This window comes from Bubalus kerabau, chromosome 1 (assembly GCF_029407905.1).
Source record: "Bubalus kerabau isolate K-KA32 ecotype Philippines breed swamp buffalo chromosome 1, PCC_UOA_SB_1v2, whole genome shotgun sequence".
Classification (NCBI taxonomy): domain Eukaryota; kingdom Metazoa; phylum Chordata; class Mammalia; order Artiodactyla; family Bovidae; genus Bubalus; species Bubalus kerabau.
This window is the reverse complement of record NC_073624.1, coordinates 129,996,230-130,572,945: the sequence shown is the minus strand read 5'-3', so window position 1 is coordinate 130,572,945 and position 576,716 is coordinate 129,996,230. Positions and strand designations below refer to the sequence as shown.

Here is a 576,716-nt window from a genome sequence, read left to right as displayed (position 1 = left end):
AGGGCAGTCACGGTTGGGACATTAGCATGTCACACTTTCAGACGTGTGATGAAACAGTTATTAGTTTAGATAATTTTCACTTCATATTTTGAGAACAATGAGTATCATCTTGAGTCAATTCAGCATGTTGGCATTCACCAAGTGTTGAATGGGCAAATCGATAGGGCATCAGCCTGCTCATTTGAGTTCTGATTCTTGGACTCCTTTCCCTCTCTCCCATGACCTTAGTTCTAGGTTTGCCTCAGGATCCAGCAAGACCACCTCTTCTTTCCACTGAACGTTCCTCCAGTTGTCGCAGCCTCCAAAAGAAGTCCCTCTCCAGTCTTGCACTATGGGGTTTGTTCAGAGATGCTAGCAAGAGATACATACCCCAGAGATGGGATGGGAAGAGTCACACTGACCCTCCTTCACTTAATTAAGGTGCACTGCAATAAAACCAGTCCTTGGAAGTCGCTGTCCTCAGCTTACAAACATATATACCTGCAAGCCTGCTCGTATGGCCGCAAGAATTGAAGGAGCATTTTAAAACCCTGAAAGGGGACAAACCTGTGACAAGATGGGGTTTTCAGTATTTCCTATAAGCAAGCTTCACCTTGAATATTCAAAAGGTACTCCTTGACTCATGATGGGGTCACGCCCCTTTAAACCCATCGGGAATTGAAAATGCTCTAAGTAGAAACTATATTTACACACCTAACCTGCCAAACATCATATCTTAGCCCAGCCCACCTTCAGGGTGCTCAGAACACTTACATGAGCCTGCAGTTGAGCAAAATCATCTAACACGAAACCTATTTCATGATAAAGTGTTGAATAGCTCATGCAATTGGTTGGATACTGTACTGAGAGCGAAAAACAAAATAGTTATCTGGGGACTCAATGGTTGTAAATGTCTTAACTGTGAACACGAATGACAACGAGGCTGATCGGGAGCTGCTGCTCGTTGCCCAGCATCACCAGTGAGGATGGAGAGACGTGACCCAAATCGCTAGCCTGGGGAGAGATCACAATTCAAAATCTGAACTTCTTTTTCTACTGAATGCCTATTGGTTTGTTGTTGTTGTTGTTGTTGTTGTTGTTTTCTGCACTGCTCAGCTTTCAGGATCTTAGTTCCCCGAGCATGTATTGAACCCGTGCTCCCTGCAGTAGAACTGTGGGGTCTTAACCACTGGACCACCAAGGAAGTCCTGCATGTTGCTTTTGAACTGTCACAAAGTTGGAAAATCACTAAGTTAAACCAGCATAAGTAGGGGACTGTTTCTTCCACTCTTAGTCCTGGAACTGAATATTTATTTAGACTTCCACCATTAAGGGAAAGGAGAAAAATAAGAACACCTCAGTCTAGTTTTCTGAAAGAGATCTAACTCATTACAGAGCACACATGTGTTCTCACAAGTGAACATCTCTCTACATATAATTTATATTGGCATAAATTATATACACAAATTTATAATGCATATCATATATCTCATAATATATAATTAAAACATAATTATATAAAAGTGTATGTCATATGTGTTTATACATATTTGATAATATATTTAATATTTTGGAGAATATTTAGAGAATACTTTCCTTTACTCTCCTTCCCCAGCCTCATGGATATTCAGGCCACCATTGACAGCCAGGAAGGGAAGAGAACCATTTCTGTCTTCCATAGTCGTTTGAACTTGAATTCTTGCAAGGTCTCTGGATGGTCTTGGAACCTGGTTTCTTCAGAGTTCTCCTAATTCCCTCAATTAAACTGGATAATTTCAAGTTGGTTGTATGGAGGGTCTTCGTGGTTTAAACCAAAACAAGATGTTCCCTACTTGGCCACGTCACTTGAAGGACATCTTCTTGACCTTCCTTCCCTGGCCTGGGACAGGAGTAGGTGGAACTAATCCAAGCCTCATGTACAGATAGCCCATCCCTGGGATCTGCCAATATAGGCTGGCCCAGTGGCCTGCCTCACAAGGGTGTTTTGAGGAGTTACTAGTTAGTGGATATAAAATGCTATATGAGTATAATATACCCCCAAGTAGTGAGATTACACTTGCACCCCAGTGTTTACTGCAGAATTATTTACAATAACCAAGACACGGAAACATCCTAAATATCCATCAACAGAGGAAGGGATGAAGAAGATATGGTACAAATAAACAATGAAACATTATTCAGCCATAAAAAGGAATGAAATTGGGTCATTTGTAGCGACACAGATGGAGACTGTCATACAAAGTGAAGAAGTCAGAAAGAGAAAAACAAATACTGCATATTAATATATATATATGTGGAATCTGTAAAAATGATATAGATGATTTTATTTACAAAGCAGAAATAGAGACACAGACATAGAAAACAAACATATGGAGACCAAGGGGCAAGAGGTAGGGTGGGATGAATTAGGAGATTGGGATTGACATATATACACAGTTGATGCTATGTGTAAGATAGATGGGCTTTCCTGGTGGCTCAGTGGTAAAGAATCCGCCTGTAATGCAGGAGACCTGGGTTTGATATCTGGGTGAGGAAGATCCCCTGGAGAGGGGAATGGCTACCCCTTCCAGTATTCTTGCCTGGAGAATCCCACGGACTGAGGAGCCTGGCAGGATATAGTCCATGCAGTCTCAAAGAGTTGAACACGGCTGAGGGACTAAGCATGCATGCATAGAATAGATAACTAATGAGCATCTACAGTATAGCACAGGCAACTCTACTGAATGCTCTGTGATGACCTGAATGGGAAGGAAGTCCAAAAGAGAGGGGATATATGCATATGTACACGTAATTCACTGTGCTGTACAGCAGAAGCTAACACAACATTGTAAAGCAAGGTTCAATAATTTTTTTTTAAGTACTATAGAAACCTAAATTGTTTCTGAAAATGCTAAACAATAAGACATTTCTCAAAAGAGCCTCAGCCCCTCCAGTATTTTCCAGGAATCCAACTCAAGCAGCTTTACACAGCCATTATCACTTAATTACCAATATAAATCTCACTAGCAACTTCCATAACTTTGTTTGCAAATGAATATGCACACCTCCTAAATCATTCCCTCCTTTTCTCTCTCTCCGCAGCTGGAGTGGAGAGAAACTGCAGCAGCTGTGATTTGCAGAGGCTCCTGGCCTGCGGTGTCACCCCAGGCCGCCCGTGCCTGGGACATGGCACTGCTGAGGCTATGGAATTGTACCTGGTTCCCGCTCAGCCCCATAAATCCCCCCCTGGCATCGGCGGGGGCAGGCGCATGGCAGAAACCTGGCTCCATCTGCTTGAAAGGTTCACAAACCACAGTGAACTTTTTAGTGATCTCAGCCCAAGTTTCCGGTGTGTAATGAAAACTGAAACCCAGTGTTGGGTTTCCTTACCAAATTCACACAGGGCTGGTCATGACAAGGGACTAAGTGTGAGGTGGCAGGGCACAGCTAGGACACACAGCCATCAGTTCTATTTCTAGCTCAGCCACTGACTTGCTGTGTGGCCTGAGGCCAGTCCCCTACCCTCACGCCACGCAGTTACCTGTCTCCAGTATAGAGGGGGAGCTTTTTACTGGAACGTTCTCTTTCTGGTTCAGAAAGGTGTTTTGAGATAATAGCATTCTTCTGCATCCTTTTTAGTTCTGGCACACAGGCACTTGAGAATATTATGACCATCCCACTTGTGTGTATATATCCATTTTTTAAAAGTTTTAAATAAAATTGAAACAAAATCTATTCCATTTATTTAGGCCCTCTGTCTGCATTCCGAAGTCTTGCTCTTATTTCTTTCCAAGCTTCAGATTCTGATTCCAGGCACATTTATATTTACAACTTATGGAGAATGATGGGGAAGGGATTATTGAATGATTTAGAGGGTTTATCTAAATGACCTCCCAGACCTCTCCCAACTCAAAGGTTCTGTGAGTCTATGAAATGCCTTGATGAAGAACAAACCCAGGCTTTCAAGTCAAAAATACCTGTGTCTATTTTCTAGCTCTCACATTTACTGGCTGTGTGACTTCTGGCAGGCTGTGTGACTTCTGGCGAGCTACTTAACCTCTCTGAGCCTAGATTTCTCATCTGAAAACCTCGGCCAATGCCAAATACTAAGTTGTTGTCAGGAAGATGAAATAATAAAGTACTTTTCAGACATGGGACAGGGTGCCAGACAAAGAGTATGTGCCAAGGTTTTGCTTGCCTTGATTCAAACAAGTTTCTGATTGGGTCAAAAATGTAGGTCATATTTGAATATTGCCTTTGTCTTCCCTTCCAGGGCCCTACTTCAGAAAGAGAAAGAAAGAAGGAAATAAACAGTGACTCGCTGAGGCCCTTCTGAAAGCATCACCTATATATTGAAATATCCCTTCCAGTCAAAAACTAGGTTATTAATTGTACATTGCTATTGGAACAGAAAATAAGAAGAGGCCTCACTGCTTATGACCCAGAACTTGACCATTGTTTGATTTTGATTATTTCCTGGTATCTGCGTAATGTATCCCAAATGTGAGATTTGCAGTGTTGAGAGTCCAACCAACTGTAGCCTGAATGACTGTCCGTAATATTTAGTAAATGCCCTGGAATTACTGTTCATTTCCACTCCAGGCAGCGCATTTCTAGGGGATTATTTCACTGCATGGGTGGCCCAGGTCCCTTGGCCTTCAGCCTCACAGCTCATTCCACAGCTCTGGGCAAGCAGTAACCACCCAAAAACGCAAGTCTTTCTTCCCGGCCCCAGTGGCATGAGTAACATCATTAACTCTTTGGGGCTGAGGTCTGGGATGACGTCAAAATCTTCTACCCCACTGTGTTAGCTGACAGAATACCAGAGTAACAAAGTTTTGGCAGTTTGTTTTCACGCCAGCAACGTGCCTGCCCTCATAAACAATCTTGGGATATTTTTTTCCACTTCTTTTCCAGCAGGATTGTGGGTTTCAAAATGGAAGCAAAGTCCTCCCCCCGTCTAGCTCCAGTTCTGAGAACAAATGGGCAAAAAGGCTCCGAAATTCTACAGACAAGGGGAAATGCTGCTGACGTGTCCCCGAGAGGGACAGGACAGGAAGAGCACAGCTGTGCCGTGTGCTGTTTCACATGCTCCTCTGCCGATGAGCTTTCTAAAGTGTAAAAACGTTGCAGGGCGCTCCGTAAGAGGAGACACACAAACACATTTCCTCTGGGCCCCGGGCCAGCGCTGGGGCAGGCAGAGGCCGCGCAAGTGCACTGTGGATGCCGCGCGCCATCTGGTGGCCAGGAGCTGACATTGCGGGCACCATCCGGGCTTTTACACCATTGATCTGCAGTAATTTCACGGAAGGAGCATTTTTGTTGTTCAGTTGCTCAGTCGTGTCCGACTATTTGCGACCCCTTGGACTGCAGCACGCCAGGCTTCCCTGTTCTTCACCATCTCCCAGAGCTTCCTCAAATTCATGTCCATTGAGACGGTGATACCATCCAACCATCTCGTACTCTGCTGTCCCCTTCTGCCTTCAATCTTTTCCACCATCAGGATCTTTTCTAACGAGGTGGCTCTTCGCATCAGGTGGCCAAAGTATTGGAGCTTCAGCTTCAGCATCATTTCTTCCAATGAATACTCAGGGTTGGTTTCCTTTAGGATTGACTGATTTGGTCTCCTTGTAGTTCGAGGGATTCTCAAGCGTCTTCCCTAGCACCACAATTCAAAAGCAACATTTCTTTGACACTCAGCCTTCTTCATAGTCCAACTCTCACATCCATACCTGACTACTGGAAAAACCATAGCTTTGACTAACGGAGCCTTTGTTGGCCAAGTAATGTCTCTGCTTTTTAATATGCTGTCTAGGTTGGTCAGAGCTTTTCATTCAAGGAGCAAGTGTCTTTTAATTTCATGGCTGCAGTCACCATCTGCAGTGACTTAGAAGCCTGAGAAAATAAAGTCTCTCACTGTTTCCATTGTTTCCCCATCTATTTGCCATGAAGTGATGGGACTGGACGCCATAATCTTTGTTTTCTGAATGTTGAGTTTTAAGCCAACTTTTTCACTCTCCTCTTTCACTTTCATCAAGAGGCTCTTCAGTTCTTCGCTTTCTGCCATAAGGGTGGTGTCATCTGCATATCTGAGGTTATTGATATTTCTCCTGGCAATCTTGATTCCAGCTTGTGCTTCCTACAGCCCAGCATTTCTCATGATGTACTCTGCATAGAAGTTAAATAAGCAGGGTAACAGTATACAGCCTTGATGTACTCCTTTCCCAATTTTGAACCAGTCTGTTGTTCCGTGTCCAGTTCTAACTGTTGCTCCTTGACCTGCATACAGGTTTCTCGGGAGGCAGGTAAGGCGGTCTGGTATTCCCATTAAAGGAGTATATTGTGGGCTTTTAAATTCTGTTGGGAGTGATGATAGGGGATCCTGAAGGAAGACACCAAGGGCCAGATGTTTTAAATTCCATTTGTTCTTCTACAACTGGATGCTTGATGTCTCAGATTCTCCTAGAAACAGAGATAATGATCCTTGGGAAGCACTCACCTCTGGGCCATCCAGCATCTCATGTCCTCGGGTCCTCCTGTCCCTGTCATGATCGCACAGACCTGGGCACGAGATTCTCCTTCTTTCCACTGCCTGGAGCATGCTTAGGTTCTCTTCTCCAGCCTTCAGAATCCAACATTTCCCAAGGCTTGCTTCATGGCATCTCTACATTCTCAGAGTATCTGCTTCATTTTTTGCCCACACTAGTGTTTGCAAAGCCTGTTCCAAGAATACTGGTTTTATTATTCAGAACTGTATCTTCTCATAACCAGTGTAGGAGGGTTCCCTTTTCTCCACACCCTCTCTAGCATTTATTGTTTGTAGACTTTTTGATGCTGGCCATTCTGAAGAGTGTGAGGTGGTACCTCTTTGTAATTTTGATTTGTATTTCTCTATTAATTCAGTTCAGTTCAGTTCAGTAGCTCAGTTGTGTCCGACTCTGCGACCCCATGAATCGCAGCACGCCAGGCCTCCTTGTCCATCACCATCTCCCGGAGTTCACTCAGACTCATGCCCATCAAGTCAGTGATGCCATCCAGCCATCTCATCCTCCGTCGTCCCCTTCTCCTCCTGCCCTCAATCCCTCCCAGCATCAGAGTCTTTTCCAATGAGTCAACTCTTCACATGAGGTGGCCAAAGTACTGGAGTTTCAGCTTTAGCATCATTCCTTCCAAAGAACACCCAGGGCTGATCTCCTTTAGAATGGACTGGTTGGCTCTCCTTGCATAATTAGCAGTGTTGAACATCTTTTCATGTGCTTTATAGCCATCTGTATGTCTTTTTTGGAGAAATGTCTATTTAGATCATTAAAAAACTAAACATCTGGCAATCCCACTCCTGGGCATATATCTGGAAAGAACCCTAATTTGAAAAGATACATGCCCCCCAATATTCATTGCAGCACGATTTACAATAGCCAAGACATGGAAGCAACGTAAATGTCCATCAAGGGAGGAATGGATAAACATGTAGTACATATTAATATATACAATGGAATACTATGCACCCATTAAACAAGAATGAAATAATACCATTTGCAACAATATGGGTGAACCTAGAGATTATCCTACTAAGTGAAGTAAGTCAGTCAGAGACAAATATCATATGGTATCACTTATATGTGAAACCTAAGAAAAAATAATACAAATGAACTTATTTACAAAACAAGAGAACTGTATCTTTAAAAAAAAAAAGGCATTCCAAGTTTGAGAAACTCTGGAATTAAAATAAGATTTATTGTAGGACATCTGAAGAACATTGACATATTGACATTGTAGGGAGTATTTAAGAAAGAACTATGATTTATTTAGTTTCTAAACTTGACATCGAAAATTTCCCCCATCTCCACCTTCAACTGTATCTTGAAAATAATCCATTTGATAAAGTAAATTTAGCAAGAAATTAGTCTAGCCTATTCCTTTGACTCATGATTAGATAGCCTTATTTTAAAAGTGATTCATTTCTGGTAGTCTCTTGTGGCTGTATAACAAAGTACCGCAAACAGGGTGGCTTAAACTGCAGAAATTTATTTTCTTGAAATTTCTTTTGAAGCTTCTCTCCTTAACTTGTAGACGGCCATCTTCTCCCTGTATTTTCATGTGGTCTTGACGGCCATCTTCTCCCTGTATTTTCATGTGGTCTTCCCTCTGAATGTGTCTATGTCCTAATCTCCTTTCTTACAAGGATACCAGTCATATTGGACTAGGGCCCACCCTAATGACCTCATTTTAATTACCTCTTTAAAGATTCTATCTCCAAATACAGTCCCATCCTGCGAGACTAGGGGTAGAGGTGGGGTTAGGATTTCAGCATATGAATGTTAAGGGGGACACAGTTCAACTGATAAGACCATCTTATTTTTGTATCTGATGGAGATAACTTGTGCTTCAGTGGAAAACAGCATTCTTTAGAGCAGGGTCAGCAAACTACAGTCAGTGGGCCAGATATGGCCTGCCACCTGGGTCTATAAATAAAGTTTTATTGACACAAAGCAACACTCATTCCTTCCTGGATTATCTATGGTTACTTTTTGTTTAACAGTAGAGTTGAGTGGTTATAACAAAGGCCACATGGCTTGCAAAACTGAAAATATTTACTACCTGACCCTTTATAGAGCAAGTTTCCCAGGTGAGTACATACCTCAGGGTTATCTAATTCTGACTCTATAGGGACTCTGCATCTTTCATTGCCTTTGAGCTATTTTACAGCTTATTAGGTTGTAGAAAATGAAGAGCAATGTAAAATAATCCTTCCCTTAGACACAACAAGGGGCTTCCCGGGTGACGCTAGTGGTAAAGAACCCGCCTGCCAATGGAGGTAGATGTAAGAGACGCCGGTTCGATCTCTTCCCTGGGTTGGGAAGATTCTCTGGAGGAGGAAATGGCAACCCACTCCAGTATCGTTGCCTGGAAAATCCTATGGACAGAGGAGTCTGGCAGGCTACAGTCCATAGGGTTGCAAAGAGTCAGATGTGGCTGAGCATGCACGCACACACATTAGACACAAGGAAGCCAGCTTTGCCTCCACTTGCTCATTCCTTTCAACCTTCCTCAGCCACAAATGTGCCTGCTCTTTAGATTCTCTTTTGAACTCGTTGTGACATCCTAACAGTTCCCTCACTGATCATGACTTCAATAAAATCCTTAACACATGTTGATTCTATATTGGGATAAGAGGCATCATTTTCCTTCTTTGAAAACTTTCCCTTAATGTATTGATGTCATTATTCTTGGGTGTGCTCATAACAATGGGATTATAAAGGACAATGTTTTTTTGTTCTTAAAAGATACACACTGAAGCATTTAGGGTGGAGTGCCATGCTTATAGTTTACTCATGCTTACTTTTACACAGCTTGGCGTGTGTGTGTGCACAAATTCTCACACATACTATATATATATAGAAAAAGAAAAAAAAGAGAAAGTATATATAGTAAAATATAAACAACCAGTGAATCTAAGTGAAAGCCATATGATGTCTTTGAGTGGTGTACTACTCACTCAACTTTTCCATAGATTTGACAATTTTCAAAATTTAAAAAAAAATTGGAAGAGTAAAGTTGTGTCCTGCTCCCAGCTAAGCGTGTAGCTGGCCTGTGTCCTGTACTTATGGATGTCCTTTACTTCAGAGAGCAGCCAATTACAGACACTTGTTAGCCATCTGACTCTTGGCAGTGGGTTCCACAAATAAGAATAAGTAAATGAAATATTGATGTTTCTATTGTCATAGGCCCCCATTTTTTTTTCAGATTTTTTTTGACACCCTGCAGAGCATGTGGGATCTTAATTCCACAACCACGGATTGAACCTGCAGTCACTGCAGTGGAATTGCAGAATGCTAACCACTGGACCACCATGGAAGTCCTCCATTTAAAACAAAAAAAGTCAATGGCACCATGTGAACAGGATAATGTAGAATTTTTTAAACTAGATTTCTCATACTCCCCAAGAGTATTTTTAAAGGAAATGAATCTTTTAGGATGAACCCAGAATCTGAGGACCACTCAGAGCATGTTCATGTCCAAGCTTGGGGTACTACTTTCTGGGAGTGGATGGGCATTGAGGTTCATATCTCTCAACTGCTGTACAATTATTGCCCTCCCTCCCCTCAGCTTGCCATCATGGTCGTAATATGGTTAAGGACCCCATGAATTGCAATTGTCTGCTGCTTGAGTTGGGACTGTAAGATTTGGAGCTTTTAACATCCTTCAAGGCATGATGGCAAGGTAACAAAGAAGGAAGAAAGCCAGCTGAATGCTCAAACGCTGTGTCATTTAGTGTGAAGGTTTGGGATTGAAATTTTCTGCCTGAAGGAAGCAGAAAAAAATGAGTTTTTACAGAAAGCTGCTGTTTCTAAATCTAAAAGGCGCACTAAAAATAGCTGAAGGGACTGAGCTGCCCAGAGGCTTCTTGAGTTGCCCAGTGGGAGTTCCTGCTTGGAGAATCTGTCCTTCAAAGATGCTGCTCCAAATAGCCCCGATAGCTGTGTGTGGGGGGCTCTCTCCAGGGCTGCCTTTCATCCGGCCACAAGGAAGCAGGGGCTGGAGTGGACAGAGATGCTTCTTAACTGAAGGAGACCCTGGAGGAAGACTTTCTCCCTCTGACAGAGGCTGATGGTTCTGAGAGAGAAGCACCATGTGGGCGGAGACCAGACCATTCTGAAATCAACCAGAAGCACATGAGTTTTGGCCATGACTAACTTCCCCATTGGCTCAGACGGTAAAGAATCTGCTTGCAATGCGGGGGACCCAAGTTTGATCCCTGGGGTCAGGAAGATCCCCCAGAGGAAGAAATGGCACCCCACTCCCATATTCTTGCCAGAAAAATCCATGGACAGAGGAGCCTGGTGGACTACAGTCCATGGGGTCACAAAGACTCAGACACGACTGAGCGACTCACATACACACACACACACACACACACACACTAACACAAACTCTAAAGGAAAATGTCTTTATCCATCCCCACTGATATCACGCTTGTTAAAGCCCTGATTTTTTTTCTTACCTGGGCCATCTGCCACAGCCTCTGATCAGGGCACTCTATCTCCAATTTAGGCCACTCCAATTCATTCTACTTATGAACTCCAAAACCATGTTTCTGTATCCCAAATCAGTTCAGATTTTTCTATTTTTAATTTAACTTGAAACAAATCAAACAACCAATAAGCCAAGCAAACAACAACAAAAAACCTAAATTCTTCAATGATCATTACCTTTTCTTGAATTAACCTAACACCCTTACCCGGCCCTGTCTTTCTAACTACATCAGCCACCTCTTCTTTATCTACTTCACCAAATGCCTCCTCTCTCCACCAAAATCTGCAGAGGGAAAGAGGAGGCATTTTCCTGTCTACGTTGGGCTGACAAGAACCGTGTGTGTCATGTTCATTTTTCTAAGCCCCATAGTTCGTCTAGTCAAGGCTATGGTTTTTCCTGTGGTCATGTATGGATGTGAGAGTTGGACTGTGAAGAAGGCTGAGCACAAGAATTGACGCTTTTGAACTGTGGTGTTGAAGAGTCTTGAGAGTCCCTTGGACTGCAAGGAGATCCAACCAGTCCATTCTGAAGGAGATCAGCCCTGGGATTTCTTTGGAAGGAATGATGCTAAAGCTGAAACTCCAGTACTTTGGCCACCTCATGTGAAGAGTTGACTCATTGGAAAAGACTCTGATGCTGGGAGGGATTGGGGGCAGGAGGAGAAGGGGACGACAGAGCATGAGATGGCTGGATGGCATCACTGCCTCGATGGACGTGAGTCTGGGTGAACTCTGGGAGTTGGTGATGGACAGGGTGGCCTGGCGTGCTGCGATTCATGGGGTCACAAAGAGTCGGACACGACTGAGCAACTGAACTGAACTGAACTGAACTGAAGCCCACATAGTGTTTAGTGTAGAGCCATTCCTGTAAAAGGTATTCAAGAAATAGCCCTTGCAGTATATACTCAAAAGAATTGAAAGTAGGGATTCAAAAAATGCTACAAATGAACCTATTTACAAAACAGAAGTAGAGTCACAAATGTAGAAAACAAACTAAGGGTTACCAAAGGGGAAAGGGAAGTGGGGGAGGGGTAAATTGGAAGATTGGGATTGACATCCGCACTGCTATATATGAAATAGACAATCAACAAAGATGGACTGTATAACACAAGAAACTCTACTTGATGCTCTGTAATGACCTACCTATATGGCAATAGAATCTGAAAAGAGAGGATATATGTATATGCATACCTGAATCACTTTACTGTACACCTGAAGCTAACACAGCATTGTAGATCAACTATACCCCAATAAAAAATTAATTAAAAAAAAAGAAAACAGAGACTCAAAGAGACATTTGTACATCCATGTCCACAGCGGCATTATTCACAAAAGCCAATAGATGAATGGATACACAAAGTGGTTTAAATCCATACAAAGGAATATTACTCAGCCTTAAGAGGGAGGAAATTCTGACACATGTTACAGTATGGATGAAGTTGGAGGACACTGTGGTGAAATAAGCCAATCAGAAATTGACAAGCACTGCATGATTCCACTTATACGGGATCCTTAGAAAAGTCACAGTCATGGACACGGACGCACAATGCCGGTTTGGGGTAGGTTGGGGTCAGGGCGGGGTGGAAAGAGGGGGAGTTGTTTACCAGGGACACAGTTTCAGTTTTGCAAGACGATTGCACAGCAGTATGACTGTACTTGATACCACTGAGCTGTCCACTTAAGAATGATGAAGAGGGCACATTTTACGTTATGCGTATTTTGTGTGCGTGCATGCTAAGTTGCTTCAGTCGTGTCTGACTCTTTGTGACCCTTTGGGACCATAGCTCACCAGATTCCTCTGCCCCTGGGATTCTCCAGGCAAGGATACTAGAGTGGGTTACCATGCCCTCCTTCAGGGGATCTTCCCAACCCAGGGTTGAACCCGAGTCCGTCTCCTGCATTGGCAGGTGGGTTTTCTTTACCACTAGTGCCACCAGTGAAGCCCATGTGTATTTTACCCCAATTTTAAAAGAGAAAGAAATAGGCCTGGAATGCCGAGTTAAGGAGTTTTTGGATGATTTCAGCTGTATTTTTGTAGTGCTGCTCTTTCAACATAATGGCTAGACTTTTAAAACATGCAAATCACAGCCTTCAACATTCCCTTCTCCCCTCAAAAAGCCCTGCAGTGATTTCCCGTCAAGAATCAAGACTGAAACTCTTAATCTAGTCTATTGGCCTACCAGGCCAGCCTCGTCTCTCCCCCACGTTCCGCCATTCTTTTATCTTTCACAGGCCTTAGTTCTGCCCCCTCCCATCTCAGGGTTTCCCCCAGGGGAACTGGTCAATTCCCCTTATTCTTTAGATATCAGCGGACGTACCTGTTATGAGGAAGTCCAGACCAGACTGGGACCTCTGGTTGCAGGCTCTCAGCATTCTCTTGCTTCTCTTACATAGTGCTTGTCATAACAGTTATTAATTTTTTAAAAAAAAATTTTAGATTGTAAGCTCCCAGAGGACAGGACTACTCACTGACCTCCACATAGTGTGCGTACTCAAGTATTTGCTGGGTGAACAAGTCCATTTTCAAGTTGTCCTTATTAATATGGACTCTTTCTGCCAGTCCCATCTGCAGGGGTGTGACAAGTGCTAAGACCCCAGAAAATGTAAATAAATTGGCATACATCTAAGGTCCACTTTATTTTGGGGGGCTCCAAAATCACTGCAGATGGTGACTGCAGCCATGAAGAAAAGTTATGACCAACCTAAACAGCTTATTAAAAAGCAGAGACATTACTTTGCCAACAAAGGTCCATCTAGTCAAAGCTATGGTTTTTCCAGTAGTCATGTATGGATGTGAGAGTTGGATATAAAGAAAGTTGAGCACCAAAGAATTGATGCTTTTGAACTGTGCTGTTGGAGAAGACACTTGCAAGTCCATTGGACAGCAAGGAGATTCATCCAATCCATCCTAAAGGAAATCAGTCCTGAATATTCATTGGAAGCTGAAGCTGAAACTCCAATACTTTGGCCACCTGCTGTGAAGAACTGAGTCATTTGAAAAGACCCTGATGCTGGGAAAGATTGAAGGTGGGAGGAGAAGGGGATGACAGAGGATGAGATAGCTGGATGACATTACTGACTCAATGGACATGAGTTTGAGTAAACTCCAGGAGTTGGTGATGGACAGGGAGGCCTGGCGTGCTGCAGTCCATGGGGTCGCAGAGTCGGACACGACTGAGCGACTGAACTGAACTGAACTGAAGGTTCACTAATGTAAGCAACACCAAGCTCTGCCATAGTCCCTAACCAATGGGAACCTGTATTCACAGAGAACTGAGATCATGTGTTAAAATCATGGCCCTGCCCATTCATTGGGACATTAAGTATCCGTCATATCAGTTATAGATAGAAAAAGAAGTTGCCCAGGAACTTCTCTGGGGGTCCAGAGGTTAAGAATCTGCCTTGCAATGCAGAGGACATGGGTTTCATCCCTGGTTGGGGAACTAAAATCTCACATGCCTCAGACCGACTAAGCCCACACACTGAAACTACTGAAACCCAGGTGTCACAGCTAGAAAGTCTGTGAATCAGCCATGAAAGAGCCCACGTACACAATGAAGACCTCGTGTGCTGTAACTGAGACCCCATGGAGCCTAATCAATTAATTATTGAATTGTTAATTATTTACAAAGTTGCTCAAGTACTAGATTTAATGCTAGTTTACCAATACCTGGATTTTCAAATTGAATGCAAACAAGATCAAGGATTATTTATCTCCTCTGCAGGCAACCTTTGCAGTTGCAAAAGGAATTGGGTGGGAGTGGGTCGGGATGGGGCAGGGCTTCCCCGGTGGCTCTAGTGGTAAAGAACATGCCTGCCGATGCAGGAGACATAAGATCAGGAAGATCCCCTGGAGGAGGCCATGGCAACCCACTCCAGTATTCATGCCTGGAGAATCCCATGGACAGAGGAGCCTGGCGGGCTGCAGTCCATGGGGTCGCAAACAGTCTGACACGACTGAAGTGACTTAGCATGCGTGCAGGTGGGGGGCACATTTGGCAAAACCTGACAGTTGTCATCCTCCCACTGTTTCTTTGTCCTTTTAAACATTTTGACTCATACCTCTCCTCTCTCCAACCCCTGTCCACCTGCCCACCAAAGTCCTCCTCTTGGATCTGACCTCCTGAAGTTAGATTCAGATTCTGCTCTCACCATCTGCTGCTGGGTATGGGGTGGAATACCGTGTGTGTGTGTGTGTGTGTGTAGGAGAAAGCAAGGTCTTTTTCAAAGTCTGTTCATCTGTTCTCTGGGTAGAGGACCTTAAAGAACAATACACCCTGAAAAGATCAGTCTCCTCCTAGCATATCTCTCGGAGAAGGCAATGGCACCCCACTCCAGTACTCTTGCCTGGAGAATCCCATGGGCGGAAGAGCCTGGTGGGCTGCAGTCCATGGGGTCGTGAAGAGTCAGACACAACTGAGCAACTTCACTTTCACTTTTCACTTTCCTGCATTGGAGAAGGAAATGGCAACCCACTCCAGTGTTCTTGCCTGGAGAATCCCAGGGGTGGTGGAGCCTGGTGGGCTGCCGTCTATGGGGTCGCACAGAGTCGGACACGACTGCAGCGACTTAGCTTAGCTTAGCATATCTCCTGTATGTCCATAGGTTGAGTGGCTGTCTGCCTCCTCCCACCCCCCTTTTTTTATCTTAACTTGGGGAGCAAGATGTGTGTGCATGTTTAGTCACTCGGTCTTTGTGGACCCACAGATTGTAGCCCACCAGGCTTCTCTGTCCATGGAATTTTCCAGGCAAGAATACTGGAGTGGGTTGACATTTCCTACTCCAGGGGATCTTCCCAACCCAGGGATCAAACCCATGTTTCTTGCATTTCCTGCATTAGCAGGTGGATTCTTTACCACTCCACCACTTGGGAAGCCTGGGCAGTGAGATAAATCTGCCTTGTTATGCTGATTTTTGTAAACTATGCAGTTTAGGGAGTATATAGTGGATGAATATTAAATAAATTCATCTTGATTGATTGATTAGTTGATTGTGAAGAATTAAATAAAGAGCACCTATTTCCTACAGACTCAGAAACATTGAAATAGTTATTAGCCAATGAGAAAACACTGAACTTAAATAAAAGTACCCATCATTAGAAAGATATGAGATTATCAACTTAAAATCACAGCAATCTTTTAAGATGAACTTGAAACACTCAGCAAATACACCTTTTTATTCTTACTTTATAAGCATTGCATTTAATAAACAATGTTCTCAGACATACTTACATGTTTGGGAATTTGTTTGTATTGGTCATGATTCTCCAGAGAAATAGTCCAATAGGATATGAGAATATAGAGAGAAAGAGATTTATTTTAAGGAACCCGCTCACACAATTATGGAGGCTGACAAGTTCAAGACTGCCGTGAGGGCTGGTGGTGGGAGACCCAAGAGAGCCAACGGTGCAGATGAAGTCTGAAGGCTACCTGTTGTAGTGCTGCCTCTTACTTAGGGGTCTGAAGTTTTGTGGTTGCTGGTCTATTCAACCTGATTGGGTGTGGCCCACCCACATTAGAGAAGGCAATCTGCTTTACTCAAAAGTATGTGTGTGTGCATGCGTGCATGTGTGCTATGTCGCTTCAGTCATGTCTGACTCTTTGAAACCCTATGGACTGGAACCTGCCAGGCTCCTCTGTCCACAGGATTCTCCAGGTATGAATATTGGAGTGGGGTGCCATGCCCTCCTCTAGGGGATCTTCCCAACTCAGGGATCAAACCCCCATCTCCTTCATTAGCAGGTGGGTTCTTCGCAACCAGCACCACCTGGGAAGCCCACTCAAATTTATACCAATGTACTGTTAGTCTCAACCATAGATACCTAATTTGACATATAAAGTTAATCATCGCACCTCATATGTATACATTTACAAAGAAAGAGAACCCAATAGAGAACACACTTAAGTGAGGAAAAAAACGTAGCGCCACCCTGCCCGAGATCCAGAACCAAGCCTGAAAACCAGGTTGCAGAGGTGAGGGATACTGATGGCACCTGCTCTGTGAGGTATAAACCAGTCCTGCCTTAATGAAGCAGGAAAAACCACCACCATATGATACCGATGCACGCAACCTTGAAAACTGTCTCAAGACCTCACCTTTGGAGCCTTGTCAAAGCCCCAGATGAGGAATCAGCAATATCTACTTAATGTTTTCTGGCTCTAAACCCAGGATAAACATTTAAATCTATGTGCCAAAGCCTCTGTTAGGTCTCCTACTCACCCAGCAGGGAAAGGAAATTCCCAAGATTCCAGGAAAAGCTCTTTGAGTCACTGTTATTATTCGTGAGAATTTGATTGGCCTAATAGGACCACGTCTGGCTGAAAGAAGCAGGTAAAGGGCTTTCTGTAGTGTTCAATCGCTTATCAGTGGGCTAGAAAAATAAAGACAGCCAGTAATGGATTTTACCTCCTCTTTATTGCAGATGTAGCTGTTCAAGGCCCCTCCAGGGCTCTTCCACTGGCGACAATTCCCTGGGCTTCAACCTCTCCTGCAGTGATGAGCTGCTCGATACAGAATCACAATTCATCATTTAACAGGAATCCTCGTGTGCCTGAATATATTGCCACTGCCTCCCTAAGTCAGACACAGCAGAGTGAGATTCTGCCAGTGACAGAAAGCCTGAGAATTCTGATTCTGCCTCACAAATAGAGTGGATGAGCAGGCTTTGTCCTGCACTCCCTGCCTGCCAAATTCGGGGATCTGATGGGAACCGTGATACCCAAGGCCCATGGATTGAAGCATCCCCTGGGTAATTCTACCATCACTGCATCAGGGAAGCACACCCACACAGGACCACTTTGTTTGCAGAAAAATCAAAAAGGGAAGGAAAGATGGGAGGAAGGGTGATTCTTAGATTGTTTTTAAAAGATATGCTGGTGGAAAGTTTGATGGATTTCAAGGCAGTTTCCTTGGGATCCCAGGTGAGATACAGATGTATTTTGCCCAGTATGGGCATGTCCTTCCTGGGGACCTCAGTCATAGCCCATCATGTTCATAGTCAGGCTGGTAAATTGCCCAGCACCCCATACCTCTCCTTCTGTGCATCTCCAAGTGAGTGAGGCCACCTCGAGTGGAGATACAGTATCTATCTATAGCAGGGTGGTTTTCTGAGTGTTGAAAGGATGGCTTGTCCTGAAAGTTTTCATCCTCTCTCTCCCCTAATTCCTGTGAACATCTATAATGAGTGATTAGGTATTAGAGCAAGGCCAGCATTTCTCAACCCTCTTGTGGAGCTTTTAAAAAAAATTCATGTGGGACTTCCCTGGTGGTCCAGTGATTAAGACTCTACATTTCCACTGTAGAGGACACAGGTTCAAGCCCTGGTCTGGGAACTAAGATTCCACATGCCATGTGGCACAGTTAAAAAAAATTTTTTTTGGAGGCTTGCACCTTGCACTTGAAATTTCTGATTTCCCTGGTCTGGGATGAGGCCCAGACATTCTGTGTGAACACGCTGCTCCCAGGGATTAAAGATTCCCGATGATTCTACTGGGTACTGAGATGAGAATCTCTGAGTTAGGCCAACACAAGTAACAATCTTTTTTTTTTTTTCCTAGAAAGGCAGAGCTAACATGTACATATTCAACAGATGTTAGTGACAGTCCTTACAAACTTTACCTTGACCAGTCCCTTGAGTATGAGTTGAGGAAAAGGAAAAAGGCCAGTGGATGCCCAGAACCAATTGTATAGCCTCCTCCTTCTTTGTTGGACCAACAAGGACCTGCAGGGCTTGGTCCAGCCAGTGTGCGTTTCAAGGCAGGAATGATGGTGCTTATTTGTCAGAAAGAGGCTCGTCTATGAGGAAAGAAAAAGATGCTCAAACGAACTGAGCTTATACTACTAAATAACACACAACTGGGTAGGAGCTCTCATCGGGGAGGAATGCTTGGCCGCACTTACAGAAAAACCAGCAAAAGAAGCTTAAGCAAATAGGGGCCGATTTTTCTCCTAGAACAGTAAGTCTAGAAATGGATACTTGCTGGCACGGGTTGAGCACCTCCAAGGAACCCAGGCCCCTTCTCAGTCTCCTTCCTTGCGCCTTTCATGTGGAGTTTGCCCTTTTCTCCTTGTTCTCTTGTGGCTTGGAGATGACTACTGGAGATGCAGAGAACACACTGCTTTCAGGCAGACAGGAGTAGAGGAGGGATGAGGCAGCGATGGTCTCTTTTATCAGAAAACAAAAGCTTTCCCAGATGGGGATGTTCCTGATGGTCCAGTGGCTAAGACTCTGCTCTCCCAATGCAGGGAGCCCAGGGTTCAACCCCTGGTTAGGGACCTAGATCCCACATGCCGCAACGAAGAGTTCACATGTAGAAACTAAAGGTCCCAGGTGTCACAGCTAAAACCTGGAGTGCATGCATGCTAAGTCACTTCAGTGGTATCCGACTCTTTGCAACCCATGAATGTAGCCCGCCAGGCTCCTCTGTCCATGAGATTCTCCAGCCAAGAACACTGGAGTGGGTTGCCATGCCCTCCTCCACGGGATCTTCTCAATCCAGGGATTGAACCCACATCTCTTACATCTCCTGCATTGGCAGGTAGGCTCTTTACCACTAGCGCCACCTGATCTGGCATAGCCAAATAAATAAATATTTTTAAAAATTAAAAAAAGAAGAATAAAAGTGTCATCTCTTGAAAAACAAAAACAAAACAACCATTCCCAGACTATACAAGCCAACTTCCACTTCAGTCTCATTGTCCAAGACTGGGACTCAGAGCTAGCCCTCGCCTCTAACTGTAAGGATGGTTGGGTCTTGTGAGCATGAGACCTTGCCCCAGGGGTTAACATATTGTCATCTCGAAGGAAACTGGAATTTTGTGAGCAAGGAAGAAGAAAGTATGAATATTGGGTTAATAACTGATGGTGCCTGACACTGAGCTCCACGGGGAATTTGAGTTTTCTAGATGTTGCCCTTCACACAAACCTATTACCGAGACTGTGTTGGCAATTTTCTCCTTGGAGATTCTCTGAAGGGTTTTCCCGGGAGACATCACAAAGCAAGAATCAGGACTCGATCAAGCAGCTTGCTCCCATTCTTTGATCCTCAGAGGTTCACTGAAGACTCCAGCTGAAATCTCACTCTGCAATGGCTATTTTCCTTCTTTCTGTAGCTGTCTTCCACTTTGCAGCTCTGACACTAAGTGGAAAAGATGGCAAAAGCACACTGCGTTGACAATAGCACCATCTTCTGTCCAGAGAAATGTCAGCTTCTTGACAGATCAGAGTTTTGGGTCGTGCCCGTCATTCCAGAGCAGACATGCATGTAAGACACTGCACTTGAGAAGAAGTCTTTTGAGTGGGGTCTTGAGCCCTGTGTACCAATCTTTTTAAAGGTATTTATTTTATTGAAGTATAGTTCATTTACAATGTTGTACTGATTTCTGCTGGACAGCAAAGTGACCCAGCTATACACATGTACACTCTTTTTCATATTCTTCTCCATTATAATTTATCACAGAATATTGAATATAGCTCCCTGTGCTATACAGTAGGACCTTGTCGTTTATCCTGTCTATAATAATAGTTCGCATCTGCTAACTTCAAACTCTTAAGCCATCCCTCCGCTACCCGCTCCCGCCTTGGCCACCACACGTCTGTTCTTGATGTCTGTGAGTCTGTTTCTCTATCACAGATGCATCCATTTGTGTTCTATTTTAGATTCAGCATATAAGTGATATCATATGCTATTTGGCTATTTCTGAATCACTTAGTATAATAATCTCTAGGTCCCATCCATGTTGCTGTAAATGGCATTATTTCATTCTTTTTATAGTTGAGTGGTATTCCATTTCACACATGGAATCATGGTAGATCATGGCATCCAGTCCTATCACTTCATGGCAAATAGATGGGGAAAATGTAGAAACAGTGTCACATTTCATTTTCTTGGGCTCCAAAATCAATGTAGGTGGTGACTGCAGCCCTGAAATTAAAAGATGCTTGCTCCTTGGAAAAACAGCTATGACAAACCTAGACAGTGTATTAAAAAGCAGAGACATCACTTTGCTGAAAAAGATCCATCTAGTCAAAGCTATGGTTTTTCCAGTAGTCATGTATGGATGTGAGAGCTGGACTATAAAGAAAGCTGAGCGCTGAAGAACTGATGCTTTTGAACTGCAGTGTCAGAGAAAGCTGTTGAGAATCCCTTGGACTGCAAGGAGATCCAACCAGTCCATCCTAAAGGAAACTAACCCTGAATATTCATTGGAAGGACTGAAGCTGAAGCTGAAGCTCCAATACTTTGGTCACATGATGCAAAGAGCTGACTCACTGGAAAAGACCCTGATGCTGGGTCATGGATTCATTCACCACTGTCTCCAGCACCCCTTGGACCCCAAGCCTGCCCCATGCTGTTTCCTCGGGCAATACATGTGTGTGCTTCTGAGGGAGAAACTCCACCTCTGCTTTGCCTTGTGGACATGAGTGTCTGGCAGTGGTCTCTGAGGACCATCCTCCACCTCTGGCTTTCACAGCTGACCGGCCATCTCTCCTACTGTATAGCACAGGGAACTTTACTCAATGCTTTACAATAACCTAAAAGGTAAAAGAATCTGAAAAAAAAAAAAACACATACAAGTATGTATCACTGAATCACTTTGCTGTACACCTGAAATTAACATAACATTGTAAGTCAACTATACTTCAGTTAAAAAAAAAACAAAAACCAGTCATAAACCCTAATTCACTTATGAACAAAACAGGAAACTCGAAAGGAGTTGGGGAAGCAAACTCTTCTAAATGCCTTTCACACACGGCTTCCAATGCAACCCCACATCTTCATGGGAATGAACAGGGGTAACTGGCTGTTTCTCACACAGGTCTCCTCTGTCTATCAAAGCAGTGTATTGTTGCATGTTGAACGAGGCAACAAGGACTTCAGCTCTCAAATGCTCATGTTTGAGTCATTATGTTCCAGAGAAGACTTTCAAGATGGTGGAGGAGTAAGATGGGGAGACCCCCTCCCCCACCACTCCCTGCAACAAATACATCAGAGGTTCATCAGCATCAGCATGTGGAACGGTTTCTACAGAGCACCTTCTGCGCGCTGACAGAAGACCTCAGACTTCCAAAAAGGCAAGCCAATCTCACAGTGAGGTAGGGCAAAATGCTCTACACCTGAAAATAACCAGTTATAAACTAGTGTCCCTGGAAGTCTTCCAACTGATCAATTTATAACTCTCTCACTATAAAATACTGGATTTGTATTCACTCTGTTCCAAACCCTTTTTGAGTGGCTACCATGCTTCTGGTACTACATTTGGTGTGTAGGCTACACAATAAATTAAAACTGAAATCCTCATTTGAAAAGGAGATCATGAGCTATGCCAGAAGCACACAAATTCATTCATTCATTCCTACCACATTCCTAGACCTTGGGAGTGCAGATTATGTAGGTAGTGAATCTAATTGCAATCACAGATTTTGCATTCTTGATGTTTTAGAGGTAATGTAGCAGAGTGCACAGCTTTGAGTCAGTTCTGCTGCTTTTTCATTGTGTGACACCGAGGCAAGGTACTTACTCTCTTCCCTGCTTGGTTTCCTCATCTGTAAAATGAGAAAAATAACAGCACTTCATTTCTGAGTTGTTTTGAGAATTCAATACAATATTATAGGTAAAGATATTACCATATCTTCTTTTTAAGTATGATAAGTAACTGTTAGCTATTGTTATTACCACAGTTGAAAGCGTGGGGAAGATAGAAGTACCATTAAGGCATTGTGAAGGGCTTCTTATAGATGCCCTATAGTTTGGGTCTTCACTGAGGAGTAGGGGATAAACATTTCTTGAGCATGATACAACCAGAGGAGCAGATGCTGGGATTAGTGTGATAAAAGATATAGCCCATGATATGATATGATACGATATAATATGAATGAGTGCTCAGTTATGTCTGACTCTTTGAGACCCCATGGACTGTAGCCCGCCAGGGATTTCCCGTGGAAATCCCTCCATGGGATTTCCCAGGCAAGAATACTACAGTGGGTTGCCATTTCCTCCTCCAGGGGATCTTCCCCACCCAGAGATCAAACCTGAGTCTCCTGTGTGTCTCCTGCACTGCAGGCAGATTCTCTACTGCTCAGCCAGCAGAGAAGCCCATAGCCCGTCATAGCCACCCATAGCCCCTGATAAGCCCTCAAATTGCTCACGGGGGGAGGAGACAGAGAAGTAAACCTGTGGTCACAACAGTGTGACAAATGCTGCATAAGAGATATGCAAGGACGTTTGGGGAGTTTGGAAGAGGAGGACACCACCTTGGTGGAATGGGTGTTGGGAGTGGGAGTGAGGTTTAAGGAATGGCTTTCTGGGATTTCCCTGGCAGTCCGGTGGTTGGGATTCCATGTTCCAAATGCATGGGGCACAGGTTTGATCCCTGGTCAGGGAACTAAGGTCCTGTATGTCACATGGCATACCCCAAAATAAAAAAAGAAAAAGAAATGACTTTCTGGAGAAATGACAATGTGAACTGTGTCTTAGTCAAATGGAGTAAGAGTCTTCCAGAAGAGGGAAAGCCTTTTGAAAAGGCAAAGTCAAAGCACATGGTATGTTTTGGGGACTTCAAAATCTAGGTGTACATGGGGCATGAGGACAAGGAGGCTGGAGAAATAGGCAGGGCCACCTCAAGAGGCATCTGGGATGTCATGCTAAGAAATTCAGCCATAATTCTGGGGGCCATGGGTAACTGTGGCTTAATTTTAGGAAGGTCATCCTGGTAGCAATGTCGCATGTGCCCTTGGGTGGAAAGTGAATCAGGCAGAATGTTATTGTTGTCATCTTAGTAAGAAATGAGGAGAGTCTAAAACTAAGGTATTAGTGGGGGACAGAGAGGTGGGGACACTAAGAGATTTAGAGAGTTTCATGGATAGATTTGAGGGGCAATTATATGCAGGAATCAAAGAAGAGAGGAGGAAATCTATTTGTAACCAAACAAGACCCTATGGGGTCTTCCAGGTAGAAATCACAGCCCACCACCATGTCCTCTGCCTACGTCTTGCTTGTAAAAAAAAAAACTTTAGGCTGCCAGGCCTTCTCTGAGTTATAAAGAGTACTTTTAATCAGAGAAGTGAGTAAATGCAGAAAAAAAGGAAAACAGTCAAGCAAAACAAAATGATAATAGTTTAGGGACTTCCCTGGTGATCCAGTGCATAACACTCTGCACTTTCACTGCAGGGGGCATGGGTTCTATCCCTGGTTGGGGAACTAAGATCCTGCATGCCGCCTAATGCAACCAAAATAATAATAATAATAGTCTAGGCACTTGAAAAAGTCAGGGACCTTTAGTTCCATCTCATGGGCTATAGGTAATATCCTAGGCCATGTTCTTTAAGCTGTTTTGCAGATACTGCAACCTCCACCAGGTGGAAGAAGTTAACGGCATGCTGCCCACAAGCACATAACCGCAGACCAGAAAGAACCAGAAGGTTGAAGAAGGTTGATGATGTTGACTCCTGATTACCTCACTACCAACCAATCAGAAAAATGTCCACGAGCTGATCATACACTCCACAATCCCTCTTCCTTACCCTGTCTTTAAAAACCTTTCCCTGGAAGCCTTCAGTGAGTTCAGGCTTCTTGAGCACTAGCTGCCTGGACTCCTTGCTTGGCATCTGCAATAAACTTCCCTGCCACCTGGTGTCAGTAGATTGGCTTAACTGCACATCCAGGCAAGTGGACCAAAATCTGGCTTGATAACATTTTGTCTCCCAGGTTTTTTGACTTGGGCAACTGAATGAGTTATGGCCACTCCCCTAAATAGGAAATATACAGGAAGAAGTACATTGGTGGGGATAGTAACAATGGGGGAAGTGATGAAAGAATTAAGATAATAAGGTGACCTTCTTAAAAGTGGAGATTGAGAGTGATGTTTTGAGGGACAGTCAGTTTCGTAGGCAGTAGGTAGATAGGTTTGGAGTTCGGGACAGAGATTTGGTGCTGGACATCTAGAGTTTTTTCATCACTAGCAATGTAAATCATAGTAGAATCTGGAGTTTTAATGAAGCTATTCAGGGAAATTTTAGAGAGTGAGAAGAACAGGAATCTAGAGATGTAAGTCTGGAAATATCCATATGAGCAGGTCAGGAATAGAAAGAGGAGTCCTTCCCAAAAGGATGGAGAAGAAACAGCTGGGGAAATAAGAAAAAGAAAAAACAGAACAAAGGTATATGGTGAAACGAGAGGAAGACAGACAGGGTTTCAAGAAGAGGAAACCCTTAAGAGTCCTTTGGCAGTTTCAGTCTTTAAAATTTTAGCCATTCAGATGGGTGTGAAGTACCATCTCTTTGAGGCTTGAATTTGCATGTCTGTGAGGAATAATGATTCTCCATACCTTCCCAGATGCTTACATTAGCCTATCTTTATTTGCTGAAAGTCTGCTCAAGACTTTTGTCCATTTTTGATAGATAAGAATATATGTTGAAGGAAACTGGTGTTTATTTATTCGGCCTTGCCGCAGGGCATGAAGGATCTTAGTTGCCAAGCCAGGGATGGAACTCATGTGCCCCCTGCAGTGGAAGCACAGAATTTTAACCACTGGACCACCAGGGAAGTCCCCAAACTGATGTTTTTTAAAATGCTGAAGGCAACTGATGTTTACTGACACAATCTAAATTGTTGTCATTGTTGTTTAGTCATGTCCAACTCTTTTGCGACTCGGTGGACTACAGCCTGCCAGGCTCCTCTCTCCATGGGATTTCCCAGGCAAGAATACTGGAGTGGGTTGTCATTTTCTTCTCCAGGGGATCTTCCCGAACTTGTCTCCTGCTCTGGCAGGCATCTTCTTTATCCCTGAGCCACGAGGGAAGCCTTACAATAAAAACCTTTATGCATGTGGTCAATGGAAAACCGAATGACTCTGAAACATGGAAAAGAATCTTGCATATATGATGTTGGATAACTATATATTTAAATTATATAAAACATAAAATATAAAAATCAAACAACTTTAAATTGCATAAAATACACTTAAGTAACTTTAAATTACACTTTATCCATTATGTTTATTATACATAAAGCTCTTTAAAGGGGCAACTGTGACTTCTCCATGGACTAAGGGAGAGATCTTTGTGGTGTGGTTGGAAGGCAAAGAAAACTCACCTCACTGATTCAGTTTGCCTAGGATTGAGCCATAAACCAAACCAGTATGGTGCATGCTTAGGTGAGGTTTTTCTGTTTCTGTATTTAGCAGTAGACGCTGTCAGAAATACAGAACAGACAAAAGAACTATTTGGGGACTGCATGTGGAAGCACAAGCATTACGTGGGAAGAACTGCACGCTAGAGTCAGCTTGGGCATTTGACTGCCAGTGCTGGTGTGGGCATCTCGTTTTCAGCTCTATCCCAAGCTCATTCCTACAGTACTTTGTATGGCTCCTGAATTATTCTTGCTTTCAGTATTTATTTTTTTATGCAGCTGTCGGGAGCCCACTGCAGACCCACTGTATCAATGTCTTTGTGGGTGGTGCCAGGCTGCTCCTTTTTAAAAACAACCTAGGTGATGGTGAGCGCACCTTCCAAAAGTTCCTCTGGCCCATTCTCATGGCACTCTAAAATGATTTAGAGCCCCTGGACAGGCCAATCTCCAATTAAGAATCGATGGAGTTGGTGTAGATACTACATTAACGTTTGACGAGAGAGCCTCTTTTCTTCTTTTAAAAGCTACCCACGCCATTCTAGTAGGACCTGCCCAAAGCGCCGCGACCTAGACCAGGGCGGGGTTGCAAGCCCCCTACCTGCGGGCGGGTGCTCGGGGCAGCCGCGCACGCGCACGCACTCGCGTACGCCGGCGCCTTCCTTTGGGCGCCCGGGGTCGGCGGCGCGCGGGGCAAATGGAGTGGGTGCTGGCGGATGTGCTGCTCTCGCAGAGCCGGGACCCCCGGGTCCTGCTTGGGGCGCTGTGCCGTGGAGAGGCATCTGCCGAGCGCGTGGAGACCCTGTGTTTTCTTCTGCAGCGACTGGAGGATGAGGAAGCGCGCGGCGGCGGCGGCGGCGGCGCGGGCGCGCTCCCGGAGGCGGCGCGCGAGGTCGCCGCCGGGTATCTGGTACCGTTGCTGCGGTGCCTGCGCGGGTGCCCAGCGGGCGGCGCGGATGACCCCGGTCCCGCGGCCCGCCAGCGCCGGCGCGTCCTGAGGGCGGCAGGCGCTGCCCTGCGCTCGTGCGCCCGCCTGGCCGGGGGCCCGCAGCTGGCGGCCGCGTTGGCCGAGGAGGCGCTGTGCGACCTGCTCAACGCAGGGCCCGCGCCCGGCCTCGAAGGGGCCGCCGAGGCGGCCGTGGAGGTGCTGGCGGCCGTGGGGCCCTGCCTGCGGCCTCGCGAGGACGCGCCCCTGCTGGAGCGAGTGGCGCGGGCCGCTCTCGCGCTGGCGCTGGGTGGGGACAAGGCGGGGCAGTCCCCGGACGCTGCGGCGCTGGTTGCCGGGCGGCTGCTGCCGGCTCTGGGCCGGTGCGGCGGGGCGGCGCTGCGGGCTGTGTGGGGCGGGCTGGTTGCGCCCGGGGTGTCTGAGGGGCCGGGCCGCGTCGGGTCGCAGCTGCTGATTCTGAGCGCCCTCGCCGAGAAGCTACTGCCAGAGCCCGGCGCAGACAGCGTGCCTGCCGCGCGCGAGGCGGGCCTGGACGCCCGGCGCTGCTGGCGTTTCTGGGGCACGGTGCAGGCCGGGCTGGCCTGGTCTGAGGACGCCCTGACGCGTAAGCGGGCGCGCTACCTGCTGCAGCGGGCTGTGGAGGTGTCGGCGGAACTGGGGACCGACTGCGCGTGCGCCCCCGGCGAAGGACCCGGTACTTGCCTCTTTGCTCCCTGGCCCATTCCTACTTGACTTTCTGCGAGGCCGGCCTTTCTGCTTCCGGGGCCGTCTCCGCGATTCGTACAGAATTTGGTTATTCTCGTGGTCCCCACAGAGCCTGAAAAACCTTGGGAACGTCATCTCGAGGGTGTTCTCTAAACTGTAGCAAATCACTGCAGCACTGTTAGAAGAGTCCCCATTTAGGATAAATTCTCTGACCCAGAGCGGGTGGAATACTGCATTCGTGGAATAATTTAGAAACTAGTCCAGCAGGATATTAACAGACCAAAATTGCACTATATTGTGGGCTCGTTCAAATAGAAAAGAAGGGATAGCACCCATCAAATTGAAAGGAAAAGTATTTACATGTACTGACCTTCGAATTGAGCCTTGAGGATTAGAATTTTGTCACGGGAAACCCATCACAATCCTTCGGTAGTTCTCTTAGGAGGATTTATTAATATTAGTTAAGTATATGGGCCTTAAGTCGACCTTTGGCGGAGGGTATTTTTGCAATTGATTTAATAGAATGAGGTATTAATTAATTAATTTTACATTTTGAGCCTGTGCATCCTACCAGTTTTTTACAGGATAAAAGTGGACAAAATAGCAAGGCCTTCCTTTAGTTTGGTTTGTTACTATTGATCAGTTTGTTCACTGAAATGTGTGAAAATACACTTCAGTCATTTAAATTTATTTTGATCTATCGAAGTCCAAAATGAATTGATTGAGTCAAAACTGCCTCAATGGATGAAAAATTTCTATCCTTTCAACTGCGACTGCCTACTTATTTATTTATACTAGTAAAAGAGTTTTGTTCCGCTGAAGATGTGAGTAGATTATATTTTTATACACGTTTAAAACATCAGATAGATATTTTAATAGCCCGCAAGTTGATGATCATCCAGTGAGAGCTGTCGCTGGAAAACATTTTTTTAAATTACCAAAGTTAAGCACTCATTTATTTTAAAGCGTCAATCATTCTGCAGTTTTAAAGATAAGCAATAGTCTTATGCTTGCTTCCCATCTATATTTCCTTTATTTCAAAGAGCAGCCACTTTTACCTCTTAGCTGATTATTTTGGTGTCTATCCCTATATCTTGACATAATCTAGTAATATCATAAAACCCATTATCTTACTTGCAATTTTGATTAAATGTGAGTTCAACAAAATTATGACTATGCAAGTACTGTTCACCAGTGATCTATGTAGTAATCTATGATTTATTTTTTCCTTCCTGCAAGTTTTCCCTGTATTTGTCATTTATGTTTGGTTGCCTCCATACTTACCACTAATTCAGCCCCAGATTCTTAGTCGTTTAAATCTTTCCTGTACTAGTGAGATCATCAGTCATTATAAATTTTCCTGAAGAAGTCTCTAGAAGAGACTTTTAGAAAAGAGACTGTAGAAGAGACTTTAGAAAAGTCCCATTACAAGCTCAGCCTTGTGAACACCACTGACATTCTTAGATCTGCCTTCACTTTCACCTTCACCTGATCCTGTGTTGAAGCTCTTTTGCTGGAGTTCTTACCTTCAAGACCTTGAGTATCTGATAATTTAATCAAATGATCCTTTCTGTCTTTTCTGTGAATTCCACCTGACACTTTTTTAGTTTCTATCTCCTGGAAATCCCCATTTGTTTGTGCCTGTTCACCTTTTCCATTAGATCCGTTAATAACATACTAATCACAGGTATATGTAGGTTCTATTTTTGGACCATCTTTGAGTCTGGTTTTGTTTTCTGTTTTCTCTCTTGGCAATGAGATTACTTTTTTTCAGTAGCAACTGAATTATTTATGCCTTAGAGATAGGTACTCTGTTAGATTGTTGGGTTGAGTCACTCTGGCTGAGCTGGCTTTGGATTTTGTTATTGCTGTAGTTGGTGGATTGTTGTCTCCTTATGTTTAGAAACGTACAATTTTCTATTTAGGAACTAAATCTAGAAACTGATTTTCTTTTTTAAACCATATCAGGCCCAAGTCTGTTTTGGTGGTCTGAGAAGAAAAAAGATGAGCTTCTAAAGTTTTGGGAAAACTATATTTTAATTATGGAAACTCTTGAAGGAAATCAGGTAAGTGTTTACATATTTTATCAAATCATATATGGGTGCAGTTTCTTTTTTTCCCCCAAACATTTGTAGAACTAATACAGAAAGGTCAGCTTGGATATACCATAATGGAATACAAGCATACTTTGTTTTCCAGCATGAGTGAGTGAGTGAGTGAAGTCGCTCAGTTGTGTCCAACTCTCTACGACCCTATGAGCTATAGCCTGCCAGGCTCCTCTGTCCATGGGATTTTTCAGGCAAGAATACTGGAGTGGGTTGCCATTTCCTTCTCCAGGGGATCTTGCAGACCCAGGGATCCAACTCAGATCTCCCACATTGCAGGCAGACTCTTTACCATCTGAGCTACCAGGGAATCCCGTTTTCTTTTCCAGCATAGATGAAATTAAAGGTTAAATGTAAACTCAGGAAGGAGGAGAGTGAAAGAGCCGGGTTAAAACTAAATATTTAAAAGAAAAAAACTAAGATCATGGCATCTGGCCCCATTGCTTCATGGCAAATAGAAAGGGAAAAGGTGGAAGCAGTGACAGATTTCCTCCTCTTATGCTCTAAAATCACTACGGATGGTGACTGCAGCCATGAAATCAGAAGATACTTGCTTCTCGGCGGGAAAGCTATGACAAACCTAGACAGTGTGTTGAAAGGCAGAGATATCACTCTGCCAATATATGTCTCTATAGTCAAGGCTATGGTCTTCCCAGTGGTCACGTACGGTTGTAAGAGCTGGACCATAAAGAAGGCAAAGAGTCAAAGAATTGATGCCTTCAAACTGTGGTGTTGGAGAAGACTCCTGAGTCCCTTGGACAGCAAGGAGATCAAACCAGTCAATCTTAAGGGAAATCAACCCTGAATACTCATTCAAAGGACTGACACTGAAACTGAAGCTCCAACTTTTTGCTCACCTGATGTGAATAGCTGACTCTCATGTAAAGTCCCTGATGCCTGGAAAGATTGAAGGCAGGAGAAAAAGGCGTCAAGAGGATTAGATGGCTGGATGACATCACTGATGCAATGGACATGAACTTGGGCAAACTTGGAAAGATGGGAAGGGACAGGGAGGCCTGGCGTGCTGCAGTCCATGGGGTCGCAAAGAAGTGGACACAACTGGGGGACTGAACAACACAATGTAAACGCAGGAAATTAAAGAATACTTCGGTTGACTTAATTTATCATTCAAAGGATTTGGTCTTATTTGATCTTCCTTTGACATTTACTTCTAAAGTGTTTGTTAGGTTTTAGTTTCTCTATGTTATAAATAATCTCCAAAGAAATACACAGTGAGGAAAATGTTACTTAAAGTCTGAGGTCAGTTGTTATTAAGTAATAGTGACCCTTTGATTTTGTAGGCTTGCTTTCTTTTCTTCCTTTAAGCTCTTACATCTTTGCATTCTTTGGTTCTGAGAATAGAAACCTGAAAAATCATTTTCAGTTGACTTTGAATTAATCTTCTTAGGAACATGGAATTTTTAAGTTAGGAGGACTCTCTTTAGAGATTAACATTTCGATTGACATTCATTAGAATCATCCTGGGTGCCTTATTAAAGTATCAGTTGCTGTATCTGGTCTGCAGAGTTTCTGATTCATGAGGTCTGTGGTATGGCCTGAGAATTCAAATATTTTACATATTCCCAGGAGACATATATGCTGCTGTTGTAGGGACCACCCTTGGAGACCTGTTATAGGAGTTCCCAGTATGTAAGCTGCAGATCGCTGTGGGACCAGCCATCATGGAGTCACTGTGAGGTGTCAGTCCAGATGCACTGACTGTTGACTAAAATAAAGAAGTACTCATATGTGCTAAATGTATGTAGGTGTGGGGATGAGGACTAAACGAAAAACATTTCTTAATTTATACAAACTATGGTTTTCCTTAATCAGTGCATCCATAACACCCTCACTGTTTAGAAACTCTTAAGTTAGTTGCCTTTAGTTTCTAGGATATGTACATTAGACGCTGGTATCTGCAAGAGTCTAAGAAAAAAGAGCATTGAACCCTGAGCTGGCTCTACGTCTAAATGTGTGGCCTTGAACAACCTGAGTGACTAGAGAAAGCATTTCAGTATTTTTTCATCTTTGTAATATTGGTGTTATCAGCCCTGCCTGCTTCCCAGGACAGTTAAGGATTACATGACATAATTTATGATACTCTATAAATGTAATGTTACTGTAATTATGTTCTAGGTTATATTTATTAGCTTTGCCATACTCAGTCTTGAATTTGTATGATTTAAAAACTGGAAAAATCAGGCACCTTCTGCACATTTTTTTACATGGGTGTGGTGGGTCAGGGAGGGTGGAGGTTGTGGGGGGAGGAACAGAAGAGTGACTTACATAAATATATAATAATACTTTGGTTTTTAAAGCTGAATTTTCATTTCCTATGGCTTTTTGTTTTGTTTTCAGATACATGTTATAAAGCCAGTTTTACCAAAGCTAAACAGTCTGTTTGAATATGCAGTATCAGAGGAAAATGGTAATGGTTGCTTTTATTTTGATTTTTTATGATGCATCATTTACCCCCTTATTTTATAACTAATTCTTGTTCTTTGTGGAGAATGTTATATGAATATATAAATTCGCTGCTACCGGGAGACAGCTGCTAATATTCCAGATACATACCTTGTGGATTGATTGTTCATAATGTTTTTTTCTGACTCAGCAGTATATCCAGGTGCACTTACCTATGTCCTTAAATAGTCTTTGAGAATTTAATTTTAAATGGCTGCAGAGTTTTCTATAATTTAGAGGCATGGTAATTTTATAAACTTATGATTATGGAAAATTTCAAACATTTACAGAAGGAGAAGAGTTTGTATGATGAACCCTATCACCTAGCTTCTGCAGTGATCAGTTCCTGTCTTACATTGCATGTGGCCTCACTTTCTCACTCTCATCAAATGATTTTGAAGCATATTCCTAGACAGCATATCATTTCACCTGTAATTATCTCAGTATATATCCTTAAAAGATAAGGACTCTTTGGTAATGTTTTATGTATGGTGTATTATTCATTTTTTAATAAGCATTGTTTGGTATTATATATTCTAACTGCTTTCCAGCTTTGTTCTCTTAATATATCTGTTTCATTGTTAAAGTTGCTTTCTTAGCATTTCAGCCATTGTTCTGTAGGTTAGACCTCTGGGGAAGGGAAAATTCTAAGATACTATTTTAAATATAGTTTTTAAGTCTTTAATCAGTACTATATTATGAGGGCTTTTTAGGAGAAATAAAATGAAAATGGGGCTTCCTAAAATTATCTTACGAAATTAAGTTTAGATAAATGAGACAGCTAAATGCAGGCTGTTTTGTATTCGTATGAATGATGAAATGCTGCATTAGCATGTTTACACATGAGAGTTAACCTAGGTAAATGGGTTTCAGTGCCTGCTTTAGATAATTACAACTTTAATAGTGTGACCCCTTAGGAATTGAGCTTTATTCAGCTGATTGCTATGGTTGTTTTCTGATACACTGGAATTTTTCACAGACCATAAGAATCTATAGTCCCACCTGGGGCTAGAATTTAATTAAATCCTGTTGTGACTTCACTTATGCATTTACTGTTAAAATGATTCTCTTATTACCACATTTTGCCCACAGCTCTCAGCAAAACAAATCAAATAGCAGTGACAGATTTTGAAAAATTACCACTGCCAAAGAATTGAACAAGCATCTTGATGTAAATAACACACAGAAAGGGACTGATGTATTTATAGAATGCCATGAGTTTAAAGTGCTGAATTTTTTTTCCTAAAAATATTAAGGATATTTGAAAAGAGTTAAAGTATCTCTAAGGTACATACTTATTTCATTTTTTGTTTATCACTCATTCATGTATTTACTTAATAGATGCATACTTAGTGTCCAGTACATACTGAGCACTGGGGTGAAGTGGTGAGACAGAAGAACGATTTTTCACTTGATTTTTGGTCTGTTTTCCAGAAAAAAATGGTTTTGATTATAAAGTTCTAGAGAGACGACAAAAAAATGACAGGAATGAAATACTAGTAAGGCCATACCTTGGTGAGGCAAGCCAGCCAAGGCCTGCCTTAGGACTGACTCAGAGTGGAGCAGACAGCTCTGGGTGCAGAAGCCCTGAGGTGGGAGCGGCTCCATGGGGTAGAGCACCGGACTAGTGAGGCACAGCTTAGTGGTGCTGGAGGGGTGGCCTGAGGTTGGAGTGGTTGTCAGGGGCAGTTTCATGCCTGGTTTGGATTTTATTCTGAGTTTTGAGAAGCCACTCAAGGGTTTTAAACAGAGGAGGGACAGTTTCAGATGAAAAATGGATTGAAGTCAGGTGAGAGAATTGGTTGAAATCACCCCAAACCTAAAGTTCCAACCTGTGTGTGTGGAATCATATTTAATTTTGTACACTGTAGTCACCCTCACATTCGCTTGCAGTCTTTCTAAATGAAACTGAAAATGGAAAATTGAATACTGAAGTGATTTTAGTTATTCAGTAGTTAAACACCTTTGAACGTGATTGTGGTAATGAAGTTAATGTGTTTGTGTGTGTGTTTATTTATGAATATGTAGTCTATGTGGAGCCATGTAATGTGAGAATCAAAGTCAACTTTGGGTGTTTATTTTCACAGGATGCTGGCTCTTTCACCCATCCTGGCATCTGTGCATTTATAAAAGAATGTTTGAAAGTGAAAATAAAATCCTGACTAAAGAAGGCGTTACCCATTTTTTGGAACTGTATGAAACAAGGATTCTTCCATTTTCACCAGAAATTTCTGAGGTAATGGCACCCTCTCCCTTCCCTTGTTCCCTCTGTCAGAAGATAAGAGGCGAAGGCATTTGTTGTATCTTACGTGATCTTCAAAAGTACATACTGGGGCTTGAAAATCGCAAATAACACTTCAGAGATTCGCTGAAAACAAACCCTGTATCTCTAAACTAGGCTGTCATACTTGGGCTTTGTCGACAGGCTGCCTGCATCATTACCATGATGAAAAGTAGTCCTTTGTTATCCGTGTTCTGAACACAAGTCAGCAGCGTGAACCCTGGACTAGAATTGTGTTAGTGATACTCTCTCCATGGTTCTGAAGCACTGAGTTATTGCTCTTTGTCTAGTGATGCTGCTCCTCTGGTTCTGAGTCAGTGAATTACTCTCTGCTGTACTGAGCAGGGGTTGCCGTTTGAGCTATGTTATTAGAATGTGTGCTTCCACTTGTCAGAAATCACACAGAGTGATGACCCTGTGAGAATTACAGCTGTGATTTTAAGTCCTGTTATGATGACGTGAGTTGGATGATCATAGACTTAGGAATAGTAATTTACCTCTCATTTAGAGGTAACCTAAACGTCCCTAATTATCCACGTACATGTACAGTGTTTTAGTATGCATCCTTTTCCTACATTCTCCTAGCCTTCTTGCACTTCCTGAAAGCATGCTTTTGTCTACTAATGTTTTCGAAGATATGCTTTTCCCCATTTATCGTCGAGGTATAGGGGCTTAAATTTCCTCTTGGGTATCTTTCTGTTTTTCACTAGTCACTACCTTTATTTTCTACCATGTGTCCCTTCTTTGGATTCCTTTCTTCCTTCTCAGCACAGCATGTGCTGTCTTAGTATTCCATACATTTTTATCAGGTTGGAAAGTTTGGTTTGATACCTGGGATTAAGGTATCCTCCAAGGCTATCATAAATCAGCCTGCAGCATAAGAGATTGCTTATAACAGCTCTTCAGTAGCCCTGCATAGGATGTACAGTTAGGGCAAGTTGACTTTTCAAAATTACAGTTACAGCTTAACGTCAGATTTTTTTTTTTCCTTTTTTTTTAGTTTATCATTGGACCATTAATGGATGCACTTTCAGAGAGCTCTCTATACAGCAGGTAAACATGCATTTTATTTAGCAGCAATGCAGTAATATGTATTTGATTATAAATTTAACTTGATTATGAAATATGACCAGATTGTTAAAAATGCATTTGGTGGATAAATATACGTTGCCTCATAGACATTCAGCTTTTTCTTACCATGTTGTCCCTTCTGGGTTTGTGATTCTTCTTGTCCTTCTAGTAGTTGTATCTGGTGTTTCTCTTTTTCTTTTCTTTCCTACTCTGAACCCATCCTTTCTTGGGTTTTGGGGAAGGACGCCTCACATAGGGACTTTTTTCCCTTACTCCTGACTTCTGCCCTCTTGGAATTTATGGTGGCTTTGGCTAACCAACACTTGACACTTTTTTTTCCTTTCTTTTAACTTTCAGTTTTGACTTATAGAAAAGTTGTGAGAATAATATGGAGAATTCTGACTTACCTTTTATCCACATTCCCTAAATGATAGTGTTTTACCACATTTGTTTAATTGGCATCTTTATGTATGTATGTGTGTCTTTGCATCTCTGTGTATATCTGTTTCTTAGGTCTGTCTGTTGAGCAGACTCACCCATCTATATTTCAGTATCTGTCCTTCCATCCATATTAAAAACCATCCGTTCACACCAGTATACCCATGTCTAGTCCACTACCACAAGGTTCGTTCTAACTTTTCGCTTTCCGTATCAGATGGTGGAGGCCATTCTCTACTCTACTACATGTTGCTCATTTAATACCTTTACGCTTCATCAAGCTTGATACTGAGAAGAGTGTCAGCATTGTGCCTTTCCTCATTTTTTGAGCTTTATCTGTACTCTTGAATTGTATCTTCAAAAATTTCCCTTGCTTTTGAAATTATGTTGTATTAATATTTCTAATTCTGATAACTAAGTTTATACTTGCTAGTCTTTTGTTTGATATATCTCTAATAGAGCAAGCCACCCTGGTGGCTGGCTCAGTGGTAAAGGATCTGCCTGCAGTGCAGGAGACCCGGGTTCAATCCCTGGGTTGGGAAGATCTGGAGAAGGAAGTGGCAACCCACTCCAGTATTCTTGCCTGGGAAAAACCATGGACAGAGAAACCTGGAGGGCTTCAGTCCATGGGGTCACAAAAGAGTTGGACACGACTCAGTAACTAACACTTTCACTTTTGCTTTTCTGATAGAAAGTACTCTGACAGTCAACTTCTTTAAAAATTTTAAATCAACCTGTGCTAAGTTCCATTAATATTCAGTCCTATTTACTATCAAAAAAGCATATCAGTGCTTGATTTGTCAATTACTTTTATTTTTCAAATAACTCACTACTACTGAATAGCTTTCTGAAGCAGACAGCTGGAGAGCAGTAAAACCAACTTGGTGGTTTCTAAGAGTTGACAAACACATTTATTATGAAATGCCTTCAGTTTGCTCCCACACTAGTGTGTTCAGTTAACAGATAATGTTCCTGGCAGAAGCAAAATAAACAAAAATTAAAGTGTCTTTAGTAGATGTTAGCAATCAAATGCTTCTGCAAAAGTGGTTTATTACTAACATATGTCTTTTACTTAATACTTAAAGGTATTAAATCATTGGAGTATGTGTTAGAAATAATAAAATATAATTTTAAATTACCATTTCTAGACTTTTCTTAAAATGATACTATTTGGCAAGATTGATGCATATGTATCAGATAAAGTGTCATAAAAAGGAGATCTATGCCTGCTTAGTATAACCCATTACTAACTCACATCAGTTTTTCAGTAATATCCTGATGTTTTTGTAATCGGAGGGATTCTTAAGATTTTACTGAAAAATAAAATGCAGGTTCAGAAGAAGATGGTTTTATTGTTGAAAGACATTTGAGCCATATTGCACTTAGTTTCAGTATGCTTAACTGTCAGTGGATTTTATATATTTGTTTTTTAACCCCCTTTGTCTATAGGTCCCCAGGCCAGCTGATAGGAAGTGTTTCTCCATTGGGACTGAAATTACAGAAGTTTTTAGTCACTTATATTTCTTTTCTTCCAGAAGAAATAAAGAGTATGTATCAGTAAAGAATTTCTTTTTAACTTACTCGCTTAAATTTAAAAAAATTTTTTAGAATGTTGATTATAAGCACCATCCTTCTAGGAGAGTCCTGCTGTTGTTGCTGTTAAGTCGCTTCAGTCGTGTCTGACTCTGTGCGACCCCACAGATGGCAGCCCACCAGGCTCCTCTGCCCCTGGGATTCTCCAGGCAAGAATACTGGAGTGGATTGCCATTTCCTTCTGCAGTGCATGAAAGTGAAAAGTGAAAGTAAAGTCGCTCAGTCGTGCCCGACTCTTAGCGACCCCATGGACTGCAGCCTACCAGGCTCCTCCGTCCATGGGATTTTCCAGGCAAGAATACTGGAGTGGGGTGCCATTGCCTTCTCTGAGGAGAGTCCTAGGATTGTTATAATCAGTATTGTCAAACTAGTTCCTTTTTTTCAGGATAATGCAAATTTTGTCAGAATTATACAATGTGTCCATTGAAATTGAGTGCACACTTTCACCTTTGTATATAGCAGGGTACCAGTATTGGAATCTGTAGCATGGAAGCGATTATGGAATATATACTGCAGTTTGCCATTCTTTCTAAGTATCTCTATTCAGTTTCAAAAATTAGCAAAATAAGTCAAAGAAAGAAGGAACCTGGGCTTAGGAAAAAGTTATAAACAGAATATCCATTGTGTCAAAATTGTTGCTTTATACATACTGACTTAGAAAGACTAAAAAAGAAGAAAAACTTTTTATAAGACCTTGTATCTTAGAAATGTCCCACTTCTTCGGATTAGAGATGTGTGTTTCTTTCTGATGAGCTCCCTCTGTTGGTAAGCAAAGCATGGAAGATTTCCCCTACTAAGCCTTTTCTTCATTCTAGGCTTTGTGATGTAGAAAGTGACCCTCGCTATGAAATATATATGTTTTTTCCTTTTGTATTAATATTTAATCTGCATATAGGATGAACAGTGACCAATGGTAATATGTATTCAAAAGTCAGGAAAGAAAGGGAAAAGATGGCCATCTGTATATCGCAACCTTAGATTTATAGAAATTTGATTGTTTTGGTTACTTTTAAAAAAATTAGAGTGGAGAAGGTAACTGCCAGAACCATTCTTTAGTTTGCTAGAGTTTGGAAGTTTATAGCCTGGGGATTAATTTTCTGACCACATGGGCACGTCCTGTGTGTAAATCACAGTGTGAGTGAGATGGTGGTGGTCAGCACCCCGCAGAGTCTGAGAGCCTGGTGTTTGTGGTTGTACCAGACGCATGACAGATGCTTGTTAATGTGGTGAGTGAGTGAGAAATAGAAGCTTGACAGTTGCCATCTTCCTTGTGTCGTGAGAGAGGCGTTAGGCAAAAGATGGGAACTTAAATAGTCCAGCAAGAATGAGGGCAAGTAAACTGTCTACTTATAGGTTTTACTTTGTAATTTTTTTCTGTCAGTGATTCCCAGTGAATATATTAAGCATACCTGGCTTTGGGCTAGGCATTTTGGGAAATACAAAATACATGTCATATCCTTTCAGGATTGTCCAAGGATTTCTTAAAAGATTTCTACAATGATAATCTGAGGAAACAGACATCTTCATTGACTATGTGACTTAAAGACCCTAAAGACATCACATATTAGCAGAGAAAGTGGGATAGAGCATCATCCTTGTATATCTCAAAATAGTTAAACTAATTATAGTGTAGGTAAGAAATAACCTATGAGAAAGAGCTAATATTACTGTTTGCAGATTCCAGAGGCCAGATACCAATGGTATTTTTCTTTAACATCTCCAACAAAAGAATGGTTTCCAAAAAATATATGTATATTTTTTTTACCTTAACTTAAAAAAAAAATATACACACACACACACACACATATATATAAAACTGCTTGGTATCAGAGTATGTACAGTATACTAGAATACTCATCTTACTAAAAGGGAATGAATTTGAAATAACACTGATTTTTTTTCATCAGCTTTATTGAGATATAATTCACACACCATAAAATTTACCCTTTTAAATTGTTCAGTTAAGTGGTTTTTAGTATATTCACAAATTTGTACAGCCATCACCACTAATTTCAGAATATTTTCATTATCCCTAAAAGAAACTCCATGCCCATAAGTAATCATCTCATTTTCCATCTCCCCCAGCTTCTGTCAGACACTAGTTTATTTTTTGTCTCTATAGATTTGCTTATTCTAAACATTTCATATAAAAAGAATCATATAATGGTCTTTTATTTTATGTCTGGTTTCTTTTTGCTTGAAAGTGAAAGTGAAGTCGCTCACTCGTGTCCAGCTCTTTGCGACCCCATGGACTGTAGCCTACCAGGCTCCTCCATCCATGGGATTCTCCAGGCAACGGTACTGGAGTGGGTTGCCATTTCCTTCTCCAGGGGATCTTCCCAACCCAGGGATCAAACCCGGCTCTCCCACATTCCAGGCAGACGCTTTAACCTCTTATAATATGTATCATTCCTTTTTGTAGCTGAATAATAATGTAATAATAATATTATAGATAATTCACACTCTATCCATTCATCAGTAGATATTTGGATTGTTTCTGCTTTTACTAATATGTATTACTCCTGTGGCTATTCGTATACAAGTTTTTATATGAATATAATCTTTCACTTCTCTTAATTATATACCTAGGGGTGGAATTATTGGGTAATATGGTAACTCCGTTTTTAATTTTTAGAGGAGCTACTAAACTCTTTTCCACACTGACTGCACCATTTTACATTCTCACCGGGAATGTCTGAGACTTCAGTGCCTCCACATCCTGTTAGCACTTGTTATCACCTGTCCTTTGGATTAGAGCCATCCTAGTGGGTGTGACGTTGCATCTCATCATGGTTTTAATGCATTTCCCTGTGTAGTGTCTGATGATTTGAGCATCTTCTCATGTGCCTCTTAGCAACAATGATGTCTTAAAACTTTTTCTTTCAGGTAGTTTCCTGTTAAAATTTATTCAGAAGATGACAAGCAGACATTGGTGTGCTGTTCCCATTTTGTTTCTATCCAAGGCTTTGGCAAACGTCCCAAGATGTAAAGCCTTGGGTATGGAAGGACTTCTTGCCCTCAGGTAATTTTCTCTTGTGTATATTCATGTGTGGTTATTTGTCATAACTTTCCTTAGTAAATTAAGTGTTCTGTGCTGCTTTAATCCATGGTGAGTGGTTTTAGTTAATATTGGCATCCTGATTTTTCACTCTTAATTTTATAGAAGCAAAAAGCAAATTAAAAAAATCTATTCATGGGGATTTCCCTGATGGTCCAATGGTTAAGACTCCACACTTACACTGCAAAGGGGCACAGGTTCAGTCCCTAGGTGGAGAACTAAGATCCCACATGCTGTTGAACTTAACTTTGTTTTATGAATTACTAATTTAAATGTTAATAAATGCCATAATATATACTGTTGGATTTTGACCACTTTAAAACTAAGGCCAGTGTTTTTATTAAATATCAGTATTGATTACCAATTATTTCCAAAATGTGCTTTGAAAGTGTCTTGTTAAAGATTCTTTTTCATATTAGAATTGCACTCTACTAGAGGCCTTACTTATTTAATAGCTTTGCAGCTCTCCTGACAGTGACTTTCTGCGTTAGAAAGTGTAGATATTATAAATCCAGTTGTCAGTAACTGCAGATGATCACGGTATTCTCTGAGCCCATGGGCGTGCGTGTGTTTTTCTCCACCGCCAGGGACGTTCTGCAGTGTACCATGATGACCCATCAGATCCTGCTGAGAGGGGCAGCACAGTGCTATCTCCTCCAGACCGCCATGAATCTGGTAGACGCGGTAAGCTGGTCTTTCTTACTCACCTTGACTTCAGTTCGCGAGTCTTTCTCAGTGAGCGGGAGTTCGTTACAGAGCTTACACAGCAGGCCTGTGCTGCTGCCCTTAGAAGCCCTGTTCATAAGCTTGGCCCTTGGCTGGCACCTGGAACCTGGATTTCAGGAGGGCTCCCACCATCCCGGTACCATGCCTGCAGGGCTCATGAAAACAGTGTGATCTTCACTGAACAACTGCTTTCCTTCTGGGGTTCTGAAGTTGTAGGTGCCGTGCGCAGGGCGTCTGTGTGACCAGCGCCCCAGTGAAAAGGCTGGGCACTGGTTCTCTAAGGAGCCCTTCTGGTAGGTATTTTACCTGTTGGTAGGGAAGCTTGCCACCATACTGGGGGACTATTCTTGGAATCTTTCACCTGGTTTCCTCTGTATTTTTCCTGCACATCTTCCAGGAACTTGACATTCAAAGAACATCCTTATTGTTTTTTTCACAGAGCTCCAGTAACACACTATTATTGAGAACAGGGGTCAGCAGACTTTTTTGTGAAGGGCTGGACTGATATATTTTAGGTTTTTTGAGTCATACAGTTTCTATTCAGTTCAGTTCAGTTCAGTCGCTCAGTTGTGTCCGACTCTTTGCGACCCCATGAACCACAGCACGCCAGGCCTCCCTGTCCATCACCAACTTCTGGAGTCCACCCAAACCCATGTCCATCGAGTCAGTGATGCCATCCAACCATCTCATCCTCTGTCGTCCCCTTCTCCTCCTGCCCTCAATCTTTCACAGCATCAGGGTCTTTACAAATGAGTAAGCTTTTCACATCAGGTGGCCAAAGTATTGGAGTTTCAGCCTCAACATCAGTCCTTCCAGTGAACACCCAGGACTGATCTCCTTTAGGATGGACTGGTTGGATCTCCTCGCAATCCAAGGGACTCTCAAGAGTCTTCTCCAACACCACAGTTCAAAAGCATCAATTCTTCGGCGCTCAGCTTTCTTTATAGTCCAACTCTCACATCCATACATGACCACTGGAAAAACCATGGCCTTGACTAGATGGACCTTTGTTGGCAAAGTAATGTCTCTGCTTTTGAATATGCTGTCTAGGTTGGTCATAACTCTCTTTCCAAGGAGTAAGCATCTTTTAATTTCATGGCTGTAGTCGCCATCTGCAGTGATTTTGGAGCCCAGAAAAATAAAGTCAGCCACTGTTTCCACTGTTTTCCCATCTATCTGCCATGAAGTGATGAGGCCACATGCCTTGATCTTAGTTTTCTGAATGTTGAGCTTTAAGCCAACTTTTTCACTCTCCTCCTTCACTTTCATCAAGAGGGTCTTTAGTTCCTCTTCACTTCTGCCATAAGGGTGGTGTCATCTGCATATCTGAGGTTATTGATATTTCTCCCGGCAGTCTTGATTCCAGCTTGTGCTTCCTTCAGCCCAGCATTTCTCATGATGTACTCTGCATAAAAGTTAAATAAGCAGGGTGACAATACACAGGTTTGACGTACTCCTTTTCCTATTTGGAAGCAGTCTGTTGTTCCATGTCCAGTTCTAACTGTTGCTTCCTGACCTGCATACAGGTTTCTCAAGAGGCAGGTCAAGTGGTCTGGTATTCCCATCTCTTTCAGAATTTTCCAGTTTATTGTGATCCACACAGTCAAAGGCTTTGCTGTAGTCAATAAAGCAGAAATAGATGTTTTTCTGGAACTGTCTTGCATTTTTGATGATCCAGTGGATATTGGCAGTTTGATCTCTATTACAGCTACTCAAAAGCAACCATAGACCATTTACAAATAAGGGGGCATGGCTATGTTCTAGTAAAACTTTACTCACAAAACAGGCTGTGAGTGACTTTGCCAACCCCAGATTTAGAGCTGCTGCTGCTGCTGCTAAGTTGCTTCAGTCGTGTCCAACTCTGTGCGACCCCATAGACGGCAGCCCACCAGGCTCCCCTATCCCTGGGATTCTCCAGGCAAGAATGGAGTGGAGTTGCCATTTCCTTTTCCAATGCAAAAAAGTGAAAAGTCAAAGTGAAGTCGCTCAGTCATATCTGACTCTTAGCGACCCCATGGACTGCAGCCTACCAGGCTCCTCCATCCATGGGATTTTCCAGGCAAGAGTACTGGAGTGGGGTGCCATTGCCTTCTCCTAGACTTAGAGCAGGGTGTCTTAATTGGAGATGTGTAACCTTAAGGGAATAAAAAGATTTGGGTGGTTTTCTGAAGGCTGAGGGTAGTTTTTGTGGGTTTGAAAAACAAAGATTCACTTTTGATGTAAATAATAAGTAATTCTTATAGGATGTTTCTGGTTTTTGCTTTTAGATTATACCACTTTATCTCAGAGATAGTAATCTCGATTTTAAGGAAAATAGATTTATAAAGTAATCTTTCATTTTATATAACGGTTAGCTGTTTATAATCAAACTCTTCATTTTGAAAGTTGAATATTTCCTTTTTAAAAATATAGCTCTTGATTTAACTAATAGTATTCTACTTTAAATAATATGCTAGATTGGTTTTACAGTGATGTTCATTCAGTTAAACATTTTTCAATGAGTAATTTTTTAAAACTGCCCTGCCCTGCCCACAGGAGAAAGTGTCACTCTCTGACATCTCAACTTTTCTCATGTCAGTGAGACAAGAGGAGTCATTAGGACGAGGAACTTCACTGTGGATGGAGGTGAGACTGAAAATAATGATAAGGTCTTTGAAGACTTTGTGAAAAATGGTTTCTGGTTGAATTCACTACTGGCCTTTCTTGTTATCTGTCAACAGAGGTTTTTAAAAAAAGTTTATTTGCTTTGAGTGGACCTAACCAATAATGCTGTTAGAATTCCTGTGGAGAAGTGGGAGACAGAAAGTGAAATAGAGATGGAACTTTTCTAGAGAAGATAGTGTTAGTGGGCAGATCTCGATTCCAGATGCGAGTACTGAAAGTCCTGATGAGAGTACTGATGACGTTAGACTCGAGAACAGTGACACAAATATCTACTCGGGTTCCCGGCCCTGACATTTCGGTCATCTGTAATTCTTCTGACTTCTTGCATCTCGCGCGTCATGAAACCCTAAGTGCGTTGCAGTGGATGGAGAAAAGTCATGGCAATTATGAGTAAAGTTGGTATAAACATTTGCATACCGATTTTTGTGTGACCATGACTTTTTAACTCATTTGCGTTGGTTTCAAGGAACATGGTTTCTAGATTGTGTAAGAAGCATATGTTTAGTTTTTTTTAAGAAACTGCCTTCCATATCCATGATTCCTCCATGTCAGGACCCATACAACCATGGATCATGAAATGCCGTAGTATTTACTATTGAAAAAAATCCATGTGTAAGTGGACCTGCAGTGTAAACCCATGTTGTTCAAGGGTCAACTATATTTTAAAACGCACATATGACAGAAATTAAACTTGCAAGGAGGGTAGGAGCTTTCCTTATAACTTATATTTCAAATTCTTCATTCTCTCAAAAAAAAATCCTTGTTTTAGTATATGAAGACGGAGTGCATTTTAAGGTTGTAATTTGTTTTACATAATGTGTTGTTATTCATAGAGATGTTCTTTACAGCACCTTATCAAAATGTACATTTTATATTAGATGCTTTAAAAATTCTTGCCTGTTAATGAAGTTTATAAGTTCTTTGAGGAGTTTAGAAAACAGTCACACACGTAGGTGAATATACTCACATATGTACATACTACGAACATTTTTTTCTGTATGAACTGTGTGTGAAGCTCAATCATGACAATAAACATTCTGTTCCTTTGTCGTGTTCAGTTATCTAAATTCAGTTTATTGTGGAAGAAAGAAAATTAGGGAAATTAGAAGCCCTTTGTTCAGTTAGACTTTCAAAATAAGTGATAACTGTTTTCTTTTTCAGCTTTGTGATTGGTTGCGTATTAACGAAAGCTATTTCAAGCAATCCTCAAGTTGTAGCTCCACTGGACTTCACGAGACTTCTTCTTTAAATGCTTATGTCAGGAACCTAGTGCAAGAGTATATTAGGTCATCTGCCTGGGAAGGTAAGTCCGAGATCATTTTTATGGACTGATGTAACCAAAACATTTTCTAAGAACTTTCTACTGGTTTTTCAAATTGAAAATATATGCCAAATATATGCTGATTTACGGATGTCAAACTTGTATTTCAGCCAAGTAATGTGAATAAACTTTATGTAAAAATACTGTTTCCTAACTTGCACTTTATCTGTTCTAGAACTTGAGATTTTAAACCATCTTAAATGTTTTGAGAAACTAGTAAGTTGTCTGAGAAGGAATTGAACACAAATAAATTTATTAATTTATTCTACAATTACTGAATCTTTGTCAGCTAGATTTTGCAGATGTGTGTTTGGAGCCTCTGTAGTGGAAATATTTGTAGATCAATCTGTTTATCTTTTGTTTGTTTTCCAAGCGTTACATTTAGTGTCAGCTGATTATGAAAAGTAGTTTTAGAGAAAAATTGTATTTGAAAGAATGGTTTTGTTAGTTTCTTTTTTTACCAGATACTTAGCAGAAGATCAAATGCACTGAGTGAGGGAAGAACTATGAGTAGATTCATTAATTAGGATTCTTTCTACATTTCTAACGCTTCCTCATCATTAAAGTCATTAGTGATAATTTGGGTAAATTGTGTCTTTGAATTTAACATGTCTTCAATTTGCTAGCTTTGTCTCAGACCAAGTCATTTTTATCTCCTGACTTCTCTAATCTGATTATGGAATAGGTCTTAAACGATCAGATAATTATCCTTCCAAAATACATAGGTTTATCTATTTGTCCTTCTTGGAACATTTTGCTTTTGTGTTTTATTGTCTCTATTGTCTAGTAAATTTACTGTTACTTGGAAGGTTCTGTTGTTAGGCCTATAAAAGTAAATAAATTTTAGTCCCTATTGGAGGGAGCATAGATTAAACTCCCTGAAATATCTATATAACTTGTCTTAAAACTCAGTCTATAACAGCATCAGGTCTGATTAAATCATTCAAAATTGGATAAAATAAGATTTTTGGAGTTTCTTCCTTAACATTTCTGGGACTTAAACTGTTTAATATAAGTTTTTAAAAAAACTGATCTCAAGTGCAAAGGAGGTGTGTGTGTGTATGTGTAATATTTTGTTTGACTCTTAATGCCCTTGGCTAAGTGCCTTTATAAAATTTTAGTTTGATTAACAATTACTGGGCAGTTTTCAGAACAAGGCAATAAATTCCAAAGCAAACATGATTTAGCTTGAATTTTTGAGCATAAAATACATATAACACTCAGATTTGTTTTTATAAAAAAAATCATCTGCTCAAACATTTTTTAATCAAATTTTACACCTAAAGTAGTTTTTTTCTTTGGGTTTCATATGATCAATACAGATAGATTTTACACTGATTATTCAGCAACTGTATGTCAAGTGTTTTTGAAGTGCCAGACACTGGAGTTACAAAGATAAAAGATATGTCCTCTACCCTCAGAGAACATAGGCCAACAAGGGAATTGATAAGTAAACAGCTAATCTTAACACGATACCTTGAAAGCCATAAGCACTGGGATGGGGCCCCAAGGTCAGGGCTACTGATCAGAACTTGTAGACCTGTGGGGGATCAGGAGAGGTCACTGGATGAGGTGAACAGAAATTAAGGTGGAAAGGGAGGAGTATCCTGCAAGGCTTGGATGAAGTTACATCCAGGGAGCTTGAAAGTAGATAGACCTCCACCAGTGTCTGTCTGTAGTATGGAGCTCAGGTTGGAATGGTTAAGAGGTGGTTAAAAGAGGATGGATATATATTCGGTAGCTATATATGTACCATATCATATATATGATATGTAACAAAAAATGCAGCAACAACCAAAACCACACAAAACCAGCATCATCAACAAGCAAAAATGTTGGAGCACTTTGAGAGCAGGGTTTCTGAATCAGAGAAAGTGAGACAGTTTGCAAACAGCAGTAACAGTGGGTCAGAGCTTGGAATTGTTGAAATCAACCAAAAAGTGAGATATATTGAAGAAATTTATACTTACACAGTTCATCATAAAGGGTGCCTACTTAAAATGTAACCAAGATACCTGAGGAAAAATCCCAAAGTAGTATATACTACAGCTGAACAACCATTTTAGAAACAGCTTTATTGACATACAATTGACATATATTAAATTGCACATATTTAAACTTTATACAGTGTGATGGGTTTGACCTCTGTATTGCGTATGAACCATTAGCATAGCAAGATAATGAACCGTCACTCCCCAGTGTCTTCGTGCCTCTTTGTCACCCGTGGCTCCTGCTCCTGCCTGTTCCTCTGCATCCGCAGCCCACCTTGACACGCTTTCTGACACTAGTTTGCATTTTCTAGAATTACAGTCAGTTTTTAGAATTTGTAGTAGCAAAATTTGACTGATAATTCAGGGTTAAGTTGCATTAAGATGACTAAAGATATCCAGTGACCTTTCGTTTCTTTAAAACCATTCTTGCCTATACTTTTCCAGCCTCAGTGAGAGAAGGGGGAGAAGGTGTAAAGAATTCTTTGCCAGTGGTTCTCAGAGCATGATTTCCAGACCAGCAATATCAACATCACCTGGAAACTGTTTAGAACTGCAAATTCTCAAACTCTATCCCACACCTGCTGAAACAACTCTGGGTGTGGGTTAACCCTCTGTGTTTTAAGAAGCTCTCAGGGAATTCTAAACCACATGCTGAGGTTTGAGACCCATTGTTCTGTAGCCTGGATTTCTCTTAGTATGGCAGTAGAGGACTCAGCCCTACAGCAAAAATTTCTGCTAGAGTGTCCTCCACTGGAGTAATCAGGCACTCTGTTGTTATTGACCTAGTCCTGTGACTCTCCTTAAAACCAGGAATCTTTAAAAATCCACTAAACTTCTGATTTATAACCTTCCCTTTCACTTATCCAAAGTGAAAAATTGTTTAGGACTTCAAAAAGTGCCACTGTGACTGGAAACATTCTCAAATAGCACCCCTACCCCACTCCCACCTCCTAGAAAGTCAAAAGGTATCTCATTATGTGATTGCTAGAAAATGTAAGGAACTGAATAGAGTATTGGTATTTCAGTTTAGTCTTCGTTAACGATGAGTTTTTATATGTAAATGTGGGATATGAAGCACTTAATGTGAGTAAAAAGGGTTCAGAGAGCAAGTTTCAATAATTCACTCTTATAAAAATCACATAAATTTAACCTACTAAATTATTTTGGAAAGCACCAACATTTAGATTGTCTAAAAATACACATTTCTTCAGTTCAGTTCAGTTGGTCAGTCGTGTCCATGTCTTTGAGACCCCATGAACCGCAGCACGCCAGGCCTCCCTGTCCATTACCAACTCCCGGAGTCCACCCAAACCCATGTCCGTCGAGTCAGTGATGCCATCCAACCATCTCATCCTCTGTCGTCCCCTTCTCCTCCTGCCCTCAATCTTTCACAGCATCAGGGTCTTTACAAATGAGTCAGCTTTTTGCATCAGGTGGCCAAAGTATTGGAGTTTCAGCCTCAACATCAGTCCTTCCAATGAACACCCAGAACTGATCTCCTTTAGGATGGACTGGTTGGATCTCCTCGCAGTCCAAGGGACTCTAAAGAGTCTTCTCCAATACCACAGTTCAAAAGCATCAATTCTTTGGCACTCAGCTTTCTTTATAGTCCAACTCTCACATCCATACATGACCACTGGAAAAACCATAGTCTTGACTAGATGGACCTTTGTTGGCAAAGTAATGTCTCTGCTTTTGAATATGTTGTCTAGGTTAGTCATAACTCTCCTTCCAAGGAGTAAGCGTGTTTTAATTTCATGGCTGCAATCACCATCTGCAGTGATTTTTGGAGCCCAGAAAAATAAAGTCTCTCACCTTTTCCATTGTTTCCCCATCTATTTGCCATGAAGTGATGGGACCAGATGCCATGATCTTAATTTTCTGAATGTTGAGCTTTAAGCCAACTTTTTCACTCTCCTCTTTCACTTTCATCAAGAGGCTCTTTAGTTCTTCTTCACTTTCTGCCATAAGGGTGGTGTCATCTGCATATCTGAGGTTATTGATATTTCTCCCAGCAATTTTGATTCCAGCTTGTACTTCTTCCAGCCCAGCGTTTCTCATGATGTACTCTGCATATAAGTTAAAAAAATAAACAGGGTGACAATATACAGCCTTGACGTACTCCTTTTCCTATTTGGAACCAGTCTGTTGTTCCATGTCCAGTTCTAACTGTTGCTTCCTGACCTGCATACATGTTTCTCAAGAGGCAGATCAGGTGGTCTGCTATTCCCATCTCTTTCAGAATTTTCCACAGTTTATTGTGATCCGCACAGTCAAAGGCTTTGGCCACTAAATGGTATTTATAACATTTTAAAGAATAATAGACAATAAAGTTTATTCTTTTGTTGTGTTTTTAAACTAAGTTATCCTCCATGCAAGTGTGTTTTTAGTATTGTCTTCTGCACTAGTCTAACATGTTTGTATCAAAATAAATTACCCCCAATATATATTAGAATATTTGAAAATATGTTTTAAGTATTTGAACCACTGGTCTGGAAAACTAGATTAACTAAATCTTTCTTGGAAGTTGAGGCGAAGAGTATCATCTTAATGATAGAATTAAAAGGAGCTCTAGCTATGATTTATTTTACTTTACCTGGCTTTCAGGAATAGGAAAATACTGATTTTTATCATTTAACCACGTTCTTCCAAAAGTTGTTCTAGAAACTTTGCATATATTACTTAATTTTTATAATAAACCCAAGAAAAGTCACAGGTTTATTTAGTTTAATTTTGTAGAAGATGACCTAAGCTTTCTGAGAGGACAGTGGGCTGACCCAGGCTCCCATAGCTAACAAGCAGTGCACCTGAGGTTCAGACACTAGTCTGAGATATCAAAGCCTTTGTATCTGTATCCACTCCATCCCCTTTCCAGTTCCATTTTAGGGAGCTTTCACCTCTCATTCGAGATGCCAGAATTGCCTCTTAACTGGTTACCCTGCATCTAGCTTCCTCTACAATCTCTTTTCCACATTATACCTAGAAAAATCTATTTAATACGGAAACTTTGATCTTACAGAAGTCTCCTCCCCGTCTTTGTAGCCATTCACTTAGACCTCTAGTGGCTTCCTTTTGCTTTTGGGGTGAAGACAGAAACCCCTTACAAGCCTATAAAATCCCTGGTCTCTCCTCCCTGTTCCTGTAAGGTCATCCTTGGTGCTCCCTCCCACTTTATACCCCAGTCCTTTACATGGAATATGGCATGCTGTCTGCTGCTTCAGAGCCTTGACATGCCCTTCCTTCTGCCCAGAAGGGTCGTGTCTCCCTTCCCTTACCTCATTCTTTCCTAGCTTTTGTACCCAGCCCAATTGTCATTGCTTCAGGGTGACTTTGTCTTTCTTTCTAGTTGCATGATTTAGAACACTTACTGCTATTGTCATTTTACATTTCTCTGTATGTTCTTTGATCTTCTCTTCTGCACTGTGAATCCCACGAGTATAGGAGCCATTGGGTCTGAGGCCAGTGCATGGCATGCACTCGGCATGCAGAGATGTCTTTGTGTTCACATTTAAGTGTATAAACATGAACCATGCTGTGGGGTGTTCTACTATATTTCTTCTCAGCTGTATTTCTCTCATGTAATACTGATAAAACATATTCATTTAACTGTTTTATTTTGAAACATCATCTTTGAAGGATTTTGTTAATGCTTTGCAAACCTTAATTATTGTTATTTAAGGAGGAGAAAACAGCTGTATGCCTGATTGGTTTGAAGCTAAGCTTGTTGCTCTGGTGGTGTTGCTGGCCATAGATGTAGAAAGAATGAAGAGTCAGTATAGGTAAGTGTTTCTAAACTTGAAAAAAAAGCTTCTTTTTAAAAAAAGGTTAATCCTGTTTATAGTCCATATTCAGACTTTTCAGTGATTGGTATGGAATTGATCACAGCTTATTAAAGGAGGAAATTAGAATATGGCATCATACTTAAAGAAATGTTTAAAATTAACAATAAATTAATAGTGCCAGAGTTTTGAACTTTAGAAGTTAAAAACACAACTATGTATGCACAAATCACTGGTTTTGTATAAGAATATTAGAAGGATGGGTTGTAATGTCCTAGCATATGATTAAGTAAAGACAGTTACTGGATTTTACCCCTTTATAAAATATGTAAATTAAAAAAAAAAGTAATAATGATAATAGTCCCATTTATATTTTGAGAAATATAAGCAGATTGTCACCAGATTATAATTATTGCAAAAAGCAGCTTCCTTAGGTAGTGTCTTTGCATATAATATAAATCTCTTTTCTAGACAAAGTTTCAGTACTAAAGTTGGTTATAACAGTTTTTCACAAATCTTTAGTTCTTTATATTTTGTTGTTAACATGTCTCATTTCCTTGACTAGTATATATTTGTTTTGTTTTTTTTCTGAAATATGGAAGCAAGGTCTCAGCATTTTAATTTGCTGATAAATTGGATCTAGGATTTTGTTCATACTTCTGCCCAAAACCAAGGACATGTATTGTTCCTTGTGCTTTCTTCTCCAGTGAATTGCTGCACTTACTGAGAAAGCATGAGTGGAAAGCCCTGTCCTAACATGTCGTCCTTAAGAATAATTCCGTCCAGTGGAATCTTTAGCTAACCAAAATTGTAGGTGGAAGACAGTTTCTTTATGCTTTTGAAATGCTTGATTTGGGCATGTCTTTTAATGTCTAGTGAAAAGCGGAGGACACAGAATGTATTAAGGATATTCTTAGATCCTCTCCTGGATGCCCTTGAGAAGTTTGGTACAAATGCCTACATGCCCTTGCTGAAAACTGACCGATGCCTGCAGTTGCTGTTGAAGTTACTGCACACTTGCTTGTTGAAAGGTTCCGGTACCCAAGATGGTGAGGATCAATAGTTTATGTTGGTGTTTGGCCACGTCTATCATTGGTACTCAGGGTATATCGTCGGTACTCAGAACGAGAAGAAATTCCTGACCTTTATCTTTAGCCTCATACATTCAGCAAATATTTGCTGCGTGGTGCTGGGGAGGCAGCGTCGAAGGAGCAGACTGCCCATCCGGAGCTGACATTTCAGTATTTGCATTCGTTGTGCACTGTTGATTCCATATTGATGGAATATGGTTTCACTTGCTTTTACTTGTTTTGTCTGTTTGTTTCTATAGGTTCTCATTGATTTCCAGACTATTGAAAATGATCACTATTTCATATATGTTCTAAGCCAAGATCCATTTCTAATTGACACTGTGTAACAGGTTACAGAAAGTAAACTAAAGCATGAGAATAGCAATAATTTTATAATTACTTGTGCACAGAGGAGCGTGCAGGGCTACAGCCCGTGGGGTCACAGAGAGTCAGAGACGACTGAGCACACAGGCACACGTGTCCTTAAGCACCTCTGTGTAGAAAATACTTCATCCAGGAAGTACATTGTTGGTAGATGGAAGCACTGAGCACTTTCTTCCTTCCTTAAACTAAGATTTATGTAAAACGGTATTTCAAAACCCATGGACATTAGATATTAGAATAATCAGTGGGTAAGCCTTGGTTCCCAATATTTCTGATCAATTTCATTTGGAATTTTAGAAATTTTCCATTTGGGAAAGAATATTCTAGAGAAGCTTTGGTATCAGGTTAAACTGGAGGATAATGTTGAAAGGTTAGATTTTCATATAGACTTGTGAAATATTATAAAAGCTAGTGGCCAAGTTCTGATACTTTTGATAATGATAGCAGAGCCAAATGCTGTGCACACAGCAGTAACTTTTTATAAGATCTTACTCCTTTAAGGGCATAAACTTGTGTTCGTTTGACACATCTTGACTGTTGAAAGCACTTGACTCAGTACCCTCAAGCGCAGGACTGGGTCACGGGTGCCTTTTGGAAAATTATTGGGATATTTGGTACACGCAAGAATATGAGATAGTTGTATATAAATTATGATGCAAAATAATTACACATCCCTGAATGCACCACCATGGCATCTGTTGCTGAGAAGGAATTTGCCCATAACTGCTCAGTCTCTGCCTTTTGCCCCCTTAATTTTGGTTTTTATCTGTGTCACTTCCATATACTTCAAAAGTGGTTTTACCACATAAATCAATTTTCTCACAGTATATTATCTCATTTTCCTGCTTTTAAGCTTTATAGAAATGGTACTCTACTGTAAGAAGTCTTCTGTAACTTTTTTCACTTAGCGTTCTTCTAAGATTAATCCATGTCCTTTCATATAAATACCTCCTCATTTTCCCAGTGGTGTTACCTTCTGCTGTGTGATGACACCACAGTCAAGTGTTCTCATATTGCTGGATGCTGGATCGCATTTAGTTTACTGCTATTGTGTACAGTACTGATTTGAACACTTGTCTACATGTCTCTTCTAGCTTGTGTGTGTCTCTCCAGTGTATGTACCCCCAAGACCAAAATGAGTGGTTCTTAGGGTATGTGTGTATTCAGCTTTTAAGATAGTACAAAATTATTTTTCCGAGTAGTTGTGTACATAGTTTGTGTTCTCACTTGCAGAATATAAGTTCCCATCGCTCCTCGTGTATCTCTTTTATTATACTGTGAGTAAGAGCCAAGGAAATCCACATTTAGTTTTGGTAGTAGTTGACTTCCAGATAACTGGCAAAACATGTTAGTTTAGTTAACTTTATTTTTAATTGAAGTCTAGTTGATTTACAATGTGTATTCATTTCTACTGTACAGCAAAGTCAGTTTATACACACACACACACACACACACACACACACACACACACTTGCTTTTTTAAAATACTCTTTTTCATTATGGTGGTGGTTTAGACGGTAAAGTGTCTGCCTACAATGCGGGAGACCCGGGTTCAATCCCTGGGTCAGGAAGATCCCCTGGAGAAGGAAATGGCTACCCAGGCCACTATTCTTGCCTGGGGAATCCCATGGATGGAGGAGTCTGGTGGGCTGCAGTCCAAGGGGTTGCAGAGTTGAACACGACTGAGCGACTTCACTTTCACTGAATGTAGTTCTTTGTGCTATACAATAGGACCTTATTTATCTGTCCTATGTATACTATCTTACATCTGCTCATTTAGACCTATTTAATTAAAATAGATCTAGCAAATAATCTAGCAACTAACTGCAAGTCCTAGGATAAATGAACACATAATGGTAAAGTCAGAAATGACGAGGTGAAGTCAGCCCTCCATATTTATGGGTTAAACCAACTATAGACTGAAAATATTCAGGGCAAAAAATTCTAGAAAGTTCCAAAAAGCAAAACTTGAATTTCCCATGCTTCAGCACATTCTGCAGCAGACCTTGGCGAAGCCTGGATCTGCTGTGAAATGTGTAACATTAAAACACACTCCTGGGAAATGCAGACACATTTTCACCTACTTATGAGCCATAGCGGCTTATGTGGGAAAACCCATTTTACTTAAAACTCCCCCAAAAGATGTCTTAAAATGTTCAAAATAAACTAAAACCTAATTAATAACCTTGGTGAAATGGTCTCTGCTGTCTGTCAGCTTAAAGCTCTAAATAAATGATGTTCCGATGGTTATTTTTTTTTTATTCACAGTAACTGTACAATGTTTATTTTTATATTTGAGGAAACATACCATTACTCAGATTGTAATTCTCCCCTTGTTACACTGCATTCAGTTCAATTCAGTTCAGTCGCTCAGTCGTGTCCGACTCTTTGCGACCCCATGAATCGCAGCACTCCAGGCCTCCAACCAACTCCCGGAGTTCACTCAGACTCATGTCCATCGAGTCAGTGATGCCATCCAGCCATCTCATCCTCTGTCGTCCCCTTCTCCTCCTGCCTCCAATCCCTCCCAGCATCAGAGTCTTTTCCAATGAGTCAACTCTTTGCATGAGGTGGCCAAAGTACTGGAGTTTCAGCTTTAGCATCATTCCTTCCAAAGAAATCCCAGGGCTGATCTCCTTCAGAATGGACTAGTTGGATCTCCTTGCAGTCCAAGGGACTCTCAAGAGTCTTCTCCAACATCACAGTTCAAAAGCATCAATTCTTCGGCACTCAGCCTTCTTCACAGTCCAACTCTCACATCCATACATGACTACTGGAAAAACCATAGCCTTGACTAGACGAACCTTTGTTGGCAAAGTGATGTCTCTGCTTTTGAATATGCTACCTAGGTTGGTCATAACTTTCCTTCCAAGGAGTAAGCGTCTTTTAATTTCATGGCTGCAGTCACCATCTGCAGTGATTTTGGAGCCCAGAAAAATAAAGTCTGACACTGTTTCCACTGTTTCCCCATCTATTTCCCGTGAAGTGATGTGACCGGATGCCATGACCTTCGTTTTCTGAATGTTGAGCTTTAAGCCAACTTTTTCACTCTCCACTTTCACTTTCAGGGCCAAGTAACTGACCTCATCACACTTCTGTCCTAACTACAGGCTGAATTTGTCACAATAGTGGATATGATCCTCTTTGCTGAGTGTTACTTTTTCCTGAGTTGCTTTTGTTTTCAGGCTTTGATCTTTTGTGTCTCTTGGAACTTTTCTTCCTAAATTAGTTTTTAAATTGTGGTAAAATATATGTAACAAAATGTACACTTTAAACCTTTTTAAGTGTATGCGCAGTGTTGTGCAACCATCACCAGAGCACACCTCCAGGACTTTTTCATCTTCCCAGCCAAATCTCTGTACCTGCTAGATAATCACTCCCCATCCCAATCTTCCCTCCCAGCCCCTGGCAACACCAGGAATTTCTGTCTCTGGGAATTTGACTGTTCTAAGTGGAATCATACAATACTTAGCCTTTTATGTCAGGCTTATTTCGCTTAACATTAGTATGTTCAAAAGGTTCATTCATGCTGTAGCCTGTATCAGAATGTCATTCACTTTTAAGGATGAACAGTACTCTGTTGTATGTGTGTGCCATGCTTTGTTTATCCATTCATCTCTTGGTGGACGTTTAGATTGTTTCCATTTTTTGACTATTCAAATAATGCTGCTCTGAACATTAATGTACAAGTGTCTGTTCAAGTCCTTGCTTTCAGTTCTTTGGGGTACATACCCAGAAGTGGAACTGCTGGGTCATAGGGTAATTCTCAGTTGTGTCTGACTCTTTGCGACCCCATGGATTGCAGCACTCCAGGCTTCCTTGTCCATCACCAACTCTTGGAACTTACCCAGACTCATGTCCATCAAGTCGGTGATGCCGTCCAACCATCTCATCCTCTATTGTCCCGTTCTCCTGCCTTCAGTCTTTCCCAGCATCAGGGTCTTTTCCAGTGAGTCAGTTCTTCGCATCAGGTGACCAAAGTATTGGAACTTCAGCTTCAGCTTCAGTCCTTCCAGTGAACACCCAGGACTGATTTCCTTTAGCATTGACTAGTTTGATCTCCTTATAATCCAAGGGACTCTCAAGAGTCTTCTTCAACACCACAGTTCAAAAGCATCAGTTCTTTGGCACTCAGCTTTCTTTATGGTACAACTCTCACATCCATACAAGTCTACTGGAAAAACCATAGCTTTGACTAGATGGACCTTTGTTGGCAAAGTAATGTCTCTGCTTTTTAATATGCTGTCTAGGTTTGTCATAGCTTTTCTTCCAAGGAGCGAGCGTCTTTTAATTTCATGGCAGCAGTTACCATCTGCAGTGACTTAGGAGCCTGAGAAAATAAAGTCTCTCACTGTTTCCGTTGTTTCCCACCTATTTGCTGTGAAGTGATGGGACCGGATGCCATGATCTTAGTTTTTTGAATGTTGAGTTTTAAGCCAGCTTTTTCACTCGTAAAGCTTTCACTTTCAACAAGAGGCTCTTCAGTTCCTCTAAAATCATGGTAATTCTGTGTTTAATTTTTTTTTTTTTTTTGACTGGATGTGAGGCCTGTGGGATCTTAGTTCCCTGACCAGGGATTGAACCTGGGCCCCAGCAGTGAAAGCTCCAAGTCCTAACCACTGGACAGCCAGGGAATTCCCTTTGTGTTTAAGTTTTTGAGGAACCACGTGTTTTTCATAGTGGCTGTACCATTTAGAATTCCAGTTGGTGATGCACAAGGCTCTAATTCCTCCACATCCTCGGTAACACTTGTTATCTTTTATTTTTCTTATTTTTGATAGTGGCTGTCCTCATGAGTATGAAGTATCATGATTTTGACTGAGCTAGCTTTTTGATCAATTTAGGTACTGCTTTTGGGACTCAGGTTGTGACTATCAGTTATACCCTAAACATCATTCTGAACCTGTGCACAGTTTGTATATTGTGCTGCTGCTGCTGCTAAGTCGCTTCAGTCGTGTCCGACTCTGTGCTACCCCAGAGATGCAGTGTTAAATTTGAGGATGTGGCAGTGACTGGGGGTCTAAGTGAGAGGTTCTTGAGTCCTGTGGTAACTGATAGGAAACACGATGGTAACAGTGATGAGAACACTGGAAACATGAATAGCACCAACTTCTTCATGTCACTTTGTTCTCTCTTCTTCAAGCCCTAAACCTTCCCTTGTAATCTCAAATTAACTTTCTTTCAGTCTAATTGGTTTGAATGAATCTGAGAAAAGTAGATATTTTTTTATGCTAAGTTTGAGATATGAGTTGAGAAATAAAAGGCAGAGATTATAGGAGACAGGAGTTTTCTGTTCTTACCGTATTCATCAGTCATTTTCTGGGTTCATAAAAAAACGTTAATTCCGGGCTGTTTGCTGGTGGCTGCTTAAACTGGCAAGTGACTCATCTGTGAGATGGTTCAGAGGCCATAATAGGGCTGTCTTTATTAGGTAACATGAATGTTTAAAATTAATCTGTGATTTTTAATGCGGTGTGTAATCTCTTTAAAAATTTATCTGTGAGTGATAGATGCAGCATTTTGCTAAATACCTATTTAAATCTTTTGCCTAGTTTTAAATTGAGTTGTTTTCATAATCTTGTATATAATAAGGAGAGTTTGTTATATATTCTATTAATAGATACAGGTCTTTTGTTGAATATGTGATTTAAAAATATTTTTCCCAAATCTGGAGTTTTTCTTTTTCACTCTCTTAACAGGATCTTTTGTAGAACAGAAGTTTTTCTTTTGATGAAGTCCAGTTTATTACATAATTTTATTTGTTTCTTTTTGGCCGTGCTCGGCCTTCATTGCTGCATGGCTTTTTCCCTGGTTGCAGCAGGCAGGGCCTGCTCTCCAGTTGCAGTGCCCGGGCTTCTGTGGAGCACAAGCTCTCGAGCACAGGCTCAGTAGTCGTGGTACAGGCTTAGCGTGTGGGATCTTCCCAGGTCAGGGATCAGTCCCTGTCTCCTCCATCGGGAGGCAGCTTCTTTACCACTGAGCCACCAGGGAACCCTCTGTTTTACAGTTTTTTAATTCTTAGATCTAGGGTGTAAGCAGAGGTAATTTGTTAAGGTGGGAGGTGAGGTTGAGGTTTGTTTTTTGCCTATGAGTTTTCAGTTACTCCAGATTATTTGTTGATGAGATTTCCTTTTCTTTGTTGAATTGTCAAAAATTAATTGGCTGTGGTGGAAACGACCCAAAATAGATGGACGCATGAATAGATAAGCAATATGTAACTGTAAAAAGGAACACAGAAGTACTGACACATGGATGAATCTTGAAAATATTAAGTGAAAGAAGTCAATTGCGAAATGCCATGTAATATGTGATTCCATTTACATGAAGCATCCAGAACAGGCAAATCTAGATAGACAGACAGTATATCAGTGACTGCTTAGGGCGGGCAGAGGAGGAGGGTTATGGGGTGGTGGCTCAAGGGGATGGGCTTTTCTCTCTGCGGTGATGAAAATGTTCTAAAATTGACTGGTGATGGTTGTACATATCTCTGACTGTAGTGAACACCATTGAAGTACACATTCTTAATGGGTGAATTGTAAAATATGCCATTTATAGCTCAGTAAAATTGTTTAAAAACAATTGGCCATGTTTCTGTGAATCTATTTCTGGCTTGTTTTATTGATCTTTATTTTTGTCCCTTTACCAATACTGTGCTATTTTGGTTACTGTAGATTTACAGTAAGTCTTTAAATAGGTAGTGTGATTCTTTCAAATTTATTCTTTTTTGTCAAAAAGTATTTCGAGCTCTTCTAGTGCCTTTGTCTTTCAATATAAACTTTATAATCAGCTTGTCTGTATTTACAAAAAAAAAATCCTACTGGAATTGATTGGAGCTGAATTGAATATCAAGATCAGTTTTTTTTTTGAGAATTGCTTTCTTTATTGAGGCTTATAATTCATGAATATGGTTTATCTCCCAGTTTATTTAGGCTGTCTTTTATTTCTTTCATCAAGAGTTTTTTTTTTAAGTCTTCAGCATCAATATCCTGTGCAGGTTTTGTTAGATTTATGTAACATATCTCTGGGGGAAAGATTATTGTAAATGATATATTTTTTAATTTTTGGTTTTGAATTGGGCTTTGCTAGTATACAGAAATGTGATTAATTTTTGTGTGTTGACCTGAATCCTGCAGCCTTGCTGAAGTGTACTTATTAGTTGAAGTAGTTTTTTTTTAAGATCCTTGGGATTTTTTTGTAGACAGTGATGTCATTTGTGAATGAGGACAGTTACATTTGTAGGGTTTTTCATGGTTTATCCTTTAAATTTCTTTAGAATCTGGGGTCTGAAGTGATTCATTTGTAACTCCTGACAGTGGTGGTGGTGATCCCCTCTCTCTTCTCTTTAAGACTGGCTAGTACCGCGAAGAGTCAGACTCGACTGAGCGACTTCACTTTCACTTTTCCCTTTCATGCGTTGAAGGAAATGGCAACCCACTCCAGTGTTCTTGCCTGGAGAATCCCAGGGACAGGGGAGCCTGGTGGGCTGCCATCTATGGGGTCGCACAGAGTCGGACACGACTGAAGCGACTTAGCAGCAGCAGTATTGACCTTTTCAGAGAAGCAGCTTTTGGTTTCATTGATTTTTCTCTGTTGATTTTTCTCTCTTCAATTTCATTGATTTCTGTTGTTTGCATCTTTCTGCTTGCTTTTGGTTTATTTTGCCTTTTGCTGAAGTTAAGGCAGAAGCTTAGATTATGATTTTAGATCTTCTTTTTTAAAATGACATCGAATGCTGTGGATTTTCTTTAGTTTTGTATTTTCTGCATCCCACAAATTTTGGTATGTTGTATCTTTAGTTGAGAATTTTTTTTTAAGACTTTCTCTTTTACCCATGAATTTAGAAATGTATTTGGAGATTTTCCTGTTATCTTTCTGTTATTGCTTTTTGTTTTAATTCTGTTCTAGTCAAGAGAGCACACGTAGTACAATTTCAGCTTTTAAAAATTGTTATTTTGTTAGGGTATGGTTTATTTCAGACTATGTTCCATGTACACTTGGAAAGAATGTATATTCCGCTATTATTGGGTGTGGTGTTCTATAGATGTCAATTATATCCAGGAGTTTCATGTTTTTCAGTTTTATATTCTTGGAATTTAGGAGTGTTGAACTCCAACTATAATTTTGGATTTGTCTCTTTCTCCTTTTACTACTGCCAGCTTTGCTTTATGTATTTTGAAGGTCTGTTGTTAGGTACGTTGTGCTTTTTCTTGGGAGTTGACTCTTTTATCATTATGTAATGTCCCTTTTTATCCCTGATTGTTTTCTTCACTCTGAAGCCTACTTTGTCTGATAGTAGTATAACCACTTTTACTTTCTTTTAATTAGAATTTGCATAGTACTTTTTTTTTCTGGCTTTGTACTTTTAGCCTATTTAATGAACATTATATTTAAAGTGAATTTCTTATGGACAGCATATAGTTGGAGCTTGATACTTTGTCTCTTCTGACAGTCTGTGTCTTTTATTTGGTCTAAACTATTTGCTGCTGCTGCTGCTGCTAAGTCGCTTCAGTCGTGTCCGACTCTGTGCGACCCCATAGATGACAGCCCACCAGGCTCCCCCGTCCCTGGGATTCTCCAGGCAAGAACACTGGAGTGGGTTGCCATTTCCTTCTCCAGTGCATGAAAGGGAAAAGTGAAAGTGAAGTCGCTCAGTCGTGTCCGACTCTTAGCGACCCCATGGACTGCAGCCTTCCAGGCTCCTCCATCCATGGGATTTTCCAGGCAAAAGTATTGGAGTGGGGTGCCAGTGCCTTCTCCAAAACTATTTGCATTTAATGTAATTATTTACATATTTGGTTTTAGAGCTGTCATTTTTTGTATTCTGTTTATTTTCCTGTTTTTCATTTCTTTCTTCCCTCTTCTGGCTTCTTTTGAGTCTGAACATTGTTTTGTCTTCCATTTTCATTATCTTTTGTGTTTTTTCCTAAATGTCCAAAGTTTTTTGTGTGATTGCCTTGGGGATTATGATGTACATACATTTTTACAGTCAGCTTAGAATTAACATTTTACCAACTTGAAGTTCATGTAGAAATGTTACTACTTTATAGGTCCCTTAACCTCTTCTCCTTCATTTATTATAGTTGTCTTATACCTACATTTGTTAAAATCAGTACCAGACAATGTTGTATTTTTTGCTCTTAACCATCAAACACATTTTAAAGACTCAAGGAAATAGTCTCTTGTATTTACCCATTTAAAATTTTTTTGCTGTTTCATCCTTGACATTCCATGTTTTCCTGTGGCACTGTATACCTTTTGTTTGAAAAATGTCTTTTAATATTTCTTTGGAGGCAAGTGTGTCAGCAATGAATTCTCTTAATTTCCCTCCATCTGAAAATGTTTTTATTTTGTCTTCTGGAGAATATTTTTGCTGAATATGAAATTCTGGTTTGCTACGTCTTTTCTTCAGCAATTTAAAAACATTCCCTTTGTTTCTGACCTCCACGGTTTCTCATTAGAACTCTGTAATCATTCACACCCTTTTCTTCCCAGGTGGTAAGATGTTTCTCTGTGCACTCAGTACTATGTCTTTGTTTTCAGTTTTGGGGAGCTTGGCTGTACCATGTCAGATTGCCTTTTTTTTTTTTTTTTAAACCTGGCCATGCTGCACATGCCGTGCAGGATTTTAGTTCCCTGACCGGGAACTGAACCTGTGTCCCCTGCAGCAGAAGTGTGGAGTCCTAATCGCTGGACCACCAGGGCATCTCCCAATTTGCATATTTTACTGATCTGTTTTCAAGTTCACTGATAATTTTCCTTTACGTTTCTTTTCTGTTATTGATCCCATCCAGTGAGTTTTAAAATTTTCAGTTATTGTACTTTGAATTATAAAATTTCTATTTGGTTTGTGTATAAGTCTTCTATTTATCTGGTGAGACTTTCTGTTTTTCCATTCATTTCAAGAATAAGTGTTGAGTGTTGAGGCATGTTTTAATAGCTGCTCTAAAGTCTTTGTCAGATTATTCTAACATCACTGTCATCTTGGTGTCGTCGTTTGTAGATTCTTTTCCCATATGAGCTAGGAATTTCCTCATACTTTATCTACCCAGTCATTTTGGATTGTATCCTAGATCTTTTGAATATTGTGTTATGAGACTCTGGATCTTGTTTAGCCCTGTGGACAGTGTTGATACGTTTGTGTGGCGGTCAGCCAGACTGGCTTGGTTCAGGCTTCAGTTTCTGTTGCTCCAGCTTCTATGGGTGCTGATGGATGGTCAGTTTTGCTTTCAAGCCTTCTGCAGTGCTGCCTTGACCTGTGCCCCGAGTGCTGCATCCAGCGGCAAGGCTGGCACCTATGTGGTTGTCTCTTCAGTGCTGAACGTGGTTGACCTTCTGAGTAGCATCATATCCAGGGCCAGCAGTTCAGGGCTGAGCCTAGCCACCCTCCATACACCACTTGCTGGGACTATTTTCCTGATCACGTCCGTCTTTGAAATCTCCTAACTACTCACTGTCTAGTTCTCTGAGTTTCTCCTTTTTAATTTCCTGACCAGAAAGTGGGGGCTCAGTCTGCTGCCCACCTTCGTGACTGCTCCTCCATCAGAGGGTCCAGTCTACAGCGGGACCAAAGCAAACTCACCACTGTTCAGGGTTATTACTTGCTAAATCCATCTGCTGCTTTTGACTTTGGAGTCTTCACATGACTGTTTTAGATATCCTGTCCAGGCTTTGTAGCTGAATTCAGTGAGAGAGGGCAGTGTACCTTTGCTGCATCTTATCCAGAACTGAAGCTCTTCAATGGTTTTTAAGATTAATTGTAGATATCCCGACTGTTACATTATCAGAATTCATTTTTGGTAAGTGAGTCACACATATACCTAACAGAGTTGAACTTTTGCTAGAATATATGAGATGCATTGTACCAAATAACTTATTTCTGTAATTTTAGTTGCTTTTTTCCCTCCATACAGATGAGGTATTTACTCTTCTTCAGAACTGTATCATGTCTACTACAGAGAGCATTTCTGAATTTATTCTCAGACGACTTACTATGAATGAACTAAGTACTGTAAGTATTTACTTTAGTAACTTCAGTCTTTTCATCAGTATTTTGAGTGATTACTGACTGGCAGGCACTGTATTAAGTTGAAAGGAAAAATTAATGTGATATTTTCTTGAAAAGTGGCCTTGGGGGGCAGAAAAAATTGAAGCTTTAGAGTCTCCTAGTTCCAGTTCAATCGATGTAACTGATCCTAGGAAAATCATATAGCTTTTCTGAGCCTCAGTTTCCTCATCTGCAAAGTGGAGATAAGATATCTGCTTCCTAGAATTTAGAGAATACCAAATGATATAACATATTTGAAGAACTTAGCATAGTCAATGTGTATTTGGCCCCAGGAACCAGAGATTCTGACTTGGCAGGTTTGGGATGGGACTGGGTGTCAGTACACATAATATATTTTTATGTCTGTATGTGATCTTCAAATGAAGTTAGACTTGGGAACAACCAGTCTGAGGTGAAGAAGATGCTCTGTGAAGATAGGTATCCTCTTTGTCTGTGCTCACTGCATAATTGTTCTTTCTAGAACATCTGAAAAAAAAATTATAAAGTTTTCTCCTTTTCTTCAGGAATATTTTGAAAATATTAATTTTATAGAAATGCCTATAATTCTTAATTTGGGAGGGTTTGACATTCTCTAGGGCAGATGTTGAAACAGTTACAATCATTACATTGTCAACAGAGTGAGAAAGCATACTTATTTTAACAACTTTTATTAGAACATCCAATTAAGGACATTTGTTTGATAGCCGATAAGCAGGTGTGAAAATACAAAAAGGCAAGTTTTATACCAAAAAACCTGAGATATTTTGATAAGACAAGGAACAAACTCCTCTGGAGGGGAGTGTGTTTATCTTTAGCATTTTTCTTATTCAACCATTATTAACAGTAGTTTTGCTACACCTGAATTTCCAAGAAGACATTTAATAAAGAAGTAACTTTTCATATTTTGTTCCCCTGTCACTTTATTGTTATCAGTATTACTCTTCCATTTTATTATAGAAGTTTTCAGACGTACACAAAAGTATAGTGAACCTCCTTGTCCCCAAGGAGGGACAGAAATAATATTTTTGTTTGTTTGGGGTCTGAAGCTAAAAATAGCTTTAGAAAGGGCAAAGTTATTGTGATTTTGTCTTTCAGATTTTAAAAAGTGAACTCATTTCCAAAATAACTTTAAATTACTGTATAAATCCACTCTGTAATACATTTGGAATTAGAATTCCCAATTAAGTGCATTTGTTTGATAACTTATTATAGTTTAATAAAAGTCTCTTCCCCACTTTCCTTCCCCTCAGCAGCATGATAGTCAATATTTAACAACAGGCTCTCCCACAAATGTCCGTTCTCTGATGTGTAGCCGTAAAAGTCAGTTTTTCAGGCGGGGTTTGGGTCCCTTCTTTGCTCATTTCCTCCTGTCTAGGTGACCTCATCTGCATACCCAAGTTCAGTTATGCCAGGCACCCTCACACCCGTGTCCACCTCTGCCTGTCCTTCTGGCTGAATGCCATTCAGCCAACTGCTGTTGGATACCTTGAGCTGGACTTTCCACACAACAGTGTTTGGAATGGAACCTCTTATTCCTATGGGAGGTTATCCATCCTCCCCCAGGCCCCTAGGTTCACTTCTCAGTGGATGTGTGTGATCCAACAGGCTTCTTTAAGCCTAAGACTTGGGAACCCTCCCTGGTACCTTTATCCATCGCTCGTCTGTCACCACGCCCTGGAGTTGTCACTTCTCTCTGCATTGTATCCTAGCACTTGGCACTGTAATAGCAATCAAGGCCACCGCTCAGGGCCCATCTCGTCAGCATGCTTTCTCTCACTTAATTCTTCCAAACCAAAACCTTGTGATGGAGCGATAACACCCTCCCCAGTTTACAATTAAGGAATCTGAGGCCCAAAGAGATTAGGTCTCTTGTCATAGGTCACAGAGCTAGACTGAACCCAGTCTGCCTATGTGTAGGAGTTTAGAAGTGCATTTAATTCTGTTGCCCTGCTTACTAGCTCTGAGATGCTGGGGAGGTTGTTTGACCTCTCTGAACTTAGTTGTCTTCTTAGGCAAGTGGAACAGGGACCATTCCTTGTAAGAATGGAGTGTTACAAGTGCCGAAAGCAAAGGAAATGGCAGTTGCTATAGTTGTTATTGTGATTATTTATGCTCGGTTAGCATGGAGGGCAGAGCTGTGCATCCCAGGCTGTGTGTGTGTGTGTTGGGCTTCCCCGGTGGCACTAGTGGTAAAGAACCCGCCTGCCAATGCAGGAGACTTAAAAGACGTGGGTTCGATCCCTGGCTCGGGAAGATCCCCTGGAGTAGGAAATGGCAACCCACTCTAGTATTCTTGCCTGGAGAATCCTGTGGACCGAGGAGCCTGGTGGGCTACAGTCCATGGGGTCACAAAAAAGTCAAACACGACTAAGCAACTTAGCACACACACAGTCTGGGAGGCTTAGTTCCTGCCATCCATGCTAAGTCTCTTCAGTCATGCCCTGCTCTGCGACTGTACGGACTGTAGCCCTCCAGACTCCTCCGTCCATGGGATTCTCCTGACAAGAGTACTGGAGTGGGTGGCCAGCGTGCCTTCCAGGCTGCTCATAATCAAGGTGGGGAGCCAGCTGCGTGCTGAGTGAGCCGTGATGTGTGCTGTAAGTGTGCTGAATGCAGAGTCACTGTCTAAGCACAGAGGAGGGTGTGCTCAGCTCTGCCTGGGGAGTTGATGGAAGGCTTCTTGGAGGAGGTGATTTCTCCCCTCTTCAGTGCCATCTTTCAGTACTTTTAGGTAAACTTAATTTCTTTCCTGTCTGAACTCTCCTGGTTTTGTGAAAATCGTGGACCCTGCTTGTTAAGTGTTTTATTGTGTGTCTTAGGTTTCAGATCTGGATCGTTGCCATTTGTACCTGATGGTGTTAACTGAGCTTATAAATCTCCACTTGAATGTTGGGTGGAAAAGAGGCAACCCTATTTGGAGACTTATTTCTCCTTTGAAAAATGCATCCATTCGGCATCTTCAGGAGATGGACCATGGGCAGGTAATCCTCTTTGCTTCAAGGCTTATAGTTATGTTGAATAAGGCATGCATGGAATACATACTTGACTATTAGACAATATTTTGATACACAAAAAGCATCTGCCAAAATTTAATTTTGAAAATAATACCCTTTGTTCATAATATTTGATGAAGATTAAGACTCCTGTCATAATATATGACATTACATTATAATAATAGAACAACTCCTGTCATAATAGGTATATAGCAAAGATATGGTGTTCAGTTCAGTTCAGTCACTTGGTCGTGTCTGACTCTTTGCAACCCCATGAACTGCAGCACACCAGGCCTCCCTGTCCATCACCAACTCCCAGAGTCCACCCAAACCCATGTCCATTGAGTCGGTGATGCCATCCAACCGTCTCATCCTCTGTTGTCCCCTTCTCCTCCTGCCCTCAATCTTTCCCAGCATCAGGGTCTTTTCCAATGAGTCAGCTCTTTGCATCAGGTGGCCAAAGTATTATTGGAGTTTCAACTTCAACATCAGTCCTTCCAATGAACACCCAGGACTGATCTCCTTTAGGATGGGCTGGTTGGATCTCCTCGCAGTCCAAGGGACTCTCAAGAGTCTTCTCCAACACCACAGTTCAAAAGCATCAATTCTTCTGCACTCAGCTTTCTTTATAGTCCAACTCTCACATCCATACATGACTACTGGAAAAACCATAGTCTTGACTAGATGGACCTTTGTTGGCAAAGTAATGTCTCTGCTTTTTAATATGCTGTCTAGGTTGGTCATAACTTTCCTTCCAAGGAGTAAGTGTCTTTTAATTTCATGGCTGCAGTCACCATCTACAGTGATTTTGGAGCCCAGAAAAATAAAGTCTCTTACTGTTTCCATTGTTTCCCCATCTGTTTGCCATGAAATGACTTCAGTCAGTCTTAAAATCATTTGAGTGGATTTTCACTAGGTCTTTTTCCCAGGTACCCGTCAGGGACACTTTAAGGTGTCCACATGCAGCGGTGTGGTGTCGGAGCCTCCATACCTAGCCTTCTCCCTCATTTTCTAGCCTAGTCGTGCATAGCCTCTCCCCTTCCTTCCCACAGGACACCCGTGCTGCATTCCTGCTAGGCCAGCACACGCCGCATCCTGCCTCATCTGGGCCTCCCCTGTGTTTGGTCCTTCCGCTGAGAATGCCGTCCCTTCAACATACACTTGCCAGTAGCTGGTCCATCCTTAATGTACCAGCTCAAATTACATTTTCTCTTAAAGGCCTTGGATTGGTGTCTCATGCTTTCCTTCAATTATCTATTGCTTTTTATGCCTTCATTTTTGTACTTATTTCCATTTTACTTGTTTTTGGAATAATTTATGTGTGTATGTCTTCTCCATTAGATTTTAGTACCTAGAGGCATTTCTTAACATGACATAATAAGATGTAGTGGTTATGAGCACAGGCTTTAGAATTAGACTTCCTGGTTATGAATCCTGGCTTTATCCTTACCAGCTGTGTGACCTTGGGGAACTTACTTAACCTCTCTGTGCTTCATTTACTGCACCTGCAAAATGAGGGTTATAGGGTTGCTGTGAACATTAAAGCTAGCTCATTAATGGTAAACCTTTAGAACAGTACCTGGCACATGGAAAGTCATCAATAAATGTTAGCTCTTTGCAATTAACACATGGTAAGGGTGTTTTAAAGTGGAGCTGAATCATAGTCCAGTCTGGGCTGCTAATTAAAATAGCTCCTGAATTCCTTTAATAATCTAATTTTTGAAGTAGTTTTCAAGAAGTGTCCTAGAAGAAAATTATAAGGAGGGCTGATTAATCCTTCAGTATCCTATCCACTGCATATTAGTGTAATGAAGGGACATTGTGAGTTCTGAATGTGGACCAGAACCGTGAACCAGACCTCAGTGATTTTTAAAGATTGGCTTGCTTTCTTTAGTGATTCACTGAATTACATGAAGGTTAATAGAGCCCATATTATGCAACTCAAAAGTAACCCTGAATTTTATTTCCTGTATTGGCGGTGTTGCTGAGTAAAATTGATCTGTAGAGATACTCAGTTTACTTTGGGGGTGGCAGGGGCAGGTGTGGGATGGAATAAGTACTACAGGGTTCCTTTCTGTAGAGGTGTTAGTGGTGGACAGTATTGGGGAGAACAGCTTTGATCTCTCAAAGAACCTGTCCAGGTTCTTGCCTGCACTTCTGGTTAGAGATTGATTTTCTCACTGTACGTACAAAGCCAGGCTATCTTGGTCTCCTTCCTTTGAGCTCCTACATGTAGAGTTCCAAGCGCTTTATGTGAAATAACCAGTTTATTTAATTTTCACAATAATTCTGTGAAGTAGATTCTGTTACTGTCGCCGCTGTATAGGAGAGTAAACCAAGGTGTGGAGCGTGTCCACAGTCAGCTGGTAAGTGCGCAGTCAGGGTTCAGACCCAGGCTGTGCGGTTCATGAATCCAGCTCTTAGCAATAACTGCTGTGCTGCGTCACCTTGCCAAAAGCAGAATACAGCTGACTGAGGGAATTGTGTATGTATGTGCAAGGAGCCTGGTTTTTTCCTTTTTAAATGAATGGATGTCTCTCTCTCTCTTTTTTTTTTTGGCAGCACCATGTGGCATGCGGCTTCTTAGTTCCCTGACCAGGGATCAAACCTGTGCCCCTACAGTGGGAGTGCAGAATCTTAACTGCTGTGCAGCCAGGGAAGTCCCCCCACCTTTTGCTTTTAATTCTAGTTCAGCCAAACAGTTGAAATAAGACTCACTCATAGGAAAGTTGTATCCGAACTGTCTTTCAGTGTGAATTACTGAATTGTTGTCGTCGTTGTTGTTCAGTCACTAACGTGTGTCTGACTCTTTGTGACGCCATGAACTGCAGCACACCAGGCTTCCCTATCCTTCACTATCTCCCTGACTTTGCTCAAACTCATGTCCATTGAGTCAGTGATGCCATCCAACCATCTCATCCTCTGTCTCCCCCTTCTCCTCTTGCCTTCATTCTTTCTCAGCATCAGGGTCTTTTCCAGTGAGTCGGCTCTTCGCATCAGGGGGCCAAAGTATTAGAGCTTCAGCGTCAGCATCGGTCCTTTCAGTGAATATTCAGGGTTGATTTCCTTTAGACTGGTTTGATCTTGCTGTCCAAGGGACTCTCAAGAGTCTTCTCCAGCACTACAGTTCAAAAGCATCAGTTCTTTGGTGCTCAACCTTCTTTATGATCCAACCCTCACATCCGTACATGACTACTGGAAAAATTCATAGCTTTGACTGTGTGGACCTTTGTCAACAAAGTGGTGTCTCTGCTTTTTAATATGCTGTCTAGGTTTGTCATAGCTTTCCTTCCAAAGAGCAAGTGTCTTCATTTTGTGGCTGCAGTCACTGTCCGCAATGATTTTGGAGCCCAAGAAAATAAAATCTGTCATTGTTTCCACTTTTTTCCCATCTATTTGCCATGAAGTGACGTCACTGGATGTCATGATCTTCATTTTTTGAAAGTTGGGTTTTAAGCCAACTTTTTCACCCTCCTCTTTCACCTTTTTCTAGAAGCTCTTTAGTTCTTCTTCACTTTCCTGCCTTTAAAGTGATATCATCTGCATATCTGAGGTTGTTGATATTTCTCCCTGCAATCTTGATTCCAGCTTGTGAATCATCCAGCCTGGCACTTTGAATGATGTACTCTGCATGATAAGTTAAATAAACAGAATGACAATATACAGCCTTGAGGTACTCCTTTTCCAATTTTGACCCAGTCTGTTGTTCCATGTCTGGTTCTAATTGTTGCTTCTTGTCCTGCATACAGGTTTCTTGTGAGACAGGAAAGGTGGTCTGGTATTCCCATCTCTTGAAGAATTTTCCACAGTTTGTTGTGATCCACACAGTCAAAGGCTTTATAGCATAGTCAATGAAGCAGAAGTAGATGTTTTTCTGGAATTCCCTTGTTTTTTCTATAATCCAGCAGATGTTGGTCATTTGCTCTCTTGATTCCTCTGCCTTTTCTAAATCCAGCTTGTATATCTGGAAGTTCTCAGTTCACACACTGCTGAATTTTTATTACCACTTTGTTTGTTCACCACCAGTTTGTACAGAAATGGTACAACCAAGTGACGTATGTTGGATTTCCTTTGCTTTCCTCTGATATTCAGCAGCAGGCACCAAGCAGAAAAGGTGGGCATGAGATTCCGGCAGACTGGAATTCACGTCCGTACTGGTTACAAAAGGTTGTCCCATTTCCTTCCTAGGAGCCCACACTGGGTAGACAGATTCAGAGAGCCGTTAGCATGGCTGCCTTGGCCATGGTGTGTGAGGTCAGCCAGAAGCCAGAGCTACAGCTGGACTCTCTGGATGTGGGTCCCCCAGAAACGTTCATCTCATCACTCCAGCTCAATCAAACTCTGCAGAAGCCCCACACGGAGGAGGAGAGCAGGTATGTTCACCACTTGGACAGCAGCATGTACACTAAAGGCTTCTTTTTGCTAATGTTTAAAAATCTACTTTTGTCTCAGTCATTGAGGTAATTAGTGGTCGCTCACCCTTACTTAAAGAATTATTTAAGCTTTGAGAACAGGCTTCATTCAGATGATAATATATTATCGTATTATTTATCTCTATTACTGGAAACCCATTAATTGTTCTGCATTTACTTTTCAGTGAATCATTTAAAGTGAGTGAAAACACCTGCTTTCAGAGTAGTTAGGAAATTGAGTTTTCTGCGGTTTCCTTGTTCTTTGGTAGACAGAATAATTTAATAATGGCTATTTAATTTCTCCCCTTGCCCACTCCAGTAGTCTTGCCTGGAAAATCCCATGGGCGGAGAAGCCTGGAGGGCTGCAGTCCATGGGGTCACTAAGAGTCGGACACGACTGAGCGACTTCACTTTCGCTTTTCACTTTCCTGCATTGGAGAAGGAAATGGCAACCCACTCCAGTGTTCTTGCCTGGAGAATCCCAGGGACGGGGGAGCCTGGTGGGCTGCCGTCTCTTGCGTCTCAGAGTCGGACACGACTGAAGTGACGCAGCAGCAGCAGCAGCAGCAGCTTGTAAGGATAGTGTACTACTACATGCAAAAGAAATTGAGACAGACCTAAGGAAGGATGGGGTTTGTGACTTGACTTTTTTGTCTCAGTTTTTTTGAAGAGTCATCATCTTCCCAAGGATGGGGGAAAATAGCGGCACAATATATTCATGATCAGTGGGTCTGCCTCTCTTTCTTGTTGAGAAAATGTCACACCCTTATACCAGCTTCAGAGGGTGAAATTCTGGAACCCACTCTACCCGCTATTCCAATGGCAGTAAGGACTTTGCAGTCTGCACTGGAAGCCCTCACAGTTCTTCCTTCTGAGCAAGTCTTACCTGTGTTCCATTGTATGAAAATTTTGGTTCCCGAGGTAAGATATAGTGAGACATAAATTGAAGAATAACCATTGGAACAGACATCAGTTTCTGAAATTGTGATAAATCATGTGTTTCTTTCTTTTTATTTTCCCCTACCAGCTTCTGACCACCTCTGAATCACTCTGCATAGAATCTTTTGACATGGCATGGAAAATCATAGCCTCTTTAAGCAACACTCAGCTGATATTCTGGACTAATTTTAAAGCTTTTGTTCAGTTTGTTTTTGATCCTAAAGTTCTTACCATCGCTGCGAAAATCAAGGGCCAGGCATATTTCAAAATAAAAGAGGTAACTTTTTAAAAATTGAGGTGAACACACCCATAGGATTTGGCATCTTAAGCGTTTTCAGGTGTCCTGTTTTTCAGTTGCGTTAACTTTATTTACATAGCTGTGACAGATCCTGAGAACGTTCTCATCTGTGGGACTGAACCTCTGTCCTGTTAAACATCTCCCCCTTCCATCCCTCCCCCCACGCCCCTGGCAAGCCACCACTCTACTTTCAGTTTCCATGAATCTAATTACTTTAGAGAAAAGAGGGAACTTTTTGTTTTCATTTTAATTTATGTAGCGTATAGCACATGAGGAAGAGGAGAGGTATATTTGTAACTCCATATTAGTTTGTTGTTACTTTTTCATTCAGTCAGTAAATATTTTGAACCTCTTTTAGTGTCATAAGTAAGAACAAGAAAATCTGCTGGATGTAAAGGAGTAGCTGCAAAATGGTAGCCCATGCACCATATCTGCCTTCCAAATAATTTGGTTCATCTAATCAAATTAAAAGATTTTAAATAGTTGCCAGCTTTTAAGAATTGGGAAATTTGCACAAAAATCTCTATTTCTTCTTCTCTTGGAAAATTGCATGATTGGCCAGCCCTGGTCATTTCTACATGAGAGCAGTGGCTGGGTGTTGCCTGGTATTTGACTCATCCAGGTGGGCACACCCTTTCTGCTGCTTCACCCCAACCGCGGCGTGGTTTCTTCTGGACCCTGAGGGCAAATTCAGGTGCCATTTGTCAGTGAAACTGTGCCATTGCTTTTCTCGCACAAAGAAATATTGTTTTGAATATAACCTTATTGAAAGGTCTTTCTGGTTTCTGGAGCCATCTGTGTTTACAATCACTGATGCACAGGAGGGGACATAGGCAATGGGACTGCATCATGCCCGGAATGCACATACACTCCCGATCCAGAGGGGCCGATGGAAAATAAGTCTGTGTATTGCCCTGCCGCCACTGTGCCGCCTCTGTCCTCTCCTGCCGCACGGTACACACTCAGGCATGGTGGCTTCTTCTGCTTTGGGGAAAGGGAAGCCTCCGGCAAGTGGAAAGAAAACTGAACATGTCAAGGGTGAGGTGTTTCTTCTGCCTTTCATTCTATTCACTTTGGACAATTGTTCCTCTGGGAAAGTTCTGGGTGAAATCAGTATGAATAACATTTACTTTTAGTATTCAGAAATGAAAAATTAGCATTCTGTGATTGGTTTTCATCTTTCAAACGATAAAGAGTTTTTAATTTTTTAGACTATATATGGTTATGTTGAAACTATCATTTGAAGCCATTCAAGTAACAAGTTTTGGCAACACAGATTAAAAAGAAAAAACCTGGTCAAATGATAAAGTAACTGTTGTATTTCATTCCAGATTATGTACAGGATAATTGAAATGTCTGCTATAAAAACTGGAGTCTTCAATATACTGATAAGTTACTGCTGCAGATCTTGGGTAGTTTCTGCTTCAAATGTGTCTCTATCAATCGCTAAAAATTACAGTGAGCTTGTCCTCGAGGCATGTGTATTTGGAACCGTGTTTCGGCGTGATCAAAGGTAAAACGTGCCATTGCAGCCTCTCGTAATTTTTTATATTAAGTATCTATTTGGGTAGAATTGTGCCTTTATATTAGCAGAGAAGGCAATGGCACCCCACTCCAGTACTCTTGCCTGGAAAATCCCATGGATGGAGATTTTCCCATGGATGGAGAAGCCTGGTGGGCTGCAGTTCATGGGGTCACAAAGAGTCGGACACGACTGAGCAACTTCACTTTCACTTTTCACTTTCATGCATTGGAGAAGGCAATGGCAACCCATTCCAGTGTTCTTGCCTGGAGAATCCCAGGGATGGGGGGAGCCTGGTGGGCTGCCGTCTATGGGGTCGCACAGAGCCAGACACGACTGAAGCGACTTAGCAGCAGCAGCAGTGCCTTTATATTAAGATTTTCAATTAGAAAACTATTACTTAACTTTTTATTTGGGACTTTAACTTTTTTCCTCTAAAACTTGTTCTTTATTGCATGTTTTTTATGGAAAGACTTATTCAGGATGTACAGACGTTCATAGAAAATCTTGGACATGAGTGTGCAGCAAATGTTGTTATTGAAAAGTAAGTGTGGTGGGTCTTCACATCTTGATACAAATGGAATATTCAAAATATAACATATGAGAGATATTCTGTGTAAGATATTGCATGAGCCTTCACAATTGTTAGAAATTATATTCCCTTGCTAATATATTTTCTTCAGATCTGTCACTGTTTACTGAAATTTGATAAACTTAAAAATTAGTGCAGAAGTCCAGCATAAATAAGGAAATAACTATGGGAAGCATACAATCCCTATTCCTCTTCTTTTTCTGGGTGGAAGATTGATCATCAGAGCACAAGTTTATTTTTTTTTGGTTAAAAATCACTATCTAACAGTCCCTATGCTCACGCAAAAATAAAGCTAGTTGAAATAGACTCTAAACTTTTGATGTCTGGGATAAACCTATGATCTAACTGCTGAAATCATTGAGGTTTTTAAAAAGTTTTTATTTTCTCAAATAATTTTCAAAACTGTGTGTGTGTAGGTGTTTATAAATAGTATTGTCGTGAGTTTAGAGTTTAGGACAATAAATGATAATTGTGTCTAGTTACCAAACGTGTTAATTATTCTGAGAGCCATACCTGTGTTTTAAACTGTCTGCCACTCTTCATTAAATATATACATTTGTCATTGCTCATTGTCTTAATTTTTTGTTTTCTTGGCTGCTTTAGTATAACAATAAATAAAATTTTTCAGTTGATGGTTCCAAAATATTTTGATTTCTACTACACAGGCATAGTTAATTTAAAATAACACTTGTTTACATTATAACAGTTTTAATGGACTTGGAAATGCTTACTAACAATTTCAGTAAATCTATCTTTCCACATTTGGATACTGAAAATGCTGGGCTGCTCAGCACACACAGTGCTCCCTGAGTTTGCCATTCACTTAGAGACATGAATTCACAGCACACAGTGAGAACAGCATGATGCTGATGTGCATTCTGGCCTCTGGGCAGGAGGTGTCTGTGGTCCTCCAGGAGCCGTGTCATGAGCTGCGATCTCTTTTGTCCACAGACAAGATATTATTGACCCAGTATCAGTGTGTGCATCGTTTTACCAGAAGTCTGGGTAAATTTGGGTTCTTCCAGACGTTTTGTACAGGTGCTCCTGTTGATGCATTTTGTTTATCTTCCACTGTCTATCCTAAATTTAAATTTATCCTAAATGTTTATCCTAAATTGTCATTAAATATGAAGCTACTTAAAGTTTTGATATTTCAAAACTAACATCTTACATGTTTTTTTTTTTAAATTTTGAAGATGTATTAACATCATCTATCATTTTATATATTTTAGTACCAAAAGAGAAGACCATTATGTGAGAATTTGTGCTGTCAAATTCCTGTGTTTATTAGATGGCTCAAATATGTCTCATAAGTTGTTTATGGAAGATCTTGCAATCAAGCTATTGGATAAAGTAAATATGCTTTGTTTTACCTTTAAGTATCTTAACTTACTTAAAGCACTGGCAGTGACATAGCAAAAGTAAATGTAGCATTTGACTGAGTTTAGGCAAAACGGACCATTAAAGCAGGAGAGGGCTCTGATGACGCAGAAGGGCTCGCTGCTGCGCTTCTGCTGCGTCCAGTGTTGCCCTCACCTGTTCATTTACTCCTGTCTTAGTGCTGTTTGCGTCACAGTGCAGGTCCCCTTTTTCCAGACTTACATAGTCAAGGGGCCTGGAGAACCCCATGGACAGAAGAGCCTGGCGGGTTACAGTCCACGGGGTCGCAAAGAGTCGGACACGACTAAGCAACTAACCCTTTCACTTTCAGTGTATGGCTAACATCTCAGTCTCTTCTCACCCACGTGGCCCCACACTTCCCCTAACTGGGCACGAGGAGAGAGAAGGACATTTCCAAGTACTTTTCATATTAAGCACAGGTGTGTGGTTCCTTTTCTAATTTTAAAAGAAGATAAGTTAAAAAAAAACAAAAGTAGGTAAATGCATTGTTTTGAAAGGAAACTTTAAAAAATATCATAAGAAAAAATAAAAAGTGTCATAAGAAAGTGTCTTTTTTATCCTTCTACCTTTCAAATAATAGGCTCCTATGCCCAGTTTATACCTTTTAAACTTGAAGTTGTCATTGATTTTGTTTTCATTACAGATTCAGTAGATAGTTTAACACTGATCCCTCCCTCCCTCCCTCCCAGGATGAACTGGTGTCCAAATCAAGAACTCGATACTATGTCAACTCTCAACAACACAGAGTGAAAAACCGAATATGGCAGATTCTGCTTGTACTTTTCCCCAAATTTGATCAGGTATAACATTAAGTATATTTGTACCTCTAAGCATAATGTTTTCATATGGAACCTGTTATATGCTTCTTTAAAACTGAGAAAGTAAGCTGCTTAAAATAGGTATTTCAGTTCTTAAAGTTATTCAGAAGTTTTTTAATAGAATATTAAGACAGGTGTCATGGAAGTAAATTGGAAACTGATTTAAATGGTCCCACTTAATATATTTTTCCATTAGTATTTTATTATAACATTTTAACATATATTTATGCCACAATAAAACTTTAAGCTGTTTTTTTTTTTAAATAGTGACTGTTTCTTAATTAAAATTAATAGTCATTCACAGAGGTTAGGACTTCAGATTTTCACTGCTGTGGCCTGGATTTAATCCCTGTTCAGGGAACTGAGATCCCACAACCCATGCAGCATGGCCAAAAAAAATATTAATAGCCATTTCCAAATTGATAAGACACTAGATTTGAATTGTTCCCATCACAAAAAAAGAAATTATTATGTGACAGGATAGAGGCATTAGCTAGATGGTCATACTGCGGTAAATAAATGCATTGCATCAACATTCTGTAAACCTTCCCCTTGTTATATGTTAATTATAGCTCAAATTTTAAAATTAATAATGATAACAGTTTAATTTGTCAACTTTATTTTTCTCAGAATTTCTTGAATAAAATTATTGACAAGATTTTCCAGGCTGGCTTCATCAATAATCAGGCATCCATAAAATATTTTATAGAATGGATTATTATACTGATTCTTCATAAATTCCCTCAATTTCTTCCGAAGTTCTGGAACTGCTTTTCTTATGTAAGTAGAGGAATTGTTTTCGTGTTTTTTAAATGAAAAAAGATTTGGCCTATGTTGGGAGATTGTTTCACTTTATAGATTTTTTCCATTGCCCTGCCCCTAATATACTGACACCCTAAATTGTGTTTGCAGGATTTGAATTAATTTAGGAGACAGAAAGGTCTGGCATTTATCTTGAGTAGAGTATAATTTTTATTTGAGAGCTTTTCTATTCCAATGAAACAAAGATGGAAAAGGCTTCTGTTATTAAAACATGTGGGAAATAGGTGCCTTCTATATTTTTATTTACTGAGCAGTGTCTTTATTTGATCTTAGAGATAAGAATGATGAGTCTCCCTTCTATACACAGTCTCTCCTTAACCAAATGATTTCTCATCCCTTGTTGGTAATGATGCTGAGCTGCTCATTCCTTTCCTGTAACCATCTATCTACTGTTTTTCCTGGTTATGCCAGGCTGGGTGATTCTGCATGTGGTGTCTGCTGGGCTGGGGACTGCAAATGGCTTCTTCCCCCATGTGTTTTCACTTCGGCCGCAGTCATGGGGCCAGCCGAGGTGCCAGGCACTGCTCTCTCAGCATGTCTCCAGCTGGGAGGCCAGACCTGTCTCTGGTGCACAAGGTTCCAAGAATGAGCATTTCAGGAGGATGCGTCTCGGTGTTCTCACGCTCCCCTGGCCTCTGATCACATCCTGCTTTCCTGTGGCTCATCAGCCCAGAGCAGATGCATGACCAAGCCCCCAGTCTGGGGAGGGTCTGGGTTAGGGCATGAGTGTGAGGAAGCTTGTTTCACTGGGGACCCCTAGGAGACTGAGTAGCCCTCTCACCACCTGAGTACCTTTCCTCCTCATCACCAGGCTGTTTGTACCGTGCTCCAGCCTGAAATGGTCTTCTTTATCATCTTTGCCTACATAGCAAAGTTTTCCAGATTGAAGTTCACATGTGCTTTGTGTCTTTTCTTAAAGGAAGGTATCTCCCTGAGTACTTTGGATCTCCTTAGTGTGGGTTTTTGTAGCAGAGAATTAGTTCTTGTTATAATGGGAATTTTAATATATTGTTTGATTGGATTTTATCTTTCTTCCCCATAAGACTCTAATCTCCATGAAGGCAATAATCTTACCTATTTTCGTTTTCCCCTCTTTCTGCAACAGTTACTGGTCCATGGAAGACATTCAGTAACTACTTGTTACATAAAGGGATTATTAATCATCAAATGTTCCTCTTGGAGCAGTTTCTGAACTGTAGTGTCTATAGTCTCCAGTCTACCGGGCGTTCATCAGTTTTTCTTAAAAATAATGTGTAATTCCAAATCACTTAACCGAGAAGGTTTCCAAATTCCGGGTTAACACTTTTACAAGCAGTTTTTCCTCGTGACTTTTTAAAGTGCCTGCACAGTCCCGTGTTTACCCGTTGCTGCTCCCCCTCCACTGGGAACCTTTGCTTCCCGTTTGCCTGTGTCTTTGTTTGTCATCTTCATTTGCACTTGTTCCCTTTCCTTCCTGCTTCCCATGCCACGCCCCACCCTTCCGACCCTGCAGTGAGCTCACCCTCACCCCCGCCCTTGCTTAACCCTTGGCGGAGTGTCTAGTGCCCTGTGTCTGCTGAGGGTTGCGCTGTGGGCATTTGGCTCCAGGTCATTCCTGTCCTTTATTTGCTTGTGCTCGTCTGTTCCCCCTCTAAGCCGTGGCTGCATCAGAGAGGAGCTGGCCTCTCATCACCAGCCCCATGGCATCCAGCCTGGTGCCTTGAGGGATGTGGGTTCACTGCGGCTGTGAATGACGGTTTGGTGTATCTGATATATTTTCAGGGTGAAGAAAACCTTAAAACAAGCATTTGTACATTTTTATCAGTTTTGTCACACTTGGACATCATTACTGAAAATATCCTGGAAAAGGTGAGTATAAATTGTTCATAAGAAGAGCTCAGGCTTGACCATCAGAATAGAATTTATATATCTGTATGAACTTTTTTCATGTGGCGTATTCCTTGTGTGTTTTGCAGCTTCTCTGCTTCCACCCTCCCACTAATGACAGATGCGCTTTGACACAGAGGCATACTAAGGTGTCGCCCACAGGCACACACACTGAGGTCTACCTCAGCACATGTTAATGGGCAGCTTGTAATGATAGGATTCTTAATTTTATATAAGCATTTGTGTAAAATTATTTAAATAAGACTTCCCTCATTATATGTAACTGTTGTTTAGCCAGTGGAGTTACTTAACACATGCTTGTACAAAGAAACTTACGGTCAGAGTATTTATAAGCCATTGTGTTCTTGAAGGTTTATATGAAATGCTGTCATTATTCAAAGTGTGAAGGCCAGCTCTTCCATCTTTCTCAGGTTTAGAGCATCTTCCCTAGATAAGTAGAGATCCTAGCTAATTCTGGTTCATCACTGCGGCAACTGTGAAGAATTCAGGGAAGCCTGCCAGTAAGATTTAAAGTTGGCTTAAAACTCAACGTTCAGAAAACTAAGATCATGGCATCCGGTCCCATCACTTCATGGCAAATAGATGGGGAAACAATGCAAACAGTGAGAGACTTTATTTTTTGGGCTCTAAAATCACTGCAGATGGTGACTGCCACCATGAAATTAAAAGACTCTTGCTCCTTGGAAGAAAAGCTATGACCAACCTAGACAGCATGTTAAAAAGCAGAGACATTACTTTGCCAACAAAGGTCCATCTTAGTCAAAGCTATTTTTTTTCCAGTAGTCATATATGGATGTGAGAGTTGGGCTATAAAGAAAGCTGAGCACCAAAGAATTGATGCTTTTGAACTGTGGTGTTGGAGAAGAGTCTTGAGAGTCCCTTGGACTGCAAGGAGATCCAACCAGTCCATCCTAAAGGAAATCAGTCCTGAATATTCATTGAAGGACTGATGCTGAAGCTGAAACTGCAATACTTTGGCCACCTGATGCGAAGAACTGACTCATTGAAAAACACCCTGATGCTTGAAAGATTGAAGGTGGGAGGAGAAGGGGATGACAGAGGATGAGATGGTTGGATGGTATCACTGACTCAATGGACATGAGTTTAAGTAAGCTCCGGGAGTTAGTGATGAACAGGGAAGCCTGGCATGCTGCAGTCCATGGGGTCCAAAGAGTCGGACATGACTGAGCAACCAAACTAACTAAGATTTAGAGCAAGATTCTGTATTATTGAATCTGCAGAGAATGCACTGCAGTGTTGTAAACTCTGGGAGAAAATACAGTTGACCCTCAGTCTACACAGGAATTAGGGGCACTGACCGTCTGCCCAGTGGCAGATCAGCATATAGCTTTACAGTCACCATAATACAAGGTTACTCACCTGTGTCTGCAGATTCAACCAACTGCTGATCAGGTAGCCCTGTAGTAAGCATTTAGTGAAAAAATCCACGTGTAAGTGGACCTGCCCGTTCAACAGTCAGCTGTCTGAAGTAAATGTTGTGTAGGTTTGAAAGTGAGGTAAAAATATTCTGGGAATAGGTTTCCTAGACTTTTTTCAAAGTCTTGTCTTTAACACAGTAACAGTCAAATTTGTGGTTAACCTTTTTCCATCAATCCTAAGCCAGACCTGTCTCCCCAACACATTTTAACCTGAAAAACCATCATAATATCTTAAAATCAATGGTGTGTTACAGTGTCTGGCAGCCAGATGGCAGTCATGTGAAAATTTATGCTAACACCTTTTGGTAAGAGTAAGAAACGCTAGCATCAGATACTATCCTGTGTTATCTTTCTGCTTTAAATATGTGCAGGGAAGAGATTTGCTTACAGTCTGTTGAGGGAAATAAGATACACAAAAAGCTGCAGTGTTGCTGGGCTGTTAGCCTGGTGCAGCCAGGAGCGTTTTCCGGTGAGCCATTTAGTAGGAACATTAAGGTAGCTCCTGATACTTCATCAGATGTTTGACTCCATCTGGCTTCCACATTATTTCACATCACTTCCTTTGCCATTCAGTATCTATTGAACTGTGTGGTTTTACAGATTAGGGACTATTATTGCATAAAATCTCTAGGCTGTGAAGATGGAAAAATCTGTGAATTCACTAAAAAAGGCTATAGCAAAGTTTAAGTTATCTTACTATTCTTCTCCCCATTTCTTAATTTTCCTGCCACCAATCAATGTTATGTGGGTCCAAAGTCACCATTAAGAAAAACAGGGTGGTTCAGACCAAAGACCAGGGAAACAGCACTTTGATGGGATAGCTTGCCTTAGAAGTAGTTTCAAGTTCACCTGAAGTAGAGCTCTTGAAGAATATTTCTTAACTTTTTCAGCCCATGGTGAGGTAATAAGTGAGGGAGACTGTTTAAATACGGGTTATATTATAGTTAGCATGAAAGTGCTTTGTTCAGGTTGACCTCGGTACTGGAGTGTGAGGGAAATGTGTGGCAGCTTCATAAATAAGAACTGAGGAGCTGGGAGGATACTTGCCTTCTTGAGGAAAGGGCCAGGCCGGTGTATCTCTAACCTGTCTGAGAATGATGATGCAAAGCCAGTGAAAGATAATTACTTTGTAGCATTTTCATCGTCTGTAACCTTGTTTTTGGTCCTACAGTAGAGGGTCAAATGGTCCTGGTTTACATATGAAGAATGATTCTTTCTTTTCAGAAACTAATTCTGAAGCAAGCCCTTACTATCGTGCTGCAGTGGTGCTTCAATCACAATTTTAGCATTCGACTGTATGCGTTAGTCGCTCTTAAGAAAATCTGGAGCCTGTGTAAGGGGTTACACATTGAAGAACTTGCGGCTTTAACTTCTGTTATTGAATCCAGTCTGAGTCAAGTGGAAAACATGCATGGAGCAGGGTAAGCAGGCCTTGTCCTTTCCCCTGGCCAGCAGACCAGGTGGAGAGGTGTCGGGGGTGCCCAGCCAAGCAGTCAGGGGTCCCTGGTCCAACAGAGCATGGGGAGAGGCGTTGGGGGTGCCCAGCCAAGGAGTCAGGGGTCCCTGGTCCAGCAGAGCATGGGGAGAGGTGTCGGGGGTGCCCAGCCAAGGAGTCGGGGATGCCTGGTCCAGCAGAGCATGTGGAGAGGCGTTGGGGGTGCCCAGCCAAGGAGTTGGGGGTCTCTGGTCCAGCAGAGCAAGGAGAGAGGCATCGGGGTGCCCAGCCAAGGAGTTGGGGGTGCCTGGTCCAGCAGAGCATGTGGAGAGGCGTCGGGGGTGCCTGGTCCAGCAGAGAGTGTGGAGAGGTGTTGGGGGTGCCCAGCCAAGGAGTCGGGGGTGCCTGGTCCAGCAGAGTGTGGAGAGGTGTCAGGGTGCCCAGCCAAAGTGTCAGGGGTGCCCGGCCGCAGCAGCTTCTCCTAAACACATAACAGGCTGCAGTGTGCAGAACCCAGGTCAGGGAGCATTTAAGCCGCTCACTGTTTGATGTGCAGTTTAATTACAGTTCTAAGTGCTGTCAGCTCCATCATTGACTTTTTTTGCCTTTTTTAACTCTTGGTCTTTATCTTGAGCTGTTTCTCTTCAGTGCAGCTGAATGTTAGCATCCTCTACTGTCAAAGAATCACTGAGAAGCAGCATGATCTGACTTTAAAGCTATGTGCTCGTCACCCCTCCATGTCCTCACTAAAGCTGGGAGCTTCTTTTTCTTTTCTAAGAGAACTTCTTGGTTCCCCAAACAAAATCCTACTCACATGCTTGATATCAAACAGATAAAACACTGCTGTGGTGGATGGAGTTGGGAGGGATGCACAGCACAGAGCAGAACCCAGGGGATGGGAGCTTGGACACGTACTGGGGTGTTGTCCCTTGAAGAGGCTTTGGAAAGCCAAGGGGCAAGGCCAGCAGCTGTGTAAGGAGGGGGCTGATCTCCCATCTCAGATCTCCTATTTGTTACCCCACTGGTTTTGAGGCCTGGTCGTCAGTGACAGGAGGGACTGGAACTCAGGGGTGAAGAAGGCACATTGGTGGGAGTGGAGAAGGCATCTTGAAATTACTGCTTTAGCTTGGGGTTTGTTGATCATGAATTTAACCCAAAACCTTCTGGTGGCCATGTTTTATCATTTTTTTCCTACCTCTTTGGCCTTTTCAGCCTTGTCAGAGTTTTGGTTTTTTGTTGTATTGTGTGTGTACTTGTTAAAGTTAAGAAAGTAAACCCTTGTATTACTTCTGTTTGCCTTAACACTGCTACTGTTTGGCTGTGTGCCATGAATCTTCAGAGTAGAAAAAGTGACCTATGTAATGATTTTCTCTCCTGGAACAAAAATTTAAAAGCCTCTATGGCCAGAGGGGGATGTAAGACTCCCAGCCTAGATTTCTTACACAGTTCCCTTTTAGGATTCTTTTTCCCCCGGCATGTGAGGTGTACCTGTGGTAGCTATCATGCGATTTTCTAATCCACTGACCACCATCTCTTTGAGGAAGCGGAGACCTGGTTTTCATTCTTGTTGAATTGTTGTTGTAGGACTGGGAGAGAGGTGTTTAATTTCTTTGTCTGTTTTTCAATTTTTATTTCAAAATATCGCATTTAGGATCAGCTGTTAAAAGACTTCAGTCTTGAAGATAGAGGTGTACAAATCTTGGGGTGAAATTCACAGATTTTCTACTCATTCTAAATTCTGAAGTGCCTGCGTAAAAGACCTAACTGGTTTTCACTCTTACCGGAGGCGATTCACTAGTTCTGTTCCTCAGACGTGTTTTTAACCCTTAGGAGCGCGAAGAAGAACTGGCAGCGCATCCAGGAGCATTTCTTTTTCACAGCGTTCCACCCGCTGAAGGATTACTGTCTGGAGGTGAGCAGAGAAGAGCGTGTGTGAATTTTCTCCCGTGTCTGTAGCCCTGATGCACCCTTATGTGATGAGGTTAACTGTCCCTGCAGCACATCCTCCTGTAATAGCCGTCCCTGCAGCACATCCTCATGTAGTAACCGTCCCTGCAGCGCCGCCTTCACATTGTAAGGCTCTCAGTGTCACTGAGTCACCGCGCGGAGATGGCTTGCTCGCGCTTCACTCTTGAGCAGTGAAAATTGGCTAGTCATTTTCACTTTCTGTTTCTCAGGCAGTGTCTGGCTTGTAAACACTGGAAGGGGGAATATTTAACTCTGAACAGAAATCTGTTCTGACATTAAAAGGAAATGAGTGAAAACATTTGTGCAGGTGAGATTTGTTGTATGAAGCCCATTGTTATGAAAGATCAAAAAGATCTACTCTTTTAAGTGCGTATTTTAGGTTCTGGATGATTGAAATTGTATCGCAAATGATCTATCACCTCCCTGATCATAATAGATAATGTGCTTACGTAATTTTAAGAACCATAAACTTACTTATTACAGTTAGCATGTGAATTAATATATAGATTATTAAAATTTATGTAAATGATTACTACTTTCTTCCTTTTTCAACTGTAATTATCATGTTTTGCCTTTGATGTTTAACTGTGTGACCTAAATTTAAATACACACACACACACACACACACACACACACACACACCCCCTCCCTGGGACCTTTCCTCTAAGGAACTTGGAAGTATCAGTAACTTAAGCTACTGTGCATTTTGTTGTTGCTGTTGGGTTATTTTTGTGTGTGGATTACTAATAAGCTGGCCTTTTAAAAAAGAAATATAGAGATTTGTTTATTGTGAGATATTCATCATATAACATTATTGTGTGGTTTCTGTTGCTTCATTGCAAAAATTATTTAGGAGTTTTCAAATATTTTAACATGCTCTGTTCTATGTCCTTTAGCACCCAGAACGCTTTGTTTGACATCTTTCTGAAGGACTCTTAATAACTCTGTAGTGCTAAGTCAGCCTTTTCTATTCACTTCTCCAGCAGGAGTAAGTCCCTTGCTTCCCCTCTTCCTTCATCCTGACTTTGACTGCCTCACCCTCATATATTTAATATATTTTATTGTCCATTAATTATATGAATCATAACTGTGTACGTGTAAATAAAGTAATGGCTCACGAGAACTCTTGTCTGTTTATGCATTTGGAGCTATACTTAGTAGCTACTTAATAAACATAGTTGCATCCAAGCCAGTTAAAGTTTGCATGAATATTGCTAACAAAGAAAACCGTATTCATTCTAAAAGCTTTTATGAAGACTTGCACAATGTTATAAGTTTGTTATTTCATTTTTAAATTGCCTATTGTGCTTCTGTTCTGCTTCTTATGTGCCTTGTCACCTTTGAGGATTTCTGGATCTCACTTTTCTTGTAGTAGGTAAGAAAAGGGAAGGAGGATTGTTATGTAATGAATGAATAACTGCTGTTTACAAATCACTTCCATGTGCTGTTTTAACCTGATTTTACCCTCATTTTATCAATGAGGAAGTTGAAGCTAAGAAAGGCTAATGGCCTATCTGACATCACACAGCTAAGATACAGCTGATGCAAATCCAGATTCCAAATCTGTATAATGACAGTGAGGGTAAAGATCTGGCATCACAGGACCTTGAATTTGTTTGCTTATGGAGGTATTTGTTTGTCGATAAACAGTATTTATCCAAATACCGTCCAAGACTAATGCAGATCAGTTCCCACACACTTTTTGCTTGTGTTAACGGCGTGGTATATAGTACATACAGTAAGAAATACTGGAGCAGAAGATCTGCCTGCTCTCAAGGATTTCCAAATCAATCCCTTAATTTCTTAGAGAAGATAATAAATTTAGATAACACAATTGCTATAAGATTTAAGTGAAAGTATGTAATCTGACCAGACGTGATAGTTTGGGAGAATACATCAGTAATAATAAGTTGTACTTGAAACATTTTATCATGTATTATTTTTAAGGGGCAAAAATTTTAGATTTTACAATTCTCCTTTCAGACGATATTTTACATCCTTCCACGCCTCTCCGGCCTTATTGAGGATGAATGGATTGCCATTGGTAAATTTACCAGGTTCACTGACATTCCTTTAGGTGCAGGATTTCAGTGGTACCTTTCTACAACTCATCTGTGTGAACTAAAGCCAGGTGACTGGTCCCAGCAGGACGCAGGTAAGCATTTTTGTTTTCTTTTCCCCCTGTTGCCTGATCAGGCTCCCTGATTTATGTTACTCAGAAACGATAGTTGGTCGCTTTTTCATTGATGTGCTGACCTCAGCTCCCCCTGTGAGAGAAAAGACAGAGAGTGTGGTGTCACTCTGACTAGTACTTCTGTTCTAGTTTTAGAAGTACAGTATTATTTATTCATTTACTTTTTAGAAGTAGGCTTTTAAAATTATCTATTATTGTTATTTTTGGCTTCACTGGGTCTTCGTTACAGCACTCAGGCTTTCTCTCTAGTTGTGTGGCTCACGGAGCTTAGGTGTCCAGAGGCATGTGATATCTTAGTTCCCCAACCTGGGGTCAGACCCATGTCCTCTGCATTGGAAGGTGGATTCTTAACCACTGGACCACCAGGGAAGTCCCCTGACTAGTACTTTAATCTAGCCAATGTCAGTTGGTTTTGCTCTTCAAAGCCAAAGAGAGCCTCATCTGCTTTACTATGTAAAGCTAAAGTCTTCTCTATTCTTTGCCTTCTACTATATATTTCTGAAAAAAGAGATTTTTTTTTTTAAGGGCCAAATTAGTCTCTTTTCTCGTCCCGTTTGGGAATGAAGCCGAGCTCTGCGTTCCATTCTCTGGCTGGACATCACTTATCTCTTACATCTTCGCCTAGGCTCCAGCCCTCAGCCACGCCCCACTTCTCTGCAGCTTTCTCTAGGACCTGTTGATCACCTCCTTGCTCCTTCTTCCCCTCAGTCAGGCTTGCCCTTCCAAAACCTAGGATCAAGTCCTCCACCCATTTTTAAAACCACAATGAACCTTAAGAGATGTGTAGTAGTGATCTGTATTCTCAGCATTTCTGTCACTCACATTGTCCTCTTCACTTCCCCTAACCCAGAACCATCCCTGTGGCTTCTTTCAGAAAAGCAGAAATTGTCTTCCTCTACTTCTGTACCATACCTGACTTTATGTAGCATTTATTTGCTTGTTTCCTGCTATCCTGATTTTCCTCCTCTGTCTGACTTTTCTTCCTCTCCTTGAGCTCTCCCAGTTGTCCCTTAAATTTATACTTCTCTATAAATTTTAGTGTTTTTAAGCATCTCTCGGATAACATGTTAAAAGTGCAGATTCTTGAGTCCTGCCGTTAGATTTTAACTCTGGAGGACAGTTCTGGGAATGTGCATTGTTTAATCAAATACTGTGGATGTTCATGAATGCATTTTAATACTATCACCTTAAATTTATTTACTCAGTCTACAAAGATTTACTGATTGCCTGCTACAGGCTGAAAGTTAAGACAAAGGCCGTGCCCTCAGGGTACTTAATTCCTACTTGAGCACAACCCTACACTAATGGATAAGATGCCATAGCAAAAAAGTACTGTGGAGACAATAAAGCAGAGTAAAGAAACAGTATGATAGAGGATTAAAAAGACCTTTTTCAGGCTTCCCTCATAGCTCAGTCAGTAAAGAATCTGCCTGCAAGGCAGGAGACCTGGGTTCTATTCCTGGGTCGGGAAGATCCCCTGGAGAAGGAAATGGTAATCCACTCCAACATTCTTGCCTGGAAAATCCCATGGACAGAAGAGCCTGGGGCGCTACAGTCCATGGGCTTGCAAGAGTCTGACACAACTTAGTGACTAAACCACCACCAAAGAGCTGAAGTTGAGCAGAGGCAGACAGGAAGTGGGAACAACTGAGGCAAAGCCTCGAGGAAGAGCTTCCCTAAAATAGAGATCAGCAAATGTGAAGATCTGTGGGCAAAAGACTCGACAAGAGCCATTTCCGTGTGGAAGGGACAGCCTGCTGGGAAGGAGAGGAGGGAGCAGCAGCACCTCCTGACGTCTGATTCGAGTCCCACTGTGGAGAGGGATGAGGAGTTATTGAATGGGGAAAGCCTGCACAGGTCTTTCTGTTTGTTTGTTTTGGGTAAAGAGAGATACTGCAATATGATTGCTATGTCGTTGTTCAGTTGCTAAGTCATATCCCACTCTTGGCAACCCCCAGGCTTCCCTGTCCATCACTGTCTCCCGGAGTTTGCTCAAACTCATGTCCATTGAGTGGGTGATGCCATCCAACCATCTCATCCTCTGTCATCCCCCTCTCCTCCTGCCCTCAAATCTTTCCCAGCATCAGGGTCTTTTCCAATGAGTCACATCAGGCGGCCAAAGTACTGGAGCTTCAGCATCAGTCCTTTCAGTGAATATTCAGAGTTGATTTTCTTTAGGACTGACTGGTTTGATCTCCTTGCAGTCCACAGGACTCTCAGGAGTCTTCTCCAGCACCACAATTCGAAAGCATCAGTTCTTTAGCACTCAACCTTCTTTATGGTCCAGCTCACATATCCGTACATGATTGCTGGAAAAAAACTATAGCTTTGACTGTGTGGACCTCTGTCGGCAAAGTGATGTCTCTGCTTTTTAATATACTGTCTAGGTTTATCATAGCTTTTCTTCCAAGGAGCAAGAGTCTTTTAATTTCATGGCTGCCATCACCATCTGCAGTGGTTTTGGAGCCTGAGAAAATAAAATCTGTCACTGTTTGCATTTTTTCCCCATCTATTTGCTATGAAGTGATGGGACCAAATGCCATATTCTTAGTTGTTGAATGTTGAGTTTTAAGCCAGCTTTTTCACTCTTCATCAAGAGGGTTTTTAGTTCCTCTTCTCTTTCTATGCTGAAACTTAAATGCTAGGATCCCCTGGGTGCCTTCATTTTTTCTTCCCATTCTGTTTGCTCTCCTTGCACATTTTTTACTTTTTTTTACAGCTGGAAACCACCACCTGTGTAACTGCACCTTTCAGATCTTTGTCTCTCCCAGCCTCTTTCCTAAGCCTGCTGGATGCTTACACCAGCTCTTCTATAAGGTCTTTAAACTCAGTATCCAAACCCACATTAGCTTTCCCCCCAGAGGCTCCTCCTCAGTATTCCCTTTCTGTCAGTGGGGTTGCTTGCTCTCACAGAAGTCATTCTTTTCCTGTTGTCCCTTGCCATGTCTATCCGTTACAAGAGCTTGGCACCTCTGCCTTTACTCTTCAGCCCCTCTCGCATCATTTAATTGAGACTTTTTGTCTTTGCTGGGCTAGTGCAAAAGACTCTCAATGGTTTTCCATCCCCAGCTTCTCCTCCTCCACATCACTTTTGAGGATTTTTCTAAAACACAAAACCAGTACTGTTAACCTGTTCTTAAAACCCTGTACTTCCTCCTGTCTATATGATAAATTCTTTATCATTATACACAACATCCTTAGGACCGGGTCTGAGTCATGTGCCTCCATCAGTTGACTGCTGCGAGAGCCTGAAAGCGCCGCCGCCGCCCGAGCCCCGTCCTGCCGCAGCCTGCGTGTGCGCATTCCGTGTCCGCAGCCTGCACCGCCCTTCCCATGCTCTGCTCCGCAGACTAACGCTCCCTCCCTTGAGCCCTCCTGGGTCTGGCTCTTCGCCCTCCCCCCTGTTAGTAACGCCTCCCTGTGTGAGCACGCCATCAGTATAGGACTGCATCACCGTCCTGTTCAGGTCTCCTCCGTCCCCAGGAACCTCAGTGCCCCCGTCTGCTCAGTCAGGTTCGGAGTGGGACAGGGTTGAGGAAGAGCCTGGAAGGAGGATCTCAGTCCTGAACACTCAGTTAGACAGGTCAGTGTGTTCTGTGTGCTCAGCGAGTTGGTGAAGAGATAATTGTTTCAAAGAATAGTCCTCATTTTAGAAAAGGGCCCCCAAGTACTTGTAAAATAAGATAAAAGCTGTTTATGTTGTTTTCTGGAATACAGTATTCCTATAGAAAATTCCAATCTAATAACACTGTTTGCAAGATACAGCATTATTTTCTGTATATCTAAGAAAAAAATGCCACCAAACTATGATGTGGGCCTTATGGATTCTAAGATGCTTCCAAATTTTGGATATGCTAACATGGAAAAAATGTGCATCTTTTATTTTCACAAATTGTTGTATTTTGCTTAGTAGAGTTGAATTTGAATATTTGCGACTATTACTGAAAATGGCAATTGTATCTGAATCCAGCTAAAGTTCTTTAGTTAAAAATCTCATTTTAAACTGTTCATTTAAGCTCTTAAAAAGTATATATAAGACTTTCCTGGAGGTCTAGTGGTTAAGAATCCTCCTGCCAGTTCAGGGGACACGGGTTTGATCCCTGATCCAGGAAGCTCTCGCGTGGCCTGGTGCCTGCACCACGACTCCTGAGCCTGCGCTCTAGAGCCTGAGAGCCGCAGCTGCTGAAGCCCGCGCAGTCTGGAGCCCGTGCACCGCAGCGGAGAGTAGCCCCTGCTCAGCACAACCAGAGAAAGCCTGTGTGTAGCAACCAAAGTACCCAGCACAGCCAAAAGCAAATAAAATAAATCTTATCTCTGTATACACACACACATATATATATGCATGTAAATAAACAGGTTTATATTTTCTTTTTCCTTCCCAGGTTCCAACTCAGGTGAAGCAGATAACCAGTCAGAGTGGACTGATGTTCAGAAGAAGATCATCCCATGGAAGAACCATGTTCCAGACTTTGACCTGGAGCTGGTATTTCAGGACCGTGCTGCCAAACTTGGAAGGTCAATCAGCAGACTGATTGTAGTGGCCTCACTCATTGATAAGCCAACCAATTTAGGAGGTAAAATGACAGTTTTCCGGGGGGCTTGCTTACAGTCTTTTGATCCTGAAAATCTATACTCAACCCAGTGCCATTTGGGGCCTCCTGTCCACATTCCACCTTCTCCGGGAGCTTCAGAGGAATGCCCGGGGCCTGGTGGGCTTGGCCTCAGACTGGCGGCAGTATCCCCGCCTGTGCCGTGCAGGGCTGTGCCGGACCTGTGAGGTGCTCGGGGCCGCGACGCTGGCCGTGGGCAGCCTTCAGTGTGTCAGAGACAAGCAGTTTCAGCGCCTCAGTGTTTCAGCAGAACAGTGGCTTCCGTTAGTGGAGGTGGGTGCAAAGGGCGTGATCATTAAAATTTTCATTCACCAGACTCTTTCTAGTACTCTGTCTTCACCTGTCCATCCTTTTGCAGTAGTCCAGCCTGTCATACTTTAAAAATAATACTAAAAAGTAAAATATAGCCCACTCTGTTCTCCCATTCTTTTTTTTCTCTCTCACACTATTATATTTTTAGAAATCATCAATAATGTAGACTTTTTAGTAAAATGTGTCCTGTTGTAACTCACTCTGGTTTTATAAATGTATATGATGTTGGGAGCATTCTTTTTTATAGTGTATAATTCTGTCTTTTTCCTGTTAACAAATTTCAGTTTCATCAGAAGTTTTGTTTTTTTTTTACTGCTTTTACTCCCAGCAGGGCTGTAAATGAACGATTTAATATTCTGCTGTTTTTAAACTAAGGTAAAACCACCTCAGCTGATCGATTATCTACAACAGAAAAAGGCAGAAGGTTACACCATCGTGGGTGTGGAACAGACTGCCAAAAGTTTAGACCTAACCCGGTACTGCTTCCCTGAGAAGTCTTTACTCTTGTTGGGGTAAGAACTTTGTCTTGAGTCTCTGTCTTGAAAATGTTTCATAAGATTTACGATTTTACCTGGGCTCCTGGTCCTACACCCACACCCGACTTCTGACTTAAAGGTTTATGAAAAGCACCACCCACCCCCACCACCCCCCTCCAGGTTTTCCTTTTACTTTACCTGTTGGGGATGGTCCGGTGAACACAGAATCAACCCATAAACCTTGTTACACTCTTATTTTTCTGGTACCATAGACTTTTGTTTCATTTTGTTAACCTGTCTCTTCCAGTAATATCCAGGATGTCTAAGAAAAAAAATTGTTTTTTACAAGAAAACTAACCTTTCTCTTCCATTTCTCTTCATCAGCAACGAACGTGAAGGGATTCCAGCGAATCTGATCCAGCAGCTGGACGTGTGCGTGGAGATTCCTCAGCAGGGCATCATCCGCTCCCTCAACGTCCACGTGAGCGGGGCGCTGCTGATCTGGGAGTACACCAGGCAGCAGCTGCTGAAGCAGGGGGGCTCCACGGCCTGACGCCCGCGCCTCTCCTGAGACGGGTTGTTGTCGGTGCTGCTGACATGTTTTAAAACTACCCAGACTCATGAGATAGATTCTGAAATCGACTGGGATAGTTTGTCTTTTTTCTTCACAGTTTAATGCCAAAACTTTGTCATGTGCCTTAACTATATTACTGTATATGTTGTCCCCTTTAATAAACCTTTTTAGCTAAGTTGTATTGCTTCTTTAATAAAATATTTTAATTGTGGAAATAAAACAATGAGTTTTAGAAATATCTTTTCTTTCCTAGAAACTAGTACTGTCAAATGTGGATTATGGTGGGAGAAGGCAGGATTAAGGCGGCTGCAGTTATCTATGAATACTGTTCCCTTGCCAGGAGGAAGCACAGGGGCTGGGGCGGTGGGGTGGGAAGAAAGTTTTCCCCACGAGGAAGTCACTGGCCTCCTGCTGCTGCTTTGTATCCATTTCTCAGGGAGGAAACACGCTTGGCAAGGTGTCAACCAGTGTTCCTGTAAAGTTCATAATTTATTTTTAAAGCCATTAAATAGGCCATCAGTTCAGTTCAGCCGCTCAGTCATGTCTGACTCTTGGTGACCCCATGGACTGCAGCACGCCAGGCTTCCCTGTCTGTCACCAACTCCAGAGTTTACTCAAACTCATGTCCATTGACTCAGTGATGCCATCCAACCATCTCATCCTCTGTTGTTCCCTTCTCCTGCCTTCAGTCTTTCCCAGCATCAGGGTCTTTTCTTGTGAGTCAGTTCTTCGTATCAGGTGGCCAAAGTATTAGTTTCAGTTTCAGCACCAGTCCTTCCAATGAATATTCAGGACTGATTTCCTTTGAATGGACTGGTTGGATCTCCTTGCAGTCCAAGGGACCTCAAGAGTCTTCAACACCACAGTTCAGAAGTATCAATTCTTCGGCACTCAACTTTCTTTATAGTCCAATTCTCACATCCATACATGACTACTGGAAAAATCATAGCTTTGACTAGAAGGACCTTTGTTGGAAAGTAATGTCTCTGCTTTTTAATATGCTGTCTAGGTTGGTCATAACTTTTCTTCCAAGGAGCAAGCATCTTTTAATTTCATGGCTGCAGTCACCATCTGCAGTGATTTTGGAGCCCCCAAAAATAAAGTCTCTCACTGTTTCCATTGTTTCCCCATCTATTTGCCACAATCATTCAGATAAAGTTTTTAGGAAATTTTCCTCTGTCACCTTTGCTCAGGGTTCAAATAATGATTAGATAGTAGTCTGTATTCTTAGTGTTGTCTACAAGGGCCCAGAGGAGGTGACTTACTCTTGCTCATTGTTACCAAAAGTAAGACTGGAACCCTCAAGGGTTGATTTTCTGTTTCTGTTCTTCTGAGGGTTTTGTTATTAGGATTACTTTATTATTTAATGGTAACTATCACCTTCCAGCAGTGAACATAATCATTGTCTGGGTCGGTTTAAATAATATTTAGATTTCAGAATCTGTTACCTGTATATATGTTTTTCTTCTGCAGCTTTATTAAAACAATTTTTGTTTTGCATTAGAGTTGCAAAGATAGTACACATGCACTTCACCCAGATACCTCTAATAGGATCTTACATAACCATAGACATTCATCAAAACTAAGAAATTAACATTGATAATGGTGCTGTTCACTAAGCAAACGATTCTGATCTATGTCCAGGTTTCCGGTTTCGCACTGATACTTTTTCTGTCCCAGGAGCACTGGCATTGGCATCCTGGATGCTGTATTGGTTCTATGCCATAGTCTCCTCCAATGTCTGACAAAGTTACGTGGGTCAGTTCCTTTCTTACCCATTCCTTTCATTGAGTTTATGTCATATATTTGTAATAGTTAGACTGATTTATCAGTCTTCATTCCAAACTAGAATTCTCCAAAGTCCTATTGGATTTTAGTGTGCACAAAGTCACTCTTATATAACTTGTGGGTTCTGACAAGTGCACACCACGATGCCATAGAAAACAGCTTCCACACCTAAAAATTCCTTTGTGACCCCTTCAGAGGCAACCTCCTTCTCCACCAGCCGTGAATACCAGTTTCTGTTTCCCTGTGTCTTCGTCAGCACTTGGTACTATCAATGTTTTTAAGCCGTTCTAATAGGTATGTAGTGATAAACTGTTATGGCTTTAATTTGCATTACTCTACAAATAATAGGGAGTGTCTTCATAATATGTTACTTATAACACCGAATAGATTCATGAAAACACACAATTTGCCCATTTTTTAAACTTGGGTGATTTTTTAAAATAAGCGTTCAATATTCTAGATACAAATTCTCTATGATGTATTTATGACTTGCAAATATTCTCTCCCAGTTTGTAATTTATCTTTTCATTCTCTTAATAGTGTCTTTCACAGAGCAGAAATTTTTAATATTGATAAAGTCCAACTTAGCTTTATTTCCTCTTATGGATTGTGCTTTTGAGGTCATCATCTAAAAATTCACTTCCAAACCCAAAATCATGTAGACTTTCTCTATACTTTCTTCTGTTAGTTTTATATCTGACATTTAAGTCTATGCTCTATTTTGAGGTTTTTTTGTATCTATTTAACCAAAGTGCAGTTTGTTCCAGCGTTCATTTTATTGTGCATGGACTCCCCCTTTCCCCCTTGTCCAAGCTCAGTTGCCTGTGTCTGTGTGGCTGTACTTCTGGACTCTCTTCTGTAACCATGTGTCTATCCTGCCAATACCATATTGTCTTTAATTACTGGAGCTTTACAACAGCATTAAAATCATTTAATATGAACCTTCCAATTTTGTTCTTTTCAGAATTATTTTGCCTTTCCATACAAATTTTAGAATCAGCTTGTCAGTATATACCAAAAATCCTGAGATTTTTATTTGGGTTAATTTAACAGTTCCTTAACAACACTGAATCTTCTAATTCATGAACACAGTACCTCTCCAATTAAGTTGTTCTCTGATTTCAATGTTTTATAGTTCTGAGGATATGGGTCCTACACGTACTGTTAGATTATATCTAAGTATTCCTTTATTTGTTTTTTTAGTGCTATTGTAAATGGTGTATTTTAAATTTTAGATTCCAGTTGTTCATGGTGGTATACACAAATACGATTTTCTTTTGTATATTGACCTTGTTTCCTGCCACCTTTCTAAGATTCACTTACTAATTCTAGGTGCTTTTTTTGTAGGTTCTTTGGTATATTCTATAGAGGTAATCATATTGTCCATGAATAGAGCCAGTTTTATTTCTTCTTTCCCATTTGTATGCTTTTTTTGTCTTAACTGAAGTAGCTGGGAATCCAATACAGTGTTGAATAGGACAAGTGGGGACATTTTTACCTTGTTCCTGATTTTAGGGAAAAAGCATTCATTGTCTTGTTGTTTAGTAACTAAGTCATGTCTAACTCTGCAACCCCATGGACTGCAGCCCACCGGGCTCCTCTGTCCATGAGATTTCCCAGGCAACAATACTGGAGTGGGTAGCCGTTTCCCTCAGGGGATCTTCCCGACTCAGGGATCAAATCTGCATCTCTGCACTGGCAGCAGGCTTCTTTACCCCCGAGCCACGTGGGAAGCCATTCATTGTCTTATCGTTAACTGTATTAGCTCTAAGGCTCTTTTGTAGATGGTCTTGATTATATTACCTGTATATCTGAAGTTGAACCTTCAATTCCTCATTTTTTGGTGGCTGTATTAAAATGCTAACTCCCAGGACAATGGAAATCTATCTACTTTTTTCAGTATATATCTCTATAATAGTATTTGGCTACTCCCCACCCTCTAACAGCACAAAGGTACACATGTTTTTATAATTACGTCTAATTTTTTCTTAAAATATATATTTACTAAATTAAGCATATTTCATATCATTTTATTTCAATTCTTCATACTTTGAATAATGCAATCTTGTTACTTGATCATTTAAATTAAGAACCAGATATATGAAACAGGCTTTGGTGTCTGCCATCATTCAAACTACTATTGTCCCAGAGTCAAAGCATTTTTGAATGTCCAGAAAAAGTAATTTCAACCTTTCTCAAGTGTTCAGAAACAGCCTAGGACTTTGCAGTCATTTTCGAAGGCTGGAAATCTCCTGCTTCAAATTTTTCTTTGAATTTTAAGTAGTCTCTTCTTTTATCAAAATATTTTATCTGTTGGGAAAAAAGGGGTTGAAATAAGGGTAAGCTATACAGATTAAACAAAAGGAACAGACTTAAATGGAATTAATTATTCAATATAAATTATGTAAGTAGCCTAAGTAATTTATATTCTAGAGTCTCTATAAAGGGAGTGTAGACCAGTGAGTTCTAACCCTTCTTGGGTTATGAACCCTGCTGAGAATTTGAGTATGCTGTGCACCTTTCTCAAGAAGTGTATCTGTGCTTAGACATGTAAAATGTGCCACGAGGGTCCACAGAACTCTCAGGTCATAAGACTTCATGATTTAAGGCACTGTACAAGTTTTTCCTATCAACTGTGAGTTCAATAAGCTTTACAATTCACCAGCCATGATATTTCTATTTATTTTTGGCTGCACTACATGGCATATGGGATCTTAGTTCCCCGACCAGGAATCGAACTCACACCCCCTGCAGTGGAAGCACAGCGTCTTAACCACTGGCCCACCAGGGAATACCCAATCAGTCATGATATTTTTATTAAGTTTATCTTATCCAGAAACATACATTTAAGGAGACACACACATAATTAAAAATTATATGTATGAACTATGAATAAGGAAACTGATGGTAAAGCTTTAATAACTTAAAAGATTTCATTTTATTATTTCTGTTTACATCCTCCTCTTGCCACAGGGAGTCTGGAGTATCATAAAGCCCCATATCCTGAAACAGTAAAATCACAGAAGTAGAAAACCAAGGCCAGACACAAAATCTTCAGAGTCTTTATCTGAGCTGTTCTGCAGACAAGGCAAAGGCAGGATACGACACACATTTTCACTATCAGAATAGAAAAACTTTTCTTAGGATTTAATTGTTGAATATTTCAGTGGAGCCCAAGTAAGTAAAAATGAGCTTAGACTGAGAATGTAAAAATCTGCCCTGCCCTGTCTCAAGCTGGGATAAAAGACGTTAACATTCCTCCAGAGGAGGTACTGCAGGCAAAGACTGTCCTAAGAAACCCCTTTGAGTGACTACTGCTTTATTTTCACCAAAAAACTGTTCTCCAAAATCAAACTATCCGAAATTTGCTCTTTGAAGTTACTTTGGTAAAAATGAAACACCCCCACTTTTACTTGGGGGATCTGACTGGCACTTTGACACAAAGAAGTAGTCCTGATCGCCAGCTCAGGTGCAGGACTTCAAGTAAGGGACTTCTGAGCATATGACATTCAGCATTTATCTTTGTAGGAAATAGGACCCTGGGTCCACTTCTCAGTCTGGAGTTGACGGCCTGCTTATACACAGGGCCCATCAAAGCATCATTTCATTTCAATTTCACCTAAACCCTACCGTTCCACAAGCCCTCTGATAACTCCTTTCCACTTGGTGAGATGCCCACAGCAACTCCAATGCATGGGCTCCCTGGTCACAGCATGCTAATAAATCTCACTGTCAGACTACATACCTCTGGCAGCCTTAGGCTGACTGAGCTGGGACGGATGTCATATGTAAAGGATATCAGATGAAGAAGTAGACAATGTTCTTAACATTTCTGTGGCAAATCAATAGATCTTTGCATTTCTTCTGTTACATTTTCAACTGCCTAAGGGATAATTCCATTTAATGGTCCTACTTAGATTTCACTCCCAAATTGTCCAGAACTTACTTCTCTACAGGCATGTTTTTCCTCCTCTGTCCCCTATTTCAGTGACTGCATCACTATCCACCCAAATGCTCCGATCTCTTTCCCCGTCTTGATCGCTACAATACAGGCCCGCGTCATTTCTCACTTGGATTGCTGTAATAGCTCTATAACTGGTTTCTCCACCTTCAATCCACCTGTCACGCCACTGCCAAGTATCTTTTGGAAATCTCAATTTGATCATGTCACTGCCTGTTTAAAGATCTTTCAAGGTATCCTTATTGCCTTCAAGGGCAACATCCAAACTCCTTGTTTGTAAGACAAATGAGGTCATTCAAGACTAAATCTCTGCCCACCTGGCTATCCTCTGGGTGTACCACCAACCCCTGAAATGCTAGCCACCCAGAGCTACCCCATTTCCCCAGTGTGCTGATTTCTCATGCATCTTGCTTCCATGCCTTTCATATGCCATACTCTGCTTGAAAATCTTTTCTCTCTAGTCTTTACCACCTGATTCAGTTAACATTGGAAGGCCCTCAGCGTGTGCACATTTACGAGGCTAATGTCCAAAAAGGCTAACAAATCAACAGGCATTCCTTGAAAAGCACTGTACATACAATTCCAGTGTCCTCTAAGCCATTAAATGAGATGCAGTATAGTAGCATGAATACCAAAATACTGGAATTTCTGAGACATTTCAAAGCTTGACAGGGAAAAGAAAACATCCAAAGTTGACGTTGTTGTTCAGTCACTAGGTCACGTCCAACTCTTTGCAACCCCATGGACTGCAGCACACCAGGCTTCCCTGTCCTTCACTATCTCCCAGAGTTTGCTCAAACTCATGTGCATTGAGTTGGTGATGCCATCCAAATTGATAGAGCTGTCCAGTTGTTCTATTCATGGAAGACTGCATTGGATGATGCTAGAATGACAGACCTGATCCCTGCTCCTTCCTAGGTTAAAGAACCAACAGGAGACTTTAAGTAGGACCATAATACAAGGCAAACTGATGGAAGGGCTAAGCAAGGGGGTGAGCATGCTTGCTCGGTCGCTAAGTTGTGTCTGACTCTTTGTAACCCCACGGCCTGTAGCCCACCAGACTCCTCTGTCCATGGGATTTCTCAGGTAAGAATACTGGAGTGGTTTGCCATTTCCTTCTCCAGGGGATCGTCCCAGGCTAGGGATCGAACCCACGTCTCCTGCTTGGCAGGCAAATTCTTTACCACTGAGCCACCAGGGAAGTCCAAAGCAAGGAGGGAGGTAAAAGTACTTTGGTTTTGTGATGACATATTAGTTTTATGGCCTACATATTATGTAACAAATTTGTTTTTTTTTAGTGTTTTACAACAGAAGCATTCACTGTAAATCTCTATTTGGTTCTACTTTTATCTTTACTATTCATCTGTGACTTCAGCTAAGTGAAAGAATATAAATTCTGGAATTGGAGAAACCTCTGTTCTAATCCTCTCCCCACCACTTTACTGGTTAGCTGATCTTGAACAAATTATTTCACCTCTCTGAGCCTTAGTTCCTATTATATAAAAGAGATACAATGGCACCTCACAAGACTGAATGAAAATTAAAGTAAATGCAAACACAACATCTCGCATAAAATGCACTCAGAGGACACCCCATCACCTCCCTCCCTGTCACCCTTTCCACCTTCTCATACACATCTCTGGAAACATCTTTCATTTTTATTCTATGGCAATTGGGTAAGACTTCAACAAGTCTTGAGTAGAAAGAAAAGGTGAAAAGGGAGCAAAAACCTGAGGGCACAGGCTAGAAAACAGCTCAATTGTGGACTGAGTCTGCAGAAGACAAAGATTTTCCATGGGTGCGTGTCCCTGTCAAACGCAGCAGAAGTTACTTTGACTACTTTGCCCACACCCCTTTTTTCTTGGAGGCATCTATAACTTTTCAGGTTGTTGTCATTTTCTCTAACAACACTCATGTCATAACTCAGATGGTTTCAGTATCCATGTGGTTGATCCTTTCAACACCCTGGCCTCTCAGCTCCTTGACCTCTTTCTTCAATGATCTTTTCCTCCAACCTACCTCACTGCCAGGATCAAAGCCTAGCCCTCGTCCTTACCAACAAACATAGCCATGCCATAACCCCAATTCTGAACATTTCCGTTCTCTGAACGCCCACTCTTCACTTCCTAAGACCCTGATCCCAACAATCCATTGATCACACCACCTTTTCATTGACCATCACCCCCCTCATAACCTCACTTGTCTCCTTACCCTGAACCCAAAGCTTCTCAGTGGCTTCCCCTGTCACTCAGAGGAAAAGCCACTGTCCCCGGTTTCTCAGTGCCGAATATCCTAACCTCTATTCTCTCCTTGCTGTTCCTTAAGCACACTGGATCCAACCCTATTGCAGGGGTGTTGTGTTACCCTGCTTCACTCCTGAGACCAGTCCTTCAACAATTCCCACTGTGGAGCCTGACACTCATCTCTGGGACTGTGTTGATGTTAGTATCTTTGCCTGAGGTGGGGAGCAGGTGAGGAGGGGCCTGTTGGATACAAGATGAGGAAGAATTCATTCGTGTATATGCAGAGGTCAAGGTTGGTCCTTAAGAACATCCAAATAGAGAGCTCTGGAGTTAGAGAGGATGTAGATTTGGGCCTCAACACCTAAGTGGTACTTCAAGCCGTGGCTGCAGGTAAGACTGGCTTGGGAAAGTTAAGCAGCATAGAAGGGAACTCTACAGGGTATGATTTAACAGACACAAAAGCCTGCCAAAAAGCTATGGCTGCTGGAGACAAGGAAAACTAGGGGAGTGAATTATGAAGGAAGAATGCCACCAAGGAGGTGAAGTGAAAGTCGCTCAGTTGTCTCTGACTCTTTGCGACCCCATGGACTATACAGTCCATGGAATTCTTCACACCAGAATACTGGAGAGAGTAACCTTTCTCTTCTCCAGGGGATCTTCCTAACCCAGGGATTGAACCCAGGTCTCCAGCATTGCAGGTGGATTCTTTACCAGCTGAGCCACAAGGGAAGCCCACCAAGGAGGTAATGCTTTTGTATTTAAATAAACTTGCATTATGACTAAGTTTCCAGAACATGAGATTTGCACAGCCTAATCCACGGGTTCTTTTCTTGCATGACAGGGACAAAAAGAAGGATGTGGATCAGAGAAGAGCATGAGGTCTGGACTCAAGACTACTCAGCTTGAATGCAGGCTCTGCACTTACACATGACCTGGGCCCTCAGAAGTAAAATGGAGTAACAGAGCTACTGTGAGGAATATTATATACATGATGCACCTGAAGTGCCTAGAGCCTGTACTAAGAAATGTTAGCTGTGACTAGAATGCGGGAACCTGGACAGAGGGTGGGCCTGCATGCCATGGCACTCGGCCTACGTATGAGTGGAGGAGACATCAATAAAGAAGCACTGGCTGACGGTAAAAACCCTTTATGATGCTGAGAACAGAAGTTGCCCTGAAATCAGGGAGATGGGAAGGCCCATTAGCCATTAGGATGCAGAAAAAGCAGTGTGTTCTGGTGGGGATAAAGAGGGAAAAAAAACAAGAACACTGAAGTGTATCTTTTCAAAGGGGCTAAGACATTGATTCCAGCTGTGGTTATCCACCAGAATCACCTGTTGAGCCACAGCCCTTTTAAAAGAAGCTTCCAGAAGTCTGCAGATCTGAGATGAGGTCTGAGACATAGCTATCTTTTTTTTGTATTTCCACATGATTCTGACATGTAAACCTGGAGTGGAAAATCCTGGCTAGGCTGTCAAAAGACAGGTCTCAGGGTGAAGAGGTTCTCCTGGGAAAATGTGGGGTAGGGAAGGGTGGAGATGGAACCTGCCAACACTCACCTCAAAGGGCTTCATCACTCCCATCCTACATCCCTGTTTCTAAGTGACCACAGATGAGTGAGCAGAGAGTGAGAAGAAGGGCCTGTTGCATAGGCAGGAACAGTATCCAGGCCTTGAAGGAACTGGATGTTGGCCCAAACTCCGCCATTTTCCACCTACTTTGTAAACTAGAAGTTAAGTCTCTGTGCATCTATCTAATGGGAAAACCAGAGATGTATAATATTTGCCTAAGTCATTATCTAACCCAACCACCAAGCCCCAGTTTATATGGCAAGTTAGACATCTGATTGTCGTAGTAATCCCATGGGACAGGTTACACTGTGCTGCTTTTACACACACAGAGTTCATCTAAAGCAATTATCTCTTCAATGCCATCATCCCTACCCTCCATCACAGCCTTCTTATGGTCTTCAAGCCTCAGCTTCTTTATCTGAACATTTGAGGTGTGAAAAGGTGAAGGTTGTAAATCCACTTCATCTCTAAAATAATCTGTTCTCAAACTGCTTGGTAAAGTTTGGAGAAGCATGATGGTAAGAAATCAAATCAAAGTTCAAACCTCACAGCAGCCAGCTGGACTGACTTAGAACTATGGTTCTGCCACTTACTGACCAATACAGAGCAAGCAAGCTATTGCAATGCTCTGGGCTTCTGCTGTCTGCTCCAGAAACTGACAGCAACAACACCCAACTCAAAGGCTGTTAGTGAAGAGCATCAAGCACTTACTGAGCCTGGTGATGGGAGGTGCCTTTTCCACCCCTTCCCATTTGAAGGACAGGCCCTACAGAGCATGAGCATCTGTCAGCGAGGCATCTGGAGGGGCTGGTGGCAGAATCCCCCATGCGATCATTTTGTTTCCTCTACTCCCTAAGCTCCTTTGTGTTTCAGGTATATGATCACATGATTTTGAGCAGCCAACAGGGAAAGCTTTATTTCTGACAGTAGCTCTAGGAAGAGGAACCTGCCAACTCTTGCCCAAGATTAAATACTATCCTTTCAGAAGATCCTGGAAAGGGATTTCCCTGGTGATCCAGTGACTAAGACTCTGTGTTCCCAACACAGGGGACCTGGGTTTGATCCCTGGTCAGGGAACTAGAGGGCTTCCCTGTGACTCAGAGGTACAGAATCTTCCTGCAATGCAGGAGATGCAGAAATGTAGGTTTGATCCCTGAGTGGGGAAGATCTCCTGGAGGAGGAAAATTCCATGGATAGAAGAGCCTGAAGGGCTACAATCCGTGGGCTTGTAAAGAAGAAAGTGAAAGTGAAGTCATGTTGGACTCTTTGAAACCCCATGGACTGTAGCCTGCCAGGCTCCTCTGTCCATGGGGTTCTCCAGGCAAGAATACTGGAGTGGGCTGCCATTTCCTTCTAACAACAACATGGAACTAGATCCCACATGCCACAAATAAAGATCCCGCATGCCACAACTAAGACCCAGGACAGCCAAATAAATCTTTTTAAAAAAAAAAAAAGAAGAAGAAGATCCTGCAAAAATCTACCAATTTAGGGGGTTGGAATTTTTTGGTTATTTTTCACAGTAGTCTTGAGTCCAGACCCCAGTTTGTTTTTCAAGGAACTTTAAAGAGTCTGGTGACATTTTCCAAAGGGCTGTGCGATATGTACATAAAACAAGCCTGTATTACCGGACAAGGTTTTCTCTGCTGCTCACAGAAACTGTTGACTTGTCACACCTCAGAGGGTCCTTCATTTCATAGTTCACCACTCACTATAAGCTCTATGTATTTTGACAGTTAACAGCAACATGTGCAAATGTAACTTACCCACTGCTGGGGACAACTTGATTCGAATGAGCTTCTTAACTTCTTGCACTTAGAAGCGTCCTCTGTGTTCTCATCTAAACACTTCCAGTACTCATCGCGGGCTCCCCAGCAAGCCTGCCTTTCTTTCATAGATGGGGCTGCCATTCCTAGCGGATTCAAGCTGTCAACCAAAATATATGATATTAACAAAGGACTTATAATACCAGAGAAGGCAAGCCAAAGAAAAAGATATTGCCGTTCCCTCCGACCCCCTCTTTTTAAAACTTTGCCTCCGGATTTTAATGATGCGACCACAACTAATCAGTTCTACAGGAACGTTATCATAAGAGCACTCGCAGGGGAAGCTTATCTCTTACTCCATGTAATTGCTCCGCTGCTGAGGTAGCAGCTTGGCCTCAGAAAGCCGCTGTTAGATTCCTGGCTCCCACATGGTCTGTCACTTAATCCAGTGCGTGTATTCTCTCGAGACTATTTCCCCATCGGTAAAACGAGGGTAGCACTGCCCATTTTACAGGGTTGCTGTTCGAACCAAAGTGCTGTACAAATAAATGCAGGAGGGCAAAATCACCAGGCAGGACAAGGAGCGCTACTTCATCTGGCAGAAGAGAAGCTCGAGGCTCGCGGAGAGTCAGCTACCTCCCGGGTCCATAGCCTCTCGGGCGCGCCCCACCCGGCCCCGCCAGCAAGCCCACCTCTCCGCCCGCCCAGAACAAGGTTCCCTTCGGCGCCGACGGGAGGAAAGAATCACGCGGTCCAACAACCCGGGAAGAAGGGCGTGGGGCCGAGTTGGAGCCGCACTGTCGCCTCGCCTGCTTGGGCAAGTCACGTAGACCCCACCACCCCAAGGAAACAATTCACTTAGCGAATTCGCTGGCCTTGGAATGACCCTTACGGGCTACCTTTCTGTTCCAGGAGGGCGGGGCTTCCGGTTCCCGTCTCTTATGTGTCGGAGTGACTTCCGGGCCTGCTCTGGTTAGGGCGGCGGGGCCTAGGGGTCGTGGACGTGAAAAGGGGGTGGGATCCGGTCACTCCTCAGAGTGGCCTTGGCTTTATTAATATCTCAGTGTCTGTCGCCCTACAGTTTTTCGTAATTTTAACGAACTGTGCTCCTTTCGTGAATCTAAATTTTTATACACATTGCGCCAAGCGCCGGCCGGAAGATTTCATGTGCGAGCCCTGCCGGAAACGGCGACTTTGTGTGGAAGTTGGCACCTGAGGCGAGAGAGGGACGAAACTTCAAAGAGCTGTTAGGGCTTAACTCCTCGCTTCTTAGATTAAAAGAAAAAAATAAATGGCCCCCAGAAAGAGGCGGTGACGCCCCAGGACACATGGCAAATAAGCGACTAAGCTGAGAATCCAGGGTACCAAACTCCCGGTTTCCAGATTCAGGTTTGATCCAGGTACATCTCTTAACATCATCCATCACCTTTTCTTTGAACTCTTGCGGCTTTCTTCTATAGATGATTTTTAACAAGCCTTCCCCAGTGACTATTAAGCAAAAGAAAACCAGAAACGATATAGAAAATCTGAATAAAATGATGTGTGAATTTGACCTAGTGAATACTCTCAGAAAAACAACCAAAGTCAGAGCATAGGTTTTTTGGAAAGCGAACATACTACCAAACATCAACCACATACCTAGCTGTAAAGTGACTCGGAACAAATTTTAAAGGTCATTCGGCATGTGTTTTTTTAAGCACATGTTCTAGTTAAGCTAGAAATCAATAAAGAATTATAAAAATAAGCCCATATAACCCATAGCCAATCATAATGGTAATAATGAGAAATACTTTGAGCCAAACGATAAAATACAATAGGAACACCTGTAGAATAAAGCTAATGAAGTACTTAAAGGAAAATTTACAATCATAAGTAAGTATACTAGAAAAGAGGCTGAAAGATCTTCAGCTAAACATCCCCTTTCCAGAAGTTAGAAAAAGGAGAGCAAAATTAAGGAAAGTAGGAGGGAAATAATGCTAAAAGCAGAAATCTTCCCAATTCCATAATCAATAGTATCATACTGCTAGCTTGAAATTGCCTCTGATGGGAATCTTCACACTGTGGAAATCAAATAAGATAGTGTTTTGTTTTGTTCAATAGTGTTTTGTTTTGGTTTTGTTTTGTTTTAGTGCACTAGCACATCACTTCATACAGTAGATTTTTAAAATCCAAAGTTGATTTTTTGGGGGGAAAAGACTAATAACATTGACAAAAATTTAATGGGATTGGGCAATAAAAGGAGAGATATTAACAACTTATACCAGTAATTAAACTGTATTTTAGAAATAAAAAGAACATCTTATAAACAACTTAATGCAAATATAATTTAGATGATTGTGCAAATCTCAAGAAAAACAACTAGCTCACTCAGGAGAAGAAAATATGAATAGTCCCAAACCAGTATATAATTTGAATCAGTAGTAAAGAACTCACACACAAGTTTCAGGTCCATGTTTCCACCAGTTAATTCCTCCAAACTTTGAAAAATTCCATTTTTTATTATATAAGGCTACCATAACTTTTGTACTAATTATAGAATCTCCAAACTTTGAAAACCCAACTCTTTGGAACTGATTTGGTGGAAAAAAAATGTGACTTAGTGACATGATAATCCCTTATATGTCACTTAGCTGATGATATGTTTTGCTGTGGAAATATTGGTATTTTTGATCATAGGTACTATCCCATTTCTTCTCATATAGTGTATATTGCATGTTCTGTGGTACCTTTCCAACATCCAAAAAAGTCTGTATTCCAGAACACATCTGACTCCAAGTATTTCAGGTAAATTAGGACCTATATGGACGGAGAAGGCAATGGCACCCCACTCCAGTACTCTTGCCTGGAAAATCCCATGGATGGAGGAGCCTGGTGGGCTACAGTCCATGGGGTCGCGAAGAGTCAGACACAACTAAGCGACTTCACTTTTCACTTTCATGCATTGGAGAAGGAAATGGCAGCCCACTGCAGTGTTCTTGCCTGGAGAATCCCAGGGACGGCAGAGCCTGGTGGGCTGCCGTCTATGGGGTCGCACAGACTCGGACACGACTGATGTGACTTAGCAGCAGCAGCAGCAGGACTTATATGGAAGAATGATTTTAAGACTTTAGGTTTGAGAATAACTTTTTTTTAGCCATAAAGGAAAAGATTGATAAATTCAACTACATTAAAATTAAGGACATTTGTTTACAAAATACCACCATAAAGTGAGTGGAAAAGCCACCATATGGGAGAAGTTTGCAAAGCATATAATGAGGAATTAATACCCAAAATATATAGACACCTACAAATCAATAAGAAACAGATGACCTAATACTAAAAATAGGCAAACGGCTTAAGTAGGCGCAGCACCTATAAGGAAATATAAACGACAATAGAAAATATGCACATCCATATTAGTAGCCACAGACATGAACATGAAAATCACAATGCCGTATTAGTACGCACCCACCAGACCAAAGAATAATTAAGTCCGACAGTAATAAACTTTCAAGCAGGACAAAGCAAAGAGAATCCTCGAACACTAATTAATGGTAGTGTAAATTGATACAATCACCTTGGAATACTGTGATTTTAGTAAAGTTAAAGATACACATTCACTATGACAGTAATTCTATTCAGAATCTCTTATATATGTGCATCTTTGTAATAGCTAAAAACAATAAACAATTCAAACATATCAATAATAGGATGGATAAATTGTGATGTGGTCATACAGTGAAATATAATACACCAATGAAAATTGACAACCATTATAGCCATCTATAATAACATGATGAATCTCATTGCTGAGTAAAGGAGGCAAATATGGCAAAACCAATACAATATTGTAAAGTTAAAAAATAAAATACATATTAAAAAAACCACTAAATACGTTTCCACTTACATCAGGTTCAAAAATGCAAAACTCAACTCTACTGTTAAGGATACATACATTAAATAATAAAACTGTTAAGAGATACAGGATGTGACCAAGGAGGGCTTCCGAGGCGCTGACAATGTTCTGTTTCTAAAACTGGATGTTGTTTTATACTTATTTTTTGAACTGTACAATATATCTTATACACTCTTCTGTGAGTAAGAATGAATATATGTCATATATAACTTTTAAGTAGAGTAGTTATTTGGCCAGATAAAGGTCATCTTTAGTACATTTGAGTCACAGAAAGGTAAAAATAATGGTAATTCAGAATATTTATAGTATGATTACTAAGTTTTTAATGAATTTACCATCTTATGTGCTCTTCTAGGTCAAAAGTCAATAGTCTCTAGTGCTGACTGCCACTTGGGCTGCTAAGCAATTCCTGCTGGTACGCCTGGGGCACAGTGCCTGTGCATGTGCTCAGTCGTGCCCGACCCCTTGCAACCCCATAGACTGCAGCCCACCAGGCTCCTCTGTCCGTAGAATCTTCCAGGCAAGAATGCTGGAGTAGATTGCCATTTCCTCCTCCAGATCTTCCCAACCCAGGGATTGAACCTGGGTCTCCTGTGTCTCCTGCATGGGCAGGCGGATTCTTTACCAGTTGCAACACATTGGGAAGTCCATGCCTGGTGCACAGACAAGGAGAATATTACCAAAGAGATTCAGTGAATTGCAATAATGCCCTTTCCCCCACCCCTGCTTATTCTCAAGACTCTCTGTGGTCTAGCCAAGAGCAAAAACAACTAGAAGAGAGAAATTTTGAGGTGTTGATATGGTAAATAATAAAAACAATAATGCAGGATAAGAATTGCAGAGGCCAGATTCACTTAAAAAATCTTGAAGACTGTGGGCAAGTAAAAGAATAAGGGTGCCATAAAATGATTTTAGATGTGCTGTTTTGACCCAAAGGGAGTGTAATCTCCAACCTATGTTTGGATAAGAGAGGAGGCGAAGAGAAGTCAGGGTGAAGAGGTAGAAGGCATGTCATATTGCCATCGAGAGAAGCTTCGTGTGGGTGTTCTCTAGTCTGAACTAAGTAGCTCCCCAAACCAGTGGTGGGCAGGGCCAGACAGGCCCAGTAGCACTGAAAACGTATGTGTTGTTTCTCTATTGCTGCCCACAGACTTTTATTTATAATCTGTACTGTTTTACAAAGCAGTCATCACAGACACCTACTCAGGGACACAAACAAGAAAGATTTCTTTGACTTCAGTGTTGCTGCAGAGATCCTTTGAAATTCTTTTAGATCTCTGTGCTGAATCCTTGTCTTCTTCCTCCTATGAACTATAGGTATGCTTAACTGTAGGTAGGGGCTTCCCTGGTGGCTCAGAGGTAAAGCATCTGCCTGGAATGCAGAAGACCTGGGTTCAATCCCTGGGTTGGGAAGATTCCCTGGAGAAGGAAATGGCAACCCACTCCAGTACTCTTGCCTGGGAATTGGCAACCCACTCCAGTACTCTTGCCTGGAGAATCCCACGGAGAGAGGAGCCTGGTAGGCTACAGTCCACGGGGTCACAAAAGATCGGACACGACTGAGCGACTTCGCAACACGATGATGCTCCAAGATGTTGCCTTTTTTTTCTTTTTCTTTTCTTTGCATTCTGTTTTCCATGGTGAGCTGATCATAGCTCTAGTTTGCTTTTTTTTTTTTTTCAGAAAGACTTGCAAGTCTGTATTTTAGTCCTAAAAGAACCTTTGTGCCAGTTCTCTCTTTCCAAGTCTCTAAGGTTCATCTCCATCTGTTTGTTCTTCCATCACTCCAGTAAGGTTAAAATCGGAACACATAGTGTTCTTTCTGCAGAACAGCTTCTGCTTATAAGCTCTTCTTTTCATCAGTTCTGTAAGTCCTTTGGCCTCTAGTTGGAAACTGTTGACTCTTCTTTCATGCTCCTTGTTCTGTACTTACATAGCTAGATTACTTCACAGGTGTTAAGCTCCTGCACAGTGCCAGGCACCGTGGTTGGCCTTGGAGATACAAAGATAAATAAGGATAGATCTTGGCCCTTGCGAAGCTCAGTCTTGGCGAGGACATAAGCCATACTGCCCTCTAATAAAGAGTATTAAGAGCTATGGTAAAGACATGTACCAACTACAGTGGGAGCCTGGAATAGGAATTAAATCAAGAAAGGAAACACAGGCATTGTCAGAAGTTCAGTGGATAAGAGTGTGACTAGGCTTGAGTCCTACCCCCTCCCCCTGCCAGTGATGTCAAGCTATGGACCTTGGACAGGTTACTGAACTTATATACACATGGGTTTCCTCAACTGAACATGTGGATGATTAGAATATCTACTTAGGTTTCTTGTGAAAGTTAAATGGACTATTCTAAACAAAGCACTTAGAATAGCACATCCAAAGATTTCATTCATTCATTCACTCACTCAACAAATGTTGATTGAGGACTTACTGTGTGCTGGGCACTGTTTTAGGGGCTTGGGAGACATCAGAGAACAATACAGATGAAAATTCCTGTTCTGTGGAATGTGAAATCTAACAGACAATAAACAGTAAACATAAAAAAAAAATTCTGAATATAGTGTCTTAGATAAGTGCTCTAGGAAATATTAGTTATTAGTATTACTGTATTTTAGAGATCAGTTGATCTTGAACTTAGAAACCTTATGTTCCATTAAATTTAAGATGCATTAATTATAATTTGCCCCATTGTTTTATGTACCCCTAAGAAAAGAAAATGAAAGTTGCTCAGTGTCTGACTCTTTGCCACCCCATGGACTGTAGTCTGCCAGGCTCCTCTCTGTCCATGGAATTTTCCAGGAAGAATACTGGAGTGGGTAGCCTATCCTTTCTCTGGGGTATCTTGCCGACCCAGGAATCAAACTGGGGTCTCCTGCATTGTAGGCAGATTCTTTACCAGCTGAGCTACCAGCAAAGCCCATCTATTAGGGGAGCCCACTTAAGAAACGAAAAAGCACCATCAATTAAACTATAGCACAATGCTTTTTCATTACCTGAGATTCTTATCTTAAACTTCCTAAAACCTATTAAAACATAGAAGGATGAATTTTTAAAAAATCATATCACAGCAATACAGAAGAAGGAAAAGCAGGTATTCCTGAAACTTCTTTACATTTTAACTTCCAGTCCTCAGAATCTCTTTCTGATTCAGTCAGTTTGGGCACTTTAAGCAAATCGTCTTACCTTATCTTCTCCCCTCCCCTCCTCCTGTCTTTCCAGATCCACTGAAGAGCTGAAAACAATCCAGCCAACTTTGTAATTAGGTACAAGGAGCCTATTCTTCACTCCTATTTTAGGGATGTTGCTTAAATACATCAGTGACCTTCCACTACCTGGCTTCTTTTAACATTTTGATTCTTGGAGGTCAAGAGTGCCCCCTTCTGACCTCCTAGATTTTCTAGGCCACGGACCCTCAACTCTGCAAATAAGGATGCTAATGCTTTTTATTACTAATGCTGACAGAATGCGGTCCACTGGAGAAGGCAATGGCAAACCACTATTCTTGCCTTGAGAACGCCATGAACAGTATGAAAAGGCAAAATTATAGGATACTTAAAGGGGAACCCCTCAGGTCAGTAGGTGCCCAATATGCTACTGGAGATCAGTGGAGAAATAACTCCAGAAAGAATAAAGGGATGGAACCAAAGCAAAAACAATACCCAGCTGTGGATGTGACTGCTGATAGAAGCAAGGTCCGATGCTGTAAAGAGCAATATTGCATAGGAACCTGGAATGTTAGGTCCATGAATCAAGGGAAATTGGAAGTGGTCAAACAAGAGATGGCAAGAGTGAACGTCAACATTCTAGGAATCAGCGAACTAAAATAGACTGGAATGGGTGAATTTAACTCAGATGACCTTTTTATCTACTACTGGGGGCAGGAATCCCTTAGGAGAAATGGAGTAGCCATAATGGTCAACAAAAGAGTCCAAAATGCAGTACTTGGATGCAATCTCAAAAACAACAGAATGATCTGTTCGTTTCCAAGGCAAACCATTCAATATCACAGTAATCCAAGTCTATGCCCCAACCAGTAATGCTGAATAAGCTGAAGTTGAACAGTTCTATGAAGACCTACAAGACCTTTTAGAACTAACATCCAAAAAAGATGTCCTTTTCATTATAGGGGACTGGAATGCAAAAGTAGGAAGTCAAGAAACACCTGGAGTAACAGGCAAATTTGGCCTTGGAATACAGAATGAAGCAGGGCAAAGACTAATAGAGTTTTGCCAAGAAAATGCACTGGTCATAGCAAACATCCTCTTCCAACAACACAAGAGAAGACTCTACACATGGACATCACCAGATGGTCAACACTGAAATCAGATTGATTATATTCTTTGCAGCCAAAGATGGAGAAGCTCTATACAGTCAACAAAAACAAGACCAGGAGCTGACTGTGGCTCAGATCATGAACTCCTTATTGCCAAATTCAGACTGAAATTGAAGAAAGTAGGGAAAACCACTAGACCATTCAGGTATGACCTAAATCAAATCCCTTATGATTATACAGTGGAAGTGAGAAATAGATTTAAGGGACTAGATCTGATAGACAGAGTGCCTGATGAACTATGGATGGAGGTTCGTGACATTGTACAAGAGACAGGGATCAAGACCATCCCTATGGAAAAGAAATGCAAAAAAGCAAATGGCTGTCTGGGGAGGCCTTACAAATAGCTGTGAAAAGAAGAGAAGTGAAAAGCAAAGGAGAAAAGGAAAGATAGAAGCATCTGAATGCAGAGTTCCAAAGAATAGAAGGAGAAATAAGAAAGCCTTCCTCAGCAATCAATGCAAAGAAATAGAGGAAAACAACAGAATGGGAAAGACTAGAGATCTCTTCAAGAAAATTAGAGATACCAAGGGAATATTTCATGCAAAGATGGGCTCGATAAAGGACAGAAATGGTATGGACCTAACAGAAGCAGAAGATATTAAGAAGAGGTGGCAAGAATACACAGAAGAACTGTACAAAAAGATCTTTGCAACCAAGATAATCACGATGGTGTGATCACTGACCCAGAGCCAGACATCCTGGAATGTGAATTCAAGTGGGCCTTAGAAAGCATCACTATGAACAAAGCTAGTGGAGGTGGTGGAATTCCACTTGAGCTATTTCAAATCCAGAAAGATGATGCTGTAAAAGTGATGCACTCAATATGCCAGCAAATTTGGAAAACTCAGCAGTGGCCACAGGACTGGAAAAGGTCAGTTTTCATTCCAATCCCAAAGAAAGGCAATGCCAAAGAATGCTCAAACTACTGCACAATTGCACTCATCTCACATGCTAGTAGAGTAATGCTCAAAATTCTCCAAGCCAGGCTTCAGCAATACGTGAACCGTGAACTTCCAGATGTTCAAGCTGGTTTTAGAAAAGGCAGAGGAACCAGAGACCAAATTGCCAACATCCACTGGATCATGGAAAAAGCAAGAGAGTTCTAGAAAAACATCTATTTCTGCTTTATTGACTATGCCAAAGCCTTTGACTGTGTGGATCATAAGAAACTGTGGAAAATTCTAAAAGAGATGGGAATACCAGACCACCTGACATGCCTCTTGAGAAACCTATATGCAGGTCAGGAAGCAACAGCTAGAACTGGACATGGAACAACAGACTGGTTCCAAATAGGAGAAGGAGTCCGTCAAGACTGTATATTGTGACCCTGCTTATTTAACTTATATGCAGAGTACATCATGAGAAACGCTGGGCTGGATGAAGCACAAGCTGGAATCAAGATTGCCGGGAGAAATATCAAAAACCTCATATATGCAGATGACACCACCCTTATGGCAGAAAGTGAAGAGGAACTAACAAGTCTCTTGATGAAAGTGAAAGAGGAGAATGAAAAAGTTGGCTTAAAGCTCAACATTCAGAAAACAAAGATCATGGCATCCGGTCCCATCACTTCATGGGAAATAGATGGGGAAACAGTGGAAACAGTGTCAGACTTTATTTTTTTGGGCTCCAAAATCACTTCAGATGCTGATTGCAGCCATGAAATTAAAAGATGCTTACTCCTTGGAAGGAAAGTTATGACCAACCTAGATAGCATATTCAAAAGGAGAGACATTACTTTGCCAACAAAGGTCCGTCTAGTCAAGGCTATGGTTTTTCCAGTGGTCACGTATAGATGTGAGAGTTGGACTGTGAAGAAAGCTGAGCGCCGAAGAATTGATGCTTTTCAACTGTGGTGTTGGAGAAGACTCTTGAGAGTCCCTTGGACTGCAAGGAGATCCAACCAGTCCATTCTGAAGGAGATCAGCCCTGGGATTTCTTTGGAAGGAATGATGCTGAAGCTGAAACTCCAGTACTTTGGCCACCTCATGCGAAGAGTTGACTCATTGGAAAAGACTTTGATGCTGGGAGGGATTGGGGGCAGGAGGAGAAGGGGACGACAGAGGATCAGATGGCTGGATGGCATCACTGACATGATGGGGGTGACTCTGAGTGAACTCTGGGAGTTGGTGATGGACAGGGAGGCCTGGTGTGCTGTGATTCATGGGGACATGACTGAGTGACTGAACTGAACTGAACTGAACTGAATGCTTTTTATGTATATGCACACACAGGTAGTGATAACTGTTATGACTGGGGTCTGGCATCTGTAGGATGCATTTGATTGTCCAAGGTGTGGAAATGCAGGAACAAAAATGGAGTCAGTGAAATACTACAATACTAACTACCCTTAGGCCCTGGGCTAAACATTTTACACTTATGATCTCAATCCTTTTATCCATTGAAGTCGGCCCTCTGTTACACCCATTTTATAGAACTAAATTATCCAATAGAAATGTAAGGCAAGCCACATATATAATTTAAAACGTTTTAGTAGCCATAAGAAAAAAGTAAATTTGAAACAGGTGAAATTAATTATAATAATACAATTCCTTTAACTTAGTATATTTAAAATATTGTCACTTCATCCTGTAATCAACCTAAAATATGAATAAGATATTCTGCTTTTCATTTTTCATACTAAGTCTTCTAAATCCAGTGTGTATTTTGGGGGGAGATTTAAAAAATTATTTTTTTTATTTTTTGGTCTCACCATGCAGCATATGTGATCTTAGTTCCCCAACCAAGGATTGAACTTGTGCCCCCTGCAGTGGAAGCTCGGAGTCCTAATCTCCAGACCACCAGGGAAGTCCCCAGTGTGTATTTTAACTTAAAACACATCTTAATCTGGACTAGTCACATTTCAAATGCTCAGTGGCCACGTGTAGATAGCAGCTACTGTATTAGACAATATAGTTATGGATGACAGATGGTTCTAATTGTTTAAGACATACATTAAGTGTTAGTCGCTTAGTCATGTCAAACTCTTTGCAGTTCCATGGACTATAGCCTGCAGGCTCCTCTGTCTCTGGAATTCTCCAGGCAAGAATTCTGGCATGGGTAGCCATTCCCTTCTCCAGGGAATCTTCTGGACCCAAGTCCCCTGCAACCTAGGCAGATTCTTTACCATCTGAGCCACAGGGAAACCCATTAAATATGTGGCAGAGTGGATACTCCAACTCAGATACAGAAATAGCTATGAGACTAACTCTTGACATGTTAGTAAAAGTATGTTTTTGCATCTGTGGAAACTTTCCTAAAAAGATAACTGATGTGATCTTTAATGCAAATTTGGGCCTAAAAGGAGCCTGCCAGGACCCCTTCATAGAGTAGAGGTGTCCTGCCAACACTGGGCAGCCTACCTCTGGACTTTTGCATAAGAGAGATATTTCGACTCTTGTCTTGTTCAAGGTATGACTTCAGGTCTTTGTTACATACAGCTGAAGAAATAAAAAGGATTTGATAGACTCCTCCTGAAAGACAAACAAGAATAAGATGGAATATAAGAGGAAGAAAATTAGTGGATCAGTCCATTAAATCTAGTATCATACTAAAAGTTTAAGAAAGAGAGAAAAGAGAGGGGAGGAAATTTCCCAGAACCAAAGGACACAAAACTAGCTTGAAATGGCTCACCGTGTGCCCAGCAAAAGTTGAGTGGAAGAGATTCAAATTTGAGGCATGTTATTGGGAAAGTTCAGAACACCAGAGAAGCCCCTGGAACTTCTAGAAAAATAATGACAATTTACAAATTATTGGCAATCAGAACGGCTTTGTATTTCTCAAGAGTGGCATCAGAAGCCAGATGGCAACAAATCCAATGTCCTCACAGTTCTGAGGGAAAATTATTTGCAGCTTAGAATTTGAGATCCAGTTTAAAAAAAACTTTCAATCAAATAAAAAAAACTCTTATCAAATGGCAGGATAGAGACATTTTTAGATTTTTTTAAAAACCTCTCATATATTCTGTAAAGAAGCTATGGAGAACACCTTTCCCCAGAACAAGAAATTAAATGGAAGACATGATATAGCATCCAGGAAGGAGGATCTCTGGCAGAAAGAGAAATCTCACAATGATATCTTTGCAGAGAGCATCCAATCAGTTCAGTTAAGTTCAGTCGCTCAGACGTGTCTGACTCTCTGTGACCCCATGAATCGCAGGACGCCAGGCCTCCCTGTCCATCACCAACTCCCAGAGTTCACTCAAACTCATGTACATCGAGTCAGTGATGACATCCAGCCATTTCATCCTCTGTCGTCCCCTTCTCCTCCTGCCCCCAATCCCTCTCAGCATCAGAGTCTTTTCCAATGAGTCAGCTCTTCGCATGAGGTGGCCAAAGTACTGGAGTTTCAGCTTTAGCATCATTCCTTCCAAAGAACACCCAGGGCTGATCTCCTTTAGAATGGACTGGTTGGATCTCCTTGCAGTCCAAGGGACTCTCAAGAGTCTTCTCCAACACCACAGTTCAAAAGCATCAATTCTTCAGCGCTCAGCTTTCTTCACAGTCCAACTCTCACATCCATACATGACCACTGGAAAGGCCATAGCCTTGACTAGATGGACCTTTGTTGGCAAAGTAATGTCTCTGCTTTTGAATATGCTATCTAGGTTGATCATAACTTTCCTTCCAAGGAGTGAAAGTGAAGTCGCTCAGTCGTGTCCGACTCTTTGCGGCCCCGTGGACTGTAGGCCACCAGGCTCCTCCATCCATGGGATTCTCCAGGCAAGAATACTGGAATGGGTTGCCATTTCCTTCTCCAGAGGATCTTCCCAACCCAGGGATCGAACCCAGGTCTCCCGCATTGCAGGCAGATGCTTTAACCTCTGGGCCACCAGGGAAGCCCTTTCCAAGGAGTAAGTGTCTTTTAATTTCATGGCTGCAATCACCATCTGCAGTGATTTTGGAGCCACCAAAAATAAAGTCTGACACTGTTTCCACTGTTTCCCCATCTATTTCCCATGAAGTGATGGGACCGGATGCCATGATCTTAGTTTTCTGAATGTTGAGTTTTAAGCCAACTTTTTCACTCTCCTCTTTCAGTTTCATCAAGAGGCTTTTTAGTTCCTCTTCACTTTCTGCCATAAGGGTGGTGTCATCTGCATATATGAGGTTATTGATATTTCTCCCTACAATCTTGATTCCAGCCTGTGCTTCTTCCAGTCCAGCGTTTCTCATGATGTACTCTGCATATAAGTTAAATAAGCAGGGTGAAAATATACAGCCTTGACATACTCCTTTTCCTATTTGGAACCAGTCTGTTGTTCCATGTCCAGTTCGAACTGTTACTTCCTGACCTGCATATAGGTTTCTCAAGAGTCAGAGCAACCAATGGGTTCATACCAAAAGGAAGGCAGGTATTTTCAGGAAATAAATACAACTGTTAATATGCATATGGCAGAAACATCAGTATATTTGAGAAAAAAAAGATAGTTTGAAATTCAGACTCCCCAGAGGGCTAGTAGTAAGCCTCAGTAAAAAGGGAGGAGAAAATAGTAAAGAAATATGTAAGTAGTACATTACATGGTAGAGCAATGAACAAGGTTGGTATAACCACGAAAATGTAAACACCAACTATTCATTTAACCAACAATCAAAATAAAGTCAGGGGGATGGGGGGAATACAAGCAAGGTGGGGAGAGGAAATAGAGGAGCTAATAGAATAAAGGCTTAGTGTGAAGTAGCCAAGTGGCTTCACTTCAAATCACAGCTGCTTTAAAAAAAAAAATTTTTTTTTTATTGAAGGATAATTCCTTTACAGAATTTTCTTGTTTTCTGTCAAACCTCAACATGAATCAGCCATAGGTATACATATATCCCCTCCCTTTTAAACCTCCCTCCCATCTCCCTCCCCATCCCACTCCTCTAGTTGATACAGAGCCCCTGTTTGAGTTTCCTGAGTCATATAGCAAATTCCACTTGGCTCTCTATTTAACATATGGTAATGTAAGTTTCCATGTTACTCTCTCCATACATGTCACCCTCTCCTCCCCTCTCCCCATGTCCATAAGTCTATTCTCTAGCTCTGTTTCTCCATTGCTGCCCTGTAAATAAATTCTTTAGAACCATTTTTCTAGATTCTGTATATGTGCATTAGAATACAATATTTATCTTTCTCTTTCTGACTCACTTCACTCTGTATAATAGGTTCTAGGTTTTCATCCACCTCATCAGAACTAACTCAAAAATGTGTTCCTTTTTATGGCCACAGCTTACTTCTTGCTGGTTGTGTGATGTTAGGTAAATTATTCTATTTCTTATCTCTGGGTTTTCTCATCTGTAAAATAAGGAAATAATACCACTTACCTCAGTTACTGGTTTTTGTTTTGTTTTCTGGCCATGCTTCTTGACTTGCAGGATCTTAGTTCCCCAACCAAAGACTGAATTCAGGCCCTCAGCTATGAAAGCACAAAGTCCCAACCACTGGACTGCCAGGTACTTCGACCTCAGTTATTGTAAGGATAAAGTGAGTGTGTGTTTGTGCGTCCATATACAGTTTAAGCATATAAAATGTACTGGTAAAAATATTCTACACAAAGTAAATACTCAGTGAGGGTTTATTATGTTATTGTAGTAACACTAATGTGGTGGGAAGTGCTAAGTGCTAAGTCACTTCAGCCGTGTCCAACTTAAGTCTATACTCTCTCTCTCTAATCTATATTCTCTAAACTTGACTTAGAGTTTAAAATGCCAGTGGTGGTGGTGGTGGTGGTGGTTTAGTCACTAAGTCGTGTCCAACTCTCGCGACCCTATGGACTAGCCCGCCAGGCTCCTCTCTCCATGGGATTTCCCAGGCAGGAATACTGGAGTGGGTTGTCATTTCCTTCTCCAATATGCCAGTGTATGCATGCTACTTCAAATATGAAGATAAAAATAGAAGAGACATGGGGGTGGGGGCAAGGCAGCAAAAGAAGGCAGACTCTTAGATCTCTTTGATTTAACAAAAACTTCATTCCCAGACTAATACGATAAAAGTAAAACTTATTTCCAAACAAGGTACCCTTAGTCCTTAAAGCACTCTGCCTATTGGAAGGTCGCTGAGTGAGCCTTTACTGAGCAATTCCTGCTATCCTTGGGTAATGACGTTCAATCTACTTTCCAGCTCACATCTCTCCCCTTAAGCCAAGTCATCTTTGCTCACTATAAAGCCTGTCACTTAAAGCCCAGTGAGTTTAGATAGCAAACTGAAGGCCAAATGAACAAGGTTAGTATAACCACGGTAATGTAAACACCAACTATTCATTTAACTAACAATCAAAATAAAATTAAGTTGGGGGATGAAGGGAATATAAGCTGGAGTGGGGTGGGGAAATAGAGAACTAATAGAAGAAAGGCTTAGTGTGAAGTAGCCAAGTGGCCTCACTTCAAATTACAGCTTACTTCTTACTGGTTGTGTGATGTTAGGTAAATTATTCTATTTCTTGTCTCTGAGTTTCCTCATCTGTAAAATAAGGAAATAATACCACTTACGTCAGTTACTCCTTGATACTCCTACCAAGTCAAATGGCCCTACTCCAGAGTCTCAAAACAAGCCCTACCCCTTTTTTGTAATAGAGCTTAGAGGTTCAAACTCTGAATCTGTCATTTACTAGCTTCATAATTTTTGGCAATTCACTCACCTCTCTATGCCTGTTTGCTGGGAATTGGAGCTAGGAAATCTTTAGTTGATGCTCTATGCCCTTGTCAGTTAGCTTTTAAGGAATAGTCATCAATACCATGTTAGACAAGCTTTCAGTTAACATCCGCTGAACAGGGAGCAGAGCACTCTGAGGACTCTTTTGTAAGGACAGAAAGCGTATTCTGAAACTGACCCATCCTTCATTATACTCGTAGTCTCGTGTACTTAAAAGAAAGACCATAGGATGACAGCCTGGCGGTGGCCCAGTTGCTAACCTCATTGGTAAGACACTGGGAAGAAGAGTGTTGTACCTTCATTCATCACATCTGAGGCAAACATATAACAAACTTAGGAAATAAATCTTTTCTTTTCTACAATAAATGTCAAAACACATATGGGGATTAAAGCTCCCTTGTAGTGTCTAGCGGAAAGGAAACAGTATTAGCTATTACAATAATTTACATATCTAAACCACTGCTATTAACAAACATGGACATAACAGACCATCACCACCAAGAACAGTTCAGGTAGGAATAACTATTTAGTCTTAGATGATGCTCTTTCATCCTATTAAAATTCAAAGTGTTTCTTTGATACAGACCAATGGGTTTCCATGGAAACCTGCTTTATTACCTAGGCAACTAAGGGTTCATACTGGCACTGTTAGATTATTTTAAAATTTTCAGGAAATTCAGGCCTACTTAGATAAAAATTATGCTTCTTGGCTAAGTCAAAACTGTTTCATTATTCCTTTGTGCCTTAAAACTTTCCAGTTAACCTCAGTAAACACAAACAATAATGAAGTTTCTAATTGGTCCTGTGAATTCTACAACCCTTTATATTAGACAGATATTAAAGGAGTACAGTGAACCAAAAGTTTTATGAAGGATCTGTTTGACAAAATCCATATTTTCTTTAGAGATTGATTGAAGAACAGTCAGTTCAAGGTTGAGATTCAAGTGTCTGGGGAAGAAAGACTGCAGTTTAAAAGAATGCACAGTAAGTTTCAATAGCTTAATCTTAGAGGGCTCTTGAATGGTAAATCGTGTGTATTGAAATAAGCAATCAATAATATCTGCTATTACTGTCAAGAACTGTGAATTGGATGCCATTATACATGAGTATTAACATGGTTGGATAAGCCTAGCCCAAAGAATCTGAGTACTCAACCTGGTGGGAGGTTACTTTTAGAGTTATGACCATGGTTATGACTTTTATGTGTTTTGTAGTTGATTTAAAGAAGCATAATCAAGGATGCTTGTCAAACCTATGTGGGGTCTGGGGATGGAGGACTAGCTCATAGTTTTAATGAAAGACTCAAGGATACCAACAGGCTAGGATGATGGGCTGCAATAAACAAGACAGAATCACACTATTCCCCTGCTTAATCGGTTCTAGTGGTTTCCTATTACTGACCAACAAATGCCCTAATACCCCAGAATGGTGCTGAAGACCCTCACATTAGGGCAGCTTGTTTTCTGACTTTGTCTTCTACTACTCCCCTACCTCTCTTTATCTGAGCTATTTGCTTTCCCCAGATCTTGCCCTTAACATTCTGCCTTTCTTCCTGCTTTTTCATTCATCCAAAGTGCCTTGTCATCCACTTCTTTCTGAAAATCCTATTCATTCTGTTAGACCCAACCCAACTCAAAAAGATATTTCTTTATTGACGTAGTTCCCAATCCCTCCAGATCTAAACAGCAAGAAGTCAGCGCGAGAGTCAACTGCCTCACGCTGCCTTATATTAGGGGTCTTGGTCAGTCCTCTTTTTAACTTCTAAGTTTCTTAAAGATAGGAGCTGGTTCAGGGACTTTCCTGGACATCCAGTAGTTAAGGTTTTGTGCTCCCAATGCAGGGGACACAGGTTTGATCCCTGGTGGGGGAACTATGATCCTGCATGCTGCATGGCACAGCCTAAACAATAAATTTTTTAAAAATAATTTAAAGATAAGAGCTGGTTCAATTATGCAGATTACATTTTTAAAGTATTTGTAGAACAAATAAATGATAAATGTGAAATCCTATTTGTGTTCAAAACAAAATGATTTCAGGAGAATAGGATGGAATGAACATCTAATTAAATCTTAGGGACCTACCTGACCATAAGTAAAATAAATACTGTGAGTACTAAAAGCTAATGTAAAATAGGTTATACTGTCCAGATGAGAGAACAAATTTTGTGTTACCAGATGTGAAACAATGATCATTCTATGTAAGCTCTGATTGTTGAATGCTTAAAGAATTGCTACCGAGTGTGACTACAGTGGGAAAGGCTTCACCTGCAGGGTGTAAATTATCATTACCTTGCCAATAACAGCATATCCCTCAGTCTGGGACCTGATTAGATCTCTCCACATCCTCAGACCTACAGAGACTAATGAGCTTGAATCCTGTGTCTCTGGCCATGATTCAAAGGGGAACGCACTGGCCAAAAATGAATGGATTCATCTTATGGTGGGAAATAAAAATGTTGGCAGCTCTCAGGAACAGTCCAAGAACCATGAATCAGGATGGGGGCAGAAGGATGACCACTACATGTTAAGCTGAAAATGTGTGGGTCAAGTCAAGAGCCATGAGCGAAGTGACCACTGGAGGGAGGGGAGCGGGAACCAGAAGCCTGCAGAGTGCCACAGTCCAGAAGGTTCAGAGGGTCTATGGGTCCCTAAGGAAAGGCGTCTATGTCTGGGCAGTTTGTGTTTCTGTAATCATTTCTGTTTTGCTCAGAAACCATGCAGGCAATAGAAGGACTGAAACATTTAAAGTGTTGAGAGAAAACCCCCACCAATCTAGAATGTTGTATCCCACAAAATTATCCTTCAAAAATGGAGATATAAAGAGACAAAAATGAAGGGAATTTGTTGCCAGTTGAACCTGACTTGCAAGCAGTAAGTAAAGAAATTCTTTAGAGAGAAGAAAAAGAAAATAGGTCAGAGACTTAGACTACATAAAGAAAGGAAGAGCTTTGGAAAATGAATAAGTGAAAGTAAAATAAAACTTTTATTTTTCTTATTTCTAATTGATCTAGTGGATACATTTATTAAAATAATAACAAGGCATGCGATTATGTATGCTTATGTATCTTTTTATGTGTATATATCTATATATGTTTATGTACGTGTGTGTGTGCGCTCAGTAGCTCAGTTGTGTCCAACTCTTTGCAACCCCATGGACTGTAGCCCTCCAGGCTCCTCTGGAATTTTCCAGGCAAGAATACTGGAGTGGGTTGCCATTTCCTACTCCAGGGGATCTTCCTGACCCAATGATGGAATCCACATCTCTTGCATCTCCTGCATTGGCAGGTGGATTCTTTACCACTGCACCACCTGGGAAGCCCATGTTTATGCATGCTTATATATAAATAAGGATTATCTTATTATAATGTACTCACACTACATGTGACATGGTACAGTGTTATCTGAAAGTGGTTGGGTTAGTTGTAAGTGTATATTACAGAGTCTAGGGCAACCACTAACAAAAGTTAAAAAAAAAAAAAGTATAACTGATTTACTAGGAAAGAAGAGAAAGTAGAATCATATAAAATGCTCAGTATTAAAACAAATATAGGCAGGTCCCAGCAGCTCGGGCGGCGGGAGGAGCGGCAGCGGTCAGGCTACTCAGCTTCGCGAAGGCTCTCGGCGCGCCGCGGCCCTCAGGCACCCGGCTCTCGCCCGCCCCGTCGCCACGATGCCCAAGACGAAGGTCAGCTCCGCCGAGGGGGCGGCGAAGGAGGAGCCCAAGACGAGGTCGGCGAGGTTGTCAGCTAAACCGGCTCCTGCAAAAGTGGAAACGAAGCCAAAAAAGGCGGCGGGAAAGGATAAATCTTCAGGCAAAAAAGTGCAAACAAAAGGGAAAAGAGGAGCAAAGGGAAAACAGGCGGAAGTGGCCAACCAGGAGACTAAAGAAGACTTACCTGCAGAAAATGGAGAGACTAAAAACGAGGAGAGCCCAGCCTCTGATGAAGCAGAAGAGAAAGAAGCCAAGTCTGATTAATAACCACACACCGAGTCCTGTCAGTGGTCCCTGTTTCCCCTCTTGTACAATCCAGAGGAATATTTTTATCAACTATTTTGTAAATGCAAGTTTTTTAGTAGCTCTAGAAACATTTTTAAAAAGGAGGGAATCCCACCTCTTCCCATTTTTTAAGTGTAAATGTTTTTTTTTAAGAGGTGAAATCATTTGCTGGTTGTTTATTTTTTGGTACAACCAGAAAATAGTGGGATATTGGATACGGGAGGCTTTGATTGTCTTGGGTGTCAGCTTAACATTCCATAGATGGGGGTAGCTTTTATATCCTGTAACACAAAAGCATACTAAATGACAGTTTGGAGTCAGTTGTGCATTTAATGTCTTGAACACTTTAAATTACTTCTCTTCCCATATTGTTTTGGTCGAATTATTTCCTACAGCAAACCACTTTTTGATCTTGGCTCTCCTGGTCAGAATTTTGTGCACTATACTATAACATCTTTGGTCGTGGTAGTCCAGTTTTCCTAGTAACTTGGCTAATGTGCTGTGAACGATTGACAGTTTGGGTATGTAGTGTATATGATATTAAATTGTGAATCAGTGGGACTTATGATGTAACAACATATCAATATTTGAAGATATTGGTACTTGATATCCTGTTAAGGAAAGTTTGCTCCAAATTTTAAGCTGGAAAGTCACTGGAATAACTGTTAAGAATCATAACTACATGATATTTTAGATTTCTGGTACATATGTGAAGAATTGTGTACAAATTGAAATGTCTGTGTAGTGATCCTCAAAACAACCAATAAAATCTCAGTTATAAAAGAAAAAAAAAATAAAACAAATATATAGAATCTACTGACAATTGGCTTTCCTGATAGTTCAGTTGGTAATCTGTATGCATTGGAGGAGACCTCAGCTGGATTCCTGGGTCTGGAAGATCCAATGGAGAAGGGTTAGGCTACCCACTCCAGCATTCTTGGGCTTCCCTTGTGGCTCAGCTGGTAAAGAATCCACCTCCTATGCGCGAGACCTGGGTTTGATCCCTGGGTTGGGAAGATCCCCTGGAGAAGGGAAAGCCCTACCTACTCCAATATTCTGGCCTGGAGAGTCCCATGGGGTCACAAAGAGTCAGACAGGACTGAGTGACTTTCACTTTCATTTCATGAGCTCAGGGGATGACTCTTTGCAGATTCTGACTTTGAATTTCAAAAAGGTCTTTCTGGAGATGATGTGCTTTGCCTCAGAAGAGTTTTTCAGTAACCAAGGTAGTGAGCGAGACATGTTGTAATAGCTGTAGACATGTTCCCAAAACAGATCTGAATAATCTTTCCTGCTTTCTCACTGTAGGGGGTGCTCAGAGGCCCAGTGTAGACCAGACAGAAACTGTACAATGTGATTGCTGCTATTTCTTGTTGCTGCTGTAAAGCTGGAACTGTATCAAATATTGAATTTAATTAATAGACCCTCAAAAGTAATGCTTGGCTAAGTTGGTAAAGAATCTGCCTGCAGTTCAGGAGACCTGGGTTCAATCCCTGGGCCAGGAAGCTGCCCTGGAGAAAGAAATGGCAATCCAGTCCAATATTCTTGCCTGGAAAATCCCATGGACAGAGGATCCTGGCGGGCTACAGTCCATAGGGTCATAAGAATCAGACACAACAGAAGCGACTGAGCACACAGCATCAAAAGTAATGCATTACATCAAAACACCATAAATGATGAAGAATCACTTTAGTTTCCAGTTTTATTAGTAAATGTTTAGAACAGTTCCCAGATTCATATATGAGAGTCACAGACGAGTACAGATCAAAGAGTAAATGTGAGCTTTCATATACACAGAATTTTTTAGAATCAATTTCTTCATCAAAAGTGAAGTATTAAATAACTTGGTAAAAGCCTAAAAGAATCTCAAGATTCCCTATGGTTGAATTGTTTGGAAATATGTACTGCTTCCTGCAAACATCTATTATTAATTAATTCTAATGTTAGTAAAATCATCTGTGTAGTATACACTTCCGAGTTCCCATAAAAGTTAAAAGAGTTTCTATTTTTAGTTGAATTTTCTGCTTGTTGACTTTCCATCAGAAGTCCTCACGGAACTCTCTCTGCCAGACTTTGGCCAGGGAGCTGCCCTCCTTATCGATTCTTTGCTTACTCGATTGATCTAGTCACATTTCTGTGTTGAAAGCGGCCACTCTCAAGTCCATTAGCTACTTTTATGAGCACAGCGCCCATGTAACAGCCCCAGATGGGATTCTAGGACCAGTCTGCCTTTCCTGCTCTGACAGCTTGTGATGGCCCCCGGCTCCACTATTTGTAAGTTTTTAGCCGATGTCTGCTGTCTGCTCCCGCCTAGAGTTCCACTGTGGTGCTTGGTGAAGAAGGCATATCTCCCTATTGGTGTTTTTTGCATAAGCTCCTTCTGGTCACAGTTTATGTATCATCAGGTAAAGGTGGATTAATACTCCTGATGATGCCCTACCTCTCTAACATTATCTTCTACCATAAATATTGCTCTTCCCTCTGCTTTTAGTAGTCCTCTCCCACTTTATTTACCTTGAAAATGCCCACTTAAGTGGTATCTTCTCTCTGAAGTCTCCCTGGGCTCTTTCTTTTCTGGACCATTAGTCAGTTCTAGTCCCACCCCATCTATTCCCTGGATATATGACCTATATATTACTTACCAGATTCTATTTTCTGTCTCCATCCATAGCTCAATGCTTTTTTTTTTTAAGTGGTAAAATAAATATAACATAAAATTTACAACTTGATCCAAGCAAATCAGTGTCATTAACTACATTCGAGTTGTTCTGTAACCATCACCACCAGTATTTCTAAACTTTTCACTCCAAACAAAAACTCTGTACCTATTAAGCAATAACTCCTCAATTTCCTTCTCTCCCTCCTGGGCCCTAATAATCTCCAATCTACTTTTGGGACTAGAACTGACTAATGTCCCTACTTTTGGCCCTAATTAACCACCAGGCTACTTCTAAGTTTGTGACAGCAAATCTTTGGGATACCTAATATTCCAGTTTCCTTATAAAAGTGGAATAATACAGTATTGTCCTTTTGTGACCAGCTTATTTCACTTAGCACAGTATTTCCCAGATTTATTCATTTTGTAGCATGCATCAGAACTTCATACCTTTTCAATGGCTGAATAATATTTCATAAAACATAGTATATGTCTGCATATTATTTTGTTCATCCATTTTCATATTTTGATAGACACTTGGATTGCTTCTACCTTTTGACTATTGTGAACAATGCTGTAGTGAACATTGGTATACAAGTATCTGCTCAAATTCCTGTTTTCAGTTATTTTGAATCTATACCTAGAAGTGGAATTGCTGGGTCATCTGGTAATTCTTGGGCTTCCCTGGTGACTCAGATGATAAAGAATCTGCCTGCAATCCAGGAGACCTAGGTTCAATCCCTGGATTGGGAAGATCCCCTGGAGAAGGAAATGGCAACCCACTCCAGTATTCTTGCCTGAGAATTCCATGGACAGAAGAACCTGGCAGGCTACAGTCCATGCGGTCACAAAGAGTCAGACATGACTGAGCAACTAATATATACACTAATACACTAATATAACTAATACACTAATATATGCACATGGTAATACTATGTTTAGATTGTTGGGAAACGGGAAACTTTTCCACAGCAGTTGTACCATTTTATCTTTCTACCAGCAGTGTATAAGAGTTTCAGTTTCCCCACATACTCATCAACACTTTGTTTTGTATTTAAGAAATATATATATATATACATATATATATATGTATAATTATTATAGTCATCCTAGTATGTATGAAGTGGTGCCTTGCTTTTGACTTGCTTTTCCCTAATGTTTAGTGATGCTGAGTATCTTCTCATGTGCTTATTGACCATTTGTATATCTTCATTGGAGAAATGTTTGTTCAAGTCCCCTTTGCTTCTTTTAATTAGTTATTTTTATCTTTTTAATATTGAGTGTTAGGAGTTCTTTATATATTCTGATTATGAGATCCTTGTCAGCAATGTGAGTCTTAAATATTTGCTCCCGTTTTGGGGACTTCCCTGGTGGTCCAGTGGTTAAGACTCTGTGCATCCACCACAAAGCGTGCAGGTTTGAACCCTGCTTGGGGGACTAGATCTCTCATGTTGTGCAGTGTGGTCAAGAAAAATATGTTTTTCTCCCATTCTGTAGGTTGTATTTTTTACTTTCTTGATAGTGTACTTTGGTGCACAAAATTTTTGATTTTGATGAAGTTCAACTTACTGTATTTTCTTTTGTGTCTCATGCTTTTGCTATCATTGTCAAATTCAAGTCATGAAGATTTACTCTCATCTTTTAAAACTTTTAAGATTTTTTTTGCTCATATATTGAGGCTTCTGATCCATTCTGAGCTAATTTTTGTGTATGGCATAAGATAGGGTTTGAACTTCATTTTTTGCATGTTGTCCCAGGACTATTTGATAAAGAGACTGATCTTTGCCAATTGAATGTGCTTGGCATCCTTGTCAAAAATTAATTGATCATAAATATTTGGGTTTATTTCTGGATCTCATTGCTATTCCATTGGTCTATATGTCAATCCTCATGCCGGTACCACACTGTTTTAATTATAGCTTTGAAGTAAGTTTTAAAATCAGGAAGTGTGAGTCTTCTGATTTTGTTCTTCAAGATTGTTTTGGCTATTTGGGTCTTTGGAAATTCCATAAGAATTTGAAGATTAGTTTTTTCAAATCTGAAAAAAATAAAGGCTATTGCAGTTTTGATAGGAATTGGCTTGAATCCATATATCACTTTGGATAGTACTGATATCTTAAACAATGTTAAGTCTTGCAATCCATGAACATATGATATCCCTCCATTTACTTAGGTCTCTTTAACTTTCGGGGGGCAATGTTTATAGTTTTCAACATACAAGTCTTTCACATCCTTGGTTAAATTTACTTCTAGGTATTTTATTTCTTTATTGGTGCCATTGGTAGATGGAATTGCTTTCTAGATTTCTCTCATGGGTTTTTTTTATTGCAGAAATCAGAACACAGTTGATTTCTGTGTGTTGATCTTATACCTTGCAACTTTGTTGAATTCATTTATTAGCTCTAGTACCTTTTCTGTGAATTCTTTAGAATTTTCTGTATATAGGATCATGTCATCTGCAAATAGAGATAGTTTTAGTTTTTCCTCTCCAATTTAGACATCTTTTCTTTTTTCTTGTCCAGTTGCTTTGGCATGAAATTCCATTACAATGTTGAATAGCAGTGGCAAAGCCAGTTATCCTTGTCTTATTCCTGATATTAGGAAGAAATTTTTCAGTCTTTCACCATTGGGCATGATGTTAGCCATGAGTTTTTCATAAATAATGTTCATTATATTGAGGAAGTTTCTTTCTATCCCTAGTTTTCTTAGTGGGTTTTTTTTTTTTTTTTAATCATGAAAGGGTGTTAGATTTTGTGAAATTCTTTTTTTTAATTTTATTTTATTTTTAAACTTTACATAATTGTATTAGTTTTGCCAAATATCAAAACGAATCCGCCATAGGTATACATGTGCTCCCCATCCCGAACCCTCCTCCCCCCTCCCTCCCCAGTGAAATTCTTCCTTTGCATCAATTGGGATGATCACATGCATTTTTTTCCTTTGTTCTATTAATGTGATATATCACATTGATTGTTTTTCTTATGTTGAATTATTCTTGTATTCCAAACATCAATCTCACTTGTTCATAGTGTATAATCCTTTTAATGTATTGTTGGACTTGGTTCACTAGTATTTTGTGAGGATTTTTGAATGAATATCATAGGGGATGTTGATCTATTCTTGTGATATCTTTATCTGACTTTGGTACCAGAATAATGCTAGCCTCATAGAAAAAGTTAAGATGTATTCTCATTTTGTCTATTTATAGGAAGAGCTTGATAAAGATTGGTATTTGTCAAATGTTTGGTAGACTACAACTATGAAGCCATTCTTTTCCTGGACTTTTCTTTGTTGAGAGGTTTTTTATTACTTAATTCAAGCTCTGTTGAGATTTTCTATTCCTTTTAGAGTTGATGAAGGTAATTGTGTGTTTATAGGAATGTGTCTTTTCTCCTAAGAGTTCTAAGGTGTTTGCTCTTATATTTAGGTTTCTAACCTGCTTACTTAACTTATATGCAGAGTACATCATGAGAAATGCTAGGCTGAATGAAGCACAAGCTGGAATCAAGATTGCCGGGAGAAATACCAATAACCTCAGATATGCAGATGACACCACCCTTATGGCAGAAAGTGAAGAAGAACTAAAGAGCCTCTTGATGAAAGTGAAAGAGGAGAGTGAAAAAGTTGGTTTAAAGCTCAACATTCAGAAAACTAATATCATGGCATCCGGTCCCATCATTTCATAGGAAATAGACAGGGAGACAGTGGAGACAGTGGCTGACTTTATTTTTGGGGGCTCCAAAATCACTGCAGATGGTGATTGCAGCCATGAAACATAAAATTAAAAGACGCTTACTCCTTAGAAGGAAAGTTATGACCAACCTAGACAGCATATTAAAAAGCAGAGACATTACTTTGTCAGCAAAGGTCCATCTAGTCAAGGCTATGGTTTTTCCAGTGGTCATGTATGGATGTGAGAGTTGGACTATAAAGAAAGCTGAGTGCAGAAGAATTGATACTTTTGAACTGTGGTATTGGAGAAGACTCTTGAGAGTCCCTTGGAGTACAAGGAGATCCAACCAGTCCATCCTAAAGGAGATCAGTCCTGGGTGTTCATTGGAAGGACTGATGCTGAAGCTGAAACTCCAGTACTTTGGCCACCTGATGTGAAGAGCTGACTCATTTGAAAAGACCCTGATGCTGGGAGGGATTGGGGGCAGGAGGAGAAGGGGATGACAGAGAATGAGATGGCTGGATGGCATCACTGACTCAATGGACATGAGTTTGAGTAAACTCTGGGAGTTGGTGATGGACAGGGAGGCCTGGCATGCTGTGGTTCATGGAGTCTCAAAGAGTTGGATATGACTGAGCAACTGAACTGAACTGAACTGAATCTATTTTGAATTAATATTTATACATGTTATAAGGTAGGGTTTGATCTTCATTCTTTTGCATGTGGTTGGTTATCTAATTTATTTATTGGTACACAATTGTTCATAATATTTTCTTATAATTCTTTTTATTTCCAAATCTGATCACATGGACCACAGCATTGTCTAACTCAATGAAACTAAGCCATGCCATGTGGGGCCACCCAAGATGGATGGGTCATGGTGGAGAGGTCTGACAGAATGTGGTCCACTGGAGAAGGGAATGGCAAACCACTTCAGTATTCTTGCCTTGAGAACCCCATGAACAGTATGAAAAGGCAAAATGATAGGACACTGAAAGAGGAACTCCCCAGATCGGTAAGTGCCCAATATGCTACTGGAGATCAGTGGAGAAATAACTCCAGAAAGAATGAAGGGGTGGAGCCAAAGCAAAAATAATACCCAGTTGTGGATGTGACTGCTGATAGAAGCCAGGTCTGATGCTGTAAAGAGCAATATTGCATAGGAACCCGGAATGTTAGGTCCATGAATCAAGGCAAATTGGAAGTGGTCAAACAGGAGATGGCAAGAGTGAACGTCAACATTCTAGGAATCAGCGAACTAAAATGGACTGGAATGGGTGAATTTCACTCAGATGACCATTATATTTAAGGAATCCCTTAGGAGAAATGGAGTAGCCATCATGGTCAACAAAAGAGTCTGAAATGCAGTACTTGGATGCAATCTCAAAAATGACAGAATGATTTCTGTTTATTTCCAAGGCAAACCATTCAATATCACAGTAATCCAAGTCTATGCCCCAACCAGTAACACTGAATAAGCTGAAGTTGAACGGTTCTATGAAGACCTACAAGACCTTTTAGAACTAACACCCAAAAAAGATGTCCTTTTTGTTATAGGGGACTGGAATGCAAAAGTAGGAAGTCAAGAAACACCTGGAGTAACAGGCAAATTTGGCCTTGGAGTATGGAATGAAGCAGGGCAAAGGCTAAAAGAGTTTTGCCAAGAGAATGCACTGGTCATAGCAAACACCCTCTCCCAACAACACAAGAGAAAACTCTACACATGGATATCACCAGATGGTCAACACCAAAATCAGATTGATTATATTCTTTGCAGTCAAAGATGGAGAAGCTCTATACAGTCAGCCAAAACAAGACTGGGAGCTGACTGTGGCTCAGATCATGAACTTCTTATTGCCAAATTCAGACTTAAATTGAAGAAAGTAGGGGAAACCACTAGACCATTCAGGTATGACCTAAATCAAATCCCTTATGATTATACAGTGGAAGTGAGAAATAGATTTAAAGGACTAGATCAGATAGACAGAGTGCCTGATGAACTATGGAATGAGGTTCGTGACATTGTACAGGAGACAGGGATCAAGACCGTCCCCAAGAAAAAGAAATGAAAAAAAGCAAAATGGCTGCCTGAGGAGGCCTTACAAATAGCTGTGAAAAGAAGAGAAGCGAAAAGCAAAGGAGAAAAGGAAAGATAGAAGCATCTGAATGCAGAGTTCCAAAGAATAGCAAGGAGAGATAAGAAAGCCTTCCTCAGCGATCAATGCAAAGAAATAGAGGAAAACAACAGAATGGGAAAGACTAGAGATCTCTTCAATAAAATTAGAGATACCAAGGGAATATTTCATGAAAAGATGGGCTCAATAAAGGACGGAGATGGTATGGACTTAACAGAAGCAGAAGATATTAAGAAGAGGTGGCAAGAATACACAGAACAGTACAAAGAAGATCTTCATGACCCAGATAATCACAATGGTGTGATCACTCACCTAGAGCCAGACATCCTGGAGTGTGAAGTCAAGTGGGCCTTAGAAAGCATCGCTACGAACAAAGCTAGTGGAGGTGATGGAATATCAGTTGAGCTATTTCAAATCTTAAAAGATGATGCTGTGCAAGTGCTGCACTCAATATGCCAGCAAATTTGGAAAACTCAGCAGTGGTCACAGGACTGGAAAAGGTCAGTTTTCATTCCAATCCCAAAGAAAGGCAATGCCAAAGAATGCTCAAACTACCACACAATTGCACTCATGTCACACGCTAGTAAAGTAATGCTCAAAATTCTCCAAGCCAGGCTTCAGCAATACGTGAACCATGAACTTCCAGATGTTCAAGTTGGTTTTAGAGAAGGCAGAGGAACTAGAGATCAAATTGCCAAGATCTGCTGGATCATGGAAAAAGCAAGAGAGTTCCAGAAAAACATCTACTTCTGCTTTATTGACTATGCCAAAGTCTTTGACTGTGTGGATCACAATAAACTGTGGAGAAATCTGAAAGAGATGGGAATACCAGACCACCTGACCTGCCTCTTGGGAAACCTGTATGCAGGTCAGGAAGCAACAGTTAGAACTGGACATGGAACAACAGACTGGTTCCAAATAGGAAAAGGAGTACGTCAAGGCTGTATATTGTCACCCTGCTTATTTAACTTACATGCAGAGTACATCATGAGAAATGCTGGGCTGGAAGAAGCACAAGCTGGAATCAAGATTGCTGGGAGAAATATCAGAAACCTCAGATATGCAGATGACACCACCCTTATGACAGAAAGTGAAGAGGAACTCAAAAGCCTCTTGTTGAAAGTGAAAGAGGAGAATGAAAAAGTTGGCTTAAAGCTCAACATTCAGAAAACGAAGATCATGGCATCCAGTCCCATCACTTCATGGCAAATAGATGGGGAAACAGGGGAAACAGTGTCAGACTTTATTTTGGGGGGCTCCAAAATCACTGCAGATGGTGATTGCAGCCATGAAATTAAAAGATGCTTACTCCTTGGAAGGAAAGTTATGACCAACCTAGATAGTATATTCAAAAGCAGAGACATTACTTTGCCAACAAAGGTCCATCTAGTCAAGGCTATGGTTTTTCCAGTGGTCATGTATGGACGTGAGAGTTGGACTGTGAAGAAAGCTGAGCGCCGAAGAATTGATGCTTTTGAACTGTGGTGATGGAGAAGACTCTTGAGAGTCCCTTGGAGTACAAGGATATCCAACCAGTCCATCCTAAAGGAGATCAGTCCTGGGTGTTCATTGGAAGGACTGATGCTGAAGCTGAAACTCCAATACTTTGGCCACCTGATGTGAAGAGCTGACTCATTGGAAAAGACCCTGATGCTGGGAGGGATTGGGGGCAGGAGGAGAAGAGGATGACAGAGGATGAGATGGCTGGATGGCATCACTGACATGATGGACATGAGTTTGAGTGAACTCCGGTGATGGACAGGGAGGCCTGGCGTGCTGCAATTCATGGGTTGCAAAGAGTCGGACATGACTGAGCGACTGAACTGAACTGAACTGAAGGTCAGTAGTAATGTTACACCTGGTTATTTCTGATTTTAGTTGAGTTTCCTCTCTCTTTTTCATCTTTGTCAGTCTAACTAAAGATCTGTTAACACTATTGATCTTAAAAAACACAACACCAATTTTTAGTTTTGTTGATTCTATCGCTTTTATATTTTATTTATTGCTTCCCTGGTGGCTCAGTGGTAAAGAATCTGCCTGCCAATGATCCCTGGGTCAGGAATATCCTCTGGAGAAGGAAATGGCAACCCATTCCAGTCTTCTTGCCTGGGAAATTCCATGGATAGAGGAGCTTGGTGGGCTGAAGTTCAGGGGCTTGCAAGAGAGTCAGACACAACTTAGCGACTAAACAACAAATAATAATTTTACTTATTTTCACTGTAATCCTTATTATTCCTTCCTTCTATTAGCTTTGGGTTTAGTTTCCCTTCTTTATATTGTCCCCTGCTGACTAAAGTGAGGTTATTGACTTGAGATCTTTTTCTTTTTTAAATGAATGAATGTGCAGCTATAAATTTCCCTCTGAGCATTGCCTTTGCAGCATTCCAAAAGTTCTGGTATGGTATTTTTTGTTTTTATTTGTTTCTAAGTGTTTGCTAATTTCCTTTGTGATCTCTTTTTTCATGCATTGGTTGTTTGGGCATGTGTTGTTTAATTCCCAGAAATCTGTGAATTTTCAAGTTTCCTTCTGTTATTGATTTCTCGTTTCATTCCATTGTGGTCAGAAAGGATAGTTTGTACGATTTCAATCTTTTAAATTTATGGAGACTTTTTTGTGGCCTAGTATATGGTCTGTCCTGGAGAATGGACCATGTGCGTTGGGGAAGAACATGTATTCTTCTATTGCTAGGTGAAGTGACTGTATTTGGAGACAAGACAAAAAGAAACCTATCATTGACTTTAATTAGAAAGCAATATCAGAAGGAAACTTATGTAGAAAATGTTTAGTCTACAGAGCTTTCATGCTTATTGAAGTCTTTCAAAGTCTCAGGAGACTTTTTTCCAAAAGGGCCATAGACAGAATCACTCAGCTGAGAAGTCTGTCCTAAGAGCCTTTCTCTCTGAGCAGTCTCCCCACAGGCAAGTCCTGGGGGACAAGGCAATCTGCTAGGCCCCTCCCAGCCATATGGTCTTGTGAAAGTCCCTTGATAATTACTTAATACAGCCGTAGAACATTCTGCAGGTTGTAAGTTACTTTCACAAACATATCCTTGACGACCCTGGGGACCAGGTTTCACTGAAGTTTGTGTATTATGATTGATTTTAGCAGTTGGCATTTAAGAAGCAGATGCCCGCTCATTGTCCCTGACCTCAAAATGTTTTCATTCATCTTCTACTCAGAAGTCCTGGTCAGATTTTCTTTAAGTGATCTCTTGGCATCTGAAATCCTAGCAGCATTTGTCCTGCATGGGGAAAGATGGCAGAACATGGGTTATTCTCTAAGTTTTTATAGAAACACCAAGCAAAATACAACAGAAAAAAGCCTAGAATTCACTAGAATTTCATTTCACTCAATACTCATTTAGCAAGAGACAATAAAGGATCTGAGAGAATAGGTAGCTGAGACTGTTGAACAGTAACTTAGCATTTTTCACTCTGCTAAAAAAAAGACAGGAAATTAAATGTTAGAAAATATAAGAAAATCCAGGCCAAAGTAATGTGTTAATGCTTTTGATGCAATAATACCCTCAGGTAAGCCAGACCTGGGGGCAGCTAAATGTCCAAATGTGCTCTGGACTTTAAATCAGTGTTAATGGTAAGATTGTATTAAAAAAAATTAAGCTTTAGAGAAAGACGCCAGATCCACCCTAAATGGTGATTGCATGCAATAAAAGATTGAAGAAAGTCATCAGGCTGTAGGTAGACAAGTATATGCTCAGTCACGTCCGCCTCTTTGTGATCCCATGGACTGTAAGGACCAGGCTCCTCTGTTCATGGAATTTTACAGGCAAGAATACTGGAGTGGGTTGCCATTTCCTTCTCCAGGGAATCTTCCCAACCTGGGGATCAAATCCACATCTCTTGTGTCTCCTGCATTGGCAGGCAGGTTCTTTACCTCTGTACTACCAGGGAAGTCCAGGTAAATAAGTATATGTCTAATCTAAACGGTATCATTTTAAAAATTAGTGATTATTATGTAGTGATTAGTTTGCATGAATATTTTACATAAACAAAATAAAAAATAGAAATAGCCTAATTGGTTGGAAAGATGTGCTAATCTAAAGCCCACAGCAAATGTGGCAAATGCTTGCACACACACTCACACATGAGGTTCTTGAGGAAATCCAACATCTCAAGCAGTCCCATTCAGCAGGGCTATCTACACGGTATAGATATTTTGCAAAATCCTTGATAAGTGCCAGGCTGTCAGCATTCCCACAAGGCTGCCTGCTCTGCACACTCCAGATTACAAAGGAAGGTACATCATACATGGAGTTTTCTCACTAACGGGATGAAATCAGCTAACAGGGAGAGTGAGGAGTGAATGTAAGTACATCTCCTTGGAGTAACTGAATTTGCAGTCCCCGTAAATGAAGGTACCACGAAAGAGTGGTCAGGGGCATACAAAACATCAAACTCTAATCCCTGATAATGTATCATGTGTATGTTGAAAAAGACCACCACAGTGATATAACAACAGCATTTCTTTATTTATACCTAAATTTTCCCCTCATAGGCACTGCTGTATGTGGACACAAGCATGGCCTTTAACTCCTGTCTGTCCCTAGCCTCTGAGATTCCCCACGTCATTAGCATAGCATAGATTCCTAAAAAATATTAGGGGGCCAGCAGGTCTCTTGTGGAGTTACTGTTAATAGATGGGGTATAAACACTGGGAACTCCTGAAATTTCCATCAGGAGATTTTTTTTTTTTTTTAAGTTCTTCTAATTTTTTTCTTATTCCAGAGTCCCTTCTTCTGGGTGCCTGTCACTCTCAGGGAGGAAGTGCCTGGAGGCTCCCTCCAGCCCTTAGTGAGATTGCTGGGCCTGCGGCTCCCTCTGGGCTCCCTGTCATGAGTCAGAGGCCGCCACTATACTGCCACTGCTGCTGGAGTACGCGTGCACTTCTTGCTGGCTTGTGGCTCCATGGCTATTCCTCATTTTTTACAGAACACCTATGAGAAAAAATCTAGTTTTTACAGAAAACCTATGAGAAAAAAATTCACATTCTTTTTGGTTGTTGAGAGTTAAAATTTACAATCCATCATAATACATTGCATTCGTAAGATTTCATTTGTTATGATTCTAGTAAACACACTTTTTGATAATTTAGAGATTTACCTTAGCTGAAGTTTATCACTATTCTAACTCGAGAAAATGACTTTCTCAAGATTTTGACAATGCTAAAATATATAAGAAATATGTAAGACAAATACTATTCCTTAAAAATTTTTTTAAATGTATTTTAAGCACTGCGAAAAACTTTAAAACCTTCTTTGTTTATATATTGTGGGTGTATTTCTTATGAATCATTCTCATCCATTCTTTAAAGCAGTTTGACCAAGGAGTCCTGCTTGGCCATAATGAGCCCAGATTCAAGAAATGTGAGTACCAGAAAGTCAAAACAAACAAACAGTCCCCAAATAAAAGTCCAATTTTTCTTTGAATATTCTACTTTTCTCCCACATATTATTCAGAGTTCTTGAACTCAAGCAACAGAATTGCATCTTGCTGTCTTAAACAGAAGTCAATTTTTTGGAAGGCTCTTTGGGACTGTATGTATCCAAAGGACCTGTTTGGAAAAAGGAGGAACGGGAGAGACCTGGGGACTGACCGGTCAGCAAGCCTTTCTCGGGCTGTTCCTCGGGGTCTGGCCAAGCCCTGGGAGGCTGCAGCCCACTGGCCAAGTTCATTCACTCCCTCTCCCTCTCCACTGGACGCTGGCGTCTGAGGCGGAGACTCTGCTCCCTTCAGCTCCTGCAACAATAGCAAAATGCTGCTTCCAGCAAGGATCAGAGGCTGGGCAGCCAAAACCAAGCCAACCGCCCCACAAATGTCCTTTATACTTGTAAGATTTTGGCAAAGACATTTTAAATCATTTTGTGAGGCAACCATTTCATAAACCACTCAACTGAGATATAATTCACATATCATAAAATTTACCTGTTTGATGTATACAATTTATGAAATGTTGGCATATTTGTAAGAGTGTACAACTACAACCACATTCTAGTTTTAGAATAAATCATTTATATTCAAAACTGAAGATAAAGAACTCCGTGCCATGTATCGTTGGCTAGGTCTGGAAACACCCTTGTTCTATGGAGGTAGGTCTCTAACCACAACTTCCTGTCTCTGCATTCTCTTTATCCGTGACAGCCCAGGTAAGGAGGAGCTCCGGATCTGCACTGCAGCTGGATTCCTACGTCCACATTCTGAGAGGGAAGGGCTGGAGTGGCGGAGGCCCCATATCCTCTTTGTGCCTTCCATCTTCGTTTTACTTTTATATTCCTTTAAGGAGCAAAGGTAGAAGAATTCCTTAGTTCTTTCCAGACCATCCTCCAGAGGGCAGACAATCCCCCAGTGAGAACAAAAATGGAGCCTGTTTCCCAAAGCCACCCCATGGTTCCATCAGGAAGAACCCCTTCCCAAGAGTTTCTGTTCATGGATCCTTCCTTGGTTTGTCACAGCTCATCCCAGTTCTTGAAATCTGCGTAGTAGGGGTGGAGAGGGTGGAACGAGTTGTAGTTTGTATTCTTTCTAGAAAAAAAAAAAAATCTCTCAAATCCTCCAACCCCCACCCCAACTCATGTTTATAATGTTCTGGAAGAAACATTAACCTCTCCTGAAAGGTTTAACCTTTTAATTTCACATATATTAATCTTCATAGTCTTTTTTTTACTGGAGTAAATTATACATAATATAAAGTGTACCATTTGGACCATTTCTAAGTTCAGTGGCATTAAGTGCATTCACATTGTGGAACAACCATTATCTATCACCTTCAACCTCCAGAACTTTTGAATAATCTTACAAAGCTGAAATTCTGTACCCATTGAACAACGACTCCTCATTCCTGGTCCCTAAGAACCACCATTCTCCTTTCTGTCTCTCTGAGTCTGACTATGCTAGGTACCTCATATTAGTGAAATCAGTTAATATTTGTCCTATGTGACTGGCTTTTTTCATTAGTATAATGTCTTCAAGGTTCATCCAACTTGTAACCTGTATCAGAATTTCATTCCCTTTTGAAGGCTGAATAATACTCCACTACATGTATTTACCATATGTAGCCATTCATCCATTGATGCACACCTGGGTTGCTTCTACCCCTTAGCGACTGTGAATAATGCCCCTCTGATGACAGGCTTACAAATATCTCCTTCAGTCCCTACTCTCACATCTTTTGGGTCTTCATAGTCTTTTATGCCCATGGAAGAATAAGGTAAATCTGTCATGTGTATGGTTTCGCAGGTTTTCACATTATGGCTTACAAAGGAAATGTTTAGCTGTGTAACTGGAGGGGTTGGGAGCCCAGGAAGTCATGGAGGTGACTCCTAGGGGCTCACAGCACACAGGGGAGACATGGACAGGCAGCCCTGTCCTAGACAGTGACACGCTCCAGGTTCTGACCCCATGTACCAGTGAGAGAGTCAGTTCCTAGGCAGGTTGATAGGGAGTCTAGGGGTCCCCAAGGAGAGAGGGGTCTGGAATTCTCAAGGACGAAGAAAGGACAAACTTTTTTTCTTTTTCCACATTCCTTAGGATTATATAACAATAATGTATCCTGCCTAAGGACAGTCTTTGGATTCAACCTTCTGTTATCTTAAAATGTAAATTATGGGAGTAGACCTGGTCTTTACAAGGATGTATCTTGCCTGAGGACAGTGTTACCTTAAAATGTAAATTATGGGAGTAGGTCTGATGAGGTCTTTACAACCTCCAGACATTCTTTGGATTATATAACTTCATTGTTAACACTAGCAAGCGGGTGCTCTTTCTGCCCCCTTCTGATGCCTATGTCAGAAGCTTTCTCTATCTCCTTTATACTTTAATAAAACTTTATTACACAAAAGCTCTGAGCGATCAAGCCTCGTCTCTGGCCCCGGATTGAATTCTTCTCCTCCGGGGGCCAAGAATCCCGGTGTCTTCGCATGATTCAACAACAACCTTTCACCAGCGGTCCCCAACTTTTTTGGCACCAGGGACTGATTTCTTGGAAGACAATTTTTCCATGAACTGGGGAAGGAGGATGGTTTCAGAATGATTCAAGCATTACATTTATTGTGCACTTTATTTCAATTATTATTATATCAGCTCCACTTCAGATCATCAGGCATTAGAATCTCGAGGTCAGGGACCCCGGTGTAGATGCTGTATGTGTGGGTGGTGGGACAAGGTATTCCAAAGAGGCTATCATCTCCTCTCCATTTGATACCAACCAGAGTTTTTGGCCTCCTTAATCAATAGAAATTGACTAGAGGCCAGACAAGAAATTCAGACAAGGCTTTTACCAGGGCCCCTGATGCAGCCAAGGGAGGCAGGGACGAACAACAGGTTCTCTTGCTTGTTGGCTCCCTGAGGTGGGCAAGCTTGTTCCTTACACAGCATGAAGGAAGGAGTATGTCCAGGGCTCGGGCCAGAGGAGTGGCTTCGATGGTTTGCCCACCCCTTAGACCAACCTAGATAGCATATTCAAAAGCAGAGACATTACTTTGCCAACAAAGGTCCATCTAGTCAAGGCTATGGTTTTTCCTGTGGTCATGTATGGATGTGAGAGTTGGACTGTGAAGAAAGCTGAGTGCCGAAGAATTGATGCTTTTCAACTGTGGTGTTGGAGAAGACTCTTGAGAGTCCCTTGGACTGCAAGGAGATCCAACCATTCCATTCTGAAGGAGATCAGCCCTGGGATTTCTTTGGAAGGAATGATGCTAAAGCTGAAACTCCAGTACTTTGGCCACCTCATGTGAAGAGTTGACTCATTGGAAAAGACTCTGATGCTGGAGGGATTGGGGGCAGGAGGAGAAGGGGACGACAGAGGATGAGATGGCTGGATGGCATCACTGACTCAATGGACGTGAGTCTGGGTGAACTCTGGGAGTTGGTGATGGACAGGGAGGCTTGGCGTGCTGCGATTCATGGGGTCGCAGAGTTGGACATGACTGAGCAACTGATCTGATCTGATCTAGGCAGAGCTTGAACTGCACCTTGGACTGCAACCAGTCAATCCTAAAGGAAATCAGTCCTGAATATTCATTGGAAGGACTGATGCTGAAGCTGAAACTCAAATACTTTGGCTACCTGATGCAAAGAACTGACTCCTTGGAAAATACCCTGATGCTGGGAAAGATTGAAGGCAGGAGGAGAAGGAGACAACAGAGGATGAGATAGTTGGATGGCATCACCGACTAAATGGCCATGAGTTTGAGCAAGCTCCGGGAGTTGGTGATGGACAGGGAGGCCTGGCATGCTGCAGTCCACGGGGTCATAAAGAGAGAGACACGACTGAGCAACTGAATGGAATTGAACTAGGAGGTGCTGTGTGAGGGGTCATGTACAGTACCCTGCTTTTCCTCCAGACATGATACTTTTGCTTCAGGCTCTTCAAAAATGGCAATTGGGATTTTTTGGTTTATTGTGTATCCTCTGTCATAATTTTGCCCTAACTGTGCATGTGCACAGTTATTTTTAGTCCCATATAGGTTTTTTGTTGTTGTTGCTGGAGGAGAGGTTTGTCCAGGTGCAGGCACTTCAGCAAAAGGTCTCAAGTCCAAGCCTGCCTCGCGGTTCACATGCCCTCTTAGAGAACATGGCCTTCTGTGGCCAGAGGATGAGAGATGCAAGACCTCAGAGCCCCTGGCTGCAGCGGCCTGGAACAGTGATACACATGTTACATTAAATTCCTTCTAGAACCAGGCAGAAGTCAGGTGTGGGAGCAAAGCTGAAAAGACCAGGTCAATTTAGGGACTGAGGCTGCCACTCTGAGGCGCAAGTGCAAGGAAGCCGAGGGACTGGGTTGCACAGGACAGGGAGGCAGAAGCCATACCAGAGATGCACAGAGTGGGAGGCAGGCGCCCCTGGAGAGGGGCAGATCCGGGAGGAGGATAGAAGGAAACTCTGCCTCGAGACATTTCCTTCCAGGGCTGGACCTTTGCCCTGCATTTCACTTTTGTGAAAGCAAAGTGTGTTAGTTATTCAGTTGTGTCTGACTCTTTGTGATCCCATGGACTCCAGCCCATCAGGCTCCTCTGTTTATGGAATTCTCCAGGCAAGAATAATGGAGTGGGCTGCTATGCCCTACTCCAGGGGATCTTCCCAACTCAGGGATGGGACCCAGGTCTTCTGCATTGCAGGCAGATTTTTTTTTTTTTTTGCCGTCTGAGCCACCAGGGAAGTTGTGAAAGCAACTCTTATCTGCATTAAGAACTTTCTTCCCTTGAAGTGGCAGGATGGCTTTCTGTGCCTTGAGTGTGCAGGAGGATGGGGCTTGCTGGGAGAAGAATATCAGGTGAGGAAGCCAGAAAGTCAGATCTACCTAGTGGGAAAGGAACAAAGTTGCCGCCAAGACAGCACAAAATGCTTCTTTTTTAAATAGTTTATTCATCTGTTTGGCCAAACAGGTAATGGAAACTGAGAATAATAATTTGCTAAAAAGTTTAGGTCATGAGTACTCCTTTCCCCTAGGAAACAAAAGACTCCATGGTTACAGAGTGCACCATTGGGTTATGACAACATTTCAAAATAAGGTTTCCATTTCGATATGTAACAATGTAAACTTCAAAAATAGTAAACTCTAACCCCCTCATCCCTCTTTACAGATCTATCACAGATAGAATTTTCTGGCAGACCTATAATGTGGAAGTAAACAGCCTGGTGCTTAAAAGTTTCATAAAAAGGTTTGCAGGTTCAGTAAATAATTTTTCGGTCTTATTCAGGAAGTAAAAGCAACCAGCGATTCATCTTCTGCGGACTCTGCCTCATATACACACCGTGACCTGTGTTCTGTGACACTGGTCATCAGCTTTGCCATTTTTGTACGTACAGACATATATATAGTATTTTGTTTGTTTCTAAAGATTTCTACATCTAAATGATAAGACGGCGTCAGTGACTTAGAATGTCACCTCGCTTCACATAGGTAAAGACAAAAATTCTGTAGAAGGCACTGTAATTTCTCTTGCACGATCTTACACAGACATGTGAGGGCAAGCCAGCTGGGGCTAAGACTTAACTTCCCCTTTCTGTTACCCAGCTTGGCCTGTCCTCCTCTAATCATCACCCCCAGGTTAGCCACAGTCGATGGTTTTCCAAGTCCATTTTCCTTTTCGGCTCCAGCTCTTCACATCCCATCTACCCACCCATCCAGAAATCCATTTATCCCAATTAATTCCGAGTGATCTTTTGGTTCATTGAAATCCCTTAAAATTAAGAGTGTAGCTCTGGTATAAAACAAAATATGACCTACCATCGCTGAGAAATAATCACAGTGTGCAATGTAATTTTCAGTTGCAAAGATCCGAAACATCTGCCCTGCCATGTCGAGAACACCTGTCATCCCAAGCAATCTAGGCAAGGATCATTTTAAGCTGCTTTACATTCATGTAAAAAGAGCGGAGAGGTTCTTCTTTTCTCTCCCGTATTGAATCAGTACCCTTAAGTGAAAGATCTGATGTGAAAAAAGTGCAAGCAAGTTGGACATGCCAATAAATACCATATAACTTACCGCAGATTACCAAAACTGTACAGGTATGTACACCTCACTGAGATTCCCCCTGTCAGGAAGAGATTCCGAACCCCCCTCGTGAGCGGTTGCCGCAGAGTCCTAGGGCAGATGGTCAGCGGGCGAAGGAGGGCCGGGCCCTTCTGTTCTTGCTCTGAAGCCCCAAGCCCAGGTCTGCTCCACCCTCAGCCGCCTCCTCCTTCTTCCTCACTTTGAGGCGAGTGAGCAGCTTAATCAACCAGACGTCCCACTCCTCAGGCAGGAGGAGGAGGAGGAAGCCCAGGCCGATGATGATGATGGCAATTACCCGGACGCCGTTGAAAACGATCTTACTGGTGTAATGATCAACCACTGCAGGAGACAGAGAACGGAGGTTACCCAGGGGCCGACAGGCCTGGGCGATCAGGAGGTGGGGGACCCCCGCCAGGCCAGGGCCTGGGGCAGCCCTTTCTGCGGGGTGGACGCTGTGCTGCCTTGACCAGGTAGGCAGAGCTGCCTCCGCAAACCCCCCTTAACTTTAGAAACGCTGGCTGGTGGGAGGCTTTGCACCATGTTTCACTTTCCCAAACTGACTTGACCTGGCACCTTAGTTTGGACATCGATTTGTCTGAGACAAAACACAACACGAGGCACACTTAGAGACGTGTGTGTGTGTATACATACAGTATGTGTGTGTGTGCTCAGTTGCTCAGTGTCTGACTCTTTGCGACCCCCCTGGACTGTAACTGTCCAGGCTCCTCTATCCATGGAATCCTCCAGGCAAGAATGCTGGAGTGGATTGCCACTTCCTACTCCAGGGGATCTTCCTGACCCAGGGATCGAACTCGTGTTTCTCGCATCTCCTGCATTGGCAGGCGGGTTTTTTTTTTTTTTTTTTAAACCACTAGTGCCTTCTGGGAAGCCCTGTATATATACTGGTTGGCCAAAAAGTTCATTCAGGTTTCTCATATGCTCTCCTGGAAAAACCCCAGTGAATTTTCAGCCAATCCAGTATATACCAAAATTGATTGTGTCCACCTCTGGGGTGCCAGGACAATTAAAATGTTATTGCCTTCTTTCTATTCTTGGTGCTTTTCACATTTTAAAAAGATTTTATTTATTTTTATATTTTTGGCTGCACCCCACAGCATGTGGGATCCCAGCTCCCCAACCAGGGATCAAATCCGTGCCCCCTGCATTGGAAGTGCAGAGTCTTAACCACTGGACTGCCGGGGAAGTCCCATATTTTTATATTCTAAAGACCAAACTCAACCTGGTTCTTTGAAAGTAATAGATACAAACTTTTACTCCACTCCAGGGTATTATTAGCATGAGACTCTAATGCCACCTATGTCATTGCTGATTATGAACATTTATTAAAGGGCCAAGTAGCTCATTTCTGACCTATGAGGTGAGGGAACAAAATGAGAATAGGATTCACATCAGTTCATACAAATCTGGATCATCATTCTCTTCATAACTAAAGATCAAAAGCATTCCAAAGTTGGTTTTCTTTTCCTTTTTTTGCTTTCTTTTTCTCTTTTCTTAACTAAATCAAACAAAGCAAATTTGGAGGCAGGCCTCCACATAAAATGGTTGTCTGAGGAGGCCTTACAAATAGCTGAGAAAAGAAGAGAAGTGAAAGGCAAAGGAGGAAAGGAAAGATATACCCATCTGAATGTAGAGTTCCAAAGAATAACAAGGAGAGTTAAGAAAGCCTTCCTTAGCATATTTCCAATGAAATTTTTGCATATTTTCCAATGCAAAGAAATAGATGAAAACAATAGAATGGGAAACACTAGAGATCTCGTCAAGAAAATTAGAGATACCAAGGGAACATTTCATGCAAAGATGGGCACAATAAAAGACAGAAATGGTAAGGACCTAACAGAAGCAGAAGATATTATGAAGAAGTGGCAAGAATACACAGAAGAACAGTACAAAAAAGATTTTAATGACCCAGATAACCACGATGGTGTGATCATTCACCTAGAGCCAGATATCCTGGAATGCAAAATCAAGTGGGCCTTAGGAAGCATCACTACAAACAAAGCTAGTGGAGGTGATGGAACTCCAGGTGAACTATTTCAAATCCTAAAAGATGATGCTGTGAAAGTGCTGCACTCAATATGCCAGCAAATTTGGAAAACTCAGCAGTGGCTACAGGACTGGAAAAAGTCAGTTTTCATTCCAATCCCAAAGAAAGGCAATGCCAAAGAATATTCAAACTACTGCACAATTTTACTCATCTCACATGCTAGCAAAATAATGCTCAAAATTCTCCAAGCTAGGCTTCAACAGTATATGAACTGAGAACTTCCAGATGTTCAAGCTGGATTTAGAAAAGGCAGAACAAGAGATCAAATTGCCAACATCCGTTGGATCATAGAAAAAGCAAGAGTTCCAGAAAAACTTCTGCTTTATTGACTACGCTGAAGCCTTTGACTGTGTGGGTCACTGTTGTGGAAAATTCTTAAAGAGAAGGGAATACCAGACTAGCTTACCTGCCTCCTGAGAAATCTATATGCAGGTCAAGAAGCAACAGTTAGAACCAGACATGGAACAACAGACTGGTTGCAAATTGGGAAAGGAGTACATCAAGGCTGTATATTGTCACCCTGCTTATTTAACTTACATGTTGAGTACATCATGCAAAATGTTGGGCTGGATGAAGCACAAGCTTTAATCAATATTGCTGGGAGAAATATCAATAATCTCAGACATGCAGGTGATACCACCCTTATGGCAGAAAGCAAAGAGCCTCTTGATGAAAGTGAAAGAGGAGAGTGAAAAAAGCTGGTTTAAAACTCAACATTCAAAAAACTAGGATCATGGCATCTGGTCCCATCACTTCATGGCAGATAGGTGGGGAAACAATGGAAACAGAGAATTTATTTTCCTAGGCTCTGAAATCACTGCAGATGGTGACTGCAGCCATGAAATTAAAAGACACTTGCTCCATGGAGCAACCTAGGAGCTCTGACCAACCTAGACAGCATATTAAAAAGCAGAGACATTACTTTGTCAAGGTCCATCTAGTCAAAGCTATCATTTTTCCAGTAGTCATGAATGGATGTGAGACCATAAAGAAAGCTGAGCATAAAGAATTGATGCTTTTGAACTGTGGTGTTGGAGAAGGCTCTTGAGAGTCCCTTGGACTGCAAGGGGATCCAACCAGTCCATACTAAAGGAAATCAGTCCTGAATATTCATTGGAAGGACTGATGCTGAAGCTGAAACTCCAATACTTTGGCCACCTGATGCAAAGAACTGATTCCTTGGAAAAGAGCCTGATGCTGGGAAAGATTGAAGGCAGGAGGAGAAGGGGATGACAGAAGATGAGATGGTTGGATTGCATCACCAACTCGATGCACATGAGTTTGAGTAAACTCTGGGAGTTGGTGATGGACAAGAGGCCTGGCGTGCTGCAGTCCATGGGGTCACAAAGAGTCGGACACAGCTGAGCGACTGAACTGAACTGAACTCCACACAAGGGAGAATCAGATTGTTTTTTTTTGAAAAACTCAGTTTGTGAAAGAGTTTCTTCTGACTTGTACATGCAGCTTTTGAAGCCTGCCGTGCTGGCCCTCCCTCTGCATCCCTTACCCTGCCTCGTCTGCCCCACGAGGGGGCTGCTGTGTCATCCCACTTCCTGTTCCTCCAGTCCTCCTGCCCCATCTCCTTCTTCCTGCACTTCTCGCCTCCATCTAGAGGCTGGGCAGAGAGGTAAAAGGCAAACCTGAGAAAAACATTTTGTTAGCAGTTCTTTTGTGGAATTAAAGCACCTCTTTTATCTTCCTCTAATTTGGAAATATTAATTTTTAATACCGGCAGAACAGCCTGTTAATTTACAAATGAAAGAAAGTGAAAGTGTTAGTTGCTCAGTCGTGTCTGACTCCTTGCGACCCCATGGACTGTAGCCCACTAGGCTCCTCTGTCTATAGAGTTCTCCAGGCAAGAAGGTTGCCATGTCCTCCTCCAGAGGATCTTCCTGACCCAGGGATCAAACCCAGGTCTCCCGCGTGGCAGGCGGGTTCTTTACAGTGAGCCGTCAGAGCCAGTCAGCCAGTCCCACGAGCTATGCTAGACACAGTGTCAGAAAGCCCAGCAAGGGCTCTGCTCTGACAGGTCGGAGAACCACCCACTCCTCTGCTCCTCCTCCCCTGGAGAACTGACTGTCACTGCTGACCTTCTTACATTGCAGGGGATTCTGATTAACCTCTCACACACTGGCTGTATGATACAGTTCAAGTAGCTTCTATACAAGGGTCACCTGGAATATGCCTCCTTGAAATAAGAACGCTCTGTGACTATAAAGATACACTAAGATGCAGTGGGGGTATGTTGATGAGTCATTTTTCTGAAGCCTGTGGTGTGTGGACACAGACAAGCTGGACCACTTTTCTACCAGCTCTCCAGCTGCTTAGGGGCTTCCTGCCTTTGGAAGTTCTGCCTCATAAATCATTTCACGTGGTCCTCCTATGAACCAAGGTGATGCCTCAGGGACAACCTTCATTTTTAGGGGATAAGTAAGGGCCCAGAGAGGTTATGAGAGGGGACTGGTCACCCTCCCTCTGGGCAGGTGCCGGGCCCAAGGAGTCTGGGACCAGGGTAAGACATATATAGACCGTATGGAATGCAATGCAAGGAAGACCTCTGGAAGTTGACTGTGGTTTTACCTATGCTTCCAGGCTTATTATCACCAGACTGAACAGGATATGGGGTTGCCATTCCCTGGGAGGCTAGTCCTCTAATGGCCCAGAAGTGGGCAGGTCGGGAAATGGCTTTGGCAGGAGCTGTGCCAAGGTCAAGGGGGTGAGTGCTCTGGGAAGTGACTCACAAACAGATTCTACAGGGAGGTCGGGTATGACTTAGGGAGATTCTGGGAGGAAAACCCAAAGTTCATGGCAGCATGAGCCAGGAAAAGGAAGGAGGTGAGGGGGAGGTGATGGCGCGCTTTAGAAGAACCGACTGAGTGTGCTTGTGAGTCCCCAGTGACAAACAGAGCCGGGTCCTGAGCAGCTGGATGAAGGCTCTCTTCTGGGATGCCGGGAGCAATGTCTACACTTCTATAGTGGTGGACGTGTCTCTATTTCATGCCTGCCATACCCTGAGCTAACATTCTCTTCTAGAAAGCTCCTTATGAAAACTAAAAAACTTTTTTTTTCTGCTACCTATTCGTCTCTACTGATTAATAATATTAATGATATTCATCTCTGATCTCCACACTGGCTCAAACAAAGATGATTTTAGACTTTCTGTACCTTGGTGTTATATGTGAAAATCAATCCACTCTAAAGAAAATGCTGCGTGTGCCACAAACGTCAACATTTTACCCAAGTGGTTTCTTTCCATACAGGAGGTTAAACCTGTACACTGTACCAGGCAAGCAAGAATATATGTGAGTATGTGTGTGCACATGTGTGCTTGTGTGTGTGTGCTTATAAACAGATACAGAGAGCCATAGAAGTTTACCTGCATTCACAGGTACGCTGAGGACGATTCCAAGAGACATCAGAGTGGGATATGTAACAGCAATTCCAAAATTTAATACAATATTGAATGCTGAAATAAAGAATAAAAAGATAGGTGTTATGCATGAACAGCCTTGACCTTCCGTCCTTTCTGGCCTATCAACCCCAGCTTCTCTGAGAAGGCTGGAGTCTAGGTGTTTCGCTCTTTATTCTGACTTGGGTTCCTGCAAGGGCTCCAGGACTGGGGATTAGGGCCAAACATCCTGATTACTTAGGCCTCTTCTCTTCCTTGAGCTCTGAAGAAGAAGAAAGAAATTTTAAAAAGCTAACCAGTGAGAAGGCACTAGAAAAGAGGATGAGACTATCCTACTTATCTGACTAACTTTGCTTTCTTCTGCTACTGGCAGTGATTCTGGGATGACTATGGTCAGGAGCTTTGGGATGCACATTTTAGACAGAAATGGGTGAGGCTCCTCCTTGGATGCTTCCCTGCCTAGGACCAGCCTTATAGTAATTACTGGTGATGAGGATGAGGATGATAATGAAGTAATGGGGATGATGACACAAATAGAGATAATATTTACTGAACATCATCAGGCAGTGTTCTAAGAGCTCTGTGTGGATTGTCAGCCAACTCTAAGCTTGTACTGCTTGCTGCACGACAGGCCAATAATTGAAAGGTCAGTTGCTGGAGCAAGGAATAACAACTTTATTCATAAAGCTGGCAAACTGAGAAGACTGTGAGTTCATGTCCCAAAGAACCACCCAGTCTGGGTTAGAATTCAGGCTCCTTTTGTACTAAAAGGGGAGAGAGTCGAGTCGAACACTTCCTGGTTCCCATCAGTCTCCAGAGAGGATGTGTTAATTTCTTCCTCTCTACAGTCATTCACAAGTAGGTCTAGTCAGGTTATTTCCTGTGAGCTAAACAAAGGTATTTTAGCTTAATGCACATTACTTGGGGAGCATTATGTATAATTTAAGCTTGTAGGCATCATCCTTTTAGTGATAAACTTGTAATAGAATACAGAAGTTTCTTCCCTATTATATTATTAATCTACCAATTTCTAACCAGCCCTATATTCAACGGAAGGACTGATGCTGAAGCCAATACTTTGGCCACCGGATGTGGAGAACCAACTCATTGGAAAAGACCCTGATTCTGGGAAGGACGGAGGGCCGAAAAAAGAGGGGGGTGACAGAGGATGAGATGGTTGGATGGCATCACTGGCTCAATGGACATGAGTTTGAACAAACTCGGGGAGATAGTGAAGGACAGGGAAGCCTGGCGTGCTGCACTCCATGGGGTTGCAAACAGTTGGACATGACTTGGCGACTGAACAACAAGAACAACCAGCCCTATAAGTAATGTAATATTATTACCCTTAGCCACTAGTTCACTGTTCAGAGCAGACATGACCATGGTTACTACCACAGCGACCCTAGTCCTGGAATTAGAACTAATGTCTTCATTACAAAGGCTTTCCTTTTTGTGACACAATGACCTAGAAAACCATGAAGAACTTAAGGATAATAATAGACTTGCTTTTCTCCTCCAGGGCATGGGTTTCCGGATCCCACTGTCAGTCTCTGCTTTCTGGGGATTCTGGCAGGGTAGTCGCCACTTACTCAATAAGAGGACTGAAAATCCACAAAGGTTTCCCCATGGAATGTCATCAAAAGAGCTCCAGTATTCCACTTTGGTAAAGTAGAGGATGACAGGAATACAGGTGATGAACAGGATGTTAAACACACCCAGAATGGAAAGAAATAAGGCGGCTTCTCCAAACTTAGCACTGCCCAGGAGGAGCTTGAACAGGACCTGCCGGAGAGAGCAGAGGAGGAGGGGTGACAGTTTGCCTTGGGCTCCAACGTGCCACGGAGAAGCGAGTGCCCTTGGCAAGCTGGGGCTGGACCACGGGGCCAACAGCCACGTGATGGTAAATTCCACCTCACGTGGCCTTCAGTGAAGGGCAGCAGGGTTCCTCCATGCTCAGTAATGTGGCGATGGAGAGTTACTCCTCGGGTACACAGAGAGCATTTTCAGGAATCCTGGGTTTTCCCACCACGCTTGATTCCTCTGTGCTATATCCATGACACCACATCGTAGCCTCATGGCATTGAAGATGAGAAAGCCACATAAATTAGAAGTCACTCCAATTAGAAGTATCTGCCATGATTGCATGGGCTTCCAAGTGGTGCTAGTGGTAAAGAATCTGCCTGCCATGCAGGAGACCTAAGAGACCCGGGTTTGATCCCTGGGCTGGGAAGATCCCCAGGAGGAGGGCATGGCAACCCACTCCAGTATTCATGCCTGGAGAATCCCATGGACAGAGGAGCCTGGAGGGCTATGGTCCATAGGGTTGCAAAGAGTCAGACTTGATTGACGTGACTTTTTATGCACGCAAGCCACGATTACACATTCCTTCCGGGAACCCCTAACATTCATCCCTGAACAGTTTGAAAACCACTGCCCCACCCCCCAAAAAGGGATGTGGCTACAAAGACATTTCCTATAAACCAAATCGAGAGGTTTTACAACACTCACAGCTTACCTCTGCTCCAGTCCACCACCCACATTCCAGACATGGCATGGGGTTTTAGTGGAACACTCCCGATGGATTTCTTGCCCCTGTTTGTACACATCTCAGATGCATGAAAAGCCAGGAAAGGGACAAAGGTGGCTGGAGAAGGCGGGAAGCTGAGCTCCCAGGGGACGCAGGCCCCCGTCCAGCCTCCGTGTTTACTACATTGTTCACAGTTACAGAACTGATGGTCCAGTTTCAGCCTCTGCTTTGTTCCTCCTTCTTCCTCTTCCAGTCATTTCACATCTCTTTGGGGTATCTCTGGACATTTCTGGGCAGGAAGCATGCAAAGGGAAATGAAGTCAAGTCCTTTTACCCTTCTGCCCACCAGCCTGTCTGGATAAAGATCAGCCAGTGGAGGAGTTGGAAATGTAAGTCTAAATCAGAATATTTGTATTCATGGTGGATGGAGTATCTATCCACTCTGCTTCCCATTAGCATACAGCTCATTGAAGAGAGCAGAGTATTTAAGTATTTTCTGTATTTGGACAGTGGCTCTGGAGTCACGAATGGGGCTAGACTATCACATTCTCTGGGTGAGATGTATTCCTCATGGGCTGTGTTTCTCTCTCTGAGGGTAAAGGGCAGGGAGCTGATGAAGGATAAGAAGGTACAGTTGGGATTTCCCTGGTGGTCCAGTGGTTAAGACTCCGAGCTTCCAATGCAGGGGTGGGGAGTACAAGTTCAATCCCTGGTCAGGGAACTAAGATATCACAAGCCTCAGGCCAAGGCCAAAAAAAAAAAAAAAGGTATAGTTATTTCATTTTACAAACACATAAATGTGTTCCTCCCCATGCTGGAAAAGTTCCTTTTCTTAGAACTTTCTACAGTCGTTTATTTTCTCTATCTGACTAGCTGGATCCACAAAGGGCCATTAAGTCTCAAAGCTAACATGTAATTTTTCATTGAATCCTCCAGGTCAGTCTCCCAACATGGAGACCAGAAAATATTTGCATTCTTGACTAGGGATCTGAAGAGAAGGGGAAGCAAAGCGGGAGAGCCATTGAGAAGTGTGATGGAGCAGAGACAGTGAGAGATAAGTGTGGGGGAAATAACTGTCTTCTCGAGATATGCAATTGGCACACACAATTTTAATATTATAAAATATTATACAAATATTTCATAATTCCATATGATAGTAATTGTGCTTTTATTTATTCAGTCTAAAGCAATACTTGACATGCACATGGATTCATGTTGAGTCCTGGTGGCCTCAAAATCCATGTGATAAAAGATTTCAAAGCTGCAGGAGATATTCCAATTTTTATGTCCAATCTGATGGGAAATTATCTGACCAAACACAGAAGCAGACAGTTAGGGCCCCCGGTCCTTCTCTGTGCATGGGTGCTAAGTCTCCTCAGACCTGTCAGACTCTTTGTGACCCCATGGAACATAGCCCGCCAGGCTCCTCTGTCCATGGGATAAGGCAAAAATACTGGAGTGGGTTGCTACACCCTCCTCCAGGGGATCTTCCCCACCCAGGGATCAAACCCACATCTCTCATATTTCCTGCATCGGCAGGCTGGTTCTTCATTACTAGCATGCCTGGGAAGCCCAATCCATCCTTGTCGGGCCAAACAAGGAAGTCACTCATCGAATTCAGTTGATCCACCTATCCTTCCACCCCTTTTATCCCAAATGCTGCAAATGTATGGCCATCGATGGAAAGGTCTGGAAAGCCAGAGCCAAGAGCTGTTGGACATCTCTGCACTGTCAGGCTCGCTGTGCCCGGTGCTTCTCTTCAAGCACCAGCTCCAACCAAGTTTCCCTCAAAGCACCGAGCCAGCCAGGCCAGTAGAGCCCAGAGGGCCCGCTCCCCGTGCCTACCTTGTAGAGGGCGGACATGGATGCCGAGCCCACCACCAGGGCTATGCCGATGACGGAGTGGCTGTGGAAGCCATCCGCATAGGTCATCATCACGATCCCAGCGATGGCGAGGATGGCAGCCACGATCTGGACGGAAGGAAGACACGGCGGTCAGAGCAGCGGCGGGGAATTGGAGGGGCTCCTCCGTGCCAACAGGGGTAGAAATGTCTGTGAGGGTGTCGTGGAGGGCGGCAGGGCTCCCTTTCAGTCCTTTGGAGACCACGCAAAGGCTGCTCTCCTGTCTGAATATTTGTCCCTGCTTGGAAGGGGGCACTCGGCAAAGCCTGGCGTGACCCAAGGACCGGAAACAGTTGAGGGCAAGGAGCAGAGCCGCGACTCGGCATCACGTCGGGGGAGGGCCGGCCATGTGATTCCTGGGGCCGCCAGAGGGGGTGGTCACAGTCGCAACGACAGGTTCTTCCTTCATGACTATGGCCTGTTCACGACCCCCTCTTAGTTCCTTCCCAACTTTCCGGAGGTGCCTCTCAGGGTCCTGCTTTTATGTATTTCACATCTCAACACAGAGTGACCACGACCACAGATCGTGGCCCTCTTTTACACACCAGCAGTAGAACCTTCTGGAAGGGCATGTGTCACTGGCCTATCAGGGCTACATACAGTGTCTTAACCCTGGCCCTGCAGTTCCTTTCCTCAGCTACTGGAGGGCCCACCACTCCAGAACCTCCCTCTCCTCTGCCCTGCTCCTACCCCTGCCCCCGCCCCCAGCCCTGTTCTCCAAACTCCTCAGGTAGAATAAGGGCTCCAGGGATCTTTACACATTCCTGTTGTGCAAAATCAAATCGTCAGAGTGCACAGGAGAGAAACTTACTTGGGATAACATTTCCTAAAGGAGAAATGCTTTAGCAATGAGTAAGTACCTGTTCTAACCAGAGGTGGTCCTGGAGCTACATAAAGGTCGCTGGCAGGCAAGTTGGGGGTGGGTGGGGGCGGCTGCTGGAGGCAGAACAAACGTGGGCGGTGCAAGTTCTGACAACTGGATTTAGTGGAGTTTTCTATCTCTTACAGACTGTTCAAATGACCTCTGCTCTCTGCAAAAATATAGGGTGGCTAACATTTATTGAGTAATCAGGGGATAAGTGTTTTATGTGTACTTTCTCATTTAATCCTCAGACTAGGTAGATACTACTATTTATTTCGTTTTATAGACATGGGCACTTAATCTCAGTAACTTGGTGAAAGTCATAGAGCTGGGATACACGTTTCAGGTTTAACTGCAAAGTCAGTGTTTCTATATATAAATAGAAGGTAGGATTCACCTCTGAAGCCATTGCCATTTCTACTCTGATACCTGAAGTGAGGTTTCCTGCAGGGTTGAACCGTGTTGTATTTAGGTTAGTGAAAAGCACTGTGTCAGGGCTCAGCAGTTTGAGCTGTAGTGCATTCCCCAGGCAGTGTAAAGACACACACGCCCTCACACAGGGGCCCTCACACACCTGCCCTCACACAGGGGCCCCCGAGAGAGCAGGTGGTCATCCTTTTTTGGAGAAGTGCCAGCCCTGCTCTGTCCCCCAACTCTTTCTGGTTTAGTGCTTCCCTTTTTATCACTCATCATCACGTAATGCGTATGTTTTATATTCAAATGCTACATGCACTGTGTATGGCTCTTCATTAGGAAAGAAGAAGAGGTACAAGAAGAGTAAGGGACCTTCCCCTCCAGGAGAACAGGGATAAGTGAAAAAGCAGGCAAGGCAAGGGGTGTGGCTCTGCTCCAGAGGGCCCACACAGTGCAAAAATGCAGCACGGGACAGTTGGACCTGGCTAGGCAGCTGGGTAAACAGAGAACCAACTAGAAGACGAAGGAAATGGGGGGGAGGGCGGGGAAGAACACAGCTCCACTCCAGGGCACGTGGCACATCTCCAAAGGCACCTGAGTCTTTCCAAACATAAAGATGAAATTTAAGGAAGTGAAGGGGAACCAGGGTTATTCTTCCCCGAAGATTTAGAGGGCAGATTTCGGACCTCCTCATGCTCCTTTCTCTATTGATCAAATCATAAAGAGCTAAAAGCTTCCATCTGAGCTGTGCTGTGCAGAAGAGCTGAGGGGAGGGGCAAGAAATAGAGAGTGTGGGTGGCCACTGGCTTCCCAGTCAATATTGGCCAAGTCCAGACCAGCGAGTTCATTCTGGCAGATGGCATGGGGACAGCGCTCACCCCCAGCTGCTCACATCCAGAGCCTCTCCTCTTGGAGGTCCTTTCCATGAGTCACAGGTTTAAGCAACTCGATTCCAGGGCATACTGTCTGGGCATCGGCAGCTCCCTGGGACTCCTGACCCTGAACCTGGGCCCTGACCTCCATGCCACAGGGGAAGCTGGTGGTTTTCCTTGGGTCTGATATCCCTGAAAGCAGAGCAGAGTTGAAACATACACTACGGATCTCAGAGGAAGACCTGAGCATCCTTCCCCAAGCCTGAAATTCCTTTGACGATGCCAGATCTCTTTAAAAAAATAAGTGCGGAGTTCACACTTTATACTCTAAAATATCTGGCTTTTGGTTTACACGTGGAAATGTTTCCCAGCCTATTTCCTGTTGTAGGAGGAACTCTCCAGTAAGGCTGGTCCTGTGTGTTCTGTGGTTTCACACAGTCCTCATCTTCTAGATCCCAGCCTCCCTGGGGGAGAATGCTGAGTCTCAGGATGGAATAAAGTGGATATCCCTACTTCCCCTCACCCCTGCTTTCTCACCCTTTCCTGTTGCATCCCCAGTGTATCACACTGAACAAAGACTTGGGGATCCAGACATATGGCTGGCAGTGGCCTGAGACCAAGAGGAGGGGAGCCGCCATCCCTACTCTGGGAAAAATGAGCTGGAGAAGAGGAAGAAGCATGGACGTGGGAGACCCTGAGGCCAGCATGTTACCATTTAACCTCTTGATGATGGTATTGCCTGTGTGGTTATAGCCTGCCCCACCCCCAGGGCTCTGGATTCAGGGCTCCAGCAGCTCCCTGATGCACCCGTACCCCCACAGCCACACTGCTCCCCATCAGATGTCAGGCCGAGAGGAAAGGGGCACCATGGAAGGGACGAGGCAGGGGCAGCCCTTGGTGGAGTCTGCATGCCTCTCAGACCAGCACTGCTTCCCACTCCTGCTAGAAATGTGATGGGCTGCATGCCCTCTGCCAAACAGCTTCATTTGTGATGGGTTTTAGATTTGTACAATTTGGAGACGTTTAAAAAAGGGAAGGGATGGGATAATTTTTACAGATATTTCTCTCAGCCCTTTCCCTCCCAAGTCCTGCACTGCCTCACCGATGCCAAGAGAGTCTGGAGGAATTAGCAGACCCTCTAGTTCACCCTGCTTGTTTCAGAGGCTGGAAAGGCATCTGGACCCTGAGCCCCCCACCCCAGGCTCCCCCACACTCTGTGTGCCCTGTGCCCTTCCCCAGCTGTGCTCGGGTGGCGGGGGACAACCTCCCAAACAGAAGGTGGAGTCGAGGTCAGCACTAGGGGTTATTGTTCAGGGGTGGCACTGAACCAAAGGCTGCAAGTGGGCAAATTATGGAAAACATCAGCTGGGGTCAGACTGAGGTGCGACCTGCTCTTGGAAAAGGTTCCAGGCTCCCCAGGACCATGCTGCTGGGGTTTGAGGCCTCTTGGATGATCCCTTAGCTGCCCTCCCTGCTGCTTCTCCAGTCCTCCTGGTTTGCACTCTAGCTGGAGTGGGTGGTTCTGAACAGCTAAGAATGCCATCTGCCCTCCCCTCCGAGATATGGACTGGGGGTGGCATGGCCTTTATCCAGCTGCTGACCACAGCTGGGTGGGCTCTGGCTTAGGAGGGGCCATCTCTCCTATCTCCAGAATTCCACTTGCTCTCATTCTCCCGCTGCTTTTGCTGCACCCAACTGCCTTCCTAAGTGTCTGTCAACCTCTGACACTATCACCCAAAGAAGTGGGCTGGTCCATCAAACTCCTCTACTTGAGAAGGAATAAGAAGAATAACAGTGAGAGAAGATAACATTTATGGGGTTTCATGTGTCAGGCATGCATCACTTTATTTTATTCTTACAATTATTCTATAAGATGAGTCCTAACGTTCTGTTTGGAGAAGGCAATGGCACCCCACTCCAGTACTCCTGCCTGGAAAATCCTATGGACGGAGGAGCCTGGTAGGCTTCAGTCCATGGGGTCTCGAAGAGTCAGACACGACTGAACGACTTCACTTTCACTTTTCACTTTCATGCATTGGAGAAGGAAATGGCAACCCACTCTAGTGTTCTTGCCTGGAGAATTCCAGGGACAGGGGAGCCTGGTGGGCTGCCATCTATGGGGTCGCACAGAGTTGGACACGACTGAAGCGACTTAGCAGCAGCAACGTTCTGTTTTATTTTTTGGCCTCACCCCATGCATGTGGGTTCCTAGTACCCTGACCAGGGATTGAACTTGTACCCCCTGCATTGGAAGGGTGGAGTCTTAACCACCAGACTGCCAAGGAAGTCGCCAAAAACTGTATTTTAAAATGAGGTCATTAAGGCTCAGAGACGTTAAGTAACTAGCTTAACATTCAACAGCTTATGAGAGTGGACCCAAACCCTTGTCCCTCAACTCTAGGATTTAGCACCTCCTTGTTGCGTTATGACCCCTGAGCCTGGAGAGCCAGGACACATGTGAAAAGCATATCCAAGCGCAGAGTCAGGGGGTGACACGGGGGCCAGATTGGGCTCCTCTCAAACACTAGCCTCTGATGCCACGTGTGGCCACAACCTCCCCAGTATTTGAAGATAAACATTTGCTCTTCCCGGTCTGTCTGCCTGATGCAGACCTGCTGCTGGTTTTCCAGGAACCACAAACTCTTGTGATTTGAGTCACTGCCTTAATAATGCAGGCCCTCTGTGTCGCCTGCTCCACAAACATCTGTTCTCTATGTCTGGGTGACTCTCAGGCCAGTGTGCTCAGCCATCAGGATGGAAATGAGTGTCAGTTCCCTTCAGTCTCTGGCGATGACCCAGCAGGTGGTGGTCAGCCAACCTAGCAGTCTGAGAGAAGTCTCAGAGAAGTGTGCGTGTTAGGCCTCATCCTGGGCTCAAATCTCCATCTGTTTCCCCAGGGTGACCTCTGTCACTCTGCCCAGCTGCTGGCATCATACATATTTTTTTCAAGCTCTCTGAACTCCTGACGATAAGAAGAGGGTGCCCCACCTTGACTTGGAGTGGGACGATCTTAGAGGACACATCACTTACTTCTAGGAGGGGTGAGAATTATCAGAGAGACTTAGAACTGCGTGGTGCTTTACAGGTTGGTAAATTCCATCCCCAGCACCGGCTCCTGGATCTTTATTTCAGTGCTGGCCCCTCGTGCCGAAGGCCTCGATATGAAAATCTACTCAGTCTGCAGTGGTCAGTGCAGACCAAACACGTGGCCAGGATGGCAGGACCAAATCACAGTTCAGGGATGTGAGGGGGATCTTGCATAGCAATGAGGTAAAGATCTGGGTGTATCCCTCTGCTTAGTGTGAGTCAGTATTTCCACACCTCCTTCTCTTAACCTCAAAAACGTTTTCTTCCCCACGATGCACAATGAACCTTGCAGCCTCTTTCCCCTATAATGTTCCCGTCTGGAATCTGCTTTGGACTTTTAGAGTCACGCCCCGAGAGTGCTCCGCTATGCATTTTCTTGGCTCTTGGCCTCAAAAGAAAGCCACCGTGGGCCCCAGCACATCTGAGCCTTCAGTATCCAGTCGGGCAGGCTGTTGGACAGATTGCTGCTGGCTGTACCTCTCGTGGGGATGTATTCTATAGTTTATTTGCTCAAAGCTTTTCTGGGTGGTAGCACAGTGAGCTGAGTTCTTATTCCAAAATTAACATGAAGCCTCAAAACAAATTTTCCCCCTACTGCAAGCTAAAAATACAACTCAGCAGTTGACTCACGTCCCCGCGGCTGTTTGAGTAACTAGGTGGGCGTGAAGCCACCATGAAGGTGATGTCGTTCCCAGGACAGTGAGCCAAGGACACAAGTAGAGAGCCTGGAATCTGCCCCTTTGCTGGGTGCCAGCGGGGTTCCCTGTAATGGGACTGCTGTCCAAAAGGACTCTTAGCTTCCTGGCCTTCCTACGTGTTCTGAGGGTGCAGGAAGGGGTAAGAGATGCATTCTGACTACCAGAGATCTAGCCTGGTCAAATCCTTTCTGTCCCTGTTTGTGACGAAGTGACATTGGCAGCTTCTGGCCACCAGAGGGCGACAAGCAGAAGGCAACAGGATTCTGTCACGGCCTGCTCAGTTCCTTAGTCGTGTCTGACTCTGCAGCTCCATGGACTGTAGCCTGCCAGGCTCCTCTATCCATGGAATTGTCCGGACAAGAATACTGGAGTGGGTTGCCATTTTCCAAGGCTAAATGTCACCTATTCCTTTCATCCTGGGTGGACTCCTCTATCTGTAGGCTCATGTTTGATAGCGCATTTATCATATTTCACATAATTGTTCTAAGATATGACTAGATAAATTTCACTCTATTTTAAGGGAATTTACTCAGTCTCAGAGGTGACAATGAGGTAATTCAAGGGGTATCATTTCATTCTCCCTTCCTCTGGGGTTGAAGCAAGTGAAACTGTCCCTCCAAAATTTGAACTGTGCTTAAGTGGGTCTTAAGTGTGTTTAGAATTTGAACTGGGCTTCCCTGGTGGCTCAGTTGGTAAAGAATCCACCTGCAATGCAGGAGACCTGGGTTCGATCCCTGGGTTGGGAAGATCCCCTGGAGGAAGGCATGGCAACCCATTCAGTATCCTTGCCTGGAGAATCCCCATGGACAGAGGAGCCTGGGGGGCTACAGTTCATGGGGTCACAAAGAGTCGGACACGACTAAGCGACTTTCACTTTCTAAGTGTGTCTGGCCCACTTGGGCATTGAAGGCACCGTCCAGATAAACGGCCCACCAAGAGGGCATGTCCACGTGGATGAGGACATTTAGTTTTAGATATCAGTGTTATGGCAGTGTTAGCTGAGGGCTCTGGGCTGCAGGGACTGTGAGAAGCAGGCTGAATACATCACCCCTTCCCTAAGGGGGACCCCAACTGGCACACAGTTTAGGGAATGCTTGTTGAAATGCTTGAAATGAAAGGTGCTTTAATGAACGCTTGTCTAGAATGGTTCGCAAGCAAGAAGGTTTGCGAGGCACCCCAAGAGCCTGGCCCTTGGCTGGGCTCCTTTTCTGCTGCAAATCAGAAGGAGAGTGATTAGCAGCTTAGGCTGAACGGTCCAGCACATGGAGTTAAGCAAGCCGATGGGCAGGTTTTGGCTGGCATGACTGAGTGAGGGAGGAAGACAGAGAATAAGGAACTTACCCTCACTCCCATGAACCTGTCCCTGAGAACGATCCATGAGAGCAAGAACACAAAAGCTTTGTTGCAGCAGAACAATACGGAGACATCCGTAGTGTTTATTTTCTTTATTGCATGTAAGTACAGGTAGTTTGTGAGTGTCCAAAGAACACCAAAGGGTGCTGCCTTGGTAAAAAACACCTTCAAAGTCAAGCCATTGTCTCCAAAAAATCGACAGCATTCCCTAAAACAAGGAAAGAGAGGCAGTGTTATTATATTCTTGGGTTGAGACAGATCATTTTTAATCCCCTTCTACCCAGTTTTTTTGTTTGTTTTTAGCAGATGCAGGAAGGGGTGGAGTCCTTTAATTTATTATTATATTTTAGCAACGTTTTTCTACCAAAGCCCTTCAATCTAGTCCACTGAAGAAAGCACTGCACGAGGCTCCCCAGCACAAGGATTGGCCACTGTGGATTATTCCTTTGGTCCATGTTGGGTATGGAATGGTTGGTTTCGGAGAAGTTCATGGTGGGACCATTTGATCTGAAGAAGCCCCAGTTCCATGGTGACCACCTAAGGGATTCTGCTACTTGGTTAGTAAAAGAAGGAAGTCTCTAGGCCTTTCTTCTCAGGGGCCTGGACACTCAAAGAGAACTTCCCAAAACATATTTTTAAAAAATTTGCCTCCAAATGAAGTTGTCTCTGGGATCAGGCAGTGGCATTCATTTCTTGGGCACATCTAATACATTTTGACTATTTTATCAATGGTGTTAACTGTACATTTTCTCCATGAGGGCCTTTTAAGTTGGTCATTTCACGGGTGGAAGGTCCTGTCCCCACGTCATCTGAGAGGTGATCACAAGAAGGATGAGCAGATCCAAGAGCTCAGTGGCTTAAGAGAGAAGGAGATGAAACACCTGCAGACAAACGTTTTCCAACATCACCTTTCCAGAATCTAGGGGAAGGATCACTGGTATTTGAAAAACTGCTTGAGAAAAAGAAAGCCAACCTTGCTCAGGCAGAAGAGGATGGAGGGGAGGAGGTGGGGGTGGGGTGGGGCAGAGGGTGTGAACAGAGGACTAAGTGGCTGGCTCTGCAGAGAGCTGTCTGCTGGCCTGCCCAGGAGTGGAAAGCATCATTCTGCTGGGCTGGATGAGCCAGGCCAAGGAGAGGGACGTGAGAGGACATGCTGCCATAGCCATAACAGCCCAAGCTCACAGCAGGGCCCAGTGTGGCCCAGATGCCAGCGAGTGAAGAGGGGAGAAAAGATGGAACTAGAACAAGTCAAATACACTAAGGTGGAGAACAGCCACAGCCCAGGCCACCTATTAATAACATGAAAATGCCACAATCAAGGAGAAAAATGAAAACAGGAGTCAAAGGGATTGGATGCAATTGTAAATTTAATTTGATTGTTCTTTCCATCAATCTAAAATGCAACTTGCTTTTGTTCATTACATCCATAGAAGAAATGGAAAACTCATCGTTGTTTGCTGAACTCTATGCTGCTTCTAAAGCAGCAACAGGCAAAACAGTCAAATCACTAAATTTACCAAGAAACCGATTCAACTGAATTGACTCCATTTTGGCTTTATATGAATGGAACTTTCATCTAACTGACATGATATTTCTGTTTGCCCTTTAATTTTCATACAATAGTTCAGTTGTACTTTCCATGCACTTTTCTCCAGCCCCTATTTGCAAAAGAGTCTTCCTTCTTTCCAGAGAAGAGCAAGGAAAGATAAGAAGGCCATCTTCAATGAACAATGCAAAGAAATAGAAGAAAACAACAGAATGGGAAAGACTAGAGATCTTGTCAAGAAAATTAGAGATACCAAAGGAATATTCCATGCAAGAATGGCAGAATAAAGAGCAGAAATGGTAAGGACCTAACAGAGGCAGAAGAGGTTAAGAAGAGATGGCAAGAATACACAGAACTATACAAAAAAGATCTTAATAACCCAGAGAACTATGATGGTGTGGTCACTCACCTAGAGCCAGCTGGAGTTTAAAGTCAAATGGGCCTTAGGAAACATTACTTTAGACAAAGCTAGTGGAGGTGATGGTAATTCCAGCTGAGCTATTTCAAATCCTAAAAGATGATGCATTAAAGTGCTGCATTCAATATGCCAGCAAATTTGGAAAACTAGGCAGTGACCACAGGACTGGAAAAGTCAGTTTTCATTCCAATTCCAAAGAAAAGCAGTGCCAAAGAATGTTCAAACTACTGGACAATTGTGCTCATTTCACACGCTAGTAAGGTTATGCTCAAAATCCTTCAGCTAGCCTTCAGCAGAATATGAAAAGAGAACTTCCAGATGTACAAGCTGGGTTTAGAAAAGGCAGAGAAACCATAGATCAAATTGCCAACATCCAATGGATTACAGAGAAAGCAAGGGAATTCCAGGAAAACATATACTTCTGCTTCATTCATTATGCTAAAGCCTTTGACTGTGTGGATCATAATAAATTGTGGAAAATTTTTAAAGAGATGGGAATACCAGACTACCTTACCTGTCTCTTGAGAAACCTGTATGCAGGTCAAGAAGCAACAGTTAGAACCATACATGGAACAACAGACTGGTTCCAAATTGGGAAAGGAGTACGTCAAGGCTGTATCAGTTCAGTTCAGTTCAGTTCAGTCGCTCAGTTGTGTCCGACTCTTTGCGACCCCATGAATCGCAGCACGCCAGGCCTCCCTGTCCATCACCAACTCCTGGAGTTCACTCAAACTCATATCCATTGAGTTGGTGATGCCATCCAGCAATCTGATTCTCTGTCGTCCCCTTCTCCTCCTGCCCCCAATCCCTCTCAGCATCAGAGTCTTTTTCAATGAGTCGGCTCTTCGCATCAGGTGGCCAAAGTATTGGAGTTTCAGCTTTAGCATCAGCCCTTCCAATGAACACCCAGGACTGATCTCCTTTAGGATGGACTGGTTGGATCTCCTTGCAGTCCAAGGGACTCTCAAGAGTCTTCTCCAACACCACAGTTCAAAAGCATCAATTCTTCAGTGCTCAGCTTTCTTCACAGTCCAACTCTCACATCCATACATGACCACTGGAAAAACCATAGCCTTGACTAGACGGACCTTTGTTGGCAAAGTAATGTCTCTGCTTTTGAATATGCTATCTAGGTTGGTCATAACTTTCCTTCCAAGGAGTAAGCGTCTTTTAATTTCATGGCTGCAGTCACCATCTGCAGTGATTTTGGAGCCCCCCAAAATAAAGTCTGACACTGTTTCCACAGTTTCCCCATCTATTTCCCATGAAGTGATGGGACCGGATGCCATGATCTTCGTTTTCTGAATGTTGAGCTTTAAGCCAACTTTTTCACTCTCCTCTTTCACTTTCATCAAGAGGCTTTTGAGTTCCTCTTCACTTTCTGCCATAAGGGTGGTGTCATCTGCATATCTGAGGTTATTGAGATTTCTCCCATATTGTCACCCTGTTTATTTAACTTATATGCAGAGTACATTATGCAAAATGCTGGACTGGATAAAGCACAAGTTGGAATCAAGATTGCTGGGAGAAATATCAAACACTTCAGATATGCAGATAATACCACCCTTATGGCAGAAAGTGAACAGGAACTAAAGAGCCTCTTGATGAGGGTGAAAGAAGAGAGTTAAAAAACTGGCTTAAAACTCAACATTAAAAAAACTAAGATCATGGCATCCAGTCCCATTACTTCATGAAAAATAAAAGGGGAAAAAGTGGAATCAGTGACAGATTTTATTTTCTTGGGCTCCAAAATCACTGCAGATGGTGACTGCAGCCATGAAATTAAAAGACCTTTGTTTCTTGAAAGGAAAGCTATGACAGAAAGCAAAGACATCACTCTGCTGACAAAGATCTATATAATCAGAACTATGGCTTTTCCAGTAGTCTTGTACCAATGTGAGTGTTGGACCATGCAGGAGGCTGAGCACCGAAGAATTGATGCTTTTGAACTGAGGTGCTGGAGAAGACTCTTGAGGGTCCCTTGCACTGCAAGGAGATAAACCAGTCAATTCTAAAGGAAATCGACCCTGAAGATTCATTGGAAGCATTGATGCTGAAGCTGAAGCACCAGTACTTTGGCCACCTGATGCAAAGAGTTGAGTCACTGAAAAAGACTGATGCTGAGAAAGACTGAAGGCAAAAGGAGAAGAGGGCGGCAGAGGATGAGATGGGTTAGATAGTATCACCAACTCAATGGACATGAATGTGAGCAAACTCCAGGAGATAGTGAAGGACAGGGAAGCCTGGTGTGAGATAGGCATGAGAGTGCATAGAGTTGGACATGACTGAGCGATTGAACAACCACCTCCTTTTTTCAGGGATGGTGACCAGGGGCAGCTTCCTTCATGTGTGTGATCATGAAGGCTCACAAAAAAGTGATGTCAGTCCCTTGAGTATGATCAGTAGGAAAGACAAGTATTTTTTAATGTCATTAATATCAGTGGGCTTCCCAGATGGCACAGTGGTAAATTATCTGCCTCCTACAACAGGAGATGCAAGAGTTGCTGGTTCAATCCCTGGGTCAGGAAGATCCCCTGGAATAGGAAATGGCAACCCATTCCAATATTCTTGCCTGGGAAATTCCATGGACAGAGGAGCCTGGCGAGATACAGTCCATGGGGTTGCAAAGAGTTGGACGTGACTGAGTACACACACCTTGGATTAAACTTAGAGGTTAGCCTTCCAAAGGGAATGTAACACAAGGAGGATTTCCAAGTTTCCCCTATTATAAAAAATGAGTCATGTTGTGGCAGGGGGCCATACAAAGTCAACTCAGATATCTCCTCTCTGAGAATTGATGTTTGACTCATCCAAAGTGCAGTGGCTGTCGAAGTGGCAGATGGGGAATAAGTATGGCTGGGTAATGAACAGTGCAGGTTGCCGACCGGAAGTAGGAGGAGAGAATGCCCAGATGGCGCGTTGGTAAAGAATCTGCCTGCTAGTGTTGGAGGTGCAAGAGATGCCGGTTCAATCCCTGGGTTGGGAAGATTCCCTGGAGTAGGAAACAGCAACCCACTCCAGTATTCTTGCTAGGAAAATCCCAAGGACAGAGAAGACTTCTGGGCTACAGTCAATGGAGTTGCAAAGAGTCAGACATGACTAAGCACACACTCAGAGTGGGACTACATCCCAGAGATGGAAAAGGCATGATTTCTAGGCCCAGCGGAGCTCTGTTGGCCCTTTGAGGATTCATGGTCAGGGGATTACAGATCAGGTGGGTAGATTTTGGTTCAAATGAGACTAAGATGATTGGCCCCTGAGTCAGTAAACCTGAGTTGTTTTCAGATCAAAGACTATGTACTAAGCCATGTCAGCTGGCTTGGGTATATGACCCACATACACCCTTGATAGGAAAGGAACCCAAGATAGATGATGAGCACAAATCCATTTCTGCCAAAGTCCTCTTCTTGGTATACCAAGAATAGAGGATAGTAGACACTCTCTTGACTGCTTCCACTTGGCTGACACAACAGTCTAACACCATTCATTCCTGGCAGGACAAAGGCCTGAAGCTGGCAACTTACTCCTTAGCATACCCAAGCCCTTCAGGTTCTACCAGCCTGGATCATGTTGGCCAAGATTTCAATGTGTTTGCTTCCAACCCTGCTTGTGTCCACTGTTCTTGGTTGTTTCAAGTGCATAATTCAATTAAATATTTCCTAAATCAATGAAGTGTGACTGAGAAAAGTATGACTGTGCTTTTCTACGAAATTTATGTTGAGAGCTTCAAGGAACACTTAATAAAAGGAATTCACTAAAATATTACTGCTGAATTAGGTGTAGATGAAACAACATTCAGAAAACTAAGATCATGGCCTCTGGTCCCATCACTTCATGGCAAATAGATGGGGAAACAGTGGCTGACTTTATTTTTTGGGGCTCCAAAATCACTGCAGATGGTGACTGCAGCCATGAAATTAAAAGACGTTTACTCCTTGGAAGGAAAGTTATGACCAACCTAGACAGCATATTAAAATCAGAGACATTACTTTGTCAACAAAGGTCTGTCTAGTCAAAGCTATGGTTTTTCCAGCAGTCACGTATGGATGTGAGAGTTGGACTATAAAGAAAGCTGAGTGCAGAAGAATTGATGCTTTTGAACTGTGGTGTTGGAGAAGACTCTTGAGAGTCCCTTGGACTGCAAGGAGATCCAACCAGTCCATCCTAAAGGAAATCAGTCCTGGGTGTTCATTGGAAGGGCTGATGCTAAAGCTGAAACTCCAATACTTTGGCCACCTGATGCAAAGAGCTGACTCATTTGAAAAGACCCTGATGTTGGGAAAGATTGAAGGCTGGAGGAGAAGGGGATGACAGAGGATGAGATGGTTGGATGGCATCACTGACTCAATGGACATGAGTTTGAGTAAACTCTGGGAGTTGGTGATGGACAGGGAGGCCTGGTGTGCTGCAGTCCATAGGGTTGCAAAGAGTCAGACACGACTGAGCGGCTGAACTGAGCTGAAACACTGTGAAAGACAGGGAAAGCTATAAAAATCTGTAAGTTCTACACTTACGTAATTTTAAAAATACCTATGTCCTTGGTGCTCTTTAAAGAACTCTCACTGGGATAGGTTGGTTTGGTGGGATAAGGATGGCTTATCATTTAATTCAAATCAATAAGCACCTGTTTATCACTTGTTATAGTCACAATTCTAGACAAGGCACTGTAGCTGATACAAAACAAGTAAATAGTCCCTCTTTTTGAAAGATTATGGTAAAATTGGGGAGATAAGACTGATTCCTCAAAAGGAAGTAATGCAAGTTTAAATAAAATTACCTATAAAGTACTGTGGAATATAATAGTGCTATAGAATTCCTATCTAGTGGCAAGAGTTGGACTGATTGGAGAAGGTCTCCTAAAAGATAAGGTTTTGAGTTGAACCTCGAAGGACAGTTGGCATTCCAGGTGGTTCAGTGATCATGAATCTGCCTACCAAGCAGGAGATGTAGGTTTGATCCCTGGGCCGGGAAGATCCCCTGGATAAGGATTTCCCAATTCTAAGGAATCCAAAAAAAGGATTTTCTTTCCTGGGAAATCCCATGCATAGAAAAGCCTGGAAGGCTATATATAGTTCAGGGAGTCACAAAGAGTTGGACATGATTTAGCAACTAAATAACAACAACAACAATACTGAAGGATAGTTAGGATTTACACAGTTTGGGTTAGGGAGGAGGTAACTTTAGAGAGAGAAGAGAAGAAATTGTATCCATGACACAATAATAAATGGTTATAAAAATGGCAGTAATTTTTCAATTTAAATATAGAGTAGCCACATTTAAAAAATTAACAGAAGAGTTAGAATATAAAGTTGATTAATCTCGAGGAGTGGGAGACAGTGAGAGAGAAAAACAAAGAAAAAAAAAGATAAAATGAGAAGGTCAAGCTAGAAGGTCTAATATTGAACTGAAAAGAACATTAGAAAGAGAAAATGGAAAAAATGAAATGGAGGAAATTACAAAATAAATAATTCAAGAAAGTTTTTTGGAACTATAGGATGTGAGTCTTCATAATGAAAAGGCTGATCAAGTACCAAGCAAAATGAATGAAAAACCATGACAAGGCATATACTTGTGGCAAAAAAGGGATAAAGATAAGACTTAAGGCTCCCTAGAGAAATAAAACTGGCCAAAGGATGCGCTCAGTTGCTCAGTCTGACTCAGTGTCTGACTCTTTGAGACTCCACGGACTGTAGCCCACCAGGCTCCTCTGTCCATGGAATTTTCTAGGCAAGAATACTGGAGTAGGTTGCCATTTCCTTCTCCAGGGGATCTTCCAGACTCAGGGATAGAACCAAAGTCTCTTGTGCCTCCTGCAATGGGAGGTGGATTCTCTACCACTGTGCCTCCTGGGAAGTCCATATGCCTGAAACTAATACAGCATTCCAGAATACTGGAGTGGGTAGCTGTTCCCTTCTCCAGGAGATCTTCCCAACCCAGGGATTGAACCCAGGTCTCCCACACTGAAGATGAATTCTTTACCAGCTGAGCCACAAGGGAAGCCCAAGAATACTGGAGTGGGTAGCCTATCCCTTCTCTAGGGGAACTTCCCAACCTAGGAACTGAACCGAGGTCTCCTGCATGAAAGGAGGATTCTTTACCCGCTGAGCTATCAGGGAAGCCCTGGGGCTAAAGGATAGGAAATCATAATAGCATCAGACATCTCAACAATAAAAACAGAAGCCAGGCAATAATGGCCTTAACAATTTTTCAAGGAAAATATTTTTCAAGTCAGAATTCTAAAATCAGCCAACCATCCATCCATCAAATGTGAGAATGAAATAGACATGTCCTCAGTTAGGCAGTGCTCGAAACATGGTCTTGCAAGCTACAGGAGGATGGGTTACGTTAAAACCAGGGTGTAAACCAAGCAAGAGGAAGACAGGGCAGCAGGGGACAGGCTCCAACACAGGCAGGGCTGAACACTGGTCCTGGGATGGCAGACCAGGGAGTCACAGAGGCCCTGGGAGGGGAGGCTCCTCATTAAATCAGCACAGGGAACACACTGACAGGTTTTTGAGGCAGTGGAACATTTTCAAAAAATAGCAAGCATTAATGGAAATCAAGATAAAGGCAACAAAAAGAGGCAAATACTTCTGGCAGGAGAAATGGGAGTTCCTGGTAGAAGGAGACAGTTGATGAGTTAAATTTGCCCACTTATAATTAGCCAAAAACTGGGATAGCATTATGAGAGAACAGACTCAGGTGAAGAAGGTCTAACAGAAATCAATGCATCTAACTGTCATAAATATCCATAAGAACTGGGAGTGACTGAGAGTGAGCAGGTGTGGAGCAGGAGTTGCTATTTTTATGATAATTCTTTTATTGTTATTTTGCTTTTCCAAGATATGTACATGTATCAGTATTAACTTGCTAAAAACTAAAAACTGTTTAAAAACACGAGAGGCTGCTGTGGCTGAAGCTGCCATGATGAGTGCCCTGAGACAGCCTTGAGGGGTGCAGTTTGAAAACCATAGATAGAAAACCTACCCTATTCTTTGACCGAACTCAGAAAATTAAGAGCTCCCAAAGAGTGCTGAACGAGTATGGGTACTCCTCTACCATGAGGGACGAGATCCTTACGGATGACGTAAAGCCTGGTTGAAGGCAGGGCACGTGTATCACCTTTGAGAAGGAAGAGGACTAGAATCCCAACATCATCTCAGCTGACATCATCTTATCATAAAGGAGAAACTGCACCCTTGCTTCCACAGGGAGAACGACAACCTCTTCTTTGTGATCTCCATCTCCTTGAGTAAGGCTCTGACCCACTACTCCGTGGAGGTGAAGACCCTAGATGACTGCTCAACATCCCCGCCAGTAACACTGTCCACCCCAAGGACTACAAGAAGGTGCCAGGTAAGGGGATGTTGTTGCCAGAGAACCCCATGAAGAAGGGGGATGTCTTCATTTTCTGCACCAGCCAGTTCCCTACCTGTCTCACACCCCAGCAGAAGGAGATGCTACGCCAGGCACTGTTGACCTGGCTCTGGTGGGCTGGGCCCGGAGCAGGGGAGGTGAAGGCTAGCTGGGCCCCAGCTCAGCCTCAGGTGTGCGGTGGAGCCAGCCCACGGCATAGACAGGACATGGGGATGGGATGGCATCCTCATGGAACTTTTAAACTGACACAATGAAGTTTTTGTTGTTGTTCAGTCGCTAAGTCATGTTTGACTCTGCGACCCCATGGACTGCAGCATGCCTCTCTGTCCCTTTATATTTAAGGAAATAAAGTGTTTCTTTTTCCTTTTAAAAAAAAATGCTGTAACTCAGACAGATTAAGTGATGCTCTCAAGTTCAAGTTTGACTGAACTGCAGCCTGGGCTCACTCCTCAGTGAACACTCCCAATGGCCCCCTTTCTCTTCTGGATCCTTTCCATCACCATTAAACATGTCTAAGCCTCACCACCTGATGCTGGGAGGGATTGGGGGCAGGAGGAGAAGGGGACGACAGAGGATGAGATGGCTGGATGGCATCACCAACTCGATGGACATGAGTTTGAGTGAACTCTGAGAGTTGGTGATGGACAGGGAGGCCTGGCGTACTGTGATTCATGGGGTTGCAAAGAGAGTTGGACGCGACTGAGTGACTGAACTGAACTGAACTGAAGCCTCACCAAGCTTAATATTAACAAAATGCTCCCCCACCTAAAGCAAGAGCAAGCATCTCATCAACCCCTTTCCCTCTCTCCAGCCCTCTTTCAGAGCCAAGCTTTTAGAAGAGTCATGGCACTCATGTCCCCCATGACCACCTCTCTCACCCTCAGCTCACCCTAATTCAATGTCTGCTCCCACCACTCACCCAACCCCCTAGATCGGTTACCAGAGACCTTCTGTTGCTAAATCCAACAGGCACTTTCAGGTCTTCATCTTACTCTTGGAAACCATCACTGACTGTTCCTCCCTGAAACACCCTTTTTGGCTTCCAACTCAGCACACTCCTCTGGACTTTCTCCCACTTCTCCACACCCTCCCAAGGCTTCCTTGGTATCTTCCAGGGTTCTCTTCTAGTCCACTCTCTTATTACCTTGCAAACAATGACTGAGGCAATCTCATCTACAATCTAGGTTTCAAAGGCCAGCCAGTCACTGTCTAGTGAAGAAACTTCTCCATCTGGTACCATCCGCATCCTGGACACCAGACACTGAATATTCAGCATTTCCTAATGAATGCCCCATCTTTCCCCTCAATGCTCAATCACCATAGTCAGCTCAGTTCAGTCACTTAGTCGTGTTCAACTCTTTGTGACCCCATGGACTGCAGTACACCAGGCCTCCCTGTCCATCACAAACTCCCGGAGCTCACTCAAACTCATGTCCATCGCATCGGTGATGCCATCCAACCATCTCATCCTCTTTTTATCCCCTTCTTCTCCCGCCTTCAATCTTTCCCAACATCAGGGTCTTTTCAGATGAGTCGGTTCTTCACATCAGGTGGCCCAAGTACTGGAGTTTCAGCTTGAGCATCAGTCCTTCCAATGAATATTCAGGACTGATTTCCTTTAGGATGGACTGGTTGGATCTCCTTGCAGTCCAAGGGACTCTCAAGAGTCTTCTCCAACACCACAGTTCAAAAGCATCAATTCTTCAGCGCTCAGCTTTCTTCACAGTCCAACTCTCACATCCATACATGACCACTGGAAAAACCATAGCTTTGACTAGACAGACCTTTGTTGACAAAGTAATGTCTCTGCTTTTTAATATGCTGTCTAGGTTGGTCATAACTTTCCTTCCAAGGAGTAAGCGTGTTTTAATTTCATGGCTGCAATCACCATTTGCAGTGATTTTGGAGCCCCCCAAAATAAAGTCTGTCACCGTTTCCATTGTTTCCCAATCTATTTCCCATGAAGTGATGGGACCGGATGCCATGATCTTAGTTTTCTGAATGGTGAGTTTTAAGCCAACTTTCTCACTCTCCTTTTTCACTTTCATCATGAGGCTCTTTAGTTATTCTTCGCTTTCTGCCATAAGGGTGGTGTCATCTGCATATCTGAGGTTATTGATATTTCTCCCGGCAATCTTGATTCCAGCTTGTGCTTCATCCAGTCCAGCATTTCTCATGATGTACTCTGCATATAAGTTAAATAAGCAGGGTGACAATATACAGCCTTGATGTACTCCTTTTCCAGTTTGGAACCCATCTGTTGTTCCATGTTCAATTCTAACTGTTGCTTCCTGACCTGCATACAGGTTTCTCAGGAGGCAGGTCCGGTGGTCTGGTATTCCCATCTCTTTAAAAAATTTCCACAGTTTATTATGATCCACACAGTCAAAAGCTTTGGTGTAATCAATAAAGCAAAAGTAGATGTTTTTCTGGTTGGCAATTTGATCTCTTGTTCCTCCGCCTTTTCTAAATCCAGCTTGAACATCTGGAAGTTCTTGGTTCACATACTGTTAAAGCCTAGCTTGGAAAATTTTGAGCATTACTTTGTTAGCTTGTGAGATGAGTGCAATTGTACAGTAGAAGAACTGAACATTCTTTGGCATTGCCTTTCTTTGGGATTGAAATGAAAACTGAACTTTTCCAGTCCTGTGGCCACTGCTGAGTTTTCCAAATTTGCTGGCATATTGAGTGTAGCACTTTCACAGCATCATCTTTCAGGATTTGAAATAGCTCAACTGGAATTTCATCACCTCCACTAGCTTTGTTCATAGTGATGCTTCCTAAGGCCCACTTGACTTCCCATTCCAGGATGTCTGGCTCTAGGTAAGTGATCACACCATCGTGGTTATCTGGGTCATGATGATCTTTCTTATATAGTTCTTCTGTGTATTCTTGCCACCTCTTCTTAATATCTTCTGCTTGTCAGGTCCATATCATTTCTGTCCTTTACTGTGCCCATCTTTGCATGAAATGTTCCCTTGGTATCTCTAACTTTCTTGAAGAGATCGCTAGACTTTCCCATTTTATTGTCTTCATCTATTTATTTGCATTGATTGCTGAGGAAGGGTTTGTTATCTCTGCTTGCTATTCTTTGGAACTCTGCATTCAAATGGGCATATCTTTTCTTTTCTCCTGTGCCTTTCACTTCTCTTCTTTTCTCAGCTGTTTGTAAGGCCTTCTCAGACAACCATTTTGCCTTTTTGCATTTCCTTTTTTGGGGGATGGTCTTGATTACTGCCTCTTGTACAATGTCAGGAACCTCTGTCCATAGTTCTTCAGGCACTCTTGTCAGATCTAATCCCTTGAATTTGTCACTTCCACTGTATAATCACCATAAGGTACCACAATTGCTAGACACTTGGGAATCGCTCTTAACATCTGCTTTTCCCCTTTCACATCTAATTCATCACCAAGGTTTATTTCTCCTAAGTTTCTTATTGTTGTGACCACACTTGCCTCTGTTCCTTCTTAACTGGACCACGGCTGCTGGGAGCTTCTCTTCACAGTTGCCTCTCTTCCAATTCAACCCATTCCACACTCCATGCTACAATCAGAGAGAGATCCTTCTTTCCCCTCACTTTTATTTAGGATAATAAATAAAAGGGCCAAGCTCCCCACAGGCTTACCAGGTCTGTCCTGAACTGGCCTCTGCCCATCCCATAGCTTTACCCATCACTTCTCCTTTGCTACTCGGAATTTAAGCCACTTTGAACTCATTTCGGTCACTTGGCTTCAGTGCTCTTTATTTTGCTCTGGGTCTCATTGGATTCTCTATTCCCTCGAAATACTCTTCCTCCTTCCTCCTTCTCTATTCCTCTTTCGTTAGGTGGTTTCTTTCCAACCACTGGGTATCAGCGCATACACCCTCTCCAATGAAGTGCCTGACGTATGTTTCCAATGACCTGGAAGCCTCATCATAGGTGTAGGATCCTTTATTTTAACTGCTTATTTAATCACCTGACTTCTTCACTAGAATGTAAGATCCATGTGGTCATTATATTTCTGCTTCATTTTATGTCCCTAGAACTTAGCCCATAATATGTGTAAATAAATTTTTTTAACAGAATGAATGCGCTTATTCCTTTCTGGAGGACCACTGGTTTTCGAGCATTGACGCACACACCATCAGTCTTAGAAATCTCAGGGAGCTTTTAAAAATACAAACTGCTTGGATTCGTCTCTAAACATGTCCAATCATCCTGTTCCTCAAGGGGCCTAGGACTCAGTAGAGATGGTGCCGTTTACATGAGGGTGACGTTCCTCACAGCATGCCATAATGCAAAATGTGTATTTCTTGATGTATTTTCCCACAGTAGCACCGTGTTTCTGTTTGCAACTCATGTTAACACTGCCACCTGGCATTTATAGTTCCCTCTTTCCCTCCAAGTTGAAACTGTGATTCTTGTTTAACTTTAAAAATCTCAAGGGAGTCACATTATTTGAAATTTTATGCATAAATGAAACATTAGTCATACCTGTATTTTGTTACTGCAAATTTGCATTAAAATGAGACTGGGCTGTATTTTTAAAAATTTCCAAATGATTCTCAGGTGCAGCTAAGTTTGGATCCCAAGGTTCATGCTATCTCTCTCTCTCTCCCTCCTGTTTGCTTTATTTCTTTAAAAAAATTAAAAATCATGGTAAAATCCAGATAGCAAAAGGTACCATCTTAACCATTTCCCCTCTTTTTTCCCCATATGCTGACTCATTGAATTTTGATCACATCTATGGCATCACTGACTCAATGGATCTGAGTCTGAGTGAACTCTGGGAGTTGGCGATGGACAGGGAGGCCTGGCGTGTTGTGATTCATGGGGTCACAAAGAGTCGGACACGACTGACCGACTGAACTGAACTGACTGATGCACTAGAGTCTTTAAAAAAGTATTTATTTGGCTGCGGCAGGTCCTAGTTGCAGCACGTGGGATCGAGTTCCCTGAACAGGGACTGACCCCAAGTCCCCTGCATTGGGAGTGTGAAGCCTTAGCCACGGACCATCAGGGAAGTTCCTCATCTTAACTATGTTTAATTATTTAGTTCAGCAGCTATTTAGTGGAGTTAAAAACATTCACATTGTTAGCTAACCAATCTCTAGAACCCTTTTTATCTTACAAAACTGAAACTTTGTACTCTACATGACCACTACTCATTCCTGTCTCCTACAGCTGCTGGCAACTGCCATTCTACTTCCTGTCTCTATGAACTGTCTATTGTATTAATAGGTACCTCAAATAAGGGGGATCATACAGTATTTGTCCTTTTGTAACTGGCTTATTTCACTTAGCATAATGCCCTCAAGGTTCATCCATGTTGTGGCATGTGTCAACATTTCCTTCCATTTAAGGCTGAATAATATTCCTTTGTGTAAAAAAAAATATTCCTTTGCGTATATATATCACATGCTGTTTATCCATTCATCTATTGATGGACACTTCGGTTGCTTCCACCTCTTGGCTATTGTGAATAATGCTGCTATGGACATTGATATACAAATACCTCTTTGAGACCTTGACTTCAATCCTTTTTTACATATACCCAAAAGTGGTATATAACCCAGAAATTAGACCATAAAGAAATCTGCGTGCCAAAGAATTGATGCTTTTGAACTGTGGTGCTGGAGAAGACTTTTGAGAGTCCCCTGGACAGCAAGGAGGTCAAACCAGTCAATCCTAAAGGAAATCCACCCTGAATACTCATTGGAAGGACTGATGCTGAAGTTCAGGCTCAAGTTCCAATATTTTGCCCACATGATGCGAAGAGCCAACTCGTTGGATAAGACCCTGATGCTGGGAAAGATTGAAGGCAAAAGGAGAAGAGGACGAGAAGATGAGATGGTTGTATAACGTCACTAACTCAATGGACATGAATTTGAGCAAACTCTGGGACATAGTGAAAGACAGGGAAGCCTGGTGTGCTGCAGTCCATGGGATCACAAAAAGTCAGACACAACTTAGAGACTGAACAAAAACGACAACTCAGAAGTAGAATTACTGGATAATATAATTCTACTTTTTTTTTTTTTTTTGAGGAATTATCACACTGTTTTGCCTAGAGGTCATATCATTTTACATTCCACCAAAAGTGCACAAGGGTTCCATTTTTTTCACATCCTTGTCAACACTAGTTGGATATACAGTGATACCTCATTGTGCTTCTGATTTGCATTTCCATCATAATTAGTGATGTTGAGCATCTGTTCATAAGCTTGTTTGCTATTCTTTGGAGAACGTCTATTCAAGCCCTTTACCCATTTTTTCATTGTTTATTTTTGTTGTTTAGTTGTAGGAGTTCATATATTCTGGATATTAACTCCTTATCAGACAAATGATTTGCATTTTTTTTCCATTACATAGATTGCCTTTTCATTCTGATGATTGTGTCCTTTGATGCAAAAGAATGTTAAATTTCTACGGTGTCTGATTTTCACTTTTGTTGCCTGTGTTTTCAGCGTCATACCCAAGCAATCATTTCCAAATATATTGCCAAAAAAAGCCCTTGCACTTTCTTTGAAGAGTTTTATAGTGCTACCTCTTGGAAATTTGATTCATTTTGAATTAATTTTTGTATAGTGTGTAAAGTTAGGCTCTAACTTCTTTCTTTTGCATGTCAATATTCAGCTTTCCTAGCAATATTTGTAGAAAAGACCATCCTTTTCCCATTGGATGGTCTTGGCACCTGTGAAAACATCGTTGACCATATATGTGAGGGTTTATTTCTGGGTTCCCTACTCTAATCTGTTGGTGTGTATGTCTATCTTCATGCCAGTACCACATTTTAAGCCAATTTTAATGACTATGCTTTATAAGTTTTGTAATCAGGAAGTGTGAGACCTCCAACCTTGTTCTTGTGTTTCAAGATTGTTTTGGCTATTTTGTATCCCTTGAGATTCTGTATAAATTTTAGGGTAGATTTTATTATTTCTGAGAAAACATGCTGTTGGGATTTTGATAGGGATTGCATTAAATCTGTAGATAGCTTTGGGGATCAGTGATATCTTATAAGTATTAAGTCTTCCATTCATGAACACTGGATGTCTTTCCATTTGTTTGTGTCTTCTTCAATTTTTTTCTGGTATATTTTGTAGTTTCCTACATGTAAGTCTTTCACCTCCTTAGTTATGTTTACTCCTAAGCACTTTATTCTTTTTGACAATATTGTAAATAAAATTTTACTTTTTTTTAAGAAAAACCTTTTAAAATATATAACATATATTTAAGTGCACAAAAGGTAAAACATACAGTTTAATTTTTATAAAATAAAACACACATGTTACACCATCTCTACCAAGATACAGAATATATACCCACACCCCAGAAGCTTCCCCTGAGCCCTCTCCTAGTCATTATCTATGCCCTTAAATATTATATAATCAGTATGGAGAGTACTATCTCCATATTTACTTTTTTCATCTTAATAAAGTTGGAACCATACATTATGTACTCTTTAGTGTTGGTTTCTTTTACTTAGTATTATGTCTGAGAGATCATATCCATATTGTTTTAAGTACCAGTAATTCACTTGCTATGTGGCATCTAACTTTACGAATGTACCACTATTATTCATCCTACAGTTGACAGACATTGAGTGATGTGGATTATGAGCAGTGTTGCTATGAACGTTTACATATATTTGGTGCACATTTGTATGCATTTATGTTGGATATATATCACAGAGGGGAAATGAAGTTTCTGAGGATATCTATATACTTGGATATGGATACACTCCTCCCAGAAGGTGCTAGAGGTAAAGAACCCACTTGTCAATGAAGGAGACATAGGAGGTGTGGTTCGATCCCTTGGTCAGGAAGATCCCTTGGAGGAGGGCATGGCAACCCACTTCAGTGTTCTTGCCTGGAGAATCCCATGGACGAAGAAGCCAGGCAGGCTACAGTCCACAGGGTTGCAAAGAGTCAGACAAGACTGAAGCGACTTAACATACATACACATAGATACACACACATACGAATAATGGTTTTCAAAATTCGTTGTGCCAGTTTATACTTCCACGAATCTTTTAATCAAGACTTTAATTTATTTACATTTAGTGTAATTAATGCTCCATTTAGTTTTAATTCTGTCATTTTACTATTTGCCATTAAAAACATGGTGATGTGTTATGTCTGGGAGGACACGCAGGACACCCCCAGCTGATACCAGGCAGAGATCCCCCACATTGAGTGCAGTGTGGTGCCAGGGGGATGCAACTCAGTGCCAGGGCAGGGAGCTCAGGACATAGCTTAGATCCCTAGGAGTAAAATCCAGTGTTGAGCGCTAAGGAAGAAGACTACCGATTTTCTTCTTGGATCTGTCTATATTGAGAGGCTCTGGTGTGTTTTTGTACTTGTGGCTCAAATCTCTGTACTAGGTTCTTTCTTATCAGGGTCATTGGAATAATTCCACCAGATGATGTTTTTGATCCCGACCATCCCTGTTCACCCCCGCCCCTCTTGTGGTTCAGCTGGTGAAGAATTCGCCTGCAATTTAAGAGTCGGACATGACTGAGTGACTTTCAGCTCACTTCACTTCATCCCTGTCCACAGTCTGTACTTAAATAAGCTTGCATTCATGTTAGTATATATTGATGGTGATAAAATATGGTATCCAATTTCAGGGAAACACACATACGTACATAGTAGAAGATCAAAAATATATAGATTTGGGTAGATCAATAGATTGGAGGAGGAAATGGCACCCCACTCCAGTACTCTTGCCTGGAAAATCCCACAGACAGAGGAGCCTGGTAGGCTACAGTCCATGGGGTCGCTAAGAGTTGGCATGATGGAGCGACTTCACTTTCACTTTTCACTTTCATGCACTGGAGAAGGAAATGGCAACCCACTCCAGTGTTCTTGCCTAGAGAGTCCCAGGGACAGGGGAGCCTGGTGGGCTGCCGTCTATGGGGTCACACAGAGTTGGACACGACTGAAACGACTCAGCAGCAGCAGCAGCAGGTCAATAGATTAAAAAAAGAGAGATTGACTAATGTATGAAATAAAAATTATAATTAAATGAAATGACTAATTTGGGCTTCCTTTCTGCTGCAAATACAAACTATACTTACTGAAAATAAAAATCATGATTGGAAATATAGGCATGGCAAAATTAGAACTGTAACCACAGCTATTGGATCTGTCTAATTTCCAACAGATAAATTTCCAACAGACTGAGATAATCCTTCAGGTCCTCCCCGGAGAAATGTGTCTACATGGGTGTGATCACTGTGTCACGCCAGCCCATATCGGGCTTTTTAACTGATGACATCTCCTAAGAATGTTCCCTTGATGTTACATGGTTTTCTACTTACTGAATTATTTTTTGTTTCATCTACATAGCTCTGGGTCACTGGTATTCTGCATGGATATTTTGCTATATTCTGCATAGATTTAAGGCTGATAAATTATATTGTGAGAGCTTCAGCTATCCCCCCATTGAAGTGAAGTAAAGTCTCTCAGTCGTGTCCGACTCTTTGTGACCCCATGGACTGTAGCCCACCAGGCTCTTCCATCCATGTAATTTTCCAGGCAAGAGTACTGGAGTGGGTTGCCATTTCCTTCTCCAGGGGATCTTCCTGACCCAGGGATCAAACTCAGGTCTCCCGTACTGCAGGCGGACACTTTACCATCTGAGCCACCAGGGAAGCAAGTATCCCCCCATTATTAGACATTATATTACTTCCATTTCCCCCTATTATAATAAAAAGGTGACAAATACCTTCCTTCTTACAGTTTTCTATATATTTCAGAAAAATTTCCTGAAAAATTCATAATAGAATGTGAGCAAGTTTAATGATGACCCAAGGGTTAGCTTAAAATTCTCTACCAACACCCATAATTAGTGCATATCTGTATCATAAAGAAAACAGGTGCCATGGAGAGAATTAGGTTACAACCTCTGGGGCAGGCAGAGTTGTATTTGGATGCTCATTTCACACCCAAGGGGTAGTTCTTCAGACTTCAGCACATATTGAAGGACTTTATTGAAAGATCAGTGGCAGAATAGCTAAGATGCATAGCTTATTCATAGAGCCCTGTGCCACTCGGCATCTTGATTCAGACTATCAGAGCAGATAAAAACTGGTTGTAAAAGATATTCACTCCAGCATTAGGAGGGGAGTTGGACTTCATAAACTTGAATGCTTTTCAACTTTAAAATTCTGAGATTAGAAAGTAAAAGCTTTCAGGGAGTTCTCTGGTGGTTCAGTGCTTAAGACTCTGCCTTACAGTACAAAGAATACGGTCCAGTCCCTGGTTGGGAAACTAAGATTCCATGTGTGTGTGTGTTAGTCCCTCAGTCATGTCCGACTCTTTGCGACCCCATGGACAGTAGCCCACTGCTGAGTTTTCCAAATTTGCTGGCATATTGAGTGCAGCACTTTCACAGCATCATCTTTTAGGATTTGAAAGAGCCCAACTGGAATTCCATCACTTCCACTAGCTCTGTTCGTAGTGATGCTTCCTAAGGCCCACTTGACTTAGCATTCCAAGGTGTTTGGTTCTAGGTGAGTGATCATACCATTGTGGTTACCTGGGTTGTGAAGATTTTTTTTGTATAGTTCTTCTGTGTATTTTTGCCACCTCTTCTTAATATCTTCTGCTTCTGTTAGGTCTATATCATTTCTGTCCTTTATTGTGCTCATCTTTGCATGGAATGTTCCCTTGGTATCTCTAGTTTTCAAATCCTAAAAGATGATGCTGTGAAAGTGCTGCATCCAATATGCCAGCAAATTTGGAAAACTCAGCAGTGGCCACAAGACTGGAAAAAGTCAATTTTCATTCCAGTCCCAAAGAAAGGCAATGCCAAAGAATGCTCAAACTACTACACAATTGCACTCATCTCACACGCTAGCAAAGTAATGCTCAAAATTCTCCAAGCCAGGCTTCAACAGTATGTGAACTTTGAAATTCCAGACATTCAAGCTGGATTTAGAAAGGGGAGAGGAACCAGAGATGAAGTTGCCAACATCTGCTGGATCATTGAAAAAGCAAGAGAATTCCAGAAAAACATCTACTTCTGTTTTATTAACTATGCCAAAGCCTTTGACTGTGTGGATCACAATAAACTGTGGAAAATTCTTAAATAGATGGGAATACCAGACCAGCTGACCTGCCTCTTGAGAAACCTGTTTGCAGGTCAGGAAGCAACAGTTAGAACTGGATATGGAACAACAGACTGGTTCCGAATCAGGATAGGAGTACGTCAAAGCTGTATATTTTCACCCTGCTTATTTAACTTATATGCAGAGTACATCATGTGAAATGCCGGGCTGGATGAAGCATAAGCTGGAATCAAGATTGCCGGGAGAAATATCAATGACCTCAGATATGCAGATAACACCACCCTTATGGCAGAAAGTGAAGAAGAACTAAAGAGCCCCGTGATGAAAGTGAAAAAGGAGAGTGAAAAAGTTAGCTTAAAGCTCAACATTCAGAAAACTAAGATATTGGCATCCGGTTCCATCACTTCATGGCAAATAGGTGGGGAAACAGTAGAAACAGTGACAGACTTTATTTTTTTGGGCTCCCAAATCACTGCAGATGGTGACTGCAGCCATGAAATTAAAAGACACTTGCTCCTTGGAAGAAAAGTTATGACCAAGCTAGACAGCATATTAAAAAGCAGAGACACTACTTTGTCAACAAAGGTCCATCTAGTCAAAGCTATGGTTTTTCCAGTAGTCATGCATGGATGTGAGAGCTGGACTATAAAGAAAGCTGAGTGTCAAAGAATTGATGCTTTTGAACTGTGGTGTTGGAGGAGCTTCAATACTTTGGCCACCTAATGTGAAGAACTGATTCATTGGAAAAGACCCTGATGCTGGGAAAGATTGAAGGTGGGAGAAGAAGGGAATGACAGAGGATGAAATGGTTGGATGGCATCACCGACTCAATGAACATGAGTTTGAGTAAACTCAGGGAGTTGGTGATGGACAGGGAGGCCTGGCATGCTGCAGTCCATGGGGTCGCAAAGAGTCAAACACGACTGAGCGACTGAACTGAATTGAACTGGACTGTAGCCCGCCAGGCTCCTCTGTCCATGGGATTCTCCAGGCAAGAGTACTGGAGTGGGTTGCCATTCCCATGTCCAGAGGATCTTCCTGACCTGGGGATGGAACCTGTGTATGCTATATCGCAGGCAGACTCTTTACTGTCTCATCCCTCATGCCACAGTGTAACTAAGCCGGCTTGTCATAATGAAGATCCCGATGCTGTAACTAAGACACAACACGGCTGGGTCTTAGTTATTATTTAAGTAAGTAAGTAAATGAATATTTAAAAAAAGAAAGAAAATAAAACCTTTCTACCAGGCAAAAGTCAGAGTAGCATCCACTACAAGTCTCGAACTACTGGGTAAATGTTTATTTCCCAGCCCTGAACCCCAGCTTTCTTTTTTGCGTTTGCCTTCACTTAGAGCTTTAAGCTGACAGAGGCAGTAAAGACCATTTAACCAAACTTATGAATTAGGCTTTAGTTTATTTTGAACATTTTAAGACATCTTTGGATAAGTTTTAAGTAAAATGGATTTTACTATGAGCCACTATGGCTCCTAAGTAGGTTAAAATGTGCTTGGATTTCCCAGGAGCGTGTTTTAATGTTACACATTCCACAGCAGATCCAGGTTTAGCCAAGTATCCTTAGAGTCAATTTATAAAGATTTGCTTAAACAATTTAAAAGATTAACTTTTATAGCACAACAAAAATACTAAAGTATTAATGAAAAATACTGAAGGAGTTTTTCTGAGCAACTAGTCCAGTGCTCTGTTAGCTGTAAGTCCAGAAATTGAGTCTGTCTATAATTGCATGCATCTGTATCTATGTATGTATCATCTACCTATCTACCAATCTGTCATCCATCTTGCTATTGATCTGTTCCTAAAACACATGCCTGAGGCAGTTAGAGGCAGAAAAAGATAGGTCTTCCATGATGTTAGTGGTGAGGACTATTGGAAAGGGTCTGAGAGAAACGAAGGGCACTCATTGTGTACAAAGAATTCTGAGAGATCTTCCCCTAGGAATGAACCAGCCTTAACCATATCTTGGAGAGGGAACACTTAAGAAGCACAGATTGTGTACGTGTCCCACTAACTAGGAATTTCACAGCCTCCTCCACAGGGATCTGTTCACTGTTTAGGGTTCAGCGGGTTTCGCATGCATAATCCAACAGCATGAGTATCTGTAAAGTGCTGGGAGACTGCCTGCCCCCTGTCCACAGGGCTCCTGGCCAAACTGCCGGTCACTGTGAAGCAATTCTGTGTCCCATCCAAAGGTGAAGACAGGAGCAGTAAAGACAGGGTGGTATTCAAAAATACAACAACTTATTTCTTTGCCAGGTCTCCCCAAATAACAGACATCTCCCAGAGGAGCCATCATCCCTGCCCTCCCAGGCAAGGGTAGGAGGATAGACCCTCACCCACATTACATGTGCATTTCATGAAAAGCATTAAGTCCTTCTGGTATCACATTGAGGATATGAATGAAGAAGTACATGAATAGTTCAGGCCACAAGGTTGGTTTCTACCAGCTACCACCAGCATCAAAATTGGGTTCTAATACACTGAATGATGGGCTCCCCTGATGGCTCAGATGGTAAAGAATCTTCCTGGAATGCAGGAGACCTGGGTTCAATTTCTGGGTTGGCAAGATCCCACAGCTTCCACTTATATGTGGAGACTAAAGTACCAGCTGAAGTCCTCTGGCCACTTAGGAAGGACAGGCCCCCAGACTTGGTGTGCATTTCCTCCCAGTCTGAAACAGCCTCTCAATATCAGAAACCACTCTGCTTGTTGTAGGAGTGCATTCAAGTATCTGTGCCCAGAAGAAAGCTGCTCTGGAAACCTTGGCTTGTGGTCCACTTAACCCAGTGAGATTGGACACGTGGTTTCCTGTAGCAGGAAGACATCACCGGACCATCTGTTGTAGCATAGGATGCCTCTCCTGAGCTGGCAGGAGACAAGCTACCAGCTTTAGAGATGGGCTCTAAAGAGAGCTGTTAACCCTGAGATAGGACCAGCTCTTCAGGAAGAGCAGACTGCATTAATGAAGCGCATCCTGCTGTGAAGCTTGAGGGACACAGCACCCAACACTTGATAAACAGGTCTCAGAAAATAACAGCTGCTGAGCGTTTTAAAATTTTTAAAGATTTATTTATTTATTTGTGGCTGCGCTGGGTCTTCACAGCTGTGCGCGGGCTTTCTCTAGTTGTGGTGAGCAGGGGCTACTCCCTAGCAGTGGTGCAGTGGCTTGTCTTGCTGCAGAGCACGGGCTCTAGGGTGCTCAGGCTTCAGTAGCTGCAGCTCACAGGCTATAGAGCACAAGCTCAGTAGTTGTGGCTTGTGAGCTTAGTTGCTCCTAGGTGTGTGAGATCTGCCAGGACCAGGGATCAAACCCTGGTCTATCTATCTATCTACGTGTCCCCGGCATTGGCAGGTGGATTCTCAACCACTGGCCCACCAGGGAAGTCCCTGAGCTTTTGCATCTATTTTTCTGCCTTTCAGTAAAGATTCATTTTGAGTCTCACTAAGCTGTCAAGACTTAAACCAGAAATATATTTTTGTAACACCTGACTCAACAGCACTTTTATCACAGTGGAGAAGACATGGCAGATCTGTGGACGTTTCCTTGGTCATCAAAAAGAAGGTGAGGCTTAAACTTCATGAGGATGGGGTGATATGGATCTGATGGTGCCTGCTGGACTCCTGAACTAGGCCCCACGGTTGTAACCGATGCCTGCATTCACCTGCTGGCTGGACTGGCTTTATTCCCAGTGGGTGGCTATTTGTCTGGGGCTTCAGAGTGGGCCCATTGAATTCATCGCAAGGAAGAAGTTTATAAAAACTGTTCAACAAGAAAAAAGCCTTGTTCAACAAGGGAACCTGTGTGCTCACTTCTGTTGTTCCACACCACCTTTCAGGGACCTAGGATTCTATCCATGTGGAGAGACGACTGGCAGATACTCCCCAAATCTAATGGAATTTCCTAAAGACCTTGGGTGAGCATCTCTCCCTCTGGCCCTGTCTGTCTCCCATCTTGGCAATGGAAAGTCCAAGGCTTGAGACCGGGGGCTGGACCAATGACTGGGGTGCTCTCTGCTTCTGTCACAATGAAAGGCAATGGCATTTGGTCAGTGGCCAGAATGGCAATCTTCAATGTCCAAGCTTTGAAGGAACGAATGCAATGTATGGTGAGCTACTGCATACAGCTGTTTCACAGATCTGTCCACAGAGATGCAACAATGGTATAATGGGACCATGGAATTCCAAAAGACCTTTAGCTTGACTTCAGTCCCTTTGTTGCTCCTGTTGTATCTTCTGATGTCCTGGATCTTTCTCAGAGGAGTATTAACAATATCTTGTCCTGATGGTCTGTCTTTGAAAGATGGCTGCAGGAAGTCATACCTAGGACCTGGCCAGGACAGCAGAGCTCAGAGGCAGGGTCCTGCCTTGTTAGGAATCAGGAATTTCTCTGTACTGCACTGAACTTGGTTCTCATGGGCTTCAGAAATTCAGAGACATCCTACCACTGCTATCCCCTTTACAGAGCTGCCAGGCACCTCCTCACCAGGGGCTTCCTCTTCCATCTCCAGCTCTGCCCAGCACTCTGTAAATCTGCTCCCACAAAATTCTGTGTAAGCTCCCCAACATCTCCCCAAGGTTTTTAAATTCTGTTTGCGAAGATCCCCTGTAGAAGGAAATGGCAACTCGCTCCAGTATTCTTACCTGGAGAATCCCACGGACAGAGGAGCCTGGCAGGCTACAGTCCACGGGATTGCAAGAGTCGGACACGACTTAGCAACTAAACCACCACCACCTCTTCCAACTGACTGCTGCTTTCTTCCTAGATGAAGGAACCTGGCTTCCCTGGTGGCTCAGCTGGTAAAGAATCTGCCGGCAATGTGGGAGACCTGGGTTCGATCCCTGGGTTGGGAAAATCCCCTGGAGAAGGGAAAGGCTACCCACTCCAGTATTCTGGCCTGGAGAATTCCATGAACTAAGTCCATGGGGTCGCAAAGAGTTGGACACAACTGAGCGACTTTCACTTTCACTAGTAACGTTTGTATCTGTCAGGGCCTAGGACAGTGACCAACTCAAAATATACTGGTGAATAAATGACCACAACTCAGTTCTTGATATTTAAGCATATTTGGCAACATTAGCACGTTTATGCTGCTAGAAAGTTTAGCAAATGGATATTGTAAAACTGGACTGTCCATGCTGGTAGGGACGTTGGAAATCTGACTTTCTTTTGTAAAGGTAGGCAACCTCAGGCACAGAGGTGATGAGCTCTGTCCAGGGTTGCAAAGCTGGTTAGCAGCAGGGCTCAGTTGAACTAGGGGCTCCCAATTCACTCCCCCATTCTCCGCATTTATTTTGGTGAAACCTTCGTGGTGGCTGATGTACCAGGTAAACGGGCTTATCTTTTCCACCCACTCAGCTGGCCCGGACAGAGTGAGAAAACCAAGCCCAGCCTGCTGCAGTGTTTCCCTTACCACTTCCTGCTCAGTGACTGTGGAAGGCGCCTGTGTGGAGTGCTGACCATAAGAAATCTGCTTCTCTGCCTTTTGTAGAAACGAGTATGTGGATTAAGGGTATATTCCCTGCAACTAATTATGCAGATGTGTGGGCAATGCTCTTTGCTAATTTCAGGAGCTGTGCCCAAACTATTTAAAAGCAAGGGTGTGCTTTGTCTTCAGAAAGAAAAATTCAGGGAAGTTATCCTAAAGGCTCTACCTCTGACTTATCAGTGGGTTTTTTTGCTTTTAAAAAATAGCTTCCTTCAAACTGAAGAGTTTAAAGATTTTTATAATTCAGTGACAGATGAACAGTCTGTGTTTTCCTGATCTCGAACTGGAAGTTAAAACAAAGACACGACAAGCTCAATGGGAGCTGAAAAATCAGGGTTGTTACTAAGGAGAACAATTTTACCAAGGATGAAATTCTATTGTATCTCAAGGACAGAAGGGTTTTGGACAAGGTCAATTTCATAACATGCCATTTTGGATGGGATTGATTTATATTAACTGTAAAGCTTTTCAAGGCTGGTACCAGGAGACTGGTGTGTGGATGTGTGTCTGCTGATTTTTGCAGGCAGTTTTCCGCTCTCTCTCTCCCTTACACACACAGCTAGAACTGCCTCTGTCCAAATGAACAGCATTGACTTTTTCAGAGTTGGATGGATTTCCATGGCACAAACCAACAGCTCCTTTTAGAAATAGATTGGACCCGAGGAATTGTTGAAATACATATGACTTGGTCCTGACTATTGACTGTAGACATGCACTGTACACCTTGAAGAAGACTGGTGATTCCTTGAGATTCACGGATTCAAAAATGGCCAGGAGACAATACAGATGGACCTAGAGAGCATCATACTGAGCGAAGTAAGTCAGACAGAGAAGGACAAACATCGTATGACATCCCCTACATGTGGAATCTAAAAAGAAATGATACAGATGAATTTACTTACAAAACAGAGACTCAAAGACTTAGAAAACGAACTTATGGTTGTCTGGGGGGGTGGTTAGTTAGGGAGTATGGGATTGACATGTATACAATGCTGTATTTAAAATGGATAACCAACAAGGACCTACCGTATAGCACATAGAACTCTCAAAGTTGCGTGGCAGCCTGGATGGAGGGGGTTTGGGGTAGAATGCATATTATATATATATGTGTGTGGCTGAGTCCCTTTGCTGTTCACCTGAAACTACCACAGCATTGTTTGCTAATTGGCTATCTCCCAATACAAAATAAAAAGTTCAAGAAAAAAAAAAAAAGGAGTAGTAACAAAAAAAATGGCTGAGCGAGAGCTGCCTTCACTTTAGGGTGTTTCTCTGGCTTAGTGAGAACTGCAGGGTTCACCTGAATTCCTGCTCTCATTTCATCCCATCCTAGACTTTGGCCTGCACCCCAGGAAGAGTTGTTCTCAGGGGTCCTGTTTACTCCAGGAGCTTCCTGATGAGCCTTCCTATTTCCCATATTCTTTCTGTTCACCCAGAATCTACAAACATCCAGAACATCCAATTGGTTGTGAGAGAGGCTGTCTATGTTTTCTAGGAAAGTGGAGGCTTCCAAAGGAAAGTGACCCCCATCTGCCTGGGGGCAGCAGAGGTATCTGGAAGCAAGATCTCACTTAAGTGCCCTTTTAGGGAATCTGATAATGAATGTAAGAGTCTTTAGTCTAACAGTGAATTAGCTGTATGTCTCCAGGCCTCAGTTTTTTCATGTATGAAATGCAGGATCAGTTCAAGATCCATTTACAGTCAATCATCTATGAATATGTGATTTATATTCTGTTGCGTTCCATCCTTGCTCAGTCATGTCCAACTCTTTTCAACCCCCTAGACTGTAGCTCACCAGGTTCCTCTGTCCATGGAATTCTCCAGTTACGAATATTGGAGTGGGTTGCCATTTCCTTCTCCAGGGGATCTTCCAGACCCAGGGATCCAACCCGCATCTCTTGAGTCTCCTGCACTGGCAAGTGGATTCTTCACCAGTGCTAATTCATACTCTAATGGCTTAGAGTCTAAGTAACGGCCTGGAGCAGAGGCTGGACTGAGGGCTCTGGTCTGTGAAGCAGCAGGAGGAGAGGCTGAGCCTGCTCTGCGGCTTCCCCTCTGTTCACAGGGGCCACCCAGCCAGCCACAGCCCCTCACTCTGAGCATGTGAAGACAACAGGTCCTGCTGTACAGCACAGAGAACTATACTCGATATCCTGTGATAAACCGTAATGGAAAAGAATATAGAAAAAAAGAATGTACATATATTCATAACTAAAATAATTTTGCTGTACAGCAGAAATTAGCACAACATTGAAAAGCAACTGTACTTCAATTAAAAAAATGGGTCTGGGCCCCACACTGCAAGCTTGCGGGGCCCTTTCCCATCCAAGGCAGGGATTTGGGAGTGTCAGGATTCTAGGTGCATTCTAGCCTCCCAGAATTCTCCATCAAGCATCACAATTATTTTAATCATTTCCTGGTAACATTTCAGAAAGCAGATGACTTAGGGAGCCAGAATCTTCCCCATGTTCTGTATGAAAGCCCAGAACGGTGACCCCACTGGCCTGTAGAGCCCTACAGGTGAGAAGCCAAATGGTTTTTCAGCTGTCCTCAGCCAAACCCAGAAGAGATCAATTGCTTCAACTGTTACTCTGCCTGTCGCAGGTCTAAATGTGCCAAGTGGTCAAAACTCAGCACAAAAGGCAGTTGCCAGGCATCAGAACCACACTTCCAGGAAGTCGAATTAAATCAAGGCCTTACGAACCTCTGCCCACTTCATCCCGAAACATACAAGCCCAAGCCATCAGACGTGCAGCCAAGCCCAGACGCGTGTATCTGAGCTATGGTTTCCCTGGAGCCAGGACAGCCAAGCATCGCCCTCATGCTCCCCTGTGACTCTCATCCCACCTCAGAGCTCAGTGCTTCTTTTCTGTCCTCCATACATCAAGGACCTTCACCAGCTCCTGATGGTTTTGCCTTTTGCCTTTACATGTATTTGGAAAGCACCAGGTACCAACTGTAGTTTTTTTTGCCTTCTGAATGCAAGAATATCTTGATTGGGATGAACACAAATGATGATGGTTTCTCTAACTACAAAAGTCCCTTTAAGTGGCCAGGTCTGTGCTAACCCTCTCTGTTTTTGGGGGGGGAAACTGCTCCTCTTCCTGGTGGACCCCTAGCCAAGGTGCAAGCTCTAGCCAAGGTCCTCATGGGGTGGTCCAGGGACCAGAAGCATCAGCATCGGCTGGGAGACTGTTAAAGACGTAGAATCTCAGACTTCACTCCAGAGCATCTCCTTGAGATCAGAATCTGCAGAGAACAAGTTCTCCTGGTGATCTGTGTGCAATTCTGCTTTTGAGAAGTGACCTCCAGCCATCTGGATTGAATTGCAGGTGCCTTTCTGGTCCCGGTGATTAGTGTGTGTGTGGGCAGGCGGCAGGGGATGGGGGTGGTGGGAAGGGGAAGGCAGAGGATCGGGCACGTGACTCAAGCTGGGCTCTCGGCCCTCGCCCACAACATCTATAGTAATCCTGTGCCTTTTTCGAATCTCTGGTGAAGGGTCTATTCTTCCTTAGTAGAACATGTGAAGTTCAAGACTATATCTTGATATTTCTCCCATCTACTTGGTCTGCATATTGACTGGAAGATCTGATGACAAAGGCCCCCTAGGGCTTCCCTGGTGGCTCCAACGGTAAAGAATCTGCCTGCAATGCGGGAGACCTGGGTTTGATCCCTGGGTTGGGAAGATCCCCTGGAGGAGGGCATGGCAACCCACTCCAGAGGAATCTACTGGGCTGCAGTCCACAGGGTCACAAAGAATCAGACATGACTGATTAACTAAGCACAGCACAGGACCCCAGAGAGGGCAGTCCTCTCCCATGGAAGCTTAATACAATATCATTCACTGGACACCAGTTAATTAGCCTTTCAAGGTTCTGGGCACCAAGTCTGACTTACAGAATTGTGCTCATCATACATACACTTTCTCCTTCCCCATTTTCCCTCTGAGCTGTACTGTGATGCTTATAATTCTCTGGCCAAACAGCTGGGGAAGCCAGAGGCTTCTGGTGACCTTCAGAGGGAGCAATCACATCTGAAATGGGCAGCCCCACAGTTATGGTTAACGAAACCAAGACCTTCGGTTCCTAGAGCCTTGATCAGAAGGCAGCATGGGTCAGTGTATAAAACAATAACTTTTGAAGCCAGAGAGATAAAGATGAAACACTGCTTCACTACTTATACTGGTGGGGTCATAAATAACTTGTGAAACCTTTGGGATGCTTAATTTCTTCATCAGGAAAATGGGCAACCTTGGAGGACTAAGGTAGTAGCTAAATGAGAGAAAATAGTTCAGTAATCACCAAAGCAGCTGCCATGCTAGAAATACCTTATATTACCCTCGTCACCCTTCCCATTCTTTCCTTTTGAAAGGACAGACTTTGGAAGCAACCTAAATGTTCACCAATAGAGGAATGGATAAAAAAGATGTGGTACATATACACAATGAAATATTACTCAGCCACAAAAAGGGATGAAACTGGCTCATCTCTAGAGACATGGATGGACCCAGTGGCTCTCATACAGAGTGAAGTAAGTCAGAAAGTTAAAAAACAAATACCATATATTAACATATATATGTGGAATCTAGAAAAATGGTATAGATATCTAGAAAAATGGTATAGATAACCCTATATGCAAAGGAGAAATAGAGACACAGACATACAGAAAAAAATGTATGGTTACCAAGGTGGGAAAGGAGTGGGGTTGGAGGAACTGGGAGTTTGGGATTGACACATATACACTATTGATACTATGCATAAAATAGACAACTAATGGGAACATACCGTATAGAATAGGGAACTCTACTTAATGCACTGTGGTGACCTAAACGGGAAGGAAGTCCAAACGGGAGTGGACATATGTATACGTACGGCCGACTCACTTTTCTATGCAGTAAAAGCTAACCCAACATTGTGACACAACTATATCACTCTTAAAAACGAATTAATACAAAATAAATAAAAGGACAGACTTCAATTTAAAGAAAATACTTTGAGGCTTGAGTCTAATCTCTCATGCTGTCAACAGAATAAACTAAAAACAACCTTAGCATTTTGTACCAAATCACAGTAGACACAAGGATTAGTCTGACTGCATTTCAGAAACTTTTATTAATAGCTGCAAGAATCAAAAGTGTTTTTTTTTTAAAGAACTAAATGTATAATGATTTATATTGTGAGCATTTAATTAAAGTTCTACCAAATTCTAGATTGCATTCAGTGGTCTCAGTTTCCTAAGGCTGTGAGATTTACTGCTTTGTTTGCATGGGGGCGGGCCCTGGTGTGGAGGTGGGGAGTTGGCACTGTGGTGCAGACACTGCCCTTGACCATCTGGGTAACAAGGGCTTGCCCAACACCATCCTCAGCATTGAGGCCACTGTCTTTCAACCCAAAGTCAACACAAATGACGGAAATGGAATTTAAGCTTGGAGTCAAAGTAAATGATCCCATTCAGATTTTGAAGTCTCATATCCTTGGGCAAAAGTTTTCATGACATTGCAATGGTCCTTCAATGATGCTGGGAACCAAGTAAAAAATGCAGTTAAAAACACGAGCTCAAGAGCCTGAGTCCGAGCACTGGGTAGGATGGTTACCTGGGCCAGTTACACAGACTCCCTGCTGATGTGCCTCAGCTTCATCATCTGTGAAATGGAAACAGCAGTAATATCCACCTCACACAGCTGTTAAACGAACTGCTTTGTTTAAGGTACTTATGATTAGTGCCTGTACAAAGTAAGCACTCAATGAACCTTACCTCTTATTACTATTATTATTTATATATTTGGCTGTGCTGGGTCTTAGTTGCCTTCTTGAAGCATGCAGACTCTACCTGGGGCATGTGGGATCTAGTTCCCTGACCAAGGATGGAATCTGAGCCCCCTGCATTGGGAGTGGTGAGTCTTAGCCACTGGACCACCAGGGAAGTCTCATTCTCGTCTTTCTCAAAGTATGGCCGAATACAACATTACTAGTATAATCTGATCACTGCAGAAAAGGACAAAACTGTCAGTTCCTAAATTCAAATTATTGCAGTTCATTATATAACCTGGATTAAACAAAATTTTTTTATGGCTTCATCATGCAAATAACTCATTTTACAGTTAAAGTCAACTGAAGTCCTTTTCACATATGTGTGGTTGTGGAGCTGCGCCTCCCCTCTGTCCAGTTTGCTCCTTGTTTTGTGGATTTATGTGGACACTTTACACATACTCCTCTCACATTTCTTATTGTATCTGGCCCTGCTTTCTAGCCAGCAAGATCTTTCTGGGTCCTGGCTTCACCATGTGCTGTGCTGTGCTTAGTCACTTGGACACGTCCGACTCTTTGTGACCCCTTGGGACTGTGTCCAGGGGGATTCTCCAGATAGGGAGAGGGTTGCCATGCCCTCCTCTAGGGGATCTTCCCGATCCAGGTATCAAACCCAGGTCTCCCGCATTGCAGACAGATTGTTTACCATCTGAGCCACCATGGAAGCCCCCAAGACATCATTAATCCTCCTAGAGTTTGAGTCATTTACAATTTTAACAAATGTAACTTTCATGATTTTACCAAAATTACTGATAAAAATATCCACCAGACTAGGCCCATGTTCCAGAGTTTGTCTGTTTCAATGGTGGCCCACATTATGGAATCCATTCACCCTCACCATTATTAGGATTTTTCTAAGGGACAACTAGTCCAATCTAGTTTTCTCATGGCCCCTAGTACTATTTTGTTTTCCCCAGTGCTTTGTCTTAATTTTTTAAAAGTTTATTTTTGGCTGTGCTGAGTCTTTGTTGCTGGGCCTGAGCTTTCTCTAATTGCAGCCAGCGGGGACTACCCTTTTTTGTGGTGCATGGGGCTCTCGTGCAGTGGCTTTTCTTGTTGCAGAGCATGGACTCTAGGCGTGTGGGCTCAGTAGTTGTGGCACATGGGCTGCTTGACCCGTGGCATATGAAATCTTCCCAGACGGGGACTGAACCCATGCTCCCTGCATTGGCAGGCAGATTCTTAACCACTGGACCACCAGGGAAGTCCTCCCCAGTGTTTTCAATGAAGCTTCAAGTAGACCTAAACTCCTGGCTGCTAATTAGCCATGAATTGTGAAATTGTTTATTACTTGTGAGAAAATGACAGTAATTAGCAGAAAATACCTGTCCTTTGTGTTTTAAGAATATTTGCTGGATAAAGCATAAGAAAGTGAGATCGTTTGTTCAAAAGAGTTCCTGCAAAATCCAGGTTTGCCTTGTAATCATGTGTACTTGGGCTTGGGCCAGCCTGATGGGAGAGGGCTGTGGAGTCAGTCCTCCGACAGGAGGAGCCCTGGGAAGGCTCTATTCTAGACCATGGAGAGGGGCAGGGGTGAAAGAACCACCAGCTCCAATCGCACCTGAATCATGAATTAAAGGCCCAGTAGAACTTGTCAGGCTTATGGACCAGATGAGCATCTGAGGCTGCAGTCCTGGTTAATATCAGGGACTATGCACTGGGGCTTCCAAGATGGCATTTGTGCTAAAGAACCTGCCTGCCAGTGCAGGGAACGTAAGAGACACAGGTTCGATCCCTGGGTTGAGAAGATCCCCTGGAGGAGGGCTTGACAACCCACTCCACTATTCTTGCCTGGAGAATCCCATGGACAGAGGAGCCTGGTGGGCTACAGTCCATGGGGTCACAAAGAGTTGGACACGACCGAAGCGACAATATGCACACATGTTCATCAGTGTGGTGAGTCCTTTGATCTTTTTTTTTCCCCTCTCCAGAACTGAGCATAGCAGAGACTGCCTGGTGAAGGATTTAGGGCTGCTTCTTTCCTTTAGAGAGTGGCTGTGTGCATCCTAGCACCACAATGTCAAAAGGCGTTGGGCGGGCCCTTTGTAGTGCCTGGCAGCTCGATCCACAGGGCTGTGAGGCTGGGGGCCTGTCCACCCTGCACCAGGGCAAACAGATGCTCCAGAAAAAGGGCAAAGAGCCTGGCTCAGCTGCAGCGGGCGGTCCCAGCCTGCTCCTTGCTCCTCGGGCAGGGCGGCCGCTCTGACAGTAATTTGACATGATGCATAATAGATGAGGAAGTGGTTGGCTGGGCCTTCACAATGTGCTGTAATCCTGAGACAAAATACAGAGATCTTCACACAAGCTGGAGATGACTGATTCCCAGGAGCTGATAACGTAGGGCGTCTCCTTCCAAGCAAAAGGTCGAACCATTTCAAAGGTCCCCTTGGAGCCATGGGATATGTGACCACTTATCATGGACCTGTTTCCAGTTCAAGAGAAAAACTGAGCTTCCTGCTTTGTTTATATATATGGATTCTTTGATACAAGTCTCAAGATCCTATTTTAAGCTATTGTTATGATTAAACTACCAGCTATTTTTTGGGTCAGAAGTATTAAAAAAGACTGTTTTAACATCTCATTGAATCTCTGTTTTTCCAGAGATCGATGCAGATTGACTCTATGTCCTTCCTCTTCTTTGCGAACTGGGGACAAAGAGGAAACAGAAGCCTTAGACCACGTGTATTAGCCTTTGAGGGCTTCTGTAACACAGCACCACTGGCTGGGTGGCTGAGACAACAGATGTTTATGTCCTCAGAGTTCCAGGAACTGGAAGTCCAAGATCAAGGTAGTGGCAGGGCTGGTTCCTTCTGAGGCCTCTTTCCTCGGCTGGCTGTCTCCTCCCTGTGTCCTCACGTGGCTTCTGTGTGTATCTGTGTCCTGATCTCCTCTTCCACCAGTCAGATTGGATTAGACCATCCTAATGATTTCATTTGAACTTAATCTTTGAACTCTTTCAAGGGCTTCCCTGGTGGCTGAGACCGTAAAGAACCTGCCTGCAATTCAGGAGACCCAGGTTCAATCCCTGGGTGGGAAGATCCCCTAGAGAACAGAATGGCAACCCACTCTAGTATTCGTGCCTGGAAAATCCCATAGACAGAGGAATCTGGCCGACTACAGTCCATGGAGTCGCAAAAGAGTTGGACATGACTGAGTGACTAACACACACACACACCTCTTTCAAAGCCATGTCTCAAAAAAAAAAAAAAAAAAAAGTCACACTCTGAAGTTCTGGAGGTTTAGGATTTCAGCATATGTACTTTAGGGATACACAACTCAGCCGATTAAACTCAAGTAAGGACACAAGTTGCCTGGAAAAGCACTCTGCTGTCCCCACGCTGACTGCTGCCTTCAGGAGGACATTTGGCACTGACCACAGTTGCTGATGCTGAAGCCACAGGCAATCATCTGGAGGTCCCAGGACCCAGCTAGAGCAGACAGGATGAGGATGCTGTCAGTGAGGCAGCATCTGTGTTTTCTTGGCCACACCACGTGGCATGCAGGATCTTAGTTCCCTGCCCAGGGATTGAACCTGTGCCCTCTGCAGTGGAAGTGCGGAGTCCCAGACACTGGACTGCTGGGCAAATTCCAGCAAGGCCGCATCTGGAGGCACTTTGGGTTCAGATCCTGCCTGTTATACCTGACAAGTTATTCAACCTCTCTGAGGCTCATCTTTAAAGAGGATATGGCCATAATACTTACCTCCTAGGATGACTATGCAGTAGAAATGACATACAGTAGGTATGTGTGCTTGGCACCCTGCTGGCAACTGGGGAGTGGTTTGAGAAATGGGGCTGTTGATAATAACAAGCAAAGTCAAGCAACTGTCCTGGCCTAGGGAGAGTTAGCCAGGCTATCTAGGGTCCAGTCACCCTGCTTCCTGTCTGTCTAATTCAGTACTACCCAGCTATTTTCCTGTTCCACTCCCTCCCTTCTCAGAAAGCACGGGGGCTCAGTGAATACTATGCTGTGACTTCCTGGCCTCGGGGCATCCCCAGTTATTCCTCTCTCCACTGGCCTCCAATAAACAGACTGGCAAAGCGAGTTTTAGTTCATTTAAGGATGAAATCTCAGTAGAAGGGTTAAAACACAGCCATCAGCTTATTCTAATTATACCCCTCCGTATTGCAAACATGCTCAGACATCTGAAAGTAGGTGGTGAATAGGAACAAGGAGATCAAGTGTGGGCTGTCTAGGAGGGAGTCCATTTGGTGCCCACAGCAATGTAGTGGGCATCCTCATTTGGGGTGAAGCCTTGAGCTGAAAATGAAGCAGGAACCATCTCCACTAAGAGTACATGGGAAGGAACTTCGCTGGTGGTCCATTGGCTAAGACGCCGCACTCCCAATGCAGGGGGCCCAGGTCTGATCCCTGGTCAGGGAAATAGATCCCACATGCTGCAACCAAAGATTCTGTGTGCTGCAACCAAGACCTGGCGCAGCCAAACAAATAAATAAATGTGTTTTTTAAATAGTACATGGGAGAATGAAGATTCTTTGCCGTTGAGATGCTAAGATGTTCTATTAAGGAAAGTGGCCCCTAGTGGATAAAGGTGGGGCTCTTCCTGCCCCTGGTGATCAGAGCTGGGTGAGGAGCAGACCTCTCCAGCCACAAGAACCACCAGGCCAGTTAATGGGCCCGTTGCTGGACACCGTTAATGGGCCTGTTGCCGGACACCGTTAATGAAGCAAGGATGCCCTGGGTAATGGTGCCTGACATGCCAGCAAATCCAGGAAAGTCTTAACTCACGTGCTGCACGATACACATGCATTGCTTACTTACATAATGGAGCAAAGCCAACTTCTGGTAACACAACTGTAAGTGGAACTAATTCCCAAATTAGAATTTTTAGTCTGTTGTTCTCAATCAGGAGACCGTCTTTGGCCATAACTTTTTTTTTTCCTGTTTTAGACCTAGCCTGTAGGGGAAGCTGACCCCCAGGCCCACTCCACGAGTAGCCTGGCTATTTCCCCCATCTCCTGCCCACCAGCACTTCCGTGTCAGGCTCCTGGCCATTTCTGACCCTATGCTCTGCTCCCCATCCTGCCCTGCCTGTGGTTTCTGGGAGCCCCACGACCACTCTGCGGGGACCTGCTGGCCCCGCCTGCCCACCTGGCTCTCAGGCCCCCAGCCTAACAGGGACTTGAAAGCTGGAAGCCCCCTACTCCTCTCCTCTCTGTCTTCCCATTTCTTTTTTAAAAACCACAAGAGTCAGGACTTTGCTGGTGGTCCAGTGGTTAAGAATCTGCTTTCCAATGTGGGGCATGTGGGTTCGATCCCTGGGCAGGGAACTAAGATCCCACATGCCATAAGTCATCTAAGTCCGTGAACCACAACTAGAGAGAAGCCTGTGAGCTGCAACTAGAGAAGCCCACGTGCTGCAACAAAGATCTCGAGTGCTACAATTAAGACCCGATGCAACCAAATAAATAAATAAATATTTTAAAAAATCACATGAGTTTAAGCAAGTCTGCATAAAGTTATCTTGGGAGAAAGATACCCAAACAACAACATTCTAGCTTTGGTTCCCTCTCTCCTAAATGATGTAGCATCCACCTTTTAGAGTTGATAACTCCTTTCTCAGCCATTCCTGTTCTCAGGCTTCGGTGTCTCTGCCTTCCAGAAACCCACTTTAGAACCATAAATCTTGTTTGTCCTAATTCCTAGCCAGGGTCTACCACTGTCTGTTTTAGGAGGCCACGATCACTTGATGAAAAGAATAAGAGGAATCTACAATGAAGGGGCTTCGGGAGGATGAGAGGAGACCCTCTGTTGTTTCCTCTTTAGAAAAGTGAGATCAGCATTTATAAGGCTTCAGGCAAGAACACAAACCCAGGCCAAAGACGGTAATTTAGAAGGGTATCAAAGGGCCCTAAGGGTAGACACTTCCTAATTACGCAGGACTGACGTAAATTCAGCTGAGAGGTCCTGTGTGTCTGGGTGTAAGGGACCTGCCCTTTGCCTAAAGATTCTGGTTAAAGCACAAAGTCCTTGCCTCCACGTTCAGTGTCTCACCCAACCTTCTCTTCTCTCTACAAAATCACAAGACAGAACGAAGCTGTTGGGTGAGCTGCCTTTGCTCTAAAGCTCCCTAATCAGACAACAACATCTGAAACTGTGCTTCAAAAAGCCTCCAAACCAGACGGGAAGGAGTCTCGTCTCTGCTTTGCTGACTTTTCTGCCCACTGGCCCCACCACAACTCTCATCCACAGGGACAAGACAGTCCTCCTACAGAGACTGAGATCCTGGAATAGGGGGCTTTCTTCTTCTGTTTTCTGCTACACTACCCAGCCCTGACTGCAGTATGGAGACCCACGGGTGGCTATTAAAAATGCCTTTGAAACCCCCATGTATTTAAGTGCACCAGCTTCCGACCAAACAGATTTGTTACATGGTGCATGTCATGCAACACAAGTCAACTTAACTTCACTGAAAATCTCTTCCAAAAGTCCCTAGTTTTATGTCCAAGCTCCTCCTTTGACCAGATCTTAGGCAGGATCTATTCTTCCTGCTGGGTCATCTTTACCGCCATCTCCTCCGTATCACATAAGAGGCATCTTCTTTAATTCCTCGATCGTTGAGGAAGCAGGTGACTTTCTTTTGGGGTCCTCAGTCCTGGGAATACAGGTCCAAATTACTCTCCTATATCTTTGTTTTTTTTTTTTTTTTTTAAAGAAAGTATTGAAGTATAGTTGATTTACATTGTACTAATTTCTGCTGTACAGCAAGGTGACTCAGTTATACATACATATATTCTTTTGCATTTAATCACAGGATAGTGAATATAGCATATGCAGATGATACCTCTCTGATGGCAGAAAGTCATGTACAGATGTGAGAGTTGGACCATAAGGAAGTCTGAGCACCGAAGAATTGATGCTTTTGAATTGTGGTGCTGGAGAAGACTCTTAGTCCCTTGGACTGCATGGAGATAAAACCAGCCAATCCTAAAGGAAATCAACCCTGAATATTCATTGGAAGGACTGATGCTGAAGCTCCAATACTTTGGCCATCTGGTGCGAAGAGCTGACTCTGATGCTGGGAAAGATTGAGGGCAAAGGAGAAAAAGGTGGCAGAGGATGAGATGGTTAGACAGCATCACTGACTCAATGGACATGAATTTGAGCAAACTCTGGGAAATAGTGGAGGACAGGGGAGCCTGGCATGCTGTAGTCCATGGGGTAGCAGAGTATCAGACACGACTTAGCAACTGAACATATAGACGACCCATTGAATATAGTTCTGTGCTATATAGTAGGACCTTGTTTATTCCTATAGCTTTCTGGCCTTGGTTTAGTGCTATCTGTTGTTCAGTTGCTAAGTGGTGCCAGACTCTTCGTGACCCAGTGGACTGCAGCAAGCCAGTTCCCCCTGTCCTTCACTATCTCCCGGAGTTTGCTCAAATTGCTATCTGTAGATCTGCCCATCAAAATCCCAGGATCTCTTTCACTGGAGGTACCAACAATCTTGAGTTATCCCTCTGCTTCTGCACATTCCACCCCCCAACCCCCACACCCCGGACTCTTCTCTGCTGGCACCTGCTCCCACCTCGGAGAATTCCACCTGGATAGGTCCCCACCTGTGGCTGCTCTCAGACCTTTTCAGCCGTAAGTATCACTGCTCTTAAGGGACATCTGGGGTGACCTGTCTCTCATCCTACCCTCTTTCACCTCCAGCAGCACTTGCTGGAGTTCCAGAAGCTCTGGGAGCCGAGGGGAAGGCCTAGCCATTGCTGCACAGCTCCAGGACTGAGATACTCCGTCTTTATTGTGTCTTTGTATAGCAACAACATAGTGTTAACATTCACAGCTCTTGTTTATGGGAGCCATGGTCTATGAAGTGGTGGAGCTGGATTTGAACTCAAGAAATTAGGCTCCAGGATTAGCAGACACAAGTTACTAAATGAAGTAAATAACAAGGTCCCACTGTGTAGCATAGGGAACTATATTCAATATCCTGTGATAAACCATAATGGAGAAAATATGACAAGGAATATATACACACACACACATGCATATATATATATATATATATATATATATATATATATATACACACACATTGTATGCATGCAGTCATGTCCGACTCTTTGTGACCCCATGGACTGCAGCCTGCCAGAATCCTCTGTTCATAGAATTTTCCAGGCAAGAATACTGGAGTGGATAGCCATTTCCTTCTCCAGGGGATCTTCCTGACCCAGAGATTGAACCCACGTCTCTTGTATTTCCTGCACTGGCAGGAAGGGTCTTTACCAGTTGAACCACTGGGGAAGCCATATATATATATATTTAAATATATAAAATGAATATATATAAATATATTGATATAAATGAATATATATTTAAATATACTCATATATATAAATGAATATATATATAAATGAATTACCTTGCTGTAAACCCAAAATGAACACATTATAAATCCACCATACTTCAATAAAAATGAAAAATAATAAAAAAAGAAATCAGACTCCACTGTCTTAACTATATTCACAGTCATTAAAAGTCATGTCCAGCCTTCCTGAAGACTTCTAATTTTGCCCTCTAAAGCAACTTTAAAAATAGTAAAAGTGTAACCACCCTTGTCCATGACAGCATCTCAACATATTTGAAAACACTGAAGAGATACCCTTCTTCCAGCCTTTTCAAGTTATGCATTTTAAATTCTTCCTAAAGCTAGACTGTACAATACAGCTAAACCACAAGTTTTTTCTTTAATATAATTTAATACAATGAAAGAAAACTAAACATTCAGTATATCGGTCAAATTAGCCGTATTCCAAGCATGCGGTAGTTAGTAAATGTCTGCTGAGTGGGGGACTTGCTGGACAGGGCAGTCAGGGCATATCCTCCATGGCAGGGAGTTCTCCTGACAGTGCTGCTTGGGGACCTTCAAAGTGCATATTCTAGATGCATCACCATCCCTCTTCGTGCAAAATTTCAACGAGCAGTGAATAGACCCCAGGCCACACAGAGATCCTGTCCCCCTAGTGCAGAATTCCCATCACTCTTCTAGACACACTAGCATATCTCCACACCTACTGTGATCCATCCCTGTGACTCACAGCAGAGGCCACAAGGACCATGATGAACAGAATCAATATACACTTCAAGATCTGGGACTTTTGTTGAGAATCATATTTTGTTGCTGCTTTTTTTAAAGGGTGTTTTTTTTTTTTTTTTTTTTTTGCCGCACTGGGTCTCAGTTGCCCTTGTGGCATGCAGGATCTTCAGTGGCGGTATGTGAACTCTTCTCTATTTGTGGTTTGTAGAAGCCAGTTCTCAGACTCTGCATCTTAACAAGCTCCCAAGTGATGTGCTGCAGGTGGATCACTTGTCATTTTGAGACCCTCCCACTTCATTAAAAGGACAAGCTCCCCCAAAGTGTTCCCTTGAAAAGCATGAGGTTCCTAAAGACTTTCCAGAAACGTGCCTGCCTGAAGCAGCTTTTTTCTTGCAAATGAAAGCAGGATTGTCATCACTTTGCCAGTTTCCTCTTTTTGCCCGGGTCACCCCAGGAGCTTAGTGGCTTTGTCAGCACCTCCAGATTCCGCTGGGGAGGGATTCCTGGAACATGGGGAGGGGGGAGCTGTAGCAGCTGCTGGGGCAGGGCAATGACAGAGAACTCTCTGCCACTTAACACCTGTCTGGGGAATGCAGCTGGCTGAGAGGCCTCCATTTACCCCAGCGGGAAGATGGGCTGGGTCCACTGCGGGGAGCAGCACGGGGCACCCTCGGTGAGGGGCTCTCCAGCTGGGGAAGCTGGTGGCCGTAGGGGTGGAGGGAACCGAAGCAGGGGAAAGCAGACTGGCTGGTGGCTGGAGGAGCGTGGGGTAGGAGTGGGGATGAACCAGCCATTCCCACAGGAGCAAAGGAGTGTGCAGTGAAAGAACCCTGGTGGCAATGTGGGGGCTGGTGGCTCCCAGGAATGCTGAAATGACTTGGATTTTATTTCCCCATCATTAAAACAGGGAATGGGACTGGAGATAGGGTCTCTAAAGTAACATGCTATGAAAGGCTGACAAGGTCACACAGAGCTCTGCACCCCCTCCTCTCCCCACAGCCTCATGTTGGCACCTCCCCCGCAACCAAAGCTCTAATAAAATGTGAGCTCCGTATACACGATTGATGTGCGTGCATGCTAAGTCACTTCAATTGTGTTTGACTCTCTGCGATCCTATAGCCGTAGCCCACCAGGCTCCTCTGTTCATGGGATTCTCCAGGCAAGAAGACTGCAGTGGGTTCCCATGCCCTCCTTCAGAGGATCTTCCCGATGCAGGGATCAAACCTGTGTCTCTGCAGTGATCGAACCAGGGTCTTTTACATCTCCTGCATTGGCTTTTTACCACTAGCGCCACCTGGGAAGCCGATACACTACTGATAGTATGTATAAAATAGACAATTGATGAGAACATCTGTATAGCACAGAGAACTCTGCTTAATGCACTGTGGTGACCTGAATGGGAAGGAATCCAAAAGGGAAGGGATATATGTATACATGTGGCTGATTCATTTTGCTGTGCAGAAGAAGCTAACACAACATTGTAAAGTATACTGCATAAAAACTAAATAATAAAAAAGAAAGGTCCATAAGACATTATCATTAAGTGAAAAAAGCAAGCCATCAAGTAATATGTATACCTTGATAGTATACAAATACGTATACATTGTATATTCATTTATTCATTTAACAATAGCAAAATTAGGACCTACTACATGGCAGGAATTACTCTAGTCAGTGGAGATAAAGTGGTGACCAGATAGACAAAGGTCCTCCTAAAGCTGACACTCAAGTGGGCAGGCAAACAATGAACAAACAAACCAATTAATAATCAAAATGAAAGAAAAAACCCGAGCTCCTTCCCAGAGCCGCGAGGCAATGTTATCTCCCTCACTTCCATCCCTGGCTCCCCATCACATCCCACTGCTTTGGTCTTACTCACTTTTATGCTTCTCATCACACTAGAGTTTTTTAAAATAATTTTCTTCAGAGGACCCGCATCATTTGAAACTGCATTAATGTGTACACTATATGTGCACACACATATCTTTATATATGACATATATGCTTGCACTTATTTGAGCACATACATATGTGCACGTGTGTGCACCTCTATATGAACGTGCGTGCATGTATGTGTTCCCTGCCTGCTGCCTTCCCAAGAACACACACCCCATAAGAACAGGCTCTGGGTCTTGCTGGCTATGCGATCACTAATGGTTGGGACAGGTCTTGGTACAACTTAAATCCTCAATAATGTTTGCTGAAGAAATGAGTAAGTTATGTGTCAATAATATCTTAATAAAACTGGGGGCAGGGAGAACAAGGAAGTGGTTGAATAAATCAACGATCAAAAGATAAAGCAGAAAAGAAACAAGGCAGGTGTTAAGAATCTCCTCCCACTTTGCAGATGCAGCAGGTGGATAAAAGGAGGACTGAGTGATTTGCTCAAGATTACAGAAAAGCCAGTAAAGATCAGGGGAAAGTAAAGCCCCAAGCCAGGGACTTCCCAGGTGGTCCAGTGGCTAAGACTTCACGCTTCCAATGCAGGGGGCCAGGGTTCCACCTCTGGTCAGAGAACTAGATACCCCACATCACAACTAAGTTAATCCCGCGTGCTGCAAGTAAGATCTGGTGCAGCCAGATAAATACATATTTAGTGAAAAAAAAAAAAGAAAGAAAAGAAAATCCCCAACCCAGTCTCTTCTGTCTCTTCCTCCCTCTGCAGCCGTGGTGGGTGGCGTTTGGATCAAATTCTGGATCCAGGGGTGGTATAAGGCCACTATGTGGGATACATTACTGCGCTGAACAGGGCTTTTTTTTTTATAACAAGGGATCATTTTCAAGTTTAGGCTTAGTTACCTCCTCTTTCCTACGAAGATACTGCCCCCAACATGCACAAGTACTGTGGTTATGCCCCCTTATATGAACCCTCCCAGCCACGGCATCCCGTCAGTTGGACAGAGGTTCCTCTTGTTGGACTGTGTATGACAATGGATTTTGTAAAGGCCTTCCACCCTCCTCCCAGTGATGTCAGAGATGGAGGCACAGTCCCTATCAGAATGCCTCTGGCCTTTCTCCTTTTCCTCCTAAGCAACTGAGAAATGGTTATTTTAAGTCCCTGGTGGAAAGACGCCCCGAAGTTGCCCTGGCTATTCCACGTGGGCCCCTTTGTACTCCCCACCTGCCTTCACCGTGGTTGTTGGTGGTAAATAGCCAGATGTCGGCCTTTGTGGGCACCAAGTATTATTTATAACAAGGCCTGAGCTGGAGTCCACTAACATCCAAGTCAAGATTTGTCCTCATTTTTCATTTTTAATTCAAGCATAATTCCTACCCACTATTCTGCATGATCCTTTTTTTGTTTCCTCCAGGCCTGCAGATCATTATAAAATAGAAACAGAGCCACAGAAAGTGACCTGTCTCAAGAAAGATTCTGCCAGGAGGAGAGTTGCCACTGATGTGGCCTAGGGTTCTTTCCACGTGGTCTTGCACACATGCCCACTGTTTTTCTAGTGATCTCCCATCTCAGGCGAGGGTTAGGGTTCTCCCAACTCAGGCCCTGGGCTAGGACCTAATGGTGTATTTAGGTCAAGAAGGAAGGGGCCCTGCCTTCATGGAGGTGCCCACTGAGTTGTTTAGAGAGGTTTAGAGAGTTGTGACGTCAGAGTCTACGTGTAATGTCCCTCAGGCAAGGTGGACACGGATCCACAGAGATGCTGGGGGGCTCCTGGCACCACCCCCAGGACCCCACCACCCACTGTCTCCTCTGCCCTGAGGCCCTGCTCTGAGCACGCAGATTCTGGGGGTCGTGTCTCAGGGTAGATGAAAACAGACAGGCCTGGAGGGCTGAGCACCAGTCCAAGGCCAGGTCGTGCCAGAGAACCTTGAATACATGCTGTGTTTCAGTGTTTCTAAAATAGAAGAGACTTAGACCATCTGTATGTGGATTGTCACCAATTCCTGATGTATAAAAATATTCCACTCATTGGCTGTGAAGAAGGAGTAAAAAAATGCTAAGTCAGTGACCATGACCTCTCCCAGTAGCCACCTCCCCCAGCGCTGCCTCAGGGGGGCAATTCCTATGGAAACTCGGGTTCTGAGCTGAGGCCTCCAAGGAGATTCTGACTCTTCATTTCATAGATGTGTGTCTTGGGCAGGTGAGTGATGAAACCCGCCAGCGCCTCAGCCTCACGTGGAAAATGAGGACAATCCTGTCACTACTCCCCTAGTAGGGGCTCCAACTAGGTTTATAATATTTAGTAGGGGCACAGTGCTGAGAAGAGTATGTGGCACATACTGAATGTAGCAAATGCTGAATCAGTGTTACTTATCACGATGGTCTTTTTTGTGTATATATTTCTATCTCAGGGGCTTCCCTGGTGGCTCAGCAGTAAAGAATGTGCCTGCCAATGCAGGAGACACAGGAGATGTGCGTTTGATCCCTGGCTCAGGAAGATCCCCTGGAGAAGGAAATGGCAACCCACTCCAGTATTCTTGCCTAGGAAAACCCATGGACAGAGGAGCCTGGTGGGATATAGTCCATGGGGTTGCACTGAGCCCACACACATATATAAATGCATATGCTGTGCTGTGCTTACTCAGTTGTGCCCGACTCTTAGGGACCCCGTGGACTGTAGCCCGCCAGGCTCCTTTGTCCATGGGGATTCTCCAGGCAAGAATACTGGAGTGAGTTGCCATGCTCCAGGGGATCTTCTCAATCCAGGGATCAAATCTAGGTCTCCCACATTGCAGACGGATTCTTTACCATCTGAGCCATCAGATCAGATCAGATCAGATCAGTCGCTCAGTCATGTCCGACTCTTTGCAACCCTATGAATCACAGCACGCCAGGCCTCCCTGTCCATCACCAACTCCCGGAGTTCACTGAGACTCACATCCATCGAGTCAGTGATGCCATCCAGCCATCTCATCCTCTGTTGTCCCCTTCTCCTCCTGCCCCCAATCCCTCCCAGCATCAGAGTCTTTTCCAATGAGTCAACTCTTCACATGAGGTGGCCAAAGTACTGGAGTTTCAGCTTTAGCATCATTCCTCCCAAAGAAATCCCAGGGCTCATCTCCTTTAATGTATATACACATACTCAGATATATATGTACCAGATATATCAGTCCATCTAACTGTCTATCCCTCCTTCCATCTATCTACCACCTACATATATCTATATATGTATCCATGCACCTAGGTATGTGTACATGTAAATACATTTAATGTTCATAGGCAATTTAAACACCCCTCTGTCTCCACAATATTGAAAAAAGCACGTGAGTCCCCTTAACTAGGGATGACATAAAATGAGAAGTGCAGGGAAATCCAATTGGAATCTTACTGAAATAAGGAGATGTGAAATGCAGAATTCTCGGTCTCCCATCTGCAGCACTGAAGGTGAACGTCTGTGAGGACAGCATAGGTGATGACTTGAGGCAAAGCCGCTGGCCAGGGAGTTCCTCCTCCTCTGAGAACACTGTCTGCACCATCACACCTGCCTCTGCTGGGGTGGCTCTTCACGGCTGGTTACAAGATGTGCAGAGCAGGGTGCCACTGGCAGTCAGCAGGGGGCACCGAGGTCTCACGCCTCCACCTGGGCGTGTTCACACCCAAGTCCCCTCTCCTGAAATCACTGCCTAGCTCCCTCACTTGGCAGCTGATTATGTGCTGTCTCTTGTGAAGTTTCTTGGGTTGTTTTTTAACATGTCATGTGTAGTTGTTCCAAATGAAACATAATTTCCCCAGAAATACCAGATCACGTCTTTTTTTGTATCTATTCCCATTTTCCTGATTCCTCCACCCATGCCTCTACGTGTCATAGCTCATACTAAGCCTTTATTAAGAATTTTGCCTCTCATAATAGGACCAAAATTCCAACAAGATACTTTTAATTAGAAAAAAAATATTCTCCTGAAAACAATCAGAATTTTACTGCCTGGAATTCTTGCCTGGAAAATCCCATGGACAGGGGAACCTGGTGGGCTGCAGTCCCTGGGGTTGCAAAGAGTTGGACACAACTGAGCACGCGCATACAAAACAGACTCACACACACAGAGAACAGACTTGGGGTTGCCAAGGAGGACAGGGGAAGAGAAGGGACCGACTGGGAGCTTGGGGTTAGTAGATGCAAACTATTACATTTAGCATGGATAAACAAGAAGGTCCAACTTTATAGCACAGGGAACTATATTCAATACCCTGTAATAAACCATGACTAAGTGTTGAGCTAGTTCATAAGTTGCTTATTTCATCTCTACAGCAAGTCCCCTACATACCAGTGAGGTTCATTCCAAGAGCACATTTGTAAGTCCAGCTTGTTCGTAAGGACAACAAAGTTAGCCTAGGTACCCAACTAACACAATTGGCTACATAGTAATTACTGAATTAGGTTTATAATACTTTTCACACAAATAATACATAAAAAGCAAAAACAAAAAAAAAGAAAAGGTTTTAAATCTTACAGTACAGTACCTTGGAAAGTACAGTAGTACCAGCTACATCATTGCTGCTTTTAAGCTTGCTTTCAGACACCCAGGGCTAGAAATAAAGATGCTTACTCCTGTACTCTGGACAGTGCTGTACAGTAAAACACACAAAAGCACAACCATTGGTAGAGGAAGCACGCGTGTGACAAAGTACGACAGATGTGTGAACTAACTTACGTGCCTGGATATCTGAACGTACATTTGCATCTTTGAAAATTTGCAACTTGAAGATTTGTATGTAGGGGAATTACTAAATATATATATACTTAAATGTATACAAATAAATTTTTAACCAAAATACTATGTCCTAGAGAATGGCCTACTTGGTACACCAATGTTACTAAGTGGTATGTGATGAGAAAGAAAGGTTCAAAAACTGTCCTACCGGTCAGTCTACACTTTTCCTTGACTTGGAAACCCCCCAGAGCTGTCTCCTGGCACCCCTGGGCTAGGGGGAACTTGCCAGGCTGCTATTTATTTTCCCCATATCTCCAGCTACTCCAGATTTCATTTCATCAGTCTGCCATCCTTCACCAAGGTCCCACAGGTTCTTTCAAGCATCCCCCAGACGCATTCCTACCTGATTCCAGACCCTCACACTTTGATATGCAACCACCTATGCAAAGGGTAGAAAAAATATGTAAAGATATATTGGAAGTCAGATGTTTGGCTTTGGGAGTGAGTCAAATAAAAATCAGGGCATTGAGCTCACTCTTGGGCATATACCTGGGAAAGATGAAAACTCTAGTTTGAAAAGAAACATGCACCCAATATTCACAGCAGCACAACTCACAATAGCCAAGACGTGGAAGCAACCTAAAAGTCCATTGACAGATGAATGGATGAGGAAGATGGGGCACATGTCTGCAATGGAATATTACTCAGCCATAAAAAGAGCAAAAAAGCCATTTGCAGCAACATGGTGGGACCTAGAGAATATCAGGCTTAGTGAAATGTCAGAGAAAGACAAATATATGATATCACTTACATGTGGAATCTAAAAAATGATGCAAATGAACATATGTATGAACAGAAAAAGATTCGCAGACACAGAAGATATACTTGCAGTTCCCAAAGGGGAAAGGGTGGGAGGGATAAATTAGGAATTTGGGATTAACAGATACATATTACTAAATATAAAACAGATAAACAACAACAGATACAGCAAAGGGAACTATATTCAATATCTTGTAATAACCTACAATGGAAAAGAACTTGAAAAAGAACACTATATATATATGTGTGTGTATGTGTATACACACTCTCTCTCTAGATATAATAAATATATATATATACTTATATGTAAAACCAAACCACTTTCTACACACCTGAAACATCATAAATTAAGTATAAAAGTGAAAGGGAAAGAGTCACTCAGTCGTGTCTGAGTCTGCGACCCCATGGACTGCAGTCCGCCAGGCTCCTCTGTCCATGGGATTCTCCAGGCAACAATACTGGAGTGGGTAGCCATGCCCTCCTCCAGGGGATCTTTCCTACCCAGGGAATGAACCCATGTCTCCTGCACTGCAGGCAGATTCTTTACCATCTGGTAAAAGTATACCACCAGGGTATACTTCAGCTTAAAAGATTAATGCATTGAAGGAGGGACTTTCACCTACAGATAAAAAGACAGGACAGCTAGAGTGAGCCAGTGTTGGTGGGGCTCCAGAGCACAGGAGGTCTCAGATGGTAACATTATGTTCACATGATGTTCATATTATGTTCAATAGATGGAGGGGACAGAGAAGACGCTGAAGGAAGAGCAGCCTCTGGTAAATGCTGACTCCACGGTCACTTCACACCATGGGGTCTAGGCTCAGACCTTCCTGTTAATGAATTCCAGGGGCTGCCACCATCCTACTGGAAAGGAGCAGGATCTTACGGTCCTGTCCATTCCCTCATGTCCTCTGCCTGCCTTTTGTCTGTGGGAAAACTTAGCCAAAGATAAGTTTAATCAGAGAAGTGAGAAAATGCAGAAACAAAGGAAAACGGTCAAGTAGGAGTGAAAGTCGCTCAGTCGTGTCCGACTCTTTGGGACCCCATAGACTATACAGTCCATGGGATTCTCCAGGTCAGAATACTGGAGCGGGTAGCCGTTCCCTTCTCCAGGGGATCTTCCCAACCCAGGAACTGAACCCAGGTCTCCTGCATTGCAGGTGGATTCTTTACCAGCTGAGTCAATCAGGGAAGCCTGAAAACAGTCAAAGAGACCAAACAATAATACTTTAGCCATTAAGCATAGTCAAGGTCCTCTAGTTCCTTCTCAAGGGCAATAGAAAATATTCTGAGCCATGTCCTATGAACCGTTTTGCAGATGCGGAAATCCCCATCAGGTGAAGAAGTTAACTACACGATGACCAGACTGTAGACATGACATAAACTACAGTTCTGAGAACTGGCCTCAAAAAAAAAAAAAAAAAAAAAGGAAACAAGTCAACCCTGGAACTGAAGATTAACTGTACTTCAAACAATCAAGATGATGCTGGTCAGGTCATTGATGACCCATTCCAAGATGACTGTCAAGAGCTGAATATGCTGTTCCTATCTGTAGCCCACTGATTGTTGGAGGGGGGAGCCCACCTTTGGACTGGAGTCTGTCCTCTCCCTATCCATGGCTGCCAGCATCCAAAATAAAGCACATTTTCTGGCTTTTTGAGCAGCAAGCAGCCAGACCCTACTTTCCGCTACACTCTGAAGACTTCAAAATCGATCTGACACTTCTCATACCATGCTGATCCCTGTGACTCACTAGGGGTGTCTTTATTGTCCAAACCAGTAGAATGAGAGGCAGCCACTAGGCAAGAAAAACGACAGACAGGGGCAGGCAATCAGGTCCCACCAAGACAGCACATGGAACCAGGCAATGTTTCATTGGGAAAGCAAATCTACAAAACAGTGGTCACCATGACAACGGAGGTGGGGGGAGGATAGGAAAACAGGAGGGATTTAAGAAAGATTTGACATTGCTTTTACACATCTTCAGAAAAAGCAATAAAGCTCTGATGAAGTCGCAGGACACATACTCTCAGGGGGTGGAAGAGATCTTAAGAGCACCAAGTCCGACTTTACATCCATCTCCTGACTTCCCTCACAGTCCATCTGATGGTGATTGGATTGGCCAACGCTTGCACCCCATGCTCAGCCCACCTTCCTGCTGTCTCAGGACAGATTCAAATGCAAGGGAGGACCACAAATAAAGAGGCCACAGGTAGAACACTGCTCCAGCAGCTAGGTATGCTAAAGTGAAAGTGTTAGTCACTCTGAAAGTCTTAGTTCCTCAGTTGTGTCTGGCTCCTTCCGACCCCATGGACTGTAGCCCGCCAGGCTCTCTGTCCATAGAACTCTCTAGACAAGAATACTGGAGTGGGTTGTCATTCCCTTCTCCAGGGGATCTGCCCCACCCAGGGATGGAACCTGGGTCTCCTGTACTGCAGGCAGATCCTTCACAGTCTGGGCCACCAAGGAAGCCAAGGTGTGGAAAGGAAATGTTAAAGATGTCCTGATGTGCAACTTCTTAACCTTCCTGATCCTGCGGTCCATGGCTGACATGAGTTATTCTGCTTCTACAATCCTTATGTCCTATTTCCTATCTTAAAAAAAAAGTTTCATTGATAGAGAGCCACTGCTTTTTTTTTTTTTTTTTAATTTTATCTATTTTTGGCTGTGCTGGGTCTTTGATGCAACACACAGGCTTCTTGTGGTGGTGGCTTCTCTTTTTGCAGAGCGCAGGCTGTAGGGCACACAGGCTCAGTGGTTGTGGCACATGGGCTTAGTTGCCCTGTGGCATGTGGGATTTTAGTCCCCAGCCCAAGGATTGAACCCGTGTCCCCTGCATTGGCAGGTGGATCCTGAACCACTGTTTCACTGGGGAAGTCCCCCCACTGCTCTTTTGTGATGCTACTTTTCATACTCTGTCAAGTTTACACAGTTTCAGAATATTCCAATAAGATGACCAGCCCATGATCTTTAAATACAATGGGTTTCACCCTCTCTTTGCTTGTGGTCCAAACATGTTTATTAAGGAGAGCTCAATCCCCAAATTAATTGAAGGTCAAGGCATTATCATTATTCACTGGGATGATGACATCAGATCAATTCATTGGTGATATTTTAGTCTTTCTTTGCAAGCAAAGTCTATTAATGCTATGACGGAGCTTAAGACTCAAATCTCTGCTGAATGAGATTTTTGATTTAGTCAGATTTTATTTGAAAGAATACACTTTAAATTTTATAGCATTTTTATGGGTCTCAAAGGACCTTGCACACACCTGTAGAATAAAAAAAAAGAAGGAAGTATGATTTCTATGTTGCAAAAGAAAGAAGCTCTGATTCAGAGAAGGTAATTATTATTTACTAATAATTCCAGGAATGAATCTATTCATCAAGACCAGACTCTAGATGTTTTCAGTTTCTGTACTGATTGTCTTCACAAGGTTTACACAACAAGCATTTCAAGAACTTAAAAAAAAAAAAAAAACTATCTGTAAAGAATAAAGAATAACTCATCAACTGTTGGTTGTCTCTGAAAGTGTTAGTCGCTCAGTTGTTCAGACTCTTTGTGACCGCATGGACTGCAGCCCACCAGGCTCCTCTGTCCATGGAATTCTCCAGACAAGAATACTGGAGTGGGCTGTCATCCCCTTCTCCAGGGGATCGTCCCTACCCAGGGATGGAACCTGGCCTCCCGTGTTGCAGGCAGATCCTTCACCTCTTCTTTCCTGTCTGAGCCACCATGTTGGTGGTCTGTACATGGTAGTAAATAGAAGTTGCCTTCTCAGCCCTGTGTCTGTCCAGGACTTCTGCCCAACAGGAGAGATAAGCTCAGATCAAAAATCTACCCCAGTGGACTTCACTGGTGGTCCAGTGGTTGAGAGTCTGCCTGTCAATGCAGGAGACAAGGCCTGGTCCGGGAAGATCCCAAGTGCCACGGAGCACCTAAGCTCATGTGCCACAACTCCCAAGCCCAAGCTCAAAGAGCCCATGCTCTGCAGCAAGAGAAGCCTGCATGCCCCAACTAGAGAAGGCTTGTATACCATAACAAAGACCCAGCACAGGCAAGCAAAAAAAAAAAAAGATAATAATAATAATATCTTTTGGTGGTGAGTACCAGAGTCACTCAATGGATTAAATCAACTCATATTTCTCCACATCTTTAAATTTACAGCTAGTCTTCTACTATTTTAGGAAGTTTATGATTTGAACTTTATTTTAAATTTTGCAATAAAATTCCAATGGTATAAAGAAACCAAATAGTACACAGGCTATTGCTTTCAAATAAACTGTCCTACCATCTGAGCCTTGTTGCTGGACTGCCAAGGAAGCCTCCTCCTGAGGGTGGTTTTCTGACTCAGTGGCAGAAACACAAGGCCTGTGAGATGGTTTCTTGGATCGGTATGAGTTGAGGGGTGCCCCAAAGTCTGCACAACCAAAAGGAACTGAAACATGTCTATACATAAAAATAAAGGTATTCATTGGGAGGTCTTACACACTAATTGTGCTTCCCTGGTGGCTCAGGCATGAAGAATCCACCTGCAATGCAGGAGGCACAGGAGATGTGGGTTCTGTCCCTAGGTGGGGAAGATCCCCTGAAGGAGGGCATGGCAACCCACTCCAGCATTCTTGCCTGGAGAATCCTATGGACAGAGGAGCCTGGTGGGCTACAGTCCATGGGGTCGCAAAGAGTTGGACACGACTGAAGTGACTGAGCACGCAAGCACATTAATTGGGATTTAAAATACCAAAACAACACTTGTTACTGAATTTGTCCTAGAGCATAAGTGAAAATGGGCATAGGGTTTTACACTTCCAGAAGTGAAGGTTAGGGACGCTATGCTCTGCCGCTTACCAGATTGTGCCAGGAATGCCAAAGGCAGCATGGCAGCCCTGGAGAGATGCATGGGGGTTGGGACAAATAAGGCTGGAGGGACTCAAGGCAGAGTGGTCTGCAGCAACACGGATGGGCCTAGAGACTGTCATACTGAGTGAAGAAAGTCAGATAAAGAAGGGGAGATACAAAACAGGAACAGACTCCCAGACTTAGAGAATGAGCTTACGGTTGCCAGCAGGGAAGGATGATGGGAAGAGCTAGTTAGGGAGTTTGGGATCAACTTGTACACACTGCTATATTTAAAATGTAAAACTAACAAGGACCTACTGTGTAGCACAGGGAACTCTGCTCAATGCCATGTGGCAGCCTGGATGGGAGGTTGGGGGAGAATGGATACATGCGTACGTATGGCTAAGTCCTTTGCTGTCTACCTGAATCAATGACAACATTGTTAATCGGCTACACTCCAATATAAAATAACGAGTTAAAACAAGAGAGAACTCTGTGTAGTCAGCCTGGGCGAGCCCTACACCTGACTATGGGGTCACTGAAGAACGTGCCACCTGGTGGATCTGGCGGATATATTCTGTTCCGTTCTGGTTTCCTCCCACTTTGTAGGATCCTCTCCAAATGTTGCCTCTCAGAGATCACGACTTCGAGGATCTCCCCTAAGAGAGCACTAACCAGTTATAGGCAGGGTAGGAGAATCGGACTACTCCTGTTCACAGTTTTATACGAGGGAACAGTTCTGTCAAATGTGTGGGTGCTAAGTCGCTTCAGTCGTGTCTGACTCTGTAACACTATGGATTGTAGCCTGCCAGGCTCCTCTGTCCATGGGATTCTCCAGGCAAGACTGGAGTGGGTTGCCACATCCGCCTCCAGGCGATCTTCCTGACCCAGGGATTGAACCTGTGTCTCTTACGTCTCCTGCACTGACAAGCAGGTACTTCGCTAACTAGTGTCACCTGGGAAGCCCCTTCTGGTATATAGCTCTATCCATTTTTTTTTTTTTTTTACAGCTGGATTCTAGTTCTTTAAAGCATAATTTAACATTAGATGTGAAGACGCAAACATTTACACCATATATCAAGTAAAACAAAAAGATGCTCAACAATCAGCTTAAGATCTAGAACATTTCCAGGTAAAGCGGGGTTGATTTCAACCCTCTGTCGGGAGCACAGCTAGAGGTTTCTTCTATGTCTTATCATTGAAAGGAACTGGAATAGGAGATATAGTGCATCACAGGAGCATGGGTGCTAGCTGAAGACAACTCAGACAGAGAGCTCCTGCCTGGAAGTGATTGCTCTAACCTGGTGCAAACCTTGTAAGAGGGAACTAGCAGGATGCCATGAACCAGAGATAGAAGAAAAGTGAAAAGACACTTGGCCAGAAAGGCCTGGGTAGAAGAGCCGTCAGTGGGGATAAGGTACCGCCAGCCCAGCAGGAACCTCCAGATACAATGTGGACCTTATGTGATGAGGATGTGTTCTATGAGGCTAGTGTTCAGGTTGCTGAAGAGGATTGCTTCTCTGACTGTTACATAGAATGCATAATAAGAAGTGAGTTTTCTGAACCTATCATGGAAGAAGACTCACTTCTTAAGTCCTTTGTCTGAAAGAAGGACTGGAACAAGAGCTTTCTCAACACGTTCTTATGGCAAGCTCATTTCTTGAATGTTCCTTGGAATACATAAAAAAAAAAAAAAAGGCAAAACAAGAACTTCCTCAAAAGACTGTTGGACAGAATCCACTTCTTGAGTTTTCTGAGTACAAAACAGGCAAGAAGCTTCCTCCTGGAGGAATACCCAACACTGACTTTCCAGATCCTAAACAGCTCACAGAATGTACTAGAATGAAGCCAAGCACAAATAAAGAATACAATGCTCCAGAAAAATAATTGTCTTCACAATTGATACATAAGAGAGTTCAAGAATAGAGAATTCCTGAGAAAGCATCTCCGAGTTCACAGTCACTGAGATCATGGATGTGCAGAATGTGGGAAAGCCTTCAAGGAGAGCGCAAAACTAAAAAGCCATTTTCTGGTTCATACTGAAGTGAAGCCATTTACATGTACTCTTGAATGGTGCGGGAAAACGTTTCTCCCTGTCCAATTTGTATACACATGTACTGGGGAGAAACCTTTTGTGTGTCTGTTTGAAGGCTGTTGCAAGTTTATTCAATCAAATAACATGAAAGTTCACCTTTTAACTCATGCAAAAGCTAAAGTGAGGCAGTGAAAGAAGATGGAAAATAATCCTCCAACAGGATAACATCCATGCTTAGTTGCTCAGTTGTGTTCAACTCTTTGCAACTCCCATGGACTGTAGCCCACCAGACTCCTCTGTCCATGGGATTCTCCAGGCAAGAGTACTGGAGTGCATTGCCAGGCCCTCCTGCAGGGGATCTTCCAGACTCAGGGATTGAACCCGTGTCTCCTGCACTGCAGGTGGATTCTTTACCCTCTGAGGTACCAGGGAAACCCTTAAACAGGATAAGCATATTAACAAAAGAGTGACTGGAAACAAATATGCCTCATATGCCTCACTGATTATTGTTTCAGGAAATAATTTTTAAATCAATATGGCCACCTTACATATATTTTTAAATGTTACTAAGATGCTCCTATAGTCTGTGATAATATTTTAGAACTCTGTGTATAAAGTTACAGTGTGCTTCTAATAGTAAGGTCAGTAATGAACTTACTTCAAAAGCAGAATCTCTAGTTATTATGAATTGTATTTTTGGATATGGGCATTAATGTCTCATACTATAAAAATGAAATTAACTTTGCTTTTTAAGTTGTAGTTTCCAATTGCTTAGCTTTTTACTTTTAGGAATATACTTCTTAATACATGTGATATTTCCAGGTGGCACAGTGGCAAAGAATCTGCCTGTCAATGTAGGAGACTTGGGTTCAAACCCCAGGTCGGGAAGATCCCTTGGAGTAGAAAGTGGCAACCCACTCCAGTATTCTTGCTTGGGAAATTCCACAGACAGAGGAGCCTGGTGGGCTACAGTCATGGTGTTGCAAATGGTCAGCCATGATAGAGCATACATACATAATCCTAGAGAATGCAAATTTTGCATTGAATTGCCAATAAATGAATGAACAGCTGAACTTTAAGTTAAATATGACATTTAATCATTTTACTTTTTATCACTGTATCAAACCATATTGAAGTCATATAGTAGATGTAAATGGTTATTTGATGGTATCAATCCATTTGAATCCATTTTAGATATTTTAAAATAAAAGCAAATATTCCCACCCAAAAGAACTAAGACAATATGTCCTTCTTTTTCTTCCTTTCCCCCAATAAAGTACTGCTATCCTGGGCTTATCTTCCCTATATATTTTTTTATAGTATATACACTACATATATATACCACTCATCAATTCGCAGTTTAACTTTGTACGCTTTAAACTTTGCATCAGTGGAATTACAGTGACTACCTTCTTCTGTGACTTATTTTTTTCCTAATACTATGTTCCAGAAAGTGATCCTTAGAGATGCCTACTGCTGAGTTTCACTCATTGTCACTTCTCTATGGCATTCTATTGTGTGTGTATAACACAAATTATTTCCATGTTGCTACAGGGGTATTTGGGCTTTCCTGGTGGCTCAGGAGGTAAAGAATCTGCCTGCAATGCAGGAGACCTGGGTTCAATCCCTGGTTCAGGAAGATCCCTGGAGAAGGAAATGGCTCTCCACTTCAGTATTCTTGCCTGGGAAATCTCACAGACAGAGAGAATCCTGCTGGGCTACAGTTTATGGGGTTGCAAGGAGTTGGACACAACTGAGTGAATAACACACACACACACACACACACACACGGGTATTTGGGTTGTTTTCTGGTATTTTGTTATTATAGACTTTGCAGTTCCTATGAACTGTTTTTAAAAGGGATAGTAGCAACTTAGCTTTCTACCAATGAGTACAAGCTCTAGATATTGCACATGTCACTGTTTGATTTGTTAATTTTTGCCAGCCTGATGGGCACAAAAGGCATCTCTCATAGGTCTTCATGTAAAGTTCCTAGATCACTAAAGGAAGTTAAGCATTTCATATATTTATTGGCCAACAGGTTTTCTTTTCCATGGCATGCAGGTTAAACCCTTTGCCCATTTTTCTATTATATATATATATATATATTTATAATAAGCAAGATATTTAAACATCTTAAAATTTGATTAAAAACTGCTGCTGCTGCTGCTAAGTCGCTTCAGTCGTGTCCGACTCTGTGCGACCCCATGGACTGCAGCCTACCAGGATTCTCCCCATGGGATTCTCCAGGCAAGAACACTGGAGTGGGTTGCCATTTCCTTCTCCAAAGACTAGGTACCCAGAAATAGAAAACAAATCCACTTTAACATTAATACAGAATCTTAAAGGATGCCAAATAGCCAAAACTATCTTGAAAAAGAAGAGGAAAATTGATTCTTGATGTCAGAATATAGTACAAAGCTACAATAATCAAAACAGTATGGTACTGGCATAAAGACAAACAAAACAATGAAATAGAACAGACAGCCCAGAAATAAATCCTCACATATATAATCCAGCAATTTTCAACAAGGTTGCCAAGACCATTCAGTGGGGAAAATGTCAGTTTCTTCAACAACCAATGACGGTAAACAACGTGCAAAAGAATGAATGTGGGTCCTCACCTTGCACTGCACCCAAAAATGAATGCAAAATGGATAAAAGACTTAAACATAAGACCTAAAACCATACCACTCTTAGAAGAAAACATAAGAGTAAAAAAAGCCTCATGACATTGGATCTGGCAACGATTTCTTGGATGTGACACCAAAAGTGTTAACAAAAGCAAATGTAGATAAATTGGATTACATCAAAATTTAAAACGTCTTAGGTCAAAGGACAGCATCAATAGCATGAAAAGGCCACCTGGAGAATGGGAAAAAATATTTGCAAGTCATTTATTTGATGATAGTGGGTTAATGTCCAGAATGCATTAACAAAACTCCTACAGCTCAACAGCAACAACAAAAAGACCAAATAACCTGATTAGAAAACAAGCAAAGGACTGGAATGGATGTTTCTCCAAAGGTGAAATAAGATGGCCAACAAGCATATGAAAAGATGTTTAAAATCAATAATCATTAGAGCAATGCAAACCTAAACTGTAATGAGATATCACCTTACATCCATTACAAGGGCTAAAATAAAAAAAAATTTTTTTTAAACACAGAAAATCATAAACATTGATGAGGATGTGAAGAAACTGGAGCCCTTGTGCACATCTGTGGAATGTAAATCGGTGTGGCCGCTGCAATTCAAAACAGTGTGACAAAAAAATTAAACTAGAATTATCATATGATTCAGCAATTCCACCTCTGGGTATATAAGAAAGAACTGAAACAGAGACTCCAAGAGGTATTTGTACAGCCATGTTCAGAACAGCATTATTCACAATAGCCAAGACATGGAAGCAATCCAAGTGTCCATTAATGGATTAATAGATAAACAAAATGTGGTATCAACACAAAATGGAATATTATTCAACTTTAAAAAGGAAGGAGATTCTGACATAGGATACAATATGATGAATCTTGAGGACTATTATGCATAGAGCTAGGTGGCATAATATTAGTGACACAGGAGGCATAATTCTAAGAGAAATGTCAGTCACAAAAAGACAAATACTGTACGAGGTCTCTAGAATAATCAAATACATAGAACAGAGAGTAGAGCAGTGGCTCCCAGGGGCCTGAGGGGAGGGGAAGAGGGATACTGTTACTTAATGCAGACAGAGTTTCAGTTTGGGAAGAGGAAACAGTTTTGGAGATGGATGGTGGTAATGTTGTACAACCGAGTCAAGTACTTAATACACTGAATTATACAGTCTTAAATGGTTAAGATGGTAAACCTGATGTCATGCATATTTTACTACAATTAAAAAAAGCAACACAATACTGCAAACCAACTATCCCTGTGTCGTGCTCAGTCGCTTCAGTTGTATCCGCATCTTTGCTGCCCCATGGACCACTGCCCCCCAGGCGCCTCTGTCCACGGGATTCCCCAGGCAAGAATACTGGAGCAAGTTGCCATGCTCTCCTCCAGGGGATCTTCCCCACTTCCCCATCCAGGGATCAAACCTGAGTTTCTTGTATATTCTGTACTGGCAGGCAGGTTCTTTACCCCTAGCACCACCTGGGAAGCCTGCAAATCAACTATATTCCAATAAAAATGTAAAAAGAGAGAAACAACATAGACAGGAATTACATCAGGCTTCTTGTCAGAAACTATGCAAACCAGAAGATAATGGAGAGACTTTTTTTTTTGGTACTTTTCTGGAAATAAACCAGTGAGGGAGTGATCTCCTCTGAGGACATGGAATTTCCATGTTTCTTCCCTACTCTGCTTTGCCTAGCTGTACTGTAAAGGGGAGCAAGGGACTGGCATTTGTTGCGTGGTTCACTCCTTGCAATTTGTTGCGTGGTTTACTCCTTGCAAAGTGCTTTAGAAACTTTGACCTTGAGATCTTACCCTCTTAAGTCAGTACTTCCTGAAGTACCTGAAGTCAGTACTTTCTGAAACTTGGCTTCCTCAAGTTACCAATGAAAAGAATATGACTTGGAGAGATTAAATAAACTGCCAAATTAGGACAGCTCATACATAGTGGAGCTTGAGCCTCAAACAAAGCTCTGTCTAACGTTGACAGACCTCATGTTGGTTTGTTTTCCTTTTTGGCCATCTGGTGCAGCATGCAGGATCTTAGTTCCCTGACCAGGGATAGAACCTGTGCCCCCCGCGGGTAGAGCTATAGAGTCTTAACCACTGGACCACCAGGGAAGTCCCTGGAGAGACATCTTTAAGATACTGAAAGAAAAAAATTCTATATCCAGTAAAAACATCTTTCAAACTTGAAGGCAAAATAAACAGCCTGCACACCTGATCCCCCGACACACAAATCAAATGCCTATTCTCTGCAAGGTACTATTCTAGGTTCTGGGTGATGACAATGAGAAAGCCAACATACATCCTAAAAGAGAGAGGACACAGCAAACACTCATGTAAATAAAGAGTGGACTAGATGCTCTTAAGTACTGTGGAGAAAAGAGAGCAAAGACAGAGAGAGTGAGTGCTGAGCTCTAGGATTAGGAAAAGCCTCACTGGAAGAGGGACATCTGAGTGGAGACCTGACTGAGCTCTGCAGGTACAGGCAGAGACACCTCTAGAAAGAAGAGAAACCAAGAGCAGGGGCGCAGAATCGGGAGTCAAAGGCAGAGGGCAGGGTTGGAGGCCCTGGACAGTTCAGAGGTCAGGGAGGAGGAGGGAGAAGAGCCAGGGAGGACTGGGGGTGACACAGAGAGTGTGGGGTCCCAGGAGTCAGGGGAAGAAAAGTGTTTCCAGAAAGGAGGTGTGACCATGTGAGGGGAAGACTGGAACTGAGAATGACTCTGGACTTGGCACGTCTGCTCTGATCAGGGCATCTCGGTGATTGTGGGGTTAAGAGAGAAAGGGAGACAACCAATAAAGACTGCTCTGCAGGTGAACTTTTCTCTATTCAGAGATTAATGAGGTGGCCCTGGGGCAAGGGGATTTCGCAAATTCTTGGAGCTACTATATTATGGTTAGCTGATGGGAACGTTACACCAAGAGGTCAACAGTGATGAGCAGGAGGGAGTGAAGGCAGCTGCTGGACTGCAGTCCTGGAGGAGACAGAGCTGGGCTCCCTGGGGTGGGGGAGAGCTCAGAGAGGATCATAGCTGGTGGCCTTCAGGATATTAACTTTGTCAGTAATTTGCATGGCTAATATTTTCTCCCAATGTATGGTGCCTTTTTCTGAAAGATATTCTTAATTTTTTTTTTTGGCACAACATGTAGCATATGGTGGGGTCTTAGTTACCCAACCAGGGATCGAACCTGTGCCCCCTGCACCGGAAGAAGGATTCTTAACCAGTGGAATCCCAGGGAAGTCCCAAGATACTCTTAATTTTAATGTCGTCAACCTAACCAATCCTCACTTCATTGCTGAGCCCCTGAGCCCCCTCGGGCTGTCAGGATGGAAGCTCCCAATCTAAGGGCGGGGCACATGTCCCCAAGGTTAATGTTGGGTCCAAGGCTCACTTCAAGCTCTGGATTCTTGCCCCTTCCCAGAGTGACAGAGCCCAGAACAGAGGATTAAGCAGGATGTGCTAAGTCGCAACAGTCCTGTCCGACTCTTTGTGACCCTATGGACTGTAGCCCGCCAGGTCCCTCTGTCCATGGGATTTTCCAGGCAAGAATACTGGAGTGGGTTGCCATTTTCTCTTCTAGGGAATTTTCCTGACCCAGGGATCGAATCCATGTCTCCTGCATTGGCGGCGGATTCTTTACTACTGTACCACCTGGGAAGCAGGATAAATTTTACTTAAGATTTCACAAAGGAGGCAGAAGAGAACTTATTTTGCATTGGAAACCATTCTAAGAGTTAAAATTCTCACTAGAAACGTCTGCTTCCCTTTAAAATTCTTCCAGTTCTCTTGGACATCCTTCTTTTAAAAATTTCCCTTTTAAACATCCCTAGCCCTCACTCTCATCAGAACGGAATCTTCCCCAACTCCCACCACTAACTCCCAGGTTTTTCCTCTGCCTTTGCAAGTCTCTTTCTCAGAGCACCTCTGGTCCCCACAGCAGCTGTGCAGCTGGGTTACCAGAGTCAATCATTTGAGTTACTGTACATAGCAACTCTTTCCTTTCATCAGCAATCTTGTGTGTATGTGTTTGATCCCATTAGCAAGGTAACCAAATGCAGAGCCCCATGACCACAGGCACACCTGCTCCAAATACGAACCATAACCCAGATCTCCAACAACCTAGACACGTAAGCAGCCTGCTCTTGTTCCAAGGCCAAACCCATTAGTCAAATAGCTGTTTGCCTAACAAAAACTCATCTCTCTCTGGCTAACTGAATGTTAGAACACAAATAGTCCTGTTTCCCTAAGGCAGATGGAGTTCCAGGAACCACCATCTGGGCCCTGTGTCAGGGGGGAAGCGAGAAGGAGAAGGTAGGGACCAGAGCCCTGGGTCTTGGTATCTGCCCTGAGGCCACAAGCAGAACCTCATTCTGGAACCAGCCTCATGTTGTCCGGAAGCTGCTGCGTGTCAGTTTACCCACAGGAAACATGCTGATGGGATAGGCAGGAAAGAGGCTTCATTTGGTACACTTGGGTCCTGACTCTGCCAAAATCAGATGCCGAGGACACCCTGAGGACCCTGGAAGGATCCTGTTTCCTTCTCCTGTAGAAAGACCCATACCCGAAAGCCCAACCCCATACCAGCCACTGGGCTAGGGCTTTTGCATGCTGCGTGTTAAGTCGCTTCAGTCGTGTCTGACTCTTTGCGACCCCATGGACTGTAGTCCACCAGGCTCCTCTGTTCATGGGATTCTCCAGGCAAGAATGCTGGAGTGGATTGCCATGCCCTCCTTCAGGGGATCTTCCCGACTCAGGGATTGAGCCCACATCTCTTATGTCTCCTGCATTGGCAGGCGGGTTCTTTACCACTAGCGCCACCTGGGAAGCCCAAGATGCACTTTTTTTTTTACCACTTTATTTTGAACTAATTTTAGATTTAGAGAAAAGTTGCAAAGATAGTACAAAGAGTTTCCTCATAGGCCTTACCAGGGTTTCCCAAACGTTAACACTGTTTAACCTTTTATATAATCACATACATGCACTCTTTGTTAAGGCATGAATTCTCAAAGTATTTCGTAGAGTCAGAGCAAACAACAGTTACAAGTCTTATCAGCCCCATCTCACAGGTGAGAAAACTAAGGCTCAGAAGAATAAACACTTTACCCAGATACCAAGCCAGTGCCACAGCAGGTCTCTCCCTGTCCATCAGAGGGTGACTTGCGAGTTGAGGCTATGTCCTAGTCGTCATTTTGCCCTACATCCAGCACTCAGCACAGAACTTGGCACATAAGGAGAGCTAAGTAAACATCTGACGCTGAGCCTGTGTAAATATCTGACCACCAAGAGCCTCCTCTACTTATGCAGGTAATAGTCCTGGGGAAGACTTAGAGGATGGAGAGATGCCAATCTCGTAAGGACATAAGGCATAGGATTTCTTGCCTACAAACCCAGATCTGAGTCTTTGACCTGCTGGTGACAGGTCACTACAGAAGTCCTTTAATTTTTCCTGTTTCCTTATCCACGTATCTCCTTAGGGGAGGTGCAAGAATGTCTCCAAACACACTGATATTTGATTTTTAACTTCTTCCCTCTAATGGACACTGTCTTGTGTATATACACTTGGGGGTACAACTGAGGGAGGCGAGCACAGAGAAGTCCAGTCCAGTGCCTCATTCCTGCTCCTCTATAATTAACAATCCTGGTGGGCAGGAAGTGAGGAAGAGAGTAGGGACCAAGGTCTGCCAGCTCTTTCCACAAGCCACGTGGTCACCTGCAAAATGACTCATCTCATCTAATTCTCATATTAACCTTACTGTGTTAACTAATTACTTCGATTATTGTTGAAACAGAATTGATTTAATGTTATGTTAATTTCTGCTGTACAGTAGTTGCTTATATATACATATACATATATATGTGTGTATATATATACACACATTCTTTTTTATATTCTTTCCATTATGTTTTATCCCAGGATACTGAATACAGTCCCCTGTGCTATACAAAAGGACCCTGCTGTCTCCCCATTCTCTATCTAACAGCTACATCTGCTAACCCCAACCTCCCATCCCATCCCTCGCTCCACCTGCCTGCCCCTTGGCAACCACAGATCCGTTCTCTATGTTCATGATTCTGTTTTCATTTCACAGATAGGTTCATTTGTGTCCTATTTTGCGTGCTAAGTTGCTTCAGTTGTGTCTGACTCTGTGCTGACTGTAGCCTGCAAAACTCCTTTACCCATGGGATTCTTTAGGCAAGAATACTGGAGTGGGTTGCCATGCCCTCCTCCAGGGGTTCTTCCCAAGCCAGGGATTGAACCCACGTATCTTGTGTCTCCTGCATGAGCAGGCAGCTTCTTTACTACTAGCACCACCTGGGAAGCCTGTCCTGTTTTAGGTTCTACATATAAGTAATATTACATGGTATCTGTCTTTCTTTTTCTGACTTACTTCACTTACAATGATAGTCTCCAGTTCCACCCATGTTGCTGCAAATTTGTCTATGTTGATTATATGTTTTCATATCTATAAAGGAAACCACTCTTACAGCCTAAATTGGTGGACTTGTTTTTTTCTTCAAGTGAGAATATATGAAAGAAGAACAGAGGGGGCAGATTTCCACTTTTAAGTCTACACGGCAGCCTTTCACAATTTGTGGAATCACCTGGGGCAGAATCGTGTTTGTGATAAGTTCAACAGTTCCAGTCTGTCCCCAGTAGATGAAAACAGAATATGTAGACACAAAGCCTTGGAATCAACATTTTAACCAGCTCTCAAAATGAAGATCATGGCATCCGGTCCCACCACTTCATGGGAAATAGATGGGGAAACAGTGGAAACAGTGTCAGACTTTATTTTTCTAGGCTCCAAAATCACTACAGATGGTGACTGCAGCCATGAAATTAAAAGACGCTTACTCCTTGGAAGGAAAGTTATGACCAACCTAGATAGCATATTCAAAAGCAGAGACATTACTTTGCCAACAAAGGTTCATCTAGTCAAGGCTATGGTTTTTCCTGTGGTCATGTATGGATGTGAGAGTTGGACTGTGAAGAAAGCTGAGTGCCGAAGAATTGATGCTTTTGAACTGTGGTGTTGGAGAAGACTCTTGAGAGTCCCTTGGACTGCAAGGACATCCAACCAGTCCATTCTGAAGGAGATCAGCCCTGGGATTTCTTTGGAAGGAATGATGCTAAAGCTGAAACTCCAGTACTTTGGCCACCTCATGCGAAGAGTTGACTCATTGGCAAAGACTCTGATGCTGGGAGGGATTGGGGGCAGGAGGAGAAGGGGACGACAGAGGATGAGATGGCTGGATGGCATCACGGACTCGATGGACGTGAGTCTGAGTGAACTCTGGGAGTTGGTGATGGACAGGGAGGCCTGGCGTGCTGCGATTCATGGGGTCGCAAAGAGTCGGACACGACTAAGCGACTGATCTGATCTGATCTGGGTGATTCTTCAACACAGTAAACTCTGAGAACTGATAAGGCACCGAAACCAGCACTGAAGAGCCTGATATACAGAAGACAGATTATTCAATTATCACACCAACTAACTGCAAGAAATAAGTGCTTCAAAAAGATGCACAAATCTGTTCATTTTCTTCATAGAGGAGAAATGGGACATAAGAACACCAAGTCCCCATCCTTCTCCCATTATCCATTTCCTTGCAAACTTTTTTTTTAGGAGTAACCCAAAATACTTCCTGGTGGCTCAGGAGTAAAGAATCTGCCTGCAATACAGGAGCCACAGGAGATGTGGGTCGGATCCCTGGGTTGGGAAAATCCCCTGGAGTAGGGAATGGCAACCTACTCCAATATTCTTGCCAGGACAATTCCATAGATAGAGGCGCCTGGTGGGCTACAGTCCATAGGGTTGCAAAGAGTCGGACATGACTGAGCTACTGAGCACACAAAATACCACAGGTTAGTCTCTATCAAAATTCACTCTCAACTCAAGAAGCCTGAATTGATGTGCTTTCGCTGTATCAAAGCTGTGATCTCACTGGGGAAGGGCATCAACATCAAAACAAAGCTTTCAGTGAATGCAACAGTCTGACTAATAGAGATACAACCACCAGAGAATAAAAATAGCAAACACTGCCTAGACAAGGGTGTCAGCGTCAATCTGGAGACGGCTTCTTGATGCTGAAGCAGCCTTGCCCTGGAGAAGCCCTAGCATCCCCTGCCTGCATCTGTATAAAGCATCCTGCAACTGTATGCAGCAGCATCAGGTTAGTTACGCACGCAGCTTGGATTGAATAAAAACCCTTTTTCATTCGCTCTTATTACTGCTGGTTTCAATTAGCTAATAGGAGGAAGGAAGCAGTTAGCTTGCTACTAAAAGTGATATGCTTTATTCTTTTTTTTAAAGTTTATTTTGGCTGCGTTGGGTCTTCATCACAGCATGAGGGCTCAGGAGTTGTGGTGAGCATGTGTGATCTTAGTTCCTCGACCAGGGATCGAACCCACGTGCCCTGCATTAGGAGCGAGGACTCCTATACACTGGACTACCAGTGAAGGCCCCTGATATGCTTTTGTTTAGGGTTTGTGCAGTATATTGGAGGAAGAAGTAGGATGTAAGTGATGAAGTCTTTTAAAATGAAGGTTGAATACAACAGTAGGAACTAGAATTTCCATGGGGTGAACTCTTCATGTCCTACAGCAAAATGCTAGAATTCTCCTTTTTTTTTCTCTTTCTAGGTTGGGGGTCCGAAGGCAGCTATCAGGCTCTGCTGAAGTTTCAGTTTGTCCAGGATAAATATTCTTGATCATTTTTATGTGAAATGGCTTTCAGTCCCCTCCTCGCCTCAGTAATCCCATACACCTTCCTCTGGGCACGATGATTTATCAAAACCCTTCTAGGGACGGGGCTCATTATAGGAAACATTACCCCATATGGTCTTATCAGTGCAGAGTGCAGGGAGACTCTTATCTCCGCCAGTCAGGATGGTGTCGTGTAATTAACCCAGACAAGAATGACTTTAGCTTCCTAAGCAGCTGTCTGATGCTGTGGGCTTGCCTTGATCAGGACATGAATGCACTAAGACTAAAACTTGTCTTTGTAAGCAAAGGTGCAACAATAAGCCACAGGCGCAATCTAAACCCAACATTTGAAATCACTTTCTTAAATAGGTGATGTCTTAAGGGTACTGTGTGTTGAATCTCTCCTTGCTGATTTAGGCTGATGGGCTGATTATTTTCATCTTGTAAATATCAGGTTGTTTTTGGTGTTTTGTTTCAGTTGCAGAATGCGACATTTTTCAGTTCAGTTCAGTAGCTCAGTTGTGTCTGACTCTTAGCGACCCCATGGACTGCAGCACTCTGGGCTTCCCTGTCCATCACCAACTCCCAGAGTTTACTCAAACTCATGTCCATTGAGTCGGTGATGCCATCCAACCATCTCATCCTCTGTCATCCCCTTCTCCTGCCTTCAATCTTTCCCAGCATCAGGGTCTTTTCAAATGAGTCTCGTTCTTCACATCATGTGGCCAAAGAATTGGAGCTTCAGCTTCAGTATCAGTCCTTCCAATGAATATTCAAGACTGATTTCCTTTAGGATGGACTGGTTGGATCTGCTTGAGGTCCAAGGGACTCCCAAGAGTCTTCTCTAATACCGCAGTTCAAAAGTGTCAATTCTTTGGCGCTCAATTTTCTTTATGGTTCAACTCTCACATCCACACCTGACTACTGAAAAAACCATAGCTTTGAATAGATGGACCTTTGTTGGTAAAGTAACGTCTCTGCTTTTTAATATGCTGTCTTGGTTTGTCATAACTTTTCGTCCAAGAAACAAGCGTCTTAATTTCATGGCTGCAGTCACCATCTGCAGTGGTTTTGGAGCCCAAGAAAATAAAGTCTGTCATTGTTTCCATTGTTTCCCCATCTATTTGTCATGAAGTGATGGGACCGGATGCCATGATCTTAGTTTTTTGAATGTTGAGTTTTAAGCCAGCTTTTTCACTCTCCTCTTTCACTTTCATCAAGAGGCTCTTTAGTTCCTCTTCACTTTCTGCCATAAGGGTGGTGTCATCTGCATATCTGAGGTTAGTTTGAGGTATGTGGGTTTTAGTTCTCTAACAAAGGATCGAAACTCTGGTTCCCTGTGTTGGAAGTGTGAAATCTTAACCAGCGGACCACCAGGGAAGTCCTGTCAATATCTTTTTGAGTCCCAGCAGGACCATCCACTCTTTAATCCATTAGTTCAGTTTGGTTTCATTTACATTATGTGATTTTTAAAAATGCATCCTATTTTTCCAAGGCATTCTCACACCTTTATTATTACAGTCTGCAGTCAAAGTTGTATATGAAAGCAAAAAAATCATCCTAACATGAAACTATTCCCTAGTCAACCAACTCTATTGTGATGTAAAATATATTCCCTATTCAAATATCTTTCCCCATTCAACACTAGTGTCTATGTCCATCCTTTGTTTTGACACCCTTGTCCATCTTCATTTGCTGAGTGTGAATACAGGGCAATTTGTTGCAAAGTGTGTGGCAAATCTTGCCCCCCCCCCAAACAAAACCAAAACAAACCAGTAATTCATGGCACTGATATTGCGGAGCAGATCAAGTCATATATAAAACCACTGAGCAGTGGAGGTCAGCAGATTTAGGAGAGCTAGCAGCTAAAGAAGAGACATTTAACAAGGATGAGGGCTTCAAAGAAGATTTAAAGAAGAACGGTCCAAATATTAAAGTAGTTAAAGGAGACTTGGAAAAAAAACAGATAAAGCTCTTGTAAAAATAATTCTCTTTAGAATCATGCAGTAAAAGTCAACACAGTTAAGGATGGCATTTTGAGTTTTCCTACAATTTTGGCATAAAAATACATCTGGGACTTACCTCATTTAAAACATCCTTCATTAAGGTATAATTTACATACAATACAATGAATGTATTTTAACATATAAAAATCCACGAGTTTTGATACGTTTATGCAATCATGAATACTATTACTACTATCAAGATAATAGAATATTTCCAACACCCCTGAAAGTTACTTGACTCACTTTTTATTCACTCTAAGAGTTCACTGTTGCATTTATAAACTAAATTTTCAGAAAGCTTGTTTTCATAATTTTTAGTTTCATTTTCAGAAAAGTTTACAACCAAATATCTTTTTCTACTTTTAATTTTGACATTACAAAAAATAGATAGACATTATTTTTTAGGACAGTTCTCGGTTTATAGAAAATTTAAGAGGAAAGTACAGAAGGTGCCTGTATGCTCTACCCTCATGATTAACATCTTGTTTTGGAGGTACATTCGTTACAACTGATGAACCAATATTGACACATTATTATTAACTAAAGTCTAAAGTTTAAATTAGGGTTCATTGTTTGTGTACAAACTGATGTACAGTTTTTTGTCTTTTATAAATGTATAATGTCACATATCCACCACTACAGTATCATACAAATAGCTTTGATTCTCTAAAATTCCCCTGTGCTTGATCTCTTTGTCCCTCCCCCTCTGTCTCTATCTGGCTTCCCTGGTGGCTCAGTGGTAAAGAATCGGCCTGCTAATGCAAGGAGATCCAACCAGTCCATTCTGAAGGAGATCAGCCCTGGGATTTCTTTGGAAAGAATGATGCTAAAGCTGAAACTCCAGTACTTTGGCCACCTCATGCGAAGAATTGACTCATTGGAAAAGACTGAAGCTGGGAGGGATTGGGGGCAGGAGGAGAAGGGGACAACAGAGGATGAGATGGCTGGATGGCATCACTGACTTGATGGACGTGAGTCTGGGTGAACTCCGGGAGTTGGTGATGGACAGGGAGGCCTGGCGTGCTGCGATTCATGGGGTCGCAAAGAGTCGGACACGACTGAGTGACTGAACTGAACTGAACTAATGCAGGAAACGAAGGTTGAATCCCTGGGTCAGGAAGATCCACTGGAGAAGGAAACGGCAACTCTCTCCAATATTCTTGCCTGGGAAATCCCACAGACAGAGGAGTCTGGCGGGCTACAGTCCATGGGGTTGCAAAAATGCTGGATATGTCTGAGCAACTACACAACAACAGCAGCAGCTCCCCTCTATCACTGACCTGATTTTTACTCTATCTATAGTTTTGCCTTTCACAGAACCTCATAGAGTTGGAATCACAGTATCAGCTGTATGAATCATTTCTTTCACTTAGCAGTATGAATCATTATGTCCAACCCATACTCGAGGGGAGGAAAATTAACCTCCAAGTTGGGGGGGGGGGCGGTATATTTTGAAACCACCGTGTACTCCATGCTTTCCTGTCTCTACTAGCCTTTTACTTTTTGCTTGTTTCTTTTTTTGTTTAAGTAAAAATCAATGTTTTCCAGTTAATTTTACTTTAGTAAATTTCTTTGGTTATTTAGGTTAAACAGAATACACTCATGATGTATGTTCATGAGATGAGTTTAACACTCTGGGCATTGAATTATCATCACTGGAAAACTAATGTTCTAGGCCATGGTCTATAAGAAGTCATGATTTCATTTGGGGTAACAGGCTTTGGTTTCTATCTGTGGGGTTCTTTTTTACTGGCTGACCAGTGGTTGATATTTCTTCTATTGCTGTAAAATAGTCACATGGTGGTAATAACAGTCACAGACAGGCCTGCATTGAAGATAAGAAGAGGAGCCCCCAACAGAAGCAGTCATTAGAACCTGGTTTCTGACTGCCATTCAACACTGACCCAAAAACCTGAAGCCAAGCGTAAAGCAAACGTGAGCATCCTTATATACACAGATGTCAACAGGATAAATTTCTCGAAGTAGAAACAGGTGGGTTAATGGGCATTTAAAACTTTAATAGACATTGTCAAATTGACCCCCAAAACTATTGTATCAATCTATCCTCCCACCACAGCTTGTGAGAATGCCAAACTCATGCCTGCCTTCCCTTACATGAGGTACCATTAAACTGCTCCATCTTTGCAGTATGAGTCATAGCTGTTCTCAGCACGCTGGCAGAGAGAATAGGGCTAGTATCTGTGAAAACTTTAAAAATAAGTGTCATGTTCATTCAACACTTGTGATTTTTATATTCATGATTTTACTGGTATTTTATGGAATGTATAAAAGTAGAGGATGGGAACTGAGGTCAGAAAGGTGGAAGATGGGTCAAAATAGGATGGGAAGTGGTTTTAGCTGACATTGGCTGAAAGTATCCTCTATTGACAGCTGAGTGGCATCCACTGTAAGCCTGTGCCATAAACTTATTGCTGCTGCTGCTGCTAAGTCGCTTCAGTCGTGTCCAACTCTGTGCGACCCCATAGACGGCAGCCCACCAGGCTCCCTCATCCCTGGGATTCTCCAGGCAAGAACACTGGAATGGGTTGCCATTTCCTTCTCCACATAAACTCATTAGCCAGCCTCTAACTGATGAATATTTTAGACTGTCTCTAATCTTTAGTTAATTACAAACAATGCTGCAATGCTACTTTCTTTATACTTCATGATCCAGGCTTTCTTGTATATCTTGTAACATAAATCACTAGAGGTGAAGTCCTAGGTCAAAGTGGATATGCATTTGTGATTGTGGTAGGTACTACTACAAAATTTAAACCTATGTAAGGTTTATTAATTTACACCTTACCGGCAAAGGAGTAAAGCACCTGTTTCTTACAGTTTTACCAACACAGCATATTATCAAATAGATAAAAAACATGTACCAGTTTTAATTATTTGCATTTCTCTCATAATTTTTCATTCATTCATAAGCTATTTTAATTTCCTGTCCTATGAACTACTTGTTACATCTTCTGTACATTTTCCTATTGAGTTGTTGGTCATTTTTATATTGCTTTATAAAAGCTATTTATTAGAGAACTTAACTCTTTGTCTATTAAATGAATTGCAACCATTGTCCCCAATTTGTCAGCTTGTTTTTCTCACTTTGTTTATGGTGATTATTATTTTTTTTGCCAAGCAGCAGTCTTTAAACTTGTTTTCTAATGTAGTTTTATTTATTTGTTCATCTTTTCTTTGATGATTTCTAGACTTTGAATCAAAGTGAGAAGAATAATAATAGTTATAAAAAGATTTACTGTTGTTCTTGTTTAGTTGCTAAGTTGTCTCCAACTCTTTGCGACCCCATGGACTGTAGCCAGCCAGGCTCCTCTGTCTATGGGATTTCCCAAGCAAGGACACTGAAGTGGGTAGCCATTTCCTTCTCCATGTAATCTTCCTGACCCAGGGATTGAACCTGGGTCTCCTGCATCGCAGGCAGATTCTTTACCACTGAGCCATCTGGAAAGCCAATAAAAGGATTACCTCATATTTTATCTAGCAGTCATAATATTTTAAGTTTTACAATTAAATTCCATTTGGAGTTTATCTAGGCTTACAGTAGTCAAATTTATTTTTTTCCTGGATGGCTTCCCAATTGTCCCAACGTCACTTATTAAGTAGTTCATCTTTCCTTCACTGACACGAAACAGCACATTTATCATATACTAACACTCTTTATGTAGTCAGGTCTACTTGCGGCGCTCTGACGTTTGCTCAGTCCTCTAATCGTGGGACAGCATCACCCTGCTTTAATTCCTCCAAAACACGGCCTCCTATCAGCTTTTCACCTCTAGAACAGCGAGTTCCCCTTAGTGGGATGTTTTTCAGGACTTTCTTGTCCATTTTCTAAAACAAACCTTTTGGTACTTTAATTTGGATACCATTACACTCAGAAATTAACGTAGGGAGGACCGACATTTTTATGTTGTTGAGTCTCCAGAGTTTTGAAGTCTTCTTCATAGAGGTACTATAAAAGTTGTTATGTTTATTACTAGGGATTTCAGCTTGTTTTGGTGGAGCTTGTAAATGGGCTCCTTTCTTCCATATAGCTTCCATCTGGTGGTTATTCCCATTATTAGCCCACAGTGCCAAAGGGTCAAACCCAAAGGAGCTCTCATTTTAAGGTCTCTCCATGTCTATAAATATGTGTTTCCCTTTCACAAACTTTAGGATGACATGGTCACTTTCTCTTTTTAAGATTTTATTTATATATATATTTTTAATATTACACTGTTTTAAAATTGTTTATTTATTTTTTGGCCATCTCACACAGAATGTGGGATGTTAGTTCCCTGACCGGAGATGGAACCTGAGCCCCCTGCAGTAGAAGTGCAGAGTCTTAACCACTGGACCACCAGGGGGGTCCCACTTTCTCTTGTGTCCCTTAAATTGTCACTCACCAAATTGCTTTTCTTTATTGGTCAGATGACACCATTCCTAGTTATTTCCTTTACCTCTTGAGCAATGAAATATTTCTAAAGAAGGTCAAAGATTTATCAGAGGACCAAAGTCTAGCTTAACGAGGGATCCAAACGATGGTCAAGAATACCCCACTGCGCTTGTATTTCCGCTGGAGTTGGCTGGCATTGTCGCCTCTACAAAGCCGGATTCATCTCTGGCCTCCCTCTGCTGGGGACCATGGCCCAGCTGCTCTGCTCTCTGCCTCTGCTTCCTTCTGTCTCAGCCAAATGCGCTCCTCTTTTCTACCAACTGCCACATACTGCATCTCTTTTTTTGTTAAGAATTCAATCTATTTCTTTTTCTTCTATTTGGAATAATTATTTTAAAAATTATCTTCAAAAGCATACCTCCCAGAATATTAGCACATGTGTTACATTCAGTAGAAAAAGGGCTATGGTGGGAGACAGCCCATATTACATGTCACCTGTAAGGTTCCAGCGTGTGATAACACTTCAAGACCAAGAATTACTGGCCTTAAACACCATGCATTTCACCAATGGATCTGCCCACAGAAGCCTAATGAACACTCTGCACCCCTCACATTTGGGGAACACATTCTGGGGGACACAGACCCAAGACAATAAGCACCCAGATCTGCCCGAGTCCCTCTGCTGGGGACACCTATGATATCCATTATCTTCCTGGGCGGAAGTGTCAACATCACCTATGGACTGGGATGTGGGATAGTGGAGCAGCGAGTCTTGAATCTTTTTTCCTATCTAGCATTTCCCTGAGTGATCTTTTTTTTTTTTTTTTAATTAGGAGAAAGTATTTCTATGCTAAATACCCTCAAACCAAAAACTAACTAGCCAACCAATCAACTGCCCAATTGCCCAATCAATTAGCCAGCCAACCAACTAACTAATCTATCAAACAACGAAGTTTAAAACCATTGTTATGGGACTTCCTAGGTGGTCCAGTGGTTAGGACTTTATGATTCTGCTGCAGGGAGCTTGGGTTCGATTCCTGGTCAGGGAACCAAGATCCTGCATGCCTCATAGTGTGGCCAGAAAAAAAAGATGTGCCAAAGCTTAAATGAAAATAAATATTACTATTGAAAAAGAACTGTTATATTTCTTTCCCCCTCCCCCTGCCCCATCCTTCTTTCTTCTTTTCCCAGCACTTAATACCCACTACACCCATGCCCCTAACTGCTTACTGCCTGCGCTTCATCCCATCTGGTTCCACACCTTGGTTTCCAGCCCCGTGAACTCCCAAGTCTTGGACTCAGCCGTGGTTTTCCCTCTTTCGAGACTACCGCATCCTGCCATGTCTGTCGTCTCTCCTGTGTCCCCCTGGCCCCTGGGACAGCGCATGGTCTGGCCTTATCCCTCACCTGTACCACCTGACTTGAACACACCTGGCAGCCAAGAGAGACTCCCAGCTCTCAGTCCACAGAGCCACAAGGACACTCTGCTCTGCCATCCCAGAGGCTTCTGGGAGCAATTTCCTATTCATGCTTTAATCCAGCACAAGGCTGTTTCGATCTTCCGTGTGGTTTTTTGTTAATGCCAGGTCCAGTGCATCAAAGGACGTGACTTGAGTTATAAATTCCTGTGCTGTCAGGAACCTGTAATACTGCAATCCTTACATTATTTGCATAAAAATAATTCACATCTTTAGAAAGGGAAAAATCAGTACAGAAAAAGACATCAAGGTGATACCTGGGCTGTAAACACACAATGTGTTTGTTCTTGTAACTGAGCAGTTTTGGAGTAGTTCGGCACTCTCTGAATCAGTTATTATCACTTTTGTTAGCCCTCTCTACCCAGGTTGATATTGTTTTCTGCTTTACTGATAAAGGCTTTGATTCTCAAAGAAGGAAGATGGCAGAGGCAGTGGCAGATGTCTGGGGTGAAGCTGGAGCAGAATCTGACCTGGAGACCCCACAGATGCCCAGATGGGCTGGACGGCTGGTCAGGTCACGTCCACCGGCATCAGGAGGGCATTAGGGTTCTGATGTCTCTCCAAGTCAGGGGAGAGAAGTGACTTGAGGCTCCGCTGCTTCCCTGATGGAATCCTCCTCCAGAACCAAGTTCTCTGCCTCCCACCCAAGGCTCCTGCCTGCCTTTGGTAGCCCGGACACAGCTCTTTCTGACAGAGGGGTGTCCACCACCCTCCTCCATGCACCACACTGGCTTCAGATGTGTAATCTTCAAAGGTGGTGGCAATAAAACCTCCCATTCTAGGCACTCTTCCTCCAGGGACCTCACCGTCCTCCAGTTGAGAGGTGGGGTCTATGTTCCCTTTGAAACTGCATGGGGATTCCCCTAGTGGTCCAGTGCTTAAGAATCCGCCTGTCAATGCAGGGGATGTGGGTTCCCTCTCTGGTTTGGGAAGATCCCACATGCTGCAGAGCAACTAAGCCCCTGCACCACAAGTACTGAGCCCATGTACCCTAGAGCTTGCACTCGGCAACAAGAGACGCCACTACAAGGAGAAGCCTAGAGGGTAGCCCCTGCCCACCGCAACTAGAGAAAGCCCACACGCAGCAACAAAACCTCGTGCAACCAAAAACATAAGCAATGAAGAGAAACTGGGTGGGCTTGTGACAGAAAAAAAGGGCAGTGAAAACATCCCTGGTGGCTTCCGAGACCAGGTCCTAGAAGGAACGAGGCCCCGTTCCCCTGGGCCACTGCGCATTAGGGCTCCTAGCCATCGTGGGAGCAGTCTGACTCCCCTGGGCCACCACGCTGTAAGGAAGCCCAGGCTGCCCGCAGAGGCCAGGCAGGTGTAGGTGCGCAGGTCGACAGCCGCAGTGGAGGTAACAGGTGACAGCCAGCCTCAACCACCCCACACTGGGAGACCCCCAGAGGATTGCAGCCCCAGCTGCCGAGTTACCCACCCAGCAAATCTTCCCAGTGGACGCTTTTGACATCACAGAGCGGGGAAAATCCACTCCTGGTGCTCAGTTGGAATTCCTCACCCACAGACCATAACAGAAGGGGTGCTTCTCCTTCAAACACCAGGAAGTTTGGGGTAGCTTGTTAAACAGCGATGGTAACTGAAACAGCTATAAAATCTCAACTCTCACACTAGGTTAGAATGTCTGCTGGACATTTAAGACTCTGAATGCACAAATCTTCTAAACGCCTCCATTCTGGGGTGCGAGGAGCATGTAGTTTTAAAAGAATGTGAAATCCTAACCAAAATGCCACACTGAACTTTCATGAGGATGGGTTTTTTCTCCGGCTTTAATCAGACAAAGGGCGTCCCCTGAACTGGAGTGTCCTAATTTCAGACCTAATTTCCAAAACATATCTGATAATCAAGCCCTCCTTTTTCTGAAACTGTTTCATCATTAAAGAGCTCTTTCAGAATGGGGTCAGTTAGTCGTTCTGGCTGGAGGGGGCATGGCTTGCTGTAAGGACAGAGGGTCTCTCCCTTCTCTCTCAGAGCCGCCCTCCCTGCCCCCCTGGGCAAGTGCCTTCTGAGAGCTGGTCTCAGCATCAGCTAGCTGTGACAGCGTACATGCCAATGACAAGCTGACACTGCCCACTGGTAACCCCTTCCTCCTCCTGCCCTCTCTCCTACCAGCATGCAGTGTGTGCTCTGTGCCAGGGGCTGAGTTAGGTGCTGGGGATCTGCAGGTGACACCCCTCCTTGTGTTTAAGGGCTGCCATTTTCTGTCCAGGGAGGCTTTTACAATTTTTATTATACAGTAAATTCCCTACGGACAAACCTTCAAGTTGCAAACTTTCAAAGACAGGAACATGTGTTCCCAAGTCCAATCAGATAAGTGAGTTCACATGTTTGGCATACATTGTCACATGCATGCATCCTCTACACATGGTTGTGCTTTTGTGTGCTTTACTGCACATAGAGAGTAAAGTAGTACAGTATCTTTATTTCAAGTCCACGATGTGTGGAGGCAAGCCTAAAAGCAGCAGTGATGTAGCTGGCAGTACTAAGAAGTGTCAGCTACTGTGTTGCACTATGTACTTTTCAAGGTACTGTACCGTAAGATTAAAACTGTTTACTTTTTGTGTTTGTTTTCTATATACTATTTGTGTGAAAAGTATTATATACCTATTACAGTATAATGGCAGAAAGTGAAGAGGAACTAAAAAGCCTCTTGATGAAAGTGAAAGAGGAGAGTGAAAAAGTTGGCTTAAAGCTCAACATTCAGAGAACGAAGATCATGGCATCTGGCCCCATCGCTTCATGGCAAATAGATGGGGAAACAGTGGAAACAGTGTCAGACTTTATTTTTTTGGGCTCCAAAATCACTGCAGATGGTGATTGCAGCCATGAAATTAAAAGACGCTTACTCCTTGGATGGAAAGTTATGACCAACCTAGACAGCATATTCAAAAGCAGAGACATTACTTTGGCAACAAAGGTCGGTCTAGTCAAGGCTATGGTTTTTCCATTGGTTATGTATGGATGTGAGAGTTGGACTGTGAAGAAGGGTGAGCGCCGAAGAAATGATGCTTTTGAACTGTGGTGTTGGAGAAGACTCTTGGGAGTCCCTTGGACTGCAAGGAGATCCAACCAGTCCATTCTAAAGGAGATCAGTCCTGGATGTTCATTGCAAGGACTGATGCTAAAGCTGAAACTGCAATAACTTTGGCCACCTTACGTGAAGAATTGACTCATTGGCAAAGACTCTGATGCTGGGAGGGATTGGGGGCAGGAGGAGAAGGGGACGACAGAGGATGAGATGGCTGGATGGCATCACTGACTCGATGGACATGAGTTTGGGTGAACTCCAGGAGTTGGTGATGGACAGGGAGGCCTGGAGGGCTGCAATTCATGGGGTCGCAAAGAGTCGGACATGACTGAGTGAATGAACGGAACTGAACTGAACTATACGGACGATTGTGTTAGTTGGGTGCCTAGGCTAACATTGTGGGAATTACAAACAAATTGGACTTATGAATGCATTCTCAGAATGGAAATTCTTCATATGTAGGGGACTTGGTGTATTCAGAATTAAAATACAACTCCATGGAAGCTTTTGGGTAGTGAGGATGCTGAAATGCATGTGGTGGATGACACGGGTTTTCAGACGGACTTCAGCTCCATCTGGGGTAGAAACATGGGGACTGTACTAATGAGTATATCAGCGGCTGTGTCAACCCCACTGATTCAGTGGCTGAGCACAAGAGAAGTTCAGTTCTGATGCACGGTGTTGGAAGACAGGTGGAATTTTACCACTTGGTGATTCTCCTATTTGCCTTGCCAAAAATGTATGCACATCATGCTGTTTCTGCCCTTGGCATTTCAAAAAGGACCACAGGATACTGGTGCCGTTCCATCGAGTCTGAACAAGATGAAGGCTGATTTTGATCACTGCCATTGGTGGCGTGGAGATCCCTCGTGGTTTTGCATGATCCACTTTCACCAAGTGGTGGATTTGCAAGTAGTGGTGAGGATGAAAAGTAGTGGGTTCAAGAACAAACTCAGGAAGAAAAAAGAAGACAGTGAGTAGAGACAGCTCTTCTTAGGTAGTCTTTTGTTTTAACCTCAGTTACTTAAAAACTTGTCACAGTTGGGAACCAGAGGCTCTTCCATCTTTGAGAACGTGGGAATCCTGTGCAGGCAGTCAGTGGGGCAGGGAAGAAGAAGGTGGGAAATGTTTGCTCGCCCTTGAGTTACCTTTGTTGACCACTTTGGGGGAAGTCCCTTGGCCCAATGTAGATGCAGAGGGAGGCTGGGAGATATAGTTCCTAGCCAGACACTTCCCCTGGCAACAATCCCACAATGTGGTAGGAAAAGCAGGGACCTCGTGATAGATGTCCCCATCTCTGCTGCAGGATGATCCCAAAGTTCTTCAGGGTGCCAGTGACTATGAATTGCCAGGGACTTGGTTCCCCTGGAGAGCTGGGGACTTGGCCAGGAAGCTTACAAGGCTCCGTCCTTCCTCTCCAAGGAAGATCTACAAAGCCTCACAAGTCCCCCAAAGGATCCTGTAAAATGCATGTACGCACATGCCCCTCAGTCTGCCTTGTCAATTCCATCTGCTCTCTATTCCATCTCCTTCTCTAGGTGAAGGAGAAAACACCTTCACCAAGAAACAAGGGTTCTCTCCAAGCTGGGCTTAAACACACCAACTTTCACCTAACTTCCATAAAATCAAACCCTTGAAAGACAACCAACACAACACTGAAAAGACCCAATCCTCCTCCCTAAACACTAATCCATAACAAAATACTTACAAGCTGGTCTCCATCCTCTGGACAGAGCATCTAAAGTTCATCATTGAAAAAATTCACTTGCATTTCTACACCCCTCCCCCGACCTAGAGAAATGCACAACAAAATATTCCATAGAATGGTCCTCATGAGATATTCCTGCAAAGAGGGAGCTTTGGTTTCCAGTGCTTTTAGTTTCATTTATGCTATAAATTAATTATGTACGTATGGTGGAGAGTAACTCATTCAACGTAAGTGTCATAAAGTCAGGCACTTAGAAAAGAAAAGTGTGAAAGGATCCTGATGTGCTCTGAAATGTTACAGTAAGTACATAAATCATTTTGTTTCTAAAACAGCTGAGGAGGTAAATGTAATGACTATAATTCTATTTTAAAAGGTCCAGGAAGCACGAGAATAGAATTTGTACAAACATCCAAAAGAGGCAGTTAGATTTGTCATCTTTTGTGACAAACTTAACTAAATGGTATGAAGTGTGGCCACTAAACCAATATGTACTTTCAATGATAAAGACCTTGGCAGGGCCAGGTTCAAGGGCTCTGAGGTACAGGAGACCCACAGGAACCGCTGGAGTCTCTCTTAGAACAAAGGGGTCCACACTGGGAAGTGCACCTGAAGTTTCTCAGGGACCCTCAGCTAGGGACTCACTCCCCTCCCCTCCCAGCCCTGCCATGCAGCCAAGCACCGCAGGCCCAGACAGACCTGGGTGGTGAGTGGAGGGGAACATTGGCCCAAGGGGGCCTGGTCTGCTCTGGTTCATTCTTGAAGTAGATAAAACGAGTTTTGGGACTTTCCCTGGTGCTGAGCACCGAAGAATTAATGCTTTTGAACTGTGGTGTTGGAGAAAACTCTTGAGAGTCCCTTGGACTGCAAGGAGATCCTACCAGTCCATCCTAAAGGAGATCAGTCCTGGGTGTTCACTGGAAGGACTGATGTTGAAACTGAAACTCCAATACTTTGGCCACCTGATGCGAAGAGCTGACTCACTTGAAAAGACCCTGATGCTGGGAAAGATTGAGGATGGGAAGAGAAGGGGATGACAGAGGATGAGATGGTTGGATGGCATCACTGACTCAATGGACATGAGTATGGGTAAACTCTGGGAGTTGGTGATGGACAGAGGGGCCTGGCATGCTGGAGTCCATGGGGTCGCAAAGAGCTGGACACGACTGAGCAACTGAACTGAACTGAACTGGTGGTCCAGTGGTTAGGACTCTGCGTTTTCACCGCCAAAGGCCCAGGTTCAATCCCTGGTCAGGGAACTAAGATTCCCACAAGCCTCCTGGCATGGCCAAAAATAAGTGTTTTGGTGAAGTGGGGAGGCAGACTCTCTGAAATGCTCAGCATAGACCCTGGCTATATAAGAGAATATGGTTTGATTTTGCTTTAAAAATTAGGCATAATACAAAGAGGAAGGGCTGAGGGAGGGATGGAGTGGGAGACTTAGGCTAGCAAATGTAAGCTATTATATTTAAGATGCATAAACAACACGGTCCTCCTGTAGAGCACAGGGGACTGCATTCAATATCCTGTGATAAACAATAATGGAAAAGAATATAAAAATAACGGAAATAAAGTTTAGAACCACAAAAAATCAGGCACAACAATTTCCAGTGATTGCTTTTCCCATAAGTTCCCAATTCCCTAATTGAGGAGTGAATGTCATATAATGAAATAATATAGGGGATAATGAATGTGCAATGAAAAGTTCTTTGCTCTGGGACTCAGTTAGAAGTGAAATAGCTCAGAGAAGTATGGTACATGCAGTAAGGCTGCTAAGGTAGAGAATGGAAATTAACAACCACCACCCCAGCAATAATTGTTCTAGTAGTGGGAGGAGCTGTGACCACTGTTAATTCAGTGCCAATCAATGGTCAAGTTCAAACAAGTACCCTGATCCTACAGCCAGCCTGTGGAAATAGGCATTATTGGCCCATTGTTAAATATCAGGTCACTGAACAGAAATGAAACTTTGGAGTCATGCAGAATTTTTTTAGTCATATGATTTTCATATTACTATTCTTAAACATTTTTGTTGGAGTACAGTGCTTTACAATGTTTGGTAGTTTCTTCTGTACAACAGTGTGAGTCAGTTATATGTACACATATAACCCCCTTTTTAAAGATTTCCTTCCCATTTAAGTCACCACAGACCATTGGGTAGTGGTAATTCATCATGTGGATTTGTAAACAGTGGATTTGAGAACCTGAACCAGTTAGACTTCAATGCCTGGGATTCCTTCCCTCTGCCATGTTCCTCTCTGCATCCTTGGTGCCTGGTACAAGCATCACACTAGTAGGTGTGCAAATACTATATGGGGAAGCAAGTGAGGTGAGGGATATGGAAACCATTACAATGTCTGTGCCCATGGTCAGGGGTGGTCATTCCAATTCAGCTCTGCGTTGTATGCAATCAAGGCTAGGGTGCTGCCCGTGGAAGAAAAATGATGCAACAGGGTTGTGCTTTAGCAATCTGCACAGTACCAGCATTTCCACCCCCTTTTCTGTTTTAGCTTCAAAAAGCCAAAAATAACATCAAGAATTTGACAGGACACTGCCATCTAGAAATACGAATCACCTTGCATTTTTGTCTCACCCTCAGATCACTCTAGATGACACGACCATGGCATGGACCACATGAGTTCTCTGCCCTTTTCCTGGAAAACTTGTCTCAAAGCTTGCTTCTGCCAAGAAATGCCTCTTTCCCAACAGGCCAAAATAATAACAAGACATGAAGCTGTCCTCTCTGCCGTGGGCTCCCCGCTGGCTACACGACTTATCTGAATCCTCAGGAGGAGAAAGACTCAGTCAATGTGAGGTTGGAATGTTCTCCATCACCATCACCATCACCACCATCATCGTTACCATTATTATCATCACCATCATTATCATCCTCATTATCACCGTCCTTATCATCATCATCACCATCATCTTCATCTCACCATTATCATCATCTTTATCACCATCATTACCATCATTCTTATCACCATCACCTTCATCTCATCACCGTTATCACCACTATCACGACCGTCACCATCACCATCATGTTATGATCTGCAGAGAGCAGGAGGCAGGATTTGTGTGAGTTTGGAAATCCACATTTGGAGCCAACCAAAGATGGGTCAGAAACCTCTGGACCAGGTGAGCTTTGAGGTTTTATAGACACTAGCATATTTAATTGTGTTCAGTTCAAACACCAGATCTCTGCAGAAACTAGGAGAGCCTGGAATAGGGGAAACGTCAATTGCAACCCTCAGAGGTAGGTATTAGGGTTTCCATTTTATAGCTAAGGAGCGAGGCTTAGAGCTTTTGGTTTACTAAATCATGGCAATATAGCCAAATAAAGGCAAAGCTGGGTTTCAAACATCAGCTAATGGCAAGCCACCTTCTTATCATTTTATCCCAGTGCTCCAAGGCAGGCTGGTAGCGTCCTCTCCTCCTCCCCCCGCATCATCTATCCTGTCTGGTGCTGTCTCCACATTCCTTCCTATGAGGAAAGAGTATCGACCATTTCTGCCCTGCTAGCATTTCTGGAGAGGTCTGGGATTGAAGCGAACAAAGGTCTCACGCCCCTCCTCTGAGCATCTGTGGCCGCTCTGATTAGTATGGATGATTTGGGTTAAAGAATCGTCAAAGTTCCTTTTTCATCTTTGCGATCTCCATGCAGGCATCTCTTTTCCTAAATGTGGTAAGATGTTAAAATTCTAACGTGCCTGTGAGCTGGCTTTAGTCTAGATTCTTTGATTAGGAAGCACATGGAAAGTAAGAAATGGCTTGACATGAGCTGGTGGGATGGCAGGGGTCTGCGCCTCCTGGTGGCTTCTAGCAGTGTCCCCTCTTCCTGCAACCCCACACGCCTGCACATACCTCTCTGCACCTTCCCTCATGCAATGCACAGGAGATTTTTCCCCATCACCTGACCTGTACAATGTTAGCAGTAGTGTTAAGTCGCTCAGTCGTGTCCGACTCTTTGCGATCCCACAGACTGTACCCTGCCAGGTTCCTCTGTCTATGGGATTCTCCAGGCAAGAACACTGGAGTGGATTGCCATTCCCTTCTTCAGAGGATATTTCCGACCCAGGGATCAAACCCGGATCGCCTGCACTGCAGGCAGATTCTTTACTGCTTGAGCTACAGGGAAGACATACAATGTTAACTGCCCCTCAAGACCCACTGCCTAGAAGATCTCCCTCTGGGACCTGGGGATTCCCTGTTCTCCACCTTTTATGCCTTTAATACCGATCTTGCAAATATTCACAGGGACCCTGCTGCTTTGTGCTAACATTGTTACTAAATCTCTTATTGATAAACCCAGCCTGCAGTATCTTGACCCTCAAAGAGCCATAATCACCCAATTATGGCAATTATTTAAGTGGCCAGCATTCTTGAAGTCCACGAAGATGAGCACTGGAGTCAACCTTTGGAAAAATTTCAGTGAAACTGCCTGAGAAAAACCACACAGCTGCGGCTGAATTAGACATGCTCTGAAATTACAAGGGTAAAGAGCATAACCTCCCGAAAAACAGCTGCACTGCAAAGACAAACTCTTGATATCTGTTCAGGGATGAACAGAGACCTCAGGCAACTGGGGGTTGAACAGGGACTGAAGTGCACGAGAACAGAGGAGATCAGAAGCTAATGCAGTATTTCCTATTTGCCTTAGTGGAAGCTGAAAAGTCACTCTTGGATGGTCTGGAGTCAACTTTGCTTGTGTCTGGCTGTCACTCAACTTCTCTGCGATGAGGCTGGTAGTTGTTGAACCGAGATGTGCAAGTGGGGTGGAGGTGACACCCGAGGGGAAACAAAGTGAGCTAAACTACAAATACCATGATGACAGGATAGAGCAGCAGGGATCTGGCAGCGGGGACGTGACATAAATGCATGAGGCCAGTGCCACAACCTGGGGGGCACAGGGATGATGCTCTGTGCTTCATTTCTCCACTGACACATCCCTGAATGTTTCTGATGCTGTCTTAAAACATGCAGAGACCATCTAAGCCTTTATCAGCCGCCCCCATCTCATTCCTGCCTCTGCTGACAGCGGGACCATTATGACATCTTAGATTCAGAGCATTGACTACGGACTGTCCTGTGCCTATACCATAGGTTCTGATGCTCACCTGACTATGTGTGTGTGTCTGTAGGGGGAAGGAGCTTTGCCCCAGCAGCAAACCTGACCAACGTCTCCTGGTATGATGATTATTTTTTAAAATGTTTAATTTTGATTGAAGTATGTGCATGCATGCTGAGCTGCTTTAGTCGTGTCCAATGCTTTGCAATCCTATGGACTGTAGCCGCCAGGCTCCTCTGTCCATGGAGTTCTCCAGGCAAGAATACTAGAGCGGTTTGCCATGCCCTCCTCCAGGGGCTTTTCGCGACCCAGGAATCAAATGCATGTCTGCTGCAATGCTGGCAGATTCTTTACTACTGAGCCACCAGGGAAGCCCCAACTGAAGTACAGTTGAGTTACAACATCGTGTTAGTTTTAGGTGTACAGCACAGTTATTGAGTTACACACACACACACACGTATTTCTTTTTCAGATTCTTTTCCCATATAGCTTATTACCAAATATTAAGTAGAGTTCCCTGTGCTATACAGTAGGTCCTTCTTGGTTATCTATTTTATATATAGTAGTGTATATTTGTTAATGCCAACCTCCTGATTTATTCCTACCCTTTCCCCCTTGAAGATATTTATGCATGAGTGAGTGAGTGAGTCTGAGTGAAGTCGCTCAGTCGTGTCCGACTCTTTGCGACCCCATGGACTATAGCCTATCAGGCTCTTCCGTCCATGGGATTTTCCAGGCAAGAGTGCTGGAGTGGATTGCCATTTCCTTCTCCAGGGGATCTTCCTGACCCAGGAATCGAACCCGGGTCTCCTGCATCGCAGGCAGACGTTTTACCGTCTGAGCCATCATAATTACTGTTATTTGCCACCAAGCAGAAGACACAGGCTAAATGAAAAACCACAGTTACCAAATATTGTGCCCATTTCCTCTAAACCAGTCACAAAAAACAAACAACCATCACAACATCAACTGCAAGGGCTCTGGAGGTAGCATGTTGCTTTTTGGGTGGATAATTCTTAGAAATAAGATGGGAAACTTATTCTTAGAAATAAGATGGGAAACTTATGGGAAATAAGACTGCTTCAAGTTAGGAGGAAGACGGATGGCAAAAGGATGACTGTTGTTACTTCTGTTTAGTTGCTAAGTAGTGTCTGACTCTTGTGACCCAATGTACTGGAGCCCCCCATGCTCCTCTGTCCATGGGATTTCCCAGGGAAGAATACTGGAGTGGGTTGCTGAGATCTCCTCCAGGGGATCTTCCCCACCCAGGGATCAAACCCATGTCTCCTGCATTGCAGGTGTAGTCTTTACTGCTGAGCCACCAGGAAAGCCCCCAAAAGATGGCTGCTTGCAGGATATCCTGCCCCCTCCTCCATCCCTGGCCCTGGAGCTGGTGGCCACATAGGACTGTTGGACCCCATAGAGGCCAATCTGGTCAGACTCCCTTGCCACCGGACTCCAGTATCCTGGGCTGCAAAGATGGCTTCATCTTTGGGGCTTTAGACATCTGAGGGGCAGCAAAATGCTCAGAACCTGCCCTCCCCAGAACCACCCTACAGAGCATGGTCAGAATTAATAGTCACAAGTGTACATTACTGTAGGAATGAGCAAAGAATGAATGAATCAGTGAGTAACCGGGGCTAACCCAGGCATCTGGGTCTGGATGGGGCAAGGAGATGCTGGTGTAACAAGTGCCTCCAGAAAGACACACAGGTTCCCAGCCTGATGTCAATGCCTCTGCACCCAGCACGCCTACTCCAGCCCTGCCCCCTCTTTCTCCAGAGCACTCAGCACCATCTGACCTACTCTATTTTGTCTGTTTGTTTCCCAACAAAAAGGTAAGCTCCACAAAGGCCGGGCTTTTCATTTGCTTGGGTCACCGCTATTTCCATAGCAGCCAGAACAGTGCCTGACACACAGCAGTCCCTTGGCGGATTTTGTGGCATGAGTGAAGGGCTGTCTCTGTCTTCCTAGGATGGAGGGGCCCCTGTGGCTGTTTCCAGAGTGCCCTCACCCCCCGGAGAAGACCTGTTGGTGGCAGCAATGGGTCACGGCACGTTCAGGGCTCAGGGAAGAAAAAGCGAGCAAGGAGGCCCATCAGCTCCCATCAGGTGGGAGGCCCGACTGTGCCAGGAGGGCTGGGCATGCTGGGGCATCGCTAATTAGGGCGACCTTGGCCATGCCTTCATGTTCACCACGGGCCTGAAAAACACATACCAGTGTTTCCCGGAAAGAAGATACCCCTCCAATTTCCAGAATGCCCGAGTTAGACAAGAAAATAACCACTGAAATGCTTTTCACCAACGTTAAGAGTTTGCTTTCAGCTGAAGGAAAAGCTGACAATTCACAGCAAGAGACCCGGCCTTCTAGGTCTGCACTCCAAACAAAGAAACAAAAACCATAATACTGAGTCATTCTGCCTCTGATATGAGATGGGCACATGTTCTGTGCCCAGTTATATAATTAGCACCCCGACTCTTACTTTTGAAAGCAGCTGTGATTATATCAGCCCTGGACTCAAAAACTTCCAGAGGCTCCCACTGCCTGGGGAATAAAGCCCCAGTTCCCTGACCCAGCGCCTAAAGATCTCCCAATGGGTAGCGGGACGGTAAGTCCATTAACTGTCTGATTGCTTATTCCTGTAGTCAACTGAAGCCTGTCCTTACACTCAAGCCGCAACCCAGACAGTCTGCCCTGCCTTCTCTTTACATCCCATTCTGTTTTTCATATGGGTGTCTCTCCCACTTGGATGTGAGCTCCTAAGTTGAGGAACAACATCTGTGTCATCCACACATGCCCGGATGCCTTGTGGATGAAAAATGTCACCTGCCATATCAGTAAACAAAGGATGTTTCAACCGTCAAGCTGTCACATTAGAGACACCCTGACAGTGAGCACGGAGGGGACTCAGGATGGAAACAAACAGGATACCCATCACCAAGCCCTCAGCCACCCCCAACCCTGCACCCCGAAGGGACTCAGGATGGAAAGCACAGGATACTGACCCCAGGTAGCAAAGCTGTATCAAAGGAATGATTTCAAAGAGCCCAGACTCTTACATCTTGCCATACATAGGAAAGGGCTAAATTCCTTAACTCTGAGATATATGGTTTTCTTTAATTAACAGTAATCTTTTAATGGGGCTTTCCAGTGGTAAAGAATCTGTCTGCTAATGCAAGAGATGCAGGTTTAATCCCTGGGTTAGGAAGAACCCTTGGAGTAGGAAATGGCAACCCATTCCAGTATTCTTGCCTGGGAAATCCCATGGTCAGAAGAGCCTGGTGGGCTACAGTCCATAGGGTTGCAAAGAGTAGGACATGACTGAGCAACTGAGCATGAAGGCAATCTTTGGATGTTCTGACTATCTGGTTTTTGTTGCAAAAACTCCTGTATATTCTGGCTCCTCTCATACATCTTCAGAGTAATTCTTTACCACTGAGAGGCTTAATAAAGGACACATGGTATGGACCCAACAGAAGCAGAAGATATTAAGAAGAGGTGGCAAGAATACACAGAAGAACTGTACAAAAAAGATCTTCACAACCCAGATAATCACGATGGTGTGATCACTCACCTAGAGCCAGACATCCTGGAATGTGAAGTCAAGTGGGCCTTAGGAAGCATCATTACAAACAAAGTTAGTGGAGGTGATGGAATTCCAGTTGAGCTATTTCAAATCCTGAAAGATGATGCTGTGAAAGTGCTGCACTCAATATACCAGTAAATTTGGAAAACTCAGCAGTGGCCACAGGACTGGAAAAGGTCAGTTTTCATTCCAATCCCAAAGAAAGGCAATGCCAAAGAATGCTCAAATTACCACACAATTGCACTCATCTCACATACTAGTAAAGTAATGCTCAAAATTCTCCAAGCCAGGCTTCAGCAATACGTGAACCGTGAACTTCCAGATGTTCAAGCTGGATTTAGAAAAGGCAGAGGAACCAGAGATCAAACTGCCAACATCCACTGGATCATCAAAAAAGCAAGAGAGTTCCAGAAAAACATCTATTTCTGCTTTATTGACTATGCCAAAACCTTTGACTGTGTGGATCACAATAAACTGTGGAAAATTCTTCAAGAGATGGGAATACCAGACCACCTGACCTGCCTCTTGAGAAACCTATATGCAGGTCAGGAAGCAACAGTTAGAACTGGACATGGAACAACAGACTGGTTCCAAATAGGAAAAGGAGTACGTCAAGGCTGTATATTGTCACCCTGCTTATTTAACTTCTATGCAGAGTACATCATGAGAAATGCTGGGCTGGAAGAAGCACAGGCTGGAATCAAGATTGCTGGGAGAAATATCAATAACCTCAGATATGCAGATGACACCACCCTTATGGCAGAAAGTAAAGAGGAACTAAAAAACCTCTTGATGAAAGTGAAAGAGGAGAGTGAAAAAGTTGGCTTAAAACTCAACATTCAGAAAAAGAAGATCATGGCATCTGGTCCCATCACTTCATGGCAAATAGATGGGGAAACAGTGGAAACAGTGTTCGACTTTATTTTTTTGGGCTCCAAAATCACTGCAGATGGTGATTGTAGCCATGAAATTAAAAGACGCTTACTCCCTAGAAGGAAAGTTATGACCAACCTATTGAAAAGCAGTGACATTACTTTGGCAACAAAGGTCCATCTAGTCAAGGCTATGGTTTTTCCAGTGGTCATGTATGGATGTGAGAGTTGGACTGTGAAGAAAGCTGAGTGCCAAAGAATTGATGCTTTTGAACTGTGGTGTTGGAGAAGACTCTTGAGAGTCCCTTGGACTGCAAGGAGATCCAACCAGTCCATTCTGAAGGAGATCAGCCCTGGGATTTCTTTGGAAGGAATGATGCTAAAGCTGAACTCCAGTACTTTGGCTACCTCATGTGAAGAATTGACTCATTGGAAAAGACTCTGATGCTGGGAGGGACTGGGGGCAGGAGGAGAAGGGGACGACAGAGGATGAGATGGCTGGATGGCATCACCGACTCGATGGACGTGAGTCTGAGTGAACTCCGGGAGTTGGTGATGGATAGGAAGGCCTGGCGTGCCGCGATTCATGGGGTCGCAAAGAGTCGGACACGAGTGAGTGACTGAACTGAACTGAACTGAACTGAGAGGCTGTATCCCAGGCTTAAGTTCTTAGGATGTCTGCTGAATAAAATATAATTCTCAACTCTTATGCTGTGTATTTTTTTCAGTCAAATCCTTGACACACAGACATTGGGCTTGTGCTTGTTCAATAGGCCTGGCCTCCACTTGCCCTCAGTCCTATCCTTGACAGAGGTATAGTGGTACAGTAAGCCCCCTACATATGAACAAGTTCTGTTACGACAGTGCGTTTCTAAGTCCACTTGGTTCATAATTCCAACAAAGTTAGCCTAGGTACCCAACTAATACAATTAGCTATGCAGTACTGTATGGTAACAGGTTTATAAGACTCCTCACAGAAGTAATAAATAAACCTCTTTACACCAGGGCTTCCCTGGAGGTTCAGCTGGTAAAGAATCCACCTGCAATACAGGAGACCTGGGTTTGATCCCTGGGTTGGGAAGATCCCCTGGAGAAGGGATAGCCTACAAACTCCAGGATTCTTGGGCTTTCCTTGTGGCTCAGCTGGTAAAGAATCAGCCTGCAATGCAGGAGACCTGGGTTCAATCCCTGGGTTGGGAAGATCCCCTGGAGAAGGGAACAGCTACCCACTCCAGTATTCTGGCCTGGAGAATCCCATGGACTGTATAGTCCATGGCCTCGCAGAGTCGGACATGAGTGACCAAACTTTACTTTCACACAAATAATACCAAAAAAACAAACACAGAAAATAAAGAAAACATTTTAAATCTTACAGTACAGTACCTTGAAAAATACAGTAGTATTTTTAATACTTTGTTAAAAGTATTAAAGATTTATTAATCTTTAATAAGATTTAAGGAGACTTACTGTATTGCTAAAGATCCAATCGGATGATTTTTCTGCCATTCCCACCCCCTCCCAACATTCACACCATAATCTAAACCTCTCTGCATGCACTGGATTCACAGAGTCTGCTCCCACTGCCCTCCCATCCTCCTGACCTCCCCCACTCACCTCCCACACAGGATCAGAGCTTCTCAGGCACCAGGCTCTCTGCCAGCCTTAGTGCATTCCCATACGCACCCAGGATTCAGCACCTACAGGTGCAACTGCTCCTCTTCTAAGAGACTGCTCCTTGGTCATTTCCTCCAAGAAACCCCCCATCTGCCCCAGGACCCAAGTACTTGGGCCTCTCCCCTGGGGCCCCTTCGCATACCCTCATCCTATTTGTCTATCTGACTCTTCCAGGGATATGAGCTCCTTGAGGACAGGGACCATGGATAATTGTGTCCCTGGGAAGATGTGCAATTACCATTTCCAGAAGGCACAGGCCTCCAGATTGGGACGCCCTGCTCATTAGACTTTGAACGTTACAGCTGCAAGACCCCTTGTGGATCCTGCGTAAGTCTGTCCAGCCAGGAGCACACACCTGGCCCCTGGGGACCAAAGACAGACAGGAGGCATCAAAACTGTGTTCTCCCCTTTCCTGGCTCAGAATGTCTGTGGGCGTTTCTGAAGCAGAATTAACTGGCTAGCTTCCAGAAGGCTGAAACTACATAAGGCAGAAGGAAACACTGGTCACCACGGCATCGTTCACTTTTCTGGCAGCCCCATGTTAGCAGAAGGTTCTAGCGCTGGCTTATGAAAAGAGGTCACCATTGGGAGAAATTCCTGAAAGACCTTCTAATAAGGCCGTTAGTGCCCCAGATCTGCTCTGGCTGATTCCTGCTTGCTGTGGCGGTCTCTGGAATCAGAGACACCATCCACCTGTCTCAGGGTCAGAGAAGCTAGAAGGCTGCATGTCATCATTATGCCTGCCCGTGACAGTCTTTCCAGGGTCACGAACCTGATATAGTTTCCCCTGCGTGCCTTCCTCTGCGCCCAGCTTCACATGGACTCCTGGGAGCTGAACCCCCTCTCAGGTCATGCCTGCAATTTCCACAGCACCCACATGCATCCCTCTGGTCAGAACCCTCCCTGAGTACTGAGCACTCCTCAGGGCATCTCTGTGGCTGGCTGTCAGTGAGAAACAGGGAAGGTGATGGTGGGGATGTTGATGATCTGGGGAAAGAAGGAAGTTTTTAGCTGGTTACTGGGGAGACCACAAGCTTGGGGCTGAAAAATCAGGGCAGCTGGGTTTGGGAGGTTTTCACACCCACACTCCAATTCTTGACAACAATGCCTGGTATCAGGAAGGCCTGATCACTCTAGAATGCCTTGTGCAGCCAGCAGACCTGTAAGCCGATTTCTTTTTATTATTTTGGTTGCATTGTGAGGCATGTGGAATCTTAGTTCCCCAACCAGGGATCAAACCCGCACCCACTGCATTGGAAGCACAGTGTCTTAACCAGTGCACCACCAGGGAAGTCCCTGCAAGTTGATTTCTGCAAGGTGTAATACCTGCATGACTCTGCAGGGGTGGGGAGTCCTGGCAGACCCACTCCTGTAGTTTAAACAGGCCAACATGAGTTGGCCTAACGCTGTGCCCTAAAGGCTATGAAATGCCATAAAATATCATAAAGTAAGCCCATGCTTACTTTATCAGCTGCCTTGTACCCCATAGAGGATATCACAACACAGTGATAGTTTCTGGCATTTTTATGGCATTTCACAGCCTTTAGGGCACGGTGTCTCATTTGATCACACAACAATCTTTTGTGCTAAATGGTGCATGTGTCATCACCCTCTGTTTACAAACGAGCATCTGAGGCTCCTGGAGCTTAAAAGACTTGCCCAAGGAGCCTCCCCTTCCTCGCAGCAGATCAGGACTCAAACATACTTGGGGCTCAAAGAGAGTCACCTGCCAATTGATATGGTATGGTGAGTCCTGCTTCCTACATTTCAGCAGATCAGCAGCATTTTAAAACCCGTGTAACTGAGACTCAAGAACTCCAGGGCCTTGACAGTCCAAGGGCAGCCCATGGGCCAGCAGCACCAGCAACTCCTGGAAGCTCATTAAGAAAGCAGAACCTCACGTCCACCCAGACCTACGGAATCATCATCGGCCCATCAACAAGATCCCAGAGACTCAGAGTTTGAGCAGCTCAGAGTTTGAGGCAATATGTGATTTCCTCCCTGTGCTTTGGCTGACTTTTCCAGCCTCATGTTGGGGAACTAGCCTCAGTGGGGAGGTCGTGAAGGAAAGAAACTTCTACCTGATTGTTTCCTGAAAACCACTAGAAAAGTTGGCTTATCTGGCCAGCTTCACCTTTTTCCTTCTCTCCCCAGCTTCCTGCTGAAACTTTCTCCCAGAGATACATCTGCTCAGTTGACTCTAGATTTTCCATTCATTTCAATAAAAGTACAAACACGGAAGATGAGATTTCAGTTTGCCTTGATTTCTGGGAACCATAATATCTGTTTAAAGAACTCCCAATGTGATAGGGGATTAAGATGTACAAATCACTGATACCAAAAAGGACTCAATGGGGCTCCTGGCACAAAAGCTTTTCTGTATCCCCTGAGAAATGGAGTATTTCCTGTATAGCAGTAAACAAGGATGTCACAGTCACCAGTGACCCCAGCCCTCTGGGGCACTCGGGAAGGAGAGGAATACCTGCACAATCTGGCAGCCACTAGGCTGCAGCCCCTCCCTGCGGTGAGCACTGAGGAACTCACTAGTGAAGAAACAGGATACGGGCCCAGGGTAGCTGAGATGCATATGAAAGGAATGATTTCAGTGAGCCCAGACTCTTGCATCTTTTCCATACGTAGAAAAGTGCTAAATTCCTTAACTTGGGATATCTGGTTTTCTTTAATTCACAAAATTACTTTTGATGTTCAGACTACTTGCCCTTAGTTGCAAACTTCTATATAACTTGACACTGCCCATGCCCACCTTGCCGCCTCCATCCCACTCCCACCCACCACCCCCCCCCCCCCCCCCCCCGCCCCGGCTCCTAGGAGCAGTTCTCTAAGGTTACTTGAGATGCTGTCTCCCAGCCCTGAAGTCCTAAAAATCCCCACTGAATAAAATGTAACTCTCAACTTTTAGATTATCACTATTTTTTAAGTCAACACCCCCAGCTTTTGATTCCAGGAAACAGGTTTCATTCGGCCTCCATGACCTTCCCTGAGTTCCAATGAGCAGGTTCAAATAGATGCTAATCAGGGAAGGGAGGGGATTCGGAGATAAGGAAGGAACAGGCAAGAAACAACAGTGCGGCCTTGGGGCAGGGTCCTGGTCCCCCTCCAGGGATGCACAGAAAAGTATGATTGAGCCATTCTGCAGATACCGAAACCCCCACCAGGTGGGAGAAGGCAACTGCGTGCTGCCCACAAGCTTGTAGACCCCAGACCCGTTGGCACAACAGAAGGTTGATGAAGCTGACTCCCACTTTCCTCACCACCAACCCATCAGAAGAATGTCCGTGAGCTGCGCACATCCTCTCTGAACCATTAAGATGAAACTCCTCACCCCGCCCTCCAGGTCAGGACACACAGTTCTGAGGGCATTCGCCTGCGTGGTCCTCTTTGCCAGGCAAAGCAATAAAGCTATTTTTTTCTATTTCACCCAAAACTCTGCCTCCGAGATTTAATTTGGTGTTGGGGTATGGAGGCCTGATTTGGCCTCACTATTAGGTATAAAACAAACTACATGGTTATACAGTACAATGTGGGGAAACAGCCAATATTTTATAATAACTATAAATGGAGTATAGCCTCTAAAAACCGTGAATTACTAGACTGCACACCTAAAATTTATATAATATTGTACATCAACTAAACGTCAATAATTAAAAAAAAAAGAACTCCCAGTTTGAGATGTGACATAGTCATGAGTTTCTAGGTAAAGTCTGTGATGTTAAAATTTCCCTCTCCCTTTTCTGAGAAAGAATATTCTTTCACTTCTCCAGTGGTGCGCCTAGATTAACTGACATGCCCAATCATCGAAAATCAGCAGCTCTGTTTAGACACAAGCAGAACACAATTTATAACCAGAAACATTTTTTTTAAAGTGATGAGCTCAACTTTAGTACAGAAATTGGGCAAGGTTTTACCTGGCTTCTCTAATCAAGTTATGGTTTTGCCCCCTGCCCTCCACTGCTCTTCAGCTGACATAATAATCACTATGATTCTCTTCTGATTTTTCCCAGATATTTTAAACAGGCAGACCATAAGCTGAAATCAAGGTGTGACGTCTTTCTACGTTTAATCTGCTTCCATGATCTTTCGGGTTTTTTTCCCCCGTAGACCTTTTAACCAACTGAGCCTGGTTCCTTCTGTGTTGTTTTCAGCACAATTAATTAACGGTGCTGGGCCTGCACTAAATGGCCAGCGATGCCAGTCTTGTCCCAAGGTGAGCATTATGTTAAAGACACATGCTTAGGGCAGTAGCTGGTATTGCCTCTCAGGGATGCCCTCTTTGAGTCCACATGTTTGAACAAAGCAGAGAAAGACCATTTCATCTTCCCTCCAGTAATTCTCCATGAAGAAAGGGCACATACACCCATTTTGCAAGAGGCAGTAGCATACTATCCTACTCTGTTTAAAGAAAGGCAAACTCCTAATTACAAACTGAATACACTCAGGGGTACTTTACTATTAATGCATTATTTACTGAATGTTTGCTTTTCTCTGTGACTAAAAGCAGGCCATTATTTCTCTCTTGACTTTGGGACAATCTGGGGCTCTGTTAAAGTTTCTAAACCAATCTGTTTCAGTCTGCTTTTAGCTGCTGTTCAGAAGAGGTACATTAAGTGCCTCTCGAGTGATATCTGGCTGGGCCATGAAGCCACTGATTTAAGTCAACACTGACAATGCCCCAGGCCTGGGCTCCGGTTCTGGGTTCCAGGCTGCCACATGCCTTTCTCCAGAACTCGCTCCCAGTCCTTTCCACTAAGGGATGCTGGTCACTGAAAGCTCACCAGTGCTCCTTCCTCTAGAACCAGTGCTCTGACTTACCACTTGGCCTTTTAAAGGAGCCAGTCCAAATTATCTCTGAACACTCAAAACCTTTGGCGCCTCACACCTCCAAGTTGAATTTGACATTGACAAAATGGTAGAATCTCAGAAAAAAAAATTCTGATCAGCATGTAACCTTCATTCCTAAAACCTCTTTACTCCTCGGACTAAATGATGTGTTCTGGCTACCTTGCAACTTCTAAAGGCAACTTTTCAGACCAGGGCTGAAGTTTGAACCAGATGATAAATGGGACACGGTGACTGTACAGGGTGTTTGGTGGGGTGGAAGTAAGGGGGTAGGGTGGAAAGAAGGCAGTGGTGAAGGAGTGAACAACCCTCAACTTCCAAATTTTTATCCACCTCTGAGGCTGATGAAAGAGAAATTCCCCAGGCCCACCTGGTCACCTTGACCAGTATTCTTTCCCTTTTTTTTTTTTTTTTTTCTGAGTAGATCTGATTTGGGCCAATAGTAAGGTCCTTGACATAGTCACAGAGGACCTCAGCTTTGGGTGACCATGAGATCTAGGGATGGGCATAGATGATAACCCAGGGCCAACACTAAGCATCTGACTCTGGAGGAGGTTGGGGCACCCTGCTGTACACAGCGGCAGAGGGCTGCATCTGGACTTCTGACCTCTTTCAAAGGGAGGTCATTTCAATGAGAAAATATGCATGCGTAAATACAGTCCACAAAGTTCAGACCAGGCTTTGACTTTGATGGCAACACTGCCAGATATTCAGACACCCGCCTCCAGCCACATAATCAGAAGAGGATATGGCTTGTGTTGAGAGGAAATGAGAAATCAAGTCTTCGCCATGAGCACCGGCGGGGTCGAGAAGGTAAGTTACAGGGAGTAGCCAGGTCACCTGGCTCCATGGACCTATCCTCAGCCCAGTCTGAGGAGGATAACAGAGCCATACAGTTTTCCCATTTCTACCCTTTCTGGGGACTTACCATAGCCCATCTCTGGAAGCTGCTGCCTTCTGCAGCCTACTAGAAAGGAATTCCTGGGGTGAAAGGCTAGAGGCGGAGGAAGGGTGTTCACCACTTCTGAAGGGAATGAATTCTGATCCTGGAACCTCACTAAGACAACGAGTGACACAGTGATTTCTCCCTACTGTGTCTGCTGGCCCATCTCATCACCCACCCAGCAGCATTAGCGTTCCGGAGAGCAGCCCCATGCTGAGCCAGCATCCCAGCGGAGGTGCCTACCTGTATCTCTGCTTCACTGACTGCTTCTCCGCTGACTTGCAGATGTGCCCCGCGTAGTACAAGGGGAAGAATAAAAAGTTCCAGTTGGTGGCAAACCACGTCAGGGTGAAGGGAGCATCGAACTTCCTGAAGGTCAGCTTGGCGAGCTGCGTGGCGCCCGCCCAGGAGGCGCACACGCACAGCACCACCGCCACACCCCAGAAGATCTTCTTGAGCTGCGCGCGGGAGCATCTCCAGCAGCGGCGGCTCGGTCTCCCACCGGCCTCGGTCCCCGCCGGCGCCTGGGCCTCCGCCGGGCCCGGGGAGTCCCGGGGGCGCTCCTCCCCTGGCGGCAGAGAAGGGAGAAGTTAACTGGGGCCTCCACACCTTCACGCGGCCTCCACAGCTTCACGTGGCCAGGCTGAACGGGGTGGGGGTGGGAGGGATGCCAAGAGGGTAACCGACTCCCCCACTGCTATTGTTATTGCCACCCTGGGGAGGAGAGTTGGGGGGGGGGGGATGGGGGGAATGGGGGCCTGGGGACAGCTTCCTGAAACAAAACTTGAAGACATTGTCTCTGGTTTTCTTATCCTCTAGAATTGTTGTTTGATTGCCAAGTCGTGTCCTACTCTTCCTCTAGAATCCTCAGAAGCTTGACCTGAAAAGATGGGGCTGGCAGCATCAGCACCACCCCCAGCTTGTTGGCAATGCGGAATCTCAGGAATCCTGGCATCAGAATCTGTATTTCAGCAGGTGATCTCTGTGCACACCTGGAGAAGAGGAAACATTTCTCCAGAACGCAGAGTGGCTGAAATATTTTCCCAAATATTTCAGCTCACAGGGACTGATGTGCAGCTCTGCCACTGGGCAGTGCTAGGGGCTGGGGATTCCCTCCTGAGAAGGTCACAGGCCTTGACCTCTAGAAGCTCCTGTTACAGGGACAGAAGCTCCTCCTTGCCTGGCCCTTAAGGGCATGGATGCCGAGAGTCTCATCTTCTTTTGCATGTAGAGCAAAAACAGATCGTCCTGGAACTTCCCTGGTGATCCAGTGACTAAGATTCTGCCCTTCCAATTTAAGGGGTGTGGCTTTGATCCCTGGCCGAGGAACTAAGATCCCACATGACTGTGGGGTGTGGCAAAAAAAAAAAGACATATATATCTGTCACTCATTGGAAAAGACCCTGATGCTAGGGAAGACTGAGGGCAAGAGGAGAAGGGGACGGCAGAGGATGAGATGGTTGGATGGCATCACTGACTCAATGGACATGAGTTTGAGCAAACCCTGGGAGATGGTGAAGGACAGGGAAGCCTGGCGTGCTACAGTCCATGGGGTCGCAAAGAGATACAACAGGAGAGACTGAACAACAACACTCTTACTCCTCTATTTGCTCTTACGGACTCCTAGCTGATGGACATCAGTCCCACTGTGAAGTGTTACTTAAAAACCACAGCCTCTGGCAGCTGGTGCTCCGAAAGCCCTCCGACGATCTGCTGGAGGACCGTGTGACTTCTGGAAGCCAGGCTGCAGCTCAGAGCGTGGCTATGCAGCAGCACTGTTCCCACAGACCATGAGAAAATGGAAAAGGCATTCTCTTCCACTGTTTGGCTTCCATTCATGATTGTGTGCAGGTCAGTCAGCTGGAAATTTAAACAGAACTGTAACTTGTGTAAGGTGTGACCATGGATGGGGGCGAATTTCCAAGAGATGGCCTACTTGCCTTTAACATGATCAGCCAGGCACTCAGCTGAAAGAGGGCAGACCCTACAGTGGTACAGGAGATGGGTACAGAGTATATTGGGGTCAAATGGTACTCTATGGAAGTTGTTTAAACTTAATTGCAATTTCAATAGCTCTAATACTATGAAACCAAGTTTTGTATATTACACTGTCTGAAATATAATAATTCTTTTAAAAATATTTATTTACTTATTTGGCCATGCCAGATCCTAGTTGTGGCACTCTAGATCTTGGTATCTCAACTCAAGATCTCACTGCATGTGAGATCTCTAGTTGCAGCAGCAAGGATCGAACCCAGGTCCCTGAATTGGGAGTGTGATGTCTTGGCCACTGGACCAAGGGAAAGTCCCAGAAATATAATAATTCTATGAGGCAAAATCCTGATTCAAGGTAGCCTATTATATGTTGTTATTATTTAGTTGCTAAGTCACGTCCGACTCTTTGTGACCCCCATGGACTGTAGCCTGCCAGGCTCCTCTGTCCATGGGATTTCCCAGGCAAGAACACTGGAGTGGGCTGCCATTTCCTTCTCCAGGGGATCTTCCTGACCCAGGGATGGAACCCTAGTCTCCTTCATTGGCAGGCAGATTCCTTACCACTGAGTCACCTGGGAAACTCCAGCCTGTTATATAGGTGTTAGCTAATCCTAGCATTAATTGCCAAGTCTGGCTGTATCTCTCTTTTGTGTTTTTTGGCCACACCATACAGCCTGTGGGATCTTAATTTCCTGGCCAGGGATCGAATCCAGGCCCTCAGCAGTGAAAGCACAGAGTCCCAGTCACTGGACTGCCACGGAAGTCCTCGGTTATATCGCTTTTAGCCAAGGGTAATCCAAAGACTTTGTAGCTGGCCAAGGAGAGATAATTTCCTTTACTGACCCCAAATCCTTGACACCATCTAGTAGACATATTGTGCTTCTGTACCTGCTTTATTAATATTTATTCTCCCTCCTCCTCTTCCTTTTCATGTGTGTATATATCTGAGTCAGAAAGCACTTGGAAAACCACATGCTGACCACCTCTGAGCTTCCAACAAGTTGTGTGTTTCTGGCATGGGCTGCAGAGAGGGGAGAAGCAGAGGGGGCAAAAGCAAGGAAGATCCCTCTCCTTCTGCCTAATACCCTTCCACTAGGACATCGTGTCTTTGTTCACAGTGAATCCCCACAACTTCCATTTTCAGATAGAAACACACATGTTTCAGTGTATACACTAACACCCTGACATTTGGGGTGAGCCTCTGCAACCCGTCACTGCTGAGTGTTCAAGCAGTGTTAGGGCTGGGAGATTCCTTGACCACCACCACCAACTATCAGAAACTCATACCAAGATGAAAAGAAAAAAGTCCACAGAGAAAGGAAATGCAGTTTCACAGTATTAACTGGCCATTTAAGAATAGAACCTAGAGGAGGCTGAAAAAAAAATTCAGGCTCCTAACATGTTTTCTCAGCCAGTTTTGCATTATGGCAGGTTAAGTTTGAAAACTTAAAGAATGAAGTGATGGCTGATGTTATGCAGTGTTACAATGAAGGAAAAATCACCAAATCATGTAATATTGTACTGTTAGGACTTCCCTGGTGGTCCAGTGGTTAAGATTCTGCCTTCCAATGGAGAAGATGCAGGTTCAATCCCCGGATGGGAAAGATCCCACATGCTGCAAGGGAAAAAAAAAAAAAACCAAAAGAGCCAAAAAAACAAAACAAATTGAGCTCATAAAAAATGTAAAATTAAATCTCTCTTTTAAAAAACTGTACTATTTAAATGTCTTTATATATTTGGATTAAAGAAATTATATCCAACTTTTTACCCTCTCTGGCTCATTTGACCAGGGCATATTGATGATACACAAGCAAAATAAAGACATTCTGCACTCTATTATTAAAAAATAAGATAGAATTATGTTTCCCTAAGTATAATACAATTAACAGGTACAGTATTATCAGAAAGAAGGATCCCATGATCAGAAGTTTGGGAAACAGATTCTTTTGCTACAGGACTAATAGACGTGTGGATTTCCAAAAGGCAGCTAGAGAACGTGTGCTTCCCATATTATTTCAACATAATACCTGTGGTAGGACTGGGGTCCCCTAGAACACACTTTTGGAAACACTGGAATAGACCATAAAGAATTAGAGGTATTCAAACCCATTGCAAACTTTCCATTTCATGGCCCGGAGTCTCATATAGTGATAAATCACTTACCAATTTCATTACCTCACTCATTCCTAATACTTCTTTTAAACCAGACCTACCTCATGTAAACTAAAAGTATTCTTTACAGAATCATTACAAAAGTATTTCATAGCATAAATACAAACAATGCACTGCATATTCAAATCTTAGTACCTAGAGATATCACTGGATATTTTGCTGCATTTTCCCCAGCAAAATTTGTATCTTTGCACAACACACACACATTCACACCCAGCAAAACTGGGATTATACTGTATTTTTGGCCAGCAGTCATCTAACTGAATGCATAAGAGCACGTATTTCTAAATCTCACAGGGCTGCATATACTGCAACACATCCTAGGAGCATTTCAATCTGCTAGGAAGTTACCATGAAGCATCCGCCCTGTGCCAAGAACTTTGGTGGTCAATAAATAAATATAAAACATGACTGCATCCTGCTCTTCAGGAACTTACAGTCTATCTGGGAGTGACAAAACAGATCTATGAAAGAATTACAGAACAATTACAAATGGAGAAATTTTGACTGTAAGGCAAACTCTGAAGAGGGCAACACCAGTGTGGCTGTGATTCCAGAAAGATCAGAGGAGGCAGAAGCTTGGCTTGGGTCTTGCAGGATAGAAAGGATGAAGAACAAGAGAAGCAAAGATCAGGATCAGGACCTGGTCTGCCCCAGGAGTGGTGAGGAGGAGGGTGAGCTCTGAAATCCCCCACTGCCTCGTACCACTGCAATGCCCAATCTTGCTCTGGCCAGATACGCAGCAGGAGAAGTTGCCAGGCTAGCAGAAGAGACTTTAGCAAATCCAGATTTTGGAATTTACTTTTTCTAGGAAGTAAACATACATTATACATGCCCCAGTGTCCATAACAAACAGATAAAATTAAAGACTAAAGATAGAATGACACAATGAATTTGGTTAGCAGACGTGTTTATTCTCCCGCATTTGAAAGGCAGCAAACACATCCCATCCCATGCTACCGTTCTCAAGGTTATTTTCAGCAGCTGTCCAACTGACGCTAGATTTCAGAAAGGAAGAATGACACCGAGGGGGCCAATTTCCCCTTTCAAAATCCTCTTGTATACTCCTGTGCAAGAAATTCTGGTTTATTTTCTCTGCCCTCCTAAATTACAAGTGACTCCTCCGTACCAGTGACTTCTCGGTCGCAGCAACACAAGTATCCGAGTGTTTGTCACTCCTTATCACCCCTGAAAGAGGCACTGCAGAGTGTCTCAAAGTAATCAGGGCTGAATGAGCCTCATGCTGCGTCCTGTCGCAGCTCCTCTGACCATGATGACGCAACGAAAATACTCTTTAGGTCACCCTTACTCGCCAACACCCCCTTCCACTAACAAGCCCTCTATTTATGATCTTGAATTGGCCATCCTAACCTTGCACTTGAGCCAAGGGTTCTGGACTCAGTGCAAAGGAGATGATGTATTTTGACCCCATGGGTGTACTGACAGATGTGGTCATTGTGCCATCATGCATCTCCCTTTGGCTGTGTTGTCTCTACACGCCCTGTTCACACCACTTGATTCACTTGAAACAGCTGACGGACAGCTGGGCGTTTCCCAATTACTGTCAATGGAGCTGCTTCCACTGAGCATTTTGGAGACAGGCATGTGTGTGTGTAGGAAGAGTGTTCTCTTACACACAACGCATACTCCACGGCATGCTAAGATATAACCATACCTGTGTGTAAACTTCCATCCTGAGCTGTGTTCATCCATGCTAAGTTGCTTCAGTTGTGTCTGACTCTTTGTGATACTACGAACTGTAGCCTTTCAGGCTCCTCTGTCCATGGGATTCTCTAGGTAAGAATCCTGGAGCGGGTTGCCATGCCCTCCTCCAGGGGTGTCCCCGACCCAGGGGTCGAACCCATGTCTCTTCAGTCTCCTGCATTGATAGGTAGGTTCTTTACCACTAACATCACCTGGGAAGCCAATAATTATTATAATATTATATATTATAATCAATTAACAGAGTGGGTTGCCAGTCCCTTCTCCTGGGCATCTTCTCGACCCAGGGATTGAACCCAGGTCTCCTGCACTGCAGGTGGGCTCTTTACTGTTTGAGCCAGTGTTCAGTGTCACGCAATTTGCTGGAACCATATATTAGTCCTACCTGCAAAATCACATCTGATACTTCTCTCTTACAAGGGATCTAGAAAAATTTGTACTCTTCAGTCAAGCAGTAACTAGAGGCTGTGTCCCTACTTAGCAGGAGGAAACTCTTGGAGGTCTGGTCCAGTGGCTAACTCATTCTGGGAGCCAGGCAAGTCCTCTGTCCCATGAGGCGTCCATTGTTTTTTTGCTGAGAAAATTATGAATTGAGGGCCTTTAAGGTTTAGTTAGTGAAAGTCATTTCTCCAACAAGAAAGCAAGAATAATTGGAAAATCACTCACTTCAAATTCAAATTCCCATAAACTGGCTCTTCCAAGCCTCTGAGAGAACACAAATGGTGACTTCTCTAGTGGTCCAGTGGTTAAGAATCCACCTTCCAATGTAGGGGATGTGGGTTCAATCCCTGGTCAGGGAACTAAGATCCCACTGGCCTTCCGCTTGACAACTACTGAGCCCGCGGGCTCTAGAGTTCGTGTTCTACAACTAGAGAAATGTCCACGTGCTGTAACAAAGACCCAGCACAGCCAAAAAAGAGAGAGACAGAACACAAATATTTCTTTTTTGAGGTCCCCTAGAAAAAGCAGTGGAGAAGGCAATGGTACCCCACTCCAGTACTCTTGCCTGGAAAATCCCATGGACGGAGGAGCCTGGTAGGCTGCAGTCCATGGGGTCGCTAAGAGTCGGACACGACTGAGTGACTTCACTTTCACTTTTCACTTTCATGCACTGGAGAAGGAAATGGCAACCCACTCCAGTGTTCTTGCCTGGAGAATCCCAGGGACAGTGGAGCCTGGTGGGCTGCCATCTATGGGGTCTCACAGAGTCGGACACGACTGAAGCAACTTAGCAGCAGCAGCAGAAAAAGCAGACCCTTGTTGACTCTTTCTCTGAAGAAGTAGGCAGAAAGTTCTGCACTTAAAAGTGCAAGAGTCACTGTCTTAAGGATAAAGGACTCAGAGCTGGACTCAAGGATAATCCATGGGCTGGCCTGGTCCCAGCCTCCTGGAAGTGGAGGGGTTATCATCCTGAAGAGAACAGGAGAAGAGACCGCCCCATGACACCTCCATCAGTAAGACCTACACGGTTAATTTTTCAAAGCTTTTTTTTTGAGAACTAATTTTCCTAACTGCAAAATTCACTTGTTTCAGAAGTGCAATTCATGATTCTTAGTAAATCTACAGAATTGTGAATCTATCACCCCATCCAGTCTTAGAACACTTCCATGATCTCAAAATGGGTCCTCATGAGTGCTCTGAAGTCACTCCCCAGCCCCCTGCCCCCATCCCAAGCAACCACAAATCTTCTATCACTACAGATTTGCCTATTCTGGTTTTTTCATATAAATTTGTCGACTTTTGCACCTGACTTTTTACTCAGCATAATGTATTTGAGGTTCCTCCATGGCACTCACGGCATGCGTCAGGGAGTTCATTCTTTTTATAACTGGATAGTAGGGCAAATGGCTAGTCTAAATTTTGCTTATCCAGTTATCAGTTGATGGACAAGGGTACAGTTTCTAGTTCTTTGGCTACTGTGAATAACGCTGCTATGAACACTCATATATACAGTAAGTCCCCTACACATGAACCCGCAAGTTGTAAACTTTCAAAGATGTGAACGTGCGTTCCATCAGTGCCAGGAGTGAGAGACATTGCAGCTTGCCCTCCGTCTCCTATTGCTGATGATCTTTCAGCTCTGCCATCTCCCATCTCCACTCCCTCCTCCAGGCAGTACCTCTTCTTGCCTGTTCACTTGATGCCAGACCCTGTATGCCAGCTGTCATATTGTACTACTGTGCTTTTCAGGGTACTGTACTATAAATTTAAAATGTTTTATTTTTTGTTTGTTTTTATGTATTGTGTGAAAAGTATTATAAGCCTATTACAGTACAGTACAACATAGCAGATTGTGTTAGTTGGGTACCTGGGCTTTGTTGGACTTAGGCAAAAATCAGACTTAAGAACGTGTTCTCAGAACAGAACTTGTTTGTATGTTGGGGACTTACTTTAAGTCTTTACAGATATGTTTTTGTTTCTCTTAGATGGCCTAAAGTTTTAGCCAATTTATTGACACGTACTGTGAGGCATCGGAGAAGGCAATGACACCCCACTCTAGTACTCTTGCCTGGAAAGTCCCATGGATGGAGCAGCCTGGTGGGCTGCAGTCCATGGGGTTGCGAAGAGTCAGACACAACTCAGCGACTTCCTTTTCACTTTTCACTTTCATGCATTGGAGAAGGAAATGGCAACTCACTCCAGTGTTCTTGCCTGGAGAATCCCAGGGACAGGGGAGCCTGGTGGGCTGCTGTCTATGGGGTTGCACAGAGTCAGACATGACTGAAGCGACTTAGCTGCTGCTAGCTAGCTGTGAGGCATAAGGCAGACACACACCCTTTCCTAGGGGAGCTTGTCCGTCCAAGTGTTGGGGTTTACGGTATCCACGTTATAGATGGGTCAATGTTTCCAAATTGACCCACACAAGACACAGTTGATGGCTGCTCTGGGAACAGAGCCCCCACCCTTTTCTTTTCTGGATTGCCCAGGGAAGAGGGCTTGATGAGCGATTTCCCCATTTGCTGATCACTGACGCATATATTCTTTCAGGGCCTGGTCACCCAATGAAACAGCTTTTATAAAATCAGGAGCTTGGAAGAAAGCTTTTGTTTACCTCATCTGCTCATTAAATACTTGCTCAGTGAATTTATGTGTGACTGTTTCATTTAAGACGTGGTTTCATGGGAAGGGAAGAAAAGGCTGCCATATGTGTAAGGCCACCCCAGGCCCTGGGTGTCCCCAAAGCAATCCTGATGTCACATATCCTGACGGATGATGCCCACCTGCACTTGTCAAACTTCTGTTTGTATTCCTGGCCCTTGGGTCAGAAAATATTCCCATTATTCATGCATGATGAAGGCTCAGTCACATTAATGTCTGGCAATGGGCCCCGGGAAAGATGGACTCCACAGATAATTAAAGCTGACCCTGAGTAAGGGAGAAGAAGAGGGCATGGGGAAGCAAAGGGCAAGTGATGAGGTTTTTTTTTATTTTTAAAATTTTTTTTAGACTGCATGGTCATGCCACTGCACTGCTTGCAGGATCTTAGTTCCCCAACCAGGGAATTGAACCCAGGCCCTTGGCAGTGGAAACATGAAGTCCTAACCACTGGACCCCCAGGGAATTCCCCAAGTGACAGTTAAACATACAGCGTGTATGTTCTCTGCCAGGAGAGTACACAGCTTTTTTCAAAACTTGCCTTAATGTTGGCAAAATATGACTATTCTTCCTTTGTGGGACAGCTGAGGGTCTCACAGTTCGTCTCCCAAGGTCACAGAGTAGTGAGGGGCTGAATGCAGTTCCAAGCATCCATCTGACCCCAAAGCATCCAGAGGAATGTACAGCAACCTTATTCTTCTCTTTGGAAGTGACTGGTGCTGACCACCCTGGTCACATCTGCCGATCACTAAAGAGGGGCTTTAAGTTTTCAAAAGGACAGACTCTATTTTTACATTTGGAGCATCCTGAGTGTGTATGGAACTCTGGGTTGGGGTTCACCAACATGAAATGAAGACTTTTTGTGAGCTGAATGCCTATGTCCTCCTTCAGTTTATACATTAAGACTGTAACCTCCAACGGCTGCATTTGTAGTTGAAGCCTCTAAGGTCATAAGGGTGGGGCCCTGATCTGATAGGGTTGGTGGCCTTATGGGAAGAGAGACAGCAGGGAGCTCTTCCTGTGCACGTAGAGAGGAGCTGCATGAGGACACAGCAAAGAAGTGGCTGTCTATAAGCCAGGAAGAGCACCTCCACCAGAAGCCAACTTTGCATACAGCTTGATCTTGGTGATTGCAGCCATGAAATTAAAAGACATTTACTCCTTGGAAGGAAAGTTATTACCAACCTAGACAGCATAAAAGCAGAGACATTACTTTGTCAACAAAGGTCCGTCTAGTCAAGGCTATGGTTTTTCCAGTGGTCATGTATGGATGTGAGAGTTGGACTATAAAGAAAGCTGAGTGCCGAAGAATTGATGCTTTTGAACTGTGGTGTTGGAGAAGACTCTTGACAGTCCCTTGGACTGCAAGGAGATCCAACCAGTCCATCATAAAGGAGATTAGTCCTGGGTGTTCATTGGAAGGACTGATGTTGAAGCTGAAACTCCAATACTTTGGCCACCTGATGCAAAGAGCTGACTCATTTGAAAAGACCCTGATGCTGGGAAAGATTGAGGGCAGGAGGAGAAGGGGACAATGGAGGATGAGATGGTTGGATGGCATGACCAACTCAATGGATATGGGTTTGGGTAGACTCCGGGAGTTGGTGATGGACAGGGAGGCCTGGTGTGCTGTGGTCCATGGGGTCACAAAGAGTTGGATACAACTGAGCGACTGAACTAAAACTGATCTTGGACTTCCAGCCTGAAGAACAGTGAGAAAATAGTCTATTAAGTCATCCGGGCGGTGGTACTTTGTCATGGCAGCCTGAGCAGACTGGCCTGAGGGTGTTACAGCGGGGAGTGCACTGTGTGTGTGAAGGTGTGAGGCACAGACCGAGAGTTGTCACTGTGCAGGAAGTGGTGACAAGCTGTGGATGAGTATTTATTGTGATAACCTCTTAGAAGAAATGCTGCCATACAGTAACCAAGAGAAGACTGAAGAGGCATGTGATATGGCATGCTAGACAGCATCCTAGAACAGAAAAAGATGGTGGGTAAGAACCAAAGAAATCTGAATAAATATGAATTTTGTTTAATAATAATGCATCAATGTTGCTTCATTAATTGTGATAAATGTACCATACTAATAGAAGATGTTAATAATAGAAGAAATTGGACGTGAAGCATTTAAGAACTCTCTGTACTATTTCTACAACTTTTCTGTAAATCTAAACTATTCTAAAATAGGGCATCCCTGGTGGGTCAGTGGTAAAAAATCCACCTGCAATGCAGGAGACATGTGTTTGATCCCTGGGTTGGGAAGGTCTCCTGGAGAAGGAAATGGCAACCCACTCCAGTGTTCTTGCCTGAAAAATCCCTGGAGAGAAGCCTGGCAGGCTATAGTCCATAGGGTCGCAAAAGCGTCAGACATGACTTAGCGACTAAACAACAACAACTGTAAAATACAAGATTTGTTTTAAAAAAAAAGAAAAAAATAACTGCCATGAATGACTACATTAGAAATACCAGGTACTTCTCTGAATTGCTTAAGCATTTGCTGTAATTCGGAGAAGGCAATGGCACCCCACTCCAGTACTCTTGCCTGGAAAATCCTATGGGCGGAGGAGCCTGGTAGGCTGCAGTCCATGGGGTCACTGAGGGTCGGACATGACTGAGAGACTTCAATTTCACGTGTTGGAGAAGGAAATGGCAACGCACTCCAGTGTTCTTGCCTGGAGAATCCCAGGGACGGGGGAGCCTGGTGGGCTGCCGTCTATGGGGTCGCACTGAGTCGGGCATGACTGAAGCGACTTAGCAGTTGCTGTAATTCCTGGAGATTAACATGCAGAGATAGATGACAACATGGCAGCTGCAAAGTTGTTTTTAAAAAACAAAATAATTTCCTTGGTGTGGATACAGAACTGGGAGGTGAAGGAAGGCTGCTTTTTAAAAGGGGGTGGAGCCGGTTGGCAGAAGGAAGTTCACTGAAGTTCCACCTGGCTGCAGCGCTAGTCGGAATCAGCCCCAAATCTGGCCCGCTCCCCAGCCATCATCACCACCTCCGAGAACACACACTAGTACTGGCCTCTCCGCCCCGCTCCTCGCATCCTTAGAGATCCCCAAATAACTCCCAATATCCAAACCACACTGTCCCTTGCAGTGGATTTAAAACAATTCTGGAATGTTCACAGCTCAAAGCAAACATGACTTCTGAGAAGGTGAGTGGATACGGGTAAGCTTGAGATAATGCCCTTAGCGCCTTGGGGGAGGAAGAGGCCACCTTGGGAGGGGAGCAAGGGCCTGTTTGGATCTGTGGTCTGAAGACACCTGGGCTGGAAGGGATCAGTTTTAATCCCCGCACCTGCCAGTCGTGGCCTGTTAGCCTCCAGGGTTCCACCGCCTGCCCAGGCACATCATACCTCTGTTCACAGCAGGCACTCACCCCAGAAAGATCGGGGGATATTCCTGCACTGCTGGGACCCACACACAAACACCAGCTTATGTACACACTCCTCTTCTCTCAAGTCTGTGTGGTGGGAGTCAGGCTGTCGTGCCTCACAGGGAGACAGACTGTGTGCAGCACAGCCCCCCAGGAAAGAAGGGGTACATGGAGTCTCCCCCTCCGAAGGGGAGCAGAGAGACAGGGCGATGTTTTAACTGGTGGCCTAGGCGGTTACACAACTCATCTTGATGCACAAAGAGCACTGTCTTCTAGAACATCTGGTTCTCAGCAGAGTCATATAACGTCCATTTCTAAGGCAGGACTGAGGGTGCTTGTTTAAGGACCCAAGTGCGGTCAGCTTAAGGTATCAAAAGTCCTCCTTGGCTTCGCTCCACCCCTCTGCCTGGGCTGAGGGTGATGGGCTGAGCGCATCCCAGGCAGAGAGGCTTTGATGTGGAAACATCCAGGCCAGCTCCAGGCAAAGCTGGAAATTTGCACACTCCTCTTTGGGGTCTTTCTAGACCTCCTTCTGTACCCCCATTCTTGTGCCAGTTCAGGAGGCACAAGTGACTCGGGTTCGATCCCTGGGTCAGAAAGATCTCCTGGAGGAGGAAATGACAACCCACACCAGTCTTCTTGCCTGGAGAACTCCATGACAGAGGAGCCTGGCGGGCTACAGTCCATGGGGTCACAAAACAGTCAGACAGGACTGAGCATGCACGCACTACTTCCTCTATGAAGACACATGCACACACACACACACATCCACACTTATACACACGTGTGTGCACGCGTGCACACACACACACACACAGGTCAAATTTCTGACTTGCCCTGGGTCTTGTTCCCTCAGTCTTGCTCTCTGATAGTAAAGAGATTTCATTAGATAAACCAGTCCCTGCTAATGAGTAAGCTACTTACTCGACTCATAGACTCTTTCTGCTGAAACAGCCATGGAAGCTCTACTTTAATCCCCTTTCTTTTCAGAAAAGAGAAGCCCAGGTTTCAGGAGGTGAGAATTAGCTAGTAGGGAAGCAGGACATGAAATGTCAGCATCCTGTGCCCACAGGGCATTCTTTCTCCACACTCCACTTCAGTGACATGGTGTCTTAACCAGTGAGAATGGATCACTTGCCAAAAAGGCTTTTAAGAGTTATATCTCTCCTGGGCTCTCCCACACAGCCCACACAGCTCCTCCAAACCCTTCCTCACCTCTGCGAGCCTTCATCTCCATCCATCATTTCTGGCAGATGGTGCCACTTCGTACATTACAGAGAAGACCCAAGTCATCAGCTCAGGTCCTCGGCTTCCCTCCCCAGCAGCCGACATTTCTGAGGTCTTTGATCTCATCTCTTCCCTTTTCGCCAGGCTAACCATCCCTTCTCTGGCCTGGTCTGTCCTCCCAAGCCCCTCTGCCTCCGGTCTCTGCTGCCTCAATCACACTCTCCTGGGGCAACTCCAGACCTGCCCCGGCACTAGACTCCTTCCTCCAATTTACAGAAACATCAGCTCTCCCTAGGGATTCCCAGGTAACTCGGTGATAACAAATCTGCTTGCCAACCAGGAGATGCAGGTTCGATCCCTGGCCTGGGAAGATGCCCTGCAGAAGGGAATGGCTACCCACTCCAGTATTCTTGCCTCGAGAATTTCATGGACAAAGGAGCCTGGCGGGTTATTGTCAGTCCATGGCATTGCAAAGAGTCGGACACAAGTGAATGACTAACACTTTGACCAGATCTCCCCACATCTCTCCCCTTCCCCTTAAAGAGAACCTAACTCCCCTCACCTCTCTTACTGACCAACACCTTTACTGGCCTCTGCTTTTCTTCTCCTTTGCCAAACATTCACCCCTTGCAATCTGGTTTGTGGACCAGCAAAATTGTTTCTATAAAACTATGTCGTGGGGTCCAGAGGTTAGGACTCTGTTCTCACTGTCAAAGGCGAGTGTTTTAGTTCCACAAACTGAACAGTGAGGTCAAAACACAAAACAAAATCTGCTTCCTTTGGCCCTATTTGATACTGCAGCACAATTTCTCATCCTTAGTTTTCTTCCTGGGATTTCCATGATGCCCTTTGATCTGGGTTCTGCCTCTCCATCTTCCCAATGTCTGTGGCCAGCAGGCTTCTGGGCCAGCCCGTTCATCCCTGCCATCTCCAACCTGATTTGTCACTCGGCCTTCACCACCTCTTTCTCCCAGCTTCTCGCCTCCTACACGCAAACACCTGCACTCAAAGGCACTGCCAAGGCCTCACTCTCATCTTGTCTAAATGTGATGCGTCCCCTGTCTCCCTAGCTGTGACTGCCAATGACATCTTAATCTTTATTTTTATTTAACTTTTTTAGGGGGAGCCATGTCACTCAACTTGCAGGATCATAGTTTCCTGACCAGGGATTGAACCTGTGCCTCTGAAGTGGAAGTGCAGGGTCCTAACCACTGGACTGCCAGGGAATTTAAAGCATCTTCATCTTTAGAGTCCTCTTGGATGACTCCCTTTTCTGCCCTCCAACTTCAACTCTGTCTGTGATATACTTGACTGTTTTTGATTCTACTCTAATTCCTTTATAAATATTTATTGTGATTGGTGAAATCACCTTCATGGTTCATTCTGAACATCATAGCCATGTACCCCAGACTCAGACGGTGTCTCCCTTCTCTTCTTCCACACCTCCCTCTTCCTACTAGTTTCAATCTACTCTCCCAGGCCCAGAATTCGAGAGGCCCTCCAAGTTTGCCTGTGGCCAGCCTTGACCTTGGACCTTCTTCCCCTGACTTCTTTAAATAACGTAAGCTCTGTCCCCACCAGATGCCCACAGGTCTCTGCCAAATGCTACCCTCTCCTAACTCTGCATCTTGGTCTGCAGGGCCACCCTGCCTGGAAGCCCATGTTCTTACCTTTCCCCTATGACACCAGGGTTTCATTAGTGGCTCATATGGTAAAGAATCTGCCTGCAATGCAGGAGACCTGGGTTTGATCCCTGGGTTGGGAAGATCCCCTGTAGGAGGGCATGGCAACCCACTCTAGTATTCTTAGGCTTCCCTGGTGGCTCAGACAGTAAAGAATCTGCCTGTAATGCAGGAGACCTGGGATCAGACCCTGGGTTAGGAAGATTCCCTGGAGGAGGGGCATGGCAACCCACTCCAGTATTCTTGCCTGGAGAACCCCCATGGACAGAGGAGCCTGGCAGGCTACAGTCCATGGGGGTTGCAAAGAGTTGGACCTAACTGAGCAACTAAGCATAGCACACGATGACACCAGAGGGCAGAGGCGTGGCCTCTACCATGATGCTGCGATCACGCTCCCAGAAGACCAGTTTGAAAGGAAACATAATCATCACCTGGAGTTCAGTGATGAGAAGGGTTCTGAGACCACATCAGGCTCAGCAGGAAATAGTGTCCTGTTAGATTATGTCATTTTGACAAAGCAAGGGTAAGAGTGACAAGAGTGGCTATCTGTGTCCCAGCTAAAAGTGAGCTTCAGGGATTTCCCTGGCAGTCCAGTGGTTAAGACTTTCTACTTCCAATGTAGAGGGCCCAGGCTCCATCCCCAGTGGAGGAACTAAGATCCCACATGCAGTGGGCCTGACCAAAAAAAAAAAAATTACCTTCCAACATGCAATATTTCTTTGTGACATTTCTCACTTGTTTGGGTCAAGAATTATAACTGGCTCCTCTTAGCATCTCCAGTAATATGTGGTTCCCTCTCTTGCACATATTAGGTAACACACTGGATCAATACAGGAGTGATTTTTGTCCTTGAGGTTTTAGGCCTAGAGCGATGCAACCTAGGAAACATTTTTGGCGTGGGAACCCTTTGGCAGTACACTTCTCAAGGCAAGAGGTTTCTAAGGTTGACCCTCAGGGCTGCACGTCCCCGAATAACAGTCTTATTCCTTTAATAAAAACAAAGGAGGTGGCTTCCCTGGGGGCTCGGTGATAAAAAGTCAGCTTGCCAATGCGGGAGACACGGGTTCGATCCCTGATCTGGGAAGATCACACGTGCCATGGAGTAACAAGGCCCGTGCACCACAACTATTAAGCCTGGGCTCCAGAGCCCACTGAAGCCACATGCCCTAAAGCCCAGGCTCCACAACCAGAGAAGTCACCGCAAAGAGAAGCCTGCATATCGCAACTAGGAAAAAACCTTAGAATCAACAAAGACTCAGCACAGCCAAAAAGTAAAATAAACGAAACCATCTTTTAAAAAACAAAAAACAGAGGGACTTCCCTCGTGGTCTAGAGGTTAAGAATCCACCTTCCAATGCAGGAGACATGGGTTCGATCCCTGGTTGGAGAACTAGGATCCCACATGCCTTGGGGCAACACACCACAGCAAGAAGCCCCGGTCTGCAAGAAACACCTAACACAGTCATAAATGAATAAACAAAGGAGCCAGATCAAGGCTGGGGGAGGCTGAGACAGGCTGACGGCCCTGAAGCAGAGGCAGTAGTAATAGCAAGAGTAGTGGGCCCTATGAGCCATAGCAGTGGTCCAGACCTCCAAGTCACACTGTGACGGGAGGCGATAGGCACTGAGCACTTACAAAGTGCCAGGCAAATACGCCTGTGTAGCCTGGCACCCTTGCTTCTTCCTTTTTTTTCTAATAGAATTTTATCTAAAATTTTTTATTGGCCATGCTGCAGCTTACAGGATCTCAGTTCCCTGACCAGGGATTGAACCCAGGTCTTCTGCGGGGGAAGCATGGATTCTTAACCACTGGACTACCAGGGAATTGACAGTACCCTTGATTTCTCATTGCACAGCTTCTATGAGTGAATCCCTGATGCCTCAGTTTCCTCGTCTGTAAAGTGCAGTAATAATGCTTCCTTCCTTTAGAAGGCAAAGAGATTATGTAGCCATCTCCCCAAGCAAAGTACCTGCAACCTATCATAACACTCATTAGCAGGAAACTATTACTCTCATTATTACTGGAGACGGATCATCACCCTCATTTCCATTCGAAAGAACTGATTCCCAGAGAGCTTTAATCATCAAGCCAAAGTCACTTGCTTCAGCAGGATAGGTGGGCCCCAAACCCAGTCCACAGGCCATGGCGGCCTCCTGGGGGAGTTTATTGTCCTGTTCTCAGCCATTAATTCCTACTGAATGCAATTTTATTGAACATGAATTAGTTTGGTTGTGAATACAGACGATCCAAGTAAAGATGCGTTACTGATCAATATTCAGTGTCTGGGTCCAGGGGGAACGCCAGGAAAGGAAGATGAAAAAAAACAAGGTGTGCCGTCAGACAGGAGAGATGCCATCAACCTGGCTGAAGTCCCTTTTCAAGACGCAACTCCTCCCAGAGCCCAGGCGCAGTCCCCTTCTCATGCTTTCTGGCAGGACCTGTGCACTTACCCTTCCCTCTGCCTGAACCAGCCTCCCCTCCCTCCCTGCCTGACAGGTTTTCTCACTTCAATTGCAAGGACTCTACCTCAGAAGGCTTCCTCCACAGAAAAATCTCCCCCTCAGGAAGGCCTCCTCCTCCTCCTCCTCAGGCAGACCTCCTCCTCCTCATCCTCTTTCCCAGGAAGGCTTCCTCTTCCCCCTCCCCCTCCTCAGGAAGGCCTCCTCCTCCTCCTCAGGAAGGCCTCTTCCCCCTCCTCAGAAAGGCCTCCCTCTCCTTCTTTTCTTCCTCCTCAGGAAGGCCTCCACCTCCTCCCCCTCCTCCTCCTCCTCAGGAAGGCCTCTTCCTCCTCTTCAGGAAGGCCTCCTCCCCCTCCTCCTCCCCCTTCTCCTCAGGAAGTCCTCTTCCCCATCCTTAGGAAGGCCTCCTCCTCCTCCTCCCCCTCCTCCTCCCCCTCCTCCTCCCCCTCCTCCTCCTCAGGAAGGCCTCCCCCTTCTCCTCCTCCTCCTCTCCCTCCTCCTCCTCAGGAAACCCTCCTCCTCCTCCCCCTCCTCCTCCTCAGGAAGGCCTCCTCCTCCTCCCCTCTTCCTCCTCAGGAAAGCCTCCTCTTCCCCCTCCCCCTCCTCCCCCTCCTCCTCACCCTCTTCCTCCTCAGGAAGGCCTCCTCTTCCTCCTCAGGAAAGCCTCCTCCCCCTCCTCCTCCCCCTTCTCCTCCCCCTTCTCCTCCTCAGGAAAGCCTCCCCCTTCTCCTCCTCCTCCTCCTCAGGAAGGCCTCCTCCTCCTCCCCCTCCTCCTCCTCAGGAAGGCCTCCTCTTCCTCCTCAGGAAGGCCTCCCCCTTCTCCTCCTCCTCAGGAAGGCCTCTTCCTCCTTCTCAGGAATCCTTCCCCTCCCCCTCCTCAGATTATCCAGTTATCAGTGTCCCTGCAATTGTCTGTCCTCAGTTCTAAACCAGAATTTACTACCTCGTACTGGATTACCTATTCATTTGTATGGGTCTCTTTCCCACTAAGCTGAAACTTCCTTCAAAGAATGAAGTTTCATTGCTCCTATTTGCACTTCCAGGGACACAGAGCAGGATCAGAGGAGGTATTTGTTGAGTAAATGAAGTCATCTTGTCCACCATCCTGTGCTTCAGTTCCACTAAGAGTTGTATTTTCTATTTTGGTTTTATATGTACCACATGCTGGGGCTTTCTTGCCTCCCCTTAGAAGACATACCACACAAGCTAATAAATATTCTTTGCTAACTGCCTTCCATCACTGGAGCCTGTCTGCCATCCACACAGAGACAGCCACAGTAGGGGGACCACCTTATCCTGTGCATCCAAGGCAAAACAAAATGATTCAACACTTCCAAAACAAGCACACAAGATGCAAATGGTTTCAAAAAATAGACCCAAGCCAAGTTGAACACAAATACCAAGGGAAGAGAAGCAGACAGACAGAAAGAGCTACATGAGAGTCTAGGCATACCCATGGCAGGTTTAATTAGCTCTGCCCTGCAGACTTTTTCTGACACACACACAGGTATCCTATACAAAAAGGCAACTGGAGGTCTTCTAGTATCACTGGAACTCTGCAGATGCTTCCGGATACTTCCCAAAACATCTAGATACCCCACACATGTACTCTTTTTGAGAGCAGCAAGAAGGTTCACCAAAGGTGTGAGACAGTCTGTGACCGGAGGATTGCCAGACATTTATTAAGCACCTACTGTGTGCCAGGCATGTGCCAGCCAGGTATTGTCACCTACCTACCTACTGACCTGAATGCATTCATTTCCCAAAGTCCCCTGAGGTAGATTGTTAGTTCTGTTCTATAATCGAGGAAACTGAGGCTCAGTGTTTATGATTTATACACTGCAAGGGGGGAGTCTAATCCCCTGAGCTGCCCAATTCTTAGTTTAATATACTTCCCATTATCCACAGACATTTATGTGCAAATGTTAATTAAGAAAGCAAACCTGGGCTCTGCTAGGGGATCCATGTGAAGAGTAGGCTCAAGGCTCACCTGGTGGCAGCCCTAAGGGACTTGGGGGAGGGAATCCCCGTTTTCACTCCTTGGAGGCCAACCCTAGGCCTGGCTAGAGGGGGGGCCTGGGCCTGGCTAGTCACCTTTGCCCTCTGAAGTACCTCTGAGGTCACAGTGCCCAGCTCTGGAGGCCTCGCCATTCATGCCCAGCCTGGTTCCGCGTGCCCCCTGGGAGGTGTCCTGTCCAAGGTGGGCTGGGGGCTGCCTGGGGGAGGTACCCCATAACTAAAGAGCAGGGCCGACCAATTTGACTTCATCAGTGAAGACAGAGGTACTTCCCATGAAGACCCCACGAACAAGAAGACACTTCCAGCTTCCCCAAGGGACACAAATATCCAACTCTTTCCCTCCCCAACTTACTTATACCTCTGGGCAAGATCCTCAGGAAGACCTGAATATGCAATGGTGAATGGCTACCCACTCCAGTATTCTTGCCTGGAGAATCCTATGGACAGAGGAGTCTGGCGGGCTACAGGCCATTGGGTCTAAAAGAGTAGGACATGATTGCACGACTAACATGTTCACTCCCCCCACCCCCACCCCAGAGGTAGCACAGGCACTAAATTCAGGTGTGGGTCACTCATACCAAGTCTTTACTAAAATTGGGATGGGGGAAGGGAGAGACAGCCATGTGCAGGAAAAAACAAACAAACAAAAAATCCCAACAATCTTCTAAAGGTAGGAAAGGAGAAATAGTTAAGTATTAAGAAATATATAGAATATAAGAAATTGTTGAGTTGCAGGTTAGTGCAAAGTGATGTTCTGAAAAGCATGGCTTTTGGTTCCAACAGCTGAGATTCCATTTCTGCTTCTCCACCTACCATTGTAGATCTTGGACAAGTCCATCCACCCTTCTGGGCCTCAGAGGCCTCCTCTCTAGTATGGGGGAAACGGTACCAGGATGACTACTGGCAGGTAGGTGCCCTGCCAGCCTCCTCTCCCTCTCAGATTCCCTCTCTCCTTGTAACAAACGAGAGCTCGGGAGGGAATACAGGATCCTCAGAAACCATCACATAGAGGTCCCAGCTCCAAGCTCCAGTCACAGGGAAATAGCAGAAGCCAGGTTCTCACTGGGATCCTTAATCTAGAACAGGGGGTCTGCTTTCCTCAACCCACTGACGGTCCCTTCGCAGCCCTCTACCTGGCCTAAGGAGTCTCAGCCAGTTCACCTCGGCCTCCTGGGAGGAGGAGTTGGGGGCTGAGGCTGTCTCCCTCTGCTTTTCCTCCTTTCCCCATAAAAAGGCAAGGTCCTCTTTACTCCAGCCGAGTGCCCGCTGGGTCTGAGTAAGGTTGCTCTCCGGAGCCGCTATGGGTCTCTGCCTCAGATCCCCTGAGTACGGGGAAAGAAACGTTTTCCAGGCTGCTGGTGGCTTTTCGCTCACCTGCTGGCCCTGCCACGGAGCGGGGTATCGCTTGGCTTGTGGGCTGGGGAAGGCTCAGAGCGCTGGGCGGGATGTCTCCGCCTGCGGCAGCCAGCCTTCTCTGAGCTATGCCTCTGGTCTGCCTGGGGGCGGGATGGGGTGAGGTGGGGTGACGCTCCCAACCCAGGGGACTCCGGACAGGCCTCGAAGGATCTGAAGTGCGGGACAGGAGGCAGCCGGGTGGGCAGCCCGCGACTCTCTCCCCTCAGCCTCTCGTGGCAGCCAGGCGACCGAGCCGCCACCTCCGGAGGCGCGCGGCGCTGCCCCAGGGGCATAGGTAACAGGGTGCGAGGATCCCCGCTCCAAGCCCCGCCGACCCGGTCCGTTACCTTCCACTTTGGTGAGGGTCAGGACCGGACTGTTGCAGGCGCTGAGCGGGGCCACCCGGGCCGAGTGCTTCTTCATGATGAGCCGTCAGCCTGCAGGAGCGCCGCCGCCGATCGCCTACATCCTGGGGCCGGCTGGAGCGCGCCTCGCGGGCCCGTTGGCCTCCTCCGGGGAGGAGCGCGAGCTGCTGGCCGCCCCGGCCCTGCCTCCCGGGGCCGCCGGCCGGGCTCCCGTCGCCGCGCAGGGCTCACTGCGGCGGCCGCTCCGCGGAGCGCATCGTCGCCGGCCGCGCACCCACTCCGCACCCGCGCGCACAGCCTCCCGCTCCGAGGTTGCCGCAAACTCCAACGTCACGTACAAGTGCACTCCCCGCTCCCACCCCGTGGGCTCACCTGCTCCGCCCCCGCCCCGGGCCGCCCGCCCAGCCCCGCAGCCGGCTTCCTCCCTCGGAGCTCGGCCCTGAGGGTTGCCTCCGGTCGGGGCGGGGGGCCGGCCCGCAGCTCCCCGGCAGCCCCTGTCCTTTGCTGAGACCAGCGCACGGGGGGCGAGGCCCTGAGAACTTAGCCTCAGAGGTTCACAAGTTTAAACAGGGAGCTACTGACTTCGGCTGGGGAGTTAGCCTCCTCCCTGCGCAAAATCCTGAAGTATTGGTTTACGAGAGGAGTCAGAAAAAAGCAAAGCTTTCTCAGGCTGGCATTAACTTCTTTGGAAGTCTGGGGGCACGTTATTCTGCCTGATCCCCTGGACAGCTATTTTTCCTTTTAAGGACGGTGCCAAGTCAAGAGAAGCAAGGCTACCACAAGAAAACAAAGGCTTGGGACTTCTGCCCCTGCCCTGGTGCCCCAGTTCTGAGAAGTCCGACTGCCTGGGAAGCAGGGAAAGCTTCATTTCGGCCCAGATCCTAGGTTTCTGCTGCAGCTTTTGCCTCTGCAAGCCCTGGTCTCACCGCTCCTACTCTGACCCACCTGTAGCTACTGGCCAATGATGCTTGATTAAAAGCAATGACATACCTCTTGCATCACTGGCTGGGCGATCCCTGGGTGACTACCCGGTCCCCAGGACGTTTATCTTATAATAGTGCATCATCACAGGCGCCCAGCCATCATCCTTGTGGAAAGGATGCACAGGACTTGTGTGGTCCAGGAACTCTAAGGGCTTTATGGGCATCTCATTCACGCAGGCCCAGCCATCGGTTTTGGTCTGTCTCCACTGGGAATCTGAAGGCTCCGTACTGATTCCAGGTGGGTTTTGTTGTTACTGTTAAGCCCTTACCTCCCACTCTACCTGGTTTCCTGTCACAAAGTGGATGTTCCACTCTATGATGTCATTTTTATCCCCCATAAGGGTAATTCAGTGGCATGGCAGAGGTGGAGAGGGGTCTTACAGCAATCCGGTTTCCCTAGCCTGGAACCTACCAGGTGTCTCTGGTGACATCCACCTGCATGCTCCCAGATCTCTGGTGGAAGTGGCTCCTACCAGTTGCTTTTGTAGGGTTCCTGTTATTCGCTTGCTCTCTAGAACTCCCGAAAAGAACAGCATGACTGCTGGGTCTCCAGAAAGCCAGGGCTTCCCAGGGTCGCTGCCTCATTGCTCTAGCAAAGGAAAGGCCCTCTAGTGGTAGCCTTCGCACTGTGGCCTCTTACTCAGACCTTGTCCCCAGGACCCTAGAGATGACAACGCAGTAAGGCAATAAACCATCCCCTTCTTTGTAAAAATTAAGCACAAACAAAAAGTAAACCAAAAACTCAAAAAAAACTCATCTATTAAAGAAGACCTTACAGCATAATATTCCCGCGTGTTGTTTCATCAGTCAACTTTTGCCATATACACAATAACTAAATAAAATAAACATCACATCATAACTTACCCATTTTATGAGCACTATGTATCAAGTACTGTGCTAAGTGTTTTACATAAATCACTTCATTTTCTACTCACAAAAGCTCTGCAAAATTGTTGTTACTTCATTTTACAAATGGGGAAACTGAGGCTAAGAGAAATGAACTAAAATGTCCCAGGTAATATAGAAACCAGCTGAGCAGGGATTTATTTATTTTTCTATTTATTCTTCAATGGAGGAAAATTGCTTTACAATGTTATATTGGTTTCTGCCATACAACAACTTGAATCAGCCTTTATATACATATCCTCTCCCTCTTGAGCGTCCCTTCCCTCCCTGCATCCCCCGTCCCCCAGGTCATCATAGAGCATCAGGCTTGGCTCCCCGTGTTAGAGAGCAAATTCTCACCAGCCATCTATTTGACATATGGTACTGTATCTATGTCAATACATTCTCCATTTGTCCCACACTTTCCCCACTGTGTCCACAAATCCATTCTCTACATCAGTGTCTCCATTTTTTCCCTTGAGCAACTCTGAACAAATCAAAAGCCTACACCTACAACTGCTATGCTATTTTCTTATGTTATAAAATGTAAAAATTCCATGTAACTATTCCAGTTGAGGTAGGAGACACAGTAATCTGTAATCCATTTCCTTTCATTTGACTGTGGTTTTAGAAGAGCTCATCGTGCTCATGCTTGTCTGGATTGCCAAACTCATTTTGCTGCACAGGTCACAACCAATATGTCCAATAAGTATCTGCCTAGCTGATTTTTTACTTATCTGTGCATGTGTGCGCACGAAGTTGCTTCATTTGTGTCCAACTCTTTGTGATCCTATGGATGGTAGCCCACCAGGGTCCTCTGTCCATGGGATTCTCCAGGTAAAAATACTGGAGTGGGTTGCCATGCCCTTCTCCAGGGAATCTTTCATGATGCAGGGATTGAACCTACATCTCTTATGTCTTCTGTACTGGCAAGCAGGTTCTTTACCCCTAATGCCACCTGGGAAGCCCTTTTAGGTATATATTTTCTATTTATTGCAATCTTAAGTGTAACTCAAATATATAATTCAGTTCAGTTGCTCAGTCGTGTCCAACTCTTTGCGACCCCATGGACTGCAGCATGCCAGGCCTCCCTGTCCAACACCAACTCCTGGAGTTTACCCAAACTCATGTGCATTGAGTCAGTCATGCCATCCAACCATCTCACCCTCTGTCGTCCCCTTCTCCTCCTGCCCTCAATCTTTCCCAGCATCAGGGTCTTTTCAAGTGAGTCAGCTCTTTGCATCAGGTGGCCAAAGTATTGGAGTTTCAGCTTTAGCATCAGACCTTCCAATGAACACCCAGGACTGATCTCCTTCAGGATGGACTGGTTGGTTGGATCTCCTTGCAGTCCAAGGGATTCTCAAGAGTCTTCTCCAACACCACAGTTCAAAAGCATCAATTCTTCGGCACTCAACTTTCTTTATAGTCCAACTCTCACATCCATTCATGACTATTGGAAAACCATAGCCTTGATTAGACGGACCTTTGTTGACAAAGTAATGTCTCTGCTTTTGAATATGCTATCTAGGTTGGTCATAACTTTCCTTCCAAGGAGTAAGTGTCTTTGAATTTCATGGCTGCAGTCACCATCTGCAGTGATTTTGGAGCCCCCCAAAATAAAGTCTCTCACTGTTTCCATTGTTTCCCCATCTATTTCCGATGAAGTGATGGGACTGGATGCCATGATCTTCATTTTCTGAATGTTGCACTTTAAGCCAACTTTTTCACTCTCCTCTTTCACTTTCATCAAGAGGCTCTTTAGTTCACTTTCTGCCATAAGGGTGGTGTCATCTGCATATCTGAGGTTATTGATATTTCTCCCGGCAATCTTGATTCCAGCTTGTGCTTCCTCCAGCCCACCATTTCTCATGATGTACTCTGCATATAAGTTAAATAAGCAGGGTGACAATACACAGCCTTGAAGTACTCCTTTCCCTATTTGGAACCAGTCTGTTGTTCCATGTCCAGTTCTAACTGTTGCTTCCTGACCTGCATATAGGTTTCTCAAGAGGCAGGTCAGGTGGTCTGGTATTCCCATCTCTTTCAGAATTTTCCACAGTTTATTGTGATCTACACAGTCAAAGGCTTTTGCATAGCCAATAAAGCAGAAATAGATGTTTTTCTGGAACTCTCTTGCTTTTTCGATGATAGATAATTAAATATTACTAAATACCCTTGCCATTAATTTCACTCTAGGACATTTTGATACCCAAGAGGTCATCACCTCCTTGTGGCTTTCAGTTTCTGCTTATCAAAGAGTTGGTATGGTACCAGTTCTCAACTTCTTCCCCTTAGTCTTAAGCATTGAGTGTTTTTCTTTATTCAACTCTATCAGCCTGTGTGCTCCCTCACCTTGTGTTTCAAATAAAAAACAAACTTCCTCCACTCCTTTAAAAAATATTATGTTCATTTATTTATTTTTGCCACACCACCAGCTTACAGAATTAGTTCCCTGGCCAGGGATGGAATCCATGCCCTTTGCAGTGGAAGCTTGGATTCTTAAACACCAGACACCAGGGAAGCCTCCTCCACTTCTTTTTAAATCAGGAGGCCCTGCTACTTTCCATAGGAACACTGATACTCCTCAGTGCACATCTTTTTTGGGAGTAGGTGTGATGCATGCAGGCTAAGTAGCTTCAGTCATATAAACTCTGTGTGATCCTGAGAGGGCAACAGGCAGGAAGGCCAGGAGTCTCCAAAGGGAGGAAATAGCCTGCAAGTGTCAGACATTTTTATCCCTCATAAGCTGCAGGAGGAAACTAGCGATATTTTTTTCTTCTCCATACAAGTTAAAAGGTTTCTCTTAAAATACTGTGTTACCAAAATGACACCTGGTTTCACCTGAAGTTAACTATTCTCAAACCTTGAGATAACCAATGCATTTTTCTTATGGAAATGTTTGTCTTAAGCTATGTTAATGTACTATGCATTTACCCCAAACTCTGTCTTCAAGTTGGTTCTGCCTAATGGTTCAGAAGCCTTTGACTGTATGGATCACAATAAACTGTGGAAAATTCTGAAAGAGATGGGAATACCAGACCACCTGACCTGCCTCTTGAGAAACCTATATGCAGGTCAGAAAGCAATAGTTAGAACTGGACATGGAACAACAGACTGGTTCCAAATAGGAAAAGGAGTACGTTAAGACTGTATATTGTCACCCTGCTTATTTAACTTCTATGCAGAGTACATCATGAGAAACGCTGGGCTGGATGAAGCACAAGCTGGAATCAAGATTGCCAGGAGAAATATCAATAGCCTCAGATATGCAGATGACATCACCCTTATGGCAGAAAGTGAAGAGGAACTAAAAAGCCTCTTGATGAAAGTGAAAGAGGAGAGTGAAAAAGTTGGCTTAAAGCTCAACATTCAGAAAACTAAGATCATGGCATCTGGTCCCATCACTTCATAGGAAATAGATGGGGAAACAGTGGAAACAGTGTCAGACTTTATTTTGGGGGGCTCCAAAATCACTGCAGACAGTGATTGCAGCCATGAAATTCAAAGACGCTTATTCCTTGGAAGGAAAGTTATGACCAACCTGCTAAGTCGCGTCAATCGTGTCCGGCTCTGTGTGATCCCATAGACGGCGGCCCACCAGGCTCCCCCGTCCCGGGGATTCTCCAGGCAAGAACACTGGAGTGGGTTGCCATTTCCTTCTCCAATGCATGAAAGGGAAAAGTGAAAGTCAAGTTGCTCAGTCGTGTCCAACTCTTCACGACCCCATGGTCTTCAGCCTACCAGGCTCCTCCATCCATGGGATTTTCCAGCCAAGAGTACTGGAGTGGGTTGCCATTGCCTTCTCCAAATGACCAACCTAGATAGCATATTAAAAAGCAGAGACATTACTTTGCCAACAAAGGTCCGTCTAGTCAAGGCCATGGTTTTTCCAGTAGTCATGTATGGATGTGAGAGTTGGACTGTGAAGAAAGCTGAGTGCCGAAGAATTGATGCTTTTGAACTGTGGTGTTGGAGAAGACTCTTGAGAGTCCCTTGGACTGCAAGGAGATCCAACCAGTCCATTCTGAAGGAGATCAGCCCTGGGATTTCTTTGGAAGGAATGATGCTAAAGCTGAAACTCCAGTACTTTGGCCACCTCATGCGAAGAGTTGACTCATTGGAAAAGACTCTGATGCTGGGAGGGATCGGGGGCAGGAGGAGAAGGGGACGACAGAGGATGAGATGGCTGGATGGCATCACCGACTCGATGGACGTGAGTCTGAGTGAACTCCGGGAGTTGGTGATGGACAGGGAGGCCTGGCGTGCTGCGATTCATGAGGTCACAAAGAGCTGGACACGACTGAGCGACTGAACTGAACTGAATGGCTCAGAAACTACTTGACAAACCAGTATGTTATACTCAGATATTGTTCACCTAATCTATGTAAACAAAACTATTTGTATGGTAATCTGCCTTTCTACAAGATTCAGGTTAATCATTTTATGGCCCGGGATGAATCATCTGGTGCCAAGATTATCCCAAAATGCATCTTATGGGTGAGAGGCCTGGTGCCATTCTGAGTTTTAAGACATTCCTTTCTTTCATTAACAGACTGCTAGTGACTATATAACATCCAGCTGAAGACTAGCAGGTGGGTACTCTTTCTGCCCCCTTCTGATGCCTATGTCAGAAGCTTTCTCTATCTCCTTTATACTTTAATATAAGTTTATTACACAAAAGCTCTGAGCGATCAAGCCTCATTTCTGGCCCCAGATTGAATTCTTCTCCTCTGGAGGCCAAGAATCCTGGCGTCTTTTCGTTCAGCAACAACCTTTCAATCTCATGGACTCTAGCCTTCCAGGCTCTTTGTCTATGGGATTCTCCAGGCAAGAATACTGGAGTGGGTTGCCATTTCCTTCTAAAAGGTGTGTTGGGGATGCATATTTAAAAACTGACATACATAAGAGTATTCTAGAAAGTTAACTGTGTACTGGTGTATGTGTATAAACCAGTATCTTAAAAATTCAAACAATTTAAAACTCTATGCTGGAGCTAGGCTATAATGATCTAATTCAGGGATACCTAGAAAATCACCAAGTTTCCCACTCAACAGCCAAATCTCAAATTACCACAAAAAAAAAAAAATAAAGTGCTAATAATTCTTTCAACAACAACAAAAAAGAGACATGATCCTTGAAATATAAATGGAAACAACTCTGTATAAACAATATCCAGGACAGAGGATGGATTACTTGACCTCTCTTCTTCTTCGGAGGGTATGTTGTTGTTTAGTCACTAAGTCGTGTCTGACTCTTTTGCAACCCCAAGGACTGTAGCCCGGCAGGCTCCTCTATCCATGGGGTTCTCCAGGCAAGAATACCAGACTGGGGAGCCATTCCCTTCTCCAGGGGATTTTCCCCACCCAAGGGAAAATCCTTGGGTCTTGAACCCAGGTCTCCTGCGTTGCAGATTCTTTACCACTGAGCCACCTGGGAAGTCCCTTTGGAGAGTATGAGTGGGAGCCAATAACTGAATGATATTATTGGGCATCCACCTGTCTTAAATTTAGTATTACAGAGATTAATCTTAAAGCAGATCTGAGATGACATTTTCCAGGTCATATTCATTAACAGCTCTTCCTTGCCATCTTCTAAAAATGTATGGTTCACTCATCAAAGTCAAGCATTTCGTCGGCTCTACATCAGATGGCCGCTGTTCTGACAGAAGCGTGTTCTTTGTCTCTGACCCCACTCTGTTGTTTGTTTTTCTGTTTTCCTCAATGCAGTTGAGGACGTGGGATATTTAATGGCAGTTTGTGGCAGCCTGGTATGGTGTACTCATGGAGAATAGATAGTCTATCTTCTCTGCTCTATTTTGCTTTTGTTTTCTTCAGTGTTTCTCCTTTAATTTTTATTTATTTTATTTATTTTTTTTTAATTTTATTTTATTTTAGGGAGAGGGTGGGATGATTTGGGAGAATGGCATTGAAACACGTATAATATCATATATGAAATGAGTCTCCTTTTATTTTTTAATTGAAGTATGATTGCTTTACAGTGTTGCTGTGTTAATTACTGCTGTACAATGAAGTAAATCAGTTATATGTATACATATATCCCCTCCATCTTGAATCTCCTCCCAACCCCTCCCGTCCCACCCCTCTTGGTTATCATGGAGCACCAAGCTGAGTTCCCTGTGCTGGACAGCAGGTTCCCCCTAGGGAAATATATAGATGCTTTTGAACTGTGGTGTTGGAGAAGATTCTTGAGAGTCTCTTGGAATGCAAAGAGATGCAACCAGTCAGTCCTAGAGGAAATCAACCCTGAGTATTCATGGGAAGGACTGATGCTGAAGCTGAAGCTCCAATACTTTGGCCACCTGATATGAAGAGCCGATTCACTGGAAAAGACCCTGATGCTGGGAAAGACTGAGGGCAGGAGGATAAGGGGATGGCATAGAATGAGATGTTTAGGTAGCATCATTGACTCAACGGACATGAATTTGAGCAAATTCACTCACTCTGGAGACAGTGGAGGACAGAGGAGCCTAGTGTGCTACAGTCCATGGGGTCACAAACAGACGTGACTCAGGGACTAAACAACAACAACAGCAACAACATCAGGAGACACGGATAAAAGTGTGCATAGTATTAGAGATCCTTGTAGCCACAAACTGTAAATGACCCAAGTCTATCAACAGAGAAGTAATCTGTCATGTGTTTATGTAATAGAATACTTTAAGCAATGTAAATAAATGGGGTAAAGCTGGAAAAAAAAGAAAGTAGATGGTCTCCGTGTGTTTGAAGTAAGTTCACTGAATAGATACGAGGGTAACAATCCTTTGATGCAGAATTTACACACCACAAACCTGATGTTTATACTCCCTGACCTGCCCCTAATGACCTTCTTGCTATCTCCCCACTTCCCACTTGCAAACCAAAGAAAAAGAAGTGGAAGAGGGGTCCCAGAGAAGAAAGGAGATGAAACAGCTAGTTTCTCCTACCACCAAGTGGCTATATTTCAGTTGCAACCCACAAGTAGGGGCCTACCCATGGCCCGTTAGGAAGAAAGAGGCAGATAAGCTGAGGGTGAATCACCCCAAAGCAGGTGCTATGTAGGGCCTGGCCAATTCCTCAAATTCTGGAGGCCTACCACACTTCCTCCTGGCATGGAGCTCCCAGCTCTGGGCTTACATTCAGGCTCCAGTTTCCCTAAATAACTCGTGCTGCCCAAATAACCTAACCTGACTTCCTGAGCAGACTCACGATTCTGTCATCCATAGGGGTCACTGGCCTATTCCTTCCTCTCTGGTGGTATGTGAATACATATAGGGCCTCCGTGGTGGCTCAGACGGTCAAGAATCCACCTGCAATGCAGGAGACCTGGATTCAATCCCTGGGTTGGAAAGATCTCCTGGAAGGGAATGGCAACTCACTCCAGTATTCTTGCCTGGAGAATTCCAAGAACAAAGGAGCCTAGCGTGCTACAGTCTGTGGGGTCACAAAGCGTCAGACACAACTGAAGCGACTAACACTTTCACAGGATAGTTAACTAAGACATCCAATCTCTTTGGTGGGGTTAAGCTGTACTTATGACTCTCTTGAGCTTCCATGCAAGACAGTATGGAAAATACCTTGAACAACAGCCAAGAGCTTGAGTCTGAACTCCAGCCCTGCCAGCTGGAGTGACCAACCTTCAGTGGTCACTCAGCCACTTTAGTCCTCAGTTTCCTAATTTGGGCACAAGAGGGTTTTCAAACTCTTTCCTGGTCTCTGTGCAAAGCAACTCTACATTACTTGTTGGGGTTCCATGGTAGATCTGGCTTATAAAAACAGTTGTCACTGCAAAAAGAAAGTTTTGAAAACCATTGACTGGAGAGTCTCCAAGGTTCTGTTTGGCTTTAAAATCAGTGGTGTGTGAAATTATCTTTTTAGATACAACAATGTCAATGCCTCTAAAGATCTTAAATGAATCTTATTCTTTGTGAATATCTCCACTTAGTTAAGCAGATTTTTGCTTTAAGTAGTTTTCTCACTTTTTGGACAAAGCTAGAAGTACATTTACACTTGTTAAAATTCATAAAGTTGTATAATGCAAAAGAAGAATCAACTATAAATTACACATCATTTAAAAAATTAGGCATATGTTTTACATATACAACTATATATATATCTGATTTTAATATTTAATAAAATATACCTTTTATCATGTTGTGGCTATTCTTTTCCTATTCATTTTGTTCAATTCTGTTCTTTCATTGCAAAAAAAAAAAAAAAAACCCCACTGATTGTGATCAACTAAGTTGGTTTGATTATACTTCACTCATGGGTCATAATCCATGTGATTTGAAAAATATTGTTAACAATAACATTCTTTGTATGCAAAAACGTTTACTTAATCTGTTCAAGATAAATAATAAAAATTTAAAATCCAGTCAAGATTTTAAACAGATAGAAAACAGACCACTTCAATTAATTCACTCTGAAATATTTAACACTGTGTCACAGTCCTTTACAGTATTAAGGAGGAAAAGTAACAAATTATTCCTGTGGTTACCCGAGTTTCAAAATTATCACTTAACGTAGCTCCAGGAACCAGAAATGAACTCTTACCCAAATAAGTCAGTCTGCAGCATTCAGAAGCTTTCAGAGAGGAGCAACCATTGCAAAGGAGAAAAAAAATCTAATGATTAAAGGAAATTAACCCTCATGCATTGGGCAGCTCATTGCCCCGATCTGGCAGGAATAACATAACCTTTTTCAGTAACTTCACGGGCGGGTGCAGGGCAGCCTTCTCTACCTTCACATCTCCCTTCTCTTCTTCGCTGAGGTGTATTACCAACAAACTTGGGCTCACTGGTGTCCCACTAGGATTTCTCCTCTTTCTCTAAGGAGGAATGTCAAGGTTGGATAACTCCGGGCAAGACATCAAGAAGCAGGATCACTGGATGTCACCAGTGGGCTTCCAGACACATTCCATCCAGGCATCTCCATGCCTGCTCCATGGTCACTAGACAACAGCTGGCCCTGTGGTCATGCCGAGCCCAGAGCTGGGATCATGACGAACAGTGGAGGCTGGAACAGGATGTCTGGTAGCTTCCTCTATGGATCCTAGTCAAGAGCTTGTCCTTGCTCAGTGGCAGACAACAGGGGGCAGACATCCTCAAAAAGCAGCATGGCTGGGGGTGGGGCTCCTAGGTGGACACCTGGAGTAGCCTGAGGTTCCCCCTCCTGGGACTTCAGAGTCTTAACTGAGTATCAGCACAAATGAGGGGTGTGGAAGGACCATACCATGTCTGGCCCCCAACAGGTATTCAAGAAATGATGGTTCTCCAGCCTGGATAGGAGGGGAATTTAGGGGAGAATGGATAAGTGTATTTGTATAGCTGAGTCCCTTTGCTGTTCACCTAAAACTATCACAAAATTGTTAATCAGCTATATTTATATATAAAATATAAAATATATATATTAGAAAAGGCAGAGGAACAAAAGATCAAATTGCCAACATCTGCTGGATTATTGAAAAAGCAAGAGAGTTCCAGAAAAACATCTATTTCTGCTTTATTGACTATGTCAAAGCCTTTGACTGTGTGGATCACAATAAACTGTGGAAAATTCTGAAAGAGACGGGAAAGAGACCACCTGACCTGCCTCTTGAGAAACCTATATGCAGGTCAGGAAGCAACAGTTAGAACTGGACATGGAACAACAGACTGGTTCCAAATAGGAAAAGGAGTACGTCAAGGCTGTATATTGTCACCCTGCTTATTTAACTTATATGCAGAGTACATCATGAGAAACACTGGGCTGGAGGAAGCACAAGCTGGAATCAAGATTGCCGGGAGAAATATCAATAACCTCAGATATGCAGATGACACCACCCTTACGGCAGAAAGTGAAGAAGAACTAAAGGGCCTCTTGATGAAAGTGAAAGAGGAGAGTGAAAATGTTGGCTTAAAGCTCAACATTCAGAAAACTAAGATCATGGCATCTGGTCCCATCACTTCATGGGAAATAGATGGGGAAACAGTGTCAGACTTTATTGTTCTGGGCTCCAAAATCACTGCAGATGGTGATTGCAGCCATGAAATTAAAAGGCGTTTACTCCTTGGAAGGAAAGTTATGACAAACCTAGACAGAATATTAAAAAGCAAAGACATTACTCTGTCAACAAAGGTCCGTCTAGTTAAGCCTATGGTTTTTCCAGTGGTCATGTATGGACGTGAGAATTGGACTATAAAGAAAGCTGAGTGCCAAAGAATTGATGCTTTTGAACTGTGGTGTTGGAGAAGACTCTTGAGAGTCATTTGGACTGCAAGGAGATCCAACCAGTCCATCCTAAAGGAGATCAGTCTTGGGTGTTCATTGGTAGGACTGATTTGGAAGCTGAAACTCCAATACTTTGGCCACCTGATGCAGAGAGCTGACTCATTTGAAAAAACCCTGATGCTGGGAAAAATTGAGGGCAGGAGGAGAAGGGGATGACAGAGGATGAGATGGTTGGATGGCATCACTGACTCAATGGACATGGGTTTAGGTGGACTCTGGGAGTTGGTGATGGACAGGGAGGCCTAGTGTGCTGTGGTTCGTGGGGTCTCAAAGAGTCGGACACGACTGAGTGACTGAACTGAACTGAACTGAGCCCCAATAAGAAAAAAAAAAAGAAATGATGGTTCTCCTCCGCCTTGGGAAATGGATGTACCAGCTTCACAAAGACCTCCCAATACTGTGAGCCAGTATGGAAGGGGGCCCTGCTTATAAATGGTTTCATTATGGTGAGATGTTCAATCTCTCCATGCTCAGCCATTTCATCCTAAAAATGAGATCAAACGAGCAGATATCTTACGGTGCTGTTGTGAAGAGCAAAGGAATTGATGCACGGTGAGTGGTTGTAACAGTGTGTGGCAAATGGCAGGCATTCAGAACACATCAGACACTATTTTCAGTCTCTCCCTCTAGGTACTTTCATGGGGAAGGGCCACCGCTGGTTTGTTGTATCTCCAGGGCTGGATACAGTATATGGCTTACAAAGCAGGTGCTCAAAGCAGGCAGAAAGGAACGAAGAAGGCAGGAAGGAGGGAGGGAGGGGATACTCACAGACCCAGAGTTTAGAGCTTTTATAGAATTGTCGGCTTTGCCCTCCTCCCAGACCATGCCTTCTGCCCACGAGCTAACAGGAGTGACTAAGGTGACTTTTGCCCGGGCTCTCTGCCCCTCTCTGGCTCCATCTCAGAGGGAGTGCTCTGGAGACCAGGACACTGGACTCAAGGTGAGGAGGCAGATCGGGTGGCGTTTGGCTCAGAAATAGCTGCCTGCCGTTTTCCGGATGATTCATCCACCACAGCTGGCCTCCTGCCGGATCCCTCTGCTCTTCCTCCCCTGCAAGGTGGGAACCAGGAGACTGACCTACATCAGATCTGCATCAATACCCCGGGCGGACTCCCTTGGTGGTGTTTGTTTCCAAGGGTGAAACAAGGTGACTGGCCTTAAGACTCAGCTTAAAAGAGGAAAAATATGTGGATTTGGGAAGGAGCCACCCATATTTTTTTTCCTTAAGTATACAGCAATTAACAAATTCATTCATTTTTTCATTTGCATGGCATGTGGGATCTTAGTTCCCCAACCAGGGATGGAACCCTTGGCCCCTGCATCGGAAGTTCAGTGTCTTAACCATAGGGCCATCGACGATGTTCCAAATTTTTCTACTCTTGAGTTACTAAGTGTCAGTCAGGACCCACAGGCAAGATCCTGTTCAGGGAGGACCAGGCTCCAAGAAAGGCTAACAGAGGTTCTGAAGTTCTGATGTCTCAGGCTGATCAGGAGCTGCTCTTAACACCCTTTGTATTGTAGGAGGCTGTGATCCTCTCTGCCCTACCCTCCAGCTATTTTTACACTCTTTTCAGCTTCCTTGTTGTTGTTCACTCACTCATTTGTGTCCAGCTGTTTGCGACCCCATGGTCTGTAGCACGCCAGGCTTCATTGTCCTTCACTATCACCGGGAGTTTGCTCAAACTCATGCCCATTGAGTCAATGATGCCATCCAACTGTCTCATCCTCTGTCACCCCCTTCTCCTCCTACCCTGATGGACTGTGAAAGCCCCGAGAGAGGGGTCATGCCCACAGACAGAGCCTCTGTAAGCATCATGGAGGGAAGGAATGAAGAATCACCAGAGCAGAAAGAGCTGGAACTTGCCAGCTTGAGATGGACTAGAGACTCACTGCAGAGAAATAGATTCAGCAGGACTGCAAGAGGCAAGTTCTGTCAGGATGGGTGTCCTGAACCAGCCCTGGAAACAGTTTCTTCAGGAATCAGGAAAAGTGTGTGTTAGTCATTCAGTCATGCTTAACTCTGTGACCCCACGGACTGTAGCCCACCAGGTTCCTTTTGTCCATGGAATTCTCCAGGCAAGAATATTGGAGTGGGTTGCCATTCCCTTCTCTGGGTAATCCTCCTGTCCCAGGGATCAACCCAGGGTCTCCAGCATTGTAGGCAGATTCATTACAGTCTGAGCCACCAGGCAAGTCTCACCCATTCGTCCAAGGAATCTCAGGCAACACAAATGCCCTGTGAGCTCTTCAGGGCATCACTGATGTCCAGTGATTTCTTTCCCCTTCCGAGGACCTGGCTCTTCTTGATCCCTCACTTAGGCTGGGGGATCCAGGAACCAGCTCAGCTCTCCTGAAGCCTGGCTGAGCCCTGCCCCTCCATATATCACAAAAGTAACAGGAGCCTCCAAGAATCACAGAGTCTGCATTTCCTGTAGGGATGGCACAAGGGGGTCATGCCTCCTTCTCCCCTCCCCACATTTTCCCAGTCCCAGCTGTCACACGCCCCTCACCCACACAGCACCTTTACCTGCCCTTCCTTCAACCCACAGCTCCAGGTCTACCATCCACCCCACCAAGCAAAACTCCTGGGAAGTGTCTCTGCTGACCTGATCCTGGAATTCGCATGCCTAAAACCCTCCTCCTCGCTGACTGGCTTCTCTGAAGTCTTGGTCTGGCTCTTTCCTTCCGCCAAGGATGAGCTTTCCTCTGGCTATTGGGGTCTTCTGCTTCCATCCAAAGAGCAGACCACTTTGCTCCCAGCAGAGGGCTTCACTCTTGGCCAGGTTGCTCTCTCTCTATAGAAACCCTCAAGGGGCTTCCTTGGTGGTCCAAAGTTCAAGAATCTGTGCAAGATACAGGGGTTCCATCCCTGATCCAGGAAGATCCCACATACTCTGCAGCAATTAAGCCTGCATGCCACAACTACTGAGCCAGCACTCTAGAGCCCACCAGCCACAATCACTGAGCCCACACACTGCCCTCACTGAAGCCTGCACACCTTAGAGCCTGTGCTCCACAGAGAAGCCATTGCAATGAGAAGCCCGTGAATTGCAACAAAGAGCAGCCCCACTCCCTGCAACCAGAGGAAGTCCTTGGGCCACAACGAAGCTTCCCCCCACCCCCACCCGCCACAGCCAAAAAACAAAATAAATAAATGAATAGATATTTAAAAAAAAATTAAGGATGCCCTCAGCCCAGGCAGAAAACTAAATATAAAATATGATAGAAAAAATAAAATAGAAGCCCTCATGTCCCATCCTGGCTTCTGGCTGTTTCTGCCACCTCAGTCTCCGGTTTCACAGAAAGCAGGGCCCTGATGGGGTCTTGGCAGGGAAGGGACCAGAGCGTGGCTCTGCCCTTCCTGCTTCTGGAACTCTCTTTCCAATCGCTTCACTGGAAGTCTTTCATGAAGAGCACATTTTGTTTCTGGGGGTGTGCTTCCTGCTCCGTAACAGTGAGTTCTGACCAGTGATACTCCGTGGCATGACAAGCTGAGGCCACATCTCAGAGCACAGCTTACCAACTCCCCTAGAACTCTCTGCCAACTCCCCGAGGGAGTGTGACCACTCTGCCCATCAGAGATTACTACCAAGGGACCCACTGGCCAAAAAGTCTAAAGTGCCCCAAAGAAACAACTATGTCTTCCCCCCAAAAAGCAGTGAGAATTGTCCTTTTCTTTCTTGTTTTGCATGAGATATCTATTGGCCTGTGCTGAGCATGTGGGGGCCTGGTTGCAGGGCTCACCAGAGGAGCTGGTGCGGGGCAAAGGAACAAAGATATTCCACAATTTAATCAGACATGAGCAACACACCTCATTTTTTTTTTAAGCAAACAAACCAAAATCCTGCTTAAGACCAAGTCTCCTGTTTGCTTGAAGGCTGAAAGAGACGTTACCATCGATTTTGGATAAAAGTGAGAAGAGGCCAGAGGTCTCAAGGTTACATTCTGCTACTCCTGATTGAGGCAGTCCGTTAACCTTTCTGTCCCAAATGACTGGTGAATGTAGAGCAAGGGGACAAGCCTCGAGGTGTCCCTAAAGCTCCAGTGGGGTTTGGAGAGTTCACTGCTCGCATCAGTGATAGTAACTCAGTCGTGTCTGACTCTGCGACCCCTGGACTGTAGCCCGTCAGGCTCCTCTGTCCACGGAATTCTTCAGGCAATAATACTGCAGTGGTTAGCCATTTCCTTCTCCAGAGGATCTTCCCGACCCAGGGAAAGAACCTGGGTCTCCTGCACTGCAGGCAGATTCTTTACCATCTGAGCCACTAGCCACTAGCCACTAGCCACTAAATGGTTGTTCCTAAAATTAGCTCCTTGATATTAGAGTATTTCTGTCTTCTGGATTCCAAAACTATATTCAAACAAGTAACTCCTTGACATTTTGACAAAGGTGAGCTTCTTAGTGTTTCAAGGGCACACTTGAGGTGATGGATTAGTGACCAGTCCAGGGCACTCATTGGTGAGACCACCAGATTTGGTTTAGGTTGGCCACAGCATGTCAACACGATCATAATTTTCTAGCCAATGGGAACCTTTGAAATTATCTAGTCAAAATTTCTTCTTGGATTTTTGTCAATCCCCGTTTTGCTTTTAAGATGATTATCTTTGAATCAATATACTGCTGGTGGGAGCAAAAATATACCCTTTCTGAAAGCTAGCAGTATCTATTAAAATTCCTACAAAATAAAAACATTTTGATCCGTTACCCACTATTTCCATTTTTAAGAATTCTTCCCAAGAAATCATCTGGTGTGAATAGAGATATATGACAAGGATGTTCATCCAAGTTTTATTCTTAATCAGCAAAAAGTTGGAAACAACCTAAGTGTTCAACCACAGGGAAATAGGAAATAAAGTATGGTGTATTTACACAAAACAGCTGATGAAACAAGTTATTCAATAAAATAGGGAATGTGCTAGAGAAAAAACAAAGTACACATTTTATCACATTGGATAAAAAACTAAAGAGGCTACCACTTTTCCCCCACTCTTTCTTCCTCTCACCACCAAAAATAAAAATAGTGATTCATTCACTTTCTCCTCCAGACTTCTCTAAAGGAGAACTTTGTCTACTTTTAGAAGTTCAGTTCAGTAGAGGATGGGGTGGGGTTGAAACCAATTTTGATACTTAAGAATAATCTTCAGGGTCTAAAAATGTGTCTCTTGTAAACAGATAAAATGCTAACAAAAACAGGAAAAGTCTTCATGTACAGGAGTGCATAAAATAATGGTGTGGCTGGTTTTTCTTTCAAAATATTTAGACAATTTCTATTCTTTTTATAGAAAACACTTTTAGGTCCGTGCTTTTAAAGCCATTGTTCCTCTGTCTTTGTAGAAGTGTCTATTATAACATCAAAAATAAATATACAGTTCCATCCTCTGTATTCTAAATATTTTGCTTTCTCACATCCTTTTTGTATCCTTACTGTGTAAATTTTCAGATAATACTAGTCATGAGCAAAGAGAAGGGAGGATGAGAAAGGTGCTTTAAGAACAGCACTGACTTCTTCCCGCAGGTGAGAAGGACTGCAGACCTTGGATGCTCTTGAGCTGGTGAGAGACACTGAACCCCTCTTACCTGGATGGTACTCTCCTGGGGACTTGCCAGGTGGCGCTAGTGGTAAAGAACCAAGGCAGGAGACGCAGGGGACATGGGCTCAGTCGCTGGGTAGGGAAGATCCCCTGGAGAAGGGAATGGTACCCACTCCGGTATTCTTGCCTAGAAAATTTCACAGACAGAGGAGCCTGGAGGGCTACAGTCCATGGGGTCGCAAAGAGCTGGACACAACTAAGCGACAAACACACATTCCTGGGCTCAGCAGTGACCAGTTGCCTAGACCGACTGCTTCCGCCTTTGCTCCGGTGTTAGTGAAATCCTTCCTCATCCTCTCTCCGCCTCATCTTTTTATTCCTGCTTCAATGCAGGTTTAGATTTTGCCCTTGAGTACTGATGCTGTTTAGTCTCTAAGTCGTGTTGGACTCTTTTTTAACCCCAAGAACTGTAGCCCACCAGGCTCCTCTGTCCATGGGATTTCCCAGGTAAGAATACTGGAGTGGGTTGCCATTTCCTTCTCCAGGGGATCTTCCCCACCCAGGGATCGAACCCAGGTCTCCTGCATTGCAGATGATTCTTTACTGTCTGAGCCACCAGGGAAGCCCGCCCTTGAGTATACAAGAGTGGAAAGGCTAATGGGCCAGCTGGAAGGCTAATGGAAAGGCTAATTGTTCCAACTTGGATGGGAAGATGGCTGTCTCCTTGCACCTGGCTGGGTTCCTTGCTGCCCCATCACTTCAGCTTCAGGGCAAGGGGCAAAAATTATTATTAGACATAGTTTTTATTAATGGATTTGTGTATACCCATTACCTATTGTTTATTAAAATACTTCCCAGCTTGGATTTATTTGGTCTGATTGGTTCTCTCTACTTCCTGAAAGCTCAAATGTACAAAATGTGACACAATTCAATATCCCCCTTTCTCTCAAGCTTTCTTTCTTTCTTTATGCCGTCTAAAATATGCCCCTTTCCATCTCCACATTACCCCTCCTTTAAGCCCACTCTTCTTGTAAAACTATAAAAATGGAAACCAAAAAACAGTATCAAAAGGGAACCATCACACAAAACTGTAATTCGAAAAGATACATACACCCCTGTGTTCACAGCAGCGCTATTTACAACAGCCAAGACATGGAAACAGCCTAAACGTTCAGCGACAGATCAATGGGTAAAGAAGGTGTGGTACATACATGTATAATGGAATACTACTCAGCCATAAAAAGGATGAAATGATACCATCTGCAGCTACATGGATGATTTTAGAGATTATTATACTAAATGAAGTAAGTCAGAAGGAGAAAGACACCATATGATGCCGCTTATATTTGTAATCTAAAATAAAACACAAATGCGCTTATCCAAAAAACAAAAACAGGCTCACAGACATAGAGAATAGACTGTGGTTGCCAAGAAGGAGAGGGATGGAGGAGGAAAGGAGTGGGAGTTTGGGATTAGCAGATGTAAACTATTATATATAGGATGGATAAACAGCAAGGGCCTACTGTATAGCACAGGGAACTATTAATATATTCAGTATCCTGGGATAAACCATAATGGAAAAGAATTGAAAAAATACATTTATATGAATCACTCTGCTGTCCAGCAGAAACTGACACAACACAGCAAACCAATGATACTTCAATAGAATTTCTTAATTAAAAAAAGTAAAAATAAGGAAAAAGGAAACCATCACAGATACTTGCATTCAAGTATTGAATTCTCCGCTTTTGGCAGTGAGAATCAAGCCTGGTGCAGTTCTGTTTGGGGTCCAGGTTATGGGAAATACAAGAGCTACTCATTGATTTTTGTTTTAACCTTGACTGCTTATTTAAAGTGAGCTGGCATCAAACACTCTGTTGATAGCAGAATTCTAATCTGGGAGGAGTAACAGCCTGAAACATCTCAGACATGATGACTGGAACCTGAAAATCTGTCCCCAGTAGTGGCATTCTCAGAATTTAAGGCACATTTCATTTGTGGCCCTGGAAGCATTATTTGAATCATTCATAAGATGGGAAAAATAAACCACAGAGGGTTCAACTCAACTATCCTCAAAGCTAACTGGAAATAACAAGCAAAAAACCCCAAAACAAACAAAAAAGGTAATTTAAGGCATTAGCATAAACTGTGATAAAAAAGTCAATTTCGTTGCAAAATATTTGCCCACAACCCTGCCAAGAAAGTATATATGTAAACATAATTTGTCTTCACCCAAATACATATTTGTAGCAAACTTCTCTATGAATTTGAACAGTCCCAGGTGGCCCTAGTGGTAAAGAACCCACCTGCCAATGCAGGTAGACCTAAGAGGCACAGGTTCGATCCCTGGGTGGGGAAGATCCCCTGGAAGAGGGCATGGCAATCGTCTCCAGTATTCTCGCCTGGAGAAGCCCATGGACTGAGAAGCCCAGCGGGCTGCAGTCCATAGGGTCGCAAAGAGTCAGACATGACTTTGTTATTGAGCATGATAGAAATGCATTGGGATTCAGAGGGCTTGAGCCTAATCCGATTCACAGCTGGGACCTCGTCTGCATTTTGGCAACAGTTCAGTCCTGCTTACACTGAGTATCTGCTTACAGATAACACTGTGTGCCCAGGCAAAGGAGAGCATGGACAATGACTAAGAACACAGACCCTCTGAGGTGGAAAGGGCTTTGGAAATCACCTAGTACATCACTCTTAATTTGGGCCAGGAAGGAATAAAGCTCAAAGGAATGCAGAGAAACCAAAGACTATGGCTATTCTGGGAACACTCAATAGAAACAACCTAAATATACCCGTAGAAGTGCAAACGGCCAGAATGATGAGGTCTGTTTTGCAGCTGCTGCTAGGAAGCCGAGAGCGTTTTAGATGGATGGGACCTGCCTGCATTTCAGAGACTCCTCTGGAGGTAAAATAAAGAGGCTACTCTTTTTTGGACTTCAATTTTAAACTTTGGACAAGATTCAGGTAAATTATAACGTCTTTAAAGTGACTCGTTTTTAGAAAAGGAAGTTGTGCCTCTAGGAAAAGAAAAATTCAGTCTTAAAAGACAATGTGAGTGCTTCCTAGCTCCACACGAAAGCTTTCTGGGAGAGGGGGTTTCACAAGGGGGTATCAGGTGAATTAGGCTGCAAGAGTCCTCAGCCTCCGGGATCTAATGCCTGATGGTCTGAGGTGGAGCCCATGTAATAATATAGACATAAAGAGCACAACGAATGAAACGTGCTTCAGTCATCCTGAAAACCATCCCCACCCTCCATCCGTGGAAAACCGTCTTCTACAAAACTGGTCCCTGGTGCCAAAAAGGTAGCTGCTGCTGCTGCTGCTAAGTCGCTTCAGTCGTGTCCGACTCTGTGCGACCCCATAGACAGCAGCCCACCAGGCTCCCCCGTCCCTGGGATTCTCCAGGCAAGAACACTGGAGTGGGTTGCCATTTCCTTCTCCAATGCATGAAAGTGAAAAGTGAAAGTGAAGTCGCTCAGTCGTGTCTGACTCCTAGCGACCTCATGGACTGCAGCCTACCAGGCTCCTCCGTCCAAGGGAGTTTCCAGGCAAGAGTACTGGAGTGGGGTGCCATTGCATATGTCATCAGGGAAATGCAAATTAAGGCAACAATGAAATATCACTATACACACATATTAGGATAGCCAAAATCTGGAACACAGACAACACGAAATACAGGAAGGATGTGGAACAACAGGAACTCCTATATTGTTTTGGGGAATGCAAAATGGTACACCACTTTGGGAGAGTGTGGCAGTTTCATTCAAAACTGAACATACTTTTACCATAGGATCCAACTATTATGCTTCTTGGTATTTACCAAAAGAAGTTGAAAACTTATGCCCACACTAAAACCTGCACACAGATGTTTATAGCAGTTAATAGCAATGGTATGGACCTAACAGAAGCAGAAGATATTAAGAAGAGGTGGCAAGAATACACAGAAAAATTGTACAAAAAAGATCTTCATGACCCAGATAATCACGATGGTGTAATCATTCATATAGAGCCAGACATCCTGGAATATGAAGTCAAGTGCACCTTAGGAAGCATCCCTATGAACAAAGCTAGTGGAGGTGATGGAATTCCAGTTGAGCGATTTCAAATCCTGAGAGATGATGCTGTGAAAGTGCTGCACTCAATATGCCAGCAAATTTGGAAAACTCAGCAGTGGCCACAGGACTGGAAAAAGTCAGTTTACATTCCAATCCCAAAGAAAGGCAATGCCAAACAATGCTCAAGTTACCATACAGTTGTACTCATCTCACACGCTAGTAAAGTAATGGTCAAAATTCTCCAAGCCAGGCTTCAGCAGTACGTGAACCGGGAACTTCCAGATGTTCAAGCTGGTTTAGAAAAGGCAGAAGAATCAGAGATCAAATTGCCAACATCTGCTGGATCATCAAAAAAGTAAGAGAGTTCCAGAAAAACATCTATTTCTGCTTTATTGACTATGCCAAAGCCTTTGACTGTGTGGATCATAATAAACTGTGGAAAATTCTGAAAGAGATGGGAATACCAGACCACCTGACCTGCCTCTTGAGAAACCTATATGCAGGTCAGGAAGCAACAGTTAGAACTGGACATGGAACAACAGACTGGTTCCAAATAGGAAAAGGAGTATGTCAAGGCTGTATATTGTCACCCTGCTTATTTAACTTCTATGCAGAGTACATCATGAGAAATGCTGGGCTGGAGGAAGCACAAGCTGGAATCAAATTGCCAGGAGAAATATCAATCACCTCAGATATGCAGATGACACCACCCTTATGGCAGAGAGCGAAGAAGAACTAAAGAGCCTCTTGATGAAAGTGAAAGAAGAGAGTGAAAAAGTTGGCTCAAAGCTCAACATTCAGAAAACTAACATCACAGCCTCCAGTCCCATCACTTCATGGCAAATAGATGGGGAAAGAGTGGAAACAGTGACAGACTTTATTTTGGGGGTCTCCAAAATCACTGCAGATGGTGACTGCAGCCATGAAATTAAAAGATGCTTACTCCTTGGAAGGAAAGTTATCACCAACCTAGACAGAATATTAAAAAGCAAAGATATTACTTTGTCAACAAAGGTCCGTCTAGTCAAGGCTATGGTTTTTCCAGTGGTCATGTATGGATGTGGGAGTTGGACCATAAAGAAAGGTGAGTGCCGAAGAATTGATGCTTTTGAACTGTGGTGTTGGAGAAGACTCTTGAGAGTCCCTTGGACTGCAAGGAGATCCAACCAGTCCATCCTAAAGGAAATCAGTCCTGAATGTTCATTGGAAGGACTGATTTTGAAACTGAAACTCCAATACTTTGGCCACCTGATGCGAAGAGCTGACTCATTTGAAAAGACCCTAATGCTGGGAAAGATTGAAAGCAGGAGGAGAAGTGGACAACAGAGGATGAGATGGTTGGATGACATAACTGACTCGATGGATGTTAGTTTGAGTGAACTCCGGGAGTTGGTGACGGACAGGGAGGCCTGGCATGCTGCAGTCCATGGAGTTAGCGACTGAACTGAACTGATAACCATTCATAATTGCCAATGAAGATGTATCTCAGTGGGTGAATGCGTCTATAAATCGTGGTCCATCCAGACAATGGACTGCCTGGTAGCTCAGCTGGTAAAGAATCCACCTGCAGTGCAGGAGACCCCGGTTCAATTCCTAGGTTGGGAAGATCCGCTGGAGAAGGGATAGGCTACTCACTCCAGTGTTCTGGCCTGGAGAATTCCCTGGATAGAAGAACCTGGCAGGCTATAGTCCATGGGGTCACAAAGAGTTGCACACGACGACCAACTTTCACTTTCACTTCACAGACAAAGGAGTATTATTCTATGCTAAAAGAAATGAGTTGTCAAGCCACGAAAAGACATAAAAGAACCTTAAATGCACCTTAGTAAGTGAAAGATCTGATGTGACAAGGCTACCTATGGTAGTATTCCAACTATATGATATTATGGAAAAGGCAAACCTTGGAGATGGTAAAAAGATCAGTGGTTGCCAGAGACAGGGTTTGTTAGAAGCAGGGGTAAATAAATATATAGAGTACAGAGGAATATTAAGGCAGTGATGATACCTTGTATGACACTATAATGATGGACATAGGTATATGCATTGGTCCAAACCCATAGGACGTACGGTACCAAGAGGGAATCTGAAAGTAAACTATGGACTTTGAGTCATTATGATGTGTCCATGTAGGTTCATTCTTGGTAAAACATGGACCACTTTGGTAAGTGATGTTGATAGTGGAGACTATTTATGTATCAGGGTCGGGGGTGTGTAAAAAATCTGTGTACCTTACTCTCAGTTCTGTTATAAACCTAAAACTGCTTCAAAACAATTAGATCTTTAAAAAGAAGGGCAAAAGATTTGAATATCCATTTCTCCAAAAAAGATATACAAACAGCCAATGAAAGCACATGAGAAGATGCACAGCATCCACAGACCTCAGGTCAGTTCAGTCGCTCAGTCGTGTCTGACTTTGCGACCCCAGGGACTGCAGCACGCCAGGCTTCCCTGTCCATCACCAACTCCTGGAGCTTGCTCAAACTCATGTCCATCGAGTTGGTGATGCCATCCACCCATCTCATCCTCTGTCATCCCCTTCTCCTCTTGTCTTCAATCTTTCCCAGCATCAGGGTCTTTTTCAAGGAGTCAGTTCTTTGCATCAGGTGGCCAAAGTACTGGGGCTTCAGCTTCAGCATCAGTCCTTCCAATGAATGGACTGATTTCCTTTAGGACGGACTGGGTGGATCTCTTTGCAGTCCAAGAGATCCTCAAGAGTCTTCTCCAACACCACAGTTCAAAAACATCAGTTCTTTGGCACTCAACTTTCTTTATGGTCCAACTCTCACATCCAAACATGACTACTGGAAAAACCATAGTTTTGTCTAGACGGGCGTTTGTTGGCAAAGTAATGTCTTTGCTTTTTAATATGCTATCCAGGTTGCTCATAGCTTTTCTTCCAAGGAGCAAGTGTCTTAATTTCATGGCTGCAGTCACCATTTGCAGTGATTTTGAAGCCCAAGAAAATAAAGTCTGTCACTTTTCCCACTGTTTCCCCATCTATCTGCCATGAAATGATGGGACCGGATGCAATGACCTTAGGTTTTTGAATGTTGAGTTTTAAGCCAGCTTTTTCACTCTCCTCTTTCACTTTCATCAAGAGGTTCTTTAGATCCTCTTCGCTTTCTGCCATAAGGGTGGTGTCATCTGCATATCTGAGTTTGTTGCTATTTCTCCTGGCAATCTTGATTCCAGCTTGTGCTTCATCCAGCCTGGCATTTTGCAAGATGTACTCTGCATATAAGTTGAGTAAGCAGGGTGATAATATACAGCCTTGACGTACACCTTTCCCAATTTGGAACCAGTCTGTTGCTCCATTTCCGGTTCTAACTGCTGCTTCTTGACCTGCATACAGATTTCTCAGGAGGCACATAAGGTGGTCTGGTATTCCCATATCTTTCAGAATTTTCCATTTGTTGTGACCCACATAGTCAAAAGCTTTGACATAGCTAATAAAGCAGAAATAGATGTTTTTCTGGAATTCTCCTGCTTTTCCTATGATCCAAGGGATGTTGGCAATTTGATCTCTGATTACTCTGCCTTTTCTAAATCCAGCTTGAACTTCTAAATCTGGGAGTTCTTGGTTCATTTACTGTTGAAGCCTAGCTTGGAGAATTTTGAGCATTACTTTGCTAGCATGTGAGATGAGTGCAATTGTGTGGTAGTTTGAGCATTCTTTGGCATTGCCTTTCTTTGGGATTGGAATGAAAACTGACCTTTTCCAGTCCTGTGGCCACTGCTGAGTTTTCCAAATTTGCTGACATGTTGAGTGCAGCACTTTCACAGCATAATCACAGCATCAACAGACCTCAGTTCAGTTCAGTTCAGTTCAGTTGCTCAGTCGTGTCTGACTCTTTGCGACCCCATGAATCGCAGCACGCCAGGCCTCCCTGTCCATCACCAACTCCCAGAGTTCACCCAGACTCACATCCATCGAGTCAGTGATGCCATCCAGCCATCTCATCCTCTGTCATCCACTTCTCCTCCTGCCCCCAATCCCTCCCAGGATTAGAGTCTTTTCCAATGAGTCAACTCTTCACATGAGGTGGCCAAAGGACTGGAGTTTCAACTTTAGCATCATTCCTTCCAAAGAAATCCCAGGGCTCATCTCCTTCAGAATGGACTGGTTGGATCTCCTTGCAGTCCAAGCGACTCTCAAGAGTCTTCTCCAACACCACAGTTTAAAAGCATCAATTCTTCGGCACTCAGCCTTCTTCACAGTCCAACTCTCACATCCATACATGACCACAGGAAAAACCATAGCCTTGACTAGATGGGCCTTTGTTGGCAAAGTAATGTTTCTGCTTTTGAATATGCTATCTAGGTTGGTCATAACTTTCCTTCCAAGGAGTAAGCGTCTTTTAATTTCATGGCTGCAGTCACCATCTGCAGTGATTTTGGAGCCCCCAAAAATAAAGTCTGACACTGTTTCCACTGTTTCCCCATCTATTTCCCATGAAGTGATGGGACCAGATGCCATGATCTTTGTTTTCTGAATGTTGAGCTCTAAGCCAACTTTTTCACTCTCCTCTTTCACTTTCATCATGAGGCTTTTTAGTTCCTCTTCACTTTCTGCCATAAGGGTGGTGTCATCTGCATATCTGAGGTTACTGTTATTTCTCCCGGCAATCTTGATTCCACCTTGTGCTTCTTCCAGCCCAGTGTTTCTCATGATGTACTCTGCATATAAGTTAAATAAGCAGGGTCACAATATACAGCCTTGATGTACTCTTTTTCCTATTTGGAACCAGTCTGTTGTTCCATGTTCAGTTCTAACTGTTGCTTCCTGACCTGCATACAGATTTCTCAAGAGGCAGGTCAGGTGGTCTGGTATTCCCATCTCTTTCAGAATTTTCCACAGTTTATTGTGATCCACACAGTCAAAGGCTTTGGCATAGTCAATAAAGCAGAAATAGATGTTTTTCTGGAACTCTCTTGCTTTTTCCATGAGTGGATGTTGGCAATTTGATCTCTGGTTCCTCTGCCTTTTCTAAAACAAGCTTGAACATCAGGAAGTTCACGGTTCACATACTGCTGAAGCCTGGCTTGGAGAATTTTGAGCATTACTTTACTAGCGTGTGAGATGAGTGCAATTGTGCGGTAGTTTGAGCATTCTTTGGCATTGCCTTTCTTTGGGATTGGAATGAAAACTGACCTTTTCCAGTCCTGTGGCCACTGCTGAGTTTTCCAAATTTGCTGGCATATTGAGTGCAGCACTTTCACAGCATCATCTTTCAGGATTTCAAAGAGCTCAACTGGAATTCCATCACCTCCGCTAGCTTTGTTCGTAGTGATGCTTTCTAAGGCCCACTTGACTTCACATTCCAGGATGTCTGGCTCTAGGTCAGTGATCACACCATCGTGATTATCTGGGGCCTCAGGGAAATGCAAATCAAAACCCCAAAGAGGTACTACTTCACACTCATTTGGATGGCTAGAACCAAAACATCAGACAACAACAAGGATTGGAAAGGATGTGCAGAAACTGAGAGGAAAACCTCCTACACTGCTGGAAGAACTGGAAAATGTGCAGCCACTATTAGAAAACAGTCTGTCAGTTACACAAAAGGTTCAACACGGAGTTATTATTATTATCCAGAAACCCCAACTCTGTGGTCCATTTCAGGTTATCAATATGAAGTCACTGGACATGAAATTGGAAGGAGATGTGTACAGTTGCCTCTAGTGAGCTCGCATGAGCCAGCTTCTGCATACTGCTAGGTGTGTTTAAGCACACATGAATGACATACAATTTTAAACCATACAGTTCAGGGATTACAGTACCATTGTCTACATTCAATGCAATTCCTCGCTCAGTCTTGTCCAACTCTTTGCAACCTCATCAGGCTCTTCTGTCCACGGAATTCTCCAGCAAGAATACTGGAGTGGGAATACCATTCCCTTCTCCAGGGGATCTTCCCAATCCAGGGGTCAAACTCCAGTTTCCTGCATCATGGGCAGATTCTTTACCCTCTGAGCCATCAGAGAATGGTGTGAGTACATATCAGTAAAGGGATGGTGAGTCAAGTAAAACACTGACTCTACACCACTCACTGTGATCCTCAAACTCTGATGTCCACATGGTCCCAGTTTTCCACCAGCTGTTAGCCCCCTTGGGCTGGCTGACCGAAGCAGTACAGACAAGCGAAGTCCAGTACTTTGACATCTATATGGAAACTCATTCTAGTGTAGCTTCGACTATCAGGATTTCTGGCATTTGCTTTTTCAAAATATTTGCTCAGGGCCTCCCTGCTGGTCCAGTGTGGTTAAGATCCTCCTGCCAATTCAGGGGACATGCGTTCTATCCCTGGTCTGGTAAGATCCCACATGCTTTGAGGCAACTAAGCCCATGTGCCACAACTACTGAGCCCACTCCAGAGCCCACGTGCTGCAGCTACTGAAGTCTCCATGCCAAGAGCCCATGCTCCACAGTAAGAGAAGTCATTGCAATGAGAAGTCCGTGCAGTAGAGAGTAGCTCCCGCTCACAACGACTAGAGAAAGCCCTCACATAGCAATGAAGACGCAGTCCAGCCAAAGATAAAGTTAAATTATACATTTTCTCAGAAGGGGGATGCTAAGTTTCTGCTCTATTCCTACAAATACCAGCTCCAAAGCACCTAAGAGACTGGAGTGCAATCCCATCTAACTGCCGTGAATGTTTTATGCTCCCATCCATCAGTTTCCTGGCAACAGTTTCATCTTTAAAAAGAAATACTTCATCCAGGTAATCAACAGGAAAATGAGCAAAACACCTTCACAGGAATTCATTTCTTACTTTAGTCAAATCTCTTAATTAAGACATGAAAACATCGATTGAGGGCTGTTCTAGATATTTCTTTTTTTTTTCCTCTGAGATCACTGAGCTACCAGAGTTGATACTCACTAGGTTTAACAGTCTACCAAAAAGTCTCTCCAGTGCCTCTGGGGTGTGAGTTGGTATTCACGTGTCAACACATCCTTCTGTGTGTATATTTACAGTGTGTTACAGGTGAGGGAAAACCTGGAGGGCATTCCTAACAGCTCAGTGTTAATGATGACCTTGGTGTGTATGGGATATCACAGGGGTAAATACACTTAATCTTTTAAAAATAAAAAAAACGTGGGTGTTGTTCAGCTGTCTGTGTTTTTCTTGTTGGCGTTTCATCACAACAGATTACTGCAAATACACTCATACTACAACTTGATCTGGTTCTTCTCATTCCTGGAATCAGTGATATGAAGTCAAGGTCAATGAAGATTCTGAAGCATCTCTGCAGATGCTCTAGAACAAGGACTTCAGTGCTCCCGGGGCAGGCACAGCCCAGGGTCCACTGAGTTGTCACTCTTCACCCTGGGATTCTCCATAGATGAGCAAATGCCTCCCATTCTCCCTGCACGGACCTGGTGACCCACACCAGGCTGTTACTCATTCTCTCATTTGTTCCTTGATTCAGTGAATGTTTACTGAGCATTTACTTGTTGACTGAAAAAAAAAATACGCAACCTGAAAGTTGAGCATTATGTCTTATTTGGCAGACGTTCGGAAGACTTCAAGCCTGGGACACAGCGTTTCAGATAACACTGACAAGTTTCTCAGGTAGGAATCGAGTCCAGGTGGTTTCAAGGCCTTGATAAATCTGGATTATTAAAATTTTCCTTTATTTCCTTCTGCCCCTTGCTGGGGCCACGCTGGGAGCCAGAAGTGGGGGAAACTAGGTAGAATAAAGTCAAATTTGAATCAAGACATCGTACAGGGGGAATGGGATGGAAATGAGGCAAGAGGTTAATTTGTAGTGCGATAGTCAGAATCATTCTGTGGCTGGGGAAGCTGGAGGGAAGGAGTGGGGGACTGGGGTGGTTTCCGAGTTCTTTGACAAAGACCATCTTGGCAAATGCTCCTGGGAAGGCCTGGCCAGGACAGCCACAGGATGGAGGAAGCAGCAGAGAAGGGAAGGGTTCTGGCCACGTGTGATCTCTTGCCACTTCCCTTCCCACTGGTCCACTTGCTTGTGGTTGGTCTTCTTTGCCCTGCTCAGAGCCACGTGCAGCTTTAAGAAGCAGGAATGCTGAGCTGTTTTATCCCCTGCTCGGAAAGGAGTGTCTCCAGCTCATCAGGCACCTGGCTGGAAGGTTGCTTATGCAGCTCCGGGCAAATATGCTCTTTCCAAGTGTGCAGACACACCTGTTGTCTTTTTTTTCCTTTTGGCTGTGCTGCGAGGCATGTGGGATCTTGGTTCCTCAATCAGGGATTGAACCTATGCCCTTGCAATGGAAGCACAGAGTCCTAACCACTGGACTGCTAGGGAACTCCCTGTTGTCTGTCTTCCTAATTGCTCTTCTGCAGAACTGGACATGGTAGGAAACAGGGAAATGGGGTGAAAATCACCAGAATTGGAACATTCTAGGATTGGGATGCCCTGGGGAAATTAAGTCACCCCCTATCACAGAGAGAGTCTGGAGATGCCCAGTGTTTTTTATGTAAGGGCTCACGTCTATTCCTAAGCCCTGAACAGGTCTCGTTGACCCTGTGTGTATGCAGAAGCTGCTCACCCTCACTTTCTGTGTCTGGGATCCTCTCTCTTCCCCTCCTGAGTCACCTTCTGATAACCCTGTGCTTGTATGGGCGAGCCTGGATGGTTCTCTGTTTACCTACAGAAGCTTTAGGTACAGCATCTGATTTAAAAACCTTTCATACAGGTGGGGTCAGCAGGTGATAGCTGGGGCCCCTAAAGTGGTGCCTCTAGATAATGACAAGAGCTCCAGAATCGAGAAACTAGGGACACAAGGTTGATTTCCCCTTCTGATAGAGGAGTTGCTGTGCGTATCAGGTCAATTTCCCTGGAGTCCAGAGCCAGGAGAGCTGGCCACACAGGGGAGGGTAGGAAAGCTGGAGTAGCTAAGAGGAGGAAGGAGGAACCAAAGAGAAGGAAGAACAGGAGCCAGGCCAGAGAGCAGAGAGCACAGCAGGAGCTGAGAGAAAGGGAAGAGGCACAGCTTCTTGTTTCTTAAGTTCCAGGCTCCTCCCTGGGCCCCCTGCCATGGTGCCTATTATCATGATAATAACAGAGATTATGACCTTGCAAAGGGTGCCATGAGGATTAGGTGAGACATGTTCACCAAGTGCCTAGCCCAGCACTTTGCACACAGTGAGTCACTATTTCCGCAGTTACTGAAAATAATTGCTGAAACGGCACTTTCACCAGATGTAAGTTATGTCAACAGAACAGCATATACGTGATCAGGCTGATGGGGAAGAATCGTAATTGTCACCAGTGATCCTGATGGCGTGTCTACCCTCTATACCTGCCACAGGACACCGCAAGTCTCCGGGTTCAGGTCTCTCTCAGATCAAACAGGTGCCAGGCTAGCCCACAGAGAGAATCTGAAAACACTGGGAGGAGGAAGCAGCACCGGGAGAGGGTACCCTGCTTGTCCACTTCTCAGAGTAGGGGGCCGAATCAGCCCATGGCTTGGAACTTGCTGCGCATCCACTGAGACTTGGCCCCATCCCTACACTGACTCTCTGTTTGCTGACCACATCATATAAACGGATGTTGGTCGATTCAAAGTCACTTAGCCATGGCAGCCAAACCCAGGACTTGGTCAATACCATACAAGGATGACTTCAGCAGGGCGAGACCATCCCCTGCTTGAAGGATGCTTTACAGCAAAACAGGAGTATGAACGAGCAGCCTTCCAGGCAGCTGAGTGGACTGTGTGACCCTACCCCAGGGCCTCCGTTCATCTCTTAATGGGGACCTCTTGGCAAATGCTGTCTTCAGACAGTGTCACATGGCCCCCGAGCCTACAGTATGTAAAACAGGAGGCTTTGTTGAAAGTCTTGTTTCCCAGAGAGTGGAAATGAAAACCAGCAGGACTCCATGAGTGGCTCAAGCCAAGAGAGGGAAAAAAGCATCAGTAATAGAGAGAAAGGAGCCATCATCACATCTTTTTTTTTTTTTTTTTAATTGGAGTATAGTTGCTTTGGGACTTTCCATGTGGTGCCAGCAGTAAAGAATCCATCTGACAATACAGGAGACATAAGAGATATGGGTTCCATCCCTGGGTCAGTAAGATCCCTTGGAAGAGGGCATGGCAACTCACTTCAGTATTCTTGCTTGGAGAATCCCACAGACAGAGGAGCCTAGTGGGCTGTGGTCCATGGGGTCACCAAGATTCGGACACAACTGAAATGACTTAGCATTTCAATTGCTTTACAATGCTGCTGCTGCTGCTAAGTCGCTTCAGTCGTGTCCGACTCTGTGCGACCCCAGAGATGGCAGCCCACCAGGTTCCCCCATCCCTGGGATTCTCCAGGCAAGAACACTGGAGTGGGTTGCCATTTCCTTCTCCAGTGCACGAAAGTGAAAAGTGAAAGTGAAGTCACTCAGTCGTGTCCGACTCTTTGAGATCCCATGGACTGTAGCCTACCAGGCTCCTCTGTCCATGGGATTTTCCAGGCAAGAATACTGGAGTGGGGTGCCATTTCCTTCTCCAGGAGATCTTCCCAACCCAGGGATTGAACCCAGGTCTCCCGCATTGTAGGCAGACGCTTTACCATCTGAGCCACCAGGGAAGTTCTATAAACGTACAACAATGTACAATGTTGTTAGTTTCCAGTGTACAATGAAGTGAATCAGCTGTATGTATACATATATCCCCTCTCTCCTGTTCCTCCCTCCCACCCCACCTCCATCCCATCCCTCTAGGTCATCACAGAGCACTGAGCTCAACTCCCCGTGAAGATTCCCACTAGCTATTGATTTTACACATGGTAGTGTATATATGTCAATACAAATGTTCCAGTTCATCCCACCCTCCCCTTCCCGCTTCTTACCAAGCCCCACCACACCTCCAGCCATATATCTTTTTTCTGTGTCAACATCTCATTTGCCTGGCAATTAGGTTCGTCTGTACCATGCGACTCAATACACACCTGAGGTGCACATTTTTTGTTGCTTACTTGTTAAGACGTGTCTGACTCTTTGCGACCCCATGGACTGCAGCATGCCAGGCTCCACTGTCCTTCACTATCTGCTGGAGTTTGCTCAAGCTCATGTTCATTGAGTTGATGATTCCATCCAGCCATCTCATCCTCTGTTGCCCCCTTCTCCTTCTGCCCTCAATCTCCCCCAGCATCAGGGTCTTTTCCAATGAGTCGGCTCTTTGCATCAGGTGGCCAAAGTATTGGGGCTTCAGCTTCAGCATCAGTCCTTCCAACGAATATTCAGGGTTGATTTCCTTTAGGATTGACTGGTTTGATCTTGCTGTCCAAGGGAAGCTCAAGAGTCTTCTCCAACACCACAGCTCAAAAGCATCAATTCTTCAGCACTCAGTCTTCTTTATGGTCCAATTCTCACATCTGTACACGACCACTGGAAAGACCAGAGCTTTAACTACATGGACTTATGTCTGAAAAGTGATGCCTCTGCTTTTTCATATGCTGTCTAGGTTTGTCATAGCTTTTCTTCCAAGGAGTAAGGATCTTTGAATTTCATGGCTGCAGTCACCATCCGCAGTGTATTGTGAATGGCCTCAAACTTATACTATTGAAAAACTATACAAATCTTAATTGGTTAACAGTGCTTTTCAGGTCTACTATATGCTTCTACTTTTCTGTATACCCATTCTATTAATTTTTGAGAGCTTGATATTGAAGCTCCAAGTAAAAAATCTTAATTTATCTACTTAAAAATAATTGTAATATATAGTGGAACTATAGGTAACTATATGGTAACTTTTGTTCTGTATTTTCCAAGTCTCCTGTAAATATGTTATCATACTTTCATAATTTAAAAAATAATGAAGTAAGAGGAAAAAAGTAAATTTATACTATGAAATACATTGGCTGGCCCCCCAAATGTTCACTTTTCTTCAGGCTCCTTCTTTCTGTTCTTTGAAGTGAAGACTCACTTAGACTTGGATGATCCAGGCTCCTCCTACCCAAGTTTTCAGAATCTGCTTCACTTCCTCACTACTATGGAGGGCAATTTCATGTCATCCAGTAGAATGATGCATGCGTTTACTTTGTGCTCCAACAATGCCTCGTCTGGGTTTCCCAGATGGTGCTAGCGGTAAAGAACCTGCCTGCCAATGCAGGAGACCTAAGAGACATGGGTTCAATCCCTGGGTCGGGAAGATCCCCTGAAGGAGGGATGGCAGCCCACTCCAGTATTCTTGCCTGGAGAATCCCATGGACAGAGGAGCCTGGTGGGTTCATAGGATCGCACAGAGCCAGACACAGCTGAAGTGACTGAGCACACACATACAATGCCTCTTCCAGCTATTTATCCTATAGAAGTATTCCTGAATTCCACTGCTGAAATCAAAGAGGCTTTGCAGTCTGTCTCAGATACCTGGCAGGCTTCACACTGCTATCTATCCCTCCCCTTATTCTCTTTAATTGAACTTGAATTGTGAAGTTATTTTTAAGACAATTGGTCAAAATTTAAGTGTTAATACCTTGTCCTTGGGCTCATAAAAATTTATTCTTTCTTGGATGTGTTCCAACTCAGTGCTAGTAAGAAAGTGGGTATTAATTGAGCATTTCTGAGCATTTGAGTTAAGCTTGCTGTCCCAATAATTAAGGTTTGATTTTTAAAACATTGTCTTTATTTTTCTTCACATTAAGATACTTTCAAGCTCCCATGTGTCAGCTTCATCAAGATAAGAATAAAAAATATGGACATGCACCCTAATTGGAACATTCCCTAAAATTCTACTCACTGAAGCCATTGCCTTAGTTCTATTCTACTCGAGTCTGAGGTCATCACAGTTGAGGCAATGCACAGGCGGTGGTTCATAGAGGGAGTGTGGGTCTAGGAGTCCTAAGACTGAGGTTCTTAACTATGTCACACACATCTCTGGGCATCAGTTTCCAGGTCCATCAAAAGGAGACGGAAGTTCAGCTGTATGGCATTTCAAAATATGCAAAATTGTGGAGCAGTGAAAAGATCAGTGGTTGCCCCCAGTCTGTGGGAAGGAGGAATGAATAGGTGGAGGACAGGACGCCTTCACGGCAGCATGTTGACAAGGTGGACACATGTCACTGGACACTTGTCCAAATGTCTACACAGGATGCTGAACGTCAAGAGTGAACCTCAAGGTAAATGATGGACTTTGGGTGACTATGGTGTGCCAGTATGGACTCACTGACTGGAACAAAGGTACCACTCTGGTGGGGATGTGGATAACGGGGGAGGGTGGACATGTGTGGGGGAGGGAGGAGATAGGAACTCTATGCTTTTTCTCAATTTTGCTGTGAGCCTAAGATTGTCCTAAAATAAAAATCTATTTAAAAAACAGAAAATGACAACTCTCCTATCTTAAAGGGTTGCTGTGACGTTCAATGACAGAAACAATATGAAGGCTGCTTGCAAACAGCCAGTTATCATTAAAAATCATAAGATTTTATTCCAAGTGCAGTTCTAGTAAGAGTTGATTCTGACGCCCGCAGTCAATTGACTGCAGATGCCAGAGGCGGGGGCTGAGTGCCGGGGTGGGGGCTGGGGGCCTCTCCCCACTGAGCCTTGAGACTTCACGTGATGAGCGTCCCAAGTGTACAGTGGACTATCGCTATATGCACCGGGAAAAGCACATCCAACGACCACTGCCTTTCAGGTGACTCTGTAAGACACTGGGATGGTCCTCATACTACTAAAATGTTATCACTGCTCAAACACTGCTGGAATTCCTGTTTTGAAACAAGCTGCCAGAATGGTATTTTAGTATTCTCAGGGCCTGGATTTAGTTTCTGGAAAGAGTTAAGTCTGATGAATAAAGTATGCCTTGAATGATGTGTGGCTATAAATTAGCCATGAACTGATTTTCTGCTTTAGTTGTGAGAAGTGCAAGAGAAACCATAACTAGAAAAACTGTAGTTATGATAGTATGACTTGCAAGAGAGAAAATCTGTACCAGACCACAAGAGGTCACAGGTACTATGGAAGCTGATGTGTCATTAGGACCTGGTCTGAAAGTGCTTCCCCTTCAGTACCATTTCTGATTCAACCTGAAGACTCAGAAGATCCAAATTCAAACCAACATTCCAAGATCCCCAAGGGTAATCCTCCAAAGACAGAATTCCAGCTATGGAGCCATTCTGGTATGAGGAAAAGCTTACTTGGAACCCCTGAAACAGTAATTATCAGGGTTTAGAGACTATAACAAGAACCCAGAGAGAAGTATAGTTGATTTACAATTTTGTGTTAATTTCTCCTGTTCAGCAAAGTGATTCAGTTATACACACACACACACCCACACACACCCACATATATGTTCTTTTTCATATTCATTTCCATTAAGGTTTATTACAGGATATTGAATATAGTTCCCTGTGCTATACAGTTGGACCTTGCTATTTATCCATGCTATATATAATAGTTTACATCTACTAATCCTAAACTCCCAATCCGTCCCTCCCCCATTCCCTTCCCCGCTAGCAACCACGGGTCTGTTTGGGGAGAATTTTTAAAGCAGATTCCTGGTTACCACCTGCAGATGTTCTAATTCAGTACATCTGGGATGAGGCCCAGAAGTCTGAGTTTCTCACAGGTGCCCAGGCTGAGCAGTAGTGGTTCTGAAGGAGATGGTTTGGGACAGACAAGGCTGCCCAGGGGCTCCCTGTCAGCTCCCCGGCTGGGTGCTCTTCTGGGAGCCATCAGAGTGCACAGGGCTCTGAGGCAGGCTGACTTTCTGAAAGGACTTTCCAGTCTGTTCTAATGGGGATGCTGTTCTTCCAAAACAGTGGAAACTGGGAGGGTCTGAGGGACCAACCTATTCGGCACACTTATGGCCAAGGAGGGGGCTGCCAGTTTCACAAGTGGAACCCGGGTTTCCTGGGACTGACTCTCTTCTCATCATCACAACAAAGATCGCAAAGATCTTCTCTTTATCGCTGCTTGGAAACTGGCTTTTCCATAGAAGAGAGTAGCATCCAGACACTCTAGGAAGAGATGGACCAGCTTCCTTTTCTCAAAAATGAACTAACTTCAGGCTTCCCTGTTGGCTCACTGGTAAAGAATCCCCCACCAATGCAGGAGTCCTGGGCTCCATCCCTGATCCAGGAAGATCCCCACGTGCTGCCAAGCAGCTAAGAATGCGCACCATGACTACTGACCCTGGGCTTTAGGGCCCGAGAACCACAACTACCGAAGCCAACATGACCTGGAGCCTGCGCTGTACCAACAAGAGAAGTCACCGCAACGAGAAGCCTGCATCCCTCAACTAAAGAGCAGACCCCGCTTGCCACAACTAGGGAACAGTCTGTGCAGCAATGAAGATTCAGCTCAGTCAAAAAAACAATTCTGTTAAAAAAATGAACTACTTCAAACACTTGAAATCACTAGCCATCAGCAACGGCCATTAAATTCTCCCCCATTGGCAAAGACTACAAACCTACCATCCAAAGCAGAAGTAAAAGTCACTCAGTCATGTCCGACTCTTTGTGACCCCATGGACTATACAGTCCATAGAATTCTCTAGGCCAGAATACTGGAGTGGGTAGCCTTTCCCTTCTCCAGGGGGATCTTCCCAACCCAGGAATCAAACCCAGGCCTCCTGCATTGCCGGTGGATTCTTTAACAGCTGAGCTACAAAGGAAGCCCAAGAATACTGGAGTGGGCAAAGCAGAAGTATATATAAAATCCTCAGAGCCTCCTGGTGGAACAGGCCTCATGGAGAATTTTAGCACATTTCAGGAAGGAGATTCATTGACGTCACAGAAAAGGGTCACACTTTGCTTCTGAGCCCCTCTAACTTCTCTGACTAATAGGGCTCGGGTGGATGGGGAATGGGTACCCAGCTATTGGGTACATGCTATTGGGAAGCCCTTTGAAGGCTGAATCCTTTGAAGGGTAAGGATGGGCTCAGGGCTGTGCTTGGGACAGAGGAGCCTGGCAGGTGTGAAGGGAGGGAGAGACTTCAAACAGGAAGGAAGGAAGAGGCTGCTCTAGGAATAAAAAGAGGATGTGGTGTGTGTCTGGGTCTGATCCCTGTATTCCTACACTCCTGCGCTCGTCCCAGGGTTTTTCCCTTTGCCCTGACCTGGCCATGCTGGGGACCACTGAGTTTCTGGCCAGGGCTTCTTGCCACCTAGAATCCAGAGACAGTCTTTCAGACCACTGGCGTACCCAGACTTCCCTTCTAACCAACCGATATGCACCCAGCATTTCTTCCAAGTCAGGATGACATAAACAGGCTTGCAGAACGGCCCTAAGTACTGACTTTCTCCTGCCCTGTCTCCTTTTCTTCACTCAAAGGTAAAGGAATGTTTCTTCCTGCCTATAATGCACAAGAGGAAATTAAGATGGTTTTCAAGAATGGCTTCCCAGGTGGGGCAGTGCTAAAGAATCCACCTGCCAATGCAGGAGACATAAGAGGTGCAGATTTGATCCCTGGGTCAGAAAGATCCCCTGGAGTAGGAAATGGCAACCCAATCCAATATTCTTGCCTGGAAAATTCCATGGACAGAGGAACCTGGGGAGCTACAGTCCATGAGATTGCAAAGAGTCGGACACAACTGAGCACGCACACAGGCAGCAAAGAATGAAAACTAATTAACTGTCCTCTTTCTTCTAAACATGATGAGAGAATAAAATAGCTAATACAGAGTGTTCTTTTTGATCAAACTGAAGAGGATTTTCCCAGGGTAGATACTGCCGGAACTTTCTTGATTAGAAATCTGAATAAAATTATATATGGAAATAAGAGGCATAGAAATGAAAAAAGCTTATTGCACAGGGTACCTATGGTGACACCTCAATTTGAGATACAGAAGCTTAGGCACATTTCTGAGCCTAAGAAAATTCTGAAATTCACAAAAGATCTCCAGGTGGCTCAGCAGTAAAGAATCTGCCTGTCAATGCAGGATACGCAGGTTTAATCCATGGGTCAGAAAGATCCCCTGAGGAGAAAATGGCAACCCACTGCAGTGTTCTGGGCTGGAGAACCCCATAGAGGAGCCTGGCAGGCTACAGTCCATGGGGTCATAAAGAGTCGGATACGACTGAGCTCGCACTCAAAAAGAAAATACAGGATGGTGAGCAGAAGCAAAATCCCCCTCCAAATGTGCTGGTCCATCAGGTGATAAGATCTCTCAGTTCCCACTGGGACTGAAATATTTTTTGGACAAGAATCTCAGCTTTCTGTCCCTCGTTCTCTGCCTGATGGTCCCTGATAGTGAAAGCGTTCCCCATGTGGCTCAGGTGAGAACGTTGCTCTTGGTGGGCAGGCATCAGGCTATTCCCTGAATCACGTTGACAGGTTATCAAGGATGACATTTCCTACAAACATCTTCCAGGACTTCCTGTTCATCAAGGAGAACTTACAGCCTTCTGGTTGCAGATATTTTGAGCTTTCTTCAGTGATAGGGTTTCTACAGGGCCTCTGACTGGGAGGTATGAGCTTTTGCATCTGCTAAGACACTCATATACATGCACGCAGTGGAGTGGAATCTGTTTCGGCACCTGGTACTTGGCCTCAGGCAGGTGGCTGATGCTCTGAATCTCAGCTTCCTCGTGCAAAATGAAGACCATAACCACCTCTCTCCTAGAGACACCAGAGTGATTAAATAAGATGGTATCTTATAGCTCAGCGGTAAATCCTCCAGCAATGCAGGAGATGAAGGAGACGCAGAATCATTCCCTGGGTAGGGAAGATCCCTTGGAGGAGGAACTGGCAACCCACTCCAGTATTCTTGCCTGGAAAATCTCTTGGACAGAAGAGCCTGGCTACAGTTTATGAGGTTGCAAAGAGTCAGATACGACTTAACGACTAACAACGTTCTTAGAGAACAGACTTATAGTTGCCATGGGGGAGGGGAGGAGGAGGACTGATGGACTGGGAGTTTGGGATTAGCAAATGCAAACTATGATATGTAGGATGGATAAACCACAAGGTCCTACTGTATAGCACAGGGAACTGTATTCAGTATCTTGGGATTAACCATAATGGAAAACAATATGAAAAAAATATCTATCTATCTATATCTGAATCACTGTGATGTACAGCAGAAATTAACACAACATTATAAATCAACTATACTTCAATAAAATAAAGTTTTAAAAAGATAGGGTCTGTAATACATCAACATAAACGTTTGGCACATAGTAGGTGCTCAATAAATAGTAGCTATTATAATGCATCATGCATTTTATATATATGTAATATATATTTTATAAACTGTTATGCATCCAAATTGGCTGAAACGACTGGTTTTTTGGTTTTATTTTGTTTTTTTTTTGGCCGCACTGTGCAGCTTGAGGAATTTTAGTTCCCTGACCAGGGACTGAAGCCGGGCCCTTGGCATGGAGTCCCAATCACTGGACCACCAGGGAATTCCTCCAACTGCCCATTTTTTAATCCACTGATACAAGGTCAGGTTGACATACACTAAAGAAGTGGGGTTGGGGGGCCTAGCAGTCCTGTAGGGACCTCCACTGGCTCTTTTTTTTAATAATTAAACATGTTTATTTACTTTTGTCTGTGCTGGGTCTTCATCGTTGTGAATGCTTTCTCTAGCTTTGGTGACTGGGGGCCGCTTTCCAGCCGCGGTGTCGGGCGTCTCACTGCAGTGGCTTCTCCTGTCGCAGAGCACGGGCTCTGGGCTGTGTGGGCTTCAGCAGTTGCGGCTCCCAGGCTTGAGAGAACAGACTCACAGCCAGTTGCTCCAAGGCAAGCGGGGCCATCCTGGATCAGGGATCTAACCCATGTCTCCTGCATTTGCAGACAGAGTATATGCCACTGAGCCATCCGGAAAGCCCTCCACTGTGTCTTGGATCTTGACAGAAGTCTTTCTGCTTGCCCTTGGCATAAGCTCAGGGTCAGCAGGGGCCCCAGGCACCCCCCTTGACTGGTCCCACATCCTCATCACAGACGTGCAGAGTTGGTGCCACAAGGAGATCGCCAGCACAGGGACAGGGCATCTTCCCATGGCAACACGGCACCACGGCAACAGCAGCACAGGACCTCCCTGCAGTCACCCAGGTTGCACCTGCACCAGGGGAGTGACTGAGCACGCACACGCAATGCCTCTTCCAGCTATTAATTCGAAGGAAGTACTCCTGAATTCCACTGCTGAAGTCAAAGAGGCTTTGCAATCTGTCTCAGATAACTGGCATGCTTCACATTGCTATATACCCCTCCCCTTATCCTCTTCTTTAATTCAACTTGAATTGTGAAGTTATTTTTAACATAATTTGTCAAAATGTAAGTGTTAATGCCATGTCCCTGGGCTCATAACTTATTCTTCCTTGGATGTGTTCCAATTCAGTGCTGATAAGAAAATGGGTATTAGCTGAGCATTTGAATCAAGACTGCTGTCCCAATAATTAAGGTTTGATTTTTAAAACTTGTCTTTTTTTTCTTCACATTAAGACACTTTCAAGCTTCCATCTGTCAGCTTCATCAAGTTAAGAGTCAAGAATATGGACCTGCAGCCTAATTGGAACATTCCCTAAAATTCTTCTATTCACTGAAACCATCGCCTTAGTTCTATTCCGTCTGAGGTCGTCACAGATGAGGCTGCACCCACCCAGCCTCTGCTGGCTAGGCCTCACCCCCCCAACCCCACCCAGTCCAGCAACATCTGGAAGAGGCCTCTCGTTCTAATTACCCAGAGAGCCCTGTGCTACTTGGCAGGAAGGCTCCAGATGCCAGCAGTGGATATGAGAACAGAAGGGAAGTTCCCCTTCTTCAGCGCTCACAGGCACCTCGCCCAGTGTCCAGGGGGAGAAACCACTCACAAGCCCATCTTCTTACTCTCAGATGTGATGAATCTGTCAGTGCGAAGAGGAAGCCCTTGTTTTTCACAGAAAGAGTCTTAATGGCCTAGCAGGTGACTGCACAGCTCCTAAAGGCAGGAACTATGGTCAGAATGGCCCTTGGTCAAGGCAAAATGTATTTAAAAATTCCAAGTCTTATCCTGAAAGTTCCCAAGGACTTTCTAATCCTCATGATGACTGCTTTTGGAGTAATATCAAATATTCCACCCTTCCTAGTCTGGCCCTATGGTGAGCAATGGGCTTCCCTGATAGCTCAGCAGTAAAGAATCTGCCTGCAGTGAAGGAGACATGGGTTCAATCCCTGGGTCCGGAAGATTCCCTGGAGGAGGGCATGACAGCCAACTCCAGCATTCTTGCCTGGAGAATCCCATGGACAGAGGAGGGCTACTGGTGGGCTACAGTCCATGGAGCCAGACATGACTGAGTACATACACACACATGCTTAGAACCATGCCTGGCAGGTAATGGTAGCATGAAGATGTTTGATATTTTCATGATTCTCATTCATGAGCTTTGAAGTAGGGAGCAGAAGATCACAGCTTCTGTTGAAGCCACTCCCCTACCCTCGATGTGATGATGAACTGGGATTTCCACTCTTTGATAAGCTAGACATTAGAATCCTTAGCTAATGGCACACGCGTGGCACGTGGGACCTCTTCATCCCATTTCCACAACATCCTGTGAGTCTAAATGATCTCAAATTAATCATTAAAGAATGATAGATGGGTCCTCGGGCCTGTGACATTGACCGCAGCGCAAGACATCCTGATATTTCTGGTCAGGATCTAGCTAGAAGGGCAGGTGGGAATTTGAAAGTTAGGAAGCGGTATGGATGGAGGCTAGAGGTCAGGAAAGGTCAGGACACCAGCCACTGTCAGGGGCAAACTTGCACTCAGGGATGACCTGGACACTTGAGTGCCCTGGGGCTGTTCAAGAAAAACCAAACCAGACAAGAGCTCTGTGTCATTTTGTTCTCTTGCCTGGCAGGGCTATCTGCTCTGCAGAGAGGAGATAAGTGCCAAGAGATTTCACACGGAGCAAACGGGGCTGGAGAGAAGGCAGAAGAGCCAGGTACAGACGGCCCAGTGTCTGCCAGGGTGGTGCCTGCTGCTTTCCTGTCCCTGCCCTGGCCAGAAGGCAGGGATGAATCACGTTTAATCTGGAGCATTCAGACTCCCACCCACCTCTCCCACTCCCTCCCGCACCTGAGCGTTTGGAGTTCCCTCAGACCTGGCCCATGGTTGGGGCTGAACTGTGTCCCCCAGAAAGAGATGTTGAAATCTTAACCCTCAGCATCTCAACATGTGACTTGATAGAAGACGATGGAGGACAGTATGGAGGTTCCTTAAAAAACTAAAAATGGAGTTGCCATATGATCTAGAAATCCTACTCATGGGCATATATCCAGAGAAAACTCCAAAATACATGCACTCCTAGGATCACAGCGGCGCTATTCACAATAGCCGAGACATGGAAAAAACCTAAACATCCATCAATAGAGGAATGGATAAAGAACATGTGGGACATACATACTGGAACACTACTTAGCTGTTAAAAATGAAATAATGTCATTTATAGCAACACAGATAGACCTAGAGATTATCATCCTAAGTAAAGTAAGTCAGAAAGAGAAGGACACGTATCACATGATATCACTTATATGTAGAATCTAAAAAATGATACAAGTGAATTTATAAACAGACTCACAGATCTCAAAAACAAACCTATGGTTACTGAAGGCACAAGAGAGTGGGTAAATTAGGAGTTTGGGATGAACAGATACACGCTATTATATCTTAAATAGATAATCAACAAGGACTTACTGATAGTGCAGGGAGCTCTACTCAATATTCTGTAATAACCTAGACAGGAAAAGAATCTGAAAAAGAAATATATATATAATATACATATTTAGTTATGTGTGTGTGCTCACTCACATCCAAATCTTTGCATCCCCAAGGACTGTAGCCCACCAGGCTCCTCCGTCCATGGGATTCTCCAGGCAAGAATACTGGAGAGGGCTGTCATGCCCTCCTTCAGGGGATCTTCCCAACCCAGGGATTGAACCTGCATCTCTTAAGTCTCCTGCATTGGCAGGCAGATTCTTTACCACTGAGACACCTGGGAAGCCCAAAAGCAAAACAAACAAACAAAAAATGTGACTTGATTTAGAAATAGGGTCCTTGAAGTTGCCAATTAGTTAAGACAAGATCATGCTGGGCCAGGAGGCCCCTAATCCAAGCATGGTGGCATCTTTATAAGATGAGGAGGAGAGACACAGAGACGCACAGAGGGAGAGATACAGAGGATTCAGTTGAGGCAGAGACTAGTTTCATGGCTGAAAGTCAAGGACCTCCTGGAGCAGCCAGAGTCAGGAAGAAACAAGCAAGAATCCTCCTCTGAAGACTCTGAAGAGAATGTGGCCCTAACAACACTTTGACTGCTTACTTCTGGCCTCTGGAATTGTGAAACCAAAAACTCCTCTTGTTTTAAGCCACCAGGTTTGTGCTCTTTGTTACAGCAGCCCTAGGAAATGAATATATCTGTGTTCTGTATTCTATGAATCAGAGTGGCTATAAATGCAGCTGGGTGCTTTTTTTTTTTTTTGGCTGGTCTGGGTCTCCATGGCAGTGTGGGGGCTTCTCTCAAGGCATGGCTTATTTACTCTGTGGCATGTGGAATCTTCGTTCCCCAAACATGGATCGAGCCACGTCCTTTGCATTGGAAGATGGATTCTTAACCACTGGACCACTAGGGAAATCCCCAGCTGGGTGTTTTGAGCCTGTGTTTCTCAGATTAAGGTTGGCAGACCATCAATGTCAAAAATCATCTAGGGAGTGTATTCTGAATGCAGATTCCTGGGACAAGCCCTGCTGCACAGAATCAGAATCCCTGAGGGTCCAGCCATGGAACAGACATGCATTATAGGAGAAGGGGCGACAGAGGATGAGATGGTTGGATGGCAACACTCCGGGAGACAGTGAAGGACAGGGAAGTCTGGGATGCTGAAGTCCACAGGGTGGCAGATAGTTGGACAGGACTTGGCAACTGAATAACAGCTATAGGTTTTCCAGGTTATTTCACAGACATCGCCTAGTCTGAGAACAGCTGCTGTGCCCAGGTGCCCCCCAGACCAAGAAAGCAGGATCTCTGAGGCCAGGGCTTAGGCGTTACTACTCTCCAGATGTCCCTCAGTAATCCCATGAGCACCACACATGGCTACGTTGGGGAGGCATCCATCAGAGTCGCCTGGAAGCCACACTGCAACCCAGATTCCTGGGCCCCATCCCGGGGGTTTCTGGCTCAGGATGTTGGAAGAGAGGCCTGGGAATGGGTGTTTCCACCAAGCTCCCAGGAGATTCTGATGCTGCTGGTACCAGGGCCACAGTTTGAGAACCACTGCACAAAATGAGGAGTCTTGAAGCTGTGAGGTACTTAACCTACTTACATTATCACAGGATGTACGGAAGGATCTCTGAAGTGAGCTAAGCATGAATGTGCAAATTAAATTTCTTAATTGTCTCTTGGCATCACCCAGCAAGGACGTGTTTGGCTTGCCAAGATCCTCAGAGGGCAACTGTCCCCACGGCAGGGCCCCGTCAGAATGACTTGGGAGGAAAGGAAGTGATGCTTTACTGACAGTGTAAGTACTTGCTGTAAATGCACTTCCTTGAACTCTGCCCAGATGCTTCCACAGCTTTTGGTCTGTACGTGCTGTGGATCCTGCAACTCTGAAGCTGGATTCTGGGGCTCCTAGGGGCCAGGACATGCACAGGGCTACAGCGAGAGCATGGAGGATGTCAAGGGAGCCTGAACTTTTGTCTCTATGCCCAGGAAGGTGTGGATGCCTGGGAGGGGTCTGCTGTCCACCTGGGGCTGGTTTGTGGGAATGGGCACACTATACCCCAGGGTTTGCCTGACAGTTGGTGGCTTAACTACCAGGAAGCCTCCTATGGACCACTGGCCAAAATGCATGATCTGTAATGGCTGAAATTTCACCTTTGTGCTGGTCCCTGGGCTTCAGTCCCTACTTGGAAGGTGGCATGGTAAGGGAGAAACAGCTTTGCTTTGGGCATCAGTTTTATTAAGCTTGAGCCTGACCAACTTCCCTTCCCAGCACACGGTTTATCCTCTGGAAGCCTCAGTGTCCTCCTCAGTAACGGAGCAGGCCACCAGCTTCACAAGGCTCCGGTGAGGACGAAATGAGATGGCTACGCGGGTGATGTCCCCAGTACAGGGCCTGAAACACAGGGCCTTCACATCTGCCTAGAGGTATTTTAAAGAACTGGGTCATGTGATTGTGGAGGCTGGCCCATCCAAAATCTGTAGGCCTGGCCAACAAGGGAAAGCTGGGGCTACAGTCTGAGTCTAAAGGCAACCTGGAGGCAGAATCCCCACTTTCCTGGAGGAGGTCAATTTTTTCTCTCTTAAGACCTTCAGTTGGTTTAATAGGGCCCACCCATGTCATGGAGGGTGATCTGCTTTTCCCCAAGTCTATTGATTTAAATGTTAATCTCATCTAAAAAGAACTTTCACATATGGAGATGAATTTACAAACTAAAAACAGAGTTACCCTATGATCCAGCAATCCCACTCCTGGGCAAATATCTGGAGAAAACTATAATTTGGAAAAATATATGCACCCCAATGTTCATAGCAGCACTATTTATAACAACCAAGACATGGAAAGAACCTAAGTGTCCATCGACAGATGAATGGATAAAGAAGATGTGGTACATATACAAAATGGAATATTACTCAGCCATAAAAAGAATGAAATAATGCCATTTATAGGAAGATGAATGGACCTAGAGTTATCATACTAAGTGAAGTCAGAAAGACAAATATCATATACTATCATTTATATGTCAAATCTTAAAAAAGGATACAAATGAACTTATTTACAAAACAGAAACAGACTTCCAGGCATAAAAAACAAAGTTATGGTTACCAAAGAGGAAGAGATGGGGGAGGTTTAAATTAAGAGTTTGGGGTTAACATATATATACTACTATATATAAAATAGGCAAACAATAAGGGCTTACTGTATAGCACAGGGAACTATAATCAATATCTTGTAATAACCTATAAAGGAAAAGAATCTGAAAAAGAGTATATATATATATATGTATATATATATATATATATGTGTGTGTGTGTATTTATGCATCCAGTAGTCATGTATGGATGTGAGAGTTGGACTATAAAGAAAACTGAGCGCCGAAGAATTGATGTTTTTGAACTGTGGTGCTGGAGCAGACTCTTGAGAGTCCTTTGGACTGCAAGGAGATCCAACCAGTCCATCCTAAAGGAGATCAGTCCTGGATGTTCATTGGTAGAACTGATGTTGAAGCTGAAACTCAAATACTTTGGCCATCTGATGTGAAGAGCTGACTCATTTGAAAAGACCCTGATGCTGGGAAAGATTGACGGCAGGAGGAGAAGGGGACAACAGAGGATGAGATGGCTGGACGGCATCACCGAAACAATGGACATGGGTTTGGGTGAACTCTGGGAGTTGGTGATGGACAGGGAGGCCTGGCGTGCTGTGGTTCATGGGGTCACAAAGAGTTGGACACGACTGAGTGACTGAACTGAACTGAACTGATGCATGTATATAAAAATATACACATAATAAAATTAGTTTGCTGTACACCTGAAACTAATACATTATAAATCAATTATAAATGATTTAAAATAATACATTATAAATCGATTACAAATCAACTGACTCTTTTTTTTTAAGTCACAGCAACATCTAGATTGGTATTTGACCTGAGTAATATGCTTAGCCAAGTGGACACAAAAATTAATCATCGTAGAGACTGAGGATGGGGCTAGAGAAGACATGTACAGGCTGATGACATAAAGTGATGTCCACTCAGGGATAACATGCTTCACTCTCATTACTGGGTATATGTGGGGCTCTGCAGTTATCCGCTGGACCAAAGGCTAGCAGCCTCTGAGCTTGGACTTTCTGTGAAGCTGGTAGGTGGCAGTGGGACTGTGGTTCCCGTGGTCATCAAGGTATCTGGGAGCAGGATGGATGCCTCTGTCCAAGGCATTACTCTCAGCCAGTCATAGCCAGGAATACTTGGGGGTCCAACAAAGCTTCCAGGCAGAGATCAGTGCCCCTTCGGCTACCAAATGCCAGAGCCCAGAGGCCCTGATGCGAAACCTGAGCAGAGTGGAGGACAGCTGTTCCAAGGTGACATCACTAACTGGTTACAGAGCTGGGCTGAGAACCCAGGCCCCTGACCACAGCTCTGCCACAGCTGGAGCCATAGGAAAGGAACCCTCCAAAGGCAGCCACACCTCCTGGGGGAGGGCCTCCCCTGGGGGCTTGTCTACAGGGACATCAGTACCAGCTCTAGCTGCTGATCCAGGAGAGACACCTGACCACAGCCAGGCCAGCTGACTTCCTACTGCTGGAGACTGGAACACCGGCCGAGACACACAGCCCGGGAGTCGTGGGGCTGGGTTCCTGAAGGTGGCCATTGTGCTGAGGGTCACGCATCATGGTGGTCCTGATTTCCCCTGCCTAGACTGGCTGTTTCATACTTCTGTGGATCCCAAGAAACACCTCGGGTCCTCTATCAGAATTTCCTTTATGCTTAAGGCATCCAGAAACCCAACCCCGGTCCTGATGCTAAGTGTATAGTACCCACAGCCCTGACCCCTGGGCCAGTGAAGGCAGGTGGGCAGTCGTGCCCCTCCTCAGTATGGACCACACCTGAGCCCCTCAACAGGCAGGGATGGGGGGTTTGGCTGTGTGTCTGCTCCAGCCTCAAGTCATCTGATTGGAAAGAGTGCCCAGGGGTGGGTCAGATTCCTGAGACCCCAAAGTCTCCCCCTGCAGCCGTTCCAGCCTCACCATCCACCAGCGATGGTGAACTGCAGCCCTGAACCTTCACCCTGCATTTCCGGGCAGGTAGTCAGCAATGGAGTCACAGACGCTATGTTCCACAGGTCAAGAGTCATTAAGAGTCACCGCTGTAGACAACGGTGACCTTCTGGCCAGCGGTCCTGTCCACTTGGAATGCCGAGGCAGGGTGGCCGGGATGACGCCAATACTTCCAGGATGGGCAGAGCCACAGCCCGGCACCTCCACCTCATTCATTACGGGAAACAAGGACACAGGGCTCTCGAGGTCCCTGGAGAGGTGACTGCAGCCTGGCTGGGTCGTGTGGGGTGACCTGCAGGGACCAAGAGGGAGCGCCCTGGCCACCTCCGGTTCTCTGAAAATCTCGATGACACGAAGGTGCAACAAACCTTTAGATCATCTGAAAGTCATATCCTGGCCCTAAGGTGCAGGGGCCTGGGGCTGTGGTTTTAGGACAGCCTGAGGGAAGTTCAGCTACATCAGAGGTTCTTGTCTCCAAACAGCTGTGTGGACCGGGGTCTGGCCTGCCATTTGTCTTGGTCAGAGCAGCTTCATCAGACACGGCCATACCTTCTTGCTCAGCTATTGTCAGCGGCTGCTCTCTGGGCTGCAATGGCAGAGCTGGGACCACATGGCCCACAAAGTCTTAAAGTACTGACCATTTCCAGAAAAAGTCTGTAGTCCTCTGGACTAGGGGATAGAACATGGGCTGGGCAGCAGGTCAGCTCCTTTGGGGAACCTTAGCCAAATTAGCCAAACCATGCCTCACCTTTTTCATCTGTATAATGGGATCAATGACATCCACCTCACCCAGTGGTGTGTGGGAGGGAAATAAACGATGTGACTTCCTGGCAAAAGGGATATATTCAGTCATCATATCCCCTCTGCTTGATATGGAAGGGGGCTGCAGATGGCAGCCCGACCTGCTTCAAAATGGTTATTATTTTATAATGGACGTGAAAGCATTCTGAAAAGCTAAAGCTGTTCTGTACTTGCAAGACTCCACTACAAGTACTGTTCCTGACATGAGAAGTCTGCAGCTGCACGCCAAGAGGGATCAAAATAGGTCTGTGTTGGGGGACTTCTCTGGTGGTTCCAGTGGTTAAGAATCCACCTTCCAATGCAGGGGATATGGGTCGAATCCCTGGTCAGGGAACTAAGATCCCATGCCATGGAGCAACAAAGACCAAGCTCCACAACTAGAAAGCCCACGTGCCACAACTTCTGAGCCCTCAAACTCTAGGGCCCTCGAGCTGCAACTAGAGAAAGCCCTGCATACCAAAATTAAAAAAAAAAAAAGTGTCAAAATAGTTCTGTTTTGGTTGACATGTCACTGAGAAACTCACCCACACATGGATGTGGACAACACCTCTTTATAGTACTTGCTTATCTGCATCCTTGAGGGGCTCCCTGGAGGTGGTGTGCCTTCCCACCAGGGCTGCAGCCCTTGCAGGCTGTGGGAACCTTGGGCACTTCCTTTGCCTCTCTGAGCCTCAGTTTCTCACGTGAAAAACATCGATGCCAATCACACTTTTCTCAGAGAAATGCTGTGAGGATGTCATGAGATGAAATGACACATAAAAAACTCCAGACAGGAAGCTCTAAAGTGTTAGTTATTATTTTCATCGTGATTCTAGCCATAGTTGCAGCGAACAGCTGGCAGAGTGGCAGGGATGTGCTTGGGGTCTGAGATGGAGCGAGAGGACGATGAAGAATCCTCTAGTTGCAATGGTATGTGGTCCCGATGGGGCCCCTGCAATGGGTCTAACTCTCGGGGACAGAAGCCATCTCTCCATCTCTAGGTGGACCCCCGAGTGACCTAGAATCCTAAGTGATCCTCCTATGGGCTAGGGGCAGCCGACATCAGTAAGAGGAGGTGAAAATTCCTTTAAAATCCTGTCTCCCTTGGGCATGCAACTGGACTGGGGAGCTGGGAAGTTTTTACATTTTTGCTGCTTGTCTGGGGATATTTCTTCTTCTGTTATTTTTGACTGCACTGCACAGCCTGTGGGATGTTAGCTCCCGGACCAGGAATCAAATTTGCGCCTCTTGCAGGTGAAACTCAAAGTCTTAACCTCTGGAGAGCCAGGGAAGTCCCCTAGGGATATTTTTCTAATCCCATGAAACCACCAGCACTGAAGAAATGCAAATTCAGAAAGGAAACTCAAGATGAAGCATTTTTAAAAGAAGACCTTAAAATGCCTTAGTGTGAGCCAAGAGGCCTCGCCTCATCCAAAATCGTTCAAGAGTCCCAGATCTAACTGCCGTTGACACAATGCTCTGCTGCCCAAGGTCAGAGGGGCTTCCCCTGCTCCCTTCTGTCCTGAGGAACCTGGAGGGTCACAGAAGCTCGGGAGCTGTGGCCTCAGGGCCACCCAATCTCTTCAGATTCCCGGGCCCCCTCCCAGCCTGTCCTGCTGGACAGAAGCCGCCGACCACGAGGGACAGGCACACACCATCCCACCCAGGACGGCGCACCCCTCCCTGCCAGGGCAACTGCTGGCTGTGGAGATGGACTTTCTTATTTTCCCTTGTATTAAAATCAAGGCTTCCTTATGTCACGATCGTAGCAAACACCCATCATTACACATTGGTCCAAGCTCATGGAATGTACACGACCAATAGTGAACCTAAGGTAAGCCATCACTTTGGGTGATGAAGGGGAACAGAAGGTATGTAGGAACTCGCTGTAAGCCCTCTTAATTTCACTGTGAGCCTAAAACTGCTCTAAAAAAAAAAAAAAAAAAGGCTTTTTTTTTTAATTGAGGCTAGAGATAAGCTGGCCACGAAATGAAACCAGCAACTCTCTCAGGAGGCCGTTCTAGCCGTTGTATCAGGACCACAGCTTCTCACAGAGGGGTTCTTTCAACAGCTCAGATGCTCTTCTCTTTACAGACAATACGATGGGGTTATAATTGTTTTCATTTTTTAAATTAGGAGCCCTTTTCAGAAAGACATTGCTACTTTTTATAAGATGTTATTTTCATAAAATAAAGAAAAGACTGTCTTAAAATATCACAGTTTCTCGTGCAAAATGTCAGCAAAATATCTTTCTCAGTGTCTCGGGGATGCTAAACACAATTGTGCTTGAGAAAAGTGCCAGCAATAACCTGGCGATGTTACTACAGAGGGCAAAGGTGAACTGGCCCACTGGATATCCCATTCGGATCGGAGGATTCTTTCTTCATCTCTGCCGCCAGGGATGGGCAGGCAGGAATGAAGCAACCCTGTCTTCTGCTGAACAAGAAGGGAAAATGACAACTGGGAAAGCCTGGGCACCTGTATTTAAAGTTGGACTGTTGGGGTAAGCTGCATGACCAGGGTTCTAATGACTGTGCCTCGGGCAACAGAGGTGGTGAGCGGCTCAGCTGTCACTCACAGCCGGGGTGGAGGGGAGATGGAAGGAGGGATGAGGGACAGACAAAAAGAAACAGGGGAGGGGAGAGAGAGGGGAACGTTTCTACCAATGAGATCACTTCTCTGTACAGTTTCTCCTGCATTTTAATCAGTCTTTTTTTTTTTTATGCATTATACAGGAGAGATCTTTTTCTTTTCTAGAAGGAATATTACTTTGATTTTTAAAATTGAGAGAAGCTGACAGTTTCTGAATAAGCCCTTCCCCTCCTGGGCGCTAAGCAAAGAGAAGATGAGTGATTCAGAGGACACTGGGACCCTCTCAGGAGGAAAGGGACCCTCTCAGGAGGAAGGGCCGGCAGAGCTGGAGGAGAATCAGAGTTCAGTTCAGAGGTGGCTTGGGAGAGAAAGGGACTTGCATTTAAAAATACGTCCAGCTTGTTTGATGGGTCAGCTGAAAAATCTGTTCTGCTCTTGGTCTCCTCCTCTATAGAAAGAATTTTCTGGGAAATCTATCAAGATGAGGGGGTTTCATACGGAATGGATGGAGGCTTCGGGCTACCCTTCCTCCAGGAATTGCAAGCGCATCCCTCTCGCTGGTGCCTGTGCTTTCCTTGCCCATCACCGTCACCAGCACAGTAGACATCCCGTTCCCCGCACCCATCCCCAAGTCACATTTTCACCCTCACCCTGCTGCCTCGGAGGAGCAGACCCTGCCCTGCAGGAGGTCTCCTTCTGGTCTTCCTTCCCTATCCTGCCTGCAATCAACCCTGAGCCCCCGGCTGTCCTCCACTTCCTCCCGAGCATCAGCATTGTCCAGCAGACAAGAGATGAGTCCATTTTCCCAACCCCCCTCGGTGTGTAGAAGAGAATGAATATACTTGCATCAGCACCCAATTATACAGGGCAATTTGTGATAGAAATATTCAATACTGCCGGGCTAAAAAAAAAACTGAGGAATGTTCAAAATGTTGTGAAGCCTTAGAAATAAAGACAATCTTCAGGGGCAAAGGCATCAAAAGCAACCTGCAAGGCAGAGGAAAGCTCCCCAAGGAGCAAAACTGTCTGCAAACAGGTAGGACAGCTGTGATGGGGACCTGGAGTTTACAGACGCACAGCATGAGACCCAGGTCACCGTTCTGATGACTACTTACCTTCTCAAGGTGTTACTACACTCAGCACTACATGGACATTCAAGAGCAGCAACATGTGGGACACCTCACTCTTAATTAGCACAAACATGGCTAGAGGAAACCATCTTCACACGCCGGGTTCCCCAGGGATATATATGGAAGGAGCCTCAGGCCAGCAGACCTGGCTCATTACACAGGGCTTTGAGACTTATCACTTGCTATCCTCCCAGAAAGCTGCACGGGGCCTACCTGATTTCCGTGACTTTCCTGCACTTGCATCCCTGGTCCCTTAGCTAAGGCCTGGTGGTGTTGGAGAAGACTCTTGAGAGTCCCTTGGACTGCAAGGAGATCCAACCAGTCCATTCTGAAGGAGATCAGCCCTGGGATTTCTTTGGAAGGAATGATGCTAAAGCTGAAACTCCAGTACTTTGGCCACCTCATGCGAAGAGTTGACTCATTGGAAAAGACTCTGATGCTGGGAGGGATTGGGGGCAGGAGGAGAAGGGGACGACAGAGGATGAGATGGCTGGATGGCATCACGGACTCGATGGACGTGAGTCTGAGTGAACTCCGGGAGTTAGTGATGGACAGGCAGGCCTGGTGTGCTGAGATTCATGGGGTCACAAAGAATCGGACACGACTGAGCGAGTCAACTGAACTGAACTGGAGGTATTAACTCACTGGCAAAGAATCTGCCTGCTAATGCAGGAGATGCAGATTTGATCCCTGGGTCAGGAAGAAGACCTTCCCTGGAGAAGGGAAGATCTCCTGGAGTAGGAAATGGCAACCCAGTCCAGTAGTCTTGCCTGGGAAATCCCATGGACAGAGGAGCCTGGCAGGCTACAATCCATAGGGGTGCAAAAGAGTCAGACACGACAGAGCAAGTAAAGAACAATAAATGAAATAAAATTCTCCTTCATCTCTGAATAAAAAACCATCCATTTCTTAGCATTTTTTCAGTAATTGTTATCATTATTTTAATTCTTACCTGTTCATGAATCTATCTTCTATTCTTTTCTATTAAAATATGTATGTTCAGACAATACCACAATATTTTAATTGCTGTAGTTTATAGAAGATATTTGAAAAGTCGTTAAGGCAAATATCTCCTTAGCATTTTCCCCTCTTGAAAGTTTCTTGATTATCTTCTGTTTTTTCTTTCAAGTGAATTTTGATAGTTTTTCAGGCTCCTCCCTGCAAAAACCCAATGCTAATCCATAAATTAAGCACTGTTTAAATCAGACTAACTCTGGTAAGCATCTGTATAATATAGACTTTTGCAATGCAAGTGAAACTGAGCAGGACTCTGCATCCTTGCCCCACCACCATATCCTTGGACTGACTTTCGTCTGTGGAAAAACTTTAGCCAAAGACTGAGTTTAATCAGAGAAATGAGGACATGCAGAAACAAAGGAAAACAGTCAAAGAGACCAAATAGTAACAGTTCAGTCATTAGCAAAGTTAAGGACTTTTAGTTCCTCCTCAAGGGCTACAGATAATATTCTGAGCCATATCCTGTGAGATACCGAAACCCCTGCCAGGTAGAAGAAGTTAACTACATGATGACCGGACTGTAGCCATGACATCAGCTGTCTCAATCCCAAGAACTGGCCTCAAAGAAAAGGAAACAAATCAACCCTGGAACTAAGGATTAACTGTACCTAAAACAATCAAGATGACGCCCGTCAGACCACCATATGACTAATTTCAAGATGACTTGTCAAGGCTGACCGTGCTGTTTCTGCATCTAACCACCCCACCCCCACACCTATAAAAGCTCTTGCCCACTGACTCTCAGGAAGGAGGGGGAGTTGGCATTTGGTCAGGTATCTGCTCTCCCCCCACCTTGACTGCCAGCAGCCAAAATAAAGCAAATTTTCCTCCCCACCAACCTTGACTCTTTATTGGCTTTTGAGTGGTGAGCAGCTGGACCCCACTTTCAGATACACAAGGGTAAGAAACTTTCTATTTATTTGTGTTTTGTCATAGATCTTACATTCTTCTGATTTAGTTTATTTTAAACCTTTTACATTTGTGTCTACTTTGAATAGGATTTAAAATTAATGTATTTCCTACTGGTTATTTTTAGTAAGTAGGAAAACATTTTATTTTTTTCAAATTTCTTATGTCACCATCAGCTATATTTATTACTGTTATTATGCTGTTGTGTGCTTAGTCACTCCGTCATGTCCGATTCTTTGTGACACCATGGACTGTAGCCCACAAGGCTCCTTTGTCCATGGGGATTCTCCAGGCAAGAATACTGGAGTGGGTTGGCATGGCAACCCTTCTCCAGAGGAACTTCCTGGCCCAGGAATCAAACCGGGGTCTCCTGCATTCCAGGCAGATTCTTTACCAGCTGAGCTACCCTTATACGCTAACAGATTTTATTGATTCCCTTGGGTTTTCCAGGTAGCGATTCATTGTGTGTGTGTGCACGTGTGTGTGTGTGCACACATGCACGTGCATGCTCAGTCATGCCCAACTCTTTGCAATCCCACGGACTGTAGCCTGGCAGGCTCCTCTGTCCATGGAATTTTCCAGGCAAGAATGCTGGAATGGGTTACCATTTCCTCCTCCAGGGGATCTTCCTGACCCAGGGAGTGAATCTGTGTCTCTTATATCTCCTGCATTGGTAGGCAGAGGTTTGATCCCTGAGTTGAGAAGATCCCCTGGAGGAGGGTGTGGCAACCCACTCCAGTATTCTGGCCTGGAGAATCCCCATGGACAGAGGAGCTAGGCAGGCTACAGCCCATGAGGTCGCAAAGAGTTGGACAGGACTGAGAGACTTTCACTTTTCCACTTCACCACTAGCACCACCTGGGAAGTCATTAGCATCAACAAATTATAGTCTTTCAGCTTCCTGTCCAATGCCTCCTCTTACTTCTGTGTCCTTTCTATACCGGTCAGAGTTTTCAGGATAACAGTAAATAAGGACAATCCTAGTGGGTGTCCTTGACTGCTTTTTACTTCAGTAGGAATAGAAATACCTGCAGTGTGGGCCTCGGGTCTCAAACATACATTTTCACTGGAGGGAAGAGGTATCTGTTAATTTCTAGTTTACTGAGAACTGTTTTAGTTAAAATCGGGAGTCAGTTCTTACACTGAATGCTTTTTAAGCATCTAAGAAGAGAATCATATGGATATTCATTGTTAATACATAAGTATTGCATAGCTCATGTTAATACATGTTAATAGCTCACTGGTAATACATTAGTACTGAATAGATCATGAACAGCTTTCCTAATATGAAATGATAGGGTTAGGGTTTGGATTAGCCCTACTGATTGATGCTACATCACTCTTTTTAATATACTTCTGGGTTAGATTTGCCAGTGGTTTATTTAGAATTTCTACATCTGTCTTTCTAACAGATTTATGTTTTCTCTTTCATCAGGACTGGTGTGTCTTAGTTAACTGTGTCCTTCCCACTGTCCTGGTCCATTCTAATGGTGACATTTTCTGGCTCACAAGAAGAGACAGTGGTCTACAGCTCTGCTGTCTGGAGGAGAAGAGAAATGACATTCACTGCAATTCAGTGCTGTTTAATAGTGTTTGCCGTAGTTTAGAACCAAGACCGGAGAAGGCAATGGCACCCCACTCCAGTACTCTTGCCTGGAAAATCCCATGGATGGAGGAGCCTGGTAGGCTGCAGTCCATGGGGTCGCGAAGAGTTGGACACGACTGAGCAGCTTCGCTTTCACTTTTCACTTTCGTGCATTGGAGAAGGAAATGGCAACCCGCTCCAGTGTTCTTGCCTGGAGAATCCCAGGGATGGGGGAGCCTGGTAGGTTGCCGTCTATGGGGTCGCACAGAGTCAGACACGACTGAAGCCACTTAGCAGCAGCAGCAGCAGCAGAACCAAGACTGACAAGATCCTGCGTGTCCCAGAAAAATTAATCTGGATGAAGCTGTGATTCTAGACTGCCTAAGCCACTCAGAAACTGGAGTTTATTACCATTATCTTTCTGGCAACTACTGACACAATCAAAGTCATTACCAAACTCTGTCCAAGCTAGCACCTCATTTATATTCATGGATTGATTACAGTCAAGAATCTGCCAACTCCTCAAAGCACATGAGCTGCTCAACTGAAAGAACATAAAATGCAGACATGAGAATGTTCAGTAGGTTCTCTGAGCACCTTCTGGAGCCAGGCAATCTCCCGAAGAGCATGCTGCAGGCTAGGTCATTAAAGAGACTCGCAAATCTCTTCACGCCTTCTGGTTCTAAAAGTGCCTGTTTGAACATGGAAGCAACCTAGATGTCCATCAACAGATGAATGGATAAAGAAGTTGTGGTAAGTATACACAATGGAATATTACTCAGCCATAAAAAGGAACGCATTTGAGTCAGTTCTAATGAAGTGGATGAACCTAGAACCTATTATACAAAGTAAAGTAAGTCAGAAAGAAAAAGACAAATATCGCATTCTAACACATATATACAGAATCTAGAAAAATGGTACTGAAGAATTTATTTACAGGGCAGCAATGCAGAAACAGACATAGAGAATAGACTTATGGACATGGGGAGAGGGGAGGAGAGGGTGAGATGTATGGAAAGAGTAACATGGAAACTTATATTACCATATGTAAAATAGAGAGCCAATGGGAATTTGCTGTGTGGCTCAGGAAACTCAAACAGGGGCTCTGTATCAACCTAGAGGGGTGGGATGGGGAGGGAGATGGGAGGGAGGTTCAAAAGGGAGGGGATATATGTATACCTATGGCTGATTCATGTTGAGGTTTGACAGAGAACAACAAAATTCTATAAAGCAATTATCCTTCAATTAAAAAATTAATAATAATTATTAAAAAGTTCCTGGTTGGGACTTCCCTTGTGGTCCAGTAGTTAAAAAAAAATCCACCTTTCAATGCAGGGTACATAGGTTTGATCCCTGGTCTGGGAGGATCCCAAATGCTATGGAGCAACTAAGCCTGTACAACACAACTCCTGAGCCTGAGCTCTAGAGCCCTTGGGCTGCAAAGAAGATCCCATGTGATGCAGCCAAATAGTTGTTTTGTTTTTTTAAAGAGTGCCTGTTTGGCTACAGCCTTTATTAACCAGAAGCCTGTGCCCATTCAAGGGTCCTGCACAACACAGTGAAATTTTAATGGGTAGAACTGAATGGAAGAGAGAAGCACTTCGTCACCACCACAGTGACCTGTTCTCTTGCACAGGTGTGGGTATTGCAGGGAGAAGTCAATTCTTATTCCATGTTGCAAATGCTTCTTTGACTTGCTTTCCATTGCTTTTGTTATTATAATCATACATAATGGCCTGCCTCAGAGAATCCTGCCCTTCTGCCTGACCAGTGAGCTAAAGTGCCTTTGTCCAGAACCCTGTCCACCTGCAGATTGCAGGAAGAAAGAAATTAACACATTCCTTTGCCTGAGGCTTGCCATTCTAGGAGATATTTGCAAGATGAATGGACTTTTTTACTTTGTTTCCTCACCTCCCCCACTCATCTCTAATCCATAAAAGAATCTGGCATCCAGACCAGACAAGAGGGTTATTTTGAGACATTAGTTTGCCAACTTCTTGGTCAGCTGGCTCTCCAAATAAAGTCATATTCCTTGCCTCAACACCTCCTTTTTCAGATTCATTGGCCTTTGGTGCAGTGAGCAGAGAGAGCGTGGACTCGGCCACATCAGGACTCCATGATGGAGGCACTTCTGATATAGCCATGGTTCATGCCCCTTTGTGGGCTCAAGAGTGTGATGAAAACCATGATTCTTAGTGCCAGAAAAGCTGTGCTCATGAGCACACACACACATGTGAACAGTCTAACTGCCAACTAAGAGATTCATAGCATCCTCCAGCTTGGTCAAGGATCTGTGAATCTGGCTGTGCCTCAGATTCATCTGAAAAACTTCTGAAAACACGTAATTTTAGGTGTAAGAGATGGACGAAAACCTCCCCTGATAGGAAGATGTGCTCTTCATCCCCTGGTCCTCATGACAAAGCAGGCTGCAGAACAGCATGCAGACCCAAGGTCCCATGGCTCACAGATGGAGCCCCATGTTAGGGGCCTCTGCTGTAGATGCTGAAAGGGTGCAGGGGAAGATTTTTTAGACAGCCCAACTCGGTGAATCACATAAGCTTATTTCTTCTGGTCTTCTCAGGATATGAAACAATCCAAGAAACTCTACTACAACAATATTGTAGCATCTAAGATGGTTAATGAACTCCATGGATGTGGAGATCTGACCTTGGAAAGTAGCCAGAAAGACATGAGTGAGGAATTGGTGGACAGTAACATAAACAAAGAAAATCCTTTACAACTTTACAATTAAGAACTGACTCACTGAAAGAATGAGAAACTAACGATTTTCAAACTCGTTAATATCAGTTGTGAAATGACAATGTCTCCTGCCATATTAATAAACAAGAAATGCCACAGCCATCAGCGATTTCTGGCCTCCAAACGTGAATGAGGGCTCCCAAACTGCAGTCTGACTGCTGAGGAGCTGGGGGGAGTCAGGGGAGCATGGGGAACAGGAAACAGGATTGGGCCCAGACGGCTGAGGTGCAAGTGAAAAGGGTGGCTTCCACCTTCCCACACACAGAATGCTAAATTCCTTAACTTGACATCTGATCTTTGCTGTTAAGACGGCCTGCTTCCTTTGTTGCAAACTTGTATATAGCCTGACTCCCACTCCTGCCTCCTGGGGGCAGTTTTCTCAGAGCTACTGAGATGTTGTCTCCCAGGCTTGGAGTCCTAAACATTCCTACCAAATAAAATAAGTCTCTACCTTCAGGTTCTGATTATAATTTTTAGTCGACACAGTGATGGAACTTGCTTTCAATTAAATGACTCTAATTTAAATTCCAATTGTTTACCTTGGATGTTTTGAGTGTGTATGACTCATAATTGAAAAAGCCTAGAGATCAGCTAACTATTTGATTCAACATATAATAGCGAATAGCAGTTTTAACTCAGAAGGGCAGGGAAATTTATCAAGACCCTTTAAAAGAAGGGGACAAGGATCAGGTCATGAGAGAAATATTCATTAGACAATCTGTCCCTGATATTTCTCCCTGAAATAAAGCTGTCTTAAAACAATAAAACAAAGGAAAACGGAAATGAATTCTACCTGTACTTGCTTATTCTGCCCCCTGGTGGATGTCTTTTGTCATTACAGCATCAGGGGCGGCTAAGCCCTGGGTCAGAGCTCTTGGACAGGCTGCAAGCTGGATTAAAATCTTTAGAATACCAAACACTGAAAATGCTTATGATGGCATTTCATGCCCATATATTAAATAAAATTTGCTGACAGGAAAGTAAGTATAAGGAAATCTGACAAAGATCTTATTTTTTAAAGTTCTAATTATAATGGCCACTTAGATTTGGAAGGTGGAGGGACGATGTCAAACATCAAATTTGTTCTCCTTAAATTTGCTTTGGTGCCCCTGCGTGGCCCTGTGGTTTCTTTCTGCTTTGTCTTATGCTTTGTCAGTGAAATATTTATTATACAGATAATGAAATAAAGAAGTCCATTTATAGTTTTCATACTCTTAGGGAAAACTGAGTATGACCCTGTGATTCTTTTTTGTTGTGGTTGTTTAATTTTTGGCTGCACCCCGAAGTATGTGGGACCTTAAGTTCCCTGACGAGGGATTGAACCCATGCCCCCACTGTATTGGAAGGCGGAGTCTTAACCACTGCATCACCAGGCAAGTCTGACACTATGATTTCTGATAGCTTCCTCACTATCTGATATTCCAAGAGATCCCAGGTGCATTTTGTATATTTTCTGTCAAGACCTAGAATCAACTATTCTTGCAAGAATGCTTGCAAGTGATTCTAAAAAATATTGAACTAGTGAACTAGAAAATATTCCTAAGGAGACAGATATTAAACACATCTGTGAAATACCTGTTGAGTTCATAGTGAGACTTCCAATTCAAGTCCAAGACTTCAGGGCTCTTATTTACTGTCTTAAGGCTATGGTTTTTCCTGTGGTCATGTATGGATGTGAGAGTTGGACTGTGAAGAAGGCTGAGCGCCGAAGAATTGATGCTTTTGAACTGTGGTGTTAGAGAAGACTCTTGAGAGTCCCTTGGACTGCAAGGAGATCCAACCAGTCCACTCTGAAGGAGATCAGCCCTGGGATTTCTTTGGAAGGAATGATGCTAAAGCTGAAACTCCAGTACTTTGGCCACCTCATGCGAAGAGTTGACTCATTGGAAAAGACTCTGATGCTGGGAGGGATTGGGGACAGGAGGAGAAGGGGACGACAGAGGATGAGATGCCTGGATGGCATCACCGACTCGATGGACGTGAGTCTGAGTGAACTCTGGGAGTTGGTGATGGACAGGGAGGCCTGGTGTGCTGCGATTCATGGGGTCAAAAAGAGTCGGACACGACTGAGCAACTGAACTGACTGACTGACTGTCCCTAATCTCCTATCTTGCACACTCAGAATATGGGCTTTCAAAGGCTACAGGGGATGACCGAATTAAAATACAGTCTATCACAATTATTCATTTGCTTTATCCAATAGAACACACACACAACAGTCTCTGAATAAGTCTGATACAACGTCCCACATAAATGCTGAAAATACTAGCCCAGGTTCTCGATGTATTCTCCCTATGGCTCTACCTACACTGTCAGAACATCATCCCAACACTGAGCTCATCCCAGCTCCACACTAGTCCTTATGTCAACACCTCGCTAGTTGTTTGGTTGTCTGAAGACAGTGTTCAAAAAGATTCCACAGGAAATGTTCATGGGAACAATATGCCCTGAGTTCTTTATGCTGATAAGAGTTTTTGTCTTTTATACTTGATATAAAACCCTTGGATCACACTTTTTTTTTTTTCACTTGTGTAGATAAATGTGGTACTCCATTTTCTTCTGGGATTGCTGTTTGAAAACGGATAATAACCTCTTTTTTCTTTCCCTTTGAAATTATGTATTCTTTTTTCCTAAGGGTCTAAATATATATTTTCTTTATCTCTAAAATCCAGTTGTTTTACAAGGCAATGTCTTAGTGTTGGCTATTCTGAGGTCATTCTTTTCAGATACACATTATGCTCTTTTCATATGTAGTTTCAATTTGTCTTTATTTTGGGAAAGTTTTCTTGAATTATAGTTTTCAGTATTTGTTCCATCCCATCACTTTGCGTTTTTTCTTAAGCAACTCCTATTAACCATATGTTTGATCTTTTTGTCCATCTTCAACACTTATTAACAAATTTGTTCATCTAGTCATTTCTTTTTCATTGTAACAATTTCCTCTTTTTTACCTTCTATTTAAGCCATTACGTTAGGTCTGTTTGTTCCTGTGTTCCTTCTACATAGATCTTAATCTCTGAAGTTACTTTTCCTTTCTTTTCGAATTCTTTCCTGAGTTGTCCCACCTCATTTCTGAGTTGTGATTAATTCTGTTGTTTATTTCATGTCTTAGAGAATTTCCCACTATTTTGAAATATTAGGTAACACTGTTATTGGGCATGTCTTGGCATCACGATTTTATTGTGTAAGGGTTTTATTCTGCTCCTTAGTCTCTTTTTTCTTACAATTAAACTCTGTATGGGATTTGACGATAGAATTTTTCTGTTGCTCATTTTGATGTGAAATTGTTTTGGTTTTTTTTCCCCCTGAACTTTTAGAGTGAGATGGGATTTGGGAAAGTTTCTCTAGCTCCACAGGGCTTCTATTTTGTGCGTAATTTACACAGATGGCAGCTTGCCTCTGGGCTGTCCTGGCTCTGTCAGCCTTCCCAGCCATGTTCTGGAGTTTCTCTTTTCTTCCTTCCTGTCTATCCCCATCATGGTCAATCTTGACCCCTAAGCAGTACCCCCCTGGTTAAGTTTTGTCCTGGGAGGGAGGCCTGGTGGGGGGGGGGTCATCTCCAGCACCCACCCACAAGGACTCCGGCTCCAGCTCCTTCAGTCTTTCTTGCCGTGGGCCCCTTCCATTGACCTGGTATCAGAGAGAATAAAACCCCATCCTGTGTTAGAGGTCCTTAAAATGGTCTGCTCTTTCCAGAGATGACCTGTTGGCCACTTGGAGTCCTCTTGTTCTCACATTCATCAGCAAGCTGCCCATCCCTTCCTCCTCTCCCTCACAGGTGCCGCTAGTAGGCAGGACCTCTGGCTTGTTCATCGTCTGTCTCCACCTGCCTGTATTCTGGGGTCCTGGGATATCTTTTTGTTTCATTTTGTTACAAATCCTCACGGGTTTCTGTCTTTGCTTAGTTATTTAATTTTAATTTTACATTGGAGTATGGCTGATTTTGAAATTGTGGAGCTGGATAAGACTCTTGAGAGTCCTTGGATAGCAAGGAGATCAAACCAGTCAATCCTAAAGCAAATCAACGCTGAATATTCATTGGAAGGACTGATGCTGAAGCTGAAGCTCCAATACTTTGGCCACCTGATGCAAAGAACTGACTCATTGGAAAAGACTCAGATGCTGGAAAAGACTGAAGGCAAAAGGAGAAGAGGGCAGCAGAGGATGAGACGGTTAGATAGCATCACTGACTCAATGGACATGAACTTGAGCAAACTCTGGGAGATAGTAAAGGATAAGGAAGCCTGGCATGCTGCAGTTCATGGGTTCACAAAGAGTTGGATGCAACTTAGCAACTGAATAACAATAATTGATTTACGATGTTATGTTAGTTTCAGATGTACTAACACACCTGAAAAGTGATTTAGTAATACATACACATATACCTCCTCTTTTTCAGATTCTTTCCCCATGTAGGTTATTAGAGAATACTGAATAGAGTTCCCTGTGTTATAAAAGTCCTTGCTGATTATCTATTTTTTATATAGTAGTATGTATATGTTTGGAGAAGGCAATGGCACCTCACTCCAGTACTCTTGCCTGGAGAATCCCATGGACAGAGGAGCCTGGTAGGCTGCAGTCCATGGGGTCGCTAGGAGTCGAACATGACTGAGCGACTTCACTTTCACTTTTCACTTTCATGCATTGGAGAAGGAAATGGCAACCCACTCCAGTGTGTTCTTGCCTGGAGAATCCCAGGGACGGGGAAGCCTGGTGGGCTGCCGTCTATGGGGTCGCACAGAGTCAGACACGACTGAAGTGACTTAGCAGCAGCAGTAGCAGCAGCAGTGTGTATATGTTAATCCCAAACTCCCAATTTATCCTTCTTCTCCATCTTTCCCCTTGGTAACCATAAATTTGTTTTCTATGTCTGTGAGTTTGTTTTGTAAATCAGTTCATTAGTATCATTTTTTTAAGATTCCACATATAAGTGATGTCATAGGATATTTGTCTTTCTCTTAGTAGGATATTTCACTTAGTATGATAACCTCTAGGCTTACCCATGTTGCTGCAAATGGCACTATTTCATTTTTTGTGGTTGAGTAATGTTCCCTTGTATTGCATCTATATCTATTCTGTGCTTCTGTATCCATCGTCTGTCATGGATACAGACAGAAACGCTACACTGTCACTGCTACCATCTCCTTGGAATCTTCTCCACACCTGGCCAACTTTTAGATAATCAGTGGCAGATTTCAGTGGGATATATTCTGATGATATTATCCAATGAGGTAAGATATGGGAGGGGAGAAGGATGAAAAAGAAGGTGAATACACATTTTAAAAAAATCTTGGGATCACAGAGAGGTCTTTAAATATACTTAGACAGCATAAAAGTAGACAAAGTACAGACCCATGGGCCTGACAAAAATGTATGAGATGATGGTATAGCACTGTGTGGAGATACAGAGAAGCTCAGAGAAAGCCCAGTCACCAGTCCTTCCTACCTCACGGTCTGAAAAGCAGTATCATCTTTCCCTCTAACTGGGTCATCAAATTGGGCTACTCCTTAAGAAATGGGGGGGGGAAAAAAAACAGATTGGTTGCTTTATTTATAATGAGTTTCCATTCATACATATCCTGCCTCAGGAAGTACAGATAATTAGCCCTTACATTTGAGAAAAATTTAAATCAGACAGTTAACTGAAACTTGAAAGAATAAATCTCCTTCCCTGGACTTCGTTGTTCCAAGTATTTGGGTTTGGTTGAGCAAATACTATCAGAGGGTGGTTTCACTTCCGGTTCAAAAGGCCATATAAGGGTCAAAGGACATATGGGGTCAGGATGTGTGGGAAAACCTGGCAGCCCTGAGACCTCACCATGGCAGAGAATCAGCATCAGGCATCTCTCTGGGGAAAGGCATAAAATGCTACTGCACCATGTGCTTACTATTGATACTGCTAAAAGGATTGCATTTCCAGGTACCACCTGGTCTACTGGAGAGTGGACTGTTTGGGGCAGTTAAAATCAATGTGCACGACAAAGTACAAGGTATTTACTTATTTACATTGTAAATGTTTCTCTCTTGATTGCAGTGACTTCTTATACAAATATTTGAAACCGTTTTTATTCATCCCAAAAGGTTGCTCCTGATTCCACTGATTTTGGCCAGTGGTATGAGGCAGCTCACATTCCTTTTGAAATATCAATCACGAGAACATAGCTCTCAGGGGTGTTCTTCAAGGAGAGGAAGAAAAGAGCATATGAAATGGATGTCCCAGAATTCACACAAGATCAAGGATGCCTCTTTTTTTTTTTGGTTTTTGGAGGAAATCAGGAGGGACAAGCTGATGGACAGGAGTCAGGGAATTCTCTAGATTAAATTACTGTTGGAAACCATTCATGTAAATATCACAGTTATAGTATCATGGCCACTTGGAACATCTCCCATCAATAGGACATTATCATTCTTGAAAAAACATCACTAACTCTTTAATAACACATAACAACTAAAAATGTAAAGAAATGTAGAGCATTCAGACTGGACTTTGGGGAAAAAAAGACTTATAGAAGCTTATGACTTGAAAGTCACTTTATCCAACTTTTTTTTTTTCCAATTTTTATTGGAATATATTCGACTTACAATGTTGTGTTGGTTTCAAGTATACAGCAAAGTGAGTCAGCTTAACTGTTTCAAGACGTGGGATCTTAGCTCCCTGCCAGGGATGAAACCTGTATCCCCTGCATTGGAAGGCAGATTCTTAACCACTGGATCACCAGGGAAGTCCCCAAGGGCCACATTTCATACTCTGGAAAACACTGTATTTGTAAGACTTCCAGCCATAGGGTCCCACATGCTGAAGTGTCATACTCTCTTTCTGAGGCTGACATAACAATTTTATCAAAAGCACAGGAGCCCAGACTCCTTCTTAAGACCAAACTGTTCTTCACCATGTGCCATCAGGCAGCAAATATTCCCATTTGATAAAAAGGGATTCCTGTTTATGCTGATTCCAGCGCTCTGCCTCTGGACCCAGAAATCTTCCTCCAGGTGTTTCCGTTTTCCACGTCAGTCCTGAGATAAGCTTCTGTCTACTCCGACTTCCTCAGGGGGCTCAGGCCCGTGGAGTGAGCTCCTTCCTGGTTTTTGAGCAGTATCTCCCATGAGCCTTTGGGGCCAAGAGGTGAGCTTTGGTAAAATGCAAGGTTCTGCCCCTCTGTTCACTCCACCCAATAGGTCCTCCTTTTTTTTTTAAGCTCTGATTTTCATTCTCTCCCAGCAAGTCCCTCATGCCTTCAGTGAAGCCCAGAAGAACAGAACTGGGAAGAGTTATGTCAATTTCAATTATGAACCTGAGCCCCTTTCAGGCACTCAGAACCACCTAAAATATTTAAGAAATTTTTATTGGAATATTGTTGATTTATAATGTTGTGTTAGTTTCTGCTATATAACAAAGTGAATCAGTTATACATATATATACATGAACTCTTTTCAAGGTTCTTTTTCCCATATAGGTCATTACTGAGTATTGAATAGATTTCCTTGTGCTCTACAGTAGGTCTTTAAATTGCCAACATTCATTGGCTCATAGAGAAAGCAAGGGAATTCCAGAAAAAACATCTACTTCTGCTTCACTGACTATGTTAAAGCCGTTGACTGTGTGGATCACAACAAACTGTGGACAGTCCTTAAAGTGATGGGAATACCAGACCACCTTACCTGTCTCCTGATATAAACCTGTATGCCAGTTAAGGAGCAACAGTTAGAACCAGACATGGAACAATGGCCTGGTTCAAAACTGGGAAAGGAGTACGTTAAGGCTGTGTATCACCCTGCTTACTTAACTTCTATGCAGAGTACATCATGCAAAGTGCCAGACTGGATGAATCACAAGCTGGAATCAAGATTGCCGGGAGAAATATCAACAACCTCAGATGATATCACTCTAATGGCAGATAGTGAAGAGGAACTAAAGAGCCTCTTGATGAAGGTGAAATAAGAGGGTGGAAAAGCTGGCTTAAAACTCAACATTCAAAAAACTAAGGTCATGGCATCTGGTCCCATCACTTTATGGCAAATAAAAGGGGAATAAGTGGAAGCAGTAACAGATTTTCTGTTCCCGGGCTTCAAAATCATGGAATCCCAAGTTCCATTCAGTAGCATATGTGTGTATATGTCAATCCCAATTTATCCCTTCCCCCTTCCTTATACCCTGGTAACTATAAGTTTGTTTTCTACATCTGTAAGTCAGACAAAGATAAATATATGATATCGCTTATCTGTGGAATCTAAATTAAAAAGATGCAAATGAACTTGTCTTCAAAACAGAAATAGAGTTACAAATATAAGCACTTCTTAAGTCTACCTTCTAGTAATGAGTGCTAAATCTCAACACTTGACTAAATCACTTCAGTCATGTCCAGTTCTATGGACTGTAGCCCTCCAGGCTCCTCTGTCCATGGGATTCTCCAGGAAAGAATATGGGAGTGGCTTGCTATGCCTTCCTCAAGTATTATGAGCTTATCCTTATGATTATCTACCTCACTTAATATATATTTGCTGAGGGATGACCATGACCAGGCTCCCCGGGAGGCAGTGAGGGACAAAGTGGTGAGAAAGGTAGATGTGGTCTTTGACGTGACTTGGCTCACATCTGCTGGGGACAAAGATCACTGTGATATGATGAAGCAAATGCTAGGCTAGAGAGGAACAGGGGACACTGTGGGGGCTCCCAGAAGGGTGAGAATGGCCACTGGGAGGATAATAAACTGTAAACAGCTAAGGGATGAGTTGGTGTTATTTTGGGGCTAGGAGGAGGGAGGAGGATCTAGAGAGGGGTGTTCAGGCAAGGACTCACCATGGCCAACAGTCTGGACATTACAGAGGACTTAGCAAGTGGTTCAATGGGTGGAACTTGAGGCAAAGAGGGGTTTCTTCAAAGAAGAGCTGGCAAGCATGAAGACCCTTGTGATCTGCTTTGGAATTGATTTGAAAGGCACTGTGAAGCCACTGAAGGACAAAGAGAGGTGAGGTGAATCGCTCATCGCACGAGACCAGGGATGGACAGTGCTGAGTCCAGCGTCTGGGTCTCCACCTACACCAGATGGAGCAGGAGACACAATGAACATCTGGAAGGCTTTAGAAAGGACATCGCTCAACAGCTCACAAGGCTCTGTCATTATTTTGAGTTTTACTTCTTCATTTATTAGAAGCCTTCTTTTGGTAACATGTTACCCAAGAAGAAGCCAGGGAAGATGCCACAGGCATATGAAACAAGAGCATGCTGACGGTCATTCTCTCAGGCTCAGCCTCACTGACTGCTCTAAACATTGTGTCCGTGACACCACATGGTCGCTCCATAATTGAATTGCCATCCTGCGCAAAATGGCCAGCGATAAATTTCATCTAGTCCAATTAATAGCTGCCACATTCCGTGTCATCCTTCTCTCTCTGAAGTTTCAAGTCCACCCATCAAAGATTTTAAAAAGCTCACCATGCAGTGAATTATTTTGTCAACCCAGGAGAACAGTGACTCCTTGGCAGCAACGCCAGGTGTAAATCAAATTGCCATTGGGCAAAACTAATCAGGGAAGGGCTGTGAGACAGACAAGGTCAATCTTATTATTCTTAGTTTTTAGATAAACCGAAGAGGCTTGGTAGTGCTCCCTGAATCTGAATTAGAGAACAAGGGGGAATGCAAAAGCCAACACATCAAGTTGTTTCCACTGCTGAATTTTTTAAAGATTATTTTGATGTGGGCCATTTTTAAAGTCTGGTGTGCTGCAGTCTACGGGATCACAAAGAGTTGAACAAGACTAAGCGACTGAACAACAACAATTTTAACAAGACTATGCGACTGAACAACAATAATGCTAAAAGTCATTATGGAATTTGTTACAGCATTGTTTCTGCTCTTCACGTTTTAGTTGTTTGGGGCTGGAGGCATGTGGGATCTTAACTCCCCAACCAGGTGGCTCAGTGGATAAACAACCCACCTGCAGTGCACGAGGCACAGCAGACTGGGGTTCGATCCCTGGGTTGGGAAGATCCACTGGAGAAGGAAATAGCAACCCACTCCAGTATTCATGCCTGGAGAATCCCACGGACAGAGGAGCCTGACAGGCTACAGTCCAGGAGGTTGCAAAGAGTCGGACATGACTCTTTGCAATGTTCATGAGCAATGAACACTTGGGGAATAAATAGCAGTGTTTCAGGAAGAAGAAGAAGTCCGATTTGCTGTCCTTTCTACATCTTATGTAAGAACCTGAAATGGAGTCTGAACTGGACTAGATGTCAGAGGTGACATATTAACATGTCTCAAAAATTGTCCTAATATCTCAAGGAAGGCAAAACTCAAACCTATATGCAGCCATGCATAACAGATTTTAGTTTTGTGAAACTTTTAAGCAACTTACAAGAAATGGTCCCTCTGGGAACTACATAGGGTTGTTCTAGAACACAGAGAAGCCATCTGATCCTCAGTTGATGGCATCATGTGGAAGAAGCGTTAACACAGCAGGCCTAAGATGGCCCTCCTTAAAAAGGCTGGTGTCTGGGGACTCAGATTTCAGATAAAACACAAGCGTGGTTTCTACCGAAGACTTTCTGCTTTCTACTTTCCTCCTGGGAGTCTGGATTCTTGGTGTCAGGCAAGAGTGCCCACAGGACGAGCACCTAAGAAAGACCCCGGGTGCCACATCTCACGAGCTTCCTTGGTGGATCACATTCACATGCATTGTTGCCGCTTGTCCCCCCAGGTCTTAAGTGCGTCCTGTGTGACTCCACAGAGGGAAACCGCTCTGAAGCTCACAGCCAGTTTCCACCAGATCTAGCAGCATGTGCCTGTCCCCTTTGCTGATTTTTCCTTTGTATCCTTTCGCTATAAGAAACCTCAGTCCTGTGTAGGACTCAATGGTGAGCCTCCTAGGAAACTGTGTAATCTTGGGGTGGCCTTGGTGACCCCCAACATAAGGTGCCCAGTTAATTTAATCCTCTCCAGACAAGCTTCGCTGACATCATCCTATATACTGATGCAGTCTGTTCATTCATCTATTCACACCTTCACGCCTCCTAGGTGCCAGATGTGGAGCTGGATGCTGGCAACATAGCTTTCCCGAGTATCCACAGGATGGCCTTTCATCCAGCCTCATCTCTGCTCAAACAGAGAGGCCCTCTCTGACCAGCCCATCTAGTGAAGGGCCCTGTCCTCATTCTCTGACTTGGTGGTCTCACCTGGGCTGGACATTAGAAAATATCACCGCCAGGGCCCATCCCGAAGGTTTTAATCCCCTTGTCTTCAGGCAGGGATCTGGGCATCAGTGTTTTCCAAACCTCCCTGGAAGATTGCCGCATGCAGGCAGGGTTGAGGCTGAGGACCACAGCTCTCTCTCTTTATCCTGTTTTCCTTCATTGTACTTAATGTTACCAGACATTTATTATTTAAAAACTTATTTTGCCTGTCTTCCCCACTAGAAAATACTTTTCATAAGAGTAGGAATTTGGCTTTTTTTTTCCACTGTTACATCTTTGATGGCAGAACGGTACCTGCCATCCAGTGTCTGCTCAATAAATATTTTTTAAATGAAAAAACAAATTATCCTCTCGTGTGGCTTTCAGAGCTCTTTGTGATTCTTTTCCTCAGCTGTACCACCAAGCATGCAGGATCTTAGTTCCCTGACCAGGGACTGAACCTGTGCTTCTTGTGGTCAAAGCATGGATTCTTAACCACTGCACCACCAGGGAAGTCCCTCTCTCTGATCTTAAAAAGCTGACTTATCTTGCTGTGCTTATTCTCTCCTGTTGAATACACTTCATGTATTCTGGGCTATGTTTTCTCCCCTTATTTATATTCATCCCATTCTCTCTATCTGGACTCATCTGAGTATATACCCACCTACCTCCTCCATGAGATGGGTTACATGTCTCCCAGGATCACTGAGGACGCTGACTTGCTCAAAGCAGTTGTTCTGCTTGTGAATTGCACTGAATGTGTTCTGTATCCATAAAAGCAACGGGTTTCAGAGAAAGCATAATTAAGTCACTGATAATTAAGTCACTTACCAGAAGAGAGCCGCTGTCTTACTCCTAACCTGGAAAATGCCTGACATCACTGTCCAAGCCTGCTTTGCTTTTTCCTAAATTCAGCTCTTTTCTTAAATTAATTTTTTTTAATTGAAGTATAGTTGATTTACAGTGGTGTGTTAATTTTTGCTGTATAGCAAAGTGACTCAGTTACACACATACACACATTTTTTAAATATTCTTTTCCAGTATGGTTTATCCAAGGATATCGAATATACTTCCCTGTGCTGCACAGTAGGACCTTGTCATTTATCCATCCTATAAGTAATAGTTTGCACCTGCCAACCCCAAACTCCCAGTCCACCCCTCCCCCACCCTGCCCTGGCAACCACGTCTATCCTCTATCTCTGTGAGTCTGCTTCTGTTTTGTAAATAAGTTCGTTTGTGTCATATTTTAGATTCCACATATGAGTGATATCATATGGTATTTGTCTTTCTCTGTCTGGCTTACTTCATTTAGAATGATAATCTCTAGGTCCATCCATGTTGCTGCAAAGGGCATTATTTTGTTCTTTTTTTACTGGCTGAGTCCTATGTTCATTCAACTCTTAATCAGCTGGGCCAGGACTGAACCCCTCCTGCAGAAAACAGAAAATTACAGAATGCCAAAGTGCTAGTTCCAGTGTTTGTTGTTTAGTCACCAAGTTCAACTCTTTCGCAACTCTACCCCATGGACTGTAGCCCACCCAGCTCGCCTGTCCATGGGATTTCCAAGGCAAGAATACTGGAGTGGGTTGCCATTTCCCGCTCCAAGGGATCTGCCCAACCCTGGGATGGAAAGTATGTCTCCTGCATTGCGGGTCGATTCTTTACCACTGAGACACCAGGGAAGCCACGTTCCAATACTAATCCCATGTCAAAATTTTCTGTTGTTTTATGTGCTGCAGGGAACTAGAATTCTAAAGAGCTGGGGACTCTCTGGTGAAGAACGCTTCCTCTATAGAACTGGTCCTCCAGCAAGTGAAAAATCTTCATCCAGGTCTCTAGATACCTTTAAAGTGAAAGTGAAAGTCTCTCAGTCCTGTCTGACTCTTTGCAACTCCAGGCCAGAATACTAGAGTGGATAGCTTTCCCTTTTCCAAGGGATCTTCCCAACCCAGGGATCGAACCCAGGTCTCCCAAATTGCAGGTGCATTCTTTACCAGCTGAGCCACAAGGGAAGCAGCATAATGAAAGTGAAAGTCACTCAGTTGTGTCTGACTCTTTGCAACAGATGCCTTTAAGTCATAGGCATCTTAAGTCAGATGACATAAGTCAAAGGAAAGCTCCCTCAGGAATCTAAGTGACATTTCACTTCTCTGGGTATTTTAAAAAGTTACATTGTTCTTCTTGTTGTAGAGTAGATTTGGGGACTTTCATTCACTGCAGATGGTGACTGCAGCCATGAAATTAAAAGACGCTTACTCCTTGGAAGGAAAATTATGACCAACCTAGATAGCATATTCAAAAGCAGAGACATTACTTTGCCAACAAAGGTCCGGCTAGTCAAGGCTATGGTTTTTCCAGTAGTCATGTATGGATGTGAGAGTTGGACTGTGAAGAAAGCTGAGTGCCAAAGAATTGATGCTTTTGAACCATGGTGTTGGAGAAGACTCTTGAGAGTCCCTTGGACTGCAAGGAGATCCAACCAGTCCATTCTGAAGGAGATCAGCCCTGGGATTTCTTTGGAAGGAATGATGCTAAAGCTGAAACTCCAGTACTTTGGCCACCTCATGCGAAGAGTTGACTCATTGGAAAAGACTCTGATGCTGGGAGGGATTGGGGGCAGGAGGAGAAGGGGACGACAGAGGATGAGATGGCTGGATGGCATCACCAACTCAATGGACGTGAGTTTGGGTGAACTCCGGGAGTTGGTGATGGACAGGGAGGCCTGGTGTGCTGCAGTTCATGGGCTCGCAAAGAATCGGACATGACTGAGTGACTGAACTGAACTGATTCTTTCAGAAATTTATGATCTTATTCTTTCTAAATTATTCCAGCTACCTTGGGGTGAGTTTTTAGTAAATAAAAAAGGAAGTTGTTCTAATTCTTTAAAAAGACACTACCAGGAAAAAATTGAAGGTGAGAGAATATTATGCACAGAGTCAGACTTACTATATTAAAGTTCCACCTCACTACTAGCTTTGGACCCTAGATAAGTTACTTAATCATTCTCTGCCACAGTTTACCTGTCTATACAATGGGCACAACAATAGTAGCTTACCTCATAGATAGTAAGGAGGATTAAATGGCATCATAGATAGTAAGGAGGGTTAAATGATTGTATAAATGTAAAGCACTCCCAACAGCACTTTACTCAGCACAAAGTTAGCACTCAATAGCTGTTAACTATCACTAGAACTTTAGCATGAAAATTAAAACATAAAAGTTCTAAAAGAAATATGTGTGAATAGTCATATAATATTAGAATGGGATTACCCTTTCTAAGCATGATAAACCATAGTGAACAAAATTCACAGACAAATGCAAAATAAAGAAAAAATTTTGTAGCATAAGATCCTTAATATGTAAAAGCTCCAACTTATTAATAATAGAAAATGTAATAGCATGATAAAATTCACAAAAGATTGGAAAAGTTAATTCAGAAAACTATGGTCAACATGACAACATAAAATGTTTCCTCCATCAAATCAAATTAGAACTATCAGATGAAATGTTAATATGCAATGCTGTCAAGAGTGCAATGAAATTGCTCACTGCTGCTGCTGCTAAGTCGCTCCAGTCGTGTCCGACTCTGTGCGACCCCATAGATGGCAGCCCACCCGGCTCCCCCGTCCCTGGGATTCTCCAGGCAAGAACACTGGAGTGGGTTGCCATTTCCTTCTCCAATAAATTGCTCACAGACTGCAGGTAAGAATTACAACCTTGATGTCAACTTGCCCATACAGGCCAAAAAATTTTTAAATCTGCATATCCCTCGATTTCAACAAATCCACTTCCAGAAATTGTCTTAGGTAAAACAATTATAGATGTATACCAATGTATATTCATCACAGCATTGCTTAGAGCAACTAAATAGTTTAAATAACCAAAGTATATAACAAAAAGAGGCCATTTAAATTAGCAATTTATTAGGCAGTAATACAAATGGTGTTGAAGCAGGTTATGCCACCATATGAGGAGATTTTAAAAACATATTTTTCAGCCGTGAAAGCAATTAAAAGACAGGATGCACACTAGCAAATTTGTCTTTAAAAGCATATGCATACAGAAAGAAACACTGGAAAAACAAACTCTGAGCAATGAGGTGGTAGGTGCTTTCTTTCTGTTTGTCTTACTTAGATGCAAGTGAGCATGAATTAATTTGGTGATAAGCAAAAAGTAACAATACACGCACACCCAGAGAGAGAGGGAAAGAGAGAGACAAAGACAGGTAGGTGGCAGGACAGCAGTCTTCTCTGACTTCTGCCTTGTTAGAGGAAGTTCATACTCCAGGTGCTCTAAAACTCCCTCCTGCTAAATATTTCCCTTCTGACCTCTGTGTTCAAGCAATGTTTGCGATGTTCCCCATCTCAGCTGCTTCGAAGGAAAAGAGCTGCACAGCCTGTCCTCCGCCCCACTCCCCCGAGCTGATCCATAGTCTAGAATAAACAAAAACGTTGTTTGCACAAGAGAACCTTATTATTATTACATATTATTTGCTGAGCATCAACAGTTATTTATAAAAAGAGAAGAGTGATCTGTTCTAAATTAGGCTGACTAATAAGTGCCTGGCCCCAGAGAACACAGCCACCTGCCAAATGCTTTCTAGTTTGGCGTCTATTAAAAGCTCTTCCCCTCCAGACTCCTCTCTCTGATAAGGAAGAAGATGCTGCAGGCAAATTTGTTACAGATTCTAGCTGGGAAATGATGTGATCGCCAACATGCATGCTGATGGATGTTGGGCTGGACTCCTCTCCACAACCATGAGCTCAGACCGATAAGATGTATGACAGCCATAGTCTTCAACCTTAGATCCATCTCTGATTTGCTTCTGACCTTGGCCTAAGTTATTTATTTACATGGTGTCCATAAATACTCCATGAGGGTGTCAAGCAAGGGAATAGCAGCTGCTGAGACAGGACTGGGGAGGAGTGGGGCTGGGTGGGGGAAGATGGCTTATAGCTCCAAGGAGAAGTTTCCCTCACAGTGGAAAACCACAAAGACGGATATGCAAACAAGACATGCAAGTATTCAACTATTTCTCATTGTTTCTAAAATCTGAAAACACATCTGAAAGAGATAATAACACTTCGATCAACTTTAAAAAAAAATTATTTATTTTTGGCTGCGTTGGGTCTTTGTTGCGGTGAGCGGGGGATACTCCTTAGTTGCAGCGTGTGAACTGCTCATTGAGGCGGCTTCTCTTGTTGCAGAGCATGGGCTCTACAGCACAGCTCAGTAGTAGTGGTGCTGGGTTTAGGTGCCCCTCAGCATGTGCGATTTTCCCAGACCCGGGATCAAACCCGTGTCCCTTGCACTGGAGGCAAATTCTTAACCACTGGACCACCAGGGAAGTCCCCTCGATCAACTTTTCATTCCAGTACGATACAAACGTAGAAAGATGACAGATGCAAAGCATATACATCAAGAGCAGGAAGGACCCAGAAATTACCTTCCTGGTAGTCCTTATCTTTATTCCCTCCTTTATCCCCAAATTAACCAATATCTGGACTTCTAACACTGAAGATTCATTTTGCCTCTTTTTGAACTATATAAAGGTAACATGGCACAACCTGTGGGACTGTCCCACATTTTCTACAAAGTGTCTGTATCAATTGACACACCCAACAGCAGTGTATGAGAGTTTCACTCGCCCCACATCCTTTCCAACATCTGAGACTGAGAATCTTTTAAAATTTAAATCACTGAGTGGGTGTGTGTGGATGTAAACTGGTGATTTTTCTAAGTTCTGTGAACCACTCTAGCAAATTAATCAAACCCAAGAGAAGGTAGTGGAAACCTCCAGTCTACAGCCAGTCAGTCAGAAGCATGGGTGACAACATGGACTTGTGATTGGTGTTTTAAAGTGGGAGGTTTGGCGAGCAGTTTTGTAGGACTGAGTCCTAAATCTTTTGGGTGTGATACTTGGTAGCTAGTGTTAGAATTGAGTTAATTGCTTGGTAATTGTATACATATATTAAAAACAACAATAACAACAGCACCAGATCTGGGGACAGAATCTTTAGGTGGTATAAACTGATTCATGGAGGTATGGTTAATTTACAATGTTGGGTTAGTTTCAGGTGTCTGGCACAGTGATTCAGTTATATATACTTTTATATTCATATATATTTTCAGATTCTTTTCCATTATAGGTTATTATAAGATATTGAGTAGAGTTACCTGTGCTATACAGTAGGTCCCTACTCTTAACCTATTTTACCTATAGTAGTGTGTACATGTTGGAGAAGGCAATGGCACCCCACTCCAGTACTCTTTTGTCTGGAAAGTCCCACGGACAGAGGAGCCTGGTAGGCTGCAGTCCATGGGGTCGCTAAGAGTCGGACACGACTGAAGCAACTTAGCAGCAGCAGCAGCAGCATTGTGTACATGTTAATCCCAAACTCCTAATTTATCTCCCCCCTCCCCAGTATCCCCTTTGGTAACCATAAGTTTGTTTTCTATATCTGTGAGTCTGTTTCTTAGAAACTGGAATTTTAACACCTTATTATCTGAGAGCAATGATGCTGAACAATTTTTTACATGCTTATTGTCTATTTGGGGTAATTTATTTTGTAAAATGCTTATTAAGTCTTTTGCCCATTCAAAAAATCAGGTGGTTTGAACTTGTATCAGTAATTTGAAAGAATGATTTATCTACCAGAGAAGTTCTTGTTCAGATACACACATTGTAAATATGTTTTTCAGCTTGTGGCTAGTTTTGCTTACTAGTTTTCAAGTTTTTGTATTTGTTAACATGAATTTACCACTTTTTTCTTTCATTATTAGGCTTTTTGGGTCCTTTCTAAGAAATACTGTGTGCATGCTAAGTCACTTCAGTTATGTCTGACTCTTTGCGACCCCATTGATTGCCCCACCAGGCTCCTCTGCCCACGGGATTCTCCAGGCAAGAATACTGGAGTGGGTTACCATTCCCTTCTTCAGGGGATCTTCCCAACCCAGGGATTGATCCCGGGTCTTCTGAGACTCCTGCATTGCAGGCAGATTCTTTATTGCTGAGCCACCAGGGAAGCTCCTTCTAAGAAATATTATCTCAAGGTAATAAAGATATTTTTTCTACCCTTTTTTAGGGATTTTTTTTTTTAATTTTTTACAGCAATGATTCATCTGGAAGTAATTTTTGTTTATGGTAAAAGGTACAGGCCAAAGTTTATTTTTTCCCCAATTGAGTGTTCAGTAGTTTCAATACCATTTATTGAAAAGGCTCCTTTTTCCATATTATTGTGCCATTGGCATCTTCAGGAAAACTCCAGCAGCTTCAGGAGCTGCTGCATTTACGACCTCTGTGTTCATTTGTCTATTTGTTTATCCTAACACCAATTCCTCACTCTCTCAATCAGTGTAGCATCATGATTTTTAGAATCTAGTGCTCTAGTTTTCTAAACTTGTTCTTTGCTCCTAGGTTTTCTGCTATGCAGTTTATAATCTGTTTATCAATTTCTAAATAAAAGTTCTCAAGGACTTTGATTGCAATTTCACCAGCTCTATGGAGCAACTGTGGGGAACCGATGTCTTAGTATTGATGTCATAACACAGACATGATGTATCTTTCCGTTTACTTAGGCCTTCTCCATCTAGCATTTCTCAGCGATGTCTACGGTTTTCATTGAAAGCCTTGTACAGCTTTTATTTGTGTCTTTATTGCCCAGGTATCTGGTAGTTTGGGGGTATACTGTATTACCATTGAATGGAGGTACCGGGGTATCATTTTGGTTTCAGTTTATATTTCCTTGATGACCAGCCAGGTTGGTCACCATTTCATGTGTATTAACCAATGGAGCTCCTCTTTTGTAAAGTGCTTGTTGACATCTTTAGGTCATGTCAGCATAAGCCGGCTGTCTTTTTCTTCTTTATTTGAAAGCATTCCTTTTACATTCTGAATTTTTAGGGTATGTATGTTGCGAATGCCATCCTCTGCTCTGTTGCTTACTTCTCCCGTCTCCTGATGAGCATAGGTGCAAATCCACCACTACACTCTGTGTTCAGCTGCAGAAATATTGATCTCTTCCAATGCAGGAGAATAATGTGTTTGTGTGTTGAATCACTGCATTTTATGGAGAACTTCAGAGATTTTTTAGGACCAACTCTGACCTCTTGCACGCTGCCTTTAGAGCCTGTTCCCTAAGTGAGTCAACTGAGATGTACTAAATTTTATGACTAAGCAAAAAAGGTGCGAGCTGCAACCCTTTATCTCCAGACACTCAAATCTTGGGTAAGGGGACAGGCACGCACTACAGCACCGAGGAACTATTGTAATTCCCTGAACATAGCCTATAACCTGCCTTTTCCACACCGCCTTTTTGGAAGCTCTTTGTCCAGAATCCCCTTTCACTTGATCCCTATTTATTTTTCAAAATGAAGCTCAACTATCACCTCCTCTTTGTATATTTCCCCCACGGAAGTAGGTTCTCAGCCATGGCTCCAACACTGCTCTTATTCATTTCCAGTTTTTCTCCAGCACTCTGCAAAATCTACTTTGATTCTCAACCCTCATCCCACCTTTTGAGTCCTGACTTTCAGAACCGACACGTTCCACCTCGGAGACCCTGTGGATGGGCTGCCCCCCTGACCAGCCTCCTCCCGAAGAACTCAATCCACAACCACTGTGGCTTTCCGGGCTGGCCTATGCAATCTCCTTAGCCAGGTGATTAGAGTCACTGAAGGGCAGAACCCGGCCCTGCTGGGAATCTGCATTCCTTCCTGACTTCTACTGTGTTTCTGAATCTCTTCCTTCCTGACCTTTCTAGATTTGACTCTTCTTTATGATCTTGATGCCAACTCGTTTTTTCCATTACAACATTGCTTTTGCAGTGTTGAGGACACAGCAGGCCAACCTTTCCTCTTGGCTCTTCTGACTTCTGTGAATCATCTCTCCCCTCTGAGCCCTCACCCTGGGACACCAACCTGATGTCAGGCCTGTAGAGTGTGCCCTGGTCCTCTGGTTGGAGTAATGGACAGAGGATTGTTAAAGGCATGCTGCAAATCACCAGGCATATCTGACTCATGCCATGTTAGGACCTTAGCCCTAAATGTATGTGTGCAGTTATGTATGTATTAAATATATGTGATGTTTAAGTAGATTTTTATTTTAACACTTCCAGTGCATTATTGGGCAACATATAATCTTTTCCTGGTGGCTCAAATGGTAAAGGATCTGCCTGCCATACAGGAGACTGGGGTTTGACCCCTGCGTCAGGAAGATCTCCTGCAGAAGGGAATGACAATCCACTCCATTATTCTTGCCTGGAGAATTCCATGGATAGAGGAGCCTGGGAGGCTACAGTCCATGAAGTCACAAAGAGTCAGCTACAACTGAGCAACAAATACTCTCTTTCAATCTTTACAAATTCGTGCTAAAAAGGAACACTGCCACACCTACATGTCTCTTCCGCTCTAAACTAGCGTTCAATTTATTCCCTTTAAAGAAAACCTCAGTTCAGTTCAGTTCAGTCGCTCAGTCGTGTCCAACTCTTTGCGACCCCATGAATCGCAGCACGCCAGGCCTCCCTGTCCATCACCAACTCCTGGAGTTCTCTCAGACTCACGTCCATCGAGTCCTAGGGCACCCTATTTTTAATACTCTGCTTTCACTATGGTAATACTTGCATATCACAACACCTAAGCTATCATTCCCCATAGGAGGCTTTTAAATCAGTGTATTGATGATATCATCTTACTTTTAAGAAACAATCTCCTTGTTCTATGATTTTCTTTTACACAGAACCAGGAACAACAGCCCCTTTAGCTGCACCAGAATGACAGGATTATTCAGTCCGCTTGAATCACATCAGGAGACGACTTCACACACAAAATCTGCCTGAAAGATTCTCACATCAGCAACCACTGGGGGACACCAGGAGAGGTGCTGCCTTTTACCTTCACAAAGCTTGGAGAGGGCACAGCTTGATGGCATCAAGATGTGCACAAAGGCACCAGAAAGAGACATTCATACAAAATGACATGAAATAATGCACGCAGAAGTACCTTTCAAACCCTGAAGAGTTATGCAAATACAAAACCCGGTTATTAAATAGTTTCAAATCACAGAGAGGTATTCAAGACTGATACATGAGCAAAAAACAAGTGATTAATTCCAGTCAGGGGCCCTGAGATAATGTTGTGGAGGCCTTCAAAGATGTGTAGGCAGCAGTAAAAAGGAATAAATTATGAATGCCCACAACTTGGATGATTCTCCCAGAAATTATGCTGAGAGAAAAAAGGCAGCCCCAGAATATTGCATACTGTATGCTTCCACGTTTTTGAAATGACAAAATTATAGAGATGGAGGACAGATGAGTGGTCATCAGGGGTTAGGGAAGGGGGATTGGGGTGGGAGGTGGAGGTGCAACTATAGAAGGGCAGCGAGACACCCTTGCGATGATGGAGCCTTGAACTTACACATATGATAAAATCACACACACACTCACACAAGTACAAGTCAGATCGCTGACACTAACATCAGTGGATTGTACCAATGTCAGTCTCCTGGTTGGACTATAGTTTTGTAAGATGCTAGCACAGGAGAACCTGGGTAAAGGCTGCATGGGATCACTGTGTCATTTCTTACAATGGCATGTGAATCTGCGGTTACTTCTGCTAAAGAATCAGTTCAAGCAGAAAGATAACGAAGACTTCAACAGCTTGGGTGTGGGTGGGGTGGGAGAAGTCTTCAAGGCAAAGGAAGCAGCTTTGGTTGAGATGGGTGAATCTGAAAGATACTTCATCTAAAATAGTAGTAACAGGGACTTTACTCGTGGTCCAGTGGTTAAGACTCCATGCTTCCGATGCAGGGGGTGCTGGGTCGATCCCTGGTTAGGGAACTAAGAAGCCACATGCTACATGGCACAGCCAAACAAATACTAATAATAAAACCAGTCACAGCAGCAGAAACAACAGTCCCCATCAATCGAGCACCACATCAGCCAGGCATAAGCTTGTCACACAATGACTCCTTGGAAGTTGCAGAACCCTGAAAAGTGCACCCTCTGATCCCCATTCAACAGCTGACCCAGAAGCCTAGGATCATGGAGCTGTGCAACTTCAAAGGCCACACTGTTAACCATATCCTTTATGTCCCCAGAGGAGCTAGTGGTTCTGTGCAGTTAGAGTAAGTGATGCTGTGTGAGTTACGGAGGAAGATGGAGGGGTAGGTTACTGCCAGACCTGAGAAGGCTGTGAGCAGCGTGCTAAGTACTTTTTTTTAAACTGATTTATTTAATTTTACTTTGGCTGCACTGGGCCTTTGTTGCGGCTCAAGGTCTCTTCCTTGCGGCACTTGGCCTTTCTCTAATTGTGGGCTCAGTGGTTGCAGCACATAAGCTTAGCGGCCCCATGGCATGCGGGATCTTAGTTCGGCAACCGGAACCCATGTCCCTTGCACTGGAAGGCAGATTCTTAAAAACTGGACTGTCAGAAGAGTCCTCATAAGTAATTTTGACTGTAATTCATGAGTGATGAATATGAGGAAAAGCCTTCCCAAAGGGAAGTGACAGAGCTGCTCTCTAGGAAAATAACTGTTGGCATCAAAGAAGGTGGATTAAGGACACGAGTAGACAAGAGAGTGGAGTGAGGACACAGTGGGTCTCACAGGCAATGATTAGTCAGGAGCTGGGAAAGCCCGTTGCCCAAACATGAGTTGCCTCTGCATGGGGTGGGTGGATATCAGACACAGATAAGGAACTGAGAGTGCCCCTCCTGAGTACATGAAGTCAAGAACACTCATCTGATTGGTGGCACATTGAAATGTGACAGGTGCGGGACTTGCCTGGTGGTCTAATGGTTGGGAATCTGCCTGCTAATGCAGGGACATGGGTTTGATCCCTGGTCCGGGAAGATTCCACCTGCCTCGAGAGAACTGAGCCTGTGTGCCGTGGCTGCTGAGCCCTAGAGCCTGAGAGCTGCGACTACAGCAGCCTGCAGGTCTAGAGCCCATGCTCCGCAACGAGAGAGGCCACTGCAGTGAGAAGCCCAGGAACCACAGCTAGAGAGCAGCCCCCTCTCGCCACAACTAGAGAGAACCCTCACACACACAAAAAGGCCTGGTGCAGCCAAAAATAAACACGTAAAAAAAAAAAAGATGATGTGAGTCAGAGTGAAGTCTACCCAAAATGCACGTGCCGCTAAAGTGAGAAATGAACTACACTGTTACCAACTCTTGAGATTTGCAGGTCACTTGTCACTGCGCCATAAACTGGGTGACCTTGACTGATATAAGCAGGATGATAAGAAAAAGGAAGGACCTCAGTGGCCAGGTCAGGTGTGGGTCTGTAAAAGGAAAGCAGTGTTGGTTTCATCATTCACGACAGGCAGGCTATGTGTGGCGACACAAAGGAAGCACACTGAGTTATTTTCTGAGACAGCCCCCATCCCAACCCCAGTAAAAGTGACAGACCAGAAAACACAGTGTCCAGAATCTGGCATAGGGCGCTGCCACTTGGAGATCACCAGGGTGATCTTATGAACCAAAACAGAACTGAGAAAAGATGAGTGTATCTTATACCTACACACACACACACACCCCTATGGTCCCCATCACCAGAACTATGAATCTCCAGATTCACAATTCCTTTAGCTTCATTCTTTCTCTAGAATATTTTCATCTCTATTTTCATCATCTTTGTTTTCATTATTTCCTCACCTAAAATAGAATGCTACTAAACAAGACTGTCGGAGAAGGCAATGGCACCCCACTCCAGTACTCTTGCCTGGAAAATCCCATGGACGGAGGAGCCTGGTGGGCTGCAGTCCATGGAGTCGATAAGGGTCGGGCACGACTGAGCAACTTCCCTTTCACTTTTCACTTTCCTGCATTGGAGAAGGAAATGGCAACCCACTCCAGTGTTCTTGCCTGGAGAATCCCAGGGACGGGGAGCCTGGTGGGCTGCCGTCTATGGGGTTGCACAGAGTTGGACACGACCCACACGACTTAGCAGCAAACAAGACTGTATTGCAAGGTAATGACTTATTTTAACCTCTAGGGGGCAACATGTCCTCAGGTTAATGTGGGAAGAGGACCAAAAATGTCAAGCCTGATTTCTCTTACTGTTCAGTCAGTCAGTCGCGTCCGGCTCTTTGACCCCATGGACTGCAGCACTCCGGTCTTCCCTGTCCTCCTCTATCTCCTGGAGTTTACTCAAGTAAACATCTCATCCTCTGACTTCTCTATTTACCTTCAAATGTGTGCAAATGAGCTGTAGGGGAAGCTCAGCAGAAATACTGGGTGGAAGATATTTGATTAATAAAGGTAAATTCTGAGTCTTTTCTTGGGCTCCAAAATCACTGCTAATGGTGACTGTAGCCATGAAATTAAAAGACACTTGCGCCTTGGAAGAAAAGCTATGACAAACCTAGACAGCATGTTAAAAAGCAGAGACATCACTTTGTGGACAAAGGTCCATACAGTCAAGCTATGGTTTTTCCCAGTAGTCATGTACGGATGTGAGAGCTGGATCACAAAGAAGTCTGAGGACCAAAGGACTGATGCTTTTGTATTGTGGTGCTGGCGAAGATTCTTGCAAGTCCCTTTGGACAGCAAGGGGATCAAACCAGTCAATCCTAAAGGAAACTAACCCTGAATACTCATTGGAAGGGCTGAAGCTGAAATTCCAATACTTTGGCCACTTGATGCAAAGAGCTGATTCGTTGGAAAATACCCTGATGCTGGGAAAGATTGAGGACAGGAGGAGAAGGGGCAACAGATGGTAGGATTGCATTATCGACTCAATGGACATGAATTTGAGCAAACTCCAGGAGATAGTAGAGGACAGGGAAGCCTGGCATGCTGCAGTCCATGGGGTTGCACAGAAGCAGACATGACGGAGCAACTGAACAACACAACTGAGTCTTGGACACAATGTCATCTTTGCTGTCCCACCCAGGAGAGCTGAATGCCTAGAAGGCATCAGGGCACTGTTCAGCAGAGCCACAGGGAGGTTTCACTGATGCTCCGTTATTTGTCTCTGAATCCTCAGTGCCTAGTACACTGGTTGGTATCCAGTAAGCGATCAAAGTTGTCAGTAAAATGAGCACTGAAGACCCTCAGCAGAAAAGCTCCCTGACCTCTACGACACTGCAACTCTGCTGTGGGCTCTGTCCCCTGTCACACCATCAAGCCCCGGATGTCAGATACTCAGATGGCTTCCTGCAGGGAGCACATCTGAGGGATCCAGCCCTAAGGCAGCCAGCCCACTGGGACCAAGCAGCTTGCCAAGCTAACTCTATTTTTGAGTGGAGAACTGTAAAACAGTTATATGATAGAGATAATATCACTGACTGCCAATGCTTTAAGAGAAGATATTGAGGATTTATTTTCATTCCATAAGAAACTAGAACCCCAAGTTCCATTCAGTAGTAATAAGGGTACAAGTCATTCTCGTTGCTTCAATTTCACCTCTAAGAAACACAGAGACATTGTCCAATGGACCTTTCCAGCCAGGGTGCTTTTACAAAGGCAGCTCACAAATTACAGTCAGATTCCAAGAGAAAATAGTAGCTTTGCTCTTTAAATCATTGAGGACTGTATTATTGCTGGTGGGGGTGTGCAAAGGATAAAAATCTGATGTATGTTGCTGCCTGATGGAGGTTTACTGCTCACAGAATAGGCAAGGATGCTATTTTTAGCAGCTCATCTGTACCTTCTAGTTTTCACTATTATGTTCACATCCTCACCAGAATACTAGCTGGTTTAGCTGTCTGAGTATAATTGTTAATCACCTAATATAAGAGGCTAGAGGATTTTATATCTCCCAGGGGTGCAAGTCAGATATGGTCTGACGATCAGCCACCAGGCTCACATAGGAAGTGACTGGGCTTCATTTCTGCATCAGATCAGCATAGAACACAGAAAGGACCCACCCCCCGCACCAGAGTTTTTGTGATGCTGCTGCTAACCATGAGACATTTCTACACCACAGCTGACTCATCACATCATTCTAAACATTTTCATAACTGGTCAGCTACAGATGGTCACAAGTCAGATTTTTTTCGTGATGAATTTGATTTTTCCACTCCTGATGTCTCCATGAGACTGTGGCAGTTAAGAGATTTTGTTTTTGTTAACACTTGGCTCTACTGGGTTGTGGTAATGCTACTGGATTAGAGTTGAAGGCCCAGGCAGCACAGGCTTTGGGGGAAAGAGGTAGGTTGTATTACCGTGCCAGAGGTCACATGCCCCTTCCTACCTCCTTCCTGCCCCTTCCTGGTCTGTGATCCTGTGTGGGAAGCAGACAGCCTCCTCCCAGTGCCCTGAGCTCAGTCCGGAGTGCTGCAGCTGATGTGTGTGGACATAACACGTGCCTGGTCCAGGCAGAAGCTTCCAGAGGGGTCGTGAGCTCCGGCCAACCCTGGCTTCTGCTCCCTTGCAGCCAAGCCAACTGACACGGTATGATTCAGACAGTTCACTCAGACCCCCTCGGCTGAGTTTGTGGTCTTCCTCTAAATAAGCAATGCTGGCTTTCTATTAAAGGAAAAGCAAACTAATACATCAAAATTCTGACTGTTCCGTCAGAATAGCTGGCACCCTGGTCTGCCATGTATCTGTGTGTGACTTGGGCCAAAGTCATTTGACCTCCATGAGTCTTGTTTTCCTCAATTTTAAAATGAGAGTAAGGAACTTCCCTGGGGGTCCAGTGGTTAAGAATCTGCCTGTCAATGCAGGAGACTCAGGTTCTAGAGAGTAGCCCCTGCTCACTGCAACTAGAGAAATCCACGCACAGCAACCAAGACCCAGTGCAGCCCAAATAAATAAATAATGTAAAAAATAAGAAGAAGAAAAGAAAGCAGCCATGACTTTTGGTCCTCTGTTGCTGCTGCTAAGTCACTTCAGTCGTGTCCGACTCTGTGCGATCCCATAGATGGCAGCCCACCAGGCTCCTCTGTCCATGGGATTCTCAAGGCAAGAACACTGGAGTGGGTTGCCATTTCCTCCTCCAATGCATGAAAGTGAAAAGTCAAAGTGAAGTCACTCAGTCGTGTCCGACTCCTAGCGACCCCATGGACTGCAGCCTACCAGGCTCCTCCGTCCATGGGATTTTCCAGGCAAGAGTACTGGAGTGGGGTACCATTGCCTTCTCCACTGGTCCTCTGAGCAGTCCATATGTAAGGGCACATAGGGACCAGATTACACGTGGTGAAGGCATCTCCGTACATTAACAGACATAGGGGCAGCAGTGGGCAAAGAGGGCAGAGATACGGCTCTTCCAGGAGGCACTCTCCTGGTTGTCCAATGGTTAAGAATCTGTAGGGGGTGGGGGTTCGATCCCTAGTTGGGGAACTAAAATCCCACATGCCCCAGGGTGACTACAACCAGAGAAACCACGCCCTGCATAAGATAATGAAGATCCTGAGTGCCACAACTGAGCCCTGATGAGCCAAATACAGATTTTTTTTTTTTTTTTTTAAGGTTCTTCCAGGAGATTCTGACAAGTTTCCTTTCTGGAGCAGATACCAACCTGAGCTCTTAGTCGACCACAAGCAAGAGAAGGTAAAATGAATGAGCTTCTTTGGAGAGAAGAGAAGTCAGGGGGACAGAAGCAACCCCCCCTGCCCTCCTCACATTGATCTGTTCATTTCACAGTCTTCACGAATTCTTTTCCACCACATATTTGCATTAATTCAGTACTGATCTCCTCTTGAAAGATCCTTAAACACCCAGACACACCGATATGTAAATCACATCTTAAAATTACTCATTTCTAAATACGGTTTTAAAATAAAGGAACTATGCTTAAAAGACACTCCTTTAGCAACATCTTGTGTCTATATTTACCTGATGAAAAATTTCTCTTCAATTCTCCCACAAATGTCCAAGAAAGAACATCCCTTCTCAGGCCAACCTAAAATTCTGCTAGTGTTTAAATCTCTTGCTCTGAGGCTGATTAAAAACACACACACACACACACACACAGATTCAAAACAATCAAATTTATATTCTCAATAAACAAGGGCATCATTTTCAATGTCAAGTGTACATGGACCCAAGGAGAGATTGATGGTTCTGTCCAAAACAGAATAACAAAACTGAATCAGTCATGACTCACAAATATTTTAACTCTCATAGTATTCTGCAATTCTCCCCTTAAGCTAATCGTCCTTCATGGAACCTCTAAAATGGAACCTCCCCTAATTACGTCAGCTTATAATTAAAGATAAATCAGCCATGTTGAATATGTAGTTTTATTTACCTTCCTTTTTTCACATCTAAAGGAACACATATGCAATCTTTTTTTAAAAAAATTATAAGCCTTTCACAGAAATTCAAACGATTCAAGAGCACATTTTCAAATTCTTTTCCCCAAACTTAAGCAAAATTCAGTGTATTTCCATTAGCAATGAACACACATGTTATTTCCAAATAACAGTAGAAATCTATTAATGGTATGCGGTGATGTTTCAGGCTAACTCCTGCTGGCTCGTAAGATCATTATGTGCATCTTCTCCCAAACACACATTTGGTGATGTCACTTTGGGAGTCTGAAAACAGCAGTGAGGCAGCACTGACAGACATTGGCAAATGCGACAAGAAGAGCTCCGCCTCCCCTCCTGGAGATGTGGTGGTAAAATATTTGCCAGAGCATCACTGCATAAGGAGGACAGGAGAACACTTGCGTCAGTCTGCGTACTTCGGTGAAAAGTATCTTACAAGTCACCATGTGCCATGAACTAAAGCCAAGGAAAGGAGAAAGACTTCACTTCAGGGTATATTATAATTAAATTTAAATATGCATTTATTCTAAGTTGCTTCAGTCGTGTCCTACTCTTTGTGACCCCATTGACTGTAGCCCACCAGGCTCCTCTGTGCATAGAATTCTTCAGGCAAGGATACTAGAGTGGGTTGCCATTTCCTCCTCCAGGGGATCTTCCTGACCCAGGGATCCAGCCTGTGTCTCATAGGTCTCCTGCACTGGCAGGCGGGTTCCTTACCACTAGTGCCACCTGGGAAGCCCCATTTTCTATTCCTAGCCCCTCCGTAAAATTCCTACCTGCCCTAAGATTCTAAACAAAGAGATCTTCAGTAGAGAGTGTTACTTTCTTTCACAAATCCTTAAGCAATATGATAATTTATTTATTTATTTTTTAAAAACTGTACAGTGTTTTAGATGTACAGCCAAGTGATCCAGAATATACGCTTTCAGATTCTTTTCCATTCAGTTCAGTTCAGTTCAGTCGCTCAGTCGTGTCTGATTCTTTGCGACCCCAGGGACCTCAGCACGCCAGGCCTCCCTGTCCATCACCAGCTCCTGGAGTCTACCCAAACCCATGTTCATCGAGTCAGTGATGCCATCCAACCATCTCATCCTCTGTCGTCCCCTTCTCTTCCTGCCTTCAATCTTTCCCAGCATCAGGGTCTTTTCCAGTAAGTCAGCTCTTCACATCAGGTGGCCAAAGTATTGGACTTTCAGCTTCAACATCAGTCCTTCCAATGAATACCTAGGACTGATCTCTTTTAGGATGGATTGGTTGGATCTCCTTGCAGTCCAAGGGACTCTTAAGAGTGTTCTCCAACACCACAGTTCTAAAGCATCAATTCTTCGGAGCTCAGCTTTCTTTATGGTACAACTCTCAAATCCATACATGACTACTGGAAAAACCATAGCCTTGGCTAGAGGGACCTTTGTTGGCAAGTAATGTCTCTGCTTTTTAATATGCTGTCTTTTCCATTACAGTTTTTTATAAGATACTGAATATAGTTCCCTGTGCTATAAACTAGGTCCTTATTGTTCATCTATTTTATATATAGTAGTGTATATCTTTTAATCCCAAATTGCCAATTTATCCTTGCCCCTGTCTCCCCTCTTTGGTAACCATAAGTTTGTTTTCTATGTCTGTGAGTTTATTTCTATTTTGTAAATAAATTCATTTGTATCTTTTCTTTAGATTCCATGTAGGAGTGATATCATATGACATTTGTCTTTCTCTGGCTGACTTACTTCACTTAATATGATAATCTCTGGGTTCATCAATGTTGCTGTAAATGGAATTATTTCATTCTTTTTTGTGATTGAGTAATACTGGAAAACAGAGAAGGCAATGGCACCCCACTCCAGTACTTTTGCCTAGAAAATCCCATGGATGGAGGAGCCTGGTAGGCTGCAGTCCATGGGGTTTCGAAGAGTCGGACACGACTGAGCAACTTCACTTTCACTTTTCACTTTCATGCATTGGAGAAGGAAATGGCAACCCACTCCAGTGTTCTTGCCTGCAGAATCCCAGGGACGAAAAGACTCTGATGCTGGGAGGGATTGGGGGCAGGAGGAGAAGGGGACGACAGAAGATGAGATGGCTGGATGGCATCGCTGACTTGATGGACGTGAGTCTGAGTGAACTCCGGGAGTTGGTGATGGACAGGGAGGCCTGGCGTGCTGCGATTCATGGGGTCGCAAAGAGTCGGACACGACTGAGTGACTGAACTGAACTGAACTGAACTGAATATTCATATATACATGTGTGTATATATATACACATATGCCACATCTTCTTTGCCATCTGTCGATGCAGACAGGTTGCTCCACGTCTTGGCCATTGTGAACAGTGCTGCTGCTGTGAACACGGGGGCGCATGTGTCTTTTCAATTTAGTTTTTCTTTTAAGGCAGATCTCGTGGGGATGGATTTCCTTAGTTTTAGTTTGTCTTAGAAGTCTTTATCTTTCATTTCTGAAGAATAACTTTGCTGAATATTCTTGGTCAACATTTTGACCAAGTATTTGACCATAGTATTCTTGGTCAACATTTTTTTTCTTTTAGCCCTTTGAAAAGATCCCACTCCCTCCCAGCTTGTAAGGTTTCTGCTGAGATCTGCTGATAGCCAATGAGGTTTCCTTGTACATTATAATCTTTTCTCTTGCTGCCTTTAGGATTCTCTCTTTGTCTTTGGTTTTTGACATTTTTATTATTATGTGTTTTAGAAAAATTGCTTTGGTTTGAAATAATAGGATGATTTTTAGCTTCATGAGCTTGGAATTCCAAATCTCTTGCTAGTTTGGGAAGCACTCAGCCATCATGTCTTTAAATAATCATCCTACCTCCTTCTCTATCTCTTCTTCTGAAACTTCAATGATTTAGCTGTTGGTTTTCCTAACACTGTCTCATAGATCACATGGGAGAAGATAGAACACATAGGCAAAGATTCTTTCCTCCCTTTCTTTCTTTTGTCTCCTCAAACAGAGTCACTTCTTTTTTAAATAATATATTTATTATTATCATTAGGTTGTGTTGGGTCTTTGTTGCAGCAAGTGAGCTTCTCGTTGTAGCACTCAGGCTTTCTAGTTGTGTGTGGACTTGGTTGCTCTGCAGCATGTGGGACCTTAGTTCCCCAACCAGGGATCAAACCTATTGTCCCCTGGATTGGAAGGCAGAGTCTTAACCAGTGGACCACCAAGGAAGTCCTGAACAGGCTTATTTCAAAGCTCCTCTCCTCAATCTCACTGGCTGTTTTCTTCTATTTAATCTACTGTAATGTTGATTCTTACTATAGCATTTTTTACATCATCCATGGAATTCTTCAGGTCCGGAATCTGTTTGGTTCTTTTTTTGATCTCTATCTCTTTGTTAAATTTCTCATTTTGGTTGTGTACTGCTTTTCTGATTTCACTGACTCATCTTTCTGTGCTTGTAGCTCAACGAGTTTCTGTAAAAGTGCTAAAATTTTTACCTGATAAAATCTTTTATCAGGTAAATTGCAGATCTCCATGTCTTGGGGCTCAGTTACTAGACGATCCTGGTAATCTTTCTGATGATGCCACATTTCCTTGATTTCTCATGGTCCTCGGAGTTCTGCACTGTTGTTTGCGTATTTGAAGTAGCATTTGGGAAGATCCCCTGGAGAAGGGAAGGGGTACCCACTCCAGTATTCTGGCCTGGAGAATCCCATGGACAGAGGAGCCTGGCAGGCTACAGTCCATGGGGTCACAAAGAGTTGGACAGGACTAAGCGACTTTCCCTTTCACTTCCTTTAATTTTTACTAAATGCCTTCAGGGTAGAAATACTTTTCATCAGTTTTGCCAGATTCTGAGGCTTTCTCAGACCTGTATGCATACACCTGCCCCAAGCTTCCTGCTCCCTCTCCTGGCAGAATTCTTAAGCCCGAGAGTCTTCTCTACATACAACGTGGACTGCAGATCACCTTTCCTGTGTCTTCCTGAAGGTGGCACTACGATTCAAGTTTGTGGCTTCACCCTTGTGGGCAGACTGGTCCAACTTTCTGCCGCCGTCCTGGGGAGCTCACACAGGGAACTGCCACAGAGTGGGTGAGGTGTGGGTTGGCACATGGCGTGCTGGGGATGTGCACGGGCCAGCTGGGGGGATCTGGGGGTGAGATTTTCCCCAGGCTCATAAGCTGGCTTCCTGATGGAACCAAGGATGCTGTAGGCTGGAACCATGTCCTTTAATGCCCTCCAGGTATCTTATACGCTGCTCTCCCAATCTGCCCCCTCCTCCCAGTCATGGAGCTCCCTATTCAATAGTCTGGATGCTGTGAGAGCTAGAAATAAGTCCCTTTGGCAGCATCCTGCCCAGTTGGGAAAGCTGGGCTTCCTCACTGGCTCTCCCCTCCCCACACAGGAAAATTCACTGGGTGTCTTGCGACTAAGTGGCTGCCACTGGGGAGAGGTGATGCTGAGACATTCACGTGGTGGCCAAACTGTTCTTTTTTTTTCTCCAGTAAGGTGCTGGAACTTCTCTGGAAACCTGGGCTTCCACAAAGGCTCACCCATCCATACATGACCATACATTTCTGCAGGCACTCTTGGACCACAGCCCAGAGGGTTCACAGTCTCATGTAGGGTCCACAGCCTGCACCAAAGTCCATCTGCCCATGACCCATGCTTCACGATCCTTGGCCTCTGAGGGTGGCCTTGAAGGCCAGATGTAGCTGTGATCAGAGGCAGATGCTCAGATGCAGTTCATTTCTCTCATGAATAATCATGAAGTAGAATTGCCCAGGCAACATCAGGGACACATTGAGAAGGGTTTGGGAGTCATCGAGGTATGAATGCACATCCTTCTTGAGTCACCTTTCCTTGGAAACTTGGACAAGCAGACTGAACTTGAATGCACTGGTGTCTCTCCCACATGTCAGTTAGAAGGCTGGCTTCCAAATGTCACCCCAAGCTACATTCACCATTCTTGCCTTCTATTTATAGGGAGTCTAATCTTACACGTATATTTCCAGCTGGTTTTCCAATGCACTAGAATGTGTGTGCAGAAGGACATGTCACTTTGCACGATGTGGATTCAGTGAGTTTCCCAGGCTCTGCTCCGTTCACTCTTCCTTCTCTCGCATGTGTTTGGCTTCTGTTTCAGTTACAAGCAGATCAATGAGCTTGTTGGGCCATCTGTGGATGTTTCCTGCCAAGTATTTTTTGCAGAAGTTCAGACTTCAGCTGCTGCGGTTTGGAATCTTCATGCGGAAAGTCGACAGCTGCTTGGGCAGCTTAACTCCTGGGCATGTTTAGTGGGCTGTGTAATTGCAGAAGGAATGAGAGGGGGCATGGAGGGAGCCGGATATGTCATGTCACCGGCAGCAGTCACGGTGGCGGCAACGTTTGGGGTTTCGGTGCTTTTCAGACCTGTTTGAGTCTCACCTCCTAGACAGTGAAGCGTGGCACAGCCCAGACCCTCACTCACTCATCTTTTATCTACTCTGGGGAGGAAATAATGTTGACAGTTTACAGACCAAGAAATGAGCACATGTGCTGAAAGGATGGATCTTGCACAAGGCTGGACTCTTCTGGAAAAGGCCTTCTGTATCCTTCCTTGCTCAGACAGTCCAGGACACATCCCTAACCTTGTTTTCCTATCTTCTCCCAAACAAGGAATAAGATAAACAACAATAGCAAGTCTTCCCCCCTCCGCCCAAATCAATCCAGAGATCAATCTGGTCTGAGATCCTGCTCTCAAGTTTCCAAGAATGCAATGACTTTAAAACTCAAGCTTTCATACATACTATTATATATAAAATAATAAACAACAGGGACCTACTGTATAGCACAGGAAACTATACAAAATAACCTATCATGGAAGAGAGTGTAAAAAAATAATATATGTATATAAAACTGAATCACCTTGCTGTACACCTGAAACACAGCATTGTAAATCAACTATCTTTCAATAAAAAATTAAAAAATGCAAATAAATAAGAATTAAAAAAAAAACCCTCAAGTTTTTGTTCAACAGATAAAAGTGTTTGTTTTCTGAAGAAGTCCCAGGAAACGGAAGATATGCAGTTCCTCTTTTTCTCCCACATGGAAAGGTGAAGAGTAAATTCATTCTATGTAACCATTGGTACTAATGCCGTTTTTCATTTTTTTAATTTTTATTTTAGAATACAGTTGGTTTACAATGTCGTGTTACTTTCAGGTATAAGCAAAGTAATTCAATTATACATATACATGCATCCTTTATTTTTTAAATTCAGTACCAATACTTCCTTTTAAGTTTTTATTAAGTTTGTTACAACACTGCTCCTGCTTTATGTTTTGGTTTTTTGGCCTCTATGCATTTGAGACCTTAGCTCCTCCATTAGGGATTGAACGTGCGCTCCCTGCTTTGGAAGGCGAATTCTTAACCACTGGACCAATGGGGAAGTCCCCAGTCCTGTTACTCTCTGAAGGGCTGGAAGTTGAATCCAGAAACTACCATGGCAGTTATGTGTGGCATGGCAATCACGCACTCCTCCAGTGAAAAGTCGTGTGAGAATAAGGCATTCTCCTCTCTGTTGAGCAGAACAGGTCTCCTCCAATCTATGCTTTAGGCTTCTTGAATCTGAGGCAGAAAATGCATTTGGCCAATTTTAAGCTTATCTAGATAGTGCCACGACAAAAATCAAACACTTTGCCCAATTGTTGTTGAAGGAGGAAGAATGTCTGCCATTATTAGACCTATGGGTCTTCCGATACCTTTCTGGAATGATGTGGAAAGATGCCTGGTTGCTTCAGTGGCTCAGGGATGGATGTCTCCTCTGAGTCCCAGCAGGGTAGGAGGACTTAGCTCATCTGAGATGAAAGAGTTAGACAAAAAGCATTCCCAGCAGTGGGCAAGGCATGGGTGGAGACCATTTGGTGGTAAGTTTCTAGTGTTTCAGGGAGTAAAAGAAGATCCAAGAGGATGAAGTGTACTTGATGAAATGAAGAGGGATAAGAGAGGAGGCTGATGAGATTGCTCACCACCACAGAAGAGCTCTGTGGGCTTCCTCAGTGCCTCAGACGGTGAAGAATCTGCCTACAATTCCAGAGACCCAGGTTGGATTCTCTAGGTCATGAAGGTCCCCTAGAGAAGGGAATGGCTACCCACTCCAGTATTCTTGCCTGGAGAATCCCATGCACAGAGGAGCCTGGTGGGCTACAGTCCATGGAGTCACAAAGAATCAGGCATGACTTTCACTTTCGAAGAAGAGCTCTAGGAAAACTCTCTCTTTAGAGATAAAGATATGTAACAAAGGGAATGAATGACAAAGAGGCTTAGCTCAGGTCCCTGCTCTATCCTGACACTGCCCTTTCTGGCAGAAGTTACAGGTTCTGGGGAAAGAAATACAGTCATGATCCATCCCCCTTACAAGGCACCAATTGGGAATCCCTGGGAAGACCACATTTGACTTTGAGTTCATCATGTTAAATGGAGATAAAAGGACCACCTTCCCCCTCCCTCCCTTCTCGTCTCCCTCCCACGGAGTAGAAATGTGTGTATGTGCGTCCACACTTTCATTCTATTTATTTCCAAGTTAGAACATCAAGTTGTTCCAAGACTGTTTGGTTTCATTATAACAACAAACAGATTCAGGAAATATTCTGCACATTTCCTTGGAAAATACGTAGAGAAACTGACCAGAAATATCCCAGGGGTTTTGAAGGAGAAACTCACCAACCCTCTTTGATTATCTGTCTCAAAGGCAACACCAGCTTCCTGGGTGCCCTTTCACTTTTCAGAGTGGGTTTCACACAAAAATATCCCTTGAGGGGCAAGATACAGAAAGCAAGAGGGCGCTATGGGTACACGTACATAATAAGATCATCTCCAATAGCTGCTATTGGAGATGTTACAGAAGAAGCTGAGGGACTGCCTTGGGGGGTGCTGGAGGGAAATCAAGTATGTGAGAAGGTCTGGCTCTTTCCAGAAATGTTTTATTCAGAATCTTGACCCAAAGGTAATTGTTGTTTATAGAAATGGTGGTCATAATGGTATTTGTTTTGATTTTGTTTCTTTCCCTTGACTGTCATTCAGTTGTCACATTTTATGAACATCATGAAATCTAGTTTATATTTATTTAATTAAGAAATAAGGTTCACACAACCAATTATTCAGAATACATTGGGTCTTCAGAATACATGTCCTACAATGGATGCATATTACGGAAAGCAAATGTTAGTCAAAGCTCATTGACAATCTAAGATCTATTAACTCTGTTAATAGAATTGTAGGATGCTCTGGGCTGTGAACTTGGTGACTATTTCTAAATCAGGCTTGTGATAACAAACTCATGTCAGCTCAAAGGTGCAGAATGTTTCCATTCTCCATTCCATGCCAACATTTCCCTATTAGTTCCTGCATCCCCTGCACTGGAAGCTCGTAACCACTGGACCACCAGGAAAGTCCTGGCATGTGCCTTGAATGTACAGGCACCGATTAGTTTCTTCATCTCCTTCATGTTTGCAAAATTATCATGTCTATTTTCTTGGGCTCCAAAATAACTGGATGGTGACTGCAGCCTTGAAATTAAAAGATGCTTGCTCCTTGGAAGAAAAGCTATGATGAACTGAGACAGCATATTAAAAAACAGAGTCATCACTTTGCTGACAAAGGTCTGTATACTCAAAGCTATGGTTCTTCCAGTAGTCACGTACAGATGTGAGAGTTGGACCACAAACAAGGCTGAGTGCTGAAGAATTTATGCTTTCAAACTGGTGCTGGAGAAGACTCTTGAGAGTCCCTTGGACTGCAAAGAGATCAAACCAGTCAATCCTACAGGAAATCAGCCCTGAATATTCATTGGAAGGACTGATGCTGAAGCTGAAGCTCCAATACTTTGGCCACCTGATGCCAAGAGCCGACTCATTGGAAAAGACCCTGATGCTGGTAAAGGCTGAGGGAAGAAGAAGGGGACGACAGAGGATGAGATGGTTGGATGGCATCACTGACTAAATGGACATGGGTCTGAGCCAACTCGGGGAGATAGTGAAGGACAGGGAGGCCAGGCGTGCTGGCGTTCATGAGGTCGCCAAGAGTCTGACACTAATGAGGACTGAACAACTGAACAACCACATCCGTATTTCCTACAGCAGCCTACATTTGTAGATCACACCAGTATTCACTACTCAGACACACCCAAGCCCTGGGAATCATCCTGGATTCCTTTTCATTTTCTTCCTCCTCAAATCCAATCACCAAGTCATCAGAGTTTTACCTCCTCCTCTCAAGTTCCACAATCATTGACTTAGTTCAGGTTCCATAACTGACCTCGCGGACTGGGGAGGTTATTTATGGTAGGTAGTATGAAGTGGGGGGAGAGGGAAGGGGTTTTGACTCAAGTCTCGGCTCTGACTCTGCCGTCTCTTCATTTCTCTGAGCCCAGATGCTTCCTCTGTAAAACATAAGGTGATATTTGCTGCCCCTGGCTACTGTGAGGCTTGGATGAGGTCCTGGGGTATATAGTAAGTCTCCTGCATACTAACCTTCAAGTTGCCAACTTTGAAAGATGAGAACGTGCATTCTGTCAATGTCAGGCGTAAGCGAAACTGCAGCTTGCCCCCTGTCTCCTATCGCTGACGATCCTTCAGCTCTACCATCTCCCATCTCCTCTCCCTCCTCCAGGCAGTAACTCTTCTTGCCTGTTCATTCAATGCCAGCCCTTGTATGCCAGCTGTTGTACTGTACTACTGTACTTTCCAAGGTACTGTAAGATTAAAAATGTTATCTTTATTTTTGTGTGCTTTTTATGTATTATTTGTGTGAAAAGTATTATAAATCTATTATAGTTCAGTACTATAATGTCGATTGTTAGTTGGATACCTAGGCTAACTCTCTTGGACTTAGGAACAAATTGAACTTACAAACACACTCTTGGAATGGAACTTGTTCATATATAGGGGATTTATTGGTGGCTCAGACAGTAAAGAATCTGCCTACAATGTGGGAGACCTGGGTTCGCTCCCTGGGTTGGGAAAATCCCCTGGAGAAGGAAATGGCAACTCACTCCAGGATTCTGGCCTGGAGAATTCCATGGACGGAGGATCCAGGAAGGGTACAGTCCATGGGGTTGCAAAGAGTCAGACACGACTGAGAGACCTTTTACTTTACTATGTATAGTGCGTATTCCAAGGTGGGTGCTCAAGAAATGGAAGCGGTTGTTTCCAACACTGTGATGTTAGGTCACAGAAGTAGCTTTGTAAGAGGGTTCCCTGATGCCACTCTGCCATCCCCTCAAGGGTGGATGGCAGAGGCTCCATCCACTACCCTCTGAGTGAGAGTGCCTTTCTTTGGTGCAGCACTGAGTGAGGTCCTATCCCAGCGTAACATGCGTCGATGAAGCCTAAACATCCAGATTCAGGATGGGCCTCCGATTCACGTCTCCAGCCCTGCTTCCCACCACTGTCCCAGGGCCCTGTTCTAACCATGCAGGGTGGTAGTTCCTCACACATCCCACAAATAAAGACTTTCTGGACATGGAGAGACTCAAACCTATCAAAATAGATAAGGAGCTACACTCTTTGCAGTTCCACAGGTAATAAGGCCTAAATCCTGAGGAAGGATGGACACTGAAATGAAGGGGGAGGAGTCTGAATGTGCTTGGGACAGCAGGGTGGGGGGTTTTCCAGCAGAAACAGACACAGAAGTAGAGAACAAACATGTGGTCCCCACAGGGGGAAGGAGGGTGGGATGAACTGGGAGACTGGGATTGACATATAGGCACTGCTACCTATAAAACAGATAACTAATGAGAACCAATTGTATGGCGCAGGGAACTCTACTCAGTACACTGTGGTGACCTAAATGGGAAGGAAATCCAAAACAGAGCGGGTATATGTATACACATGGCCGATTCACTTTGCTGTGCAGCAGAAACTAACCCAACACTGTGAAACAACTATACTCCAATAAAAATTTAATTAAAAAAATAAAGTTTATCCTTTAAAAAAAGGAATGGGGAGGAGATGAGACTTCAGGAGGAACAGAGCCGGGGTGGGGGGGGGGCATCTTTATTTCAGAATCTTCTCCTAGTGCATCTTTATAATTGCTTCTTCCTCAGAAGTAAAACGGAGAGGAACTGGCTGCAGTTCCAGGGAGGCTGGGAGGGGGCGACGTCAGAGGGTGTTGGGGGTTAAGAAAAGCAACAGCTTTGCTAAGGTTTCCTGATTTCTTAAGAGACCAGTGAGTTTAGGAAAGACCCACAGATAGTAACATCTGCGCAGAGAACATGAGAAGGCGAAAGGAAATATTTCCAGAACATCTGGGTTGTGAAACAAATGTTCGGAAGTAAACACGGTGCTGAAGGCCTGCTTTCATCAGTAGAAGCTGCATGCTGCGCCTTCTGCCAGCCTGGCTTGGGTGAAAAACTCTTTTTTTGTTTAAGTAGAGACAACACAGAACAAAGAGGAAACTAAGCAGAACGTTCCACGTACGTCAGATGGAATTAGGAATAAATCCAGCCCCCACTTCATGGTATAAAAGTATCCTCCATGATACAAGATTAATAGCTAATACTTCCTGAGTATTCATGATGTGCCAAGTACATCTCTTTTTTTCTTTTTAATTAATCTTTATTGGAGTATAGATGCTTTATAATGTTGTGTTAGTTTCTACTGTACAGCAAAATGGATCAGCTATCAGTTCAGTTCAGTTCAGTCACTCAATCGTGTCCAACTCTTTGCGACCCCATGAATCGCAGCACGCCAGGCCTCCCTGTCCATCACCAACTCCCGGAGTTCACTCAGACTCATGTCCATCGAGTCAGTGATGCCATCCAGCCATCTCATCCTCTGTCATCCCCTTCTCCTCCTGCCCCCAATCCCTCCCAGCATCAGAGTCTTTTCCAATGAGTCAACTCTTCGCATGAGGTGGCCAAAGTACTGGAGTTTCAGCTTTAGCATCATTCCTTCCAAAGAACACTCAGGGCTGATCTCCTTCAGAATGGACTGGTTGGATCTCCTTGCAGTCCAAGGGACTCTCAAGAGTCTTCTCCAACACCACAGTTCAAAAGCATCAATTCTTCGGTGCTCAGCTTTCTTCACAGTCCAACTCTCACAGCCACACATGACCACTGGAAAAACCATAGCTAGACAGACCTTTGTTGGCAAAGTAATGTCTCTGCTTTTGCATATGCTATCTAGGTTGGTCATAGCTTTTCTTCCAAGGAGTAAGCATCTTTTAATTTCATGGCTGCAGTCACCATCTGCAGTGATTTATGTATCCATATATCCCCTCTTTTTTTAGATATTCCCAAGCACACTTCTAAGTGCTTTACACACATGAACTCCTTCGTCCTCATCATCTCCCTACGAGAGATACTGCTACTGTTCCCATTTTACAGATAAGAAGACTGAAGTGTGGAGAAGCTGAACAACCTGCCAAATTCCTCCAGCGAGTAAGTGGCAGGTCTATAACTGGACCCCAGGCAGCTGGGCTCCAGGGATGTTCTTATCAATGAAGACAACCTGCTGCCCTTCAGAATACTGAGTCCCATGTTCTGACACTTCCAATCCTTTCTCATTCACATGAAGTGTGCCTAAGACATTCATATGGGCTTTGCTGGTGGTTCAGTGGTAAAGAATCCGCCTGCCAATGCAGGACATACAGGTTCGATCTCTGGGTTGGGAAGATCCCCTGGAGAAGGCAACGGCAACCCACTCCAGTATTCTTGCCTGGGAAACCCCATCAACAGAGGCACCTGGTGGGCTATAGTCCATGGGGTTGCAAAAGAGTCAGACTCAACTTAGCGACTTAACAACAAGAAATGCATATGGTCTCCCAGTTGCTAGCTCTGACATAAGGAGTGTAAATCACCTGTAGAATAGCACACAATGATATTGGGAAACACCCTGAACCCAGACCACCAGGTCAATAGAATTTTATCTCTCGAGTGAAAAAAAAAAACAAAAAAAGGTGATGTGATGTCAAGTTATATCACCTTTCTTGGCTTTAAGTCTATCAATGTTACCTAATTTATACCCTGTTTCCCTTTTATGCCCGCCCTGCAGTCCCTCATCCAGCTTGGACCACATGGCTAGTCAACATATGTACGTGTTCTCTGATATATTCCCACCTACCCCCTTTCCCTTATTCATATTCACCAAGCAAAACCTCTATTTCATTAATATTGATGCCCATGGCCATAAATGGCTGGTCCATTTGTACTGAATGACCACTAACTTCACCTCAGCCCTTGGCACTTTCCCCCAAACCCACTATAGTTTCCTAGGCTTAGACGGTCTGCTCCCGATTATCTGGGGGTAATTCCAGGTTCAATAGTAAAATTCATGGAAAATGACAGCAACCTGAAAAGAGCAGCACCACTGATAATTTAGACCTTTTAGGAATGAAGGTTAAGATATACCATCAGATAAAAAACCCCAATCAGCCAAGTACCTGCATAACGGTGCAGTCATATTGCATAGGGTGAAAAGAAAGTTGGAATACCAACAAAGGCTGTCTGACCAGTTAAAGCAGCAGGTTCAGTTCAGTCGCTCAGTCGTGTCCAACTCTTTGCGACCCCATGAATCGCAGCACACCAGGCCTCCCTGTCCATCACTAACTCCTGGAGTTCACCCAAACCCATGTCCATTGAGTCAGTGATGCCATCCGACCATCTCATCCTCTGTTGTCCCTGTCTCCTCCTGCCCTCAATCTTTCCCAGCATCAGGGTCTTTTCCAATGAGTCAGCTCTTCGAATCAGATGGCCAAAGTACTGGAATTTCAGCTTCAACATCAGTCCTTCCAATGAACACCCAGGACTGATTTCCTTTAGGATGGACTGGTTGGATCTCCTTGCAGTTCAAGGGACTCTCAAGAGTCTTCTCCAACACCACAGTTCAAAAGCATCAATTGTTCGGCACTTAGCTTTCTTCAGAGTAGCAGGTAAGGAGGCATAATTCTTCCCTGTCCATTATGTGTATTTATGGAGATAAGTCTGTGTGTAAGTATGTATGGATATGTGTATCCATGTAGACAGAGTGAAAGAGCTGTTCATCCCTCCTGCCATTAAAAGCCAGCACTTGCCATATCTGCCCCTTTAGATAAAAATCTACTTCCACAACTGCCACTGGTACCACCAGAGTCCCCACTGAGGCCAAAAACTTGGCCTCTGTGCACCGGCGTCAAATTGAGTCTCAGAGGCAGAGTTTTGGGTGAAGTAGAAAAGAATAGCTTCATTGCTTTGCCAGGCAAAGGGGGACACAGCAAGCTCATGCCCACAAAACCTGTGTGTCCAACCCAGGAAGATTTGGTGAGGCGTTTTATGGCAACTGTTCAAGGTGGGACTGATGACAAGATTAGGGTGTTATGCAGGGTCCGCATCCCTTTAATCTGGCCTCAGGTGGTCTTCTCTGGAATGAAGAATGCTGACATCTTTCATTTATTGAAAAGAGCACAAAGATATTGTTATGTGAGTCCCTTGAGGCAGAAGCAGGACCCTGCTCCACCAGGCTGCACTATTGTTTCCTGACTGCTCCTCCCTTGTCCCTGTACCCCCTCCCTTCCCGCTGGAACTCAGGAAAGGTCACGGAGGCTGAAGTCTGTTCCCGACAAACAAGAAATGGGGGACACAGAAAAGACATCAGTGCCAGGAGCCCCACAGGGTCCCGCTCAGTTTCACCACCAAGACTCCCTGATGTTCCATCACTCATGAGACTCAGAAACAGCTGAAATAGCTGTTTGGAAATTAATGGCCCTTGTGGGCCTCTGGGTCAGTGCATAGCTGCTTTAAGGGTTAGGTAGTGCTGTCCCCAGAAACGACCATCAGTTGCACACTGTTTCTATGGAAACAACTAACACAATCGGGCATCCACTGAGAATTGCCTGTAGCATCTAAACAGCCTCTCTAATTGTAGGGCATCCCTCCTCTGATGCAGAGCTGGCTTAAGAAACTTAACCATGAGCACTTGGTGCTTCTAACATCTAATGCCCTGCTTCAAATTACTGCATGAAGTGTGATTTTGGAGGATTTAAAAGGCAAGTCAATTTTCTCCCAGTTCCTGTTGGATTCCGAAGCTGAGGATCATTTAGTTGGCCTCCCTCTAAATACGGAGGCAGAGGAGGAACTGGCAGATTCCTTCTTTTGTCTTAAAAATAACAGGCTTCTAATATTTCCCTCAAGTTAAAGTTGCTGGTATTAACAGATGGAATCAAACTCTGGGCAAAGGCTCAGCTCTGAGTGAAAAAGGCAAGTTTATGCTGTAGGAAATGAGACACAGAAGACCTCAGTCTGATCAGTCTGATCTGACAGCTGAACGCACACAACTGCAGGTCTGAGCACAGGAAACGCTGCTGCCCCACCTGCCTGTCTGTCTTCTGGGTGGTCCGCTGTTTGCAGAGTTGGTGGAGAGTGAGCACCAGCCTCAGCTAACATGTCTGCATCTGGCAAAAACATCCGGCAGCTGCAGACGCCCCCTCCAGCAGCGTTCCAGTTCCTCTTGCCCTCCTCTGCCCATTTGTATCATCTTGTTACCACGTGCACAGGGGATCTGGCCAACACAGAGGAATGCGTCCTTCCTCCTGCCCAGGGTGCGCCTAAGAGGCTGGTTACTTCCTTCTTCCTCAGCTGGACGGGTTCTCCCTTTAAACCGGGTGGAAAGTGTGCTGGAGAGGCTGGAGAGGCTGGAGATGGGAGACGAAACTTCTCGTCCCCATCCCAGGCACGTGAATAGCTGAAGACCTCCTGGGGTCTTCCATGGAGGAGCTGGTCATCTAGGGATGTTTGCCGCATATTTAAACAGTTTTAGGGGAGAAAGAACAGGAAGAAAAGGCTTGGTCTCTCTCCGTGAAATGACTAACTATAAGCACAGAGAAAGGCTGGAGAAAAATCACCTTGAGGTGGGAACCAGTAAGAACCACGTTGGGTTATCATCATGGACAGTTTGTAGCACTTTTCTATTTGTGCTGTTTTTATATATATATTATGTTATCAGAACGGGTTGGGAATAAGTCAGGAAAGTTATCCTGAAGCAGAAACTCTCAAAACTGGGACAGATAAAGCCTTTGCTCTCAAATCTGTGTCCTGGCAAAGGGATGGTGCCAGGACACATGCTGTGAAGAACCGCACACGAAGGTCCCTGATAGGGACTTCCTTGCTGGTCCAGTGGCTAAGACTCCTTGCTCCCAATGCAAGGGCCCCAGGTTCAATCCCTGGTCAGGGAATTAGATGTCACAAGCTGTAATGAAGATTGAAAATCCTGCAAGCTACACCTATGACCTGGCACAGCCAAATAAATAATATTAAAAAAAAAAAAAAACCCTAATATCCCTAATGTCCACATGGGTTGGTCTTTACAGTTTCCAAGGGCTGACATATATATTAGTTCATGCTGTCTTCACATAATAGCCTGAAAAACTTCCCCCAAATTAGGAAACTGAAGCCCAAAGATGCTAAAAGAAGGAATTCCCTGGAGGTCCAGTGGCTAAGACCCAGTGCTTTCATGGCTGGGGCCCAGGTTCAATCCCTGGTTGGGGAACTAAGATCCTGCAAGCCACAAAGACAAAAAAAAAAATTTTTTTTAATATGTTAAATGAGTTTCCCACAATGCAAACACTCAACACTCTATGTGGTAAGGCCAAACCAGGACTCCTGACTTCATTCACAGGGATGTGAACCCAGTGCTGGAGGATTTGCCCTGGAGCATAAACAGCTGAATCCAGGTCCACTAAAGACAGATAGTGGGGGAGGCTCTGCCACCTGGAGGCCACACGTGTTTTCTCAGTGACTAACGTTTATTTTTATTTGCAGCACTCCATAATGCAATATGACCCCACACTGGTCAGAAGAGTCATCATCAAAAAGTCTACAAACAATAAATGCTGGAGAACATGTGGAGAAAAGGGAACCCTCCTGCACTGTTGATGGGAATGTAAGTTGGTTCAGCCACTATGGAAAATAGTATGGAGGTTCCTTAAAAAACTAAAAACAGAAGCACCATATCATACAGCAATCCCACTCCTAGGCATATATCCAGAGAAAAACATAATTTTGAAAAGATACATGCATGCCTATGATCACTGTGTTCACAATAGCCAAGACATGGAAGCAACCTAAATGCCCATCAAAAGAGGAATGGACAAAGAAGATGTGGCAAATATACACAATGGAATACTACTCTGTCATAAAAAAAGAACAAAATAATGCCATTTGAAGCAACATGGATGGACCTAGAGGTTATCATAAGTCAGAGAAAGACAAATACCTTATGATATCACTTATACGTGGAACCTAATAGGAAAATGTTACAAATAAACTTTTTTTAAAAGCAGTAACACACTCACATCTTTTTTTGGGGGGGTATTAGTTCTAAAAGGTCTTGTAGGTCTTCATAGAACCGTTCAACTTCAGCTTCTTCAGTGTTACTGGTTGGGGCATAGACTTGGATTACTGGGATATTGAATGGTTTGCCTTGGAAACGAACAGAGATCATTCTGTTGTTTTTGAGATTGCATCCAAATACTGCATTTCAGGCTCTTTTGTTGACCATGATGGCTACTGAATTTCTTCTAAGGGATTCCTGCCCGCAGTAGTAGATATAATGGTCATCTGAGTTAAATTCACCCATTCCAGTCCATTTTAGTTCGCTGATTCCTAAAATGTCGACATTCACTCTTGCCATCTCCTGTTTGACCACTTCCAATTTGCCTTGATTCATGGACCTGACATTCCAGGTTCCTGTTGCTTCCTGACCTGCATACAAATTTCTCAAGAGGCAGATGAGGTGGTCTGGTATTCCCATCTCTTTCAGAATTTTCCACAATTTATTGTGATCCACACAGTCAAAGGCTTTGGCATAGTCAATAAAGCAGAAATAGATGTTTTTTGGAACTCTCTTGCTTTTTCTATGATCCAGCAGATGTTGGCAATTTGATCTCTGGTTCCTCTGCCTTTTCTAAAACCAGCTTGAACATCAGGAAGTTCATGGTTCACATATTGCTGAAGCCTGGCTTGGAGAATTTTGAGCATTACTTTACTAGTGTGTGAGATGAGTGCAATTATGCGGTAGTTTGAGAAATTTGTATGCAGGTCAGGAAGCAACAGTTAGAACTGGACATGGAACAACAGACTGGTTCCAAATAGGAAAAGGAGTTTGTCAAGGCTGTATATTGTCACCCTGTTTATTTAACTTATATGCAGAGTACATCATGAGAAACGCTGGACTGGAAGAAACACAAACTGGAATCAAGATTGCAGGGAGAAATATCAGTAACCTCAGATATGCAGATGACACCACCCTTATGGCAGAAAGTGAAGAGGAACTCAAAAGCCTCTTGATGAAAGTGAAAGTGGAGAGTGAAAAAGTTGGCTTAAAGCTCAACATTCAGAAAACAAAGATCATGGCATCTGGTCCCATCACTTCATGGGAAATAGATGGGGAAACAGTGGAAACAGTGTCAGACTTTATTTTTATGGGCCCCAAAATCACTGCAGATGGTGACTGCAGCCATGAAATTAAAAGACGCTTACTCCTTGGAAGGAAAGTTATGACCAACCTAGGTAGCATATTCAAAAGCAGAGACATCACTTTGCCAACAAAGGTTCGTCTAGTCAAGGCTATGGTTTTTCCTGTGGTCATGTATGGATGTGAGAGTTGGACTGTGAAGAAGGGTGAGCGCCAAAGAATTGATGCTTTTGAATTGTGGTGTTGGAGAAGACTCTTGAGAGTCCCTTGGACTGCAAGGAGATCCAGCCAGTCCATTGTGAAGGAGATCAGCCCTGTGATTTCTTTGGAAGGAATGATGCTAAAGCTGAAACTCCAGTTCTTTGGCCACCTCATGTGAAGAGTTGACTCATTGGAAAAGACTCTGATGCTGGGAGGGATTGGGGGCAAGAGGAGAAGGGGACGACAGAGGATGAGATGGCTGGATGGCATCACTGACTTGATGGACATGAGTCTGGGTGAACTCTGGGAGTTGGTGATGGACAGGGAGGCCTGGCGTGCTGCGGTTCATGGGGTCACAAAGAGTTGGACACAACTGAATGACTGATCTGATCTGATCTGATGCAATATTGCTCTTTACAGCATTGGACCTTGCTTCTATCACCAGTCACATCCACAACTGGGTATTGTTTTTGCTTTGACTCCATCCCTTCATTCTTTCTGGAGTTATTTCTCCACTGATCTCCAGTAGCATATTGGGCACCTACCAACCTGGGGAGTTCCTCTCCCAGTATGCTATCATTTTGCCTTTTCATACTGTTCATGGGGTTCTCAAGGCCTTGGAAAGAAAGTTATGACCAACTTAGATAGCATATTCAAAAGCAGAGACATTACTTTGCCAACAAAGGTCCGGCTAGTCAAGGCTATGGTTTTTCCAGTGGTCATGTATGGATGTGAAAGTTGGACTGTGAAGAAGGCTGAGCACCGAAGAATTGATGCTTTTGAACTGTGGTGTTGGAGAAGACTCTTGAGAGTCCCTTGGACTGCAAGGAGATCCAACCAGTCCATTTTGAAGGAGATCAGCCCTGGGTGTTCTTTGGAAGGAATGATGCTAAAGCTGAAACTCCAGTACTTTGGCCACCTCATGGGAAGAGTTGACTCATTGGAAAAGACTCTGATGCTGGGAGGGATTGGGGGCAGGAGGAGAAGGGGACGACAGAGGATGAGATGGCTGGATGGCATCACTGACTTGATGGACATGAGTCTGGGTGAACTCCGGGAGTTGGTGATGGACAGGGAGGCCTGGCGTGCTGCAGTTCATGGGGTTGCAAAGAGTCGGACATAAGTGAGTGACTAAACGGAACTGAACTGAACACACTCACAGATCTCAAAATCAAACTTACGTTACCAAAGGGTAAATGTGGGGAGAAGTGATAAATTAAGAGACTGGGATTAACATATACACTACTGTATATAAAACAGATAATCAACAAGGACTTACTGCACAGCACAGGGAACTCTACTCAATGTTCTGTAATACCATATATGGAAAAAGAATCTGAAAAAGCATGTATATATGTATGTGTATAACTGAATCACTTTTCTCTACACTAATACTAAGACAATATTTATTGTAAATCAACTATCCTACAATAAAAATTAAAACAAACAAAAAACGAATTTGCAACCCAGAGGTCAAATCTTCACATTCCATGCTGGTTCCAACATCTTCTTCTGTAACAACACAGTCCCCTGGGATTCTCAGAATTCACCAGAAACCCTGGGGGCAGAAGGGCTATAACCTTCTGCTTAAGAGAGCTCCAGAGGCGATGGAGGAGAAAAGGGACACCCTTGGAAGGACATTCAAAACTCTCTCTATCCTTTACTTCTCTGCTTTTATGAAATCCTACTGATATTTCTGCAGAGACACTGGCAGATAAAAGCAAGACAGAGATAAGCTGGCAGAAGGGAAATCCTCCAACCTAAGAGAATATCCTTCAGAGTTTAAATCTCAAGGAAGAGTTTCCGTGGCTCTGTTATGTCCCCTGCAGTAATGACAATCTATTCAGTAACATATGGGATGATAACATTTAATACTCCAGAAGAGGCAGTCCAATAAAATGTTGTGTCCGACTCTTTGCAACCCTATGGACTGCAGCCCACTGGGCTCCTCTGTCCATGAGATTCTCCAGGCAATAATACTGGAGTGCACTTCCATGCCCTACTCCAGGGGATCTTTCCAACCCAGGGATTGAACCTGGGTCTCCTGCACTACAGGCAGATTCTTTACTGTCCGAGACACCAGGGAAGCCCCAAGTAAATTGAAAAAAGAGAGAGAGAGAAAAAAAAAAGCTCACCAACACTGTTGCTGAGGAAGAGGATGAAGGAGGTACAGTGAAGTAGAGCTGTGAGCTCAGGTCAAGAGTCCCTGGCCCAGCCTGGCTTGTTCACTCACTAGCTGAGCAGCACTGGGAAGGACATCAACTCTAGGCAGCCCTATGCCCCTTCCCCAGTGTAACGGAGCGACCTTGGATTCTGACTTCATTCTGAATCTGGGCACTGAGCACCTGGTAACACTTAACAGGTACGTCACCAGTTCAAGCAAGTGTTTAGTCATTGTCCCATGTGGCTGGGCTGGCACATGGCATTGGAGACTTCTGGAAGCTCTAAACGTGAGCACAAAATCCTTATTCTGAGACTTCCCTGGTGGTCCAGTGGTTAAGAATCTATCTGCCAATACAGGGGACATGGGCTTGATCCCTGGTCCGGGAACTAAGATCCCACATGCTGGAACTAAGATCTGAGAGGGAAACTACACTCATGTGCCGCAACCACTGAGCCCACCCTAGACCCCATGCTCTGCAACAAGAGAAGCCACCGCAGTGAGAAGCAACTAGAGAACTGCCCCCGCTCACCGCAACTAGAGAAAGCCCACGCAGAGCAATGAAGACCCAGTGCAGCCAAAAATAAATAAATAAGCAAAACAGAAGTAAATCTTTACTCTGAATGACTGATGATAAGACAGGAATGCCTCTCCCCACCTCCAGGTGAACACAGCCATCCAAAGGCTTGGCAGCAACAGTGGGGGCAGAGAGGGCAGTGGCCAGAAAGGAGGGCAGAAAAGGAGAGGACTTCCTCTCGCCTGTCCCTTTACTTATCAAGCACCTTCCTTTCCTGAAAGTTCCTTCAGGTCACGGAAGGCTCACAAAGTAATGAAACGATCAGAGGGAAGGGTAGCGTATTACCGCCAGAGAAATTGGGCTGATCATCCTGCGGGGCGTCTAGCTCACATTTTGGTGCTGCCGTGACAAGCGGTCAGAAACGCCTGCTGAGCAGAAGAAAGCCGCTGAGGGGCAGGACTGCGGCCAGGGTCTCTAAACGTGGCCCACACCACCTTCCTATAGTGGGCTCGCCAAAGACACCATCCACCTGCATTGTCCTGACATTTACCAGCAACAGCTACTCACTCTTCAGGTATGTGCAACCTAGATCAATCTTTCATGATCTATAAATACATTCCAGCCAGGAAAACGCAGCATTCAGGCAAACTGCAATTATTAATCACATATAATCAAGCTCATACTGTGTTATGGAAAGGATTGAATGCACATAAATTAGCCCTTTCCTAGAGGTAAATACAGTTCTCTCTTCAATATTAGCATTCTGTCCATTAAATTAAGAACATTGTTTTCTTTTAAAATAGAGATATGTGGATGCACCCAGAGACTGTCATACAGAGTGAAAAACAAATATCATGTATTAACTCTTATGTGAAATCCAGAAAAATGGTACAGATGAACTTATTTTCAGGGCAATGTTTTCAGGAATGTTTCAGGGCAAACATATGAACATATGAACACCAAGGGGGAAAGGAAGGAGGGGATGCGATGAACTGGGAGATTAGGACTGACAAATATACATTACTATATATAAAATATATAACTAATGAGAACCTGCTGTATAGCTCAGGGAACTCTGCTCAGTGCTCTAATGCTCAGAGCTTCCCTAAATGGGAAGGAAATCTAAAAAAATAGGGGATATATGTATATGTGTGTGTATATATATATATAGAGAGAGAGAGAGAGAGCTGGTTCACTTTGCTGAGCAGCAGAAACTAACACAGCAGAGTAAAGCAATTATACCCCAATAAAAAGGTAAAGTAAAATAAAATACAGATATGTTCATCTAACTCCTCTGCTTCAAAGCCCAGAGATAATTCCCAGATGGCTAAAGACTAAAGTCCCAACTCCTAAGCATGGTTCACCAAGCTCTTCATAATCTCATGCCAACACCAGCCCCTGACTCATTCTGCCCACTCATCAGCTCACATTATATGCTTGAGCTAAAAAAGACAGCTTGCCATTTGCCAGTTCGGGTGTCATGAAGGGTCATCTTTTGATTTTAAGGATATGGATGCAGCATACAGAAACATATGCAGAGCCTGAGTTAGATATGAGCAATTCAAACAGGCACCAAATTCATTCATTCACTCAATCATTTCTCCAGCGATCTTACCAGTCACCATGTTAGGGTACTGTGATAGAAATATAAGAGAAAAATGAATAAATACCACATGATTTCATACTCTTTTCCATTAAAACATACATAATTGCTGATATCTGACAGTTTTTGACCCACAAAACAGGTGTTCCCAAATGGTACCACCTAATAATTATGCTAAACACAAACTATTCCAAACTGATTTCTCAATTAAGGACTAGACATTGTCCCTGCTGAACTCAGACAGCCCCTGAAACTCCCCAGAGCACAGTGAGAATCAAAATAGACTTACACTGGGCCCCTCATCATATACAGACAGCCCCACCCCAACAAGAACGTCCAAACATCACTAAAACTGGCATGGAATTTATTATACAACCACTGACTTTCCCATGGTTCAGGGGCAGGGAGAAGAGGCTATATTCAAGGCACTGTCATTGACAGGAGTCTAAGGCTTATGACCTTTGTTGCCTTCAAATAAAAGCAAATCTCTATGGGACTTCCTGGTGGCCCAGTGATTAAAACTCCATGCAGCCAATACAGGGGGTTGGTTTTGATCCCTGGTCAGGGAAATAAGATCCCACATGCCACGTGGCCCAGGCAAAAAAGTTAAAGAAATAAATAAACCTCAAAGTGAAATTTAAAAAGGAGCAAACTAATAATAATAAAAAGCAAATATCTAATGGGAAGGATGTTGAGATCAGGTACAAGCTTGCCTAGGTACAAATTATACCTCAAAACTGGCTGCCTTATAGACCCAGACTTCAGTCATAACAAGAATATCCCATTCCAGTTAAGAACAGAAGGGAAATAGGAGACACAGCTTAAGGATGGTTGAGGGAATGCTTGTCCCCAAATCTGCAAGTCAAAAATCCTAAGACACGGCATTACTGAAGGTCCAAGTTGATCACAAAGATCTGGGCACAAGGATTTAAAACTATCATCAAAAGCTGGAGAAATCTCCATGACTGCCTCTCACTTCTCTAAAAGGTGTACCTCTGCCAAAGGCTTATGGGAGAAGCCAACAAACTCTCTAGACCCAGTCTAGGCAAATCTCCACTGTGAGTACAGAACTGGGGCTCTTCTGTAAGAGAGAGTAAGAAACCTGATGATACTGGTGTTCTTAGTCTGCCTTCCAGAGCTCCTTCCATTTGCATAAAGGACTTAGGCTGATTCTAGAATGCCCATTTCTAAGGAGGCCCTTTGGTCATTGTGAGGGTGAGCCCTCCTGCTCCCCCTCCAAAAACAAGCCCAGGAAAGTGCTCCAATTTGAAGATCCTATGAGATGTCCAACCAGTAAGAAGGACAAGCAGATCTTGTCATGCACATATTCCAGCAATCCCACTCCTGGACATATATCCAGAGAAAACCAACTGGAAAGGTACACGCACCCCCATGTTCATTTCAGCACTGTTCACAATAGACAAGACAAGCATGCACGTGTGTGCTCAGTTGTGTCCGACTCTGTGACACAAAGAGACCCCCAGGCTCCCAGTCCATGGAATTTTCCAGGTAAAAATACTGGAGTGAGTTGCCATTTCCTATTCCAAGACATGACATGGGGGCAACCTGAATGTCCATTGACAGAGGAATGGATATACCCATTTCCCACCTCGTTTCTGTGTGATTCAGGTAACATGTAACTCCTCTGACTCCAATAAAGCACCTGGAGTTGAGAAGCCTGGGATAAAGTCTGGAAGCTGGGGGTTCCATTCAGTCAATAAGAGGTTCCTTCCACTTGTTCCTAATTTTCCTGTCATCAACCAAAGGATGTTCTTTGGAACCTTTCATAATACATCAATTCTATTAACAGAAACACATATCTTATAGCCATGCTGAGGCTGCAAATTATAGTTGGTCCCAGGCCTGGAATAATATGCTGTTTTTTGCTTTTGGATGAAGTCGATTCAGCTTAGGAATCTGTGTCTCACGTTTACTTGTCATCCTACTCCCAGTTAAGAGAGATCCAGTGGTGCTAATGGTAAGGAATCCACCTGCAGTGCAGGAGATGTGGGTTCCATCCCTGCGTCGGGAATATTGTGTGGAGTAGGAAATAGCAACCCACTCCAATATTCCTGCCTGGGAAATCCCATGGACAGAGGAATTAAGGAAGAAAAGATAAAGAAGAAATAGAAAGCGGAAAAATGTCTTCTTACTTCTTCTGCCCAATAGGTAACTTGAGATTTTTAAAAAATCCTTATATATACATTTTTACATATATTCTTTTTTATTATGGTTTATCACAGAATACTGAATATAGTTCCCTGTGCTACTGCATAGCTACGTAGTAGCACAGTGAACTGTGCTAGTTGCTTATTTAGTCTCTCTCTATATATTGTGTATATACATAAGCTTACATCTGCTCAACTACAATGCAATAAAACAAATTTAAAAACCCGTTAAATCCTTAGACAAGCTTCCAAAGACTACGGGATTGTTCAGGGTGGGGAGACAGATGAGAGAGGCCAGGGTCGGCTCCCTGGGATGGAAATCTCTATGTAAACTAAAATATCACTGGAACCCATTTTACAAAAGGATGCCTGTTAACTCAGGTTTCCAAACAGAATTCTTATACAAGCCACACATGGCATTACCTTCAACAGGGACTTAAAACAAACACAAAACAAAACAGCAAGCAAACTCGCTTAACTCTCTTAACACTGCTCTGTCCTGGTTTTTTTGTCTTAAGAATTTTTTGTGATGTAGGCAATTAATTTCAGCCCTCAGCAGGCAGGAAGTTGAAATCTTAGACCTGAATAATGCATGAAGTCATGAGGCTTACAGGATTCATGCTATTTACATATAAAACCCTTCAAAATACTTCCTGAGAAGTTGTCTTGTACACAAAGTGACAGAAGAAACAGGAGAGAACAAGAACCACAGAGAAATGATACAAATGAGCAGAAACTTGAAGGAAAGGTTTCTGCTTTCCTATAAAATTTGGTAAGGACAATTTTATAAGGACACTTCTCTGGCAAACATGAATTATTACATGAATCTGTTTTGTATATTAATATAAAAACCAACTCCTCTTAGTCTCATAGAACAAATACAGACAGATCTGCTTTGAAGGGGTGCCAAATGCCAGCCTGCCCAAGGGGTCCAAAGCTGGACAGTGCAGAGTTGATTGTGTGTTCTGCTTTCTACTGGACCAGACCAAGAGCAGAAACCCTGGCCAAAGACATCAAGTAATGGAAGCATACAGGAAAGCATACCCTCACCATCTGAAATCAAAGCAGAGTATCCCATATATCTATCAGATAAAGTGATTTAAATCCATCTGATCCAGAGAATTTCAGAAAGATTCCCTAGTATCTTGTAAGGAACCAGAAGTCAGGGTAAGGCATTACAATCTGTGGGCTGGATGGTTTGATCAAGGTCTCTGCTCTGGCCTCCCTTCTCCTCCTCATTGCTGTCTCTCTTGTTCTGTTTATCCATCTGTGCCAAGGGTCTATAGAAGGGCGGCAGAAGTTAACGGTTAGCATACCTTCCCATCTGGGATTGGGATTCTGGTGGGGAAAGTACAAACATATGCACATGAAGAAGGTCAGTAGGTGGAGTCGCTCCGCAGACCTCCAGACCACTGCCATGGTCTCTCCTGGGCAGGTCTAGGAGCTCCTCTCCTCCACCCAGTTCTCCCAGAGTCTACCCTTGTTCTCCTACCATCTGATTTTCCATAGAACCAACCAAAGTGATTCTTTTTTTTTTTTTAACTCACTAGACCATTGGTTTATTATGAAAGGAGATAACTCAGGAACAAATATAGGCAAGACATGTACAGAGCAACATATGGAAAAAGGGCATGAAGCTTCTACCTTCTCTATGAGCAACACATTTTCCCCACATCTCCACGTGTTCACCACCCCAAAAGCTCTCCAAACTCCATCCTTGTGGGTTTTTATGGATGTTTCCTTATGTAGACGGGAAAAGGCAATGGCACCCCACTCCAGTACCCTTGCCTGGCAAATCCCATGGATGGAGGAGCCTGGTAGGCGGCAGTCCATGGGGTCCCTAAGAGTCAGACACGACTGAGTGACTTCACTTTCACTTTCCACTTTCATGCATTGGAGAAGGAAATGGCAACCCACTCCAGTGTTCTTGCCTGGAGAATCCCATAGACAGAGAAGCCTGGTAGGCTGCAGTCCGTGGGGTCGCACAGAGTCGGACACGACTGAAGCGACTTGGCGGCGGCGGCGGCATTATGTAGACACGATTTATCACATCACGGACCAACAACCAAAGTAATTCTTATAAAACCCACGCTAGTTCACAACACTCTTCTAAGCAAAGCCATCCAGTGTCTCCCCCTCTCTCCCCACCAAGCTGAGGTCCTTACAAGGTCCTATGAAGCCTGATGTGTCTGGCCCCTCACTCCTTCCCACCTGCATCCTGCCGCTCTTCCCAGACTTCACTGCCTCAGTCACCTTCCTCACGGTCCTCACTCACTTCAAACATAGCCTCATCCCAGGGGGTCACACTGCCTTTTCCCTTCACCTGGAAAACTTTACTTCCCGGTATCCACATACCCCCAGCCTTTCCTTCAAGTTTCTGCTCAGTTACCATCCTATCAGTGCTTCTTCCCTGACCACGCCCATAAAAGACAGCCAGTTCCCTTCCCCACTCCACATCCTTCTCATCCCACATAACATGGCTTTGTTCTCCTTCATGGTATGAAACACTCCCCAACATCGCACGTGGTCATCTGCTCAGTGTGTCTCTCCCACCACACATCAGGGCAGAGATCTCACATATTTTTTTTGTATAAGAGTTTAATATTCAGAATGTATACAACTCAACAACAAAAAGACAAGCAACACAGTTGAAAAATGGGCAAAGGATTTTTTTTAACATTTATTTATTTATTTTTTGGCTGCCACTCACGGCATATATAGTCAAAGCTATGTTTTTCCAATAGTCAGTTGTGTATGGATGTGAGAGTTGGACCATAAAGAAGACTGAGTGCCAAAGAATTGATGCTTTTGAACTGTGGTGCTGGAGAAGACTCTTTAGTGTCCCTTGGACAGCAATGAGATCAAACCAGTCAATCCTAAAAGAAATCAATCCTGACTAGTCATTGGAAGCACTGATGCTGAAGCTGAGGCTCCAATACTTTGGCCTGATGTGAAGAGCTAACTCATTGGAAATGACCCTGATTCTGGGAAAGATTCAGGCAAAAGGACAAGAGGGCAGCAGAGGATGAGATTGTTAGACAGCATCACCAATTCAATGGACATGAATTTGAGCAAACTCCAGGAGATAGTGAAGGACAGGGAAGCCTGGTGTGCTGCTGTCCATGGGGTTGCAAAGAGCAGGACACAACTTAGGACCTGAACAACAACAATTATGGGATCTTAATTCCCCAACCAGGGATTGAACTCATGTCTCCTGCATTGGAAGGCGGAGTCTTCACCACTGGACCACGCAGGAATTCCTTGGACAGTGGATTTGAGTAAGCTGCCAATAAGCATATGAAAAGGTGCTCAATAATTTTAGTCATTAGGAAAACGCAAATCAAAACCACAGTGAAACATCACATCACACCTACTAAGTGGCTCTTTTTCTCTAAAGAAACAAAAGAAAACCCAGAAAATAACAAGTGTAAGCAAAGATTTAGATACATGTCAATTCTCATACATTCTTAATGGGAATGCAAAATGGTACAGCCCCCATGGACACAGTTTTTGATTTGTTAAAAAGCTAAAGAGAGGGACCCTGTATTGTTAGTCGCGTTAAATCCATCAATATCTGACAGGTGCGCAGAAAATATCTGTAGAATGAATGAAGAGCTCAAGGACAGGCAGAGGCAACTGTCCCTAACTCTATGTTTGGATCCAAAAAAAAAAAAAAAAAACACAGATGGAAGCATACGGCCATGCAAGCTCCTTTTATTAACTGCCAGCTTCTTCGGAGATAAATGCAAACTTAGAACAGAGCTACTCAGACAAGACTGGAGAAAAATACAAAATAAACTGGCACTGTTAGGATTGTCCTATTAGTCTACATGTCCCTGGAGCTGGCAACAACACATAAAAGTCAAGCTGCCCCTGACATCCCCTGCTGTTGAATTAATTTCAGTAATTACTTACATACATCTGACTCTGAAAACAATTATTTTCCCTCAGATACACAGGCCTCCCCTGTGGCTCAGCTGGTAAAGAATCCGCCTGCCAATGCAGGAGACGCAAGTGACGTGGGTTCAGTCCCTGGGTTGGGAAGATACCCTGGAGAAGGAAATGGCAACCTGCTTCAGTATCCAGCTGGTAAAGAATCCTCCTGTAATGTGGGAGACCTGGGTTCGATCCCTGGGCAGGCAAGATCCCCTGGAGAATGGAACAGCTACCCACTCCAGTATTCTGGCCTGGAGAATTCCATGGACTGTATAGTCCATGGGGTTGCAAAGAATCAGACACGATTGAGCGACTTTCACTTCACTTTACTTCAACTCAGTATATTGCCTGGAGAATTCCATGGACGGAGGAGCCTGGACATGACTGAGCATGCGTGCACGTGCGCGCACGCGCGCGCACACACACACACACCCCTGTAATCAGTTCTTTCATTCACAGTGGGAGCAACAGTACTCTCATTAGCCTTCTGGTTCAACCTTCTGCTGCTGCTGCTGCTAAGTCGCTTCAGTCGTGTCCAACTCTGTGCAACCCCATAGAAGGCAGCCCACCAGGCTCCCCCGTCCCTGGGATTCTCCAGGCAAGAACACTGGAGTGGGTTGCTATTGCCTTCTCCAGGTTCAACCTTCTAATCAGGGCTTAAAACTGTGCCCTTTGAATAGAAGGCAACTTTACTGACTAGAGATAGTAGAGCCTTTCAATTCCCGTATTTGAACAACTAGACTCCAACACCAGGAGTAGAAAAGGTGGTCCATGTCCATTAATGACATCTTCATGAGAAATACCAGTAGGAAGTACCGAGTTTGAGAGGAAACCAGGTTTAGATATTCTATTGCTTTTACTCGTATGTTTGATTCAGCAGCTGTAAATCTTTGAAAGCATCCTGCTTCTTCCCTTTCAAGGCTGTATTGACCCAATGAAAGATCCCATACTCACGGCTTTGTGTAACATGTGATATTTATTAAGTGTTCTGAAAAAATATATTTATTGTAACCATCACAGTGGGAATGATGGACCCAGGTCTATTACGTGGATTATTTCCGTTTGTCCCATAGATGCTCTAGTCTTACTGGTGGTAAGAGAAATGGCAAAGATTTGGAAACAGATGAACTTGGTAAGTTAAGAACAGTTCATCCACCCATGTACTCCCAGGTTCTCTGCCAGGACACTGCAGAGTGACATGGACGTGGTCTTTGCCCTCAGAGAGCCCCGATGGGACAGAGAAATCATTCTGAGAATGATTCTAAAATAAGCACAATGAGGGTATTTGCACTAAAATATTATTTTTTCTTTCCCATTATGGTTTATCACAGGCTACTGAATATAGGACCTTGCTGTTTATCCACCATGTTGTTCAGTCACGAAGTGAAGTCTGACTCTTTGTAATCCCATGGACTGCTGCACACTAGGCTTCCCCGTCCTTCACTATCTCCTGCAGTTTGCTCAAACTCATGTCCATGGAGTTGGTGACTCTATCCAACCACCTCATCCTCTGTCGCCCCCGTTTCCTCCTGCCCTCAATCTTTCCCAACAACAGGTTCTTTTCCAATGAGTTGGCTCTTTGCATCAGGCGGCCAAAGTATTGGAGCTTCAGCTTCAGCATCAGTCCTTCTAAGGAATATTCAGGGTTGATTTCCTTTATGCTAAGTCACTTCAGTCATGTCCGACTCTTTGCTACCCCCTCGGACTGCAGCCCACCAGGCTCCTCTATCTATGGGATTCTCCAGGCAAGAATACTAGAGTGGGTTGCCATTTCCTTCTCCAAAGGATCTTCCCAGCCCAGGGATTGAACCCATATCTCTTTTGTCTCCTGCATTGGCAGGAGGGTTCTTTACCACTAGCACCACCGGGGAATGATTTGATCTCCTTGCAGTCCAAGGGACTCTCAAGAGTCTTCTCCAGCACCACAGTTCAAAAGCATCAATTCTTCGGTGCTCAGCCTTCGTTATGGTCCAACTCTCAGATCTGTACCTTATACATTAGTTTGCATCTGCCTAACTCAAACTCCCAATCCATCCTTCCATTCTCTCCTCCTTGGCAACCAGAAGTCTGCTCGAGGGTAGAGAGATTTTTAACTGTTCTGTTTGAAGGAATAGTCTAAGTACCCTGAACAGTGCCTGACACACAGGTTCTCAGTGAGTATTTGTGGGGAAAGAGAGCATCTGACCGCACCTGGTACCCAGGAGTGCCCTCGTGCTGCTGCCACCCAGGTGAGTTTCCAGGCCCCGCCGTGTCACTGCAGAGCCCCCACCACGCTCGGGGCAGAGACACGCTGGTTCCTCTTAAGGAAGTCATTCACCACGTATGTAACAAGACAGACTGTGGGACAGTCATGAGGGGCACCCACCCGGAGGCAGGCCTCCTGTTGGACAGGACAGGTGACCTCTCTGCATCTTTTTCCCCTCCTCCTAAAATGAAGGTTGAGTACGAACCTTCGGAAGTGGGGTCTGACAGTTTGATGCTCAAAAGCCAGGGCTCAAGAGGCAAGGTTAGTGCCAAGGCAAGCTGACTTCATTTCCAGCACCTGGCAACTGGTGGGGAGGCAGGATCCATGTCCAAAGACCAACTCTCTACCAACAATCAGTGGGCATGAACTTTTATGGGGAGTTTCAGGGGTGTATAGGCAGAGGGAGGGGGCTACATGCAGAAACAGCAGAGTCAGCCCTGACAGTCATCTCGAAATTGGTCTGACCAGCATCATCTTGATTGTTTTGAGTACAGGTAATCTTCAGTTCGAGAGTTGATTTGTTTTCTTTTCTTTGAGGCCAGTTCTTGGAATTGTGGCAGCTTGTATCATGGCTAAGTCTGGCCATCGGGTAGTTAACTTCTTTCATGTGGTAGGGGTTTCAGTATCTACATGACCTATAGCCCTTGAGGTGGAACTAAAGGTCCCTGACTTTACTTAATGACTGCTGCTGCTGCTAAGTCACTTCAGTCATGTCCAACTCTGTGTGACCCCATAGACGGCAGCCCACCAGCTCCCCCATCCCTGGGATTTTCCAGGCAACAGTACTGGAGTGAGTTGCCATTGCCCTCTCCTACTTAATGACTAAACTATGATTATTTTGTCCTGTTTGACTGTTTTCCTTTGCTTCCGCATTTTCTCACTTCTCCAGTTAACTTATTCTTTGGCTAAAGTTTTTCTACAGACAGAAGGCAGGTGGAGGATGTGCTGTGTTTCATAAGCACTGGTACTTTCAATGGTAACTCCATGTGCAAATCTAGAAGAGTAAGAGTACCACTAACCGCTCTTTTAAAGTAGCCATCCCATGAAATTGCTACAGGCACCAGACTGGTCATGCCGTAATGTAAAAAGGATGCCAATTATGACATTATAAAAAAATCTATAGAAAACAAATAAGTTCTTTACATACGGAAAAACAGAAGCAGACGTTAACTACTGTGGATCATTAGAACAATGTGATGGACCTGATTAGGTAAGATACACATGCAAACTATCTCCCATGTTAAAAAGAAACTGAGAACATACTCAGCATTCTGTTATATCTGACTATGGGAGAGAGGACGAATGTGAATAAGCTGATCATGTTTTCTAAGCCAGAAATCAGTAACCGTGATCTGAAACCAGGACACAATATTTGGAATATGGACTGGGTTACAGTTCACAGGGTCGCAGAGTCGGACACAACTGAAGCGACTTAGCATGCAAGCACGCATACACACACACACACACACACACATGGAATCACTGTGCTGTACACCTAATTAACACAACATTGTAAATCAACTATACTCCAATAAAAATTTTTTTAAGTCCAGTAAGATTTTTATTTGGCTTTTCAGCCTATGATATAATATTCTAATACAGCAAATCAGAATTGTTAATAGACATTGCTTGTTAAAGGTGAGTATGCTGAGTGTGACAAAACTAGCCAGGTGAAAGTTTCAGAGCAAGAAGAATAAATGAAGCAATTATAAAAACCTAAATTGGAACGTCAAGAATCTTAAAAGTCAGCGGTCCTTTGCAGATGTAGGTCAAGAAATCATAATGGCCCCTGAAATAGATCATCATTAAAACAGGCTATGACAAATGATGATCATAGCAGTGAGCTTTGACAATACAAGTTATTATAAGAAAGCAGAATAGAATGGTACATATTTTTAAGAATTTTCATTATAAATTATTGATAAAACTTTTGGTGTTTTAAGGGGCCAAGTTTATTTATAAAAAATTAACTTATATGGAATAGTGCAGTCCCTAATGATTTCCACGGAAAGGTACAATAAAACCCTGTGATAACACATATCTCAATACAATCTGTGTGCGTGTGTGTGTGTGTGTGTGTGCGCGCGCGCGCGCATGTAGGGATGGAGAAGAGCTTCCATTCTTTGCCTGTTCCCAACTCCTATGTAAAAAGTGAGGCAGGGACTACAGTTTTCAACTTAGAGGGGAGATGGGGAGGAGGTGTAGAGGGAGGATGAGATCAAGAGCATAATCAAAGGTGATCCGCACAATTGGGAAGGCCAGGAAGGTGGATTTCCGCGTCCCCAGGGTCCTCCCATGCAGATGCCTGGACTTCTTGCTGCTGTGTGGAGTCCCAACCAGCAAGTCTAGAGGGGCCAAGAAACGGTGAGGAGGCCAGCATGGCAAGGAGAGGGTGAGACCATAAGAAGTCAGAGAGGTGGGGATAGGGGAGGCAGATTTGAAATCTTTGCAGACTGCAAGAGTGAGATGGGAGCTGCAGTAGAGGACAGACTGACAGCCACAATGATGAGAAAAGTCTTGGGGACCTGGTAGTGTTTCTAAGGCCTTAACCAGTCAGCTACACGATCCCCAGCCATTCCCACTGATGGTGAAGCAAAAGTGGAATGCTGCCACCGGGTGGCGCCAAGACCAAGTCCAGAGGGGATGGATTTGGCTTTCAGAAGACCCCTGACTGCCACCGCTGGCTTGCTGCAGGGGCCGGCTAATCCAGGCCATTTCACCGACCTCACAATAACCTAACTCCATGTTTTATGCAACTGAAATTTCTAGACCCCACAGATGGAGCATTTTGACTGTATTAATTTGCTTTGATTTTAACTTTTCACTCACTGCATTTTCTGACACGGCAGCACACTCAGCTAAACTCTTATTTTTCTAAATACATGGTCAATTTTGGAACTATGAAGTGATGTTTGTGCAGAACTGCAGGAAATGAACAGTTGTTAACGTATGGTCAAGCCAAAACATCCAAAATGCTTTATTTTCAAAAGGTCGTACCTTTATGTTAAAATTTACATGCCCACCAAAGGAGGACATGATTTTTTTTATACCACTCACAGCCGACTCATATTATGAAAAATAAACCTTATTCTAAAACAACAACAATGAAAGGAGGTAACTATAAAATTCAATTTTCCACCCTCAAGTCCTGAACCTTCCTAGACTTGAAAATGTAAAAGTCAACCCAGAAGTAAAAATTTTTTTTTTTTAAAAGAAGCACATTTTATCAGATCTCACATCCTTTTCACCTTCTCCCTCCACACACCCACAACTGCGAGTATCTGCGAGCAATCCTTTCAAAGACACACACTAACTGTGCTAATATTCTCCCTCTCATCATAGACACTCTCCATATTTTGTTGTTTTCAAGTTACTTGAGGCAGCTAGCATTGTTTTTCATTGTCTTTAAGTAATTCCAAAATAGAATAATAACGGCTTCAGTGTTCTGATACTTCGGTGTTCTTAATACCCCAGTCTGGCTTTCAGGGTCTGCTTCCTAAACTATCAGGAATAAATGCACCAGAATCCCTTAGTGTAATGGGTTGCTGTAGAGGAGAAACTCTAGTAATAAGTAGTTCGTATCTCCAGATACTATAATATCTATATGATTAACCCTGGGATGATTGGTTTGGACATGGTAGTTTAAGACAGTAAAGTCAAACAAATTTTGTGTCTTACTTTGATTTAAGAGGACACATTAAAATCCTATGGAATTAATTACATAAAGTAAATATAATTAGCCACAGCACCACCACTATACGGAAAGACATTACATGTGATTAAGTATGTCAGGGTGAGCCATGGGTCCCTGAGGGAGTATTTGCTGTTTTGTTATGTAACACAACCTTCTGGGAGACTTGCTTATAATCATGAAACAGAATCATGATGACTTTACTGAGCTGTGGGACATTAACAGCTGCAAAAGATCTTAGAACTTTGTAAAACCCCAGTACTTAGGATGAAGACATTCGAGTCCCTAGTCTTTGCTCCCTCTTCCACACTCCCCTCTGTCAGTCTCCGCTTGTACTGTTAACACATCAAGTCTAGTGACATTAACATTTTGACCTGCAAGTATAACCATACCTTTCTAGCTCTTTGTACACACTGAAATCTGAGACTAAATAAAGAGACAAATTCAGTTGTGGTGATGTCAACATTCTGGTTCAATTCATGGCCAAGAACTGCTTAGCTTTTTCAAAATATCTAGAAGAGTGTTTTAATAATTTCAGGGAAAAGTATTTCTTAGGCAACAAATGTGTATTGATAAGCTGTAAATGAAAGTACTCATAAATATAAACGTTGTTGTTATTGTTGTTCAGTCACTACATCATGTCTGACTCTTTGTGACCCCATGGACTGCAGCATGCCAGGGCTCTCTGTTCCTCACAGGAAGCTATATTCAACGTCTTATAATAACCTATAATGGAAAAGAGTCTGAAAAGGAATATATACATATGTATAACTATATCACTTTGTTGTACACTTGAGGCTAACACAAAATTATAAACTATACTGCAATAAAAATGGTTTAAAAAAATACGACATTTACCATTCATACAGTCAGCAGAGAATTAGGAATCAGAATTTATGAAGAGCTCTGATAAATTCATAGGAAAATAATTATTAAAAAAACCCCACTAAATTGATAAAAAAAAAAACAAGCAAAGGAAATGTACAGGAAATGCAGAGATGAAACTGAAACAGAAATGTGTTAATAATCCAAGAAATGCAAATTAAAACAATAATGAAATACTAATGTATGTTTATCAAACTGGCCAAAAACTGAAAATCTGATGACAACGTGTCACTCTTGTAGAACAGCAGGAACTCTAATACATCCATTTGGTGTATAAATTTGCACGGCTACTTTGGAGAACAATTTAGTAATTATCTAAAAAAGTCAAAGGTACATAATCTTTTCAGCAGAAAGATTCTCCATCTAGCTCCATTTGCTACAAAACCTCACAAGACGATGACAAGAATATTCATTGCAACTTTCTTGGTAAAGGGAAGAAACTAAAACCAATCCAAATATCTACCAAGACTAGGAAGCTCAGTTCAGTCACTCAGTTGTGTCTGACTTTTTGCGACCCCGTGGACTGCAGCATGCCAGGATTCCCTGTCCATCATCAGCTCCCGGATTAATCAAACTCATGTCTATAGAGTCAGTGATGCCATCCAACGTCGCATCCTCTGTTGTCCCCTTCTCCTTCCACCTTCAGCATCCTTCCCAGCATCAGGGTCTTTTCCAATGAGTCAGTTCTTCAGATCAGGTGGCCAAAGTATTGGAGCTTCAGCTTCAGCATCAGTCCTTCAAATGAATATTCTGGACTGATTTCCTTTAGGATAGACCAGGTGGATCTCTTTGCAGTCCAAGGGACTCTCGAGTCTTCTCCAACACCTCAGTTCAAAAGCATCTTCGGTGCTCAGCTTTCTTTATAGTCCAACTCTCACATCCATAAATGACTACCGGAAAAATCATAGTTTCAACTAGATGGACCTTTGGCAAAGTAATGTCTCTGCTTTTTAATATGCTGTCTAAGTTGGTCATAGCTTTTCTTCCAAAGAGCAAGTGTCTTTTCATTTCATGGCTGCAGTCACCATCTGCAGTGATTTTGGAGCCCAAGAAAATAAAGTCTGTCACTGTTTCCATTGTTTCCCCATCTATTTGCCATGAAGTGATGAGATCAGATGCTATGATCTTTGTTTTTTGAATGTTGAGCTTTAAACCAGCTTTTTCACTTTCCTCAAGAGGCTCTTTAGTTCTTTGCTTTCTGCCATTAGGGTGCTGTCATTTCCATATCTGAGATTAATGATATTTCTCCCGGAAATCTTGGTCCAGCTTGTGCTTCATCCAGCCAGACATTTTGCATGATATACTCTGCATATAAGTTAAATAAGCAGGGTGACAATATACAGCCTTGACATACTCCTTTCCCAATTTGGAACCAGTCTGTTGTTCCATGTCCAGTTCTAACTGTTGCTTCTTGCCCTGCATACAGATTTCTTAGGAGGCAGGTAAGGTGGCCTGGTATTTCCATCTCTTGAATAATTTTTCACAGTTCGTTGTGGTCCACAGTCAAAGGATTTAACGTAGTCAATAAAACAGAAATAGATGCTTTTCTGGAACTCTCTTGCATTTTCAACAATCCAGCAGATGTTGACAATTTGATCTCTGGTTTCTCTGCCTTTCCTAAATCCAGCTTGAATATCTGGAAGTTCTTGGTTCACGTACTGTTGAAGCCTAGAATGGAGAATTTTGAGCATTACTTTGCTAGCATGAGATGAGTGCAATTGTGCAGGGAGTTTGAATGTTCTTTGGCATTGCCTTTCTTTGGGATTGGAATGAAAACTGACCTTTTTCAGTCCTCTGGCCACCGCTGAGTTTCCAAATTTTCTGGCATATTGAGTGTAGCATTTTCGCAGCATCATCTTTTGGGATTTGAAATAGCTCAACTGGAATTCCATCACCTCCACTAGCTTTGTTTGTAGTGATGCTTCCTAAGGCCTACCTGACTACACATTACAGGATGTCTGGCTCTAGGTGAGTGATCACACCATCGTGGTTATCTCGGTTGCAAAGATCTTTTCTATGTAGTTATGTGTATTCTTGCCACCTCTTCTGAATATCTTCTGCTTCTGTTAGGTCCATACCATTTCTGTCCTTTATTGTGCCCATCTTTGCATGAAATGTTCCCTTGGTATCTCCAATTTTCTTGAAGAGATCTCTAGTCTTTCCCGTTCTATTGTTTTCCTCTATTTCTTTGCACTGATCACTGAGGAAGGCTTTCTTATCTCTCCTTGCTATTCTTTGGAACTCTGCATTTAGATGGGTATATCTTTCCTTTCTCCTTTGCCTTTCACTTCTCTTCTTTTCTCAGCTATTTGTAAGGCCTCTTCAGACAGCCATTTTGTCGTTTTGCATTTCTTGGGGATGGTCTTGATCACTGCCTCCTGTAAAATATCACGAACCTCCATCCATAGTTCTTCAGGCTCTATCTATCAGATCTAATCCCTTGAATCTGTTTGTCACTTCCACTGTATTTAGATCATACCTGAATGGTCTAGTGGTTTTCCCTACTTTCTTCATTTTAAGTCTGAATTTTGCAATAAGGAGTTCATGATCTGAGCCACAGTCAGCTCCTGGTCTTGTTTTTGCTGACTATATAGAGCTTCTCCATCTTTGCTTGCAAAGAATATAATCAATCTGATTTCAGTATTGACCATCTGGTGATGTCCATGCATAGAATCTTCTCTTGTGTTGTTGGAAGAGGGTGTTTGCTATGACCAGTGTGTTCTCTTGGCAAAACTCTGTTAGCCTTTGCCCTGCTTTGTTTTGTACTTTAAGGCCAAATTTGCCTGTCACTCCAGGTATCTCTTGACTTCCTACTTTTGCATTCTAATCCCCGGTAACAAAAGGGACATCTTTTTTGGGTGTTAGTTCTAGAAGGTCTTGTAGGTCCTCATAGGACCGTTTAACTTCTGCTTCTTCAGCATGACTTGTCAGGGCATATGCTTGCACTACTGTGAGACTGAATGGTTTGCCTTTGAAACGAACAGAGATCATTCTGTCATTTTTGAGATTGCATCCAAGCCCATTTAGGGCTACTCCATTTTTTCTAAGGGGTTCTTGCCCACAGCAGTAGATACAATGTTTGTTCATCTGAAGTAAATTCACCCATTCCAGTCCATTTGAATTCACTGATTCCTAAAATGTCGATGTTCACTCTTGCCATCACCTGTTTGATCACTTCCAATGTACCTTGATCCATGGACCTAACATTCCAGGTTCCTATGCAATATTCCTCTTTATAGCATTGGACTTTACTTCCATTACCAGTCACATCCACAACTAGGTGTTGTTTTGCTTTGGCTCCATCCCTTCATTCTTTCTGGAGTAATTTCTCCACTGATCTCCAGTAGCATATTGGACACCTACCAACCTGGGGAGTTTATCTTTCAGTGTCCTATCTTTTCACCTTTTTATACCGTTCATGGGGTTCTCAAGGCAAGAACACTGAAGTGGTTTACCATTCCCTTCTCCAGTGGACCACGTTTTGTCAGAACTCTCCACCATGACCCGTCCGTCTTGGGTGGCCCTACACGGCATGTCTCATAGTTTCACTGAGTTAGACAAGGCTGTGGTCCATGTGATCAGTCTGATTAGCTTTCTGTGATTGTGGTTTTCATTCTGTCTGCCCTCTGAGGGATTAGGAGAAGAGGCTTATGGAAGCTTCCTGGTGGGAGAGACTGACTGAGGGGGAAACTGGGTCTTGCTCTCATGGGTAGGGCCATGCTCAGTAAATCTATAATCCAATTTTCTGTTGATGGGCGGGGCTGTGTTCCCTCTCTGCTGTTTGACCTGAGGCCAAACTATGGTGGAGGTAATGAAGATAACGGTGACCTCCTTTAAAAGGTCCCATGCCCTGCTGCACTCAATGCCCTGGACCCTGCAGCAGGCCACCGCCGACCCACACCTCTGCCGGAGACTCCTGGACACTAGGAAAAGTACCTAATATTCATAGATTTATATATGTATGATAAAGCTGTTCAACTCATTTAAGCTTGTGTTTCAAGTTCATAAATATAAAAATACCATGTGGAAAGAAGAATAGAGCAAATTTCACAATGATACGTACAGCACAGCACAAAATACACAAAGTCTGAAAATCAACAAGATAATTTTATATAGTTTGTGGGTATACTTATGACACAAAACAGTGGTTCTCAGGGGCCTCTGAAACCTTTAGAAGGGACTCTGTGATGTCAAAACTATTTCCATAATCATACTAACATCTTTTCATTCGTATTCCATCATGAAGGTACATGACATGAAGCACGAATGTGACAATAACTGAATGTAGAAGCAAATATGAGATCCAGTTGCCTTTTACTAAGCCAGACATAAAGAAACTTGCAAAATGTAAGACACCTCACTCTACTTTGGAAAAGTAGTTATTTTTCATAGAAGTGTTATTTATGCTCATGTGTAATGAGTGTATTACTCTCTTAAATAAATTAACAAATATTTATAAAATTTCTCAGTCTTTGTTTCAAACACTATAAATCTGCATAGCAACATTCCACATAAAAATATTTGGGGGCCCTCAATAAATTTTAAGAATGCAAAGGAATTATGAGATCAACATGTTTGAGAATTGCTGATGTAAAAAGCACACACGGGAAAGATGAATATTAAGTGCAAGGTCCAAGTTACTCCTTGGAGGGAAGAAACAAAGTGATGGGATCTGGGGGTGGGGATTGAAGTGAAGTCGCTCAGTTGTGTCCGACTCTTTGCAACCTCATAGACTGTAGCCTACCGAGCTCCTCCCTCCATGGGATTCTCCAGGCAAGAGTACTGGAGTGGGTTGCCATTGCCTTCTCTGGGCGTGGGGATTGGGGTGGTACAAATTTGCAACAATTTTTTTCTTAAAAACCTAAAGCAAGGTACAGTAAGACAGTATTCAATAGAGCTGGGTGGTGGTTATGCTGTCTTTTGTATTATACCTTTTGATGTATTTAAAATACTTCAGAATAAAAATAAATACAGTTGTATGCATGTTATTTGGACTGATGGAAGTAATTACTAGATACAGTAATAACCAAAATAGTTAAGAAGTTTCCAAGTGGGCTTGAGAGGAGGTGGGTGAAGGAAGGTGGAAAATGATTGCTCTTTCATAGCAGCTCTTTTGTAACATTTCATCTATTAGTTACTATGTATACCCACTGCACTTTCATAAAAATAGAATCGACTCCAAAAAGTAAATTACAAAGAAGGAAAAAAATTACATTAACTGTACAAAACATACAGAGAATAAAACCTGGAAGGAAATACAGGCAAGTTAAAAAAACAACTCTATTAGAATATTGGGATTATGGATATGTTTTCTTTCATTCCCATATTCTGTAATGTGGTTATGTTGCTCATACAATATAGGATTATTTTAGAATTAGCACTGTATTAAAAAAGACACACAACTATTTTTTTCTCCAGTGGAAGAAACTGATTATGGCCGGCACACAGTGTTTTATTATATTCCTTTGGTTCTTTTTACATTAGTAGTTCAGTTCAGTTCAGTCACTCAGTCGTGTCCAACTCTTTGCAACCCCATGAACCACAGTACGCCAGGCCTCCCTGTCCATCACCAACTCCCGGAGTTCACCCAAACCCATGTCCATTGAGTTGGTGATGCCGTCCAGCCATCTCATCCTCTGTTGTCCCCTTCTCCTCCTGTTCCCAACCCCTCCCAGCATCAGGGTCTTTTCCAATGAGTCAGCTCTTCGCATCAGGTGGCCAAAGTATTGGAATTTCAGCTTCAACATCAGTCCTTCCAATGAACACCCAGGACTGATCTCCTTTAGGATGGACTGGTTGGATATCCTTGCAGTCCAAGGGACTCTCAAGAGTTTTCTCCAACACCACAGTTCAAATGCATCAGTTCTTTGGTGCTCAGCTTTCTTTATAGTCAAACTCTCACATCCATCCATGACTACTGGAAAAACCATAGCCTTGACTAGACAGACCTTTGTTGACAAAGTAATGTCTCTGCTTTTTAATATGCTGTCTAGGTTGGTCATAACTTTCCTTCCAAGGAGTAAGCGTCTTTTAATTTCATGGCTGCAGTCACCATCTACAGTGCTTTTGGAGCCCAGAAAAATAGTCAGCCACTGTTTCCACTGTTTCCCCATCTATTTGCCATAAAGTGGTGGGACCGGATACCATGATCTTAGTTTTCTGAATGTTGAGCTTTAAGCCAACTACCAATCTTTTACACCTTAAAGACTATGATCACAGATTCCTTTTTTATCTTGTAAGTACATGAGCCTCTCTTTAGAGATGCAATAAAGTCATAGAATCACACACAATATATACCATGTAATCAAGGTATGTTAATAACTATGACACCATCTCTCAGTGTTTTCTTACGATCATGGTAAATCAAATGTTAACTTTGATATAAATGACTTGATGATAATCCACACTGGAGGTCCAAATGAACTATTCACTGTGCCCTTTGCTACACACCATTTCTTTGGACTATTGGTGACAGATGTTTGCTGGATAGAAGCAGAGTCTCTAAACTCCAGAGATAAGACAGGGGGACATACCAGGCAGCTGGCCTGGCTCTATATTCTCGGACTGGATCAAAATGTCAAGGTGGACGCACATATTCATAAAGATGATGGCTTGAGCTCAGAGGGCACTGACCAGGACCCTTTCCCCTGAATCATGAGAAACAGTGATCAAGGGTCTAGGAGGTTTCTCTTTCTCCTTAATATGGAGCATCTAAAGAATGACTTTTGGGGTATGATATTAATATAACCTAAGGGAAGACTGTTTCACAAAAGTCCCCCTAAATAGATGGGTGCAAAGGCGTTATTTGGCCAAAACTGAGAGAATCATGCCTATGCTGTGGCCAGGTTCAGTCAGTTCAGTTCAGTCACTCAGTCGTGTCCGACTCTTTGCGACCCCATGAATTGCAGGACGCCAGGCCTCCCTGTCCACCACCAACTCCCGGAGTTCACTCAAACTCACGTACATCGAGTTGGTGATGCCATCCAGCCATCTCATCCTCATCATCCCCTTCTCAAAAATAAAAGAATTTCCACATATGAAATCATAAGTAAATACTTTTTGAGAAAAAAAATATTCCAGTGGGTGATCAAGGGGTGTATCGATTGTCTAGGGCTGTCACAGCGATTTGTCACAAAGGAGAGCTTAAAACAACAGCAACGTGTCCTGCATTTATTCTCTGAAAGAGGTGAAAAGTCCAAAATCAGGTGGTAGCAAGGTTGGTTCCTTCTGGTGAAGGCGAAAATTTAAAAACTTGCACCCAGCTAGAAATAACCTCTTGTGTGTTCTGCTTCTGCAGCTCAGCTAGCTCCTTGAAAATCATGTAAGTTACATAGTTTCAGGAAAACAGAAATTTACAACAATGGTAGGCCTTGAAACTTACCTCACTCACCCTTGTCAATTACCCAGCCCCTGTAATCCTGCTTAAGCATGTTTGTTTGTGTAGAGGTCAAGCATCGCCCCTGCTGTGTCCCTGCACGCAGATCAGATCAGATCAGATCAGTCGCTCAGTCATGTCCAACTCTTTGCGACCCCATGAATTGCAGCACGCCAGGCCTTCCTGTCCATCACCAACTCCCAGAGTTTACTCAGACTCACGTCCATCGAGTCAGTGATGCCATTCAGCCATCTCATCCTCTGTCATCCCCTTCTCCTCCTACCCCCAATCCCTCCCAGCATCAGAGTCTTTGCCAATGAGTCAACTCTTCGCATGAGGTGGCCAAAGGACTGGAGTTTCAGCTTTAACATCATTCCTTCCAAAGAAATCCCAGGGCTGATCTCCTTCAGAATGGACTGGTTGGATCTCCTTGCAGTGCAAGGGACTCTCAAGAGTCTTCTCCAACACCACAGTTCAAAAGCATCAATTCTTGGGCACTCACCCTTCTTCACAGTCCAACTCTCACATCCATACATGACCACAGGAAAAACCATAGCCTTGACTAGACGGACCTTTGTTGGCAAAGTAACGTCTCTGCTTTTGAATATGCTATCTAGGTTGGTCATAACTTTCCTTCCAAGGAGTAAGCGTCTTTTAATTTCATGGCTGCAGTCACCATCTGCAGTGATTTTGGAGCCCAGAAAAATAAAGTCTGACACTGTTTCCACTGTTTCCCCATCTATTTCCCATGAAGTGGTGGGACCGGATGCCATGATCTTTGTTTTCTGAATGTTGAGCTTTAAGCCAACTTTTTCACTCTCCACTTTCACCTTCATCAAGAGGCTTTTGAGTTCCTCTTCACTTTCTGCCATACGGGTGACACCACCATCTGCATGTCTGAGGCTACTGATATTTCTCCCGGGAATCTTGACTTCAGCTTGTGTTTCTTCCAGTCCAGCGTTTCTCATGATGTACTCTGCACGCAAGACCCCTAGTTTGAGCAAGCCTATTCACAGTCAGCCGTGCCACTAAAGTTGGTGTCATGCACTATCTATAAAAACTCTGTAACTCCTTTGTTCCAGGCTCAGAGGGGAAAGTGTTAACTCCTCTAGGCCTGCAGGGTAATAAACCTGAGTTCTCGAACTCTTCAAGTGTGGTGCTTGGTTTCTCCACAGACCAGCTTCTGCAACATTTCTGGAGGCCCCAGCGAGATTCCAACCATGCTGGCCCCTTGAGCTGCCTGACCGGTGGCTTGGCCAGGCTGGAGCAGAGGAACTCTGAGATGAACGAGGAGGCGTGCCACCTGACGGTTTTCCGGGTTCTCTCTTGGACTGACTGTTGTTCCGACTCTCTGGACGGCTGAGCCCTGACTGACTCATTGGAGGGATGAACCAAGTCACCAGGAATGGTCACAGGATAAGGTAAGGCCCTAGGGCACAGAACCCAGTCAGGTACGGTCTCCTACAGTCTTCAGTAAGAAGACCACCAGTTAGGGACCTTCCCAGAGAGGGAGACACTGTGATAAACTCTGGTCCATTCTGGTCTGAATGGTTCATCCTCGATCCAGGGCGATTGTGTGGCTTCACGGCCTTCGTGGCTACGGAGTCTGAGGGCCCTAACCAGCGGTTACATGACGACCTCTTATGGCTCAAGGCAGTGTCTGTCTCTGGGGGACTCAGTCCCTCCCTGCGAGTCAGATTCAGGTCAGCGGTTTATACTCACCCACCAAAGGTAAGAGGTGCCTAAGTTCCCCACAGGGATATGGCCAGGCGGGCACCTGAATGATCTCCTCAAATAAGGGAGCACCCACCCTTATTTGTCTTTACTCCATTGACACAGGGCAGGGTACATGGAGAGGGGGACAGTTGGTCACTGATTTGATTTAAAATTGTATGTCCAAACGGCCCTTAGCCCTAGGACCAAAATTATTTTCTTAAAATTTTTAAGGCTCACACTCCCCTCCCATCAGCTGACTCTTTGAGCTGACTTATTGAGAAATTAGATCTCCCTTGAAAAACGTGCCCCTTCTGCCAAACTGATCTGTACCTCCCTCTCTCTTGGTCCCCTGAACCAGCCCATGTGGAGTAACACACTCGGACGTGCTCCTGCACACTTCTGGATTCTCATTACGAGGCTACCTTCATCAACATTCCTGCGTAATCCCAAGCATTTCAGGCCCTTCACCTAGGTGAGGAGTACATATACTGCTCTCTCCGCCTGCTCAGTGCCCTTGAGAGAGTCAATCACCCCACACTCCCTCCGGAGCCCCACCTGAAGTTATTCCTCTGAGAATACCATTAAAAGGGATTTCCTCCTTCCAGTCCCATCTCCCTGAGACACATAATTCTGCTGTCTGGGAATCCTGGGCCTTCCAGGAGTGGTGACGTCAGTGCTACCTAGGAGATAAGGCCCTAGACAAGGCCCTTCCCGTGCGCAACCCTCTCGTTCCTGGTCAGAGTGGTAGATTGTATTTGTCAATATGGGTGGAGGAGGAGTTCTTCTAAGCCAATGGTTTTAGACTGTATGCTAAAAAACTTTAAGAAAGGTTTCTGGAGACGATGGGGTTAAGATGACCTCGGGAAAGATCTGTATTCTGTGTGAATGGGCCACCTTCGGGGTGGGATGGCCTGCAGAAGACCTTCTTGTGGTTAGAGCTGTATACCAAGTGGTAACAGGGACCGCCAGGTACCCAGACCAGTTTCCATACATAGACTCCTGGTTACAAATCGCTGATCAGCTACCCCTTTGGGTTCAGTTCTGCGAAACAGGCAGGGAAAGTGTAGGATCTTTGTGGCCCTACCAGTTCTGAGAAAAGGCAAAGAAAAGCCAGTAAAGGTTATCCATCAAGGGGACCCCGAAGAAGAGCCCCACCCACCCACCCCCTGTGCCTCTGGCCTACATTCCAAGTGCTCTGCCGGTTCCCATTCAGCCTCTTCACCCTTTACCGGACAGCCCCCCACCATCTGTGTCTCCACCGCCTCCAAGTCCAGAGCGCCCTCCAAGCCCGCTGCAACTTCGCTCGGCCAACCAACCAGCCCAACAACCTGCAGCCCTGCAGATGCCCTTACGAGAGACCCGAGGCCCTCCCCGGATTAATAAGGATGGCTCTGTCCAGCCAGGGCACCCGGTCCTTTATTACTAACCCTTTTCCACTACTGACCTCCTGAACTGGAAGCACCACACTCCATCCTACTTGGAAAAACTGCAGGCGGTGATTGACCTTCTTGAGTCTATTCCTCGCTACCTGGGATGACTGTCACCACCTCCTCCTGACTCTCTTCAACACTGAGGAGTGCTGCTGGAGCCTGTCAGAGGCTCAGCGATGGGTTCAAGGGCAGGCACCAGCTGGTACAGTAGATCCTGCAGCCAACGCCCTGCGGGTTGCACTGGACGTTCGACCCAACTGGGACTTCAACACCTTGGAAGGGAAGCACTCCCTCAACAAGTACCGGCAAGCCCTGTTGCAGGGACTGACTGAGAGCAGGAGCCAGAAAACCAACCAATATGTCCAAGACAACAGAGGCACACCAGAAGCCAGATGAATCGACCATAGAGACTGTGTGAGGCGTCCTGGGTGTACACCCCTTTCAACACTGAAGCACGAGAGAACCAACGCATGGTCAACGCAGCGTCCATGGCTCAGTCCTACACTGACATCCGCCGTAAGCTCCAGAAGCTTGAGGGCTTCACAGGAATGAATGCCACTCAGCTGCTGGAGGTTGCAAACAAGGTGTTTGTAAACCCCGATCGAGAAGCCCCAAAGATGGGTGACAAGCGAATGAAGCAGGTATCCTTGCTGGCTGCCATACTGAGGAACCCAAGTCCTGTGAAACAAGACTGTTCCCTGGTGAAAAGGGGAAGTCCAGAAGAGACCAGCACTACATCACGACCAGTGCACATAATGCAAAGGGACTGGACACTGGAAGGATGAAGGCCCCCATCGCAGAGGGACGTCTGAAGTGTCAAAGAAGTTTGATCAACCCGGCAGAGAAAGGTACCAGCCTGAGCCAGTCGTCCAAGATCTTACTGGCCTGGCCGGAGCAGACTCAGACTAAGGAGGACCGGAGTCACTGATTCTGGACCCCCAGGGAGCCTACGGTCACAATGAAAGTAGGGGGCCAGTCGATAACTTTTATGGTGGACACCAGAGCTGACCACTCTCTGGTGACCACACCTGTGGCTCCCCTCACAGGTCGAACAGCAACTATTGTCCGGGCCACAGGGGACAGGACTGCTCGCTCATTTTGCAAGGCCCGCTCATGCCAGCCAGGGGGCCATCTAGTGACTCATGAATTGCTGTGCTTACCGGAGTGCCCCATTCCCTTGCTGAGAAGAGACTTGCTGACAAAGCTTGGGGTGCAGATCACCTCTGCCCCCAGGGAGCCCATGAGCCTCACCCTGGGGAGTCAATCGGCTCGATGATGGCTGTGACTGTGCCCAGAGAAGATGAAAGGCACCTCTATTCTTCAGAGAGAGAACAAACAAATTCAACCAGCCTGCTAAAAGAGTTTTCTGCTGTCCTGGCAGAGAAGGGGTCCCCAGGTCTGCCCAAAACCCATGAGCCCATGGTGGTCGATCTGAGGCCAGGGGCCACTCCTGTAAGACAGAGGCCATATCCCTAACCCTAACCCAGTACCATGGGAGGCACACCTGGGAATTTGGGACCACATCCAACACCGACGCGATGCTGAAATTCTGATTGTCAGTCTCCCTGGAACACTCCACTTTTACCAGTCAAGAAGCTGGGAGGGAACAATTATCGCCCTATCCAGGACTTCCACATTGTCAACAACATAGTGATCAGTATTCATCCAGTGGTCCCAAACCCTTACACCCTCCTGAGCCTCTTATCTGCCCAAGCAAGCTGGCTCACCTGCCTTGATCTCAAGGATGCCTTCTGTCTCCAGCTACCGACCAGCCAGCCCTTGTTTGTCTTTGAGCGGGAAGACCCACACACTGGGAGAAAGACACAGGTGACTTGGACCCGACTGCTGCAAAGCTTCAAGAACTCACGTACCCTGTTTGATTAAGCCCTGGCTGCGGATCTTGCTGCCTTCCCAAGAGAAACTTTGAACTGCACCTTATTCCAGGAAGTAGATGAACTGTTGCTAGCCAGTCCCACCCAAGGGGACTGCTGGAAAGATACTAAAGCCTTATTGGCTCTACTCTCCACCACTGGGTACAAGGTGTCATGGAAAAAGCCTCAGATCTGCAGATAGGAGGTCAAGTACCTTGGGTTTGTCATTTCAGACGGGCATCAGGCATTTGGACATGAGAGGAAGCGAACCATCTGTTCAATACTTCAGCCAAGCACCAAGAAAGAAGTCTGTGAGTTCCTCAGAGATGCCGGATTCTGCCAGATATGGATACTGGGCTTTTCTGAAATTGCCAAACTGTTGTTCGACACCACAGTAGGGTCTGGCAAGGACCCCCTAGAATGGGGGCCTTCAAGGAGATAAAGAGACTCTTGACCAGCGCTCCAGCATTAGGGCTGCCAGATGTGACACGGGACTTTAACCTCTTCGTGCATGAGAAAAATCACACTGTACTGGAGTCCTCCAACAAACAGTTGGGCCATGGCAGCACCTGGCCACATACCTATCTAAACTGGATCCTGTGTCCACGGGATGGCTGCCATGTCTCTGGGCATTGGCTGCCACTGTGGTCCTGGTCAGAGAAGCAGGTAAGCTTACGCTGGGACAAAATATATACGTAAAAGTTCCCATGCTGTTACTGTGCTAATGAATAGCCAGGGGCACAAGTGGCTGACCAATACCAGGACTGACTATCAGGGACTGCTTTGTGAAAACCCACGGGTCTGCCTCGAGACTGTGTGGATGCTGAATCCCGCCACCTACTTACCTACAGAGATGGGAACCCCCAATCATAACTGCAAGGAGGTCATAGAGGAAATTTATTTGAGCAGGCCAGACCTGATGGACACTCCCCTCCAGAACCTGGAACTATTTACTGACGGAAGCAGTTTCATCCAGGATGGACAACGCAAAGCAGGCTATGCAGTAATGACCACAGATGAGATAGTAACGGCTGAGGCCCTGCCACAAGGGTGGTCAGCACAGTGGGCTGAGCCGTGGGCGCTCATCCAGGTGCTAAGGCACGCTGAAGGGAAGCGAGTTAACATCTACACTGAGTCAACGTGTGCCTTTGCTACTTTTCATGTTCATGGAGCCATTAATAAAGGGGCTACTGACCGCAGAGGGAGAGGATGTCAAAAACAAAGAAATCCTTCAACTGTTAGAGGCAGTCTGGAAGCCTTCCCAAGTGGCAGTCATCAAGTGCAAAGGCCATCACAGAGGAACTGATCCAGTCAACAAAGGGAACTGGTTGGCCGACCAGGCAGCCAAGGAGCTGGCAGCCCAACCAACCCAACCGAGTCCCACAGTGGGCCCTGAGCCAATCTCTAAGGTCCTCTGGGCACCAGAATTGTCTCCATCTCTGAGCTATACCAAGGAAGAAGATCAATGGGCTTTGGATGAGGGAGGAACAAAAGGAAAAGAGGGCTGGTGGAAGCTTCTAGACCAAAGACTCTGTCCCCAGCAATATAGCAATCCAGCTGGTGAAACAGCACCGTGAGACAACTCACTTAGGGAAAACTGAGCTGGAAAGTTTATAAGCTGTTACTATTTCATTCCTAAGCTCCCAAGCCTGTGTGCCCAGATCAGTGCTAGATGTGTGACTTGTGTGCAAAACAATGCCAGCCAAGGACCAAGACCCAGCCCAGGGTTGAAGACAGCTGGGACACTGCCCTTTGAAGATCTAGAAGTGGACTTTACTGAAGTCAAGCCCTACAGGGCCTCTTAAGAATTTACTTGTGGTAGTCTGCACCTACTCAGGATAGGCTGGCTGAGGCCTACCCCACATGCACTGAACGGGCATGAGAGGTGGCCAGGGTCCAACTAAGAGACATAATCCTGAGATATGGGCTACCTCTCTCCACAGGGTCCGACAACAGGCCATCCTTTGTGTCTGAGATAATCCAGACTTTGTCCAAGACACTAGGAGTCAAATGGAAGCTCCATACTGCTTATAGGCCACAAAACTCTGGGAAAGTTGAGCGCATGAATTGGACCCACGAGACTATGTTAGCTAAGCTTTGTCAGTAGACCCAGTTACATGCTACCCCTAGCCTTACTCCAAACCTGATGTACCCCAAGGTCCTCAGGCTATTCTCCCTTTGAGATCTTATACGGGAGACCACCCCCAGTGAAGGAAAGTTCAAGGGACACCCCCAAAAACTAGCTGATCTGGAGATGTCCTGATACCTTCATGCCTTGGGAGAAGTCTTCTGCCATATCACCTGAGAAACCTTAGAAAGGACTCCCATTCCTTTGGGCAATTGAGTTCATCCCTATCAGCCAGGAGACAAAGTACGGGTTAAAGACTGGAAAAAGGAACCACTTCAGCCAGTTTGGACAGACCCCCACACGGTCGTCCTGGCAACCTCTACTGCTGTTAAAGTTACAGGTGCAACCCCCTGCATCCACCACACCAGAGGCAAGACAGCAGCAGCTCCCCATGACAAGGACCATCTGGAAAACAGTTCAAGACCCCGAGAACCCACTCCAAGTCCAGGTCCAAAAGCGACAGCCCTGTTCTAGTCACTCCAGGAGCTGACTAGTTAAGACACGGCAGAAGCTTGAGGATTCTTTAGCCCTGCTCCAGCCACGTCCCAGCAGTTGGCTGGTCAACACACAGTAGAAGCTTGAGAATCCGGTTATTGGGATATAAATGGGCTTCCGTTGTCACCCCTGGCCCATTCCCTGATGGGCATTACTGCCGTGCTCTTTGCTTTAGAACTACCTTCAGCCACACCCCAGGACTGGAATTTGGGTCAGAAGCTGCTATTAGCTGTCTGCTATCTCATCGTAGTGGGGAGTATCATGCTTATTAGGTGCCTCTTGTAATTACTCCCGGATCAGACCATCACCACCCCTCCGGCCCCCACCACCTTCCCTTCTTCGACTAGGGACATCAGAGAGTCAGGGTTATGATGACACCCTGCCAAATGGGGACTGGTTATTCCACTGGCCTTGATGCTTTCTGTGGGTCAGATACACTTTGACTACAATCTACCTAAAGGCAGTGGGATTGTTAAGTGGAATCAAATGTTTTGTGTAATAGTGGTTTATATCCAGCTAAGCTGTAGTGTATTACAAAGTAAAACAGACCCCATGTGTATTTCATGCATTCACATGACTAGATGAAGTCAGGTGGTCACTTAGACCTTGCTTTACCATACTCACTTCTCTTGCCAAGAAGAGGTCAAGGAACTTGTGTACATAACAAAACAACCTATTCTAACTGTCAACAAGAATGCCAATATATTTGTTCTGACCCCCGGTTCTGCCCCCAGTGAAAACTGGTTAGCAGTTTGCCACCTAGAAGGAAGGCTCCTGATGAACGGGACACAAATCACGGATTTGGAACACGGGTGTCAGGGCACTGTGATGTGTGCGCTGCCGCCGACAAAACCCCCGGCCTTCTCAACTGCAGGGGCTCATCACAGGGGTGAGAACATTCACTCGATGACAAATGTATGTGTAACCCGGCATCCCATAACACTGGGTGCTATGAAGGCACCTGGCATCGCTGCTGGACCTGGGCCTGCATCAGATGTACAACCTGGGAAAATACAGAGGCGACCTGGGAGAATAAGGACAAAGTAGCACTGCTCCCAAAGGGAACTATTGGTCCCGAATGTAAGTTAGAGACGTGTAACCCAGTCACTTTCACTGTTTCCAACCCCAGAGACCCAAGATGGAAAAAGGGTCACCAAATCGGCATCTATATTAATGGGAGAGGTACTGACCCAGGAACTGCATTGATATTCCAGAGCATTTCTGTTCCACTCTGGGTTTCCACACACAGGCTCTTCCATTCCTTTTATGAAGAGATGGAAAGTGGCCCCCCTCCAATTTCAGCCAAGACTAAAAATCTGTTCCTAGCCCTAGCAGAGACCATAGCCCAGACTTTAATGGCTATTTCTTGCTATGCGTGTGGGGGAACTAAAATGGGTCGAGACCAATGGCCCTGGGAAGCTAAAGAATGAGATCCCCAGAGACCCTTTTACAACTCTGGGGAATTCAAGCAGACCAGGGTCAGAATTTGGCATTTAAAGACTTCCATAATCAGCAAAAACTGCCTGGCATGGTGGGGCCCATCATTCAGTATTCCAGTAGGAAACCTCGCTTGTCTTGGCCAAAAGCATTATAATACCACTACTCATACTTCTGGTTGGTGGGGAAGCCCCAACTATACAGAACCTAATCCTCACTCTCTAGCAAGTGTCCACGATTTAAAGACCTGATGGGATGACTTGTCCACTAAAGGCCATTGGTCAGCTCCAGAAGGATTATATTGGACTTGCAGGACCAATGCATAATTCAATTTTGCCAGCCAACTGGTCGGGGGCATGCGTGTTGGGGACCATCTGTCCCTCCTTTTTCCCATTCCCCCTAGCCAAAGGTGAATCATTGGAAGTCCCAGTTTATAAAGACAGAGGTCCCACCAAAAAGCACAGATCTCTACAGATTGGAGACTGGAAAGATGACAAATGGCCTCCTGAACACATAATCCGATAACTACATGCCAGCCACGTGGGCAGGAGAGGGGTCCTGGGGCTACCAAACCCCAATTTACATGCTTAACAGAATTATCTGGTTCCAGGTGGTGACTGAAATTATTACTAATGAAACGGCCAAGGCTCTTGATTTATTGGCAGAACAACAAACCAGGATGCGTAATGCTATTTATCAAAATCACCTAGCCCTAGATTACTTTACTGGCTGCAGAAAAGTGCATGTGTGGAAAGTTCAATCTTAGTAACTGTTGCCTACAGATAGATGATAAGGGAAAGGCTTTAGAAGAAATAACCAGAAAGATGACTAACATAGCTCATGTCCCAGTCCAGACTTGGAAGGGATGGAATCCCAGAGGGATTGGCTTTCCAATCCCTCTGGGGGATGGTTTTCTTATCTAGAAAGATTAAAAGCTCTAGTAGGAATAGTCCTATTCCTCCTTGGGACCTGCCTTCTCTTACCTTGCCTTTTGCCATTATTCATGAGGACAATTTCCAGCCTAGCTGAGCCTGTTGTGGACAGAAGGGTCATCACACACCTCCTAGCCCTGAAAAGTTATCAGCCCCTGAACCAAGAAGATAAAAAAGTTGATGCCTTATAAGATTTGAGGGGCATCAAGAGCTGGTATTGAAGAGGAAAATTTTAAAACTTGCACCCAGCCAGAAATAACGACGTGCTCCTTCTGCTTCTGCAACTAGGCTAGCTCCTTGCAAAGTCATTAAGTTACACAGTTTCGGGAAGACAGAAACTTGCTACAATGCTAGGGGCTGAAACTTACCTCACTCAGTTCAGTCGCTCAGTCCTGTCCGACTCTTTACAACCCCATGAATTGCAGCACGCCAGGCCTCCCTGTCCATCACCAACTCCCGGAGTTCACTCAGACTCACGTCCATCGAGTCAGTGATGCCATCCAGCCATCTCATCCTCTGTCGTCCCCTTCTCCTCTTGCCCCCAATCCCTCCCAGCATCAGAGTCTTTTCCACTGAGTCAACTCTTCGCATGAGGTGGCCAAAGTACTGGAGTTTCAGCTTTAGCATCATTCCCTCCAAAGAAATCCCAGGGCTGATCTCCTTCAGAATGGACTGGTTGGATCTCCTTGCAGTCCAAGGAACTCTCAAGAGTCTTTTCCAACACCACAGTTCAAAAGCATCAATTCTTCGGCGCTCAGCCTTCTTCACAGTCCAACTCTCACATCCATACATGACCACAGGAAAAACCATAGCCTTACCTCACTCACCCTTGTCAATTACCCAGCCCTGTAATCCTGCTTAATCATGTTTGTTTGTGTGAAGGTTAGGCACCCCCTCTGCTGTGTCCAAACAGCTGTTCCCAAGTTCTGGAGACCCCAAGTTTGAACCAGCCTATGAACAGTCAGCACTGCCCACTGAAGTCTGGTGTCATGCACTGTCTATAAAAACTTTGTAACTCCTTTGTCCGGGCTCAGAACTGGAAGGGTTAACTCCTCTGGACCTGCTGGCATAATAAACCTGAGTTCTCCAACTCTCCGGGTATGGTGCTTGGTTTCTTGAGGGACCGACTTCTGCAACACTGGAATCTGTTCACGCCCCTCCTGGCTTCTACTGTTCCCAGAAATAGCTGCAAGACTTCAACCTCTGCCTCCTTTGTCACTTGACCTTCTCTTTGCCCTCTTCCTATAAAGACGCTAGTCATTGAATATAGGGTCTACACTAAATCCAGGATGATTTCATCTCAAGATCCTTAATTATCTATAACTGCAGAGATCATAGTTCCAAATAAGATCACACTCTGCAGTTCCAAGTGGACATGAATTTTAGGAGAACAGTATTCAATCTGCTCTAAAGAGCCAAGTATAATAAAGTGTTAAAGGCCTATGTCCACGGAATTCTTGTTGCAAGTGACGGGAAACTGATTAAAAACAGCCATTCAAGAGAACTCCATATTAACAACACTCACAGCAGAGGGAGTAAATTAACTCTTCCAAAACACCAAAAATGATTATTGATTTGTTCAGTCCACTCATCATCCACCCATCTAAGGATCTACTCATCAATACAATTATTGAACACCTATATGTTTTTGCACTGTGCTGAGCGTGATGTACTTATACTGAAACAGGTTTCAGAGGAATCATTAGTCGTAATAGAATACAATCACATTCATCTTCAAATAAGCCATAATGCTGCTTTGGTTTGCAAACAAAACTTCTGTAACAAAATGTGCACAAGACTAGAAAAGCATTTGTTAGGAACAACTCTAAAATGTGCTACAGTTTTGCTTTTGTCATTTAAATCTGCTGTGTGTGTGCATGCGTAGACAGATGAATGGATGAATGGATAGACAGATAAGACAGACAGATAGCTAGACTAGATGGATAGCTGAGTATCTGCTCTCAAATCTCATTTTCTCTTTCTGGACAAGCATGATTACATTGCACACTTTAGTCTCCTTTGCTGGTAGGCTGGGAGCATGATACTGGATTTTGGCCAGTGGAATTATGTGACAGTGACGTACATCATTTCCAGGTTTGGAAAAATATTCCTCCTTCTCTTCCCTGGAGATCATATGCCAAAGGTGTTTGGTTCAAGATGGAAGAAGCATGGATCTCTAAGGAACATGGAGGAGAAAGACCAAGTAGACCCACTGAATTCACATCAGACAGTGATGGGAGTAAGAAGCCAACCTTTAATGTAGTAAGCCGCTAAGAACTGGAGGCTATTATTACAGTAGAAGTACTTTCCCGTGGGTACCTGCAGGCATTTTCTCCTTCCCACCTGCTACCTGATGATGCTTACTGGTCAACCTGCTTGCTTTCACTCTGAAAGTATCTTGCTTTTGCATTAGCTTATTCTTTTATCATTTGTCTCTCCCTCTTAGAATGCAATCTCTGAGTGCGGGAACATTAGCTTTTACCTTTTTTACGAAATGTGCACATGCATGCTAAGTCTCTTCAGTTGTGTCTGTCTCTTTGACCCTATGGTTCATAGCCCGCCAGGCTCCTCTGTTCATGGGATTCTCTGGGCAAGAATACTGGAGTGAGTCGTCATGCCCTCCAGGGCATCTTCCTGATCTAGGGATCAAACTGCGTCTCAGGCATTAGCAGGCAGGTTCTTTACCACTAGCACCACTTGGGAAGCCCTTCCTACTACTTACTGCTAAAACATGAAGGGCTCCCAATAAACCTCTGTTAAATGAAATAAGAAATGAACAGACTAAATTTCTTTCTCTTCATTCAAATAACTGGTCACCAAGTTTTACCAACTGTATTTCTTTAATATCTCTCACATGTGTTCCTTTCTGTCAATCATCTGTGACCACTTTAGTTCAGGCCTCACTTTTCCCTGCTTAGGTGAGCAAACAGCTTTCTGGTCTACCTATGGCTGACCTAACACTCCATATTCCATTCTCTACATCACTACCAGATCCACTGAAGCACAAAACCAATCAGTCACTGCTCTGCTTAGAGCAGTGCCCCTAAGCTAAACTTCCATTATTTTAAGTACATCCTCAGCTCATGTCCTTAGCATAAGAAGACACTTCAGAGGCTCATCTGCATATTTCTGTCCCAACTCTATTTCCCCATTGGCTGCATCTTTTAGAACTCCCTTTCCCCCTTTCCATCCCTTTTCTCTGTTAAAACAATTCCTCATTATCTTCAAGACTCAATGCAGGCACCTCCTTTAACAGAGGAAACGTCTCTGACTTCCCCCAAGGTGGAGTGTTCAGTCCTGCTCTGTTGTCCCCCAAGCCCCTTTTTTGCACTGTAATGTATCAAAGTGTTTACTTCTTTGACACCTCCACTGGCTGAGCTACCTTTGGTGGGGACTGTGTTTTCAGCACCTAAGAAAGAGCCAGACTCAGAAAGGCCTGCCACTAGATATCTCTTTTGGCAGATCATTCATAAATGCCTAACTAAATTATCTTGTGTGCAGAATATTTTGATGTTCTCCATGAGCCTTTTTGAGAATAGTGAACAACAACATCATCTTTAGAAGTGCTTCTCAGAGATGCCTGAGCTAGGAACTAATAATCATGCTTAACAAAAGGATCAACCTGGGAATTCCCTGGTGCTTCCAACGGCTAAGACTCCACTCCAAATGCAGGGGACCCAGGTTTGAACACCGGTGAGGGAACTAGATGCCACACGCTACATCTAAGAGTTTGCAAGCTGCAACTAAAAGATCCCACATGCCACAACCAAGACCAGACACAGCTAAATAAATAAGAATCAAGCTTGCATCCTAAGAATCAAGCTTGCATCCACCAGGGAGCTGTCTTACAGGAGGGAAGTTGCCTTATGGGAGAGAAGCTGGGTAGAAAACACATTCTCAGCATAAATCTGAATGTAGTTACACCACATGTCACCAGTAACGTCTTTTTTTTTTTTTCTTTTTTTGAGATAAAAGCTTGTGAAAATGAATATTACAGGTGGTCCTAAGATGGGAAACATCTAACCAAGAACAACAGCCTAAATGATGTGTGAAAGGCCAAGGCCAGTAGTGACCAACAAGTGGTTCTGGACCTGACAGGTTCCTAAAGGCAGCATGACAACCCTCAAGCTCTTTCCCACAGTTTCAACAGCCTGACAGACATAGCAGCCTATGGATTACAGCATTAAGGGTCTGTGTCTGGCCAGGTTATATCACTCTGGGTGGCAGGCTTGGATATCACGCTGGCCAGTAGTTGTAATACACAATTATGTATGGCTTTGATGAATGAACAATGAAGCAATGACTAATCACGCAAGAAATCCAGTTGGTAGATAAAACTATTTCAAAATATAGAGAGCCCTTGGGGAAGCTTTTCTACTTTTTCATTTCAAAATAAATAAATTTAAATTAAAAAAAAAATAAAGTACTTTTTCATTTCAAAGAAGGGATAATATGTGGGGTTAAAGATTTTGCATTAGGGCCGATGGGTGAGACTGTCTAGAGGACGAGGAGTCTATTCTACAATCCAACAGCAGAATTGCTTTCTTCACTAGCTGCCTGTTTCCTTACATCACCACCCAGTATCAGAACACATCTTTTCAGAGCATCAACCCAGGGTGATAATGCGAGCCTCAGAGGTGACCTCAGTGTTCAAGGTCCTGGGGGGGTACTATGGATGGGGCAGTATCTTGGAGGGTCACAAGCTATGTCCTGGCATTGAAACTGTGGAGAAGCCTCTGTGTCCTTGTTTTTTGAAGTAATGCTAACTGGAGAGTTAATGATTCAGAAATGTGAATATGCAGAAACACAGAATTGTGCTAAGGTAACAACAACTTAAGACTATATTTCTGCCCCATAACAGAACTGCCAAACTTCCAGTTCCCTGAAAGACACAGCTAAAGGCCTGACACACATTCCTAGTTTGTTTTTATAGGAAGCAGACTCCTTCCAGATGAAAACTGCTGACTACAGAACACAGAGTCTAGACTGGTTGAAACCAGAAGGTGGATGATGCTTGAAACTTCACCTTGATGCCAACCAATCCAAGAACTGTCCACAAGCTGATCATGCCCTGCTCCTTGAACACTATAAAACTCCTCACTACCTCCTCCAGGGTGTCACACCATCTTAAGGGCATTAGCCCACTGCGTCCCCCTTTGCCTGACAAAGCAATAAAAGCTACTTTTTTTCTTGTTGTTGTTCAGTCGTCCAGTTGTGTCCAACTCTTTGTGACCCCATGGACTGCAGCACGCCACTCCTCCCTGTCCCTCACCATCTCCCAGAGTTTGCCCAAGTTCATGTTCACGGCACTGGCAATGCCATCCAGCCATCTCATCCTCTGATTCCCTCTTCTCCTTCTGCCCTCAATCTTTCCCAGGATCAAGGACTTTTCCAATGAGTCGTCTGTTTGCATCAGATGACCAAAATTTTGGAGCTTCAGCTTTAGCATCATTCCTTGCAGTGAATATTCAGGGTATGTCTCCTTTAAGATTGACTGGTTTGATTGACTTTTTCCTACTTCAAAAGATTGACTCTTTTCCACTTCACCCAAAACTCTGTCTCTGCATTTCTATTTGGCACTGGTGAACAGAGGTGGAGTTCAGGCAATAGCATCAGCAGACCTGTGTGCATGACCTGTTCTGCCTTGCAAGCCAGGTAGCCTGATGCCTCCAAGGGGCAACCACAGCCTCAACTTCCTCACTACAAAAGGAAAGGATGGATAGTGGGTCTTTCTAAAATCTAAATTCTCCATAACTACACTTTTATGAGGCTTTCTGAGAATCAGCTGCACGTTTATCACATCTACCTCACACTTCTAGGATCCTAAAGTAGCAACTGAATACTCTGGGGCCATTTGCTAAATGGTACCGTTGAGGAGTGAACTATGAAACGTTTTTATTCAGGGGGACGAGCCTAGGAACAGTGTAGTGAATTTTCAGGCCTGTTATTCTACTCAGAAGAAAGAAAATAATCCACAATAAAAAAAAATCTGTAGCACTGAAAGAATTACTGCTAATTAGAATCTTTTATTCTAATTCTGAAAGAGATGGGAATACCAGACCACCTGATCTGCCTCTTCAGAAACCTGTATGCAGGTCAGGAAGCAACAGTTAGAACCGGACATGGAACAACAGACTGGTTCCAAATAGGAAAAGGAGTACATCAAGGCTGTATATTGTCACCCTGCTTATTTAACTTATATGCAGAGTACATCATGAGAAACTCTGGGCTGGATGAAGCACAAGCTGGAATCAAGATTGCCGGGAGAAATATCAATAACCTCAGATATGCAGATGACACCATCCTTATGGCAGAAAGTGAAGAACTAAAAAGCCTCTTGATGAAAGTGAAAGAGGAGAGTGAAAAGTTGGCTTAAAGCTTAACATTCAGAAAACGAAGATCATGGCATCTGGTCCAATCACTTCATGGCAAATAGATGGGGAAACAGTGTCAGACTTTATCTTGGGGGGCTCCAAAATCACTGCAGATGGTGATTGCAGCCATGAAATTAAAAGACGCTTACTCCTTGGAAGGAAAGTTATGACCAACCTAGATAGCATATTAAAAAGCAGAGACATTACTTTGTCAACAAAGGTCCATCTAGTCAAGACTATGGTTTTTCCAGTAGTCATGTATGGATGTGAGAGTTGGAGTATAAAGAAAGCTGAGTGCCAAAGAATTGATGCTTTTGAACTGTGGTATTGGAGAAGACTCTTCAGATTCCCTTGGACAGCAAGGAGATCCAACCAGTCCATCCTAAAGGAAATCAGTCCTGAATATTCATTGGAAGGACTGATGTCGAAGCTGAAACTCCAGTACTTTGGCCACCTGATGTGAAGTGCTGACTCATTTGAAAAGACCCTGATTCTGGGAAAGATCGAAAGCGAGACGAGAAAGGGATGCCAGAGGATGAGATAGTTGGATGGCATCACTGATTCAATGGACATGAGTTAGGGTAAACTCCGGGAGTTGGTGCTGGACAGGGAGGCCTGGTGTGCTGCGGTTCATGGGGTCACAAAGAGTCGGACATGACTGAGCGACAGACCTGAACTGAACTGAGAATCTTTTATTAACCTAATATTCCTAGGAGTTACTGAAAGAGAAAGAATGAACTTCTGAAGAGTTGTCTAAATTCGAAGATACTTCTAGTGAGCTAATCCTTTTATTGCCAATTTAGAATACAGATAATGCACAATCTAAAGAGAAGTGGAAGGAAGGGAGGGAGGAAAACAAAGGAAAAGGCTTTCTACTGCTTGAATATTTGATGTTAACCTCAGGAGGAACAAGGACTTTATAACAGCCTGTTTTTGCCCATGGATTTAGGACTTCCCTGGTGGCTCAGACGGTAAAACGTCTGCCTACAACCTGGGAGACCCAGGTTCGATCCCTGGGTTGGGAAGATCCCCTGCAGAAGGAAATGGCAACTCACTCCAGTACTCTTGCTTGGAAAATGCCATGGATGCAGGAGCCTGGTAGGCTACAGTCTATGGGGTCGCAAAGAGTCGGACACGACTGAGCGACTAAACTTTCACTTTCACTTTCCAAGTACAGAGAGCACTTTACTACAATGAAAATGGAAATATACCATATTAGAGAATTCACCCAAGAGTAAATAAACAACTACAGAGGAACATGAAACCTTTGAAAGCCAAAAAATAATGAATAGGAACCAAAAACATTAAAACATAGGTCAGAACGGCTAACAGTACAACATGATAAAATCCTCTAATATAACAATAAAATAACTATTTCAAAACTGGGATTTCAAATTTCTTTTTTAGGGGATAGACTGAAGTGCAACAAATTACCCACCTGGTCTCAGAAATCCCTACAGCAACCCAGAATCTCATTTTCAACCCTGTTGTCTAATGTTATATCACCAACCTAAGTAAACAGCTTATTTATGAGCTTTTTGAAGTAACAGTTATGAGGCTACATTGCACTTCAAATGGACCATCAGAATGTGTGAACTGATTAATCCCTAGCTCCTGGCATTTACAGATTTCACAACTGTAATTTTAGCCATCAAATCCAGCAGGAGTTCCTAAATACTTAAGACAGTGGAAATACCTGATTTCCCCTGCCCTGAGGATTGAATTTTAATCACATATGCTGAGCTATAGATGGGTCTGAAGACATTTAGTGAGGGAGGGAGTATGATGGTCAGTGTCCACATGACTAGGCTATTGTACCCATTGTTGAATCAAACACCAGTCTAGATGTTGCTGTGAAATATTTTTTACATCTGACTAACCTTTAAATCTGTAGACTATGAGTAAAGCAGATAGCCCTCCATAATATGGGTGGGCCTCATCCAACCAGTTGAGGCTTTACTAGAAAAAAAGACTGATCTCCCCTGAGCAAGAAGGAATTCTGAAGAAGCAGCAGATGACCTCAGACTTGAACTACAACTCTTCCCTAGGCCTCCAGCCTGTCAGTCTGTCTTACAGATTTTGGACTTGTTAGAATCCATAATCCCATGAGCCAGTTACTTAAATATTTTTCCTCTGTCTCTCTGTGTCTTGTCTGTCTTTCTCTCGCTACACACAAACACACACACAAAGGTACACACACATCATATACATGCATCTTATTAGTTCTGTTTCTCTGGAAAACTCCAACTAACACAGGGAGTGAGCATGCCTCATCCCCTCAATCTTGTAATGAAACAGTTCAGGAAACTACATCCTTCCTGATATGTGACCATCTTGATCTCCCCCTGAAAACCCCAATAATGGGAAGGGTGACCACGTGAAAGATGACGGAGTTACCGACCAACAAGTTTCCTCTTAGACTTGTGACACATGCCTCTCTGTTATTTGGTCTTGATTCCAGTTCTGGCAGACGTGTGCTGCGCAGTTCCTCTGGGCCAAACTGAAGCCTGCTCCCACCTGGTCCAGCTGGAACATGAACCAGATGGAAGGTGATTTTGATCTTCTTTCATCTTCAAATATCTAGCTGCCCCTCCCTGAATTATCAATGGAATGGATGCATGAAATCGACCCCTTTCCAGAAAGATAGCACGCAATCACTGTCATCAATGAAGGAATTATATTAGAAAAAAAAGAAGCTTAAGTAAATCTACAGAAAAAGTTCAAAATCTCCCAAACGACACTCTGGACCACGTTGCCAAGATAAGTTCTATGTCAAGGAAAAGTAGGCCAAAATGAATTTTTGGCAGAGATGCCTGGATCAAAAGGCTTTCCAGGTGGTTCAGTGGTAAAAGAACCCGCCTGCCAATGCAAGAGAAGCGAGTCTGATCTCCAGGTCAGGAAAATCCCCTGGAGAAGGGAATGGTTACCCACTCCAGTATTCCTGCCTGGAGAATCCCATGGACAGAGGTGCCCAGCGGGCTACATCCATGGGGTCTCAAAACAGCCAGACACAACTGAGTGACTAAGCATGCATGCACTGGTAACTCTATAGGTGTGGACTTTTATCACGAAGATTCTGGAGTTGAGAAAATGAGGTTTACTGGGGTTAATTGACTTACCCAAGGTAATCACAGAGCCAGTAACTGTAGGGGTCGGGATCCAAATCCAGTCAGTCTCATTCCAGAGTCCACACATGGATCCTCTGGGCTACAATGCCTGCCACCCACCTTCCTATGCCTCCTGGGGACAGAGACTGGTGAATGGCTGCAGAGACACCAAACCAGAGCTTCTTAACCTCTCATGCCACAGAATCCTTTGGCAAGCCAGCCTACAGACTCCTTTCCAGAATAATGTTTTTAACCTCTTAAAAGAAAGCAACCCATTTTATTGAAATTCACTGATCAAATTCGTTAAAAGTTCCCAGTTCAGTTCAGTTCAGTCACTCAGTCATGTCCGACTCTTTGCGACCCCATGAATTGCAGCACTCCAGGCCTCCCTGTCCATCACCAACTCTCGGAGTTTACCCAAACTCCTGTGCATCGAGTCGGTGATGCCATCCAGCCATCTCATCCTCTGTCGTCCCCTTCTCCTCCTGCCCCCAATCCCTCCCAGCCTCAGAGTCTTTTCCAATGAGTCAACTCTTCGCGTGAGGTGGCCAAAGTATTGGAGTTTCAGCTTTAGCATCAGTCTTTCCAAAGAACATCCAGGACTGATCTCCTTTAGGATGGACTGGTTGGATCTCCTTGCAGTCCAAGGGACTCTCAAGAGTCTTCTCCAACACCACAGTTCAAAAGCATCAATTCTTCGGCACTCAGCCTTCTTCACAGTCCAACTCTCACATCCATACATGACCACTGGAAAACCATAGTCTTGACTAGACAGATGGACCTTTGTTGGCAAAGTAATGTCTCTGCTTTTGAATATGCTATCTAGTTTGGTCATAACTTTCCTTCCAAGGAGTAAGCGTCTTTTAATTTCATGGCTGCAATCACCAACTCAGGCACAATCATATATGCACGTATTTATTAATGCATTCAACAATAAGAGATCTTGCAGAGGTCCCCCTAAAGAGTCTAATTTTGGAGTACTGATTAGTACAAAAATGTCTTCAACTAATATAACATGATATTATAATGTTATTTCTACTGGTAGCAAAGTCACAGCTGCTGTGCTTTCCACTGCACTGTTTGCAAACATCCAAATGAAGGAAATGCTAAATTTCAGTCAGAACTTGCAAAATAGACCCTGTCTTCCACCCCCTGCTCAATGCAGTTTCCCTTTTCCCATGAATTCCTTCCATGATGCCTTGGTTGAAGTCTCTTACACCAGGCGAAGTCAGCTCCGACTGAGAAAGCTGGCTAAAAGTCATCAGTGTATGTGAAACTCTGGGGGCTCTGAAGTAATTTTTTCTATCTTTACTAGCTCATCAGGGAATAGACTAGTTTTGACCTAGCATCCTGTCATTCCTGGGCCCCTTCACTCACAGCACAGAGTGTGAAAAAACAGAATGGATTGAGAGAGTGGGCCTGGAGGGATTTGATAGCTATTTGACTCATAGGATCTGAGAAGAATTTTCGGAATAGGCCTCCCAGATAGGCTCAGCAGCAGAGAAACCTCCTGCCAACGCAGGAGACCCAGATTCAATCCCTGGGTTGGGAAGGTCCCCTGGAGGAGGAAATGGCAACCCACTCCAGTGTTCTTGCCTGAAAAATCCCATGGACAGAGGAGTCTGCTCTGGCGGGCTACAGTCCATGGGGTTGCAAAGATTGGACACGACTTAGCAACTAAACCACCGCCAGTACCAGGTAGCAGAAAGGAGGTCAAAGGTAGCTACATCCTTCTTTCTGGATGTAAAAGAAGAAAAGCACCTCAGACCATATACACACAATTCACAGAGTTGACCATAGGATGTAAAAGAAGAAAAACACCTCAGACCATATGCACACAATTCACAGAGTTGACCATTTCCATAAGCAAACTCTTAAACAAACAAACATTTGTGGTAATGATCTCAGCTCATTATGGTAACTCCCAGGTTCTTACCAATTTCTCACAATGAAGACTAATTTTTTAAAAATATATTTATTTATGTGGCTGCTTCAGATCTTCGCTGTAGCATGCAGGATCTTTAGTTACAGCACTTGATCTCTCAATTGTGGCACATGGGATCTAATTCCCTGACCAGGGATCGAACCTGGGCCTCCTGCACTGGAAGTGTGGAGTCAGTCACTGAACCACCAGAGAAGTCCCTGAAGACTAATTTTTGAAGGGCAGCAGTTTCTGTGAACTGTCTCAAATAAGAAATTAACATAAATCTCTCTGAGTCAAATGATTCTTCATGGACCTGAACTCCTAAAAGGGCCTTTTCAGTAAACTGCACAATTCTGGTGCTTATGTGTATATTAATAATTATTCAGCAAAGCTGGAGAAGGCGGCTGGGATGTACATTCTACTCCCCCGGAGGCAGACTGGGGAGTGAGTGTTGATTTTCTTTGCCCTGATCAAAAAGGCAGAAAGCAATTTTAGACTGAGATAAGTAAATTAAAAGAGAATCCTGGTGTAGAGGAGCCCTTGATGATTGCATACTTGCCTCCGAAACTGGGGTGGGAACAGCCACTAACTGAATGGAATTATGAGTACCGCACTTGAATCGACTTGAACGTGAACTAAATTGATAACAAGTATCTAAGAAAATTAAATTCCACAAGCATCTGCAAACACAGAGTTGCCCGTGGCATCCAGCTTGGAAAGCTGGAGTGTTTTGCAAAACACATCTGAAAAATAGAGGAGAGGAAGCCTGTACCACTTGCTATTCAAACACCTCCCTTTCCTTCAAAAATGAAATGCAATATTTCTGGTGTGCTTATGTTCAACAGACAGGAGTGCAGGCACTCGTAGAGATAGAGACCCATGTTTCAGTGAATTTCAGAAGGACGTAATCAACGATGATGTTAAAACAAAAACAAATACTGTTTTGAATATTTACCTTATGGAAAGAGCGTAGGTAAGGAATGTGATATTTAAAACCAAACTTTTACCCTTTTACTTCCATTAAAAAAAGAGGAAAAAGGAAAAGCAAGAATCAACCTAAGAACTACATGAAGGGTTTCTTCCTCTTCCCTCCCCATCCTGTCCATCAGAAACGGAAGAGAAATTTACCAGGCAGAGTTCAGGAGTCTGGAGTCGCAGTCTGGAGGTGGCTGGGAGCAGATGTGACAGAAGGACCCCCTCCCCTGCCCCAGGTTCTGGGTGATGGCCAGCAGTGGCTTCAGACACCAGGGCCATCCTCAGGAACACTCAGGAGTGGGCAAGGAAGGCAGTGCCAGCCACTCCTCCAGGATATGCTAGAAATTTCCTCAGCACCTATCCCATCTAAGTGCCGGGGAGGCCCAAGCAAGGGGAGTCGGGGAGAGGGGGACAGGGCAACAGAAATGAATAAAGTGCATTAACACAGAGCTAAGAAAGGACTGGCTTTCTGGGGTCCAGAGCAAAGGGGAATCTTCACTAACAAATGGCTCTAACCCAGAGGATGGGGAGAGGAGAGAAGAGGGGGAAAAAAAAGGTGGAAACATGCCCCTTTCACTCAGAACATACTGGCCTAAAAGGGGGCATTTTCAGGGAAAACACAATGGATGGTGCATCATGAACAAGTGCCTGAAATATCTTGGCTTCAGGACACCTGGTTCCTGACAGCACGTGTCATCCTGACTCTGCCCCCTGGAAACAGGGTGCTGTCCATCGGCGTTTACAGCGTCATCAGCATGAGTTCTGTGAACAGAAAGCTGCTCTGGGGGAGGAGCCGAATAGGTGAGTGAGAAAGGACAGGATGGAGAGAAGAAAGGACATTCCCAGGCACTCTCCAGTTCAAAACCAACCACGGCCCCCGGCATCTGATCCAAGAACTCTGGAATCCAGAACACAGAGAAAATCATTCTTAATAATTCTCAACTATCAGTTTTTATTGATTAAACCTGATCTTTCCTTAAATATATTCTTCTATTTAGTTCTACTCTGAAAATGCCTCTCACCTTCAAACTGAATTTGTCATAAAACCACATGTGAGAAGGCGTGTTAAGATACATGCACCTCAGGGTTCACTGCAGAACTGTGTACAATAGACAAGACATGGGAGCAACCTGTGGCCATCGACAGAGGGATGGATAAAGATGTGTTACATGCATATAATGGACAATCACTCAGCCATAACAAGGAATGAAATTGTGCCATTTGTAGCAATATGGATGGACTTAGAGATTTTCTCATTCTGACTTACTTCACTTAGTATGATAGACAAATACTATATGACATTACTTATATGTTGACTCTAAAAGAATAATACAACTGAATCTATATACAAATCAGAAACAGACTCACAGACATAGAAAACAAACTTATGGTTACCAAAGGGGAAGGAGGAGAATAAATTAGGAGTTTGGGATTAGCAAACTACTAAGGCATTGGCAACCCACTCCAGTACTCTTGCCTGGAAAACCCCATGGACGGAGGAGCCTGGTAGGCTGCAGTCCATGGGGTCGCGAAGAGTCGGACACGACTGAGCAACTTCACTTTCACTTTTCACTTTCATGCATTGGAGAAGGAAATGGCAACCCACTCCAGTGTTCTTGCCTGGAGAATCCCAGGGACGGGGGAGCCTGGTGGGCCGCCGTCTATGGGGTCGCACAGAGTCGGGCACGACTGAAGCGACTTAGCAGCAGCAGCAGCATATATAAAACAGAAAGGCAACAAGGATTTACTGTGTAGCTCAGGGAACTATATTTGATACCTTATAATAATCTATGGAAAAAGAGTCTGAAAAAGAGATAGATACACAGATATAGACAACAATCACTTTGCTGTACATCTGAAACCCTGTAAATCAACTACATTTCGGTTTAAAAAAAGAAAGAAAACACGTTACAGGATCAAACAGGCCCCACAGACATATTCCTGGGGAATCTGTGAATTCTCTATGGTAGAGTTTAAACATTTTTATAGTTTTATTTTTATGATAATCTTTAAAATGTTAAAGAAAGTGTATTCAGATCACCTGTTCACCAAAAGCTTCAAAGTGCAGCATTCACATCTGCATTCATGACCTAGCGGATTTCAAGCTGTGCATCTTCTTCGCCAGTTGCTTTAAGAGTTTGCTGAGAGCAATGGCATCAAAGCAAGCTTGACACACAAGAGGACAGTCCCACACACAGAGGCCAGTCCATACCTACAGCAGCTCCCATCTCACTCAGGGCAACAGGCCCCCTCTCCTGGCCCTTCAACCTCCCTCTCTGATCTCAGTGCCCACTTCTCCCCTTCCCTCCTTCTACTACAGCCATGCTGGCCATGTCCATCACAACAGGCCTCCTCATGGATGGGACTTTGCTCAATTCTTCCCTCTGCCCACAACATGCTTCTTTCATGACACCACATGGCTTATTCACCTCCAAAAAATTTGCTCAGACACCCCGTCTGATCCTACATAAAAGCACCACCCTCAGCCCCTCAACACTTCCAATCCTCTTTCCCCTGCTCAATGTTTTCTCTTTCCATAGAGAAAACATATGATCTTCTGGCTATCATATATCTTATCTCCTTATTAGGTTTATTGCTTACTGTCTGGAAGAGAGGTCCAGCCATATAGCCCTCCAAGCAAATGTGGCCCACCACTTGTGGTTTTAAATAAAGTTTTATTGGAACACAGCCATACCCACCTGTCCACAGGTCTAGCATCTGTGACTGCTTGAGGCCAATATCACAGAAGTGGGTCATTTTGACAGAAATTGCAGGGCCCACAAAGATGAAAATGTCCACTCTTTATAGTCTGCCAATGCCCGGTTTAGGAGATAAACTCTAACTGAACAAAGAGATAAACAAGAAACTGACTTGTTTCTTCATTGATGTATCCCAAGTTTCCATCACTAAATATCTGTAGGCAGAATGAGTGAATGGTGTCTTCAAGGGCTTTGTTGTAGTGTTTGTTCTGTTTTGGTAGATTAAGTAGAGTAAGGTGGGGAAAACTGAGTCACCCACCATGCATGGTATGTGGAACTCAAATGGCTCTGGGTGGTAACAGTGAGTGGTTTTCAGGTTTATTCCAATTTAAAAAAACCACAGGGTGTTTATAAGAATTTTCTCCCCCATTAAAAGGGGTCTGTCCAGTTCTTAAACTTGAGAAGCACAAGGATAGAGAGTTTGATCTGCGAGCAAGTCAACAAAGTTTGTTCTTAGTGTCTATGACACTGGCGAAGCAGTACCAACCGCCATATGGTCTAACTTTTTAGGAGAGCCTGACTTCTCACTTGTCCCCTTGTTCCTGTAAGTTTAGCTGCATTAATAAGGATCTGTATCGTAATATCTGGTTCATACAAATGTTCTCTAAGGGGGAAGAGAGGCTCCCAAAGAGAGATATCCTTGGTCTCAGTCTCATGACTGGAGGAGAGAAAGGGCAGGTGCCAGGGGATTCACACCTCTCCTACCTCTCGAATCTAAGAGAAGAACCAGGAAAATCCTTCAATTCCCTTTCTTCTGAAGGACTGAGGATACCTCTTCAAGTCTAAGAGAATCCAGGAATTGTCCTGTTACGGGACGTTAAGACATGTCTACATCAGTGTCTTCCTCTCCCGCTCACCTTGGCTTCTACACGGTGCTGTGCTGTGTGCTTAGTCAGTTGTGTCCGACGCTTTGTGCAGCCCCATGGACTGTACTTACCAGGCTCCTCTGTCCATGGAATTCTCCAGGCAAGAATACTGGAGTGCATTGTCATTTCCTTCTCCAGGGGATCTTCCCAACCCAGGGATCGAATCCAGGTCTCCCGCATTGCAGACAGATTCTTTACCATCTGAGCCACCAGGGAAGCCCATGAATACTGAAGTGGGTAGCCAATTCCCTCTCCAGGGGATCTTCTTGACCCAGAAATTGAACCGGGGTCTCCTGCATTGCAGGTGGATTCTTTACTAGCTGAGCTACCAGAGAAGCCTGTTTCTAACTCTATTCTCCAATAAAAGGAATTAGGAGGACTTCCCTGGTGGTTCAATGGCTAAGACTCCACACTCTCAATGAAGGAGGCCCAGGTTCAATCCCTGGTCAGGGAACATGATCCCACATTTTGCAACTAAGAGTTCACATGCTTCAGTTAAAAAGATCCTGCATGCCACAACCAAGACCTGGCACATAAATATTGAAAGGTAAACTTTTTTTTTTTTTTTAAAAAGGAATTAGGACTCCTTAGAGAAATGGCTGATTTGAGGACTAGGGCAGGAAACACACAAAATGTGCCTGAAGCCTCCTGTAGTAGCCGGAAGGAAGGACATGCTCAAAACAAAACAACAACAACAAAAATTCCACCCACAAGACGGAGGTGAGTCAAAATGACTCAGAGGCCACATGAAGGAGCTCCTGATGGACCAGGGGAAACAATCTGGGTGAGCAAACGAAGAGTCCTGGGCAGTAACCCAAAAGATAAAATAAATGTCTGAGTCCACTCTGACTTACCTAACTGATTGAATAAATAAACAAACAGGGGAAGAGAGACGATTCTCCCTTTCAGAAGAAATCCAAATGATTTATGTAGACTTTTCACCTTCAACGAGGCAGACCACAGCCCCCCACTCCTGACGTGAGGGCTAAGCGTGGTGATGTCCTGCCAAAGAGGATGGTACCGAGATGGGGGAGAGGCAGCTCTGCGGAGGAGAATCCTGATAACACTAACTGAGCAGGGTGGCCAAGGTCAGTATCCACAGTGTCAAGTCCTGACAGTGGCAAGCCCTTCCTCTTGAACACGGTGTGATGAGAATGGCCTGTATGCTCTTCTCCAAACCCACAATCCCAGTCTACCCATGAGAAAAACACTGGACATACCCGCACTGAGAACGGTCTACAAACCCCTCCCTTGTCCTCCTCACCTGTCCAGGTCCCCAGAAACAAGGAGATTGTGAGAAACTGTCACAGCCAAGAAGAGTCCTAAGGAGACATGACAACTAAAGACAATGATGTGTCCTGGATGGGATCCCAGGACAGAAAAAGGACATTTGAGTAGAACTAAGGAAACATGAATAAAGCATGGACTTGATAAATTATCTATACTGGTTGATCACTGTGACTAATGTATGACATTAACGTATGATGTTAATCATAGGAGAACTTGGGTCCATGAGAACTCTGTGTACTACACAATCTTTCTGTAAATCTACAACTACTCTAAAATAAAAATCTTACATGAGTAAAATGGAGAGACACAAAATTATCTTTTCTTTCTTTTTTTTGTTTTGTTTTTTTTTCATTTTCTTGTATTTTAAAAAAATTTTTTTAATTTAATTTATTTATTTTAATTAGAGGTTAGTTACTTTACAATATTATATTGGTTTTGCCATACATCAACATGAATCTGCCACGGGTGTACACGTGTTCCCAATCCTTAACCCCCCTCCCACCTCCCTCCCCATACCATCCCTCTGGGTCGTCCCAGTGCACTAGCCCCGAGCATCCTGTATCCTGCATCAAACCTGCACTGGCGATTCGTTTCTTATATGATATTATACATGTTTCAATGCCATTCTCCCAAATCATCCCCTCCTCCCTCTCCCACAGAGTCCAAAAGACTGGTCTATACATCTGTGTCTCTTTTGTTGTCTTGCATACAGGGTTATCGTTATCATCTTTCTAAATTCCATATATATGCGTTAGTATACTGTATTGGTGTTTTTCTTTCTGGCTTACTTCCCTCTGTATAATCGGCTCCAGTTTCATCCACCTCATTAGAACTGATTCAAATGTATTCTTTTTAATGGCTGAGTAATACTCCATTGTGTATATGTACCACAGCTTCCTTATCCGTTCATCTGCTGATGGACATCTAGGTTGCTTCCATGTCCTGGCCATTATAAACAGTGCTGTGATGAGCATTGGGGTACACGTGTCTCTTTCAATTCTGGTTTCCTTGGTGTGTATGCCCAGCAGTGGGATTGCTGGGTTGTATGGCAGTTCTATTTCCAGTTTTTTAAGGAATCTCCACACTGTTCTCCATAGTGGCTGTACTAGTTTGCATTCCCACCAACAGTGTAAGAGGGTTCCCTTTTCTCCATACCCTCTCCAGCATTTATTGCTTGTAGACTTTTGGATCGCAGCCATTCTGACGGGCGTGAAATGGTACCTCATCGTGGTTTTGATTTGCATCTCTCTGATAATGAGTGATGTTGAGCATCTTTCATGTGTTTGGTAGCCCATCTGTATGTCTTCTTTGGAGAAATGTCTATTTAGTTCTTTGGCCCATTTTTTCATTAGGTCGTTTATTTTTCTGGAATTGAGCTGCAGGAATTGCTTGTATATTTTTGAGATTAGTTGTTGTCAGTTACTTCATTTGCTATTATTTTCTCCCATTCTGAAGGCTGTCTTTTCACCTTGCTTATAGTTTCCTTTGATGTGCAGAAGCTTTTAAGGTTAATCAGGTCCCATTTGTTTATTTTTGCTTTTATTTCCAATATTCTGGGAGGTGGGTCATAGAGGATCCTGCTGTGATTTATGTTGGAGAATGTTTTGCCTATGTTCTCCTCTAAGAGTTTTATAGTTTCTGGTCTTAGGTTTAGATCTTTAATCCATTTTGAGTTTATTTTTGTGTATGGTGTTAGAAAGTGTTCCAGTTTCATTCTTTTACAAGTGGTTGACCAGTTTTCCCAGCACCACTTGTTAAAGAGATTGTCTTTTCTCCATTGTATATTCTTGCCTCCTTTGTCAAAGATAAGGTGTCCATAGGTGCGTGGGTTTATCTCTGGGCTTTCTATTTTGTTCCATTGATCAGGCTCTACTACAAAGCTACAGTCATCAAGACAGCATGGTACTGGCACAAAGACAGAAATATAGATCAATGGAACAAAATTATCTTTTCATTCAGCGACATTAGTGACAGACTGAAAACCCTATAGCGAGAAGCACAACTGAGCTCCAGGCAAAGGCTGGTCCTCCTACAGGAAGAGTGAATGACTGCTTCTCAGCACTTGGAGCCAATTCATTTCAACTGGTTTTCCATTCTTCCACTGCTCTCACCAAACCTTTAGGAATTTAAGACAGCTTGATGATGACAGTCAGCAAGGCAAATGATGGATACACCAAAACGGACAACCACTCAGGGCTTATTTCCCCTAAGATGGGGGATCACAGGTTGGATTCATGACATTCAGTACAGATAGCCATATGTAGAATATAACTACTCTATGGTTCTGCCATCTTCCTTGCTAAACTTTTCTTTTCCACTGAATGGGGAAAAGATTTCTTAAACTTTGGGACCTAGAGAAAACTGACCACAAACTGCAATATTCTCTCTGCTGCATCAGTCAGACTTGTGATAACCTCTGTAAGCTTCAGTTCTCTTGAGTGTAAAAATGGGGATGGTACCCACCCCGCTTATCTGCCAAGGTTATTGTGAGGAAACAGAGGAACTACAGTAAGTCCCCTACATACGAAGCTTCAAGTTGCAAACTTTCAAAGATGCAAACGTGCGTTTGCACGTCCAATCACATACTCACGTGTTTGGCATACACTGTGATGTGCATACATGTGCGCAACCTCTACAAGTGGTTGTGTTTTTGCGTATTTTACTGTGTAGTACTGAATAGAGTACGGTAGAACCGTATCTTCAGTTGAAGGCCAGGATGTCCAGAAGCAAGTGTAAAAGCAGCATCAATGTAGCTAGTATTACTGTAGTTTTCAAGGTATTGTACTACAAAATTAAAAATGTTTTCTTAACAATTAACTTTTTGTTAACTTTTCTCCAGGGGTGTTTTATCTCTATGCTGTATTAAGAATGCCCACTTATCTCCATTTTCATGAAAATGTGGGCATTCATATAAATATACTGAATGGTTTTAAGAAAGCCATGGTTCTAATGAGGTGGATGAAACTGGAGCCTATTATACAGAGTGAAGTAAGCCAGAAAGAAAAACACCAATACAGTATAGTAACGCATATATATGGAATTTAGAAAGATGGTAACAATAACCCTGTGTACGAGACAGCAAAAGAGACACTGATGTATAGAACAGTCTTATGGACTCTGTGGGAGAGGGAGAGGGTGGGAAGATTTGGGAGAATGGCATTGAAACATGTAAAATATCATGTATGAAACGAGTTTCCAGTCCAGGTTCGATGCACGATACTGGATGCTTGGGGCTGGTGCACTGGGATGACCCAGAGGGATGGAATGGGGAGGGAGGAGGGAGGAGGGTTCAGGATGGGGAACACATGTATACCTGTGGTGGATTCATTTTGATATTTGGCAAAACTAATACAATTATAAAGTTTAAAAATAAAATAAAATTAAAAAAAAAACAAAACAGAAACAGACTCACAGCCATAGAAAACAAACATGGTTACAACAGGAAAGGGGAAGTGGGGCAGGGATAAATTAGGAGTAGGAGATTAACATATACACACATCTATACAGAAAACAGACAAGAAACAAGGATTTACCATATAGCACAGGGAACTATATTCAATATCTTAAGTAACCTGTAATGGAAAATAATCTGAAAAAATATATATATATACATAACTGTACAATATATACATTGCTGTACACCTGAAACTAATACAATGTTGTAAATCAATCATACTGCAATAAAATATACAAGTGTGTGTGTGTCAAAAAAAAAAAGAAAGCCATGGTAATTTTTTCTTCTTCTATTCAACCAAAGAAATAATGATTTTTTTAAATAAAAAAATAAATGTTTATTTTTTGTGTTTGTTTTCTATTATTATCTGTGCAAAAAGTATTATAAACCTATTACAGTAGAGCACTATATAGCCAATTGTGTTAGTTGGGTGCTCATAATAAGTCGCTTCAGTTGTGTCTGACTCTGTGCGACCCTATGGACCATAGGCAGCCAGGCTCCTCTCTCCAGGGGATTCTCCAGGCAATAATACTGGAGTGGGTTGCCATGCCTCCAGGGGATCTCTCTGACACAGGGATGGAACCCGAGTCTCTTAGGCCTCCTATGCTGGCAGGCAGGTTCTTTACTGCTAGCCCACCTGGGTTAGTTGGGTACCTAGGTTAACTCTGTTGGACTTAAAACTAACAAACTGGACTTATGAACCCGCTCTTGGAATGAAAGTTCTTCATATGTAGGGGACTTACTGTACTGAGGTAAAGACAGCTGGAGTCTTATAAAGCACAAAATAAATGAAAACTTTCAATGGCAAGACTGGCAAAAATGATGACAAGAGCCACTCAGTATTGGAAATCCAATTTCTAGTATCTGTGGTATGATAAACAGAATGCAATATTGCCTTAGCTATATTTTCTGGAGCTTATCCAGAAAGTGGGGCTTCTCTTGTGGCTCAGCTGGTAAAGAATCCACCTGCAATGCGGGAGACCTGGGTTCGACCCCTGGGTTGGGAAGATCCCCTGGAAAAGGGAAAGGCTACCCAGTCCAGTATTCTGGCCTGGAGAATTCCATGGACTATACAGTCATGGAGTCACAAAGAGTCATACACGACTGAGCAACTTTCACTTCACTTCATCCAGAAAATACTGCTTGTTTATCAAGGGGTGTACGAGGAGAGAGGTACCTCTGCTTCCCCCATTACCGGCTTCCTCATCACATTAAGAAAAAGATCACAAACTAATTTAAGGTCCTGATATGTCACCAAATAAGATTCCATCTCTGAAAATGCAAACCCTTTGAGGCTGGCAGATTCCTGCCTTGATGTTCATCTTGATCCAACAGGCCAACCATGAGCATCACCCCAAAAGAAAATGGCTTTATCTAAGGCTTTTTCATGTGGCCACACATGTTAGGTCCAACTCCCCAGTCTGGATTTTATTTTCAAGAAGCCAGCCACTGTGAGGATCAAATTCTCCGAGCTCCTGCCTCCTGGCTTAAGACTTGCTCCTTTTTTTGTCTCTCCCTAAATTAAAGAATTAGCCCTCGAGGGGAATGTCACTGTCCCTGTCACACAGAGGCAGCCATCCTGTCTTGATGCCAATTTCAGCAACAATTGCCCAAGGAAGCAGAGCTCACCTCCCCCAATAAAGACATTAGCTTCCCCGACAACTCATCTGTTCTGGCCTGCCCCTTCCTCAGAGGCTCTGACAAAGGTCCAACTGAGAAGCCTCGTTCTTAAGTTCGATAATGTGCTAATTCACTTTTCCACTCTAAAAATCAGAAACAGCAGGATTTTTAAATTTCCATTTGCAGCGAATGCAGAGCTTTCTTAGCTTCTGTTCCATTACCGTTCTTGGTCACAGAGGGGCACTCCACGGTTGCTGTTGGACTCTAATTCAGAAATCAGTAGCATCCTCAGACACAGTAATGACTCATACGACTGTCTCCCGTTTGACGTGATGGGTGTTCCTGTGTCTCTCTTAACAATTCTCTATGGCACAGAGGACCAGGCCATGCATATCAGGATGTCATGAATACACTCAATTTCAGACAGCCTTGCTAACCAGCAGCGTGTCCCCTGCCACACCTAAAATTGGGAACAAAACTAGGCTATTTTCACACTAATGACAACACCAAACCAAAATCTAAATCAAAGTGAACGGCAAAGACTTTAATTCCATCTTTAGCTTCTGAGTCAAACTTCACTCCTAATTAACTACATATTCAGGTGGTAAAGAATCTGCCTGCAATGTGGGAGACTGGGTTGTTAGAACCCTGGATTGGGAAGATCCTTTAGAGTAGGCCATGGCAACCCACTCCAGTATTCTTGCTTGGAGAATCCCCATGGACAGAGCATGAGGGGCTACAGTCCATGGGGTCGCAGAGTCGGACACGACTGAGTGACTAAGCACAGCACACATGCTTATTATACTGAGAATAGGAAGCTGCTTTTTCCCCAAAGAAATGAGAGCAGTCCAAATTTCTTCTAAATGCACACATGAATTCCTCACCGAGTTAGAACCTTGGTCATTCTCTGCCAGAGTTCCTGTTCACTTTAAAAATTTTCAAATGTCCTAATTACACAGAGATTAAAGTTCTTGTGATGAAGAGAGTACATTCTGTGATTTTATAAACAAAGGGCTTTCCTGGGAAGATGGTCCCATTGTGAGTGAGTGGGTTATTCTCAAGATAAAAGGACTGGTTTAAAAGGGGAATCATATTATAAATACTGAATTATTCCTATTGATTTATTCATTCATTTAAAAATTTTTAAAATTGGAATATAATTGTTTTACAATGTTGGGTTAGTTTCTGTTGTACAATGAAGCAGCCATGCTGCTGCTAAGTCGCTTCAGTTGTGTCTGACTCTGTGCGACCCCATAGAGGGCAGCCCACCAGGCTCCCCCGTCCCTGGGATTCTCCAGGCAAGAACACTGGAGTGGGTTGCCATTTCCTTCTCCAATGCATGAAAGTGAAAAGTGAAAGTGAATTCGCACAGTCGTGCCCGACTCTTAGCGACCCCATGGACTGCAGCCCACCAGGCTCCTCCGTCCATGGGATTTTCCAGGCAAGAGTACTGGAGTGGGGTGCCATTGCCTTCTCAGGAAGCAGCCATATGTGTACATATATCCCCTCCCTCTTAAGACCTCTCACCCACCACCCCCACTGTTCCCTCTAGGTCATCACAGAGCACTGAGTTGAGCTAAGCTTCCTGTGCTTTCTAGCAGTCTCACACTAGTTATCTATTTTACACCTGCTAGTGTGTATATGCCAATCCCAATCTCCCAATTTGTCCCCCTCTCCCATTTTCCCCATGCCCACGTGTCCATTCTCTATATCTGCATCTCTATTCCTGCCTTAGAAATAGGTTCATCTGTACCATTTTTCTAGATTACACACATATATTTTATTCCACACATACGATACTTGTTTTACTCGTTCTGATTTACTTCACTCTGTATGACAGACTCTAGGTCCATCCACATATCTACAAATGACCCTGTTCTGTTCCCTTTTTATGGCTAGTTTAGTTAACTTCAGTCATTCAGTCATGTCCAACTCTTTGTGACCCCATGGACTGCAGCACACCAGGCTTCCCTCTCCATCACCAACTCCCAGAGCTTGCTCAAACTCATGTCCATTGAGTCAGTGATGCCATCAAACCATCTGATCCTCTGTCGTCCCCTTCTCCTCCTTCCCTCAATCCTTCCCAGCATGAGGGTCTTTTCTAATGAGTCAGCTCTTTGAATTAGGTAGCAAAACTATTGGAACTTCAACTTCAGCATCAGTCCTTCCAATGAATATTCAGGACTGATTTCCTTTAGGACTGACTGGTTTGATTTCCTTGCAAAGAACTCTCAAGGGACTCTCAAGAGTCTCCTCCAACATCACAGTTCAAAGGCATCAATTCTTTGGTGCTCAGCCTTCTTTAAGGTTCAACTCTCACATCCATATATGACCACTGGAAAAACCATAGCTTTGACTAGACAGACCTTTGTTGGCAAAGTAATGTCTCCGCTTTTTAATATGTTGTCTAGGTTAGCCATAGCTTTTCTTCCAAGAAACAAGCGTCTTTTAATTTCATGGCTGCAGTCACCATTCATAGTGATTTTGGAGCCCAAGAAAATAAAGTCTGTCACTTTTTCCGTTGTTTCCCCATCTACTTGCCATGAAGTGATGGGACCAGATGCCATGATCTTCGTTTTTTGAATGTTGAGTTTTAAGCCAGCTTTTTCACTCTCCTCTTTCACTTTCATCAAGAGGCTCTTTAGTTCTTCGCTTTCTGCCATAAGGGTGGTGGTATCTGCATATCTGAGGTTACTGATATTGCTCCCAGCAATCTTGATTCCAGCTTGTGATTCATCCAGCCTGGCATTTCTCATGATGTATTCTGCATATAAGTTAAATAAGCAGGATGACAATATACAGTCTTGACGTACTCCTTTCCCAATTTGGAACCAGTCTGTTGTTTCATGTCTGGTTCTAACTGTTGGTTAATGACCTGCATACAGGTTTCTCAGGAGGTAGGTTAAGGTGGTCTGGTATTCCCACCTCTTTAAGAATTTTCTATAATTTGTTGTGATCCACACAGTCGAAGGCTTTAGTGTAGCCAATGAGCAGAAGCAGATGTTTTTCTGGAATTCTCTTGCTTTTTCTGTGATCCAAGGGATGTTGGCAATTTGATCTCTGGTTCCTCTGCCTTTTCTAAGTCCATTATATATATTCGTGTACCACATATTCTTTCTCCATTCATCTGTCGTTGGACGTGTACTGGCTATTGTAAATAGTGCTGCAATGGTCTCCTGGGTTTGGAATGGTGACACTGTGAGGAACACAGAGAGACACCTGTTTTCATGGATTTTAAAGTCTAGAAAGGAAATGTATGCAAATGCAAATGCTGTGAGGCAGGAGATACACACAGAGGTGTGAACAAGTATGGGAGGGGAGCACATGGCATACAGGCACCTGCTTGGCAAAAGCAGCCTCCAAGCTGGGCAGTGGGGGACTAAGTCTCAGTAGGCAGGAGAGAGATGGCACTGCGGCAGCCAGGGCAGGGCAGGCACTGCAGACAAGCGGCAGAGGGATACAGGGTGACAAGTCTTGAAATCCTTCAAAAAGAAGGCTGAGGAGAGGAAGAGTGTGCAGAATCTCTGCCATGAATGGGCATCCAGAATTGGTGCTAGCCCCTATGTTCACAGCAGCACTGTTCACAATAGCCAAGGCATGGAAACAACCTAAATGCCCAACGATGGGAGAATGGATACAGGAAGTGTGGAGTATATCCAATGGAGTACTACTCAGCCACTAAAGAGAAGGAAGTAATGCCATTTGCAGCAACATGGATGCAACCAGAGATTATCATACTAAGTCAGTTACGTCCAACTCTTTGCAACCCCATGGACTGTAGCCCATCAGGCTCCTCTATCCATGGGATTTTCGAGGCAAGAATACTGGAATGGGTTGCCATTTCCTGCTCCAGGGGATCTTCCTGACCCAGGGATCAAACCCGGGTCTCCCACATTGCAGGCAAACTCTTTACCATCTGCGCCTCCAGGGAAGATATTAAAGTAAGTCAGACAGACAGGCAATTACCATATGATATCATTTATATGTGGAATCTAAAATATGACACAAATGAACCAATTTATGAAACAGAAACAGAATCACAGACATAGAGAACTGGCTGGCAGCTGCCAATGGGGAAGGACGGAGCGGGAGTCTGGGCTTAGCAGATGAAAACTACAATACATAGAATGGATACAACAGGGTCCTACTGTACACATAGCACAGGGAACTATATTCAATATCCTATGGCAAGCCATGATGGAAAAGAATGTACAGAAAGAAAAAGGTACTTTATGTATAGCTGAATCATTTTGCTATACAGCAATGACTATATTCAATATCCTGGATAAACCATAATTATACAGAATATAAAGTGAAAATAATGTATCTATCTATCTATCTATCTAGAGCTGAATCACTTTGCTGTTGGAGAAGGCAATGGCACCCCACTCCAGTACTCTTGCCTTGAAAATCCCATGGATGGAGGAGCCTGGTAGGCTGCAGTCCATGGGGTCACTAAGGGTCAGACCTGACTGAGTGACTTCACTTTCACTTTTCACTTTCATGCATTGGAGAAGGAAATGGCAACCCACTCCAGTGTTCTTGCCTGGAGAATCCCAGGGATGGGGGAGCCAGGTGGGCTGCTGTCTATGGGGTCGCACAGAGTCAGACACGACTGAAGCAACTTAGCAGCAGCAGCAGCACTTTGCTGTACAGCAATAATTAATTGCTCATAGATCATAAATTGATTTTATGTCAATAAAAATAAATAAATAAAAAATAATTGGTGCTAAAATAACCTGGGATACACACTCTAAGCCAGAGGGTACATAGGATGCAGAGTGGAAAAACTGAGATCACCCCAACTTGTGCGGGAACACAGCTCAGATCAATGGGGGTGCCATGGCTCACATCCACCCCATCTGTCTTCTCTCATCAGACCTGAGGCCAAGAACCAAAAGTCACATCCAAATCTCTAGTAAGATGATAATGTAATAAAGAGAAGATACACAGCTGCCATCTTTAATAGACGCCAGGCTAAAAGAATTTGCCTCTAAAATAATCCTAGAAAGAAGGCATCATTTTACAGATGAAGAAAACCTCTGGCACCCATAGACCGACACTTGCTAATTATCTGGCAAACTCCTCATCATTATTCATTCAAAATGATCACTGAAAGACACATTGACAAAAAACACTGTCTTTTTCACTATCAGCAGATATTAGACTTTAAATTTTCATTTATCTTTTTTCCAGTTCTACTGAGGTATAACTACAAGCAAAAATTGTTTATGTTTAAGCGTAGAATGTGATTTTTTTCAGTTCAGTTCAGTCACTCAATCATGTCCTACTCTTCGCAACCCCATGGACTATAGCACACCAGGTTTCCCTCTCTTTCACCAAATCCCAGAGCTTCTGAAACTCATGTCCATCAAGTAGGTGATGCCATCCAACCCGTCTCAACCTGTGTCGTCTCCAGCTCCTCCTGTCTTCAATCTTTCCCAGCATCAGGGTCTTTTCAAATGAGTTAGCTCTTCGCATCAGGTGGCCAAAGTACTGGAGTTTCAGCTTCAGCATCAGTCCTTCCAATGAATATTCAGGATTGATTTCTTGTAGGACTGACCAGTTTGATTTCCTCACAGTCTAAGGGACTCTCAAGAGTCTTCTCCAACATCACAGTTCAAAAGCATCAGTTCTTCGGTGCTCACTTTTCTTTATGGTCCAATCTCATATCCAGACATGAGTACTGGAAAAACCATGCTTTATCTAGACGGACAATTGCTGGCAAAGTAATGTCTCTGCTTTTTAATATGCAGTCTAGGTTGGTCATAGCTTTTCTTCCAAGGAGCAAGCGTCTTTTAATTTCATGGATTCAGTCACCATCCACAGTGATTTTGAAGCCTAAGAAGATAAAGTCTGTCACTGTTTCCATTGTTTCCCCATCTATTTGCCATGGAGTGATGGGGCCAGATGCCGTCATCTTTGTTTTTTGAGTGTTGAGTTTTACACCAGCTTCTTCCCTCTCCTTTTTCACTTTCCTCAAGAGGCTTTTTAGTTCCTCTTCACTTTCTCCCATAAGGGTAGTGTCATCTGCATATCTGAGGTTATTGATATTTCTCCCATCAATCTTGATTCCAGCTTTTGCTTCATTCAGCCTGGCATTTCACATGATAAATAACCAGGGTGATATATATATATATATATATATATATATATATATATATATATATGGCCTCGATGTACTCCTTTCCCAATTTGGAACCAGTCCGTTGTTCCATGTCCGGTTCTAACTGTTGCTTCTTGACTTGCATATAGCTTTCTCAAGAGGCAGGAAGGTGGTCTGGTATTCCCATCTCTCTAAGAATTTCCCACACTTTGTTGTAATCCACACAGTCAAAAGCTTTAGCATAGTCAATGAAACAGAAGTAGATGTTTTTCTGGAATTCCCTTGCTTTTTCTATGATCGAACAGATGCTGTCAATTAGATCTCTGGTTCCTATGCCTTTTCTAAATTCAGTGTGAACATTTGGAAGTTCTCGGTTCACATACTATTGAAGCCTCATTTGGAGAAATTTGAGCATCACTTTGCTAGTGTGTGAGATGAGTGCAACTGTATGTTAGTTTGAACATTCTTTGGCATTGCCTTTGTTTGGGATTAGAATGAATACTGACCTTTTCCAGTCCTGTGGCCTCTGCTGAGTTTTCCAAATTTGCTGGCATATTGAGTGCAGCACTTTCACAGCATCATCTTTTAGAATTTGAAATAGCTCAGCTGGAATTCCATCACCTCCATTAGTTTTGTTTGTAGTGATGCTTTCTTGACTTGACTTTAAATTCCAGGATGTCTGGCTCTAGGCGAGTTATCACACACCATCGTGGTTACCAAGCCAGGCTTCAACAATACATGAACCGTGAACTTCCAGATGTGCAAGATGGTTTTACAAAAGGCAGAGGAGCCAGAGAACAAATTGCCAACATCTGCTAGATCATCGAAAAAGCAAGAACGTTCCAGAAAAACGTCTATTTCTGCTTTATTGATTATGCCAAAGCCTTTGACTATGTGGATCACCATAAACTGTGGAAAATCCTGAAAGAGATCGGAATACCAGACCACCTGACCTGCCTCTTGAGAAATCTGTATGCAGGTCAGGAAGCAACAGTTAGAACTGGACATGGAACAACAGACTAGTTTCAAATAGGAAAAGGAATATGTCAAGGCTGTATATTATTACCCTGGTTATTTAACTTATATGTAGAGTACATCATGAGAAATGCTGTGCTGGATGAAGCACAAGCTGGAATCAAGATTGCCAGGAGAAATATCAATAACCTCAGATATGCAGATGACATCACCCTTATGGCAGAAAGTGACAAAGAACTAAAGAGCCTCTTGATGAAAGTGAAAGAGGAGAGTGAAAAAGTTGGCTTAAATCTCAACATTCAGAAAAGTTAAGATCATGGCATCTGGTCCCATCACTTCATGGCAAATAGATGAGGAAACAGTGGAAACAGTGGCAGACTTTATTTTGGGGGGCTCCAAAATCACTGCATATGGTGACTGCAGCCATGAAATTAAAAGAAGCTTGTTTCTTGGAAGAAAAGCTATGTCAAACCCTGATAGCATATTCAAAAGCAGAGACATTACTTTGCCAACAAAGGTCCGTCTAGTCAAGGCTATGGTTTTTTCCAGTAGGCATGTATGGATGTGAGATTTGGACTATAAAGAAAGCTGAGCACTGAAGAACTGATGCTTTTGAACTATGGTGCTGGAGAAGACTCTTAAGAGTCCCTTGGACTGCAAGGATATCCAACCAGTCCATTCTAAAGGAGATCAATCCTGAGTGTTCATTGGAAAGACTGATGTTGAAGCTGAAACTCCAATACTTTGGCCACCTGATGCGAACAACGGACTCATCAGAAAAGACACTGATGCTGGGAAAGATTTAAGGTGGGAGGAGAAGGGGACAACAGAGGATGAGATGGTTGGATGGCATCACCGACTCAATGAACATGAGTTTGAGTAAACTGTGGGAATTGGTGATGGACTGGGAGGCCTGACGTGCTGTAGTCCATGGGGTTGCAAAGAGTTGGACAAGACTGAGTGATTGAACTGAACTGAACTGATCATGGTTACCTGGGTCATTAAGGTCTTTTTTGTATAGTTTTTCTGTGTATTCTTGCCACCTCTTCTTAATATCTTCTGCTTCTGTTAGGTCCATTTCATTTCTGTCCTTTATTATGCCCATCTTTGCATGAAATGTTCCCTTGGTATCTCTGATTTTCTTGAAGAGATCTCTAGTCTTTCCCATTCTATTGTTTTCCTCTGTTTCTTTGCATTAATCATTGAGGAAGGCTTTCTTATCTCTCCCTGCTATTTTTTGGAACTCTGCATTCTGATAGCTATATCTTTCCTTTTCTCCTTTGCTTTTCACTTCTCTTCTTTTCTCAGCTATTTGTAAGGCCCTCTCAGACAACCATTTTGCCTTTTTGCATTTCTTTTTCTTGGGGATGGTTTTGATCACCGGCTATTGTACAGTGTCATGAACCTTAATCTATAGTTATTCAGGCACTCTATCTATTAGATCTAATCCCTTGAATCTGTTTGTCACTTCCACTGTATAATTACTAAGGATTTGATTTAGGTCATACCTGAATGATCTAGTGGTTTTCCCTACTTTCTTCAATTTACGTCTGAATTTTGCAATAAGGAGTTCATGATCTGAGCCACAGTCAGTTCCCAGTCTGTTTTTTGCTGACTGTGTAGAGCTTCTCCATCTTTCATTGCAAAGAATATAATCAACCTGATTTTGGTATTGACCATCTGCTGATGTTCACGTGTAGAGTCTTCTCTTGTGTTGTTGGAAGAGAGTGTTTGCAATGACCAGTACGTTCTCTTGGCAAAACTCTGTTAGCCTTTTCCCTGCTTCATTTTGTATTCCAAGGTCAAACAGTAACATGCCTGTGACTCCAGGTACCTCTTGATTTCCTACTTTTGCATTCCAGTTCCGTATGATGAAAAGGACATCTTTTTTTGGTATTAGTTTTAGAAGGTCTTGTAGGTCCTCATAGAACTTTTCAACTTCAGCTTTCAGCATTAGTGGTTGGGGCATAGACTTGGATTACTGTGATATTGAATGGTTTGCCTTGGAAACAAATAGAGTACATTCTGTCGCTTTTGAGACTGCACCCAAGTATGGCCTTTTGGACTCTTTTGTTGACTATGAGGGCTACTCTTTCTCTTCTAAGGGATTCTTGCCCACAGTAGTAGATATAATGGAATTAAATTTGTCAACTCTGGTCCATTGGTTCACTGATTCCTAAAATGTCAATATTTACTCTTGCCATCTCCTGTCTGACCATTTCTAATTTACCTTGATTCATGGTCCTAACATTACAGGTTCCAATATGCAATATTGTTTTTTGTAGCATTGGACTTTACTTCCATCACAAGTCACATCCACAACTGAGTGCTATTTTTCTTTGGCTCCATCTCTTCATTCTTTCTGGAGTTATTTATCCACTCTTCTCCAGTAGCCTATTGGGTCCCTACCAGCCTGGGGAGTTAATCAGTGATGTTTTGTTATATGAGTACGTGATGAAATGAATAAGCCACTCAGTCGTGTCTGACTCTTTGTGACCCTGTGGACTATACAGTCCATGGAACTCTCTAGGCCAGAATACTGAAGTGGGTAGCCTTTCCATTTCCAGGGGATCTTCTCAACCCAGGGATCAAACTCAAGTCTCCTGCATGGCAGGCAGATTCTTTACCAGCTGAGCCACAAGAGAAGCCCCACAATCAAATTAATCAACATTTTATCACCTCATATAGTGACTATTGTGTGTGTGTTGAGGACACTTAAGATCTAACCTGTTAGCAAATTTCAAGAATCCAATACTGTACTATTAACTATAGTCATCATGTTTTATATCAGATCTACAGAACTTAGCCTGCAGAACTGAAACTTCCTCCCTCTGACCAGATCAGAGATCAGTCACTCAGTCGTGTCCAACTCTTTGCGACCCCATGAATCGCAGCATGCCAGGCCTCCCTGTCCATCACAAACTCCCGGAGTTCACTCAGACTCATGTCCATCGAGTCAGTGATGCCATCCAGCCATCTCATCCTCTGTCGTTCCCTTCTCCTCCTGCCCCCAACCCCTCCCAGCATCAGAGTCTTTTCCAATGAGTCAACTCTTCGCATGAGGTGGCCAAAGGACTGGAGTTTCAGCTTTAGTATCATTCCTTCCAAAGAAATCCCAGGGCTGATCTCCTTCACAATGGACTGGTTGGATCTCCTTGCAGTCCAAGGGATTCTCAAGAGTCTTCTCCAACACCACAGTTCAAAAGCATCAATTCTTCGGTGCTCAGCCTTCTTCACAGTCCAACTCTCACATCCATACATGACCACTAGAAAAACCATGGCCTTGACTAGATGGACCTTTGTTGGCAAAGTAATGTCTGCTTTTGAATATGCTATCTAGGTTGGTCATAACTTTCCTTCCAAGGAGTAAGCGTCTTTTAATTTCATGGCTGCAGTCACCATCTGTAGTGATTTTGGAACCCAAAATAATAAAGTCTGACACTGTTTACCCTGTTTCCCCATCTATTTCCCATGAAGCGGTGGGACCGGATGCCATGATCTTCATTTTCTGAATGTTGAGCTTTAAGCCAACTTTTTCACTCTCCTCTTCCACTTTCATCAAGAGGCTTTTGAGTTCCTCTTCACTTTCTGCCATAAGGGTGGTGTCATCTGCATATCTGAGGTTACTGATATTTCTCCTGGCAATCTTGATTTTTTTTCCAGCTTGTGCTTCTTCCAGTCAAGCGTTTATCATGATGTACTCTGCATATAAGTTAAATAAACAGGGTGACAATATACATCCTTGACGTACTCCTTTTCCTATTTGGAACCAGTCTGTTGTTCCATGTCCAGTTCTAACTGTTGCTTCCTGACCTGCATACAAATTTCTCAAGAGGCAGATCAGGTGTTCTGGTATACCCATCTCTTTTAGAATTTTCCACAGTTTATTGTGATCCACATAGTCAAAGGCTTTGGCATAGTCAATAAAACAGAAATAGATGTTTTTCTGGAACTCTCTTGCTTTTCCCATGATCCAGTGGATGTTGGCAATTTGATCTCTGGTTCCTCTGACTTTTCGAAAACCAGCTTGAACATCAGGAAGTTCACAGTTCACATATTGCTGAAGCCTGGCTTGGAGAATTTTGAGCAGTACTTTACTAGCGTGTGAGATGAATGCAATTGTGCGGTAGTTTGAGCATTCTTTGGCATTGCCTTTCTTTGGAATTGGAATGAAAACTGACCTTTTCCAGTCCTGTGGCCACTGCTGAGTTTTCCAAATTTGCTGGTATATTGAGTGCAGCACCTTCACAGCATCCCTCTGACCGATATAACCTTATTTCCCATATCACCCTGTCCCCCTCTCCCAACAACAACCATTCTACTCTCTACTTTTCCAAGTTTAGCTTTTTTAAAAAAATTATTTTTGGCCACACTGCACAGAATGTGGGATTTTAGTTCCTCAATCTGTAATCAAACCCATGTCGCCTGAACTGAAAGTGCAGAGTCTTAACCAATTGACCACCAGAGAATTCCAGGCTTTTTAGATTCTACATATAAGCAATACCAATCAGTATTTGTCTTCTGTGATTAGACGTTTCTTTAAAGCCTGCTTCTAAAACTATCCAATACTATAGCCACTAGACATATGTGGCTATTTAATTAAAATGAAATTAAATTTAAAATTCAGTTTGTCAAAAACTAGCCCATTTTTCAAGTGTTCAGTAGTCACACATGACCAGTGACTACTGAGCTGGGCAGTACAGATATAAAGCCCTTTCATTACTGCAGAAAGTTTTATTAGGCAACAGTTCTCTATAACCTCAAAGGATTTTTTGGGAGAAATACTTTCCCAGGTAGAAAGTCACTAGTAGTCAGGCAGACCACCTCCTCTGAAGAGCCCTCCACATTCTCCCCTGGTGACATTACAGAATTTCAACAAGCAACTGTTTTGCACCTATTCTCCATCGGGTATAATATTCATTAAATGTGGGGGACAGAGACCAAAGTCAAACATGATTTCTGCTCTGAAAGAGTTTACAGCCTAGTAGAGGAATAAGAGCTATATGAATTATAATTAAATCTTGTCATAGGTGCAACATATATGACAAACATATATGGTATCTGAAATATACAAGGCATGGAAACCACCTCCACTGGGGAATGACTGAATTGTGGCATATTCATAGCACAAAATACCATAGGAGCAGTTTACATGAGTGGACCAATATTATATATGTCAACATGGGTAGATCATACAATCAAAACATGGAGGAGAAAAATGAAATTGTAGAACAATGTTTCTACTATGATATTAAAGTTAATAGCAAAATTTATAAAATTTAAAATTAAATTTTAATAAAATAATATGAAAAAAATTTTTAATAAATTTAATAATGTAAATAAATAAAATGTAAAGACACAGAAAAGTAATATATGATGTTTGTGGATATACTTATCTACCCACATGTGCTAAGTTGCTTCAGTCGTGTCTGACTCTTTGCAACCCTATGGATTGTAGCCCAGCAGGCTCCTCTGTCCAAGGGATTCTCCAGGCAAGAATACTGGAGTGGGTTGCCATGCCCTCCTCCAGGAGATCTTCCCAATCCAGGGGTCGAACCCATGTCTCTTACATCTACCTGCATTGGCAGGCGGGTCCTTTACCACTGGTGCCACCTGGGAAGCCCTTAATGTCTTCGTTTTTCATTAAAGATAGACTTGAAGCGAATATGAACATATGAGCAGCTGTGCATTCCAACTGAGAGTATGATATTTCACAAAATCAAAGAAGGAAGTGAAGGAGCAGAGAAAAAAAGGAAAAGAAAAGAATCAGTGTTCTGGTGGAGGAAGGACGGAGCATGAGCAGAACAGAAAGGAGCAGAGGTTCTCTATGAGGACAGGTGGGTGCAGACGGGCTTGAAGAGGGAGGGACACAAGGGATGAAGCACAAAAGACAAGTCATGTGGGAACAAACACCAGGACAACGACGAGGAGCAGGATGAGCAATGGTGTCCTGGGAAACCCCGAAGCTGTTTGGTCTGGCTGGAAGCAAAGCCAAGGGGGAGAGTTGGTGACAGATACTCAGAGGCTGGTAGCAGCTGGATCACTGAAGGACTGAAAGACTTGGCTGAGTATCCCATCCCTTCCCCTGTGGGCAGCAGGAAGATATGGAAGCATCGGGGGCTGTAGGATGGCAGGACCATGAAACTAAAGACCATCCGCTGTAGGTCTTTTGAGAAAGACTGTTAAGAAAGAGCCCCTCCATGCTCTTCTGAGTCACATGACAGAGTCTAGCCACCTGGAGAGTCAGAAAGACTAAAGCAGACAGGCAAGGAGAGCAGAGCCCCACAGCACTGGAGGATGAGCCCAGTGCTTTCTTTGAGGTTCCTCTCAAATGTCACTGCCAAGCTGGCCCTGAATGAATGGCCAGATAGCTAGGCCAGGTATGACTGCCCTGTTCCAAATTTCCCCTTCCTCTGCTCCATGACAATGGGCGGAATGGATTCATTTAACTATCTGTCTGCTGCAATGAGCACAAGGTGAAGCTTTCTCAGTGGAGGATGCTAAGAGACACTAAAGGAGGCAGGGACTTCTCTGTCTGATTCCAGGGCTGCCCTTTTGGCCAGCAATGTGACCATGAGGACATGGAGGGTTGAGGTGCTCTGTTCCCCAGAACTTGCGGTCCCCCCTGCAACCTCTCGGCACTGGCTCACCTGGGGACCTCTTTGCACAGACCTCTTGGCTCAGACTCTCCTGCACCAGAGCCCTGACTCCCTATACCCATCTGCCCCCATTCAGGAGGTCAGTCTCCTGTGGCCCTGTCCACTCAGATACTGGGTGCTCCACGCCTTCCACTAACCCTCGTGCCCTCACTCCTGTGCACACCGTGCAAGCTCCATGTGCCCGTGCCCTGGAGAGCTGCTTTTTGCAAACCAGCTCTAGCCCTGGCAATGCTCCCAAACCTTCTCCAGTGGGGTGAGCCCCCGGCCTTGGGGAGGGGGCTCCATCCAAGTTTGTCCTTTCCTGGGTAGTCTCCCTCAGCCCTGAGGTACCCTGTAGAGCTCTCTTACACCTTCTTGTTACACTGTCAACCCAGCTTAATAACTGATTACATTAAACTCCCTGTTGAAATCACTTTGTGGTTTCCATCTACTGATTGGACCAGACTGATACAGTATCTTTTAAACTGTACTTACTCACAATTGCTCTTTTGATGCCATCTGTCTGTCCACTAGGCTATGGGTTCCCCAAAGGCAAGGGTCATCTTTTATTACAGAAACCAAAAAAAGGGTAGTGGGGGGAGGGGGTCCCACATATCAAAAGAGGCACCGCAATGACACATGTTTTGGCAAAATGCATACCTGTGCAGCAGTTAGGAGAGAGTATAGCAAGCCATTCATTTAGCCTGGGAGCAATTTATCTTCCTCTGCTTTTCTTACTGATGCAGTGAGCCTCAATCAGCACTTCGTTCATAGAAAAGGCTTAACAGAGCTTTGCTGCAAACAGACTGCTTTATATAGGATGGAATCGTGTCCTTCCCCAGTAGCTAAAGTGGAGAGTGATGAAAACATGCCCTGGTTCTGTATATGAAGTTTGGGGGCTTCCCAAGGAACAGACATCCCTGAGAAACTACGTAAGTGTGAATCTTGCTCTCTGGATGCCTAACATTTACACGCTGTATTGTGAGTTTACGTTTTAAAACATATAGCCTTTACACTTCACTGAACAAAATCCTGTAGCCCCCCAAAATTAGGAATAATCATGTCCCAGAGGAGCAGAACCACACCCATAAAGGCAGGAGAGCTTGGACATATGAGCCTGGATTGCAGGGTCACCCCATATGAAGTCACATCTCATTCTACCTGTTAACCAAGGTTTGGCAAGTTTCTTAACAAAGTCAAGCTTCCATTTGCTCACCTTATTAAAAGAGTATAGGATTACCTGCCTGCTGTTAGTATCAAATGAGAGGATGCAGAGAAGTCCCACTCAGCAAGGGGTGCCAGTAATGGTGAATCTGAATTAATCACTGTAGAAAGGGGTGTCCTCAGACACCCTGAAGGTGGATGAACACAGTTCAGGGCACTGAGATGTTCACCTCACCTCATGAGCCAACAAATTCCTGTGGCAGCACATGCCAGAGAGGGAACGTGTTGATAACTAGTGTGAGTGCCCCAGGGAGCCCACTGATTCCTCATCCCCGCAGAGGACCTGTCTTAGCTGTTTCTCAGCTGAACTATCATTCCAAATTCACACTTGATCTGAGCATTAGAACAGCATGTGTAACACTGATAAAATGTTCCATCTGTTCAAAGATGACAATAAAATACCCACAGGTGAAGACAACTCAATTCTAGTTAGCTAAAACTCTGCACAGGCCAGAATAGAGTCCAGATAAGGAAAACTTAGTTCACCTTCCTCTTCTCTCAAGCTATTCCTAATGTGCCCAAAAAGACTCGCTAGAAAAATGTGCGATCATGGGGCTTTCCCAGGAGGCTGCAGATATTGGATGTAAGCAGAGGCAAGGTCCCACCTGCCAGCAGTAACTCCTGCATCCCAGCCCTGCCTCCTTGCTAGGGGAGGGATGTGGTCACAGACGAGGCCCCTCCCCTCACTTCTGGACTCTGAGGCTGGCAAGCGTGTGAGCAATGGCATGATCAGCTGCTTCCAGTTATACATATGCTACTTACAAGGGATGAGCAGGGAGCCTTTACCTTCCTCTTTCTTCTGGTGTTGGTACCCTGAGACTTGTCTAAAAAAAAGCCTCCATTGTTAGGGCATCAAAAAGTATTTAAAAGCGACTCAGATGATGACTGCCTGGCTGGCTTTATCAGAGATCAAAGTAGCTTCCTCTTCAAAGATCAGCAATCAGTCTTCACACAAGTGGAGGGTCAGGGCATTTCATCTCAGATAAATGGCACTCATGTATACGCAGGCTCCAGCCAGGCACAGCTGCATCCTTCTTATCAGGGGCTCCTGGTTCCTATTCCCACAGCTTTCAATCCTGCTGTTACTCACTGCCTGACTCTCCCTCCATCTCTTTCTCATCAAATCATCCTCTATTACCACTCAGAAATACTAGTTGCAAATCCTTACTACACTAACCTTTGCATCTGGCTCTATCCTGTAGAGAAAAAAAAATGTGTGTATGAAAATGTTTTAATATATTTTTAGTATTGAGTTCTAGACTATTTTTATTCCACATCATCCATGAGTGACGATGACAGTGATGACGATGATAATGACGGTGATGATGATAATAATGATGGTGATGATGATGGTGGTGATGATGTTGGTGATGATGATGACGGTGATGATGATGATGCTGATGGTGGTGATGATGATGGTGGTGATGATGATGCTGATGGTGGTGATGATGATGGTGGTGATGATGATGGTGGTGATGATGGTGGTGATGATGATGGTGGTGATGATGTTGGTGATGATGATGACGGTGATGATGATGCTGATGGTGGTGATGATGATGGTGATGATGATGATGCTGATGGTGATGATAAATGGAGATGTGAGGACGATGATGATAACGATGGTGATGGTGATGATGATGGTGAAAATGCCCAATATTTACTGGATATTTACTGTATGGTTGGCATTGTGCTATGCATATTAGCTTGTTTAATTAATCCTCCCAATGACTCTATGAGGTAGACCACTCTATTCTTACAAATGTGACACCTGAGGTTTGTGGAAATTGAGAAATCTGCACAAGAGCACACAATTAGAAACTGGGAAGTGCAGGGACCCAGACCAAGGTGAGCTGTCTGCAGAGCCTGCATGCTGCTGCTGCTAAGTCGCTTCAGTCGTGTCCGACTCTTAGCAACCCCATGGACTGCTTCCTACTATGCAGAGCCTGCATACTTCCTGTTAGTTTTGACATACTTTTATACTGGGAGGGTTTTTTTCAGAGCTAGAAGAAGCTGAGAAATCACCTCTTTGAAAATCTTCCATTTTAGAGGTAAAGAAATTGAGGCCCAGAGAACTGCCTTTTCTAAAGTCACATGGGGGTTAATGGTTGAGCCGGGACTACAATCCAGTCACTTGGTTCCCATGGGATACTTTTAGATTTATGCTGGAAAGCCTCCCCAGTCGTAATACTTGCCTGCATCATGGAAAGAGGAGAAAGAAGGCCGAAGAAACCTGATGAATTTTCCCTGGGGCTGCGCAGGCTCTTCAAATGCAAGCCAAGAAGGAGTAAGGCAGATTGCTTCTGTCTGGATCACAACTTAACCAATGTCAAGTGGTCTCAGAAAATGGACCATGGGCCCACTAGGAATAACTAATACATACCACATTCTGCTATGTTTATAGAGATGCTGAATAGCATTGTAGTTAAGAGTTTACACTCCCGAGTTACATCAACCTAAATATAAATTCTTACTGCTTCTGATGTCTGCCACCTTTGATAACCTTCCTCACCCTCAGTTTTCTTATCTGTGACATGCAGATTCTAAGAACACATGCATCAAAATGCTCTTATGGAGTTTCAAAGGTCAGGGACTTGGCACCAGGCCTGGTCCACAGTGGTACTGTTGTTCAATTGCTAAGTCATGCCCAACTCTTTGTGATCCCGTGGACTGTAGCACACCAGGCTTCCCTGTCCTTCACTATCTCCGACAGTGTGCTCAGATTCATGTTCATTGAGTTGGTGACACCATCTGTCTCATCCTCTGCCACCCCCTTCTCCTTTTGCCTTCAATCTTACCCAGCTTCAGGGTCCTTTCCCGTGATTTGGCTCTTCACATCCAGTGGCCAAAGTATTGGTCCCTAGTGAGGCCTAAATTCATCTATTATCATTATGAACAGCGTTACTACTAACTTCTCCACTGACCTGTCCCTCCCCAGCCCTGTTTCTGCACGGTGCTGCGGACAGGTGGCTGATACCGCGGCAAGACAAACCACTGAGAGTAGCAAATGTTTTCCATCTATCAGGGATGTGGCCTTTTACTCCACTTCTCCAGATTCATGGTGACAGTTAAATACCCTCCTCCCACAGCCACAGAGAAGTACAATTACTTTCTATTTGTCACTCTGGTAACCAGGCAACTGACAGTCTTTTCACACAATGAAAATGCTCCAAATGCTTCACTCTGATTCATTTCAGCAGGCAGCCGGTTGGGCAGCTGAGTCATCTGTACTTCCTGAGAGGTACAATTAGGGGCCACAGTTTTCCGCAGAACCACTCATCATTCCCCAGTTATCAGCTAAGCTGAGAACAGAGGCAGATTCCCCATTGCACATGAACTCCATGCAGATTCGAGGCCCAGGAGCAGAGCTTTTCAGGAGCTGGTGTGTTTTTGAGAATGAACAATGGATCAGATTTCAAAAGACTGGCTCTGGTCTCGACTCTACCCCGCACTGAGCCACGTGATCCTAGATGAGTCATTTAGTGGCCTGGGTCTTTGTTTCCTTACTTGTGAAGTGAGGGTGTTAAAGCAGAGAACCTCTCAAAGAGCTTTTTGTTGTCATTATCTAGTTGCTAAGTCATGTCTGACTCTTCTGCGACCTCATGGACTGTAGCCAGCCACACTACTCTTTTGACTTTCCAGGCAAAAATACTGAAGAGGGTTGCCATTTCCTCCTCCAGAGGATCTTTCTGGCCCAGGGATCAAACTCAGGTCTCCTACACTGCACGCAGATTCTTTACCACTGAGCCATCTGGAAAGCCCTTCCTCTTAGCCCTCAATCTCTATGATTAAAAAAGAATAGCTACTTGCAGGGGGAAAATCCATACCCTGACAAAGGATGCCTTTCAGATTTAAGTGACTTTAGGTCAACCTGTTATAATACACCCACGACCTGTAGTGAGTTGGGGCTTCAAAGCAAGTTCCTCACAAGGTTAAAATTGGAAGAACTTCCAGTTCAACACATTTCTTCCTCTTCCAAGGCTGAGTCTGCTCCAGAAAGACAGATCAAGCTGTACTCACTCGAGTTGGCTGATAGGATCAATTGTATCCTTTGGACTTTCTTTGTCTTTCCTTTGAAGTTAGTGGCAGGCTTTGATGAGCAAAGAACTCCCTGTGTGAATAGCAAAGGATGCGGCAGACAAGGCACAGTCATGTCAAATGTATTTGAATGACAAGGTGCAAACGCCTCTACAGCACGGGAAGCAATGACATGAGGTATTCTCAGTGCTTCCACAAGAGCCCATACAAGCCACCCTCTCACTTTCCTTCCTTGTCTTCTCTCCATTGTCCTAGCCCAGCCCCACATGTCCTGTTTCCTAAGACTGCTCCCACAATCCCCAACCCTGCCACGGCACCCACATGTCCAGACTCTTGTAAGAACAGCTGCGTAACTGAATTGTCCAAGATGGGTTCCTGTACCAAACATTATTTACTGGTTGTCCAGTAGCTAAGACACTGAGCTTCCAAGGCAGGGATCCCAGGTTCAATCCCTGGTGCAGGGAACTAGATCCCATATGTCGCAAGTAATAAGAGTCCACATGCTACAGCTAAAGAGTCCACGTGCCACAATGACGATCGAAGATCCGACGTACTACAACTGAGACCCAGTGCAGCCAAATAAATAAATGAAATAAATATTAAAAAGCTTTTTTCAAAAAAAATATAAATGGAAATTCTAATATCTTCCTAATGCTACTAGTATGATTTCCACCCTTGGAGACCACCGCTCTAGACAACCACACCCTCTGCCTCCAGTCACCTCGACAGCCCTGCGGTGACAATCAAAGAGCAGAGCTGAAATTCTTTGGATTTTAAGAGGAGACTTCTGATAAGACATGGCAGAGTAAATCCCTGTTTAACCTCAGTGTCTCTGGAAATCACACTTAAATAATAATAACAGTGTAATGAAGGCACAAGTCCACAAGCACAGAGAGAATGGGAAAGAAATGCATAACAGTCAAGAGACAGCCACATAATTTTAGAAGCAGAACAGCAGATGGATAAATGGCAATTGACTCAGCAGACCAAACAGAGTGTGTGGGGAGTAAGCAGGGGAGCAGCTATGTTTGAGTGACAGGACCTCTAAGAGCTCCATCTTTATTAGCACTGAGTACTTCTAAAGGTGGCGTCCCAGGTGACTTAGATGGTAAAGAATCCACCTGCCAGTGCAGGAGACATGGATTAGACTCCTGGGTCAGGAAGATTTCCTGGAGGAGGAAAGGGCTACCCATTCCAGTATTCTTGCCTGGAAAACCCCACGGAGAAAGAGCCTGGCAGGCTACCGTCCATGAGGTCACAAAGGGTCAGACATGACTTATCAACTGAGTATGCACGCACACACACACTTCTGAACGGAAGGGTATGTGCAGTGTACTTATTTGCTTCTAAAATGAAATTCACCACTGAAAAAATATGACCCTTGCACTTGGAGCACCCATACAGCCTTTCTGTGCCTCTGTCTTAAATATGAATGGAGAGCAAAAATCATCAGACATGAGAGGAAATATTCTGACATAAAAGACAGAAATCAAATGAAACCAACAAAGAAAGGCATTTAGAAGAAATAGGATCAATGTAGGAAGAATAGATTAAAACTATTAAAACTTACAAACTATTACAAAACTATTAAAACTTAAAAACTATTTCTACAATTACAAATCTTCAACACTTTTGAGAAATGGGAAGAAACTAAGGCAACAATATAAAAGAGCTCTTTAAAATTAAAATATGGTATCAGAAAAAAAATTAATACAAAAGTTAAAAGACAAATTTGGAGAAATCTCCATAAAAGATAGATATTCAGAAAATGAGATAAAACGTTAAAAGACTGAATTATAAATATAATCCAGGAGGTCCAACAGCTGAGTTAAGGTGGCTCAAAAGGAGAAAAGAGGAAAAATTAAAGGAGGAGAAATTATCAAAGAAATACTATTAAGAGATGTCCCAAATATGAAAGTACATAATTTTCTAGACTGAAAGATTCCACCAGGTGACCAGCAAAAATTATTCTCAAAAATCTTACAACTAAGGCATATTATTGTAAGGTATCAAAGGATAAGAGATAAAAGTAATACCTCAAAAGCTTCCAGAGAGACAAGGTAGATCAAAATCAAAGTATGGAGTATACACATATGTGTGTGTGTGTGCATAGCTGAATCATTTTGCTGTACACTTAAACCAACATATTGTAAATCAACTATACTTCAAAAAAAAAAAATCAAAGGATGGGAATATCAGAATACTCTCAGACATCCCAATAGCAACACTGCAATCCAACTAGAACACAACAGAAAATGCCTTCAAAATTCAGACAGAAAATGCTTTGCTACCTAGAATTTTATCCTCAGCAAAAAGCTTTTAGTCAAGAAGGGGTTCACACAAAGGCAAGTTCACAAAAATTATATCAATCTTATATGATTTCTCAAGAAGCTTACTGAAGGACATGGTTCAACAAAATAAGGAAGAAAACAAAGAAAGGGGGGAAATGAGCCCAGAAAACACAGGATCCAATATAGAAAGGTGATGATGATATGGAGAATTCCAAGAGGCCTGGAGAGTAATCAGTCCAGGCTGGAGCAAAACAAGGACTCTGGAAGAAAAGTCTATAAGAAAGAAAACAGAGATGCTTCAGAGATCTAAACCCATTAAGGGGAGGTTTTCATGTCTGTTGGAGACTGTGAGTTCAGTTAATAATACATAAACAAAAAACAAGGAACCGTTAAAATTATTCAATCGTAAACTTCAAGGGAAAAAGAAAATAGACCATACTGCACAAGACGACTCAGACATATGTATATAATAGCCAACCAACACAAAAGCTACTCTAAATACTGATTTAATACCTAGAGGATGTGGGGACTATGAAAGCTAAACTTATTTTTTATACTTGAAATTAACTAGCAATTTTAAACACTAGAAAAAAATCTTCAGAATGGAAGTAGTTAACAAGACAAAAGGATAGGAGTTGAAAGCAGCTGCCTGTCATAAGTGGGAAACTTGGGGTAGAAAGACAGTGGGTGAAACATAAACCTCAAAAAACTTCAGGATGGGGGACACGTGTACACCTGTGGCTGATTCGTGTCAATGTTGGTGAAAGTCACTACAATATTGTAAAGTAATTAGCCTCCAATTAAAATAAATAGATTAATTTTTTTAAAAAGAAGAAAAAAAAAACTACATGGATTTTTAAAATCCAAAGAAAAACAAAAAGAATATTAAGGGCCATATGAAAGCATAACAGCTAATGTATACTGCACATATCTTGTATTCAAAGCACTTTTCAGATATTTACTTACCACCAGTCTCCTGTGAAACCTGTATGCAGGTCAAGAAGCAAGAGTTAGAACTGGACATGGAACAACGGACGGGTTCCAAATTGGGAAAGCAGTATGTCAAGGCTGTATATTGTCACCCTGCTTATTTAACTTATATGCAGAGTACGTCATGTGAAATGCTGGACTGAATGAAGCATGAGCTGAAATCAAGATTGCTGGGAGAAATATCAATAACCTCAGATATGTAGATAATACCACCCTTTCTGCAGAAAGTGAAAGAGAACGCCTCTTGATGAAAGTGAGAGAGAAGAGTGAAAAAGCTGACTTAAAACTCAACATTCAAAAAATGAAGATCATGGCATCTGGTCCCATCATTTCATGGCAAATAGATGGGGAAATAATGGAAACAGTGAGAGACTTTATTTTCTTGGGCTCCAAAATCACTACAGATGGTGACTACAGCCATGAAATTAGAAGACGCTTACTCCTTGGAAGGAAAGTTACGACAAACCTAGACAGCATATTCAAAAGCAGAGATATTACTTTGTCGACAAAGGTCCATCTAGGCAAAACTGTGATTTTTTCCAGTGGTCATGTATGGATGTGAGAGATGGACCACAAAGAAGGCTGAGCACTGAAGAATTGATGCTTTTGAACTGTGATGTTGGAGAATATTCTTGAGAGTCCCCTGGACTGCAAGGAGATCCAACCAGTCAATCCTAAAGGAAATCAATCCTGAATACTCATTGGAAGGACTGATGCTGAAGCTGAAGCTCCAATACTTTGGCCACCTGATTCGAAGAGCCAACTCTTCAGAAAAGACCCTGATGCTGAGAAAGACTGAAAGCAGAGGAGAAGGGGACAACAGAGTACGAGGTGGTTGGGTGGCATCATCGACTCAATGGACAAGAGTCTGAGCAAGCTCTGGAGATGGTGAAGGACAGGGAAGCCTGGTGTGCTGCAGTCCATGGGGTCACAGATTCAGACACGACTGTGTGACTGAACAATGACAACACATTGTCATTGACACATAGGCATGTGTACACACACACACAAAAGAAGAGCTACAGTTTGGGTAGAATTTATAGCAGGATAAAGATATGATTTATTTGAAGGTTTTAGTAGGATGTTATCTGTAGTCATGAGAAGAGTCTACTTTTGAATTTCCCTGCCTCTTTTTTGTTGCGAGAGGATTAATTCTAGCACACAGGACTGTCTCCAAGACCACATCTTCCCCAGAACCTAGGGTCAGTGTGTGTTAGAGGACACCAAGGCTGGCATGCTTGGTGGGGTCACAAACTCCATGGGGTCACAAAGAGTTGGACACAACTGAGCAGCTGAAAAACAACAACAATCCCCACAATCCAATGAGGAAAGTGTTATTACCATATGACCCATTTTCAGACAGGATACTAAGGCTTACAGATCATGAGTGATTGCCCATGGTTATCCATTTCAGTTCAGTTCAGTTCAGCCGCTCAGTCATGTCCGACTCTTTGTGACCCCATGAATCGCAGCACGCCAGGCCTCCCTGTCCATCACCAACTCCCGGAGTTCACCCAAACCCACGTCCATCGAGTTGGTGATGCCATCCAGCCATCTCATCCTCTGTCGTCCCCTTCTGCTTCTGCCCCCAGTCCCTCCCAGCATCAGAGTCTTTTCCAATGAGTCAACTCTTCGCATGAGGTGGTCAAAGTACTGGAGTTTCAGCTTTAGCATCATTCCCTCCAAAGAAATCCCAGGGCTGATCTCCTTCACAACGGACTGGTTGGATCTCCTTGCAGCCCAAGGGACTCTCAAGTCTTCTCCAACACCACAGTTCAAAAGCATCAATGCTTTGGCGCTCAGCCTTCTTCACAGTCCAACTCTCACATCCATACATGACCACAGGAAAAACCATAGCCTTGACTAGACGGACCTTTGTTGGCAAAGTAATGTCTGCTTTTGAATACGCTATCTAGGTTGGACATAACTTTCCTTCCAAAGAGTAAGCGTCTTTTAATTTCATGGCTGCAGTCACCATCTGCAGTGATTTTGGAGCCCCCAAAAATAAAGTCTGACATTGTTTCCACTGTTTCCCCATCTATTTCCCATGAAGTGATGGGACCAGATGCCATGATCTTCATTTTCTGAATGTTGAGCTTTAAGCCAACTTTTTTCACTCTCCTCTTTCACTTTCATCAAGAGGCTTTGTAGTTCCTCTTCACTTTCTGCCATAAGGGTGGTGTCATCTGCATATCTGAGGTTACTGATATTTCTCCCGGCAATCTTGATTCCAGCTTGTGTTTCTTCCAGCCCAGCATTTCTCATGATGTACTCTGCATATAAGTTAAATAAGCAGGGTGACAATATACATCCTTGATGTACTCCTTTTCATATTTGGAACCAGTCTATTGTTCCATGTCCAGTTCTTATTGTTGCTTCCTGACCTGCATACAGATTTCTCAAGAGGCAGATCAGGTGGTCTGGTATTCCCATCTCTTTCAGAATTTCCCACAATTTATTGTGATCCACACAGGCAAAGGCTTTGGCATAGTCAATAAAGCAGAAATAGATGTTTTTCTAGAACTCTCTTGCTTTTTCCATGATCCAGTGGATGTTGGCAATTTGATCTCTGGTTCCTCTGCCTTTTCTAAAACCAGCTTGAACATCAGGAAGTTCACGGTTCACATATTGCTGAAGCCTGGCTTGGAGAATTTTGAGTATTACTTTACTAGCATGTGAGATGAGTGCAATTGTGTGGTAGTTTGAGCATTCTTTGGCATTGCCTTTCTTTGGCATCGGAATGAATACTGACCTTTTCCAGTCCTGTGGCCTCTGCTGAGTTTTCCAAATTTGCTGGCATATTGAGTGCAGCACTTTCACAGCATCATCTCTCAGGATTTGAAAGAGCTCGACTGGAATTCCATCACCTCCACTAGCTTTGTTCGTAGTGATGCTTTCTAAGGCCCACTTGACTTCACATTCCAGGATGTCTGGCTCTAGGTCAGTGATCATTGTGATTATCTGGGACATGAAGATCTTTTTTGTACAGTTCTTCTGTGTATTCTTGCCACCTCTTCTTGATATCTTCTGCTTCTGTTAGGTCCATACCATTTCTGTCCTTTATCGAGCCCATCTTTGCATGAAATGGTCCCTTGGTATCTCTAATTTTCTTGAAGAGATCTCTAGTCTTTTCCATTCTGTTGTTTTCCTCTATTTCTTTGCATTGATCGCTGAGGAAGGCTTTCTTATCTCTTCTTGCTATTCTTTGGAACTCTGCATTCAGATGCTTATATCTTTCCTTTTCCTTTCCTGTTATCCATTTAGGAAACAGTAAAAACAGGATTGTAACCCACACAGCATGGCTCCACTGCTTCGAGTTTCAACCACTCTGCTATACTGACACGGAAGATACTTAGAAGGCAAACTGAGAACATTTGTCTGATTAAAAGTCCATTTGCCTCTGTAAGGGATTCCTGCAGGCAGAAGTTTTTCTCCAAGCACAGTTCTGGGTCTGTGCCCACACATAGATGGAGGAGGGGCTGTGGTTTCAATATTCTCTGCCTCATACTTTTATGCATAATTTTAGCTTAGAGAATTACCCAACACAGTCATTTAAAAGGTCCTAATAAAGCACCCCCAGAATGTCTACAGAACAGCAGATTGCTGAAGGGCTGTGCTGAACACACACACTCCCATTAACTTACATGATGTATCAGCGATTGTAAGGAGAGCAAGGCGGAGGAAAAACTCTGTGGGTCTCAAAAGCACTGCACCACCCACATGAAGTACTATGAAAATACAGACTTATCAGTCTTCCATATGTCTATGTTTGGAAGCAGTTGATTCTTCTAAGACAAATTCGATCATGGTGGGACAACCAGAGAGAAGAAAAAATGAGTGCATGATTAATGTAATATTTAACTGACATGACAAAAAGAATCCTCACGGAGCACAAAGAGAAAGCGCATAAAAAGCCTCCTTGGGTCGATTTTTCCTCTGTAAAGCATTTTGTGTGATGTTCGGTAAATGTTACTGCTTCTCAGCAGGGGAGGCTCCTCTGAAATCAGAAGACATGATGTCACATGTCACTGGGGGGTCTTATTGATGTGCTCGGAAAGAGGCTGGATGAACTCACAGCAATTCTTCCTATCTCTCAAGCGCCTTTGAGCGGGGGTCATACCAGCAGCACCAGCGTCACTAACAGTCTTTCATTGCATTGTACACTTTTCAAAACACGTGTTGCTCTTCTTGGGTTTCTTCCCAGTTCTACAGAGACACAGCAGGGACCCAGAGAAATGCCCACGGTGTATCTGCTCAAGAGAGAGAGTCATGGAGCAATCTGAACCTCCCAACCTCAGGAAACAGCACCACTGCCTGGCCACCAAGCACCTGGGGACCTGCTCTTGATCTACTTTCTCTTCATGACCATGTGAAGGGGGAAGAGCCAGAGCAAAGGGAGCAGGGAGGCAATGCAGCCTGCATCGGGGCAATAGTGAGGGGCAAGTCAAGTGTCTCGAGTGTGGGCACCCCCTTTCCTTAACTTTCTGTCACAGTGATGATTCTACAGACATATCTCCTTTTACTGCACCTCAACTTGTTGCATTTACAGGTATTATTTTATACAAATTGAAAGTTTGTGGCAACCCTACATTGTCAGGAGGAAGCATTTTTTAGCAATAAAGTTATTTTTAATTAAAGCATGTACTGTTTTAGACATAATGCTATTGTACACTTAATAGACAATAAGTAGAGTGTAAACTTAACTTTTATATGCATTAGGAAACCAAAAATTCCTGTGACTCACTTTACTGCAAGGTTCATTTTATTGAGACGGTCTGGGACCCAACCCACAGTACCTCCAAAGTCTGCCTGTACTGTGTCCTGCTGTCAGGCTACGATGTGGTCTGATTTCAGCTCCAGAAGCACTGTCTCCAGATCTATAGGAAATCCACACATGCTTAGATATTCTACTTCTGGGACTCTTTCATTTGCTTCCAAAATTTCAAACCTAGACAGTGTATTAAAAAGCAGAGACATCATTTTGCTGACAAAGGTCCGTATAGTCAAAGCTATGATTTTTCCAGTAGTCATGTACAGACATGAGAATTGGAACATAAGGAAGGCTGTCACCAAAGAATTGATGCTTTCAAGTTGTGGTGCAATAGAAGACTCTTGAGAGTGCCTTTAACTCAAGGAAATCAAACCAGTCAATCCTAAAGGAAATCTACACTGAATATTCATTGGAAGGACTGATGCTGAAGCTGAAGCTCCAATACTTTGGCCACCTGATATGAAGAGCCAATTCATTAGAAAAGACCCTGATGCTGGGAAGGACTGAGGACAGGAGGAAAAGGGGACAACAGAGGATGAAATGGTTGGATGGCATCACTAACTCAGTGGACATGAGTTGGAGCAAACTCCAGGAGACAGTGAAGGACAGGGAAGCCTGGCATGCTGCAGTCCATGGGGTAGCAAAGAGTTGGACATGACTTAGCAACTGAACAGCAACAACAACAAAAATTCCAACTAAGAAAAATGGGCTCTATATATTGCTTATGACTGTGAGGGAACCAGTGGGGTTTTCACTTTTGAAACTATGTATATTGAATCCAGACTGTCTTAAATCCTGTTGATGAAGTGGTTTCTAGAGGAGCTAGCTGGCAAGGATTGCTAACAAGGGAAGTATGAAGTCAGCAACCATGGAGACAAAAAAGAGAGAACACTTTGTGAGCAAGTCTTATGGGATAAGTTAAGAAATAGCATGCATCAAAATCAAAGATCTTCCCATTTTATTTTTTTTATTTTTTTTGTTTTTTTGTTTTGTTTTGTTTTTTAATTTAATTTTATTTTTAAACTTTACATAACTGTATTAGTTTTGCCAAATATCAAAATGAATCTGCCACAGGTATACATGTGTTCCCCATCCTGAACACTCCTCCCTCCTCCCTCTCCATTCCCATTTTATGCTCATGAAGCTCACTATACTTCTAAGGAGGTACTGGACAGAATTAGATTCTAGATGTTTGGTAAAATTACTCAAGTTTCAAACATTAAATGTGCATGAGGGCTACTATAATATTTATAAATCCAGTTATGTTCTAAATGAAATTATCACCTTACCCTTGTATGAGGGCACTTACTCCCAAGTTCAATCAAGATCAGGTCACAAGAGGAACAAATAGTAGCTCTTTTGGCTTGATCAGGCCGTTGTCAAATTTTTTATCTTAATATGACAAGTTTCATGATGGTGAAAAATTTGCAATGTACTTTCTGATGGCTGAGAAGTTACAGACAGAGAGTGGGGAGAGAGAGCTAATCTCAAGAGGTGAAGGAAGACATAGTTCTGGGGTTTCTTTACTGCCATGTATGCATTTCCTAATCAAAGACTAAAAATCAGCTCCCAGAAAGAGCATGGTAGGATGCACATAGAGCCATGTGGATGGCTGCAGATACCTCCACCCCCACCTACCCTACTCACAGTTGTTCCAGGAGACCTCCTCCTCCTTCAGATCTCAGATCAGCTCCTGGACTCCCTGACCCCCTGGTCTGGTGACATCTGTCTAGCCACTCCTTGTTCTCAGGCACCACAGTTCTCTGTTATGGTCCTCATGACCATGGCTAAAAATCCCTAATGTGTAAACAGTTGTTAATGTCTCCCTCCTCACGAGAGTAGAAGCTCTCTGTGGGCAGAACAAAGACATCTGTTCATCACTGAATCCCCAGGTTCTGGGTCAATGCCTTGCTCATAGTCAGCTGTCAATAAAAATGAATGTGCGTGACTGACAACGGACTCATATCTAGAATATAGAAAGAGCTCTCAAACTGATCAGGTAAACAGAAAGAAAGAAAACAATCCATTTAGAAAATGGACAAAAGAGATGAACACACTTCATCAAAGAGGATATATGAATGGCAACTAAGCACATGAGAGGATGTTCATCGTTTGTCATTAGGAAAATACAAAGGAAAACCATGATGAGTATTGCTAAATACCTATTAGAACACCTATCAAAAATAAAAAGGTGACAATACCAAATGCTGTTGAGAATGCAAAGAAATCTGATCACTTGCACATTGATATTGGACATATAAAATGATACAGCCACTCTAGAAAATGCTTTGGTGGTTTCTTAAACAACCAGACATATATTTGCCACAGAATCCAGCAACTGCATTTCTGAACATTCACAAATACACACACACACACACACACACAAGTATATGTAAAATTGCTGCTGCTGCTGCTAAGTCGCTTCAGTCGTGTCCGACTCTGTGCGACCCCAAAGATGGCACCCCACCAGGCTCCCCCATCCCTGGGATTCTCCAGGCAAGAACACTGGAGTGGGTTGCCATTTCCTTCTCCAATGAATGAAAGTGAAAAGTGAAAGTGAAGTCGCTCAGTTGTGTCTGACTCTTAGCGACCCCATGGACTGCAGCCCACCAGGCTCCTCCATCCATGGGATTTTCCAGGCAAGAGTACTGGAGTGGGGTGCCATTGCCTTCTCCGTGTGTAAAACTGCTGAGATCTAATTAAGGTCTCTGGATGGTACCAATGTCCATGTCCTGGTTGTGATACCATACCACAGTTATGCATGATGTTCCCGACACGGTATACTGAACAAAGGGTATACAAGATCTTTTTCTGCATCTTCCTATCCATCTTTAATTATTTCAAAATAGTAATGGTGAAAGTGGGCACCCTTGTCTTGTTCCTGACTTTAGAGGAAATGCTTTCAATTTTTCACCATTGAGGATAATGTTTGCTGTGGGTTTGTCATATATAGCTTTGATTATGTTGAGGTATGTTCCTTCTATTCCTGCTTTCTGGAGAGTTTTTATCATAAAAGGATGTTGAATTTTGTCAAAGGCTTTCTCTGCATCTATTGATGGAGAATGGCATTGAAACATGTAAAATATCATGCATGAAACGAGCTGCCAGTCCAGGTTCGATGCACGATACTGGATGCTTGGGTCTGGTGCACTGGGACGACCCAGAGGGATGGAATGGGGAGGGAGGAGGGAGGAGGGTTCAGGATGGGGAACACATGTATACCTGTGGTGGATTCATTTTGATATTTGGCAAAACTAATACAATTATGTAAAGTTTAAAAATAAAATAAAATTAAAAAAAAAAAAGAAAAAAAAAAATAAAAAGGTCAAGACAGGGCTTCCTTCCCTGGAAGATCAGTGGTAAAGAATCCGCTTGTCAATGCTGGAGACATGGGTTTGATTCCTGATCCGGGATGATCCCACATGCTGCAGAGCACCTAAGCCCGTGAACCACAAGTATTCAGCCTGTGCTCTAGAGCCCGGGAGCTGCAACTACCAGCCCACAAGCTGCAACTACTGAAGCCTGCACACCATAGAGCTTGTGCTCTGCAACAAGAGAAGTCACCTCAATGAGAATCCCATGCATCACAACTAGAGAAAGACCATGTGCAGCAGCAAAGACCCAGCATAGCCGTAAATAAGTAAATAAAGTATATATTTACACACACACATAAAGACAGTCAGACTCTCGGTAAAGAGTCTGCCAGCAATGCAGGAGACCCAGGTTTGATCCCTGGGTCAGGAAGATCCCTTGGAGAAGGAAATGGCAACCCATTCCAGTTTTCCTGCCTGGAGAATCCCATGGACAGGGGAGACTGGCAGGCTACAGTCCATGGGGTCACAAGAGTCAGACACGACTTAGCGACTAAACCACCACCAAAGACAGTCAAGCAGAGTGAATGTAGGGAGGGAAACTGTGAGCTCAGAGGGAAAACAGCATCCCTGGCAAGCAACTGGGGCTTGCAGGTGAGGGTGCACAAAACAAGGCTGTGGAGGACGTGGGTCAAGCAGGAAACTGGCAGGTCCGTGGGTGGGGGTAAGGACATAGGCTTTATCATCAGAATAAACATGCTCCCAAGGATGTACTGAGTTTGGGTTCGACCAGCAGGAAGCACCAGTATCTCTGGGTATAGATGATCAGAACCAAGTGCTCAGGCTAAGTAAGATGACCTCATGTCCCCGTGCATCTCAATTTACATCAAGGGAATATCAGTTAACACCTGTAATGACTTTTTAGCAAGATTTTTCACATTTATAAGGGCTCGGGAGGCACAGTAAATTATTCAGACACCCTCAGAGGTGACCCTATCATGGTTCTTTAGGCATAAACAAACTCAAACCAGGATGAGGATGGGGACATGATCAAGATGGCCTGGGCATCTTGGAGGGCCTGGCAGGGACCCTGGAGATGGTCAGGGACAGAGTAAGCAGGGGCCACCTAAGACACATGAGTCTGGGTAAGAAGAAAATTCATTTAAACTAATCCTCTCTTGACCTGAATTTTTCTATTGTATTCACCCTGGATTTTTTGGCACTAAGTTTAATTCTTTAAAATGGGAGAAGGAAAAGGCAACCCAATCCAGTGTTGCCTAGAGAATCCCAAGGGCGGAGGAGCCTGGTGGGCTACACTCCATGGTGTTGCAAAGTCGGACATGATTGAGCAACTAACATTTAATTCTGTAAAATACTGTATCAAAATAGAATCCATCCTTATTATTTGCAGATTACAGACTTGTGAATTTGCCTACTTACTAAAATGTATATGTAACCTCCAGATCAATACCTGCAGGTTTTAGGGTCATTGGTGGGCACGCACATGCAGAGGGCAAAAGCTTGAATCATCCAAGGTTCACGTTTCCAGCTGTGGATGAAAAAGAGGACCCTCCACTTTCTTGTTTCTCAGGAGTTCTCTTAGTGATCCACTACTGGGTACCACATTTTTCAAATTTTTGTGTTTTTTGATGGTGATTTTGCTGTTCAAAATGGCTCCCAGAATGATGCTGAAGAGGTGTCTGGTGTTTTGAACTGTAGTGTTGGAGAAGACTCTTGAGAGTCCCTTGGACTGCAAGGAGATCAAACCAGTCAATCCTAAAGGAAATCAGTCCTGAATATTCATTGGAAGGACTGATGCTGAAGATGAAGTTCCAATACTTTGGCCACCTGATGCGAAGAACTGACTCGTTGGAATAGATCCTGATGCTGGGAAAGATTGAAGGCAGGAGAAGGGGATGACAGAGGATTAGATGGGTGGATGGTATCACCAACTCGATGGACATGAGTTTGAGCAAGCTCCAGGAGTTGGTGATGGACAGGGAGGCCTGGCAAGCTGCAGTCCATAGCGTCACAAAGAGTCAGACATGACTGAGTGACTGAACTGAACTGAATTGAAGTTCAAAAGGCTGTGACGTGCCTTATGGGGAAAAAAATGTGGTAGATAAGCTTTACTCAGGGTTGTTAGTTATGAGTTCAGTGTTCATGAATAAATGATATGCATTAAATAAGGTTATATATGCATTAAATAAGAGAAACCCACACAAAACCAGGTTATGTATCGATAGATAAATCAAAATGTGACCAGAGGCTCTCAGAACCCTAATGTTATATTTCCCCTGGGAACATAGTTCGGTATTCACTGACTCAGTATTCACAGCAACTTTATTGAATATAATTACTGTAACAAAAATTCAGTGTATTATTTCTTTTAATTACTGGTATACCAATCTCAGCCCTAGTGATGGAGACCCATAGTTTGATTTTCCAAGACCAAATTTCTCCCAAAGTGTTGGATATCAATATATGCTCTCCATGAAAACAGACCTCTTACACTGTTGCTGGGAATGTAAACTGGTGCAGCCACTGTGGAGAATAGTATGGAGGTTCCTTAAAAAACTAAAATTAGAACTACCATATCATCTAGTAATCCCACTCCTGGGTATATATCCAGAAAAGATGAAAACTCTAATTCAAAAAGATATGAGCACCCCAGTGTTCATAGCAGCACTATTAAAATAGCCAAGAGGTGGAAGCAAGCTAAGGGTCCACTGACAGATGAATGGATAAAGATGTGGCATATATATACAATGGAATATTACTCAGCCACGAAAAGAATGAAATAATGTATCTGCAGCAACATGGATGGACACAGAGATTATCATACCAAGTGAAGTCAGTCAGAAAAGAAAGACAAATACCATATGATATCACTTATATGTGGAATCTAAAATAGATACAAATGAACATATCTATGGAACAAAAACAGACTCACAAACACTGAGAACAGACTTGTAGTTGCCAAGAGCGGGTGTGTGAGGGAGGGATGGACTTGGGAGTTTAGAATTAGCAGATGTAAACTATTACACATAGGACAACAAACAACAAGATCCTACTGTGTAGCAGAGGGAACTATATTCAATATCCTGTGATGAGTCATAATAGAAGAGAACATGTGTGTATAACTGAGTCACTCTGCTGTACAGCAGAAATTAACACAATACTATAAATCAACTATACTCTAATAAAATTTTTTAAAAAACTATGCTCTCCACCATTTCATCCTGCCAAGTAAGATATGCAAAATACCCAGGATCATCTATAATGACTACACATTAACAAAAGAAAAAAATTAATATAAAAAATATGAGAATGACAAAATTCTCAGAACAGCCTTTTTCCAAAGGCTACAGTAAGAAAATTTACATTATTTTAAGGGATATGTTTTTAAAATTTATGTTGTTTTAAATGATATGTTTTTAAATAAAATAAAATTTTACTTTAAAATATTACTTTGCATGTTAGCTGGAATCAAGATTTCTGGGAGAAATATAAATAACCTCAGATATGCAGATGACACCACTTCTCCAACACCACAGTTCAAAAGCATCAATTCTTCGGTGCTCAGCCTTCTTCACAGTCCAATTCTCGCATCCATACATGACCACTGGAAAAACCATAGTCTTGACTAGATGGACCTTTGTTGGCAAAGTAATGTCTCTGCTTTTGAATATGCTATCTAGGTTGGTCAGAAAGTGAAGAGGAACTAAAAAGCCTCTTGATTAAAGTGAAAGAGGAGAGTGAAAAAGTTTGCTTAAAGCTCAACATTCAGAAAACAAAGATTATGGCATCCGGTCCCATCACTTCATGGGAAATAGATGGGGAAACAGTGGAAACAGTGGCAGACTTTATTTTTTGGGGCTCCAAAATCACTGCAGGTGGTGACTGCAGCCATGAAATTAAAAGATGCTTACTCCTTGGAAGGAAAGTTATGACCAACCTAGATAGCATATTCAAAAGCAGAGACATTACTTTGCCAACAAAGGTCCATCTAGTCAAGGCTATGGTTTTTCCAGTGGTCATGTATGGATGTGAGAGTTGGACTGTGAAGAAGGCTGAGCACGGAAGAATTGATGCTTTTGAACTGTGGTGTTGGAGAAGACTCTTGAGAGTCCCTTGGACTGCAAGGAGATCCAACCAGTCCATCCTAAAGGAGATCAGCCCTGGGTGTTCTTTGCAAGGAATGATGCTAAAGCTGAAACTCCAGTACTTTGGCCACCTCACGCGAAGAATTGACTCATTGGTAAAGACTCTGATGCTGGGAGGGATTGGGGGCAGGAGGAAAAGGGGACAACAGAGGATGAGATGGCTGCATGGCATCACTGACTTGATGGACGTGAGTTTGAGTGAACTCCGGGAGTTGGTGATGGACAGGGAGGCCTGGCGTGCTGCAATTCATGGGGTCGCAAAGAGTCGGACACGACTGAGCAACTGAGCTGAACTGAACTGAACTTTGCATGTTACATTTTCTTGACTTTTGTCAATTTCAATATTTAGATGAGGTAATAAACATTCTTTTTTAAAACTGAGGTATAGTTAATGTACAATATTACTTAAGTTTCAGGTTTTACAACATAGCGATTCACAATTTTTAAAGGTTATACTCCATTTATAGTTATTTTAAAATATTGGCTACATTCCCTGTGTTGTACTATACATCTTTATAACTTATTTAGTTTATACATAGTAGCCTCTACCTCTTAGTCTTCTACCCCTATATTGCCCGCCCCACCCCCCATCTCCTTACTGGTAACCACTAGTTTGTTCTCTGTATCTGCTAGTCTGTTTCTTTACTGTCATATTCACTAATTTGTTTTGTTTTGTTTTAGATTCCACATATAAGTGATTACATAAAGTGCTCCTCTATTCTTAAATTTATCTCCAGCCAGACCTAAAAGAAGATAGGCCAGATTCCCCAGACTGACTGGGTTAAAATCTTATCTCTACCATTTTCTAACCACGTGAGTTTAGGAGACAGAAAAAAATAACTCATCTGTGCTTGACTTTCTTCACTTTTAAAATGGAGGGAATAACATAACCTACTAGATTTGTTGTGAGGATTAAATTTGCTAATGCATAAAAAGATGCTAAGACAATGCTTGGCACAAACTAAGTGCCCAGTGAATGAATGCCAGTTCCTATCATTTGAAGATAATGAGAATTATCATTAATACAGTTGATGACACAATTTGAAGGAAACTCAAATTTCCAACTGATTTCAGTATGTTACCCCAAATCATAGGCATTATGAAAAAATTTGCTTTCACATAGGTCAGATGATGAAAATGTAATTTCGTTCCATTTGGAAATTCCAGGCTGAAATAAGCTGAGAATCTACTGCCTGCCCTTGATCTTCAGTCACGTCCTTGCCTCCTCCCAGAAGGGTCAGAAAAAATCTGCAGGGGATGCAGGCTTAGGAGTCATAGGCCTTTGAGAGGTGGGAGGTGGGGCAGTGGGTAGCATGATGTGGAGGAAAGAGATCAAGGCCAAGTCTCAGCGGACCACTGATTTATTTATTCTACCTCTAAGTTCCCCTTCTGAGGTCCAGGCTGGGCATTCTTAAATATCCAGAACCCAACACAGGGTCTGGTAGGTGTGGAGTACAAAATAAATACTGGCTGGGACTTCCCTGGGGGGTCCAGTGGTTAAGACTTTGCCTTCCAATGCAGGGGGTGCAGGTTTAATCTCTGGTTAGGGAGCTAAAATCCCACATGCCTAGAAGCCAAAAAATTAAAACACGAAACAGAAGCAATATTGTAACAAATCCAATAAAGACTTTAAAAATGGTCCACATTAAAAAAATCTAAAAAACAAACAAAATACGGTGTTATATAGAGAACAGAAAAGGGAGGAGGGAGATAGAGGCTAATAAAGCAAATGAAAAGATGTTCAACATCATTCATTATTAGAGAAATGCAAATTAAAACCACAATGAGGTATCATCTTACACTGGTCAGAAAGGCCGCCATCAAAAAGTCTACAAACAATAAATGCTGGAGACGGTGTGGAGAAAGGGGAACCCTCTTAACCACTGTTGGTGGGAATGCAAACTAGTACAGCCACTATGGAGAACAGTGGCTTAAAAATCTGGAAATAGAACTGCCGTACGACCCAGCAATCCCACTGCTGGGCATATTCACCAAGGAAACCAGAAGTGAAAGAGACACATGTACCCCAGTGTTTATTGCAGCACCATTTACAATAGCCAGGACATGGAAGCAACCTAGATGTCCATTGGCAGACGGATGGAAAAGGAAGTTGTGGTACATATACACAAAGGAACATTACTCAGCTACAAAAAAGGATGCATTTGAGTCAGTTCTAATGAGGTGGATGAAACTGGAGCATATTATACAAAGTGAAGAAAATCAGAAAGAAAAATACCAATACAGTGTATTAATGCATATATATGGACTTTAGGAGGACTTCCCTGGTGGCTCAGACGGTAAAGCATCTGTCTACAATGTGGGAGACTGGGTTTGATCCCTGTGTTGGGAAGATCCCCTAGAGAAGGAAATGGCAATCCACTCCAGTACTATTGCCTGGAAAATCCCATGGACAGAGGAGCCTGGTAGGCTACAGTCCATGGGGTCGCAAAGAGTCAGACACGACTGGGAGACTTCACTTTCCTGTCCTATGGACTTTAGGAAGACAGTAACGATTCTATATGCAAGGCAGCAAAAGAGACACAGATGTAAAGAACAGACTTTTGGACTATGTAGGAGAAGGTGAGGGTGGGATGGTTTGAGAGAATAGCATTGAAACATGTATATTACCATATGTACAATAGACTACCAGTGCAAATTTGATGCATGAAGCAGGGGACTCAAAGCTGGTGCTCTGGGACAACCCAGAGGGATGGGGTGGGGAGGGATGTGGGAAGGGGGTTTCAGGATGGGGAACACATGTGCACCCTGGGTAATTCATGTCAATGAATGGCAAAACCCACCACAATATTGTAAAGTAATTATCCTCCAATTAAAATAAATAAATTAATTTAAAAAGAAACAAAGAAACACTGGCTGAATCGAGGCTCTGTAATGCCTCCTACATTCCCTCAATTGGCAAAGTCCTACCCATCCTTAAGGTCAAATCATATGTTCCTATGGGGCTGCTGTGAGGTTTAAATGAAAGGTACATGAAAGCACAGAGCAGAAACTCACACACACAGCCCTCCCCGTCCCCACCAGCAAGCCCAGTTCCACGGCAGAAGGTACAGCTGGTGGGAACCAGGTGAGGAGGTGACAATTCCCCTTGCTCGGTGAGCCCATCTCAGCCTCACCGGGTCAGCTGAAGTTGACGGTGACCACACAGACTCTGCTGCTACTGGATTTCTCACCTGTCAGACTATAAACAAGACCCGGTCCGTGAGACTCCTTCAATCTTCACATTATCCTTCCACGTCAGATGGCACGGCCCGTGCAGAACCCATGGCGACCCACCCGCAGAAGCAGGTGGTTAGACGCATCATCACCCCCACAAACAAAGCCTGACAGTCAGCATCTCAGTGCATCCAGCCAAGCAGCTCCTTTCTGCAGTTACCTCACCCCAGCTCGCCAATGACCAGACAGCATATCTAGGCGCAGAGCACAAGCTATTTAACATCTGTGCATATGGGTCAGGTCTCTGCAAGATGAATGAGCCTACCAAGGTCATTTGTCAAAGTGAGGGAGCACAGACAGGATGCCAGACAGCAGGACATAGCGACCTTTCCCTTCCTATCACCCTGATAGGCTTGGGTTCTGTGTGGCCTGAATAATTCACCATATGCTTGCTGACATTATTCCTCTGGGCTTTTTGACTCCAGTCACTTTTCTAATCATTGGGGAGTTAAAAATCTTAACCTCCATCAGGCAGCAAGACTTGATGTCCATGTGGGATTGCTTCTGCCACTTTACAGATGAGAACACTGAGGCCTGGAGGTCAGATCTTCCTGGGGATCAGAGTGGAGCAGGTGAGTCAGGATTCAAACCCAAGTCCTCAAGACCACGCTCTGTGATCTTGACCCTGAATCACACAACTCACTTTATTTCTTACTAACCACACCACTCAGATCGGCTCTCTTCCCTCTTCCTCCTGCATGAAATCAACAGAGGTGATGTCCCATAAACATCACAGACGCCACACTGACGCATGGACAGATCAAGGAGGCAAGACCTCGAGAGCTGAGCAGTGACAGGGAGAATTCACGAGCCCCCGCTCAGGCACCCTGAGTCCTCACGGGGCCCCTGATCTCTGTGCATCTGCAGTCCCCACATCACTGAGGTTTTGTCCAGGAAGCCTAGCTATTTACAGTCATTTTGTGTCTCACTGTCTTGCACTAAAGGATGGCTTTAGATAACAACCAGGTCCTTCTGAAGACTATTCTATTCACAATCTATATAGAGCCTGGCCACTCATCCCATCACCCCCTTACATTTTTTTTTTTTAAAGCAAGGCTTCTTTGCAAAATAGGAAGCCTGCCATTTCTGCACTGATGAAGGAAGCAGTGGTTCTAAATACCAAAGCCACCTCCGATCTCTATGGGAGGGCATCAGGTGAATTGATAGTGGCCAAGAAGGACTGAGGTGTGCTGGGCACCTCCATCCAGCCACCGTGTGCCCAGTTCCTCTGCTCAGTCCTGACCCCCTTCCTTCCCCACCTCTCTCTTTCCACAGAGGTTTATCTTATTGGGTGGTCAACACCGGCTAGCCTCTAGCCTCTGTGATCAGCCTCCGTGTAGGCTGAGACATCTCAGACATGTGCAGGAATGCTGAGGAGACATATGGACATCTTGTGGAACTGCTGACTTACAGCCAAGAAGGGGACCTGAGGGTCACTCGTCTCTGAACCTGCACAAGGCACATGGACTGCCACTTCCTGCTAACTGAAGTCATCAGCGTCCCTTCTCATTTACACTGTGAAATGGACAGCATTCACTGACCCAGCCCAAACATCCTGGCTTGCCATCGCAGGTTTTGCCTAGTGTGATAAGACCTGTACCTGCATCCAGAGCTTAGAGCAGTGCCTGCAAAACAGTGGGCACTCAGTGATTGAGGAATGGAACTGCTACCGTGAACATAAAGCCCGGACAGGCTTGATGCCATAACTTAGGCAAGCAATTGGCCAAAAATGCTTCATGAATGATGATGATATTAGCAATAAGTTATCAGCACAGAGCAACAGTGCCTGAAATAAACAATAGCGAGTAGCCTTCAGCAAGCATTATGAATGCAGGCAGGTCATTATTGCAGCAGAAAAAGAAATCCACCAGAAGGGACCCTATTGTGTAGTGTACCTGCCTCCTTCTCCCATCAGGTGACAACAGAACCAGGTGCCCTGGTGCGTCAAGAGGTGAGAGAGCCAAAGAAACCTGTACTTCTTCCATTTGAGAGCTGTGGTTACAAAGGTCTATCTTCACTGCGAATTTTCTCCTCTCAAGCCAAAGCTTCAACTTTCTAATTCCATAGGCATATAAGCAGGTGGATGACCTGCTCAACCCTCTAATAAAATTTACTTCCAAGAAACAGCTATTGTGGGAAGAGAAAGGAATTCTTGTAAATATTTAAGGCTGCAAAACACAAGCCCAGAGTGACACCTGGTCCCCAGATGCCAGGTAGAAGCCCAGCTTTCAGACCCGCAGGGAACAGGTGGGTGGGACACAGCTGAGCTAATCACAGGGCATGCACAGGATCCTGTCTGCCAAGCCAGAATTGAAGGTTATCACCTTTGCCTTTAATAAGGATGCTTCAAGAAAGGTTGCAGGGAGCTGGCTCCTGTATTTGCTATAAACACACTGTCAGATCAATTGTCAAATGTGATCAAGATATCACCCAGGATCACATCTGGGTGATAACTTGTTTTTTAAATTTGATGCCAACCATACCATGAAATGGGCTTCCCACATGGAACTAGTGGTAAAGAACCCACCTGCCAATGCAGGAGACATAAGAGACGTGGATTCAATCCCTGGGTTGGGAAGATCCCCTGGAGGAGGGTATGGCAACCTACTCCAGTATTCTTGCCTAGAGAATCCCATGGACAGAGGAGCCTGGTGGGTTACAGTTCATGGGGTCACAAAGAGTCGGACACAACTGAAGCAACTTAGCATGCATGCATATAACACGAAATAAAGCACAACATTGCACATTATGTTTTTTAAAAATAATTTTCAATGACCTGGGGGTAAAAATAAACTCACAATAGGATATAGATTGAGAAAACGAGAGGTGCAAGTTATAGTCTGGAGCTTAAAAAACTGTCAGAGCACAGCAGAACACTGGTAATTGCTTCATGTCTGATACATATCACCACTTTGCTTTCTATTTCTGCCTTATGCCTGAAATTTTCCATAATAAAAAATTTAAAAGAAAAAGATGCAAAGTTTTCAATGCAATAAAATGCCAACTGTTTTTAATACTGGGTAGTAGGATTCGTGATGATTTCTACTTTTTTTTTGTTTATATGCAGTTTCAAATTTTTCTACAAGATATGTTTTATAAGAAGCAGCCAAGCTCCTTTAAAAATATGCACCATAACAATAGATTTTGAAGGATTATTGGTTTTTTTCTTCTTCTCCCTTCCCCTTCTCTTTTTAAAATTTTTTTATTGAAGGATAATTGCTTTACAGAATTTTGTTTTCTGTCAAACCTCAACATGAATCAGCCATAAGCATATATACATATATCCCCTCGATTTTGAACCTCTGTCCCATCTGCCTCCCCATCCCACCCCTCTAGGTTGATACAGAGCCCCTGTTTGAGTTTCCTGAGCCATACAGCAAATTCCTGTTGGCTATCTATTTTACATATGGTAATGTAAGTCTCCATGTTACTCTCTCCATTCATCTCACCCTCTTCTCCCCTCTCCCCATGTCCATAAGTCTATTCTCTATGTCTGTTTCTCCACTGCTGCCCTGTGAATAAGTTCTTCAGTACCATTCTTATAGATTCCTCATATATGTGTTAGAATACAATATTTATCTTTCTCTTTCTGACTCACTTCACCCTGTATAATAGGTTTTAGGTTTATCCACCTCATCAGAACTGACTCAAATGCATTCCTTTCTATGGATGAGTAATATTCCATCATATCAGATCAGATCAGTTGCTCAGTCGTGTCCAACTCTTTGTGACCCCATGAATCACAGCATGCCAGGCCTCCCTGTCCATCACCAACTCTCGGAGTTCACTCAGACTCACGTCCATTGAGTCCGTGATGCCATCCAGCCATCTAATCCTCTGTCGTCCCCTTCTCCTCCTGCCCCCAATCTCTCCCAGCATCAGAGTCTTTTCCAATGAGTCAACTCTTTGCATGAGGTGGCCAAAGTACTGGAGTTTCAGCTTTAGCATCAATCCTTCCAAAGCAATCCCAGGGCTGATCTCCTTCAGAATGGACTGGTTGGATCTCCTTGCAGTCCAAGGGACTCCCAAGAGTCTTTTCCAAAACCACAGTTCAAAAGCATCAATTCTTCGGTGCTCAGCCTTCTTCACAGTCCAACTCTCACATCCATACATGACCACAGGAAAAACCATAGCCTTGACTAGACGGACCTTTGTTGGCAAAGTAATGTCTCTGCTTTTGAATAAGCTATCTAGGTTGGTCATAACTTTCCTTCCAAGGAGCAAGCGTCTTTTAATTTCATGGCTGCAGTCACCATCTGCAGTGATTTTGGAGCCCCCCAAATAAAGTCTGACACTGTTTCCACTGTTTCCCCATCTATTTCCCATGAAGTGATGGGACCAGATGCCATGATCTTCGTTTTCTGAATGTTGAGCTTTAAGCCAACTTTTTCACTCTCCACTTTCACCTTCATCAAGAGGCTTTTTAGTTCCTCTTCACTTTCTGCCATAAGGGTGATGTCATCTGCATATCTGAGGTTATTGATATTTCTCCCAGCAGTCTTGATTCCAGCTTGTGTTTCTTCCAGCCCAGTGTTTCTCATGATGTACTCGGCATATAAGTTTGTACCACAACTTCTATATCCATTCACCTGTCAATGGACATCTAGGTTGCTTCCGTGTTCTAGATACTTAAATAGTGCTGCAGTGAACAATGGGATAAGTGTGTCTTTCAATTTTGGTTTCCTCAGGGTATATGCCAAGGAGTAGGATTGCTGGGTCATATGGTGGCTTTATTCCTAGTTTTTTAAGGAATCGCTATACTGTCTTCCATAGTGGCTGTATCAATTTTCACTCCCACCAACACTGCAAGAGCTTTCCCTTTTCTCCACACCCTCTCCAGCATTTATTGCTTGTAGACTTTTTAATGATGGCCATGCTGACCAGGGTGAGGTGATATCACATTGTAGTTTTGATTTGCATTTCTCTAATAGTGAGCAATGTTGAGCATCTTTTCATGTATTTGTTAACCATCTGTATGTCTTCTTTGGAGAAATGTCTGTTTAGGTCTTTTTCCCACTTTCTGATTGGGTTGTTTGTTTTTCTGGCATTGAGTTGTATGAGCTGTATATTTGGAAATTAATCCTTTGTCAGTTGTTTCAGTTACTATTATTTTCTCCCATTCTGAGGGCTGTCTTTTCACCTTGCTTAGAGTTTCCTTTGTGGTGTAAAAGCTTTTAAGTTTAATCAGGTCCCACTTGTTTACTTCTGTTTTTATTTCCGTTACTCTAGGAGGTCGGTCATACAGGATCTTGCTTTAACTTATGTCATCAAGTGTTCTGCCTATGATTTCCTCTAAGAGTTTTATAGTTTCTGGTCTTACAGTATTTTGAGTTTATCTTTGTGTATGGTGTTAGGAAGTGTTCTAATTTTACTCATTTACAAGTAGCTGTTCAGTTTTCCCAGCCCCATTTATTGAAGAGGCTGTCTTTGCCCCATTGTATATTCTTGCCTCCTTTGCAAAAAATAAGGAACCCATAGGTGCATGGGTGTATTTCTGGGCTTTCTATCTGGTTCCATTGGTCTATATCTCTGTTTTTGTGCCATACTGTCTTGATGACTGTCATGATAACTGTAGCTTTGTGGTATAATCTGAAGTCAGGAAGGTTGATTCCTCCAGCTCCATTCTTCTTTCTCAAGATGCTTTGGCTATTCTGGGTCTTTTGTGTTTCCATATGAATTGTGAGATTTTTTGTTCTAGTCTCTGAAAAATGCCATTGGTAATTTGATAGAGATTGCATTGAACTGTAGATTGCTTTTGGTAGTATAGTCATTTTCACAATATTGATTCTTCCCACCCAGGAACATGGAATATCTCTCCATGTGTTTATTTCATCTTTGATTTCTTTCATGAGTGTCTTATAATTTTCTGTGTACAGTTCGTCTCCTTAGATAAGTTTATTCCTAGATATTTAATTCTTTTTGTTGCAATGGTGAACAGGATTGAGTCCTTAATTTATCTTTCTGATTTTTCATTGTTAGTATGTAGAAATGCAAGTGATTTCTGTGTATTCATTTTGTATCCTGCAACTTTGCTAAATTCACTGATTAGCTCTAGTAATTTTCTGATACTATCTTTAGGGTTTTCTATGTACAGTATCATATCATCTGTAAGCAGTGAGAGCTTTACTTCTTTTCTGATCTAGATTCCTTTTATTTCTTTTTCTTCTCTGATTGATGTAGCTATGACTTTCAGAACTATGTTGAATAATAGTGGCAAAAGTGGACATCCGTGTCTTGTTCCTGATCTTAGAAGGAATGCTTTCAGTTTTTCACCATTGAGAATAATGTTTGCTGTAGGCTTATCATATATGGCCTTTACTATGTTGAGGGAGGTTCCTTCTATGTCCATTTTTTTGAAGAGTTTTAATCATAAGTGGGTGCTGAATTTTGTCAAAGGCTTTTCTGCATCTATTGAAATGACCATATCATTTTTCTCTTCCAAATTGTTAATATGGTGTATCATGTTGATTGAATTGCATATACTGAAGAATCCTTGCATCCCTGGAATTAACTTGATCATGGTGTATGAGTTTTTTGATGTGTTGCTGAATTCTGTTTGTTAAAATTCTGTTGAGGATTTTTGCATCTAACATAGATGATAACATCAGTGATATTGGCCTGTAGTTTTCTTTGCTTGTGTTATCTTTGTCTGGTTTTGGTATCAGGGTGATGGTGGCCTCGTAGAATGAGTTTGGAAGTGTTCCTTCCTGTGCGATATTTTTGAAAGAGTTTTAGAAGGATAGGCATTAGCTCATCTCTAAATGTTTGACAGAAATCTCCTGTGAAGCCTTCTGGCCCTAGGCTTTTGTATTTTGAGAGATTTTGGTCACAGCTTCAATTTCAGTGCTTGTAATTGGGTTGTTCATAATTTCTATTTCTTCCTGGTTCAGTCCTGGAAGATTGAACTTTTCTAAGAATCTGTCAATTTTTCCAGGTTATCCATTGTATTGCCATATAGATGTTCATAATAGCCTCTCATAATCCTTTGTATTTCTGAATTATCTGTTGTAACCTCTCCTTTTTCATTTCTAATTTTGTTGATTTGATTCTTCTCTCTTTTGTTCTTGATGAGTCTGGCTAAGGTTTGTCAATTTTGTTTATCTTCTCAAAGAACAAGCTTTTAGTTTTATTAATCTTTACTATTGTTTCTTTCATTTCTTTTTCATTTATTTCTGTTTAGATTTTTATAATTTATTTCCTTCTACTAACTTTGGGGTTTTTTTGTTCTTCTTTTTCCAGTTATTTTAGGTATAAAGTTAGGTTGTCTATTCAATGTTTTTCTTGTTTCTTGAGGTAGGATGTATTGCTATAAACTTCCCTCTTAGAACTGCTTTTATTGCACCAAATAGGTTTTGAGTTGTTGTGTTTTCATTGTCATTTGTTTCTAGAAATTTTTTGATTTCCCTTTTGATTTCATCAGTAACCTGTTGGTTATTTTGAAGCGTGTTGTTTAATCTCTATGTGTTTGTGTTTCTTACAGTTTTTTTCCTTATAATTGATATCTAGTCTCACAGCATTTGGTTGAGAAGATGCTTGATATGATGTCAATTTTCTTAAATTTATTGAGGTTTGATTTGTGACCCCAGATGTGGTCTATCCTGGACAACATTCCATGTGCACTTAAGAAGAAGGTGTATTCTTCTGCATTTGGATGGGATGTCCTGAAGATATCAATGAGATCCATCTCATCTAATGTATCATTTAAGACTTGTGTTTCCTTATTCATTTTCTGTTTTGATTATCTGTCCACTAGTGTGAGTGGGATGTTAATGTCTTCTACAGTTATTGTGTTACTGTCAATTTCTCCCTTTATGTCTTTTAGTGTTTGTCTTATGTATTGAGGTGCCCCTATGTTGGGTACATCAGTTCAGTCATGTCTGACTCTTTGCGACCCCATGGATTGCAGCACGGCAGGCCTTCCTGTCCATCACCAACTCCTGGAGTTTACTCAAACTCATGTTCATTGAGTCAGTGATGCCATCCAACCATCTCATCCTCTGTCATCCCCTTTTCCTCCCGCCTTCAATCTTTCCCAGCATCAGGGTCTTTTCAAATGAGTCAGCTTTTTGCATCAGGGGGCTAACCTATTGGGAGTTTCAGCTTCAACATCAGTCCTTCCAATGAACACTCAGGACTGATCTTTAGGATGGGCTAGTTGGATATCCTTGCAGTTCAAGGGACTCTCAAGAGTCTTCTCCAACACCACAGTTCAAAAGCATCAATATGTTGGGTGCATAGATATTTACAGCTGTTATGTCTTCCTCTTTGATTGATCTTTTGATCATTATGCAGTGTCCTTCCTTATCTCTTGTAATATTAAGTTCTTTTTTTTTTGTTCTTCAATTTTATTTTATTTTTAAACTTTACATAATTGTATTAGTTTTGCCAAATATCAAAATGAATCCACCACAGGTATACATGTGTTCCCCATCATGAACCCTCCTCCCTCCTCCCTCCCCAATATTAAGTTCTATTTTGTCTGATATGAGGATTGTTACTCCAGCTTTCTTTTGCTTCCCATTTGCATGAAATATATTTTTCCATCCTCTCAGTCTATACATGTCTTTAGGTCTGAAGTGGGTTTCTTGTAGACAGCATATATATGGGTCTTGTTTCTGTATTCATTCAGCCAGCCTGTGTCTTTTGGTTAGAGCATTTAATCCATTTACATTTAAAGTAATAATTGACATATTTGTTTCTACTACCATTTTCTTAATTGTTTGGGATTGGTCTTGTAGATCTTTTTTCTTCTCTTTATTTCTTGACTATATAAGTCCCTTTAACATTTGTGGTAAAGCTGCTTTGGTGGTACTGAATTCTCTTAATGTTTGCTTGTCTGAAAAGCTTTTGATTTCTCCATCAATTTTGAATGAGATTCTTGCCAGGTACAGTAATCTTGGTTGTATTTTTCCCTTTCAGTACTTTAAATATATCCTGCCATTCCCTTCTGGCCTGCAGAGTTTCTGCTGAAAGATCAGCTGTTAAGTGTATGGTGTTTCCCTTGTATGTTACTTGGTGCTTCTCCCTTGCTGCTTTTAATATTCTTTCTTTGTGTTAGTCTTTGTTAGTTTGATTAGTATGTGTCTTGGTGTGTTTCTTCTTGGGTTTATCCTGTATGGGACTCTTTGTGCCTCTTGGACTTGGTTGACTATTTCCTTTTCATGTTGGGGAAATTTTCAACTATAATCTCTTCAAAAATGTTCTCATATCTTTTTTTTTTTCTCTTCTTCTTCTGGGACCCCTGTAATTCGAATATTGGTGCATTTGATATTGTCCCAGAGGTCTCTCTCTGTGATTAGCCTCAGTTCTTTTTATTCTTTTTACTTTATTCTGGTCTTCAGAAGTTATTTCCACCATTTTATCTTCCAGCTCACTGATTCATTCTTCTGCTTCAGATATTCTGCTATTGATTCCTTCCAGAGTATTTTTAATTTCAGTAATTGTATTGTTTGTATGTTTAGTCTTTAATTCTTCTAGGTCTTTGCTAACTGAATCTTGCATTTTCTCCATTTTGTTTTCAAGGTTTTTGATCATCTTTACTGCAATGATTCTGAATTCTTTTTCAGGTAGTCTGCTTTTTTCTTCTTCATTTATTTGGACTTGTGTGTTTCCAGTTTGTTCCTTCAATTGTGTAGTATTTCTCTGCCTTTTCACTGTTTTTTTTTTTTTTAACTTATTGTGTTTGAGGTCTCCTTTCCCCAGGCTTCTGTCACTGTTTCCACTATTTCCCCATCTATTTCCCACGAAGTGATGGGACCAGATGCCATGATCTTAGTTTTCTGAATGTTGAGCTTTAAGCCAACTTTTTCACTCTCCTCTTTCACTTTCATCAAGAGGCTTTGTAGTTCCTCTTCACTTTCTGCCATAAGGGTGGTGTCATCTGCATATCTGAGGTTATTGATATTTCTCCCGGCAATCTGGATTCCATCTTGGGCTTCTTCCAGCCCAGCGTTTCTCATGATGTACTTTGCATAGAAGTTAAATAAGCAGGGTGACAATAAGCAGCCTTGACGTACTCCTCTTCCGATTTGGAACCAGTCTGTTCCATGTGTGGAAAGAGTGGAAGACGTTATTTTGGGGGGCTCCAAAATCACTGCAGATGGTGACTGCAGCCATGAAATTAAAAGACGTTTACTCCTTGGAAGGAAAGTTATGACCAACCTAGATAGCATATTGAAAAGCAGAGACATTACTTTGCCAACAAAGATCCATCTAGTCAAGGCTATGGTTTTTCCAGTGGTCATGTATGGATGTGAGAGTTGGATTGTGAAGAAAAGTGAGTGCTGAAGAATTGATGCTTTTGAACTGTGGTGTTGGAGAAGACTCTTGAGAGTCCCTTGGACTGCAAGGAAATCCAACCAGTCCATTCTAAAGGAGATCAGTCCTGGGTGTTCTTTGGAAGGACTGATGCTAAAGCTGAAACTCTAATACTTTGGCCACCTGGTGCAAAGAGTTGACTCATTGGAAAAGACTCTGATGCTGGGAGGGATTGGGGGCAGGAGGAGAAGGGGACGAGAGAGGATGAGATGGCTGGATGGCATCACTGACACGTTGGACATGAGTTTGAGTGAACTCTGGGAGTTGGTGATGGACAGGGAGGCCTGGCATGCTGTGATTCACGGGGCCGCAAAGAGTCAGACACGACTGGGTGACTGAACTGAACTGAATCGAACTTCCCCAGGCTTCAAGGTTGAATTCCTTCTTCCTTTTGGTTTCTGCCCTCCTAAGGTTGGTCCAGTGGTTTATGTAAGCTTCCTATAGGGTGAGATTTGTGCTGAGTTATTGTTTGTTTGTTTTTCCTCTGATGGGCAAGGCTGAGTGAGGTGGTAATCCTGTCCGGTAATGATTGGGTTTGTATTTTTGTTTTGTTTGTTGTTTAGATGAGGCATCCTGCACAGGGTGTTAGTGATGGTTGGGTGCTAGGTCTTGTATTCAAGTGGTTTCCTTTGTGTGAATTCCCACCATTTGATACTCCCTAGAGTTAGTTCTCTAGCAGTCTAGAGTCTTGGAGACAGTGCTCCCATTCCAAAGGCTCAGGAATGAAGATTCCACAAGTGGTTTGTTATGGCATTGAGATTAAAACAAATATCCAAAAACAAGAAACCAAAGATGAACTCCAGACAAATGGCAGTTACAAAACCAGACAAATAATAATTAAAATAAAGGAATATACACATATACATATATACCCATGAGCAAAGTAAAAACAGTCCAACAAAAATAAGGTACAGTAGATTGACCTGGCAAACAAAGGAAATAAAAAATTATATTTACCAGTTAAGAACAAAACTAACTAAAGTACAACGGGAAAACAAAACTAAAGCAAGGTGCCAAGTGGGGAAAAAAGCAATGAAAAGAAGACTATCCAATATGTTGAGAGGAAAGGAAAGAAAGAATAGATATGCAAAGTTAAATAGAGGTAGATGAAGAAGATTTATATACATTAAAGATTAACTGCAGGGGAAAAGAACAGTAGGAAAAGCAAGCAAAGGAATAAATGTAGAAAAAATAATACCAGGTTCAAATTTTTTTAAATTACAATTAAAAAAAGAGAAAAGAAAAAAAAGGAAAACTGCACAGAACTTCAAAACCCCAATGTAGAGGCAGAGGTTAATGAAAATTAAAAATGTGACTGAGGGACAACAAAAAAGCTCAAAAGCTTAATTAGATTTCATAGTGCCAATAAAATCAACAACTACGATGGGGGCGGGAGAGGCAAATAAATCCAAAAGAATCTACAGAGCAAGTCAAAACATAAAAATAATAAATGTTTTTCTTTTCTTTTATTCTCTGAGTCTCTGCTGTCAGAGTCCCTTCCCTCGCCGGGAGTCACAGTCCACCTCACCTTCCTAGGATGCCCTCCAACACTGTGCTGATCTCTGGACCTGCTGTGGGGGCAGCTCAGATTCTAATCTGGTCCTACGCCTGTGTGTTCTTGCCTCCGATGTCCACAGCTATCCAAACTAGTGCATTTTCTTTGGTGGGAGCTCTCAATGACCTTTTATATATTCCATAGACACAGAGTCTGGCTAACTGATCGTGTGGATTTAATCTGCAGCTTGTACAGATGGTAGCAAGGTTTGGGTCCTCTGTAGCCACACCGCCCATGGGTTTCAATTGTGGTTTTATTTCCACCTCTGCATGAGAGTCGTCCACTGCCGTTTGCTCCTGGGGCTGCCCTGGAGCACTCGGGTTTGCCCCTGTGAGGCTCAGGTGTGGAGGAGATGCAGCTGCTTGGGTTGCAGGGGTTCTGGCAGCACCAGGTACTCAGGGACTTGACGGCTAGGGCAGCAGGAAATATGTCACTTTAGAAGGCAACCAGTATTGGCCAATACGCTCCAGTATTCTTGCCTGGAGAACTCCCCTCCCCGACAGAGAAGCCTTGCAGGCCACAGTCTACAGGGTCGCAAAGAGTCGGACACTACTGAAGGGACCCTGCAGGCTTAGATGCGAGACATTTTCTGCCTGTGGCAGCTCTGCGCCAGTGAGAGTTGCTTGTGAAGGTGGCCCAGCTGCCTGGCTTGAGGGGACTCTGGTGGCGCCCAGTGTGCAGGGACACAGACTACCCCTGCCGCAGGAGTTATGGCCCTATCAGAGTCTTTTTTCAAGCCTCTTGTAGCTGGCGATCAGAAGGCCTCTTTGGTCAGTCTTTCTTCATAACTCCACCGGTTCAGGCACTTAGAGGGCTCCCTTGCCTGGGGTCCTTCTCTGTTGTTCGGCACATTAGGCACAGAGAGGGGCCCCATGGCTGGGGTCCTGCGCGTCAGGCACTTAAAGGAGCACTCTGGGTGGGGTCCTGCTCTCTAGTTCAGTGCGTCAGGCGTTTGATGGGCCAGCCTCTCTATTGTTCGGCTGCCGATGCTGGCGTGTGGGGAGAGAGGCTATGGCGATGGCTCCACCCACTGCGTGTGACTCAGCAGAATCGCCTTGCTTCCATGGCTGCCCGGCTTTCCTCCACAGGTACTTCCCACCACAGTCTCCTCCCTCACATCCCCTCAATCCATCTCTCTGCAGTCAACAGCAGCCCTCGCCCTGGGATTGCTCCACAATCCCTAAACTCCAGCTCCCAGCTGCTGCGCCTTCCAGGGGGCCTGTCTCCCTGTCCAGAGTATGTATGGCTGCAGGAAGGACTGTCAGATTCTCATTCCATTTAGGCTGCCACAGATCAGCTGTTTCACTCTCAGCCTTAAATGGTTCTCCTCTGACTCAGACAATTGCCCCACTGTGGGGATCGGACCCCTGCTTCAGTTCCCCCACCCGCCGAGGGCAGGTCCAGTCCTACTAACACTCCTGTTTTCCCCCCTTGTTCAGCCTATTGAGTTTTGCGTGGTTCTATATATTCTTTCCTCTGGTCAGGTACTCCTGTCTGCTCTCAGCTGGTGTTCTGCATGCACTTCTGTGTCTGAAGGTGTATTCCTGATGTATCCATGGAGAGAAATGTACTCCACCTCCACCTACTCCTCCACAATCTTGTTCTTACCCCTTCTCTTTTTTTTAAGGTAAGAAAAATCACACAATCAAGATATTTTCTTTTCAGCCCTTTATGTTAATGACCTGAGCTCTCACAGTTATCTGGTTTTTTCCCCTTTCTCATGACTCTGACACTCCATACTATGCAAACAACACATTCATGTCTTTTATCCACATACATCCCAAATCCTTTTCAGAATGAGATGAGATTACCATACACAACGGAGAAGCTGGGATATCCCGGTATAAAAGATGCCAAAACTCACCTTCCTCCTAGCAACCTGTACCCCCCCAAAAAGCACCTGAGCTTGTCAGCAGGAATTCCCAATCCTTCATGTATCTGCTCAAGTTTCTGGCTGGCTACATCCTCAGTGGATGGCTTGTGGTTCACCTTCCAACCATCACCCTGCCCATGGCAGCTCAGAAGGAAGAGTCTGGGACCATTCCATGGCTGAACTCTTTCTGGGTTCCATTACCAACTCTGAATCCTAAAGGAGATCAACCCTGAATATTTATTGGAAGGACTGATGCTGAAGCAGAAGCCCCAATACTTTGGCCACCTGATGCAAAGAGCTGACTCATTGGAAAAGACCCTGATGCTGGGAAACATTGAAGGCAAAAGGAGAAGGGGGCAGCAGAAGATTAGATGGTTAGATAGCATCACCAACTCATTGACATGAATCTTAGTAAACTCCAGGAGATAGTGAAAGACAAGGAAGCCTGGCATGCTGCAGTTCACAGAGTTACAAAGAGTCAGACATGATTTAGTGAACTGAACAACAACTAACACCAAGTCCATCACTAATGAACAGAATTGGTGGCCCTTGCTGGCACCATGGTTTTCCTCATTAGTCAAATGGGAGAGAAACCTGTCTTCACTGAGTTCCAGCACACCATCCTCCAGATGCATGAGACTGTGACCTGCAAAGGTTATTCTAGCTTCCCAAAGGTGGGTATGGCATGGATACTAAGTGATAAGATTTTCCAAGACCCCAACGAAGTCCCACCATCCTCCTCTCTGAACGTACTGGCATTTGCATCTTGTAATGCAAACATTAGGATCTGATGACACAGATGGCTCTACCACTCTTGTTTTAATTTTTTTAATTAATTAATTTATTTGGTTATGCTGGGTCTTCATTGCTCTGCAGGCTTCATTGCTCTGCACTCGCCAGTTGCAGTGAGTGGGGCTACTATCTAGCTGCGGTGTGCAGACCTCTCACTACAGTGGCTTCTCCTGTTGCAGAGCATGGGCTCTAGAGCTCGCAGGCTTCAGTGGTTGTGGCGCCCAGGCTCTAGAGCACAGGTTCAATAGTTGCGGTGCACGGGCCTGCTGCTTTGCAGAAAGTGGGATCTTCCTGGACCAGAGATCAAACCCATGTCTCCTGCATTGGGAGGCGAATTCTTCACCACTGAGCCACCTGGGAAGTCCTCTTTTAAAATACACACTATTTTATATAGTATGTCTCTTCAAATATAATCTTGAACAATTACGGTCTACATTTCTTGTGCATGGTAAACGTCCTGACCTATGTTATCACATTATTCAGAGACACAGAAGGAACTAAACTGGTTTCTGAGGAAACTTAGGGGCCTTTGCTGGATGTTTAATCTGTTACAGTCACTGACGTGTTGGTGGAAAACATAAAGTCAGTGCTCAAAAAACATGAGAAGTAATTCCAGGAGTCAAGGAGAGCAAAGCAATAAGAAACAGAAAGTGCATGTACATTTTTATTAGAACTGAACACTGAGGCGACTGCCCTGGTAGTCCAGAGGTTAAGACTACAATTCCACTGCAGAGGGCATAGGTTCGATCCCTGGTTGGGGAACTTAAAGATCCGCTGTTTGGTGTGGACCCCCAAAAAATTGAACACTGAGTAAAGGGAGTGTGCTGTGCTCGGTCGTGTCCAACTCTGCAACCCCATGGACTGTAACCCGATCGGTTCCTCTGTCCATGGGATTTTTTTCCAGCAAGAATATTGGAGTGGGTTGCCATTTCTTCCTCCAGAGGATCTTCCTGACCCAGGAATCAAACCTGCATCTTCTGTGGCTCCTGTATTGCAGGTGGATTCTTTACCACTGAGCCACTGGGGAAGCGAGTAAAGGGAGATGTTAGATTAAATAAAAGGGCTGAACCACTCTGAGGCGCCCCAATTTTGTGTAAAGAGGAAGAACCCAACCTGGTGACAGGTCACCAATAAAATTAGCTTTATTATAAACCAAATGGAAACATATCCTGCAGTTATAATCACCTGCCTCTAGGTTTAGTTTTTTCCTGAAAAACTAACTTTCTAAGAGAACAGTGCCATCAGACAGTCTCTATAATGAGCAAACACATCAAGTCATCAGCAAGGATTTTAGTTTAGCCAGAGGCCTGGAAAATAATCAAAAATCAGTAAAAAGGTGTTAGAAGGATTAAAATGTTTCTTCAGAGTAGACTGTCTAGCCAGGTCTGTAATCAGACTACTGAGAAATTTTGCACCAGCCATATAATAAAAAAGACAGTCAGCACTTGTTTTCAAAAAAATAAGCAGGACTTCCTGAGCAGTCCAGTAGTTAAGATTCTATGCTTCCAATTAAGGGAGAATGGGTTGGATTTGATCCCTTGTCAGGGAACTAAGATCCCACATGGGCACAGGGTGGCTTAAAAAACAATAAAAAAAATTTTTTTAAAATAGTTTTTAAAAAGGGCCAAAGCAAAAACTGCCCTAGCTCTGCCACCGAGACAGCTTGCCTCTGTGCCTTGGAACTCACCCCCCTTCCACATCCCAGAGGAGAAGAGGACTCACCTCGGTTCCCCATCCACGAGGGCGCTGCAGCCTGTGCTCCACCCTTTGGGATTCCCTGTCTGCATTACAACCATGTCCATTGTCCTCAGCCTCCCTTCTGTCTTAAAAGCTTCTCAACAGCAGGAAACCCCCATTCCAAAAAGGAATGTGAATCCTCAACTCCTCCCAACACCTTGGGATATAAGAGAAGACAATTAACATCTGAATACTTGCTGGCAGGCCCTGTTGTGCGGTGTCAGACTGGACCCCACCACGAGCAAGTTGGCAGAATTGGCTGTCCACCTCACAAACACAGAGATGGTCCCCTGGACCACTGCTTGGAGGACAGTGACCATCTGTCACTTCTCCTAGTAACTGCTCACTTCTCCATGGCTCCTCCCCACAGCTGGAGGTGCCCCAACTGTGACCTCAAGTCCCACAGCTCTGCTTCCTCCTCTGGGACTCTTGGAGATGGTCAGTTTCAGCAACATGATAAGATAGTATTCCAGACTTCCCAGGAGACACTAGAGTCACATGTCTCTGATGACGAAGGGTCCTGGAGATGTGGCCCTTGAGACACACAACTCATGTGTGACCCATGGTGACAATGTCTTCAGTCCCTGGGGGACATCCATTCATTGCCAGGGACAAGGGTGGTGAGATCTGGACGTGTAGACAAGATGAGTCCAAGGTCTGTCCTGCAATCATAGTGGAGGCCAAGGTGTTGGGGCTGCTCAGGGAACGGTGGGACAGGGCTCTCTATAACTTAATGAAGTAGCTGAATCTTACTTCTCTCATCTCTAAGACAAGGAAGCAATAGCTAACCATCAGAGTTTAGTAATGATGCAATTATACCAGGTGTGTAAGTCACTAAGCTGCCTCATTCAATAACCCAAGTAATATGGCTAAACAGAGAAACAAGAAAAAAGTTGTCTCTGTCCATCGTGTCCTCTCCTGAAATTCTGTTGATGATGGTGATGACGGTGGTGATGATGTGGATGGTGGCGGTGATGGTGGTGATGGGGATAAGCATGATTTCTTGAGCTCACCACATCCTGCATATCTGGCCCATTTACTTCTCTAAACAACCATGATATAGTTATTAGCATCACCCACAAGTTCAAGACAACGAAGCTGAGGTGTAGAGAAGGTCAACCAGCTACAGCGGGGCAGAGCTGGAACTCCAACCCAACTGTGCCCTAATTCACTACCTTCATTTTTATCCCCTCCTTGAAAAAAGGGGGAAGTAAAATTGTAACAGAGCTCACACTGTTTATAATGTATCATTGTGTAAAATGCTTTTGCACATGTTATACTGTTTAAGGGGCTTCCCAGATGGTGCTAGTGGTAAAGAACCCATCTGCCAATGCACCAGACATAAGAGATGCGGGCTCAATCCCTGGGTCAGGAAGATCCCCAGGAGGAGGACATGGCAACCTACTCCAGTATTCCTGCCTCAAGAATTCCATGGACAGAGGAGCCTTCAGGGTTATGGTCCATAGAGTCACAAATAGTCAGACATGATTGAAGTGACTTAGCACACACGTGCTGTTTAAGATTCAGACAAGTTCCTTGATGTCGACGCTACAATTCACCAGTATAATCCTGAGGCAAGCAAGGCAGGATCTGAAGCCTGGCAGTCAAATGCCAAAGTTCCTGGGCTTAACCAGTCCCCACGCTGCCTCCATCACACGTGCTCGGTCACACATTTGGAGCCAACAATGTTGGCAGTTAATGGCCAAACTGAGTATACTGCTTCAAATACTTCCCCCAACCATCTCGAGCCATGGCTGGGAGGAGAGTGAGGGCTGCTGGGAGCGTTCAGGGTCACTGCTCCCTGAACACCACCTACTCTGGGTGGGGCTTGTATGGTCAGGGGAACCCCGCCTCCGCCAAGCCACTTGGGCAGTGGGGGATATCCATTCCCATCAGGTGACAGACCTGGGACTTGCAGGGTATATGTGGATGCTTTGTCTTCTCCAGGATGGCCCTGGGTCTCTTCTCACCCAGCCGGTACTCACACTAATGAGGCCTGCTCCGGGACTAACTGTGGCCTCCTTGCTTACAACGAGGGAGTGAGCAGAAGAGACCTGGACATCTTTTGATAACCCTACTCATTATCATAGGATTGCACTGAACGATGACTTTTCTCCTCCATTCTTTCACTGCTGTCACGGGATGATACATTAAACTTTTATTTGCCAGTGATTCCTGGAAATGGTCCTTCCTCTTGGTAATGATGTTGAGTTTTGGTCAGAGAGAACTGAAGTGAAGAGGATGGCCATGGACGTAAAGAGAATAGCAAAACCACTTAGCTGTTTGCCTTTGCTGTTTGCTGGGTCTCTTCTTACCCAGCCGGTACCCACACTAATGAGGCCTGCTCTGGGACTAACTGTCCCACTGTGCCACTGAACAAGCCCTGCTGGATTATCAGGCAGGTTTACGAGTTGACTACAGTACAAATTACCGACTCATTGGACAAGAGTTTGAGCAAGTTCCAGGAGATGGTGAAAGACAGGAAAGCCTGGTGTGCTGCAGTCCATGGGGTCACAGAGTCGGATGCGACTGAGCGACTGAACTGAATAGTCCAAATTCCTTTTCTAAGGACACCAGATGGATTAAATTAGGCCCCACACTAATTTAATACTAACCTCATTTGAACTGAATTCCCTCTTTAAAGACCTCATTTCCAGATACAGTCAAATTCCAAGGTATTGGGGGTTAGGACTTCAGCGTGTGAATTCGGGAGAGGGCACAATCTGGCCCATAACACTCTGCCTTTGTCCCCTGAAAATTCACATCTTTCTCACATGCAAAATACTTTCAACTCCATCCCAAAAGCTCCAGAGACTTCAATCATTTCCGCCTCAACTAAATCACACCTAAATTGGGTCTGTATGAGACCTGCAGTGTGGTTCATCCTGAGGCCACAGGTCTTATCTTTCTTTGGATCACATAACCCAGAAGTGCAGAGCTTCTTTGAAAGCTCTTACTGAGTGTTTCTCACTATGCCCTTTCCAATGTCCCCTAGTAAGTTCTACCTATGGTGTCCACTCAGCAGACAGGAAAAGACAGAGGTCTGTGGAACTTGCTGGTCTCCAGGGGTCACTGCAAGGCTGGGCCAGGCAGTGGCCGAGACCACCACTATCTTCCCATCACTTCCACTTCCCTCTTCTCACTAACAGGACCCCCGCTCTGTTGAAAGGTAGCACCCTGCTCCACTCAGATATATATTTAAGCCTCCTGTGTCAAGGGTAGGGGTGTGGGGGGTCCAATGCGATTGGGAGAAGCCCAGGAGAGCTCTATAATGGGGTCAACCTCAGGGAGGAGAGAGTCCCCTCCCCCACCCATTCATTCCTCCTGCCTCAACTACAGGTTCCATGACTTGATAACAGAAGGACAGAGCAGAAAAGCAAGGGGAGCCCGAGTTTCTGATGGTCTCACGGCACTGGTACCAAAAGCTTGGGCTCTGTGCGTTATGCCAAATCAAATCTTGGAGACAGAGTTTTGGGTGAAATAGAAAAGAATAGCCTTATTGCCTCCCCAGGCAAAGGAGGATGCATCTGGCTCTGGTCATCCCAATCCAGGAGGATTTGGTGAGAAATTTTATACCAGTGGTTCAAGGATGGGGCTGCTGATAAGATTAGGGTGTGCGCAGGGCCTGTACTCCTTTAATCTGGCCTCAGGTGGTCTTTCTCTGGAATGAAGAATGCTAACATCTTCATTTGTTGTTATTGTTCAGTCACTCAGTCGTGTCTGACTCTGCGACCTCATGGACTACAGCATGTCAGGTTTACCTGTCCTCACCATCACCTGGAGCGTCCTCAAACTAGTGTCCACTGAGTCGGTGATGACATCCAACCATCCTATCCTCTGAGGTCCCCTTCTTTTTCTGCTTTCAATCTTTCCCAGCATCACGGTCTTTTCCAATGAGTTGGCTCTTTGTATCAGGTGGCCAAAGTAATAGAGCTTCAGCTTTAGCTTCAGCATCAAATAGCTCAAAGATATTGTCCTGTGTATTTCCTGAGGTAGAACCATGACCCTGCTCCAAGCCTTCACTACTGTCTTGTGGCTGCCCCTCCCTTGTCTCTGCATCCTATCCCTTCCCTGATTAGTGACTTTGGGTATTTTCCTTTTGGAGCTCAGGGAAGGTCATGCAAGCTGCAGTCTGCTCCCTACAAACAAGGAATGGAGGACAGAAAGGCTTCCATGCCCCAGGAGTCCCACAGGGTCTTTCTCAGTTTTAGCACCAACTCATTATCCTTGAACTGTGTATTTTGGAACTCAGGTTAAGTGAGAGAAAATAGATGCCTATCTTTCTTAAGGAACTATTTCAGGTCTCTGTCAACAGAGTCATTAAAGAGAACTTGCCTTCTGACACTAGGTACCCCTCAGGAGCTAATTAGTTGTGGCTTTCTTGTGACCTTTTTTCTATGAAGAATCAGGGATGCTGCAGAGAGAAACCTCACCCAGTTAATCTGCCTCTCACTGTCAAACAGGGGGTGGAGGGACATCAAGAGAGAAGACAGGAGGTGGCCACAGACAGGCAGGAAGGGCACCCGGGAGGAGAAGGAAGGGAGAAGGGCAGCCGGAAAGCAGTGCTAAGTGGGGGAGGCAGCGTTGTTGGGCTGTACCCACAGGCTTGCAAGTCCTGTGCTTGCCCAGCCTCAAGAGCAAAGAAAGAGCCTGGAGTCAGCAACAGAGACATCAGTGGTTTAATGAATGGAAGACCTTACATGTCTGAAGCCAAGTCCTGGAGAGACACCCCACTGTGTGCAGTGGATAGCAGGCAGAGCCTAGAAATCTTTGCTACTGGGGATACGGGGAGGTTACCAGTTGAAACGGGAATCAGAGTTCTTGCACACAGAGCTGAAGAATGAACTTCATGAACACACAAACACTCAAGTGAATAGGATTTATTAAACAGAAGGAAAGTACAAAGCTCTCAACATAGACACTGAGAGGGAGTAAAGAGTCCCCTTAAGGAAGGCTTACAGAAGTTTATGTCCTTACCAGTATTAATCTGTACATTTTTGGTTGGCTCCTGTCATTAAGATTATGTCATTTTTAACCAATTAGTTTAAAGGTCAAGATGTTTAACTTAACATCTTTATGGCTTCTCTTGATTCTTGGGTTAAGTTGTCACCCTTTTTTACATCCCCTGGCCATTTTACAATGGACCAGATGTATGGGCTAAAAATTAACGGTCACCAATTGTTTTTCCCTCAGGCACATGGTACAGAAGTTAATTACTGCCTCCTCTGGATCTGAGTGCTGATAATTTATCAGACCAAGGACACACTCCAGGAATTCAGGACAAAGGGGAGAGCTTCAGGTTAAAATGGAGCGAGATGTTTATTGAATGAAAATAAGACTGAAGTCTCAGAGTCCTACACTGACTGCCTAGCAATTTCTACCTCACAGTTATGGGGGATGTGATGTCAGATTGGCTCATCGGTTACCAGGAAAACCAGCAGAGAAGCACACTCCTCTTCACCCCTTTGAGTAATGATTTTTGTTCTTGTTATTGTTTTTGGCCACACCGCCAGTATGTGGGATTCTAATTCCCCAAACAGGGACTCCACCCGGGCCCCTTGCATTGAAAATGCAGAGTCTTAACCACTGGACCCCCAGGGAAGTCCCTGCACTGCTCCTTTGATAAGCTAACATGGTAGAGCCATTCCAATCTAAAGATTAGAATACTCACTAGGTGAAGCAGGCGGCATTAACTGATCAGGAAGGTCCATCATGGGAGTGGGGTATGGGTGAAGCATGGCCTGTCCAAGCAGGGGATGTACAGAGAGCAAGAGAACAGTCACCTTGGGGGACTTGACTATACAGGTGTCTAGGTCAGCCTTTGAGCCGGGCCTCCAGATGGAAACCACGTCACCTCTCCATGGGCAGTGCCACTAACGACCACACACACAACAGCCACAAGGGACTCTGTCCTAGCGTAGGAGAGAGCGGTCCACTGAAAACCAGTCCTCCCTACAGCCCCTCTGAATTTTTTAAAAGGGGGATGCTGCTGCTCATAGCATCTGTATCACAGGCTTGATAAGAAAACTACATGAGCTTTTACTTATTTATTTATTCTTGCTTATTTGGCTATGCTGCATCTTAGTTGTGGCATGCAGGATCTAGTTTCCTGACCAGGGATCAAACCTGGGCTCCCAGCATTGGGAACACAGAGTCTTGGTCACTGGACCACTAGGGGAGTCCCCAGCTCCTTTGAATTGACTGCACTTATGGAAGGGTGTATTCCATGGGAAATCTATCAAAACAGCATGGGAAAGCCACACACACAGCCATCTGAAAACTCGAGAACTGCAAAAACGAGGGACATGTCACAACATTTGTAGGTATTCTCAGGTTGTAACATGACCACCCTAGATGATGAGTTGAAATATGACCCCAAGAAAGACAGGCTGAAGTCCTAACCCCCAGGACCTCAGAATGTGACCTTATTTGGAGAGAGGATCATTCTGCAGATAAATTATTGAAGATAAGGACATGCCAGAGTAGAGTGGGCCCCTAATCCAACATGCCTGGTGTCCTCATAAGAAGACAGGAAGAGGGGGTCGGGGCTGGAGTGATGCATCTAGAAGCTGAGGACCACCAAGGATTGCTGGCAACCCCCAGGGACTGGGGCAGATTCTTCTCAGAGCCTCTGGAAAGAAGCAATGCTATTGACACCTTGAGTTGTCTTCTAGCCACCAGATGGATGAGACAATAAATTTCTGCTATTTTAAGCCACCTAGTTTGCTGCACAGTAAGCTCCCTACATATGAAGGAGTTCCATCCGTAGTGTTCGTAAGTCCAATTTGTTTATAAGTCCAATAGTTAGCCTAGGTACCCAACTAACACAATTGGCTCGACAGTGCTGTACTGTAATAGGTTTGTAATACTTCCACATAAATAATACATTAACAAACACAAAAAATAAAAAAGACATTTTTAATCTTACAGGATAGCACCTTGAAAAGTCCAGTAGTACAGTACAACAGCTGGCATACAGGGGCTGTTCACTCAGGCGCTGAGTGAGCAGGCAAGAAGAATTACTGACTGGAGGAGGGAGAGGAGGTGGGAGACGGTGGCGCTAAAGGACAGTCAGCAACAGGAGAAGAAGGGCAACCTGCAGTTTCACTCAGGCCTGACGCTGATGGCACAGGTTCTGGTTCCCTGCTGGAACCAGGTGCATATTTGCATCTTTGAAAGTTCTCAGTCTGAAGGTTCATATGTAGGAGACTTACTGTACTCTGTACAGCAGTCCAGGGAGAAAATACTCTCTATATTCCTAAAGCTTTCCTTTCAGTGGTGAAATTCTAGTTTCCATTTGGAAGCCAAGTTTTTCTTTTTTCCCCCTTTTAAAATCAGACATAATTTAACATTAAAACATCAAAGAACTTGTTTTTTTTCAATAGTAATTAAATCTATTTCAGGCTTCAGAATAAATAAATGCCTTTCAATACTCCAGAGCAGAAAAACTTATGGAGGCATGGGCTAGAGTTTTTCAGACTCACTTAAGTTTGCTTGGAAAAGAATTATTTTAATGAAAAGTCACGCTGCGTGTAGTTTCTAGTATAAAATTTCTTTTGCTTGGGTTCTATAGTGTCTCAGCTCCTGAGATGCTATCACAATAACTGCTTAGCATAAACATGATCATTAAAATATGGTTCCCATATTATAAAGAATGCGGTAATACACACACTGAAGTTTAATGTCAAATCTTACATTTTATTCTTCTGGAAACAAAGATTGAGGAACAAGTATTATGAGCTTCCCAACTGTTAACATTCAGGATACTCCATTAGTCAACTAGTCTGTCTAAAAAATTATTCTTTTATCTAATATAACAAAATTCAATCTACATATGGATGCCTAGAATTCCTTACCAATGATCCTGTTTCATTTTTTACAGCAGCCTTTAAAATGGAATGGTGCTTCTAAAAGAGTGCCTAAAATATATTTCTGAGGCAGGGCTCTGAATTTCAAATGAAATGCCTTTACAATAGGATTGCCATATCGAATACAAGATGCTTGGCAAAATTTGAATTTTAGATCAACAATTTTTTTTTTCAGAATAAGGATGTGTCATGAAATATCTGACACAAAATTATACTAAGACATGATTTATTGTTGATTTGAAATTCAAATACACCTGGGTGTCCTATATGTTTATGTGCTAAAGTTAGCAACTCTACTTTGAAAATATAGACTGGAAAGCTGAGTCACTGCCCTAGGTAAATTCTACTGATGGAAAGGAGCTTTTAATCCAGGAAAGTCAATTCCATACTACATCATACAGGGCTGGAGGGTCTATTGATACTTGGTGAGTCAAGGTCTGCCTTGATGATTTTTCTCCAAAGAAAACAAAGGAACTGAAAAACAATCCGAGTTTCCTTTGCTTTTCTACCAAATTCTGAGAACCACCCCCATAAACCTGTATTTGACCCTTAGCAAAATTAGCATGTGAGAAGAGGAAGGTTTTCTATGACTTAGGAAACACTAAAGTCATTCTTTGAATGGATTTCTGGTTCTAAGAGCCCCAGAAATTGTTTCTCTATTTTTATTACCTTTTCAAAGAACTGTTAGAATTTACTGAAGTGGACACTCTTGAGGCTATTTAGCTGGCCAAGAACTGGTAGTAAGTGGGCATCCCCATCCAGACTAGATCTGACAGAGTCCAGATCCATTTCTGCTTATTGAAAACTTCACCATCTGGGACTTCCCTGGAGGTATAGTGGCTAAGACTCTCTGCACTCCCAAGTCCAGGTTCTATCCCTAGTCGGGGAACTAAGATCCCACAGGCCACAACCAAAAAAACATCCTGTGTGCTGCAACTAAGATCCAGTGCAGCCAAATAAGTATTTTTTAAATGATGGGGGAGGAAAAAAAAAGAAAACTTGCCACCTTTTCCTGCAACTACATAACAAATTAACACAGAGGTAAAGATTTACACATTTCTTAGCACAGTTCTATGGGTCAGGAATCTGGACACGGCTAAAAGGAATCCTCTGTGGTAATCAATCTGGTATGAAGGGCTGTGTTCTCATCTGAAGATTCGGCTGGATGAGAATCCACTCCCAAGCTCACTCAGGTTACAGGTAGATTTTATTTCCTTGAGGTTGTATCTGGTGGGAGGCTGTCCTTGACTCCTAGAGGTCACCTGTGGTTTCTTGTCATGTGGGCTTGTCAATATGAGCCCTTGCTTCATCACATGAGCAAAGAGAGCCTCTCCAGCGTCTGCTAGCAAAACAGACTAGGAGAGCCTTATATAATGTAACATAACCACAGGGGCAAGAGCGCATCATGTCTGCCGCACTGTACTGGTTAGAAGCCAGACACAGTTTTCATCCAGGGTTAAGGGAAGGGACCAGATGAAGGGGTGAGAACCAGGAGGGAAGAATAAGGTGCTCAGCCCTCAAGCTATAAGCCTACAAAGTTGGTTAAACATCTTAATGCAGATTCCAAGTACAAGTAACCACACTAAACAATATACCTTTAGTGTCTTCTGTCTTTGAGTCACATTTTTGAACAGCTAGCATTTACTAAAATTATGAGCTCTTGGAAAACTTCTTTAGTTGCATAGTTTCACAAGGACCCCAGGCCTAGAGCCTGAATTAGGAGTTTAAAATAAATCAGGTTGTAGATAAATATCTTATCAAAAACAATTCCAGTCTCAGTATTATATTTCTTCAGGCCCCCAGTGTTCAGAGTCCAACAGCAATATCAATCTAGTGATATCAGTAGAGTAGAGGGCTGGGGACAATTTTACTAATAAAAATCTTGGCGGCAGATCAATTTCCTTTCATTTGTACAATAGAGTGGTGTACTCTAAGCCACTCTAATGATGGCATGGTCCTCTGAATTCTCCACGGCACTGGAGGGTTATCATGTCCTCAGTGGGGGAACATCGTGGTTGGAGCAAAGGCAGGACAAGCTATGGTGGAAACCAGGCTGGGGGAGCTCACGAGCACAGAACAAGGCCCAACATCAGGATCGCATCATGCTGCTCTCCCTTGTGCAGCTGTTTCACGTGTTGGTCCCTCTGTCTGGAACATATACTCTAACCCTTGGTCCAGCTGGCTTCTCTCATCATCCAGGTCTCGACTTGAATGTCAGCTCCTTGGAGATGCTTCTCTGAATACAGCAGCCAAAGCATTAACTCTGGTTAATCTCATCACTCTGCTCTGCTTCCCACACAGCGCTGCCCTTGGTCCTGGAAGCAAAATCCTCCCTTATTTACATTACCATCTGTCACTGGACTCACTCCACGTTGCCTCATGCACGATCAGGTCCTCAATGTTGCCAACATGCCTAGCACTTAGGAGGCTCCAGTGAGTATTTTTGGATGAATGAACAAGTGGACCAGAGCCTTCATTCAACTTCTGGCTACTTCAAAAAGAACAGCCGGTGGCAGCTTCTAAGAATCATGTGCCTGTTTCAGGCCACATCCCACATCTGCCTCCTGACTAGTGGGGATGAAAAAAATGATTTCTACCCTTTAACAAAACATTGAAGAGTTCAAAGTGCTCCAAGTGTGATCCAAGGCAAATCTCTCAGCTCACAGAGCTGGAGCCTAGTTTACTGGATGTGAAAGCTGGGGTTGCGGTGGGAACATCTTGGAATGTTAGGAGGTTTTAGAGATGCGGATGTGTCCAGGAGCACTTTGAAAAGCTTTAACTGCAGTATTTATACAGAGAGTGGCATTAGCTTGTGTTGAATTCTTTTACTTATTTATTTGGCTGTGCTGGGTACACGGGATATTTAATTGCAGCATGTGGGATGTAGTTCCCTGACCAGGGATCAAACCCGGATTGCCTGCACTGGGAGTGCAGAGCCTTAGCCATTGGACCACCAGGGAAGTCCATGAGCTCTTCAGAAATGATGGCAATTCTTTCAACCTGCTCTGGGTCATGGGCAAAGCCTCGGTAGCAAAGCCCATATCTGGGATTCAGGTTCACTCAGATATTAGCCAATCTGATTTCAGAAGAAATGAGGTTTCAAATCCTGACTGTCTCAAGCTGACCTAGAAAGCAAACTCTAGTCCAAATATAAGGTATTTCTGAGAAACCTGTATGCAGGGCATGAAGCAACAGTTACAATCAGACATGGCACAATGGACTGGTTCAAAATTGGGAAAGGAGTGCATCAAAGCTGCTTATTTAACTTATATGCAGAGTGTTAGGTGCTGTACATATTAGAATAACATTTCTATGTGTTACAGTATGCATAAATGCCCAGCGTTTCACATGAGTACATCATGCGAAATGCTGGGTTGGATCCCTCACAAGCTAGAATCTAGACTGCTGAGAGAAATGTCAATAACCTCAGATATGCAGATGACACCACCCTAAAGGCAGAAGGCAAAGAGGAACTAAAGAGCCTTTTGATGAAGATGAAAGAGAGAGTGGAAAAAGCTGGCTTAAAACTCAACATTCAAAAAACTAAGATTATGGCATCCAGTCCCATCACTTCACAGGAAATAGATGGGGAAAAAATGAAAACAGTGACAGACTTTATTTTCTTGGGCTCCAAAATCACTGTGGAAGGTGACTGCAGCCATGAAATTAGGAAATGCTTGCTCCTTGGAAGAAAAGCAATGACGAACCTAGACAGCGTATTAAAAAGCAGAGACATCACCTCACTGACAAAGGTCCATGTTGTCAAAGCTGTGGTTTTTCCAGTAGTCATGTACAGATGTGAGAGTTGAACCACAAAGAAGGCTAAGCACTTAAGAACTGATGCTTTTGAACTGTCGTGCTGGAGAAGACTCTGGAGAGAACCCCTTGGAGAGCAAGGAGATCAAACCAGTCAACCCTAAAGGAAATCAACCATGAATATTCATTGGAAGGACTGATGCTGAAGCTGAAGCTCCAACACTTTAGCCACCTGATGCTGGGAAAGATCAAGGGCAGGAAGAGAAAGGGGTGAAAGAGGATGAAATGGTTGAATGGCATCACCGACACAACAGACACGAGTTTGAGCAAACTCTAGAAGATAGTGAAGGACAGGGAAGCCTGGTGTGCTGCAGTCAATGGGGCTGCAAAGAGCTGGACACGACTGAGCGACTGAACAACTACTGGGTTACAGTAAATGACTAACTTAAAGCCTCACAGTAAGATACTCTGACAGGGATCTAGACTAGTCACTAGCATGATAAATAAGACCATCACCTCCCAGATCGATAAAGCCAGATAGCTTACAGGGTGCCTATATTAGCCTATGAAACTCTAGGCTTTTTCTGGCAGCCTCCCATGCATGATAAGAGCTGACCTGAATTAAAAGGTGCCCAAGCAAGCGGCAGAAACCCTCACCATCGTAAAAGACTCTCCACACTGGGGAGAGAGAGAGTGGCGAAGTGGGTCAAGTACGTGAAAGCCACTGTTTTGAGCTGAGCTGTCCATCACTTAAGATGTGGAGAAAGGAACTTCCCTGGTGGTCCAGTGGCTAAGACTTTGCGCTTCCAACGTAGGGGGCATGGGTTCAATCTCTGGCTGGGGATCTAAGAAGCCATATGGCCAAAACATTTAAAAATTTTTTCTAAACTTTTTAAAACATGTAAAGAGAGAAGTCCCAATGATACCAATGCAAGTTTGCAAGAGCAAAAGTGGAGATGGCCACAGAGAACTAGAAGTGCCATCTGCCTGATGTCTGCCTCACTGCCCCGGGGGGCTCACAGCTGAGGACTGCAGACATCCCCATCGCTGCTGGAAGAGGCTGCAGTTATGCACAAAAGCCACTCACTGTAACTCTTTCGAAACACTGAGCTACTCTGCTATGCAAGTCATAGCATTCTTTGTTACGAGGCCTATGAGAGCACTGGCAACGAATTCATCACTGCCAGGCCCCCAAATGCAATATTCCTCTTCCTGAGCCTTAGCCACGAGGCTCAAGTATGAAAAGGGATGAGCTGGAGAGGTCTGAGAACATCTTGAAAATGTAATGTTTGGGTTCTGTCTGAGACGTTAACTGCTGTATGCTCAAGGATGAGTTTTTGTCAGTGTGGCCTTCTTCAGTAATGAAGGGCTGCATTGTCTGTGAAATGTCAAAAGAAGCAACTCCTCAAGGTAGAAAATAAACACAAACAGATGTACAGGGTAAAACACCAAATCTGACCCTCTGTAGAAACTACCAAAGGGCTCAATTCATTCCACCTCAAACTCTTTGCTAATAACCCATCAGCAGCTTCAGGCTCAGCAGGAATTCAATAAACACATTCCCCCCGGCCAAAAAAAAAAATCCCAAAGATTCATGGGCATGGATGTTGAACACAATGCTACTTATACCGTAAGAGCACTGGAGAGGAAAAACACTAAATTTCCAGCAATAAGAACATGGGTAAGCAATTATAATACAACCATTTAAAATCTCACTCTGGTCCAGGTTAGGACAGTGATGAGGTGGCACAGGCAGGTGGAGGCCCTGATGGGCACAGGGCTCCCTCCAACAACCTAGAATCCCAGACCTGCGATAGGAAGTAGCTGTTACTCCCAGGCCAGATAGATGGAGAACAGGAGTTACAGTGAGTCCCCTACCTATGAACCTTCAGGTTGTGAACTTTCAAAGACGCGAACATGTGTCACTGGATTGTTTTTTCAAGACAGTAGATAGCATTGAATCTAGCAAGGAACCAGAACCTGTGCATTCAATGTCAGGCATGAGTGAAGCTGCAGCTTGCTCTCCATCGCCTAGTGCTGACCGTCTTCAGCTCTACCATCCTCCACCTCATCTCCCTCCTCCAGGCAGTAACTGTTCTTGCTTATTCACCCAATGCCCACCCCTGTATGCCAGCTATTGTACTGTACTACTGTGCTGTCCAAGGTACTGTACTGTAAGATTAAAAATGTTTTCTTTATTTTTGTGTTTTTAAATGTATTATTTGTATGAAAAGTATTATAAATCTATTATGAATGCATGCTCAGCCCTGTCTGACTCTTTGCGACTCCATGTACTATAGACAGCCAGATCCCTCTATCCATGGAATGTTCCAGGCAAGATACTGGAATGGGTTGTCATTTCCTACTCCAGGGGATCTTCCCAAGCCTATTACAGAACAGTATACGTAGCCAATTGTGTTAGCTGGATACCTAGGCTAAGTTCATTGAACTTACAAACAAATTGGACTTATGAATACACTCTTGGAACGGAACTCGTTCATATGTAGGGGACTTACTGTACTAAAGGTCAAGGTCAAAGGAACTTAGAGCTTGTCAAGCAGCCCAGTGTAGCCATGCCTTAAGGGGATGCCAGCAGGAGGCCTCTGTTCTGGTCACTCCTCCACGCCTGCCTTCCCCCAGGAGACAGAGTGAACTAGAACACAAAGTGAAATTGATACCGAGGAGAATCTGCCAGGATAATGTGAGAAATGATCTAACCTAGGAAGGAACACTGATAACTAGCATCATCCACAGCTGAATGAGCTGGGGTGGGAGAAACAACTTCTCTCCCTGCGGGCATCCAAGTCCAACCTGCAGAGCCATCTGCCAGGCATGAAGAGACCAGCAAGACACCAATAACCTTCAAAGTCCTTTCCAACTCTAAATTCTGGGTTTTAACGTGACATGAGGTTACCTGCCTGGGGATAAAAGTGGTCCTCTATATCGGAACATAAAGAAAAAAGAGACAGGAGTTTAACTGCCTCACCTGAAGGTCACAGAGGAGCTTTTGCACCCTGTCATCTCCTGGAAAGGTCACAGGTGAGGGGAAAGTAGGGAGAAGCTAAGCTGTTCACACAGGTGAGGACAGGAGAGCCAGCGGATATAGCCTCAGTAAAGCTCCAGGGACCAATTAGTACGCCAGATACACAGACTGATATAAGTAGGGGACCCACACCCAGAAAGACCGACTGTGATCTCAATTTTGACCGTCTTGTTCAGGCCTGAGACCATGAGGTGAATCTGTAAGAAGGAAGAAAATGGGATACAGACTCAACTGAGTTTTATCTCTGAAATGAAATTTTGCATCTCTCTTCTCCATCCAGCCCATGGGTTTCATTGGTAGTAAGCTTATGTGTACTTAGCACAACGCCTGACACATTACAGACCCCCAATAGGTGTTTCTGAATGAATGAGTTATTGAAAGTCCTCCCTCTACAACCTCAGTGATCAGTCTATAATCAGATTTGTGCTAAATACAATATTTTCTGTAACACTTAAATTGCTTTTGTTATGGTAGGAACGATGTTAACAACTATGAAGTATTTCTGGTGTAAGGGAACTCTCTCAAACAAAACAGAATTTCTCCACATAGATCACAAAATAGGCAAGTCATTTATATTATTAAAAAATAAATATATTATAAAAAGAATGTGGTATTTTTTGAGGTTTTATTTCACAATGGATATAGAAATCTAATCAATCAAAAAAGAAAGAAAGAAAGTGGGATATGGAAGCCAACAAGTGTCTGTATAAAGGAAAAAAACATACATCCTACCAGCCACAAAATCCTGCACAGAACACAGCATGTTGGAAAACCAAACTGCAAAGAAAGGTTGGCGATGAGGTCCCAGTGTGCAGGTCACCCCCTGACAGATTTAATCAGATTGTCTGAGGTAGATCTAGGCATTGGAACTCCCAGGGGACTGCAAGGTGCAAGCACCGGTGAGAAGCGTGGGTCTAGCCCCAACACCAACAAAACAACCCTGGTGGAGTCACTGACCACTATAAAGATCCATCTGCCAGGTCTCCTCCAGCAATAAAGTTCCATCATTCCAAGAAACTTTCAAAGCTCACAGTTTTTCTGCTCATTTAGCCTTAAAATCTGACTGACACTCATTGTACTTACAGGGATCAAATCACCATTAGTTCCCCAGGGTGACCTGTTACTGAAAAAAATTATATCTTTTCTTGCCCTTTAATACTGCTGGATGCAAACCCTCCCTATTTCTGCTCCCCAGTCAAATACTTTCCCCTGGGCTGAGAGGAAATGAAAAGGCCATTGGGGAGAGATTTCCATTATGTGTACTTATTGCATTTTTTTTTCTTTTTAGCTGCAGGCAAAAGTCCTTAAGTATTTTGAAATATCTTGCTGTCAAACCATCCAATGCTGGAACTGCTGATAACACTAAGCTGCCTTCTTTAAAAAAAAAAAAACAAAAACTGAACAAGTGATAAGAAACTTTGATGCATAACTACTGTATACTGTATATATTTAAGTATGCATAAATACTTTATACTGGGGAATAAGTCATTAGAAAATAAGAGTAACCGTTATGCCATTAAAAATGCCATTAAAAATCATTCAATTGGCTGTTCAAATGTGTACAATTTTATAATAGCCTCTAGGGATGTTTAGCAAATGGAAAGTAAGCCGTGTTCCCGTGGGAAGCAAAGGTTTTTTGTTTTTTTTTTTCATTGTTTTTGTTCATTTTGGAGGTACCTGATCATATCCACAGTTCAGAAGTAAAAAAATAATATAAACAGTTGCTTGAAATGTTTTTCTATTTTCTACCATGGAAAAAAGGGTAAGGGCTAAGGCAGTAACTCAAGTGCTGTTGAGTCTTCAAAGGTCAAGTAAAACGTGAGTGAGTTTGAAAAAACTTGCGTGTATTTTCTTATTTTACATTTTGTAACTTGGAACTAATCTTTAACTCTCTCCCCTCCAAAAATTCTGGGGTAACCTTGGATTTATACCCTGGATATAGCTATCAATGGGTATAATGAAATGAACAATCACAGAACATTTTGCTTTCTGTAATTTTAAAAATACTTCCTCCTGCATTATCATATGTATCAGATTTTCTCACTCTTGCTTTGAAACTCTTTTTTAACCAAGATGCACAAAATCTTCAAGTTGGAAAAGACCTCAAGTGTCACTTGACCGAAAATGCAGAAGTATGTCATACAAAAATCCTTTGATGGGGACTTCCCTGGTACTGCAGCTTTAAGAATCCACTTGCCAATGCAGGAGACACAGGTTCCTAGCCCAAGAATATCCCACATTGCTTCGGAATAACTAAACCGGTGCCCCACAACTACTGAGCCCAAGCTCTAGAAACCAGGAGACCCAACTACTGAAACCTGCACAGCATCCTAGAGCCTGTACTTGACAACAAGAAAAGCTACCACAATGAGAAGCCTGAGCACTGCAATGAAGAGTGGCATCCCCCCACCACCCCCACCACCACTTACCACAGCCAGAGAAAGCTCACACGCAACAACAAAGACCCAGCACAACCAAAAATAAATTAATGAATTAAATCCTTATGATGGTCATGTCTCTCCTACTGGAATAGTCCTCAAAGGTATGAATGAGTTCATTCACTCATTCATTCAACAAACACCTATTACATGCCTGCAGTATGTCCACTAGTCCCTCCTGCTAGCACAAACAAAACCAGAGTGAAAAATTCAGGACCATCTGGGAGATAATAGTCTAATCAGGAAGAAAGTGGCAAGGAAACAAAATCTATGTTCAGGGCACAAGAGGTTATCAGACCCGAATTGAGTTGATACATGTTATTCAGAGCAGACTCAGGGACCAGATAGGATGTATCGGTTAGAAGGATCATCACAACCAAAAATCAGAAACATACAATAATAGAGTCTTCAGTGAGGAGTTCAGCAGCAGGGATGCTGTGCCCATCCTGAGCTAGCCTCTAAGAGGCAGCTTCTATTTCCTCCCTTGGGATACTGGAGTAACCACGTGGAGAAGCTCCATGAAGACGTCACGTGGAGTGAAAGGTCCCAAAACTAGAAGAGATCCGGTTTCCCCAGCTCCCTAGCTGCCACCTGACCACAACCACAAGACTCGAGAACTACCAGCAAAAGAACGGCTCAGAAGAGCTCGGTCAGCCTGTAAGCCATGAACTGATCAAATGGTGGTTGCTTTTATTCCATGTAGCTTAGGTGTGGTTTGCTATACAGCAATAGATAACGGAAATGCCTAGAACACTTCACACAATTTAGTAAGGCTAGAATATAAGGTATCAACTTCCCTGGTGACTCAAATGGTAAAGCGTCTTACCTGCAGTGTGGGAGACCCAGGTTCGATCCCTGGGTCAGGAAGATCCCCTGGAGGAGGAAATGGCAACCCACTCCAGTATTCTTGCCTGGAAAATCCCCATGGACAGAGGAGCATGGGGTCAAGGTATCCTGAAAGAAGCAAGGGATGAGGCCAGAGGGGGACAAGTCCAGATCCAGCAGGACAGAGAACATCAGCTAGTGGACTGAAGACACAGAGGTTTCTCTTCCACCTGTCACTCGTAGCTATGGGCCTAATCTTCCTCTACCCTTCAGCCTCGTTTAATTCCCCTTCCCAGATCACAGTCTTGTCATGTCAAAGGAGCTTACATAACTTAGTGAAGCTATGAGCCATGCCTTGAAGGGCCACCCAAGACAGACGGGTCATAGTAAAGAGTTCTAACAAAACACGGTCCACAAGAGGAAGACATGGCAAGCCACTCCAGTATTCTTGCTACAAGAACCCCATGAACAGCATAAAAAGGCAAAAAGATATGACAACAGAAGAAGAGCAGGTTAGAAGGTGTCCAATACGGTACTGGGGAAGAGCAGAGGGCAATTACAAATAGCTCCAGAAAAAAATGAAGTGGTTTGGACAAAGCAGAAATGACGCTCAGCTGTGGATGTGGTGAAAGTAAGTCTGATAAAGACTGATGCTGAAGCTCCAATACTTTGGCCACCTGATGAGAAGAACCAACTCATTGGAAAAGACTTTGATGTTGTGAAAGACTGAAGGCAAAAGGAGAAGAGGATGGCAGAGGATAAGATGGTTAGATAGCATCACAGACTCAATGGACATGAATTTGAGTAAACTCTGGGAGACAGTGGAGGACAGAGGGGCCTGGTGTGCTGCATTCCATGGGGTCACAAAAAGTAGGACACGGCTTAGTGACTGAACAACAACAACTCTCTTAATTAGTGTACTAGTGTACTCAATTCATTCAGTTCAGTCACTCAGTCGTGTCTGACTCTTTGCGACCCCATGAACTGCAGCACGCCAGGCCTCCCTGTCCATCACCCACTCCCACAGTCCACACAAACCCATGTCCATCAAGTCGATGATGCCATCCAACCATCTCATCCTCTGTCGTCCCCTTCTCCTCCTGCCCTCAATCTTTCCCAACATCAGAGTCTTTTCCAATGAGTCAGCTCTTCGCATCAGGTGGCCAAAGTATAGGAGTTTCAGCCTCAGCATCAGTCCTTCCAATGAACACCCAGTACTAGTCCAGCTTTAAACTCCAATTTCATATCTGATACAGTCTCTACCCCCAGAGGAGGCCAGACTGTGGACTGGAAGTCTTGGAGTGGGGATGGGGGCTCCCTTACACCCCTCCCCCTGACTCTCCGAGCCTCCTGGTCCTTCACACAGGCGCTTTCATTTACCTGGGGACCACCGTCACCCATCCTTGGTTAGCCACATGGTTAACTGAAGTGGTTAAAGCCATCCACATGCTACCTCTGCAGTGGGGTGCCTGGGTGGGGTCCCCAGCAACTACATATATCCCTGATGGGGAAGTTAAGGCTGCTGTTCCGTCTCTTCCATGCTCCATCCTCCCAGGCATTTCATCCACAGCTGCTTACTGCCGGAGTCCCCTCCCTGGCAGGCAGCCTCCTGGGTGGGGTCCTGGCAAGAGGTCTCATGTCTACTGACCTTCCAAGGAAAACTCACACATCATCGGCTACACTAATGCTGCAGGGGGCTGCTCCCGACTGCCCTCTCGCCCGGCCACATCCTTCTAATTCTTTTTCCTGCTCAAATGGGCCCAGCGCAAAAGTAGATGTCCACCCTCCTCTTCTACTGGCACGTCTCTCCCCTAGGGCATCGACAGACAGGAAGAACCCAAGGAGGAGAGGGCAGTCTCAGCACACACACCGCCCTTCCCCCAGCCAATAACAGCTGCATCCAAAAGGCACAGCCTGGTCCTCTCCCTGTATAACTGGAGTTGGGGGCAGGGGATGCAATTGTAGCAAGGCCATTTCTGTTGCTTCTTTAGTGACACCTGGTTGCCTGCATGTGGGCAAGTGGGCTGTTCTGGCCCCAGTGTTTACTGACTCTGTTTAAAGTATGGACTCTGTTGCCAATTTCAGGGCAGTAGGAAAAGTCATACTCAACTTTTAACTTTTAAACCAACTTAAGGGTTTGGGTTGTAGAGACATACTCTGTGGGATTTTTTAAGTAGAGATGTAACTGGGACAGACATGCATTATAGGTAGTCACTTAACATTAACGTGAAGGGCTAGAGGCTGGGAGACAGTAAGAAATTCCTTTTAGTTGTACACACAGAAATGGCAAGAGCCTGGACCAAGGCAGCAAGAAGGGGGACAATGCGGTGACATGAAAATAACATCATGAACTTCATATATGTCATCATCATGTGTATATGTTCCCTCACAGCCCTGCAAATGTTACAGACATAATTCCTCCTAAGTTCTCCACCAATCAGATACATGAGTTGTAGGAGGATGAATCAAGGTTGGCTCCTGGTTTCTGACCTGGTTGACCAGATAGCAGCTGCAGGGCACATTCACCCAGTAAGGGTACAAGGCGGGAGTTACAGGAAGGAAGAGCCATTTCAGAGAAAAAGATAAAGGAAGTCCATCTCATGGTTGAAGTACCCCAATCAACAGAAAGGCCTTCTTGGCTGAACTTAAATCTTTCTTCCTGCAATTGAGCACAGGATATCTGTCTCAGTCAAAAATGAATTCAGTTGCAAATTACAGAAAGCCAGCCAACACTGGCTGAAACAGATGTCGGTTTTTCTCGGTAGAGATAAGGTTGGAGATTCACGGTCGCAGGCTGGTCTGAGTGTCCACAAATATCAGCCAGGACCTGCCTGCTTCCACCCCCCCAGTGAGCTTTCCTCCTCGGGGCTGCAAGGTTACTGCAGTGCACCCACATCTCAGCAGGGCACAGGTGGCAAGCCAAAGGTCGCAGCACTTTCTCTAAGAAAGGCTTCTCCTTTTCATTCAGTAAGGGACTCCTTTCCCAGGCGTTTTCATGAATATTTATTTCATTACCCAAAACAATGGCAGCCACCTTAAGCTACAAAGGATGCTTAGAGATTGCATTGCTTGCCAGTAATGGAAAAAAGACAGTTCAGTTCAGTTCAGTCACTCAGTAGTGTCCGACTCTTTGCAACCCCATGAATCGCAGCACGCCAGGCCTCCCTGTCCATCACCAACTCCCGGAGTTCACTCAAACTCATGTCCATCCAGTCGGTGATGCCATCCAGCCATCTCATCCTCTGTCGTCCCCTTCTCCTCCTGCCCCCAATCCCTCCCAGCATCAGAGTCTTTTCCAATGAGTCAACTCTTCGCATGAGGTGGCCAAAGAACTGGAGTTTCAGCTTTAGCATCAGTCCTTCCAAAGAAATCCCAGGGCTGATCTCCTTTAGAATGGACTGGTTGGATCTCTTTGCAGTCCAAGGAACTCTCAAGAGTCTTCTCCAACACCACAGTTCAAAAACATGAATTCTTCGGTTCTCAGCTTTCTTCACAGTCCAACTCTCACATCCATACATGACCACAGGAAAAACCATAGCCTTGACTAGATGGACCTTTGCTGGCAAAGTAATGTCTCTGCTTTTGAATATGCTATCTAGGTTGGTCATAACTTTTCTTCCAAGGAGTAAGCGTCTTTTAATTTCATGGCTGCAGTCACCATCTGCAGTGATTTTGAAGCCCCAAAAAATAAAGTCTGCCACTGTTTCCACTGTTTCCCCATCTATTTCCCATGAAGTGATGTTTCTGAATGTTGAGCTTTAAGCCAACTTTTTCACTCTCCTCTTTCACTTTCATCAAGAGGCTTTTTAGTTCCTTTTCACTTTCTTCCATAAGGGTGATGTCATCTGCATATCTGAGGTTATTGATATTTCTCCTGGCAATCTTGATTCCAGCTTGTGCTTCTTCCAGTCCAGCGTTTCTCATGATGTATTCTATATATAAGTTAAATAAGCAGGGTGACAATATACAGCCTTGACGTACTCCTTTTCCTATTTGGAAACAGTCTGTTGTTCCATGTCCAGTTCTAACTGTTGTTTCCTGACCTGCATATAGGTTTCTCAAGAGGCAGGTCAGGTGGTCTGGTATTCCCATCTCTTGAAGAATTTTCCACAGTTTATTGTGATCCACACAGTCAAAGGCTTTGGCATAGTCAAGAAAGCAGAAATAGATGTTTTTCTGGAACTCTCTTGCTTTTTCCATGATCCAGCAGATATTGGCAATTTGATCTCTGGTTCCTCTGCCTTTTCTAAAACAAGCTTGAACATCTGGAAGTTCATGGTTCACGTATTGCTGAAGCCTGGCTTGGAGAATTTTGAGCATTACTTTACTAGTGTGTGAGGTGAGTGCAAAGACAGGTCAGCCACAAAGGCTGACCATCAGTTTTCTGAAACTTATTCTAATCACCTCTTCCCTGATACTCTCTTCCTGTGACCTAACTTCTGCATGATGTAGGGAAGGACTTCTATCCGGTCCCTGCCCCCACTTCTTTCTGGCACAACTTACATTGTCAGAATTTCAGAGTCTTTCTTTAAAAGAAGCTTCAGCTTTGGAGCTGCATTCAGACGAAGCCTAGCACTGAAGAAATATAATGGGCTTATTACCTATCATGATTGTGGCTCAGGTTGTTTGTACTTTTTTCCTTTTTGATGCTGCACCTTTCTAATACTGTTCCTGACTCTCTGATTTGGTTCTGATCCAGGTACTCTTCTTCCTATCACTCTGTAAATATCATTGCTTCAAAAGGAGCTGTCTTTAGGTGCTGATTTTCTCTCTTCCTAGCCTGTGAAACTTCATGGATTCCTTATCACCTGGATTTGTGCAGGTGCCACCTGGCTCCTAAATCTCACTCCTGTGGAGACAGAGCCTATCAGCCAAGGCAGCACAGGGCATCAACATCCTCCACAAGGATGGCTATGCCAGTGCAGCCATGATGGATGGTCCACCAAGACTCCACTCCCCTGGAATGCAACTGAAGGACATCTGTGTCTCTCCAACCTATCATTTTAAGGTGATTGTAGAGCTCCACGACGAATACTTTTGTGTTGACATTAAGTTCACTCTCAGAGGGTAATCTTATTTGTTTTATCAAAAGTACTAAGTCTCAGTGAAATCCCAACGATCAGTCCACAGACTGATTTATTCTATTTCTCACTTAGTTTCAAACTTGAAATCATTCTTAACTCATCTTTCCCCATCAAATCTAATATACCATCCAAGGATTATTGATGTTTCCATCTCACCATTTCTTGTATTTTTCTTTCCTTGGCAATTCTATCATCGCTGGTTCGGTTCAGCCCATTACTGTTTCACACCTGGATGGTACCTTAGATATCAGGGTTCTTGCCCAGGCTCTAATGCTCCTTAATTTGAACTGATCCTCTGCAATCCATCCACGACATTAATCCTTAGACTTTTCCTCCATATTGTTTCACTATTCAAGAATTCTAACAGCTATCCATTACCATGGGCTAAAGGGCAAAGCCCTCCACTTGTTGTTGTTCAGTTACCCAGTCATGGCCAGCTCTTTGAGACCCTGTGGACTGCAGGACGCCAGGCCCCCTTGTCTTTCACCATATCCCAGAGTTTGCCCAAGTTCATGTTCATTGCATCGGTGGTACCACTCAGCCATCTCATCCTCTGATGCCTGCTTCTCCTTCAGCCCTCACTCTTTCCCAGCATCAGGAACTTTTCCAATCAGTTGGCTCTTCGCATCAGATGACCAAAATACCACAGCTTCAGCACCAGTCTTTCCAATGAATATTCAGGGTTGACTTCTTTACGACTGACTAGTTTGATCTCCTTGCTGTCCAAGGGACCCTCAGGAGTCTTCTCCAGCACCACTGTCCAAAGGCATCGATTCTTTGGCCTTCTGCCTTCTTTATGGTCCTGCTCTCACAACTGTATGTGACCACTGGGAAGACCACAGCCTTTGTCAGCAGAGTGATGTCTCTGATTTTTAAAATACTGTCTAGGTTTGTCATACCTTTCCTGCCAAGAAGCAACTGTCTTCTGATCTCATGGCTGCAGTCACCAACTGCAGTGATTTCAGAGCCCAAGAAGAGGAAACATGTCACTGCTTCCACCTTTGCCCTTCTATTTGTCATGAAGTAATGGGGCCAGATGCCATGATCTTAGTTTTCTTAATATTCAATTTTAAGCCAGCTTTTTCACTCTCCTTCTTCAGCCTCATCAAGAGGTTCTTTAGTTCCTCTTTGCTTTCTGCCATTAGAGTGGTATCATCTGCATATCTGAGGTTGTTGATGTTTCTCCCACCTATCTTGATTACAGCTTGTAACTCATCCAGCCTGGCATTTCTCATGATGTGCTCAGTTCAGTTCAGTTCAGTCGCTCAGTCATGTCCAACTCTTTGCAACCCCATGAACCGCAGCATGCCAGGCCTCCCTGTCCAACATCAACTCCTGGAGTCCCCCCAAACCCATGTCCATTGAGTCAATGATGCCATCCAACCATCTCATCCTCTGTCGTCCCCTTCTCCTCCTGCCCTCAATCTTTCCCAGCAACAGAGTCTTTTCAAATGAGTCAGCTCTTCACATAAGGTGGACAAAGTATTGGAATTTCAGCTTCAACATCAGTCCTTCCAATGAACACCCAGGATTGATCTCCTTTAGGATGGACTGGTTGGATCTCCTTGAAGTCCAAGGGACTCTCAAGAGTCTTCTCCAACACCACAGTTCAAAAGCATCAGTTCTTCGGTGCTCAGTTTTCTTTGTAGTCCAACTCTCACATCCATACATGACCACAGGAAAAACCATAGCCTTGACTAGATGGACCTTTGTTGGCAAAGTAATGTCTCTGCTTTTTAATATGCTGTGTAGGTTGGTCATAGCTTTTCTTCCAAGGAGCAAATGTTTTTTAATTTCATGGTTGCAGTCACCATCTGCAGTGATTTTGGAGCCCCACAAAATAAAGTTTGACACTGTTTCCCCATCTAATTGCCATGAAGTGATGGGAACGGATGCCATGATCTTAGTTTTCTGAATGTTGAGCTTTAAGCCAACTTTTTCACTCTCCTCTTTCACTTTCATCAAGAGGCTCTTTAGTTCTTCTTCACTTTCTGCCATAAGGGTGGTGTCATCTGCATATCTGAGGTTATTGATATTTCTGTTGGCAATCTTGATTCCAGCCTGTGCTTCTTCCAGCCAGTATAGGTTAAATAAACAGGGTGACAACAGACAGCCCTGTTGCACTCCTTTCTCAATCCTGAACCAATCAGTTGTTCCGTATAGGGCTCTAACTGTTGCTTCTTGACCCATATACAGGTTTTTCAGGAAACAGGTAAGATGGTCTGGTATTTCCATCTCTTTAAGAGCTTTCCACAGTTTGTTATGATCCACACAGTCAAAGGCTTTAGCATAGCCAATGAAACAGAGGTAGATGTTTTTCTCAAATTCCCTTGCTTTATCTATAATCCAGAAAATGTTGGCAATTTGATCTCTGGTTCCTCTACCTTTTCTAAACCCAGATTGGATATCTGGAAGCTCTTGGTTCATGTAATGCTGAAGCTTAGCATGCAGGATTTTCAGCATGACCTTACTAGCATGGGAGATGAGTGAAACTGTCCAATGGGTAGCACATTCTTTAGTACTGCCCTTCTTGGGAACTGGAATGAGCATTGACCTTTCCCCGTCCTGTGACCACTGATGGGTCTTCAAGATTTGCTGACATATTGAGTGCAACAGTTTGACAGCATCATCCTCTATGTTTTTGAATAGCTCTACTGGAATTCCACTGCATCCACTAGCTTTATTGAGAGCAATGCTTCCTAAAGCCCACTTGATTTCACACTCCAGAATGTCTATTTCTGGGTGACTGACCACACCATTGTGGTTATCTGCTGCATTAAGATCTTTTTTGAACAGTTCCCCCTCCACTTGGGAGGACCACTGTTTTGGTTAATACAAAGTTAATATTTTCCAATTCTATTGGAACTCATCCAAAAGCGGCCCCTTTGGTGAAACTAAGCATTAAAGCCCCCAATTCCAAAGACTAGTGGAAAGCCTGTGTCAATGGGGTCCATGTGAGAGGGTAAGAAGAAGTACCAGAGGCTGAAGATTAAAAAGAGCTGAAAAGGCATCATCCGCAAAGTGAAGAGGCATTTTCTGAGGTGTCAAACTAAAGGCTCTGGGTGCTGCAGCAATGTGTGCCACGTGGCAGGCAGTGGGCCAGGTGTGGAAACAGGGCAAGGCCAAGGGAGAAAACCCAGGAAGAAGTCTGTGTGCAGGAGGCAGGCAGTTTACCCCTGTGGCTGCAGTGGGGAAGAGAGACACTTTACTGTGAAAAACCACACCACTTAGTCCTATTATGCAGGAGGGAGAAATGAAATCAAAATGAATTTAAACACAAATCCCAGGATCATGAGGAGTTCCCAGCTGTCCTGGCTCCCACAGCTCCTTCACTCGCAGCTCCCACAACTGTTATAGGAGAAAGTCACCACTCCCGTGACAAGTAATCAAACAAAAAAAAAAAAAAAGAGAGAGAGAGAACAGGCATAGTAAAAGCAAGTAGCAGATAAAGGATAGTTACAGGAAAGAGTTTCCACTGGAGTAGATGGAAAATGTGACTATTTCCCATGCATTTACAAGAAAATGAAGTAAGAATGTCTCTGAAGAAATTGTATCTTTGAGATCAGAAAAGAAGCAGAAGAAAAAAATAACTATGACAGAAATACATGCAAAATGGTGAGAAACACAAGGAAGAACTATGGATATAAGCACAATTAATAGAGGTTAGAAATGAAAAATCAAGCAAAGTGGAAAAAAAATACAGGAAGAGTTTGTGTGATTAGCAAGCAAACGACAAATGTGAAAGACAGGCAAAGGACAGCCAACATACCTACAACTGCAATCCCTGAGGATGAACACTGGAATAAGGGGCAGAATAAATACTTAAAGATACATTTTATATGTAAGAAGACTTGAATCTACATCCTGAAAGGTCACAATATGCCCCATGAAAAATTGACACAGAAGGGTCAACTATAAGACATAGTAGTAAAATTATTGTATTTCAAAGAGAGAGAGAGAAAAAAAGAAACTCTCTGGATAGTCAGGCAAAAGATATTCAGTCACTTACAACAGAGAACCAGAACTCAGGCTAACCTCAGATCTCTCCACAGAACGTTCATGCTAGGACCCAGGGGGCCCACAGCTACACGATCCTCAAGCAAAGAAAGGAATACCCAGCCTCACTGAGGTTGTGTCCTCATCATTCCTTCCTGAAGAAAACACCAGAGGACAAATTGCAAACAAAAAAAGATGGAACGAGATAGCACAAGGACTGTCAGTGAGCCTCAGATTTATTTGACTACAAGAGTATGGAAGTAAAAAAATGTAGGGAATTTAAAAAATGGAGAAGAGGTCCTTCCCTGGTGGTCCAGTGGTTAACTCCGTGCTTCTAATGCAGAGGGTTCAGGTTCAGTCCTTGGTCAGGGAACTAAGATCCCACATGCCGCACAGTGCAGCCAAAAATAAAAAGTAATGCACCCTTTTAAAAAGAAAAGAAAAGAAAAGATATGGAAGAGAACACCAATGTCACAACCCCTGATAATGTCACAAGGTGACTTTACACTCAACACGAAAAATCCCTAATGGGGCCAACATTTAAAAGTAACATAAATAAATAAATTACAAGGAGAAAGCAGAGGTGCCTGCTTTTTAAAACACTGAGTGAAAGAGGCCTTTCTAATTAACACACATAACCCAGAAGCCAAAAACACAAAAAGGACTGGTAAATTTGACAATGTCAAAAAGTTTTCATGGTCAAAGCACCAAAACATAGTCAAAAACAAATGATCGACTCAGAAAATTAATTATAATTTTTATTACAAATTAATACTGTTTTGGTTTTGGTTATCTTTTTCAGGGAAGGAAGAGTGGGAAAGCCCACAAATTAATGACTTCAGCATTAGCCATTTATTTGCTTGCAGTTCAGGCCGGGCTCAGCTGAGCAGTCCTTTTGCTGGTCTCTTCTGAGTTTACTTATACACGGTCATAGTCAGCTGCTGGGGAGACTGGCTGGACGGCCCAAGGTGACCTCACCCAAGGGCCTCATAGTTGACAGTACCTTGTAATTTCTCATCCTTGAGAAGCTAGCTCGACTTCTTTACCTGGCCCTCTCAAGGTGGCAAGGAATGACAGAGAAGTTCTCTTGAAGCCTTGCTCAAAAAGTCACACAGTATGATCCTTCCACAATCTACTGCTCTGAGCAAGTCACAAAACTAGCCCTGATTCAAGGCATGGAGAAACAAGACTTCACCTCCTGATGGGAAAAGCTGCATGGAATTTGGGAGCTTTTTTAATACCATGACACATCTGATATATATTTATGATATGGCCTATAAATCAAATTTTTAAAAGGCAATTGACTGAAAGGGCAATGAATATAAAGAAAGAACTCCCAGAAAAGGAAATTCAAATAGCTCATAAATATATAAAAAGATACTTAAACTCAATCATCAAAGGAGGAAACATTAAATTCCACCAAAGTTTCTGTATTTCCATCAGATTGTCAAAGAGCAGTTAGATATCACCACTTTGACAATGGTAGGAGAGGAAGGCACACTCATTCATTTCTGGTAGGAGTGCCAATCAATGTAACCTTTACTGAGAAAAATCTGCAGATATCTATCAACACCACCAATGGATACTGTTTGACCAGCAATTTAACTTCTAGTAATACATCTTACAGATATATTCATAAACATGGGAACAGAGGGTGTACTGTCTATTCTTTGCAGACTTGTTTGTGTTAAGATTGGAAATGGTCCAACTGTTCTTCAGTAAGGGCTGGTTAAACAGAATGTGGTTCCATTATATAGTGGAATATGATATAGCTGTGAAAATGAATGAGGAGATTAATTATGTATGGATATAAGTACTGCTATTTGTGTGTGTGTGTGTGTGTGATATAAACATAATCCATCTCTCTGGAAGGATAAATAAAAAACCAGGTAACATTAATAGTATTATATATTTTCTTGTTCCTTTATTTTTTTTTTTTGCTTTTTTATTATTATTATTATTTTTTTACTTTACAATATTGTATTGGTTTTGCCATACATCAACATGAATCTGCCATGGATGTACACGTGTTCCCCATCCTGAACCCCCCTCCCACCTCCCTCCCAGTACCATCCCTCTGGGTCATCCCAGTGCACCAGCCCCAAGCATCATGTATCCTGCATCGAACCTGGACTGGCGATTCATTTCTTATATGATATACATGTTTCAATGCCATTCTCCCAAATCATCCCACCCTCTCCCTCTCCCACAGAGTCCAAAAGATTGTTCTATACATCTGTGTCTCTTTTGCTGTCTCACATACAGGGTTATCATTACCATCTTTCTAAATTCCATATATATGCGTTAGTATACTGTATTGGTGTTTTTCTTTCTGGCTTACTTCACTCTGTATAATAGGCTCCAGTTTCATCCACCTCATTAGAACTGATTCAAATGCATTCTTTGTAATGGCTGAGTAATACTCCATTGTGTATATGTACCACAGCTTCCTTATCCGTTCATCTGCTGATGGACATCTAGGTTGCTTCCATGTCCTGGTTATTATAAACAGTGCTGTGATGAACATTGGTGTACATGTGTCTCTTTTAATTCTGGTTTCCTCGGTGTGTATGCCCAGCAGTGGGATTGCTGGGTCATAAGGCAGTTCTATTTTCAGTTTTTTAAGGAATCTCCACACTGTTCTCCATAGTGGCTGTACTAGTTTGCATTCCCACCAACAGTGTAAGAGGGTTCCCTTTTCTCCACACCCTCTCCAGCATTTATTGCTTGTAGACTTTTGGATCGCAGCCATTCTGACTGGCGTGAAATGGTACCTTATTGTGGTTTTGATTTTCATTTCTCTGATAATGAGTGATGTTGAGCATCTTTTCATGTGTTTGTTAGCCATCTGTATATCTCTTTGGAGAAATGTCTGTTTAGTTCTTTGGCCCATTTTTTGATTGGGTCATTTATTTTTCTGGAATTGAGCTGCAGGAGTTGCTTGTATATTTTTGAGATTAGTTGTTTGTCAGTTGCTTCATTTGCTATTATCTTCTCCCATTCTGAAGGCTGTCTTTTCACCTTGCTTATAGTTTCCTTTGTTGGGCAGAAGCTTTTAAGTTTAATTAGGTCCCATTTATTTTTGCTTTTATTTCCAATATTCTGGGAGGTGGGTCATAGAGGATCCTGCTGTGATGTATGTTGGAGAGTGTTTTGCCTATGTTCTCCTCTAGGAGTTTTATAGTTTCTGGTCTTACATTTAGATCTTTAATCCATTTTGAGTTTATTTTTGTGTATGGTGTTAGAAAGTGTTCTAGTTTCATTCTTTTACAAGTGGTTGACCAGTTTTCCCAGCACCACTTGTTAAAGAGATTGTCTTTTCTCCATTGTATATTCTTGCCTCCTTTGTCAAAGACAGGTGTCCATAGGTGCACGGATTTATCTATGGGCTTTCTATTTTGTTCCACTGATCTATATTTCTGTCTTTGTGCCAGTACCATACTGTCTTGATAACTGTGGCTTTGTAGTAGAGCCTGAAGTCAGGCAGGTTGATTCCTCCAGTTCCATTCTTCTTTCTCAAGATTGCATTGACTATTCGAGGTTTTTTGTATTTCTTGTTCCTTTAAAATTCTGAGCTATGTGAAGCACAAACTACTATACATAAAACATAAAAAAAAATCAAGGCCCTTCCGTATAGTATAGGGAAATATATTCAATATTCTGTAATAAACCATAATTGAAAAGAATATGAAAAATATACATATGTGTATGTGTTGCTTTGCTCTACACAAGAAACTAACACAATTTTGTGAATCAACTATACTTCAATAAAAATTAATATAAATTTAAACAAAAAATTTTTTTGAGCTATGTGAATGTATTACCTATTCAATAAATAGTTTTTCAAGGGCTTACTCTGAAGTGTAAAGCCTTCTCCACTTTAGCTACAGATTCTCTGCCTAGAATTACTTTTCTCCCCCTGCTTCACAGAACACTGGCTTTCAGGAAGATGCTCTAATCACTGCCCTCTTAACTTACCTAGAATCGGGCTTCCAAACTTTTATCTTTCTCTAACACGAGACTGATACCCAGGTGGCACAGTAGTAAAGGATCCATCTGCCAATACTGGAGAAGCTGGAGATATGGATTCCATCTCTGGGTCAGGAGGATCTCCTGGAGGAGGAAACAGCAACCCACTCCAGCATTCCTGCCTGGAAAACTCCATGAGCAGAGGAGCCTAGTGGGCTACCATCAACAGGGTCGCAAAGAGTCAAACGCGACTGAGCGACTGAGCATGGACACACACAACCTGAGATTTCTTCTGCATTGTCTACCCGAATGTACCCAGCCTTCCAGATTCATCTCAATGATCCCCGAAGCTTTGTCTGACTACCTCAGCCTCAGAGCTCCCTGCTTCATGAACTCCTGAAGTTCCACTGTTTCTTCTGTTTCACTCTTAGCACTTACAATCATTTTTTCATTCTCTCCTTTTTGTTCGTCATTTAGATGTCTTTGTTCCCCAACCACACTATATCTGTGTAATAGAGACAGTGAAGCCAGGTGACCTGCTCCAGGTCAGACCCTGAATGAGCACAGACAGGATCAGAACCCAGGTCTCCTGGTATGCAGTCCAGGGTTTTTCGTGATTCTGTTTGCCTCATCCCTTCAGGAGTCTCGCGGTGTGTAATCCCAGACAGTATGATGTGGAGAAGACTGAAGCAAGGCCAGCTTGTCTGGTGTGATGGAGCTGCCCCTCTTGATTACCCACCTTCTTGGAAATGATGACCCTAACAACTCCTGTTCTCCTAAACTTTGAGCGTTCACTGTTTCCATGAAACAGGGGATCCCAATCATCTGCAATGGAGTGTATTTCTAAAGAAGCACCCCGTCCCAAAGTCCCTGCTCAGATAACTGGCACATGCTGCAGCAGGAAATACCATACACCTCTTGCTTAAGCTAATGGATGCCTTGACCTTTAGAACTGTATTTTTTTAAAGCCCTGATCTACCACAGCTAGATACTCCTGACCTAAGAGACATGGCATCATATATGGATGAGGACAAAGATGTACATTGTACCTGGAAAGCATTTCTCTGAGAAATCTGCTCCCACTGCCCCTTCCCCCTCCCACCTCAAACTTCCCAGGGAAAAATTTGTCTATTAGAAATATTTCCTAAAGGAAAATCCTCCAACACTGGTGGTGGGAATAAAAACTGATACAGGCACTATGGAACACAGTATGGAGATTCCTCAAAACATTAAACAGAGAGCTACGATATAAGCCAACAATTCCACTCTTAGGCATATATCCAGAAAAAACTATAATTCAAAAAGATACACGCACCCCTATGTTCATAGCATCATTATTCACAATAGCCAAAACATGGAAACAACCTAGATGTTAGATAGATGAAAGAATAAAGAAAATACACATATATGATGGAATACTCAGTTCAGTTCAGTTCAGTTCAGTCGCTCAGTCGTGTCCGACTCTTTGTGACCCCATGAATCGAAGCACGCCAGGCCTCCCTGTCCATCGCCAACTCCCGGAGTTCACTCAAACTCACATCCATCGAGTCAGTGATGCCATCCAGCCATATCATCCCTCTGTCGTCCCCTTCTCTTCCTGCCCCCAATCCCTCCCAGCATCAGAGTCTTTTCCAATGAGTCAACTCATCGCAGGAGGTGGCCAAAGTACTGGAGGTTCAGCTTTAGCATCATTCCTTCCAAAGAAATCCCAGGGCTGATCTCCTTCAGAATGGACTGGTTGGATCTCCTTGCAGTCCAAGGGACTCTCAAGAGTCTTCTCCAACATCACAGTTCAAAAGCGTCAATTCTTCGGCGCTCAGCCTTCTTCACAGTCCAACTCTCACATCCATACATGACCACTGGAAAAACCATAGCCTTGACTAGATGGACCTTTGTTGGCAAAGTAATGTCTCTGCTTTTCAATATGCTATCTAGGTTGGTCATAACTTTTCTTCCAAGGAGTAAGTGTCTTTTATTCAGCCATAAAAAAGAATAAAATAATTCCATTTGCAGCAATACAGATGTAATTAGAGATGATCATACTTAGTGAAGTAAGTCAGAAAGAGAAAGACAAATATCATATGATATCACTTATATATGGAACCTAAATATGACACAAATGAACTTATTTACAAAACAGCAACAGGCTCACAGACACAGAGAACAGACTTGTAGTTGCCAAGGGGGAAGAGAGGTGGGGGAGGGATGGATTGGGATTTGGGGGTTAGCAGATACCAACTCTGGAGAAGGCAATGGCACCCCACTCCAGTACTCTTGCCTGGGAAATCCAATGGACGGAGGAGCCTGGTAGGCTGCAGTCCATGGGGTCGCGAAGTGTCAGACACGACTAAGCGACTTCACTTTCACTTTCCACTTTCATGCTTTGGAGAAGGAAATGGCAACCCACTCCAGTGTTCTTGCCTGGAGAATCCCAGGGATGGGGGAGCCTGGTGGGCTGCCGTCTATGGGGTCGCACAGAGTCAGACACGACTGAAGTGACTTAGCAGCGACTTAGCAGATACCAACTACTATATAGAGAATGGATAAACAACCAGGTCCTACTGCATAGTACAGGAAACTATATTCAATATCCCGTGATAAACCACAATGGAAAAGAATATGAAAACGGATATATATATATATACACACATGCATGTGTGTGTGTACATAACTGAATCACTTTTTTGTATAGCATAAATTATTAATAACATGATATAATATAAATCAACTATATTTCAACAAAATAAGAAACATCTCCTCTTCCTTCATTTTGGGTTACTATCATTAGAGTTTATTATTTTAACAGTTAGGTTTGTTCACATTGTCCTTAAAATCAGACACTATTCTAGATACTGAAGATACTGCAGGGAACAAACCAAAGCTTCCGTTGAGGGATGGCAGACACAGATAAACAAATAAAAATACGTAACATCAAGGGCAACTTCAAGGGCAAAGTCCAGTGAGGAAACAATAATGCAAGGCAAAGGGATAGAGCATGAGAGAGGATGCTCTTAAGATTTCCGCCCCCCCCCCCCCCCGAGAAAAACATGTTTTCTGTGCAGTTTTTGGCTTGAGGTATCATTTAACATAAAAAGGGAGGGAGGGAAAGAGACATCTTTTGACTGATGTTCATTTTCTAGTTGTTTTTTTATTATTATTATTTTTCTCAGTTGAATGTTCCCTCTGAGAACTGATCAATATGATGGAAATAGATGGCTGGCTTTTGTGTCCAAAAATGCTGACGCTCACAGGCTTTCATACCTTATGCATAGAAGTGTTTGAGAAAACCAACCTGGGAGTAACAGACTATTTCCAACCGGGTCTGACTACAGGTTCCCTTTGCTTGTGAAGAACATCCTTCACATCTCTGCCAAGACTGCTGTGTGCCCTTTGGGTCTTACAGCACCCCCATCCTTTCCAACATCTGGTTCGGGGATGCCCCATCAAGAGCAGCAGCTTCGGTTCCCCGATGTTAGATATTCTTAGTTCTCATCTACTTTATCCTGAAAATCAGATTATGAGAAAACAAGGCAGCCATCAGTGGGTCTACAGGACAGAGTGGGGTGAAGGGAAGAATTTCTGGATAAGAGTCACTTTAATGCTAATGGAAAGGGCCCTGAAAGGGGATTGAGGGCTCTAAAGCTGGTTTCACCATCAGCTGGTTGTCCTCTGGCCAGTTCAGCCAGCTCCTCCCATCACAGAAAGCCTCTAAATTGGGGCTGTATTTGTATTCAAGCAGGCAAGCCTATTAGTGAAGCGACTTAACTAACTTTCCTCCTCTTCCTTGCCTCACCTATAATCATTTGTCATAAGTTCTTCCTTTACATTTTAACTACTATGCTGCTCATTTGAGTCCTTGACTTCCCAGAACATTGATCTCAATTGCAAACCACAGAGATTAACATGAAAACCCGACAAACAGGACTTAAGATGGCACTGGAGGAAGAACAAATTTAGATAATGACAAACCAAGATTTCTCTTTATTTGACTCAGCCCTGAAAATAAGCCATCTTGCTCCTTGTTTACACCTGTCTGCAAGTGGAAGACCTTTTCCGATTCCCTTCCCATATAGGTTATTACAGAATACCGAGGATACAAAATTAAAACACAGAAACCTGTTGCATTTCTACACATTAACAATAAAAATCAGAAAGAGAAATTAAGGAAACAATCCCCATTTACCATCAAAACAAAAAGAATAAATAACTGGAATAAGCCTACCTAGGGAGGCAAAAGACCTGTACTCTGAAAACCCTAAGACACTGATGAAAGAAACTGAAGACGACACTTGGATTGGAAGAATCAATAGTGTCAAAAATGACTACCCAAGGCAATCTACAGATTCAAAGTAATCCCTCTCAAATGACCAATGGCATTTTTCACAGAACTAGAACAAAAAATGTTTTAATTTGTATGGTAACACACAAGACCTCAGATAGCCAAAGCCGTCTCGCGAAAGAAAAATGCACCATCTCCCAGAGTTCGCTCAAACTCATGTCAATTGAGTCAGTGATGTCATAGCAATTTTTTAAAGCTCTGTGCTGTGCGCATGCTCAGTCAGTCAGCTGTCTGACCCTTTGCGACCCTAGAGACTACAGCCCACCAGGCTCCTCTTTCCATGGAATTTTGCAGGCAAGAATACTGGAGTAGGTTGGCATTTCCTTCTCCTTTAAAAGATCTAATCGGTTGAAAATATTAAAGGTTAAGAGTTTTTACCCACAATTCTTTGGACCACTCTGAGACAGTCTCAAAACCACCCATCCTGCCTGCGTCAGTGGTGTTTTTGATGAACAGCCCAGCCCTCACTGTAGAAGAACAGCTTTGTACCTGCCACCTATTTCTTCCTAAACCTCACCTGAAAGGAAGTACACTGACTGTCAGTGTAACTGAATTGGTAATTTTCACTCTTTGCCTCTTGCCGAATCACATTCCAGAGGCATTTTGGGGACCAGGGTCTGTGCTGTGTGAATGAAGCTGCATGCAGCCTGGCCATCGGGGGCACTGGCTTTATTTACAGAGCAGTGCCCTTTCTGCTTGCATGTGTCGATGGTTTCCATCGGAAATGACCCTGAATCGCCTTTCCTGGTCTGCATCAGTGTTTACAGCATAATCATTAACCAAATGGAAAGTTCTTCTTTTTTTAAATTTTTAATTGAAATACAGTTGATTTACAATGCTGTGTTAATTTCAGATGTTACTGCAAAGTGACTCAGATACACACACACACACATATTCTCTTTTACTTTCTCTTCCATTATGGGTTATTACAAGATACCAAGTATAGTAAGTACCCTGCTCTATCCAGTAGGTCCTTATTGGTCATCTGCTACATACATGGGGGCTTTCCAGGTGCAGTGATAAAGAATCTGCCTGCCAATGCAGGAGACTCAAGAGACACAGGCTGAATCCCTGGGTCAGAAAGATCCTGTGGAGGAGGAAATGGCAACCCACTCCAGTATTCTTGCCTGGAAATCCCATGGACAGGCAAGCCCAGCGGGCCACAGTCTGTGGGGTCACAAAGAGTCAGACACAAGTGAGCACGGAGCACTGCACCACACTGCGTATTTTAATCCCAAACTCCTAACTTATCCTCCACTGGACACTCTTCTACTTGTATAGATTGTATAGATTTTCTTTTTTTCTTTTTCTGATTTTTTCACTGTGCCATGCAGCACATGGGATCTTAGTTCCCCAACCAGGGACAGAACCCGCACCCCTTGCATTGGAAGCAGAGTCTTAACCACTGGACTGCCAGGGAAGCCCCTAGATTTCCAATTATGAACAGAAAAAACATGTCCCACCCAGCTTCTGCCCCTCCCACATGTGTGCATATCAATGGTTTCATCCCAGTGAAAGCAAAATACCTCGGCAATGATGCACAACCAATAGCAACTGTTCTTCCAGGCAGATGCCGCTGACAGCAGCCAACTTCCAACAGTGTCCTTTAGCTCAGGAATTCTGCTGTTGTTCCTTCTCATGGTTCTCATCACAATCACAAAACCATAATCTATCACTAACTTTGCTGCTGGCTTTATAAGCTTCTAGATACGGGTACAACTTGTACCTGTTTCTGCTGTGAGGCGGCCACTAATGATGAATGTTTCCTTTCGTAGCTTGGATCTCTTCTCTGCCATTAGCAACAACATTCAACCCTCTTACAGTGGAAAAAAAAAATGTATCCTGTGCTTCTCTGGAAAGGGCTGATTTATTAAAACAGGTCAGTGAACTTCGCTTGAAACTGACCAGCAACAGACTCTGGATGTCTGCCCCAGACTGTGGGCATCCACAGAATCAACCCTAAAGACTGGAATCTGCTCTTCCCCAGACGTGAGGTTCAAGGTGTCATTCTTCCTACTCAGTGTGAAAGCCCTGACCCAGAAACTAAAGTGAACACTGGAAACCACAGTGGAAATGGGGAAATATTCACAGCTGAATGCCCATATAAGCACCACAGAGCGAAACACAGACTGGTACTTAGCCCCTTAAATACATATTTTAAAACAGAATCGAGTGTAGAAGTAGAGGAAGCAAGTGTTCAACTCAGGAAGCTATAAAAAGGAAAAAAAAACTGGAAGAAACTTCCCCCAGATTAAGAAAAAATTTTAATGCTGAATTAAAAAAAAATGTGTATCTCAATTATTTATAAAGTTTTATCAGAACACACTTGTGCCTAGAGACAAATGAATTGGTTATCCAGCAAACTTCAACTGTTAGCTAGTCATCAAGGTTCAGTGTTTAATACTTTTCCTTTCGCTATCTTATGCAAAGTTATCACAGTAACATGCATACCTGACCCAGCCCATACAGACCTGTTCTGTATTTGCGCTGCAGGCTCTCCCTGGTGGTCCGGTGGTTGAGAACCTGCCTGCAAGTGCAGGGTACACAGGTTTGATCCCTGGTCTGGAAGAGTCCACATTACCACAAGGCGACTAAGCCCACGTGCCACAGCTACTGAATCTCAAGCACCCTAGTGTCCATGCTCGGCGACAAGAAAAGCCACTGCACTGAGAAGCCTGTGCACGGCAACGAAGAGGAGCCCCCGCTCTCCGCAACTAGAGAAAGTCCTCATTGCAGCAGTGAAGACCCAGTGCAGCCAAAACTAAATACACAAATATGTGCACTGGAATCTTCTGCATTCTTCAAATTTAGATTATCCTAAATTATAATATGGACATTACTCTTTCATCCATGCTTCCTCACTCTGATGAACCAGCACTGTACTATTTATCTGTTTGTTTTTTAATATCAGGGATAAAAATGAAACAAAGCAAAGTGCAAACTTAGTAGAAATAACAACTGGAAAATGACACGTGAACATATTAGGCCAATCTACTTTCATTTTGTTAACTAAACATGATTTGTGTTATTGGCTAACTGAGCTTTAAATAACAAAATAATTAAGAATTTAATGAGACTACAGAAAAGTCATGTGCAATTTTACTCTTCAAATAGGGAAAGTATCTGTGAAAAAGATTATTTCAAGTTTTCGCTCAGAAAACTAGCAAATTCCCCTTGGGCTATTGATGACTGATAGAGATCTACAGGGTCCAAATGAGATAGTCTTCTTGCTTTATAAGCGAGGTTTGTTTCAAATGTCACACAGCATTATCCACTACGTTCTGCCATTTTCATCACCTGAATTCAGTTCAGTTCAGTTGCTCAGTCATGTCCGATTCTTTGTGAACCCATGAATCGCAGCACGCCAGGCCTCCCTGTCCATCACCAACTCCCGGAGTTCACCCAAACCCATGTCCATCGACTCAGTGATGCCATCCAGCCATCTCATCCTCTGTCGTCCCCTTCTCCTCCTGCCCCCAATCCCTCCCAGCATCACAGTCTTCTCCAATGAGTCAACTCTTCACATAAGGTGGCCAAAGAACTGGAGTTTCAGCTTTAGCATCAGTCCTTCCAAAGAACACCCAGGACTGATCTCCTTTAGAATGGACTGGTTGGATCTCCTTGCAGTCCAAGGGACTCTCAGGAGTCTTCTCCAACACCACAGTTCAAAAGCATCAATTCTTTGGTGCTCAGCTGTCTTCACAGTCCAACTCTCGCATCCATACATGACCACTGGTAAAACCATAGCCTTGACTAGACGAACCTTTGTTGGCAAAGTAATGTCTCTGCTTTTGAATATGCTGTCTAGGTTGGTCATAACTTTCCTTCCAAGGAGTAAGCATCTTTTAATTTCATGGCTGCAGTCACCATCTGCCGTGATTTTGGAGCCCCCCCAAAATAAAGTCTGACACTGTTTCCACTATTTCCCCATCTATTTGCCATGAAGTGATGGGACAGGATGCCATGATCTTTGTTTTCTGAATGTTGAGCTTTAAGCCAACTTTTTCACTCTCCTCTTTCACTTTCATCAAGAGGCTTTTTAGTTCCTCTTCACTTTCTGCCATAAGGGTGGTGTCATCTGCATATCTGAGGTTATTGATATTTCTCCCGGCAATCTTGATTCCAGCTTGTGCTTCTTCCAGCCCAGTGTTTCTCATGATGAACTCTGCATATAAGTTAAATAAGCAAGGTGACAATATACAGCCTTGACGTACTCCTTTACCTATTTGGAACCAGTCTGTTGTTCCATGTCCAGCTCTAACTGCTGCTTCCTGACCTGCATACAGGTTTCTCAAGAGGCAGGTCAGGTGGTCTGGTATTCCCATCTCTTGAAGAATTTTCCACAGCTTATTGTGATCCACACAGTCAAAGGTGTTGGCATAGTCAATAAAGCAGATGTTTTTCTGGGACTCTCTGGCTTTTTCGATGATCCAGCGGATGTTGGCAATTTGACTCTGGTTCCTCTGCCTTTTCTAAAACCAGCTTGAACATCTGGATGTTCTTGGTTCATGTGTTGCTGAAGCCTGGCTTGGAGAATTTTGAGCATTACTTTACTAGTGTGTGAGATGAGTGCAGTTGTGTGGTAGTTTGAGCACTCTTTGGCATTGCCTTTTTTTGGGATTGGAATGAAAACTGACCTTTTCCAGTCCTGTGGCCACTGCTGAGCTTTCCAAATTTGCTGGCATATTGAGTGCAGCACTTTCACAGCATCATCTTTCAGGATTTGAAATAGCTCACCTGGAATTCCATCACCTCCACTAGCTTTGTTCATAGTGATGCTAAGGCCCACTTGACTTCACATTCCAGGATGTCTGGCTCTAGGTGAGTGATCACACCATCGTGATTATCTTGGTCGTGAATTATCTCTGGATAATTCAGAACAATGTCTGGCTATTTTCTAAAACAAAATTTAGCCTCCATTCTCCTGTCAATGGACACTTGGGTTGTTTCCATATGGTGGCTTCTGTGAAAACCGGAAATCCCGCCAACTGCAACTACACAGATGAACTTGGAGAACATTATGATAAGTGAAATAGTGTTAGTCACTCAGTCATGTCCGATTCTTCGTGACCCCATGGACTGTAGCCTCCCTGGTTCCTCCATCCATGGAATTTTCCAGGCAAGAATACTGGAGTGGGTTGCCATTTCCTTCTCCAAACTGAAATAAGCCAGACACACGGAGACATATACTATACATTTCCACTTGTATGAAGAACCTAAAACAGTACTAACAGAAGCAGAGAATAGAATGGAGGTTGCTGAGAGCTGACAAGCGGAAAGAAAGTTTCAGTTATAGAAGATAAGTAAGTTCCAGAGGTCTGCTGTACAACACAGTACCTATGGTTAATAATACTGTGCTGTGCACTTAAAAATTTAAAAGAAGGGACTTCCTTGGTGGTTCAACGGTTAAGACTCCAGGCTGCCAATGCAGGGGCCACGAGTTCAATGCCTGGTCGTGAAACTAAGATTCCACATGCCTCGTGGCCCAAAAGATTAAAAAAAATATATAAATGTTCTTATCACAAAACAAAACAAAAAGACACAAGGAAACTTTTGGGGGTGATGAATTAAGTTCAGTGTCTTGATGAGGGCATTATTTTGTGGCTATATGCATATATCCAAACTCATCAAATTGTACATATTAAGTGTGTGCAGTTTTTTGAATATTAACTATACCCCAATGCAGCTGTCCAAAAAAATCTAGCCCCAAAGCTTACTGATCTGCCTTCCCAAGGATAATCAAAAGAAAAGTATGCTTTTGATGCAATTTATCAAGGAAATTCCCTTCAAAGGCTTCTAAAAATAGTCTGAGCACTGGCAGCACTGATGTAAGCAGGGATGGATGTCAACTTGACCACCATGCAGCCAGGATAGTCATTTTGGTGTCCAAGCTGTAGCATAATCGGTTGTTTGAAACCCACAAAGCTTTAACTGATTGGCTAATTTATTCTACAAAGATGCTGTGAGCACAGACCATGTGTCGAGCGCTGTTTCAGCTGCAGGGGTCCAAAAATGCACAGTAAGATGATCCCCACCTTTCTGGAGGGTCCTCAAGTGGGGTTGGTCTCATGGAGAAGATCATTAAGTTAATAATTATTAAATAAATAATTATTCACATTAATCATAATTCAGCAATGATTTTCCTACAGTAGCTTTAAAGACACAACTCTTCCCAGAAAATTTTGTTAAGAGATTTTTAAATCTTATACTTACTCCAGTTACAAAGTTATGATGTAAGACCACAACAGCTCTGATTAAATGGTTTTCTGAAAAGCACCCTGATGTGCAGCAAATAATGGAAAATATCAAGTAGAATTACCGAGGGGCCAAAAGACCATAGTTACAAAAATGAGAGAAAGGCACGCTCACAGGGACTCGGTACTTTGGCTACAGCCATATAAGTTGCCTTGAAAAAGAACAGCTCATTCCCTTAACCGCTCCAACCACCTACGCTAACTAAGGGAGTCTTGGTGATGGGAACTAGAGGGAAAAGAAAAAAAAAAAGAAGGCGTGGCCTACCTATGCCCGAGGAATTGGGCATCTTCATGGACAGCGAATGCAAGTTGTAGCGTAATTGGCTTTTTGAAACCCACAAAGCTTTAATTGATTGATGAATTTATTCCACAATGATGCTGTGAGCGCAGACCATGTGTCAACTATTGTGCCAGCTGCTGAGGTACAAAAATGCACAGCAAGATGATCCCTGCCTTTCTGGAGGTACACAGAAAATCAGTACATGCTTTCTGGAAGGCATTCTGCAGCAAGAACATCTTACCAGTAATATTAATGTGCATTCCTTTCAACCTCGTAATTGTGTTTCTAAACATCGATCTCACGCAAACATCAAAGACAAATCCACACGTGTGCAAGGATGGTGACTGCAGAAATTTTAATACTAATAGTAAAAAACTGGAAACAACCTCATTGTCCTTCACCAGAAAGAGGCTTAAATCAATGAGTCCCCTGCAAACAGGGGAACCAGAGTGACATACCTTATGTATGAAAGAGGTTTGATTTAGTCAAAATTATCTCTGATTTCTGTTTCCTCAGGTGAGGAGGAAAGGCAGGATTTGGTCGGTGCTTAGGAATCCTGCTTAGGGATTCTGAGGAAGGGAGATTTCGTGCTCAGTGTGGGCAAGGGCATGCAGCTAGAATGCATGGCCCGAGCCCTACTGCAGGGAGAGTGGATGGAGCAGCAGGCAAGCAGGATCAGCCGAACCACTTAAATCATGTTTCATTCCTGATCTCTGTGTAGGCATCGCAGTATCTCTTTGCCTTTGTCTGAGCCTCTTCCTCTCAAGCCCAATAGTTACGTACAGCCATTTCATCATATAGTTGATAGGCACTAGCATTGAAAGATATCCACAATATTGTGTGTGTTTTCATGTGTATTATTATGTGAACAAAAAGCAAGTTGCAGAACAATGTGTAAATTATAATCCCATTCTAAAAAACATACAGGTGTAAATGGATGTATTTGAGTATGAATGCCTATGATAAATGAGATTATACTCACATCAGTATATAAACAGGGGTTACCTCTCCAAAGTGGGGCTTCCCAGTGGTAAAGAATCCGCCTGCCAATGCAGGAGATGCAAGAGACAAGGATTTGAACCCTGAGTCAGGAGGATCCCTTGAAGTAGGAAATGGCAGCCTGCTCCAGTATTCTTGCCTGGGAAATCCCATGGACAGAAGAGCCTGGCAGGCTACAGTCCATAGGATTGCAGACACAACTGAGTGATTTAGCATGCATGCACCTCTCTGTAGTAGTTTCAGAAAGTTGAGCATGGTAATTATTTGATGTGTTTTCTTGTGTACATTGCTTAAATTTATCAGAATACTTTGACACTTTAAAAAAATATTTTAAAATATGGAAACAAGGGCCACTGTGGTGTTTTACCTCTAAACTTTTGATGGTTTCCCCATCTTCTCAGCTTCATCTTCCTCCCTGAATGTCATGTTCTGCCTTGCTTCAAAAGATGTTCCATCCCAGGAGAGCCTAAGTGAAGAACCACCCTTCTAAGTAATTCACACTGTGACCTCTGTAAGTGATTCTCCCCTCAGTGAACCTGCAGTGTCAGGAGAGGACTGAGTGGTGACTGATTCAGGCACTCTGGCATCTCCCAGCTGTGGCAGTGATGCTCCTCAACTCTCTGTGACACATGCTCCTCATTATTACCCCATCTTATGAAGACATTTCCAACCCAACCTGAGACCTCACCTCCTCTTTGCAAAGCGAGATTCGCCAAGTTCACAACAATACACTGTTATCAAAATCAATTAGACATGAAGTAGGATTTATGCACTTAGCTCAGTGTTCCAAGCACTAGCTACCAATTTTAGAGCCTGGTAACTTGGAAGAGACTGTAGCATCCTAAGAAGGATTAGGAAGCATGGATATGCTTGCCATTCCAAATCCTACGGTCAATATCACTGAGCGGGTGCTCGGAGAGTAATAATGCAAGGATAAACCAAACTCAACGGACATGAGTTTGAGCAAACTCTGGGAGATAGTGAAGGACAGGGAGGCCTGGTGTGCTGCAGTTCACAGGGTTGCAAAGAGTCAGATATGACTTAGTGACTGAACATAAACCAAACAAATATCCTATAGTCCTCATCTTACTTAACTGCTACATTTCACTTAAAGTTCATGACCAGTCTTACTTTCCTATCACTTTTTCCTTTCCTTGCTTCCTTGAGCCTATTTTATTGTTCTTCTTTGGTCTTTCTGACTCTGCAGTTGCCTACATGAGTTCCTTTATATCCATATATCTGTACAACCATCTGTCCATTCATTCACCCATCAACCCAACCACCCACCCATCCACCCATGTTTTAGCCATTTTCTCCTCACTGGCCACACCTTCCTTAGTTATAATGACCATGTTGCTGTTTTCTGAAATCCATCCCCTCCATAAGTATCCCAAAATCCATTTGGGGGGAAATTATCACTGCCTATCATCTTTGGAGAAGGTAATATTCTGAGCTTGCCTCTTCTGTGGCTTCCAACCATCTGAGCTATGGGCAGAGGATTCTGCAACATCCTACCTCCTGGTACAGCCAGAAGACAATCCCCTGACCCAGATTCAGCCAATCAAATGCCTGTAAGTCTTGAGAAAGTAAAGCAAGATGAGATTTATCAATTACAGGCCTTCTTCTTTGGTATGAATTTTGCTGTGGTCTCTGCTTCCTAGTATCCGGAGTCCCAGCACCACATCCACTTCTCCAGTTTGATGATTTGATCACTTGTAGTTTACATGAGTCTTCAGTGCTCTTCCAGAAAGTGCCTTTTTACCTATGACTAAGATGGGCTTCCCCAGTAACTCAGCTGGTAAAGAATCTGCCTGCAACGCAAGAGATGCCTTTTTAATTTCTGGGTCAGGAAGTTCCCCTGGAGAAAGGACAGGGTACCTACTAAAGTATTCCTGGGCTTCCCTGGTGGCTCAGATGGTAAAGAATCCACCTGCAATGAAGAAGACCCAGATTTGATCCATGGGTTGTGAAGATCCCCTAGAAGATAGCATGGCAACCCACTCCAGTATTCTTGCCTGGAGAATCCCGTGGACAGAGGAGCCTGGCGGGCTACAGTCCATGGGGTCACAAAGAGTCAGACAAGACTGAGCGACTAAGTACAGAGCACACAACAGACTGGGTGTCTATTGCTTGTGACAGAACACCAACTCATCCACAAGGGCAATGACACTGATAAACTTCACTTCTCAATACCTCCAGTCATCCATAACAAGATTCAACCCAAAGCTGTCTTATGACTTCTGGAAACTACCTCCAACTAATTAATGGTCATCACTACCTGAAGATCACCCAGTTACCCAAGTCAGCAAAATGAGTATCAGCCTCTCATCCCTCTCACCAATGCTCTGTCTTAAATCCATCACATCTACTCCCAGTCATCCTGGCTTTTATCCTAACTTCTACATCCCACTGACCCAGCCTTAGTTGTGATGTTTATTGTCTTTTGCCTATATTATAGAATTTAGCTTCCCAACCAGGCTTCTCAGTCCAATCTCCCTTCTGATTAAAAGTGAATTTTCTAAAATGCAAATATGATTCTGTCACTTCTCTTTTCCAAACACTTCAAAAGCTCTTCTCTGCCTTCATCAGAGTATCTCAAACTTATTCTTCCAGAACATTAGACAATTTCAACTGAAGTGCTCTAAGGGATACTTTGTTGTTGCTGTTTAGTCACTAACTATGTCTGACTCTTTGCAACTCCATAAACTGAAGCACACCAGACTTCCCTGTCCTCCACTATCTCCCAGAATTTGCTCAAGGTCATGTCCATTGAATGGGTGATGCTATCTAACCATTTCATCCTCTGCCACCCTCCTCTTCTTTTGCCTTCAATCTTTCCCAGCATCTTTCCTATCCACAAAAGGGCACTAGAGGAGAAGAAGGGGATGACAGAGGATGAGATGGTTGAATGGCATCACTGACTCGATGGACATGAGTTTGAGCAAGCTCTGGGAGGGAATGGACAGGGAAGCCTGGAGTGCTGCAGTCCATGGGGTCGCAAAGAGTTGGACATGACTGAGCAACTGAACTGAACTGAAAGGGCACTTTAGTAATATAAAATAACTGATATCTTAAAACTCATAGGAAAAGTCTTAATTTCCATAATATTGGGAAAGCATAAACAGAGAGATAATCAGATGGGCTGGGATTATTTTTACTGGGGCAGAGGTCTACAGCCAGACAGCTCTGAATGATTTTTCCCCTTACCTTTTTCCTTTTTTTAATCAGAGATGTATCACATTTTGAATTTTTAAGAGTGGATATTCTAAACCTTCTTTACCCATGTGGTTTACATTCAGATCCTTTGGTATTCTGGCTAAAATCTTTATCAAAGACATCACTTTCCAAGGCAAAGTCCTCACATGCATGGCATTCCAATTCACTGAAAGGCTTTTTCCTGCCTCCTACTGCATGAAGGTAGGGTTCTTTATCTTGTGCCCTTTCTATGAAACTTGGGGGAGTTTTGATGTAGGGGAGGCATCTAGGGTCAAATGTTGTGAACTGCTGGATTCCTGGGGGTGGGTAGGAGGAGAGGTAGGGATCATTCAGGGCTAAGTGGCAGGTCTTGTTATCACAAAATGCCAGAATCTAATGCAAGACCCTGGGTGGTAATCAGGAAGGGAAGCAACAAATGCTCCCCTCCCAGCTTCCTGTCTTGTTCTGAGATGTAGGTTTTGATAATGACAGGAACGGACTATAAGATGTGGCAAAAATATGGTACAGACAAGATAGTAGGTAACCTATGAACACTCACTGAATCAGTTCAGTTCAGTTCAGTCGCTCAGTCGTGTCCGACTCTTTGCGACCCCACAACCTGTAGCACACGAGGCCTCCCTGTCCATCACCAACTCCTGGAGTCCACCCAAACCCATGTCCATTGAGTTGATGATGCCATCCAACCATCTCATCCTCTGTCGTCCCCTTCTCCTCCTGCCCTCAATCTTTCCCATCATCAGGGTCTTTTCAAATGAGTCAGCTCTTCGCATGAGGTGGCCAAAGTACTGGAATTTCAACTTCAACATCAGTCCTACCAATGAACACCCAGGACTGAGCTCCTTTGGGATGGACTGGTTGGATCTCCTTGCAGTCCAAGGGACTCTCAAGAGTCTTCTCCAACACTACAGTTCAAAAGCATCAATTCTTCAGCGCTCAGCTTTCTTTGTAGTCCAACTCTCACAAATATACATAACCACTGGAAAAACCATAGCCTTGAGTAGACGGACCTTTGTTGACAAAGTAACATCTCTACTTTTCAATATGCTGTCTAGGTTGGTCATAACTTTCCTTCCAAGGAGTAAGCGTCTTTTAATTTCATGGCTGCAATCACCATCTGCAGTGATTTTGGAGCCCAGAAAAAAAAACTGTTTCCCCAACTATTTGCCATGAAGTAATGGGACCGGATGCCATGATCTTAGTTTTTTAAATGTTGAGCTTTAAGCCAACTTTTTCACTCTCCTCTTTCACTTTCGTCAAGAGGCTCTTTAGTTCTTCTTCACTTTCTGCCATAAGGGTGGTGTCATCTGCATATCTGAGGTTACTGATATTTCTCCTGGCAATCTTGATTCAAGTTTGTGCTTCCTCCAGCCCAGCATTTCTCATGATGTACTCTGCATATAAGTTAAATAAGCAGGGTGACAATATTCAGCCTTGACGTACTCCTTTTTCTATTTGGAACCATTCGTTTGTTCCATGTCCAGTTCTAACTGCTGCTTCCTGACCTGCATACGGTTTCTCAAGAGGCAGGTCAGGTGGTCTGGTATTCCCATCTCTTTCAGAATTTTCCACAGTTTATTGTGATCCACACAGTCAAAGGCTTTGGCATAGTCAATAAAGCAGATGTTTTTCTGGGACTCTCTTTACTTTTTTGATGATCCAGCGGATGTTGGCAATTTGATCTCTGGTTCCTCTGCCTTTTCTAAAACCAGCTTGAACATTAGGAAGTTCACGGTTCACGTATTGCTGAAGCCTGGCTTGGAGACTTTTGAGCATTACTTTACTAGCGTGTGAGATGAGTGCAATTGTGCGGTAGTTTGAGCACTCTTTGGCATTGCCTTTCTTTGGGATTGGAATGAAAACTGACCTTTTCCAGTCCTGTGGCCACTGCTGAGTTTTCCAAATTTGCTGGCATATTGAGTGCAGCACTTTCACAGCATCATCTTTCAGGATTTGAAAGAGCTCCACTGGAATTCCATCGCCTCCACTAGCTTTGTTTGTAGTGATGCCTCCTAAGGCCCATATGACTTCACATTCCAGGATGTCTGGCTCTAGGTGAACCAGGAAACACTTATTCCTTTGACCTGAGCTGGTGAGGCCACTTTGTCTGCTTCACTTTTAGAAACAACTATCAAAAGGCAACAGTGTTTCTAAGATTCATCTCTGTCTTCACTAGGTTAATGCTAGGGACCATAGAGAGGTCACAGCAACTAAGGAGGAAGGATTTCACTGGGTAATAACTATTTACCGTCTCTTACCTCTGGGTACGTTGGTGAAGTGCTTACCAACACCAAAGACAAATACATTAGTATTGACTTAAAACCAAGTTCTATTTCTCCTTAAAATGTAGAAATATTCAAGGGAACATTACCCAAACAACAACAAAGAGCTGGATAGTAAACAAATTATAGTATTTATTGAGCCTAGCAGAGAGCAGAGGTAGCAAACAAGTAAACTAAATTCCAAAATGTGAGAAGTGCCTCCAAGTTGAGATGAAAACAGCACCTGTTTCATTTTTTAGCAGCGCATGGAAGAAAGAGAAGGCTTCCATACCACTGGGTAAGAAGAGACCAGCTAAGGGTTTAATAAATTCTTAAAGGAAAAGTATAGACCAGTGCATCACTGTGGAAAAGCTGGGAGTCTCAGTTTATTTCCTAAGCCTTCGCACCCACTCCAGTATTCTGGCCTGGAGAATTCCATGGACTGTATAGTCCATGGGGTCGCAAAGAGTTGGACACAACTGAGCAATTTTCACTTTAACGTCACCAAGCAGTTCTCTAGAAGAACTAGGGGGAGGCCAGAGACAGAGCCTCTCAAGGCACCAAAGGCTCCTGGCAGGAAGGCTGTTCGCTTTCCCAACACTTCTCTTTTTTTTCAAACTTTAAACTTTTTATTTTGTATTGGGGCATGGCCGATTAACAACGCTGTGGGAGTTTCAGGTGAACAGTGACGGGACTCAGCCATGCAAATACATGTATCCTGTCTCCTCCAAACTCCTGTCCCATCCGGGCTATCACATAACATTGAGTGGAATTCCACGCGCTGTACAATAGATCCTTGTTGCCCAACTCTTCCCTTATACAAAGCAGAAGGCTAAAGCCACTGGGCCACAAACTCTCTTATCTCAGGACCGAGAAAAACAATCTCTTGCTTATAGGGTAGGAGCAGGAACAAAGCCAGCTCACTCTAGGGGTGAAGTAGAAAATCATCTTGACCCCAGGTTATAAGCAAAGATCCACTGCCACTGCTGCAGGGGGAAGGGAAGAGGTTAAAATGGACCCACCCCTGGGTCCCATGGACACAGAATCCCATGGACAGAGGAGCCTGGCAGGCTACAGGCGTGGGGTCACAAGAGTCGGACATGACTTCACAACTAAACCACCACTATCAAGAAATAAAGCAATCAATAGAAGCAGACATAAAGACCACCAGACACTGGTTCTCTCAAAGAGCAGTGCCTGAGTGCATGCTCAGTTGTGTCTGACTCTTTGCAACCCCATGAACTATAGCCTGCCAGGTTCCTCTATCCATGAAATTTTCCAGGCAAGAGTACTGGAATGGGTTGCCATTTCTTTTCTAGAGGATCCTCCTGACCCAGGGCTTAAACCTGGGTGTCTTGTCTCCTGCATTGGCAGGTGGGTTCTTTATCGCTGCACCACCTGGAACTCTGTTTCAATAACTATGATTAAAATGTTGAGGCATCTAATAGAACAGGTGGACAAACATGCATGAACAGATGCGAATTTTAGCAGAGAAATCTGCCTTGAAGACAGTTCTCCCAAAGGGGCATTAAAATTATCAAGCAAACCTGGAGCTTCCAAGAGCTTCCAAGCATGATGAGATCCCACTTTTCACATGATGCTCATATCAGAAGGTATAAAAAATACCCTGATCATTACAATGAACACCAGTGCTAGACACAGCTTCCTTATTTTCACTAAAACATCTTTCACCTCTGTAGGAAGCTACCTTTGTAACAGAATGAAAGCTTATGGCCTTTTTGATCGCTTTAAAGTAAGGAAAACTCCCATGTAAGTGTCAAAAATAAACAGCTCACAGGCTTGTAATATTCTGTTTCTTGATCTGGATGCAGAAGACACGAGTATATTCATTTTTGTAAAAATTCATTCATTAAGCCGTACACTTAAAACTTGCATTCATTTAATTATGGGTATTTTACTTCAATAAGAATGTCTTCGTATAATAGCTCATTTGAATAAGGACCTGGTGTATAGCCCAGGGAACTCTACTCAATACTCTGTAATAACTTAAATGGGAAAAGAGTCTGAAAAAAGAAGATATATGTACACATATAAACGAATCACTTTGTTGTTCACTCAAAACTAACACAACATTGTCAATCAACTACACTCCAATATAAAATAAAAACTTTAAAAATAACTTGTTAAAATATATCTGGTAAAATTTTAATCTTTTCTTATCTAATGATAGCTTTTTAAAGCAAGTTCAATGTATATAAGGTTTTACAGCTCAACAGTATAACCCATCTAGCTGACTAGTTATTATCAAGATAATTATCTGGACTACATGGGTGAGTTTGTAAAGACTTCTTTTAAGAATAAAGAACTCAAAAAAGAAAAAGAACAAGGAACTCAATGCACAGAAAAGATCTAGAAGCTAATGTAATGGAAACATTAGCAACAAAAATATCTTGGAAAATGAGGATCTGGATATAGATCCCTAAGGCCTTCACTTTTCTCCAAAACTTTACTTAGGGAAGCTCATATGGATAGAGGCCACTTGAATTCATTAGATAAAATACACACCCACTTTGAGGCCTGGACATATCTAAACCTAAAGACATACTTCACCTTCTTAGTCAAATTATTGATATCCTATATCATCCTTCTTATTAGCATGTAAAGACTGGTATTTAAAGTATGGTTCTAAGTATATTTATTAAGTATCACTCACTTGCTGTCAGTCGTTCAACCCTGTCCAACTCCCCGCAACCCCATGGACTGCAGCCTGCCAGGCTCCTCTGTCCAAGGGATCCTCCAGGCAAGAATACTGGAACGGGTTGCCATTTCCTACTCCAGGGGAATCTTCCCAACCCAGAGATTGAACCCGTGTCTCCTGCAGCTTCTGCATTGGCAGGCAGATTCTTTACCACTAGCGCCACATGGGAAGCCCACTCTATATTAAGTCTATTTCACACTTTACAAAAAAAAAAAAAAAAAAAAAATCACAGGCTTGTCAGCAGCTCTTTCCAGGAAACCACCATCAGCAGGATTCCCTGACGGCACAGTGGTAAAGAATCCGCCTGCTAACACAGAAGTCGAGGGAGACGGGTTCAATCCTTGGAGAAGGGAGATGGCAACCCACTTCAGTATTCTTGCCTGGAGAATCCCATGGACAGAGGAGCCTGGAGGTTACAGTCCGTGGGGTCACAGAGTCAGAGATGACTTAGCAACTGAACGATGACAAACATCAGCAAGAAGCCCCTTCTCTTGTCACTTTGGCGAAGCTATATGGTAACTAACTTTTAAACCAGGCACCCCCATGCTGTACTCATCTCAGCCCCAAGAACACCTTTCACATCTTTTTATCACACAATATCTTGCCTAACTTGTCAGTTCTTTTAGTAGGTCAAAGAAGTATAACAGAAATGAAAGATAAGGAATGAACAGATGACCAGATCGATTCCCTAACTTCCCCTTCAGGAATCTCATGAACAACGTGTGTGGACAAGACAGCTTCTAGAGGAAAAATCACAAGAAGTCGACAAGCCTGCGTGCAGTGGGTGATGGTGATGACTCTGGCCTCCCATCTCTATGATTCACTGAGGTTACGTCCCTATTTCCCTTTTTTTTTCCTTTTTACTTTTATTTGTATTGTTGTACAATTTTTTAAATTTAAATTTATTTATTTTAATTGGAGGCTAATTACTTTACAATATTGTATTGGTTTTGCCATACATCAACATGAATCCACCACGGGTGTACATGTGTTCCCCATCCTGAACCCCCCTCCCACCTCCCTCCCCGTACCATCCCTCTGGTTCATCCCAGTGCACCAGCCCCAAGCATCCTGTATCCTGCATCAAACCTGGACTGGCGACTCGTTTCTTATATGATATTATACATGTTTCAATGCCATTCTCCCAAATCCCTATTTCCCTTTTCCCTATTTCCAAATCCCTATTTCCCTTTAAAACCTTTCATAGCTGAGCAGAATCTTCGAAGGTGGTTTCTGGGGGACGTTGCATCCACCATCTCCCCAGATTGCTGACGTTCTGATTAAAGGCACTTTTCCTTTCTATCAACATCTGTAAGGATTGATTTTGTAAGCAGTGAACAGTGGGACCTGATTCATTCTGTAACAGGTGGAGAGACCACATGTATGCACTTTCGCTTTGCTTTGCTTTGCAACTGCAATTTTCTGAAGACCAAAATCCACAGAGAGAATGTTATCCCAAATTACAGCCAACAATAAGTTTGTAATTGTTGTTGTTCAGTCGCTCAGTCGTGTCTGACTCTGTGACCCCATGGACACCAGGCTTCCCTGACCTTGCTCAAACTCATGTCCATTCAATTGGTGATGCCATCCAACCATCTCATCCTTTATTGTGAAGCACGGAAATTTAAACAAAGAGAAATCCTCAAGCCTTAGCTGTTTCTTCTGTAAAACCTTCCAATTAACATGGATAAAACTTTTAAGAGAAGCAATCTATACATCACTATTCTTCTGCCTCCCTGGTCATCTTCTGGGGGAAAACTAGTCAGCAGTAAAATACCAGTAAATAATGGCACAAAGGATTATATCCAAAGTCCCAATGATTTTTACTATGATCTTGTCATTACCTGAAGAGCCAAAACCTGTGGCTTCCTTTCTTTGTCTTTAAAAAATATTTATCTATTTATTTGGCTGCATCAGGTGCTAGTTGCCACATTCAGGCTTCTCTCTAGTTGAAGAGCACAGGCTCAGTAGTTGCGGCCACTGGGATCTTAGTTTCCGGACCAGGGAAGGAACCCGTGTCCCCTGCACTGGCAGGCAGATTGTTAACTACTGGACCACTGGGGAAGTCCCCTTTGGTTTTCTTTAAGCACACACTTCTTCAGAACTTCCACTATACTAACGCAGTATCGCAATCTGAATTTACTTTGCAAAAAGAGAAGAAAGGTGGCCTTCCTTCAAAAAGGGAAAAATGAGGTCTGCTTCTATTTACAAACATCTAGATGTCCAAAACAAGTGGGATTACAGTTTACAGAGATCCTGCTATCCGCAACTTCAGTGGAACCATGCCGAGGACAACAGAGGAGCCAGAGTTCTCATTTTAAGTTCTGATTCCCACAGGTCCTAGAGTTTGAGCAAGGTCCTAGATGGTTATCATCTTTCACAAACAACCTGATCCATCCAGGGACCAATGTCTCTACATAGAGCAGTCCGCTCCCCCAGTGACCATCTTTTATGAAGAAGTTTTTAGTTGTTATAACACATGCAGCAAACTACTTGATACATTTTTACATGTCTACATCCTTTTACATACATATACCCTGGCCCCCAGATTCCCACATAGAGTATTTCCACCACATCACGAAGAAGGCTCCCTAACGCCTTTTCCAGTCCATAAACCCCAAGTGTAACCAATCCCCTGACCCTTATCACCACAGATTAGTTTTGCCAGCTTTTGAACTTTATATAGATGGAATCATATGCTGCTTCTGCTAAGTCACTTCAGTTGTGTCTGACTCTGTGTGACCCCAAAGACGGCAGCCCACCAGGCTCCCCTGTCCCTGGGATTCTCCAGGCAAGAACACTGGAGTGGGTTGCCATTTCCTTCTCCAATGCATGAAAGTCAAAAATGAAAGTGAAGTTGCTCAGTCGTGTCCGACCCTCAGCGACCCCATGGTCTGCAGCCTTCCAGCCTCCTCCGTCCATGGGATTTTCCAGGCAAGAGCACTGGAGTGGGGTGCCATTGCCTTCTCCAAGATGGAATCATATAGTATGTTGTAATAATCCTCTTTTGCAAAGCTCATCAACCTCACAGGGTCTTGGAGAACCACTTAAAAGTGCAAGGGTTCTGTGAATGGATTGTTCAACAGTCCTTGATCCAGACTTCTGGCATCCACAGCTGGCTAGGTGGGAAATTAAAGCACCTCTTTGCAGTGAGGGGGAAAAAAAAATCAAGAGACCAACCACAGCTCACTTTGCTGCAAAAAATCAAAGGAAACTCCTGCTGCCCTTGAAGATGAAGAACAGCTGGGTCCTTCCTCATCTGACACTTGATAAACTGCTTCCGGGGAGGAGGATCAGCCAGGGGAAAAATAAAGCACTTTCTGTCTGGGGAGCACGAGTTTCCTTATCAATTTCTCTTAAAGGGGCAACTCCCCAAAGATGGTCCTCTCGACAACTGCTCCAAGTTTCTCCATTTCTGTTTTTCTCTCTCACCTCTGAGAAGAACTAGGGATGTTGTCCCTCCACTAGGGATGTTGTCACCATCTCTGCAGAGCTGCTCATCACAAAAGCTGCAAGGAATTTATTCAAAGCCCTATAACAATCTTACAGAAACAACACAGTGGAAGCCATGTTAAGTCTCTTGGTCACCCTTTTAGCTGCCTAAAAGGTATAACCCAGGACCAGGTAGGTACTCCTGTGGTTCAACAGGAAATCCTCATTTTTTTTTAAGAGGTGCATTAGAAATGTTATTTCTCTTGTTTTCCAAGCTTTGAAATGCAAACAGACTCTCCCATGGCTGAGTGTTCAACATAATTAATCAAAGAATATTCAGTCAATGTATCTTTGGTTAATGTACCAAAAGAAATGAGAAAAAGTAGTGGAATGAAAAGAAACTCTTTAATCCGTGTGTTCCCCTTTCCAGTGACTCAGTAGCAGGGCGTCAGCTCATACAAACAGACGAAGTGATGCAGATGGGGCTGATTTGCTAGATAGGACCCAGATTTGTCTAGCCTCCTAGTTTTCTTTTTTTAAACAATCTCTCATTTACAGAATAGACGACTTCCTCTGATACTGTGGATAAATCTTAGGCTCATTAAAATTCTAGGCTGGTGGGGATTCAGGAGGTAATCTTGCCAAATCCCTTCTTTCCTTTTAAATGTATTATTATTTTTCAAATTTTTGGCCACACCATGCAGCATGGGGGATCTTATTCCCAGACCTGGGATCAACCCATGTACCCTGCATTGGAAGTTCAGATTCTTAACCACTGGACCACCAAGGAAGTCCCACCAAATGCATTCTTTGAACACAAAAACTAAAGGATGGCCAGGCTGGGTAAGGGACCAGGACAATGAGACCCAGTCGGTAAATGGCAGAACCAAGCCCAGCCTTCAGGTCTCCCGTAATGCCTGGTTCATTTCTTTACCCTTGTGGTAGCCTGCATCTGTGCGTGCTTGGTCATCTAGTCATGTCTGACTCTTTGTGACCCTATGGACTGTAGCCTATCAGGTGCCTCTGTCCATTGGATTTTTCAGGCAAGAATACTGCAGTGATTACCATTTCCTTCTCCAGAGCCATCTTCCCAACTCCGGGACTGAACCTGCATCTCCAGTGTATCTTGTTTGGCAGGCAGATTCTTTACCCCTGAACTACCTGGGAAGCCCTGCGTTATCACATTATTCTTCTTTCCCCTCTATACAGGAAGCTGAAGGCAAGATGTTGGTGGGGCTGGTTCTCATCAAAAGGCTCAACGAGGGAAGGATTTACTTTTCTGCTTCTTTGGCTGTTGGGCAGCCTTCAGCTCCCTATGATTATAGAGCTAACAGCTTCAGTTTATTTGGTGGTGAGAGGCCACCCTCAAGTATTAAAGGCCACCCGCAGTTCTTTGTCACACAGGCCTCCAAAACATGGCCAACTGTTTCATCAAGGCTGGAGAGAAAAGATCTAAAGGGAGTTTGCTGGCAAGGTGGAATCTCATGTAACACCACATGACCACGGGAAGGATATCCCATCACCTGCCATATTCTATTGGTTAAAACCAAGTCACAGGTCCCACCCACACTCAAAAAGAGGGAATTACTCAAGGGCTAGACTTCTGAGGCAGACATCACGGGGGATCACCTTCAAGTTTGTCCACCATGACACCATAACCTGACATTCCCCTCTTGGATTGTGTAACCAGTGGAAATGAGTGTCAGTATTCATCTGAGGCGACTACGAAGGTGGCCACAGAGCATCGCAAGGCACTTGTCACCTCTCCTCCCTCAGCTTAGCACCTTCACACATGCTTCTTCTCATAAAAACCGTTTGAAATTCAAACCCCACTCTTGCCTCCCACTCAGTACTCTTCCTCTGACCTTGTGCAGACTTGATTCTGAAACCAATCAATCCTTTCCACTCTCAGCTCATGGAAACTTGCTCTTAATAGACTGCAGCATTTCTGCTTTCTCTGTTTCACTGGGGATTCCAAAAGAGTCTCTCTTTCTGTCATTCATAACAAGATCTTCCCTCTTATCAAAAGGTGAAAGTGGAAGTTGCTCAGTCATCTCCAACTCTTTGCAAACCCAAGGGCGATACAGTCCATGGAATTCTCCAGGCCAGAATACTGGAGTGGGTAGCCTTTCCCTTCTCCAGGGGATCTTCCCAACCCAGAGATCTAACCCAGGTCTCCCACATTGCAGGCAGATTATTTACCAGCTGAGCCACAAGGGAAGACCAAGAATACTGGAGTCGATATCCTATCTTTTCTCCAGTGGGTCTTCCTGACCCAGGAATTGAACCAGAGTCTCCTGCATTGAAGGTGGGTTCTTAACTAACTGAGTTATCAGGGAAGACCTTTTTCACAAGACAACCCCCATAATTTAAAATAATGTCTCCAATTAAATGCATTCATTTAGAGGCATAAGTAATATTATACCTGAGTAAATAAAATTGAGCAGGAGCCTATAGAGCTCCTCAGCACAAAAGCTTTTCTGTATCTCCCATTTCTAGATTGGGCTTCCCAGGTGGTACTAGTGATAAAGAACCCACCTGCCAATGCAGGAGACATAAGAGATGTGGGTTTGATCCCTGGGTCGGGAAGATCCCCTGGAGGAGTATATGGCAACCTACTCCAGTATTCTTGCCTGAAAAATCCCCATGGACAGAGGAGCCTGGGGGAGTACAGTCCATAGGGTCACACAGAGTCTGACATGACTGAAGCAATTTAGCACATGTATATGCATATTTCCAGAAAGAATGAAGAGACAGAGCCAAAGCAAAAACAACACCTAGGTGTAGATGTGACTGGTGATGGGAGTAAAGTCCAACGCTGTAAAGAACAATATTGCATAGGAACCTGGAATGTTAGGTCCATGAATCAAGGCAAATTGGAAGTGGTCAACAGGAGATGGCAATAGTGAACACTGACATTTTAGGAATCAGTGAACTAAAATGGACTGCTGCTGCTGCTGCTGCCACTAAGTCGCTTCAGTCATGTCCGACTCTGTGCAACCCCATAGATGGCAGCCCACCAGACTCCCCCGTCCCTGGGATTCTCCAGGCAAGAACACTGGAGTGGGTTGCCATTTCCTTCTCCAATGCGTGAAAGTGAAGTCGCTCAGTTGTGTCCAACTCTTAGCGACCCCATGGACTGCAGTCATTTCCAGGCAAATCATTCAATATCACAGTAATCCAAGCCTATGCCCCAATCAGTAATGCTGAAGTTGAACGATTCTATGATGACCTACAAGACCTTCCAGAACTAACACCCAAAACAGATGTCCTTTCATCATAGGGGACTGGAATGCAAAAGTAGGAAGTCAAGAGATACCTGGAGTAAAGCAAATTTGGTCTTGAAGTCCAAAATGAAGCTGGGCAAAGGCTAACAGAGTTTTGCCAAGAGAATGCACTGGTCATAGCAAACACTGTCTTCCAACAACATAAGAGAAGACTCTACACATGGACATCACCAGATGGTCAATACTGAAATCAGATTAATTATATTCTTTGCAGCCAAAGATGGAGAAACTCAGTACAGTCAGGAAAAACAAGACCAGGAGCTGACTGTGGCTCAGATCATGAACTCCTTATTGCCAAATTCAGACTGAAATTGAAGAAAGTGGAGAAAACCACTAGACCATTCAGGTATGACCTAAATCAAATCCCTTGTGATTATACAGTGGAAGTCACAAATAGATTCAAGGGATTAGATCTGACAAGAGTGACTGAAGAACTATGGACAGAGGTTCATGACATTGTACCGGAGACAGTGATCAAAACCATCCCCAAGAAAAAGAAATACAAAAAAGCAAAATGGTTGTCTGAGAAGGCCTTAAAAATAGCTGAGAAAAGAAGAGATGTTAAAGGCAAAGGAGAAAGGAAAGATATACCCATCTAAATGCAGAGTGCCAAAGAATAGCAAGGAGAGATACAAAAGCCTTCCTCAGTGATCAATGCAAAGAAACAGAGGCAAACAATAGAATGGGAAAGATTAGAGATCTCTTCAAGAAAATTAGAGATACCAAGGGAACAGTTCATGCAAAGATGAGCACAAAAAAGGACCGAAATGGTATAGATCTAACAGAAGCAGAAGATGTTAAGAACAGGTGGCAAGAATACACAAAAGAACTGTACAAAAGAGACCTTCATGACCCAGATAATCACAATGGTGTGATCACTCACCTAGAGCCAGACATCTTGGAGTGCGAAGTCAAATGAGGCTTAGGAAGCACTGCAAAGCTAGTGGAGGTGATGGAATTCCGGTTGAGCTATTTCAAATCCTAAAAGATGATGCTGTGAAAGTGCTGCACTCAATATGTCAGCAAACTTGGAAAACTCAGCAGTGGCCACAGGACTGGAAATGGTTTTCCAATCATTCTAGGAATTAGAATGAAAAATGCAGTTTTCATTCTAATCCCTAAAAATGTCAATGCCAAAGAATGCTCAAACTATTGCACAATTGCACTCATCTCACACACTAGTAAAGTAATGCTCAAAATTCTCCAAGCTAGGCTTCAACAGTACATGAACTGTGAATTTCCACATGTTCGAGCTGGTTTTAGAAAAGGCAGAGGAACCAGAGATCAAATTGTCAACATCCACTGGATCATTGAAAAAGCAAGAGAGTTCCAGAAGAACATCTACTTTTGCTTTATACGCCAAAGCCTTTGACTATGTGGAACACAACAAACTGTGGAAAATTTTTCAAAAGATGGGAATACCAGACTACCTTACTTGCCTCCTGAGAAACCTGTATGCAGGTCAAGAAGCAACAGTTAGAACCGGACATGGAACAATGACTGGTTCTAAATTAGGAAAGGAGTATATCAAGGCTGTATATTGTCACCCTGCTTATTTAACTTCTATACAGAGTACATCATACGAAATGTCAGGCTGGATGAAGTACAAGCTGAAATCAAGATTGCTGGGAGAAATATCAATAACCTCATATATGCAGATGACACCACCCTGATGGCAAAAAGCAATGAGGAACTAAAGAGTCTCTTGATGAAAGTGAAAGAGGAGAGTGAAAAAGCTAGGTTAAAACTCAACATGCAAAAAAAAAAAGATCACGGCATCTGGTCCCATCACTTCATGGCAAATAGATGGGGAAACAATGAAAACAGTGAGAGACTTTATTTTTCTTGGGCTCCAAAATCACTGCAGATGGTGACTGCAGCCATGAAATTAAAAGACATTTGCTCCTTGGAAGAAAAGCTATGACCAATCTAGTCAGCATATTAAAAAGCAGAAACATTACTTTGCCAACAAAGTCCGTCTAGTCAAAGCTATGGTTTTCCTGTATTCATGTACAGATGTGAGAGTTGGACTAGAAAGGAAGCTGAGCACCAAAGAATTGATGCTTCTGAACTGTGGTGTTGGAGAAGACTCTTGAGAGTCCCTCGGACTGCAAGAACAAACCTGTCAATCCTAAAGGAAATCAGTCCTGAGTATTCATTGGACTGAAGCTCCAATTCTTTAGATCTGATGCAAAGAACTGACTCACTGGAAGACCCTGATGCTGGGAAAGATTGAAGCCAGGAGGAAAAGGGGATGACAGAGGATGAGATGGTTGGACAGCATCACCAACTCAATGGACATGAGTTTAAGCAAGCTCCAGGAGTTGGTGATGGACAGGGAAGCCTGGCGTTCTATAGTCCATGGAGCTGCAGAGTCAGACGTGACTGAGCGACTGAACTGAACTGATGTACATTTCTAGAATAGGCTTCATTCAGCCTCCTAGACCTTCCCTGAGTTCCAATGCACAGGTTCAACAGTTGCTACTCAGGGAAAAGAAGGGATGCCCATACAAGGGAGGAACAGTTAAGAAACAACATTGCAGCCCTGGGGCAGAGTGTGGGTTCCTCCTCAAGGGATACACAGAACCATACCTTTGAGCTGTTTTGCAGATACTGACACCCCAACGATGTGGGAGAAATTAACCATATGCTGCCTACAAGCACAGAGACCCCAGACCCATTAACCAGAAGGTTGAGGCTGACTCCCACTTACCTCACCACCAACCAATCAGAAAAATGACCACAAGCTGATCACGCTCTTTGAGCCATTTCTATAAAAGTCTCACTAGCCCCTCCAGGTTGGACACACAGTTTTGAGGGCATTAACCCACCGTGGCCCCCCTTGCCTTGCAAAACAATAAAGTTATTGTTTTCTACTTTACCCAAACTATATCCAAGAGGTGTTGTCGGGGTACAGAAGCTGGATTCGGCTTCAGTCCCTAGGAATTGATTTGAGTGATGGCACTTGCTGACCATTAGGAAGCATCAGTTCCAAAGATGTACAGCCTTCTCTCCGTGATGAGATTTCCATGTTCTCAGCTCCAAGAGAAGGTGGAAGTCAAAGGAGGCAAGCAAGATAGGAAGGGAGGAGTGAACAAGACACTGTCCTTCGACAACCCAGCCTCATCCTAGATTTTAACTCACACCTCTGAGATTTAGATTCATCTGCATATGGAAAAGTGACCCCTCACACTGGTCACAATGGCCATCATCAAAAAGTCTACAAATAACAAATGCTGGGGAGAATGTGGAGAAAAAGGAACTCTACTATACTGTTAGTAAGAGTGAAAATTGGTGCAGCCATCATGGAGAATAGTATGGAGGTTCCTTAAAAAACTGAAAACAGAATTACCATATGACTCAGCAAGGGCTCCCCTGGTGGCTCACATGGTAAAGTATCCACCTGCAATGCAGGAGACCTGGGTTCGATTCCTGGGTAGGGAAGATCCCCTGGAGAAGGGAATGGCTACCCACTCCAGCATTCTTGTCTGGAGAATTTCATGGACAAAGGAGCCTCACAAGCTACAGTTCACAGAGTTGCAAAGAGTCAGCATGACTGAACGACTAACACTTTCACTTTCATGACCCAGCAATCCCACTCCTGGGCATATATCTGGAGAAAACCATAATTCAAAAAGACACAAGCACCCCAATATTCATGGCAGCACTATTTACAAGCCTTGGAAACAACCCAGATGTCCATTTGAGTTGGAAGGATAAAGATGTGGTATGTACACACAGTGGAATATTACTCACCCTGAAAAAAGAATGAAATTATGTCATTTGCAGCAACGTGGATGAATCTAGAGATTATCACACTGAGTAAAGTAAGCCAGACAAAGACAAATACTGTATATATCACTTATATGTGGAATCTAAAAAATGTGATGCAGATTAACTTACAGAACAGAGATAGAGCCACAGATACAGAGGACAAACTTAGAGTTGCAGTGGGGTGGGACATGGGAATAGACAGGGGGCTTAGGATTGACATAAACATCCTACTATGCATAAAAAAGATAGCCAGCAAGGATCTACTGTATAGCACAGGGAACTAGGTAAACTATGTTTACAATGTTTTGTAATTGCCTATAAGGGAAAAAATCTGAGGGGAAAAAAAAATATATATATATACACACACATATATATGTATGACTGAATCACTCTGCTGCACACCTGAAACTATCAGAACAATGTAAATCGACTATACTTCAATAATATATATATATTCAAAATAATAGTCACATTAATCAGGATGTTTTGATTTTTGTTAACTTATAAAAGTAGAGCTGCCACTTGGAAATATCACATCTAGAAGAACTGGACAGTGTTATGATTCTTAGGCTGAACAACCAAGAGAAGAGCTTTAAAGGAGTATTTCAGTGGACGTTGAGGATTTTCTCTTATAGGAACTGGAGAAACAGCATAGTAAGAACAGACAGCCAAGCAGGAAGAACATGTAGAGCTGGAAGTAAATCTCAACTCCCCTGAATTCCAGTCTGTCCGCTGCAATTTCTGGTAGGGCTCAAGTTAGAGGAAGAAAAATGTCTCAGGTCTCAGGCAAGCTTTGTTCAAAACTGGAAAGAAACTGAATGCCTGCAACAGAAAACATTAGGGAAGAAATGTGCAGGCTTAGTCGCTTATCTCATCTACTCATGAGTACACAAAAAAGAAAACTACATTTCATGGCTGGGCTACAACAAATGAACAAATCAGAACTCTCACTACAGCAGCAGACAACTTGTTTCCAAAGGAAGAGAAAGAGAGCTTTCCTGAGGTTCAGACCCTATCCAAAATATCTGATCCAAAACACCCCAAGATATTTAGTTATGGAAGCACCAAAATGAAACATGGAGTCCACTTGTGGGATGGCCCTAATCAAGAAAAGTATATAACTTCATGGACTAGGATATATGTCTGTCTGGTTTCTCAGTTCAATAGTTTTCTGGGAAACAGGTAATATGCCATATATTTAGTACAGCTTATCTAAGAAGTGAATATATTTACTGCCCATTAGAAGCAGTGAACTATTTGATGTCTGAATAAATGAAAGAGTGAGTAAGTGAGTGATTGGATGAAAAAAATGAATGAATGGATTAATGATTAAGTGAATATGCATTCACAGTAAGTTCCACTGTTTGATCTGTTACCAAGTCATTGACCAACGAACCTTCCCATGAGTGGTATTTGAAATTCCCTGCAGTGATTTTCTGAAGTCCCTGCCTGGCCCATGGGGCTGCTCAAGAGGGAATATGGTGGCAGTGGGGTCTGGTTTGAAAGCGTTCTTTTCTCCACCTTCTCAGCCACCACACCAAAAAGCTTCCGTGTATTCTGAGAGAAACACAGGACCCATGCAGGTTTCAGATAGAACAAACACAATGACTTATGCACCACTACCCATTTTTTAGAATAAATTTCTGTTTCTAGAATAAATTTGAATTACAAAACCTTCATGGAACTGAAAGCACACCTATGGCATGAAATCAGATACACCTACCAAAGATGCTTATGTTAAATATTTAATAAAACAAAATGCTGACTTAAAAGAAAAGAGTTTGGATAAACCTTTGAAATCTGCTGTCCTGGGTTATGGCATTTAAATGGTCTTCAAATGATTTCATTCTTTCTTTTAAAAGAACTGTACAGAGGACAGAAGTTCAAGTCCTTCCTCTGTATTATTTGCCAACATAATGCACTTGTCACTAAAGAGTGTTTCTTAAACTCGCACACATGTACGGCATGAGAAGAATACAGCACAAAACCCAAACGTTTCATACCTACAATCATAATTATATTCCTTGTTTTAAGAACAGGGCATCTTAATATATGTTCACTGAAAATGAGCAAATTCTATAAAAAGAAAACTAAGAAAGCAAAGTCATCATTCTGAAAGAAGCATCTTTCTTCTGAGCCTGTTGAAAAAACTCTGAGGATATATGCAAGCTTTTATAACACTATATTGGTACAAAGTAGATGATAAAGAAGGATAAAAATAATCCTTCTAAGAGATTCTTATCTGGCCAAGTACTATGGATGATACATAACAGACTGACAAGGAGGAAATGTGAATGTCACAGAAAACATGTGTCAAAACCAGAAAATGGTTCTGAGAAGTTTACACTGAAAATTTCTCTGCCTCAGGAGTCCATACACAGCCTCAAGCCTTCTCAGCTGCAAACCACCCAAAAGGAGCAATTTATTTCCTACCCTCTCAAAGACTGTCATAAATTAAGGCTACCTGCAGCTGCATGAGGGAAAAATGTGCCACTATCATTAACCAAAAAACTGACCAGATTTCCGGGACTTCCTTGGTGGTCCAGTGGTTAAGAATTCAATACAGGAGACATGGGTTTGATTCCTGACTGGGAACGAAGATCCCACAAACCACGGAGCAACTAATCCCGAGGGCCACAACTAGAGCCTGAGCAGCACTGCAACAGAAGATGCTGCATGATGCGACACAGATCCTGTGCGCTGCAACTAAGACCCAACAGAGCCAAATAAATAAATGTTTAAAAATTGACCAGATTCCTAACTGTCCAAGTCCCTTTAAAGACTTTGCAATAAGATAAGAAAACAAAATATATTACTCTACTGATCAATGCACAGTCACCAATGAATTGAACCAAAAGACATCATGTGTGTGTGGTGTGTGTGTGTGTATTTTTAAAAAAGTCTACTTCAATCCTGACACGGGGTAAGGAAATACTCAATACAGCGGGGCTTGCTAGGTGTTCCCCTCTTTCTGAAGCTCTCCAGTGATGGAGGCTCCAATGCCTTTGTCATCTTAGCAGTCAGGAAGTGATTTCTTATTTCCAATGAAAAATTATTTGATATGTACATCCCTGTTGTGTCCTACATGGGCCTGAGCAGAAATGGCTTAAGAATCTTAAGCCAGGAGTCCACAGTTGCATGGGACAAAACTTAGCTTCTGCTCACTTCACAGGAAGGTGTCTCCGGGTGCTTGGAGGAGGAGCCAGAACAAGATCTTGACCTTACAAGGAAATGGTACTCAGCATGGGGTGCAGGAAAATATCAAGGCTCTCTCTGGGTTGCTTACACACCTGCCTTATTCTTCCCTCTATGTGGACCAGCTTTCTCTGTCTCTCTATCCACACAAAAGCCAGAACAGCTCCCTCTTGGCTTCTCCTCCGCTTAAAAGACCATGCCAACTAGACCACCATCTCCTGGTTTTAATCTCAAATTCCAGGAGGGAGAAACTGATACAGCGACCTTGGGTCAAGGGTCCACTCCAATCTGATCCATGGTGTCCAGGAGGAAGATGATGCTAAGGGCCCACCCTGAAGATACAGTGCAGGGCAGTCATGGGGGTCAGGCTGAGCTGGGAAGATATTCCCAAAAGTGTCCACTCCAACTGTTCTCAGAAAGACATGCCATTTTCCTGATTCACCTCTCTCTCCCCCAATATTTAAATCTTGCCTCTAGAACATGTTTTAAATTCCAGTGACCCATTTTCTCTTCTTTCTTGTTCATTTCTTCCAAATCGTTTCTAAAGTGAAGTTATCAGAACGAGGCAAAACACTCTGACATGAGACTGGGCGTGGGATTGCATGCCAGTGTACTTAGGCGACCAAGCCGTGGGCGTCCCAAATCTTGACAGAGGAACACAATTAGAAGAGTTCTGTGCAGGATAGTCCTGGAAGACCCCACAGAAATGGAGATGGAACTACTTCTGTGTGTGTCTAAATGGTCTTTCGCTAGTACATTTAATGAATGTTTATCGACTGAGGTGCCAGAGATACTCTCTGATCTGGGAACAGAATCATCACAGTTCTATGTTCCACGAGCCACACTGAGGACTGGAGACCCAGTGATGAGCTTTGCGCTTGCACAGCTCTCCATCTGTACATTTCAGACACACGATTAAGCTAGCCATGACAACAGGTAAGGGAAGTGACAGCCTCATGGGAGTCCCGGCAAGGATACCTCACCACATCCAACACGGTCAGGGCAGCTCCCTGGAAGAAGTGACACTTAGACTGGGCCCTGGATGAGTGAGGTGGCATATGTGCATCTGTGGCCCTGCTGGTGACACAGAGCAGATGACCAGAGAACAGGGTCAGTTTCTGCTCACAGTCCAGCTTCATCTTGTACATTTCTGTCATGCTATGTGCCAGCTGAGTTGCGTGACCTCCCGGTAACAGCTCATGTGCACTGCTGTGCATACACCATCCCTTTGCCCAAAATGCAACTCTTCCCTCCACCTACTTCCTATGGTTTATTACTCCTCCAGCTTCTGATCCGAAACTCACCACTCCAACACCAACCTTTATCACACCCTATTGTTTCACTTGCCCCTTTCTTTAGTCTGTGAGATTTTAAGGCAAGAATTCTGTCTCCCATAACTTATATTCTGGAACATCCAGATGTTAGAAAACTTTGCAAGGGACTTACCTGTGGTAAAGAATCCGCTGGCCAGTGCAGGTGACATGGGCTTAATCCCTGGTCCACGAAGATTCCACATGCTGCAGAACAACTAAGTCCGTGCTCTAGAGCCCATGAGCTGCAACTGCTGAGCCCACGCCCCTACAGCCTGTGCTCCACAAGAAGAGAAGCCATCGCAGTGAGAAGCCTGTGCACCCCAACTAGAGAGCAGCTCCCGCCCACCGCAACTAGAGAAAGCCCACGCACAGCAATGAAGACCCAGTGCAGCCAAAAATAAAATAAAATTTTAAGTTTGCAAAATGAATAAATGGAAATAAAGGTGCATTTCTGGATGGCAGGCAAATGGCTTGATGCTGCTGCTGCTGCTGCTGCTAAGTCGCTTCAGTTGTGTCTGACTCTGTGTGACCCCATAGACGGCAGCCCACCAGGCTCCCCCGTCCCTGGGATTTTCCAGGCAAGAACACTGGAGTGGGTTGCCATTTCTTTCTCCAATGCATGAAAGTGAAAAGTGAAAGTGAAGTCGCTCAGTGGTGTCCAACTCTTCGCGACCCCACGGACTGCAGCCTACCAGGCTCCTCCGTCCATGGGATTTTCCAGGCAAGAGTACTGGAGTGGGGTGCCATTGCCTTCTCTGGGGCTTGATGCTAGATACACAGTATTTCATTTAATTCTCAAAACCATCCTGGAAAAGTTATATTCGCCCCCGTTTTGTAGGTAAGATAACAAAGGCTGGAAGAGATGAGTAACTTGTCAGCATTGACACTGCTGAGATAAGAGGGCAGCTCCCGGGGCGGATTTCATTCCCTCCACTTCTCCCAACAACACAGATAGTACTGCGGTTGTCCCCTCCTTCCTGAGGGGCTACAATTCAATCAGCATCCTTATCAACTCTCACTGAAACACTTAACAGAGTTCAACAGCTCAAACACACATGGATTCATTTTTTAACACAACTCACCTGATTGTTTCCAGCCACTTAAGGAAAGGAGAAACACTCACCGCTGGAGTGATTTCTTTTAGACTAGGCACTTTGCAGAGACTCAGGATAGACTTACGAAGAACAGTGAGAAATCTCCTTGCCCAAGCCTCTTCTATGGCCAGGAAGACTAGGTTTTCCTGGAGTGAGAATTTGGACCATTAGCAAACGGTTTATAACCAACGACCGATGATCTAAGTGTCCTGGAGACAAACATGTTCTCTTAAAAAAGAATCGTTCTGCATTTTAATCCTGTCTAATCTGAGAAAAATACTTACTAAATTGTTAGTGTGTATTCATATTCAGGAATAAAACTGACTCTCTGAGATGTTATAAAATGTTATGCTTTATTCCTGCCTTCCAACTTTTTTTCCTTTAAAAGCTTTTCCATCTATAATGCCATTTGCAGGAACATAGGTGGACCTAGAGATTGTCATACTAAGTGAAGTAAGTCAGAAAGAAAAAGACAAATACCATATGATATCACTTCTATGTGGAATTGAAATAGGAGAGAAATGAACTTATCTACAAAGCTGAATCAGATTCACAGACCGAGAACAGACTTCACGGTTGTAGGGGAAAGGACGGTTTAGGAGTTTAGGATTAGAAGATGCAAACTGTTATAAATAAAATGAATATGCAAGGTCCTACTGTACAGCACAGGGAACTCAATTCAATATCCTGTAATGAGCCCTAAGGGAAAAGAATATGAAACAGAATACATAAGAAATCTTTTCAATCTTCAATTTCACATGCCAAGCTCCACTGTAAAGTAACCTTTTACAACCAAATTATACATCTCTTCCAAGTGGGTCATTTTTGAATTGCTGACCTGACCTTTACTATTTTGGGAGGATCAAACAGAAGTTGCTCACTATGAAATCAATTATACTATGAGCCACTGTTCCAGTTATCACTAGAAACAACATCAGCAACCTCTACTCATGCACTGGTCTGAAAGGGCAGAGTGAGTAGAAAGACTGTCCTTCTCCAAAAAACTCTCCCTCTCAACTTACAGAAACTCTTCCTAATATTTGAAAACAAAAGGACCCTGAAAACAAGGAAAAACATGCTTTTTCCTTGTCACTAGCTGAGTTATTCAATGCCCCGCATTTTCTACCTTGGGCTACAAAACCTCCCCCCAGATAAACTGGGTTTTGCTCAGTATTCCACATGCTCTGAGACTGGATTCAAGCAGTGAATGGCAGGCCAGGATGGACCAGAGTTGTGGTGTTCATTTGGGACTAGCCTACCGTCTACTCTACAAATGACTTAAAACTACACTCATCAGAATTTTTTAAAAAATCAGTGGACAAAGAAGATGTGGCATAGATAGACAGATCTACAACGGAATATTATTCAGCCATAGAAAGGGGAAAAACTGTGCTATTTGCAGAGATGTGGATGGACCCGGAATCTGTCATACAGAGTGAAGTAAGTCAGGAAGAGAAAAACAAATAATCATGTATTAACACATATATGTGCTAGAAAAATAGTATAGATGAACTTATTTGCAGGGCAGGAATAGAGAGGCAGACATAAAAATGGACTTTGAACTGGAAGACTGCAATGTGCATGGCCATGTGTAAAACAGAGAGCTAGGGGGCAGCTGCCGTATAACAGAGGGAGCTCAGCTCTGTGTGATGACCTAGAGGGATGGGATGAGGGGATGAGGTGGGAGGAAGCTCCAAGAGGGAGGGGGTGTATGTACACCCATAGCCGATTCACTTCATTGTACAGCAGAAACCAACATAACATTGCAAAGTAACCATATCCCGATTTTTAAAAATTATTTGTATTAATATTCACATATACCAGCACCATGCACACTACACGGAGTATTAATGCGCTCAGGAGACAAGTGTACTTCATTTTAGGCAATAAACATGACCTCTCCAAAAGCTATTCCTAAAAAATTTTTTTACTAGAAAATGCTGTGAGCTCACTATTTGAAAACATCCTTTAGGGAAACAAGGATGTGTGCCAAGTAACACATCCCTGCTAAAATGTAAATAATGTGTCTATTTTCCAGATGTAAGTATTTGTGGATTTCTATTTCTGGACAAGGACATACCTCGGCTGTGAACATCTCCTCCCAACTCTGATCTGTGTATGCTGGCATGGAGTAAATGCTCTCAAAAACTTTGCTAAATGAGTGATTTCCCTGGTGGTCCAGTGGCTAAGACTCCATGCTCCCAATGCGAGGGGCCTGGGTTCGATCCTGGTTGGGGAACTAGACCCCACATGCTCAACTAAAGATCCCACACACAGCAACAAAGATCAAAAAGTCCAAGTGCTGCAACTAAGACCTAGCACAGCCAAATTAAATGAATAAGTAAAACTTTGCTAAAGGAATAAGTGAAAATAAAGGAACATATATAGATGCTCTTTTATCCTGCAGAAGAACCTCCATCTGAGATCTCCAAGATCCACAACTTCAATCATTCTGTAACCAAATGCGGCCAGTCCCCCACAGCATCCAGGGCCTGGGGCCTCACTGTCCACTTTTAGGATGGCTCATTCCTGGTCTCTGGTCCTCCCCCTGCCCTCCACAGTCATCTCCTCCCCTCCACAGGCATCTCCTCCCCAACTGGTGTCTATCCCAGAGAATTATGAAAGGAAGAGTCCAGCTGGCCATTTCTCTTCTGCTGTGGCCCTGGTGGGAGGGGAAAGGAAGTCACTAGAAAAGCTGTCCTATATTCCTATATAGAAAAATGGTATCAGTTCAGTTCAGTTCAGGTCAGTCGCTCAGTCGTGTCCGACTCTTTGCGACCGCATGAATCGCAGCACGCCAGGCCTCCCTGTCCATCACCAACTCCCGGAGTTCACTCAGACTCATGTCCATCGAGTCAGTGATGCCATCCAGCCATCTCATCCTCTGTCGTCCCCTTCTCCTCCTGCCCCCAACCCCTCCCAGCATCAGAGTCTTTTCCAATAGATGACCTTATTTGCACAACAGAAACAGAGAACAAAGGTATGGACACAAAGGCAGTAAAGGGAGGGATCAGATGAACTGGGAAATTGGCCTGACATATATACACTATTGATACTATGTATAAAATAGATAGCTAATGCGTACCTATTGTATAGCACAGGGGACTCTACTCAGTGCACTGTGGTGACCTAAATGGGAAGGAACTCCCCAAAAGAGGGGATATATATATATATATATATATACACATATAGCTGATTCACTTCACTGTACAGTAGAAACTAATACAACACTGTAAAGCAACTATACTCCAACAACAATTTTAAAAAATGAAAAGCTATCCAAACTGTTCTGAATTCTCGAGCACTTTCTACAGGGTATCAATTTACAGTGAGTGGGTACAGAATCACGTTAGCTGCAAAAGCAACCAGTTCTTTGCAGAAGGTGGTTTATTTTAGCCTGGCCCCTCCTGGAAACACAAGACGCAGTCTAGGAAGAAGGAAGAGAAGGCCAAGAATTGAGAAGGCAGGCCTGCTAAGTGAGCACTACTGCTCCAGGTAAGACAGTTCACTTGCAGCAGAAATTTGGAGTGAGGCTAAATGAGGACTCTTCACCTCTCCATGAAACATCTGGCATTATTTGGAAACACTTTTGGTTGTCACAGCTTGGGAGAGGGGTGTACTACAGGCCAGGGATGCTGCTAAACACCCTTCTATGCACAAGACGTCCCCCCACCGACCCCCATAATAAAGGATTATTCAGTGACCAAGTGTCAGTAGCATTGAAGACGAGAATCTCTGGGTTAAATGAAAGTGTGCCATCAAGAATTCTGGCCCACTGTGGCAAGGCCCATATTTCAAGTAAAATAGTCATATAAAGTCAGAATTTCCATAAAAACAAAAGAATTCTGGTCCACGTGTATCCCTATGACTGATCCATGTGGATGTACATCAGAAACCAACACAACACTGTAATTAACCTTCAATTAAAAATAAATAAATTAAGAAAAAAAAGAATTCTGGTCTATCGTGGTTGCCAATATGGATGCAGGTGAGGGAGGGACAGATTGGGAATTTGGGATTAGCAGATACAAACTATGATATATAGGATGGCTAGACAACAAGGTCCTACTATATAGCACAGGGAATTATATTCAATATCCTGTAATAAACCATAATGGAAAAGAAAATGAAAAGGGATATCTGTATAACTGAATCACTTTGTTGTACACAAGAAACGAATACATTTTTAATCAACTATACTTCAATTAAAAAAATCATGAGGGTTTGCCATAGGCATGCAAGATTATTTAACTCTATAAAACCAGTCAATACAATTGCTATATTAGAATAAACTAAAGCCACTTAAAAAAAATAATAAAAGGATTCTAGTCTAGTCTATGGTTCAGAAAGCCAAAGATGGCACTCACCATAGAAGAATAAGGAAAGGGTAAAGCAAATTCCAAGCTAACATAAGTGAGCATAAAGAACTAAACAATACAAAGCATTATGATGTACATTCAAAGGTTTTCTCGCTTAGAGATCAATGTTTCAGGTCATATCCATTCCCTCGTTCAATAAACATTAACTGAGCAACTACTTTGGACCACATGCCTTCTGGGCTCTGGATACACTTACAACTGGGAAGCCAAGGACTTCCTAAGAATGAAAGTGAAAAGTGTTAGTTACTCAATCGTGTCCAATTATTTGCAACCCCATGGACTGTAGTCCACCAGGCTCCTCTGTCCATGGAATTCTCCAGGCAAGAATACTGCAGTGGGTAGCCATTCCCTTCTCCAGGGGATCTTTCCAACGCAGCGATCAAACCTGAGTCTGCTGCTTGGCAGGCAGACTCTTTACTGTCTGAGCCACCAGGGAAGGCACCCCTAAGAATACTGTCCAGCAGTATTTTTGTTCAGAAATAAGGAATGTGGAATTGGAGGACTGTGGCTACTGAAAAGAGGAATCCCACCCTTCCACCAGCTTATAGCTTAATTCTCAGTTGACTGTTACATACAAACCATCCCTCTCAGACCCAGGGGCCTTTAGGATTTAAAAAAAAATACAAACAATTCTTCACAAAAAGTCCCTTGTCTACAGGTAAATTTGTTCATCTTGTTGATTGGGCTCAGAGTCTTGAGCAAAGATTATTCCTGCACTGTTCCCAATTACCTCATTTATCTTCACTGCCCCAAACAAGGGCTTCCCTGATAGCTCAGTTGGTAAAGAATCCACCTGCAATGCAGGAGATCCTGGTTCGATCCCTGGGAAGGGAAGATGTTCTGGAGAAGGGAAAGTCCACCCACTCCAGTATTCTGGCCTGGAGAATTCCATAGACTATATAGTGCATGGGGTAGCAAAGAGTTAGATATGACTGATGAACAAAGTCTAAAAATTAAGAGGACAACAATGAATACTTGGTCAACCAATAATATCTGCTGCTATAAAGGCAGCTTACTTACACTCTCCACTAACCCAGACACCCTCACTGTCAACTCCCTCAGTGGGGACACAGAGAAGCCACTTTGAAAGATGAATCAAAGTGACGTCATAATATCAAGGATAAGGCTTGGAACATTCCCTAACTTGCTCTTGACACCCTGAGAAGAGTATTTCGTAATCATCATCTCTTCCAGTTTGTTGAGTGTAATTATTAACCAATAAAATAACTCACTGATACCGACAGATAAACCTTTATTTTCCTTTTTTTCCTACTTGGGTAGAAATGGAAAACAGCCAAAGGACTGCCCTAAAACATGCGTGGCAACATTAATAAAACATGAGCTTTTTTAAATTTAAACTCAAAATCCAATTAATTCATCAAATTGTCAGTGTCACCTCAAGCATTTTAGTAAAAAGGAGATCTCTTGGAATAAAGAAGAATCGTCACAGGAATAGAGGGTGGAGTAAAGTGATTTTTCTTATCACAATGATCACTGTAGCCTTATCCCCTGATATTTACTCTTTCAATGAAGCCCCAGAGAAGGTATTTAAGAATACCACTGGTGGTACAAGAGACTCATTTTCCATATCGTCTTTTCCCTGCCTTAATTTTTAAGTGTATTTGTACCAAACACAATCAATCACTGCTGTAAGCTCCCCACCGACACCCAGAGTCATGACCCTTGGTGAAAATTTCTACAAAGCACACAGGACCAGTCACAAATAGAATTACAATGATAAATCTTATGACTTCAGGGCCTAAATAGACAATGCTAGGAAGGCTGTAATTTGTACAATTGTCTTTATTCAGACAATTCTCATTTCTTATTAAGGGAGCTGAGAACAGAAATAAGAAAGAGACAATGTCTAATAGAAATTTAGAAAGCAGAAATATAAACTGAGAGTCCTACCCTTATCTATAAAAGAAATCGTTTTCAATGGGTTTTCTTTCTCTTATCCTATACCCAGTGTTTCTCAGCTGAAAAGAAAACTTGGTCCCTTACTTCTGTGATCCAAAGCCCATTTATCAGCTACAATTCTAGCATTAGCACCAGGAGATTGGAGGAGACGCAGATAACCTTTTAAAGATTGATACGGAGTTAAATGCAATCACTCTCGTCCTTTAAAAACAAGTAAAGGCATGAAACAAAACATTATAAAATTATTTGCTTCCTCCTGCACATAACTTAAAAGTTACCAGCTAACCGCCAGCATACCACTGACCTTTGGCTTGGAACCAAGGGCTTTAGGGAAAAACTAAAGGTAGACATATTTTTAAAACTCAATATGATTAATTTACAAAAGCCTGATTTTTTTTCCTGAAGACTGATAAAATATGTTCCAATTTCAAGTACTGAAGGATAAAACCACATCCCAGAATAATTAAGCTGTTAGTCTTGATTACAAATGGAATGAAGCAATACTCATTTCTTGGACTGACTGAGGTGGTAAATAGCTCTCTTTCTGCTTGTGGAACAACAGTGATGGAATCACCAAATTATAATTTACAGTTATAGGTTCCAGAGTTCGTTGTAGCCAACTTCTCTCTTCCAAATGAGAGAAAGAAATCCCCCCAAATTAGTCCTGATCACACAGGTAATGTCTGTATAAACTGAACACAGCATTGCCAAAGCCATCAGCTGGAGCCATTGGCAAAGAAAAGTTTCGGCTGCTCCACCTGGCACCAACCATTCATCTCTCAAGGACCAAATGCCAATCGCTAGCATGATCCATAGGCAACCTCCAAACTGAGGACAAAGGGAATGAAAGAGATCTAAAACGAAGACCCCAATAATTCCTGCATCATCAGGCCTAAGGTATCCAGGGAGGAGTTAAAATCCAGGCGTGCCGAGTCTGCGGTTTCTCACTAAGCCAGCTGAGACCCAAGCCGGGGCAGCTAACACTTTCGGATCCACAGAGAAGCCACACAGGACAAGAATACACTGAGTTTCCAATCTCCTGTGACACCTCAAGTGCAAGGAGATAAAGACAGAGAGATGTCTGTGGGAAGGAGAGAGGGTGTTAAGAAAACGGATCAGAAATTCCTAAAGGTCCGAGAGAACCGTCTCCAGGCCTCTTCCTAAAACTTGCAAACCTGGGTTTGTGTGTGCGGACAGGACAGCAGGGAGGGGCTGGACTCGAGTCTGGGCGCGCTCCCGGAGACTGCTGAGCCAACTGCAAGGCAGATGCGCCAGCGGACCAGGAAAATGGGGCCGGGGCGGAGGTGGGGTTGGGGGGGCACCTGGAGGGTACTTGGGGGGGAGGGTCTTACTTTTGTAGCTCGTCGCCCAGGGCTGGTAGCCGTAGTAGCCGGTGATGCGCAGGATCCGCTCCTCGATGGACGTGAGCCCCACGGGCCCGCTGGTGAGGTCCTCCACCGAGCGCGACCATTTCAGATCCTCCTTAATCGACTCGTCCACCACCAAGTATTTGAGCTGCCGGAGCTGGGGGCTGATGTCGGACAGTCTCCGGGGGCTGACGTCCGGTGACCTCCTCATGCCACTGAGGCCGCGGGCAGATTGGTAGGGAGGGACAGAAGGGGCGGGGGAGAATGTGGGTGAGATCCCAGGGCTAGCTGGGCGCAGCCGGGGGCCCTCTACGGGAAGGTGCGGCCCTTCCCCGCTCCACCGCCCCCACCCCCAGCTCCCTCGGCAGCCTGGGCGTCGGGTCCCGTCTCCGGAGCCTGGCACTGGGCGCTTCGGGGCAGAGCAGGTTGGGGCGAGTGGGGAGGGAGAGGATGCCCTAAACTTCCCAAACAGCTCTGCTGCGCGCGCCGCCCCCTCCCCAGCTTCAGACTGCCCGTGTCCCAGCTGCCGAAGGCCACCCCGCCGCCCGCTCGCGCACCCGCACCCGGGGCGCTACTCACATGGCGATGCCTTTGCCCCTGGGTGCGCTGCCGGGAAACTCTCGGATCCCCATAGGCAATGTCAGAGTAGGGCCGGGAGCTCCCAGACTTGAAGCTGAGGGGCCGCGGGCCCGAGCTGCCCGCGGCCGCGGCCCCTGGGAAGGTGGACTCGAGGCCCGACGAGGGTCCCCACGCCGCCCGGGCGCGCCCGCGCCACGGTCCGCGAAAGCCTCGGCGGTGTGCGGCGCGATGCGGGAGCGGCGGCTCAGCCCGGCTCCAACCGGTCCGCGGGGCTCGCTGCAGCCCGCCGGCCGCAGGGCAGTGCCAGCGCCGCGCCCCTTGCTTGTAGCCGCCGCCACCGCCCCGGGCACACGGCAGGCGCGGGAGCCCCCGAACCCGGAGAGCGCCGGCGGCGGTATGCGCTCTCGAGGCACCTGGGCGGACCGGAGGTGCTGGCCCCCAAACGCGGGAACCAGGCGGGGGCGCTGCTGCCCCCTTCCCGCCGCCCACGTGTGCGCGGGGCTCCGGAGCCCGCACCAGCCGCCCGCGCTCCGCCTCGCAACCTTGGGGCTAGGGGCGCGCTCCTCCTCCCCTCTCTTAGGACCTATCACATCATTCTGTTCCTGGTTCAGCAGTTCAGCTTTTTCTCTTTCCTCCTTCTAAAATAATGAGCAAAAACTACTTGGAAAGACAGAAACCTGGTTCCAAACCCACCAAAATCATGCTCAGAATGCCAAATGCATAAATGGCATTTCATAGTCAAAGCTGAGACACTAGTGACTTGATTTATTATGCTGTGGGCATCCTTCGGTCACCCCTGGCCCTCAGAGTGCTTACATTCCCAGGCTGACCCTGTTACTAAGTCAGTTCTCTCTTCTTAGATTTCTACTTTATTTAGCTTCTACTTTTTTTTCTTCTGTCTGCAAACCATTCTTTCTAGAACACCTAATCAGTTTTCATAATGTTATTTTTCTGTTATAAAAAAATACATATAGGTTCATTCTGAAGAATTTAGAAAATACAGAAATAGGTAGAGAAGAAAATTCTCAATTTTCAGCCCAAAAGGACTACTTTGAATTAAGTAGTCCACAAATTTTTCCACTCATTTTCTTTATCAATGCAAAATACCTTTTCACAAAATCAGGATGGAACTGTACACACTGCTTTTGGTACTTTTTTATATTAAAATTATATTGTGTCTCAGCAAATTAGGAATAGAGAGGACCTCCTCACATTATAAAAGACAGCTTCAAAAACCTACAGTTAGCATCATACCAAATGGAAAGAAACTACAAACTTCCTTAGGTTAGGAGCATGGCAAGGATGTCTCAGCACTCCTCTTCAATATTCTACTGCAAGTCCTAGCTAATACTATTAGATAAGAAAAGGAAATTTAAAAGTTTGTCTATTGGGAAGAAAGAAATTGTTCACAGATGACATGATTACCTAGGTAGAAAACCTCAAAAAATCAACCAAAACTTGACCTGGAACAGATATGAATCATAGCAAGATTGCAGGATTCCAAGTGAATGTATAGAAGTCAATCAACTTCCCATATACAAGCAATAAACCATTGTAATTTGAAATTGAAAATGTAATACCACCTACGCTGGCACACAAAAATGAAGTACTCAGGTATAAATCGGACGTAATAGGTATTGAGATCTATACGAGGAAAACTATAAACCTCTGAGGAAAGAAATCAGAGATGAACTAAATAAATGGAGAGTGAGTTCAGATTCATTGGTAGAAAGATTCAGTATTTTTAGGATGTAGTTCTCTCCAACTTAAGATATAGACTCAATGTAATCCCAAACAAATCCTCAAGTTATTTTGTGGCTATCAACTAAGTGCTTCAAAAGTTCATATGAAGAGGCAAAAGACCCAGAATAGACAACACAATATTGAAGAAGAACAAAGCTGGAAGGTTAACACTATAGCACTTCAAGACTTACTATAAAGCTGCAGTAAGCAATGCAGTGTGGTATTGAGGAAAGATTAAACAAATAGATAACTGGAATGGAATAGAGAGCCCAGAGACAGTCACACAATTATGGTCAACTGATCTTTGACAAATGAGCAAAGTCAATTCAATGGAGAAAGGATAAACGTGAAAATGAAAATCGCTGAGTGGTGTCTGACTCTTTACGACCCCATGGGCTGTAGTCCATGGAATTCTCCAGGCCAGAATACTGGCGTGGGTAGCCTTTCTCTTCTCCAGGGTATCTTTCCAATCCAGGGATCAAACCCAGGTCTCCTGCATTGCTGGTGGTATCTTTACCAGCTGAGCCACAAGAGAAGCCTGGAGAAAGGATAGTGTTTTCAATAAATGGTGTTAGAACAACCAGATATCCACTTGAAGAAAAAAATGATCATAGGCCTAATAAAATATTAAAAATTCTAGAATATAATATAGGAGAAAATCTAGATAACTTTGGGTTTGGTGATGTCTTTTTAGATATAAGTATCCTCCATGATAGAAAAAATTGGTAAATTGGACTTCATTAAAAGTAAAAAGTTCTGCTCTTCAAAAGATACTGTCAAGATCATAAGATGATTTACAGAAAATATATGCAAAAGAAATATTTGATAAAGAACTAGACTAAATAAGATAAATAAATAACTAGAATAAATAAATAAGAACTCTTGAACTCAACTATAAGAAAATTAACAATCCAATTTAAAAATTGGAAAGATATCTGCACAAATATATCACCAAAGATGATATACAGACCATCAAAAACGTGAAATGATGCTCAACATCATATTCCATTAGGGGGCTGCAAACTAAAACAATGAGTAGGATACCACTACACACTTACTAGAATGGATATAATTCAAAATACTGACAGTATCAAATGCTGACAAGGATGTGGAGCATCGGGAACTCTCATTACTGGTGGAAATGCAAATGGTATGGCCACTTTGGAAGACAGTTTTGCAGTCTCTTACACAACCGAGTATCTTCTCACCATGTAATCCAGCACGTACAGGTTGATATTTATCAGCATTGAGTTGCAGACCTGCACACATGTGTTTACAGAAGCTTTATTCATAATTGCCAAAATATGGAAACAAACAATATGTTCTCCAGTAGGTGATGGAGAAAGGGTGGTATATTCATATACTGGAATATTATTCAGTGATAAAAACTAGTAAACTATCAAGTCATGAAATGACACGAAGGGTCCCTAAATGTGTATTGCCAAGTGAAATAAGTCAATATTAAGGGGTATATAGTATATGATTCAAATTATGTGACATTGTGAAAGAGACAAAGTTATGGAGACAGTAAAAAGATCATTGATTACCAGGGGTTCCTGGTGTGTGTAGAGATAAATTGGAAGAGGAGGGATGAATGAGTGAGCACAGGGGATTTTTAGGGCAGTGAAACTCTTTTGTATGATATTATAATGGTGGATAACTGTCATTTTACATTTGTCAAAATCCATAGATTGTATCAATACAACACCAAGAGCTAACCCTGATGTAAACCCTAATGTATCAACTTTGGTTGATAATGATATGTCCGTGTCAGTTCCCTGATTGTAATAAGCATATTATACTAGAGCAGGGTGTTAATATTGGTGGGGAGGCTGTGTGTGTATGTGGGGGTGGCAGGAATTTGGGGACTCTACTTTCTCAGAATTTTACTGTGAACCTAAAATTGCTGTAAAACACAGTCTATTAACTGAAAAAATTAGATTTTTCAGCTTTTCAGTGTTATAATATTCTTCTAAAAGATTATTTTTACTGGATGTACTTTAATTTTTATGACTGCTAAGGTCATAAAAGCAACATTATAAATAAAGTAACAAGTAATATCGGGTATATAAATTTAAAAAACCAATATCTTTGTACATGCTTGTTAATCTCTGTGTGTGGGGCGGTGGCTTAGGAATAAGGCACTTCTCTGCCTCTGTCTCTCTCTGTCTTTGTGAGTGTGTGTGTTCTTGTGTGAAGAATTTCTTCTTAGTGCCTTCTTTTGAGACATGGGACAACCTTCTTTTACCCTTGTACCTGAACTATCTCATCTTAAGCTGGTCTTGAACTGGTGTTCCTAGGGTATCCTCAGAATTCACCTGATGTTGGACTCACTCAGGAAGGTTGTTTAAAGTGCTGATTCTGAATTACTACCTATGAGTGTAAGCATGGAACTCTCCATGTCACTGATTCCCTGGATGGACTCTAGGCACGCTAAGAACCACTCACATAAATAAGCGAAGTTTCATAAATTCAGAATCCTCCACTTTGCTTTTATAGGCACAGGGAAAGATCTGGGCATGGCCAGAAGAAGACAGGTGTCTCTTCTCTTTCAGTCACCACATTCTGGCTACTGTAACCCTTGGCAAGGTCTTTGATCTAAGCCTCCTTTCCCTCCATATAAAGAAGATAACCTTGTAATATTGTGGTGAAGATAAAATGAGTTAATACATGTAAAGTATCTAGAATAGGGCCTAGCACATGGCCAGGGCCAGTATTTAAAATACATAAGCTATCATTATTAGCAATGCAGTCAAAGGTTGAAATAATTTTATTTTTGACAGTCACATCACACTGTTGACTCATGTCTAGGTTTATTGCCTAAATCATCTACATAATTTTTACATGTGCAGCTGTTAAGCCGCATCATTCTCCTCTTTTTTAAAAATAAATATCATGGGATTTAGGGTCAGATAAAAATGACTTAAATAGCAGCTTCACGCACCAAATAGATAACTTGTGGACCTTATTTGATTCCCTCAAGCTTCATTTTTGTATATCAACCTCAAATAGTTACTATGAAGATTAAATTCAAGTATATTAAGAGCTGAGCACAGTGTAGAGCAGTCCCTGGGGTCACAGAGTGTCGGACATGACTTAGCAACTAAACTGAACTGAGCTGAAAGCCTGGGCCCAGTACTCAATAAATGGTAGCAACAACAATTATTGTCACCTCTCTCACGTTGCCGCCTGCCAGATGCAGTCATTGCCATAACATTTCAGGGTGTTTGGGGACAGTGATTTTGTCAGTGGCTGTAATCACTGCCCCCAACTCACCAAGTATTCTGGGCACCTCTTTATCTCCTCACCCTTCAGCACTCTCATCTCTGTGAGCAGCCCTCTTAAAATCTCGTTCTGAAGTATGTAGCTCACATACATACTTCAGCCTGCGTAGTGTGATACCACACATGCGCTCCCTCTTGGACATCAGGGCCAACAATCTACCCTTCCAATCGGGTGTGGTCCACCAGCATAACAGCATAAAAGCCCCGCTATGAGCTTTCCTGTTAACCATGTGTCAATCAATACCTGAAGCTTTGCTTTATAGCATAATGACTGTCAGAAATGAGTTATTACTGGTGAAATTATTGGCTTGTTTAATGGCATAACAGGCTTTCCTGGTGGCCCAGATGGTAAAGAATCTGCCCGCAATCCAGGAGACCCAGGTTCAGCTCCCAGGATCAGGAAGATCATCTGGAGAAGAGAGTGGTTACCCACTCCTGTATTCTTGCCTGCAGAATCCCATGGACGAAGGAGGCTGGCAGGCTACAGTCCATGAGGTCACAGAGTCGGATACTACTGAGCATCTAACACTTCACTTTCAAAGGCATGACACGTGTTGGGAATGGGCTCACAGGGGGAAATGATGGGATTTAAGATACGTAGACTGGATACAATATCTCAGAGGTCACCTCCACCTTCGCATCAACTGGTTATATAGGATTTGTAAACTTTCTCCTTAGAGATGGTATCCAAGGTTTGCCATCCCTCGTCCAGCCAATGGGTCAAAGGTTTTAGAGTTGCCCTATGGCAATAACAAATGGCAAATATAAAGGTAAAGAAATTCTACTCAAGAATATCATCCTTCTAAGACTTCCCTGGTGGTCCAGTGGCTAAGACT

The 576,716-nt window shown here is 43.6% G+C and overlaps 4 protein-coding genes, 2 non-coding genes and 2 pseudogenes across 13 annotated transcripts; 6 read left to right on the top strand and 2 right to left on the bottom strand.

The window, feature by feature from the left end:
* The first annotated feature begins 18,249 nt into the window (after positions 1–18,249).
* TRNAG-UCC (transfer RNA glycine (anticodon UCC)) lies at positions 18,250–18,322 on the top strand. The gene has a single exon. It is a non-coding gene; the product is annotated as a tRNA-Gly (tRNA).
* Positions 18,323–26,769: 8,447 nt separating this feature from the next.
* On the top strand, positions 26,770–92,622 carry TARBP1 (TAR (HIV-1) RNA binding protein 1). 4 transcript variants are annotated; one of them, XM_055588513.1, is made up of 30 exons: positions 26,777–27,756; positions 29,736–29,833; positions 32,231–32,300; positions 34,423–34,571; positions 35,617–35,669; positions 37,575–37,672; positions 40,605–40,740; positions 41,364–41,460; positions 44,038–44,127; positions 45,328–45,469; positions 51,158–51,257; positions 52,134–52,306; positions 63,622–63,719; positions 66,575–66,736; positions 70,937–71,121; positions 71,820–72,081; positions 72,188–72,376; positions 73,729–73,910; positions 74,392–74,463; positions 75,744–75,864; positions 76,602–76,712; positions 77,361–77,510; positions 79,314–79,400; positions 82,103–82,299; positions 84,144–84,225; positions 86,265–86,436; positions 90,858–91,049; positions 91,234–91,358; positions 91,773–91,909; positions 92,258–92,622. In XM_055588513.1, exons 1-30 carry the CDS (start codon positions 26,814–26,816, stop codon positions 92,424–92,426), a joined length of 4,842 nt encoding a protein of 1,613 aa, XP_055444488.1. In that variant the 5' UTR covers positions 26,777–26,813; the 3' UTR covers positions 92,427–92,622. The 4 variants fall into 4 exon arrangements, 3 of the variants coding, with proteins under 3 accessions (XP_055444507.1, XP_055444498.1, XP_055444488.1); XM_055588523.1 differs by lacking the exon at positions 91,234–91,358 and having other exon boundaries at positions 26,772–27,756; positions 92,258–92,394; XR_008717132.1 differs by lacking the exons at positions 90,858–91,049; positions 91,234–91,358; positions 91,773–91,909; positions 92,258–92,622 and adding an exon at positions 84,491–84,588 and having other exon boundaries at positions 26,770–27,756; positions 86,265–86,396.
* A 3,627-nt stretch (positions 92,623–96,249) lies between these two features.
* On the bottom strand, positions 96,250–104,828 carry LOC129657826 (cytochrome c oxidase assembly factor 6 homolog). 4 transcript variants are annotated; one of them, XM_055588480.1, is made up of 3 exons: positions 104,676–104,828; positions 103,777–103,936; positions 96,250–96,545 (listed from the first exon to the last, which is right to left on the bottom strand). In XM_055588480.1, exons 2-3 carry the CDS (start codon positions 103,918–103,920, stop codon positions 96,450–96,452), a joined length of 240 nt encoding a protein of 79 aa, XP_055444455.1. In that variant the 5' UTR covers positions 103,921–103,936; positions 104,676–104,828; the 3' UTR covers positions 96,250–96,449. The 4 variants fall into 4 exon arrangements, with proteins under 4 accessions (XP_055444455.1, XP_055444475.1, XP_055444465.1 ...); XM_055588500.1 differs by lacking the exon at positions 104,676–104,828 and adding an exon at positions 104,469–104,668; XM_055588490.1 differs by lacking the exon at positions 104,676–104,828 and adding an exon at positions 104,345–104,465.
* A 4,185-nt stretch (positions 104,829–109,013) lies between these two features.
* Positions 109,014–109,084, top strand: TRNAS-GGA (transfer RNA serine (anticodon GGA)). The gene has a single exon. It is a non-coding gene; the product is annotated as a tRNA-Ser (tRNA).
* Positions 109,085–123,203: 14,119 nt separating this feature from the next.
* On the top strand, positions 123,204–124,410 carry LOC129657825 (non-histone chromosomal protein HMG-14-like). Its single transcript, XM_055588457.1, has one exon. The coding sequence runs from the start codon at positions 123,306–123,308 to the stop codon at positions 123,609–123,611; it is 306 nt and encodes a 101-aa protein (XP_055444432.1). The 5' UTR covers positions 123,204–123,305; the 3' UTR covers positions 123,612–124,410.
* An 18,861-nt stretch (positions 124,411–143,271) lies between these two features.
* SLC35F3 (solute carrier family 35 member F3) lies at positions 143,272–570,906 on the bottom strand. Of its 2 annotated transcripts, XM_055588439.1 has the most exons (8): positions 570,854–570,906; positions 570,260–570,489; positions 257,101–257,425; positions 160,789–161,008; positions 153,458–153,583; positions 150,675–150,867; positions 149,050–149,139; positions 143,272–143,947 (listed from the first exon to the last, which is right to left on the bottom strand). In XM_055588439.1, the coding sequence occupies exons 1-8, from the start codon at positions 570,904–570,906 to the stop codon at positions 143,712–143,714; spliced, it is 1,473 nt and encodes a 490-aa protein (XP_055444414.1). In that variant the 3' UTR covers positions 143,272–143,711. The 2 variants fall into 2 exon arrangements, with proteins under 2 accessions (XP_055444414.1, XP_055444419.1); XM_055588444.1 differs by lacking the exons at positions 570,260–570,489; positions 570,854–570,906 and adding an exon at positions 278,352–278,692.
* LOC129641224 (dnaJ homolog subfamily B member 13-like) lies at positions 165,604–170,395 on the top strand (annotated as a pseudogene).
* LOC129641222 (zinc finger protein 42 homolog) lies at positions 215,170–216,057 on the top strand (annotated as a pseudogene).
* Positions 570,907–576,716: the final 5,810 nt, after the last annotated feature.

What these genes read in the sequence shown, in the direction of transcription:
- TARBP1 (XM_055588513.1), top strand. Translation starts at nt 26,814, where the DNA reads ATGGAGTGGGTGCTGGCGGATGTGCTGCTCTCGCAGAGCCGGGACCCC. An exon ending in AGAATGAAGAGTCAGTATAG is followed by an intron (nt 51,258 to 52,133) that starts GTAAGTGTTTCT and finishes TTTAATGTCTAG; the next exon opens with TGAAAAGCGGAGGACACAGA. An exon ending in CTGAAAATATCCTGGAAAAG is followed by an intron (nt 79,401 to 82,102) that starts GTGAGTATAAAT and finishes CTTTCTTTTCAG; the next exon opens with AAACTAATTCTGAAGCAAGC.
- LOC129657826 (XM_055588472.1), bottom strand. An exon ending in CAAGTTGTCCCCAGCAGTGG is followed by an intron (nt 96,546 to 103,776) that starts GTAAGTTACATT and finishes TTTTCCCAACAG; the next exon opens with ATAAAATATTTTGATAAAAG.
- LOC129657825 (XM_055588457.1), top strand. Translation starts at nt 123,306, where the DNA reads ATGCCCAAGACGAAGGTCAGCTCCGCCGAGGGGGCGGCGAAGGAGGAG.
- SLC35F3 (XM_055588439.1), bottom strand. Translation starts at nt 570,906, where the DNA reads ATGGGGATCCGAGAGTTTCCCGGCAGCGCACCCAGGGGCAAAGGCATC. An exon ending in CCATGTCCGCCCTCTACAAG is followed by an intron (nt 150,868 to 153,457) that starts GTAGGCACGGGG and finishes TCTCTCCGGCAG; the next exon opens with GTCCTGTTCAAGCTCCTCCT. An exon ending in CAGCGTACCTGTGAATGCAG is followed by an intron (nt 143,948 to 149,049) that starts GTAAACTTCTAT and finishes TGTCTCCTGCAG; the next exon opens with TGGTTGATCATTACACCAGT.